The sequence below is a fragment of the Haliotis asinina genome, chromosome 3 (assembly GCF_037392515.1).
Source record: "Haliotis asinina isolate JCU_RB_2024 chromosome 3, JCU_Hal_asi_v2, whole genome shotgun sequence".
NCBI lineage: Eukaryota > Metazoa > Mollusca > Gastropoda > Lepetellida > Haliotidae > Haliotis > Haliotis asinina.
The window spans coordinates 41,237,186-41,791,347 of record NC_090282.1 but is presented as its reverse complement, the minus strand read 5'-3'; the positions used below and the strand labels follow the sequence as shown (position 1 = coordinate 41,791,347).

General features: G+C 39.6%; 20 protein-coding genes, 1 long non-coding RNA gene and 1 pseudogene across 27 annotated transcripts; 10 read left to right on the top strand and 12 right to left on the bottom strand.

The window, feature by feature from the left end:
* Positions 1-10,086: 10,086 nt before the first annotated feature.
* On the bottom strand, positions 10,087-21,173 carry LOC137278030 (nucleoporin NUP42-like). The gene is made up of 8 exons (XM_067810069.1): positions 20,980-21,173; positions 19,431-19,605; positions 16,792-16,886; positions 15,800-15,876; positions 14,244-14,330; positions 13,975-14,015; positions 11,529-11,551; positions 10,087-11,070 (listed from the first exon to the last, which is right to left on the bottom strand). The coding sequence occupies exons 1-8, from the start codon at positions 21,050-21,052 to the stop codon at positions 10,211-10,213; spliced, it is 1,431 nt and encodes a 476-aa protein (XP_067666170.1). The 5' UTR covers positions 21,053-21,173; the 3' UTR covers positions 10,087-10,210.
* A 4,481-nt stretch (positions 21,174-25,654) lies between these two features.
* LOC137278026 (60S ribosomal export protein NMD3-like) lies at positions 25,655-38,405 on the bottom strand. Its single transcript, XM_067810063.1, has 15 exons — positions 38,186-38,405; positions 36,698-36,832; positions 36,290-36,383; positions 35,587-35,667; positions 34,759-34,887; positions 34,149-34,239; positions 33,527-33,605; positions 33,224-33,320; positions 31,247-31,364; positions 30,457-30,599; positions 29,986-30,101; positions 29,591-29,663; positions 27,742-27,848; positions 26,933-27,003; positions 25,655-26,448 (listed from the first exon to the last, which is right to left on the bottom strand). The coding sequence occupies exons 1-15, from the start codon at positions 38,227-38,229 to the stop codon at positions 26,312-26,314; spliced, it is 1,515 nt and encodes a 504-aa protein (XP_067666164.1). The 5' UTR covers positions 38,230-38,405; the 3' UTR covers positions 25,655-26,311.
* Positions 38,406-39,999: 1,594 nt separating this feature from the next.
* Positions 40,000-68,474, top strand: LOC137278893 (zinc finger protein 91-like; annotated as a pseudogene).
* Positions 68,475-108,669: 40,195 nt separating this feature from the next.
* LOC137278891 (uncharacterized) lies at positions 108,670-109,800 on the bottom strand. Its single transcript, XM_067811391.1, has one exon. The coding sequence runs from the start codon at positions 109,798-109,800 to the stop codon at positions 108,670-108,672; it is 1,131 nt and encodes a 376-aa protein (XP_067667492.1).
* A 19,537-nt stretch (positions 109,801-129,337) lies between these two features.
* On the bottom strand, positions 129,338-133,294 carry LOC137278889 (uncharacterized). The gene has a single exon (XM_067811389.1). The coding sequence runs from the start codon at positions 133,292-133,294 to the stop codon at positions 129,338-129,340; it is 3,957 nt and encodes a 1,318-aa protein (XP_067667490.1).
* Positions 133,295-137,246: 3,952 nt separating this feature from the next.
* On the bottom strand, positions 137,247-150,026 carry LOC137278023 (zinc finger protein 99-like). Its single transcript, XM_067810060.1, has 7 exons — positions 149,946-150,026; positions 148,296-148,512; positions 145,791-147,742; positions 143,180-143,479; positions 142,318-142,445; positions 141,474-141,658; positions 137,247-139,900 (listed from the first exon to the last, which is right to left on the bottom strand). The coding sequence occupies exons 2-7, from the start codon at positions 148,510-148,512 to the stop codon at positions 139,383-139,385; spliced, it is 3,300 nt and encodes a 1,099-aa protein (XP_067666161.1). The 5' UTR covers positions 149,946-150,026; the 3' UTR covers positions 137,247-139,382.
* Positions 150,027-151,785: 1,759 nt separating this feature from the next.
* On the top strand, positions 151,786-161,242 carry LOC137278024 (uncharacterized). The gene is made up of 7 exons (XM_067810061.1): positions 151,786-151,862; positions 154,477-154,719; positions 155,219-156,972; positions 157,818-158,114; positions 158,814-158,944; positions 159,638-159,822; positions 160,556-161,242. The coding sequence occupies exons 2-7, from the start codon at positions 154,497-154,499 to the stop codon at positions 161,047-161,049; spliced, it is 3,084 nt and encodes a 1,027-aa protein (XP_067666162.1). The 5' UTR covers positions 151,786-151,862; positions 154,477-154,496; the 3' UTR covers positions 161,050-161,242.
* A 6,644-nt stretch (positions 161,243-167,886) lies between these two features.
* LOC137278025 (uncharacterized) lies at positions 167,887-175,789 on the bottom strand. The gene is made up of 8 exons (XM_067810062.1): positions 175,667-175,789; positions 174,106-174,340; positions 172,496-173,688; positions 172,140-172,172; positions 170,385-170,666; positions 169,207-169,346; positions 168,721-168,902; positions 167,887-168,478 (listed from the first exon to the last, which is right to left on the bottom strand). The coding sequence occupies exons 2-8, from the start codon at positions 174,317-174,319 to the stop codon at positions 167,988-167,990; spliced, it is 2,535 nt and encodes an 844-aa protein (XP_067666163.1). The 5' UTR covers positions 174,320-174,340; positions 175,667-175,789; the 3' UTR covers positions 167,887-167,987.
* An 11,735-nt stretch (positions 175,790-187,524) lies between these two features.
* Positions 187,525-203,269, bottom strand: LOC137278028 (uncharacterized). 3 transcript variants are annotated; one of them, XM_067810066.1, is made up of 4 exons: positions 203,138-203,266; positions 201,520-201,761; positions 197,708-199,674; positions 187,525-190,571 (listed from the first exon to the last, which is right to left on the bottom strand). In XM_067810066.1, exons 1-4 carry the CDS (start codon positions 203,164-203,166, stop codon positions 189,771-189,773), a joined length of 3,039 nt encoding a protein of 1,012 aa, XP_067666167.1. In that variant the 5' UTR covers positions 203,167-203,266; the 3' UTR covers positions 187,525-189,770. The 3 variants fall into 3 exon arrangements, with proteins under 3 accessions (XP_067666167.1, XP_067666168.1, XP_067666169.1); XM_067810067.1 differs by lacking the exon at positions 203,138-203,266 and adding an exon at positions 202,749-203,031; XM_067810068.1 differs by lacking the exon at positions 187,525-190,571 and adding an exon at positions 193,483-195,248 and having other exon boundaries at positions 203,138-203,269.
* LOC137278034 (uncharacterized) lies at positions 187,525-361,291 on the bottom strand. Its single transcript, XR_010956639.1, has 2 exons — positions 361,229-361,291; positions 187,525-189,597 (listed from the first exon to the last, which is right to left on the bottom strand). It is a non-coding gene; the product is annotated as an uncharacterized lncRNA (long non-coding RNA).
* On the top strand, positions 214,056-220,533 carry LOC137276837 (cytochrome b-c1 complex subunit 7-like). The gene is made up of 4 exons (XM_067808485.1): positions 214,056-214,141; positions 217,580-217,642; positions 218,818-218,984; positions 220,271-220,533. The coding sequence occupies exons 1-4, from the start codon at positions 214,114-214,116 to the stop codon at positions 220,346-220,348; spliced, it is 336 nt and encodes a 111-aa protein (XP_067664586.1). The 5' UTR covers positions 214,056-214,113; the 3' UTR covers positions 220,349-220,533.
* Positions 224,451-233,964, top strand: LOC137278031 (HCLS1-binding protein 3-like). Its single transcript, XM_067810070.1, has 7 exons — positions 224,451-224,602; positions 225,315-225,477; positions 226,237-226,444; positions 228,138-228,249; positions 228,529-228,617; positions 229,201-229,348; positions 230,684-233,964. The coding sequence occupies exons 1-7, from the start codon at positions 224,577-224,579 to the stop codon at positions 230,982-230,984; spliced, it is 1,047 nt and encodes a 348-aa protein (XP_067666171.1). The 5' UTR covers positions 224,451-224,576; the 3' UTR covers positions 230,985-233,964.
* LOC137278022 (ras-related protein Rab-32-like) lies at positions 243,731-274,784 on the top strand. 3 transcript variants are annotated; one of them, XM_067810056.1, is made up of 7 exons: positions 243,757-243,799; positions 250,603-250,772; positions 265,077-265,202; positions 267,663-267,741; positions 268,250-268,431; positions 269,463-269,606; positions 270,463-274,784. In XM_067810056.1, the coding sequence occupies exons 2-7, from the start codon at positions 250,617-250,619 to the stop codon at positions 270,577-270,579; spliced, it is 804 nt and encodes a 267-aa protein (XP_067666157.1). In that variant the 5' UTR covers positions 243,757-243,799; positions 250,603-250,616; the 3' UTR covers positions 270,580-274,784. The 3 variants fall into 3 exon arrangements, with proteins under 3 accessions (XP_067666159.1, XP_067666157.1, XP_067666158.1); XM_067810057.1 differs by lacking the exon at positions 243,757-243,799 and adding an exon at positions 250,203-250,217; XM_067810058.1 differs by lacking the exon at positions 250,603-250,772 and having other exon boundaries at positions 243,731-243,799.
* LOC137278020 (mesenchyme-specific cell surface glycoprotein-like) lies at positions 276,242-287,912 on the top strand. The gene is made up of 11 exons (XM_067810055.1): positions 276,242-276,344; positions 277,971-278,168; positions 279,280-279,513; positions 279,891-280,080; positions 280,365-280,494; positions 281,199-281,313; positions 281,896-282,075; positions 283,199-283,270; positions 284,424-284,668; positions 286,123-286,343; positions 286,998-287,912. Exons 2-11 carry the CDS (start codon positions 277,976-277,978, stop codon positions 287,119-287,121), a joined length of 1,704 nt encoding a protein of 567 aa, XP_067666156.1. The 5' UTR covers positions 276,242-276,344; positions 277,971-277,975; the 3' UTR covers positions 287,122-287,912.
* Positions 302,009-308,472, bottom strand: LOC137277224 (protein kinase C and casein kinase substrate in neurons protein 1-like). The gene is made up of 12 exons (XM_067808895.1): positions 308,378-308,472; positions 308,061-308,176; positions 307,665-307,794; positions 306,923-307,031; positions 306,491-306,688; positions 305,836-305,945; positions 305,374-305,494; positions 304,321-304,391; positions 303,972-303,997; positions 303,480-303,671; positions 302,716-302,880; positions 302,009-302,187 (listed from the first exon to the last, which is right to left on the bottom strand). Exons 1-12 carry the CDS (start codon positions 308,470-308,472, stop codon positions 302,009-302,011), a joined length of 1,512 nt encoding a protein of 503 aa, XP_067664996.1.
* Positions 322,442-348,276, top strand: LOC137278033 (calmodulin-beta-like). The gene is made up of 5 exons (XM_067810073.1): positions 322,442-322,877; positions 338,334-338,477; positions 341,479-341,576; positions 344,185-344,335; positions 345,933-348,276. The coding sequence occupies exons 1-5, from the start codon at positions 322,790-322,792 to the stop codon at positions 345,962-345,964; spliced, it is 513 nt and encodes a 170-aa protein (XP_067666174.1). The 5' UTR covers positions 322,442-322,789; the 3' UTR covers positions 345,965-348,276.
* An 18,177-nt stretch (positions 361,292-379,468) lies between the features above and the next one.
* LOC137278019 (zinc finger protein 585A-like) lies at positions 379,469-414,645 on the top strand. Its single transcript, XM_067810054.1, has 3 exons — positions 379,469-379,584; positions 379,756-379,891; positions 411,484-414,645. Exon 3 carries the CDS (start codon positions 411,583-411,585, stop codon positions 414,556-414,558), a length of 2,976 nt encoding a protein of 991 aa, XP_067666155.1. The 5' UTR covers positions 379,469-379,584; positions 379,756-379,891; positions 411,484-411,582; the 3' UTR covers positions 414,559-414,645.
* Positions 414,646-428,325: 13,680 nt separating this feature from the next.
* Positions 428,326-437,141, top strand: LOC137278018 (MICOS complex subunit MIC27-like). Its single transcript, XM_067810053.1, has 8 exons — positions 428,326-428,420; positions 429,221-429,337; positions 432,138-432,263; positions 432,807-432,861; positions 433,302-433,397; positions 435,794-435,937; positions 436,678-436,709; positions 436,941-437,141. Exons 1-8 carry the CDS (start codon positions 428,406-428,408, stop codon positions 437,073-437,075), a joined length of 720 nt encoding a protein of 239 aa, XP_067666154.1. The 5' UTR covers positions 428,326-428,405; the 3' UTR covers positions 437,076-437,141.
* Positions 437,142-437,667: 526 nt separating this feature from the next.
* Positions 437,668-472,720, bottom strand: LOC137278016 (solute carrier family 12 member 8-like). Its single transcript, XM_067810050.1, has 13 exons — positions 472,104-472,720; positions 456,587-456,727; positions 455,672-455,863; positions 452,169-452,286; positions 451,111-451,224; positions 450,158-450,359; positions 449,611-449,698; positions 448,436-448,582; positions 446,615-447,143; positions 445,040-445,128; positions 442,786-442,903; positions 442,259-442,316; positions 437,668-441,712 (listed from the first exon to the last, which is right to left on the bottom strand). Exons 1-13 carry the CDS (start codon positions 472,314-472,316, stop codon positions 441,544-441,546), a joined length of 2,178 nt encoding a protein of 725 aa, XP_067666151.1. The 5' UTR covers positions 472,317-472,720; the 3' UTR covers positions 437,668-441,543.
* Positions 472,721-474,927: 2,207 nt separating this feature from the next.
* LOC137278017 (dolichyl-diphosphooligosaccharide--protein glycosyltransferase subunit STT3A) lies at positions 474,928-486,882 on the top strand. Of its 2 annotated transcripts, none has more exons than XM_067810051.1 (16): positions 474,928-475,163; positions 477,024-477,143; positions 477,660-477,842; positions 478,436-478,581; positions 479,481-479,678; positions 480,065-480,175; positions 480,863-480,943; positions 481,262-481,418; positions 481,811-481,963; positions 482,530-482,612; positions 482,847-483,008; positions 483,684-483,872; positions 484,387-484,503; positions 484,713-484,815; positions 485,514-485,702; positions 486,381-486,882. In XM_067810051.1, exons 2-16 carry the CDS (start codon positions 477,035-477,037, stop codon positions 486,524-486,526), a joined length of 2,127 nt encoding a protein of 708 aa, XP_067666152.1. In that variant the 5' UTR covers positions 474,928-475,163; positions 477,024-477,034; the 3' UTR covers positions 486,527-486,882. The 2 variants fall into 2 exon arrangements, with proteins under 2 accessions (XP_067666152.1, XP_067666153.1); XM_067810052.1 differs by having other exon boundaries at positions 475,034-475,167.
* Positions 486,883-487,395: 513 nt separating this feature from the next.
* Positions 487,396-511,233, bottom strand: LOC137278015 (transmembrane 9 superfamily member 1-like). Of its 2 annotated transcripts, XM_067810049.1 has the most exons (16): positions 511,120-511,213; positions 506,933-507,022; positions 506,496-506,577; positions 505,737-505,841; positions 505,258-505,376; positions 504,304-504,413; positions 499,280-499,343; positions 499,052-499,123; positions 498,173-498,320; positions 497,788-497,913; positions 496,941-497,033; positions 495,557-495,667; positions 493,475-493,637; positions 492,859-493,050; positions 491,597-491,818; positions 487,396-491,270 (listed from the first exon to the last, which is right to left on the bottom strand). In XM_067810049.1, the coding sequence occupies exons 1-15, from the start codon at positions 511,198-511,200 to the stop codon at positions 491,617-491,619; spliced, it is 1,758 nt and encodes a 585-aa protein (XP_067666150.1). In that variant the 5' UTR covers positions 511,201-511,213; the 3' UTR covers positions 487,396-491,270; positions 491,597-491,616. The 2 variants fall into 2 exon arrangements, with proteins under 2 accessions (XP_067666150.1, XP_067666149.1); XM_067810048.1 differs by having other exon boundaries at positions 487,396-491,818; positions 511,120-511,233.
* Positions 511,234-533,062: 21,829 nt separating this feature from the next.
* LOC137278014 (very-long-chain (3R)-3-hydroxyacyl-CoA dehydratase 2-like) lies at positions 533,063-548,032 on the bottom strand. The gene is made up of 7 exons (XM_067810046.1): positions 547,870-548,032; positions 546,368-546,482; positions 544,815-544,922; positions 543,754-543,875; positions 542,435-542,474; positions 536,813-536,951; positions 533,063-536,237 (listed from the first exon to the last, which is right to left on the bottom strand). The coding sequence occupies exons 1-7, from the start codon at positions 547,962-547,964 to the stop codon at positions 536,164-536,166; spliced, it is 693 nt and encodes a 230-aa protein (XP_067666147.1). The 5' UTR covers positions 547,965-548,032; the 3' UTR covers positions 533,063-536,163.
* Between the last annotated feature and the right edge of the window lie 6,130 nt (positions 548,033-554,162).

Sequence of the window (554,162 nt, the reverse complement as noted above, 5' to 3'; positions counted from 1 at the left end):
CCTGGTCAGTCTAAGTATACTTAGCCTTAGTATTATTCGTTACTCTCCTGTCAGTAGAGACTGAGTTTACTTAGACTGTAACCTGGTTTTGACGCCAAGGGTTCGCTATAGGTGCCTCTCGCTGAGTGGACCATTATGCTGTTGGTGCAATGGTGTTGATGTGCAATGGTCTTAAGCTGTTGCAAGGGTGGTTTACTCTTGGTGGCTCTACACACCTGTACCCTATGTGATTTAAATATTGTTTGCTTAAGGGTTACTTCTTGGTGAAATTCACAACCGCTTTGCATTTTATGTCCAAAAACGATCAATAGTAGCATGTAGATGGTGGGAATGGACATTTAGAATGGCAATGTATTCCTATACTACATGAGGAGGCCCATGTGTGCAGTGATACATCATATATATGTATATTGTTGGGGTTTAAATACTCGTTCGCTCAATCAATCAGTCCGGATACATAGTACTTGATATTCAGCAATCCATCTGCGTTTTTTGTAATACCAGTTTATACACAGTGCAGTTCAAATGACACACTGTATCTCCATGTCAAAATAATATTCACCATGGTGTAACTTCATTCACAACAGACATAGTTTTTCCGTTCTTGTATTTCCTCTCAAAAGTTATCTTGGAGGCGGTTTCAAAAAGTCTAGAAGATTCACACATGCCATCGATCATAGATACATATTCCCCGCCACCCTGCAGACCTACAATTATTAATAAAAACCTTCTTTTATAACAAACCAAAACAAACACAGCACTGGCTACCTAACTAGACTAACATAGTCTGAGAGTATAATGAAGAAATAATGAAAGGTTTGGCATCGAAGTCAATACGCTATCTCCATTTGGCTATGTTCGACGTCAAAACGCTATCCTCAATACTGCTTTTGAGAAACCAATTCACAACGTAAAAATATTTAAAGGTACGATTTCTGGTTTGTAAGTTAAGCTATCGTACGATAAAGCGCAAAAGTTAGTAAAGAAGTTCCACATCCGAGTAACATAATTCTAATGGCAGTTTTCAAACCGCAGATGATGTTCGGGACATACTGCACTGATGTTTTCAAAATATTTCAGACAGTGCTTTCGGAGAAAACCTGCCTTAGTTAACGGTAGCGTGCACTTCTTTACAACTCTCGTCAAAATCATTGTTCGAGGAAACATGTCACTGACTGGGGTGAGCTTACGCCGCTTTCAGGAATATTCCGGCAATATACACCAGAAATGGAATGGGCACCACACATTGCACTCCAGTGGGGGAATCGAACCCGAGTCCCTTTGGCTACTAGTCTACACCAGCGCCCTATCAGAGTGGAGGTACAGTGTGTCATTTCCACAACATGAAATGAAGGCCAAATATTCCTAAGATATTGATGTAAAGGCTTTATAACCCGCTGAAGCCTGAAGAACAGAGGGGGACCAACGCATACCCTCGCCTTCGTGGCTGATAACCGTTGATGAACAGAATACTCGTCGCTTTACTTTTTATGATATTATCCAAATCACGGCACATTGCACATATGTTTCTCTTTTTATTAAAATGCTAAAGTTTGTTTTACATATGTATTTTCAATAAATAACATTGAAATAAGAACAACTGTGTGAACATGATAAATACATGAATTCACTCATTAAAACGTTGACTGAGCGGTAAGCGTTCGTTTCCTGACACACTTTCTTGATCCGGGTGAGAAAACCTGTAATATTTATGCCCTCACCGAGGACGTATAAACGCTGTGTTATAACTGTACACTGACTGCAATTGTCTGTCACGCACAACTCCTAACCCGACCAGCGAGTGTCACCCGCCGCTCCCTCACGCTGTGTTTGCTACGCGCCATGCCAACCTGTTGAGACTGGATAATGTAGCTAAAATTAGCGCACCGTCACACAACATTGCGCACTTCTTTCAGGCTTAGTGGTTTTGAGCTGTCGAAAATGTGCCAGTCACAACGCCAATTATCCAGCTGTTTTTTTCTTAATGATGATGATCATATATACCTTTTCATGTTTCGGTGTCTAAATCGCGACGTGCTGTCCATTCTTTCATAAGAAATTAGAGAGAACGGACATGACAGGGTGTACGGCTTCTACCTTGCATGATACACCCTATCACGACTGATTTGTAAATGAACATGTTTAGACACATCGTTATTTACCTTGAGCTTCATCGTGACAAGACTTTAGAGAACACTTATCTCCTGTACATACCCGTCCGAAAATTCGTTCAATTTGAGGCAGTCTCGTAGTAAGACACCTGTGACTTCTGTCAAAGGTTACATTTGAACAAATTTAATTACCAAGATATTCACCAATACCGACCATGTACACTAGCGTACCACGAACTGTCTCAAGATACGTCTTATAACAGCGCCAGCGCTTGTCTTTACCAGTCTACCACTGACACTATCTCCTTCACTACCTCTGACTCTGTCCCCTCCTCTACCACCAATGTCCCTACATTACCACTGTGCCTACACTACCACTGACATTATCCCCTACACTACCACTGGCAGACATCATGGCGTCAAAGCTCGTCATTTGACGTCAGCTTCTTATTGCATCATAAACAGTCACCAAACTGAATCCACTAGAGCTGACTACATCACACCAACACATTTCTGGTATAAGAAGCCTCTGTACACTGTGAACACGTCATGATGACGCCGATACGTCTGCCGCCAGCGGTGTGTGGTATTTTATGACCAGAACGTCCTTTTACACCCCTCCGACCTTGGGTTACGTGGCGTACGAGCCTATTCACCTCGTTAAATCCCACACGCCATGCTTATGACACATAGAACTCGTTGTTACTGCAATGCCTGGCGCTTGGCATTAAGGGGATAGAACTGGCTGACTCGGGGTCTCACTAACGTATCTGAGTACAGGCAGACTGAGTGTAACTATGAGTCTGAGCGGAGTACGCGTGTTAATCTGAGGCATGTACTGTACCGACTGTACAAGCTGAAACGTGAGTACGTGATTATAGTTTTACGCCGCTCTTAACGTTGTCCCCGCAACAGCACAGGACACCAGAAAGGGCTTCACACAGACACCCATTTAGGAAACTGAACCCGGGTCTGGCGTGATGACAGAACACTTATACTCCTACTATGACTCCCCATATAATAAATAGCAAAATTTACTACCCATATATGTCTGTGATTTGTGCTTCTGCATGTTTAATTGTACAGTTAGAGGTTTTACAGATCTATATGTCCCATCTCCGTACTTAACACTGAAATTAACACTGATACCCGAACCCGTGAAAAACATATCCCGCTGACAATATGCGTGGATGTATACACTTCATGTGATCAAATGAAGTTCTCACGAAACCAACACCCCACTTCAGACTCTACACTACATTATTGACACCTGTATGTATGAGTGACAAAGCGCTGTTTGTTGATTCACGGGCTCATTTCCCAACAGCACTGGCTCTCCGCCCCCTAGCCAGCTTATGCCAAAGTACTGCTTACGTGGTAAGCTGTGCAGAAATAATCGACCGGAGGACAAGTGTACGTGTCACTCGTTAATATCGATTCCAGTACAGTGGCGTAGTGGTTATTTGTGGCGGAGACCATATACCGACTGAAGTGATCTAGCTGACTGGTCCACGGCTCTTAGCAACTGAGTAACGGCATGGATAGTTTCATACGTGACTCTTCGTACAATACACTCAAAACCACAGTCAATGGAACTGTTTACAAACTAGTCCCCTCTTTCAAACACGCGGAAGACAGACATCGACCCTCGGGACATAGTATATATACGCATATGAACCTCGCGCGATATGGTTATTTAGTGTCGCGATGAACTTAAAGCCACCTCGTCACTCGTGACCAACTCGTGTTATTCCGGGACAAGACGGATACATTTACTCTTGGAGGTTACGAATGCCAACCAACTCGTGCTGGGGCAGTCGGAATGTGCCAAGTGTAGGTTGCAATGGCTATTATTTCGATGGACGAGTGATATGTACGTATCTTAACTATAAAACTTTCGTCTGTAGTGGATAGAGTCATCATTTGCTGAAAATCCCACCGTATCCACCAACTGCGCCAAACACCTGCTGTCTAGCTGTTGTGTTGAGTTGTTTGACATGTGCAGTATGTTTGCCACACACAGAATGACTGAACAATTAGCACTCCATTCCACTGAAAATAGGTGGTTTATCACGAACTCAGCATTTGTACACCTGATTGAATGTTGTTGCTTGAAAGTCACAGTTTGTGTGATGGACGTTACATTACAAAACAATACACAATACAAGTACATACCACACAAAGGTAATTAATCATCTACATTTTGTGCAGCTGCATTGTAATGAACTATCTGTGCTTTACATACCCACGTTTCTTCAAATAATTCAGTTCTTTTAATTATACATAAAAATGTACGTACACTCTAGTTCAGCCACATGTCATCGGCTCTCAGTTGCACAGGTCGATGCTCATACTATTCATCACTGGATTGTCTGGCCAGACAATTATTTACAGACCACCGCCACAGAGCTGAAATAGAACTGAGTGAAATAGAACTCATTCACTAGTTCAACCACAATGGAACCAGAAAGGAAGTGTCTGGATGTGTCAAAGTAGTGTACACGTGGAAGGAAACTTGTCCATGGTGCAGATATAATTGATCTAAACGTACTTAAATATATGAATAAACGTTGTGTATGACTAAGGACACCCCTTGCCCTTGACTGTGCGAAGAAACATATGGCGATACGCCCAAAGTGTATAACATCTACCCACCCTAATGGCTGCTGTTTTGCACTGGGTATATGCAATGACGGACATTGGTTAGCCTAAACATTCAGGAGTTCACTCGTTGAAGAATCGGGTTTGCTTCTTCTTATCAGTACACCCCGAGAAGCCCACGTGCGGTGTCCCTAGCCGTGATGTTGTCGGAATATTTTTTTTAAATTGGCTTAAAAGTATATACGCAGTAACCTTTGTGACATTAGTTTTCCATTCCCTTAATTATGTCAATTTGCTTCCACCTCTGTCTGTAATCGAGGAATCTCGCAAGGCAGCCGTTTGTTGGTCTCCCGGTGATTATGATGGAGTGTTGACGTGTTATGTAAGACGATAATGTCTGCAACGTCACGGTCTCATATTGATCTAACTAATGCATGCCGATCGACCTGATGGATATATTCAATAACTGCCAAGTTGAAACTCTGTGCCACTTCGTCAAAATATATACTGAACAACATAAGTTAGAGATCGTGAACGTGTGTTTGGACTACTTGCATGAAATTATGTGATAAAAAGATAAATATCCAATATTTGCATGTTCAGGCGACTTTCTTCAGACTTGGCAACTGAGGCAAAGTACATATAGCATTATGGTAATATCCAACATCCAAATGGATGTTAAATTTATCAAGAACTTTATAAACGGCACGTCTATAAAGCAGCCAGCATGTATTGAGCGTTTGATCACATTATTATTATAACCCTGACAACAATATAGCCGAGGCCTGTTCATAACCGAGTAATACTCTGATTAATGCTTTACCAAAAATGCCCTGAATACTACTTCACCAATAATGCCCTGACTACTACTTCACCAATAATGCCCTGACTACTACTTCACCAATAATGCTCATTACTTTGCTGGAAATACATTGATTACTACTTCACCAGTAATACCCTTATAGCTACTTCATAAATAATAGACTGTTTATTGCTTCACCAGTAATAAAATGATTACTACTTCACCAGTAATACCCTGACTATTACATCACCAGTTAGAGTAATACCCTGACTACTTGTTCATCCGTAATACCCCGAATACTACTTCACCAATAATACCCTGATTACTACTTCACAAGTAATAAACTGATCACTACTTTACCAGTAGTGATTACTAGATCGCCAATAATACCCTGACTACTACCTCAGCAATAATACAATGATTACTACTTCACCAATAATACCCTGATTACTACTTACCCAGTAATGCATTGATTACAGTGGATTCCATCTAATTATTAGCATCTATCAAGCAGATATTTTTATACTTAGACTTCTCTAGTGTAAGAAGCGTAGCTACAAAGACAAATCTGTAACTTTGGATCTAACGAAAGGAGTTTAGATATGAGGGTATGATTTTATGCAACTTTATATTGAGAATCTCACCCAAGTGTCTCCTGGTATTAAGGTACAAATATCCGAGGCTTGCCGAGCATTAATCAGATTATTAGGTTTCATTGATAAAAGTACATTTCTCAATACTGAACTACCATTAGACTTGCAGTGCAGCGATGTCGCATCATTGTGACGTCATCAGATTCGTGACGTCATAGCATTGTCAGGACATTGTACAAAATCTACTGTCAAAATGATATCAGAACTGACATTTCGTGAACACGTTACTTTATTTGACTGGACTGACTGTGGCCATTATCTGTATTTATGCTAATTGCCATTGTAAATACTTGAGTTTTTCTCTCAATAACACTCTTCGCTTTCTCTCTTCACGCCGTGTTTGTTTGTCGTCCTTTCTTAGATATTCGCGCGCCAGCACAGTGTTTTGACTGTGTTCAATAAACAAAGACAATAAACCAAGACACAGACATGTCACGATTGTTTTATTTTCGAATGCCGAACGATGTCTCATCTGTGTACCTGAGCAAGGAAGTGAACAGGTGGGGTAGCCCAGTGCTTAAAGCGTTCGCTCGCCGAAGAACTAAGTTCGATTCCAAGTTCGTACAATGTGTAAAGCCCATTTGATGCTGATTGCACTTTGTAATTAGCAGCGTAGATCCTAACACCCTCACTAACTCACTCCTCGCTGTCGTTCCCTAAGACATCAAAGACGACAGCAGAGTACACCTTTTGCATTACGTCATATTGAATTGACGTCATAATGCCTTTGTCGTCGACATGACACCTCGGATGACCGAGGTTATAGCTAAAATGGATAGAATTATCATTAAAACGAGCGCAGGTTATCAGAAATGAGCAGTCCACTATAACATGATAATGCCCGCAAAATGCTTACCGACGGGCCATTATGAAGCCCGTTGTTAGGCGACGTCATAAGTAGCTCAGCTGTTGAAGTTCATCACCTACGGCTCGTTTGAACTTGGGTTCATTATTTACCATATATCTGGCTCACATTCGTCACATGTGCTTGTGCCATTATGCACTTTCCTGCCTGTGCCAACCATAACAATTGTACCATAAATGACGACATACAGCAATGAAAATATCGACTTGAAGTCTAACGTTGTTGATCACTGAAAACAATGGCGGCTGGTAGTATGAGCAGAAGTCAAGGTCGAATGTCGTCACTTTCAATAGTGACGTCATCTGTGTTGTTCTATGACGTGTCTATGTTTGTGAAATGTGTGTCAGTGACCTCCGTCGTTTTGTTGTTGGCAGTAAATGCTTCTAAACCGATGCCGTTGTTTTTATTCTTATTTTATTAAAAATTCTATTCATTTTAGCTATAATAACGGTAACGCTATTTTTCAGGGCATTATCATTTGCAGAAGCCCGAGGTCTTTCATTAACTGCCCGACGAAGGAGGGCAGTTGAAAAGACCGAGACATTTGAAACAGTTGAAACATTTGGGACAGTTGAAAAGACAATCGACCTTCGTCGAGCAGTTAATGAAAGACCTCGGGCTTCTGCAAATGATAATGTCCTTATAATATTGAACGAGAACTTATATTTGACTGTACAACCAATAAACACAACGCCGCGAGGTGTGAAAGTAGTCTGATTGTGCATTTTTACTTGATCCGATTATGGGAACTAAAGGGATAATCAATAACCAATAAGCCACGATAAAAATTATCATTTTCTTCTCCCAACGTGATGAATAAGTGGAGTCCACTGACAGACGAAGTGGGGTTTAACGTCTCATTCAAAGGCATTGCACGTTTATATTGCTATATGGTACTTGCGCGCATGAAATACTCAGGTAGGCCGAACCATCCGAGCCGACCAATCCTTGTGTTATCCCTGTACCCGTAGGGTACATGTTATCATTTTTTAACTATTTGGTGCGCTTCCACCGGTCCTTGATCAGAGATTTAATGAATGTATAATTCACTCACAAGGAACAGGTGATTCGAAACGGCCACAGTAGTGAGGCGAAGTCGTCACCATACGAACTCATACAACTCGTTACAAGTGCATGTAAGTGTGATACAAGAAGTTTCAAGTTGAACATTCCAGTACGTCCCTACATCGTTTTACGAGCTCAGCGCTTAGGGTGTACCTGGCCATTTGAAATATGACACACCCCACTCACATATAACACTTGTTTCATATTTTTACTTCTTTCCAACTCGCGAGAAAACTGTCTTATTTTCTTCCACAAATGCAATAATCTGGCAAATTATATATTTCTCGCCGCTAGGAAACGCGATTTCTTTCTCAAAGGGATATCTGTGAAATACTTTCTTAGTAATATTAATGTATTTAATGTCCGTATATTTATATACATCGCCCGTGTCACAAATGCACTTCATCGTGCTCTGTACTTGTATAATGGGCCGGTGGCCTCATTACTCAAATATATAGCACTCATAGAAAGCTACTTGTATCAGTGCATTTCAAAAGACAGTTTGGAGACTGTATTAATCGATAAATCAAATCAGTGAACAAAAGGAAGAACCGCGTCGTCTGGTATGAAAGGTTTCATTGAAGTAATGTACTCGACGTCTCCTGGAAGAGCAGTTGTTGACAAATGTGTCCGGCCTATCAACAAAGCTGTGTTTTTTCAGCGCTATCAGCAGAATGTCCATAGCAAATACCGATAATCCCACTGTTACCCCACTGCCACTGCAAATAATGGACGAGGAAATCCGGCACTTGTGAAAGGCCGAATTATTAACCAACATTATTTATCGGTTGGTGATACAGTCCTTCATTCGGGACAGATACACATAACCTCTGGCCCTTACTATGAATAATGCAAGGTAAAGGATGTATTTCAGAGACACGCATTTGTTGCATGGCGTGTTTGTCACATCCTAATGTAAGATTTTGATGCCAATTAATACTCTTTAGGTTTGGTGGTCACAAATTCAATTTTTTGACACACAATCCCCAAAACATACTTTCTTTAAACGTCACGTTACTGTAAACTTCAAAACTTATATATTATTATTGACTTGATCACTCTTCACTCCGCATCTGTTTGCGGAACAACTTTGATATGTCTAACGTATCTGCAGATGTCTTACACTAGTCTGAGCGTTCAACTCCAATGACAGTCTTCATTGAATAATGACATCTGTCACAAATACTCATCATATTGATTTTACAAGATGTCTAGAGGGACCAACACCGAGAATACGTGAAATACAAATGTTTACATAACTAAGGCCAAAACAATTCGTAGGTTGGAGTAGATAACTGCCTGTCCCGTGACAGCAATGACTGTAAATGAAGTCCAGATCAGGTACGCTAGTGGATAACAGCAGGGTCACTGACGTTTACACCATCTTCCCGTGTCTCTCTGTAGCCAGTTATCATTATCTGCACATTATTGAAACACTGTTTATAGGCTTTGCACCAGTGAATATATTCACTATGCTGACGCAGTGGCAGAGACAACGGTCCTAACTTATTTTCCCTAAAACAAGGGTTGCGGTATTCAGTTTCGTGTCAGGTTCTTCACAGATGGAGATTCAAATGTTTGCTGATCACACAAAAACCCTAGGTTCGATTTGCCACATGGATACACTGTGTGAGCCTCATTTCTGCTGTTCCCCCAGGACATTACTAGAACAGGACATTACTAGAATATTGCTAAAACGCCACTCACTCGCTCACTCTGAAGCAGACTTTTCTAATACAATCACACATATTCAAAGTGACAGTCTGACCACCTTATCTACAGTCCTGTTGAGGATGTCCTGTTCTAGAAATGAATCCACCAGAAAGAGGCTATGCGAACTAATTAGTATAATCAGCTCGTAGGATGACTACCACCAGGAAAATATAGTTTCTTGTTGCCTTTGTTTGACAAACCTCTTGTACAGTTTTGCCCTGTAACTCTCAAGTTAAAGGCACAGCTATTTGCCTTGTATTATTAGAACCAACAATGTAATGTAAACAATTTATTAAAAGCATGATGTGTACAGTGAACAATTTGATTCCGAGTGAAATATATACAAATGTTTCCAACAAATCATTGATTGTTGATATTAAAACACCCATGTACACATTTCTTATCGTCCCACCGTTCCATTGACAAGTTCTTGTGGTGGTGGTCGGGTTGGGATTTTGCCCAGCACAAATGATGGTGCAGAAAACTGAGCCTTTTCCTCCTCAGTTAAGTCTGCCAATGGCGTATACATCTTCTTATTTGTTGGTGTTGGTGCAGATACTGGTGCAGGGGAAGTTGTCTGCCCAGAACTACTAAAGAATCCACTAGGTGGTGCATTAGACTGTGTCGTCTGAGCACCAAATGCCCCACTTCCTGGCTGTGTAGAACCAAAGGCAGATGCTCCTGCACTGGTTCCTCCAAAACTTGATGTCCCAGTTTGTTGAGCACTGAATCCACTTCCACCAAATATGCCACCACTTGCTGAAGCACCACCAAGACCACCTGAAGTTGCAGTAGAACCACTACCAAAACCTGCTGTGCTACTTGTAAATGGCACACCTGAACTCCCAAATGCACCAGTGGTTGCACTGCTCCCAAACCCCCCACCTGTTCTCCCTGCACCAAAAGCTCCAGTAGATCCAAACCCTGTACCACTGCTTCCACCAAACGCCCCTGTGGAAGTAGCTCCTGTACCTGTCCCTCCACCAAAAACAGATGTTGAGGAATTGGAACTAGAACCAAAGGGAGCTGACCCAAATACTGAGGTGGAGCCAGCACTACTCTGACCAAACATTCCACCTGCCGAGGATGCTGCTGTTGGTTTTCCGAAGACATTTCCTGATCCAGATGGAGATCCACCACCAAATATACTAGAGGAGCTGGCTGACTGCCCAAAAGAACTGCTGGACTTCCCTGATGAAGCACCGAAGACACTACCAGCTCCACCACCAAACCCTACTCCTCCACCAAAGGCACTCTTGCCTGCAAAAGGAGCATACATTTATTATTTTTTTTCATATTAATTGTTTTCTTTTAGGATATGACACTTCCTTGAGCATCTCAAACCTCTATAGCATCTAGCTTGTTGTCATTCTGAACAAATATTAGACTGGTGACACTGAATATTAGGACATATTATATCTGATTACTTAATTTAAAGACATTCTGACACTTAGGCAATGACCAAACAGACATTGACACTGCTGGATATAAAAACAGCTATTGTTGGCAAGTGCTACCTAACTAAGACGAGTTATGTCAGTCCTGTGTATGCCCAGACAAGGGAGGTAACTCTCATGCCTAACCTACATGGAAGTATAGGTTACCGAGACATTTTTATCTGACGTGCATATTTACTTCTTTTTTTGTAAACATGTTATTGTTTAAAGATAAGCATTGAAACATGACCCTTTCACTGTTACAGCTGTCATAATACTCACCCCCAAATGCTGATGGATGAGCCCTGAAAAATATATTTTTCTCTTACATCAATCTAATTTAAATAACTTCATTTGTTTCTTGTTCCATCTAAATAGCAGCAGTTTGTAAATAAATGAGTATGGACCAGACAATCAGGTGATCAACAGCACAAGCACTGATGGATGCAATTGAGACATGATGTCAGCAAGTTTGACCACAAAATCCAGTAGGTTGCCCCTTAAAGCAATCATATTTTGCTGATGACCAATTCTAAATCAGTCTAAATCACCTGATACCTGTCTGGATCACCAGTTTTGCAATTAAGACAAACATATTTAGCCATCATTATCAAGTGTGGACATGGGTAAGAGAGCTGGGTCCGTCACACAGAATGATGGTGCAGACATACCTCGAAACACAATCAAGTCAATCCTGTTGTCTACAGGGTCTTCGCTGTTGTGCCAGGAACCTATGACTGCAGGTTCAAATCCTGGTATAGACAGATTATATTTCTAGCAGCTTTTAAAATTCCTGCCTGTCAGAACATCTGGAACAGTCTATTTTCATCTCAGATGGTCATATTTCAAAAGACGCCTGTACGGTTGTCTGGTAGATATTTCAAAATATCAGTTCTCTTGTCAGTTTGAGGTGTGTAAGTTATTATGAAAATTATGTTAAACTACTTATGACTGGAAGTTCATGCCACAATAACCCACAACATGAGATACAGTTTACCTAAACTCGTGTATTGCCTCTTAGAGCTAGATGGTTCACTGAGATGCCTACAAACAGTGAATGGATGTTAAAAGAGTGGCATATGGCAGTCACTCTTGTAAGGCCACACAATGTTAAGGAAATTTGTCAGGCTTCCTGCAGCAAAGTATTCAGTAACTTGATTTATTGGGAAGGGGAGTTGATGAAAACCAGACAAGCAAGTTCATATCCGGACTGGTTATTTAACGTTTACACGCAACCCCTAAAAAAAACAAACATGATTAAAACATAATTACATGTATCACTTATTCATGACATATAACATACATTTCTGACTGTGAAACAAAAAATAAACAAAACCATACGTGTCCAATCACAAATCAAAAGTGCAATATTTTGTACTTGGGTTAACTTCCCTTGAAACAAAGCACCCGGGAGACCAAACCTTGTCATAGCAGATGGGTGTGCACTCAAGTGTAACAAAGACTTTTCATTGGCTGGGTCATTTGCCAATATGCCAAGGGTTCATTGTGTGTACATAGAGATGATCTGCTTGACTGCCATTTTAGAAGTATGGTGTGTAATAAGAAAGTAAGAATTTTTATGGATAACAGCTTCCTTTATTGTATATGATGCGACCTTTTGGTATGGATTCATATACGGTTGTCAAGCAAGAGTGATAACAGTATAAGAATCCATACTGAAAAGGTCGCATCATACATAACAGTAGTTGTTATCCATGAAGAATGTATGTCGAGATGTTGGGTTTTGTAAATACATGCTCTCTGCATCTGCGTTTAATCCAGTTACCAAATGCTGAAATGGTGAACCACTGCATGGTTGAAAACTGTCATTTAACAAAGTGCAAAGCGAACTTTAAACTGACAATCTGATTTTGCACCGGTTTCTGTCTGATCCAGTCGTCTGGGAAAAATGGATGCAGTTTGTTTGTAACCCATAGACAAAATAATATGTCATGTGTACAAGTGTCATGCCTGTCTGTGCAATTACATGATGTGACAGAGACAGAACTCAGGTGCACAAGCCATAAATCAATTTTGTTTATGGTGTATAGCATGACACGTGTGAAGGTGAAATTGCATGTGATGAATGATTGAAGTTGTGTATTGCATGTTGTCATTTGCAGACAGGTAGGCAGCCACACAGGTGTTAATAAACAGACATTGAGTTTTGTATGGGACAGAAACTGCAAGTCACAATCAACATATTTATCTATTGTGTATTAAAACAGTGGGGGAAAATTAGTGAATCCTTTGAACTCTGATTTTAGGGTGTTTTTTCATTAAGTTATTTTTCAACATCATAAGCTGAATTTGCATTTTTTTATAATTTGTTACTGTAAGTCCAATACCAAAAGGTATCAGAATCGGCAAACTTGTGTTTTGTTTTTCATGTGACCTTTGATTTAATAGTATGGCTGTCTGGCTTGGAATATGGGGAGTCTTAAACACTGTACTTGTACTTGTGGGTTTCCATTTGCATTCTGAATCAAAAAGTAACATGTTGATGTTAACATATCACTCAGGTTACACTCACACAAACGATATAACACCCCTGGGTTAACCTGTAAGGGTCTGATTGAAACTCCAAATTGCTGACAGCACAACCTTGGGCCACATGAAGCAAGGAGGGCGAGTATGAGAAAGACAAGAATCTAGTATCATAATACGTATATTGTCATGACTCAGTCCATCAGGATTACTGAGAAAAGACTTGCAGGCTGGGACTTACCCTGGAGATTTCTTGTTCCTGTTCTCTTCGATAAACTGTATCTGTAGTTACCAAGAAGACATTATCAGCCTCATTAAATATCAGAGTAAGTGCACTATACTGCAATGTGATAGCTATATCATAATGGTCTGAACATGGAAATGTGCATGTGCATGTTCCACAGTTTAATATTATAATATAAACAGTCACAGTGTAGAGTTAAACTAAAGTAAAGAAAAGATTTTGATGTTTATTCTATATGTGAATGTTGTAATATTGGGGGCTCTCACCAGCTTCTGCTTGAGGGATGGGTTGGCATTTTTTAGGTGATTCTTTTTGTTGTTGTAATCCACCAACAACAATCGAACCTTTTCCACCTGAAAATGGAAAACATGACGACTAAAACATCACAAACATTGACCAATATTCCCTGTCACCATGACTACACTTACCTGGGTTATAAGTATACTCAGAATACAGTTCATACCTGTCAGAATATTCCAGGTATTTTTTCAGTTAGAACAATCGTGTACATGCAGTGATCTTATCTGTATCCAAATTAATACTTCCTATCTACTCAGACACACTCAAACATTATTTATTCAGAATAAAAATAATATTCAAGTCTTTGGCTGGCCTTTAGAAATTGGAAGAACAGGAAATATGATGTCATGAACAAGTGTTTCATTGTTTCGAATGATGTTTCAGGTTCATTTCATCTCTAAATTTCAGCATCAAATAACTCCACTTCTGGTATCCTCCGTGCAAAATTTCTTGTGCATACTGCTTGTCAGATTCAATGCTGATAGAAGTGGAAATCCGTAACTATATTTTCTGACTTTTCAGTGTGTGTCAGGCTGACCACATTTCTGATTGTTTACAACATTTGGGGAGTAAATGTAAATATATAATAACTCACAAAAGAAAGTACATACATTTCTACATTTTTCCCAGTGAATGAGTTTAGTTTCACTTCACACTGAGCAATATTACAGCTATATTAAGGTGGTTTGTAAAAAAATGAGTCTGGACTATGATCAAGTGATTAACAGCATGAGCACCTATCTATGCTGTGGGGACACCATTAATGTGTAAACTAAGTCAGCAAGCCTGACCACCTGATCCTGCAAGTCACCTCTTACTTCTTCTTCATAAACGACTTGGATATTCATGATCAATAGTTCAATGTTATTTAAGACTATTCAAATGACTATTACATAACTCATAAAAACCAAAAAAAACCTCCATCACTATCAACATAATCCATGAAATTCCATCTTAACAACATAATTCAGGGGTTCAAAAGTCCCATCAGTCGATGCCCGGGACAAGTCAGTTTTCATTTCAGGCAATCAAATAAGATATCTTACTTATCCGTGGACTACTAGACAATTTCCACTTATGGTTTGAAACTGCAAATAATCTTGGATTTCACTTCGTATCTGCTCATAATGAAGTTATTAAAGTTAGCATTAATAATAAAGTACACCTAGTAGAGAGTGAAATTATCACTCTTTGATAAATAGTCAAGTAAACATTAACATCATGCATTGTGTCATAAAATCAGTTCAAGTGGAAAATTAGTCAGTACAAGTTACTTTCTTGAAGTCACTTGCCCTGTGGCAAGAGGCTTTTCAATATATTTCTGAACCCCTGTAATTCATGAAACTCCAGCACTATAACAAACTCACGAAACTCCAGCACTATAACATAACTCATGAAACTCCATCACTATAACATAACTCATGAAACTCTATCATCCTCCATATTGCATGTCATTTTCAGTTATTCAGTTGGTAGGAACTGGCATCAATAGCTTGACAATTGACACAAACCATCAACTCACATAGGGTTGGATGTTTCCTGCCTTGATGGCTGCATAGGCCTCGAATCTCAGCTCCTCTGGAGAGATGTCCTCAAAGTCTGGAGGCAAAAAAACAAGTACCACTAACATGACAGACCATAGGTTGCACTATAACAAAAGTAGTAACATCTTTAGTTCAACAGCAAGACACCAGCTGAGATATTACTGTTTCTATTTATTAGCAGGAAAGTGAACATTCTTAACAACAGTCTCATGTCCAATTTTGGGTTTGAAAGATTGGTTTCAGTAGGTTTGGGGTTCAAAGACTGGTGTTCGCATTAGGTTTTGTAAGAAATTACAGACAGCACAAATCTGTTGCACATGAAATTTTCATTACAATACGGAATCATTTCAAAATTTCTTGTTTTCTTAATATGTTGCTGTTTTAAGGTACCATATAAAATTAGGCACATCAAAATCTATGCATACAAAGAATGCACACAACATAATTCTTTAGTGTTGTTATTAATTTTTTGGCATGAAAAATGCAGATTTCTGTTAAATGTCACAATTCCAGCTACATGTATATGGCAATGATCTGTAACTAATCAATTTTGGACCTCACAAACCAGGGATCAAGAGCATGAGCACTCATCTATGCAATTGGGATATGATAACAAGTGTTACCTAGCTCGACCACCTGATCCCACCTTTTACATCAAGCATGAGTTGCTAAAGACCATACTAACACAGATCTTCACAGCCATGGGCTCAAAGAAGACCATTAATATTACCTTATGACAATCTAAGCAGTAAGAGAGATTCGAAAATCCATGTCCTGGTGCATAAATACTTATTGTAACAATTAGTGCATGCTACAATCTACACACTCTTTTCAGCATGTGACAGTCTATAATAAACTATGGAGATGTGATAATCATGGCTCTCTTAACACTCTAAAATGGGGCCTGGAAATGTACAGTCTATGACACAACATGTACTAGGCTCATAATTTACATGTTAACATTGGTTACCTGGTAGGCAAGGGAGATCTTTCTCAGGAGAGATGCAGGAGAAGGGCCACTGCTTGGACTGCAGCCATACTTCAATCTCAGCCTGGAGAGCATTACTGGTTGGACCAAAATACTGAATTGAATATTTTGCAAAGATAGAAAGAAATAACTGCAGCAACTTTCAAGTGGATAAAAGTGCATTTACCAGTGATTCGCCTTCACAAGACTGTCACACAGTTATCATCTGCAAAACACTTTTACTCTGAAAGGTTTACTCAGTAGTTTGAATCTGGTAATCTAGTCATCATGAGTATCTAAATGATAAAGTGAAACAAAACTTAAATCAAAAGAAAACTCCATTATCTCTATAATGTTTAGACAATGATGAAACCCCACTAGCATGAAACTTACAGCAAATTTAAGGTAGTAGTCTACTATAAGAGAAAAGACTTAAGCAAGCTGAACTTGTCTGTTCTCATCTTTGGTAGAGCCTCAATGATTCTGGTCTCAGTTAAAGTCTGATTATAGTTTTAGGAAAGACTTAAGCAGGCTGCACTTGTCTGTTCTCATCCCTGGTAAAAACTCAATGATTCTGGTTTCAGTTAAAGTCTGATTATAGTTTTAGGAAAGACTTAAGCAGGCTGCACTTGTCTGTTCTCATCCCCGGTAAAGACTCAATGATTCTGGTTTCAGTTAAAGTCTGATTATAGTTTTAGGAAAGACTTAAAGGGGCACTGATGCGGAGCGAATAATGTTTCTCGCCAACGGTTGAATTACGAAACCAAACCGCAAATTGGTCAGCGCCCGCTCCTTCGACCGTGACGGACAAAGGAACTGGGCTCCTGTCCATGTTAGCAGAATTTCTTTACCTTAACAGTCTGGAGGCCGGATGCCCATCATATGCCATTTGTTTAAAAATATCCATGGTATTCCTTGTCTGATCGTAACCAAATATCCCAGCAGTGTAGTTCTTTTCGGATGCTTGGATGGTATAGTTACTGATCCAATTCGATCCTATTTCTGTGTTTTTAACCTCGATATTTAATCATGTTACATGAAAATATGATGTCTACAGGCACGTAGCAAGCCATTTGTTTCAGTACGGAAGATTACAAAGCTTTATATATATAGGTAGTTTTGAGTGTTGGTTCAGCTGTGATAGCAAATATCATATGTAAATTTTGGTAGCTATGGTAGCTACAATGGTTTATTATTTATGATAATAAAAACACACAGTTGATTTATTTGAATTCGTACACAAAAAACGATGACTTTGCCTTTGGTAGAGAAATCTGAAAATTTTCTTACGTAAAAAAACTTACTCAATAAAGGTTCCCATTTGGCATTTCTCCTGTCTGGAGTAAATACTCAACATTGTAAATTAAGGTCTGTAATGGCAAATGTATAGTATGTTATGTAATATGTGCATGTAAGTGATGCAACAGGGTTTATCAGCTGAGTTACAAAAACAAACATCGATCAAAGGATTTACTGATAACACACTGATTGATTAATTACTTTTATCTTCTAGCGGATTTGTCAAAAGGCAGTGTGTGTAATTGACTACACCCTGTCGTAAAGAGTGAGTGCAAAAACAACATCCTCCCTTCAAAGAATTAACCACCCTTGCGTTGATTGATTGCTCATTATTGGTTAACTAAATTACTTAGAATAGTGGACATCATACAATTAGTTGCCAGGTGTGCTATCTTGGGAGACCAATGAGAGGTTTATCTGGTTTTCACCAACGAAAGACGTGAAACGATGTGTTACTTTTTCGCAAATGAGACAGTTGTAAGACTCGCGACATAGAGCAGGATTATTTACCAGCTGCAGATGAATGGAATACGATTTCTTTTACGTGGATATTGATGGATACATTCCTGAACAAGGTAGTAGCATGACATTGTTGCTATAAAATTAGTCTGTTTTACATTCATTATTTGCATTTTGTTTTAATTTATTTGTTGTAGCATTCAGCAGAATCTGTATGACAGAAAACATACACTAGATCGTGTATGTGTGTGAAATAGGATCCACATTGGCAATCTATACAATGTATAAATGTTGCTGTTATTTTATAAATTTACTATGAGTATAAGCAGATTGTGTGTTCTTTTATTAATTTTCAGAATCATACAAATATGACAATAAACCAATTAGGGTTATGAGACAAAATATAGAGACGTACATTGGCTTCGTTATTTTTCCGTCCTAATAGTCTTTTACCATGTCTACCACTGGCAGATGATTAACCTTCAAAGTGTTTCATTTGTTTTCATAATACATTTGTTATGAAGTAAAAATGACTTCACCTAAGTTGATCTGTCTATAATTAAACTATCAATTGCGCTTACGGAATGCGCAGCAGAGGTCACGAACCAGTCACGAATTCTGGGATATCATCCGGGTACGCACGGGAGAAAAACAATAACAAAAGTTTACACCAGTCCACGGAAATTGCTCCGCATCAGTGCCCCTTTAAGCAGGCTGCACTTGTCTGTTCTCATCCCTGGTAGAGGCTCAATGATTCTGGTCTCAGTTAAAGTCTGACTAAAGTTTAAGCTGTCTTTCAATGTTTGAAATACTTTCCATCTTTGGATTTAAAATCTTCAGACATCAGATAAATTTTAGAGATGATTTCATTAAAGGTTCCATACATAACATCAGCACTAGCTGTGCTTCCGGTTTGTTGTTTAATGTCTTGTGCTGTCCACTTGTACTGGCTTGTGTTCTGACTCGACCCAAAGCTGTCTCTGAAGGTCACACGATTCCCTCCTCCACCTCCACCTCCCCCACCAAACAGCTGTCGTTGTACTCCTTGATTCTGTCCCCCTGAGAAATGAAATGAGTTTCAAGTTCATCCTGACCAATTCATATGAGAATTGGGGTGGACTTATGGTCAAAATGGTCGCTCATCATGCTAAAGACCTTGGTTGGCTTACGGTTACAGTGAATTCATAGAACAGCCAGGTTTGTGGACGTGGAAATCCAGTGGATTCATAGGCAGACTGTGCGGTGGATTCGTAGACGTTAGTAAAATGGGGAAAATGCAACATTATATTAGGTGAGTATGATCAGTGTAGAAAAAAACATGCCAGGACAAATTCTTCCACCCATGGTGTGGAATATATTGAGTTTAGTGAAATAAAAAAACTATAATAGGTAAGTATGATCACCGCTCAATTACGAAGAAAAGCCCAGAAGTGGCAGTAGGGAAGAAGGAAAAGTAGGGTGGATCACCAACAATGCAATTAACAAAACACTTCAACACTTCCTAACTAACATTCACAACAACTCAGTGCAACCTCATGGCTTTGATGAGTTAACAGTGAAAACTGTTTAAGAATTTCATTATTTTCTTCTTTGCAAAAGTTTGTCTGATCGTTTGTCAAAACAATTTTAATAAATATCCAAATACATTTATACAAAAAATAAGATACAATCCTAGTATCACAATCAAAATTACTATGCTTACAAAATTAATAGTATTCATTTATCTATACACATCAACAAAATCACCGTCTACAAACCAGTCTGACATGTCTAAAAACTGGTTCAGCCTTTGAAAACACCGTCTCCTACTAGGTTCTATTTCCATCATGGGTACAATATGTGAAACTCATGTGTGGTGTCCCCAAACATGAGATCAATGGAATTTTGTAAAAAACAGCATAAAATCTATCTCACTCACACAGACAAAACACACACAAAATTTCCACAGAAGTTATCTTACAAATCATCTGGCCTTTTCCAGTACTGGCAGAATCAAGCTTGGTTTGATGCCGATTTCAACAGTATTTCAGGTTTCACACTATTCGTATCATATAGATATACAGAAACATACTTTGATGGAAAAGTATGTTCTGCCTTTCAGTTATTAATGCCATTATAAATTCTGCGAATATAAAGGTGAATGTAAAATACATTGAGATATCACATTACAAGTATTTCCAAACATTGTCATGATAGTGGTGTAACTTTAAAAATGGAAATGAATCAGTTTCTAAGTTTGAATCCTTTTAAATATATTTAACATAACACAACACCAACCCATTACCAAATATCAGTATAAAAATAAAACCGAACAAACATGGAATGTGGTAGTGTTCATTAATGCCGATACATATATTACGTGTATATGACACCACAAATGATACAAGAACTTGAAACTGATCGGAAACCGAACTAAGTAAAGTTTAATCTCACCCCTTGGATGTTCGTATCTGCATTTGTCGCCGAATTTACACCTTCCATTCAAAAAGAAAGTGCAAACAGTCATTATCGCTTTGGTTATGGAAACTAAGGATTCTGTGACATCAAATGAAACCAAATGGCCATGTGAGGGTTTACAAATCACTTTCAGTTTCACGCCAGGTAGTACTTTAGAGTTATCTGCCCTTGAATCCTGGGGCCCTGCATAGGTTAAACGAAGGAAATTTCGCCTTAGATAAAAATCTTTTCGATTTGTCTTTTAATGACTTGGAAAATTTTAAATTGTGTGAAGGTCTTTTTGTAATCAAAAGCATAACTTCAGGAATTCACATAGTTCCAATGATGAAGTTTGTATGACCCGAATAAGCTGATACATGTGGTACTTGACTCAACAGAACTAAAAACGGGTGTGAAACAAGTATCTCGTTCAGTCAGTTGAAATAGAACAACTACATGTATTGGTATCTCTTTGAGTGAGTGAGTGACTGAGTTTAGTTTTACGCATCTTTTAGCACTATTCCAGCAATATCACGACGGGGTACACCAGAAAATTTCTTCACACATATGGTACTCACACAGGGAATCGAAAACCCGGGTCTTTGGCTTGACAAGCGAAAGTTTTAACCCCTAGCTACCCCACCGCTCTTTAAGTAGTTTGCCTGGTTAATTCTTCTGCACTATGTTCGAGTTGTACACGTAGAGAATGCTATTTGTCCAAATATTTTAGGATGTGTTAAATCACATTCCAGCCAATCCCATATGAATACAAACTGAATTATTTTCTCGACAGAATAACACAATTCTAATACCAAGATGCCACACAGAACATTGTTTCTTTTATGATATACGCTAATTATCGTCATTAACAATGCCAATATGACTTGCATTTTTACATCATTTGTTTTTAATTTCAGTGTTTTATTACCCGAAAGTTCCTGTTACAGGATTGATGATCACCCCCATGGGTAGGCGTGACTCTGATTTGTAAGGTATGAATTCTTACTTGGACACAGTCTGAAATTTTCTATGAAAAAAGACACCCATTCAAATTCACATTTACTCATACTCATATTGTTGCGATTTGTATCAATAACAGCTAGCATGTACCACGTCTGCTTTTCACATATACTTAGACTAAACTAGCTGAGAGTACTCTGGAAAATATGTTTTATTGCCTTTGTCTTACTGTGCGCAAAAAGATATGCTGAAGCAAATATACAGAAAAATAACGGCCCAAGAGAATGTATAGGTCTGGCTAATTTGGTTCGCCATGACCTTGTGCACACAGACTGGTTTAAATCTGAGAATGATATATCATGATAACCTTATTCTCCATTGCAGCAGTGGACGTAATGACTCCTCACCAATGAAATACATGGAAGAAAGTGAATGAGTTAAGATTTAACGGCGTATCGTTTTTGTTTCAGCTGTGTAGCTAATAGAAGCAGTCTCTCGAAACGTTCGTAGTCTACGAACATCTGAAGCCCATGTTTAACACACTGGTTACGATCAACGTTTCGAGAATACGGGCCCAGTTTTGTAAAAACAAATGAATCACGAATTCATGGTTAGACTTTCAAGAGAATTGGCACATACATTTTAATACTACTCGTGCGGATCCGGATTAGAATCATTATTCAGCAACCGATGTAACGTTATCAGGGGGTTATGCTCGCTGACTTTGTTGACATGATCGATGCTCATGCTGTTGATCATTAGATTGTCTGGCCCAGACTCAACTATTCGCAGACCGCCATCACATAGCTGGAATATTGTTGTGTGCTGAACAACAAAAGAACTAACGTTTTAACAATAGAAATAGTGTTTGCTATCAAATATTTTTTCTCCTGCATTTAATGCAGGGGAATATAGTCGACGCCTTGTCCGTCCGTCCGTAATCATCTTGTTTCCGGAGCATAACTCAAAACCCTTTCAATAGTTTTAGACACAAATTGGTAGATATAATAAACTGAACCTATGGTTGTGCTTTTTGTTATTTACAGACTTTTGGCATTTTTATTTTTTTCCATGGAACGTTTTGGTCTTAGTCTATTGGCGGGGTGCGCTTTGTTTCCGGAGCACAACAGTAAAACTTCTAAATAGATTTCAGCAAAACGGAGCAGATATGTGAGCTAGACCCCAAAGTGGTGCCTTTTGCTATTTACAGAGAGTGAGTTTAGTTTTACGCCGCACTCCAGCAATATTCCAGCTTGTTATTTACAAATGTTTGGCACTTTCATTTTTCCCGGTTTCCATGGACACAATGCGGACTTAGTCTAAAAAGGGAGGAATGGGCCTCGTTTCCAGAGCACAACTCGAAAACCATTTGATACCAACAGATCTTGAAGTGGTGCCTTTTGCTGTTTACAGATATATTGCATTTACATTTTTCATGATTTCAAGGAAACAATTCAAACGTAGTCTAAGAATGTCAGATGATTTCTCGTTTCAAATATGTGGGTTATATCTCAACAATGACTCTTGTTTAAAATACTCAGTAACCAGATGGCTTTAAACAATGGCTGATGCGTCAGTTTATTTCAATTATGAAAGGGTTTACAAGTCATATGGGAGGACATTTTTATTTGAGTACTTCAAGATCATAGACAGCGGAGAGTGCCTCTGCAAACCACACATCAGTACTATAAATAGGTACACATACACATACATATTCATAATTTATGACAGGGAAGTTTCTCTCAAGTGGTTTATATGATTTCATACCCACTCACACGGTATGACACATCTTTCCGATTTACTTATTCGTGATGAGAATCCATTGCCTCCGCAAACTTCACGCAATCAAGCAAAGCGTGCAAGATGTGAACATCTCACGCCAAGGATACACGCAGGAGGATAGTTCTGAGTTGTTTCCTGATGTTCTTGAATGCGTAAACCGACTGTGGTCAATACGTCTTCACTGATAACCCAAGTATGACCAGTTGTTGGTCATAACTCATGAGGTGTAAGTCATACCTGGTTGTCCTTTTTTGTCCATAGGAACTCGTGTACAAATCTTGAGAGTAGGCTTACAGTGACTTTCAAAATGCCTGGAGATAATGGTTTGTGTTAGGTTGCTTTAATTTAGTTTTTATGTTCCTTGTTAGGCCCTTGCCATGCCCACAAAAGCCGCTTTTGTTCTGGCCATAGCAAAAAGAAAGTGCATTGAAACCTTTTCCGAACATGTTAAGATACACAACCCCCAGCAATTCAGTATTAAAGAACTGTGTCTACCAGTTCGTCATTTGTTTATCACAAGGGGGAACGCTTTATTAGATGGGCAGATTTGTAATCCTATTTAGACACACCCTTCAACCAATCATTTACAATCATGTACTTCAGTGGAATGTCAGAATCGTGTGTTCAGGGAGTTAACTGAGTCTTGTGCTGTTTTAGTTACTCAAGTGAAATGGTGGAATCAGCTGTCCATGGAGTGTTGGGTCTCATACTGTTTTTGTGACAACATCAGTTACAAAATATATCATGTTGTGTTAAATAAAAGGGGGATGAACACACAAAAAAACCGTGATACACTCTGTTGCTAGTTCTACAAGGAACAGGGTTTCTGGAGGTCCCTTTAAGCAGTTGAGCGGTCCTGAGAAACAGAAACTTCTTTGGCATTTATCCTTTCAACTGGCATCACTCGGGGAACTATACTGACTAATCTGGACCTAACCGCAGAGACAGAAACTGCCATGTCCAAGTTCATAACACACATCACTCCAGTACCATACCTCAGTGAAGATTTGAGGATATTCTCTATTTAATCAGCCAATCGACAAAAGGCTTTTAAATTCTTGGCAACCATACAATAAATGAAGCAACACAGATGAAGTATTGGTAGCACGTCAAAATCTTCAAATGAAGCTAATAAATCATTTTATCTAGCCTCATGTAAAAATGTCAAGTTTTGATTGGTCCACGTGACTCTGATAAAATGCCATGTACATCCATCACGATCCGCCAGCGGGAGTATACGACTTTTATACTCCCGCTGCGAAAGTCATATCATCCCGCTACGCCTCGGTGACGACGCGAGAAGTGAGAAAAGCGTGCATGGACAAGCGTTAAGTGACGTGCGGTGCATTGAGGTCAAACGATCAGCTGGTGTCAACATGGCAGCAAGTCGATTCATGCGTGTTGTTTCGTTTTGATTTAGTGAAAACATTCAGTTAGATAAATGCGTTATCACATCGTGTCTCGGGAATATAACCTTACGAGGGACTGATAAAACCCCCTATTTCCCTCGACACGATGTGATAACTTATATTAGTAATCAGACATCTGATTGGATCAAGAGCCAAAGCTCCTTCCATCAGATGGGCTGTCTACGCTTGCTGAAGGTTCACCTGTGACCTGCTATCAAAGTATCTCTCATCTTCATGCAGAAAGGTACTGATTAGAGTGAAAGGTCTGACTTCATGAGATTCACACCTGTCCACTCCAGGTCTAACCACTTTTTGTCCTTACTGTTCAAAATTACATGTCATTTAACGGTGTCCTTGTATGCTGCTTTTCAAGTCAGAACAAACTTCTCTACACTGCTGTGACAAAATCAAACATTATGGAATCATACTTTGAATAACTGTAAGGTTCTTATCTGGAAAAATAAGGTTCTTATCTGATGTGTACACCAAACGCCATGATGGCTGACAACAGAACAAGCATCTAGTTGGAACAGTGTTTTATTGTTACAAAGACATACCAGCTAAGCTGTAAATAGTAATAAGTTCACATATGTACAAATGCACAAAACAGTGAAAACACAACTGTCAGCAGTTTGTGTGGTTGGATAAGGTCTTTTTAATAAGGAGTCCAAATGTCATACATATGTCAAGTAATTAAAGATTAACTAGCCAGGAATAGTGGGTCATAGATCTTCAGTTCAGTTTCACATCACTTTTAGCAATAATCCAGCAATATCATGGCAGGGGACACCAGAAATGGGCTTCACACACTGCAACCATGCAGGGAATCGAATGCAGGTCTTCAGTGTGATGAGCAAACACTTTAATCACTAGGCTACCCCACCGCCCAATATATACATCTCCCTGAGTGAATGAAAAGTGTAAGCCCCAACAGACTTTCAGCATGCCAAGGCAATAATCAGACATCCCAACAAATATAACAAATATCAATACATGCATAAAATGGAGGACACATGTAATTGTTGTTCTTGCCAATATTTGACATTTCTTCCCTTAATGACAACAAACATTTCAATCAAATAAATCCTATGAGTCCTGGTAGGTTTTGGTATGTCCCACGAGCAGCATACAAAACAACTAACAATTTCTCTTCTTGTCACACAGTATGACATATAGACTTATTCCATCATGTCTGCTCCATCTTCACCAGTTGCATCCTCAGCAATGTGGAGATCCTCCAGCATCTCCTGCAGAGAGATCTGGGGCACACCCTCATCATCTGTGTCATCCGTGTCAACAGCCAGCTTGTTCCGGTCTGAAGAAACATAAAAGAGTAAAGTATACATCAAGGCAGTGTCCTTTTTGGGTATTGTTATTACACAGAGGTCATCTGATGGGCATAACTGACTGACTGGTATAACTTGTACTTGAGATCATCAGCGGAGCTTTGGTAACTAATGCCTACATGATGCTGATTTGGTAAGGTCTGTAATCATCTTAGAATCAACTTCTTCTGTCAGTATAATCTTGATGTATTCACACATCACCTCTCAATACATTAGTGAATACTTGAGAATAACTGTATCTGCTGATATGGTATTGCATTCCCAGCTCAACACAAATTGCAGTGAAGAATGAATGTTTTACATCCCATTCTAAATCAATCTACAAGCCAATATAAAGCGGTGCAACAAAGACTCCCAGTTAAATGGTCTAAATCCAGCAGGTTTCCTGGTACAGATAACAATTAAGGATGGCCAGATACAAACTGCAGATTTAATGCAAGCTGCATGACTCACCAAGGTAAATGTTGACATTTTGTCTGACAGAGGGGTCCTCCTCCAGATCTTCCAGGAACTCATTGTAGTCCCTGCAGAGAGAATGATGTATTGACACACTGTAACCACCACACACTGCAGGCTTCAGTATGTACACTAGTCTTTTACAACACTTTCATATATAGTCAATTAACTCAGGAAAAAGTAAATCATAAAACAATAACAGTCTAAGCAAACTTAGGCTCTCTATTATTTGTTACAGCAATTGATTATATCTGTTCAGCAGTCTTGTGTTTCACTTGAAAGTCATAGGTCGCTGAAAGGTTAGCTTACTTGACATTCTACAAGAGTTTGTTAGACTCAGTATATCAGTATAACCAATAATACTGAGCCTAGGGTTATGTAGGATTGTTCCTTACTTCCAAATTTATCCATGGGCAACAGTACTACTCTGTCACAGAGTTTTCATGTCAGACAATCAAATAATGGCATCTTATTTGTCCATGGACTACAAGATAATTTCCGCATACGGTTACATTTCAAATGTGCTAGAAATGTAGCTATGAAATTTCACAATGAAAATAAGTAGGGTTATCTTTCTTGACTATTTATCTTGACTATTTAACATTAACATCAAATACCACATTGATTTATTCTTTCATTTCCTCACCATGACTGTGTCATAAAAATCAGGGCAAGTGGAAAATTAGTCAGGACAAGTTACTTTCTTAACGTCACTTGCCCTATGACAAGTGGCTTTTAAAATAAATTTGAACCCCTGACTCTAAGAAGGGGCAGGTTTACATCCACAATGCCCAGATCTCCACTACCTTTCCATGCTTGCCGTTTCCATGGCAGCATCATCACTCAGGTGCTTTAGTTTCCACTTCCTCTTCCTGATTCTCCTCGAAGTGTCAAACACTTTCTTCACCACGATCTGAAAACAAAACACAACATAACTTCTACACAGGACATTGGGTGGACATTGACTTCCTAATCCTCACAGACTTCAAAATCTCCTTCTTGATTATGGGTAAATTGTGGGTGCTATCCCTTGTCTCAACAGATATACAGTGTTCCCAGAAATTAATGAGAAAATCTTTGTTTTTTTTCTAATGATGCTAAGATTGGAAAAAAGGGCTTTCACTATGCACTAAGCATACTAAATAAGGGAGGCAACTCTTGAAGGCTTAGAAGGCAGCTCATTACGTCAAGAGTTATCTCCCTTGTCTGAGCAGACGGCTTCCTGTGTTGACATGGCAGAATTTACAGCAAGAGAGAAAAGAAAGCTCATTCTAGATGATTTTGAAAGGGGTGAGGCTGATGCTAAAGTGTTAGCTTGTAGACATGGTATTCCTCTGTCTACAGTATACAGAACTTTGAAGAATAATCAAACAGGAACCGGGATAGAGCACAAAGCAGGGGCACGTCGGCCTAGGAAATTCAGTGTTGTGGATCGCCGAAGACTTGGGCAGATTGTGAGTAGGGGCAAATTGAAAAGTGTAGAGAACATCAGAAATGAAATGATTAGCAGAGGTAGTCCTCAGGTATGCAATGAAACAGTTAGGCAGGAATTACAGAGACTTAATTGGGTGAAAAAAACGTGGAATTCCCTCGCCGTTGATGAAAGATGCACAAAAGGAAAAACGTTTAAACTGGTGTCGGGCTCATGAAAATCAAGATTGGGATAATGTTTTCTTTTCGGATGAAAGTTCTGTTTGGCTTTTCCCTAATTGTGTGAAAATTTGGACCAAAGATACTGTCAAACCTATCTACCAGCGACCAAAACATAGCCCGAAGTTTCACATGTGAGGTGGCATATCGGCTCGCGGAGTGACGCCATTGTGTGTTTTCACGGGAAACTTGACAAAAGAAAGATACGCTGACATTCTAAATGGTCACCTTCTTCCGAGAGCACAAACATTGTATGAAGATGATTGGATTTTCCAGCATGATAATGACCCAAAACACACTGCGCGCTACACAAAACAGTGGTTGTCGGGCGAAAATGTTCAAGTTTTAGACTGGCCCAGTTACAGCCCAGACCTAAACCCAACTGAGAATGTGTGGGGGGTCATGAAGGACAGAATAAACCAAAAGGGACTGAGAAATATTGATGATATGAAGGCCGAGGTGGTCCAATATTGGGATACCCTGTCACACGATTACCTACAAACTTTGATGGGTAGTGTGCCTAGGCGTATTCAGGCATGCATTGCTGAGCGAGGAGGTCTAACAAAGTACTAAAACAAGACTGAGACTGTAAAAGGATGATGTTTTAACATGTTTATGTAAGTAAAACGCCAATAGTTAATAAACGTAATGAGTTACATGACACAACATGATTCTCAATAATTTCTGGGAATACTATAACATGCTTTCGTCTCATTACTGCCACACCTCCAGTCTTTCACCCACAGTGCTCCAGGCTTATGTCATGAGATCACACCCCTGCTCACAGTTTGCCAGACTAATGTCATGAGATCACAAACTTGCCCCCAGTTTACTAGTCTTATGTCATGAGATCACTCCCCTGTCCCGTTTGCCAGGCTAATGTCAGATCACTCCCCTGTCCAGTTTGCCAGGCTAATGTTAGATCACTCCCCTGTCCAGTTTGCCAGTCTTATGTCATGGGATCATTCCCCTGCCAACGGTCTTATGTCTTGAGAAACAACCTACCACATCAGGGGTTTTCTCTGAACTGATCTGCTCAAATTCCTTGTGGTTCAAGTTGGCATTTGTGAAGTCGAACCTGGAAATAAAACCTTCTGTCATTGTAGTTTTTCAAAGATTACATAACTATAAAAGTAATCATTTTTCGATAAATATTCCAGTAACCATTGACATCAAATACCAAACTGATTTATTCTCTCGTAATTTTATCATTATACAATCAGTACAAGTGGAAAATTAGTCAGGACAAGATTCTTTCTTAAAGTCACTTGCCCTGTGGCAACATATTATGACATTCATACATTTTAGTATGATATGGTTTTCTGTCCTTTAGACCACAGATAAAGTTTGACAATAACAACACATATACCATAACACGAGAAGCTTACGATGGAACATACCCCATGACAGAGTCCCCAACTTTCAGAAGGTGACCAAGATGGGTGCGGCAGTGGAACTGCTGGTCGTTGACACCTAGGTCACTCATCCTGGCTACCCAGAGATCAGCCAACACATGCTACAAACACAAAACAAACTGTGATAATTCCTGTGGCACCATACTAACCAATCAAAGGGTAGGTGTCTGCAAATTTTCCTCTGAAAAAGGAGTCTAACAAATCTTCTCCAGGCAGCCAATGTATAAAGCAAACAAACCATACTTCTGATATGTATTTTTTTAAAATAAATCATCACAGAGAATATCAAACAGATGATCCCATAATGTAAACATAGATTCAATATCCTTACGGTAAACAAAATAACCAACTGCACTGAATCCAAACACAAATGCATCAGTCTTTGGTAAGTTTAGCTCGCAATATATAAATTGAGAAACCATGTAAATTGATGAATAGAGATGCATGGAGTCCTACCTTGTTAGATACTGGGACTCTGTGAGGTCTGTCCTTGTCTGGGATGTAGTCTACTTGCATCACCATGTACTCAATGAGCTGTTTGGGACCACACAGAATACGGAAAGGTGTTCTCCAGAACACTGTGCCACTCAGTTCAGCCACTGATGACAGAACAAAGCTAAGTCTAAGCACTAAAGACATTTCATGAGTTACATCATAACACATATAAATATTTGAAACTGAAACCAGAATGCAACAACCATCTAAGTGAGTGAGTGAGTGAGTGAGTGAGTGAGTGAGTGAGTGAGTGAGTGAGTGGGTGATTGATTGATTGAGTGAGTGAGTGGTTTTACACCGTACTGAGCAATATTCCAGCAATGTCATGGCAGGGGGGCACCAGAAATGGGCTTCACAGACTGTACTCATGTGGGGAATCAAACCTGTGTCTTAGTGTGATGAGGGGGCACTTTAACCATTAGGCTTCCAATTCACCCCTGCTGCTTCAAGAAATATACCAGCAATTTCATAGCACTGGACAAAGAAAGGGTTTCACATAATGCTTCCGTGTCAGAATAGACACTTCCACCAATGAGGGATGGCAACAGGTGGTGATTTCAGAAAAAAATCAGCTGGGGTTCTGGGAGCCCCAGGCCCCTAACAGGGTCAAGGATCGATTGATTTGCATTCATATCCACAGGTGACCAACAGCCACCTCAGTTTTAATATGCCCATTATAAATGTCTCTGAGTGTTATCAATCATGACAACTATCCACCAAATGTCTCTATGAAATAGCAAACTCCTCTCACCTTGCAGAGTGTTGGGGTCTATGAGGTGAATGGTCTGTGTCACTTTGTAGCAGATACACAGGCGGTTGATGTTGCCCAGAGACTGGGCCACCTTCTTGGGGAGACACACTATGTTGTCCTGTGCAAAGCAGAGAGAAACACCTCATTATACAGTTATTGAAACTGAGTATTTTACATTGCTGTCTGTCTAGTATATAATGCATGTTTTCTGCAATCATATTTAACATAACAATGAACACAGGCCGTTACCTGTCTGGATACATTTTACGTAGGAGACAGTTTGACAAGTCACCGCTGACTTCCCGCACTACTTGCAACTTTGATTGTAAAAAAAAAAAAATGTTGGCCATTTAATGGTTGAAAATGACTTCAATGAGTCAATAATGCGGGTCTTGGAGTCGATAGATTACGAGACTGCAATCAGTTTGTGATTGCTAAGATTAATGTGAAGTTGGTGCTATCACAGTAGGCGTGAAAACCGGACCCTCACAAATATGGTAAGTGGAAGTTGTACGCGCATGGAAAGAGGCAATGCCATTCTCTCACGATGTCTCTGTCAACAATTATAATAAATAAAATTGAGATTGAATTTAATCAAGTAAAATGTGGTCCTGACACCATACGTTATGGGATGACAGTGTTTTACCACGCCAGAGTGCAGTGTGTTGCATCACAGCAAACATTGTAAGTACTTGTAGTAACTCAACTGATAGCATGTCTTGTCTTTCACGAGTTACTACTACGATGTTGCTATGATTATTATTGAGAAAACCCTGTCTTAACCATCTGAAACACAATGGATATGTACGATAAACACTATCAGTTGCCAGTGAAGGGGTGTGATCCACCCCGTGGTTTAACCAAATCCGCTGTATCTCAAAGCGCATTATTGCAAGGGAGTGAGTGAGTGAGTATAGTTTTACGCCACACTCAGCAATATTCCAGCTAAACAGCGGTGGTCTGTAACTAATCGAGTCTGGACCACACAATCCAGTGATCAACAACAGAAGCATCGATCTGCCCAATTGGGAACTGATGACATGCATCAACCAAGTCAGCAAACCTGACCACCTGATCCCGTTAGTTGTCTCTTATGACAAACATAGTCGCCTTTTATGGCAAGCATGGGTTGCTGAAGGCCTGTTCTACCCGGGGACCTTCATGGGTCTATTGTGAAGGATGACTGTATCACATATACTACTCTCTGCACAACACCTCAACTCTCTACACGACACCATGTGGAGGTGACCTTATTCAACGGCAGTTCACTACTAAGGCTTCATATTTATCAAGAAAAGCTAGCGAGGTAGTCACAGCAGCACATCAAACTTGTACATCAACAAACACCTTAAATGGAGAGAATAGAAAATAATATGTGCCACATAGGCAGATGTAAAGGGGGTGTGGGAGAGTACACAAATACATTTTGTCCTGAAAGTTTATTATATGACCACTGAAACCGGTGAAAATGAAGTGTGCACCCCCACCTCAAGTGTGCAACCCACTTTCTCACGAGTGTGCACCCCAACCTTCTCAAGAATGCGCACCCCTACCTTCTCCGTAAGCTGTATCTGACTCTATGCCACACTGTCATAATCTTGTTTATATCTTATGCATTCATCATTTCTAAGCTAAAACTGTAGGGATGCAATTTAGAAACACCAAACTTTCAGTCATCAGGTAAACATTATCGACACCTGGAGAAAGTATTATACTCTATAAAGCTCTATAATGCTGATGCAACATCTGCACACAAAGATCTAGAAATGATAAACAAGTAATGCGGGAACAAATATTTCATGCAGCTGCCCTTATTGGACCCTATCACACAGAGGGAAGATTACCAACTGCTGCACTGTCTGTCAGCACCACATACAACATACTATCTACCTGGCCACTGTCCTCATTTCCTACAATATGCAACATGAATAAGACAGTCAAAGGTAAGAAGCAGACAAATATGACATCAGTGCCTACCTTACAGAGAGGAACAATCTCGACAGAGAAGGTATATTTGTAGTTGTATGTGTTGTTGTGTGGGTCATGTGACACAAGCTCCTTAGCCAGCTGACACCTGAAACAACATTAATATCGTTCTGACACCTGAAACAACATAACACTTGAGTTACACCTGTAGACAAAAATCACTTCCCAACAACACACTAAATAACATTATCTTGGAACTGAAATTCTTCAGGGAACTGAAACCTTACTGAAATAAATTCATCTTCACAACAGTTTTTAAGTTTGTCAAAAAGCTGTAAGAAATTGTATTCTCACTTGCAAGGCACGTATGTTGAAAGAAAGTCTGTCATCTTCCTGGCATCTTGTTGACTGGCATAAAAGAAATCCAAGCCACCTGTCACATAGGAAAAAGTCATGTATACAGCATAGTATAGTTTCCCATCACTTTTAAGTTTTAGCAACATTCTAGCAATATCATGGCAGGGAACACCAGAAATAGGCTTCATACATTGTAACCATGTGTGGAATCGAACCTGGGTCTTCAAAGTGACCGACAAGCACTTTAGCCACTAGGTTACTCCATCGCCCGCATTTCTTCAAACATTTACTACTGTGATGAGACCTGAAGTATAGTGCTGACAAACCTACGAACATAATATGGGTTAAAATACAACATTCACTGGTTACTAGCCAATCTAAAATTTAAGAATTAAGACACACCCCTCCCCACATGTCATGTACAAAATAGATTACCCTCAAAACCTTTTAAGCATAATTCTTTAAAACATTTAAGTACAATATTGCTGACCACTACCATCCCCAACAAAGTGCATATGTACAAACTTGTGAACATCACCCTACCACCCACATCCCTCCCCTGAATTAAATAGGGGAACTCCCACTTAAAATCATCATCACCCTCATTTCAGGTCCTCACCATATATTGGCTTGATGTTGACAGTGTTGGAGTGTGCCTTGTGCTTCAGGATTAACTGCTCCAGGTAAAAGAAGGTCTTCTTGTGATCAGTCTACAGTCAAAGTAAAAGAAATAAATTAAACAAAAATCACATGTTCTAGCATGACACTTTTCATGCTTTATCAAAACTACTAATACTCTCTGTATAAAGAGTTTGGGGACTTATCTACATGTTAATTGTGTGACCTATGTTTTTTTTTCAGTTCACTGCACATATTAATGATCACAAGTCTTGGCTTCATAGGGAAATGACTGGTTACAGTTCTCAACAGCAACTTTCCAACTTTACTAGGAATGTCCCTAAAATAAATCTTGTATTCCACCATAATAATGTACACTTATAAGACCTGACAAATCCTCAGTAGCTTGCATAAGGTTAATCTTGAGTGATTAAGATGAGGATTCTTGACTCAGAAAGCAAGTTTTAAAAAAAACAACACTATTTCTTTACAATCTTGGCAGAAAACAGCACTGGTTAAGATTATGCTATTTACAGTGACTCCCTTTTATGCAACAAGCTGTGAAAGCTATCCACAACAATATACTATCACAACACTGGAACAGGAAGTACCTTCTGTCTAACTTGCACCACTGCCTTCCAGTAATCTTTGGCCTCCACACGCTGACAATCTTCGCAGATCTGACTGTTTACAACAAACTCAACCACAAACACCTGTTGCAACACTGCACCATTCATCACCTGTACAAAATACACATCTCTGTTAGAATTACAGCACCTTGAGCATGCACTAGTGCATGGATATGTTTGCTATATAAATATCCTATGTGTACACAGAGATGCGTTGCAGGTAAAGAGGTCTTGCTGCAGCCTGATGCATGTAATCAGGGCTTTACGGGACGCAAATTTTTGAGTCCTGTACTCATAAAAATTGACAAGCACATCAGACGCTATGAAATTTTACTAGCATGGCCACCGGGACACACAAAACATCCAATTAGTTTTTGCAAAAATATTGATCAAGTAACAATAAATTATCAATGAGACTGCTACTAGCCATCTGGGCCCCATGTTTTGTAATCCAGGACCTCTGAAAATTAAGACTAACAAGAGTATGAGTCCCAGGGACCTCAAATACAGGACTCAAGGTGAATCCCTGAATTAACTCATAAAGCAATTAGATTTCCCCATCTAAAGACTAATGCAAGTTACTTTCCTTGATTTCACTTGATGAAATGTCTTAAGTGGATATATTTGTATTGTTCAATCAATATATATAAGACGTTTGTCAGACTCGAGTTCTTATATATCATAGTCAAACAGACGGAACACTGAGGAGTGTATTTAACCATCTAATTTTATTTCATGTTTGGACCCTATTCCCTTTGAATATAACAGTTTTCATGACAAAAATAACATATTGTGAATGTTAATGTGTACCTCTTTCTGTACAGAGAGTTTGACTTTGACTCTCTGTGAATGGGGTTCTGTCCAGATAAAGCCTGCATCAACCAGGTTGACCTGAAGAAATATGTCAAACTGAAATACTGGCGAATTCACATCTGTGTTAATAAATTAAGCATCATAGCATAAACGAAACATTAAGTGTTACTTAAGATGGCTTATTTTTTATGCTTAATTATTTTCGGTTATTGCCTATTTTTCCTTTATCAAAAGAACTGTATCGGAGCACTCAGTGAAAAGCTCATTGTCAAGGGGGACTACTCATTAGGTTCCAGTAAAAGACACTGTACATCATTAACACTCTATTTTTCATTCATAACAACTTAAACAAATTGGCATACATTTTTATATAGTATGATAACATTAGGAACATAACTGTTCCAATCTACACATGAGCAAAACTGTTGTAAGAGCATAAACAATGAACAGTGTCTCATGGTCTGTTGGCAGATTGCTAGTATTAACTGTCAAAATTCAAATTTTCCTGCACGCAATAAGACTCATCTTTTGGATGGATAAACGTCTGAAATGTTTGATTGAGAAATCTAGAAAGTGTATCACAAACAATACTCTCACACATCATAGGTTTTGAACAACTTGAATGATATTTGCAAGGGCTGACAACTTGCCTGAGGACATTCTTCCTTTCAGTCAAAATTCTTTATTCAACATGTCCTACCTTTGCGAGTCCCTTAAGCCTCTTGAGACACACTGACAGGAGCTCCCTGGACTCAAGCTGTGCAGATATCCATGTGGCCGGAGGCTGCAGATACCTATCAGAACATGTACTGTATAGTTCTTGTGTTCATTTCTTGGTCCAAAAAGTCCTTACCCAGATAGAGGCAAATCTTTCAAATACATGCATATTTGTCTAGAATAGGAACAAATCTTTCTTTCATAACAAAGGGAGGTTATTACACTTGCATAAAACTACTTTTCATAATGAATGGCATATTTTGGCATAGATACTAGCACTACTCCACTTTTCAGGAAGAAGCAAGTGGTTAGTATCTACAATAACTATAGAAACTAATACCTACTGATTTAAGATGCATTAGCTGCTTTGTCAAAAATATATAAAACTTACCTTTCACATTTACGGCAAAAGTAGAGCACTGCCTGTTTAGGGATTCCCTCTGTGATGTCAATCTGTCCTCGGAGACATGCTACACATGTATTTGTTGGGTTTGGTTCTATTGGGGTTCCACATTGACAGCAAAGGCTGAAGAACAAAACATGTATGTCTAGTTTTAGGTTCTTGAAAAATCAGCATGTTTCACAAAGGAATGGTCACTCCGGCCACAGATAATACCTCTGATACTTCAAGCTACAAAGTGAAGGGCCAACAGAGACTAGGGGGATTGAGTGAGTGAGTTTAATTATATGCCACAGTCAGCAATATTCCAGTTATATGGCACCATCTGTAAATAATCGAGTCTGGTCCAGACAATGGCATGAGCATCGCTTTGCGCTTGTGGGAACCAATGTTTGTGACAAGCATGGATTACTATAGGCCTACATTCAGGTCCCACTAAGTAATGGAAGGAATTACGACAAATTTGAAGGAATTGCATCTCAAATGTAAACAAACTCAGATCACTCACGACACAATTGCAGCAATATCGGTAGTTTAACGGTAATAACATAAACAGAATGCCCATATCGGAAACAATGCCGGTAATACTTGAAACAAGATTGGCCATCTTCGGAGATTTCTCAGCTCAGTTCCGTGATTTGTCAGTCGCATCCTGAAACTCACACATCAGAACACTGCGTCACTGGAAGGAGCACCCGTCTTGGTGAGTTTTGTTTTTAGTTTCTACTGTTTTCATTTTCAAAATTATCTATCTTTGACCGCCCGTGTTGAATGCGTTCAGATATGAGGTGTCGGAGCTATAAATGTTTTTTTTCGAAAAAGATCGTCACCGTAAAAGAGCGTCATAAGTCATGCCCACGGAAGTTGTTTACGTCTGAACATCGGATTGCAATTGTTTCATGAGTGGGCTGCGTTTGTTTACATTTGAGATGCAATTTCTTCAAATTTGCCATAATTACTTCCATTACTTAGGGGGACCTGACATTGTAACCCCGACCTTCAGGGTTCGAGCCCAGACATATGTAACTAGGTTTCTGATTGTACAAAGCTTTGAACATGATGTCTGTTAATGTCACGGTTCACAGTTTGTTGTTGGAAGAAAGTAAATAAGTGACAGAGGTCATATAGACTCCACAATGCAACCAATGACTGCTGGCAAATGAAGGATTACAACATGTATTTATCGTTTATCTTCCAGATTTCTTATATATCGTTAGTTCAGCAAGCTAAACGTCGTGTTCCTTCCTTGGCAGGAACACGACGTTTAGCTTGCTGAACTAATATATCGTAAATGTATCTTAATTTAAAATAACTCCGAAAAATTTGCTGAGGATAGAGTAGGACAATACCTACTGAAGTGGTTACAAGTGATAACAGCATAACTAATACTTTAACCAATCCCAAATATAAGATCCTGAACATGATGATGGTTAGGAATGTTCACCTGATGTGATGAGAGCCACAGGTCAGTTAACTTACATAGTGTTTGAGGACTGCGCTTGATTGTCTGTCATGTATTCCATGATTGTTCAAACCAGTGCCCTTGATTCGTAGTTCAGATTCTGAGTGAGTTGCTTAACTGACAACTATATCAACAAGCAGTCTTGCACATTCACCGTGCCATGTGTTGAGCAAGGTTGCGACATCACTGGAACCGCCTGCATTACCTCCCTTGAATACCATTAGCGTCACAACAAATAACACATTTTGTCTCAAGCGCATTATCTGAATGACGAGTATTATGTAATACAGAATCCACTGCCAATTTTGTCATGGAAATCAAAACAAGAAATATTAGGTAACTATGAAGTTTTATTTAGTACACATTCAAATCATTTTAAGTACCGTTTGTTTACTTTAGACATATTCCCACGTTCATAGTTTTGGTATTTGACGGGAGCTATTTGTCTCTTGACTCATAATTTTTCATCACACCCATGCGGTGGGTCATTGTTCTGTATCAGTCAAGTAGTGCCGTCACATAGCAGGGATAGTGCGTCCGTGCGTTTGCGCTTGTGTGAGAGAGATACAGGAAGAGAGTTTTTATTATATCCAAGTGATAAGGTAGTGTAGGTTATTTAACCGTATTATTATGTACGCATCTAAAAAGTCCTTTGCACAATCCAACAGTTCAAACCAGGGATAATCTACAACAAACAGATGGGCATGTACGTCCTTCATCTCGAAAAAGCACAACAGGTAAAGTTCTATGGATATACAACTATCTTATTCAAATGTATTTGACTCTTCGGTGTAACGTGTCACTTGTGTGATATCTAACGGTGTTAGTAGATACACCGAAACGTCATCTACAATTTAACAAGACGTTGTATATCCATAGAACCTTTCCCGTCCTTCATCACACCAGGGAGGCTCTAACAATTTTAGATCATCCCTGATCACACCAACTACTAAACACCACTCAAAGACATTACTTGAAACAGTACTCAGAGAGGGAATCAATTGTGACCCGACGAACAATTGACATTACATCAATGAAATGACGTCACAGTGTTCGTTTAGGTCAACATGACATCGTATCCCATTGTGCTCATCGTATCAAAAATTGATCGATGCTCATTCACTGAAATGTTGAATCTAGACTTGGGCCTAGGTTTTCGAAGCCCTCTTAGCGCTAAGAGGGCTTCGAAAATCTAGGCCCAGATTACTTATAGACCGCAGGGGCATTGATAACCAGCAATCTTTTTATGTTTCTGTTTTCACGACGGAGCTCGCTACACACGATGTAACCATAAAAGTTTGGAAAGTCAGTTTCTCAAGGTCCGAGCTAATTTCCTCTTTAACACCTGCAGAGCTTTAAACAAAGTATAAAAAATTAAGTACATTTGGCCACTATCCTGCTTTTTCTAATCTCACTTGTAGTTTTATCCACCTGGCTGCCTCACTGTGGTGAGTGTAAGCGAAAACATTTTCCTGCTTAGTTTATCTTCCTCACAATGTACTACCTTAAACAAGTCAAACGATATTGCTAATACATTCTACACTACGAAAACACTAAAATATGTTGTACAGAGAGTAGTACACTGGAGTCTGGAGGACGGGAGTCTCATCTGTTTATGAAATCGGAAGCGCATTACAGCAACAACACCAGTGTAACTTGAGAGGCGTGCCGTTGTGCTGTGTTTATGAAATCCTAACATCAGTGTGCCTGTCATATAACTCAAATATTTTAACAACAAATAAAGTTACTTTGTGTGGCAGTATTATATTTCATTAAATAAATCAAAATGGTTTATATTACGAAAACACCATTACGTCACATGCGACGACGATCTCTGTAACATCGAACGTGGACTGTACCTCTTCACTTCATTAATCTTTATACATAATTCATGCGACATGTAAGCACATACGGGTATTCTCCGCGTAAGGTGTGTGCGCTTACATCTGTTGATGTTTCATGGACATTTTGAGACTTCCCAGCGGAATCACATCATTCTAAATAGACGTTCAACGAAGTGCACCGAAGTAGGTCACCATTTGCAGTTCCACGAAGTGAAGATATATGTGCATGGTACTGTAGCACGCATGCAGCACCATTGGGATAGCATCAATGCCTTGTGAACCGGACAAGTAAAATGTCAAAAAATTGAAACATGTTTTCGAATGTTATTTTACCATGAAAGTAATTTGTGAGTAGAAAATATTTTCTTTTGAATTAAGTCATAAATAACATTTAGTTCAATATTTATTACAAAATGAATAACTTCATAATTTCAGTAAATTTACGAAATTAACTGACATTCACATTTGTTTCCTTTCTGGTGTTGTATATTTAGCTATCATCACAGATCATGAAATAAATATTTTGTTTTCATGATGTTGATCACTGGATTGTCTGGTCTAGACTCTATGATTTGCAGACTGCATCCATATAGCTAGATTGTTGCAGAGTGCAGTGTTAAACAATGAACAAAGGAATTGTTCAGAAATTGAACTAGAACAAGATATCTTGTAAAAATATCTGGATATGTAAATTTTAATATAAATGGAGCACATGTCACATATAATGAATTAAATTCTAGTTTTTGAATACACGATTCCTATTCTTTTTCGTTTTCAGGTATACCTTGTTGAATGTACCAAGGGGAGATAACCATCCTGCCACAATGCAGATGCTGAGAGATGTTCGGCACCCAATCACACAAAAAAACAGACTTCTGAACTTGTTCCAGAAAAAATCGTTTTGTGACCTCCACCTTTGCAGTTCAGATGGGACACTATTCCGCACACACAGGCTTGTGCTGGCATTGTATTCTGACTATTTCAGACAGTTTGCATCCCTCAAAAAAGGACCAATTGGCTCTCGTTCATCCACAGAAGTTGTCAACCTAGGTATTATCTTTTAAACACATAATGCTGTAGTTCTGATCTCATGACATTTGGAATCCATCAAAATAGAAAGGTAAAATGGAAATTGTTACTATCAAGGTAGGTCAGGATTTTGCTCACATCAAAGAAAGTAGTGAGTGAGTTTAGTTTTATGCCGTTTCAGGGATAGTCCAGCAACATCATGGTAGGGGAAAACAGAAATGGGCTTCATGCATTGTACCCTTATGGGGACTCGAACCTCAGTCTTTGATGTGACAAGCAAATGCTTTAATCACCAGACTATCCACCTCCACCATACATTGTAATTTTAGGTACCTCATCTGCAAAGACAAAGCCTATAAAGATGACAGGTTTGAGGTTTTTTGCTTACTTCTGAGCCTGAGTCCACAGTGTATTAGACAGAATGTCTACCTGTAGAGCATGAGGTTGGTGGTTTATTCAGCTATTGTACCAAAGTATATATATCAAAATCAAAATAAGGTACTTGGTGCCCAGCATTAAGGAGACTGCATCTTTCAGTCAGTGTAAAATGTCAGAGTATAGTGTCGATGTGAAGCTGTGACTTGTAGTTTCTGTTGCCAAGCACTAGTTCAAACTGGAGCACACACACGCTCAGACACACACTCATGCATACGCGCATAAACATGAACCAGAACATCTAAACACAGTCAGAAAACCAACAAATATGAAAGACCAGGTGTAACATGGCCAAATGCCTTTCTGTATCTTTTTCAGATGTTGAAGCTTGTATCCTTTCCATATTGCTGGATTACATTTACAAGGGAGAATTTGCAATAGGCCCAGAGAATCAAGTGAAGATCTGGAAAGCAGCCAAACTTCTTAAGCTGCAGGACATTGTACAACTTATTGATGACAACAGGGAACTCCTTGGCGTAAGCAAGGAGACACTTGATCAACCAGAACCTGTTGTGAAGCAGGAGGTGATCTCCCCACAAAGTACTGCAAGACGCAAGTCACGACCAACCGGCCAATCACTGGGTAAATCTGGACTTAGAGGCTGTTCAGAAGCTGACCAGAAGGATCTGCAGCAGATAACAGGGTACAGCATTACATCCCGAGATTATGACCAGGTGGATGAGTTACTGAAGGTGTCTATGTCTGCCTTTGTCAAACACAAGCAGGCACAAACTCGTCAAACAGAGGGATCTAAAAACTGGCCCAGTCACAATCATGATGCTCTGCAGCATGGTACTGAGAAACTGGAAACCAAATTCAAACCATCAGAAAGCACACTAGGGGAAAGTGAATGTGTGATCACAGAATCACAGCGTTTGCATCGTTGCTCTGTTAGTGACCCCTCATCTAGGACAGTAGTGGACTCTGATGAAGAATTTTCTGGATTTTCCATAAATTTTGGAAAAGAGGATGAGGACTTTGTTGATGATGATGGCAATGACAGTGATTACACTTTCAAGCCATCTAAATCCAGAGGGAAAAGCAAACCCAAGTCACATTCCCTTAAAACAAAGACAATTGACAAACGCACAAAAACATTGTCACACATTTTAAACATTCCCAAGATGAAAAGATCAAGTTTCCTGTCCTGTAGGATGGTAGCAACATGTATTCACAAGAAATATTATCCATTTATTTGTAGTTCCAACTTCATATCTTCACACCCAGTGAGAACAGATAATCAGCAAAGTGGCAATGACTCTCTGACTACTTCAACCTCAAGCCCTAAGTTGCACCTCTGTAATGTTTGTGGCAAGGAGTTCAGTTTAATAAGTATCTGTAGGAACCATGTGCTCAAAAAACATATCAGAAATAAGTCCATATGCCAAATGGCAAATAGGGCCAAGACGATGCTGACTATGAATCAAGAATCCTCCTTATTGAGGATTCAGATGAAGCAAACTATGAACAAATTAGCTGGAACGAAATTACCACAAACAAGTTCACGACCAAGGAGTCGAGCTAGGAAGGCAATGCCAAGTCCTTTTAGTGGTCCAAAGTGTGCAGATTGTGGATCTGTTTTGTCATCCAGGTATTCTTTAAAAGTCCATCTGGAGAATGTTCATCATCTGACACCAGAACAGGTACGTATTAATGAGACTAGTTCTCAAGATGGTGGTTGCAACAAGTGCTTGTTTAGTTGCATGAAGACGGTTATGACAGACCCTTGTCAAGCTGAAATTAGGTCAAACAAAAAAGTATGGCTTTCGAAGCCCTGTCCAGTATCATTTTCAACTCACTGTATTTTCATGTTTTCCCAGATTTCTACTAAGGGCAGGTAACTCTAACCTGCTTCCTCTCAATCAAACACACAGTGTGCATTATGCCCCATGCGTCCTTTATGTGTGTGCGAGATGTTAACGTCTTTGCAATTCTCGTTGCATCAATCCTCTCAACATTTATGAATCACTGTGCAAAGGGCTTTTCAAATACAATACTGGAAAGGACCACATTTCTCTCATGTAAACGAACTTGTAAAACAAATTATGCTTAGTATTTACCCTTGATGTTTGAAGCTGTGATTTGATTTTTTATCATATCTGTAAGCTATGCAATCCTTATGACATTCCCTCCTGTCAGATAAGCATGCACAAGTCTTTCCTGGTTTGCTGTGATGTTGAGGGCTGTGACTTCTCCCACAAGATGACAAAGACTGTGGAGCGCCATGTGAAGGAGGCCCACCCAGCTGTGGAACACAAGTGTCCTCACTGTAACTTCACCTTCTACTTGAAGTGTGTGCTGGACAATCACATTGCACGCAAACACCTGTTCCCTGAGAGGATGAGGTTTGTTTGCTCAGTTTGTGGCAAGAGATTTCCGAAAGGTTTCCATCAGAAGGTGCATGAGCAGTGGAAACACGGAATTAACCATGACATCAAGGTAAAACACTGAGGATTAGGGACATATATACAGGATGCTAAACAACTTCCGTCTAATTTTTATAAAACAAGTTAATGATGACATTGCAAACTTGATAGAAACAGCCTACAGATTTTCAGTTTTCTGTCAGTCAAACAAAGGCTAATATCGCTATGACAGAGGTATTAACATTTAGACATCATAAACCATTATAATGTCATAGGTCTAGCATTATTACACTTGTATAATATTGCCATAAATAAGTTACACTTTTGTATCTTCCACTGGCAAGAAATAACATTTTATATTCAGTGGGTATGGACTTTAATTACCATGGTTAACATGCATATTTTTATTGGGACACTGCTTCATCTTTGCTTATGTAAGGTTGCTATTTTCCTACCTAACTTGAAACAAGGTATTTTTCCAGAGACTTCAAATATCTTCAAAAGCAGTCCTGAACAGCTGACTTATTCATACACTCGAGTATAGGCTTTGTAGGCATTAGAGAGGATACTGGAGTCCTTGAGGTTTCTCTCATTGTTACTGAGCTGTATCTGAAGTCTGAACTTTTTGTATTTTAAAGATCCTTCACTAAATACATGTAATAAACCTGCCAACATATCGAAGCGTTACTAAGAATTTGAAAATGAAATACATTAAACAAGTTATGCATGCATGCAAATAACATCACAGTTGTTTTGTTAACTTGCAGTGCATCATGAATATACAATGCTTTTTATGAGTGTGTCACTTCCAATTGCAGATTGTAACTGCATTGTAAGTCATGTTGCTTTTCAAAACAGCTTGAAGCCTATATCTTGATCAAAATGCAGTATTTCATGTTGCAGAGGTATAAGTGTCCTGTTGCGGACTGTAGCTTCGAGACATGTTCCAAGTCAAATCTTGATGCCCACCGCAATGTCCACACAGACAAACGATATGACTGTCAGTACTGCAGCATCAAGCTCAAGACAACAGCGTAAGTTTCCAGGCTTTTGAAAGGTTATCACTCATGTGCACATGCAGTGTATGACTATGAACTCGATTTTGCACAAGCCTTGCTCACAAGACTCTCTGGTGGTCAGTGGCAAGTGCCTGTGGGCAGCTCTAATACATCCTAATAGAGGTCAGGTCAGGTCAGTGCTCAGCTTATCTTTGTTTATCAGTAGTATAACAAGAAACCATTATACCCTGAAGTTTTCTGATTTGTCTGATTTCAAGGACCTTATTACATACAATAATTCCAATTGTTGCACTACCTGGTGATGACTACAAGGTGTGCTGTAGTTGCAACATGCATATTTTTCATGCATTGTACAACTCATTGTTGAGTTGGAATGGAATATACTGATCTAACTGTGGATGTTTTCATTTGTTTGGGGGGAAGTTCTTTGTTTCATTTGGATTCTGTTTATTCATTCGTATGTGATATATTTGAGTTCTTTTTTCATTTCTTTCGTGTTTTGAGTTCCATTATTCAAAAGCAAATTATATCTTGATTAGAAACTTTCAAACTTTATTCATAAAGACTTATGTACCACTGTACACCAGACTCGGTATATTAATGATGTATTTGTTGACAGAATGATCTACAAAGCCATGACATCATTTATTACTGTAGGAAGATTAAAAACGACTTTTTAATTCCAGTTTTGGACATTTTACTGACTTTGTCAGCAGATTAGGGGCTAAAATATCTGATTGAGTAGGTACATATTTATCCATGAGCATGTAATGTTTAGTCCTGATGGTTTGGTTACAGAACCCTTCAGCGCCACATCAACAAAGTCCACCTGGGTATCCGGCCCTACCTGTGCCAGATGTGTGGCCACTCATTCGGTGACTACCACAACCTTCAGTCACACATAGTTAACAAGCATGTGACAGAGAAAGAGTTCAAGTGTACACACTGTCCCTATGGCACCAATGTCAAGGCCCAGTTTGCCAGTATGTTCATAATTCATGCAGTGATTATGTCATAGTTTGTCTACTTATTTTTCATCAAGTTATCAGATGTCCATTCATTTGATTTGTCTTTGGTCAGATTTCAAATGTTTGCATTGAAGTATGCATACAAAGAAGATATCCAAGCAGTCAAACACTCAAGTCAGTCAGTTTAGTTTTATGCCGCTTTATGCAATATTTCAGCAATATCATGACAAGGGACACCAGAAATGGGCTTCACACATTCTTCCCACATGGCGAATCAAACTGGGGTCTTCAGTGTCACCAGCGAACAGTTTCACTTATAGTCTATCCCACCACTCCCATACATATCTGTGATAACCATTGTATCTTTCTCATCTAATGTACCAGTTAAACTTATCAGATCTCTATTTTCTTATCATGTGCAGTTATCAAACATGTGAAAACTCTACTGCGGTGAATAATAAGTCTCGCTTATTGTTAACTGGACATAGATTTCACTTGTTAGTGATACGTCATAATGTGTTTCTCCTCGATTACTTATTAATGTTAGTGGTTTCAGATGTCGGTAATTACATCTAGACGTAGATATTGTGTGGATGTCTGACCATGTCTGTTTCCATGTATCATCACAATCCAGTTTGTGTATAAATATTGACTGGGTAGAAACAGAAAATGCTTAACTTGAAATCATAACCAACCCTGCTGACATATATTTGTTATTTAATACTTCAAGTCACTGAGTCTGACTTCCCCATCCATCTGACTGCTGCTTAATGTCAGGGGTTGTGGGAAAGTCTAGTGGTTAAAGTGTTCACTCATCACGCCAATGACCAGGGTTTGATTCCCTACAAGGGTACAGTGTGTGAAGCCCATTTCTGGTGTATCCCCTGTGATACTGCTGTTTTGTTGCTAGAAGTTTCATAATACCACGGTAACCCACTTACACTCTCTTAACATCAAACAAAGGCTGGGTTAGGTGACACATTAAGACACTATCTAGTAAACTTGAAATTCTACTAGCTCTCATGTTTGGTAGCTGTATCAGTAATGTTAGTGAAAGTGGCTCCAAGTTAATGTGCCATGTCAAGGCCCCTGTTTCACAAAGTGATCTTGGCACTATGATTGTCTTAAGTGTGTAATACAGTGCTAGAGTTATGATTGTGTTAGCAGAATGGGTGTTATTGTACAAAGCAATCTTTGTTTATGACTGTCTATGTTAAAACTTGAGTTACAATTATCTTAGTAATATGGAGGCCAGGATGCTACTGTGTAAGCAGTCTTAGTATTATAACTGTTTAATGCTATACATGCTAAGACATAAGTGTTATGGTTGTGTAAGTGGCGTGGTCAGTGTAATAAGAATGTCTGCTGGTACAAAGGATGGTTTTGTATTCCAGTTCACCTGTTCAGAATTCACGGCGTCAGGGCTGACTTCGACAAGAGGAAGGAGTTCGCCTGTCACTACTGTGACTACAAGACACTGATGAAGAGTAGACTCAAGGCCCATGTCAACAAACATACGAATACTCGAAACTATGCATGTGACGAATGTGGAAAGACCTTTGTCAACTGTGACACTCTGCGCAGCCACAAAGAGTGGCTGCACTCAGAAGCAAAGTACTCCTGCAACCAGTGTCCATATATCACCAAGACTTCGAAGCGGCTTCAAGAGCATATATCCATTCAGCACATGTTTAAGGGGCTGAAGCCATTTCAGTGTCCCTACTGTCCATTCACCTGTGCGACAGGTGGCAATACCCGCAAACACGTGAAGAAGAAGCATCCCACGCAGGAAGTGAGGTATGTGAAGAACTTGGAGGTTCTGGGATACATGAAAGACATGAGAAAGAAAGAAGCGGCAGCTGATCCCCTAAAAAACATAGGTTTTACTCAGTGAGGGGGTGAGTGAGTTTGACAATGGGAGAATTTCACCTGTTGAGTTAGCTTTAATGCCATTAACGGGTGGTATAATGTTGGTTCACACAAAGCGAGGAGGTGTGTACCACATCTTTTTGTCAAACTGGAAGTTACGTATTTGATGTACTAAATGTAAACTAACCTCAACACTATCTATCACTCTAAAGAAAGTAGCAAGACTTTCAAACTGATTTTATTTTGTCAGGTCTCAAAATACACCTCCATCTCCTAAAGAATGCATCCTCACTTGAGTTGGAGGAAGGCAAGAAGTGTAATGGCTTCGCTATTGCAGTGTAGCCAAGTGCTAATGAGTGAGTGCTCTGAGTTACAGATTTCTTTGTAGTGAATTTTGGCTTTATGACTTTTTGTCCACCCATGCAGCTTTAATGTAATTAAATATGCAGAATATAATGGAAGACTTCTAAGGTACACATTGTTCATATTAATCAGATTGTTTTTTTGGAACAATACTTGGTTGAATGGATTTTTTAGGTGATTGTAACCCTGTTATGTTTGTGTTTTCTAGTATCTCTTTTATCAGCAACAGAATATTCTCCAACTACCGGTGTTATTGTGCTCAATGTTTAATTTTGTCTGTTTTGCAAGCAGGGTAAGAAAATAACTTTTGTTGGATTGTCTGAGGTTATAAGTTATGTTCGCATTTATGCATAGCCTGTTATTTTCAGTGAATGCAATGACATAAATTCATAAATGATATGAAATACGTATTTGAATGCTGATTTCAATGCAAGGATAGCAAGGTCAATCATACCTATGCATAGAATGTTGTGTTTTAACACACAGTTAATATATTGTTGTTAATTATATGTTTTAAACATTGTGAAGGTGATGGCCAAAGCATGAAGAAACCATACATTGTTCATTTTTCCACATATGGGATAATGTATAATGTACATAATTAATGACTTGGGTAGTGATGATGATTTTGAAGGGGGGGGGGGCACCCATTTTGTTCTTGGGTGGTAGGAGGGGGTCAGCAATTTTGTACACATGAAGTAGGAGGGGCAGCAGTCTTGTACATACAATTGTTACAAATCAATGTGTATAAATTATGGGAAGGGGTTGAGGGTCATTGATTTTATACATGACATGGAGGGGGTAGGGGTAGTGGGGTGGAGTCATTTTGTTCATAATTGCTTGTTAAAGATTTAGTATCAAACTCGCTTTCGCTCGTTTGATACCAAATCATTAACTCATTTAATAAAAATGGTATTACACAGAAGGTCGTTTAGTATCCTCTATATATTTACTGTGTAAGTGTTACGACACACATGACTTGTTTATGCAGTATACTGCTTCCTGCCATCTCCAATATGTGTTCGTGTCAACCAGTCCCTGGTGTCCAGTATGTTCAAGTCATTTAGTTTGTCAGCAGTGAGAATGGTATCCCCAGAACCAGATTGCCTGAAGAGAAGGCGTGATTTAGTAGATGTATCAGTACAAAACTTTGATTCATTCCAAACAAATTTGTCTATGTCTGTGAAGAGAACTACTTTCATTGTACATGTTGTATTATGTAACCTTATACACAGTTTGAGTGTGTGTATGTTCCTTTCTGGCAGATAACCTTGAATTTGCTTGTTCCAAGTTCACTTCATTATTTACTTAATCTTCAATGATACCCTTTTGTGTGTTAGTTTCATATCATTTCATTTATCAGAAAACAAAAGGGAAAAACATGTTTTTATGTAACTACATCAGGTGCAGTGCTAAGATTTCTTGGAACTGAATGCAAATTTTTGGCACTTATCAGATCAATTAATCAGATCACAGTATCAGATAATTAGTTGTGGTATTAGCTTATGTATAATGTGAGGCTATCTTCCGTTGGTCAGGTGTTTGTATTAACAGCTGAATAGTAGATATAACCAGATTTTACACAGCATTATTTAAACAGGATTTAATTGTTTGTGTTTTCTTTTAAAAATTAAATTATCCTTATTTACCTCTATTGACTGTGATAAGGGCCAGATGGTGTCCTGCATGACGAGTGCATCTCCTGCAAACACTAATTACAAATGTATAATATATGTGAAGGATCATTGTTTGTATTGGATCTTGACTGGCAATGAAGCTTTTGGTAAGTGATGCTTTGATCCAACCTTTATGACTCCACAATCCAAGTAACAGACAGTTCAGTGAGAGACATATTCACGTTGATTTCATCAGCTGGATCACTCAAATACTGAATTTGTGTAAGAGCCAATCTGTTTGTTTGTTTGTTGTTGTTTAGCTTATCGGAAGGGGTGACTAATGGGATGGGGTGGTCAGACTTGCTGACATGTCATTGTATCCCATTTGCTTAGATTGATGATGTTGATCACTGGATTGTCTGGTACAGATTTGATTATTTACAGACCGCCACCATATAGCTGGAATATTGCTGAGTGTGGCGTTAAACAGCAATCAATCAAACGATTTAACTTTTTTGATTCTGACAAGTTTAACCAATGATGTGTTAGTAACTAAGTATTGGTCAGTCATTACATACTTCAGGCATTCAACAAACAAGGATGGTGGCAGGGGCACAGCTTCCATTATAAAGAATGCCCTGAGTTACACATGATTGTTGATAGAAACGTTGGGCAAGCCCTCAATACTATCTAAATATAAAGCCTTGCAACCTATCAGGCTTACACAAAGAAACTGGCTTGGTACAAGAATGGGTGGGGAAGCCCTATAATTTAAGCAGTTGCTGGGTTTTGATTCCCCACATGGTTATAATGAGTGAAGCCCATTTCTGGTGTCACCTGCTGTGATATAGCTTGAATATTGCCAAAGGCAGTGTAAAACCATATTCACTTGTTCAATCACCTGCCAACATGTTGTTGTTTCCTGTGGATGTTATGGGTGAGGGTTGTGTATGTACCTTGTCAGATTGTTGGAAAGCTTGCTGTCAAGACAGGTCAAGTGCTGTCAGGAAATGAATTTGTGATTTTTCCCTTCTTGAATATGTTCTTCACCTTACACCTGTATGGAGCTTTTCATCGGTGTTTTGCATGAAAGCAAGTAATAAACTGTACAAAAATGATGCTATTTTTTCCTTGTTCATTTTAGTTTCACACTGAGTAAATTGTCCATGGAAATGAGGGTGACCTATGAGTCCATATACGTCATATGTTTGGACTGTCTTTACTAAACACATGCTGAATAAAACAAAAACATTTAGGTTTAGGGGATATTGCTTCCAGTGAAAACTTGGCACCAGAAACTTTACTTACACGTTTATTTGCCATGACTTGTAGAAAACTTGCACTTAGTGAGTATGCTGAAGGCGGGAATGGCGCTAAATGAAGTTACCAGACATTTCAATGTTCAGTTGAACATATCATCTTTTCGGAAGCGCCATATATGTCAGGGCAACACTCATACATTGCTACATGACCCTCGACCATGTCACAAATACAACACAGCCATGTACAGTTAGTTCATGCTCAGAATCGATACCAAACTGCCATATTAAGAGCTGTTCTGGTCTGAGACCGCCACAGACGTTTGTAGGAACTAAACAATGCCCACCCAAACCCACAACCCCTGTGGTGGGCTGCACTGCATGACTGTTCACAAATTAGACCAGGTTACGACTGGACAACCCTGGTGGTCCTTCAAAGATCCACGGTGTCCAGCTGCCCATCTCAACTATCCATCTCAGTTTTGTTGTTTAGGCCTATTTGCATAGCTTTTGGGGCATTTCAGTTCCAGGTCATATACTAGTATTTAGGCAAATGCAGAGATGTAAATTCAAGTTGCAGCAGGATTATGACCTCCTTTAGGTTGTACATGTTGATACATAATGTAGTGCTGGGGAAAACATAAAACATACAACTTTATGGAATACAAGTTCATATTTATTGTGTAAACCGACCTCAGGTAGATACTTCTACTGTTATCAAACTATCACTGTTAGCTTGATATATGAAAACGTCCCTTTGTGCAATGAATAAGAAGTTGTCATCTACAAAGTTGTATGTTTCATTTTTGACTCACAAATTGCTAGAATGCCAATCAAACAGTAAAAGGGCTACTCTGCCATGGTCTGCACCTCCGACCTGTTCAGAGTTCGGGATGAAACTGAGAGACGACTACAACAGGACCAGAATCGGAAACTTGAGCTAAGTTCAGACAGGGATAATCTACAACATATAGCATATATATATATATATATACGTTTGTATATATGATAAACCGCGGTCAGGGACCCACGAGTACCATTTAATTACAACAGTATATATTACATAACACCTCAAACAAGATGATAGTGTAAAATCTGAATTGATTGTTAAACTATTTCGATTAGGCATGTTGATAAGTCCTTAGTGATTCAGATGTTTTCCCGTGATGTTTCAAACAACTTGTTTGGTCGTGTACAATAGTCACCAAGTAATAATAAATATCATCTTTCCTTTAGAACCTACAAGCCAAAGAAATTTAGTACCAACACTAGTTGTCTAAATATTTTTTGATATTCAAGTGAAATTCGAGAAAAGAAAATTGTATAACCTCTATTCTGGTGGGATGTTCTGCCATCTTCCCGTTTCTATCGGGATATGGCTAACATTATGATCTGTTCCGATTCAGCAATTTATACATAATGCAGTTCCATTTAACGAACAGGCCTAGATTTTTCTAGATTTTTCTGTTGGTGCTAGGATAGTCGCAAGTGCCATACATTAACATCAACTTACGACTATCTTAGCGCTAAGAGAACTTCGAAAATCTAGGCCCAGGTCAATAACATGGGATATTCGCACGAAATCGAAATTTTAATGCCTGCTGTTCGCGGTAAGGCGAAAAGCGGTATTCTCTGATGATTGGTGATCAGTTTTCACATTGTTTGCACAAGGAATCAGGGAAGGAGTGTATTGCCTTACCCACCTGAACATGTTGGTAAACAGTCCTAATCTTGTCATGTTGGTGAACCTTTTTGACAACAATAATAATACAATACTAATACTAATGCAATAAAAGTTTCTTATAAATAATTTGGTCTACACTTTCACCTTCACTGTCACAATCATCATGGCTAATGCTGAGTAAAAGTATCTTCCCACTTCCAGAGGTGGTAGATATCTCTGTGTAGGAAATTACATGTATTGGATAGGAAAGAGGGGCAAATTTTGTTGAGTATTGGAGATGTGTACACTTCATTCCCCCACCCCCACCCACTCTCCCCCGAGTTTCAATGGTCATTTTACAAAACTTCAAGATCAACCTATGTCATATTTCAGAAATATCACTTAAAATGACGTTGACGGGTCGTTTACCAATAAGACTATGATATTTATAAGTTCAAGTGTCAGGGCCTAGATTTTCGAAGCTCTCTCAACGCTAAGATGTTGATACGTTAATGTTAATGTACGGTACTTAAGACTACTTTAGCGCTAATAGAGCTTCGAAAATCTAGACCGAGGTATTTTAAATAACGTTTTGCCTACGACCTTAAATATCATTCCACGGCGACCATGGAGACGTATAGACGTGGTATGTTTTGAAAGTGCCCTCCATCTGTTGGTCCAGGAGAGAATGGGTATGGTTTTACACCAGCAATATCACAGTGGGGAACACCAGAAATGTGCTTACACTGTACCCATGTGGGGACTCGAACCTAGGTCTCTGACGTGACTAGCAAACGATTTAACCGCACTCACCGACGTTTGGGCCAGGATGATTTATGGTAACTGTATGGGACATTCATGTAAATGTATTTTACATAAGTGAGTGAGTATGGTTTTACGCCCCTTCTAGGAATGCCCCAGCAATATCACTGCCGGGGACACCAGAAATTGTACCCTTGTTGGGGTATCGAACCCTTCTCTTTGGCCTGACGACAGGGCGATTTGACCACTAATCTACCTCACCGCCCGTTGGGCCAGGATGGTTTTATGGTAATTGTACAGGACATTTACGTAAATGTGTTTTACACGTTACCACGTTGTCATTTGTCATTTTACACGTTGTCATTTGTTTAGCAACGAAAAAAATAATTTATAAACTGTGTGATGAGATGGTGACCATCTCAAAAAACAACAAACGAACTCTGAAAATGAGCCAGCCATATGTGGGTAGTCAGTATTACAGTCTCATTTACAGTCTTTTCTGGTACAATGATGAAACCTGAAATGAAGCAAGTCTATATTTTCAGTGGTTCCGTCTCCTTTATCCGCGCTCCTTTATAATTTTAACGACTTGATTGTTTCTACCAAAGTTATATTTATTCAGAGACGAAGCATTAATCTTGCATGTAGGGGCGGTGGGGTAGCTTAATGGTTAAAGCGTCTGCTCGTCACGCCGACGACCCAGCTTCGATTTCCCACGTGGGTATCACGCATAGTGTAATGTGCATTCCGTAACAATGATTATTTGCATGGGAAAACGTTATTTTAAGGAATGGAGAGTTACGAGGATATTACCCTAATTAAATTACATGTTTATCATCCCAAAATGTGTTCCACGGGAGATTTTGAACAATGCCCTCACAATGCTATGACGTCATGAAGCTGACAACGTCACAATGCTATGACATAGGTGCACTGCAAATCTAATGGCAGTACTGTGTTCAGACATGCACATTTTTCATTGAAAACTAATGAAGAATGGTTTTTGATGATACATAGAATCTCACCCTCGTGTCTACTGATATCAATTATATCCACACTCTTTGATAAAGGTAAAAATATCCTGGGCAAGCCTCGGATATTTGTTACTTTATCAACTCGTGTTGATATATTTGATATCAGCAGACACTTGGGTGAGATTCTCTATCTATTTCTGTTATCTAAAGTTAATGTCAAAATGACAAAATGAATATGAAACTGATACACATCGTTTCATTCCTGAAAAATAATGGTTCGAACAGACAATGGAATGACGTTACAAACGTAACTTAATCTGTTATTTTTGCGATACCGTGTCTATTAAAACCATCGTGAAACGGGTGTAATTGCATGACACAGTTTAGGTGTTTAAACTGAGATTTAATGGAAACGAGTGTTGTTGTTTAAACATACATGAGTTTTGAGTTAAACAAACCATCTGGCCTTATTATAAATGATATTTTATAGTCTTTTATTGATGGGAAATTTATTGATGTGTATGGGAAAATTATTTTATTTTTTTTATATTCAATTTCTTGTTTGCAGTTGTAATGGAGACATGGTAAGTGTTGCCGCAGTCCTGTATCCGAGTTTTCTGTTTTCTAATTTCCCGCTTTTATAAACTTGGGCTACCATCGATTACCTCCCGTGCGAAAGACAAGCGCGCACGGGGAGGGGGCGCTTCAAATACAGACCCTGTCGCTTAAACGATAGAAATGTGCCGCCATCGTCTGGAATTAAACATTCAGCCAAATCGTAGTTTGAGATATTGCAAACATCAGAAAAAGTAAGTATGTTTGTTTTCAGTTGGTAGACAGTTGAATATTATTGTCATTTGGAAATACTCTGTGCTATCAAAACACAGACTGCATGCAGCGATTCAAAATACAGGTCTCTCATCAACTTTGCAAAGATCTTTTCGACAATAGCTTCAATATTAACGGCCCTTTATATGTACCTATAGACGACAGCCATGCATTCGATTCTTTGATGACGAGTTGTTTACATCGCAGATTGCATGTATTCGTACGAATGATGGTGGATCTATATACACGTACGATTATCTCCCCTTGAATATTGACTGAACCGGCCATAAAATATTATGGCGTAAATGTCTTTTGATAAAGTTTGTTAAAGTCAGACAGTCTGTCATTTACGGCGTGCAGGCTTCGTGTGTGACAAAACCCGTATTGATAAAAGTCTTTGACAGTTTCCACTTGTGAGCACAGGTGTGGTGCTGATAAACTTTTGAACAATAATCATGGTGGACCAGGGATTCAAACTCAGTACAGCTATTTGCAGGGCCTTAGCAGAGTGGGCAACTTGCCCACCAGTAATTGTCTGATGCAGTCACAGTTTTGACCTGCCATGGGATATGTTTGCCTCCCAGGAAGAAAGAGAAAGAGAGGCTAACCCCCCAAAATTGGAACCCAAAACTAAACCTAACCTTGAATCTTAAACCCACACCCAAACCCTAACCTAACCCTGAGTATTAGAGGAATGGATTATTGGTAAACATGGTAAAACAGCCACAACATAAGGTGGCGAACACATTCTATAGTCACATCCACAGTTTAAATGAAAAAATGGATGGAAAAAATGTGAAAGTGACATCCAGTGTCGTGACAATTCATATGAATGACTTACTCTTGGAGTTTACCTGTACCTTCCTCACAAGGATATAACTGTTTCTATTGTGGGATTTATTTCGATTCCTCAGGGACCAATATTTGACACAAATTCTGAACTATTGATGACAGAAATTCCCTAAATTGGTACATGTATATAATGTGTCCAGTCCAGTGAAGAAAGTGACAGAGGCAATAACACTAACAAACAATATTGTGAACATGGTTATCCCCTTATTGTATACATGTTGAGACACAATTTTGTGTGATGCATTTAATTTTTGTGTAGGCAAAGAAATTTCTACTTACATCAGTTATAATAACTCATGACTGTGATATTTTTATCAAGTTTATATTGGTGGAGTACATCAAGAATAGGAACAGATGAATAAAAATGTTTAAAAGGTATGAGTGTGTTTGCTGTTTGTTTAATGATATTTAGGAATCATCTTTGTATGAATTTCAGAGTTGTAGACAGTGTGCTTCCCCTGGATTCATGGTCCATGTTACTTGGGCACGTGCTGTTCATCTAATTTTGTGCTTAAATACAATAACTCTTAATCCATTACATGTGTCTGAATTTTTATGCCAAAAATGAAATAGGGGTATCCAATTACTCTATGTATCAAATTTCATTTAAATACACCCCAAAACAGCAAAGTTATGGAAAAATTAAGATATTTTTGATGAAAAAGTGGCCAGCAATTTTGAAGTAATTATGAACAAACTTGATCCAAACCTGGACCCAGAATTTCGACACTTTAATTGCCTCTAGAATATTTATTTATGGTCCAATGTTCAAAAGGAAAAGTGATCTGAAATCAGTTATTTGTATTCAGTTATCTGTAATATGAAACAATCATGTGGTATAGCTATTTAAATCCCCGTTTCATGTTAAATTAGTCATATATAGTTCTTTTTGTGATAGATGGAACAATATCTTGAGAAAAGGATGTGAGTGCATTATTGTTTTAGTTTCGCATTTGGTTGTCGACAGATGAAACTATCATATGTTTGCCCATTATTGCTTTAGCCTTGTGTTAACTTTCTTCAGAGATGGAAACATTGCGAGAGGCTGAACACGGAAATACTTTACAACAGCGGTTTGAAGATCTGTGGAAACACAAGAAGCTATGTGATGTGACGCTAGTCAGCAATGATGGACACCAGTTTCAGGCCCATTATCTCTACTTGGCAGTTAACTCTGTATATTTCCATCAAGAATTATCCCTCTTTAGAAAGGATTCCTTGCTGCCTTCAACAGTTTTCATAAATATTGGTATGTTCACCGTGTGTATGGATGTTGTACTGCTGTGGAATATACAAATGAACGTGTTGAAGGTTCCTTTCTCAGTCATGGGTGCAGTGTGTGAAGCCCATTTTCTGGTGTCCCCCGCCGTGATATTGCTGGAATATTGCTAAAAGCGGCGTAAAAACTAAACCCATCTATCCATCCATCCTTTCTCTGTCCAATAAGCAGGAAATGTAGAAATCAAACCCTAATCATGGAACCACCCAGGCAGTGACACTAAAGCAAGGTTACTCACAGCTGGTATCCCTCAGGATAAGATACTTCTGATGATCTAGATTGTATAACTCAACATTAGGCAAGACTTCCAAAAACCTTAACTGAAACATCATTAAACAAATATCTCACGTGAGTCAGTTCACACATTGGACAACATTTCTCTGGCAAAAACAAGAATAAAAGTTCCTCATAAGACATTTTTCCTGTTGGCAATGTAATTGTGGAAACATTTATCCTCAGTAGTAAGAAATTGTACTTTGTTATTGAAATCAAAATGGAGCATATGAACATCCAGTACCTCAGCTCCACTGTACTTTTCTTACAAACAGAAAAACGATTAGCATAGGATTAAGTACAGATGCCCATATGTAAATGTTCCTTTTCAGTGGTATTACAGATCTGGTCAGTCATAGAAAATATTTGTTTTTAAAAATGTGTATCTTTCTATAAGCAGATAAAAAAATGCAGTAGGTTTCCAACACTTTGCCTTTTGTACCAACATATTGCCTGTGGAACAAGTATATATGGTTGATAACTTCTTCAGTTCTAGAGCATGACATTTTTATACAGGTTCTTGTATCAAACTTGAAAACGATACAAGAACCTGTATGCAGTGTATGAAGTAAGTCAAAAACCCACCCATGCAATTGGCCTGGTAACTTCAAAATGTTACCATTCAGTGTGATAGGTATTGAATGTAGCTAAATTCATTTCTGATTTCAAACTGATGCGAAAGAACACAATAATTCTGTAGAATTCAGACTTTGAGTCATATACCTAAAAAACAAGAAATTATTATTTAGATATCGATTATCTTTGTAAATTGTTTGATTAACGAATTTGTCCCCTCCCCATCCAAAAGAAATCAAAATTGAGAGTCAACCTGATCCTCAAATATGACAAATAATAAAGTGTTGGGGGAGCTTTGAAGAACTTGTCCATGTTCGTTCTCTTTTATTAGATTCTCACTCACTATAATTTAAATGCAAATCCTTATGAGATTAGTATTCTTTTTCAGATGCACCTGCCAGTATTTTGAGCGTTCTATTAGATTTTGTATACACTGGTGAGCTTGCAGTCAGAAAGGAAAATATACATGAAATAGAAAACATTGCCGTAAAACTAAAATTTACGGATGCTCAAAACTTACTATCCAAATCCAAGTACCATTCAGCTATAACACAAAGGTGTTCAGAAGATGTTGGAGTTTCAAAAGGATATGTCTCAACAGGTGGGTGGGATTCAGAAGATCATGATGAACAGTATGGTCGAGAATCATATACAACCGATGAAGAATTGTTACAAGATACCCATCAGGATTGGGATGCATTAAAAAGCTCTGATCAGAAAAGGAAATCCTTGCCTATCAAATCTAGTCCAAAGAAGAATAGTAATAAGCCTGAATATGTTGATTCCATGGAGGATGCTTTGCCTGAGACAGTAAAGGGACAGAAGAAGAGAACAACACGCAGGACTGCACAAGCTGCTCCTGCAGAAGTCCCAAAATGTAAATCTGTTCGAGGTTCCATTGCTGGCATTCCTTCTGTTTCAAACTCAGATGTAAACAAAGGGTCAGCTGCAAGACGATCTGTCAGAAATTTGTCAAAGGTTGTGCAGAAGACTAGCACATCTGGACTACCTGTCACTTCCAAGAGGACGCATCCAGTCAGACAAAAGGTAGCTACAGAACAAGGCAAGAGACAGTCTTCAAGGTTACAGCTGTCTTCAGAGAGTACACTGAGCTATGCCAGTATCTCTCCAGCAGTATCAGATGGTGAATTAGGCAGTGATGACAGAACTCATGATGAGATTGATCATGATGAGCAAACCATTTACTCTTTTATTGAGCAGAGGGATACTGACAGGCAGGATTCCACTGGAAAACTAAATCCTCCTTCTACTGGTCAAAAAGCCTCTGATGAGCAAGTCTTTTCTGGTACAGATTATAAGACTGTGAAATTGCCATCAAAGAAATCAAGATCTAAGTCCAAATCCAAAAATGTTATTTTAAAAAGTAAGCGACCAAGTCGAACAAAGCGACCCCCTAAGAGATTTGATCCATCTGATTCCAGCCCAAAGAGACAAAAAAGTAAGGTTTCTTCAAGGCAGATGGAAGTGTCTTTTCAGCCATTGTCTAAAAAGATCTCACTGCGGTACCTGACCAGCCGATGTACCAGATGGGCATTTGAGGCCTCCTCCTCCATGTGTCACCATGACTATGACAAGAAGACCTGGCAGTGCTGCCGTTGTCAGGAGAGCTTCTCCATGTACAGTCGTTGGAGACTGCATTACAGGTATGAGCTTACATGCTAGTCAACAAACGAAAGCTGTATTGTACTGGTTTGTATAGCATTATGGAACACCAATTGTTTTCAATAAGTAGTTAACATACTGGGACATGGATGTTTTCTGGCCAACTCAGTGTCGTTGAAATAGCTAACAGAACAGTGTTGAAGAATTGCAACTCACACTTGCTTGCTTGCTTGCTTGCTTACATTTAAAGAATTGGTTTATGCAAGTGGTTTATGTGCTCACCTGTCATGCTGAAAACCGAGGTTTGATGTATTGGATACACCTTGTGAAGTCCATTTCTGGTCTCACTTGCTGTGATATTGTTGGAATATTGCTGAAAGCAGCATAAAAACTAAGCTTGCTCACTCACATCTTGAACTTACTTGGTCTTTCTGCAAACTTGACAGTGACATACATATTTTCTGTTATGGGGTGTTTGGGTAGCGTAGTGGTTAAAGCATTCACTTGTCACACCGAGGGCCCAGATATGATTACTCACATGGGCACAATATGTGAAATCCATTTGTGGTGTACCCAGCTGTAATGTTGCTAAAAGTGGCATAAAACCCAACTTATTCACTCACTTACTTTCTGTTGCAGATCTGTTCATTTGGCATTCATGCTACTGAAGCTGAAGAAGATTAAACAAAGGAGCATGCTGAAATTGAAAAGGCCACCAAAGAAGAGAAATAGGTTGTCTAGAGGGAGTATTGTAATGATGAACTCTGGGAAGGTGCGGAAGATGCCAGGGCCGAAGTGTACGTTGTCAAAGGCTGCCATGGTCAAGTGTATAGAGTGTGGTGTAATGCTGGCCTCACGTGCCTCTCTTAAGAACCACCTGCTGCAGTATCACAACATGACCCGACAACAGGTATCAGACAAAGAATTATAGCACAGTTGACATGTACTTGTTTGCTGACATTCTTTCGGTGTCTGGGCTTTATTCAGTCTGTTAGAATATACGCATGCATTTTTTCAAAAGCCCAGGGTGTCTCTAAGGTTAGATTATTACTGGTCCTGATGGTGCATGGTATTACTCCTTTAGAGGACCAGTGCCACATGGGTTTAACATACACAATTTTCCCTATTAGCCTCTAACCTGATGTGAAAATGCTGGAATGGTTAATCCTGACTGGTTCTGAAAGTTACATGCAATCATATTATCAGTCTTTTCTGACAGGTGTATGCAATCAGTTTAAGCAGTTTGTTTAGTACTAGACCTGAAAAAGTCCAGGTTTCCCCCAAACCTTGTAAACATTACTCTTTATAAATCTAAACGGAATGAAAACATGGATCAATAATGGGTGGTCAAAACTTGTGCCAGGTGTAAACTGGTGGTGTAACCAGGTGATACATTGATGCATTAGTGAATAGCAGCTCCCTTCTATATTGATGGATCTGGATGTTATGGCTTGGACTTTTGCAGAAATCATTCTTCCTGAGTGTATGACCTGTCTGTTGTCTGTCATGTCTCAGGTAGAACGTCACAAGTCGCTACTGGTGTGCTGTGAGGTAGCAAGCTGTGCATTTGCCAACATCGACATTCAAAAGGTGGAGCGGCATGTTCGAGAGAGCCACCCTGAGGTGCGCCATCCGTGCCCCGAGTGTCAGCGTTCCTTTGTCCGCCGAGACCTCCTGGATCAGCATATACTACGGATCCATCAGAACCAGACCAAGTTCATGTGTTCCAGGTGTGGTGAACGCTTCAAGAAATCCTGTGATCAGAAGATCCACGAACAGCAGGTCCATGGGGTCAGTCATAACTTTGTGGTGAGTGAACTGTCTGGAACTATTGTGTTTGTGAAATATTCATACCTTATAAAGAGCTGTCTGGTTTTAGAAAGTTGAATCGGGCATTTCTCTAGGTTTTTGCTGAAGTTTTCAAGGAACATATTTTGAAATAGAGTCAAATCTGTTTTGTGTTGGGTTTAGAGGGACCAACTTCAAGCTGCCTGAAGTTTGTTACGATTGAGAAAGGGCTGTGGGTTAGCCTAGTGGTTAAGGTGTTTGCTCATCACACTGAAGACCCACATGGCCACAATATGTGAAAACCATTTCTGGCATCCCCATTGCTGGAACAAGAGGAGAGTAAAAGTATCCTCACTCATTTACTCACAATATAGCTAATAAATTGATCAAGTTAATGTTTGGACACACCAAGGTTCAACTGAACACTGCTGCACTGTAGAACTGTTGCACTGCTAAAATCACCATTCTCAACAACTCAATAAAACACTGCTGAAGTCTTCCTGGTCCAGATAACCAAGCTTACAGTGAGTGAGTGAGTTTAGTTTTACGCAGCTTTTAGCAATATTCCAGCAATATCATGGCGGGGACACCAGAAATGGACTTCACACATTGTACCAATGTGGGGAATCGAACCCGGGTCTCTGGCGTGACGAACGAACACTTTAACGACTAGGCTACACCACCGCCCCACCAAGCTTACACATAATAGAGACAGACATGCATGTTGTCATGTCATGTGGTCCTGGTTTTAGGTATACAGCTGTAACGTGGAGGGTTGTGATTACCAGACAATTACTGCCCGATATCTGGACGCTCACAAGAAGGCCAAACACTTCGACAACAGAATACAGTGCTCCTACTGTCCCACAAAAGTCAAGACCAAGTTGTAAGTACTCTTCTATTTAAGCGACTTAGCTTAACAGGATATTTACTGGGGGGAGTTTTTGCATTGACTTTTATCAGACCTTTTGGCAGATGCCTTTTATTACTGGTCAGTATTAAGACTATTTCATGAAAATCTGATAAAATGTGGGAATCAACTGTGGGAGAATCAGGATTTAAGACTCTCTTGTAGTGTACTGTTTGCATTGTAGAAGTAAGCAATAGTAATGACAAGTGTTTGTGGATGATCAGCTTCTTTATCATACAGTTGCAGTGTTTCAGGATAGACACTTTTACCATTCTCCAAAATGTCGCAGTTGTAAATGTAGAAGTTGGTCATCCATAAACACTTGTTGTTCCTATTGCTTCCATATTCTAGAAGGCCCCTCAAACAATTCAAATGTGTCTACCACACTGTAGATGTGTGAACGTGATTGGACATGGTACAAATGTTATATGTGTGTGTCTTGCTTGGTTCAGATAGCCTGCTTCTATTCCAGAGCATTACAAATGCACATCAATGCATTACACCTGAACAAACGTCCATACCTGTGTGAGATCTGTGGCTCTGGATTCTGTGACCCGTGGACTCTACAGCGACACATTGCATTCCGCCACAGTACCACGCGGGAATTCTCATGTGACCACTGCCAGTACGCTTGCAACAACAGGATCCAGTTTATGAGTAGGTTCCTTTGGACCATCTTTTCTTTCCCTATCGTTTGCAGCTGACATCAAGTTTTACAGTGAGCTGGTTCAGCTGTGGTTAAACTATTTTGTTGAGTACCCCTACTTACAAGCACTGTCCTTAATATGAGGATTGAAGTGTCAAGAACACTATAAACTGGAAATTCTAAAGCATTTTCGTTGGTATACTGGCATTTCCTATTCTCGTGGTACTTACGGATATCAACTGAAAATGTAATACAAACATATCAAATGAATGTTTGTTGTTTTTAAATGAAGAGATTCCCCCTCTAACATCTGCATCTAATAGTTGCTTGATCCATCAGCTGTATTGCCATGTTTGATTAAAACAAGGACTTATCGAGGAATCGCCCATTCTCACGGCATAACCAGGAAGTAACATTATGAGGCATAAGGAAGAGGAATCCTATCAGAAAGGCCAGGAAAAAGTTATGATTCGCCCAAGTTAGTAAAAACTCACCAATAGTTGTTACACTGCAAAATTTGTAATCATTTGCAGACTTGGGCCACTTCCTAGTTACTGGTCAGTGATGTAAACAACTGCTAAGTATGGTACAGGTGCATTAATAATCCCTGCAGAAAACAAGTTTACCATGAGAATAGGAAACCCGCGAGAATAGGAGACTTCCCTATACCACATTTATTACACACGATATGAAAATTATCAACAAATGCATCCAGATAAAAAAACAAAAACAACTGCATTCTTCCCAATGGTTCCATGTAATGTAAAGGGTGGTTAAGTGGATCTTTGGTCGTATCCTGGTTGATTTTGAGTCATCATACCACGATGACCTTGATTGTGCTCACAGCATCATACTGGATTAGCTACTGATTGCCATGATATACATGAAGTGTTGCTGAACACAGAAATAATAAAACAGTAAATGCAGTACTAATTCAGTGATAAACAGTTTTGGCAAGACAGAACTGTTTTCATGAGCCATTGACTCATGGCTCTGGTACGTCTTTCAGATCACACCTTCCAGCAGCATGGCGTGAAAGCCGAGTTTGATAAACGTCAGGAGCAGACATGTCCAGTCTGCAACTACCGAGCCCTGTCAGTCAGCAGGATGAAGGCCCATATTCGCCATATCCACGCTGACCCTCACAAATACACCTGTGAAATATGTGGCAAGGGCTTCAAGAACCGCCACTATCTGCGGGACCACCAGGTGATCCATTCAGACTCCACCTACCAGTGTCCGCACTGTGACTACAGCCCCTGGACTAGCGGTAAGCTGAAGAAGCATATCCGCACACAGCATATATTCAAGGACGTCAAGCCATATAGCTGCCCGTATTGTACCTATGCTTGTGCTTTGAGTGGGAACTGTCGAAAGCATGTTGTGCACAAGCATCCTGGGTTTGAAGTCAGGTACAACACTGATAAAGACATGTTAGCGTACATGAGGAAGGTGGAGTCTGAGCTGAACACAGGGAAAATCAAAGCAACAACAACCAAGAAGCCCTGACAAATCTGTTGTCTTCAGAGCAGCGAGGTAAGGTTGGCTGAAGAACGGTGTTCCAATTCCTCACGTGGATGAAATGTGTGAAGACCACATATGATGTTGGTTGTCACGATGGAATCTAGCTAAAACAGTGTAAATCAGTACTCAGTAAGTCATGAACTGCGGTGGCAGTTGTCAGAGTTAGGATGTTCAGTTGACCGCTATTGCCGTGTCATTCAAGATACAAAGTTCAGTTTGTTAGTTTGCATCAGTTACTGTGACAGCTTCCAAGATCATTGTGCTCCTGCTGCAGTAAGGTACGGACATCCTGACTGGACGAGGAGGAAGACAAGTATAGAGTTCTCAGTAAAGGCAAGAGGTATTTTCTATACTGACCACACCAGTTACAATCATTTATTGTCATTTTCATTAAGAGTAGTTCACGTTCGGCACAGGTAAACCAAACATTTAGCAAAGCTGATTCTATGTGCATGATTGACACCATAACCTTAATATTGTATATTATGGTATATTTGGGTTCTGTTTGATAAGTGCATCGATATGTTATATACATAGTTTGTACACAGTTACGGATTCAGTCGAGAAAAACATTTGGTACTTTTCTTCTGAAGTTATAGCAACAACAGGGGGACTCCATACATGGAATACATGTACATGAATTGATAATTTTGAAAATATTTAATATTTATTTATATTAAAATCTGATATTTATCTACATTTAACTTTTATTAGTTTAACTAAGTAGAGTATTCCTACAGGTGTTCATGGCCTTAAATAAGTATCTCTAACAAAAGTTTTATTGACTGTCAGTGTTGGTCCAGGCACCCTTTCCATGGGGATAGGCAGTGAAATATCTTTCAGTATAAGAGTCCAGAAACGAAGGACTGTTTCAAGGGGGTACATGTCCTTCAGGGACTCTAGGACATCTTGTGCTGGCTTCTTTCCCACTGTTCTCACCATGCCATTTCTTGTTACTGTAGTGATTTCCAAATAGTACACCAAAGTATCTCACTCTCAGCTACCTAGTCAGTCTCTAACCATGATTTCACGTCTCTAACCATAAGGGACTGAATCCTGTTGTGATGTCTGCCACATCAACTAGTTCTTATTCAAGACAAACACACTGACTGTGCTTCTGAGCTTGTTTACTTTCAATGCCATTTGCTGGTTACATGTGAAATAGGAATCAGGTTTTTTATGGAATCGGATCTTTCGGAATGGAATTAAAATGAACAAGGATTATGAATTTAAAATTGATATTACAACAAATCCTAACACTTTTTGAATGTTTTATGTATTGGATTGATGAGCCGATCACCATACATTGTGTCTCCTTGATGGATGGAACCTTTATCAGGTGAATCAACACTTTGAGGTTGAGTATTGGATGGTAGCTGCCATCCTTGGTCATGATTTGATCATGAAGAACTGGAGTGCACTGGAAGATGATGGCACTGGAGTGTGCCTAATCCCTGAGAATATCATCGCTGTACTTCTCCATGGGGTATCCCTGGTGAAGACACATTTATCCACCACCAGGACCAGAAACAACTTGTCTTCACCCAGTTGGTACTGCATAGGCGTGTCAAAGTGGCCCCTGCTGCCTGAAAGCAGGGGGTCAACAATGTCCTGTGCCAGGTACAGAAAAAGGCAGAGTTGAGTCTGTGACGTCTGCCTAGGGGCAAATGCCTACCCAGATGGAGCTCTGTTGGGTCCTTCTCAGTCAGTAGTTCTGTAGCTTGAGTAACACAACAGCAATCTTATGACAAAAAGCCCCCAATGCATATCAGACATGTGAGCCATTGCTTCAGTTTGACTAGTTGCTTGGTTTGTTTACTTTCAATAGAGTTGCATTCGGAAGTACTCCTTTGTAGAGTTTTGACCCTGCACAATACATTCAAGAAATTTCATCAGTATATTCTGTGTCATCTTGACCTTCCCACACGCATTAGGGTCAGTACTAGGTCAACACCGGTAGATCTGCTGTTGTGCTGTGAGTGTAATTCACAAAGTTCATTTCCACTGATGGTGTTTTTAACCTCTGTGTTGCCAGTCTTGTCTTTACACAAGTATCAGACAAGGTCATCTTGAACCTGTGTATGTGTGTGCATGTGTGTTTTTTTCTCAAATTTACACCCTTTGTGTTGCCCTATAGTCTCTGGCTGGAAATCTGACACAGGACCATTCAGTGTCCGAAACACTGTCCACTCAGAACATCTAGTAAAGGAATCTTGATGCAGAAGTCATTGAAAACAAAAATCCAAGAATTTGATGTCTTGCACAAAAGTTAATTGTTGACTGATGAACTACACTTACAATGCTCATGTTCTCCACATAGGCATCTCACATAGCCTCTAGGGACAGAGAAAAGAGGTGGAAATAAATGCAATGCACAATAAACATGAATGAAACAAATGTACAGAAGATCAGTTGTTTCGGTCATTCTTGCTTCAACGTTCTCACACAGTTTATCCAGATATTTCTGCATCACAGATTTCAGTTCAGATTCCTTCTTCCACTCGTTTGTTTCAGCTCAGCTCCCTTCAGAGAACTGTTTTCCCCCAGTGACACTTTAATTTCAGAGTAACAATCACCACCTTTCTCAAGTTCCTTAACAGCAGCAACAAACCCTTCTATCAGAGGTGTTACCTCACTGAACACCAGATCTTCTCTCTGTAGCTGACAACTCAACACTGCAAGCTGATCAAGCACATCATATACGTACACATGCACAAGCTGTTTGAGCATCACTGACGTAGGTATGCAGGGACTTTGCAATAGCTTTTTATTCTCCTTACTGAGACAGAGCCACAACAACTGATGTAAAGGAATAGTACACAGCTTTCACAGCTGCTCTCATACTCAGCCATCTCACTGTGTGTGGTTCTTTGATTTTTAGGTCTAGGTAATCTAAACAGCTTGAATATTTCCTAGGGTTGCAGTTCTAACACCTGAGTTACTGTGACACCAATAAAGGGTATTCAATCTGGATTTCATAGGTTCTAGGAGTGTCAGTTCCTTAATTGAATCCACACAAGCAAAACTATATCGATAGGCTTGACAGTGATTGTGTACTAAGAATGGAGAAAATTTTGTTTTGATCTTAACACCTACGCCTGTTTTCTTACCCATCATGACTGCTGCCCTATCAGTTCCAAGACTAACTAGTTTGGCTCTGTCAAGATTCAGTTCTCACAGTGATCTTTCAGCTCCTTTGACTTCTTCACTTCTGTCAAAAGCTCTCCTTTGAGAATAGTTGCAGTAGTCCATTCTTCTGGGGATTATGCTGTCAACTTTGCCCTTTCATGTACGACAGCGCTCAAGCACCAACTGAAATTCTCTGATATCTTGCAGAGTCGTGCTCCAAACCTTTAGCTGTCTGCTTCTGTCTGTACTCTTGGTCATACAAAAGCACACTGGCCCATATATACTTTGACGATAGGCGCCTGATGTCCTGAATATATATGAGATTGTCCTATACACCTTGACAATCGACCTCACCATGGTCTGTCATCTCTCTAAGGATGGCGGGGCGGTGGGGTAGCGTAGTGGGTAAGACGTTCACTCGTCACGCCGAAGACCCGGGTTCAATTACCCACATGGGTACAATATGTGAAGCCCATTTTCTGGTGTCCCCCGCCATGATATTGCTGGAATATTGCTAAAAGCGGCGTAAAACTTAACTCACTCATTCACTCATTCACTCTAAGGATGGCAACACTCGTGTAGGTCCACAATTCTAACGACACATGACTAAGATTGTTTTTCAATCTCCCAATGTCTAAGTTAACACCATCACCTTTGTCAATTTCCTTCTGTCGTCCATCATCTCCATCATGACTATCGACCCAGACATAATCGGTTATCTTCAGGGCTTTCTTATCGGGGACCATACCCAGTCCGTTCCTGCTTGACCTCGCGGGGCTAGAAAGCCCGCCATCTTGAGATGACATCCTGCTTGATGGGAGAGATTCAGATTGTTCAAGATAAAGCATATCTCGTCTGAGAAGATCACGTTTCCTCATCAGCTCCATCTGTTTCAGCTTTTCTTCTAGCACTGCACACTCGGCTTCTATGTCAGTAGTTTGCTCAACCAACGTCTCCTGGATGTTGGATTTCAAGGGCGTGTTGACATTGTAACTCGGCGCTGACCTAATTTTCGACATCTTCTGGGTTGTTGGTTTTAATGCATCCAGCATTTTGCCCATTCGGGCACCAGCAGCCATATGTTTGGGCCTAACGTCACCCTTCTGCTCCATAGTGGCATCTATCTCTTCGTTAAATATGTTTACTTACAGCTTTTGTGGCCTCAGGTTTGAAAACCGGCCGCCATGCTTGCGAACATGTGAAAAAAAGCAAGGGAGCTAACTCTATCTGAAGTATGGTGGAAGGGAGTTAACTCTAACTAATACAAAATACTGAAAGATGTGGACGTAAACTACCTTTCGTCAAAACATATTTTACATGTAAAATAACACGACAAATTTTAATAACCTGTATCAAGAATTGTTACCTTTTGGAATTTAAGCAGTTGGTTGTTTATTTTTTTCCAATGCCATTTCTTCTTTTGCTGCAAAGTACACAGTACGGAAAATTATTTCGTCACTTACAGTAACTTTGTAATACTCTTTACTGTCAGTTTCTTTTAATTCACTAGATGAAGTCCATGTACATTTCACGGTTGACAAAACTGGAGATTTCTGTTTGTAGCGTTCATTATGCTTGTTAATGGCCAAATTTGTACATCACACGATCCAGTAACATTATGTTTTTTCACTTTTTTCACACTGTCAACAAAATAGTTTGTGATCACCTGTGTCATGGTGCTGGCAAGAGTAATGACCCCTGCGTTAAGGGTCATTGGTTCAACCACATGTGGTCATCTAAGAGTGCCATATTGACCACACCAGTGAACTTGATTAAATTCGTATATATGAAAGAGAGCACAACCCAACTGCAACAATAATACCTATGAGGACTACACATGAAGATACGAATCACCAAAATCAGATAGGTAATATGGAAAAACAATGAACTAGTATTTGAGGACTTTACCACATTAATCCTCAACCAGAATGAAGATAATGAAACTCTGACATAACCATTGTTCTAGTAGGTGGGAAACATTTCATGTACCCAAAGAAATATCAACACCAACCTATCCCTGTCAAGACAAATAGTCTAAAAGTTACAAGTGGAACGCCAGACTGAAGGTAAGAATGCAAGAAACTTACCAGCATATCCCTGTGTCCAGCGTCCCAAGGGATTCTAGTTGGTGTGAGTCCACCATGGGAACTGCCACCAACTAGAATGGTTCCTGAATTCATAGGTGGCTGGCGGACGTCGGAGGGGACAGCCTCTGACTTGACCAAGAAATATGAAAACTGATACTTGGAACTCAGTAATTGTGTTACTCAAGCATCAGGTTTTAATCCGTAGCAAAACTATTAATTGATCTTATGATTTGATAACTGAACAGGTGAAAACAGATGCTACTGGCTACCTTCACCTATAATTTTAATTGTCCTGGAGTAAATAATATTGAAGATGTAGTTTAAATAAAGATGGTAACAATAGTCTTCCACTGAGTTTATAGGAGGAAATACTATATTCCTTACAAAATAATCTAGTGAACATAAGTTAGACCATAAGGCCTGAAAACTAGTTACTATGGGCTCAATTACATGTCAAAACATTAAGTTAAATTAAAATGTTGACAGTAAATCATGACATGAATTGTCTGTGACAAACACAGACACCTTAATACAGGGCTTCATCACATGCTCCTCCACAAAATTAGGAAATTTGCAATACATTTTCTAACAAATAAACAACTACTATCATTACATGAAAATAATGGACATGGTAAATATGCATACATATATACATGTAGTGAAAATACCTGACAACCATCAAACTAATCAACAGTTGTATGCCATATTGTAGGTGTCCGTCACATACGTACTGATAACATCAATCACGTCACATTGTGCACATCTGGATAAGGTGTATGCAATAATGTTATTGCTTCCTTTAATGTGTTCAATGGTAATAGGGTACTCCTGGAGCGTAAGACTCCATCGTAACAATCGCTTGTTTCTGTCCTTCATTCGGTGGATAAATGTTAATGGATAATGATCTGTGTAGACCATAACCTGCTTTAATGCCAAAACCAGTCCTAGGGCTTCTTTCTCCACAGTGGAATAATTAAGCTGATGCTTGTTGAACTTCCATGAGAAGTAGCTCACTGGATGGTCCATTCCGCTATCATCTTCTTGGAACAACGCTGCTCCACATCCTAAGGCACTTGCGTCCACTGCAAGTTTGAAAGGCTTTGTGAGCACGGGTGCAGCTAACACTAGTGTAGAACAGAGCATGGTCTTCAGGAGCTGGAAGCCATGTTCGCAGTCTTCCGTCCAGATGAACTTCACTCCTTTCTCCAAGAAAGCTGTTATAGGAGCTGCTACTGTAGCAACATTTGGACAGAATCTTTGATAATAGCCAGCCATCCCCAGGAACCGATGCACCTCCTTACATGTTTTAGGTTGAGGAAAGTTGATAATACTTCGGCTGTGATTGGAGCTAAGGAATGTAGCTTGTGCTTGGCCAAAAGCATTTGCAAAGTTGACTGTTAAGTTTGCTTCCTTGAGACGAGTAAACACTTTCCTCAGAGTAGCCAGGTGATCCTCCCAGGTGTCAGATCCAACAATGACATCATCAATGTATACCTCCACACCTGGTATATTCTCTAGTACCAGATTCATCAACCTTTGAAAAGCTGCAGGTGCCGTCTTCAGTCCAAAACGCATGACCCGATACTGATACAGGCCATGTGGGGTCACAATTGACAAGATTCTCTTGGCTCTTTCTGTTAATGGGATTTGGTAATAGCCCTTAAGTAGGTCGAGCTTCGTTATAAAGACAGCATGGCCCACATTATCAATGCAGTCATCAATGCGTGGCAGAGGATGAGAGTCAGCCTTAACCAATCGGTTAATCTGTCTCAGATCAGCACAAGTCCGGAATTTATTGCCAGCCTTGGGCACCAGGATACATGGAGAACTCCAATCACTGTTTGACGGCTCTATTATGTTGTTGTCCAGCATGTATTGGATTTCTTCCTTGAGATAGGCCTTCTTCTGTGGATGCATTCTGTAAGGATGTTGTCTCACAGGAGGGGCACCTTCCACGTCCACATCATGCATCATGACATTGGTTACACTTGGAGTATCAGGAACAAGTCCTTAAATTCTTCAATGAGAGCCGTTAAGTCATCCCGCTGGGTATCAGTTGTGTGCTGCAACTTGGAATCTAAGTCATTCAAGATATCACTGTTGCATAACTTGATATCTACTACGTCCCGTTCTTCCAGAGACTCCTCACTGTCATTCCCACTCACTGTCATTACTGGTTGTACAGTCTGATGCTCGTGGTATGCCTTCAACAGGTTTAGATGGCAGAACCTAGTCTTCCTACCTCGGTCTGGCGTGTTAATTACATAACCTGTCTCACTAGCCCTGCTCCTGACTGTGTATGGTCCAAAATACTTGGATTTTAATGAAGAACTTGTTATAGGTAGATATAGATATACTTGTCACCTGGTTTAAACTCCCTGACCTTGGCCTTTCTATCAAACTGTCCTTTGATCCTAACCTGGGCCTGTTGTAAATGTTTCCGAGCTAACTCAGTAGCCTGCCACAATCTATCTTTGATTTGTGACATATAATCCAACAACTCCTCAGACCTAGTTTCCTGAAGCCAACTATCTTTGACCAATTTTAACGGTCCCCTAGGAGTATGACCATGGACAAGTTTAAATGGTGAAAACCCTAATGACTCCTGCGTAGCATCTCTAGCTGCAAATAGTACAAAGGGAACTCCAGCGTCCCAATCCTTCTCATGGTCTTCACAAAAACATCTCAACATGCTTTTCAAACTTTGATGGAAACATTCTAATGCACCTTGAGATTCTGGATGATAGGCACTAGATCGAATTTGATGAATACCTAGCAAAACCATAACTTGCCGAAACAGTTTTGACATGAAATTTGAACCCTGATCAGACTGAATGTCACTAGGTACCCTGTCAAAGCGAAGTATTTAATCAAAGCTTTTGTTACTACTGCTGCAGTAACTTTCCGTAAGGGAATTGCTTCCAGAAATCGTGTATTAACACACATTATTGTCAGGAGGTATTGGCTTCCCTGACTAGTCTTAGGAAGAGGATCTACAACGTCGAGTAATACCTTGGAGAATGCTTCCCCATCAGCTGGAACCAACTTGAGAGGGGCTTGAGGTATGACTTGATTTGGTTTGCCAACCACCTGACATATATGACAAGTTTTGCAACATAAGTCGGTATCATGGTACATTCCTGGCCAAAAGAAATCATTGGAAACCTTATCATAGTTTTTTGTTCTTCCCATGTGACCAGCAAACAAACTTTCATGTGACATACTGAGCATATCCTGCCTATAAGGCTTTGGTACAACCACATGATATCGAGTACCAACGTCAGTTTCCTCCCCATTTTCATCCTTAGCACTTTTCCTCATTAACAGACCTTTGTGAACATAAAAACATGTGTTTTCCATATCTACCTGTTTTTCATCTACTACACATGTCCAAGCATCCCTAAGAGTACTATCCTCTCTCTGTGCCTGACACAAACTAGCCTTGTCCCAGCCTATCAGACTCCTGCCTGGCACATTACTGTCATGTGCCTTATCATCACACTCAGACTCAAGTGTTGTGGATTCAGAACGTCTCTTAGCTTGAGAACTACCATCGGTAGACACCTCAAATGCTTTAGACAAACAGGTATCAGATAATCCCAGGAAATCGCCCTTTGGCTTTTCTGTCCTAGTCATAGATCTTGTGGTCATGCAAGCAGGGACAATGTCAACATTATCCTCACTGCCCACTGTCACCGGAGAACTAGATACCTCTAAGACCTCTACACATCCTCTGTGACAACAACTATCTGTTAGATCAACAACTATCTGTTAGATATCCACACCTTTAATAGGTAACTCATCCACAACTCCCATTAGCACTTCTCCTGACACAAATTCAGATTTAATGTTGAATCTGTGCAATGGAACTGACAGATAGACTTTACCTACCATCTCAACTACCACACTTGTCCCAGTAGCAGACTTGTTAGGATTAGCAACTGCACTTGAAACAATGAGCGACTGCCAGGCTCCTGTATCCCTGTGCATGGTCACTAGTCTTTGAGAACCACCCTGACCTACTTCACTAACACCACCATCAGATATGTACTTTTCATACTTCTTCTCAGGCTGCTGTGAATGTAGGGTTGTACCAAGAGGTGTTTGAGTTTTACTGCCAACAAAACCCACCACTTTTTGGTTGTCATTTTTCCTCTTATAGCAATTTGTAATCAAATGGTTGTTCATGTTGTATCAAGATGTAGGGCCGTAATTAGCCGTAATTACCACAAACGAGCCGTTGTGAGCAGAGCCATGTTTTATTGCCATACTCAGTCAAGACAACCACAGTTGTCGCCCCTTGGTGACATTGCAGACCGCTAATAATAGATACCACTACATCTCCCTTTGGGATGGAAATGATGCTCACTCATTAACTTAAACGAAAAACCAAACTTGGAAATGAGAAGGTAAATTATATAATTACCATTACCATTAGAGTCCAAAGCAGAGATGATAAAATTTACTATTAACTTTAAACTATAACGTTCATTAACACTTTAAATTCAACACTGGATCAATAGTGTCCATCACTGGTACTGGTCATCAAATCTGACAGGTGGTTTGGATGGCCTGCCAGATCGTGTGTGGTACACACCAGTAGGCGCTGGAGCTGGTGCGCTGGTCTCTGGAGTGCTGGACATCTCAGACTTCACCACCTCCTGTTTAGGAAGGAAGTTCAAGTCTTTCCTGTTGCGACGGTACATTCCTGAGTCTGTCTGCACCGTGTAGGAACGAGGTGACAGTTTGTCGACTACAGTCCCTTTCTCACCTCTGTCCCTCATCCATGTCTCATCTCCCCTACACAGTGGTCAGAGGGGTAGTGCTGCATGGCGTCTGTTGAAGTGTAGTCTGCTATCTTCACGGCGGGATGATTCGTGGTCCATGACCTTCTTTTCATCAGGCGGGCTACACATGAGTTTCTGTGGTAGGATGGGCAGCTTTGTCCGGAGACGTCTGGACATGAGTAACTCAGCAGGACTGTATCCACAACTTAAGGGTGTTGATCGATAGCTCAGGAGTGTAGCATACGGATCGTCTGCTGATTTCAAGAGAGTTTTGATCGTTCTCACTGCACGCTCTGCTTCCCCGTTTCCAGATGCATGACCTGGGCTGCTTGTGACGTGACAAAATCCATATTCGTTACTGAACTCTGCAAACTCCAATGAAGAATACTGAGGACCATTGTCCGATACAAGTATTTCAGGAACCCCATGTCGGGCAAACATACTTTTCAAATGATTGATCACCACTTTCGATGATGTGCTGTTGAGTTTCGCAATTTCGATGAAACGAGAGTAGTAGTCCACAACTAGCACATAAGGTTGTTTGTTGAGTTCAAACAAGTCTGATGTCATAACATAAGATATCTTCTTGATACTTATTTATTGCAGGAAAACTGGCAAACAATTCTGACTGGCAGACGACACGTCTGCATTCCAAAACGAAACCGGAACATGTGCTCGGGGAGCATTCATTTGCATAAAACAATATGTACTGAGGGAGTGGCTAATTATTTCAAACTGTAGTCATACAGTATATAGCATTACAAAACTTAAGTTATACTGACATCTCCCCTCCTTTGAGATGGAATCTATGCATATTTATGTCTAACTCTTAACACATTATTTGAACTGTTAAACATGAACACTTTTAGGCTAAACTGAAACTATTACTCAATGGTAACCAACTGTTACTAACATAAATCTGCTTAGCACTTCTAGTACTAAATCACTCAATAGTATACTTCACATCAACTAATGATAATTACTGCTAAAGTTCCTACTCCAGAAGAAGAAACTAAATAAATCTTTGAACACTGAAACACAGCATTTCTAATGCTAACACTTTACTTGATTCAACATGATATTAACATGTTTAAAGTCATAAAAAAGGGTTATTTCACCCAATCGCCAAATCGATTCGGTGGGTTGACAGTGCGGCCGGATCTGGTGACTGTCACTTGTTGTTGATTGTCACTACTACTTATGTCTGAACCATTACTGTGGCTGGCAGGTTCTGCTGGACAGACTGGAGATTCTACAGTGTTGGGTGTGAAGTCAGACACTGGTGAATCTCTCGACTTGTCGACTAAGAGATGTCGTCGATTTCTCCTAAATGTTCCATTGGAAGTTTGGACGGCTTCACCAGTTACAACTGCCGGTGTGGTCCATTTCTTTTCAGTGTCAATTTTCACACGCACTGGTGTTCCAGGATTTAGAACACTCAAGTTCCTGGATGAGTAACGTCGGTTATAGAATGTCTCATAAGACTTCTTGGTTCTCGCATCAGTCTCTCTCACTTTGTCCATGTTGGGCCAATTTGGTTTCAAATTTCCTGGCAAGATAGGCAAATTGGTTCTAATTTGTCTACCCATCACTAATTGTGCTGGCGATTCACTTGTGGCTCTGATTGGAGTAGATCTGTACACCATAAGAGCAATATATGGATCATCCTGCTGTAGTATGCGCTTGGCAATGCGCACACCGCTCTCCGCTTCCCCATTGGCTTGTGGGAAATGTGGACTACTAGTTGTCAACTTGAATCCATATTCTCTTGCGAAATCCTTGAACTCCGAAGACGTGAATTGTGTTCCATTGTCAGAACAGAACTCAACTGGCACACCAAAGCGCACAAACATAGCTTTCAGCTTTCCTATCACATTTCTGCTACTGATAACACTGAGGTGAGCAATCTCGATGAATCGAGAATAATAATCGATCACAACGAGGAAATTTTCCCCTTTCACATAACACAAATCTGCACCAATTTTCTCCCATGGCCGTTCTGGCAACACTGAACTCTGCAGATTTTCCTTCCTCTGAGAAGGCCTATTGATGGTGCAATATTCACACTGGCTCACTTTAGCACTGATATCTTTACTGATACCTGGCCAAACATAAGTGGCTGCCCTATCCACACACTTATTAACACCTTGGTGCCCTTGATGAATTTTATCCAGAATCTCCAATCGCATTGCTACTGGCACTACAATGCGATTCCTGAATATCAGCAGGTGGTTGTCAACAGACAACTCTCCACGAATCTGGTGGTATGCATGAACAACAGGTGAAACACTACGGATGTGATCTGGCCATCCAGATCGGGTGTACTGAATTGCCATCTGTAATTCTTCATCATTCATTGTAGCAATTCTCAAGGCTTCAACTTTTTCATCCGAGATTGGCTGTGATGAGGAAACAGACTCTACAAAGGCTTCCATATCATCCTTGAAGCAAACTTCATCAGTATCACTCTTTTGCAGTGGACTTCTTGACAAGGTATCTGGGACAATGAGTGATTTCCCTGGCACATATTCAGCTGTGACGTTAAAACGTCTTAGTCTCAACAATAGTCTCTGACATCGAAGTGGTGCAAAATTCAAATCATGAGAATTGATGAGGGGAACCAATGGCTTGTGGTCAGTCTGAAGCTTGAAAGAGTCCAGACCGACAAGATAGCGACTAAACTTCTCACATGCCCATACCCCTGCGAGGCATTCCTTTTCGATCTGGGCGTACTTTACCTCAGATGGAGTTAGTGTACGGGAACAGAAGGCTACTGGTCGCATCACATCACCTTTCACTTGGAACAAGGCTGCACCCAGCCCATAACTGCTGGCATCTGCACTAACAATTGTTGGCAGAGCTGGATCATAGAAATCTAGTACTTGTGCACCAGTCACCATCTTTTTCACTTGTGAGAATGATTTTTCCTGTAAATGACCCCAACACCATACAGCATCACTTTTCAACAAGTCAGTCATTGGTTTGGACACTGTTGACAAGTCTGGGAGGAATTTCCCTAGGTAATTAATCATGCCAAGGATGCGTCTGAGCTCAGTGACATCCTTAGGAGCTGGCAGGTCAAGTATCGCTTGAACCTTGCTTGGGTCAGCACTGATTCCTTCTTTGCTGATTTTATGTCCAAAATAGGTGATTTCTGTCTGGTGAAACTTGCATTTGTCCTTATTTAGCTTTAGGCCTGCCTTCTGAATTGTGTCAAGAACACTGTTGAGCCTATGATCATGCTCCTCTTTATCAACTCCATGCACCAAAATGTCATCCATTATGGCCTCTGCACCTGAATGACCATGTAGCAGCTCAGTCATCTTCCTTTGAAATATTTCCGGTGCACTTGTTATCCCAAATGGTACCCTTTTAAAACAATAGCGTCCGAATGGGGTCATGAAAGTTGTCAGCTTTTGACTGTCCTTATGGAGAGGTATCTGGTAAAATCCATTTGATGCATCCAGAGTGGAGAACACGGTTGATCCCGACAGTTTGGGGGCTATGTCCTCAAGATTTGGCATCATATACCTTTCACGCTCCACTGCCTCATTCAAACGCTTCAGGTCAACACAAATTCTGACGTGACCTGACTTTTTCATCACTGGAACCATTGGGGCGCACCACTCGGTAGGCTCGGTGACCTCTTCAATAATATCTGCATCTTTCATCCGAAGCAATTCTTGTTTGACTTTATCCATTAAAGGAAATGGTACTCTCCTTGCAGTTGATATACTGAATGGTTGGGCATCTTGCTTTAATTTGATCTGAACTGGCTCACACTTCAATAGTCCAAATGGTCCAAAAACTTCAGACCTGATTTCATCAATGTGTGGCTCCACAAAACCCATCATGAGTGCCACATTTCTACTTAACAGATTATTGCGACCATTTGTCACACACACTTTGAATCTGTAATCTGTACCATGATATTTCACAGTGGTGGTAAACTGTCCTATGCAGTTAATGGAGTGAGCATGCCCTGAAAGTTCTTTATCAGGAGGTTCTAGTTTAGGGACTATGTTCAGCCGATCAAATGTAGCCTGTGAAATGACTGTCACATCTGCACCAGTATCCACTTTGAATTGAACTGGGGTATTTTGCACATACAATGTCACCATCCATGCATTATTATCATCTTCACAATCTAATGATCCAATAAAGAAACCTGAGGATGCACTGTTGGCAGTGTCTACATTGTTTACTTCTTGTCTTCCTGACTGTTTACTGCGACACATAATTGCAAAGTGTCCGGTTTTACTACACTTATGGCAAGTTTTACCGCTTGCTGGGCATCTACCTTCATGAAAATGACCACATCTTGTACAATTATTTTGACCTCTGTTTGCATTTCTGCCTGTCTGGTTCCTATGGTAACCACCTTGGCTTTGGTTACTACTTCTGGGGTTTGATGTGTGGTTGCCATGGTTACCACTATAACCGCCTCTACCATGTGACGCCTTCTTTCCTTTAAAGTTCTTTTTGCCTTTGACTTCTTCAATGTCTTTAGAATCCTGAGATTTAACTTGTGATTTAATTAATTCTGTCTCTCTAGCTAACTGAACTGCCTGTTCAAGTGACAAACCTGCTTGCAGTTGCATTTTCTCAGAAACCTGTTTATCAGAAATTCCAATTACTATACGGTCTCTAATTGACTCATCTTTTGCTGTACCAAATTCACATGTTTCTGCAAGTTCATACAGATGTCTGATAAACGTCTCGACACTCTCGCCCGGTCTCTGAGAACGCTGATGAAATTTGGCGCGTTCATGGATAATGTTGCGTTTTGGCACAAAGTGGTCTTCATACTTTTTCAAAACAACATCAAATTTGTCCTGCTCGTCTTCACCAAACACAAATGAATTGAAAACATGTTCTGCTTCTTTACCCATCGCATAAATTAGCGAGTGTACTTGTACTGACTCTGATTCCTTGTCTAATTTCACGGCAGTGCGATACCGCATGAAGCGCTGTTTCCATATCGGCCAGTCGCCGGGTTTAGCGAAGTCGAAGTTTTCTGGAGGGTTAAACTTGGCCATTGTCTTCATAGTTTACTTCTGACACCATGTCATAACATAAGATATCTTCTTGATACTTATTTATTGCAGGAAAACTGGCAAACAATTCTGACTGGCAGACGACACGTCTGCATTCCAAAACGAAACCGGAACATGTGCTCGGGGAGCATTCATTTGCATAAAACAATATGTACTGAGGGAGTGGCTAATTATTTCAAACTGTAGTCATACAGTATATAGCATTACAAAACTTAAGTTATACTGACATCTGAAGCAACCTTCATCCATGGGCGTTCTGGCATTTCTGATGGCAGCAGAGGTTCAGGGTGATTGTCAAACTTCTTAACGCATACATGACACTTAGAGACAAATTCACCGATTTGCTTGCTCAGGTTCGGCCACCATACACATTGCTTGGCTCTTTCTCGTGTCTTCGTGATGCCCTGATGTCCTTCATGGAGTGCTTCCAGAATTCCGGGGCGCATCGTTTCCGGTATGAGAATTCTCCCACCACAGAGAATTAGATCATTGCAGACAGTGATATCTGCCTTGTAAGGCCAATAGTGTGACACAATGCCCTTAAGTTGATGTCGTTCCGGCCAGCCCTCCATGCAGTATTGAAGAATCTGTCTACAGATGTCGTCTTCATGTTGGTGACGTCGTATGTCATCCAATTTCTTGTCTGAGGCGGGAAAACTGATTGCGTTCACGAAGGCCTCTACCTCCTCCTCCAGGTCAGAACGTGATGAACCTTTCTCTGGAGCACGAGACAGTGTATCTGCAGTGTAGAGTTCACGACCTGGCACGTGGTTGATTGTGTATGCAAACCTCATCAACCTCATCCTAAAGCGTTGAACTCTTGGAGGCAAAGTATCAAGATCCTTCAGACCTAGAAGTGGAACTAGGGGTTTGTGGTCAGTCTCCAGTGTGAACTGAAGACCAATGAGGTAGTCCTGGAATCTCTCGCAAGCCCATGTGAGAGCCAGTGCTTCCTTTTCAATCTGCGCGTATCTAGTTTCTGTGTCAGAGAGAGAACGAGACGCATAGGCAACAGGTTTCCAGTCTCTAGAGTGGCATTGACACAAGACTGCTCCTAGCCCGTATGATGAGGCATCAGCTGTTACTTTCGTTGGTAGGTTGGGGTTGAATATAGCGAGAACTGCCCTGCTGCTGACAGCTGATTTGATCTTTGAGAATGCCTCTTTTTGCTGCTCACCCCAGTACCAGGAGTTCTTCTTACTGAGGAGGTCCCTGAGTGGCTTGGTCAACTCTGCAAGGTTTGTGATAAACTTGCCCAACTGGTTAACCATTCCGAGGAACTGGCGTAAGTCTGGAACATTTTGAGGTTCTGGGAGGTTCTTTACAGCAGAAACTTTGTCCTCACTTGCTCTGATACCTTTCTCTCCCACTGTCTGTCCTAAGAATTGGACCTCTGACTGTCCGAAGTCACACTTGTCCTTATTCAAAGTAATCCCTGCCTTCTGTAGAGAGGAGAGTGTCTGTCTAACACGCTCATCATGCTCTGTGTCATTAATCCCGTAGATCAAAAAGTCATCCATGATGCCTGTAATTCCTTCATGACCTTCCAATGTCCGTGACACTTGTCTTTGGAAATACTCAGGCGCTGAAGTTATTCCAAATGGCAACCGTTTGTAACAGTATCGTCCAAATGGAGTCATAAAAGTTGTGAGATAAGAGGACTGTTCTGTCAATTTCACCTGGTGAAACCCTGAATTGGCATCAATCTTTGAGAATACTCTGGCATCCTTCAATTGTCCGAGAGTATGATCCACCGTAGGGAGGGTGTGTCTCTCTCTGAGTACTGACTCATTCAATCTTCTCAGATCAACACAGATCCTGACATCTCCATTGGCTTTAGGTACAACCACCATAGGTGCACACCATTCTGTTGGAGCATCAACCTTCGAAATAACTCCCAGTGACTCCAGTTTCTCAAGCTGTTCTTTAACCTTAGGCAGCAGAGGTATGGGTACCCGTCTCGGTGTAGTGACAGCATACGGTTGAGCTTCAGTCTTCAACTTGATGTCATATTCACCATCCATTTCACCTAGACCCACAAACAGACCTGGGAACTCTGAAACCATATCCTCCTTTGTGACTGCTGAACAGAACTGGAGTAATCCGAGGTCCTCACTGGCATCACAGCTCAGCAGTGAGTGACTACTTTCTGTCAAAACATAATTGTTTCTTTCACAGTTCTCTCTTTCCACTTCACAGTAGCATGAAAGCACCCGACTACTTTCAGCTGGTTCTGAATTCCTCTCAGAATTCGTTTGGGACTCTGAAGTTGTCTACCTGGGAACACTTTGTCGAAAATGTCCTGAGATATTAAGCTAACATCTGCCCCTGTATCAGCTTTGAGAGTGATAGTTTTGCCATCAACTTGCAAGTTGAAGTAACGACGACTTCTCTGTTTTGGAGTATCACTGCTGATAGAGCCAAGAAATACTGTTTCTTGTGAATCGTCTTGCCCACAGTCATAGTCATCCTCATATCCATCCTCATCTATAGCTCGCACATATCCTTTCTGAGACTGGCATACACTTGCGTAGTGTCCTCGTTTCTTGCAACTGTTGCACGAAACATGTCTAGCTGGACAAAACTTCCTGTCATGTTTTTCCTTACCACAATATGGACAATTTTCCCTTTGAAGTTTTTGATTTTGTGCTTGAGGTTTACTTCTACTCGGCAATTTTGGTTTGGTATGACTTTGTTTTCTAGCAGATGGTGTTTTTCTCTTGACATATCCAACACTTGCAGCTTTATCATCCTGGAGGCTTTTTACTTGACTTTCTGTAGCTTCAGCTGTTCTACATATGTTTAATGCCATTTCAAGAGTGAGATTTTGCTCTCTCAACAGTCTTGATCTAGTTTCTTCACTCTGAATTCCAATTACAATTCTATCCCTAACTAGTGAGTCTCTCAGATCTCCAAATTCACAGCTGGCACTTTTAGTTCGTATGTCAGTATAGAAAGAGTCAAACTTTTCTCCACTTTGTTGATTTCTGGTTCCAAATACATACCTTTCAAATGTCACATTCTTTCTAGGATTACAATATTGTTCAAATTTTTCCATCAATACCTCACATTTTCCCCTATCATCTTCATTTGCAAACTCAAACGTGTTATAAACCTGTCTAGCGTCCTTGCCGATCACATGCAGAAATGTAGAAGCAATAACGTTTGCATCTTTGTTTTCGAGTCCGCTTGCAATTTTGTAAAGTTCAAATTCCTGTTTCCATATCTTGAAATTCTCTGAAATATTGCCAATTAATTCCAGTGGAGGCGGTGGCTTCAAGTTATTCATGATGAACACTGAACATTCGCCGATATGAGTTTATCACTATAGGACCGTGCGTCAGGACGATTTTTCTTCAACGGCGAGAACGTGTGTGCAGAGAGCGCGGCAACTTATAATCTGTGCAAGAGGACGATAGTCAGCACAATTTCACGCTACACACAGTTACAGCTTTGTCAGTGAGTGACGACCGATCAAAAAGTTCAAAATTTGAGTTTGATTGAGAGTCCATAAGTTGTCTCACCAGATCCCAGTTCTGACACCATGTTGTATCAAGATGTAGGGCCGTAATTAGCTGTAATTACCACTAACGAGCCGTTGTGAGCGGAGCCATGTTTTATTGCCGTACTCAGTCAAGACAACCACAGTTGTCGCCCCTTGGTGACATTGCAGACCGCTAATAATAGATACCACTACAGTTCATACCACAATAAGCACATTTAGGCTTTGATGGTTTATCACTATTAGATGGGTTTTGATTGGTTCCCCCAATCTTAATAGTCTCACCCTCAGATTTATTGCCATTGCTTAGAACGCCAACCTTCTGAGTAGACCCTGGTTTCCCAAATTGCTTATTGTCATACTTAGACACATTAGGCTGTTGTCCTACTGTTGATCTATGTATTAGTACATAGTTGTCAGCAGTTATTGCTGCTTCTTGCTATGTAGTAACCTTTTGGTCTGCTAAATGAATTCTTAAACCTGTTGGCATACAGTTTTTTATTTCCTCTAATATGAGAATTTTTTCCTCCATTGCTCAGAACGCCAACCTTCTGAGTAGACCCTGGTTTCCCACATTGCTTATTGTCATACTTAGACACATTAGGCTGTTGTCCTACTGTTGATCTATGTATTAGTACATAGTTGTCAGCAGTTATTGCTGCTTCTTGCAATGTAGTAACCTTTTGGTCTGCTAAATGACTTCTTAAACCCGTTGGCATACAGTTTTTTATTTCCTCTTATATGAACAATTCTCTCAGTTTATCCAGATTCCCTTCTATTTCCTCTGCCCGATACCACTTATCAAATAAGTTTTCTTTCTTGAAAACAAAACTCACAATAAGTTTCATTTTCAGATTTTCGAAACTGTTGTCGGTAAGCCTCACTGGTTAATTGGAAGGTCCTTAGAACAGCAGCCTCAGTTTTGGATATGATCTAGCCTGAGTATCATCTAGGGAATTGTAAGCCTGGGTAGCCTTTCCTTTAAATTTACTCTGTATCAGAATGTGCCAGTATTCTTTCGGCCACTTACGCTCCACAGCGACCATCTCAAATTGATGAACGAATCTTTCAACTTCATTCTCATCAAAATTAGGGACGGAACGATAGCATTCATTCACCTTAAAGCTATCAGTACCCTGTTCATGAACTCCCTTCCTCAACTCAAGTTCTTTTAGCGTCAACTCATGCGCCATCCGAACCTTTTCTCGTTCACACTCTCTCTCCCTCTCTTGCAATTCCAATTTCTTAAATTCTAGTTTCTGTTCAAAAGACAGATTATCACCAAAAGTAGACTGATCATCAGTACTATTTCCATTCCCCTTAGTTGCAGATTCAGGTGGTGAAGTTGTTAAAGCCTCTATCAAAGTATCCCTTATCTTTCTTAAATTCATTGACAGGTCAACACTAACATCATTAGCACTGGCCATTTTCAAAAGGTCCTCCTTGTTAGCCCTTCTTATCATGGTAGCAGATGGTTGGTCTAAATCAGACATTGTTGAAAGAATATATCACAATCTCTCTCTGACCTCTCAAGCAAGTACCAAAGTATCCTGACAGTAGATATGGTAACAACTACCCGAGCCCTGGCACTAGAACAATAGAACATAGATCCCGGATGAGCCCCCAATTTTAATCTTGTCACGGTGCTGGCAAGAGTAATGACCCCTGCGTTAAAGGTGATTGGTTCAACCACATGTGGTCGTCTAAGAGTGCCATATTGACCGCACCAGTGCACTTTGTAACCGTGTGTTTGATGGTTCGGCTCTGGGCTGCTGCTCAAGACGACACAAGGCAATGGTGGTGAAGATGAAGATTTATTAAATGGAGAATGAAGCTGTTGCTGAGTCAAGTTCTGGAAAAGGAAATGGTGCTTCCACCTCAGCAACAGCAAGTGAAGTCATAAAACTTCAGAACCAAGTAAATAATTTAAATATTAAATAGTTCAAATTATCACAGTACTGTCATCTAGTGTATATATCACAGTGAATTATTCAATATCCTGTTAAAGTACCTGCATAAAAGTTGTTCAAACATTCAAAAGCACATGGTCAAAACCATGTTTATAATTTACCTTAATTAAAATGTATATTCCTAAACTTGTAGAATTATTGAATAAATATTACTTTTAATTATATTTTACTATTGTTTAAAAGACATTTTGCACCTTTTTATAGAGAATTATGAAGTAAAGAGGCAGATGGAAATAGATTAGAAAATTGGCCATACCTGGAAAACGAAATGGTGCTTCCACCTCAGCAACAGCAAGTGAAGTGAGGTGGGAAACAGGTGGCCAAAGGAAGTCAGGACAGAGGGCACAATAGCCAATAAGAACATAGGTAGCACATGAAAGGAAGTCTTTGATGTGTCCGATTAATAGAAAGGGAAACTCCTAAAGAATGGGTTACCTGGCTAAAAATAGAAAGGAAGTGAAGGGAAATCCTTGTTGACAAGGCTCCAGAAACAGAAGAAAAAGGTGAAGATGGTGGCATTCAACAGAGGTGGCATTCAACGGCAAGACACAGACAACATGGAACAAATGAACATTGAACAGATAATGTCTATGAAATATGTGATTAATGATTTTTATGAATTATGCTGTGAAATACAGCATTAATAGCATACTGCGACAACTTGATTAAATTAGTATATATGACAGAGAGCACAACCCAACTGCATCAATAATACCTTTTATTAGGACTATACACATAAAGATACAAATCACCAAAATCAGATAGGTAATATGGAAAAACAATGAACTAGTATTTGAGGACTTTACCACATTAATCCTCAACCAGAATGAAGATAATGAAACTGTGACATAACCATGGTTCTAGTAGGTGGGAAACATTTCACCTACCCAAAGAAATATCAACACCAACCTATCCCTGTCAAGACAAATAGTCTAAAAGTTACAAGTGGAATGCCAGACTGAAGGTAAGAATGCAAGGAACTTGCCAGCATATCCCTGTGTCCAGCGTCCCAAGGGATTCTAGTTGGTGTGAGTCCACCGTGGGAACTGCCACCAACTAGAATGGTTCCTGAATTTATAGGTGGCTGGCGGACGTCGGAGGGGACAGCCTCTGACTTGACCAAGAAATATGAAAACTGATACTTGGAACTCAGTAATTGTGTTACTCAAGCATCAGGTTTTAATCCGTAGCAAAACTATTAATTGATCTTATGATTTGATAACTGAACAGGTGATAGCAGACGCTACTGGCTACCTTCACCTATAATTTGGATTGTCCTGGAGTAAATAATATTGACGATATAGTTTAAATAAAGATGGTAACAATAGTCTTCCACTGAGTTTTATGGAAGGAAATACTGTATCCATTCCAAAATAATCTAGTGAACATAAGTTAGACCATAAGGCCTGAAAACTAGTTACTATGAGCTCAATTACATGTCAAAACATTTAAGTTAAATTAAAATGTTGACAGTAAATCTTGACATGAATTGTCTGTGACAAACACAGACACCTTAATACAGGGCTTCGTCACAACCTGTTTAGGTTACAGTGATTTCGATCATTCTAGCAAACAACAGTGTTGTGTACTTGTCCGTAGACTCTGAGTTTCTGCTACTCAGCAATAACATAATACAACATCGCTTAGGACGTTTTTACTGGCCGCCATCTTACAACAGACAACCCATGGCTGTGCAGCTTCCGCCGCCAGGCTTCCTGGATTAACATCCGGACAGTACTAACTTAAGGCCCAGGAAATACCATGGCACATTACACGCTAATATCCTACATCACAACCTCCAGTGACTGAGAAAGTTATAGAACTCATAAGTTAAGAAGTGTCAAGTAATTAAATGTCTATGTCCAAAAAGAAATGTGCATCTTGCACTTAAGAAATTTAAGAAAAGAAAGTTCCCTCTGTAGCATTTAACTGTTCAGTGACACACACAATGTCTTGTATTCTTCATATTCTTCATGGCTTGTTTGAAAGATGCTACTGCTCTTTCTGCCTGTCCGTTGGTAGCCGGATATGCTTGTGCTGGAGTAGTATGTTCTACCTCTTCGTACCTTGGTTTCATATCTTTTGAAATAGCCTCCTTCATGTGTGTCACAATGGTGGAATCCTCTGCAGAGAGCACCATGGCATTCATAATAGTATTCTTCAGTGGTAGGATCAATAAGATTGTAGGACACAGGATAGTTGTGACTGTCTTCAATGTCTTTAATGTAAGAACTACCTTTCAGGACAGCATCTGTGAACAAAATCTGATGAAGCAATTTCCTCATCCAGGAAGAATTACTTATGATTCCAGTTGGTCAGGAATGATCACCACACTTTGAAATCAATGCAACAGCCCTGATTTAAAGTCACTCTGTGATGTAGTTTCTTCACAGAGTGGGCAAGAGATAGGAGATAACTGAAGAAAGATCTGCCTGCATGGATAATTTGCATTGCAAAACTGAGGTGGCTGAGTTCACTAAGCATGGTACGTTTTGAAATTTTCCTCTTATCTTGAATGTCTGTAATCAAAACAATTATTCATTTTTTTCCTTGTGGGAGTTGTGCTTCCATTTTCTCTGTCCAGTACGACACCCAAGTATTCGAGACACGATGAGGGGCCAATTGTCTTTTGGGATGCTTGTGGAATGTTCAGTTGCTGAAAATGTTAAGTAATTTCTGCATGGTTGCTTGTCCATTCTGGTGGGTGATGTCTGTTGTGAGAAAATCATCCAGCAAATGCAGGATGTGAGGAGTGCAGCAATCCAACATATAGCTCTGGAGAGAGAGTCAGATATTTTGGGGCTTGATGTGCACCCAAATACAAGCCTGGTGTAGTAGTAAAGGTCCTTGTTCCACTGTATTCCATGGATTTACCATATTGATGGATGGGTGGGGAGGAGCTTAAATGCATCTCTTATGTCGGCCTTACATAACTGGGCATTTGGGTCTATTGACTTGATGATGTTTATAGCATGGTCTGCTTTCACATATGTAGGTGAATAGCCCTTGTTGATCAAAGAATTGAGACATTGGTGATTGTCATCATTATGTGAAGTCGACAAGTCAGCAATAAGCCTTTTCTTTTAGATTATTTCCCTTTTACTATGGCCCGTCTCACTATGGCCGTATGTTTTCACACCTTTTTAATTGATTCTGCTCTGAGCTCCCACTATGGACCACTTCCTTATAAGGCTTCCTACTATAGACCATGACTCTATTACAGCATAGAGAACTACTGAACAAAGAGAATGAACAATAGCATGAACAGTTTGAAATTCATGTTACATGTGAACATAGGTCATCAATCACATTAGTCACGTAAGTGAACATGACATGATCATTGAAATTGTCAACATCAGGAAGTAACGTGGCCAACAATGGCACCACAAGCTGAAACATATGAGACAATGCTCCTCTCGCACATCATGATCTCTAGTCCCAATTGGTACAACATGGCATCAGTTGATTCTAGTCCTCTGCATTTTGAAGGCTGATGTCCACCTGACAACTGCAAAAGATAAACTTCCTTATTAGACTGTTCATTCCTAAAAAGCAAGAACAACTCAAAAATGTTCAAATATGACTATGCTTCTCTCCTTCCAAGACGACTATTGTAACCTTCACTGCTGTTGTGTGTCCTGGGCTGCTCACTTTGGAAATGGTTCTAAATTACAATAGGAAACTGTCCATCAATCCATGTACTTCGGAAATACTCCAAGCAAAGATAGTTGCTGAACAACCAGGTGTTCTGCACTGCCAATTTGCAATGCCATCCTTATTAGTTCTTGTAAGATAACCAACTATGGCGGGCGGGAGCACATGTCTGTTTATTTCCGGTTAGCCGCTTACAACATAATAAATGGAATGTCGCTTGGGACATAAATAAAAGAATGCCGCTTAAGGCAATTACGTTACATCTCCCTCCTTAAGATTAAGAGTCCATGAATGAGGGATAAGATTATAGCACTGGTAGCGTAAATGTGAAATGTCACTGAAAGTTACGTATACGGCAAAAGTCTTTCAGAAGAAACCTAACTACTGTTAACGTTGAACTTAATGTATGACCCTAGCACTTTAAGAGTCATTCACAGATCAAGCCTGCTGGGTGGTGCTACACGTCTGCCTGATCTGGTGGTGACAGTCGGATTGACTGCCAGGGTGGTGGTGACTGGGCTGCTGACATCTCTGCGAGGTGAAGGTAGTGCGCCATGTTGCACAGAGTATGGTTCGGCGAACGGCGGTGGTGGTGTGACGTTTGGGGTGAACTGCATTTCTCCAAGTTGTCGGGTGGACTGACTGCTCGTGTTTGCTGGAATTGTGACTTTCCTGAGAAACTTGCGGTTCCGCCTGTAAGTCCCGACATCAGTGGTGACGTGATACGATCTGGGTTTGGAGTGGTGACTCTGGATTACTCCGGGCTTCCATGACTTTCCAGTGTCAACTGGAGCGAGTCTAACTTGGTCTCCTGGCTGAAGCTCTGGGAGGGGTTCTTAGCATCGTGGTAGAACTTTTGCTTTTGCTTCTCAAGAGTCAAGTGGCGTTTGGTCTCTTGCCTGTTGTAAGGTTGAGGAATGAGTATCTCACGTGCTGCAGGAAGTGTGTTTCGAGGACGCCTGCTCATTAGTAGCTGGGCCGGAGACAGGTTGATTCCTTCCAGAGGGGTTGTCCTGTAGTCGAGGAGTGCCAGGTACTTGTCTTCGCTCTTCCTCCACATATTTTTGACTGTTTGGACTGCCCTTTCAGCTTCCCCGTTGGAACTTTGGAAGTGTGGACTTGACGTTTCGTGTAGAATACCATAGGACTTACAGAAGTTGCTGAACTCTGCACAATCAAACTGTGGACCGTTGTCTGTTCTCAGTTTGCTCGGTATTCCGTGGATGGTGAACACCGATTTCATAGCTTCAATGGTGGATGATGCAGTAAGAGACTTGACCTCTATGGCATCGATGTACTTGGAATAATAGTCGACGAGGACCAGGTATTTTCGGCCCTGGAAGTCGAATAGATCACTCCCAACCATCTGGTAAGGTAAGTCTGGTGGTGGAGTAGGTTGGAGGGGCTCACTTTGTTGTCTCCTTGAGTGTTCAGCACACTTGTCACAGTCTCTGATGGCATGTTCTATCTCGTCGTTCATACATGGCCAATACATCACTTCACGAGCTCTCTGTTTGCTCTTCACCATTCCCAGATGGGACTCATGGATGATGTTGATCATGTGTCTGCGAAGAGTAGGTGGTATGACAATGCGCAAGCCCTTGTAAATGATGCCATCTGCTACTGAGAGTTGGTCACGTGAATCCCAGTATGGACGGGCTTCAATTGGGACGTTTCTTCTGTCGTCTGGCCATCCATTTAGGACAACTTCTGTCACATACTTGAGCTCTTTAAGTGTGAGGTCTCTGATTTCTTCATATCTGTCTGGAGTGATATCCAACATGTGGACTCTGTCCGAATCTAAGACTTCAGAGCTAGTGTGAGCTGTGTTCAAATATGCTCTAGACAAAGCATCAGCTGCCTGCATGTCAGAGCCTTTCCTGTAATTCACTACAAGATCATAGGATTGCAGCTTTAACAACATCCTCTGCAGTCTCATGGGTGCAGAGAGGATTGGTTTCTTGCAAATGATCTCTAGGGGCTTGTGGTCATTATACACAACAGTCTCTTTCCCAAAGATGTAGCAATGAAACTTGCTGGCTGCGTACACAATTGACAACATCTCTTTTTCAATTTCCGCGTAGCGCTTTTCTGTCTCTGTAAGTGACCTTGAGGTGAATGCAACTGGTCTGGAATTCTGAATCAGGACTGCTCCCAAGCCTGACTGTGATGCGTCACACTGGATTTCAACAGGTTGGTTGACATCGAAGAGAGCGAGTACTGGTGGTGAGCTGCACATCTTCTTCAGCTTGTCAAAGCTGTCTTGCTGTTCATGGTCCCAGTGAAACATGATTTCAGTAGGATTCGTAGAGGCGCATCAACTTTGCTGAGATCTGGAAGGAACTTTGCTAGGTACTGGACAAGTCCTAGTAGTCTTCGGACTCCTTCTTAGTCCTCGGGTGCAGGCATTTCAGTAATCGCCTGTACTTTTGCTGGGTCTCGTCTCAAGCCCTCAGCAGACACAATGTGTCCGACGTAGTGGACTTCCGATTTCCGGATAGAGCACTTGTCAAAGTTTAGCTTGAGATTGTATCTGGTTGCTCGCTCTACAACTTGTTTCAGAATTTCATCGTGCTGAGCTGTGTCGACTCCTGCGATGAGGATATCATCCATAATAGCAGCTGCACCATTGATGCCTTCAAGCATCTGATCCATAATCTGTTGATAAATCTCGGGAGCGGACTTGATACCAAACGGTAGTCTGAGCCAACGATACCTTCCGATGGGAATATTGAATGTTGTTAGGTATGATGACTTCTTGTCGAGCTTGATCTGTAGAAACCCTGATTTGGCGTCAAGAGTTGAGAATACCTTGGTCCCAGGAATATTAGCTACGACCTCTTCTATGGTCTTAAGGGGATGATGCTCTCTCAAGATGGCTTTATTCAAGTCCTTTGGGTCGATGCATATTCTGATTTTGTCCTTTTGGATGGAGACCACCATGGAACTGACCCACTCTGTGGGTTCTTCAACCTTGACGGTGTAGCCATTTTCTTCCATCTCATGGAGTTTTTCCACGATCTTTGGTTTCAGGGCTGCTGGTTGTCTACGAGGAGGGTGAACAACTCCCCTTGCGTCTGGATCAAGCTTTATACAGTACTCTCCTGGGAGGGTCCCTGTTGTTTTCACGAGTTCCGGGAAATCCGCAAATTGTTTAACGGATTCTGAGCTGTCACTTGTCAGATTCACTTGAGCTATGAGTCCTAGCTTTTCAGACGTGTCTCCACTGATCACGTTTTCTTGGTCAATATCAATGATGAGGAAAGTGACGGGTATAGTTTTACCTTCGTACTTCACAGGTAGCTGAACAGCTCCTTCTGGATATATCTTGTGGTTAGAATAGGACCGGAGGACTCTTGATGACTTGGCTAATTCACACTGGATATTGAGTTTGTCAAAACATGTTTTCACAATGATATTACACTTGGCACCCGTGTCAATACGAACTGTTGCTGGTTTGTCGCTGATTTGTACTGTTTCAATCCACTTGTCATCACTGTCTTTTTCTTGCTTATGCTGAAGAGAATGAATTTGCAGAAGGTCGTCCTCAGATTCGCTGTCAAACTCGTTGTCGTCATCTGATTGAGCTTCTTGTAAAGTGTGAACTTGTTTGCGTTTTCTCTTTGTGCACACCTGGATCCAATGGTTTGGCTTTTTACAGTAGTTGCATATAGTGTTTTTGGCTGGACACTTCCCATCAGTGTGTGCTTTGCTTATTTCTAGACCACACTTGCCACAGGTCCCTTGATCACTGTTTGTTTTAGAGTTCTTGTTTGGATCTTGATGCTGTTTCCTCTCGGATTTTCTACTGTTACGTTTGTGTGGCTTGTGTCTTGTGTCTTTAAGAGACGAAACTTTCTGATCTTCTCCTCTAATCATAGTGAGGTGCATTTGAGATACTTCAAATTGCCTACCAATGTCTAGGGCTTTTGCAAGTGTCAAATCTTGACCCTGGTCTAACAGACGTTCTTGAATTTTGGAATGAGAAACTCCTGCAATAATACTGTCAATTAAGATGTCATCTGGATTTCCATAATCACAGTCCATGAGAATTAACTTAAGGTCCTTCACAAAATTGTCAAAATTCTCACCGACTTTTTGTTTCCTTTCTCTCAGCTTGAATCTTGCAATTCTCTTGTTTTTCCTTGGTCTGACATACGTTTCTAACTTGTTCATGATTACGTTTGGGTTGTCTTCCTCCCCTTCTTCCCATCTTAAAGTTTTATACACTTCATGGCCCTGTCGGCCGATCCACATACCTAGCCAGCCCGAACGATCTTTATCGTTTGCTTTTGACAGTGGGCCTTTAAAAATAAAAGTCACATGTTGTTTGAATCTCTGAAATTCCTCGAAAAGATCTGGAGCATTCCAATCGAGTGTAGGGTGATCAAAATGCATACTAGACGCCATGTTTGACGTTTTACCGACTCGTACTTGAAAATGTTCAAAACAAGTATTTCTGAAGTGTTGTGGATTGCAAAGTCAATTACCGATACACAATGAATTCCTGTAATCTTTGTTTGTAACGATGTCAAATGTCTGACAGCTTTTCATTGGGTATTTTTCCGATTAACCGCTTCTGACACCATGTAAGATAACCAACTATGGCGGGCGGGAGCACATGTCTGTTTATTTCCAGTTAGCCGCTTACAACATAATAAATGGAATGTCGCTTGGGACATAAATAAAAGAATGCCGCTTAAGGCAATTACGTTACAGTTCTTTTCTTGTTATACATAAATCCATCACCTATGATGTCTTGTCCTTGTTTGCTACCTGGAACGATCTCTCCTCTAACCTCCTTTTTGCATACTGACTGAACACCATCGTCGGTTCTATTTATTACACTACAGTTTCAATTTCTTAAAACAACCTTACAATGTACCACATCTCATCCACTGGCAGGAGTACATGTTTGTTAAAGCACAGAAAATAGTTAATCTCATCATTACTGCTCCAGAAGCAATAGCACCAGTCAATGTTTATATAAGCATGGAAAGTACTTAATATCCTTGTTGCTTCTTCAGAAGCGGGAGTAAATGATTTTACAAGCATGGATAGTGTGAAAGTAGTTAATTTTGTTATTGCTTCTCCAGCTTAACTGGCTCTCCTTAATTAGTTAGTGTCATAACTCCCAGATTGGGCCACCTCATTATGCCAACTCCCAGACTGGACCATGTATTCAGTCAGCTGTAACAGGTCGAGGGACATAGTGGCACTAAACCTGTGAATAGGATTGAATCTATGCACTGGAAATGGTGACTGTTACAGGGGTTATGTTGTACCTATAGTATGGCATGAAATGCATGTGGACCCGTGTTTTTGTAAATAACTCTTCATCCAATGATCCAATCGATCTCAAACTTTGCAAGTGGATCTTTTGTCAGACAACCTAATCACATTGTAAATCACCGATTTTATGCATGTAACTGTCCATAAATTAAACAGCAGAACACACACTGCTTGCTGAGGGAGGGAACCAATGACCTGTTGGAGTGGTTCATTCGCATGACATCGACCCCTCAAGTCGTATAAAAACAAACCACGATAACGGCAGGTCTCCTTCCTGCGAATGCAACTGGTAGCCAATTATGCCAAACAATAGACGGTCAGTGTGTGTTTAGCGATTTAATCCCCTGTGTTTGGTTGATCGTATAAAAAAGAAACCAACTAAGATATCTGTTGATGGACATTTCATTATTAGCAATAAAACAGACAATGTACAAATGTGGAATTCAAAAGGACATTACTGAAGTTTAACAATGTGCCAGGCAGCATCAGCGTAGTGTAGGACATCAATGTCTCCCCTCTGTCTTTCAAGTCGCTGAGTCATCTCTGGACGTCCTGGTACTTCTTCTTGGGAGGGAGGCGTTGACCAGCAGCATATTGGACCAGCTGGATCTGATTCTTTTTTTTGTTCTGCTATCAGGAACCGGATCAATTCAAATATGTTTGGGTGTGCCTTGGCAATAATCTTTTTAAGGCGACCATGCCACCCCTCGAGATGGTTATTGGTGTGGGGCCCCTAGGTGTCGTGGTGGTTCCAGACTGCTGGTGTCTGGTCTCCTTCAATCCACTGGGTGGTAACGTAGGCAGCTAATTGGTCACACCTTCGGTCTTGGGGCATATCTGCCAGTTTCTGCAGCCATACATTGTCGATCTAACAAATAAAATACGTATTAATTATTTACATATTAATTGGAATGATGTCGCATTAGGCACGAGTTTACATCAGAGAATTTTTGTAAAAGTTTTCACATAACCTAAACGTTGAAAATAAATGAATATTGAAATGTATGCTTACATTGGCTAATGGAACCAAAGACAGCACTGCACAATGTCGAACAAACTGGGTGATTTCAGGATTGTGGCTGTAATCTACCTGGAGACCGAACTGTTGGGCTTTCCTCCACACACACTTCAAAAGTTTCAGTCTCCTGTTGTGTAGCACTATTGAATTTGAATCTTTCATAGGTTTCATTCACATCTCCCACAATATATTGCTGGAATTTCTCAAAGATTTCATTGACTGTTCTGTTTTGCTCATTTGTGTCAAAATGAAAGCCGTTATATATCTGAAGTGCGTCATCCCCCATAGCATTCTGCAATGTGGCTACTTGGTACTGTCTGCCAAAAGTGTCTAGTCGTACAAGAATCTTGTAGTTTCCCCATTTTTGTTTGAACAGTTTCCAGTTCTCTTCTTGTTATCACCAAAGATTAATGGGCCTGGTGTTCTTATACCCGGGACAGGTTTAAATACATCTGGGTTTTGACCTACTGGCCCCCCAGCATTCTGTTGTGCCTCGCCGTCCGCCATATTATTAGATTCAGAATAACACGTGGTTTCACTTCACAATGGGTTCTTAGCACAGATATTAAGGTTTCACAAGTTCTGTTGATAATACACAGTTCTCATATACATCTGACGTCTTTTGACCCCACTGCCACCATGTTTCGTGTTACATACTTGATCAAATCAGTCGATGAACTCAAAGGCATTCAATGACATACTTTACTGCAGTCTAACCAGCTATATACTAAGGGAGGTAACTCCCCACATCAGGTCATACTTGCATCCCGCTACTAACAAATAGCTATCACATAACATTAATTGTCCCTTTTGGTCTAACAGGTTCCTGTGTGTATGTCAATCACTTCCATGTCATCTTTAATAAAGAACAGAGGTAACTCACTTTCATCACTCACAGTTTCATTTCTTTGTCTCTTTTACTTCTTTCATGTGATGAACTTGACCCTTGTTTTTGTTTCCGCGGTAACCACTCTTCTGTGATTTCTGTTCATTTTTACAAACAACTTAAATTGGCCTATCTTCCCACATTTGTAACACTCCACACTTTTCAACCACGTCCTTGGAATCATGGTTAGTCTTCCCACACGACTTGCATTTAGGGAATTGCTTCCTTCTGCCTTCTCTCCCATGATTTCCCCCTTTAGACAATCTGTTTACTTGGGCTGGCACTTTCACACTCAATTCCTGGATGTCTTTGGTGGCACTTTCCATAGAAACAGCAATTTTCACAGCTTTTTCCAAGTCGAGGCCTTCTTCTGATAACAGATGTTTTTGAATAGAGTTGTTTGACAAACCACCCACAAACTGATCTCTAAGCTGAGGTCATTGAGACCTTGTTTGAAATCACAATGTTCTGTAAGTTCTCTAAGCACTCCTAGATAGTCTGAAATAATTCGTTTTGCCCTTGAACTCTGTTACGAAATCTGTGACGCTGTAAAATCACGACTGGTTTGGGTGAGAAATGTCTAGTTAACACAGTGGTTAACTCCGGTAATGTCTTAGATGAAGGCCTTGCTGGAGACAGTAAACTTCTAAGCAATCCATAAGTTTTCCCTCCAACAATTGCTAGGAAAGCACTCACTTGCTTACCTTCTTCAACTGCGTTCGCCTCGAGATGCGCAGTCAATCGTTCAGAGTGCACATCCCACGTACCGTTTGCTTCATCAAAAGGCCCTATATTTGATCAGATAAATTCTACACATTTTCCGAACCACCCCCAAAAATACTTCAATGCTTCTTTAGAGACAGACAGAGAAACAATAGCACTTCCTTCTACAGTTGATGTCATGACAGACACAGCCACAGTAATTAATGGAAGTGACAAAGAGGAACGGGGTAGCCGACAAGACAATGTATGTTGTGGTAGTGATAAAAATTAAGAATGTAGATTAAATAATAACAAAGAAGTCTCATATGGCTTGGTTACATAGTTCGGGGATTTGAGAAATATTTTGAGAAATATTTTAGAAATATTCTAGATGGCTGTCCTGAATTAGACACTATACCGGGTGGATAAACGATACCCTTAAACAGGGTTTATACATACAGTAATATTCGTTTATAACAAACTCAAAGGGACTGTTGTTTTCAGTTCGTTGTAAGCGAAGTTCGTTCTAAGCAATTCGGGAATGTTTGTGAATATTCGGAAATTACCAAGAATCGTCACCACGCCACTGGTTTCATACAAGATCATGTCCACACAGAAAATAAAATAAGACAAAACCAACGAACATATAGTTGTCATGGATCATTCATTTCATCGTCGATCATGTATTTTATTATGCATCTTTAACAAAATCGGTAATTTTGTGCTTCTGTGACGGCCTTAAAATCTGTATGTCCAAGTCTGACACTAAACTCGTCAGCTTTCGCAAGAAGTATTGGGCCGCTTAGTGGAATATTCTCACTCCGCACAGACTTAAACCATTCAAACAGAGCTTTCTCAACATCTTCAAAATTGGAAACTTGAATTCTCTTCCGACTGCTTCCATATTTCGTCTGACTGCAACTTTGTGATGATCGCCTCCTTGTCTTTAAGTATGGTGCTTAATGTGGACTTGGGAATTTTAAATTCTGCTGCAATGTCAGTCTTGGATTTACCGCCTGCATCTACAGCTTGGATGGTTTGGTATTTTGTGTCGAGATCTTGAGCTTTATGTTTCCGTGACAAGCCTTCCTTGCTGACTTGAAAGAAAGACTTCCCAGATCGCTATTTATGCCTTGACAATGTCAACAAGATTAACAAGATTAAATAAATGATAAACGTTCACAGGTAAGTTTATTTTATCATCCCCTTGATCCCATGTGAGGAAGCCTGTTTGTTTTCACAAGCTAATTGGTGACATTTGAGATGACACGCGAGTGGATTTGGATCAGCTGTTCGTTGTAAACAACGCGTGAAATAGCACAGAGGGACCTATCAATTTGTTAGTTGTAACAGATAATTCGTACTATCAGTGTTCGGTGTATACGGTAGTTAATTCATAACAATATATAGGAAAGCAGTCAGGACTTTTGAATTTGTTCGTTGTAACCGGCAATTTGTTGTAAGCGTGTACGTTATAAGTGAACTTTACTGTATGTATGTTCTGGGTGATTAAATATTCCTGCCATATACAATGGGCATAAAAAGGACTTTTTCAATTATGCTGAATATTGCTCTAGATTCATAACAAATCTGATATATGCTGAACTCTTACAAAAGTCTGTGCTGTCCTTTAAAGCAAAAGACTGCAAAAGTCCAAAAAGCTGAAAGTGTTTGGGGTAACTAAGATCCCATACATAGTAGGACATCACAAGTGAAAGGACCGCCTGTTTGATATCTCTGCTGACTCTTAGCTGAAATCCATCAGTTACATCAAAGCAGCTGCCAATCTTCCCGAGTAGTGACAAGAATTTACCTTGTGGCTTCTTTGCTCTTAGTTAAGAGGTAGGCATTCTTCACCTGCAAAGACAAGGTTAGAAGCACCTTATCAATGCAGCCAATCTTTTTCTAAACATTATTATTTATTCAAACAAAATGTTCAAACGCTAATGTAGACTATAAAACATAAGGCTTTCTTTGCTTTACAAGTATGCATTAACAATAGAATGTTTACCAAGCATTCTTGATGCTACTATTTGTTTATTTCTGAAATCCATAATGTACATTAATTGAAGTTTGAAAAGAAAAAACAAACCTCAAAGCTTTAAATATTTTCATCTTCAACTCACATCAACCTTGGAAATTGTGCTGGGCCAAGGCTTCTTGCTTTTTTTACAGCTTCATCTGTGTCCAGTGGATCATGAGGATCCCCTTCAATCTACAGAAGATTACAGTACTTTTTAACAATAAAAAGTGTCGATTTTGGAACATACATATCGTCACTTACATATCATCACCTCAGACATGTCTGAGTTTGTCCATACTATTCAGGAATTTTGTGAACTGGTCTATTGGTGCTCCTTTTGAAGTCCAGGTTGACGTGAGAAGAAGAATGTCTCTGATAACCTATAAATAAACAAAAGTGTGGTCATCAAAGCAAACAACTCGAGTAACAGAATTCATGATCGTTTTGGACTTGAAAGACCCCCTTGAGGATGATGAATAACAGTGTTTCCCATGATGGAAAAAAAACGGTGTACTTGACTCCTAAAAACATGTCCACAGTGTCATCATCATCATCAGATGACTCCTATTGAAGTACTTTGCATGAGTAGTATGGGATCAGGGGAAGCCTTGAACATCATTGATTACGCCGATGTATGGAACATGCAAAACAAACTGAAAGTTTTGTCGCCCTCTTTTTATTCCACACACCCAGCTACCATTGTTACATTATTTCTGTTTCCGGATTGGTTCTATTTTTAGATGTAGTATGTAAATACATGTATCCGCTTGTGGATGGATAAAATGAATCAATGTTAATACAGGCATTCATTACACTCCTTTTTATGCCATGGCAAACACTGATTAAAGTTGACTACCACTCAGGACACTAGGGATTCATAAATTCTTATGCCTCAGGCAAACACTGAAACAAGAATGTTGAGAATTTGCTAAATCAAATAATATCATTACCACAGTCAGTCCCTACCTTATAATATATACCTTAAAACAAAGCTATTTCAATAAAAGATTGATCAACTTGCATATCGTTAGAAAAATCTGTAACCTTACAGTCTTCAATTTTAAGCAAAGGATGAGCCTTCACCATAACTTGGATATTTCCATCCTCTTCTACATTGTCTGTGAAGTGGTGCATTTCTTTAAATGTTGCTTTCAAGCTTTCATAATGAGAGCTTTGTCTGGACTGCTCCTTAGTATCTTTAATTCTCATTTCAGGGTCTTTTTTGCCTTCTCAACATCCATTTCTATGACATCTGTCAACAACAAATACCTGTGTCATGAAAGAATTTGGTACTCTATATAAGAGGAAGTTAGGCTCATTGTTAGTATCGCACCAACCTATGAAGACCATTATGTAAATTTGTTCATGATTAGCACTCAGATTACACTCAAAGCTAAGAATACCTCAGGTATGGCACATGTGGGTTTTAACAAAATTTCTTTTCCCTTGTCTTCAGTAGACAATAAACATTACATTTGGTGCATAAGACCATGAATGTTTAGGGCTTCCTTAGCTTCTTAACTGATGCAAAACATTCTTCATAAGCACAACTAGCATTTTCTGAAAGCAAGTTGCACATGTTACCATCAATATTGGCCCCTTTTTCCTTTTTCCACCAGTTTCATTACTTATCCTTTCACTCCTCGTGTGTGTGTGTGTGCGTGTGCATGCGTGTGTGCGTGCGTATGGGTAAAAGAGAGAGAAATAAATCTGTATCATATACTTATATCTCTGTTACAAGTGCTGGGCTTATAATTGTGTTCCAGTATATCCAATAAATAAATATTGCAGACAGAGTAGATGTACATGCCCATGGCATTTTGTCAGTTGTAAATGATGAACAGAGATATTTTGTACATATATATCATCCCAAGTCGATGTATAATCCTTGTTGATCAAACCTCTCAGAGAAAGGACGTGAAATTCAGTTCCCTCAATAAACTTGTATCACTCCTCCATAATTCTGCTATTGTCTCGCAAAGACTGAATTGTCCTTGAGTAAGTAGGATGAAGATGTTCAACTGAAGTCTTAGAGTTTGACACTGAGCTAGTCTAAGAAACGAAAAGTACTGAGGATAAGTTTACTTAGACTGGACACGGAGCATGTTGAGGAGGATCATACAGTCAAGCTGTTTTGGGCCGGTTGGACAGTTTGTGTTTCTTTTGACAAGTCCATTACTAATCCCCTGAAAAGCAATACTGATACCTGACAATTTTTTTTTCCCAACGCATGATAAATTTAAGCAGGTTTCAGTTGATAACACATTGTAAGTATATAAATACAGTGCAGAGTAAAACCAAGAACTGTAAGAAGTTTCATGTGTGTGTGTGCGTGCGTGCGTGCGTGCGTGCGTGCGTGCGTGCGTGCGTGCGTGCGTGCGTGCGTGCGTGTGCGTGTGCGTGAGAGATAATGCCTAATAATTTTATTCAAGAAAAAAGAACATTTATCATTTTCATTTTTAACATGTCTTTAACTCTTATTGTTTAGTCTGTTTTCACAACCACATATTAAATGTATCTTTTAGTTATAAAAAACTGTCCGATTTGAATTACCTCTGTTTCACTTGCACTTACAGGAGGTTCACTTTTGTTATGTTCAGTCAGAGTAGATTCATTCTCGGCCAAAGATTTTTGTACTGTTTCACCTTGCCCACAATTGCTTGCTTTAGCATGTTTTGGCTCCTGCTCTTTTACCTTACCATCAGGTCTGGATAGTAAAGCAGTCAGTTTTCTGGCAGGTCCAATCTACTTGCTTTAGCATGTTTTGGATCCTGCTCTTTTAGCTTACCATCAGGTCTGGATAGTAAAGCAGTCAGTTTTCTGGCAGGTCCAATCTGCTTGCTTTAGCATGTTTTGGATCCTGCTCTTATAGCTTATCATCAGGTCTGGATAGTAAAGCAGTCAGTTTTCTGGCAGGTCCAATCTGCTTGCTTTAGCATGTTTTGGATCCTGCTCTTATAGCTTACCATCAGGTCTGGATAGTAAGGCAGTCAGTTTTCTGGCAGGTCCAATCTTCCCTGGCAACATTAGAAATACATGAGACTCATTCAGTTCTAACAAGCTGAATCCGTCTACCTCTATTCTGAGGAAAACTTTCATAACTAGTCATTTTGTCACTTGACAATTCAAACAAATTAAACATTACACAAGCAGAAGTGTTGCTCATAGTGAACAGACCTTGAAAGTGTATAAACACCATGCAAAATCTACATTGTGGAGAGCAACCATTAGTTTTCCTTCCATGCTGTACATTGACTGCAGCCATGTGTACTTTGAGTCCACCATATCCAAAGATGCATTCAAACTACAGGTGTGACTTGAATTCATTTATTTCCAATACTGCATGCTCCAGAAATTTTGCTTGATGCACAACATATATCCTCTTGATTTGTGCAAACCGAGGTTCTTCAAACTCAGCATACTTCAACAAGAGAACACTTCCATGTTTATAAGTTACATCTCTGATGGTAACACTGGTGTACACAGTAGTTTCACTTGGAAGATTTTCAACAGTGTCCATTATTTTGTCCTTTATGTCAGTTAAACTATCAAATGTTGCTTGTCATGCCAAAGACCAGGGTTTGATTCCTCGCACTGGTACAATGTGTGAAGCACATTTTTGGTGTCCCCTAATGTGACATTGCTGAAATTTTGCTAAATACAATGTAAAAGCAGACCCACTCACTCCATACAAAAAAACACTCTAAACTGCCGCTGAAACCCTCCTTTGTGTGCTGCCTTGCTACCATGTAACCTTCAGCTTAATTCTTTTGATTCACTTTTGTCTTTAATGTCTTTTGAAAGCTCATCCTCAAAGAGCTTTGTTGTGGGAGGTATTCCACTGGCACAAAACATCTTGTATGGGCCTTTGAAGTGTGGTTTGTAGTTTTCTGGACCGTTTTCCTTTCATATCTGTGTGAACTCCCATAAGCAAGCAAAGGGAATCTGTGGTTTTGTCCAAAAGCTCTTTTGAATCAAGACCTTGTTTTGACGTAACTGCATTCATCAAAGTGTTCATAACCTCCACAAGGGGAATATCAGTCTACAGAAGCACACCTTGTGTCTTCTCTTTTCAGATCTTGCCTTGTTCCAAATTTCCTCACAAGGAACTGCAAAGAGTTTAGTATTTCTTGACCTCTTATATTGGGCCATCAATGGTTTAAAGGTTTTTTTTAATGTTTGGGGCCTTTGCTAAGCTATCATTGATGGCTTACTTCCATTTGTTCAGTGTCTTTTCTGTTTCCTCTCTTGGTAGAGCCTATACACTTTCCCTTGAAGGTGGTGTCTGTATCATTGGGAATCTCCATGAGATTGTCCACACAGTCAAACTTCTTTGTCAACTTAAGGTTCATTGACATGTTCTTTGGTCACAGTTGGTGCCAATGCCATTTGGGCTGACCGCGACCTTTGGTTGGTCAAAACAAAAACTGGGATAACATGCTCAGTTGCCTCAGAATCCAGAGTCAAAAGTCTCTCCAGTAGCAACATTTATCAAAACTGTTACTGGAAAGGACTCTGAAAACTTGTCAGAACACAAATTTTTGCTTTAGAATGAGAATGGGTCTGAACCCTCCATCCTTTTTGGTAACCAGAAAATAAATGGAGTAAAACCACATTGGGTAATAGGCAAGGAATGTTTAATGGGAAGCCAGGGTCAGCTTCCTTTTTCATGGAAAAGGCTGTTAGAGGAAGCAGCTTTATCTTTTCCCTTACCCTTGTCTTCGTGTGATTGGAGTGGAGCTGTCCACTTAGGTTAGAGGAAGCAGCTTTACCTTTTCCCTTACCCTTGTCTTTGTGTGATTGAAGTGGAGCAGTCCACTTAGGTTAGAGGAAGCAGCTTTACCTTTTCCCTTACCCTTGTCTTTGTGTGATTGAAGTGGAGCAGTCCACTTAGGTTAGAGGAAGCAACTTTACCTTTTCCCTTACCCTTGTCTTTGTGTGATTGAAGTGGAGCAGTCCACTTAGGTTAGAGGAAGCAGCTTTACCTTTTCCCTTACCCTTGTCTTTGTGTGATTGAAGTGGAGCAGTCCACTTAGTAGGCCTTCTTCCCCGAAGCCGACTGAGGCCCGTAACTTTAGGCTCACTGTTAGCATCGCACCAACTTATAAAGAACATTAAGCAAATTTGTTCATGATTAGCACTCAGATTACAGTCAAAAGCTAAGAATACCTCAAGTATGGCACATGTGGGTTTTAACAAAATTTCTTTTCCCCTGTCTCCACTAGACAATAAACATTACATTTGGTGCATAAGACCATGAATGTTTAGGGGTTCCTTAACTTCTTAACTAATGCAAAACATTCTTCATAGACATGAGACCGTGGTCCAGGGTGTTCAATCGGGTCACTGGATGACACCGTGAAAAAATGTACAAGTCTCGCTAATAATTCAAAATATTTATTCAATGGTGATGAATACGTGTGTGGACCTGGACCTGTATAAAGAGGTCTCTCAGTAAAGAGCAGGTACCCACTCATGCTAAAGAATATCACATTTAACAACATGAAAGACAATATGGACAGTATGGCCAGTATATACATATCTAATATCTAATCTCTTGACTACATATCTCATGATATCACAGACATTTTTATTCATAAACAGTCTGTCACTGTACCATGTAAATGTGAAATGGAATAACTGTCATGGCCGAAAAACCAAATGAGCACATGGCCATGGCCGGGTTCATAATTTAAATAGCCTGTATTAGAATAAATAATCAGATAGTTTTATTAAATTAATGTTTGTATATATTATAATTAATAGTTCATGAATTTAAATGTTTAATGTTTAATATATGTTGTTGTTTAATGAATTTAACTTATGCCTAACCTATTTAAGATGAATTATTGAAGAAGATTGACACACCTGTATAAAGAGAAGGTCTCTCAGTAAGGAGCAGGTACCCACTGAGAAACAATAAACATGTGCGCAACTATGAAGGACCACCAGGGAAGATCTTTCCTTATTTGTGAGCCCTGCTTACAAACCTGAAACACTGGTAAACTTGAATTGGGCGGAGCCTCTACAACATAGAAATCTTCTTCCCAATGATTGGCAAACTTGTTCATACCACGCACACCAACACTGTGAACAAGAACTATATCACCAACTTTAACAGTAGCTCCACATGCTTTGAGATCATAAGCAGTTCATTGTTTTTCCTGAGCTTTCTCAATATTTCTCCTAGCAAGATCAAAGGCAATTGAAAGTTTTCTCTGCAAATTTGAAGCAAACTGAGTATGAGTTTCTGATATATTGTTGGATGCAGTACCATACGCAGTGTCAACAGCCAACCACGGTGCTTCGTCTGGTATACTTTAAATAAAAACTAGCAGGTGAGTTTCAACGTTTAATATTGTCGCCATCTTGATATAGAACAAGGCATGCTGGGATGCCGGGAGCATTCGTTGAATCCTTGTATCGAGGGAGCATTCATTATTCAGATCTAACATCGTAACATCCCTCTTTCTTTAAGGAAAAGCGATAAGCTGATTAAATTCAAAGTTCATGAAAATTCAGCTCTTATGAAAATCTTATTTCTTTTAACAGTTACGCTTTTAACTATACTCTGAAATAAGATGACAGTCTCTCGTTGTTTGAGCATCAGTCCGTTGAAACTGTTTATCTTTATAATATAATTCAAAAGAATTACTTTAAAACTTTAACTTCAAATTAATACTGAAGATTGTGCTTCCTGCACTAATACTGAAATCAGGTGTGTCCATCACAAACTATTTGTTCATTGCTCACACTATCCTAACTCTACACAGTCTCTTTATGATATGTAGTCACTGAGGTAGGTAGGTCTTCTCACTGCTCTGCCTCGTAGTGTCCTCTGTGGACTAACAGGAACGTCAGTCTTAGGTGGAGACATCGGCGGCGGCGGCGGCGGCGGCGGCTGCTGAGTGGGTTGTCGACCTCGTTGTGGTGTAGTCGGCATCGGTTGTGGCTGCTTCGCTGGGGAGCGCTGAGGAGGATTGACATCCATCAACCTGTCTGCTGCTGGTGGCTTAACAGGCTGTCTTCTGCTGACTGCTGCTGGCGCTGGTCTGGGGTTCAAACCTGCTGGTCTCAGGTTCAAACGTGGTGGCTGCATACGTTGACTAGGCGTTGAATCTGGTACCGGATATCTCTTCCACATACCCGTTTCTGCAAAGTGTTCTTTTGATGTTCGAAGGTGTCTTCGATTTCGACGATACTGTCGACCATCTTCTGTGCGAACACTGTAGGATCGAACATCTACCTGGTTTTCAACTCTGGCTTTTATCCATCTACTGTGACCTGGAGGCTGGAATCTGACTATATCACCCTTGTGGAGTGACGGTAGTTCTCTGGTGCTCTTGTTGTAGTAAGACATCTGTACAGCTTACTTCTCAATGAGTCTCTGTTTAACATTAGGCTGTATCTCTGGTTTCAAGAGCTGTTTGGACACTGGTAACTGACTTCTGGTTCGTCTACCGAATAGACGCTGTACTGGTGATGAACCCATCTTCTCATTTGGGATATTTCGTACCTCGAGGAGAGCTAGAAATGGATCCGACTTGGCTTCATGTGATTTCTGTAGCATTGTCTTTGCAATCTTCACGGCACTTTCAGCTTTGCCATTGGATTGAGCATATCCTGGTGAGCTGGTATTGTGTTCAAATCCATATACTGAAGCAAAGTCTGAGAAACTATGCGAGTTGAATGGCGGTCCGTTTTCAGTAATAACTACCTGTGGGGCTCCATGACGTGCGAAATGGGCCTTGAGTTTGGTGATAACTTCGTTTCCAGCTTTACCTTCCAGTCTATCGATTTCGAAGAAGTCGGAGTAGAAATCGACGGTAATGAGGTAGTCCCTTTTGTCGCATTCGAACAAGTCACAGGCAATATATTGCCATGGCAGCTCCGGGATCTGGTGACTTATCATTGGTTCCTTGCCCTGGTTAGACTGTATGGTGTTGCACACACTACACTTGGATACATAGTCTTCAATGTCACTGTACATTTTGGGCCAATACACTGTCTCACGTGCTCGTCTCACACATCCCTGTATACCAGTGTGACTCATGTGCAGTCTCTCCATAATGATGTGTCGTGCAGCTGAGGGCACCACAATTCTGTCAACTTTGAAGACAAGTCCATTTTGTACAGACAATTCTTCTCGGAAATTTGCATATGGTTTCAAATTCCTTGGAACTCTCTCTAGGTCTTCAGGCCATCCTTGCTGAATTATTTTCATGAGCTGGCATAGGTCTTCGTCCAACTTTGTAGCTGTTTGTAGCTCTTGGAGTCTTTCGCTTGAAACCGCAATGTTCTCTGTCATGTCTATGCTCTGCAATTCTTCTTCAAGCGATGTTAAGAAGATCTCTTCCTTTTCAACATCCTTCTCCGGTCTTGAGACGAAGGCTCTACTGAGTGTGTCGGCTAAGTACATCTCCTTGCCTTTCTTGTACACAACTTCGTACTCATATTTCTGTGTTCGGAGAAGCATCCTCTGTAGACGTTTTGGCGCTGATAATAGGCTCTTCTTGTGTATTGTCACTAGTGGTTGGTGATCAGTTTCTACAAGAACTTTTCTTCCGTAGACATATCTCTCGAACTTTTCTAGTCCGAACACCATCGCTAACATCTCTTTCTCAATTTGGGCGTAACCCTTCTCTGTACTGGTTAATGCTCGTGAGGCATACTGTACTGGCTGGCCATCCTGAAGCAAGCACGCTCCGAGTCCACTTTCAGACGCGTCACATTGAAGTGTCATGGTCTGGCACTCTGTGTCGAAGTACCTAAGGACTGGCGGACTTGACAGGATCTTCTTGATATCACTAAAGGCTTGTCCATGTACCTGTTCATCCCATCGAAAGTTGATATCTTTCTTCACCAACTCCCGCACTGGCGCATGTACCTCGGAGAGATTGGGAGCAAACTTCTGTAGGTAACCAACCATACCCATCAGACGCTGTACTCCACTCTTGTCTTCTGGCGATGGCATCTTCTCAATGGCGTCGAGTTTACTTGGGTCAGCTCTCAAGCCTTCCTTGGATATCACGTGACCTAAGTAGTTGACCTGGGTCTGTTTCAACTCAACCTTCTCTCTGTTTAGCTTCAATCCTGTTTCTCTACAACGTTGAAGTAGTTGTTCGAGGTTCTTGTCATGGTCTATGGAAGCATCTTCGGGTGTCTTGCCTTTGCCCCATACAAGCAGATCGTCATGCGCTGCAAATACACTGTTCAGTCCTTTCAGTGCATTGTCCATTCTTCTTTGAAATTCTTCTGGCGCCGGAGATATTCCAAGCGGCATCCTTAGCCATCTGTACTTCCCGAACGGCGTCTCAAACGTAGTAAGGTAACTACTGTCTTGACCTAGGCAGACATGCCAAAATCCGTTCTTGGCGTCAAGGTGTGTGAAGTAGTAGGCTCCCTGTAGCTCAAGTAGGATATCATCAATGGTTGGTATCGGGTACTCATTTCTTTTGAGTGCTTTGTTCAATGGTTTCGGGTCGATACACAGTCGTACAGCTCCTGAGGGCTTCATCGCTACAGCTAAACTGCTTATCCAGTCTGTTGGAGTGTCAACTGGTGTGATGATACCTAGTTTCATTAGCCTATCCAGTTCATCTTTCACCTTGGTCTTCACTGTGAGAGGCCATTTCCTGCATGGTAACTTGACAGGATTCACCGAGTTATCTGTCACTAAGTGCAGTTCACCTTCAAGCTGACCTTCACCTTTGAAGACATCTCCATATTTCTTCATTAGCTCTTCTCCTTGATCAATCTTTTCATCCACTTTGGCTATGTTCTCTCTGTTCACTGTCATCAAACGCATGTGTTGTACTGCTCTGGATCCTAGAATTGACTTACAGTCCTCATCAACAATTATAAATCTCACCTTGTAACTCTCATCATTCATTGGGTTTGTCACAGTGAAAATCTTCTGTCCCAGGGTCTACATTTCTGTTTTGTTGTACATTACAAGACTTCTCTGTGTCTTCTCTGTTTCCTTGAATTCTGTGTCTCTTGTAATGGCAACATAATCTCTACTTGACATTACATTAGTTGTCGCACCACTGTCCAGCTGTAAATTTGTCATGTGTCCTTCAATGTACATGTTTGCACATATGACTTTCTCATAATCTCTGTCAGTGTTCATTGCTAGGACATAGTCATTCCCATCTTCATTTTCTTCATCGCTAGCATATTCATCTTCTACTGAATGAACTTGAGATTTTCTGAACTTGCACATCGAACTGAAGTGATTTCTGTATTTGCATACACTGCAAGTTTTCCCATACGCTGGACAATTTCTTGGTGGGCAATCTGTTCCACAGTATTTGCAGACTCTCTGATTTACTCTGTTTTTCTTTCCTTTCTTGTCATATCTCTCATGTCTGTGGCTTTCATTCTTCATGGGTTTCTTGAACTTTCTTTCTTTCTTTCTTGAGAACGCATGAATATCATCTTGAACATTTCCTGTCATGGCTTTTGTCTGATATTGGCTGGATTCATAGGCTCTACAGATATCTATGCAATTTGGTAGCGTTAGATTTCTAACTTCCAGAAGCTTGCTTCTAAGAGACTCATCTTTGACACCAACAACAATTTGGTCCTTCAATAACCTTGCCTCCATGTTCCCATAGTTGCAGGATCTGATCAATTTTCTCAAATGTGCGAGGTATACATCAATGTTTTCATTTGCTTGCTGATATCTCTTATGAAAGACATATGATTCATAGGTTTCATTTACCTCTCCTAGACAAAATTCCTCAAACCTCTGTAGTACTGCCTCAATATCATTTCTTTCATCTTCATCTTCAAATGCTAGGCCATCATAAATGTCAAGGGCGTCACTTCCTATGCAAGTCAACAGGGTAGCGGTTTGGAACTGATTATCTTCATTGTTTAAACGTGTTACAATTACGTAGTTGTTCCACAACCTACGAAACTTTCTCCAGTTTGTAGCCGGGTTACCTTTTAGCTCCAGTTTTGCAGGTAGGGGCACGGTCATGCGTCTCCCCACATGGCCATGTGCTTCGCCATGTGCTCCCTGCTCCTCTTCACCGTGATCTTCATCTGCCATCGTTATCACGGTAATATGGCGCTCGCTGACTTGTCAATAGTTCATTTGTATTCTATTACTCACTGCCGACCACATTTGGTCACTTCTGACACCATGCTTCGTCTGGTATACTTTAAATAAAAACTAGCAGGTGAGTTTCAACTTTTAATATTGTCGCCATCTTGATATAGAACAAGGCATGCTGGGATGCCGGGAGCATTCATTGAATCCTTGTATCGAGGGAGCATTCATTATTCAGATCTAACATCGTAACAGTCATCATTATGTGAAGTCGACAAGTCAGCAATAAGCCTTTTCTTTTAGATTATTTCCCTTTTACTATGGCCCGTCTCACTATGGCCGTATGTTTTCACACCTTTTTAATTGATTCTGCTCTGAGCTCCCACTATGGACCACTTCCTTATAAGGCTTCCTACTATAGACCATGACTCTATTACAGCATAGAGAACTACTGAACAAAGAGAACGAACAATAGCATGAACAGTTTGAAATTCATGTTACATGTGAACATAGGTCATCAATCACATTAGTCACGTAAGTGAACATGACATGATCATTGAAATTGTCAACATCAAGAAGTAACGTGGCCAACAATGGCACCACAAGCTGAAACATATGAGACAATGCTCCTCTCGCACATCATGATCTCTAGTCCCAATTGGTACAACATGGCATCAGTTGATTCTAGTCTTCTGCGTTTTGAAGGCTGATGTCCACCTGACAACTGCAAAAGATAAACTTCCTTATTAGACTGTTCATTCCTAAAAAGCAAGAACAACTCAAAAATGTTCAAATATGACTATGCTTCTCTCCTTCCAAAACGACTATTGTAACCTTCACTGCTGTTGTGTGTCCTGGGCTGCTCACTTTGGAAATGGTTCTAAATTACAATAGGAAACTGTCCATCAATCCATGTACTTCGGAAATACTCCAAGCAAAGATAGTTGCTGAACAACCAGGTGTTCTGCACCGCCAATTTGCAATGCCATCCTTATTAGTTCTTGTAAGATAACCAACTATGGCGGGCGGGAGCACGCCTGTTTATTTCCGGTTAGCCGCTTACAACATAATAAATGGAATGTCGCATGGGACATAAATAAAAGAATGCCGCTTAAGGCAATTACGTTACATCTCCCTCCTTAAGATTAAGAGTCCATGAATGAGGGATAAGATTATAGCACTGGTAGCGTAAATGTGAAATGTCACTGAAAGTTACGTATACGGCAAAAGTCTTTTTTTTTTTTCTTTTTTTTTTTTCAGAGCACAGAGTTCCCGATGATGATAGCTATATAAAACGCATAGACAAACTAAATTTGGCACATGCATTACTTTGGCACTGCGAAACAAATTAAAGTCTTTCAGAAGAAACCTAACTACTGTTAACGTTGAACTTAATGTATGACCCTAGCACTTTAAGAGTCATTCACAGATCGAGCCTGCTGGGTGGTGCTACACGTCTGCCTGATCTGGTGGTGACAGTCGGATTGACTGCCAGGGTGGTGGTGACTGGGCTGCTGACATCTCTGCGAGGTGAAGGTAGTGCGCCATGTTGCACAGAGTATGGTTCGGCGAACGGCGGTGGTGGTGTGATGTTTGGGGTGAACTGCATTTCTCCAAGTTGTCGGCTGGGCTGACTGCTCGTGTTTGCTGGAATTGTGACTTTCCTGAGAAACTTGCGGTTCCGCCTGTAAGTCCCGACATCAGTGGTGACGTGATACGATCTGGGTTTGGAGTGGTGACTCTGGATTACTCCGGGCTTCCATGACTTTCCAGTGTCAACTGGAGCGAGTCTAACTTGGTCTCCTGGCTGAAGCTCTGGGAGGGGTTTAGCACTCTTCTTAGCATCGTGGTAGAACTTTTGCTTTTGCTTCTTAAGAGTCAAGTGGCGTTTGGTCTCTTGCCTGTTGTAAGGTTGAGGAATGAGTATCTCACGTGCTGCAGGAAGTGTGTTTGGAGGACGCCTGCTCATTAGTAGCTGGGCCGGAGACAGGTTGATTCCTTCCAGAGGGGTTGTCCTGTAGTCGAGGAGTGCCAGGTACTTGTCTTCGCTCTTCCTCCACATATTTTTGACTGTTTGGACTGCCCTTTCAGCTTCCCCGTTGGAACTTTGGAAGTGTGGACTTGACGTTTCATGTAGAATACCATAGGACTTACAGAAGTTGCTGAACTCTGCACAATCAAACTGTGGACCGTTGTTTGTTCTCAGTTTGCTCGGTATTCCGTGGATGGTGAACACCGATTTCATAGCTTCAATGGTGGATGATGCAGTAAGAGACTTAACCTCTATGGCATCGATGTACTTGGAATAATAGTTGACGAGGACCAGGTATTTTTGGCCCTGGAAGTCGAATAGATCACTCCCAACCATCTGTTAAGGTAAGTCTGGTGGTGGAGTAGGTTGGAGGGGCTCACTTTGTTGTCTCCTTGAGTATTCAGCACACTTGTCACAGTCTCTGATGGCTTGTTCTATCTCGTCGTTCATACATGGCCAATACATCACTTCACAAGCTCTCTGTTTGCTCTTCACCATTCCCAGATGGGACTCATGGATGATGTTGATCATGTGTCTGCGAAGAGTAGGTGGTATGACAATGCGCAAGCCCTTGTAAATGATGCCATCTGCTACTGAGAGTTGGTCACGTGAATCCCAGTATGGACGGGCTTCAATTGGGACGTTTCTTCTGTCGTCTGGCCATCCATTTAGGACAACTTCTGTCACATACTTGAGCTCTTTAAGTGTGAGGTCTCTGATTTCTTCATATCTGTCTGGAGTGATATCCAACATGTGGACTCTGTCCGAATCCAAGACTTCAGAGCTAGTGTGAGCTGTGTTCAAATATGCTCTAGACAAAGCATCAGCTGCCTGCATGTCAGAGCCTTTCCTGTAATTCACTCCAAGATCATAGGATTGTAGCTTTAACAACATCCGCTGCAGTCTCATGGGTGCAGAGAGGATTGGTTTCTTGCAAATGATCTCTAGGGGCTTGTGGTCATTATACACAACAGTCTCTTTCCCAAAGATGTAGCAATGAAACTTGCTGGCTGCGTACACAATTGACAACATCTCTTTTTCAATTTGCGCGTAGCGCTTTTCTGTCTCTGTAAGTGACCTTGAGGTGAATGCAACTGGTCTGGAATTCTGAATCAGGACTGCTCCCAAGCCTGACTGTGATGCGTCACACTGGATTTCAACAGGTTGGTTGACATCGAAGAGAGCGAGTACTGGTGGTGAGCTGCACATCTTCTTCAGCTTGTCAAAGCTGTCTTGCTGTTCATGGTCCCAGTGAAACATGACATCTGATTTCAGTAGGATTCGTAGAGGCGCATCAACTTTGCTGAGATCTGGAAGGAACTTTGCTAGGTACTGGACAAGTCCTAGTAGTCTTCGGACTCCTTCTTTGTCCTCGGGTGCAGGCATTTCAGTAATCGACTGTACTTTTGCTGGGTCTCGTCTCAAGCCCTCAGCAGACACAATGTGTCCGACGTAGTGGACTTCCGATTTCCGGATAGAGCACTTGTCAAAGTTTAGCTTGAGATTGTATCTGGTTGCTCGCTCTACAACTTGTTTCAGAATTTCATCATGCTGAGCTGTGTCGACTCCTGCGATGAGGATATCATCCATAATAGCAGCTGCACCATTGATGCCTTCAAGCATCTGATCCATAATCTGTTGATAAATCTCGGGAGCGGACTTGATACCAAACGGTAGTCTGAGCCAACGATACCTTCCGATGGGAATATTGAATGTTGTTAGGTATGATGACTTCTTGTCGAGCTTGATCTGTAGAAACCCTGATTTGGCGTCAAGAGTTGAGAATACCTTGGTCCCAGGAATATTAGCTACGACCTCTTCTATGGTCTTAAGGGGATGATGCTCTCTCAAGATGGCTTTATTCAAGTCCTTTGGGTCGATGCATATTCTGATTTTGTCCTTTCTGATGGAGACTACCATGGAACTGACCCACTCTGTGGGTTCTTCAACCTTGACGATGTAGCCATTTTCTTCCATCTCATGGAGTTTTTCCACGATCTTTGGTTTCAGGGCTGCTGGTTGTCTACGAGGAGGGTGAACAACTCCCCTTGCGTCTGGATCAAGCTATATACAGTACTCTCCTGGGAGGGTCCCTGTTGTTTTCACGAGTTCCGGGAAATCCGCAAATTGTTTAACGGATTCTGAGCTGTCACTTGTCAGATTCACTCGAGCTATGAGTCCTAGCTTTTCAGACGTGTCTCCACTGATCACGTTTTCTTGGTCAATATCAATGATGAGGAAAGTGACGGGTATAGTTTTACCTTCGTACTTCACAGGTAGCTGAACAGCTCCTTCTGGATATATCTTGTGGTTAGAATAGGACCGGAGGACTCTTGATGACTTGGCTAATTCACACTGGATATTGAGTTTGTCAAAACATGTTTTCACAATGATATTACACTTGGCACCCATGTCAATACGAACTGTTGCTGGTTTGTCGCTGATTTGTACTGTTTCAATCCACTTGTCATCACTGTCTTTTTCTTGCTTATGCTGAAGAGAATGAATTTGCAGAAGGTCGTCCTCAGATTCGCTGTCGAACTCGTTGTCATCATCTGATTGAGCTTCTTGTAAAGTGTGAACTTGTTTGCGTTTTCTCTTTGTGCACACCTGGATCCAATGGTTTGGCTTTTTACAGTAGTTGCATATAGTGTTTTTGGCTGGACACTTCCCATCAGTGTGTGCTTTGCTTATTTCTAGACCACACTTGCCACAGGTCCCTTGATCACTGTTTGTTTTAGAGTTCTTGTTTGGATCTTGATGCTGTTTCCTCTCGGATTTTCTACTGTTACGTTTGTGTGGCTTGTGTCTTGTGTCTTTAAGAGACGAAACTTTCTGATCTTCTCCTCTAATCATAGTGAGGTGCATTTGAGATACTTCAAATTGCCTACCAATGTCTAGGGCTTTTGCAAGTGTCAAATCTTGACCCTGGTCTAACAGACGTTCTTGAATTTTGGAATGAGAAACTCCTGCAATAATACTGTCAATTAAGATGTCATCTGGATTTCCATAATCACAGTCCATGAGAATTAACTTAAGGTCCTTCACAAAATTGTCAAAATTCTCACCGACTTTTTGTTTCCTTTCTCTCAGCTTGAATCTTGCAATTCTCTTGTTTTTCCTTGGTCTGACATACGTTTCTAACTTGTTCATGATTACGTTTGGGTTGTCTTCCTCCCCTTCTTCCCATCTTAAAGTTTTATACACTTCACGGCCCTGTCGGCCGATCCACATACCTAGCCAGCCCGAACGATCTTTATCGTTTGCTTTTGACAGTGGGCCTGTAAAAATAAAAGTCACATATTGTTTGAATCTCTGAAATTCCTCGAAAAGATCTGGAGCATTCCAATCGAGTGTATTGTGATCAAAATGCATACTAGACGCCATGTTTGACGTTTTACCGACTCGTACTTGAAAATGTTCAAAACAAGTATTTCTGAAGTGTTGTGGATTGCAAAGTCAATTACCGATACACAATGAATTCCTGTAATCTTTGTTTGTAACGATGTCAAATGTCTGACAGCTTTTCATTGGGTATTTTTCCGATTAACCGCTTCTGACACCATGTAAGATAACCAACTATGGCGGGCGGGAGCACATGTCTGTTTATTTCCGGTTAGCCGCTTACAACATAATAAATGGAATGTCGCTTGGGACATAAATAAAAGAATGCCGCTTAAGGCAATTACGTTACACATTTATACCCTGGAAAGTGCATCAGCACAAACATTGTCTTTGCCTTTAATGTGTTTGATCACAAGATTGAACCCTTGCAAGGTCAAACTCTACCTCATAAGTCTCTGATTCTTGTTCTTCATTTTGTGAAGAAAAGTCAAGGGATTGTGATCAGTAAAAACTTCAGTTGGCAAAGTGGTGGTACCAAGGTACACTTCAAAATGCTGTAAAGCCAACAAAAGACCTAATGTCTCTTTCTCAATGGTATAATAATTTCTTTGGTGCTTGTCAAATTTCTTTGAAAAATAACAAACTGGATGTTCAATCCCTGAATCATCCTCTTGAATCAGGACAGCACCTGCACTAACATTGCTGCCTTATGTAAGTCATCAACCTTTTGTTCATCCAAATAAGTCTTAAGGTCAGCATGAACACTCTGCTTGAAATCGTACATCAACACTAACTGTCTCAAACCATCAAAATCTGTGACCTCCTTAGACCCACACCACCTATCAAACAATGTTTCTTTTTCTCTAGCAAACTCTACAAAAGTCTCATTGTCCCTTTTGTGAACATTTCTGAATTTCTGACGATAGGCCTCAGGCACTAACTCATGCTTTCAAAAGTGTACTCTTCACAAGATCATAATCTGAGTTTTGCTGCACTGACAAAGCTGGATAAGCATCCTGAGTTTTACCCTTCAAAACAGTTTGCATAGTCCATGACTTTCTAGGCCACTTGAGATTTTCAGCAACTTTCTCAAAATGTAGAAAATATTTGTCAACTTCTTTCTCATTAAAAGGGGGTACAAGCCAGCATGCCTTGCAATATCAAATGAGGAAGAATCTGAGGTCTGAGAAGGGTTTTCAATTTTTTTCAAAGCAATTTCTTTGTCAATTTGCATTTTTTTTTAAATTCTATTTCCTTTCTGTCTCTTTCCCTTTCCTTCTCCATCTCAAACTGTATTTCCATCCTTTTCAATTCTTCCTGTTTTCTATTTTCTGCTTTTTCAATTTGTAATTGAATCTCAAGTTTCTTTATTTTCAATTGATCTGAACTTTCCTCAGGCACCATTTCCAAAACATCATCTTCAAAAATTCCTTCATCAGTATGATGATTCAACACAATTTTCAAAATTTGAAATTTCCTCATAGCAGGTTTGGCATCAAGTTTGAGATGTGGAGAAATTTGCAATAAATCTGACTTCCTCAACTGACTAATTGTCTCAGAGGCATAAGGCCAATACAAACTTCTCTAGTTCAAACACCATTTTGCTGGTTCAACAATTAACTTGTTGCAAATTTGCAGAAATTTAATTTGCACAATTTAAGAAATCCCCTTGTAAACCAGCAAAACAGAACAAAGACAGTTCAAATTCTGTATTATGCTACAAGAGCAAGGTATACAAAGTCACAAGTCAATATAAGAATGCAGATTTCAGGTACAATTCAAGAGAGACAAAATCTAAGTCAATGAGTCACAAAATACAATATAGCAAACTCACCAAAGTCTTGGTGTGAGAGAGAATCAACTGTGGCAGAATGTCAACACAGCGATCGATGCGACAGCAGATAATGTAGATTCAGGCGTTGACGGGATTTCAAGGGTTGGCGGTAACTCCAGCAAATATGAATGAATGTCAGTGTGAGTGTCGCCCTCCATACGGCAACCAGCCTATTTATATATAAACTAAGTCATTTCCCAAAAGTTCGGGCACAAATGAACATCGTCAACACTGTAGAATGGTCTCGAAACAGTATCCCGGAAGTGAACACACAGAAAACTAGGAGCAGATAAATTTCGGAAAACCAGAATGCTAAAAGTGTTGACCAGCTATTAAAACGAAATGTGACGCATCATAATCAATATTCAAAACACTAAATGTTGTGACCCAATAATAATTATTACTGAATTAATAATAAAAATATACAGAAAATACACTCGTAACACAACTAAGATCCATTTGTTTCACCTACCAATCCAGGTGATACATGAATGGAGCTTGTCTCTGAATCCGACATCTGCTCCTCTACGTGGATTCTTACTTGTTTAAAGAACACCTAGGATGACCCCGTTTATGTACCACAATCAAAATACTTGACTGGGCCTCCATAGTTTGCACACGAAGACTTCCAAGGAGACTGCACTGAAGTATTCTGAGTAAGGAGTAGGAGTCTGACTGGCTGGTTGGGAAACAGTATCGGCAGGTCCTGAGGTAGGGCATGATTATCATGGTATGCCCTCATAGTCTCTTGTGCTTCTTGCAGGTGCTTGCGCTGATCAGAAGCTTTTGCATTTATCTCCTGTCTGGATGGAAGTGTGGTTGTAAGCTGTCTTCCAAACAACATTTCTCCCAGCGATGGAAGTTTTGATGAAATGGGAGTTGCTCGTAGATGGAGTAGAGCAAGGTCAATGTCTTGATTTTCTTTGAGACATTTCTTGATTATTGTCTTAACAGTTCCAACTGTTCTCTCAGCAAGACCCCTGGAACGTGGATAGTGGGGTGATGATGTTGTGTGCTGTATATTCCAGTCAACACAAAACTTTTGGAATGGATGTCCACTATACTGGGTACCATTGCTGCTGACAATGGTGTTTGGTTTTCCCAACAGGGAACAGATGAATTTGATTTCATTAGTCACTGCCTGACTAGTCACAGGAGATGGAATCTTCTTCACAACTGGGTATTTCGAGAAGTAGTCTATGATGACTAGGAAGTGTTTGTCCTGAATTTGAAACAGGTCAGTTCCGAATAGCCGCCATGGGGACGAAGGTATGTCATGAGGTTCCAGTGGCTCATTTTGTTGTTTATGTTGCATTTCCTGGCACGAGGTGCAGGACTTGACATGTTTCTCATATCTTTATTAATACAGGGCCAATACACTGACTCACGGGCTAACTTTCTAGTCTTTTCAATGCCTTGGTGAGAAGAATGCAAATGTGTTAGAATGTCCTGAAGAAGGCTCTCAGGAATCAACACTTGTCTACCTTTGAAAATAATTCCTCCTTCCACTGCTAGTTCATCTCTAAAGGACCAGTATTGCCTCAGAGATGGTGTAAGTGCTTTGATTTTGTCTGGCCAACCTGTTACAATGACTTCTTTTAGCATGTTGAATGTGGGTTCTGCATTGGTTGCCCCTTGCAACTGTTCACAGTTTGTCTTACCAAAGTTGATAAGGTCAATTGAGCAGTCTTCCATGTCATGTAGACTGATGTCATCAACCCTGGTGTCGAGCTGAATTTCTCCACAATTTTCCGGGTTGGTAAGGCTTGAGAGAGTATCTGCCAGTGTCATTTGACTACCTGGTCTGTAGATCAGCTCAAAGTTATACCCACTTAACTTGAGAAACATGCGTTGTAGCCTTGGAGGAGCTCTGTGTATAGGTTTTCAGTACAACATCACAAGTGGCTTGTGGTCAGTGATGACACGAAAATTGGCGTCCATATAGGTAGGTGTGAAATCATTGAACACCATGGACTAGGGCAAGAGCTTCTATCTCTTAATGTTTGAGTATGCCGATTGTGTTGGGGTGAGTGCTTTTGATGCGAAGGCAATAGGCTTCTCTTGTATCAGAGCTGCTCCTAGATCCTTCATTGAGGTGTCTACCTCCAGTGTAAGTGGCTGGTTCTTGTCATAGTAGGCGAGACAAGATTCTTCTTTTACTAGAGTCTTGAGGTTGTCAAAGCATTGCTGGTGATTTGATTCCCACACGAAGAGGGCATCTTTCTTCAGTAGGTCTCTCAGTAGCTTTGACAGAGCACTAAAGTTAGGTATGTAAGCACTCAGGTATGTGAGCATACCCAGGAATCTGTGTAAGTCATCCTTGGATGTTGGAGTTGGCATTTTCCTGATATCCTTGAGCTTTGATGGATCACGGTAAACACCAGTATTGGTGTACAGGTTGCCAAAGAAGGGAATGGACTTTTTTTTAATCAGGCACTTTTCTGAGTTAAAGACAAGCCCTTTTTCCTTTGCTCAGATGAGAAGGTTCAAGAGGTTATTATCATGATCCCTTTTGGTTTCACGTGTGACACACACATCATCAGTGATCCTGATAACGCCGGGAAGCCCTTCCAAGATCTCATTCATATGTTGTTGGAAAATGTCCTGACTCATTGACAGGCCAAATGGCAAATGCTTCCAACAGTATCTGCCGAAAGGCGTTCTGAAGATGGTTAATAGTTGACTGTCCTCATCAAGGTGGACAGACCAATAGCCGGCCTTAGCATCAAGTTTTGAAAAGAATTTGGCCTTTGTGAATTCTGGATTTAATTCCTCCAGGGCTTGAATTTTAGTTGGACATTGTTTCAGTGCAAGATTGAGATGGAAAGGATCAAGGCAGATGCGCAGATCACTGTTTCTCTTGGTGACATGTGTCAGCGATGAGCACCAATCTGTGTGTTGTGTGATACGTTTGATCACACCATTTTTCTCCATTTTGTCAAGCTCAGTTTTTATTTTGTCTTTTAAATGAATACTACACTTCCATGGAGGGTCACAGAATGGTTTGGCATCCTGTCTCAGTGTCAGCTTGGCTTTACCTTTGAAACTTCCAATGTTATCAAACTGCTCAGGAAATTTCTGTTTCAAATCTTCAACGTTGTTGAAGGAGATGGACTCTGTGACAGATGACGATACTTCGTCACAGTTGCTTGTGACAAGGTACAGAGACTCGCAAGTGGGTAGCCCAACAATAGCAGGTCCAGGGACATCCACTACATAGAAGAGAGTCTCTTGAAATTCAGAATCCTTGTACTGACATTTCATTTGAATAGTGCCTACTAGGGCTGGGTATTGCTCCTCATTTCCATATTGCGATATATTGCGATACAGAAAGGCGTATTGCGATACGTATTGCAATATACTGTCAATTTCAAACATGGCTATTTTGCAAGCAAAGCCTGGCAAAAATCAGCTATTAATAAATGATAATGAAACAGAGTTTCAACTTAATGGTTTATTAACAAGAAATAACAAATGTGAAAAGAACAGCACCTGGCATAAAAAAATAAATGTGTTTTTTGGAGATGACATGGTTCATCTTCATCACCATGAGCATGGACGTTGGACAGTCAGGTAAGTATCATCACCATCTTATTCAAAATTCTTGTGCATACTATTTAATACTAAAACTATTACCATAACTCTAAACTCTGTATTTTTGTTATAAGATATTGGTTGTCAACTTGTTATGTAAAGTTAATGTCAAATAAATACATTTTGGTTGTTCAAAGTTAGTTGTTATGAAAGATTTGTGAAAGCTAAATAAAAGTCAAAATGTTTTACTAATAGCAAAGTTTTACTAAAAAAAACTTATTCAATATTCAACCAACTAACTGTTGGGGAAAGTGAAGTCCATAAGTAATCATTGTCTCATTTAAATCAAAAGATACCATAACTTTTGAAACAGATACATTTTTCAAAATGCAGTCACTGATAGTCTGACACTGAATGACATCAATATCACTTAAAAATTCACTTTGTCACTTTACTTTAAGAAAACGGAAATCAGACATTTGTCTATGATGTAAGAAGCACAGTTCAACGCACTATCACAGCTTTGGTTGCAACATAGAAAACTGTTTCAACTTTCAACAAATAAATGAGATGTCTGTTATGTAACTTTAACTGTCACTCTCAAAACACTTAAACAACTTGCCGGTTGCTGTAACTGTGGATAAGTTGATGTCAACTGTCAAGCATGAAGCATCTCTAATGCAAGGGAACCAAGAAAGGCATTTTCCTTGAAAAGAAATAAATAACAGTTTCAACTAACTCTGAACTTTGGGACATATTTATGAAAAAGGGCTTCTGCTTTATAAAAGTTTCAAACAGTCATTTTCAGATTTTTCTTCAAAAACACCAACATGTCAACATGTTCTGGCTTAAGACTTGCTCTTTGCTGTGTAACAATATCACCAGCAGTTAAAAAAAAACCTTTCAGAGGGCACACAAAAAACACACTTTGCAAATCTAGCCAAGAGAGGATATTTTTTATCTCGTATCTTCCACCAGTTAAGGGGATTTTCCCTCAGAGGGACAGGCAACTCTCTTGTATTGCTGTGTTTCATCCTGTGCAAGTTCAAGGGATGATTTTGCAGGCTCTGACCCAATGTAAAAGACATCTCCCAAGAAATCCTCCAATAAAGAATCTTTGGTTTCATTCTTTGCAGGAGGGCTGGACTCTTTTCACTGTGACTGTGTGATCTTTCTCTGGTATGTCACTTGTATCAGTCTCAGTTGGAAGCTGAGGAAGAGCTGGTTCAGCATCTGGTTCAGTCTTCACCTTCACACCTTGTGGAACACTATCCCACACGGCTGCAACCTGCGTTGTGAGCTTGCTGTACACATCAAACCTCTCTTCTGCACTGAAGTAGGGTGAGATCTTGAATCTTGGATCAATAGCTGAGGCAAGGGACAGCATCTCCTTCTGCACAGTATATCTGTTGCTCAAGTCATCCATCATGATCTTTTCCATATCCCTGATAGGAGGTGAGTCATCTTCCTTTTGGATGAGTACAGACTGCAGCAGCCGATGCTGGATGGGTTGAATGATTGAAATGGTAGGGCAACTCTCATAGCACATCAAGACCGTTATTTCCTTGATTGGCTGAAGGAAATTCACAAGCTCCTCCATCAACGTCAGATCCTCATCACTGATTGTGTTCAGATCCTTTGGGGGACCCAGCTCCTTGGACCTCAACGTTGTTATCACAGCCAGCTGCATTTCCAGGCATCTTTGCAGCATATCATAGGAGGAGTTCCATCGCGTCACAACATCAATCACCAACTTGTGCGAAGGCAATCCAAACATATGAGCTTTGCTTTGTAGAAGTGAGGAAGCTTTTGCACTTCTGTGAAAAAACGCTGCAAGTTTTCAAACTTTTGCCAGGACATGGGAAGTCCCCTTCACCTTAAGTGCCTTTTGTACGCTGATGTTAAGGGTATGCAAGGCATGTGTGGCACCTCAACAAGTTGTACAGCTTCTACAATGTCGACGGCGTTGTCAGTGACAATTGTGAGAGGGGGGGCGTGTATTTGTATCTCCAACTTTCCATTCACTCATAACTTCCTTCAGTACGTCAGCCAAGTTGTCAGCTGTAAAGAAGTAGAAAGAATAAAAATTGTGAATCTAACATTTTCTATCAAGTAAAGGAAATATTTCAGTCAGTGAGTGAGTTATTTTTTAACGCTGCTTGGGCAATATTGCAGCCATTAACGGCAAAATATTTCAAATGAAGGTGGAATTTAAAATTCAAGGGCTTTCGCTTGAAACTAACTGAAAATAAATGTAAAGGTTAAAATTAAAAACTCGTTTGATTTGTTTAAATAAAGAATACACTGTCAGTGACTGGAATTATTTGAAAAAGTTGTGAAGTTTTCAAATAACAAAGCAATTAATATTTAAGTAGTAACTAAGTTACAGGAAATTAAATTAATTCAAATAATACACACAAAAATTATTTAGAAATTAAATCACCTGTGTGGCTCTCTCCCAGTGGCCTTGTTTGGAGTACAAACTTTCCATTTTCCAATCATCGTTGACCAAGGACGCTGTTAGTGTAACATAGTCATCAGTTGTGCGGGAGGTTCAGCCATCAGTAGTCAATGAGACCTACAAATAAAAGAAAAACAAGTTGGTTTAAGCCTTACGATGAGAGAATATTTCAATGGAAAAATGGAAACTCTACAGAATTTAAAAAATTAAATTTAAACAAAGTATGTATTCTCAATTTCTCATCATCATATAAACTTTATGCTTGAATCTGTAACGTAATTTTCATTTCAAATAAAATAGCTTTAATTTGGAACAGAGCTCTTCGATATTTTTTAATTGTATTGTTTTTAACAAAAACATAATTTCTTTGGAAGATTTGCTGATAAAATTCTGAACCTAACTCAAATAATTTTTTTGTGATTATTGACCATATTTCATTAATTATTATTTTACTAATTTGAGTGTTAATGTTTATCATTTGAAAATTGAATATATTTGAAAACGTCAAAAGCTAAAAAGCTGAAAATTTGAAATTATTAGTTGGCTTATCTAATATTTATTAATTCATTGCTCATTAATCTAGTTACAAAAATAAGTGATATTAGCCTTACCTTTACTGCTTTCTGCATTTTACTTGCTATTTCACTTCTAACTTCATGGTAGAGGTTTGGGACAATCACTTCAGCAAACTGTTTTCTCGATGGGACAGAATAGCGTGGTTGGAGTAAAGACAAAAGGGAGCAAAATTTGCTACTGTCAATCAAGGAAAAGGGGTGCAGTCCTTTGACAAGAAACAATGCCATTTGATGTGTTTTTTGTTGTGCTTCGGTCGAATTTGATTTAAACTGTTTATTCAGTAAACCAATCCAGAAATCATGATTTGGGCCAATGTCACCTTGATGTGCATATATTGTTGCTATAAAGGATGGCTTGATGACAAGTGAAAGCTGGACACTGAGCCTAAGTCACTGTCATAAAATTGCACAATTGTAATGTTGTCACGTTTGTTTCTTGCAATTGTGAAATTGCCAAGCTCCTCTATATGCTGAAGCAGCTCCTTTTTCAATTTCAAATATTGCTGGTACCTGTGGTATCACAGGATGCCATCAACAAATTCATCCACATTGTTGTCTGGATGATACTGGTGAACTTTGTCAAAAAAACAAAGAATTCATCTGCTGAACAACCATCTGAATCTGTTGCTTCTTGACATGGGTCATCTGTAGGTTCATCACTGAGGTCAATGAAGAAGGACTTCCACGCTCTGTCCCACAGTGTATCTCTTGATCTGAAAATGGAGATACACAATATTAATGATGAAAAAAGCATCATTTGTATTGTTCTAAATACTTGTTAAAATTAAGCAATAGTTGGTTGCAAATGCTCTTTCAAACATGGTCTGCTTCCTTCCTCATGATTGGAATACTGTACTTAATAGTTTACATTGTACCTTTTTTCACATAACAAAAGAAACAATATTAAAATTTGATTATGCAAATACCTTGATAGTTAAAGTTATTTCTGCAGGAACCAGGTACAGCAATACCAATAAAATATATAAATACCAATAACTACAAAATACCAACTCTCACTTTTTTCAAAGAAACCACTAGCCAAAATGGACACCATTTGTGAATTTCCTACTTTCATTATTACTTACCTGCAATCATCAAGAACAGTTGACTGAACTGAAGAATAGGAATGGTCAGGGAAAGCAGAAGAACAGAGACCTTGTTGTTCCAGACCTCTCTTTAAATAGCCCTTCCGACGACTGCCAATGAAAACTTTCTTTTTCCTGGGTATCTACAACACAAACGATAATTTATGATATAAATAGTGTAATGATATATATAAAATGTTGAAGAATGACTTCATTGTTCACTTTCATTGTTGCATAAAGACAGACTGCTGGTATTGTATATTAATAAAAAAAATATATAGTAATGCAAATCATAATTAAATTTCAGTAGTAAGAATAGAGATAACAGATAACAATATCGTTAATAATTTTTACATGATAAATAAAGACCCTTTCCACAAAGATAATCGTTACAGTGAACAATAATGGAAATGTGTGCATTTTTTTCAAACGATTAGGTGAATGACACTTTTGTGGAGTGATTTAAATATACATTTGGCTCATATTAGCAAACAAGATGAATGTTATGTCGCCTGCTACATGATGATTGAAAAATGTTCAGTCCATCCTGCAAATGTAGGTTTATGTCAAAAATCATAAAAAATTAAATACCGATCGTAACTAGATACTTAGGGTTAGGGGCCCCCCTTCTAGATCCTTAGGGTTAGTGAGTAAAGATTATCCATCCATTGTGAATTTGAAACATATTTGTCCCACCAGGACTCATCAGTGCAGCTTGGTTTCCATAAGGAAACTGCAGACGTGTTTCAGGTGTTGTCTGACTGGCCGAAACACGTCGTGAAGAATTACAGTTGGGCATGTTCCTCCTCCCGTTGCAGATTAGGTTTGTAGACACTTTTTACAGCATCCAAGAAGGCGAGGTATTTGTCGTGGGCACCAGACAAGTATTTTCACCGGAATATATACTCTTCAAAGTATGAATCATACAGAGCCTTCTGTGTTCCGGGGCTGGGTAGACCTGTGTTTTTCACCGCACGCCAAGTAGACTTGATAGTGTTTGTATGAACACCAGTTTTTGGGTCCTTAAAGTGTTCGCTATGGTTCACCGTCATGTACTTATAGCCAAGTTGGCCAAACTTCGAGTATGCCTTCCAACAATCTGTGATTATGGTTGTTCCTTTAGCGACGTGTTTCTCGATAGCCAGGATGAGTGTGTCGGAGCTCTGGTCTGTCAGCATAGTAAGAAAAGCTTGTCGGCTTTCGTGTTCGATGCCGCCAAGCACCCACACACCCTCGACCCTTTTCCCACAGTTGTATTTTCGCTTGCCAAACTTGGACTCGTCAATTTCCACCGTGGTTCCAGGGCCACCGATCTGGGAACTGTCTGCCTCTATGACTGTCATGCAGATCTCTCTACAAAACATATTCCAGTCCACAAGTGTGTGCATGGAACAGATCCTGAGTTCCTGGATGACATGTGATGGAGTCTTGTACACCCAGTAGTACAAATGCTTCATAACTTGAGCAAGAGTGAGGTGGGAACTGCTGAACCAGCTCCCCTCCCGGATAGAAACTTTCTGGCCGCATGTCTTGACTTGGCACCTCCACACTAACCCGTCTTGACTGTAGCTGCTATCTTTTTTCTTTGTTAGCTCGCCGCTACCACAACGGGGACAGGCTCCTGCAAAGTCACCTATGACCCTGCATGTAGTCAGCCAGTCGACAAGAGCCAACGAATCGAAAGTCAAGCGATAAATGTCATCATATATCATCGCTTTGCTGGATTGGCTGCACGAAATCTTGAAAACAATGGCTAGGTGTGGCTTCTCGCTTTGATGAATGGGTAGGAGGGGCCTAGCTCTGTGCATGTGCAGTAAATGAAAACAAACCATCATAGTTTGTTTTCATTCACTGTGCATGTGCAGAGCTAGTGTGGTAATGACCCGTTAAACGAGCACTAACTGTGATCGCACCGGTGGTCCCGAGGTAGCGTGTCCGCTAATTAGCCTAATATGCACCAGTTGAAATCCCACGACCCCTGCTGAGAGCGTTCGAGCCCCGCCAGCACAGCCAAAAAAATTGGAAAAAGCGCGTCCGGTAAAGTGTACTACTCCCAGATAAGGAATGACGCAATCGCCACAGACTTATAAATGCCACTAAACCAATCTTCATCTTATTTTCTTTCATTACACCCCGGTAACGAAGTATTTATGTCAAGAATTAGTATCCATTATTGAAAATAAAAATCGGAACTCACAGAACAACGGGCCAACATGGCAGTATTCATCACATACAAAGGCAAATCATTTCGGGGGAAGTAAGCCCAAGGACAAAATATTGCACTTTTGAATCGCGATTATACGCTTATAATTTTGTTTATTTGTTTTTTAAAAGAACCAATGTATATTATACGTCATGAATAAGTGATAAATGTGTTTTAATTATGTTGCATGTGACCTTTAACTAATTTCTTTTGCGGACAATGAAAGATGTGTACTAATAGTTAGCACAAGCAGAACTGATAGCTACGCACATGCGCACATCTCACGGAATCCCGTTTCATGGAATAGTGAGTGGAATTACACAAGATAACTTTATTACTGCGTATAACTGGTGTTGATTATGATGTGATAGAAGTCAAAACAACTTGAAACGTTAAATGAACACATGTGTGATAGACTAGAATCATGGTCATATTTTGTTTTCTACAGTTCTTTCTCAGTTTTTGGATGCAGACAGCTGAGAATACTTCGTATCAGAGTATTTGTATTTGTCACGGTGCCACCCGCCGTGAAGGGCGTCTGGACGGAAAATGATCCAATAAATGTATTACAACAAACAAATCGACTACTGTAACAACATTTATTTATGCAAGAACCACACCAGCCAACAACCAGCCGCTTTAAAAACCATAAGACAAACTATTGGCTAAAGTACCCCCACATTAACAGGCAAGACCAGGGGTCAGCACACACATAGCTGGGTGCCACCAACTGAGTAGGGGGAGGAACGATTACGGTGGAGGTGCAACCTCTTACAGGGCGAGCACTGAGCCGAATAATGTTAAAACAATTAACACTAGTATATGGAGTGATCAATACACCAGACAAGCAAACAAAGGCAGAATTACCATCACAGGCTCCCGTATTGGGGTCCCGAGGGCAGCCTTCCGATCGTCCCACGATGCAGCTTCGGACAGCAAGGTAGCAGGTCGTCATGCATGTGACAGACTAGTCTTCCCCAAGTGCCAGGAATGACTTTCCAAGACCGTCTATATCTCAACCATGCGGACGTGGGAGAGGACAATACCCAAGGCGATGGGAAAATGGTCATCGCACCGCTGACCTGCTCTAAAGTGTGCTAGTCAGGGGGTATATAACCAGCTATACCTATCGGATAAGTATAGGTATAGAGGAGAGGTATACCTCAATAGGTAGGACAGGAGTCCTACTACAAATAGGGGTAGGTAGGTAGTTGGTCAACGGTTAAGTTAAGTGGTAAGCTAGCAAGAACCCTGGTAGGGATGATGAGGAATGTCAGAGTTAGAGTTGCATTTATGGATCTCATTCGATCATAAAAACAAATATAGAGATAAAATGTACATGTTCTAAACAACAGAGGTCTCCTCTACAAGAGGATAAGTACATCGAGGTATAAGATGGTACGTACACATCATAAATAGCAAAAGGACGGCTACTGGACGCGCACGGCCCCTTGGGGTGTGCGGGGTAATTTGATGCACAGGCACCATAGGCCATGCTGCATGATACATGCACGATCCGCGTGATAACTATATCCTTAAAACGAATCTGGTATAACCTATATATGCTTTAACAACCACAAAAAAAATAGGGGAACTTAACTTGAATTTACGATGGATAACCATTTGTGAGTCAACCAACGTTGACATAATTCAAAATGATGAAGGTTGACATAATACAAAAGGATGAAAGTTGCCATAATACAAAATGAGGAATATTTGTTGTTATAATTAGGTATATACACACGCACGAGTCGCGTGACACTCCCCCCCTTGAGTTTAGGAAATTTGCTACATCCATAATGTAGAAATTTCCTGCGTAGAGTGGTACAGTTTGTACAAATACAAAGTGTCACAAAATAATAAAAACAATTACTGTCTCGACAGTGAGTCCGCCACCACGTTATCTGTCCCTTTCAGGTGTTGTACGGATAAATTATACTCTTGGAGGAATAAACTCCAGCGGAGTACTCTCTGGTTATTGTCTTTTATCCGGTGAATAAAAGTCAGTGGACTGTGGTCCGTGTACACGGTCACAGGTTCTCGAGAACCTTTGAGATATACCTCGAAGTGTTTTAGGGCGAGGACTAGCCCTAGAGCCTCCTTTTCAACGGTGGAATAGTTCGTTTGATGCCTGTTAAACTTCCTAGAGAAGTAGCTGACCGGGTGGTCTAAGCCTGTCTCGTCCTCCTGGAATAACACCGCACCACATCCTGTTGCACTGGCATCCACGGCCAACTTGAAGGGCTGGTCGAATCGCGGCCCAGCCAACACAGGTTTAGAGCACAACATGGTCTTAAGGAGGTCGACTGCTGTGCTGCATGCTTCTGTCCAGGTGAACTTGGCCTTCTTTTGTAGCAGGGCTGTCAGGGGAGCTGCGACGTTAGCGAAGTTGGGACAGAACCTCCTGTAGTAGCCTGCCATGCCGAGGAAACGCCGGATCTCTTTCTTGGAAGTGGGCAGGGGGAAATTCATGATATCCGCCACCTTGGCGTCGTTGGAACCACAACCCCTTCTCCCACAGTGTGACCCAGGAAAGTCACCTTAGCATGTCCGAATTCACACTTGTCCAGGTTGACAGTGAGGTTGGCCATCTGTAACCGGCTGAACACTTGTCTAAGATTGGCTAGGTGCTCTTCCCAGGTGCTGGAGTAAATGACGACATCGTCCAGGTAAACACTAACACCAGAGAGGTCTGCTAGCACTACGTTCATCAGGCGCTGGAATGCAGCTGGGGCCGTCTTCAGTCCGAAAGGCATCACTCTGTATTGGTACAGCCCGTCTGGAGTGGCGATGGTAAGAATTCGTTTGGCTGCCTCGGTAAGGGGAATCTGGTAATATCCCTTGAGTAGATCCAGCTTCGATATGAACAATGCCTGACCAATGCTGTCAATACAGTCGTCAATCCTCGGTAGTGGATGGGAGTCTCCTTTGACTAAGAGGTTGACTCGCCTCAGGTCTGAACAGACGCGGAACTGATTGCCTGGCTTGGGTATCATCAGACAGGGGGAGCTCCAGTCGCTGTCACTCGGCTCAATGACTCCCTGCTGTAGCATGGAGTCTATCTCTCTCTTTAGCAGGGCCCTCTTAGCAGGGTTGAGGCGATAGGGATGCTGTTTGACCGGAGAGGCACCACCCACATCCACGTCCAGCTGCATGGCGTTGGTCACTCCCGGGGCGTCGGGGAATACCGGCAGGTGATCCTCGATGAGGGACTGCATGTCACTTCTCTGTGATGGGGATAGATGGGCCAGTTTCGAGTTCAGGTCAGCCAGGATCTCGCTATTATGTAGCTTGGCCTCAGCACAGACCTCCTGCTGCTCGCTGCTTATCACCACACCGACAGGACTCACAGCGGGCCTCTCCCGGTAGGCCTTCAATAGGTTGATGTGACAATATCTCTCCCTTCTGTGCCTGTCCGGAGTATTGATCACGTAGCCTAGGTCGTTAACCCTACGTTTAACCGTATATAGGCCAAAGTATTTGGCCTTGAGTAGGGACTTAGGAATGGGGAGGTATAACAGCACTTTATCACCAGCTTCGAACTGTCTGTCCTGCGCCCTCCTATCAAAGCGAGCCTTAGCCTGGTTCTGGGCGGACAATAGGTGCTGTTTAGCTAGTGTGGTAGCCTGCCAAAGCCTATCCTTGATCCTTGCCACATAACCCAACAAGTTCTCAGACTGATTATCATCCAGCCATTTATCCTTGACTAGTTTCAAAGGGCCTCTAGGAGTGTGACCATACACTAACTCAAACGGAGAGAACCCAAGGGATTCCTGACGTGAATCTCTAGCCGCAAACAAGACATAAGGTAGCCCTACATCCCAGTCTCTCTCATGCTCAAGACAAAAACAACGTAACATGCTCTTCAAGGTCTGATGAAAACGTTCAAGGGCCCCTTGGGACTCAGGATGATAAGCACTAGACCTGACTTGGTGAATCTCTAACAATAACATCACCTGTCGAAACAAATTTGACATGAAGTTGGACCCTTGGTCTGACTGAATCTCATTAGGCAAACCTGTCATGGTGAAATACTTGATGAGAGCCTTAGAAACCACAGCTGCCGTAACCTTACGCAATGGAATAGCTTCCGGAAACCTGGTGTTTAGACACATAATGGTCAACAAGTATTGATTACCCTGAGATGTCTTAGGCAACGGTCCTACAATGTCAATCAAAACCTTGGAGAACGCCTCTCCAACAGCAGGAACAACCTTCAGTGGCGCTGGGGGAATCAACTGATTGGGCTTCCCCGCCACCTGGCACACATGACAAGAACTACAGTAATCCTCCACAATTTTGTACATCCCTGGCCAAAAGAAATCTGAACTCAAACGGTCATAGGTTTTAGTTCTACCAAGATGTCCTGCAAATAAACTTTCATGAGCTAAACTGAGAATCTCGGTTCGGAACGCCTTAGGGACTACAATCTGTTCCCGTGAACCAACATCCAGCTCCTTCTGAGGACAACGTCTCATGAGAATACCCTTGTGCACATAAAACTCCTCAGTATCCCTAGTATCCGACAGAACTTTGGACCAAATCTGCTGCAGGGTCTCATCTGACTTCTGAGCGATACACAGTGCCTCCTGACTCCAATTAACATCTAGACCGTCTAGGGTGTTCTTATCAACCTCTGTAATCTTTTTAGGAGCCGTAACCATCTCAGTCTCTGTAGCTGAAACAACCTCACTTGTGCTTTTCGCTGGACCACTACTGGGAAGTTCCTCAAGAGCATTAGACACACATGTGTCTGCGAGGTCTACATCTTCATCTAATGGCTTCACCTTAGACATTGACCTGGTAGTAACACAAGCTGGATACCTAGCCATACTCGAATCTACCTCGGACAAACTATGGCCTACTGGCGAACTGTGAACGTGTAATTCGGGAAAACACCTGGGTTGACAACAACGATCAGTCAAATCATTACCAAGAAGGACATCAACTCCCTCAAATGGCAGCTCCTTGACTACACCTACAACAGCTTCACCCGACACAAAGTCACTGTTGAGCCATACCCTATGCAAAGGAACTGACATAGCCTTCTGACCAATCCAACTGACTATGACATAATCACCTGTAGCCGAATGCACTGTCTTAGGCAGAGCAGATGACAACATGAGGGTTTGCCACGCCCCTGTGTCCCTATACACTGATACATCACTAGGCTGATCCCTAACCTTGACATCAGACACTGAACCCTTATGGATGTACTTGCTGACTCTTGACAATGGCATAGCTGACTTGACAAAACCAATAGCTGACGCATTATCCCGCTTCCTCTTGAAACACCTGTCAACAGTGTGATTTGTCATATGACAGTAACTACACTTTGGCCAAGCCCATGCAGAGTTAACACGCTGAGTACTATTCTGCCCCGAACTGCCGTTACGCTGACCTCCTACATTACCTTGGCTACCGCTCTGGTCAGGGTTAGCTTGACCTGGACCTCTCCTTCCATTACCATCCTTGCCGTTCAGACCACCAGTGACACCAGGAATGCCTTTACTCCGAATACCAAAACTGCCCTGATGCGGAACTTTTGGAGCAGCTGGGACTTTGTGAACCAAGGAGTAATTATCGGCCACCTCAGCGACATGTGCTAATTTATGGACCTTCTGATCAGATAAGAGGAGCCTTAAACCTGGTGACATGTTATTTCTAACCTCCTCTAACACCATTAAATCCCTAAGTTCTGTCAACTCCTTCACAGACTCTGACCTCATCCATTTATCAAACAAATTGCCCTTTTTAGCAATAAACTCAGCATAAGTCTCTGAGCCCAGCTTAGTCAAACTCCGGAACTGTTGGCGATACGCCTCACTAGTCACCTCATAGGCCCTGAGAATAGCGGACTTGATTTGCTGATAATCCCGGGACTGCTCGTCACTCAAGGAATTGTAAGCCATGGTTGCCTTACCCTTGAACTTGGATTGAACTAAGATATGCCAGTACTCATTCGGCCATTTTAACTCAGAAGCAATCCGCTCAAACTGCTTGAAGAACCCTTCTACCTCTACCTCATCGAAGTTTGGCAAAGACCTATAACAGTCATTAATCTTGACCTTATCTGACAAAACCGGACCATGAGTCTGTCTAAGCTCTAATTCCTTCAGCCTGTACTCATGTTCCCGTGCTTCTCTTCTTTCCTGGAACTCCAACTCTAACCTCCGCAGTTGTAACCTTTCAGAGAGAGATGCGCCTGAACCATCCCCACTGCTACCTCCTGTGTCAACTACAGGCTCCTCATCTACCGACTCCTGACCATCATCAGACCACAAAGCATTGATTAGGACTTCCTTAATCTGTCTAACACAAATTCCTGCCTCTAAGCAAATGTCATTTTCTCCTGCTAACTCAAGCAACTCCTCCTTCGAACTTCTTTTAATCTGAACAACTGACGGCTTATCTGAACCCGCCATGATGCAAAAACGATAGTCTCAACAGTTGTACTACAACTTCTAAATGCAGACGTCTGTATGACCTCCATAAACCCAGGCCGGTCAAAGAACAATAAGACCTGACCCTAGCAACTTGAATACTAGGAGAAACGATCCCGGACGAACCCCCAAAATTTTCCTTCAGCGGCAATCTCTTATCCTCTGTCACGGTGCCACCCGCCGTGTAGGGCGTCTGGACGGAAAATGATCCAGTAAATGTATTACAACAAACAAACCGACTACTGTAACAACATTTATTTATGCTAGAACCACACCAGCCAACAACCAGCCACTTTAAAAACCATAAGACGAACTATTGGCTAAAGTACCCCAACATTAACAGGCAAGACCAGGGGTCAGCACACACATAGCTGGGTGCCACCAACTGAATAGGGGGAGGAACGATTACGGTGGAGGTGCAACCTCTTACAGGGCGAGCACTGAGCCGAATAATGTTAAAACAATTAACACTAGTATATGGAGTGATCAATACACCAGACAAGCAAACATAGGCAGAATTACCATCACAGGCTCCCGTATTGGGGTCCCGAGGGCAGCCTTCCGATCGTCCCACGATGCAGCTTCGGACAGCAAGGTAGCAGGTCGTCATGCATGTGGCAGACTAGTCTTCCCCAAGTGCCAGGAATGACTTTCCAAGACCGGCTATATTTCAACCACGCGGATGTCGGAGAGGACAATACCCAAGGCGATGGGAAAATGGTCATCGCACCGCTGACCGGCACTAAAGTGTGCTAGTCAGGGGGTATATAACCAGCTAACCTATCGGATAAGTATAGGTATAGAGGAGAGGTATACCTCAATAGGTAGGACAGGAGTCCTACTACAAATAGGGGTAGGTAGGTAGTTGGTCAACGGTTAAGTTAAGTGGTAAGCTAGCGAGAACCCTGGTAGGGATGATGAGGTATGTCAGAGTTAGAGTTGCATTTATGGATCTCATTCGATCATAAAAACAAATATAGGGATAAAATGTACATGTTCTAAACAACAGAGGTCTCCTCTACAAGAGGATAAGTACATCGAGGTATAAGATGGTACGTACACATCATAAATAGCAAAAGGACGGCTACTGGACGCGCACGGCCCCTTAGGGTGTGCAGGGTAATTTGATGCACAGGCACCATAGGCCATGCTGCATGATACATGCACGATCCGCGTGATAACTATATCCTTAAAACAAATCTGGTATGACCTATATATGCTTTAACAACCACAAAAAAAATAGGGGAACTTAACTTGAATTTACGATGGATAACCATTTGTGAGTCAACCAACGTTGACATAATTCAAAATGATGAAGGTTGACATAATACAAAAGGATGAAAGTTGCCATAATACAAAATGAGGAATATTTGTTGTTATAATTAGGTATATACACACGCACGAGTCGCGTGACAGTATTTGTAGACTGTTATGTTCTCAACTTGGCAGAACAACATGAAGCATGACAAAACAATGGCATCTGCTAAACATGTGCTTGGCTGAGTATTTTAATCTCCAAAAACGCAAGAGTACACAAAGGGAGGTAAATCCTAGCATGACAAGACAACTCCCTTTGCAGCGTGCTTGATTCGCTACTACAATGTCAATACACTACATAGACCTTCAGTAGGAGTGTTCCTGATGCTAAAGAGACATAAGTATGGGTTTTCTTTGGATGCATGACATGTTCCTATCATTCGCATGGCCACATAAGCCACAGCTGCAGCAGCACCGTCCACCTTGCTATGCCCTGGGTCTCGTGACAAACCCTATGCTTTTCATGAAGGATCAAAACCAAGAAGTAGATGAATTGTGTGTGAACATCCCTTAGTGCTTTCCCTTTTTCTTTCGTGCCACTCTTGCTTGGCAAGTCCATGTCATGACTAAATTGGGTAACCACAAGCGTTTTAAGTTTTAACAATCTGATGCCCAGGTGACAACAATGTCCTTGAGCTTTTTAGCGCTTCCATTACCTCCTACATCTTGTTTGCAGCACATCTGTATCGATTTTTAATGGATCCATAGCAGCTTGACCAAAACAGTCTTGTGAGCCCGCTGCATGCATGAGCAGTACTGCACTATCTGACAAGGGAGATAACTCTTGTCTCCATCAATCAATATTTTCATAGGGATGTGAAATCAAATATTAACAAATAAAACAGTGTACCAAATTACAATGAACTCTTTAGTAAGCATGGCCTATCCTGTTTTCTATTAATATAACACCAAGTTTTGGGTGAGGCACATGGAGCATTCTCCCTTTCACACTTTGCTGTCTTTTTCTGTTACTCTTTCTTCTTTTATTAGTGCATCACTAATTCTCAAACACAGCTGCCATAGTCAGTCTTTTGTCAGTAGATCGGTACATCTGGACCAATGCTGTGGATGTCTTGTTCTGAGTATCATATGCTAACTTCAGTATTTCTTACTTTATCCACAAACACTAGCCCATGTATTTGAAGGAAATCTCCCTATTACCCAAAGTACTTTGGAAGAGATAGACCTTAAACACACCAATTACATAGCATTATAATGTTGTATAATACTGTCATATTAGGATATCTGTTCAATGCCATAGAATCACTTGTGTGTATTTACTGTTATAGCAACAATTATGTTTGAAAACTATGAACAATCACAATTTCATAAAGTTAGTTGTCAGAATGTTGTGTCAACATGCAATATATTATCAATACATTGTGTTGTGCATCATCAGCTCTTGAATGTGATGGTTTATCAGATATTTACTGATGTAATTTGTTTCATGTGATTTTGTTACTGCCTGTGCATTGATCTATATGTATGCGATATTTAATGTTTTTCACGTTCACACTGATTGAACTGAAGCCAAATTAAAAATAAAGTAATATCTCTGTTGTATGTTGTCTTGATAATATGTGCTTTGAAAAAAAAACAGTACCAGATGATGACAATGGCTGCTTATGGTTTATCGCATGTGGGAGATGTGCCATTGTTTACCGGACTGATGTGTATCCACATACTCATGACGATTCTGGGTAAGGACAGCTCCATGGCAACCTATGTTAGCTTATCATACCCAGGAAATGTGGATTGTTGCTCAAAATATTACTCATTTATTTTTGAGTGAGTGAGTGTGAAAGAGTTTAGTTTTATGCCACACTCAGCAATATTCCAGCTGTATGGCAATGGTCTGTAAATAATCAAGCCTGGTACAGACAATCCAGTGATTATCAAGAGAATTGCTCTACACAACTGGAAATGATGACATGTGTCAATCAACAAATGTTTTGTTTCATGTTAAACTTTCTTAGTAAAGTACAAATTATAGTACTTTTCAGGTTGAGTCCCATCCGGGATTCGAACCCATGCAGTCAAGCACCTAACTGCCAGCACATGAAATCTGTCATTCATAAATATGAAAAAATTGTTCCCATTTCATCCGAATAAGTTATTCATCCATAACGTTTGTGTTTATTTGATTAACCAACATCTAAATATGCCACTCAAAGAAGTTTTCCGCAATCAAGTCAACAGGGCTGACCTCCTGATTCCGTTAATTGCCTCTTATGACTGTAACACATTGTTGGACTATCACTGAGTGAAACATAGTGTCTGCTGCTATTTTCAATCAATGGTTTGTCTGGTCAAAAATCAGTTATTGAGTAATTGCTGTACTAGACTTTGATGCTTGGCATGCTGCAGTTTAAACCACAATAACTCCCAATAGAAAGTAACATTTTTGCAGGGTGACAAAAATAATCAGTGTTGTGTCGTCTCAGATTAATTCCCTTGCTATTGATGTCTCTCATCCAATGCTGAAATATGAACATCCACATTCAATCCTTCAGCTGAGAAAGATCACTGCAAAGAAAGCATAAAGAATAGTTCTTCCTCCAACACTGTATAATACCCTCACAAGCAATCCATGGAAAAAGAAAATACACAAGCAGAATTATGTGTGAGATAAATTTATAACAATATGGTAAAATACAATGTATAAACAGACTATATACTCACAGACATGATAATACAATTAGTTTCAGCAGACTTTGGCAAAAGTTCACGAAAATATAGAGTAAAAAATCACAATTATATCAACCAGAGAATGGAAAGCAATCTTTTCCTGTTCTCTGCTCAGTCTATCACCATTTAGAAAATTAAAAGTGGCAGAAGTCTTGAAATGCAATTTAAAACTTCCATGCAGTGTGTTGTGGCAATGTTGCATGGTGAAAGAATATTGTGGCACTGATGTAAGACGGAAGACTAAGACGACATACTGAATATAGTGAGTGAGTGAGTTGGTTTCACCTCTTTAACTATATTCCAGTATGGTAGGACGTGTCTGCTTACTGTGATACATGGCTCCAATGTTATTTAACTGCAGGAATATGAGTATGGTGTTCACAAATCTAAAAACAATCAGCTGGTATTGAGACCAACAAAACGCAACGCTGCCAAGCAAATTATGGTGCCCCATATTACAAAGCATCTTGACCTCCAAATATAGGGATAGTTTTGAAGAGTATGCACATGTTTCCTAATACCAGGTACTGGGTAGGTATTTTAATCTGGTTCATTTCTGGAACATCATGGCATACATACGCAAGTTTATCTTACCTGGAAAGACTTCATATTTACAAACAGCCGTCATACAGCTGTAGCATTGCTGAGTGCAGCGTTTAACAACTGGTAAATATGTATGTTTGAATCATGACAACTCAAATCCAGTAACAATGATGACACAAATTATACATACGCAGAGGATATGGAATCTTCTACACAAATGATACTGAGAACAAGGGATCTTTTCATAGTAGGGGGCAATGGAGTAGCTTAGTGGTTGAAGCATTTGCTTGTCATGCCAAATACCAGGGTTTGATTCCCCACATGTCATGTCCATTTCTGATGTCCCCTGACATGATACTGCTGGAACACTGCTAAAAGCGTAGTAAAACCATACTCACACACACTTCTCACAGTGTGAAACTGACAAAGCCAGTTTGACTTGTCTGGTGTTTTATGCTGAAGAAAGATTTGGTAATGTAGAACTACAGTGCCTCAGAATTTTCCCTTTCTTGTATGTCTGAATAACTTCCATCAGACTGCTCTGAAAGTAGGTCTATTTCATGATTCTGCGTTATAACCCATGCTTGTGGTACAAGGCTACAAAATACTGGGGTTGTAAGGCTGAGTGAGTTGGTAGAGTTCATTATAACATCACCTCCTTACCAGGCTAGCTATTCTCGAAACTTGTGTAACCCACTGGCTACAATCAAAGATAAGAATTCTTTGGGTTAAGAACATTCAAGAAAAATAGCCCAAGATCCTAAATAACTCAAATATGCAACTATTCGGACATTTGAGTCAGGGCATGCTTAAATAACACTGTACAAAAGGCAGCTTTATAGACATTAGAAGAATAAAACATTAAATGATAAATATGGTCATTGTTTAACATCTACCAACCAGAGTATATCATTAGAAAACATAAACCAACAAATAACATAAGTCTAGTGTAAACTGATAATTCAATTCATATATTTGACCCCAATCACCATACACACTTATAATTGGAAACACTGGATTTTAAACTCAGTTCACAAATTTGAGCAGTTATAATGTGATAATCAGTAAGGGAAACGATCTCTTTGGGATGATAAACAGTTGAAACAGTTCAAGAGGCAAATAACCTGTTCCTAATGTCTACAATTATTTTAAATCATATTAATCTATAATTACTCTGGAGTAACATGTCTCAGAATATAGATACACCATATAGATATTTCAAATTCTGCTCTGAGCAAAATGTGTCTAAAACATCAAACAATAAAGAATAAAGCTATGAGTAAACATTTGCACAAACAATACTGAACTGATACAGCGAAGTATGGAGATGCTATCCATTCCAAACAATGTCTGGAACACATGGCTAAATACTCAAGCACGTGCATGCACACACACCATTACACTTCACCAGACCTGATTGAGGATAAAATTCAAAATGACTCCAAGTCAATACAACTGAGTCATAATTCACGTAAAATTCAAGGATGCATATGTCCAGTCATAAAGGTAACTTCTGGAGGTCTTAAGTACTGTAATACATCGCCTTCTCCTCACTGCCCTCCTTTTCCCGACTCGACCGTTCCATCTGTGCCTCTGTCAGCTGCATGTACAGTATCTGCTCCTTATTCGTGTTGTAACGCACCTCCTCCCCGGGGTGTTTGTGCATCACATGTTTACGGACATTCCCTCCCATGGCACTGCTGTATGCACAGTATGGGCACTGGTAGGGCTTCATGCCCTTAAAGACATGTTGTGTTCGGATGTGGAGCTTCATGTGCTCCCCGGTCTTGGAGCTGTATTCACAGTAGGGACACTTCTGTTCCCCATCCAGGTGGATCTTCCTGTGGGTGCTCATGGCAGAGAAGGACTTGTAGCTCTTCCCGCAGATGTCACACGTGCACTTGAATGTTCGGTCATGAACATTGCGGATGTGTTTTTGTAGGTAGCTGTTTGTCAGGTATTTCACATTACAGTGTGGGCAGGAGAGCTCTTTGCGATTATCAAAATCAGCCCGGACACCATGACGATGAAATACATGATCTGGAAAGAGGCACAAGACAACATACTCAGAGGAGAAGGTACTGATTGAAGTTGTGCATGCATAATTTACTAGAGATGGCCAGGGCACAAGGACTTGAGTAGGCCTCCAGATACATATTGTTTGTAATTAAAGACAGTAAAATTACTAAATTACAGTACTAAGTATGGGCAAGGTAGCATGTGGATAACACTACTTACTGGCTAGGTACCAGAGGATGTTGGTCAATATGGATAACACTACCTCCTGGCTAGGTACCAGTGGGTGTTGGTGTCATATGGATAACACTACTTACTGGCTAGGCACCAGTGGGTGTTGGTGCCATATGGATAACACTATGTACTGGTTAGGTACCAGTGGGTGTTGGTACCATGTGGATAACACTACATACTGGCTAGGTACCAGTTGGTGTTGTACCATGTGGATAACACTACTTACTGGCTAGGTACCAGCGGGTGTTGGTGGCATATGGATAACACTACTTAGTGGGTGTTGGTACTATATGGATAACACTACTTACTGGCTAGGTACCAGTGGATGATGGTACCATGTGGATAACACTACTTATTGGCTAGGTACCCGTGGGTGTTGGTACCATATGGATAACACTACTTACTGGCTAGGTACCAGTGGATGTTGGTACCATATGGATAACACTACTTACTGGCTAGGTACCAGTGGATGTTGGTACCATATGGATAACACTACTTATTGGCTAGGTACCCGTGGGTGTTGGTACCATATGGATAACACTACTTACTGGCTAGGTACCAGTAGATGTTGGTACCATATGGATAACACTACTTACTGGCTAGGTACCAGTGGATGTTGGTACCATGTGGATAACACTACTTATTGGCTAGGTACCCGTGGGTGTTGGTACCATATGGATAACACTACTTACTGGCTAGGTACCAGTGGATGTTGGTACCATATGGATAACACTACTTACTGGCTAGGTACCAGTGGATGTTGGTACCATATGGATAACACTACTTACTGGCTAGGTACCAGTGGGTGTTGGTACCATATGGATAACACTACTTACTGGCTAGGTACCAGTGGATGTGGTACCATGTGGATAACACTACTTACTGGCTAGGTACCAGTGGATGATGGTACCATGTGGATAACACTACTTATTGGCTAGGTACCCGTGGGTGTTGGTACCATATGGATAACACTACTTACTGGCTAGGTACCAGTGGATGTTGGTACCATATGGATAACACTACTCACTGGCTAGGTACCAGTGGATGTTGGTACCATGTGGATAACACTACTTATTGGCTAGGTACCCGTGGGTGTTGGTACCATATGGATAACACTACTTACTGGCTAGGTACCAGTGGGTGTTGGTACCATATGGATAACACTACTTACTGGCTAGGTACCAGTGGATGTTGGTACCATATGGATAACACTACTTACTGGCTAGGTACCAGTGGATGTTGGTACCATGTGGATAACACTACTTATTGGCTAGGTACCCGTGGGTGTTGGTACCATATGGATAACACTACTTACTGGCTAGGTACCAGTGGGTGTTGGTACCATATGGATAACACTACTTACTGGCTAGGTACCAGTGGATGTTGGTACCATATGGACAGTGTTGACACTTGTATTCCTTGTCCTGGTTGTGTTTGCTCTTGACATGGAGTCGCAGAACAGGCTCCTTGGCAAATCCCATTCCACATATGTCGCACAGGAAGGGACGGATGTTAAGGTGCATTGTTCGAATGTGGTTCTGAAGCGTACTGGAACATAGTCACAAGGATGACAGCCTTGATGTCTTTTTTAATTCAGTTATTTTAAAGTATTTCACTTCAGCTTCCACTTGTATTAAAGCCCAAATTTAAACCCACAACCACAGGTATAGTGTTGACAAACCAAAGATCATGATCTAGGTGAATAGGGGGTGTTATACCATGATGATTAGATCCAGTCTTGACTAAGGGCTATAACTCTACAATATCAAGCTAATGTTAAAGCAGTCACTGAATAGTTGATGAAGGAGTGAATGAATGTAGTTTTACACTTGCCAGCAATATTCCACCTACATATGGTTGTCCCTTAAACATTGATTAGGAGTCGAACAAACGGGTGGATAAGAGAGCCCCAGTTAGTAGCAAGACACCATACTGAAAACTTTGGTGAGTAATGATTTAGTGATAAAGTATGGTTTTACACTGCTTTTAGCAATATCACTGATGAGGGATGAGGGACAATGGAAAGGCTTGACACCTTGCACCCATGTGAAGAATTGAACCCTGGTCTTCATCATAACACTTAAACCTCTAAGCTATCCCACCGACACAAGTAATGATTTAGCAAGAGGACTTTTTCTCAGGTTTGGAATTCCAAACCTAAGGATCCTACGGACTTTTCCCAGCATTATTTTCAGAGGGCAACTCACTCTCCTGTTTTGACGACTAAGTTGCAGTGAGGACACTTGTGCTCGGTGTGGCCAATACGCTTGTGTTTCTCCAAGAAGAACTTTCGGACAGTCTCATACTCACACCCTTCAACATCACATCTAAACAGCTGCAACACAGCAAGTACTAAGGTCAGAACACAGTGAAAGAGAACAATCAGTTGTGTTGAGGCAAAGTCCTTTCAAGTGAACATCTGCAATATCCAAAGGACAAATGGGCTTCAAGCATTGTATCCATGTCAGGGATCAAACAATTAACTTTAATGAGACAAGGCTAACCTCTAGGCTAGCCCACAATCCTAATCACCAAAGAACTGACTACAAGTCTACTTACATTGTGGTGATTATTTATAGATAGGAAAACACATTGGTTGTTAACATGCTATATTTGGGGCTACACTTTCTTAATAAAGTACAGATTCTAGTCCTTTGGGGGTAGAGTCAAATCCGAGATTTGAACCCACATCAAGAGTCAGGCCCCTAATCACCAGCGCAGAAAGTCAGCTGCCCAACCCCCTCAGCCACCCTGACTCGAATCCTGGGTGGGACTCAACCCCCAAAGTACTAGAATCTGTATTTTTATTAAGACAGTGTAATAAAAAATCTAACATATGTTACATTTTAACACTTTCTAAATGACATTGTGTAAATAACATTGTGGTAATAATTTCTGAAATGTTCAAACACTATCAATCCAGAAATATGAAGGTCATAAAAACCGTGTGCTAAAAATTGCTAAGTAGCTTCAGGTTAGTTTCATTCTACGAAGCTATTTTTAGATTTTATTTGTTTGGTTTAGCTAACCACCTTGTTTGAGTTACTGCAGCAGCAGCTTGTACATCACCTTCACTGAATGCTGTATGCCATGCTGGTCTCGCTCGTGCTCCTGCTGATGGACGTACTTGACAAACTCCTGGCCACACTGTGTACATGAGAAGATGGGCTTGTTGCCGTGAACCTTTGCCACATGTTTGTCCAGCATCGCCTTCAGGTGGAACATCCGCGGCCTCTGACAGTGTGTACACTTGTACTTCACATTGGGATGTTCAAGCTTGGCATGACGTTCCAGTTCACCATAATCAATAGAGGCAAAATGGCAGCCATCAATTTCACAGCTGACTAGAAGGGCCGAGTTCATCTCCACCTGAAGGTGAAAGTGTGGTCATTGTGAAACATTTTCCATTGAAACTTTTTCTGGTATACATGTTTCAACACGAAAGTGTCATATATCTAAATCCAAGAAGACACATCCTATGTGTCTTGTACACAGCTGCATCTACTCAAGATTTACAAAGACAGATGGGATGCTGTTTTGTCCATTTTGGATGGAAAGTGAAAAGTACTGTCTGTGCTACCCTTAGTGTCACTGGGGTAACTGTCAACAGTAGTCACCTACTGTCACAACCTAATGTTTAACTTTCTGTTAAATGTATAACAACTGTGACAGCATCTTGCCAGTTATACAAACCAACTATTTCTGTACTCCTGCAGTCTTTCACACTGTAGAGCATAACAAAAAATAATTTGAAGTGGCCTCATCATATACATTTATGATGCTAATATTGAAACGTCCTTGAGCAAAAGCATGGTCATACATTAGAGCTTACCTGTTACTCTGACATTTGATGTACTTGATGTACCTGTGACAACAATAGGTGATGCACCTGATGGGCGTACATGTGACATGCGATACACCTGACAAACATACCTGACAAGTGATGCACCTGATGAACATACCTGACAAGTGATGCACCTGATGAACATACCTGTGACAACAATAGGTGATGCACCTGATGGGCGTACATGTGACATGCGATGCACCTGACAAACATACCTGACAAGTGATGCACCTGATGAACATACCTGTGACGATAGGTGATGCGCCTGATGGGCGTACATGTGACATGCGATGCACCTGACAAACATACCTGACAAGTGATGCACCTGATGAACATACCTGACAAGTGATGCACCTGATGAACATACCTGTGACAACAATAGGTGATGCACCTGATGGGCGTACATGTGACATGCGATACACCTGACAAACATACCTGACAAGTGATGCACCTGATGAACATACCTGACAAGTGATGAACATACCTGTGACAACGATAGGTGATGCACCTGATGGGCGTACATGTGACATGCGATACACCTGACAAACATACCTGACAAGTGATGCACCTGATGAACATACCTGTGACAACAATAGGTGATGCACCTGATGGGCGTACATGTGACATGCGATACACCTGACAAACATACCTGACAAGTGATGCACCTGATGAACATACCTGACAAGTGATGAACATACCTGTGACAACGATAGGTGATGCACCTGATGGGCGTACATGTGACATGCGATGCACCTGACAAACATACCTGACAAGTGATGCACCTGATGAACATACCTGTGACAACGGTAGGTGATGCACCTCATGGACATACATGTGACATGCGATGCACCTGACAAACATACCTGACAAGTGATGCACCTGATGAACATACCTGACAAGTGATGAACATACCTGTGACAACGATAGGTGATGCACCTGATGGGCGTACATGTGACATGCGATGCACCTGACAAACATACCTGACAAGTGATGCACCTGATGAACATACCTGTGACAACGGTAGGTGATGCACCTGATGGACATACATGTGACATGCGATGCACCTGACAAACATACCTGACAAGTGATGCACCTGATGGACATACATGTGACATGCGATGCACCTGACAAACATACCTGACAAGTGATGCACCTCATGGACATACATGTGACATGCGATGCACCTGACAAACATACCTGACAAGTGATGCACCTGATGGGCGTACATGTGACATGCGATACACCTGACAAACATACCTGACAAGTGATGCACCTGATGAACATACCTGACAAGTGATGCACCTGATGGGCGTACATGTGACATGCGATACACCTGACAAACATACCTGACAAGTGATGCACCTGATGAACATACCTGTGACAACAATAGGTGATGCACCTGATGGGCGTACATGTGACATGCGATACACCTGACAAACATACCTGACAAGTGATGCACCTGATGAACATACCTGACAAGTGATGAACATACCTGTGACAACGATAGGTGATGCACCTGATGGGCGTACATGTGACATGCGATGCACCTGACAAACATACCTGACAAGTGATGCACCTGATGAACATACCTGTGACAACAATAGGTGATGCACCTGATGGACATACATGTGACATGCGATGCACCTGACAAACATACCTGACAAGTGATGCACCTGATGGGCGTACATGTGACATGCGATGCACCTGACAAACATACCTGACAAGTGATGCACCTGATGAACATACCTGTGACAACGGTAGGTGATGCACCTCATGGACATACATGTGACGCACGTGATGAATGTGCCTGTGATATGATGCACTTAACAAACATACCTGTGATAATGACATGTGATGCACCTGCATCAGGTGGAACTTGAGTGTTTTCCTTAAGGAGTAGGCAGACCCACACTCAGTACACAGCAGACATTCTCCTGACGGTTTCTTCTTCTTATTTTGGCCTTTCACCTCTTTCAGTAAAACTTTGACCTTTGACTTCTGACCTTGCAACTTCCTCTTCTGAGAAAGATGGACAGAGATTGTGTGAATTCTCCAAGTGCTGAATCTTTTAAAGTCCTTTTCGCAGAGTGTACATGTGTAGCTGTATGAGGAGGTGTGGTGAAGGTATTGAGAAAAATACAAGTTCTTCAAAAACAAAAGCATATGATATCTTCTACATAGAGTTTTTGTCATCCTCTCCAGGTTAGATGTTCTTTTCAGTTTCTTCCACTTTACACTGAATTTGCTGTGTTTCAGGTTCTTTTGTCTTTTCAGCTTACCTTCAGTAAAATGTCTTAAATTATCAGTGTGCTTTTTAATGAAATTATGTTTTGATTCTTTGGAGAATTTTCCTCCTTTAACATCCATTGCATTAGACTTAAGGTGCCTTGTGTTGCGTCTCTGTTTGACCTTCACCTTCACTTCATCATTATCTACGGGGTCACGTTTTGTGTGCCTTCCTCGAGTTCTTTGTATACAGGTTTGAACTGATGAGGAAGTAACCATTTTTGACTTGGTTTTGGATCTTGTTTGTCGTTTATTTGTTTCAGTGGCCACTGATACACTGCAACCTGAGTTCACTTGCTTTTGATTTCTAACTCGGGCACTCTTCCTGGGTGTAGCTTGACACTCAGATGGTTTCAGAGGATCTTCAACAGTATCAGGGACATTTCTACTAAAAAGAGTGTTTTGTGTTACAACTATGTGTGAATTGTCAACCAAACCGTTATCTTCCTTAATACTTTGAAGAGAACTACGACCATCCTCACCAATGGCTGGGTTTTGTTTTGGCACTGAGGAACATGTAACTTGTGGAACAATAAATTCATTGTAAATATTTGTCTCATCAACATTTAATGAATCGACAGTTGTAGGATTGCTACCACCTGATAGCTGAACATGACCAGATGACTCCTCACACTTGATGTGACTCCCAGTCTGGTCCTGACCGGGATTAGGAACAAGTTGTCCCTGCATCTGTTCATAGTTAGGGCCACCTGGTGGCCCAGCAGTGATAGGCTGAGAAGGAGCTGGAGAACCTGTTCCAGCATGTCCAGTAGAACCCAGGACTGCTCCAGAAGAGACAGCTGAACCAGTATGTATAGATGCCTGTGCATTGTTAATTAGTGGTTCACTTTGTGAAGTCCTTTCAGACTCAAGAAGAACAGTTTGTTGTGGACCTTGTGGGTTATTCGTGATTTGTGTGTTGTGGGCAGAGGCTGACTTTGGAGAAACTGCGTACACATTTAGTGTTTGTAGCAGATGGATGTCACTGGAGGCTCTGTTTACTACAGTATTTGTGATGAGTAGATCGTGGGTAGAAGTCTGTATAGTACCAACAGACTGAAGTTGTATACTGGGTGTAGACTGGCTGGTCTGCAAGTCATGTTGGGAAGGCTGTACAGTGGAGCTTCTGGTGATGTTTGGATTTGCTGCATCAGCAGTAATCCTTACATCACCATGTAGGACATCACTATCTGTTACAGTGAAGCCACTCCTCATCTGTGCAGTGTGTACATTCATCACGCCTTGCTGCCCAGCTATTTGTACTTCCTGCAGGGCACCTGTCATAGTGGTGGTCTCCTGATGCTCTCTACTCTGGACTAGGAGTCCCTCGCTGCTGCCAGGAATGAGCCTGTCTGCACTCTGTAAAGCCTCCACTATGGTGGTGAACTGCAGCGTAGTGGCAGCTTCCAGGACCTTCTGCTTCCATGGCCACAAAGATGGGACTTTCACTTCACCTTGGTATATCAGGTTTAGAAGAGCACTAAGCACATGGGCCTCGATGCCTGCAAGCAAAGGCATGAAGTAACCTTCCATTTTAATCAGTAGTGTCTTAACACATATTTGGATGAAATATGGCTTAGCTTAGTTTTCAAATAGATACTAGTATTCGATCTTTATAATAATTCATCTCCAGGAAGATTCACAAGCAGAACTGGTATGGGCAACCCTGCATAGTAAGTCATGACCTAAATGAGGACAGTTACAATGTATGACCTGTCTAATTGTGAGTTGTTCTTCTGATATCAATGCTGATATTGCTTACTAGTCTGTCTTGCCCAGATTATTTACAGGTAGCCATGACATAACTAATATATTGACATAGCAAGTATCACCCATGTGCTCTCTGGTCTGCCTGGCCCAGATTTGATTATTTTCAGGTAGATGTGATATAATTGAAATACTGACATGGCAAGTATCACCCATTCATCTAACTATATATGATGCCTGTCCATTATTTTCAGGTAGCTATGATATAACTGAAATATTGACATAGAAAGTATCACCCATTCATCTAACTGGATAATATTGACTTCAATCTTGTAAAGAAACTCATACTTGTCTTGAATTCTGTGATTCTTTCATTGGTTTCCCTCCAACCATGAAATACCCAGTGGAAGAAGGAGGAATTGATTGCCAGCATAAGTTGATGTGCCTTGAAAGTAGTTCCGTCTAGTGCGATGAGACTGACATCACACAGTGCCTGGTTACAGTAAAACTCCTGGAGGCCTTTGATTGCCACCGAGCTGTGTTGGGGCCATGCCAGGGTCTCCATCTGTCAAAACATCAACAGAGCGGTTCATATCAAATATCATTTTGAACAACGTCATTGTTCTATGATGCAACATTAAAAAATGATCTCTGTATCATTATCAAGCAAGAGTGACACCAATAAATCAAACATAATAAAAAACATCGTAGCATAAAAAAATATATATATAAAAAATAAATAAAAAGAAAAACCTTACCTTCACTTCTTTTACATCTAAATGACAACAGCAATACAAGCATCACTACCAAAATGTTACATCATAATAGAATTTAGTACATGTCATCCATAAAAATATCTTGCATATATATTTGTTACTTCTAACATGAAAATGAAACAGTTAGCACTTGAGGTTATATACTTAATGTCTTCCATTTATTAGCTTAAGAACAGATCCTTCTTCAGCTTTCATTGGACCACTGAGATAAATAAAGAAATCAGTATAAATCAAGTATCAATTAATGAACAATGTGTCTCATTGCATATCTGAATATTTAACATGTTTCTATTCAAATCAATATATAATAATGGATTATGTATTTCTTCAATGAAAAGATGTAAAAAGATCTTCACAATGTAACAACATTGCACATCTGTTGGGAATAATGTGAATTAAGTTGATCGAACTCTCCACAGTAAAACAACTTAAACATTGTATCTCTGATAAGTATAGTAATATGAATATTGCTTACATACAGGTGTTCTACATGGGATATTCACATGTTCAAATAATTAAAAGAGTTGAATAATATGAAATTATGATGGTTTCTTATGCATGAATTTCTTGGTTGATATCACATAGAAACATACACTTTAAAACATGTCTATTCTTAATGAACAGTGTCACAAAATATGAAATCAGTTTATGGGATATTATGAAAGTCAGTTCAAGACATGTAATAACCAGCCTATGTTAAACTGATGTAACATCAGTATAACTCCACTCAATAAAGCATTATATTCAATAAATAACATAAATATCTATTTGGTGAAATTCAAATAAAAGCACTTTTATATGTACTAAGGAGTGCTGATATGAGTTACGTAACATACAAGGACCTGATAACCTATAAAAATGTAACAACAAAATGTAGTAAACAAAAACAATTGGTCAAATTATTCTTTCCGTACTTTATTAGAAATATTTGCATCAATTGTAAATGTATGCTGTGTGTCTTTCATTATCCATCTGTGATGGGCAGTAAAATTAGAATGACAGATAAACAAGTCGACGTGAAAATTGACGCTTTCGTACACAAGGCACTGTGACGTAACACATTAACTGATTCCGAAAACAGTTCAAGTGCATTGTGCTCTATGTCTAACCCTCCATACTATGGAGCATCATAGCACATATGTCTGTCTGTTTGGTCAGTAGTCCTGAAACACCATCTTAAGGTCAGGTTAAATATTCATGAAGACGCAATGGCATAGTTTACGTTTTACAGCAGAATCAAAATCACTCGAGACATTCTTCGTGTCGGACGACTTCCGTGCTTACAAACAGAGTTACGTCCCTTGAAAATTATCATAAACTTTGACGCTGCTATGCATTTGTTTCAGCAGGGATATTCTACAACTATATAAAGCTTCCCTGGTTTCAGCAGAGACCATATGTCAAAATTATTACTCGTTTATGTATGTCGGGCCACAACAAATAAACACTGGTTCTTCCAGTAATTAGCAATAAGCATGGGGGTCAAAGGAAAACAGTTAAAAACGCATACATGTACTTTATTTTAAGAAGGAAAACTTTATTAAAACGTTATTCTGATGAGGAACAATGACATTTGTTGGTTTTTCTTCTTCTTTTTTTTTCTTTTGGTTGTTTATTTTTGTTTTGTTTTGTTTTGTTTTGTTTTGGTGGGGAGGGGGGAGGTGTGAGTGGGCGTGTTGTGAACGAGGTGATGGGATGCATTCATATCCCATATTTCTTGTATTTCTCAAACCATGCAAATTACTTTTTTTCAATTACCTTTAGCACTGAATTTACCAAAAGATATACATTCTAACAAAATCTTGTCTATGCCGGATGGTACTGGGTGATAGCGTCAAGCTGAAGACCAGAGTATGATTCCTCACCAAGCCAAACCGCGACTTGGGGAACGGCATGCATTACAGTTAAATCGGATGATGGGGCAGGATAAATATGGTTTCATTGTATGTTGTCTAACTGTTTTAATCGATGCCGTCTTTCATGTATTGTGAACCAAGTGCCAGTTGAAGAATCCTCTCAACAATTCGTATACATTCTACATGGGAAATGTCTGTCAGTGAGGTAGTGATTGAAAAAGAAGGAATCTTCCTGCAATCCAAAGTACATATTAATGCACTCAAAACACATTCTATTGGAAACGTTTATTTTTAATTTGGGGTTAGTAGGTCCGTCGACTCTAATACATTGAAACTAAAACACGTGAATACCGCTTTGTTTAAGACAAAGAGTGCAAACTTATGCGATCTCCTCGTAAGAATTGTGTTTACGTCTCTCTACCATTAGACGGAGGAATGAATGACTAACATAGCACACACAGCGATATATTAGGGACCGTCCATAATACTAGTATATGTCTATGACCCCCACCCCTACACACACACACACACACACACACACACACACACACGCACGCACGCACGCACGCACGCACGCACGCACACACACACACACACACACACACACGTACACACACACCGCCATAAATTATGAACGGTCCCCAAAAGAAGTATTTTAGCAACACTTACAAAATAGGATATTCCCTCTTTTGAAATTATTTTATATGTTTACCTCAGGGAAAGACTTAGGTAGCCTTTGCATGTGTTTGTGATAGACTTTTCTGGAGGGCCAGGATACGCCCAATATTTCTATTTGATGCCCTGTAGGGTTGGGCATGTTTGATAGTGAATCGTACACACATGCTCGTGGTACAGTTGTAATTATACCGTAGACACTTATCGTTGCGTAGCATTCTTCTGATTATTAAACGTGTTTGGTAGCTATTATTTACAATGTACTTATATTATGTATCAGTGTTGTATATCATCAGTCGGGATTTTGTTTGTTTATTATAAATATTTGATCTATTTCGGAAACTATATGCCTTACTGCAAGTCACATATGGTGAATTATCTAAGTCACTGATATGTGAAGACAGTTTATACTATTACTGTTTACCAGAGATCGTATTAACCGTCCAACTGTTATTGCTCATATCGACCAGTTGGGACGACTGTATAAGGGAGGTAATTGAGTATTCGCTCTTCTGAAAGCGGAGGCGTGGTAGCTGTAGAAATGGAATGGCAGAACTTATTGTATAATTTGATTCCACGCAACCCATGCCCGTAAATACCTCTCAGAGGTTTGTTTTCTTTCTGCATTATATCATTGCATTTACAGTTTATATTACATAACACTATGTGTCTGAATGTGATAGATTACGACGCAGAGCCCGGGAAGCAGAAACCGGAAGTAGGGTAGTTGCTGTTCTACAGTTCTGCCCAGATAATAAAGCCTGTAAAGTGTGGGGTGTTTGAGAAGTATGGTACAGTGCGAACTAAGCTGGTACTACAATTACTGTCACTGAACGAGACTGAGATGAACGCTATGGCTTGGGATCTCGTATTCACAAGCGTTATGCATGTGTCTGCCATCATAAATTTTTATTATTTTGCGGATGTGTACCATGAGAATAGATTGATGTCATTAATTAGTTAATTATATTTTTGCGCATTAATACATCTGCCCCAAATGAAACATAGGAAAATGTAGAGGACAAGGGCAGTCTATATTGTTATCAGACATATTTGATTAACAAGAGTTATAGAAAGGAATTTATCACAACTCATTACACTGTGATGTTATCTTCATCTCAATCCATATATAGATTTAGACTATAAGTACATTTTAGCATTGCATTAGTTCTAGGTGGGAATGTGTTGTACTGTCTCCAAACAAGCCGTCACAACAACATTCAAAATCATAAAAGTATTAAAAAACATTTGTCTATACTTTTTCCTTTGGCAATTAATACTGAATTTACTACTAAAAATGAACTTGAAATTACAAGTTTTATCCTATGAAATCAATTTTTAAGAAAAGATAAAGTAGTATGAAAACACTGGCCCCCTAATTTATCTCTGGTGCTATTGATATTGGATTTACTAATTTAAAAATATACTAGAATTTACAAGACTTATCTCTTGAAACCCAAAAAAACAGATTGTAAAAAAACTTCAAACCGTTTGAGATTTCCAGTACACTTGTTACAGACATTTAATGTTTAAAACTCAATAAAGTGTTTCTTAAATTACAAAAGTATGTTAACGTCTGAAACTCTCATGGATATCCATTATAGCATGATCAACCATCCAAACAAGTGAAAAAAGGGTTTAGCAGTCTGAGGAGGTAACCCCAAATCTACTCCAGCATTGTAGTTTAACATATAAATGGAACGGCATACCAGCACCTCTATATTTTAAAGATTTCCCATTGTTGTATGCTGGCAATAACCATTTGCACCACCCATAGGTTGCCTCGTTTAGGTCTGATTCACCCTGTTTCACAGGAGGATGCCACTGAATTTGTCAACTTAAAATGGTGCAAGGCTCAGCTCAAAGTCAAATTGAATCAAGTTAAACAAAGCCCAGTTTAGTGCTTTGTATTAATCAAGCATATCATATTACCCTGTTTCAGTGATAGAAATTAACCTTGTTTTCAGACAGGCCCTTCATGCTAGTAGACATGAAAACTTATTGGCCCAAGATGTTTTCTGCTGGTCCAGTAAAACTAATGATGCAGTAAAAGCTTATTGGATATTATCCAACAGTAGTGAGGCAAGCATATTTAAGTGATTATGTTGATTTGTATCAAAGAAGGCATCGATTAAAACATTTAGACCTATACATGAAAAGGGCATCAGATCAGTGGACCAATCACCAGGTTATGTTCTTGTCTTATCAGTGTTCTTACTGTTGTGGCCAAGCTGGTTTCTGATTGTTTGTGTGAGGTATCTCTTTAACTGTCTACCTGTGAAGGTCCCTGGGTAGAATAGGCCTTCAGCAACCCATGCTTGCCATAAGAGGCGACTAACGGGATCGGGTGGTCAGGCTTGCTGACTTGGCTGACATATGTCATTGGTTTCCAACTGCGCAGATTGTTGCTCATGTTGTTGATCACTGGATTGTGTGGTCCAGACTCGATTATTTACAGACCACCGCCATATAGCTGGAATATTGCTGAGTGCTGCGTAAAACTAAACTCACTCACTCACTCATTCTCTTTAATTGACTATGTCATGAAGCTGGAGGAAAACACGAAGAATATACCCATTGTCAAGGTTGATTTCTTGAACATGTTGTGGGGAAACATGATTTTAAGAAAACTGTTGTAATCAATCCATTTTGTTATGTTTATGGTTAGACTTACATCAGCTACCATATGTCGTGGTTAACTGATGTCATCCACCAGATGTTATTTTGGTGTTCATTCTGTGCATGGTAAATGATTACTACATGGTAACAGATTACCTATCTTGCTATTTTGGTCATCTTGACATTTATATTGAAGTGGCATTGTTTCAAATATTACTCAATTTTTGAATATTTTATTTTGTTCACATATATGGACTTGTATGGACAAGTGTGCAATTACACATCATTTAGAATGTGATGAAGAGGCTGTGTAGACATACATTGTGTTGAAACTGTTTCTTGTTTACTCTTTTGCCCTGGGTAATAATATACTGATCAGCAAAAGAAGTGCGACAGTTTTTTTGTCGATATTTTAGATAATTGACCTAAACATGAACACTTACTCATATGAGTCTTTTTTCAGTATATGTTTGAAAACAGTCCCGATGTTCGACATAGAACTGAGAATTCAGAACGTAAATCCTGTTGATATGGGTATATGTATCACTGTGTATAAACAAGATACAATCGTAGTCAGATTGTAGTGCAGTTTGCTGGTTTCAGATGCAGCAGACATAGAAAGCATGCAGAGACTGAAGGACAAGGGCCATCAGGCCAAGCTGGCCTGCAGGTTCGAGGACCTGTACCGTAATCGGGTGCTCACCGATGTGATCCTGTTTACAAGTGATGGCATGGAGCTCAAAGCTCACTGGCTCATCCTGGCAGCCTACTCTGAAATATTCAAACAACTTGCAATCAGTCGAAAAACCATGAAGAACGACTGTGTCGGTACTGTTGTGAGACTAGGTATGACCTGACAATTAAGTGATCTGGCAATGGAGAGTATGTTTTCAGATATGGTCATGTCAAGGAAACATCAAGGCCTTAAGATATACTGATTTCAGAATTTTCAAAGTAAAGTCTAGGTGAAGTCAAATGGTGCTAAATGAAGCCACTTCACTTGCAGAATGAGTGCACTCTAGTGGCTGGGTCACATGTAACATTTTGCACCTATTGTCCTCTGAAAGGATGTAAATATTAACAATAGATGTTTGTTTTTTCTTAATTCATAAATTTTGAAAATAGAATATCTTTTCACTTTTGACGTAATGTTTAAGTAATGTATCCAATTTGGAAAGCTTATGAATAGATAAGGGTCTTTTCCTTAACAGTATCACACTCTGCTTTCATGGGTTGGAGTCCTAGACTGGGGTTCTTTGTCTTTGTGCTTGATACCATATGTTGACATGCCATACTGTTTTATTACTTACATACATGAATTATGAGCTGATTATTTTGTTTTCAGAGTTCACATCAGACATTGTGGCCATACTGTTGAATTACTGCTACAAAGGTGAGCTGATCATCACCGTGGCAACCAAACAACAGGTCCAGAAGGCAGCACAGCTCCTCTTGATGAATGACATCCTCAAACTGCTAGAGTCCAATGAGCTGGATGAACAGGCAACAGATTACCTGAGGAAAGATAAGACAGAAGTCACCTTTGCCGTTTCAGAAGCAAGGCCAACAGGGGAGATAACTCCAGGTTGCCATCAGGAACTCTCCATTCATGAAGGAAATATGGTTCCAAGAGATGATTTTGAAGGAAGGAGGGGAATTAAGCCAACTGGAATATGGCCAGATTCTCTAAAATCAACAACATCTTTATTGAAACAATTTTCTGAGATAGTTACTCTTCAGTCTGAGGCTGGAAAGTTAAAACCTCAGTCTGTTGCCCCAGCATCCCCAAGTGTACCTACAAACGATAATTCCAAATATATATCACTTGATTTGTCCAATTTGGAAAAGTCAAAGTTGAGAAAAGAAATTATGAGAAGTGAGAATCCATTGCTGAAGAAACAACCAACCATCCCTGTCCGACGAGTGACATACAATAAGGTGATTTGCCCACGAGAACGAATGTCCAAAGACACTTGGAATCCATCATTGTCCATAAGAATAGCAAAGAAGGTTGCAGAGAAAGTGTTTAATACCAGAATCCTGATGCACTGTTGCGTGACTTTAGACTCCTTGGACACTAATGACAAGCTGTTCCTGTGTCGCAAATGTAACAAGAAGTTCTCTCGATTCAGTTTATGGAGACTTCATTATACCAGCACCCATCTACCTGAACTCTTCAAGGGAACCACCTTGGAGGAACTACGAACAAACATCAGGCATCGGAAACTCAAAATGTTTGGCAAGAGAAAGCGGGAAAGGTACTTTGATTGGGAGGTTTTGAATCCTTTAAGAGAGGAAAATGAAGACTCTGTGTCTACTGAAGGTTTTCCTGCCAGAGAGTATGATGTTGACAATAACATCCAGGTCACCTTTCAGCCTTCTGGAGTTGTTTCCACTGTATCAGTTGGGCAGATTCAGCCTGCAGCACAGTCTCTTCCAGGAGTAACCATGGCAACAGTTGCACAAGCAGCTTCTGGTGTGACTGCGGCTTCTGAAGTCACAGCAGCTGTTCTTCCAGGACAGCCAACAGCACTACCTGACCACACAATAACCTCCTACATGGGCCCTCCTCAGTATAGTACAATACCACTCCCTCAGACCCAGTACACCACCACACCCCTTATCCCAGTGGCAGGACAACCACCTTATCCTGAACAAATGCAGCAGACGACATTACAGCAGACGCCATTACAACAGACACCATTACAGACAACACTGCAGCAGAGTTCTCTTGGCCAGACCACAATACTGGGTGGAAACAATTTACAGATTGAAGTTCCTGTTCAAACTCCAGTTCTTTCACAGGCATCAGCCCTGGCGGGCACATCAGCCTTGCCTCAAGTTCAGGCCATCCCTGATCCAAGTCTTGCTCCTGCTCCTATTCCTGGTCCTTCTGATGGAAACAATGCCTCAATTCCTTCTGGTCCTTCTGTTGCTTTATCTCCTTCAATTGGCCAGAACCAGACTTTGTCCTCACAACCTGCTGCTAAACCAACTGATCAGGCATCATCCCAGTGGCTGCCATCACATGAGAGTTGGATGAGCTTTTTGCAGAGTGACTCTTTCACAGCCAGTGTGCTTGGACCCCCGCCTCCACAGGTAAGATTGATTGAATTTTAATTTCCTGTATTGAAATTTTGAAACTGTTAATCAAAGGGTCAAGTGGAAGTGGTTATTCATGATGTGAGAAATTTGGCAAACAATCTTCACTTGTATTGATTATTTGACATGTCACATCGTGCCCGAACTTACCTTTCATATTTTGACCTATGCAAACACAAACTCAGACATACAGTAGGAAAAACAGTGTTGTACATTGGGATCAAAAAGGATCTTGTTTCAGAATGATTCCCATGTACACACTGCATGTAGATTGATGAAGATTCATTTTCATGAAAAAAGTTTCATGACCTGTTCTGTCAACTACTACAGAAGACTGTTGTGTATCTAGTGACCCCACGTATAAGGTAACCCCCTTGCACAAGCCTTCAAAGTCATTGTGAATTTGTATGCCCTGTCTTTAACGCAACCCTTGCGACCCAGAATGAAGCACATAATCAAAGCTCACTCTGTCCCTAAATTTGTAGTTGGAATGTGTGTGGGTAAGTGACAAAGGGATACCTCAGGAAAATGTAATTTCATTGTTTGTTACAGTTTTTGCTTCATATTTCAATGCAACAATGTAGTCAGATACATATTTTTGGAAATGCAGTGATGATTTAAATGAAATATATATGTAAAGTCACTAGTCAATTTTAGAATGTGAAGTCTTCCGCCCATGCAACCACCCTTCAAACCCCTCTAACTCAAGGTATGAAAGCTCGCCTTATACATGGCAGTTGTTTTCTAGTGCAAGACATCAGTCTTTACATGAATTCCTGGTGAGGCATGAAGTTAGTAAACTGGAAACCATTCCCTGACACATCTCACTTGTCCTTTTCCAGCCACAGAACACACAATACATCACCATGGTGAAATGTAGCGTAAAAGGCTGCAGTTTCGCCGGATACAGTACGAGGGCGGTCAACAAGCACATGCATGACACCCATCTCAACATGGAGTGCTCCTACTGTATGTTTGCCTGCAGCAACAAGGAGGAGCTGGAGAGACACATCGCGGAGCGACATGAACGGAAGAAGGCTCGGCAGTATTCCTGTTCATCGTGTGGGAAGAAGTTCTCCAAGGCTATTCACCACAGAACACATGAGCAATCTCACCATGGAATCGATCATAATATGAAGGTAAACAGCTGCAGTGCTATGGTTATCTTTCCTTGACTGTTTATTTTGTGAGTCTGGATGAGCAATACTGTTTAATATCCCGCTTTGGCTTAGAAAATATACCTCATTGAGATTTCAGTTTCATGTATATCATATTGTAAATATGACCACTTCCTAATAGGCTCTGTGTATTCATAATAAGTTTCATTTCTTCCTGTATCTTTTATTTTCAAATCGACTGAGTAATTCATGCACAAACGATGAATCCCATCATGGAATGGAACAAACATATCTACCCAACTACACTCTGTCCTTGCAGCGGACCTACTGACTTAAGACCTGATGTTTTACTGACTAAGATACCGGAATGTTATGAGGGTCTTGCTAAAGTCATACTTCTTACTGTCTTGTGACTAGTTGGTCTACATCTTACAGCCCTGCATCTTTATGTTAACTAAGGGCCCTAAACCTTTTGACAGTTACTGCCAACTGACAGAAGGTCAAACATCTTACTGTGTACTGACTAATGGCCTTACATACTGCCTACTGAGTAAAGGCCCTACTGATTAAGGGCCATTTATCTTGCTACCCCATGCTGGAGGCAATACATCCTACTGCTTAATGACCTTAAGTCTACTGCCTAAAGGCCCTACATCTTACTGCATACTGACAGACAACCTCACTGACCAGGGCCCTTATGTTTGACTCCATCTGTCCCAGGAATACAAGTGTGAGGTTGAGGGGTGTGAGTTCCGCACGCTGGCCAAACACAACTACTTCAAGCATAAGATGACCCATCAGGAAAAGATGTACTCCTGCCAGTACTGTGGCATCAAGATCAGGACCATGGAGTGAGTAGTACAGGCTTACTGTAGTCACCTTGTCAGTGACTGTCATGACCAGTCAACAAAGGGGTAGCCTAGTGGTTATAGCGTTCGCTCGTCACGCCAAAGACCCAGGTTCAATTCCCCACATGGGTACAATGAGTGAAGCCCATTTTCTGGTGTCCCCCGCCGTGATATTGCTGGAATATTGCTAAAAGCGGCGTAAAACTAAACTCGCTCACTCACTCACTCACTCATCACCAGTCAACGATCTTGTCATAAACATCCTAAGCTGCCTGTGAAGATTAAGGTCACAAGTGTTGTTCAGTAACCCATGCTTGTTGCAAGAAGCAGCTAATGGAATTGGGTGGTCAGGCTAGCCTACTTCGCTAACACATCTCTCTCTCTCCCTCTCTTTCTCTCTCTCCCTCTCTCTGTGTATGTGTGTGTGTCTGTGCACATACACATATACTCATACACTAATAGTGAGGTACTTTCTGACATTATGCACCTCAAATGGACACATCCTTTCTCTGTAAAAACAGCTCCCAAAGTTTTCAAAATACTTTTTAACTAATTTCTGTGCTAATTTGATAATCATAAGCTCCCTGCCTGCTTTTAGGATTATCTTTGGAAATATTGCGAACATTACACACCATCACATATTTGCTATAGTGACAATAATATAAACTGAGTCACAAGAAGCTTGTTTGTCCACAGTTACTTGCAGCGTCACATCAACAAGCAGCATCTCAACATCCGCCCCTTCCAGTGTGAACATTGTGGGTCAGCCTTCGGGGACATGCACGCCCTCAAGTCACACATCTCAGCAGTTCACGTCAAGAAGAAGGAATTCAAGTGTGAACACTGCTCCTATGCAGCCAATATCAGATACAAAGTAGCAAGTGAGTACCATTAAATCTTTGTTGACTGGTATAGTGGTGGTGGTGAGTGAGTGAGTTTAGTTTTACACTGCACTCAGCAATATTCCAGCTATATGGTGGCTGTCTGTAAATACCCGAGTCTGGACCACACAATCCAGTGATCAACAACATGAGCATCGATCTGTGCAATTGGGAACCGATGACATGTGTCAACCAAGTCAGTGATCCTGACCACCTCATCCCGTTGGTCGCCACTTACGACAAGCATAGTCGCCTTTTATGGCATGCATGGACTCATGACTCAAGAAAAGAGTGCTGACAAATCACAGCCACATTTTCAAATCACAATAATGTTATCATATATATCACTCAGTGATACGAAGTCTCTGATTAGCTGTCAAATGTACAAGAGTCAAAGGGATCAGACAGAGAACTAACTACTGATACTGATAATGTAATCTTTGTTCACACCTTTTCCACCACACTGAGTTATCTAAATAGGGTTCCATCTTTGCCTCAACACTGGTTTTAACCCTGGTAATATATTCTACAGATTTTAATGTTCTTACAGATACTACTGTCGAATGAGTTAAAATGATTAAAATAGCAATAGGAATACACTCAGAACATTGCAGAAGGAGTGCATTCAGAACACCCCAGAAAGTGATCATCAAGACTTTATCACACAAATTGTTGACTGTTTAATTTTATCATAAAAATTACTTTTCTTGATTAAATATAACATTTCTTTCAGCCCACATGTATCAAGTTCATGGCATCCGAGCCTCATTTGACAAACGCAAAGAGATCAAATGTCCACACTGCAACTACACTGCCCTGGTAAAATCTTGGATGACCAAACACATGGACCGACATGCCACTACCAAAAACTACACATGTGAGTTGTGCGGGAAGACTTTTGGGTCGCCTCGAAACCTCAACTCCCACACGCGGTGGGCACACAAGACTGCCAAACATCAGTGCCCCCACTGTGAATACATTACCAAGACACCAACAAGGCTGAAGAACCATATCAAGACTCAACACATGTTCCGGGGCTACAAACCATATACATGCCCATACTGTCCATTTAAGTGTGCAACAGGTGGGAACTGTCGGAAACATGTGATGCAAAAGCACCCGGGACAGACCGTGACGTATAACCGCAATGAGGAACTTATCGCATACATGAAAGCTGCTGGTCGAGCAACAGAGGAGGATGAATCTTTCACCCAGGTTGTTTCATAGGACACTGCTGCTTCCATACACAGTGTAGAGCTAATGTTCGGCCATGAGTTTTGTGTCATTGGTTGACTAAAGTAGACAGGTCTCATGACCACACCATTCAGCATACCGACGACTGGTCATGGAGGAAGATAGTTCATGCAACCGTGAAGTATGTGGAGGACCATGGTTAGTTTGAAACATTTTCCTGTTTGAAGGCAAGAATGAGAAATACATAAATTAAGGAATAGTCCCTTTTCCTGTTAAGTGATGTTATTAGGTTCTCAGCTGTGTCACTTTTAAGATGACTGTTTTCTTTGGAGAATTATTACTTATTATTTTCAATGACTGTTTTGTCAGAAATCAGAATTGATGCTTGATGGTGATGGGGCATGCAAAATGTTTATGGCAGAGTAATTTTTAACAAGGGAGACAGTCCATTTCCAGAGTGAGCGAGTGAGTTTAGTTTTATACCTATTTTAGCAATATCCCAGCAATATCACAGCGGGGGACACCAGATGTGGGCTTTACACAGTGTACTTACGTGGGGAAGTAAACCCACAGCGTGATGATCAAACACTTTAACCACTTGGCTACCCCAGGGCCCCATCATTTCCAGAGAATGAGTATCGTCAGTCAGATACTATGGTCCTTTCACTTGGGTATGCTGTAAAATATGGTGTCTGCACTTGATAAGAAATGTTACAGCTACATGTAATTTATGTGAGCGAACATAACTCCTACACAGTGTTAAATTATATGTGGTCTTGTGTATAGACAGTCTGCCTGGACTTACCAAACAATGTTATCAGATGGCACTTGTTGTTGCCCAGCCTGGTGATTGGCACTATGGACATATGGACTGTCTGCAGTGTATCAGTATTATACTGCTGCCTGGTATCTCAGTAGGCTAGCACTGTAAAACTGGCTTCAGTCACTACTGGTACAAACACCTGACATGCACATGCATGCACATTGCTGTACAAGCGCAATAAGTTTGAATGCAACATTTAACACCAGTTTACCCATTATGATTGTATAATGGGTTAGGTGAAAGAACACTACACATGCTATTATGTAGGCACTACATATACCGTTATGGTGACACTACACATGCTATTATGGAGACACTACGAATACAGTTATGTATACACTACAAATTCTCTTACGTAAACACTACAAGGACAGTTATGGAGACACTACAAATGCTCTTATGAGGACACTACAAATTCTGTTATAGAGACACTACAAATGCTCTTATGTAGACACTACATCTACAGTTATGGAGACACTACACATGCTCGTATGTAGACACTACAAGTTCAGTTATGGAGACACTACAAATACTCTTATGAAGACACTACAAATGCTGTTATGGAGACACTACAAATGCTCTTATGAAGACACTACAAATTCTGATTACGGAGACAGTACAAATGCTGTTATGGAGACACTACAAATGCTCTTTTGAAGACACTGCAAATTCTGATTATGGAGACACTACACATGCTTCTATGGAGACGATATTCTTATGTAGACCTTACATGTGCTTTTATGCAGATGCTACACATTCTCTAGTGGTGACAAAACATATACTGTTACGGATACTCTCACAGAGAAAAGTATGACATCTGTATTGAGCTGATTGCTGTGTTAGTCATATTGAAGTAATTTGATAGTTTTAGTATATATAAGCAATAAATAGAGCTATTTGTTGTGACATAGAAGGTCCCGACTTGATTTAACATTGCCATATCTCATACCTATTTTTCATAGTCATAATTGCTATCCACGTAGTTGTGTGATCCATGTCTTTGCATTATGTTTTCAATTAGTGTGAAGCTTCGATGTTTTTATTGATTTCATTATATTGTTTTGGTTTCATTTTGAACATAATTTGACCTGCCTTGGTAAAACAAGATTTCATGGTCCTCTGAAGATGATTATTGAAGTAAACATGTATTTAGAACATGACTATAATAAGCCCATACGTTTTGTACTAACTGTTATAACAAACATAGATGTTTGGTACTACAGTTATGACAAACACAGACTGATGGATAAACAGTCATAAACATGGATTAAGGTATGTACAGATAAAACATACACAGGTTTGTTTATAATGAGTTGTTGTCACCATGTATTAGTAAATAAACAATTAGGATTACAAACACTCACTGCATGTCTGTTTCTCATCATATAAAGTCATCAAAGTAATAGTTTGTAACAAGTATCCATATACATTTTTGAACAGTTTTCTTCTACTCAAAACTTTAGTACAAGCCACAATATTCTGACAATAAGTCTGAATATTTTGAACAATTATTATAGCTATTTAAACTTTGTAGCAACACAGTATCAGGTCAGAGAGAATCTGCATGACATTGGTCTGTTTAGCTTGTTCTAGATTGAGATAACAGTGAATTCATTGATCAGTTTCTTTGAAACCTTGACACATTTGAGTTCTATGTTGTTTTATGTTCAAGGCAAAAATGCATGCTGTTTGGTTAAATTTTATGAATCCCAGTTTTCAATATTGTTTTGTGCTGGTATTTTAGATGTGGTTCATAATGGCTTGCTTCTGTTTATGAGTGTATATAGTGATGAATTGAGTGGGTGTGGCATCAGCTTCTCAACATTCAAAGCCATGAGTCATGGAGGTTGGTTAAAGGCCCTTAACCTAAACCCAGACCCAGACTTTTTATGCGTTACCTTTCTGTTTGCGATCTTGTTAACCAGGCACATAACATCTGATTCAGTGCCAATTTGGAGAGATTTTAGCCTAATTTGTTAAAACAGCATATGGAAAGTTTCTTGTTTTCTTGAAATTGGAAAGATTATTTTTACATGTACCAATAGTGCTAATATAGTTTTGATATGAAATGGTCCTTTGAAAATTTACATTTATATAGAATTGTGAATCTTGATTAGGAATGTTGTCAGGCATTTATTACCAAGAAAGGTAATGTATATAGTAGAAGCTGGTATATATATGGTATTGTCTGTATCTGAGTAACGGCATATTGTTGTATTGTGTATTGTTTTTGTTATCGACAGACAAATACCTGTTTACTATTGGTTTTGTTTGCTTATTTTTTAGAGATATTTACAGTATATCAGCTTATGAATGTTTCAGATATGTGAAGTATCTTCCCCAACATGTAAACAAACAACCTGTATATATTTATGATGAAATGTACCATGCATAAGTCACTGATGATAAAGCTGAAGATGAGGCTGTCAGTATTTATACAACAAAACTATAAAACTGTAAAAAGTAAAGCATTGTCTGTGTCAGGAGGCCTTTGTATCAACTTAACCTGCATGTGTAATCTACAGACATAGAACTACCATTCTCTCACAAGTAACTTTCAGGGTGTACAGCTTCAGCTATATCTGTTTTCAGACAGTGAGCACAACTGTTGGCTTGAGGCCTTGGTGTTCACAGGTTTATAAGTTAGGCCAGACCAACTTTTATTTCTTGCTTTACAAATCAGACAGTCCTAAGTTTTTCAAGAAAAGACAAAAAATAAAAAAAATATTTTTCCCTGCAAACAAAATAAATCCAAATGTTAATGTGATATATGTTAAATACTCTTGACATCAGTATGAACCTAAACTCACTCAAGTTATTTTTAGTTGATGTAAACAAACCAAAAATGTTCATGTTGAACATGTTGAAACGCTTGTTGGTTGTTGCTTTCATTGGTGATTTTCTTTTTTTTTTTCCCCCCTCACCTGCCGTTAGGTTTTCTGAAGACAGGGTACCATAAAACAAGAAATATTGTTGGTCTGGCCTTACACCAGAATACGTCAAAATACATTTTTGATTCTTCATCTGCAGATTATTGGAAAATTGCCATTTAATGTTGGATAGTCAAAGCAGATAGCTTTGTGATTTCTCTGCTCGTGTTAAGGTAATACTTAACATTGTGCGAGATGGAATTGATAGCATGTTGCTTTAGATCACATTTTAGCAAAACTAACTATATAGTTAAGGTTGACCTGTAAATAATCCAGGCCTGGAAAACCAATGGTTGATAGCATGATCAACATCTTATGCTGTCTGGATGACAGACTCATAATGAGTCTCCACTGACTTTGAGTTCCCCAGAGTTGAGAAGTAGCTGGTCCGGAAGAGAGTGTTAGCCTCATCTTTACTTGAGCATCCTCAACGTGTTACTGTGATGGAGTAGACAGTCATACCTGGTTTTGTTACCTTAGTCATATTCTGTGATTATTATATGCTTAATATATACTGTAAGCATTTTGTTAGATAAAATATGGAATAAATATGAAATAGACAGTTGTGTTTCTTCATCACATCCAGTGAATACTGTTTGTGCATATGGAACTTTTGTGGTCAGTTGATTCTCATACAGATGATGACTATTGTAGAACAGGTATAACCTGTTACTGTTTCCAGAAAAGGAATGTGTCACTGTCTTTGCTCACAGTAATGTTTCTTATTTGCTTTCACACCCTCTGTTTACAACTGGATGTAGCAAGCAGGTCCATGTCTCTGTTTACAGCAGTTCCTTGGGGTGGGGGGCTTAGTTTTGAAGGCATTTAGTATAGGGGGTGAGCAAAAAGATGATCCCCTATTTAATTTTGTGCGATGATATCTGGGTCTGCATGGGCAACAGTGTCTGATAGTGAGATTACAAACATTTAACCACCACATCCTCATTTGTCCATGTTCGTGTGATTTTGAACTCTGCCCTCAAAATATTCCCTCTCTATGAAGGCGGTGTTTAAATAATTACGTCTTCACCAGAACTTGATTGACTGGGTCCATGCACATTGATGTATGGCATTTGGGATATGATAATATGCATTAACCAGCTCAGTGAGCCTTACCACCATTTTCTTCCTACAGAGGTTACTCCTGTCATATCTTCCTACATACTAATCACAGGAGTAACCTCTGTGGGAAGAGAATGCCTTACCACTTGATCCCATTAATGTAGTCTTCTTGGTTTCTGAAGACCTTGGGTCTTCATATGCCGATTTGTCTCTGCTCATGGCAAGCATACGAGCAATATTGGTAGCAGTGGTTGATATGATTGATAACACATAATAAGCCACTCGTGCCTCCACAGAAACAAAAGCAAACACATCTCTTTGAAAATTGTAGTACAATCTTTCAGGTGTGTACTTGTGATCGCATGACTTTGATTTTTTATAACATATCCTGAGATAGTTCTGCATGACCATTTGAAAGAAACTCGTTGAATATTTCAGGTTTTTTTAGACATCATTTTGACAGTAACTTCCCTCTGTTCCACCTTATCTCCGTCACATATCATTGATTTCATGGGCCAGAGGCGAAATTGAGTAGAGGCAATGTGCCATAGATGTACAGGTAACCAGTTTCAATTACAGACTTTAGACAAGCAATTTGGAGAACATTACAAGAGTTAGTATTATCCAGAGAGTACCGGTCCTCAAGTGATCCTTTAAGTAGTACCGGTCTTCAAGTGGTCAAGTACAGCAGTGGTTCCGTATGTTCATTGGACTTGCTTTTCTAACTGTGTCTGATGGGATTTGAACTACTTGCATCAAAGTGTGAACAATACATGTATATGGTTCTAACCACATATGTGTATAAACCTTTACTTTTGTTTCTCTTGGAGCCTATGGATTTCTAAAGTATCTTCATAACAGCCTCTCTCATACAATGCTATCAATCTGCCAGTCAAGGTCATTCAAGTACTTTGTTAATGAGCTAACACTTTATCAGTCATGGCTTACTGCACACTAATGCCACTTTGGGACACGCAAAATAACCACAGGCAAAGGCAAGAAATTTCCCCAGGATCAATGAAAATCTCATAGGCAGAAGAAACCCATTTTGACACTACCACTGCAAATTCCTGAGAAATGTTTGTTGAAGTAATGAAATTTGAAACTCCATCACTCTCACAAAAATTCTCTGGCTTGTCCTTATCACTAGTGATTAATCTATCCATGTGTCTGCAACATCCAACATCCATCATCATCATCATCATCATCATCATCATGTTTTAGAGGAACCAACACACCTTATTCAGTTATGTATGCCATGCAGTGCTAAATTCTACAGACATAAGGAATAAAGCAGATAGTAAATGCTTTCTAAGAAACAAACCACTATTTTTTTTCTTTTGAAATAAAGCAAACGGTATGAGGAAAACACTGATAGCAAATGAATACTAAGGTTTGACAATATTCATTCTGAAAATTGCATTTTTTATTTCCATCTGGAAAATTGGGACAAGATATTGTCTGACTTCTGTATCTGAGTGAGTTTAGTTTTATGCTGCGCTTTGCAATATGGCATCAGTCTGTAAATAATCAAGATTTGACCAGATAATCCAGCATTGATCTACACAACTGGACTACAATGACATGGGAGTCAGCGTGCCTGACCAAACAATGCCATTAGTCACCTCTTACCAGAAGCATGGGCTACTGAAGGTCAAATAGGTGGATCTTCAGGGGTGACCTTTGCATGTGAAAAACCCTTGTAAATCCTGGTTTGACAAGGTCTTCGAGTCAAATTGTCATCAGGGCTTAGGAGATTCACATGCTCACTGCTTTTAGTAACATCATGGCAGGGGACACCAGAAATGGGCTTCACACCTTGTGCCCATGTTAGGAATTGAACCTGGGTCTTTGGCAAGAGGAGTGAATACTCTATCCACCAACCCTACTATGTGTGAATATGTTGATACACTGCACACAAGTGGCAGAGATTGTTGTTGATGTTAGCTCTGGTCGTTGTGTTCTAGGGTCAGATATGTGAAATGTTCAGCAGTAACTAAGTTGCCAAGTCGGACCACCTGATTTGTAACATTGTCTCTTATAACAAACATGGACTACTAAGGATTGACTTTAATTTGTAGTCACAAAACGTTATTTGCAGCCTGTTTTAATACTGCTTGAATATTGCTGATTGAATCACATATCTATTTATTTCATCACTTATTTTTCAAAACGTCTGTCCATTGAGATTTATCCAGGGACAGCCATTTAGCTTTCATTTCAGCAAGGAGCTCCCGATCAGGCACATACTTCACATCTTCTGCTGGGTGCTGTACCATCACGTGTTTACGAACATTGCCGCCTGTCATACTCTTGTACGAGCAATACACACACGAATAGGGTTTCACGCCCTTATAGTAGTGAGCGATCATCAGATGTTTTCTCATATGGTCCAGCGTCTTTGTTGTATGTTGGCAAAAGTTACAATGCAGATCTGACTCTTTGTGTGTTGAGTTTCGATGGCTGCTCAAATTATTTGGTGTTCGGAATATTTTACCACATATTTCACAAGCAAAATTTTTTTCTGTGACATGTATTTTTTTGTGTGCAGTGAGTGTTCCTTGCCAAAGGGTGATGAAGTCACATTCGTCACATTGCAAACATTTCCTTTTGTCATCTTTCAGCCCATGGACCTTCCATAGGTGATCTGGGGAGAGAAAATACTTCATAAAATTCTGAAAGACGAAAAGAATTCAAAATTTTGTGACAGAAAGAATTACCTCTTATGATCAAAACTGCTTTCTTAATACATCTTTTCTTGTTACAACTCATATTTCAGCATTTATTAGTAACTACCTTCAATCCCAAATGGTACATGTTTTTTTTCTAAATTTTGGCACCATCCTCAACATTTTGACATAAGTTTATTTCAGGCGCTCTCTCTCTCACCATCCATGGAGTACTGAGATCTGTAGTTATTCCCACACACGTGGCACTTGTATAGCGGGCCGTCGGAGTGGTTGGTAGTTGTGTGCAATTTCAGGTCCGAGGGGGTGGCTGTGAAGTAGCCACATATCTCACACTGGTAGCGCTTTCTATTGATATGGTGGTACATGTGATTCTTGAGTGCTCTGGAAACAAAGAAAAACTGATGACAGACCAGAAACCTTATTTTCATAAAAAAAAACCCTAAACAAACACAAAAAAAACCTTTCCATTTATGATTTATAATTCACAAGCAAACATTTTGAAAAATTAAACACTTTTCTAAATTCTGAAATTGTCCACTCAACCTATTCCATGAATGCTGTGTCCCTCCTCCAGCTTCTGATATTTAGATCTGCACATTTCTATCAACGCAAGTTGCAAGTATTTTGTTACTGTAACAAACATCAGGGTTAGTGTATTTACAAAACAAAACCCTGACAAACATACTTCCTGGTCTTGTATTTTTTGTCACAGTGGTCGCATGCATAGCTGAAAGTGTTGCCATGGCCCTTCCTGTGCTCCCCCATAGTGGCAGGGGACTGGGCAGCGCAGTAGAAGTGACAACCCTCTGCTTCACACACCAACACCTGCAACAACAACATCAGCAGTTCTGTCAGGCCCCCTATGTCTTACCACAATGGCCTGTATTTGACACACTTCATGACTACAGTGACTCGTGGCATATCTGTTCATGAAGATCACATGGATTTGAAATTCTAACCACTCATATTTGGCTAATGATGAGGGTGAATTATTAAACTTAAAATTACAGAAAATTTGTAACCCTACAACAATTATTAGTCTTGTTATCATAATACTGCAAGAAACAGACAAAACAGTAGGTCAAATGTGATTATAAAATCATCATTATCAAAAACCTATGAAAGATTTTTTTAGGGAAAAACAATAATCGTATCAACAGTCATATAACAAATTATGTCTTTCTTGTGCACTTAAGCCTTTTATTATTATTATTATCATCACCACTTTTAAGATATTTTATTAAATGTGCTCCTCTATCATCAATAAATACACACAGTATCCTTGTGAAAACTATTCATCAACAAATCTGGACTAACAACTATGACAATTTACAGACATCTTAGCCAGTTTAAGAAATTCTGGTCATCTTATCACCTTTTGTTTAAATGGACAGTAATATACATGTGCAACTATGTATAAATGCACTAAAAATAAAGAAATTATAAACAAAAATAAAAACCTACAATGTGGCCTATGCAATTCTGGTTGTAATAAGTAAATCAAGTCTTGTCAACCTGATTGACAAATAGATAATGTTCTTGTAGTTGGGCTAGGCCAATTCTCTTTGTAATTTCCTAATCATTATATCATTTTTGTTGTCACTGTACACTGTAGTGCTAGAAGAAGTAATGGAGTTCTTCAACCTAGAAATTATCATTAGTATGACACCAGGAGTTCTTTGGCATGTGCCATTTTGATCTGAGGTTAAAAACGGAGCTAAACAATTTATCGCTATTGTTCCACTTATTTATATCTTTATTATTTACAGTTTTCAGATGATAATTTCACAGTGTACAGTGACAAAAATAATTAGGAAATTACGAAGAGAACTGACCTATCCCAAGAACATTATCTTTCTTCACCTCTCTATGGTGTACTCCATGTACAATCTGGTCATGGCTGAGAAGGCCCACACGATTATGGCAGTCTCGGCCACACTTCTCGCAACTGTACTTCCCTGACTCCCGCCATAGATGCTGCCGCTTTAGGTGTTGGATCATAGCCCTGTGGTCCACTGACTTGTTGAAGCACAGCGGACACACATGGGCCTCCTCAGGGTGCTCCAACTTCCTGTGGGTCACCACATCACTTATCTGACCTTCAAACCCGCACAGGCTGCAAATACTGCTCTTATTCCAATGAATCTGAGGAAAACAAACATTTTCCACAATTTAAGGAGAATGCTAAACAATTGCTATGACTGACTTGGTTAAAGATAAAGTTATCAGAAACATGTATCCCAATTTTTAAAGCAAAAGTCTTAGTATTGATACATCTATCGCAAAAACAGTTTGTACTATCTCAGTTTCATCCATTATGTGGCCGCTAGCAGTCACGTTATATCATATGTGATTCCGGTTTGCCCTAGGGACTGTTCATATATTATAGGGATGGGTGTGCATGTTGCAACTGTATCACATTTAAAGGATAAATAAAATTGCTGATAAGTCATATCATCTAGTTTAAAAGTGATTTTGACATCAAGTGGTGTCTCTGTTTAGCTTGATTCTTCTGATTCTTCTTCTCTATCTCCACTTCAAGTTTCTCTTTCTCAAGATGTAAAATTGGCTTATACTGACATGGTCTAACATCCATCCATCCTGACATCACGAACACCTTTTACTGCTTCAAAACCTATTGTCCAGCCTCATGTAAGAATGTTAAATTTTGATTGTTCACATGGCTCTGATAAAATGCCAGGTACACCCATCACAATCCGCGAGCACTGAGTATAAAAGTCGTATCATCCCACTATGCCTAGGTGACCATGCAAAGTCATAAAGGTGTTCACCACCAAGCCTTTATCATAACGTGCACTGCATTGAGGTCAATCAATTGGCTGATGTCAACATGGCAGCATGGAAATGTTTTGCCACAACAATTCGACTCGATGCATATTTTAGTAAAAACATTCGGCCAGATAAATGTGTTATCATGTCTCAGGAAATACAGGATTTTATCAGTCCCGTGTAAGGTTGTGTTCTCCGAGCCAGAGGGACTGATAAAACCCTTCACACAGTGTCAAGTTGACAAGTAAAATCACAGAGGAAGTCATCAGCAATACCCACATATGACGTCATGCTACATGATACCCACCTCTGCTCACTAACCCTTAGGTGTTTCCATAATAGGTGGAAATATGAGTGCTTTTTTATGTGTTTAATGTGATTTTACAAACTTTTTGTTCAATCATATTCACGGACGGTAACTTAAAGCTCTTTACAATTGATCAGGTTTGTGTTCAAACACTTGATTATACTTTTCATGTCGGCCATTAGGGGACCATCCATAATTTATGAGTGAGTGAGTTGGCTATCACGCCTTTTTGGGGGCAATATTCAAGCAATATCTTGGCAGGGGGCATCAGAGATGGGCTTCACACATGTGGAAAGTTGAACTGGGGTCTTTGGCATGACGGGTAAACACTTAAAATACTAGGCTATCCCACTGCCCTATTAAAATATGAATACTTCTGGATGACGTTCCTGTAGAATAAGGTGCCTGATTCTGAGAGTGTGGGGGTTCAAAACCTGAATGGGACTCAATTCAAAAACAGGAGTAAAATCTGTAATCCTAAATATATCACGTGTTACATTCCTGTAGAAGTATCGACTCACCAAGAAGTTGCCAGCTCTTCCTTTTTTCAGAGTCTGAAAACAAAAATGTTATTGTTAATTCTGTTGTTACTAAGACTCTGCTATCTCATCAGGAATAGAACTGCACTTCCAGTATCACTGCCTATGCCTGACAAGGTACTTTCTCGTTACAGTTTCATAACACATATAATTATCTTGGAGTTATATAGCTGAAAACTTGCTGAAATGGCATAAAATCTCCACTCACCCACTTTTGCACAGCTGTAGTATTAGTGAATCTAAGTATTACTAAAAAAACAGATTCATGATAATATTTGTCACAGGCTTGAAAGAGTGCAAAGCTAACAAATTACATATTCAAAAGAACTTTGACAAACCTTGACAGCTGTCTTCCCCGATTTCCTCTTCTTTCTGGGACTAGGGGATAGGAACGTGCTTGATGGGTCACTATAGTCTGTATGAGAGGGAAAAGGTGGGGCTTCATTTGTTTTCTTACCAAAGTCATCATCCACACTGACTTTTGATGTCACATCACACCCAACAGAATCAACACTCAAGATGGTGACCCCATTCCTCTTAGACATAGAATCAGCTCCTGCAGACTTCGATCTAGTTCTCAGCATCACTTCACCTTTTTTTAACGACTTATTTGTCTTAACTCTTGATGTTGATTTAGTTGATTTTTTATTGCTGTCTTTGATATCACAAATGAGAGAAGCTGCCGAATTACTAGTCTGGTCCCGAGCAGCGCTCTGACACCCACCTCTCTGTTTCGCTGGCCTGTTCTTACTATAATCTAATTCAGGTTCTGTTTTCCTTCTTCTTATCTTGTTTACTTCCTGTTTGTTACTGACCATCAAACATTTAGAAAAGGACTCCTCAACAGGATTATATCTGGATGGACTCCCATCAGTTACATAAGCTGAGACTGCTGAGTCCAGAGTGTCCTGTGAGACGTTGCTTCCTGAAATATTTGGCACAATATGGCCAATACGGACAGCTTGACCATCAGCCAAATCTGTGACTCTCTGCTGACTTTTGTTTGACATAAATTGATCATTTGATGCCGGACCTGAAGCTTCATCAAATCCTTCTGTGTTAAATGTAACGTGTAGATTTGAGCTCAGGGCATCTTCTTCCTCCACCTCGTCTTTGACCCGACTGATGTCAAACTCTACCCTGGCTGTGTGGGGAAGACACTCAGGGAGGAACACAGACTCAGTCTCATCTGTTGGCAGACCCTGTTTCAGTGACTCTGATCTAGATGAACCCCCCGACCAGTCATAACCTGTCAGGTCTCCACTGGACTGGTCTTGATCCGACTGGTCTCCACTGGATTTGTAACGGACACCAGGAACATTCAAAGAACTCAGCTCTGTGCCTTCAGAAATAGATTTACCCGTGTAAGTTTCAGTCATCCCAGATGTTTGATTAAAAATAAATTGAACAAGGTATTCAAATTTCAGTTTTGTTCCCATATCCAACAGTTGAGCCCTGTTTGAGTCATTGACCAGAACCTTTCCAGTGTATAAGTAGTCAAGGATATTCTTCAGCACGTCAAAGTCAACATCTGTAAAGACGAGTGGCTGAGTGAGTGAGTTGTGTTTATCTCAACATTGATTATTATTACAGTTATATCACAGCTAGTCGGCCAAGAGTGATGCACGTTGGTAAAAACAATAAGCATAGTCTGTGATCATAAACTTAAACATGCAACATACAGAATGGGGTAATTGGATCATTGATTTTTGGTGCTCTTTAAGGATACACTTCTTCACTGCAAATTCTGAGCATTTAACAACTGTACTATCTGACCCATGTAAATATGAGAGACACTTCCAGCTGGATAATATGCTGAAACTAACCAATGAACATTGCATGTCAACGCTGACCACTGTACCCCATCAACATGACATCCAGAATCTAGTACAAGATACATTCATAGTTCATTGATGTTACATGCAGATAGCCACACATTTGCACACACCTAATTCCACAGTGTCCACTGAACCATCTGAATTCCTTGACATTTGCATGTTGTGGAAATACTCTGATTGGGCAGCAAGGATTAACCTATGAGCTTTCAGCTCATATCCATCAGTAGTCTTCAGAGTAATGTCACACAGGCACTTTGTCTCATACAGACGATGCAGGCTTGTCACCAGATTTTGTTGATAATGGGGATCAGCTATACTCCCCATGCTTACTGTTTCTGTTTAGTCCTACAAAAAAAATCAAGTTTGAGTTCAAATATCTGTACACATTTCCTCATGTTAGTCATTAATAAAGTTTGAAAAAGGCATATCTTGTGGTTCAATAACATCGATCTAACTGGGTATTGCTGGAATACTGATGACTGGAAACAGAAAATAATCAAAAGAGATAAATAGCCAGGAAAGGTAATCCTACTTTATTATTACTGCGATAGCTACATTTTCAGCAAATATGAAATGTAACCATAAGCATAAATTATGTAGTTGCCGAGGGACAAGTAAGAGACCATTATTTGACTGTCTGAAATAAAAAATTGATTTGTCCCAGGCGTCAGACGATAGTATTTTTGAACCCTTGGAATATTCTAGGAAATATATATGTTCTTATCAGACCAGCCAGATAATTGTGTTTGTATGCATTTATGATATCCAACATTGAATGTTTGAGATGTTGCTGTTGTATTATGCAATATTAAAAAATAAATGAGAAATATTCATCAAATACGTTACACATGCATCTTCTGTCTCAGTGTCATTTGTCTAAGGGATATCAAATATGGATCTTGTTCCAAGTAGTTGTGTTATCTCAATGAAACATGCTTAAAGGCATTTTGAATAATACAGTCATACAATGACAATAAAAAATACAGTAGATATGTTAACTTTTGAATCAATTATATATTTTCATATTCCTGAAATCCACACCTGAGAAGCAGTGATTTTACTGAGTCCACCATAAACAGAATTGACTATTTTTGCATCAGTATTGCACCTCACATCCGGGGACAGTCAAGCTGGGATTTAAAATGATAAATACCTATAAAAAATCTTAATGGTCTGTAATTTTTACGTCTTCTTCATAAATACCATACATCATGAATTCTTTCAATAACTGACATGCTGTGTGATGAAATATGATTAAGAACATATTCCCAAACTCAACACCAATGATTAAAAGAACATGCTCTTTACCTCAATGCAGTATTCTTTCATATTCTATGTACCATGTTAAGGGATCTGACTTTCTGATATTTGATATACATTTTTAAGACATTGCTTAAATAATCTTAGTCATATTTGGGTCATCAAGTTATTGTTCCGGATATCTTATGTTTTCTTCTTGACAAAAAGTTATAAGTCGAATATTCTGAATTTTCTTTCGAAATGTTACAAATCCAAAATCGTCCCACTTATTGTTGAATGGGTGGTCAGTGTCATACATGTTACTTTAAAGTTCACTAACTGACGAAGACCCTCAGGATCAGCTCGACATGCTTCTTTTCAAATGACATTACAAGGTGTGGTGATTATGTTTCTTTATCAATATGCACTTACCTAATGTATTACACGAGGACTGTTTGCGTTATGCATGATTACAACCATAACAAGATCTCAGCAATATTTTGTTTTCAACGGGTACCTGCTGAACTGTAAATAGAGTTATCTCCCTTGTCCTATGGTCTGTTTTTACAAATTATACGCAACGCGTTAAGTTCTATATAGCTCTAAAGCATGGTACCACCTTTCTGAGTGGTATTTCCCTGCTCTAGACCCGATAACAAACGTATTTCAGGTTTTGCTGCTACTCTTGTTGCCACTGTCGATACCTGTCTCACGAAGCTTGTATTGCGAGCGTGTGTTTTTGTGGGCAGGTGAAACCAAAGAAACTCTAATTGTTGTAGATTATCCCTGATCAGCACTATTGAAGTACATTTGGACAGATTCTGCAGGTCAATTTCATCGCGTTAAATCATGCATACTCGTTAATTAGTGAAAGATATTATCTTTACAACTTTTTTTGCTGACATTTACCGACGCCTTTGTCATACAATGACCGTGTAACCTTTTTGGGACCACTTACATGGTTAGAAGCAGATATATGGCTACACTGACAGGAAATCAAAATATTTTACTATGGTTGAGTGACGTACAGTATTCTACTTATATTTCGTGATAGACGGTAAAAAGCCGATGCTGTGCAGGCCTCAGACGTTTACCGTTTTGGAAAAACGTGGGCATAGTGCACACCTATGGACAAATTCAGACTAAATCCAGATTCGAATCCCTGACCATAACTTTTGGCACGCTTTAGGGACACAACTCCGGTTTGTTTGTTTATTCATGTACTGATATGTCCGATGTAGAAATAGCCAAATGTCGTTTTTCAGCATTAGATCTAATTGATCCTGGTTGTACGTTGGAAAAAAACCCCAAACAACTGAACTCATAAGCATGCACAAAATCAAAACCCAACAAAAACGTTCTGATCTCGTTTCCAGCTCGGATAAGTATAGTTTTGGTTTAATAGTGTTTTGACCTATGTTATATAGTAATTAGTAACTGACAAGTTCGGTGGCATAATTATAGCAGGAAGATTGTAGGGTTTCCCTATTATAGCAATTCAGTGCATGTTACGTTTAGTCAATATCCCTTTGAAATTAAAGTGCTTATTCAAGCAAAGCAAACACCACGGCCTTCGGCATACTTGTATTTTTTAACAATGTTTATTAATATTAGCATAAAGTGGCGTTGTCGACAGATTAGGGGTCGTGTATATTATTACATAATCATTTGTCAGATCGGAGTTCAGCTAGGACAGCTGCAGTGTTGCCGTCAAAGGGAAGTAACTCTATTTTCCATCGCGCGACAGGAAGGTCCCTTGAGCTTCAAAATGGCTGTCATTCACAGAGCTCTGTTCACCTGGTTTACAGTTTTAGTGTTTCTTATTCTTTTAGTACTACGTTTGGACCACAAGGTTGAGTGGAACTGGTTCTTGATTTTCATCCCGCTGTGGCTTTTCGATGCTGTTGTTGTCATCTATATTACAGTAAATATGATCGTCCATTGTAAAAATGGTTATGACAGAAACGAACTGACAATGAGAAGAAAAGCCTGGTTTATGGCATCGGTTGTGCTCAAAATGTCGTTCCAAGTGTTACTCTGCCTTAAAGTACAGTACTTTTATGACATTATTTCCACTTACATTGTGATGATCCCATTCTGGCTTGTTCTGTCAGGTGCATCTATTGATGTGTTCCGAAGTTTGATGAGGTTACATTGATATACTGTGTGTTCAGTGTTCGCACAGGTATGTTCATTCTGACGTCTGTTTCATTTGTTTACTGTAAATTAAAAGTTCTAAAAAGTCATTCCATTGTGATGTTGACACCCAAGCCAACCTGCTTGAAACATGCTACAATGCACAACACCTATCTCATTATTCACCATCCACGATGTATGTTTCTTTGATGTTCAGGATACATTCATGCACATCAAGATTATGATTTGGAAACGTGTGTTCATCGTGGGATGCTCAATGGATGTAGCAAACACTGATAATGTGTATCCACAGACCTTAGAAGACTCAGACAGATGAAATGTGTAACAAGGTGAAAGAAGCTGCCATGCTGGACAGATGCAGATGTTTTCAGATTGTATGGAAATGCATACAGAAAGAGCAGATGGAATAAGTCATGACAACAACACTGGTTGTAACAATGATATATGTCTTACCATAAATGTCCAAAGCAAGAGATGCAAGGACGACATTCCGACTTCTAGGATGAGAAACATGTAATCTATATTTGTTGGCATGTGTCCTTGAGCACTGTAGAAAGCTAGAAACATTTACAGTTTGAATGCCAGATCCATTTCTGTCAGTTATTGATGAAGATGAGTATTTATCATTTTTATGTGAAGACAGTATTTACAATATTTAAAATGTGATGTATTGTGATTTCTGAAATGTTTGACATACACACAAGAACGATGGTACCTCAAACAATCAGCCGTGAAAAACTTTTATGAGGAATGTCACTGCTTCACACTGAATGATTGATTAAACTTTCGTCTCACTCAGCATGTCTCATCTCTGCGATCAGAGTCAGATCATTATTTCATACAGCAAGCAGGATAAAACCACTGCTTCAAACGATAATGCCTTGTTGACACTGACAGTGTTTGTCATGATGACAACTCAAGTTTGTGTCAATTTGTTAAACATAACTTTTGTTAGTAACTCAGGATGAATCTACTGAAAGGGTAAATACTTGTTCAGACATTACTTTGTTGACACTTTTAAGGTCTAAGAGATTTCAATAGATTTCAATATCATCATAATTACCCAGAGATATCTTGGTGGCAGCGACAACATCCAGAAACGTGCCTAAAAAATGGCATTTGAGCACATGGAGAGGGTATCATTGTGTCACATCACAATTTTAAGAAATCACATGTTGCTAATGCTATTTCATGAACAGCACAGTGACATATGACTGATGAAAACACTTAGAAGAGACAAGGCTACAACAGTTTGATTTTCCACGTAGGGGGAATTTCTGAAGTCCCTCCAAAAATAGAAGGTTGAAATAAAGCTGACCAACTGTAACCCATCTCATGTTAAATGTTAAGAGTTCACCCAGTGCATGTATAGGTATGGTGCTATGTTCTCATGGTTATTGCTTTGATATTCATATCACTGGTCTGAAATCACTCCGGATCTTTACAGGGGTCCCACTGAAAACTTGCCAAAACAAAAAAATGTCTTTATTGGAAAATATTGTAACACTTGACAAATGCTGGATTGAAGTTTAATTAATGTAATTTAAGCATCGTCATGAAATTGTAGCCTTATGCTATATATGTTATCACAATGTTTTTATAAGTGCTAGAATTGTCAAGTCATTTCAATATGATGATGATTATTAAGTTCATGTACATATCATCATTCATTGTAATTACAATATTGTTGTGTTTCTTTGTATGTATGTATGTATGTGTGTGTGTGTGTGTGTGTGTGTGTGTCTGTATGTATGTATGTATGTATGTATGTATGTATGTATGTATGTATGTATGTATGTATGTATGTATGTATGTATGATGTGAAAGTGATACTGATGTATGGAGGATGTTCTCATACAGTTTGTGTACACTCTGTAAATACACCATGTCTTGTGTAAATAAAATATGACATTGACTTTTACGATGGGTGCAGTGCCATTCATTTTTATCCCTTCTTTCCTCTCTCCCTACTCCCGTTACCCCCACCATATCCTCTTATGGCTGTCCCTCAGCAATCATTTTGTTTCTGAAGCACAACTTGAAAACCATTCAATATCTTTCAACAAAACTTGGTAGATATATCAAACAGAACCTTTAGGTATGGACTTACAGTAACAAATATAAAATTCAAATTCAACTTATAATGTTGAAAAATAATGTGATGAAAAAACCCCACAAAATCGTAGTTCGAACAATTCACTTACTCCAGCGCTGGGGAACTGCGCTGCTCCCATAGTGCATGCACAGTGAATTGGTTCGCATGATGTGACCAGGGAAAGCGACAAATAAAAACACAGGATTATTGCTGCGGTCTAAGTTTGAGAACAGATGTTTCTTGTGATTACAAGCACCTGGCATCTGCAGTAATAAAAATACACTGGAAATTGCACATTTCATTAAAATGTAGCATTAGAAATACTAATTTCATTGCTAAAAATGTCTGAGTTTGAAAACTTAAATTTTTAAACACATTTCTTCAGAAACACAGAAAAATATGTTGATTGTGATAAGCAGTCTCTGTCACAGACAAAACTCAAGTCTGTTTATTTGTTCATTGACACCTGCCATATAGCTGGAATATTGTTGAGGGGGCCATAAAACTCAACCACTCACATCATAACAACTCATTTTCCCATGCACTGATGTGATGTTCAGATTTATCATACAAAAAGTCTTGTGGTATTAGTGTTGTGCAGGTAGAAGTTTAATCATCATTATTGACCACTTCTCATTTTGTGGAAACTCTGAAGATCCAGGTTAGAATTGATATGACTGACGAGATCGCGTGGGTAGACTCGCCGACTTGGTTGGCATGTCATATCCCGGTTGTGTAGATCGATGTTAATACTGTTGATCACTGGATTGTCTGTTCTAGACTTGATTATTTACAGACTGCCACCACATATTTGACCTTTTCTTCAAGGCCATCCTGACTCTTTGACCACCCTTCAAACTCATGCCTACATTGGGGGATTATGCAGACACCAGTGGATTTGGATGACCTTGACCTTATTTTCAAGGTCACCACAACTCTTTGAACACTTTTCAAACTCTTGTTAATGCGATATCTGATGATAAACCCAATGTCTTCAAATTTGGTGACAGCCTACATTACAGATCACACAGACATCAGTTGAATTGGGTGACCTTGATCGTATTTTCAATGTGACCACGACACTTTGTTCACATTTTAAAACTTATGTTAATGCGGTGTCTCATAAAACATGCAACCGATGGCTTCAATTTTATTGACAGCCTACATTTGGTGATTATACAGATACCAGTCATTTCATGCATCTTGTTTGCGACCAAAAAGTAAAAAGTAGTGAATATGTTTTAATAATGTCTTCTTAAGCGGCCGGGGAATTACCACATTAGTGGCAAACACTTGTCTTAGTTGGCTCCACTGTTTCTGAACTTAATAAAATCAAATTTATCTTGATGATAGATAACTCTTCACTTATGTGTCCTGCTTGACTAGGTTCTACAACACTAAATCAGAATCACTTACTTGCTGAGCCAGTGTTGTGTGGAAACCTCTGACCAGATAGAGACATATGACAGCTGTGACCTAATGAATATATGTAAGACTTTTACGTTTTTAAAAGCACAGCATCCAGTGATTAATACTGACCACAATTTGAAGTATTTAACTGAAATCAGTTTGTATCACCATGACTTATGCTTAATATTTGAACAGGCATTTTCAAGTAGGAGACATTTGGTGGGAAACTGGGGTTGATATCTTCATCTTCCGGTGATTGTAAACAAGACAGATTTGCATTTTTGTTGTTGTTTATTATTCATATTTGTGTACTAATATTTGTTCAGCACCAGCCTCCAGTTCAGCTGCTCAAAGGCACTTTGGTTGCTCACTGGATGTCAATCTCCAACTGCAAGGAGCATCGAGTTAGTGTGGCTTTTCGCATCCGTACGAGGTACCCATTCACAGCTGGGTGAACTCAGAGACACTCAGTCACAGTTCTTTTTCTAAGATTATTGCATGTTGTTGTACCTGCAACAATGTATTTGCACCATCTTGTCATTTACCAACGGATTCGTTTAAGTGCGTGAGGTAGTGCATTGTACAGTAGGGGTTTGCGAAATAGTCTGCACATAAAGGTGACTTGAAGGTTTTTTACACCCAGTCACAGGGTCCGCTCAATCCCATCATCTCAAGCTTGCTGGATCACTTGCCTGGGGCCTGAGGCAGCTTGCCTACCACGTCTCCACTCTAAAGGCCAGAGTGTGCTCATGTAGTGGCTGTCGCCAGCCTGGATCATTTAAAACAATATAACGTGACTATAAAAGTCTATAGGAAAACGTTTGGTCTTGTGTAACCTGTACAGTTTCCAATCATGTTTTTTCTGAAACTTAGTCAACAGGGAGAGCAGCAGTACATATTATGTTTTCCTAACAACTAACAAGAGCAGTCATCGCCTCTTCTGAATTTTTCATGTTAGTCACCAAATATGACATATCATAATAAATCTTGTCTTTCCTACTTTAATATACTGAACAAATCTCAGAACTGAAATTGGTTTCAAAAATGGAATTAACAGCTACTATTTACGGGAACTGTGAAGGTCCCAGGGTAGAATAGGCCTTCAGCAACCCATGGTTGCCATGAAAGGTGACTGCTTGTCGTAAGAGGCAACTAACAGGATTGGGTGGTCAGCCTCACTGACTTGGTTGTCACATGTCATCAGTATCCAGAATCACTTGAGTACAAACGATTTCCTGGTACAAGTTCAAACGGAATGTGCAAAAGTAACTTTCTTGATTTGGTAAGCTGTGTTCTGACTGGTCAGTTAGCTGATGCAACCTTTTACTATGGTATTCGTCCCGTCAATCTACGATTTCACCTCAAACAAATTGCCAAAGAATGTTTTTTATGAAAAATATCTTCATTTGCATTGTCTACATGACATATTAACAGACAAACAAAATCTAAAGCGGGGAAACAATAAAAATAGTTAAAATAATTTAATCCATTTACCAAACCCGAATTTGAGCTGTCTGATTCAAGGCAAGCAAGCTAAATTGAGATGTGAAAAGAAGTTCATAAACATGCATGTTCACTGTTTTCAGGACAACTATCCAATCAGTTAAGTTATTTTATATATCATTTGTGCATTTTCTTTGCTTATTATCTAAAGATATGGCACAATTTTACAAATGTAAGACCTAATCTACTTGACGGCACACGCAACATTTTGCCTTGCATCATTAGACTTTTTAACTCCCATTTCTTCAATCACGTATATGAGAAACTTTACTACCATTAAGCTATATTTTAAGACATGTTATTTACGTTTTGTACGAAATTTAAGCTCATTTAATTCATTAAAAGTGAACTGTTGTTTGCAGTTTCCTTTATATCATCATAATTCATAGCATATTGTTGTGTATAAAGCTGTGTTTTATTTTGTACATATTGAGAAATTAGCTAACTAAAAATCTGCCATTACCAAATGCTAAATTGTTCTTACTGTTCATGAACAATATTGTATTTAAGTGATTGATGCATAGAAACCTCCATGTAGACAGTTAATTTGTTGTAGTAATAACCTGTGATCTGCCATGATTCTGAAATTTGGTATGCAATAGACAAATAGTTACAGTCCACAGTACCATGTGCAGCCGTTGCAAACAAACATTACTTGCACTACTGTAAGACTAGTACATATTCTGGTTGCACTTGGAAATACTGACATTCATGTGTTTCAAAGTCAGTCACATGGGGCTGAGGAAATCATTTACAGGTAGCTAAAGTTGTCTCACGTTGATGATCCAACCTGGCACCTCGATCTGTCATGCAAAATGTCATGGAAGATTACCAAGCCAGTCCGAGGATGGTCTGGTGTGATGCAGACGGTGCAGAAAGGGTCATACCCAGGAAAGTCCTCTTTCATGTTCCTGCCAATGATGGACATGAATCCCTCTGACCCCGCAGGTGTCTATTCAACAATGGTCTTTGTGTGCAAAGAAGCAAAGAAATATGGAATTGATCCAGTACTGACTTTTGATCAACCTTTGTTTTGGAAGGTACAGTTCATCCTTGCCAAGGAACGATGACTAGTAACTTGAGATCAGTTGTGTTGAGACTTGGAGGTTTTCATCTGCAGATGAGTTTCCTTGGTCCCACTGGTAATCTCATGGGATCATCAGGAAGTACTGGAAACTATTAACTCAACCAATCCCGTTGGACACATGATTACAGGAAAGGCTGTGCCACATGCAGTTAGAGGACACTTCTTGGTAGGTAAGGCCCTTAATGCATGGTTGCTTTCCAACACTTTCGACACTGATGCTGATGAAGCTGAACAAGACAGTGTTTTGAGTGAAAGCATACATCTATTTTACCAACTGCTGAATGGACACATCAGTACTGAGGATGTTTGTGAACAGATCACTTCAACATACACTTAATCAAGCTAAGTCTGCAAGTTCCTTGTTGCGAAAATTTCAATGGGCGCATGGAGCTTCATTTTCTTCTCTTAGCAATTTGTATGTGAAGCATATGAAGAAATATTCGAATCCCACAGCTGTCTTAGATGGACTTACAGAATTCTCATGCACAAAAGATCACACACACTTAGCTGTACTTGTGGTGTTTCCAGGCCTGAAGTCAAATTCCTGGAAGACAAGAATCTAACATACAAAAATCTGTATCCTCGGCATTGAAGAATGTGACTGTCTTACTAGACACTGACCTGCTTGTGCTCTTGCTCTTTCGTGCAGACCTCAACTCAAAAGAGAATCTACTCCAAGCCAGAGGTTAAACTCGCAACAGTCAAACAGAGGCGTCTATGGGACATCAAAGTTGTAAAGGGTTGGAACTGTGTCGCTTCCTTCCATTCATTCATGCCCTTACAGGTTGTGACACATCATGCTTGTATGGAAGTGGCAAAGGCGCTGCACTGAAGGAACTGGAAACAGACCCTCACTTTAACCACCAGGCTGAAGTGTTTACCAGCAGTTCATCAAAGAAGGAGGTTGTTCAAGCTGGGGATGAGGCAATTACAAGTCTATACAGTGGTTACCTGGGAGAAAGTTTGAACAAATTGCGATTTAGGAGGTTCTGTGCCAAGGTAATAAAGAGCACCTGTGTTCAAGTGCTGCCCCCTATATCAGCTGCTGCTCAATACCACAGTCAGCAAGTCTGCCTCCAGGTTCAAAAGTGGATCAGGACAAACAGGCCTGGGGTTGGACATCTGTTGAAAGACAACCATCCAAAACAGACATGCTTGCCAGCGGCCAGGGATTCTCCTTTAGGTTATAAGGTGTAACTGCATGATTGACTGTGACTGTGAACATTGTAGCTGTCAAAAACACGGTTGGGGTGTATGAACTTTGTGGGTATGAGCTGCTACAACTCACCAGCAGCTCCTAAAGATGACCTTGATGAGGGCTTCTAGATGAGAATTTTTCAAAGTATGTACAATGTATATAAGTATGAAGCAAGAGAACTTTTAATTCCTCAAGTTAAAAGTTTTCATTCAATGGAAATATTTGAATATGGTATCTTTGTGTTTTTGAGTCATATGTGCCTTAGCCGTGTAATGTCATGAAAATTTTAGGATGGAATATTGAGCGCAGGGTGTGTTACAAAAAGCTAGACCCCTGAAGGTCCCGGGTCTAGAATAGGCCTTCAGCAACACTTGCTTGCCATAAAAGGCGATTGTGCTTGTCGTAAGAGGCCACTGACGGGATCGGGTAGTGAGGCTCGCTGACTTGGTTGTCACATGTCATCGGTGCTCAATTGCGCAGATCGATGCTCATGTTGTTGATCATTGCTTTTCATCTTCACTACTGGTGCGGTCGATGGTAGTGGATGGCATACCGTTGTCCAAAACTACATTCTGTCTATCCTCACCTTCTTGCAACTGTGACTGCAAACAGAAAAACAGATGTGTTTCTTCAACAGCTACTTCAGGTGGTTGTCATAACTTTCACTTACTACTAGCTGGCAAACAGTTATCACCATTTATAGTAGCTTTTTGTAAATTGTTCCATTGTTTAACTTACTGAAACCAAATTTATCTTGGTGATAGATAACTCTTCACTTATGTGTCCTGCTTGACTACGTTCTACAACACTAAATCAGAATCACTTACTTGCTGAGCCAGTGTTGAGTGGGAACCTCTGACCAGATAGAGACATCTGACAGCTGTGACTGGATGAATATATGTAAGACTTTTACGTTTTTAAAAGCACAAGCCTCCATGGATTAATACTGACCACAATTTGAAGTATTTATTTTTAAAGTCAGTTTGTATCACCATGACTTATGCTTAATGTTTGTACAGATATTTTCAAGTAGGAAACATTTGGTGCAGAACTGGGTTTGATGTGTTCAACTTCCTGTAATCAGTAACATGATGGGATAAGTTAGCTCGAATTTGAGTTTTTATTGTAGTGTATTGTCCATACTTGTGTACTCATCTTTGTACAGCGCCAATATCAAGCTCAACTGCTCAAAGGCACTTTCTCTTGATCATTCAATGTCAGTCTCAACTCAACTCATCATATTATCAATCTCAACAAGCTTAAAGCCACAAGGCGCTTATCGCCATTTATAGTAGCCATTCACAGCTGGGTGGACTCACGGACACATGGACAAAGTACCTTTTCCAAGTTTAATGTGTCACCAGACTGAGCCTAGGGAATGGTTGTTGCCAGCCTGAATGGTTTAACAAAATATATAAAGTGACTGTAAAAATCAATAGGAAAACATTTGGTTTTGTGTTACCTGTATAGTTGTCAACTTGGTCAACAGGAAAAGCAGCAGAACATGTTTCGTTTTCCTGACAACTGACAAGGAGTCATGCCTTTTCTGAATTTTTCATGTTGATAGATATAATAATCTGAACCTATGGTTGTGCCTTTTGCTATTTACAGATTTTTGGTATTTTTATTTTTTATTTTGTTTTTCCATGGAACATTTGGGTGTTAGTCTAATGGTGGGCTTCATTTCCGGAGCAAAACTCACAATCCATTCAATATTTTTCTGCAAAACTTGGTAGATATATCAATCAGAACCTAAAGTGGTGCCTTTGTTATGTACAGGTTTTTGTGATTTATCATTTTCTCTGTTTCCATGTCAAAAACTTTGTAATATCTGTCAGCAAAACTTGGGAAGTATGTGTGGCTGACCCCAAAGTGGTGCCTTTTGCTCTTTACAGGCTTTTGTGATTTATTATTTTCTCGGGTTCCATGGAAACAATTTGGACTTTGTTTGAAGATGGAGAGATGAGCTTCGTTTCTGGAGCATAACTCAAAAACTTCTGAATATCTTTCAGCAGACCCCAAAGTGGGGCTTCATTTCTGGAGCAGAACTCAAAAACTGTTCCATATTTTTCTGCAAAACTTGGTAGATATATGTGGCAGACCCCAAAGTGGTCCCTTTTGCTATGTACAGGTTTTTGTGAGTGATTTTTTCCTCGGTTTCCATGGAAATGTTTTGGACTTAATCTCAAAATGGAGGGATGGGCTTCGTTTCCGGAGCATAACTCAAAATACGTTCAATATTTTTCTGCAAAACTTGGTAGATATGTGTGGCAGACCCCAAAGTGGTCCCTTTTGCTATGTACAGGTTTTTGTGAGTTATTATTTTCTTGGTTTCTGTGGAAACATTTCGGACTTAGTATCAAAATGGAAGGATGGGCTTTGTTTCTGGAGCAGAACTCAAAAGACTCAATATTTTTCTGCAAAACTTGTAAGATACATCAGTCAGAACTTAAAGTCGTGCCTTTTGCTATGTACAGGCTTTTGTGATTTATTTTCACAGTTTCCATGGAAACATTTCGGACTTGGTCTCAAAATGGAGGGATGGGTTCGTTTCCAGAGCAAAACTCGAAAACCATATGATATCTTTCAACAGATCTTGGCAGATATATGAGGCAGATCTTGAAGTGGTGCCTTTTGCTGTTTACATATATATGGCATTTATATTTTTCATGATTTCCATGGAAAACGATTCAAACTTAGTCTAAAAATACATCAAGTAACCTTCAGATGATTTGTCCTTTCAAATACGCGTGGGCTGGGGGGATATGTCATCTACTGACGACTCTTGTAAATTACCCTTTAGGCAAAACGTGCAAGTGAACAGAAATCAGAGAAAAAAGTGCATTTATAAATCAGTTTTATTCACATTTATGCACACTGATCTTTCAGTGTGTGACCAGATCAGGCAGTGTTTCAAACCATCTTGGATTGTATGTAAACGAATATGATTGAGGAATGTATTCCTTTATTCAGAATTCTGTCATAACAAGACAAGCATACATGGCACTTTTTCATTGCTGAATGAAATTCTGTTAATATACAACAGTGACTCTCATAAAAAGTTTACAAATTACAAAATGGTACATCTAATGCTAAATATGATGTAAACATGGTGAATAACTGATGTCTATTTATGTAATTAGTGACAGCATCAATGGAGATAAGGAACAGTAAACATGGAAGAATAAACAATAACACTACAATCTAATGATTTGAATCCAGCATGATGTCATCATAAACAAAAACAAACCTGCCCAAGTTCAGCTCTTGAATTATGCAGAGCTAGTTCACAGAGCCAATATGCACTGGAATACTGCAAGGACAGATCTGGGTAGACTTTCATATACTTCCAAGATAGGTGATGTCACCTCACTTTAGACACTTTAACCATGTTTTGTCACAAAGATTGAAAGAAAAGGAAAACTGATAAACAACATCCTAGAAAAAGAGAAAAGAGACATTCTTGCACCTTTTCGAAACGAGGCCACATGCCTTGTGATGTCTAGTGCCAACTTGATTTGCTTGAAACTGCTATAATGCATTTACATCAAGTTTAAGTCCTTGGCACTGTGGTTCTTAAAAACATCTTTCAAAATTCATAAAATTTGATTCCTTAAAAATTGCTGTGTAATATCAATGAACATTCACATATTATGTCCAGCATCAATGAACATTAACAAAATGACACACATACATTTGCAATGAATTTCCATGACTGATAAAAATATTGCATATTCCACAGCAGTTTGATATTTAATACACAATAAAAATGTAGAACCTGCTCTTATTACTGAGACTCACCTTAACCACTTAACCCAAACAGATACTACACAAACTGGCAAATGAACACACTTACAGAGGTTCTTACACTAAGGTACAGTACAACACCATTGTTGTTGACAGCATCTCATATTGCTATATAGTTGGAATATTGCTGAGTACTGAGTAAAACTAAACTCACTTCCTCACCTACCTTAGTGTTCCAAATTTAACACACAATTTTCATCTGGTTCATGATTTTCTGTGCATGGCTGCATATACATAACGAAAATATAAAACAATATATTCACTCAAAGATCTAAAAGACAATGTGTGACTGTTCAACGCACCCACGATTTTAAAAGTCTAAACATTTTAAAACAGTGAATACATGTTGTGAATACAATACATTGAACATTGAGCACTAGGATGTGTTGGGTTTTAAGCCTCTTTTTAATGATAATCCAACAATGTCAAGGTGGGGAAGATCAGAAATGGATGGGCTTCACACACTGTATCCATGTGGGAAGTGGCGCCCACACCTAAGACAACAAGTTGTTAACCCCAACGATACAAAATCGAAGGATACTAACCCACCCTGCCCTTAATGCAGGAATAAGGTTTTATGTTATTGTCATCAATAGTACTTTTAGTCCAAGTAAACTTAGGCTCATTATTATTTGTTAAACAGCTTTACTGAGTCTAAAAAACCTCAGTAGAACAGCTAACCTTTGAGTAACCTTTGACTGTCCAGTCAAACAGAAGATGGACAGATTTGCTTAACCAATCAGACAATGGTAACTCTTTAATGTTTAGTGGGACTTACAAAATGTTTTTGATTTTCTCTTTCCCAGTCGTTGACACTGATCTCTTAACAAACAAAATCTGCATAGAAAAACAGATATTTGTCATGCTGTAAATATACCCTTAGGGGTTTCTGTTAGCTTATATTTCTGCGAGACCAACGCTATTTTCAGGGACTGTTTACTCACCTTAGTGAATAATAATGTATCACTCGAAGGTGATCATGCGAAAAATCGCATTCAGGATCGCTTGAGTTCAAGTGTTTTCAAGGTAAAATTTCAAATGGTATGTGCAAATGTTAACTCGTGATTTGGTAAGCTGTGTTCTGATTGGTCAATTCAAAAGGTTAGCTGAAGCATTCTTCCTATCAGGTTTGTTAGGCTTAGAAAAATGAATGATACTGAAGCTAAGTTTACTTTGACTACCATTTTATTCCAACCAATTGCATTAAAAATCATACCTAGGACTTGTTACTTCTTAATTTGTATGCATAAGAACAGATAAGAGTGTGACTTGAAGCCCTTCAAAAAGAGGAAATATTGGCTTTTTGCCGAGCTATCAACTGGCATGTTTTTTTGTGAGTTGACAGAGCCGTACTCCAAAAGAACTCCTCTTTGCATACACAGGTGTATGTTTTCTGCTGAAAGTGGACTGCACGAATATGCATTCTTGTTGTATCAGCACGAGAAAATGTTTTGTTACACAATGTGCAAGTTGTCCCATTGGTATATTTCTTTACCAACTGAAAGTTGGTTGCCCTTTCTTTTGGTGATTTCTTCACTTCTACCACCGAGCTGGAGGCCATCTTTTTAGGCTTCACAATCACCTTTCCATGTGGTATCTCATTGTCCTTGACCTTTAGCTTACTGCATGCTGTAAAATGGCGAAGCATGTTACTTCTAAAATGGAATGGTTTACCACAGTTATTGCAGGGATACCTCGAAGAAGTGTAAGACTCCTTTATCCTTGAATTTTCTTGTTTGAAATGTTGCTTTTTACCTTCACTACTGGTGCTGTCTGCAGAAGTGAATGGCATACTGTTTTCTGAAACTACATTCTGTCTTTCCTCACCTTCTTGCAACTGTGACTGCTCATCAGGGTCCTTATTGCATGTCTTAAAATGGCGAAGCATGGTACTTTCAAGATGGAATGGTTTACCACAGTTACTGCAGGGATACCTCGGAGAAACGTAAAGCTCCTTTGTCTCAGAAGTTTCTGGCTTGAAGTCTTGCTTTTCATCTTCACTATTGTTGCGGTCTGTGGTAGTGGATGGCATACCGTTGTCCAAAACTACATTGTGTCTATCCTCACCTTGCAACTGTGACTGCAAACAGAAAAACAGATGTGTTTCTTCAACAGCTACTTCAGGTGGTTATCATAACTTTCACTTACTACTAGCTGGCAAACAGTAATCACCATGCTTAGTGGTTTTTCAAAATTGGCCCCATTGTTTCTTAGCTTTTTGAAACCAAATTTATGTTGATGTCAGCTCTTAACCAATGTGTTGTGCTTGTTTACATTCTACAACACTAAATCAGAACCACTTACTTGCTGAGCCAGTGTTGTGTGGGAACTTCAAGCCAGACAGCTGTGATTGGATGAACATACAGTGAGACCTGCCAACACAGGCACCTGCCTAATCCAGCACACTGTCAAAACTGGCATAATATTTTGGTCCTGCCATCATTATGCAATGATATTATGATCATTAAAACATTGTCTAGTCTGGCACTCGTCTATTTCATATTCTGGCATTACTTTCCAGCCCCAGCAAGAAAGTTTAACTCTAATCGTCACTGTGTAAACCAGCATTGGTATGAACAGTCCAATCCAGTACCCTCCTCTTGGCATGCTAGATAATCAGGTAGTATTGATTGCATGATGACCAGTTAAGCAGGCACAACTGGAGTTAAAAAAAATCAGCTTATCAATGACTTTGATACTCTTCCTCAGCCCTCTCAAACAACAGCTTGAAGGGAAATATCAAATTGGCAGGTTAACTGTCACAGTGTGATGTTTATCAATCCAGATTTGGAGAAAACCACAATATAAAACGTCTTTATGACATTGGTAAATTTGATCAGACTATCTCTATCAGCCATGATGGAAAATGATTGTGTTTGTCTAATCCAACACCCTTTCCAAACTGGCATTATATTTCAGGGTACTGGTTTAGACAGGTTTGGCTGTATTTAAGATTTTTATGTTTTTCATAAGCATATCCATTCAGTGATTAAAACTGACCATAATTTTAAGTATTTAATGGGTCATTTTATGACCATGACTCTTTTTTCAACTCATATGACTTTCAAAATTATATTTTGTTTTCTCAAGAACTGTCTCAAGGTTGTTGTGGTCTTCAACAAACCACTGGGTGGTCAGGCTTGTTGAATTGGTTGACACGACATCGATTCCCCATTGCGCAGATGAATACTCTTGGTGTTGATCATCAAAATGCATGGTCCACACTCGATCATTTGCAGAAAGCCGTCTTAAAGCTGGAATATTGCTGAGTGTGGTGTAAAATTCAACTCACTCACACACTATCAAAATCCATCACTTTGTCAGCCTCATCCATTAGAAGTGCTCCCTTAATGACTTAACGAGCAATTAACCAGATTTTGTTTTCAATTGTAAAGCAAGACAGTACTCATGTGTAGATTAATCTCTATTGACATCCAGGATGACTTAAAAATATATAATGTCACTATAGACGTTTTCATGAAAAAAACGTTTAGTTTGATGTAACCTGTACAGTTGGTGATCATGTTTTTCTGAAAAGATGCCAACAAAAAGTGTGAAAGTACATGCTGTCCTTTCCCAACAACTAATAAGAAAGTCATCGCCTCTAATGAATTTGTCATATTATGGTATGTGAAATATGGTTATAAAGCTACTGTCTTTGAGACTTTGAGATGGTGAACAAATCTCATAAGAGGATTTGTTTTAAAAATGAAACTTAAAATAACAAAACTTAAGTTTATGGATGTTTACCTCATTTCATTTGTTTATATTTGTCTAAATCTAACTGAATGGATGATATGAATTGAAATATGTGCATAAGTCTGTGTGAAAGGAAAGCACATTGTAGGACGTAAGATTTTGACAATATATTTAATAGCAGACAAACGTTTTCTTTCATTATCATTTTCGATTATCACTTCTGAGAAACGTGCATGCAATCAGAAAACAGAAAAACTGCATTTTTTAGATCAACTTTATTCCCAAACAGAGCTGGAAACATTTTGCATGACAGATCTTTAATATCTATGGAAATGTGTTTTTCAAATAGGTGCTCAGTTTCAAATATGATTTCTTACATGTAGGAACATATATATATATTCTCTTTCCACAGAGGTTACTCCTGTCATATCTTCCTACATAACTTCTTTTCTAATAAGGCCAAATTTCCCGCTTCTTGTAAAATCTTCTACCAGCCAAACATCTCAACATGAATCATCTGCCTTTGTCCTATCCAATCTGATCACGTGTTAAATCCAATGTGGCAGCTGCCATGGAGTTAGTTGAAATATTTCATGTTCAACTGAAAAGCAGAAACTAACGCAATAGAGAGTGCAGGAATCAATAAAAAAAAGTGTTTTTGTTATGCGGCACTTGAGACATTTAATGACTATGTCGGTTGTGTGTTGTCTACAAGGTGGCACCACGATGCCATTGATCTGCCATTACATGACTAGGTTCCGTCTCAACGAAACGTTCGCGCATTGTGTCTGGGAAGAGGTTCTAGTTTCCCGAAGCATGCAGAAATTATAAAGGCTTTGCAAATGATCACTTTTGAAACAACATCATTGATTGCACAACTAAATATTACTGCAACCAATCAAGAATCCAGAACACTCAGACCATGAAAGGGCTGTATCAGAACACAGCTTACAAAGGAAGATATGACAGGAGTAAATTTTGTGGGAAGAGAATGATAGATACACTTCTTTTGAAACAAAAATATATCTCTCACATTGGATAACAGCAGTCCATTCCATTTAAAAAGGAAATGCTTATAGGTATTATCAATATATGAACACCTCGACATGCACTTCAAGGGCATGGTTGAACAGTTACCATACATATCACCATAGTTAAGCCAAATTTTGAGGACCCCCCAAAAAATGCAGTCTGTAGAACATATCTATGGGTTACTCTTTCATCAAGCCTTTTGTTGGTGGGTAAGCAAACAACATTGTATCATTTCATGTGCACAAACAACAGAACACAACTTTGTCAGTAAAAATGTCAAATTTGCAAAACAGTTACTACACAAAAGCAACTGACATGGAACCATTATTTACATCTAGATCTCTTAGTCTTACACACTGTCTCATTATCACTCGTCACTTTCATTGATATACTCTTTTGTCTACAGTCATTGTTCTGTTTTTCTCTCCTTTTTAAGCTATCTGCTCTGCAACAATCCTCTTTCTCTTGTCTTTTCCTAATCCGTTCCATTTTGTCAGATCACATTCATCCATTCTCACTCAAAATTTCCTTCTTTCATTCTGCTCGTTCTTTTCTTTGTTCTTCTCAAACTCTCTTTCTCTGCTTTTCTTCAGCACCCTTTCAACATTCATTCTTAACATATCTTCCTTTTTCTTTCTCTTTCATTTTTTCTATCATCACCCTCCCAGTTACCACTTTTGCAATGTTGACCATTTTACTTTAACGGCTGCTTGGAACTGGGGCCTGTGGTGGGACCAGTATGGCACAAAAATAAGGGGTTACCAAATATGGGGAAACCAGACGATTGCTTTAAAACTTGGCCAATATGTTTTGCAGGACAGAACAGGCAGACATGCCTGTTTCTGAGATGTTGAAGGCTGAGGTTGAGATGAGCATATGGGGCATGACGCAACGACAAACTGAGATTTGTCAATGGCACCAGAAGAGAACAGACCAATTCACGTTTTTCAGAACTACTCTTTAACCCTAGAAGTTTAACAAACCTGGTCAACTGAGTGGATCAGAACAAATGGGAATCAAGCTTACCCTATTCCAATTTGGCTGTTAAAAAATCCCAGCTTTGTAGCAAGGTTTGTGAATTTTGAAAAGGGATACACCTAGGCACTGCAGTATATGGGTAGTATGAATGGGAATGCATAGGAATTCAATTTGGTTTTCAACTGCACACACTAGGAGTTCAGATTTGATCTGACAGTCATGGTTATCGAGAAAGAGGAGAACTGGTCTCTCCTGTCCACAGTTAAGAACGTACGACTTCGGGAACCTAACAGCTAACAAACAGCCCGTCAGCAGGGACAGCATCAGAGTATTCTCTACGTGGCAGTGAAAATAACATTAGTTAAAGGCCAAGTTTACATGTCTTCCAGCTTTTCTCAATGAAATCTAGCAAAATATATCAGGTGTCGTGCTGTGAAAAGACCACACGTGTGAAATGTAAACAAAGCTCATCTCAGATTTTACACTATGTATCAAACAGAGCTCTCATAATGGCATAACATTTCATCACGTACATATTTGGCAGGTCACTTTCTCCCTGACCATCTCATTCTCTCCAAACCTTAACTTATCAACATTAAATATCAGTCTCATTTGACATACTAGTTCTGGAGCAATCTTTTCTTCTTGGTCGTTGCTCCTGAAGCTCAGGGTGACGAGACAAGAATGATCTGAACCATCTGTCAGAGGGTCCTTGCTCAGAAAACAGTGTGGGCCTTTTGGAATTCCTTATTAGAGTTGAAATGAGTGATCGACTGAAGGAACGAGTCAACGGGAAACCTTGGTTGGACATACACGTCAAATAATTCACAAAACTTGCTTCCTCCTCGGCAGTAAGCATGGGTGATGGACCGGGTCTACCTCCCACAGGCTTGCCAAGTCGCCCCTTTACATGGTCGTCAATTGTCTTGCGTGGAACGCCAAAGTTTCTTGATGCCGCTGACACTGTTAATTCATTATTCTTTACAGCCTGAACCGCCAAAATAAGGTTGTTCGGTGAATACAGTTTCCTCTTTTTTGCGGTCAGCATCTAAAATTTGAACAAAATGTACTTTGTCTAATATTGCGTAAGATCTACTTTAAAAAACTGCTTTCCTTTGAAATCTGATTATCCTTTGTAAATTTCATGTATTAATATTTGTTTTAATTTATTTTAAGGATTATTTAAGAATAACATCATTTTTTAGCATAACATCACTGCCATGGGCTAATTGGCATGTCATGCAACCAGACATTCCTAGTAATGAAATTAAGGGGTCACTACGCAAATTGAACTAGGGTTAAACGTTTGGGATATTGTCTCAGTGACGGTAAACTATTCTACTGATGAAGTTTAATTATATCTATAGTCTCGTCAAAAATAGAAGTGTTAAGAAAAATACATAAAACATTGAATGAACTGTGCAATCATCACATCTCCCTGGCCTGTGGTAGAGGTACCCTGCTGTCTGCATTGACCTCTGCGTATGACTGTTACAGTGAACATGCACTGTACATGACAGCTGTGAATGACTCATTTGTCAATACTTTTGTCTGTTTTGACAAAAACGAGCAAACGATGGGAATAAGGATGCTGTGCATATGTTTGAATTTATTATTAATACTAGCAATTTGGCAAGATTTGTTTTCTCAGGGGAAAAAAATACAGAAAAAGTTGAAAATTGACATGTCATACATTTCTAATATTTGTCAGTATCGTCTGCATGGTACCTGTCAAGTCCATGACACTGGATGGAAATTGGGCCAGTTCAAGATTTAGGGATGGAGTGTAGTCATTATGGGTATCTTTAGACATACACTTTTCACATACTTCACCATGTTAACTGTAATATGTCATAGATTCACAACACAGAATAGATGATTTTCATTAAATTCTCATCAATTACAAAAATTTCATGTCAACACACTAATGGAACTGTGACATCCCCACAATGTGTTTGTGTCTACTTGTTTGAGGAGATTCATTTTTGAAATGTCCACAATGTAAAACATAAAATGATTTCAACTTTCACAGCCTGAAGGCGTTTAGTGATGTTTCAGTGTGTGCAATATTACGGAAGTACATGTCAAGCTGTCTGTGCAAGTGCCCCAGCCAGGTATTGGCGATAGATGTAACACAGTGATAACAGTTCATCAGCCAGTAAGGACATTTGTCACATATTTATCATTATCAGCATTCCAGCAACAGATGCCTCTAGTTTTGGGAATTACTTGAAATACTTGGGTGCAGACTAGGACTTGGGGTTAGAAACATCCAGTTGTTAGGGTACACTTGCTTGATTTGTTCACTCACCTCTTTCAACAAGCATGCTTTACTGGGAACTAGATAATCCATTTGGCTCAAAAGCCAACCAGAGAATTACAGTCTAACTCAAAGACTAATATAGTTATAAACATATAATACTCAATGAAAGCTGATCATTATCAAAACATCAGACCAACTCTGAGAGTCTTTTGCTGAATTTATGCCTTAAAATAAGAAAACTTGTTCAACAAAGTTGTTCAGTGAAAATATTTACAGTTTACTATTTGTTACGAAGGACAAGTGTAGAGAGAGGAACAGCCAGGTATGCAAGAAGCGATGGAGACAACACAGCACAGGTAAAGGAAACAAGCACTTTGTCAAAACTTGTGCACATGCCTCACCTACACCTGGCTGTCCACAATACTGACACTGTCTTCCTTCTTCTTGCTATTCTGTGTGAACTTCTGATTTAACCCAGTCTCTGTTAACCCCCATTGCCGTGGTCATTAAATGCAGTGCAACTTCATAACACATTTCATTCTCTTCTTAAATGGTTATCACATTGTTCTCTAAAATGTTCTTGGATGCCAAAACGCACCTAAGAAATATGCTATAGTCTACCAGCGATGCATTTCTAATTACTTTCAGTATATGTATGCTTTTCCTTCACTACATACTGTGTTTCAGCTGTAGATGTGGTAAGCTATGAGTCTATATGACACATTCTTAAACCTAAACCTAAAACTGCTACCATGGTTACTTTAACTTAAGACAGCATCATGGCACAGTGAAGAAAGTAATAAATGTACCATTTAGTATGATTTACAGAGGATGCTGAGCAACCTTGCATATAATACCTATTTTATTAAATGTGTTTATGATTTGGTATCAAATGAGCAAAAGCAAGTTTAATACTAAATCTTTCTTGAGTTTGATAAAAATGGTATTTCACTGATACGAGTTTAGTGTGCCGTTTATTACTCTCCAGCATAAATTGATAGAAACTGCCTACAGTGTGATGACTCTCATATCAATTATCACGCAAGGTCTAATAGTAATAGCATTGAGAGAGAGGCATTAGCATTGTGACATCATAAATGTAACCATTATGATATCTTATGTCCAGCGGTATCACACGAGTAGAATATTGCCGTAACATATTACACTGCAGTATCTTCCATTGGTGAGTAACAAAGAACCCATAACAGACAGTAATACTATTTCCAATTAAATAATCAACTTACAGTGTTAGCTGCCTGATCCTGTTCTGTTGAGATCCATCTGGACATAATCCATTCTCCTTCTTGGCTCGAACCTTCAGTAATTGTCGGTAGAACAAACTTCAAAGGTTTGCACTTTCTTGTCCTTTGGTCCTTGTCATCACTTCCTGGAGTCTGTGAACCTCTTTTGGTCAATGATTTTCCTTTTGCCCTCTTTGTCAGTGAATGTCCTTTTGACCTTGAAATTCCTGTACGGTGTTGGGATGAAACAGAGTTGCATTCCATCATAGATGCGTGACTAGAGGGTGTAGGGGGGTTTACAGCCTCTGCTGGAAGATTTCTTTTCAGTCTTCTGAGTTTTGATAAGTGTATTGACAAACAGTGATGTTTCAATGAACCGAGGTGCTTGAACCTTCTGTTGCACACCCTGCACCAAAATGGTGACATTTCTGTCTTCCAAATACACATGTCTTGGACATATTGAGAAAGTAAAAGTAAATACTTACTCCTCAATACACTTCTGAGTCTGTAATGCGAAGTAGATCCATGTGATGAATGTTTCTGAAGTCTTGAGGTGAAGATTTTTTTTCTGGCCTTACAGTTTCTAGCTTTGTCTTGAGCACAGTGAGACAAAGACTGTACACAGGAATCAGTATCAGATGTGTCAGTATTCTCATATATGACATAATCCAGGTCATTAGACTCTCCATCAACCTTTTCTGTCTTTACAAGCCCAAGGTCTACTTCAACACTGTCTCGTGTAGTAATATACGATCCACTTGAAAGCAGAGTTTTATTTTGTGCTGCAATTTCTGTACTCAAATGTGAACATTCCCTTTCTTTCTGTTCATTCATTGGTCTTTCTTGGGATAGATAAGTTGACACAGCTTCAACCCCAAAAGAAGCAGATGATTCATTTTGATTTATCTGGTTTTTTCTTACATGCATTCTTTCTCCTGTACTAAGATTCACATACTTTGCAGAGGAACATTGAAATTTGGGAACGTTCAAATTGAATCCTTTAAATGTTGTTGCTGGTCTTCCTCTCCTTGTTTGAATGACAGTTTGTTTTTTTCCTACAGGCCTGTTTAAGTTCACTGAATTCATAGGTCCACCTGTTCTCTTCCCACCCACTGTCTGCTGAGTGGGCTCACTTCCGCTTCCTCGCTCGGCAGATTCATGTTCAGGAGGAACAAATGAAGGTTCACAGAAAGCAGTCTGTGCTTTATGTGAAGTTGCATTATCTGAGGAATGGACCGTTTGACTGCTGCTGCCTTTGAGACCATCATCCAGATTGTTTGTTATGGACACTTCCATGCAAGGAGATATTTCCACGGAAACATTTTGCTGAGGACCTTCATTCTGGGTGCATACTACTCCATCCTTCCCATGGCTGACATGGGAATGTTCATGAGAACTATTCTTGGTGTCAGGTCTTTGGTTTCGATACGCATTACTGAATGATGCGGAGCTAAAGGCTGTTTGACTGCCACAAACAGATTCCACAGACAAAATGGTAGGTTGTAATGGTGATGCTTGCACCTGCAACACTGTTGCAGGTTGCTGTATTCTATGGGAATCATTGTCATAGTGTGTGCTTTGAAGATAACCCTGGGAATATAACACATGTGAGGCAGTTGACTGCACTTGTACATATGGTGAAGCCGGCTGCATTGACTGAACCTGATATGATGCAGGCGACTGTGTTAATGTTCCCATAACAGCAAACTCCTGGTCTTCTTGTCTCTGGAGTTGCTGTTGTTCAAGGACAGGCGTCTGAAGTGATGCAGTTGGCTGCAGTATTTTGGACTCAGCTTCACAGCTTTGATCACCCAAGCCTGACAAGTGAGAACGCTCCAGTAAGGCAAGAGCTTTGGGCAGCTGTAATACCTTGGCAGCAAGCTTTATCTTGTGCAGACTATCCTTGGTGACCACCAGCTCCCCAGTGTAGAGATAGCCCAGGATCATCTTCAGAACCTCTGACTCTATATCTGAAAACCATTATTACTGTACTAATAGATTAAAAATACCCATGTATGTTTAACATGTCAATTCTTTCATTCACCCACTGAAAACTGCATTTGTGCTATAACCAATGTTGTACCAGGGCCAAGTATTATTTGAATTTAAGGGACTTCTTCAGTCCTTAAAGTCTAATTGTATTGTTTGGGAGATTACAATTTTATTACCTTGTGGGTCACTAACAAAGGCCTAGAATAGTATCATTATTAAATTTAAAGCATATAAGACTGTTTGACAATATGTTGATATATAGTGACAGCTGCTTTACATCTGCAGCATCAACACTTCAGAAGACAGTGCACATTCATATACTAAAATTCAACAACAGTATTACTATACCTCATATGAATCACTATAGTTTAAACTAATATTATGACAATACTCTTGAAAAACAGGTAAAATATATCTGAATGCAGAAGCATACTTCAGGGAATAACTGCCCAATTTGGCATTGTAATATGTCTGAGTATCTGAACATGGTTTAAACTTGCTACCTGTCTTGCACTGCAGAATAATGTTGTTTTACCAAGAAACTGCCATTATAAATGGTGTTTTATGCCACACTCAGCAATATTCCTTCACGGGTCAAATGGTGTTTGAACTGGAATCCATCGTGTGGCTATTACCAAAGGCCATATTCAAGCAGAGGCTCTAATAAAGCATAATGCATACTTCAGCCTCACAGAAGATCATGTAGGACGTATGGTGATCAACCTTTAGTTGTTCAACTTGTTGGCAATCTACAGAAAGTTTTTATATTGTACTGTCTATATAGTGCTACTAGATTTACTTTCGATAATAGTCTTGGTTGTAATTGTGATGTTCCAGTTGTTTTACTATTCACTGACAACAGGTTTTTATATTATATTTCATTTATATTATGTTATGTTATGTTATGTTATGTTATGTTATGTTATGTTATGTTATGTTATACACATCTTCCATTTCAATGTTAAATACACAGGCACCCACAGTAGGTCCAAAAAATCGATAAACTAACTCCCGATATACTATCCAACCCCCATACTATATAACCTATAAAAGTGCATCACCAATTCACGACAATGTGACCCAAAACAGGACAATTACGCAATCGTCATTGAATATATCATATTTTAAAGGTCTCACGAATATCAGAAGCTTCTGTCCATATTTCCGATGTGTGTGTGAGGCACGTACACAGTCCTTTCGAGGGGATGCACTCGTTGGTTTTCATTAAATCGCCAAAGAACGAGTTGCTGTGCCGGAGGTATGCAAAATTAGATCGTCAGCGACAGGCTTTATGACCTCCATGAATCTGATTGGTTAATTATGCAAACTACAACTTCCCGTGGGTGAAAAAACTGGAGTGTGTTTTGTACATAAACATAAAAGTGTTAGCCAGTCAGATTCCCAGACCTAGTTTGACGACTTAGCTTTCGGCACAGCAACTTGGTCTTTGGAGATTTATTAAAAAACAAGTGCATCCCCTTGAATGGACTGTATACATGCCTCCCACACACATAAGAAATGTGGACAGAAGCTTCTGATACTCGTGAGACTTTTAAAATATGATAGATTCAATGACGAGTGCGTAACTGTCCTGTTTGCGATCACGTCTCCTTGATTTGGTGATGCACCTTTATAGGTTATATACTAAGGGGGTTGGATAGTAAACCTGGACTTAGTTTATCGATTTTGGGACCTGCAGTGGGCGCCTGTGGTTAAATACGCTCTTATCATGATATGGCTGAAATATTGCCGATGTGATGTTAAATATCAACTCACTGACTCACTCATGTAGGAAATAATTTGCAAGAACAGTGAAACCTTACTTAGTTTCAGGCTGCCTGAGTCTGACACCACGGACTGCATCACATTCCTGCTGACTGCCAGATGCCGAAGAAAATCTGAATGTGCTGCTAGAACCAGCCAATGAGCTTGAATGTCCACACCATCACTGGAGGTCAATATCACATCACACAGAGTCTTGTCCTTGTACAGCCTGTTCAGACCTTGTTTCAGACTGAGACCGTGCTTGCCATCAATGTGAATTTCCATAGCAGTTTCATCCATCCTGAAGCCACAATGTTTGGTCAGATTTTAATGTTGCAAATATTCAAGGAGGCCAGACAAATTTCTTTGCAATTTAGTGAACAGAAATGCACCAAAAAGACGTTAAAAACAGCACAGTTTGTGGACCTATATATTCGTTGGTTTCACATTAATTTCAGACTCGCTGTGCGCATGCGCAGAGTGTGTAAAAATATCTACTGGTCCATTCCGCTTTGGACGTACGTTTACCGATAGTGTAAACACATGCTAAAGAAAACGAAAAATCAAACCAAATACATAGTTTTATGTCTATTACAACTTATTTTTATACCTGTATGTACAAAAGACCGAGAGTAGAGAAATAAATAGCTTGATTTTTGTCAATAAGTTCTTGTATAAACACATCTCGCCACCACCGTTCTTCCTGCACATCCCCTTCTCACGATTATCAAAACACACATTTCTGATGCAGCTGCAACCAAAATAGCACATCAATACCTGAAAAGCATATGTAAATTGATATATTTAGTCAACTATGAACAGTTGTCACTCTTAAATAATTATTATTTAATCACTTTGTTTAGAGTGTATTTACACTATTGGTATGTGTACGTCCAAAGCGGAATTGACCTGTAGATATTTTTACACGCTCTGCGCATGGACACAGCGAGTCTGAAATTAATGTGAAACCAACAAATGAACTGAATAATAAACATGATGAAGAAATAATGGTGTCCATGTTGAGTTGAAACTAAAAGAATTATGTGGGCAAATAGAAGAGACACCATAGCAGTAAAAATTTGCAATGAGTTTCAGATTCAAAGGCCACATTATAAAATAACATTACACAAACCTACTTAACATATCTTTGAAACAACCTTAACTTGAATGTGATGCAAACTCAGCAACTGTTGATCGAATTAGTGAAATACTGCCAAGAATAGTGCATCTTTAGTTTAAAACAGGAGATAAAAAGTCTGTTATATATCGTATGATACACAATGATTACCTTTCATATAATCTTTTTTCTTTAAATAAATGCAACAACACTTAATCTCTGGTGATTTATTCTTCTATACCTACGACTGGTCTACACTACACGACAAAACTAGATTGCAGATTGGAATATTTCCGGTGATAGCCATGTGAAAAACATCCTTGTTACGATTCTGTGGACAGTTAGGTGTATCAATTTAAATAACATCTTGCTCCGAAATGGAAAGGGTCTGGGAGGCGTTTCAAGACAAACACTCAATTTTGACCGACCCGGTAACACAATGACTCGAATGTGACTCAACTGTGAACCGATTGGCAATTTAATGACCTGTAAATTGAGTTTGATTTGAACCTGTGATTGTTACTGTTAGCAAAGAGGCTATGGATTGTTTCAGAATGTACCTGTTATATTGCGTAAAGGTCTGTATCATTAATGCACAAACGATGACACACTCTCGGCATCTAGTCCTAATTCAACTTAAGCACCTGACCCGAACGTTCAACCATCTTTGATGATGCATTATGGAACAGAGTAGCCTCCCTTCATTTCATTCGTCACCACTCGTCCCTTTCCGTAACCCGGAATAACACGAGTTGGTCACGAATGCGAAAAACGTAGCTGGCAGACGTTGTGTTCTGTTTTTTTCATAAGAATCCTGCCACTGAGAGATTCAGATACTCGGGCAATAATATCATATCTGTCTGTAACAATTCAGTTTTCAGCACTGGGCATACATTTCATATCTCTGCCATAATTAGAGTCTGACTTTTCTTTGACTGTGCATATATATTTTTCAGCAGTCTAAGTAAACCTAGTCTCTGAGTATTTCGTTACACTCCACCAGTAGTGGAAAATTCCACTTGGGTATGGTAGCAAGATTAGTTTGTTCAGTTTGAGACATATTTTAAAATCATTTTTCAGTTTCTGCTTCGGGTGTATTTTATAAATTTGATTTGCATATGCACTAAAACAAAAGCCATTTGTGATTGTTATTAAACCCCTTTCAGTAACATTTGGAAATATAATGTGAACATCTGGTAATAATTACGTTAAATATGTATTTAATACATAGTTTTTTCTCATTCTTTTAGTTTAACTCGATCTGTGGAATAAAACAGTAAAATATGAAATACAGCGATTCGGTTATATTGCGAAACAGTTGAATCAAACATGGATAGAGTTGTTGTTTTTGTTTAAAGTAGTTCTCATGTTAATGCGCCAAAATGAAATCCATCCAGAGGGGCACGATGGATACATTATTGCATTGTTGTTGGAGGTTGTTTCCGACCAACAACGGTCCATATGCTATGAATACACAATCCCAGGTAGAAAGTGGTCAAATGGAACACATGCTATATTTGCTATTACGCATTCTCAATAACATGCCGACTTTTGTATTTTTGTTGGATATCCACCTCTGAGAGGATGGGTTCGAATCCAGTTTGGGATTCAAACCAACAAAAGCACTACAATCTGTCCTACACTGGGAAAGTGTAGTCCCAAATATATAATGTGTGTCTAATGACCATATACGTTGCTGTGTATGCAGAAAATGTTTTCATGTGATATACTTTTAAACTACAGTGTCAGAGTATTGATATTACAACTCATTGCATAAACTTTCCTTCCAATAATTAAACTAGGATCACGATCTTTCTCATCTGTACTTGGTACAGTATGTGTTTGTTGAATAATACCATTTATACCATTATAGCGTAAACGGTTGGTTTGGATATTTGGCTCACTCGCACGGATATGTAGAATCTCGGAAGCTACTATGGAACTGTAGTAGATATAGAGTGTAGTGTCGTTAACATTATATATCCATGGAACTATAGCAGACAACCGTAATTGTAAACGCACGCCTAATTGTAACCAACCATGTCATCTGGATCAAAGGGACACACATGCGCTTTAACTGGTCAGTGTGAAGTTGAGTCGTTTGGCAAACCAAAAATGAGTCTCATTAACCTGTCAGCCCATTCGAGTTTTCTCGTGTGAATGTGAAAATAGACGGCACAAACAACTGTGGTTACACTAATTCCAATCCCTCATTTCATAAGAAAATGTGGATTTTAATTTTAAACTTTAGTAAGATCGTATTTCTATATTTTATGGCGAGGCGTAGGAACCATGACCGCAACTGAGACGTCACAGGCTGGTCATGTTTGAGGTGGTCGTAAAATGATTCACAATGCATCTGACTCACTGGCTACATCTGTTATGTGTTTTTGCGCTTATTCTATGTAGTTCTGTAACACGCAATGTGATTGATATAATATCAATTCCGTACCAGACCGCCAAACTTTTCTACTGGCAGAGCCTCGTTTCAAGATTTACACGATTTCCAGGTTTCCCCTTGTCAGAGCTAGCTATACGACAGAGCACACTGTACGACGTGTTTGCGAGGATTAGAAGGAGCGTAGTGTTGCAATATACAAGTGCTTGTGTGTGTAAAATAATACTGACAAATATTCATTTAGACTAAATGAATTAGTCGGGAAGGGATATTACAGTAAGTTGCGCAACACCACGGAACCCGGTCAACAGGAAACGAGACAGTTGTGTAAACAATGTTTTGACTTGCTCAGTTTATGTAACTGTTTTTTATAGTGAATGCAACTCAAGAAACACCGTAGCTAGTGAGTGAATTTACTTTTATGCCACTTTTAGCAATATTCAAGCAATGTTATGTGGGGGACTCCAGAAATGGGCTTCACACATTATATGGAACACACAATGGAAAACCAAATCTTTAGGTCTTTCGCTGTGGACCTGGTGTGCTATAAGTCAGTTTCCCATTTGACGCATTTTGAAAGCCTAAGCCAGGGTATTTGTTCAACATATACAAAAAAACCCGACAAATACAATGTGATAACTTCAACGTTTTATTGTCTTATACATATATATTTATTGTATGATAACACCCCAGGAACATGATTATATCTGTAAGTGACTACCAGATTGAGTTAAACGCGTCCTGTGTATTGTAAGTCAGAGTGTTATGTTTATGTCAAAACTACACATGGAGATATTTCCTATTGGAAGATGGAATAAGTAGGGTTTTACGCCTTCTTTAGCGCATGATTTACCTCTTGTCCTATACAGGATGAATAAGTGAAAGGTAATGTGAAATGTTACAATTTAGAAACATGTCTTCTTCAATCACGCACTGGAAAAGGCTGAGAATCCCAGATTTCATTAAAATCATATCTTACTTCTCGCTATCACAAAAACAAAGATCAGACCAATCAGAGCGTCGCTTTCCACAGAGACAGTCGGTGTTTTCTAATCGTGCAACATCGAAAAGGTTACCATGGTTCCGAAAGACAGGTCTCCAGTATAAATTGATTCTGCCAGATATTGTCGTCTAAATCGCATTCAGGACCAACTCGTGTTATTTCGGGACAACCCAATCTTGGAGGTTACGGAAAGGGGCGAGTGGTGACGAATGGGAAACGCAGAGTGGTTACTGAACGTCCACAAATTTCAGACTTTAGCGAAATTTCCCGAGATAAGGTAAGATTTTAATGAGATTGCTTAGCTACACCGTGTGGGTCTATCTATATTCGGCTGCAGACCCCGAAGAGGAACTTCTGCCCTTTCCTTCTGTTTCACCTGGTTCCCTGGACTTCTGGCTTGCTGAAATCCAAGCAGCAGCAGCAGCAGAACCACCAGGATAGGAGCCGAAACTGCCGAACTGTGACCCACCATACTGAGGCACACTACCAAACTGAGATGCAGCGCTGAACTTTGACCCTCCAAACTGAGGTACACTTCCAAACTGTGACGTAGCGCCGAATTGTGACGTATCTCCAAAAGAGGACTGGCCACCGAACTGTGATCCAAACTGATTTGTGGACCCGAACTGTGATCTTGATCCAAATGACGATACGGATGATGTATCCCCTGAAGTTTCTGGGTAGAAACCTTGGAAATTGTTACTCCACCAATTCTTCCACCATGGATGAAATTCATTATTTCCTGGCCATCGTAAGCTTTTATCGGCTGATCCATGGTAGTAATCCACACGTCGTTGCTGAGCAATGGCCGGTTTCCTAGCAGCTGGAACTACAGCAGGTTTGAATTGCATAGGGTAAGAGGGCATATAATGCTGGATGGGTTGTCTCACAGGAGTCGGCCTTGAAGGTCTTGGGACAGGGCGTGGCGCGGGTTTGGGGACAGGGCGTGGTGCGGGTTTGGGAGCCGGACGCTGTATAGGTTTGGGGTTTGGTCGCGGGAGTGATGGTGGTGGTGGTGGAGGCGTGGGCTTGGGTGTAGTTGGCTGATTTAGCACAGGTAGAGAAGGAACGGGTGGCGGGATGGATGGAATAGATGGCTGTGTATTTGTATTGTTCACCAGATTTTCAAGGCTGCCACGAACTTCTGCCATTTGGTTGGTGAGATCGGTCAGTTGTTTGGTTATGGACCCGATAGTCAGTTCCAAGAACGAGTTCAGTTTCACCATGAATGTCGTAATCTTCGTTAAGGAGTGAAGATAACGGTCTTCCTTGGCAGCAGAAGCCTTTGCCTTGGCCGATGTAGCTGACGCTGTTGCCGATGCCGCTGGAGTTTGGGCTTTCGCAGTGGCGGGTGTAGATGTAGGTCCAACTTTTCTGGGTAGTGTTTTCACTGAAGGTATACCACTATTTGCTGGGACCCCAGCGGCTGGGCCACGGGGTCGATGGTATTTGACCGTAGACGGAGCAGCGCCTATATGGAAAAGAAAATGTGCATTTTTAAGTTCAGATGTATGTTTTTTGTCTAAAGCCCCACTTAGCAATATTTCAGCTATGATTATGACGTCGGTCTGTATTAAGCAATATCAGGAGCATCGCCCAACGCAGTCGGCATACGTGCATGGCTTTCTGTGGCCCCGCTTTACAGTGATTGATATCAGGAGCATCGCCCAACGCAGTCGGCATACATGCATGGCTTTCGGTGGCCCCGTTTTGTATCCGGAATCCCAATGAGCTGAATGTATGGTGTAGTACGTAATTTGAAGTGAGTGGGTGAGTGAGTGAATCAGATGGATTTTACTTCGCTTTCAGCAATATTCCAGCAACATCACGAATGGATATATACGTGGGTGACATGGTTCAGTATTGTTTTGTCACTTCATATATATGTTTGTGGATTTTTCCGTAATATTTTGCTTGAGTAGTTTGTTTGGGGCACTAGTTATATCCCCAAACATACTGTATTTAATACTAGTATATTGGCGTGGATGTGTATTTCATTTCGGTATTTTAATTACAACCTGTCAGTAGCTGCACCTTGGTATTCCTTTTGACGTTACAAGCATTTGTGGTTTTTAACCAAAAACCAAATAAAACACAATGTGCTCTTTCATGCTATGGCGGCGTCGTAAACGAAACATATGGGTTAACATTAGAGAAACAAACATCACAATGACAATTTCATAACAAAATGACCAAACTTGTATTTTCATGCGGAATCAGTTTCTTGTTTTGTTTGAAAAGGTAGACTAGAATATATGTTCAGCCTCTTAAGTAATCAAAGTAGCTCACCACAGTTTATACCTATGAACTTACCATCACTGAATCCCAGCCAGGCCCCCTGTATGGCGAGCAGACCGATAAGTATTGGTAACAGACCCATCGGAACCCTCCCCACAGGATTGTGTGCGTGTAACGGTAGTGGCAGCTGCTCACTTTAACATCACGGGGTCAGGGGAACGTCATCGTCTGCCAGAGCGGGAGTCATGACAACCTCGTAAACCCGTCAACGAAGTCGTAGGTCGATGTTTTTCCTTCTCCTGACACAGGTCCAGTTAAGGTGGTGGTATTTGTTTTTGTATCCTAACTCGTTTCAAGGAATGCTTTTTAATAGATTTCGAATGTCACTTTAACATTCTGTGTGGTTATTTCAACAATGCCTATGGGGTCAAAAGACACATGATTGTATCTCTGCTATGTATTGTGTATTATTACGGTAGAGGGCCTCCAACCTTATATGACACGTGATTTTGAATCTTGGAGATCTTGTAAATGTCATTCGATGTTTTCCATGTCCAGTTATTTTGAAGCGGATGTGACTTGATTCGAAGACGCGTCACAGGGAATCAAGTAAGCAGTGTATTAATCACAATCAGAAATGCTTTCATTAACATAATATATCATAAATGGAGGGTTACATCGTCTACGTCATTACTGCCATGTCCTGCTCAGTACGCTCAAGGAAATTGTAATGGCGGAATTTTGTGTCAAATAAAGACTTCGACGACTTCATTGCACTCATTGAAAGTAATACCTCTTTTAATGCTTTAGTTATATGATAGTGGAGAAATGTGCAATTATTTGGTAAACCTCCAGTTTTATTATGTGAGGTTTCGAACGTTGATTAGATCCAGCAAACGCCATTCGACCCTGACGCGATAGATGTAGTGACACGGAGATATCCAATCGAGGTTCTAAACCACCATTTTAACAGGGAGACTCGAACAGAAGTTGTAGATTATCTCTGATTTTGAAACCACATTTGGTTTACCGCCCTTCAGTCGTGGCCCAAGGACAAACCAGACAGGAACTGTTTGGTTGTAGTGGTAATGATTAGTTATGTAGCAGTAGTTGCATGATGTTACATTACAAGTTGTATGCTTCTCTCGAGGGTAATACGAACTGATATGCGTCACTTCGTAAGCAGTATCACCAGAGCCAACAGGCGAGGGATAACACTCCCACAAAGAGGAGTATAAATGACAGTATTATCCCCGGGAGAAGTATACAACGTGTTTACCACACGCTCAAGTTAAATGTGCAAAATATTTTATTTTTTTTGATTGGGAAGATCCCTACCGACTATATCACAGTCATGTAAACAAAATGGCGTCTGCCTCGTGACTGGATTTTTTATATCAACGAAACATACCACTGACAAGCTGACATCACTTTAATGGATAGATTACTCTAGTTTTACGTTAACATGTAAGGAAATAAAAGATCGTAAATGCATATTAGATGTAAGAAATTTTAGCTTAAAGGTTTTTTTATATAACTGAAAAACTTATAACGTATTTGAACAGACACCAATAATTGAGTCCAGCATAGAAGAAATCCAAACATATATATGTTTATATGTATACATTAAAGCAGGGGATATTCCCTTCCTGGGCGATACTTATTTTGAAACTAAGATGAATAATTGTGTAAGGATTTGAAAAAAAAATGTAACTTTATACACAGACTGTTATGACTTTCGTACAAACACTCAAGTTTCTTCCAAACATCTTTCAGGATGTGAAAATGAACATAGTGGAAATTTTCAGTGAAACGGATTAGTGTGTTGCTCTGCGTTTTAGTGATATAAACCAGACTGAAAGTTGTTCTTATAGTGCTTTTATCTCAACTGGACGGGGATTTTTTCACATGCGGCCATGTACAATTGAATGGCTATGTGCAATTGACATGTTCCACGTTTGAATAAGAGCTTCAGATCAGAACCGCTATGTCGATTAATAACGTTTTAAGACAAACATATATCTAGTCAACCGATATCTTTTATAAGGTCGACACAAGGCGCACAAAACCGTTTGATCAGAACGACCGTGTTATGTGCAGGTGAGCTTCACAGAGCTACAGGTGTTAGTGTGGGTTGACAGGCGATTCGTAATCAGCTACGCAAATGGAACCAAACTGCCCGATGTCACTTTACTACAAAGCGTGTGCCAATCGTCGTTAGGCAACGCTGTGCACTCTGATGAATCGGTTTTGACTGGGCTTCCTGGACAGGTGCAACAGAAAATGTGGCGTGAGAATGTTCGTTTTCATGCCACTTTAGTGGTGGTTCAGTTATGTTGTAGGGTAAGATCGATATCACTGTAACTTCCAGGACACTTTTACATATTAATCGCTCAGTACAACTGTGATAACATCCTGGACACAACGAAGTGAGCACCGAGATGAACGTCGTTTTATTCACAGGATGACAACGTAAGAGCACACAGTAGACCTACCTCCATCAGGAGAATATAACGACCTTGCTACATCCTGCACTCAGTCCATACCAAACATGTCTTGGCTATCCCAGGGCGGTGTCACCGTCAAACACCCCGACCACCCACAAATATGTATTTAAATAAACCAGACATTGAGCTTTCTCTGTGACAGAGGCTGCTTACCACAATGAACAAGTTTATGTGTAACGAGTAGATTATTTACTTGTTTGTGTACACAATCAAGATTAGACAACTGCTCACGACCTTATACCCCGAGCATGCATACTTTTACAAGCTCCGCGAACCTATTCACTGAGCATGCGTTATGGGCGCAGTGCAGCACAGCTTTTGAAACCACTTTTTCCCCAACGCTGGGGGGAAATTTAGAGGTCACATGGAACCAAAAACTCAAACATGATTAAAACACATTTATCACTTATTCATGACATACAATATACATTGCTGCTTTAAAAAAACCCAAATAAACACAAATATAAGCGTACAATCGCGATTCAAAAGTGCAATATTTTGTACTTGGGCATACTTCCCCCAAAACGAAGCCCTCGGGAGACCGAACCCAGTCATAGCGGGTGGATATGCACTCAAGTGTAACGACGGCTTCCGATTGGCTGTTTCATTTGCTGATATGCTGAGGGTTCATTGTGTGTACAGAAAGATGATCTGTTTGATGGGCATTTTAGAAGTATAGCCATTCACAAGAAAGTAAGATTCTTTATGGATAACAACTTCTTTTTGTGTACTTGATGCGTCGTTTCAGTATAGATTCATATACTGTTGTCAAACAAAATCATATGCACGAAAAGAAGTCGTTATCCATGAAGAATGTGTATAGAGATGTTGGGTTTGGAAAATACATGTTCTCTGAATCTGAGTTCGATCCAATAAAAAATATTGTCAGTATAGATGGTAAACTACTGCGAGGCTGGAATCTGTCATTCGTCCAAGTACAAAGCAGGACTTGAAACTGACAAGAGTTTGCACCAGTTTCCGTCAGATCCAGTCATCCGAAAAAAATGAATGTAGTTTGTTTACAACCCGCAGACATAAAAACATGTCATGTGTATCACACGTGCCTAATTACATAATGTGGCAGACACGGGACTCGGGTGCACGAGTCATAAATCAACTTATTTTCTTTATGTCGTATAGTCTGATAGGTGTTAAGTTAAATTGCATGTGGTCAATGATTGAAGCTGTGTATTGCATATTGTCTTTAGCAGACAGGCAGACATATAGGTGTGAATAAACCAGACACTGAGTTTCTCTCTGACAGAGACTGCTGACCACAATCAACAACTTGTTTTACGTAACGAGTAGATTATGTACTTGTTTGTGTACACAACCAAGATTAGACTACTGTTCACGACCTCAGACGCTGGGCATGCATACTGTTTCAAGCTCCGCGAGCCTATTCACTGCGCATGCGTTATGGACGCAGCGCAGCACAGCTGTTGAAACCAGTTTTCCCCCCTGCGCTGGGGGGAATTTAGCGAAACGTTTGAACTCCGATTTCGCGGGCCTTTTTTTCATCGCGTTTTTTTCAACTTTATAGACTGAATTGGCATGTTTTATGATTTGTTTCGGTAAGTGCATACCGAAAGGTACCAGAATCTGCAAAGTTGTGTTTTACGTTGCTTGTGACCTTTAATGAATCGTTTGAACTCCGATTTCGCGGGCTTTTTTCATCGCTTTTTTTCAACTTTTTAGGCATTTTTGAAGATTTGTTTCGGTAAGTGCATACCGAAAGGTATCAGAATCTGCAAAGTTTTACGTTACATGTGACCTTTAACACCTACCAGGCTGTACGCCATAAACAAACTAAATTGATTTATGACTCGTGCACCCGAGTCCTGTCTCTGCCACATTATGCAATTAGGCAGCTGTGATACTTGTACACATGACATTATTTTTATGTTTGTGGGTTTGTGGGACAAACTGCATCCATTTTTCTCGGATGACTGAATCTGACGGAAACTGGTGCAAACTCTTGTCAGTTTCAAGTCCAGCTTTGCACTTGGACGAACGACAGTTTCCAGCCTCGCAGTAGTTCACCATCTCTAATGAGATGAGGTTTGATTGGATAAAACGCAAATTCAGAGAACATGCATTCACAAAACCCAACGTCTCTATGTGCATTCTTTGTGGATAACAACGTCTCCTACTGTATATGATTAGATGGTCACATAACCAATTTTCTTTACATCTGATCATTCAGTCTGAACATTTTAGTATGGGTTTGAAGAAATCAGATCTTTTGGTTGTTTGTCCTTTGAAGAATATACTCACTTTAACTGATGGTACCTAAGCTGCCCCACTAGAATACATTTACAGATTAATTTTTGTGCATCAAAGCAGGGAGACTGTATAGAAACTACATTGTATATATTGCAGATGATCCCTGATTAAAGTATTGATACACCTCATTATTAACGTGGACTACCCGGAACCCGATAAACTGAAGATACAACATATGTCGTATTTGGGATTTCACTTTCTCAGTAAAGTACAAATTCTAGTACTTTTTCGGCTGAGTCCCATCCGGGATTCGAACCCACATCCTCAGAGTCAGGCCTAATCGCCAGCACACAAAGTCAGCCGCCTAACCCGCTCATCCACCGCGACTTCCACAAAAATGAAAGTCTTCACACTTATCAGAGGGGTACACAAAGTATGCAGTCTAGACTACCAGTTGTCCGACTTCCATTTTTGTGGAAGTCGCCGTGGCTGAGCGGGCTAGGCGGATGCCCTTGTGTGCTGGCGATTATTTGCCTGACTCTGAGGGTGCGGGTTCGAATCCCGGGTGGGACTCAACCAAAAAAGTACAAGAATTTGTTCTTTACTGAGAAAATGAAATCCCAAATATGACATATGTTGCATTTGACCACTTTCTAAATGACGATCTGAAGATACTTTGTTAAATACTTGACTCTAAAGCTAAAGATAGCTTGTATATGATGTCAATTTCACGTGCAATTTCTGGACTGTCAACTGATGAATATATTAATAAAACTATTGTGTATCAATGCTTAAACTGAATAAAACAGTTGTTCTGTTTCCATACAAATATGTCTAACGTTTACATATAAAGTTTATTTATAAAGTTTAGTTCAAACATCAAGAAAGCTACAGATACTAAAATTTAGAGACCCGTGAAGATTCCACCATATAGCCGGAATATTGCTGAGTGTGGCGTAAAACTAAACTTACTCACTCAAATTTTGAACACAGTCTTTTCCCGGGGTCTGTTTCGCAGGCGCCACACACCCAGGGAACCAGGCTGTAGTGACAACACTCTGAGGAGCGATATCCGAAGTTAAACGAAGGGAGGCGGAAAGAAACGATGTTACTCCGAAGGTGTAAGCAAGGTCAGCTCTGAAGGTCGGTCGGTAACAACTAACTATGGCTGCCAGGCGTGTTGTCACAGAAGGTGAGACTGTAATTTTGACTTGGTGTCTTAGGTTTCATGATTAATTGCTTATCCCATCGTAGACTTTAGTAAACGGAGATAGATGTAGTGACACATGCAGAGATTTTGAGATCAATGGGAGTTTGAGTTATTCAACATGCTAATGTGTTAGATAACGAATCATCAAATAAGATTTCTCAATTTTCTGTGACTACTGTGAGTCTTGTGTCGTGAGCGAATAAGTGGAGCATAAGTTGCTCGAGATATGATACTTCAGGAAAAGATGGTGTAGTACTTCACTCCTTCACTCTTGCTTGACAACGGTTTTAGGATTATAGCAAAACTCCGCATAATAGCGCAATAGAGAAGTTGTCATCCATAACTACATATTAACTTATCTTGCCTTTTCTGTTACACATGAACTTTTAAAATGACTATTTACAGAACATGGATAGTGTAAGTCGTCTGTTTGTTGATATAAGATATGTAATTTCATGGTCCTGTGGTGTTCTTGTGTTGAAATGTTATGGAAACATAGCACTAGAAACACCATACACTTTTCAGAAGGAATCAGTCTGAATCAGGCTTTAGTTGTATCCCTAATATCAAGATGCCCATGCTATTACATAGTCTACCATCTAATCCCAAACCCGAGACTGGTAAAAATCTGTTCAGTGTCACAAAGTAGGTGATAACTCGAAGTGCTACTGTAAATGTTTCTTAGAGCTATATTGCAGTCAGTGGACATGTTACAGGCATCTGGTAATTATTCCTACAGAAAATCATGTTTGGGCATTTAATGATACAAATGTCCCATGTTTATGAATGAGTTTTTTATCAGTTACCTTTAGGGGCATTGGCAGATGGTCATCCAATATACCCTGAAGATATATTTTAGCAGTTTCCATATTATGCAAGAATGTCCTGTCAGTGTCAGACATGAGTAAAATTATGAAAATGTCCCCTTCCAATTTCTCCAGCAAACTTCATGTGAATGTTGTATAGTTTGTAAACCTACATGGGTGCATGTGATCCTGGGTTTCAAATTAAGTACATTAAAGGGGCACTGATGCGGAGCAATTTCCGTGGACTGGTGTAAACGTTTGTTATTGTTTTTCTCCCGTGAGTACCCGGATGATATCCCAGAATTCGTGACTGGTTCGTGACCTCTGCTGCGCAGTCCGTAAGCGCAATTGATAGTTAAATTATAGACAGATCAACTGAGGTGAAGTCATTTGTACTTCATTACAAATGTATTATGAAAACAAATGAAACACTTTGAAGGTTAATCATCTGCCAGTGGTAGAAATAGTAAAAAACTATTAGGACGGGAAAATAACGAAGCCAATGTACGTCTCTATATTTTGTCTCATAACCCTAATTAGTTTATTGTCATATTTGTATGATTCTGAAAATTAATAAAAGAACACACGATTTGCTTATACTCATAGTAAATTTCTAACATAACAGCAACATTTATACATTGTATAGATTGCCAATGTGGATCCTATTTCACACACATACGCGATCTAGTGTGTGTTTTCTGTCATACAGATTCTGCTGAATGCTACAACAAATAAAACAAAATGCAAATAATGAATGTAAAACAGACTAATTTTATAGCAACAATGTCAGGCTACTACCTTGTTCAGGAATGTATCCATCAATATCCACGTAAAAGAAATCGTATTCCATTCATCTGCAGCTGGTAAATAATCCTGCTCTGTGTCGCGTGTCTTACAACTGTCTCATTTGCGAAAAAGTAACACATCGTTTCACGTCTTTCGTTGGTGAAAACTAGATAAACCTCTCATTGGTCTGCCAAGATAGCACACCTGGCAACTAATTGTATGATGTCCACTATTCTAAGTAATTTAGTTAACCAATATTGAGCAATCAATCAATCAACGCAAGGGTGGTTAATTCTTTGAAGGGAAGATGTTGTTTTTGCACTCACACTTTACGACAGGGTGTAGTCATCTACACACACTGCCTTTTGACAAATCCGCTAGAAGATAAAAGTAATTAATCAATCAGTGTGTTATCGGTTAATCCTTTGATCGATGTTTGTTTTTGTAACTCAGCTGATAAACCCTCTTGCATCACTTACATGCACATATTACATAACATACAATACATTTGTCATTACAGACCTTAATTTATAATGTTGAGTATTTACTCCAGACAGGAGAAATGCCAAATGGGAACCTTTGTTGAGTAACCGATGTGGTGTTGCTACTAATTATACCTGTTATAAATTCATGAATTGACCATCAAGAGAATGATGACAAATAACACGTGTAGGTTTACACCATCAAACGCGAGTTACAGCAAGGAAAATGTAATCTCTGTGTCGCATGCAGCCTGAAAACACTTATGGGCCGAAACTGTTTTGAGGATACCAACGGAATTTCATTACATAAGGAATACACACAGGCATTTGCTGTGTACTTTGGTAAATAGGTGAAATATGGGTTTTTTTACGTAAGACAATTTTCAGATTTCTCTACCAAAGGCAAAGTCATCGGTTTTTTTTTGTTTACGAATTCAAATAAATCAACTGTGTGTTTTATTATCATAAATAATAAACCATTGTAGCTACCATAGCTACCAAAATTTACGTATGCTATTTGCTATCACAACTCAACCAACACTCAAAACTACCTAAATATAAAGCTTTGCAATCTTCCGTACTGAAACAAATGGCTTGCTACGTGCCTGTAGACATCATATTTTCATGTAACATGATTAAATATCGAGGTTAAAAACACAGAAATAGGATCAAATTGTATCAGTAAGTATACCATCCAAGCATCCGAAAAGAACTACACTGCTGGGATATATGGTTACGATCAGACAAGGAATACCATGGATATTTTTAAACAAATGGCATGTGATGGGCATCCGGCCTCCTGACAGTTTAGGTGAAGAAATTCTGCTAATATGGACAGGAGCCCAGTTCCTTTGTCCGTCACGGTCGAAGGAGTGGGCGCTGACCAATTTGCGGTCTGCTTTCGTAATTAGACCGTTGGCGAGAAGCATTATTCGCTCCGCATCAGTGCCCCTTTAATGATTGCTTGTGCTCCTGTCTGCACAAAAATCAAAGTGTACAAAGAACTGTGCTTTGTTTTTCATGTTTCAGAAAGACAAACATTTTAACTGGACAATGGCCTCATGTTCATCCAATTTGTTTGAATGAGGACATTGAGAAACAGCTGTATGTCATTTTAACAGGCCAATATTTTTGGTCCCAGGTGTGTCTCAATCCGACCCAAAGATGTCTTCTGACTTGCCACTCATATTACACATCCTTGGGAATATGATTTATTTTATAAATCATATTTTCAGCCATAGGTAGATTATGGCAATGGTCATCTAGTGGATGGAAGACAGCTAGTAAGTGTTTAGTCTGTCATGACAATGATTAACATTATTAATATACTTTTATTGTATTTTCAGTTCCTGCATGGAGGAAATCACTGGCCAAGTGGGCCTACAATTTGTCATACTTCCCTCAGCTAGGTAATAATTATCATGTTACAGTATTTATTGTATTATTTATTCCATTTGGCAATGTTCAATACAGCGTCCTTGGATGTTTGGAACAATATTTAACTTTTGTCATGGCCTCAATGAAAAAATCCTTATTCATGTTTAAAAAATCTGGAGAATAATTGAACGCAAATTGAGCAATTGTTCCTGCTCTTGTTTCATTTGATTTTGACATCATCAAAATTAATGATAGCTTTACAGAATGAACCGGATGAAGAAACATCAATGACACAGTAGGATCGGGCCCCGCCTAAGTAACTGAAGGAATTACGGCAAATTTGAAGGAATTGCATCTCAAATGTAAACAAATGCAGCCCACTCGCGAAACAATTGCAGCGATATTTTTCAAGGAAAATACCATGACTGTAAAAGAGTGTCATAAGTCATGCCCCCAGATGCTTCCGATGTTCAGACGTAAACAACCACCAGGGGCATAACTTATGACGCTCTTTTGGAGCGATGATCTTTTCCTAAAAAAATAATCTTTAGCTCCACCAACACCTCATACCTAATCGTATTCAACACGGATGGTCAAAGATGGATAATTATAAAAATGTAAACAGTCGAAACTAAAAACAAAACTCACCGAGATTGGTGCTCCTTCTAGTGGCGCCATGTTTTTGATGTCTGAGTTTCAGGACGCTACCGACAAATCATGGAACGGAGTCGAGAAATCTCCGAAGGTGGCCAAGTGTGTTTCAAGTATTTGCTGACATTGTTTCCGATAGGGGCGTTGTGTTTATGTTATTAAAATTAAACTACTGATATCGCTGCAATTGTTTTGCGAGAGGAGTGCGTTTGTTTACATTTGAGATACAATTCCTTCAAATTTGCGTTAATACCTTCAGTTACTTAGTGGGGCCTGAGGATGCTAAATATTCTCCATCACAAAATGGGATGGTACACATAGGCTTATGCTCTGTAGATCTTTGGATATGGACATCGTTATATATGGATAATGAAATTTTGCATATTTCTGTTATAGATTTATGTTGTATGAGTTCTGAAACCTGGATAGCAAAGTTATATTCCATGTTCATGCAAAATGTTGTTACAGTGGCATACTTAGCAGGCAAGTGCTGAGGACTGCTGAGGTTTGAAAGTTAAGTTATTGGAAGTGTTATTTTTTCATTCTGTACATGCAGGTTTGATGCGTGATGACATACTTAATGAAACACCAGACGTGAAAGAAGCCCTTCGTCGCCTCCCCAGGGAAGAGTATGATGCCAGGCAGTTCCGCATCTCTCGTGCTCTCAACCTTTCAAACAAGAAAGATATTTTGCCCAAAGAGGAATGGCAAAAATATGAGGAGGTGAGGTGATGGTAGCATGACAACAAGGTTGGGGTAACAATTTGATCTCTGGTCTTTGTTAGGTCTTTTGTCATCATTTTTAGTAGATTTATAAGCTGTTGTATGGACAATTAATATCTGAGTGTACAAGACAGAACCAAATGTGAACAACTTTGGCTTGGGTAATGTGGCTCAAATGACAGACTTTGTCTTCGTATTGCACAAAGATACTGTTGAAGAAAACCAGTAAACAGAGTTTTTTTTATGTATATTACCCATCAAAAGTTCAGACTCACTAGTGTAACAGTGTTTGCACTGACACAGAAAACTTGCATATTTTTCTCTGACAAATTATCTGAAATATGCTGTGAATTTTGAAGCTTGCATCATCTTTGACGCAATGCTACTGGGCACTAAGTCCAGATAATCTAAGCTAGTAATCTGCTGTTGTTTACAACTATTTAGTTTATTGTTTGCCAGTTAACTTATTAGTGCTGATAAAATACCTGACCAGCCTTACCTTGTTTGTTGTCGTTATTAAACTATCACAGTTGATGTCTTGATGAAAGTTTCAAACTGAAGTTGATCCCCAAGAACATGTCCATGACTCCATGTCACAACACCAAGGAGTCTTAATGACTCCCAAATTTTCATGCTTAGGGCAAACACTGGTGTACATTTAGCCACTTACGTAAGGAAACTATCCTAAACAGGATTTTGCAAAATATTCCATTCTGTTCAAAGGTACTGTTAAATTTTAAACCCAAACACAGCTGTTCACATGTACTATGTTTGCACACAGCGAGTGAGTGCTTTAAGTGAGGCTAAACCTTTGATGGACAGTATATGTAAACTAGCTAGATAACGCTAGAAAACAATCTTTTGGACTATGCTAGCTTGTGATAACTTTGCTACCTGCATGTATCCTAGCAGATTTCTACACATGTAGTCATGACGTTTATATCTCCACGGGTCGTGCCTAACACCTTGGTTTGATACCCCACTCTTAGTACAATATGTATTAAGTGTGAGGCTATGTCTCGGCGTTTTTAGAACAGTGTGGTAGCCTCGTTGTTAAAACATTCACTAGCCAACCTGAATACCTGGTTTCAATTTCCCATATGGGTACAATGTGTGAAGCCCATTTCTGGTGTCCACTGCTGTGATATTGCCGAAATATTGCATAAAGCAGAGTAAAACTATAGTTGCTCACTCCCTTGGTATTTTTAGTAAATTGTAATGTTGATTAAAGCCAATATTCTCCCAAAGAAATGTGTGTTTGTAAATAGATATGTTTCCCACTTCAGGACCGTCGTTATTTGAAGCCGTATTTGGATGAAGTTATAGCTGAAAAGAGAGAAAAGGCAGAATGGGCCAAAAAGTGATTTTTGTGACCCTTAGACAATTTTGCACATGAATACAAACAGTGGATGAACACAATGTGCTCATTATGACGTGCGGAAGAAGATAGTGTATATGTGTGTTAATAGTTACATCTGTGAATGGTCTGATATTTTCACTGAGGATTGGGCTTGTATCAGATCATGAATTCAATAAAACATGACCAGAGTATGAGTTTGTTTTTCTCCTTCGTCTAAAACAGTATGAATTGACATAATTTCATCAATCAGCAGTCAAGGACACCTCTGTAGTGGCATCCAGACATGTTTGTATTTACATAATACAAGCTGCATGTGTATATATAGAGAGAGACATGCCTATGTACATCATCAGAGTAAATCTGCCCCCCAAGCATGTGACACATAAGTTATTGAGAACTCTCTGTTTCCCAATACTAATAGTATAATTTTAAGATTTGTAGGTGTAACGTTATGTTGTAATGAACTCAATATGGGACTGAATATTCAACTCTTGTAGGCTAAGGGATTAACTTGACTGCACCACGAGTTGTCTCCCCTGTCGTAGCAGATTTGACAACAGACGAAAAGGATAGCTGGTTTTAGATGATTTCAAAACGATATGTTCCATCCTTCCAACGACCCGAGCACTTTATGAAGAGAATTTGACTTTCCAGATTGATAACGACCCAAAATACATTAGGGGTTACACAAAACAGTGGTTGCCAGAGGAAAATGTTTAGGCCAGCAATAGAGAATGTGTGGGGACAAATGAGGAGTAAGTTTAGTTTTACGCCGCACTGAACAATGTTCCAACTATGGCAGCGGTTCGTAAATAATCGAGTCTGGACCAGGAAACCCAGTGATCAACAACATGGGCATCGATCTGCGCAATTGGGAACCAATTACATGTGTCAACCAAGTCAGAGAGCCTGGCCACCCGAACCCGTAAGTCGCCTCTTAGTACAAGCATAGTCGCCTTTTATGGCAAGCATGGGTTATTGAAGGCCTGTTCTACTCCGGAACCTTCTCGGGTTGACAAATGACGAACAGAATAAACCAAATAGGACTTAGGGGCGGAGCTACCATTATGATAAAAAAACAGGGGCTTACACGTGATTGTCGCTAAAAGGTTGGGCAGATCCTCGCTACTATCAAATTATAAAGTTTTGGCGAAAAATATTCTCTTTCTATGCACCTGTTAGAAACATTGAGCATATGAAGAAAGAAGTGGTCGAATATTGTTATATGCTGTCATACGATTTTCTTTGATAGTGTGCTTTGGAGCATTCAGCTGTGTATTGCAGGGCAAGGACGTCTCGCAAAGTGCTGGAAAGACACTTAGACTGTAAGAGAATCAGATCTCAACTTATTCATGTAAGTAACACTTCTATAGGTTATATACACGTATCAGGTATTTGCCGAGACAACGTTCTCAATAATTACTGGGAATACGGAATAGGAAAAAAACGGTCCTAAAAGTATATTCATAAATATAGCAGAAGGCATCCAGATAGTTCCTTCATTTTTATCTTTTTATTTTAACCTAGACTTTCCACATATTCAATACAAGACTTCTCTTGCATGGGCATATAGGGTATGTTTCATTCAAGGTCGCCTGGTCAGTCTAGTGACTGAGTGAGTGAGCGAGCGAGTTTTAGCTTTACCTTGTTTTAAGAAAGTTTCAAGCAATATCTCGACGGGGACACCAGAACTGGGCTTCACACTTTGTACTCATGTGGGGAATGAGACCCGGGTTTTCGGTGTGACGAGCGAACGCTTTAACCACTGGCCTACCCCCACACCTTCTTTCCCCTCCTCCAATCTCTCTCTCTCTTCCTCCTCTCCCCCTCCAATCTCTCTCCCTTCCTCTCCTCCAATCTCTCTCTCTCTTCCTCCTCTCCTCCAATCTCTCTCCCTCCTCTCCTCCAGTCTCTCTCCCTTCCTCCTCTCCTCCTCCATTCTCTCTCCCCTTGTCTTCTCTCCTCCTCCAATCTCTCTCCCTTGTTTTGGTAATGAACAGTTTATACTCCAAAATGTATCTTTTCACATGACAGTGTCAGAATATGTTTAACAGAACTTGGAGAACCCAAGTATGTTTACTTTCAGGCTCCTAAATATGCCAATTCTGCATAAATGTGCATTTCGCAAACCAATCGACAAGAGACAAGTGAATATATATATGTATGATATGCCGAAATCCGAAAAGCCTATCGCGAAAGCAAGAAGAAATCCGATGTTAGCCAGCGTAACTGAGCCGGACTTTTTACAGCTTCTTCAAAACTACTGCAAACCACATTATCAGTATCAGCCAATCAGCACCATCTTAAAACATACTGAAAGAGGAGCTGCACGATACAAAACGCTCCATAATCTAAAACTGGACTAATTCTAAACGTATAGCAGCACAGGCAACACGGTAAAGCTACAGTTCAGGGTGGCCGTGATTATACAAATGGGCGTCTGAGATTGAGAAAACAAGCCGGTATATTTTATACTCCCAAGATGACTATGACCTCGCTGTGAAATCTAAGAAACTCCCTGCAGCTATGACGATTCGTGCTGTTAGTCTCCTCAATTTACGAGCAGAGACCATATAGGAGACATCTTGTTGCTTTGATATCTGTCTCAATCGGGATCAACCATGTGACGACTGGATTGCCAATGGCCTGACGTCAGTAGTAACCGATGTAACTGAACCTGACATTGCAGCTACTACAAGACTACAGCAATTCACATTATCAGCTACACCTGCGGTTCTGCTAAGAGAAACGTAGTCTACATCGATACATGTTATCGCACACCCAAATGTAGGGGATACGCTAGCTGTGAAGGTTAATGACGATTGGTTTCCAGGGAAAGTACTTGGGTCTGATGTGCAGGATGCAGATGCCTTGGTATCCTTCATGACAAATAAATAACTGTTCGACTTAAATTGCGACTGCAATGGCCAGACTTTCGTGTTGCAATCTGTTGGTCATTTAAAGTAAAATCCCTCTGGGCAATCTTGAAGGGATTACACATTGGCAGATCTTGTTTTATCAGTCACAAATGCCATGGCCGTTATATGAGCACGTTACTGATTTCATCTGTTGTTGTATCGTAAGGGCCAATACTGGTTTGGGTTTTGCGTTATCCTGCGTTGATCTGCTACATGCCAGTCAAAAGGTTTTACCAGTTGTTGGTTACATCACACAGACTATATACAGATTATAGATTATCCCTGATTATATCTGTTTGTTTCATAGTGAACCAGATGCATCGCATGTGAGTGACAGATACGTGACAATTTGACTCTTGGTGAAAATACATTCTTGCGGAGGTTAGGTTAATAAATTTCCATCTTTCTGGGTTTTTTCACCATATATTGTGCACGTTTATTGTCCCGTTGTTTTAGAAGAAAATGATTTGTTTGTAATCGCTGATTAACTTGTTGAAGTTGTTTTTCTGTTCACCCAACCACAATTTGGCATGCTTCACAGTGCGACCTGTACCCGCTGCTGATGCTGATTACCTGGCTCGCATGTCTCACCTCACCGTAGTGCAATGTTGTTTTAATAAAACCCTTTTAGTTAGACCAGGTGTAATCTGCAACATATGTAGTCTCCCTGGTGGAGATCGACTCTGGCTTAGTCAGAGAGAACCGTTTTGTACTACAAACGGTATCAACATTTCCATAAAATACATTCATACCTGTTGTTGTTTTGTATCTATTTCTCACGACTTACAAGTGATGAAGTAACGTATCTGTCCATACAAAAACTGGGGTACATGAATGTTTGCCCGCCATATATAATAGGATTTAAACCAGCACACGCATCGCACAGTCCAGCCACTTCAGAAGAAATGTTCCCCAAACTTTACTCTGCAGCTTACCGAAACAAGCGATAACCTATGAGACACTTTATTTCTAAGCACCCACACGTACCAAGATACTTGCACGTTAGGTGAATAATGAGCCACACATTTACATATGTGTAGAGTACTCTTGCATATGGCTCGGGATCCTTTTATCAACTTAACAAACATCGTTTAAACTTTTTCTAATTCTATGAAAATAACCTAACCCGACTTAAACTTCTAGCATAGAAATATAAATACACCACTGTGTGGAGCATATGAGTCACATGACGTTCAAAATGGCGGTAGCCCTGAAATGTGGGCGTGTTAGCATGAGCATATAATAAACGTACAAAATAAAGCCTAGAAGCGGGTGTAGCCATTTGGAGGTTCCAAGACAAGATAGGATCCAATCATGCCGACTGCAACAGTCACTGTCAGGTAGCAAATTTGCGGTGCTGACTTCTGCTGACCGTTATGATCAATTCGGAACTAGGTGGCCTCACAATTAATGTCAGACACGCTGTAGTTAGCAAGTGTATTTATTAAAACTTAATGATTTGAAGACTCAAGTAAGGCTTGGAGGGTTTTTGTGTTGATATTACCAAAAGCACATGTTACGATAACATGATAATGACAAATGTCTTCTCGTAGATACATATTCCTTGTTCAGATGTATCTTAAATCTTGTGCTTTTTTGTTTGTTCCGTTTGTTTTTGTTGTTGCAGTAAAAATCCAATCCAAATGAAAATTAATAGCAAAGACACCATAAGTTGTATAATGAAAGTTGTGACTTGTGATGGATCTCAAAAAGTATTTATGTTTAGCCTGAGGGAGAGAATGTTACAATACGCCATTATCATCTTCATCTTTTCCTCATAATCAAGATGTCAACGTGCATTTTTTCTGTCAAAGTGTCATTGTGTGTGTAATATCTTTCTGCCATTCTCAGTATAACTGATCTGTCATTATGTCTGTTGTGATGAAGGTATCAGCATAATGACTTGTCAGGTGTGTGATTAACCCATCATCATAATCATCATTAATAGCGTAAACTTTCACTGACTTTCTGTCTATTTTCCTCATCAAGACTTGCTTTGTTTCTACCATAAAAGTATGTTTGATTATGCTATGAATCAATTTTATGTTGTAGGGAGGTGAAGAACAAAGACACGGGGATTGATCTAACTGTGCCTACATTCAAGCATGTCTCTGGTTTATTGTCATCAACATATATTTATCAAGTTGTTGCAGTTTCCAATCTTCCTTTCTTCAAATCCCCCAAGCACAAGGAATCAGACACTGTGCAGTTTATGGTAGGTAACTGTGTGGACACAGATGAATTGGAGAGGGAAGAAACTTCTTATTTTTAAAACAGGATTGACAAAATATGAATGTAATCACCCATGTGAAGTTTAAATTTGGAAAAGGGTGTAATGTAATATGGGTTATGTGTCATGTTATATATCCGACCAGATTATGTATGGGACATACTGACTCTAAGGATGCTTGAATTTTCTTTAAGAATAATTCACATGAATTTATGTAGAATTTCAGACTAAGTGCAAATTAATTGTGAAAAGTCAATAATTTATTTTAGACGTGGGAATCATTGTTAAAGGTTTAATTTCTCAAATTAGGAGATATTTCCACTTCGCAGTATTGAAAAAATAAGTGCTGAAGTATTTTTTGGAAACAATCATTTGGTCCTGTCTGTTGAAAACAAGTCACCTCTATGAAGCTGTATCATTGGTTATTGTTAGCTGTAACCATCACAACATGAATTGGAAATTTGTGATTAATATTTATGCATTTACACCCAAGATTTAGTCACCTGAAAATGGACACATTACAGTTTTCAGTGGAATGACCAATAAACTGCTACCCAATGGCTAGTTTGAAAACGAGATAGAAAGACTGTTGGAATGTTTTGTAAGTGTGTACCTGGTAGATATTGTCATGTTTTACCATTTCAAAGTTAGTGTAAAATATGTACTTATAATTAATTTGTAATATATTAAATCCCCAAGATTTAATTTTGAAAAAACGTGTATGCAGATTATTTATACTTTTAGGTTGAAAGAAAGTTTACTGACTTTGAGGACTTGTTCAACAAACTGAATGAGAAGTTTTCTGGCACCGTGTTCCCTCCTCTGCCCAAGAAGGTTCTCCTCATGAACGATGTCACTGCTCGAAGTCGCCGTGCGGATCTGGAGCATTTCCTCAAATTCCTTGCAACAGTTCCAAAAGTTGCCACGTCCTCAGTTGTACTGGAGTTCCTAGGTAACTATTTAACCACAAATACAGGCTTTCATGTAAAATTAAATTGTTATTTAGTTCACAATATCTTCTGAATTTTGTTGTAAACATATTTTTGATTTTGCATAAATAACATAAACATACTTTGCAGAATTTAAACAACAAAGAAAAACCTATGTTATAATTAACATGATAACTAGATAACAGAGTTGTCACTGAAATATTAGAAGGAATTGCAATTATGAATAATTTTTAAAAGATATTGGCAACAGAAATGAAACCTATCTTTTATATTTTTGGTAAACTCTGTCACTTTTTAATCAATACATCAAACATGACATACCATTGCAAGAAATTATGATGAAAACCTATTTATGTATGTATAAAATATATGTTATGTCAGGTATATACTTAGGTCTCATCTGATAACCATGAATGTCATCTGGCAAACATGGAAGACAAGTGTGACCAAATAAAATCATAGCTTCACAATGACTTTTACAGTGTCCCCAAAACATGACCTGAACTGAAACTGTTCAAATTGGAACTGTTTCATACCTTCGCTTGAGGATACAATTTGTAATGAACTGTTTGAGAGGCATTCTAGAAGTAGCTTTATGCCGCACTCTGCAGTTTTCCAGCTATGTGGCAGCAATCTGTAAATGATTGAGTCTGGACCAGACAATGCAGTGATCAACAGCATCATCTGTGCAACTGGGAAGCGATGGCATGTGTCAACCAAGTCAGCGAGCTTGACCACCCGATTCCCATTAGTTGCCTCTAACGACAAGGATAGTTGCCTTTTTATGGCAAGCAGCGGTTGCTGAATGCCTATTCTACCATGGCTATGTGAAATGCATAAATTTGATAGGTCAATCAATAAAAATAGACACTATCAATTTCGATCCTACGTGTTCAGTTTCAAATGAAATTTAGAGACTATCAATTCTGCATAACTTTCATCTAATTTCCCAACACAGTATGTTTATCTCCTAGTTCTATCCCAGACCTTCACAGGTCTTTAGAAGTTGTGAGCAACTGTAGTTTGATGGACCACTTTTTTATTGTACAATAGCGATATTTTGGTATAGATACATACATGCATAAGGTAGTGAATGCGTGAAAGTGGTATAAGTATCCAACTATTGTCCAATAAAGAAGTTGATCATCCATAATGACTTCACATTCCTACAATTTTTAATGTTGTCATGATAATTACAACCTGTAATAGTAATATGTGTGTGTTAGTTACCTGTGATTTGGATAAGTTTATATCTTACCTGTGATTCAGATAAGTTTATTTGTTACAAGGGGGTGTTGGGGTAGCCTTATGGTTAAAGTGTTTGCTCGTCATGCAGAAATGTCTGGGTTTGATTCCTCTCATTTCTGGTGTCCCAAACCTTGATACTGCTGGAACATTGCTAAAAGCAATGTAATATACAACTCGCTCATTCACTCACTCTCTGTTACCTTAGATTTGGATGGGTTTATGTGTTACCTGTGATTTGAATAGGTTTATGTTTTACCTGTGATTTGAATAGGTTTATGTGTTACCTGTGATTTGAATAGGTTTATGCATTTGAATAGGTTTATGTTTTACCTGTGATTTGAATAGGTTTATGCATTGCCTGTGATTTGGATAGGTTTATGTGTTACCTGTGACTTGGATAGGTTTAGATTTCAAGTAGGTTCAGGTGGTGTGTATGACTGATTTCAGGTGTGGGTGCGATGAAAGCAGGGACTTTTAGGAAAGGAGGTATCAGCGATGGTGGTGCTGAAGACAGCAGTGAGAAGACAGAAACTAAGGATGACAACGTAGGGGATGAAGGGTATCGTTCTCTCTCTCTCTCTCTTTCTTTCTCTTTCTCTCTTTTCATTTGCTTCTCACTGCAAGGATTCCGGTTCTCTTCACCAAATGGCTCCCACATATGAGGCATATTTCAGGCTCATTTTCGGATTGATGGAATATTTCCAAGAGCAGCATAAAACCAAAATTACTCACAACCTCCATACTTCAGATATGATGTACAACCTCATAATGAGTCATACTTGTAATTGTTTTGAAGTTTGATGCCATATGTTCACAATTTTGTTTATTTGGTTTTAAGGGCAGAAGCAAGTCTGTTTGACAATGAAGATAAGCAAGAGGGAGCTGAGCTATTTGCCGATCTGGAAACAGCTGATGGAGGAGAAGAAGGTGGGTCATACACTTACTCAGTAGTCGGATCAAGCCAGCATGGTCTGGCTGCAGTGACCAAGCTTGAGGTACAAGTAAATTCTTTGAGTTTGCCGTAACAACATCCACTGGATTGTCTGGTCCAGATGCTGTTGTGTACAAGCTGCCATCATATGGCTGGAATATTGATTACTGGGTGTAAGTCAACACACCAAAATTATTTACAAAGACACAGTTATGACACAGTTATGAGTTGTTATTGTGCACTTAATTGAATGTATTTGTATCAGGGGGGTCACTGGACTCTCATTTTATCATTTTACGATTTGAGTCAGTTTGTCCATTATATTAGTCCATTTCGATTGGTTTGGATTTTAATTGACAGAGTTGTCTCCCATGGACATTTCAAAATCTGGTCAATCATTACTGTTCTTCCCTTTATCATGACAAACGTCTATATGCAGTACCATGTAGGGTGTTATTGCCATTTTAATTTTTCATTGCTGATGTGGTAACTATTTTTGTAGTGAGACCCCCAAAACTGAGACATGTAGTTACGTGTAACAAGTAACTCAGCATCCATTCTGGGATTGTGGTGTTGTAGCCTCCACTCTGCTGTTTGAAGCACAAGACTTTGGTGGAGGGATATCAGAAGAAGATGCCTCACTGTTCCTCCCTGACGCTGTTGTTGATAAACCGGTCTCTGTCACTGCACCCACCAGCACAGATGAAACAGATCCCTCACTATTTCAGTAAGCAGCTCAATAGCAGTAAAGTCTTACCGCACATTACCTTAGATAAGCCAACCCCATAACTTGACCCTGAAAAACAGTGTCAATAGCATATGTTTCATACATAGGATGCCTCCCACTACAAGACTGTGCGTGCGTGCGTCCGTGCCTGCAAGGTTTGTTGTTACCATCTCTCCAGCAGTTATTTGACACTGAAATAGTGTATCATTGACACAATTCTCTTCCCACAGAAGTTACTCCTGTCATGTCTTCCAACATAACCTCTTTTCTAATCTGGTCACATGTCCCCATTCTCGTAAAATCCCCTAGCAGCCAAAAATCGCAACTTGAATCTCCCTTCTTTCTATCCAATCTGATCATGTGTTACATCGACTTAGATCCAATATGGCAGCTGCCATGGAGTTAGTTAACCAATATGCGAAGGATAGATTTGGTATTTTATGTTAAATTGAAAATCAGAAACCCATAATAGAAAGTGGGGCCACAAATAAATCCACCACAACAGATGACTTATGCTAATGTATATTTTGTACGTAGTTGGCAAATCTCGTGTCATACATATTTTGACCTGTGAAGGTATCGGGGTAGAATAGGCCTTCAGCAAGCCATACTTGCCATAAAAAGCGACTATGCTTGTTGTAAGGGGCGACTAACAGGATCGGGTGTTATTTATTCTGTTACAAGTAGCTCAAATATATTTGACCATGGCCATGTGCTTGGTGTCGGCTCTGACGGTTGCTCCATAACAAGTGATATACTTGGCACATTTATTTATTTGTCATAGCATACTGTTAAATAGTTAATACAGTATCTATGTTGTCAATAGATGTTTATGATGTCCATATTGTGAAATTTTATTTTTTTCAAATGTTAAATGTGATTTTCATTGAGTGTGTACATGTCCCTAACTGGGAGTCATTCTCATTCTCTGTAAAGGCACACACCCTTCATCATTCTCCAATCAATAAATTTAAATTGTTGGTTGTTGTTGACCATCTTTTGAGTAGTGTCCATCAACTGAATCCTCTCATATCTGGATCATGGTTTCACACATTACGCATGGGTAGAGGTTCTAGTTTTCCGAAGCATATGGAATTTACCGAGATATTGTGGTTGATCTCTTTTGAAATAGCGTCGCTGATTGCAGAGGTTATATAGGAAGATGTGACTTGTGTAAAGTCTGTAGGAAGAGAGTGGGTTGACACTGAATGAACTGAATGCTGAGACATGCATTGTTTCTTCATGCAGATTATAACGATGTGTTTACTTTCAGAGTGTTCATCTTTTTAAGTGGTAAATGTTAATCAACATTATTCAACACTGTATCCTTTTCAGAATTGATGAGGATCTTGAACAGTTAATGAAAACAGAGATCACCAAGAAGTCAAAGAAGAAACAAGATGAGACAACAGGAGAAGCTGACAATGTTAAACCCAAACCTGGTCTCAAACCTAAGCCTGGTCTTAAACCGAAACCTGGTCTCAAACCCAAACCAGGTGACAAGCCAAAGACAGACAGCAGGCTTGAATCTGATGAGAAGACTCAAGAGAAATCAGTTTTAAGTAGTGATGATATTTTGTCCTATATTCAACAAAATACAGTGGATGAGGATAAAGACGTGGACCTCTTTTCCTGAGTAATGAAGAATGTATGTGGTGAAAATTCTCCTTAGTCTAAATTTGTTGGCTTAAGACTGTTTAAAATCATAATGAAAATATACCGGGAAAACCTTTTCCAGATTAGATTTATCCAAAGAATCCATAAGGAATAAGGGACCATTCATAATTTATCACCAGGGAGAGCGATGAGGATTTTCAGGGGGGGTCATTCATTTTCTTGAAAAATATAAAAATCCTCATCGCCTCACCAAGTGATAAATTATGAACGGTCCCTAAGATTTTCAGCACTTTTGGGAATGATACCAATTTAAACACTGCAATGCAACTTGTTCTTTCGGGGTTCACAAAAGAAATAAGTTATGTTTTAAGTGAGCTGGAAGATGCAGCAAAATATTAAAAAAAACAGTTAACTAAGCAAACGAACACTCTGTGAATGTCAGTATTTTGAAACACTTTTTGTCAAATAAAGTTTGAACAAATGAAAGCAATAAATAGACTTTAATATGTATATATCTCATTGATCAAGGTTGTATTGGAGCACTCATCTGTTTGTTAATTATTATGCCCTACACACGGCCATATACAAATGGATTGAAGAATATGTAAAGTGCACATTGAGATAATGCATGTTACAAATGTTTGTTACGAATGTTAAAAACATAAATCCAAAAACTGCTGAAGCTGCTGAAACTCTTGTCCTACAAGATCAAACACTTGACTGTTGACCTCTCTGATGAATTGTTTTTATTGTCTCATTGGAAATTTTGGAAAATTTATAGATTTGTTAGGCTGTATAAAAAAAAAATTAAATGTTTCCTGGGCACATTTTTTTCAAAAGTGATGAGGGTTGTGTTTCTAGTTTTGGATGGAAAAAAAAGTGATGCGAGAGGAATACATTTTTTTTTTTTTTTCTCATAAATACAGCTTGGGAAGTTTAGCATGTGTTAATGAGTTGTAGGTTCAGTCACATTCATTCTTACAGACACTCATTTTTATAGTGGACAAATGGATGATTGGGAACAGCCAAGTAAAAATTATTTTTTTAAATGACATTAAAAATTTGTCACGCGCAAAAATAAAAGTGATGTGCCGGTGCCTGAGAAACATTTCATTTTTTATTTAGCCTTCTAAGATGCTTCAGTGTCAGATCAAAGACATTGACTGTACTTTATCAGATGATGATGTGCACTTTTGTCACAATACGTTGGCATCACTGTGCCATTCTAGCCTGTCCCCTCGTAATGGAATGCTTTTGTATTACGTCACAATGTACCTGATGTTACAATGCATGACAGTTGCCATCGCCTTATAGGGTTTCCTATAGTAAACTACTCTGTTACATCCTGTTTCTTGGTGTGCATTGCTTTACTCAGCTATCATCACTGGAGGAAACATTACATTCCTGTTTTCTGACTGATAAAATGTCTCATTTCGACTCGCAATTTAACGGTGACATGGTAACATTCTGAACGTTTACATTCCCACAGTGCAATCTTGGAATTCGCATGACTAGTCAAATTCATCTGGTTCTACTGATCTAAACTTACGTTGGTAGTGGAAATGCGACGTTCATATTACTCCATATGGTTTATGTTAATCACAGATGCCATTAAAATAATTTAGAGAAGATATTAAACCCTAATGTAAACAGTCATCAAATTGTTTATCATTTATTTTTCTGGTAACATTTATCTTGACGTCGGTGTCAATAGAACAGCACGTCAGTAGGTCCTGTTTGAGGATTCTTAATCTAGGTCACTGATACCATTTGTTTTCTGTCTTAAATCATTATTATCATTAAAAAGTATTATATATGGCATCTTAGAAAAGAAATACAGTTTGCTCTACCTCAGTGTGTTTTGTAATAAAGTATATTTTGCTGTACCCTCCTCATGCTTTAATTACTTAGTTCAGGTCAAAACTATACTTTATTACAAAGCACACTGGGGTAGACCGAACTTTATTTTCTAATTAAATTCTGTGTTTCTGTAGTTTGAAAATGTTTTCGTTTTGTTGCAGTCAAGGCGATCTTTCAGATGATTTGTTTCTTTTCCTATCAGCAATGAACAAGAAAAACAAGTATATTGGTCTTTCCTATTTTATTACGTTAATGAAAATATACTTTTCCATTTTCACTCCTTTCATTTGAATTTGGTATATGATGTTGAGAGTTTCTGCCAAGACATATCTTGTCACAACAGAATATTTTCTGAATAGATCACAATCATGGATGTGTATAATTTAGCAAACAAATTAACCAGGTGTTTCATTGTCTATAAAGCACGATGTATAAAACTGCTAATCATCATCGATAATCCAGGGAATGATATCATCATTCTATTGTGATACATGGGACCCATCTGAAATCATAGCTTCCTCTAAGTATGGTTCATATGTCACATCAGTCATATTACCCTGATTTATGCATATAGTATAGTATAGCTTCAAATTCATTTGGGAATGGTTATATGCAGTTGAATGAATTGCTGTTTATAGTTTGGAGTTGTCTAGATCCTTGACGAATGTTTACCAAAAAAAAAAAAAAAGAAATTCCTAATTTATCATTTCATTATAACAAAGAGGAGCACAGAAACTTTCTATATTTTCAACCAGAAACTGTAGTAATTTTAGACTTACCACATGTTCTACACTAGCATGGACTGCATTGAGTATTTGCTTCTGGATCTAGATAACAGACTGTCCAGATTTTGAAGCATCAGCTTTTGTTATCCACCACAAAGCATTTTGCAGGGTTTATTATTTTAGACTGTGTTAGTGCTTCCATCCATGCAATGTTTTTCCAGAGCAGAACTTCAAAAATGTGAAATATTTCTTCACCAAACTTGGCACATACATATACTGCTAGTCTTCAGAGTTCAGAGATCACAGGCAGACAGTCTGGCACCTCTTCCATATACTGTCAGTCTTCTGAGTTAAGAGATCACAGGCAGACAGTTTGGTACCCCTTCCATATACTGCTAGTCTTCAGAGTTCAGAGATCACAGGCAGACAGTTTGGTACCTCTTCCATATACTGCTAGTCTTCAGAGTTCAGAGATCACAGGCAGACAGTTTGGTACCTCTTCCATATACTGTCAGTCTTCTGAGTTCAGAGATCACAGGCAGACAGTTTGGTACCTCTTCCATACACTGTCAGTCTTCTGAGGTCATGGGCAGACAGTCTGGTACCTCTTCCATATACTGCTAGTCTTCAGAGTTCAGAGATCACAGGCAGACAGTTTGGTACCTCTTCCATATACTGTCAGTCTTCTGAGTTCAGAGATCACAGGCAGACAGTTTGGTACCTCTTCCATATACTGTCAGTCTTCAGAGGTCATGGGCAGACAGTCTGGTACCTCTTCCATATACTGTCAGTCTCCTAGGTCATGGGCAGACAGTTTGGTACCTCTTCCATAAACTGTCAGTCTTCTGAGTTCAGATATCACAGGCAGACAGTTTAGTACCCCTTCCATATACTGCTAGTGTTCAGAGTTCAGAGACCACAGGCAGACAGTCTGGTACCTCTTCCATATACTGTCAGTCTTCAGAGGTCATGGGCAGACAGTCTGGTACCCCTTCCATATACTGTCAGTCTTCAGAGTTCAGATATCACAGGCAGACAGTCTGGCACCTGTTCCAGATACTGTCCTGCATCAAAGATCACTAGTAAGTTGCGTCAAGTGTCTTCAAGTGTGTCATTTCCATTAGTGTTGTGCCACCAGGTGTTCTGGTGTACCCCACCATGGTATTGTAGGCATGTTGCCCACAACCTGTGCTGGTTGTTACCTTAGAGATATTTTATTTCTGTTTATATCATAACATGCTTATCAGTGTTGTTGCACATCATACCCAGACAGGAAGTTTACTGAGTGCCATGTCATTATATCTGTGCCAAAACCATTGACATTTTTGCTTTACATGCTTTTGAGAGACAAATGTTAGTGAATAGTAGTTTTGAGTCTTTACATATAAATATGTCTTTGAATAATGTGAGCTTGTTAAATAGAAATAAAGTTAGAAGAGATAAATGCTTTCATCTCTTTTGGCCTACCTGGCTGTAAATTCATGAAGTTGTGGTGTATTTTGTTTGTCATCCATCATTGTCTGTAAACGTCTACCACCAGATTTGGCCAATATTAGACAAGGGGGAAATGTGGCATGTTTATAGCGACCAAAATGTTTCTGAGTACATGCTGGGATTTAAACTCGACCCTGCTGATGCACGCCTGGTCCACATGACCAATGATTTTAACCATGTCAGCTGATGAAGTAAAGGCATCATCTGTGGGTTGTCTCCACGCCCTGCTACACATGCATGTTTTGGCCAACAAAATCTGGAGATTTTCAGTTTAGTCACCATCTTTTGCAAACCTCCAATACACTTTCAGTGTATCAGGGATCACCACAGTGTGCTGCTCTTAGTATCCATGTCACAGAAGGAGAAGATGGATAGTGAGTGAGTGAGAGAGTGAATATGGTTTTAAGCCACTTTTAGCAATATTCCAGCAATATCATGGCATGAGACACTAGAAATGGGCATCAAACATTGTACCCATATGGGGAATCAAACCTGTGCCTTCAGCATGATGAGCAATGCTTTAACCACTTGGCTACCCCACCACCCCAGAAGATGGAGAAGAGGCATTGTGAAAAATTTACATATCAGTATTCAGGTCAAGTTCAGTACATACATGTATAACAAAATTAATAGGAATTCAAAATGTTATTTATGAAAATATATTTGTAGCGTCAAGCCAACTGCCCTAATTTGAATTAGAATGACTTGAGCCATAATATATTCTAAATAGCTTTGGGCAATATTCCAAGCACTCTAATCATTTAATAGCCACGGTAAGTACATGTGGTGACAGCATGTTCTACTGTGTGTTATTGTGTTAACAAAGTGGACAAGCACTTGTCATGGTTGAAAACACATACATCTGTAATTTGTTTCATTTACATAAAGGGTGTGCAGCAGCAGCTGGCCATCATTAAATCACATTCAGTTTTCATTGTTTGTCAATAACATATATATGCTGACATTGCATTTAACAAAGGATTTGTACTTGTGGGAATTTGGCACTTCATGTTCTTTACTCTTGTAGTTTTCTGAAACTGTATGAAACTACATGAGTTTCTCATAGTCATGCATTTAATTTGTTTCTTGAGTAATAATTGTTCAAATCTGCCAGGTGCTTTCTGTAAGTCATCTGTAACAGATTTACCGGTGAAGGTCTGGGTTAGAATGTTGGCCTTCAGTAACCCATGCTTGTCGTAAGAAGCATCTAAAAGGATTGGGTGGTCAGGCTTGATGACTTGGTTGACACATGTCATAGGTTCCAAGTTGCGCAGAGAGATGCTAATGCTGTTGATCACTGGACTGTCTGATCCAGTCTTGATTATTTACAGATCGCGGCCATGTAACTAGAAAATTGCTGGGGGCAGTACATCAGTAAACAGACCACTGTACTAGACATATCCCTCTGTTCCCTCAGTAAACAGACCTGTGCACCAGACATAACCCTCTGTCCCCTCAATAAACAGACCACTGTACTAGACATATCCCGCTGTTCCCTCAGTAAACGGACCACTGTACCAGACATATCCCACTGTTCCCTCAGTAAACAGACCACTGTACCAGATATATCCCTCTGTCCCCACAGTAAACAGACCACTATACCAGACATATCCCCCTGTCCCCTCAGTAAACAGACCTCTGCACAAGACATATCCCACTGTCCCCTCAATAAACAAACTACTGTACCAGACATATCCCGCTGTCCCCTCAGTAAACAGATGACTGTACTCCACATATTCCACTGCCCCGTAGGTCTACAGGCTACACTATGTCATTCATAAAAGACGTATATATAAACAGACTACCCCCATTTGATGTAGTTCAGAAGGATCCAAGGTATGCCATTTTAGTTAATCCATAAAATATACTAGCCACATAAAGAAACTGTTCACACCTAAAATATGAATATAGGCACACAGTGTCTTTATACAATAATACAGGTGTGAACATAGCAAGTATTGGTGACAATCAAACGCTCATGCACGTGCCAGGCGACGTGACGTCATTGATGGTGGCCAATGGACTTACAGTATGTTACTGCAAGTGCAGACCGTGCAGCTGCACACATGGGAAACTCAGAAACTGCTGCCACTGTCGAAAACTTGATCTTTGGTCATTCAAACGTTCACAAATTCACACTAGAAGTCACCTGCACATCCTGCTAAGATCAACATCTGCTCAACGTCATGAATACATCGGAATCCTTCGAGCAGGACTGAGCCAAACACGGGTGGCAGCACATTTTCAATGTCGTTGCAACACGATGTTTGCATTGGTCAATCCAATTCAATTCCTTTATTGAGTAATAAGGCCGTTGGCCCACGTACAGAATAATATACACAAAATGATGCTTAGAGTGATACTTATGTCACAAATCTATTTCGTATGTTTAAGGCTTTCATAAAATTTGAAATGGACATCAAAACAGACTGATTTTTACTTTGGAGATTATAGATCATGATGTCTTCATTTGTGTACAAAGGGATATTGTCAAAGTGTTTAACTCTTACATCATTATACAAAGGACATTTATAAAGGAAGTGAAATTCATCTTCTATATAATCTGAATGACATACATGACAAAAGCGAAATTGACGCGAAACACCATAATATCAACCAAATTCTTTTAGATAGGTAATTCACCTAGTCTAAGCAACATAATCCTGAGCCTTGCTTCTTTTGCTTTTATGTTTACAAGCTAGCTTTCTAAGCAGAAAACAGTTTTAAGTTTAGCGTATAAATGTAATGTTGAATATACAACATCAAGACAACCGCACACAGTGGTCATACCCTTTCTTGATATTGTGACGTCGTCATGTAACCCCTTTTTCCGACTGTGAGCTTCCGACGTCATCGTTGCGGATATTGACATTTTGTTGTGGTCCGATACTTCAGCTTATAATGTGTCTACTTTATGTCGTCTTTGTAGTGTTGTATTCCAATTCCGAATGCATTTTTTTCTGTGTGCACTGTTTCTTCATGTACCCAGTATATATGCATAAATATTAGCGTTTTGTTCGATGATTGTGTGGTGTTTGTGATGGAATATGACAAAGAACAGTTGTGGCAAGCTTTTCCTTTATTGCGTGTTCCTGCATACCCTAAACCGTTGTGACGACACGGATTCTGTCGTGATGTCTCCTGATAATATTTCCCGCCGTGATATTTCTGCAATATTGCCAAAGTGGCGTAAATTAATCCAAACCATACAACCTCCGCCTCCGAATGTCAGGACTTGATGAACGAAATACTGTGCCAAACGTTCATCAATCCTTCGGTACACCCGCTGCCAACACCATAGTTCCTGACGATGCAAAATTTGCTGTCGTCGGAAAACATGACCCATGCCAGTTCTCGCCGTTGCCAGCGTCCAAGTCACGTGACCCACACCAGTCAGTTGGCTCGCTTTTACTGAGTCATGAACGGTATTACGGTAGTGCGACGTGCTCGGATACCATGTGCCGGCATGATGATGTACCTGTAATCTCCAGCAAAGGGACCCGTGAAGGTCCCGGGGTAGAATAGGCCTTCAGCAACCCATGCTTGCCATAAAAGGTGACTGTGCTTGTCGTAAGAGGCGACTAACAGGATCGGGTGGTCAGGCTCGCTGACTTGGTTGACACATGTCATCGGTTCCCAATTGCGCAGATCGATGCTCATGTTTTAGATCACTGGATTGTATGGTCCAGACTCGATTATTTACAGACCGCCGCCATACAGCTGGAATATTGCTGAGTGTGGCGTAAAACTAAACCCGTTCATTTATTCCAGCAAAGGGTTTGTCGACTTATCACGTGTCTCAGTTCCGTCTTTGCCGTTAACGTCGCCGTGATGAAACAGTTCCGAAGATGAAGTACCCGGATATGACGGTCTTTAATAGGCGTGATCTCCCGCTTCTCGGCCTGTCTCTTGTCCAAACTGTTTGACCCAAACGCTGCATTAACCTTCATGGTTACGGTTGTGTGCGCGCATCCTAACTTTCTGGCGACGTCGACGAGCGTTTTCTTCTTATTGGATCAATTCAACGACTCTCTCCACCTCAGTCGCTGTTAAATGTGTGCTTTTTCTTGCTGTGATCGCACAGAAATCGTGATCGTGTAGAGTCACCAGTTATATACAGTTGGGCTGTACATGCAGTATGTACTAGTGGACATAACAACATTTTGGAAAAGTGGGTGTTTTGATCCCAGTTGATCAAATATTCCCGCCTTTTTTGATCGAATACGTTTCGTTTCGAACATGGGATACGCTCAAGTCTCTTTTCATACCAAAAGGAATATTGAATGAAAATATACATGGAAAATGTGCTTGGTGTAGTTTCATTTGGACATTAGTTTATTATTCCGAGACAATGTATTCAAATGTCGCTTTCAGTGACTGTAATGCTTCCGTAACCCATTTCCTGCCGGAAGAGTGAGTGGTGGATCAACACTATGTCTGAGTACTACCTTGTTTCCCCAGCCTGTTGTGTCTGTTCAAACATTTGTGCCTCGAGGTTTGGCCTCTAAAACGTTTTCGGACTATCTGTATACAACACTTTGTCTTCATTATATCTTCTCTTCAATGAGGGTGCATGATTGTGTGCGCTTGTGTCTGAGGGAACGGGGCTCTAAAAATTGTTGAGTTCTAACCATAGGTGGTCCGATTACTGACTTAGAGCAAATATACTTTTTGTGTTCTTTAAATGCATTTCCCCTTAGGTACTGCATATACAAAATATGACATTAACATCACAGATTACAATTCATCTTTAAAGATTTTAAGGATAATTCTCACTAACAGGTTTTGTGGTTCATGTTGAATAACTCAGAGAAACAAACTCCGTATGATGGTTAACAGTTGGCACCCACCTTACCATATTCACGACCTGTGACACCTCTGCATACCCGTCACATGCAGAGCTGACCTTCACTGACAAACGTTGACCTTTCTGACACAACACTCCCGCTGTTACAGGTCACTGGCTACCTCCCTCTGCAAGCAGTCTGCGTTCTGCTGTTTATTTTGTTAATCAGTTACAGATTCTTTCATACAAGTGCATAAAATCGGTGATTTACAACGTCGTTAGGTTGTCTGACAAAACATCCACTTGCAAAGTTTGAGATCGATTGGGTCATTAGATGAAGAGTTATTTACAAAACCCCCGAGTCCACATGCATTTCATGCCAAACAATAGGAACCTGTGCCCATACATGCGTTATGACTCAACCAGTTGTTCTCAACACACTGAAAACACAGTATAGAAAGGTGAAAGGTGTTGTGTAATCGAATTCCATCAGTGGGCGGAAATAAATAGTCTGTGGGGCCTTCTTGTACTTTGTGTGAGTGATTAATGGTCTTTAGAGAATAACGGCGGTTTTAGAATAAAAACTCAGCACGCGGGAGTTATTACGTAAGGCAGAAACCGGTTTCCCTCTAAGATTACAGCAGATGAATACTTGCAGAACACGCATACCCCTAGTTTTGTTACATCAATTTCTGCTGAGTGGAGAAAGAAAACTTACAAAATCTGAGAAAATATTACGCCTAGGCAATCATTTACTTTTATTAACATCCCTTTAAAAACTGAAATCTTTTGAAAACTGGAACGGACTATACTACATTCCGAACGTTATCAAAACGTAATTATACACTGACCTGTTTGTGGAGAGGCGCATTGGTGTGTTGTTTAAAGAGTATCCTCGAGTAAAGGTTTCTTCTTTAAATGTAGCTGCCATTAAAATGAGTGCATACTTTTATTTACCAATTTAGTTTATCTGTTATTTACCAATTTAGTTTATCTGTATCGTTTACTAATCATCTGTTTTGTCCAATAACGTAATATTCCTCCATATTCCCGACACACCAATTCTATACTTAAACGTAACTGGTAAAAACCTTTAAGCTAGATACACTGTCTCTGTTTCCAAAGACAGGTTTTCCTTGAAACCTGACTACAATTGTATTACACATAATCAGTGAGTTTGTGATTACATAGATCAGCAGTCAGTTACGACTTACCTGATGTAGTTAACAGGAAACTTCATTCGTGCGGTAATCCCTACAGGACACTAACAGACTAAAAATGACCCAGGTCTGTTCAAGGGTATAACAGGAAGTTTCAAATATTCAGTACACTGTTCCCTTCACATTTCCTTCTTTGAGAATAATAGTAACATAACTTAATATAGCTCATCACCACAAATGTTCCCCTCGGATTTCACGATTTCAAATCCCAATTTGAGTATATGTGTAAATGAAATAAAAACAACACGACTATACATGCAACCTTGGCGTACTGCACTAATTGGCGCCAGTTTATACATCTCTTTGTCGCACATATAGAGGATAGTAAACGACCTTCCGTGCAATACCATTTTTATTAAACGAGTGAAAGATTTGGCATCAAACGGAAGCGAGTCTAGTATTCTGTTTATTACTCCCAACACAAATTGATAGAAACTTCGGCTACAGCGTGAGGACTCCCAGTTTTCCTCGAGTCAAACAAGGTCCCCTGTCACTGCAACAGCAGCATTAGCATTGTGACGTCACAACTCTGAATCCCCTTATGATGTCATACGTCTAGGGTTATCACACTAGTCATAGAACTGGAGAAACATTAGTGCAATATCAATATTAGTGAATATTGCCGTAAAATATCACACCGCAGTATCTTCCACGGGCGAGTAATAAAACATCAGACTCCATGCCTTGAATGTGACTGATGAGTGAGTGTAAATCCTCACCTATCTGTAACGAGGTGTCAGAATATTATTGAATAACTGTCAAGAGGGCCCGAACGTACCGGTACACTTTAAGTCTGTTTTAGGCTTGACTAGCACATTTCGACAGTAGCGAACAATTATCATAATTACAATCGATCTTGCAATGAAGCTGTGTTACAGGAAAACACTGATTCCATTTAAATTAAAATGGATACTTGACAACATTTGGCCATGTACGGTCATATATGCTGACAAATTGAGAAAATACTATCTCACTCACTACTTTATGCTCTGAATAACTTGAATTAACACTACCGCATTGTAGTAGAATCATGGTGTGTGACAAAAGTGTTTGACGAAAGCCCAGAGTGATGCCGATCTCTGGCGCTAATACCACTTTGGTGATACCAATGGCCACGGATATGCTTGAAACATAATTCAAACCTATCATAACAGCTTCCTTGCGTGCCCAAAGGGCGCAACTCTGCACTGTGAATCGCGTCACATTCCCTGAAATATATTTCAAAACCAGGTCAGAATTTGGTCCTGCACCGGGACTGTGGGGCTAAATCGCCTATCTTTGTTACTGTGCAGATATAAGTTTTCCCCCGTAAATACCACCGAACGGAACGGACTAGACTAACAGCTAGTCTCTGAAATGAACATATGTTGCTGACAAAAACAACGTTCAAAGTGAAAAAAATAATAATATAATGAAATGGAGCCCTGAGACTTTCTTCATTTTCAGAAGATAAGGAAATCTAGACTTGACACATTTTTATAGATTTGCGTGGGCTTTCTCGGATATATGTACTTCAGGGTCTGTACGACCAGGGATACTCAAACAAAGGCGCCCAGCATTTTAATGGCGGGTCAGAACAGATCCGCGATATTTCATATTTTTCACACACCTCAAATACTAACATTCTTTCTTAGATTATGAAACTATCACTATTACTTGCAAATACGTTTCACCTGATAGTATATTCCCCTCATATGAATTATGTATGTGAAAGATATTCATGAAGAAATAACTAGAAACACTCAAACAATGGCGTGTAGCATTTCAATGGCAGATCGGCGAAATGTCATATTTTTCACACACCTCAATTACACTCTAACAATTTTTTAAGTCATAAAACTGTCACTACTACTTGCAAATACCTTTCAACTAAAGGTATGTTTTCCTTCTAAAAATTAAACGAATGTGTGAAAGGAGTTTTTATCAGCACAGTTTAGTCTATCTTCGGGGTGAATCGAGAATAGAAGCCAGTGAGCTATAACGTACCGACTTGAAACTTTATTACAAACCTACTGTCCTAATACTGACACTAATATCAATTATTTGACTTAAACTGAAGTGACAAAATAGTTAACCTATATCTTCTACATGTAGGGTTTCAGATGTTAGAACACTCAGCGAACTTAATCAGCTATTGAAAATAAACCGGGCTCAATCGTAAATACTACTCTGCCACCATATTGTCTACACTGGTTACGTAACGACCAGAGACATGCGTTCAGCGGCTTTTCGAGGAGTTTCTTCTCCCCCTCTATATAGGCTCCCTGGTACGACAGACTATAGGGACGCACGGAAGGCATTATATATTTTCCATCAGGGTATACAGCATAGCTAGTTGAATTGAGAATATATACGGAAGTGTAACTAACTGAATATTGCCCATCTTCCAACAAAGGATCAAATCAGAATAGAGTTTGGATAATTTACAGTTCCCTGGAAATAAACGCACCGACAGAATTGTTCTTCACCAACACGTGATCACAACACGCAAGGTACTCGTGCGCAAATGTAGACAGAACCCAGTTTAGAATTTTACGACATTCTCATTGTTAGTAAACTTAAATATACAACAAATACAGCTACGATATAGATAAAAAGCAATCATATGTTAATATCTTTGTAAAATCTAACATTCATTTACATAAATATATCGTCGTTTTGTTTACGACAAACCATTTGTCTACGGCAATATTTACAGATTACCCCTGTGTCATGTGATAGTCAAAAGGTGTTCGAAAATATCGCAATGGTGAGTGAAATTTCTTGTGCGCGGTGATGTATCTATCAATGTAGGGCTCGGTTCTTATCTATTTCAGTGACTGAATCATTTATTACTCATATAGTACCTCCTTAGTGGGTTGATAAGTTTTAATGGTTAAGTTTACCGTCATGTGACCCAGGCCCTCATCTCGATACGGCAATATCATGTGCATGGCCCCCTGACGCTAACACCCCATGTCAGTAATTCATCGGGTTCACCAAACATTTCTCCAGTATTTTGATTCGATTTAGAATCTTAGTTGTGCTCTTTGTTTGTGACATATAACGCCGAAATAGGTTACTTCACCAGTGTACCGCTTGTGACAAGTTGTGTAAGCTTGGCCCGGATAATTTACGTGAAAGAGCGGTGAGTGCCGTTAGACTCACTTGCCATGTAACTGCTTGTGTGCTACTCGTGTGTATGCAAATGTGTAGCAGTTCACCTGTTTAATTGGTTTGTGCTTCCTTAGTGCCAGGCCATTTAATCTGTTAGTTAGAATCGATTTGAAGTTGTGTTGTAGATAAGTGGTCAGCAGTGCACCGGAACTTCCTTTATGCATAGATTACAACTGACAGTGACAATGCAGATCTCTCACACTGAAGGGTAAAGATGGTTATCTTTGTGTATGTTATCTGTATGTATTTTTGTAAGTGAATATCATACCACTCACAGTACTGGCCTAAAGGTTCCACATTTTTCAAAGCAGGAGTCTTTTGGCCAATAAATATACATAGTTATTCTACTGCTACATTTCTAAGAGCTATATTTCTATATCTCTGTTTGTGTCACTCATAGATCTATATTACCAGGAAAATGTCTTAAAATGCAAAAGGAGTTGAATATGATTTATGCTACATTTAGCAATGTGGAAAGGAACACCAAGCATGTATGTGTTTCACTGATTGTACTCATGTAGGAATCAAACTCTAACTATCAGTTTGATGGGTAAACACTTTTACCACTAGACTACCTACTGCCACAGTATTGAACAGGTTGCTCTCTACCATTTCAACAAGGTGCAGCTCTTCCTAACTGCAAACTTTGTCGAAACTGTTGTGAACTATGCTACTCTCAGCCTTTCAACTTTGTGTTAGTAGATATGGCAACACAGTTCAATCTCAACTATTATTGGTTTTCTCTCTACTGCTAACGGTTGTAACAGTCCAATATATATATTGCGTTGCTACCAACAGCTGAAGCTAGCAATTGAAACAGTCCATGATAATGTTTAACACCTACCCATGCCAACATCTGCAGGTTGTAGAATTCCCAGTGTCTGTGGTCTATAGGTGCCATAACAATGGGTACATGTTTAAACCTGCATCAACCTGCCCTTTCATCGTGTTCATCCCTCATTTGCTGAAACACATGATGTAACAATTGTTGCTGAAATACATTCTAAAATGGACTTCATATGGCATATCAACACTGACACTGTTTCAAACTGTGTATAGTCAATAGACTATTCTGTATGATTAAATTGATTGAGAAACTTGCCATGACATCATCAGAAAATTTTCAGTAAATGCATGAATTTCAGGGTTTACACCTGTTTATGGTTGAAGCCTTTTGTCATTGTTTGCTTGTTACTGTGTGAAAAAACTGTCGAGTTATTCATTTAGAAAAGAACACTGAATAAAACTGGAAAACCTTTTCAATATTTGACACGATAGAGGTTAAAGGTAGATGGTAATCCTTAATCACAAACACAGTTATTTTAGCACAGTATACCAGAGGAACTCACTGGATAATTGGTTTCACATTAACGATAATCGATGTGCTCGGGATATATGTTCAACCATCATTGAGAAATGAAACATCGAATTAAACTTTACAAGGTATGTTTCTTACTGCATGCATGTCTCCGCTTGAGGCATCCTTGGTTTTGCACACGAGCCACATAATACTGAGTCCTTGTCTTGAAATCATACTGTTGATCACTGGATTGTCTGGTCCAGACTTGATTATTTTACATATTGCTGCCATATAACTGGAATATTGCTGAGTGTGGCATAAAACTACAACCAAATCCACATATTATGGTGTCCCTGCCAAGATATTACTGGAATAATGCTAAAAGTGGCTCAAAACCGTATTCACTTACTGGATTTACTGTAATTTAGTGGTCTGTTTGTATATGGCATGTAAGAAAGTTATGCTGTTCTGTTGATTGTCTTGGGTTATGATGATTGGGTTACTGTGATATGATCCTGCTGGAAAGTGTCATGTGAGGACATTTGCTATGAAAACACTAACTTGGTTGGTTTCACGGATTGGACAAAAACCTTATGTAATGAGTCAGCTGCAGTGTCTAACAAGTAATGACATGGTAGGCAGTCTAGTGATTAAAGTGTTTGTTCATCACACCGAAGATCTGGGTTCGAGTCCTCACATGGGTACAATGTGAGAAGCCCATTTTGGGTGTCCCCTACCATGATATTGCTGGAATATTGCTATAAGCGACATAAACTAAACTTACTCACATTCTGGACACAGTACCATGTTGGCATGTGCCCCACTGGACATTCTGTTCCCAGGTTGTGTTGATACAGTATCATGTTGGCATGTGCCCCCTGGACATTCTGTTCCCAGGTTGTGTTGATACAGTACCGTGATGGCACATGCCCCCTGGACATTCTGTTCCCAGGTTGTGTTAGCACAGTACCATGTTGGCACATGCCCCGTGGACACTGTATTCCCAGGTTGAGTTGACACAGTACCATGATGGCACATGCCCATTGGACATTCTGTTCCCAGGTTGTGTTGACATAGTATCATGTTGGCACGTGCCCCATGGACATTATATTCTAAGGTTGTGCTGACACAGTACCACGTGGGCTCGTGCCGCGTGGACATTCTGTTCCCAGGTTGTGTTGACACAGTACCATGTTGGCACATGCCCAGTGGACATTCTGTTCCCAGGTTGTGATGACACAGAACCATGTTGGCACGTGCCCCGTGGACATTATACTCTAAGGTTGTGTTGACACAGTACCATGTTGGCACGAGCCCCCTGGACATTCTGTTCTCAGGTTGTGTTGACACAGTACCATGTTGGCACTTGCCCCGTGGACATTCTGTTCCCAGGTTGTGTTGACAGAGTACCATGTTGGCATGTGCCCCGTGGACATTCTGCTGCCAGGTTGTGTTGGTACAGTACCATGTTGGCACTTGCCCCGTAGACAGTATGTTTCAGGTTGTGTTGACAGAGTACCATGTTGGCTCGTGCTGCGTGGACATTCTGTTCCCAGGTTGTGTTGACACAGTACCATGTTGGCACGTACCCCATGGACATTATATTCCCAGGTTGTGTTGACACAGTGCCGGTGATAGCATATGCCCCTGGACATTCTGCTCCCAAGTAATGTTGACACAGTACTGTATAGCATGTGCCCCTCACTCATTCTGTATCCAGAATGTCTGGATTAGGTACTGTGATGGAAAGGTTCCCCACAGACATTCTGCAAATTGGGTGTGCAAGTCATCCTTTTAGCCTGTTTAGATACAATCCCAGCAGAGGGTAAAGTAATTCTCTAGTAATGATGTAAGTAAAACAAAGATACAATATAACCAGGAGAATCAGTTAACCAGTTGTGTCACATATGACTCACAAGTAGTATGTATCAGGTGGGTGTAGTGATACAGGGCATCTGTGATTTGATATGTCGAAGTCTGTCTGTCTTGTGTCTGTCTCACAGTCCCTGAACCACTCCATTTTTGCACTTTCTGCAAAAGCCCTAAATGGGTTTCCTTAGACTCCAAATGTCCTATCTCATTGAAGATCCATTTCCATTTAGAAGGGGCCCAGTTAGGGTCGGGGTTATAATATTGGTCTTCAGCAACACATGCTTGACTAACAGGATCTTCTGGTTTAAAGCATGCTGACTTGACTGACACATGTCCTCAGTTCCCATATGTGCAAATTGATGCTCATGTTGTAGACCACTAGATTGTCCGGTCCAGAGTCTGTGATTTACAGACCACTGGAATATTGCTGTGTGAGGCATAAACCTAAACTCACACAATTTAAAAGGGTGTGTTTGTTTCTGTCAAAATTATGTTCTATGCAGAGATCTAGTGTCAGTCTATAAATGTACAAGGGACATGACAGACCTCAGATAACATAATGACTACCTATCAAGAAGCTTATATCAAAGGTAAACTGACTTAACCCTGATGATGCTGATGGTCTGTAATTCAGTCAGTCACATGTGGGTCAGGTGGGTCAAGTCTGAGCTCCTACATAAGTATGATACGTGCCAGTGAGAGACACACAGTCACATGGTATCTACTGTTGTGATGAATCAAGATGTCAGTGAACATTCACATTACTCTTCTTCTGGGAGTGTACACTAATGCTTAATCCCTGAAAATATATAGATCATAAGTAACAAATAAACCCATCTAAATGAGAAAGAAGCCTGTGTGAGTGAGGAGATTAGGGAGATTGGAGACCTGTCGAAATAAAAAATTGTTTCTTTTAGGGTTTTGGCATTGCAGGAAGGGCCAGGTGGAAGGAAAAGTAATGTGGTTCAGGGACTGAGGCAGACTTCAAGCATGAACTGTGACGCAATGCCTGAAGACAAATTCTCATGTTAGTTTTGAGTGAATGATTCATGATTTTCTAGGTCTGTGTTATGCACAGAATTTTTAAGCGTGACTTAGATGTCACTGTTAGCTAGTCCTTCAAAGATGCAATTCAGCATGGCTAATGGTTAGTTTACACAATTATGTTGAACATTTTAAGTGTAATGTTAAAATACCTCCTTATTTATGATGGTTAAAGAAAATTGAGAATTTAAAAATTCCCAAATTTGAAAAATATATACTTCTTGCATGATGCCAGCAAAGGATACTTAGGTTTGTGATGGTAGTAAACTCCCTGCTATGTATATGCCCAGCATTTGAGTCACAGGACGTTTCATTTCTAAGCATTCTTGATGACCACTTTCGTTTTATTTGGACATTGATATGAATGTTTGCCGTCATCAGTATATTGACTTTATTGACAGGACTTTAGCTCAAATATTACATGAATGAAACATACATGCTACCTGGAAATACAATATTTGGAGTATATTCTTACTCCTTCAGCCCCTGATGATGTTGGACTTGTCAGCAGTGACTGTTTAGTGCCATCTGAGATGGATGCCAAGTCATATGCTAAATTATACAGAAAGTGATACCCATAAATTCCCTCTCTTTATGTGTTTCAGTTCTGAATAGCGTATAAAATTTTAAACAAAGATGGTCAGCTCATCACTTTGAATAGATAACACTATTTTCACAATCCCTACCACTGCCACTTTTGTCTAGTGCAATGTTATCTTTTCCACATCTCATTCATGACTGTAGAGAGCTCACTAGTCTGTCAGTCTCTGAGCTGCATTATTTTGCCTTCCACACTGCCCTTTCTGCAATGCTAAAGCCCTTAATGATCACATATACTCTAAGGGGGTACAAATAAATAAATCGTTAATTGGCATCATTATAAATGTAACACTGTCATTAAAACTACTCATTTCAACATTTAACTACCTTATTCAGCATGTAAGAGGTGAGTAACAGGATTGGGTTCGCTGACCTGGTTGATGCATGTCATCATTTTCCAATTGCACAGATCGATGCTCATTTTGTTGGTCACTGGATTGTCTGGTTCAGACTTGATTACTTACAGACCATTGCCATATAGCTGGAATATTGCTGAGTGTGGCGTAAAACCCAACTCACTCACTCACTCACTCACTCATAAACAACTTACTGAAAATCCTTTCCAACATTATGTCGCTTCAGGCTCGCTGCTGTGCTCTGGCGACATAGTTACATAACCAGTCTCACTGGTTTCAGTGATGGGCGAGACTGAAGCAGGCGACTTTTGGCAACTCTTAATTGCTTAGTATATATTAACCACAAGTTATCCACAACCACAACCAAGGAATGAATTTGGTGTTCCGCTTAATACAAGCCTCAAGTCCTTCATATGTAATGGATGAAAGAGTAGGAAAAAACCCAAAAGTTTATTGGGTCTTTAATGAAGCAAGTCTGGATTTCCTCAGGTTCAGGGAAAATCAAGACCAGTCATGTAACAATTGGTATTTATCAGTCATTAGTCAGAGCACTCGACTGTGTCCCTTACCAGTTGACCTCAGTGATCATGATATTGTGGAGTTGTATATATCAGGGTTATATTAATGTGTAAAAAGATAAAAATAGCACAACACTAAGTGCCCAAAGATAGCTACATGTGTGGCTGCATTATCACTGAGTGGTCACATTCCAGTGCACAACCATGTGACTACATCGTTCAGTATTGTTCACTCTTACATAATATCAAACCAGTCACACTTGATAGTTTGTCAAGGCGTTGCTGTAGGGGAATGCCAGTGGCCATATAAGATTATACAAGGTAATTGTTACTACTGTTATTGCAATATAATTTTTATGGCTGCAGAATGAGGCGTTTTAATGATGTGGCAATTTTTACATTCACTTGTGTAGTACAGACGAATGTCCAATTAGCCAAGTGTCCTCTGAGCCTTTGTATTTGATTTGCTGGTGTGACTGTTCATTCCCAGCATGTGTTTTTGGTTGAGTGGTTCTAACCAATCTCCTGTGGATCATGGTTGGTGTAGGTGACAGCTGTACAGAGATACCCTTCATTTGGACTACTGCAGCTCAGAGGTTGGGACTATGGGCTGGTGAGGCAAGCTTCAACTTTCGGGGTCATAGCAATGTTTTTATGTGTAGCATATGCTTGAGGTGGATGTCCATTTTGTGTGCTCTATGATTAGTGTAGAGCAGGAGGATGAATGTGAGCTCAACTCTGACGACGGAGAGTGTGGAGTATCGGCCTGATGAATTGGACACAGGAGTTCGGTATAAGATGGACAAGGCGAGTTCCTCTTCCATAGATCATCTGGGTGTTCAAACCATAAAACAACTTATTTCTGGAAAGAGCAGGGTGAGGGTGAGGGCGAGGCCTGCACATTTTATTCTGTTGCTATGCAAGTACAGACACTGGCTTGTAGTAGCATGGCAATTATGTATAGGTTATGCTGTGCTTTTAGAACACATTTATTGCTAGCATGGCATGTAAAGGGTCTACTGTGCTGGTTGAAATAGCTCTCCATCATCTTTATATTCTCTCCTATACAAATCTTTTTGTTTGCAGGCTTTCTATTTGCTATAATCCTGCTTAATTTTCTGTGAATTCTTTCTATTAACAAATCCTCTGTTTCTATAGCTTCCTCTGGATTGTGTATGATAAGTTCTCTATTAGTGTTTAGTCTTGTTTAGTAGTTAGTTAGTTACGTACTTTTGAAAATTATAACCATTTGAACTTGTGAATAAGATCTCCATCTCATAGTATTGTTACATTTGTGGGTTCAGTGCATAGACATCGAGCAAGCTTTTGTATGTGTAATGATTACTCATTGAAACAGATGACTAAGGTGCCACAGTTGACTCTGCATGGGTTCCAATTCCGGTTGGGCCAGCAGGGTAGCCTGTCAGATGGTCAAAGCGTCCGCTCGTCAAACTGAAGACTCAGATTCAGAAAGGACTATTGTCAGTCATCAGCTGTGCCTCTGTATTACTGGTAGTTCCTTATGAGGTCGGGCAGTTAGGTAGCCAAGTGGTTAGAGCATTTGCTTGTCTCGTCAAAGACCTGGGTTCGATTCCCCACATGGGTGGCAGGTGCCAAGTGGCATTAATTAAACCCAACTCTCTCATCTTCACATTAAATGCTATCACTGAATCACGGCATCATGCTTGTGTTGACCAATCATTCATGTGCATCTCTTGTAATGAACAATACAAATGTTTCACTATGTAAAGTCATGTTGACTGTGTGGATGACACTCAGTACAACCATTGGCCATGTAACTATCAACTTTGTTAAAATGGTTAAATGTTTGAACATGTGTATTGCATTTTTATATTCGTGGCAGTTTTTGAAACATTCTTGTGTAACCAGGGTAACTTTTTATGATCCAGTGAGACATGAATATGGTGTTCACCTGTCTGATTCCAGGGATACGAACTTCACTGATTGGCATCCTTGTGTTGAGAGAGTGGAGAGTTAGTATAGTTTGGTCTTGTTAGTATGTATAACACAAGCTGTCTTTGACAGATATTCTGTGATGAGTTGAACTAGGATCTTAGTTGTCTTTCACTTCAGTGTCACAGGAGCAACATGTGTTTATGAAGGAAAGCAAGTATTTGTGTTTAAGAATCATTGCGGAAAGTAAATGTACCTGAATTTCAGCCTTAACTTTCAAATAGTTCTTTAGGCCATGGCAAGTAGACTGAACCAATACACCAGCAGAGTTTGTCATCAACTATGTATGTAAGTCATGTAGATCTTCTACTCTAAGGCACTGTTCTGGTGTCCTGGGCCTTAATATTGCTGTATAAAACTAAACTCACTCACTCACTCACCCCAGGGCACCAGATGGTCAACTTTTACACATGATCAGGACTAATCGGTTGTAATCATGCATTTTGAAGATGGGAATAGTGATGACTTACTCGTGTTGGACAGATTCAGAATAGGAATGAGTGGAATAATGATTAAAAGAGCTTGAAATATAAGGGAAATATTTTGCTCAGGGGAGACAATTTTCTGAAACGTGTGATGGTGTTGTCGGTTCATGAGATTGTGTAGCTGATGTGGGATTTCAGAAAGTCGCTCAGGTGTAAACCTGTCAGTCGTGGTTCCTGTCAGTCAGGGCAGATTGCCAGGGCAGATTGCGGTCATGGGTACTGCAGCTCTTACATCTTTACTGAAGGTCATTTACATTGTGGTGGGCGGAGTCAGTGCAAGATGGAAAGCAACACGGTTACTTTAATGTTTCCTTTATCTGGCAACTAGTCCATATATTACTATTACACTTACAATGTTGTGACTATGAATGAGAGACTTGCCAGCAAGCTGCATGTAACGTGTGGTTGTCAGCATGGAACAATGAAGCCTGGAAATCTATTGAATGTGGTTGGATGTAAATTTCTTCTTAGGCCACACCAATGCTTGTTTTGCAGAATTTTGTCCTCGGAAAATCTAAAGGCAGGTAGGAAACAAAATAGTCACAATGTATTATTCATATTCAAATAAATGCTAAATGTTTTTAGTTTTGGCAATTTATGAAGCATATATGGGGCAGAAAACAATCTGAAAAAAATCCTCTTGTAAGTCTACATTTTGTCCATTAAAAACATTAGGATTTTAGGTTTTATTAGCAGGGTAAATTACTGCATTTTTTCATATTCTTGAAAAAATCAACCTGCAGACCTGTAAAACAAGAATTAAAATTGGTTTTGCCTTATGTGTAATTAAACAATGGATGGAAAACTGTTCTGATTGTTTTTGACAATTTTCAGTATTTTAGTTTAGTTTTAGCAATATAGTAGTAAGGATGTTTTCCCATGCTTGTCTTATTTCTGTGCCAGTTGATTGGCCCATTGTCATGATGTTGGCAATATTTGTTTGGCCATCAGTTCTGTGAATATTGCTAGAACTGTAGAAATCAGTTGTTGGAGTTGAATAGACCAGCTGTGACAAACATCATTATTGCCAACTGCATTCAGAACCACTGCATAGTGTCTGTGTCCGTGGATGCTATATTTCCATGTAAAGTCTTTGAAAGTTCATCACAGAAGTGTGAGGTAGTCAGAATACTATTGTTGTTGATCATAATGTATATGCTAGTGCTGGTATATTGAAGATTTTGTCTCCATTCATTGATTATGGTGGGGTGATGAAAATTTCTAAAATTCAAATGAAAGGGAAGGCAAACTTTTGGGTGAATTCTACTGAATCACCCAACGCACATTTCCACATGAACTGTCTGATCAACAGAAAATGACTTTGTCAGTGAAGAGGTCTTATATTATATGCAAGGGTTAAGATTACAGTATGTATTTGTCTAGTATGTAGAGTTAGAAACTCATGCATAAACAGACATTGGGAGTAACTACCCAATTGCTTGAAAAATTATCGTGAGCTTTACATACGCATATAGAGGGCTCCAGATAATTTTTCAACATCAAGAGTATCTGCTCCTTATTTTTCACGATAGGAGTACTGGGAAAAAAAGAGAGTACATTTAGAGTACTGAATGGAATTAGTAATCTTGTGTTTTGTTTCATAGTACACCACAGCATGGCTTGTGTAGACAGGTCAAGTCAATAAACAATAAAACAATATTTTTGCAGATAAATATGTCTGTAAATGAATCTGTAAAAGTCATACAGTAGTGCTGCGGCGTGTATTTTTTTCCATCCTTTTCCTATTGTATCGTGGTTGTTTTCATCCGTACATACATTGATATGGCCCTTATCTGGAGCCGTACATGTACATAATTAGAATTACACAATGCTAGGATATATGTTTCTTGGTAAAATAATAGTTTTAGATACAATATTTTACTGATCAATGCATCAGAATTCATCCCATTATATCATAGGTTATGACAAGTAGATCGCTTGGAAAAGTGTGCATTCATTGAACATTTTCTATTGTTCATTCACGTGAAATGATAGAATGTATTTTTCTTCCCGTTGCCAGAAAAGAATTTTGATGAAAGTGTTACCCGTAGATAGATCAACTCCATCCTGTAGGCTGCTTTTTCTGGTCTCCAAAATTTGGCTTAACTACAGTAACATGTACAGTGTATCATAAGACTGTGTTTTTAAATTTGTTCACTCTCAACTCTTTATGATATGTATTTGTGTCAATATGCCCAGCCAGCTACGAGCTCATTACAAACATGTGAAAACATATCGCAGACATATGCCAGGCACCCAGGTAACACTGGCTACTTTGTCTGTAGGAGGAGAGGGAGAGGAGCTGGCTGAGGGGTGTAGACTTATTGCGATCATTGTACTTATGGTCCCTAGAGAAGGAAACAGAGACATGGTACCAGGGCACTGAAATGAAAACCTGGCGCCAGGTAGGCTGAGGTCATATCATGCTTAACTCCCTTGCCAACCTTCAGTGAGAACATCACTGACCTTGTCAATGAAAATTGGGTTGGGATCAACCTGCTTCTGTATGCCTTTTCACCAGACAGAGCTTTTTTCCAAGTTACCCTCCATGAATGCCCTTTTTGAATGAACTGAGTCAGGTTTTAATCTTCTGTATGTGACCTCTCCTGACCTTACCGTTGCTTTCTTTGGTAACTAGTTTCAAATTTCACATGTTTTACCTATCCTCCTTCCAGGTCCAAAAGACTCTAGTTATATTCAGATTAACAAACTGAAATCGGGGTGTAAAATATAATTGTGTACTAATTCCAAATAATGTGTCATTTGATTTTCCTTCTGTGACCTCCTCTCCTCTATTATCACTATCAGTGTGCCTGACCTCTGGTCTGTCACAACATGATGTTGACCACACACTAACAAACATGGGCCTTATCATCTACGCTGGTCAGCAAGTCACAGCAATCAGCAGCTGTGGTGAATGCCGCCTGCCCTCTTAGATGTACATGTCCTTTCCTGCTTTATGTATTTCATGCTTCATGAATGAACCTGTGCTTAATTTCACTAAAGGAGGGGCAGAAATGCAACTTTTTAGAAGTTTTATTTGTTGTTTAATTCAGCACTGAGCAGTATTCAAGCTATATGGTGGCAGTCTGTAAATAATTGTGTCTGGACCAGACAATCAAGTGATCCAACAGCATGATCATCTGTTTAAGCATTTGGCTTGTTCTGATGCGGAAAACATCACATCTTACCAGTATGTCATTTCAGTTTGTTGTATAAGAACCATGTAAAGCTTTAAACTTGAGAGCTGAATATTCTGAACAAATAAGTCCACAAACTATGTTATCATCCAAAATGGGGTTTCCTGTTATGTGCACCGGCACTCAAACTGGCCACACCTATGTTACACTGTCAGATTGAGAGTACCACTGACAAACAGTTTGATGGGGTATATAAATAGGTTTTCAGTAATTTGAATTGGGAAATTTATCATGTTTTCCATTTACAATCATGAGTATCATTTTTATGCTTTTAGTCATGTTGCCAATTTTGATCATCTTTACTGTGCCATAGCATACAAATTCAGCAGTTTTGATAAATGATCAGTCACTTTATGATGTGGTCCAAACATGATTATTCACATTATCTAAGCTGGAATACTGCTGATTGTGGCATTAAACAACACTGAAAAATGACAGCGGTGTTGTGTGGTCAACCTTACAAAATATGATGACAGCTGTGATTGATTTGTGTGCTCCATCATGGGTTATACTTAGATTGAGCCAGACATGAAACCCATGGGGGCTGTACAGGTTAATCCTAAATCAAAACTACTGTGTGCGTTCTCAAGTCGAGCCCCCTAGCAACAGATGATGGTCATAAAGTTGACTAAATGTATCGTGTGGGCAGACTCTGTAATTGATTGTGTGTCATAATTGTGAATCCTTACTTATAATGTCTGTCACTGGATGGTCAGGTCTAGACTCAAATATTTACAGCCACAATTGTAAGCAAAATATTGCAGAGTGCAGCACACATGCACACACACACGCACACACACACACGCACACACATACGCGCGCACGCACACACACACACACACAGAGCTCAGAGCTCAGAGAAACATACACACAAACACACACAAGAGCACACACACACAAAAACACAAAAATACAAACACAAACTCACACACACACTCTCTCTCTCTCTCTCTGAAATGTATTATTATTCATCAATATAAAATACGTGCCTGGAAATGACACAACTCTTGATCCAACTACCTGCTGAATCTCAAAAAGGAATAACTGTATATGGTGGTGGCTGCTATGTGGACAGTGTTTCCAGAGTACAACGTCTGTAATAAATCTGAAGCCAACATACAAGGTCAAAATATGGAGCTGCAGTTATATTGTATGGTTGAGGGAGCGTTTTATTACTGTGAAGCTGAACTGTTCAGTATCTTACTGGAAAAGACATTATAAAATATCCCACTAGATATCCCTTTCACAGGATTGTAAGTGCTGGGGAGGATGCCTGTTTTAATCGATTGAAGATCAGAATCTCTATTGTAATTATTTATGCAATTGTGTTTGTAGAGGTTTTGGAGTAACAATGTTTGGTTGTGATCAGGGTGGTAGCTGGAATCAGTCAGAAAATTAATTATGAAGCCTGTGTAAGGTTAACAATACAGTTCTTTGTATGTAGTTTATGCAAGTGTTTTCTTGAATAAATCACCTGCTTTGTTGGCTGTAACATGGCCAAGGACACATTACAGTTATTATGGTGTCAAACCAACACTGGCATTGTACTTCAACAGAGCTTCGGTAATACAGACCAGCCTTTACATTCCTTTGATATCATGTTTATGAAGAAGTGAAAGCTGTCAAAACATTTGTAAGGTATAGCAGGTTAGAAAAATATCTTATTGGTAAGTGTTTGTGATTGGTTATTTTTTATGTTATTCAGTCTCAGCAGATGAGCATCTTTTGGCTGTTATATTCCATGATATATATCTAGATATGTCCTTTTATGCTTAAAACATTCAGCGGGGGATATAGTATTATGCCCCATCCGCCCGTACGTATGTACGAATTGGAATATCTTAAGAACCATTCACTAGATTCTTTTCATATTTGGTCCCTAGGTTCATCATACTACAAGACAGGTCTCAGTCAGTTTGGTGACCTTTGCCTTCATTTCAAGGTCACAAGGGGACTTTAACCTTTTACCGTTGTCAGTGAGATATCTCAAGAACCATTCCCAGAATTTTCTTCATATTCAATACTGAGCTGATTCTAGGGAAGGTGCAGGGCCTGGTCCATTCTGGTGACCTCACTTAATTTTCAAGGTTATGCCAACACTTCGATGATTTCGGCATGTTCACCTGCATGTAAAGCTTGTCAACACGAGATCTCAAGAACTGGTCGTTGGGTTTTATTTTTCATCACAAACCTCATCTGGGGAAGGCGTACTAGTACAATGAGGGATTATGTCACCTAAGTGACAATGCTTGTTGCTTTATTTTGTTGAAAAAAGTGTGAAATATTCTTTTTTTTTAATATTTTCAAAAGAATTTGACCAACTGAGCACTTCTGGCAAGAGCAAAATGATGAAAGACAGTAACATGTTTGCCACTTTAACAGGACCTGTTGATATGAGGCATGATTACCCCAAGTCACCATAGGACTGTTTCACATATTTAACAATCTGAAGGATGGTTACACCACAAGCCCACCAGGCCAGATAGTATATATCATAGAGAGAAGGGTGATTTGACAACCTGAAGGATGGTTACAAGCCCAGCAGGCCATTTAATGTTTGATTGAAAGAAGGGTGATTTCACAACCTGAAAGATGGTTACAACACTAGCCCAGCAGGCCATTTAATGTTTGATCGAAGGAAATGTGACAACTTGAAGGATAGTTACAGTTGCTTGACAAAATTTGTGTGAATTTTTAATTTGGAAACAGAGACCATGAAGTTCCATATATTTATAACAGGATCAAGTGATCGTGACTCTTCCATGACAGGTTCACACTGATTCAATAAACAGGGTTGTGCACACAGATGTTCCAGAACCTCTGTGTATCTCTATACAGTGTTATTTAATGTAAATATTTATTGTTTTCATCATATATGTACAAATATGACAGTCAGCTGTGTTCAGTATAATGTATATACCTCATATTATGGTGCCCAGATGAATAGAATCTTTGTCTGTGTGGTACATGGTATTACATTTGAATAGCTTGATATTGAAATACTGTGATTAATATCAAACATAATGGTGTACGAGAAAGAGAATGGAGAACATGTTGCACTATATATGGTAAGGTATAATACAGTGACTTTGGGTGTGTTTCACTGACACTGACAAGTTTATATATCAGGATATATTATCTGAGTGTATCATCTTCATCCAAAACAAATCATGATACCAAAACAATAGATTGTGATGTAAAGATTGAACCTGTAATGATCAGATGTTGGAATACCACAGGCCACTAATGCATTACACTTGTTATCATAGCTTATGGCAGTTGAATTAATGAGGATTGGGTTTGTCCAGTGAGAATGGTGGGTACAAAGAGAGATCTTTTAAGATGTGTAGTATTCAATTATAGTTGTTGGCATGGCCAATGTAATTTTTAGTTATCTAAATTCTAATGGAGGAGAAATGGAAATATCAGACTAGAAGCCAAATTAACTAATTATACCTAGAGACATTTAAAGCTATTTTGATTTTTAGAGAAGAAATATTAGCAGTGAAAACTCATTTCGAATGAATAAGATTTCTGAAAAATTTTGAGATTTTATTTAAATCATACCAATTTTATTTCTTTTATGTATCTGTTGGTTGTATTTTTCCAAGAATAAGAAAAAAAACTTCCACTCAAAACATAAATTTTCTAATGTTTTTATTGGGCAAACATGTAAACTTACATGAAAATTTTGTTTTAGATTGTTTTTGTTTTTTTGCTTCGTATACATGTAATACATTGCCAAAAGTAAAATGTGGTTAGGATTTAAAAGAAGTATCACTTTTTCTGACTGGTGATTTTTTAAACAAAATTCATTCACGGCTGCGTTTAGATTTTTCAAGGACAGAAATCTGTAAAACAAGAAATAAAATTGAGGTCTGGTCTTGTTGCTGCAAATATATGCTGCACACGCTGAAGTTCACAAAAGATTAACAAATACATTGCAAAGTAGTAGGAGGGGTCCTCTTGCAAATAGTGCAATGATACAATATTTCCATTCTCCCACAATCAATAAGTTTGCTGCCTTTAACATATTTAAGGCTATAGTAGTAAAACAATGTTCAGAGTTACACATAGTGATCATTGCTATGTTCCAGTTGTAAAAATAAAGGGTAAAGAGTGTCCCTAGATTCTAATGCTATAAGACAAAACACCAATGTCCCCCCAGTTACTGGTATTTGTTGTAAATCATTGGTACTGTGTGAAGCAGAATATCTGACTTGATGATAGTGCAGTAATCAAAAGACTTCAGGGAATTAACATCATATGATAACATCACTCTAGTCGGGTCAAATTACAATGCTTAACATGAGAAGGAAATGCATGTATGACAACCTCGTGATGCATACATTATTTTTTTTTTTTTTGGCTTGGCAACATGCCTAGAGTTCATGGTTTCTGATGAAATATATCAAACATGAAGTGAAAAATAGAATGCTGAATATGATGGATGTGTATCAGCTGCAGAGACCCAATACAGATGTCATACTAACCATGTAAGATATTGTTTTGTACTTGTACGTCAGTCCCATCATATGACTTCAGGGTCAAATATCTCCATGCTGTTATTATGCTTGTCCTTGATCTTCTTTCTCCCCAAGCTTTGTTTTGAAACACATTCAAAACATTTTGGTTTGAAGGCCACCCGTTGAAAAATAAAAATCCTTTGCAAAAATAGTGTAAAGAGGGACGAAATTTGTGTCAAGTATGCAATGAAGCCGTGATGGCAAACAGGACCAGAGTGAATATCGTGACGGAATAGAGATGTGATACGACAGTTTAGATGGTGATATGATGACTGTATCTTACCTGGATGAATCATCACTAGATATTAGCCTGATGGTTGTTATTGAAGTTTTGAACTGAAGTATTAGGCTAATAACAATGAGTATTGTACTGACAATGGGGACAGATTAAAGTCACTGTGATATTGAGGATATTTAGGGGAGCTTATCACCTGGGATTATCTATGGAACAGATTAACATTTGACATGTGTACACATGTACAAAAACTGTACTGTTAGACAGATTTTAGTCAGGATCTCATTGAAGTCATGGTAAGTTTAGTCTCGTGGTGTTGGGACAGGCATGTAAAAGTTGGTATTAAGTATAAGACTAAATATTATTGATGTCAGTTTCTTCACTTTTGTATACACAAAGTTTCTGGGCTGTTCCTTGCAAGGAATGTATACAGTAAAGGAGAAATTGACATCCATAAAGTTTATCTTATATGTTCTTAGCGTCATGTTTCAGTCTGTGTTAAATATATGATTTTAATTTTAGTATTTTAGGTTTGATTAGAGTGAATCTTTAGTATGTTTCATGTTGTGGTCCAAAATACCCCAGCTATGTCATGGTCACCCATGTACTTAATGAAGCAGGATGACTACTAGTTGATATTACGCCACTGAGGACATGTGTCCAGTCAGGTCATGTGATGTGATGTAATATCAGTGATAGTCATTTCTTCACTGACGCACACAGCAGGGTATTATTAATATCTACAGTTATCAAAATAGTGTTTGATTTATGTGCAGAAGCACAGTCACTATTGAAATGACATGGATTAAATATGTTTACAGTGTTTACATAGTATGCTAAAATTGTACAAACAATTTTCACCATAATTCTTTTAATGAAAAATACTTATATTTGACCAATTTAACACATCATCAACCTATTTATTGTTGGTTCTCTCAATCTCACGTCTTAAGGTGGGCCAGTCCACTGTGAAGGACAGTAACGTGGCCATTTTGATGCCTGTGTGCACATTAACAGGAAGTCCTGTTTTGGATGATAACATAGTTTGTGACTTACGATTACACGATGCCATTTAGAAAGTGGTCAAATGCAACATATGTCATATTTGGGATTGTTTGTGACTTAGTTCATAAGTCCAGGACAAATAGAACTGATTTATTCTTGCAGTCACGATTATGAGTATAATAATGTTCTCAGGTTTACAAGTTTATATAATTGATCATTTTTTTGATTTTCAAGTTTAGTTGAATCCATAAAGGTATGGGTGCACTTTTTTTACACAAAGGCACACCTAAATTACCTGTCTGGTGCCCTACAGCACTGATCTACTGCATTGATGGTAGTGGTGATGATTGTAGTGTTGATGGTTATGCCTAATGAATACGAGGGGATGTCAGTAAGTTTTGAGCCTTGCATAGAAAAACACAAAATATTGGTATGAACCACATTTATTTTTCAACATAGTCCCCTTGTGAGTCAAGATACTTGTTCCCTCCTTTCTGCCAGGCACTGATGCCATCTCTGTAGAAGGCACCATTTTGGTCCTCAAACCAAGCCTCGGTAGCAGCAATAAGCTCATTATCATCCTGAAATCTACGACCACGCAAGTGTTTCTTGAGATTTGGGAACAGATGGTAATCACTTGGTGCCAGGTCTGGAGAGTAGAGGGGATGCGGCAAGATTTCGTACTCGCATTCTTGGACAGCAGCGGCTGCAACGCGAGAGGTGTGTACTGGAGCATTGTCTTGATGTAGAAGAATACCACGTCTGATTTTGCCCCGGCGCTTCTCCTTGATTGATTGTCGCACTTGCCTCAACAAGTTAGCATAATATTCCCCATTCATTGTTCTTCCTTTTGGTAAGTAATCTATGTGGATGACGCCTGTGCTATCCCAGAAGATTGTCGCCATTACCTTCTGCACTGATCTGGAGGCTTTGAACTTTTTGGTCCTGGGAGAAGTGACATGTTTCCATTCCATGGATTCTTGTTTGCTCTCAGGATCATAGTGGTGGATCCAGGTTTCATCACAGGTTACCAGCCTGAAGTGAAACTCTTCTGGATTCTTGTTGTATCTGCGACCTGGATGGGGGTCATCTTCAAGACTCTCTCTACCATGCTTAAATTCATTGACCCATTGTTTGATGGCAGTAGATGAAGGGAGACTTCCCATAAACTGCTGAAAGCCTTTCTTCAATGTTCTTTGCCGGGTTTCCTTCAAGAACTGAAAACTTAATTACTGCTCTATACTCAATTTTATTCATTTTCACTGCCGTGAGGGGTGTCTCTTTCTGTCAATGTGAGCGGTTCAATAACTTTTGAGAGTAGGATACCAAAACTTGTATATCACATCAGCTACACCCCAAGGTTCAATGTTGTACCATAGGCTGTGACACCTGGGTATGAAAAATGCTCTAGGCTCAAAACTTATTGACGTCCCCTCGTATGATGGTGCTTTTGATATTGGTGGCAATGATCATCAGGTATTAGTGATCGTGTCACTGTAGATGACACTCTTGATAATATTTTGCTGCTTCTGCCAGGTACTGATGATGATGATGATGATGATGGTGGTAATGGTGAAAATGGTAACCATGGTGATGACGGTAACCATGGTCACTTTGATAACTGTATTGAGTGTTTGCCAAGATGGCCTAGGTCAGTATAGTGACTTGATGGGTTATGATTAGGGATGTATTTTGAAGCTATCTTTATATATTTCTGTGTTTCCCACCTAATCACCTGAATTTCATTCTGATAGTTAAATAGCTAAATGTTCATCTACATCCCGCCTGCCACTGTGTGTTAATGCCCTTAGGTGATGCAAAAATTATTACCTGTGTTTTGGGTTTTTTTTAGTTTCTTTTTGTTTATTTTGTTTTGCTTGTCTACAGTATTTTGGTGGATCAGGATGGACATAAATGAATAAAAATAAATAAATATGCAAGGTCTAATAGTCTTAATCAGCATGCATAATTCCCTAGGATGTAAAAGCCTATAATAATTCAGTTGTCTTTTTGTGTTTCCTGTATGAAAATTCAGTTTTAAGACTCATCTAATCAGAACTGTAGACATGAAAACAGAAAGGCTGTTGAATATAAAGAAAATAGCTTTAGGAACTCGTACTGTTTGATATTTAGTTTCTTTCTTCCTGCTCAAGAGATTGGTCCTCGAAACAAAGTAGTCAGAGTGCTTCTGGTGGCAATTTAACCACCTATAGAAGAAAACATGTGAGGAATCATTTCACTGATTGCCTGATTATATGTAATTTTGATGGTAACAAATAAACCCATTTAAAATGAAAAGGAGCCCCAGTGAGTTTGGGGGTTTGGATGTTATTATAGACTGTGAACCTGGGGAAATCTAGGCTTATTTCTGTTTGGGTTTTGGAGAGCGAGGCATTAGGGAAAATAAAGTGGTTTCACTTTCAGGAAATGTGAAACAGACTACCAGGTCTCTTCCAGTATGTATTTTGTTGTACAAGGCTATATGCAAGTCTATTAGGGACTAAGGAAGTTCACCTCAACGCATCAAATGTATCATTATTATGGTCAATACCGTATTCAACATACATGTAATAAGCACCGCTATTAGGATTGCATAATATGCAGAGCCATAGCATCATTTTCTGGATGTTTCATCCAGTCGGAAACCATCTGTTACATCACATTTGATGCGGATGTTCATCAAGATATGACAGTGTGTATTAGAGATACATACTCCAGATTCTTCATCATGTGAAATCCAGCACTCACAACCACTCACATAAAATGTGTCCTGACCTCTTTAAAAAGTACCAAAGGGAGTACTTTTTAAAGTCATGAACACACAGATATCTATCATACAGTAGTGAACAAAACCATATCTGATAATATAAGAAGAAATTTATGTCAGTGTCTTTATTATGAAAAATACAACATTCTGAGTATATTCTTCCTGTGTCATCAGATAAAACATATGAAGTAGAAGCTGACATCCATAACTTTCCCCCATTATTACATTATCAACACACCTGTAGATGACATTGAAGGATTTGTTTATGGATGGTAATAGTTACTTAAAGATGTATAATCAGTGCATGAAATAGCGTCTGCCCGGTGGCCCAGTGCTTGTTAGTTACACTGCGAGCTTACAACTTTATTTTACAGCCAGCCCTGTGGGGCAGTACATTTTCCATGGGCATATATTTTACCATGTCATTGACTACGGGTCATATTTCGAATATAGTTTACAATTGTTTTAGCTAGATGACATATGTATAGTTCATGATCTGTCAAACCTTAACTTCCACAGATCAGTCTACCATTTTGTCTAACACTAAACGTAGTTGGTCTAAAGAATGCTTTCATTGACCAAGTTGTATTTGTTAAATTTGCAGTTGCACATGTTTACTTTTCACAAGGAGAGTTACATATCCCCTGTGCTCAGTGCATGAAGAACATGTAGAGATTATTCTTGAGAAGATACTGACCATTCTGACTTTGCCTGTTTTTCTGATTCGGATGGCAGTGACACTAAATGAATTAATAGTGACCACCAAGTTGTGCTTTTTAAATTTTGCTTTCGCATATTTTTAAGTTTACCTCACTACAAGTAATTCATTAATTACATTATTTTAACATCTTATCTCAGTTTCCTGTTTTTAGTACAGGGCTGGTCACATGTTCAAAAGACCAGCAACATTTTTCAGTTATCAGCCCTGTGAGCTTCCTGTTCAGCATTGTGTGATCAGTAATCAGCTAATGACCTATGTTTGTTGCAGGCTGGTGGAGGAGAAAAGAAGGAACACCTGTACAAGATCCTGGTGATTGGAGAGCTGGGCACAGGCAAGACCAGCATCATCAAACGATATGTCCATCAGTTCTTCTCACAACACTACAGAGCGACTGTATCCTTCAGTAGATAACCAACATTGAAATCTGTATATTAGAGTATGAGGATGTATCTAGATGTGCTTCCCTTTCGGCCAATATCTACATGAAATATCAGTAACAATTCCAGAGTTGGATACAGAATTAATATTTTGAGATGATGATATTGGTTTGTGCATCATAAAAAAGTTCCAAGGTATACGTTCCAATAAATCCACTATACCCTGGATGCATCTACGGCTGGTTTTTTATCCAATCAGGTGTCTGGGCTGGGAGTTTGAGCATACCAGTCAGTTTTGCCTCACTTGTTATCCATCCGATGTCAACTTGACAACGCAAATGATGCAGAGGTACTCTGAAACAGGTAGAACTAGTTTTTGCATATATTTTTTTAAAGATTCAATCCTGACACTTTGTGTATATGATTTCCCATAAAATGTGAATCGTAATGTGAACATAAACCTCTCCTGCTACAGTTACTACCTTTGTTAACACTGGCAACGCACTGTAACAGCGGCTTAGCTGATTGGCTACTTTGAGAATGCGGAACCAGCAAAGGGAGGTAATAAAATTATTGAGCCGAGTCATACGTGCATCCAGTACGTGAAGTGTTAAATACACAGAAATGCATGGATTTGAGGAGAATCCCACTTTTGGACAGAAGAAGAATTTCATTTAATGTCAGCTAAGGTGGACAGGGTTCTTGGTTTTACCTAAGATATGTCCCGAGCAGAGTCCAAAATTCTTTAGAACTTTTGAAAACCAATTGAACTAGTTATGCCTGAGTTACTAGCCCACAAAAAAATTTTCAAGCCTGAAATTTGAATGATAAAACTAAGCAAAATATTACGAAAGGTAAAAGACCATCAGAAACAAATAAGAAAACATGTTTGTATTTGTGAAAAATGTTGGTTATGTTAACAAAACCTAAGTAAGTCATCATAAAGTTGCAGATATGATGAACATTTTTATCAGGCCATAATTTTGCATCAGTTAAGAGTGTACTATAACTTAACAAGTCAGAGAAAGGGATATTCTTAAAAAAATGACCCCATGAAAATTCATTAGCCATTCAGGCAGAGATTTACTGGCCCAATTGGATTTTTGCAGGTCAATGGCTGTTTTCGCACACTCATCCTAGGAGCAGACCCCTGACCCCCAATGGTGCTTTTCCATCCAGCAATCAGTAACCACATGCATTGGTTTGGCATCCTGATAAAATTTGCCATATCTAGTTAAAAAAAGGTTGATCTGATGTAGCTAGAATATTGCTGATGTCCGTACAAAAAGAACCTATGCACTGTAATAATAATAATATGTGTATTTATAATGCGCTGAATTCCACACATAAAGCATGCTCAGAGCGCTACATTGTATTTTTTCCCTCCATCACCGGATGTCAATCTCAACAGCACATCGTATTTCAATCTCAGCTCCCTGGGGAGTATACAACTCTTGCTGCCACTAGGCGCACTGAGTTTATTGTGGCTCTCTCATCCTAACAAGGTACCCAATTGACAGCTGGGTGGACTGGGACACATAGTCACAGCACTTGTCAAGTTTTTGCAACCATGCATGACCATTATGTTCAGTTGCGACATACAATAATGTTTTTTGTGTAAACCTCTCCTGTATAAATGTAGAACAGTGTCGTACTGTTTGTAGCCCATCTACCATGTTCTACAGGTCAGCAAACATACTCCTCATGTACCGAACAGGCCTGACCTAGTTATTTCCCATGTGAACATACTGTCACGTTTTTCTATGATTATTGAGACTACTTCAGATTTTGTTTGATTTTTAACATACTGGAAATATTTACAAGATCTAAAAAATATATAAAATACAAGATAATATAGTATAGTATACTGTCCTTGTTGTGTGACGCTGGTGAATGATTTGTCATTACATTAAGAGACAGGAACTTCACACGGAACTGCACATGAAAGAACACTTGACTCTTGTGCTTTTTGAGTTGTTGATGATAATGTGGTTGTAATTAGCACATGATTAGATTGGATGTTGGTTTGACAAGGAACTGGAAACCATGGAGGTGGATTCAGTTGGAAATGACTATTCTGAATAGATGAAACCCAACAGTTAATAGCATAGGGGTTACTTCCATGGTTATATACGACTTCTTTGTTACATGAGGGTGTTTAGGTAGCCTTGTTGGTAAAGCGTTCGCTCATTGTAACCCCGGGTTCGATTTCCCTCATGGATACAATGTTTGAAGCCCATTTCTGTATATTGCTGGAATATTGCAATAAGTGTCTCAAAAACACACTCACTCGTCGTCAAAAAAACATCATCTGTTTGATAATGGCGTTATATATGGCATCTAAAAATCTAACTGTTGCATAGCAATGCTTCCCTTGTGCATCATGTCAACTTCTGTATACCACTCAAAGAAGTTACCATGGTTACTGCTGTTATTATTTCAGTGTTTCAGTGATGTTGCCTTAACGTTCATTCAGATTGGTGTAGACTTTGCTTTAAAAGTGTTGAACTGGGATGCAGATACGCTGATCCGACTGCAGTTATGGGATATTGCAGGTATGTGAGGTTAAGTAAGGTTGTAATGAGATCAAACATCTTTCCCTAGTCTGTATCTCAGCGAACCACATTACTTTCCTTTCCACCCTGCCATGTCTGCAATGCAGACGTTTTGATAAAGCTTTCCCTAGGTTTTCTTCTTTTCATTATAAATGGAATCATTAGTTTCTATCAAACTAGTGTATATTCTGAGCTTTGGTCTAATGTGTCCCAAGTGCTAGGGCTTTCACTGAGGGGTCTCTCTTACTCCACTTATTTATCATTGTTAGGACTTGTTAACCAAGAAACCTCTTCCCTAACAGCTATTTAACAGCTAACTTTGGTACCTCCAGACATGGCTAGAACAACTAACCTGAATACCCCTTCTGACTTTACTAGAACAGCTAAGCTACGCACCCTTTTGATTTGAGTAGAACAGCTAGTGATAGTTTCACCTCCCTAGGCTGGACTAGAACAGCTTGATATATTTTGACTGTTATATCTCCATGGCGTGTTGTGTGTGTGACAGGCCAGGAGCGGTTCGGGAACATGACCAGGGTGTATTACAAGGAAGCTGTAGGTGCCTTTGTAGTGTTTGATGTCACGCGGACGTCCACGTTTGAGGCAGTCACCAAGTGGAAGAATGACCTTGACAGTAAAGTCCAGCTGCCAGATGGATCTCCTGTACCTTGTGTATTGCTAGCTAACAAAGTAAGTCTTGTTCAGATTCATGTGCTGTAACATAATCTTGTTTGACTGAAAGGTGAAGGAAGACGATTGATAATTGATGGTGATGTTTGTGATGCTTTATTGTGATCAGGTAAAGCAGCTGCTAGACGATAATAATGATGATAATGATGATGACAATAGTGTTTTTTATGTAATGTCAAGATGATGATGATGATGATGATGATTATTGTGATGTGTGAAGGAGGGGCTAGATGATGATGATGTTTGTAATGATGATGATTATGATTGTGATGTGTGAAGGAGGGGCTAGATGATGATTATGATGTTTGTAATGATGATGATGATGTTTGTAATGATGATGATGATGATGATGATGATGATGATGATGATGATGTTTGTAATGATGATGATGTTTGTGATGATGATGATGATGTTTGTAATGATGATGTTTGTAATGATGATAATGATGATGATGTTTGTAATGATGATGATGTTTGTAATGATGATGTTGATGATGATGATGATGATGTTTGTGATGATGATGATGATGTTTGTAATGATGATGATGATGATGTTTGTAATGATGATGATGTTTGTAATGATGATGATGATTGTGATGATTGTGATGTGTGAAGGAGGAGCTAGATGATGTTGATGATGTTTGTAATGATGATGATGATTGTGATGTGTGAAGGAGGGGCTAGATGATGTTGATGATGATGATGATGATGATGATGATTGTGATGTGTGAAGGAGGGGCTAGATGATGTTGATGATGTTTGTAATGATGATGATTGTGATGTGTGAATGAGGGGCTAGATTATGTTGATGATGATGATGATGATGATGATGATGATTGTGATGATGATTGTGATGTGTGAAGGAGGGGTTAGATGATGATGATGTTTGTGATGATTGTGATGTGTGAAGGAGGGGCTAGATGATGATGATGATGTTTGTGATGATGATGATGATGATGATGTGATGTGTGAAGGAGGGGCTAGATGATGATGATGATGTTTCTAATGATGATGATGTTTGTGATGTTGTAGTGTGACCAGGCAAAGGAGGGGCTAGTCAACAATGCGTCTCAGATGGATGACTTCTGCACAGAGAAGGGTTTTATCGGCTGGTATGAAACGTCAGCCAAAGAAAATATCAACATTGACGAGGCAGCTAGGTTTTTAGTAACTAAAGTAAGTAGTCCAGTACTTGATGTTTGTATTAGTCGGATAAACTAAGTTTGGCATTGTTAAGTTTTAGACAGTATTTTACGATATGCTAGTGTCATGTTTGGAAAATACAATGTATTAGACTTGAACACAATCTGGGTAACCCAGGGGGAACCAAGTAACCACAGGCCACTATCTACAGATCATATATCAGCTCTAAATGCTTGCAGAGGTTTGTGTTTAGGGACTGTTCGTAATTTATCACTAGGGAGGGGTGATGATGATTTTAAAGTGCTGTCACCCATTTTTGGTCCAGCGGAGGTACAGGGGGGTCATCAATATTGTCTACATGTTCTGGGGGCTGGGTCACTGATTTTGTACATGACACAAGCCGTGGGGTCACTTACTTGTACATTAATTTTAGAGGTGGGGGAGTTGTAATTCACATTGTACATGCAACTCCATAAAAATCATCATCACCCATGTCACTCTGACACTGAAACAAATGTATGCAGTACAACCCTTGCAAGCTGATAATTGTTAGCAGACAAGGTTGTTACAGTTGGAGAAACTGAATAGAGTGGGCTCTTTCTATTATATTTAATGCGAATAATTTAAGAAGTTGTTCCCATGTACATGTAATTTCCTTTTCCAGATCCTAGATTTTTCTCTATAAGCACCAATACCAAATGTTTCTGCCTTCTCAGTTTTAATGGAATAACCTTTTATAGCATACTCCCCTAGCAAAGTGTCTCCAATCAAGGAAACTCATGTAGTCACATTATCTCAGAAAAGTAGATGCCGACTTGGTAAACCTAATTGTAACTGCATGTATTATTGCATTTGTCCTGTACTTAATGATTTCATGTGCCAACTTCAGATTTTGAAGAAAGATCAGGAAATGAGGTTAGGAGACGATGACAAAGATCGGGAGAAGATCTCTCTTGATGGACCTAATTCACAAGGCAAGTCGGAGAAGAAAGCAACATGCTGCTGACAGAGATGGGAAGTCACGTGACGCGGACCACAAGCCACGCACCGTGAGCTGTTGTCATCTTGGTGCTCTGTGAAATGCCATTCATCGTATACCTTGTCATGGAGCTTCATTCTGTCATCCCACCAGATGAATTCATATCTTGATAAGGTTTTATCCCATCCCTCATGAGTATGGGTTCCTTTGTTACATCTGACTGTGTTTGTGGTGCTCATCTCAGTCCATGGTTCATTCTGTCAGCTTGTGTCTTCATTACAAATATGCTCTGTGATGAGGTAGAGTTATCTACCTTAGATATAATCGAAAATTTCAATCACTGTCATGTTATTATCACTTAAACGAGGATACTTGATGTTAAAGTGTTAAAAAAACAAATGTGCAACACAACTCTTGATAGTGATCATAACTTAAGTCATTGTATTTAAATATACATTTGAAAGAATCAGATTTGGGAATTGCAGAATGATAGCTATCAACAGGCCTATCAAGCATGAAGTGCATAGAATGTTATAAGATAATATGGTATGTACCATACCTGTTGTACTAGACTAGTTACAAACTGAGGAGAGTGACAAATCATAGTTTATTCTAGGTCCCGTTTTCTGTTGGACTGAATGTGTTCCTGGCATTAAGAACATTGCATGATGACAGAGGACTGGGTCGACACGGATGTCATCTCCATTTTCCCCTCAGTCTTTAGTGTAGCGTTTATGTACAGGTGCTAATATATGTCCAGCAAGTCAGATGTTGGTATCTGTATGAAGTGCTGCATTCAAAGTCTAAGGAAGTTGGTATTCATTTGCCACCTCATCTTCATTAACCCCCTGCTTCTAAATGTGGCTCACAGATGCTGGTTTAGTTTGTGTTCTGTGTGATTGTTCTGTGCCACCTCCAGAAACCTAGCTTTCACAAGTGCAAGCCAAGTTGTGAGCGTCTTTGCGTGAGTAATCATCAGCTGTTGATATTCAAGAATCACTGAGAATGTTTAGTGTGAGATAGGTTTGAGCCAATAGTATTTTCCAGGTCAAAGCGTAATGATGGTGATAATTAACATTGTGTTCTTAGGAATAGAACCATGACTGCCTGCTTGAAAAGCCAACACCATGTGTTATGCTTCCTGTCAGTCCAGTGCCGTTTCAGTGTCTGCAATAAGACAACCAGAGAGAATTTTAGAGTTGCTTCAGTTTTAGATATTTTCAATCTAATATTAATAAGATCTTTGTTCTCACTACTACTACACGAAGATCTTAGGTCATTCCTCTACTTCTACATCTTCTACTTTACGACACAAATTGTTTCACATTGTACAAGTTGATGAGTCAGTAATGAAGCACTTAAAGGATAACAGCTTCTTGTTTATTGCATAGAGCAACATTTCAGTTTAGATTCTTAACCTGACCTCAAGCTATATAACAGGGTAAGACTCTCCATCAAGACATCACTTTGTGCCGTAAACAAGACGTTATTCATGAAATCATATCTTGATCAAAACATGGATGAGATCACAAGTTCCATGACAGAAATAGTTGTATAGCCCACATCTATTGCTCAGAATACCCTGTGTTAATAGTTGGAGGCTGTATAATATCACATTCCCAGTCAGTACCCATCGGAGCTCTGTTTGGTCACTCTGACTTGCCCGGTATTGCGATGGTTCTCAGGTTTTTCACTAGTGGCAGTGAGAACTAATGGTCCTACTATATATTAAATCTTTGGTTGATAATGCTTTTTCAAATATTCGTGCTTAGCAAAGAAATGAGACATGAATAGAACACAACTGTTTGGGCTGTTCATTTAATATTCATGATATGTATCATGGTTTAACAATTATTAAGTTGTGTGTTGACTTTTAAATCAATATACACTCCTCAAACATGTGTTTATGCAATTACTGAGGAAAGGAGTTGTTTCTTTAGAATGATGTCACAGTAACATTCTTTTAGCATTTTCATATCAGACTTTTTAATTTATCAATTTATTAGCCTAGTTTGACGAGCTGTCAAACAAACAGTTTGATTATTGATCAGTGTTTATTTGTTACTTTTTAGCTATTTGTCAGATAAATACTGTTTGAGTCCAACAGACGGTGTGTCTCAACCACATGACAAGGTTCTGTGCCATGCATGCTGTGTAAATACTTTGTTCTTTTGTCAAACAGGCCAATGGATACTAAGGATAGTTTTTATAAAACCTCAGTCATACCCTGCTACCCTCAACCTTTTGCCACTTAGTGTATCCTTTAAAGAGTCTTTATTAAAATATTTTAAGGAATTCTCATGTTTTATGCTTAGAATAACTGTTTGTAATGTAGACTCATTCTAAGAGGGACTGCTAGACTCAGTGCCAACTATGCAGTGCCACCATGATTCCTGAATTAAGGTATCCAAGTTAAGGGGTAACAACAGGTTTTGTTCACCTCAAGACCAAATATTTCTTCCAAATCTAAGCCCTCGCTAAGATAGGACAAAATGCTAACACAAAAGTAGATTGTTGCAGAAATACAGTTTAACATTTACAGCTACCACCAACCAAACATTCTGAAATACATTTGAGGGGACCTATGTGTCTTCTAACTTCACATTTCTAAACAAAGCTAGCACTCACATTCCTGGTGTCTTGAAACATCCACAATTAGTTTATTTCTAAATTTAAACAAATGATGGAACAGAATCTTGGCTTCTTATAAATCACTAGGGGATGGAGGAGCTTAGATATTGAATTTCTCATACTGCTTGCAGTCATTCATTGCTAATACTATGATGAAAATGCCAACATAAAATCCTTTGAGCTTCACTGATACTGTTGTTGGTGTCCTTGCAATTGTATGGGTGCATTTTGCAAGTGGTAAGTCAAACAATACTCACTTCACAACAGGGTTGGGAATTTCATTTTTATGTATGAAGGTTCAAATCCACATGTGAACCTTAACTGGAAGTCATGATGACGCTATCACATATGGATGAAGACATTAAAATGTCTTGTCCCCAAACTGTTCATCCTTTACACCCTGATTTTACCTTGTGTGTTTAGTTGACCGTATGAAGACAATAGGTAAGGTTCATGGAAGCAAGGATCAGGCATTCAGTATTTTGACAGGCTAGAGTTCCTAAGGGTTAAAAACTTCTGAGGGTACTTTATGTAAGTGTAACTTTTTCTGACTGCAGCTAAAGACAATTTCTCTACAAAGTCAGTATGATAGAATCTACGAACAGCAAGAAATTTCTCTTTTCATTGGAGCAGGATGGTAAATGTTTGAGGTTCTGCATGCTACGCCGAGTTTCCGGAGTGTCTAACACACAGTACTTTGTAGAGGATTTAGTGAAATTCATTGTTTTTTAATGCTGATGTTGAAAAACTATACAACTAGTACTTCTAGCCTATAAAAAGGAAAATGTGAGCATGAAGCTTTGAAAATTTAATCTGCAGAATGTCATAATGTTATTATTTTGTCTTGGAACAGTTGAACTGTGTCTTCCTGATGTGAATGGCCAGAGGGGAACCAAGAATATCTTTTTAGTCTAATTGTACATGTACATATTTGCTATTCCATTGTAAATACACTATTTTCAATCTGATATTCAGTGAAAATGATTCTTGATATGTAGGCAGAGCATAGTGAATAAGGAGTTTGTTTTGAAGGTCTTTACCTGGAAGAATGTACTGGGAATGGTATTGTCCTTTGAAAATGCCTTTTCTCTGTACACATGTTCATGTTGATCTCTAATTCTCAAAATGCCCCCTTTTCAATTATGTATTGTTTATAAGGATTTCATGCCTGTGTGTCTAAAAATATTCTGTTCATTCTAACAAGACAGCCATTCACCACTCACCTAGAATGAATTTTGTTTTTGACATGACAAAAGGGATGAACATCTAATGATGGTTATAATGTGGTTATTTATGAATATGATTGATTTGAAAAATGTATGTATAATAGAGATAATATTATCTATATGCTGATTATTCTTTGTTCATGATTATCCTGTTTATGCTTTACAATAAATGAGTTCTTTTAATGCTAATGAAGCAAGAAGGTCAAGGACAAGCAGCCAATCAGAAAGCTTGTTACAAAAGTACTATGGTGTAAAGAAATTGTATTATATTAAATACTAGATAGAGAGTATATGTATTGTTTGATAGTTTTTTCTAAGTATATATTATCTAATCATACTTAATATAGTTACTGAATAAATGAGCATAGTTTTCAATGCTTTGTTTGTTATTACTTCTCAAGGCAGTGGTATATATTTGCACCAATTTAATTTCTTTCTTAACTGTAGTGCTCCCATTCTTTCTGTGTTGATCCTGGTGAATGACGTAAAACAACGCTCCCTTATAACAGTGTCATTAATGATAACCAGTGGTTTGTCACTGTTGGCACCTAGAAGAGCAAAACATTTTTGTTGGGTTGTTGTGTTACACAGCACTCATCAAAATTCTAGTCTGTAAATAATAGAGTCTTGCCAAGCAAATCCAGTGATCAACATCATGAGCATAGACAGCTGGCATATGATAGGTGCCAACCAAGTCAGCAAGCCTGACCACCAGATCCTGAGCAAACCCATGGAATCTGTGGACTATATTTTGTGCTATGGAATAAACCAGCTCAGGAATTGCTTCTTCTCATGTCAGTGACTTAATGAAACTGTAACTTTAATCTGACCTTGGTCTCATGAAGGACCACACATACAAAGAGACATCTATGTAATTGGAACCATTATCAGATATTCTAAATGTAACTGACAAAGACATAGTACATTCAATAGGCCAATCAGCATTGTGACTTTTAATAATTTTTAATGTAACAAGTGGAAAAGCAAATCTGATTTATGTCTCTGGACACAGCACTAAAGGAAGGAAAGCTTGAATTTTAAAATGCTATCCTTACCAGCTACAACATCAACAGCCCAAAGGCTGTGTTACCTTTCTATGAGTTTCAATTTCAGAATATCTGTTATAAAGGCATTGGACGGGTCTAAAATGAAACGCTTGATGATTGTTAACTTGCACGACCTTTTGTGATGGTTTTGTGTCCTATCAGAATCAAAGATTGTGTCACCTAACTAACCATGTCTGAGATAACACTTTGTAGGGGAAAGGTTGCCTCGCCGTCGGAGGCGCCGCAATTAGCAGTGCAGGGTTGCGTCCCTTGGGCAGTAACGTGTTTTGCATTGATTATGTTACAGAGTTTGTCAATACCTTATCCCTGCTCATGGATGTAACCGATGAGGTAGACATCAAGTAGACCCCCATGATACAACTGGAACACTGCTCAAAGCATGTATACCCAGCTCACTCGAGTATGAAGGGGTGCATCGATGGTTGAATGTTGTCCAGATGTGAAGTCATGTGTTACATGAGGCTTACGGATGTTTTCAACTGTCCAATCGGTCTTACACCCTTATATGTCAATCCAGATAATTCAGCCTGTTTCATAAGTGAATTTATCAAGATTGACCTTAGTTTGAAGACGGTTCAAGAACAGGTCACTGTGGAATCGAAATAGTCACCTCTTAATAACACATTCCAGAAATGTCGGAATAATACAAGTTCTTGCCGCACAAGTAACACCTCATATGGGTTGAACCTGTGTCATTGGTATGTGTTTGGAAGATTTTTATATTTGTTAGAAGTACATTTTATGATAATACTACAGGGGCTCCTCAAGTCTAGAATTGCGATTGCATTATCAGATTAACGGTGCCATGCAAATCACTGCTCACCTCTGCCTGTACTTCACGACCACTTTGCTTTAGGCCACCGCACAGGTAAGACCACTGGACGAGCACCTCAGTGCGAATATTTAATATATGTGTACCTTTCCTCAGATTTAAGTGGTTCTTTTACAGCGTTAAACGCTAAAGAAAAGATAGACGTATTCATTGAAATTAATTATTAACTTGACAGACACTTAATTTATCGACTTACTAGTTTGGGCTTTTTTGGTAGTTCTCTGTATGTTTAAAATCTTGTCAGACTCTCCTTGACCCATGTGGGTTTAAAAATGAAAAGTCACATCTGGAAATGTCCCTACATTGTATGCTGATGAACAAATATCGGTTTTTCTTAACAATGAGCGAAGATTGTACAGGCTTAAAGAACTTCATTGTCATGTGTAGAAGTGAATTTGAGAAAACGTAATTCGTTAAAATATAAATACATGGTAGTATATTTGAAAATTGGAGCTTCTCAAAACAGCTTTGGTATGACTGCTGAATGTAGATAACGCCATGACGTCGATCGGGTACTCTTCGAACGTCTTCTGAACTTTGAACTTTTATCAGCAAGCTTTGCGTGCAGGCTGTTATTTTCAGTTTCCAAACTGAAAAACGGTTAACCCAGAAATCCCAATTAACAACAAAGAAATGTTGTAAATTAACAGCTGTGTTCTAATATTAACCAATCTATACAATGTACTGCGAAGTAATTACAACGGTAGTATGCATCAGAATACCAGCACAATGACTGTATAAATTATAATAGCATAGTAATAGCATATTGTGATAGTAACTGTTCTAAAGTAATATATGCACCCGAAAATATGCAGTCGGTGTTACTACAATCAAGTGAATTAAAATTTCTGTGACTTCGGTTGTCAGCGTGAGAATATGTAGCTGATACTACGGAGAATATTTATCTTTTTTTGTCATATGCCATGTTTATCTTATCTCGTGACCCGAAAGAGATCATATATACAGTCACGTTCCGATAGAAACACGAATTTTGCTTGCTTAGTTTAAAGCGGTAGAAATAGAGGGCTATACAGATGAAAGTGTTCCACAGAAATACTTCCAAACTGGCTGGGTAACAGCGATATATTACATTTCACAATAGACAACATTTCGGGAACTTCGTTGGTTGACACATGTCATCGTATCCCAATCGTATAGATCGGTGCTCATACTGGTGATCACTGAACTGTCTGTTCCAGACTCGAGTGTAGTTGAGGTGGTGGTGAGTGTGGCGTCAAAGAACAAACCAAAGTACCACTCTATATGAACTACAGAACTAGTGGTTGGGAACTGTTTTAAAAAAACCCGATGTCAATACATTAGTGTTTTGATTGTGACTGATAAAACACAAACACTGTGTCCGTGTCCTTGTACCCCGAAATAGATTCACTGAAAGTCATAAATAAAAGACGGAGACAAACATGGCTTACATCTTTTAATGCGTACACGCATAATATGTCTCGGGAATACCATGTTCCAATACAATATAAGATTGCTGGCAAGAGTTGGGACATCACGAAGGACAACGCTATATACACGGTGGTGTATATTCAAATGAACCTATCGCATTCAATTCCTGTCTGTTTATCTCACCGAGATCAGATTGCTGTTGGGTGGATCTTTGAATCTGTGTTACCGACCTGTTTCTTGGTTACCTTGCAGAACCAATGTTACCAAGACTCCACCTTGCTGTTGCCCTGCTGACCCTCATTGGGGTATGCGGTGGCAGGTACGTCATCCGCCCCATGGGTTACCTGAAGCTTCCTTACACCGTCACCCCCACAGAGACATACAAGATCCTGTCGGGGTCAGCAGAGGAGGCGGCATACGACCCTGATGACCAGTTCATCTACGTCGTAGGTACGTTCATCCATAAGACAATAAATTTCTCCTTTCATCATAGGAACTAATGCAATTTGACTTTTCTTCCATCGTTTCCTAATTACATTTATATATGGTTCAACGACGCACCGTGACATATTCCTGCCATTACGTTCGCATGCCTTGAATGTGCTCAATCCACCGGCGACACCTTGAATTGACATAGGCTTGCCTGGAAGTGTTCGCAAACCCACTAAATTCCATTCTGCCCCCACCATCAACAACATCCACCATCACCCCTTTATTTGGATAGGTTTGTCAACATCCTATACCTTGGCGCTATCAATTGTAATAGCTGTTTATAAAACGCCTGTTTCCACGTTGTGCACTACATCACAATTTAAACTGTTAACATTCTTACCTCCCATATAAAGCTAACGCGTCATGATATACCGTATTTCCTGGATTAAACGCATAGTTTTACATTTTCCAACTACTATTTACTTCTGGTGCTTAATCGCAAGCATAGTCATTGTGAAGAATCCTCGCAGAAATCGGGGTCCAAGGTTTAATTATGCTCGATATCTCCAGGCTATACGTTCCGATTAGTCTCCACTATACCCTGGACGCATCTGCGGCTCTGCCAGATAAATTTATTACCTCCCTTGACTGTCTTTTGATCCAATCACGTGTCTACGCTGGGAAGTTGAGCGAACCAATCACAACTCACTTTCGTTTTTTGAATTATCTAACCGATTAAGCTTGGCAACAGAAACAATGCAGAGGTTATTTGGAAGAGGTAGAAGGAGTTCTTGCATGTGTCGTATTAAAGTTTCGGACCTGTCAATTTGCTTGTATGATTTCCCTAAAATCTGAGTCGCACTGCGAGCAAACCTTCGCAGTTGCGACCGCTACCTTTGCTGACACTGGCAAGCTCGTTTATAACGGCGGCCTAGCTGACTGGTTACTGTGAGAAGGCGGAGCCAGCAAAGGGAGGTAATAAATTTATCTGGCAGAGCCGTAGATGAGTCCAGGGTATAGTGGAGACTTATCGGAACGTATACCCTGGAGATATCGAGGATGAGGTTTAATCAGCCTTCGGTCGTTTTACCAAGGAAATGCGGAAGTGAAAGATATATGTTTGTTTCAGGCGATGGATCTCGACTTCTCCACGTGGTGGATGTCTCAAATCCACTGATGCCAACGCGTCTGTTTACCCACGAATTTAGTACTGCTGATGGCATACCTAGAGACGTGGAGGTCTGCGACGGCGAGGTGGTTGTTGCCGTGTCCAACGAAGTACCCGTATTTCCGGGTCACGTGTTCTTTTTCAAGACCTACAAACGAGGCTCTAATAAGATGGACTTGGACGGCAAAGTTACCGGTACATTGCTTCAAAACCATAGTGAAAATCTTGAGAATTGTCAGATTCACTATTACAGTTGTTGTGAATGGATTACACCATTGTTTATGTCAATCGCTACGTTTCATGGGCGGTTAGACTCGGGTATCTTGACAGTCCAGGCAATTCTTATCTAATTGAAAAGACAATGTTTGAGTTTGTCAAAAGACACTAATAAGTGTCTGCCCCCATTTTAAATACATCTACATTGTAGATACTATGGAATATATACATTGATGGGCGACTATCAGTGAAGCAGTGACAAGACAACGTATAGTAAAACATGTCTTGATTGTCGAAGTCCTATCTAATGACTAGAAATGTCATGTGAAACTCACCATGCACACTCTTCCGGACAGTGGGTGAGTTCCCGGATGTTCTGAAGTTCGCACCTGACTGCAAGAGCCTAGTTGTTGGGAATGAGGGGAAGTCGGGGGTTGACTACGCAAAGAGGTACCTGGACCCCGAGGGCTCGCTCACCATCATCACCAAGTCGTTAACAGGCAACCCCTCGGAGAGATTCGTCGACTTCAACAAGTTCAACGACAGGTAGAACGTCCTCACCAGAATATCCACAGACTCACTTCCGTCTGAACACAATGTCTGGGACATAATATACCATGCATAGATGCAATACTGTACACTATTCCACGCTTTCTAACGATGCATCACGGCCATCTTGTTGACTGATCGTGAAAATCAGATCTGTATGCTCTCCAGATGACTTGCGTTAACAAGCAATAACATCTGATGTTAATGAGTTAGATTGAAGTTCAAAAGGTTTCATGTGTTTCAACAAAGCAAATTGTCACAATGTTGCTGATTGCTTCCAGACATGAGATTCGGAGTGTGGCGAAGTCCATTCCGTCGTCGATTCTGTCCTCGCACAGCACAGTCGCACAAGCGCTAGAACCAGAGTACGTGACAGTCCCTACTACCTCAACTGCCTATGTCACGTTCCAGGTGGGTATCTCTGGAACACAAGGTTCAATCAGCACAATTACTTCCCTTGCGCTGACTTGGTGTTTGAATCCCAGAATCGCCCAGTTTATGTTCCTTGGTTTCTCTGTGCCATGCGCGGACATTTGTGTATACCGGCGTCACCTCGGTTTGTTGTCTCAATAAGTTGACACCGTCACGAAGCTGATCAAGCACCACCGAGAATCATAGTTGGTCATCAGTGTTCTGTTATTAGATGGGGTCGGGTGTTCGGTGTGAGAGCTTGGATGCAGCTGATCCATGAAGGTCCGGGTTAGAATACTGGCCTTCTGTAATCCATGTCTGTCGTAAAGAGGCGACAAACGGGATCGGGCTGTCAGACTCGCCTACTTGGTTGACACATGTCATCGGTTCCCAGTTGTGCAGATCGATGCTCATACCGTTGATCACTGGATTGTCTGGTCCAAGCTCCATTATTTACAAAGCGCTGCCATAAAGCTTATATATTGCTGGGTGCGGCGTAAAACTACATTCAATCCACCTGACGTCGTACCCGGAGAGCGTGGGTCAGATTCCAGTATAGCATTTGCATTATTTCAATACATATTGCTCCACAGGTTTAGCTGCCGTTCAGCCTGAAGAATGTTAAGACTTGGTGATCTGCAATGCCATACGGAATGTCCTCTTCTGAGATGCTTTATAACTGACAGCGTTGTTGTTATTCCCAGGAGAACAGCCTTATCGCCCAGATCAATCTGAGGGATGCGACGGTACCTGTTCTGTTTTCCATGCCATACAAAGATTACGGCGACGTCGGAGTGGATGCAAGTGACAAGGATGGAGGTACGACCGTATCGAACAAAGACGCACTCATTTTCGTTGGCAGGGGTTCAAGAGAGTTGCTCCCTACTCGGTGTGAGGATCCCAGAGTTGTAGTTTACATGCTAGATTACCCCGAATATGATCCCTGGTCTGTCAATACAAAGGGGTAAACGTTTGACACTTGCATATCTTTTCATCTGAACTAAACATATTTCTAAGATTGGTTAAAGTTTATACATTTTCGAATTTATTCATTTTATAAGGCAAGCCTATCCGTCTATGCCGGTGTACTGCGATACCTAGGACACATATTTGATGCTGATATTTCGCTTAAGTGAAATTACATTTGGAATGCGTTGACAATAATGGTCACATCGTCAGTCTGCCACACTTGGTTGGTTTACCTCCATTGTAACCTGCTGATCCAGGGTTCCAGTTACGAATTCACACTCACATTTTATCCTAAATTTGTCGCCACAATGTGTTTCTACAGTATGGAATGTTTACTTCTTCCGGTTCATGGTCATTCATCCTTAGACATCAATGTTGTAAATCACCATGTTGAAAACACGTTAAACTATCATATACCAACCCCTGTGTCAGGAATCCATATGCAAAAGTACCCTCTGCGAGGCCTCCGTCAGCCCGACGTCATCAAGAGCCTCGTGTACAACCGCAGGACCTACCTGTTTGTGGTAGACGAGGGTGCAATGTCTTCCTATACCACGACTTCCCACAGCTTTACGTGGAAAGAAGGAGAGAGGGCAAGGATCGTCAGTGCTCGTAAGTGATCTTGACTAGTGTAACACGTTTGAGTTACGCAACTCGGATACGGGTGGTCAATTATAGTATGTCATCTGGACTAGTGTCACACGTTTGAATTATACGCAAATTGGGACACGGGTGGTCCGTTATCGTAAGTCATCTGGACAAGTATCCCATGTTTGAGCTACGCAACTGAGATACGGGTGATCAGTTATCGTAAGTCATCTGGACTAGTGTCCCACGTTTGAGTTCCGCATTTGGGATACGGGTGATCAGTTATCGTAAGTCATCTGGACTAGTGTCCCACGTTTGAGTCACGCAACTGGGATAGGGTGTCATGCAACCATTCAAGTGTATATGCATACTTTAGAAGTCATGGGTTGTCTTACTTTAGAAGTCATTGTTATGACAATCATGGGTTGTCTTCGTTCTTAGCGGGAGTTGGAAAGGGCACTCAGGCCATCTTATTGGGGATCATGGAGATTTACAGCACATCATATTCCTACTCAATACCCTTGCGGGAGTTAGAGCCACAGCAGGGTGGAACTTTTATGTTGACCTTTATTAAACAATCGCTGAGTTAAATGTATCTCTAGCATAACGAGTAATACAGAGGGCAGTACGTTACATTGCTTTGTGGCCGTCCGCATGAAATAACACCAAATATGAAAAGAAAAATAGTTTTAAATATTTATTTTCTGTGCCCGTTTGGGATATTTTGCGGATTTTCTGCTGTAAAATGAGAAAAGCGATCGTTTTGCCCAACTTGCCGAACAAATTTAGTCCAGAAATCTGTGTTTGTCATGGAACGCTTAATTCGACAACGATTGTTTAAGAGAACCACCCTCATTAGCATTTTGTTTGTATAATTCCCCGAATGTTTGGTTTAAAATACTCGTGTGTGCTACATGGAGTTGCCAAGTGCTGTTTTATCTTTAGCTATTCCTGAGCTATTATCTTGATTGCCCGAAGAAACCGTTTGGACAAACTGGTTCATGGTAGTGAGTAATCTATGAAATTGTGATACATGCATTAACAGTTGTGAGAGCTGTGCCGATGGATGTTCATGTCAAGGTGTAACAAGAGGTCAGTCTTAGCTGACGTCATGACGTAGATATTATCCTCCGATTTGTGTTTACAGAGAAAGGATATGACACGAGCTCCATCACCAACGCTTCTTTCCTCGCCGACCTCAACAACGACAGCAAACTAGGTAAGGCTGAACATGTAAGGCACAATGTATTATGCAGCAGATACGTAACAGCTACTGTCCACACTGGTTCTTTAAACATACATCCTCTCGCCTTGGAGAGACGCATATTTTCGAAACAAAGTACCAAAAACTAACATGGAGATGTTTCCCGGAGAGCGGATTCCGCGTTAAATAACAAAAGATGCTGAAGGGTGATACATGTTACTGTCTTGCTTGGCACATGTCATTAAGGGGAACCATTGGGTCAAAATCTGTATACTGTGTTGGTGTTGACTGCCTTTGGTGAGCTGTAGCATGGTATGTTAGTGGGCTTTCACGATGAAACCGACATTAACCTTGGCTAGTACAAGCAGCCACACACTCACGGTCATATATGTGTAAAAGGTAATGATCTAGAACAGAAAGTAGATTTCCTCACCCCCAAAAAGGATACATACATGGACCAAATATCAACTACGTTGAAGGATACATGTATATATCAAGGGGGCGAGCCTTCCCTTTGTCCAGGTGTAATGCCATTTCGTTTATGCTTATTCAATATATATATGACGAATTACATCCAACAATTAATCTTTAATAGATGGTAAAAGTTCTTCTCGCTGACAATCAATACATACACTGGCAATATCTTGAATGGGCTTCAAAACATCTAGACACATATACACAGGTTCACGATTTTTTTCGAGCACCTAATTATATTTCACTATGTAAAACGCCATGATCAGCCTCCCTCAAGACATCTTTGGTGTTGAGATAGGTAGGTCATAAAAGCGTGAACATCTGCACATGTGTGCGAGATGGGTGACTGAAAGAAACTTTTGAAGACAAATAGGAACGTCCAAATTTTCACCACTATTCGGGGCAACATTTATAGATAGTATAGATAAGTTCGAAACAAAGTAGACGGTAAACAACGCCATATGTCTACTTTCCGAGGTGAAGACTCGGTTAGACGTCATCAAGCCATCCTTGTCGTAAGGCACGACAAACGGGTCAGGGTGGCCGCACTCGCTGATTTCGTGCTTGTCATGGCACCCCTTTTGCATATTCTACGAAATCAATCACTGGATTGTTTGGTCCAGACTCAAGTATTTATATACCGCCGTGTGAACACTGATAGACACATTGTTAAAACACAATAAAACGTTTGCAGGGCGTCTGTACGTGAGTCGGATCGACGGGTTGAACCCGTTTACCAGTAAGATAGAGGATATTTATACGTACGGAGGGCGTGGCTTTTCAATATGGGACGCTTCCACCATGGCGATGCTGTACGACAGCGGGGAGGAGCTAGAACGTCGTGCTAGGGACTCCTACTACAACGTTTTCAACACCGATGCTGTCCAGCCCACGGTATACTCTCCTGAAACCCTAAAGGACAGCGTCTCAGACGACATGGTGAGTCATCGACGTTGACATACCAATCTCAGTTGTAAATGTACGGAAACCTAGGTGTTAGTATGTGGTTGTCGTAAAGTTTGACTACACTGGGTATTGGGTGGTCTCAATGACATATCTGTCTGATCATTATAGCCGATAACTATTAGTATGGACTAACGTTCTAATGATATTTAAAGCACAAAAGATATCCCTCGCCTTCTCGGAAAATCTATTAAAATGTAAGAAATGTTGTTGTTTCTATGAAAAGTTCTTGTTGCATAGTATGGGGCTCACCCTATGATGCTAGAATATGTACTTTATGAAGACATATATCCTAAATATAACATGTATCACAACTGACAACACTTTGATAGGCTGTTAGTATTCAGTTCTTTCTAATGGGTGTCGTGCCCTATTACAATCGTAAGCTAGGTACACAGAATGTTTAATCTTGCCTACCTTTTGTCAGACTTCCCTTTTTGGGGAAGTCTCGGTGTCTGAGTGGGTTAGAGCCCTGGCGATTAGATGCCTGTCTCAGAGAGTGTCTCAGATTGTGTATTTTTCTAAATCGTGACACCTTATTTGGAGTGTAGGTTCTGCCAGTCTAAGTTAACGTATCCTCAGTACTTTTCGTTACACTCCACTACTGAGTCTAACAAAACCATATGGGAGGTCGCGTCAGGTAACCTTTGAGATCGACCAGTCAGAACACAGCTTACCAAATCAGGAAAGTAGACATTCGCACATACCTTTTGAACTTTTTTTTATCTCGAAAAGGATCGTACCCGAAAGATTCCGAATGCTATTTAGTGTACGATCCCTTCCGGGTGATGCACACGGCGAACGTTACAACCATGACAACGGTGAGTAAACAGTCCCTGAAAATAGTGTTTGGGGGAATATTCAAGGATGTCATCTTGCGGAAATATTGGCTAATGGTAACCATGTCAACAGAACCACCAAAGCGTATATACAGCTGGTCAAATAACTATGTTATATACAGATTTTTGTGTGTGGAGAGATCTGTGTCGGTAACCTGAATATTTTGAAAGTCCCACCGATCCCTAAATAGTAGCCGTTGTTTGATTGGTTCAATCTATTTAACCGTCTCGCGTTTGATTGGACCGACCTTCTACTAGGTTTTGTTAGACTCAGTGGTGGAGTGTAACAAAATACACTGAGACTAAGTTTACTTAGAGTGAGGTTCTGCTCACATTATCGACCACTGGTTTGTGTAGTCCTTTGAGAATTCATTCAGAGAATATTTATGTCATTGTTTTCCCGTTGTGTACAGAAATTAATATTCCAAATGATATGATATTTCGGCGATATCGTAAACGGAGCACGACTTGGAAAGTTTGTTTTATTGGGAAAATATCAGTTGTCTTCAATATATTTATGATTATGGATGGGTCTTGGCGTTTGTATTTATATATATGTCATCTCTACTGTAATGTTACCCGACACTTCAGGGCCCCAAACCAAATGCAATGGACGTGATCAGAGACAACAACGAGAACTTCATCGTTGTCGGCAGTGAAACAACTGGCATCATCTACCTCTACAACGCCACTCTCAACACCAAGGCCACTGTCGACTTCCAGGACGTGTACAGACGCGGCAAAACAGACTCGCTGTGGTCTCAACTGTATGATGACGATAGCGCCGGAGATATGTCCATCTCTGACATCGGGTAGGTGCCGTGACGTCAGTGACGTGGGATGATACAGAGACGTCATCTGTGATGTAAGCGACGTCATGATTGATTGATACATTTGATATAGAGAGATCACATCAGAAAAAATGGATAGGTACAGCATCATCAGTGACCTCGCGTTGTGGTGAGATGTCATCAGTTACAGCGTTTTAATACATTGATCTGTTTGGGTCGTCCCTCACAGTAACCACGTTGGAACTACTTCAAGAGGCTGGCGAACATACTTTTAGTCTGAATACTTTAAAGATCAAAACTTGCTAATACAAAGTGACTTTGTAGGTGACAAAGTATATATAACATCAGGGATAATCTACAGCTGAGTCAGAGCCTTCTGATGTGTATCATGGTTTGTTGAAGGCCTTTTAATTGTTTAATGATAAATATCACCATTTCCTGCAATTACAGCCGATTCTTCTTTGAGTTGAAAGTGTCGAGTTTGCCCAGTTGAAAGGGGTGGTTGAGTAACGTTATCAGTGAGTGTTGGAGAAAGGAGGCCCGTTTGCGCATGAATGCGTCAAGCTTGACTTATTTACAAACGCTTCAGTTACATCTCAAACCCAACGACTGTTTCATATGACCTGTTCCTGTGAATGTTTAAAGTAGCAAATGCATGTCGCTGGTACGTTTCAGGTTTATCTCAGCCAGCAACAGTCCCACCAACAAGACAATGTTCTATGTGCTGGGGTCAGGCAGCGGCTCCGTGTCTCTATATGAAGTGGAGGATCTTGGGCCCGATCTGCCTGCCTTGCCTTAGTCACAACACGTGGATGCTTGTAACCATAAACTTGTATACAGATTGCTTCATAGAAATATATCATAATGGACAATACTTTATATTTAAACATACAATTAATTTTGTTATAATAACAACGATCATAATTATTCTTTGAACATATTTCTGGAATTGTATGTTGGGTTCAATGTTGTTTTAAACAGTTTTTTGGCATATCGTGGTGTGTCTGCCTAACACATGAGGAAAGACAGATGTGATACAGGACCGTTACCATTTTTGACAGTATAACGACCATGGGTGTGGTGCTGACAAGCCTAGAACACCATCAAATCAATTCAGGTGCACCAGGCCTTGGCAGTTCCACACAGAAAGTAACATGGAGAAGAAGAGTCGGAAGTGACTTCATGTGACAGGCATTTGTCACTCATTTAATTTGTAAATTACCGTAGGCCAATATTTAGTCAAAAAGAAAGAAAAAAGACATATAACCCCCCCAACAAACAAAATAAACAAAAACAAGAAGACACAGTCATCAATATCCACCGTATTACCTCCAATTTCAGTCTGAGTCACATTTGCTGCCACGGAAACGCGAAAAATACTTTATTAAGAATACCCAAACTACCAAAAGGCACTAACACACCACCAGATCTGCCTATGTGCCAACTTTGGTGAAGACATATATTGAATGGTTTTAAAGTTCTGTTCTGGAAATGCTGAATGTGCACGGACAGGTTGCAGGATATAAACCAACCAAACAAAAACACCCAAACATTCATATTCAGAATTTGAATAAAATCATTACTACTTCAGTTAAAACTTTTGTATTACAAAAAGGTTGGGTCAAAGTGAAAACAGTTGTGTGTTCAGGTGCAGACTAACATTTAGAGCTATACCACAACTCCATATCAGTGACATTGTGCTGACAATGCAGAGATTGTAAACAAGGTGACATGTAGATTCAAACCCACAGTATTCCTTGGTGACACTTCACTCCCCAATATCTCTTAGGCTATGAATGGTGTCTAAAACACAATTAACATACAGTGGAAGCTGTCTAAACCATCACTCATCGGGACTGAAGGAATAATCTAGTTTAGACAGTGTGACAGACAAAGCTTATGATAAGTGTGCAAGCCACAGATGGGACTGAGATTTTATGCAGGGGTTGACAACTTGCCGGATTGGACAGATGCCGGTTTTCACAGCTTCCACTGTACATGCAACACCTCATTGACTCAATGTTGTGAAAATGCCCAGTAAAGCGATCACCTGCAGTCTATACAAGGTATGCCATGTTGAATCTAATTATTACCTGGTGGATCCACAAAATAAGAATTAAAATTGGTCTGGGTTGATCACTACTTGAATGTAAAGCATACCCAGAGACAACAAACACATTTAGTTATATATGACCAGCATTTTATTACTGGGATGCCACAGTTACCAATAGGTGCAGCAGCACCCATAACACATGTATCATCCACTTATCACATACACTGGCCAACAGGTTCAGTGTTATCTGGATGATACTTTAGTAACATAGGTATACATCATATAGCATAGTACACAGTACATTGCACTGATTATGTTGAGATTGGCCAGCCCCCCGTGGTGACTACAACCTAGCTACAAGGTAAACATAGATTGTGATACACTTTGGTATCAAAGGAAACAGACTGTGATATACTGTGGTATGGGAAACAGATTGTGGTACACTATGGTATGGGAACAGATTGTGAAAGACTATTGTATGGGAAACAGATTGTGATACATTGTGGTATGGGAAACACAATACCCTAGAGTTTGGCTATAATTACAGAAGCACATGAATGTAAGCAAAGTGATTCCCACAGCTAAATAGGCACTGACTGACTTGGATCATTCCATTTACTGGTTTTAAAAATATTAGAGTAATCCATTACCCAATAATTCATTAAAACATAAGTAATGAATATTACATTACCCATGACTGGCCATTTTTTCAAGGCTACAGAGACATTCAGTATGGCTTTCACTTTTGACAATATTAATGACCAATTTATTTTAAACATTTAGAATAGCAAACTGGGTCAGTTAACTGAATGAATTGACTAGATGACCTGGCTTTGAATCGGACTGTTCACTGGCCATTTTTTCAGGCTACAGAAACCTTCAGTATGGCTTTCACTTTTGACAATAATGACCAATGTATTTTAAACATTTAGAATAGCAAACTGGATCAGTTAATTGAATGAATTGACAAGATGACCTGGCTTTGAATCAGACTGTTCACTGGCCATTTTTTCAGGCTACAGAAAACTTCAGTATGGCTTTCACTTTTGACAATAATGACCAATTTATTGTAAACATTTAGAATAGCAAACTGGGTCAGTTAACTGAATGAATTGACTAGATGACCTGGCTTTGAATCAGACTGTTCACTGGCCCCTTTTTCAGGCTACAGAAACCTTCAGTATGGCTTTCACTTTTGACAATAATGACCAATGTATTTTAAACATTTAGAATAGCAAACTGGGTCAGTTAACTGAATGAATTGACTAGATGACCTGGCTTTTAATCAGACTGTTCACTGGCCCCTTTTTCAGGCTACAGAAACCTTCAGTATGGCTTTCACTTTTGACAATAATGACCAATGTATTTTAGACATTTAGAATAGCAAACTGGGTCAGTTAACTGAATGAATTGACTAGATGACCTGGCTTTGAATCGGACTGTTCACTGGCCATTTATTCAGACTACAGAAACCTTCAGTATGGCTTTCACTTTTGACAATAATGACCAATGTATTTTAAACATTTAGAATAGCAAACACGATCAGTTAACTGAATGAATTGACTAGATGACCTGGCTTTGAATCAGACTGTTCACTGGCCCCTTTTTCAGGCTACAGAAACCTTCAGTATGGCTTTCACTTTTGACAATAATGACCAATGTATTTTAAACATTTAGAATAGCAAACTGGGTCAGTTAACTGAATGAATTGACTAGATGACCTGGCTTTTAATCAGACTGTTCACTGGCCATTTTTTCAGGCTACAGAAAACTTCAGTATGGCTTTCACTTTTGACAATAATGACCAATGTATTTTAAACATTTAGAATAGCAAACTGGGTCAGTTAACTGAATGAATTGACTAGATGACCTGGCTTTGAATCAGACTGTTCACTGGCCATTTTTTCAGGCTACAGAAACCTTCAGTATGGCTTTCACTTTTGACAATAATGACCAATGTATTTTAAACATTTAGAATAGCAAACTGGGTCAGTTAATTGAATGAATTGACAAGATGACCTGGCTTTGAATCAGACTGTTCACTGGCCATTTTTTCAGGCTACAGAAAACTTCAGTATGGCTTTCACTTTTGACAATAATGACCAATTTATTGTAAACATTTAGAATAGCAAACTGGGTCAGTTAACTGAATGAATTGACTAGATGACCTGGCTTTGAATCAGACTGTTCACTGGCCCCTTTTTCAGGCTACAGAAACCTTCAGTATGGCTTTCACTTTTGACAATAATGACCAATGTATTTTAAACATTTAGAATAGCAAACTGGGTCAGTTAACTGAATGAATTGACTAGATGACCTGGCTTTTAATCAGACTGTTCACTGGCCCCTTTTTCAGGCTACAGAAACCTTCAGTATGGCTTTCACTTTTGACAATAATGACCAATGTATTTTAGACATTTAGAATAGCAAACTGGGTCAGTTAACTGAATGAATTGACTAGCTGACCTGGCTTTGAATCGGACTGTTCACTGGCCATTTTTTCAGACTACAGAAACCTTCAGTATGGCTTTCACTTTTGACAATAATGACCAATGTATTTTAAACATTTAGAATAGCAAACACGATCAGTTAACTGAATGAATTGACTAGATGACCTGGCTTTGAATCAGACTGTTCACTGGCCATTTTTTCAGGCTACAGAAAACTTCAGTATGTCTTTCACTTTTGACAACACGCTATCTGAAAACTTCAGAATAGCAAAGCGAGTCAGTTAACTGAATAAATTGACAAGATGACCTGATCTTTGGACGTGGATATTTTCTTGCCTTATTTCGAACATGACAACTGTATACCCAAGTGTAGAATTGATGGATGAGCTTACTCAAAGGACTGCTCAGGCTTTGGGTGATAATATTCACTGGCCACTTTCACAGAAACCTTTAGAATGTCCTTCATTTGTGTCAATAATGACAGAAACAATTACCCAACATATAGAACTTAAAGCACAGGTAAGTTTACACACAGAATACACAAAATGACCTGACTATGAATGACACTGTTCACTGGCCATTGAACTGCAAGATGGGTTCTCACTCAATTAACTGACCTGACCTGATTCAGTGATACTGCTCTCTGGCAACAGATTTGCAAGATGGGTTAACTTACTCGATGAACTGATGTGACCTGACCTGAATTGGATGGTTCTGTTCTCTGGCCACAGATTTGCAAGATGGGTTAACTTACCCAACTAACTGACCTGACCTGAATTGGATGGTACTGTTCTCAGGCCACAGACTTGCAAGATGGGTTAACTTACCCAACTAACTGACCTGACCTGATTCGATGATACTGTTCTCTGGCCACAGAATTGCACGATAGGTCAACTTACTCAATGAACTGATGTGACCTGACCTGAATTGGACGATACTGTACACTGGCCACATAATTGCATGATGGGATAACTTCAGTAATAGACCTAACTTGAATTGCACCATAGATTTGCAAGATGGGTTACTCAAATAACTGACCTGACCTGAATTGGATGATACTGCTGTCTGGCCACCGATTTACATGATTGATTAACTTACTCAACAAACTGACCTGATGTGAATTGGATGATACTCTTCACTGGCCACAGACGTGCAAGATTGGCTAACTTACTCAATGAACTGATGTGACCTGATCTGAATTGCATGATACTGTACACTGGCCACAGATTTGCAAGATGGGTTGACTCATTCAACTAAATGACCTGACCTGAATTGGATGATACTCTTCCTTGGCTACAGACGTGCAAGGTCGGTTAACAAACTCAACTACGATCTGACCTGAATTGGATGATACTGTACACTGGCCACAGAATTGCTAGATGGGTTGACTCACTCAACTAAATGACCTGACCTGAGTTGGATGTTACTGTTCCCTGGCCACAGAATTGCAAGATGGATGGACTCACACAACTAACTGACCTGGTCTGAATTGGATGATACTCTTCACCGGCTACAGAAGTGCAAAATCGGATAACAAACTCAATTAAGACCTGACCTGAATTGGATGATACTGTACACAGAATTGCAAGATGGGTTGACTCACTCAACTAAATGACCTGACCTGAATTGGATGATACTGTACACTGGCCACAGATTTACAAGATGAGTTAACTCACTAAATGGACAGATGTGATGTGATCTGACCTGAATTGAATGATACTGTAGATTGGCCACAGAATTGCAAGATGGATCAACTCACTCAAATAACTGACCTGATCTGAATTCGATGATACTCTTCACTGGCTACAGAAGTGCAAGGTCGGTTAACAAACTCAACTACAATCTGACCAGAATTGGATGATACTGTACAATGGCCACAGATTTGCAAGATGGGTGGACTCATTCAACTAAATGACCTGACCTGAGTTGGATGATACTGTTTCCTGGCCACAGAATTGCAAGATGGGTGGACTCACTCAGCTAACTGACCTGGTCTGAATTGGATGATACTCTTCACTGGCTACAGAAGTGCAAGGTCGGTTAACAAACTCAATTAAGACCTGACCTGAATTGGATGATACTGTACACTGAATTGCAAGATGGGTTGACTCACTCAACTAAATGACCTGACCTGAATTGGATGATACTGTACACTGGCCATAGATTTGCAAGATGAGTTAACTCACTAAGTGAACAGATGTGATGTGATCTGACCTGAATTGGATGATACTGTAGATTGGCCACAGAATTGAAAGATGGATCAACTTACTCAAGTAAATGACCTGATCTGAATTGGATGATACTCTTCACTGGCTACAGAAGTGCAAGGTCGGTTAACAAATTCAACTACAATCTGACCAGAATTGGAAGATACTCTTCTCTGGCTACAAAAGTGCAAGGTCGGTTAACAAACTCAACTACAATCTGACCAGAATTGGATGATACTGTACACAGAATTGCAAGATGGATCAGCTCACTCAACTAAATGACCTGACCTGAGTTGGATGATACTGTTCTCTGGCCACAGAATTGCAAAATGGGTGGACTCACTCAACTAACTGACCTGACCTGAATTGGATGATACTCTTCACTGGCTACAGAAGTGCAAGGTCAGTTAAGTAACTCAACTAAATGACCTGACCAGAACTGGATGACACTTGAACCTGAACCTGTGACTTAACCTCAACGGTATGATACTGTAGACTGGCCACAGAATTACAAGATGGATCGACTCACTCAACTAAATGACCTGGTCTGAAATGGATGATACTCTTCCCTGGTCACAGAATTGAAAGATGGGTCAACTTACTCAATGAACTGATGTGACCTGACCTGAACTAGACAATACTGTACACTGGCCACAAATTTACAAGATGGGCTAACTTACTCAACTAAATGATCTGAGGTGAATTGGATAATACTGTACACTGGCCACAGATTTGCAAGATGGGTTAACTCACTCAATGAACAGATGTGAAATGACCTCACCTGAACTGGATGATACTGTAGACTGGCCACAGAATTGCAAGATGGATCAACTCACTCAACTAACTGAGCTGATATGAATTGGATGATACTTTTCTCTGGCCACAGAATTGCAAGATGGGTGGACTCACTCAACTAACTGACCTGACCTGAATTGGATGATACTCTTCACTGGCTGCAGAAGTGCAAGGTCAGTTAACAAACTCAACTACGATCTGACCTGAATTGGATGATACTGTACACTGGCCACAGAATTGCTAGATGGGTTGACTCACTCAACTAAATGACCTGACCTGAGTTGGATGTTACTGTTCCCTGGCCACAGAATTGCAAGATGGGTGGACTCACTCGACTAACTGACCTGACCTGAATTGGATGATACTCTTCACTGGCTGCAGAAGTGCAAGGTCAGTTAACTAACTCAACTAAATGACCTGACCAGAATTGGATGACACTTGAACCTGAACCTGTGACTTAACCTCAACGGTATGATACTGTAGACTGGCCACAGAATTGCAAGATGGATCAACTCACTCAACTAACTGATCTGATCTGAATTGGATGATACTGTTCTCTGGCCACAGAATTGCAAGATGGGTGGACTCACTCAACTAAATGACCTGACCTGAATTGGATGATACTCTTCCTTGGCTACAGACGTGCAAGGTCGGTTAACAAACTCAACTACGATCTGACCTGAATTGGATGATACTGTACACAGAATTGCAAGATGGGTTGACTCACTCAACTAAATGACCTGACCTGAATGGGATGATACTGTACACTGGCCACAGATTTGCAAGATGAGTTAACTCACTAAATGGACAGATGTGATGTGATCTGACCTGAATTGAATGATACTGTAGATTGGCCACAGAATTGCAAGATGGATCAACTGACTCAACTAACTGACCTGATCTGAATTTGATGATACTCTTCACTGGCTACAGAAGTGCAAGGTCGGTTAACAAACTCAACTACAATCTGACCAGAATTGGATGATACTGTACAATGGCCACAGATTTGCAAGATGGGTGGACTCACTCAACTAACTGACCTGGTCTGAATTGGATGATACTCTTCACTGGCTACAGAAGTGCAAGGTCAGTTAACAAACTCAATTAAGACCTGACCTGAATTGGATGATACTGTACACTGAATTGCAAGATGGGTTGACTCACTCAACTAAATGACCTGACCTGAATTGGATGACACTGTACACTGGCCACAGATTTGCAAGATGGGTTAACTCACTAAATGAACAGATGTGACATGACCTGACCTGAACTGGATGATACTGTAGACTGGCCACAGAATTGCAAGATGGATCAACTCACTCAACTAACTGAGCTGATCTGAATTGGATGATACTGTTCTCTGGCCACAGAATTGCAAGATGGGTGGTCTCACTCAACTAACTGACCTGACCTGAATTGGATGATACTCTTCACTGGCTACAGAAGTGCAAGGTCAGTTAACAAACTCAACTACGATCTGACCACAATTGGAAGATACTCTTCTCTGGCTACAAAAGTGCATGGTCGGTTAACAAACTCAACTACGATCTGACCAGAATTGGATGATACTGTACACAGAATTGCAAGATGGATCAACTCACTCAACTAAATGACCTGACCTGAGTTGGATGATACTTTTCACTGGCTACAGAAGTGCAAGGTCAGTTAAGTAACTCAACTAAATGACCTGACCAGAATTGGATGACACTTGAACCTGAACCTGTGACTTAACCTCAACGGTATGATACTGTAGACTGGCCAAAGAATTGAAAGATGGATCAACTCACTCAACTAACTGATTTGATCTGAACTGGATGATACTGTTCTCTGGCTACAGAATTGCAAGGTCAGTTAACTAACTCAACTATGATCTGACCCAATTCGGATGATACTCTTCTCTGGCTACACAAGTGCAAGTTCAGTTAACTAACTCAACTACGATCTGACCCAATTTGGATGATACTCTTCACTGGCTACAGAAGTGCAAGGTCAGTTAACAAACTCAACTACGATCTGACCAGAATTGGATGATACTCTTCTCTGGATACTTAGCTATATGACCTGACCTGTATTGAATGAAACCATTCACTTTTCAAGTTACAGAAACCTTCAGAATGTAGCAGTTGTGATTCTGATCACCACAAATTACAGGCTGAAAGTTAATCATGTGGTGAGAACTTGTACCACAGAATACACCATGAGGCACTACCAGGATATCATTTCCTTAACCAGTATCATTAAGATCCAACAAGTCTCTCATGTACACATGGAACTTCTACATAACTTATAAGCACCTCCTATTGTATTTCATTGTAATGAATCAACCAACAACCATGGTAACTTGGAAGGATCACTGCAGCAGAAAATCACAATGTAGCTAATTAGGTTAGGCACAATTCCTCAATCTGAGCAACTCCAGTAGCCCAAATGATGTTTATGAACCATCTCAAATTTCACAGTTTGAGGTCCTGAAACGTCATAAGGCATCCAAATCTGACCCATGAACATGCATGTCTTAATGGCAATGTCTGCAGTAGTGTTTAGCTCGGTGGTGCTGGAATTTTTGGACCTGGAGACAGATCTGTTGCTCAGATAAAAGCTGATGTTTCTACTTCATGCTACAGTTGTCTGAGTGTTTGGAGGCACACTAACACTGCCCATGTGCCAAGGAACATTCATGATGCTATCTGTGGAGGATCAGTTATGGTGAGGGGATGTGTCAACCATGACTGGATTACTAAGTTGACATCTAAATGGGCAGCACAGACATTCTTGAACAGACAAGCTACATATGTCAAACACCTGACAGATTTCAAGGGGCCTAAGCAGACAGCAAGATTCAGTACCATATTATCATGTGTTGTGCCAGGACAATAATTATTCAAATGAACTACTTTTCCACAAAATCAACAGTGTTGACATATCTCACATACAGAGCATAACTAACACATTGCCTACATTTTGGTGTTTTTGTGTAGTGAATAATATTAAATCTTCCATCAGACAATCCGGGATTAATGTCCTTGAGGTATGAAAGTTCTGACACCATTCTGTTCATATTACTGCTCTAACCATCTTGATTAATTTCCATGTGTATATTTAGAGCATACCTCCAAACTTATGTATGCCAAATGTAATTTGTGATTTAACTGAATACATCTTTACTCACCCCTCATAAGTTTAACATGATATATCTATGTTCTGTAATCCTAAATGCTAGACACCTCATACAACCAACAACATGGGAACAGGAAGAGCAGATATGCTGTCACACTACTTTTGGCTATTCATACATTACATTACAACATGATGAAAATTGCGAAATCTATGCAGATTAGTCAGTAAGAAGTATGTAGCAAAAGACAATGTCTTCGACAACACGCTTAACAACATTTCACTTGCTCAGGGGCAGCTAAAGCAAAGACAAGAGAAAAATAAGATCCAACAGCAATGCTGGCTTGCTCTAAGCAATAAGAAAAATTGTGAAACTTTGAAAACTTCACAACTAAGAAGAGTAAAGAAAAGAAAAGCTAAGTTATGTTATTACTATATTAATATATTATTCATATTGTAATATAAGTATATTATTCTTGGTATTAATATTCCTTTAATCTTATTGTACAATTCATCATATTAATGCATTATTCATATTATTACACAATATTATTCTTGTTATTAATATTCCCTTAATATTACTGTATAATTCATATTAAATATTAATGTTACAATATTTTACTATTTACATACTTGTTTTGTTTCTATGACTCAAAAAAAGCACCAATCACAGTAACTTTCAGTCCCACTCATGTTACGTAATTACTGCTATTTTTAGCCATAACTAAAACACATAATATGGTCAAATAAAGAGTACACTGTCCCTTTAACACCAAGCCTGAAGTCCCTTTGTTTAAAACCTGTGTATTACTGGTCAGTAGATCATCACAACACTCAGAGACATTCACACAATTCTCCAAGCAGATAGGCAGAAGAGAACATTGGTATGAAAGGCAAATGTAACCATTTTCTTACTTGTCAGCTCTAGTCTGTATAAGAAAATGAAATCAACAAACTATGCATGCAAGTTGGGATGCACGCAGTCCACAAAAATAAAACAAAAAAAAAACCCACAAAAACAAAACACTACTCTTGGAGTAGTGAGAGTTAAATAAATAATAAATTGGGTATCTTGAAACATGCAAAGACCTATTGAGAAATATCAAGTTCTGTAGCAGAACAAAAATAAAAACTTATGCCTTGTAGGCGTTCGCAGAGACCATATAATAGATTATATTATATGGTCTCTGGTGTTCGTAACTGAGTGGTTGAAAAACATATAACCACATAACATGCAAATGTTGGAAAGAGAGTAGCATACAAATATTACAAAAAGAATCACTTTCAAAAAATCAAAACTGCTGTGTAATAAAAAATTCCATATTCAAAGGAGGATGTTATCCAAAAGAATTGACTTGTACTCATTAGAGTACAAATAATAATTGCAACATGAGAGGCAGGTAATATTGTTCCTCATGTATATTGCATCACTTAAGTAATAGCATTAGTCAGGTATACTGGTGGTACCTTTGAAATGTCATTACAAGGCCACCTCTGTGACCTTAGTGATCATGTTAATAGCCTAGTCATTCCAAGTTACACTATTACAAGAATAAGTGGCTATCCACATTACTCAAGTTAATAGCCAGATCACCTTTGAAACCTCAACACTCAAGTTAATAGCCAGATCACCTTTGAAACCTCAACACTCAAGTTAATAGCCAGATCACCTTTGAAACCTCAACACTCAAGTTAATAGCCAGGTCATCCATGACACCTCATCAGTCAAGTTAACAGCCACCTATTAAAACTTATCACTCGAGTTAATAGCCAGGTCACCCTACGAACACTTATTGCTCAAGTTAATTGCCAGGTCATGCATGACAAGTCACAATTCAAGTTACTAGCCAGGTCACTTTTGAAACCCTGTGACTCCAGTTGATAGCCTGCAGGTCACCTTTGAAATCTCATCACTCAAGTTAAAAGCCTGGTCACCTTTGAAATATGTTTAATCAAGTCAATAGCCAGGTCACCTCTAAAATATGTTTACTCAAGTTATATTATGTTTACTCATAGCCATGTCACCTTTGAAACCCTGTCAGTCAAGTTAATAGCCATGTCACCTTTCAAACCTCATCACTCAAGTCAATTGCCAGGTCACCTTTGAAACCACGTCACTCAAGTTAATAGCCTGCAGGTCACCTTTGAAACCGCATCACTAAAGTTCCTAGCCAGGTCACCTCTGAATCCTCATCACTCAAGTGAATTGTCAGGTCACCTTTGAAGTATGTTTACTCAAGTCAATAGCCAGGTCACCTCTGAAATACGTTTACTCAAGCTAAAATAGCCAGGTCACTTTTGAAACCCTGTCACTCAAGTTAATAGCCTGCAGTTCACCTTTGAAACCTCAACACTACAGATAATAGCCAGGTCACCTCTGAATCCTCATCATGCAAGTGAATAGTCAGGTCACCTTTGAAACCTCATCATTCAAGTCAATAGCAAGGTCACCTTTGAAACCTCATCACTCAAGTTAATAGACAGGTCACCTATGAATCCATATGAGTCAAGGTAATAGCCAGGTCACCTACTGACAGCATCACTCAACTTGATTTGGTTGCTTTGATGTTTAAAGCCGCACTTGGCAATATTCCAGCTATACAGTGATGGCCTGTAAATAAATGACTAGATAATCCAGTGATAACCATCAAGAGCATTATTCTACTAAACCCATGGGATACAATGATGTGTTAACCAAGACAGTAAGCCTGACCAGCCAATCCTGTTAGTTGCCCCTTTACTGAAGACCAATTCTCACCAGGATCTTCATGGGTCCTCAGGTCCTCACTTATGAAATCACATCATTCAAGTTAATAGCCAGGTCACTTATGAAACTCCCATCACTCAAATTAATAGCCATGTTATCTATGAAACCCCAGCCCTCAAGTTAATAGCCACGTTACCTTTGTACATCATTACTCACGTTAATAGATAGGGCCACCCTGAAACCTTGTTAATCAACTCAATGGCCAGGTCACCTATTATACCTCATCACTCAAGTTAATAGCCAGGTCAATGTAACCTTGTTACTGAGGTAATAGCCACCTCTGAAACCTTGTTAGTCAGGTAATTGCCAGATCATCTTTGAAACCTCATCACTCAAGTTAATAGCCAGGTTATCTCTTCACTCATAAGAAAACCCCATTACTGAAGTTAGTAGCCTGGTGATCCATGAAATGTAGTTGCTCATGGAAAAGGGTATTGTACCTGTGTAACCTCACAATCAACATAAAGGTACTAATGTAATCTCATTTCATATGTAAATACCCGTGTTAATAGACAGGTCCTCATTGTAAAATACCTGTTAATAGACAGGTCCTCATTGTAATCTCATTACTCACGTTTGTACCTAAGGTACTAATGTAATCTCATTTCATATATAAATAGACATGGATAGCAATGTAATCATGCTTCTCATATTACAAGCCAGGTCAGCATTGCATTCTTGGAAATACCCAGAAATATCTCATTATTAGACAATGCAATCTTGTGAATCTTCATGTGAACAGCCAGGGTACCAATCAAATCTCAGTACTTACACAAAAAAGTCATGGTAACAATATGTCCACGTAAATAGACAGGTCACCATTGCAATATCAATGCTCATTTAAATGCCCAGGCAATTTGAATGTAATGTGATTACTCATATGAATACTCAGAGTAACCTTGTTACCCATGGAAAGAGCCAGGGTACCAATGTAATCTCAATACTTACCGGTATATGAATAGCCAGGGTACCAATGTAATCATGTTAAAAACCAGGTCACCATTGTAATCTTGTTAATTGCATGGATACAAAGAGCACTAACGTAATCTCAATACTTGTACAAACAGCCAGAGTAGCAACGTAATCATGTTACATTAAAAGCCAGGGTATCTATGTGAACTCATTACTCATGTGAATAGCTTGGGTAATGGTGTAATCTTGTTACTCATATAAAAGCCAGGGTACCTATAATAACTTGTTACTCATGTAAAATAGCCAGGGTGCCTATAATAACTTGTTACTCATGTAAATAGCCAGGGTGCCTATAATAACTTGTTACTCATGTAAATAGCCAGGGTGTCTATAACTTGTTACTCATGTAAATAGCCAGGTTACCTATAATAACTTGTTACTCATGTAAATAGCCAGGGTGCCTATAATAACTTGTTACTCATGTAAATAGCCAGGGTGCCTATAATAACTTGTTACTCATGTAAAATAGCCTGGGTGCCTATAATAACTTGTTACTCATGTAAATAGCCAGGGTGTCTATAACTTGTTACTCATGTAAATAGCCAGGTTACCTATAATAACTTGTTACTCATGTAAATAGCCAGGTTACCTATAATAACTTGTTACTCATGTAAAAGCCAGGGTACCTATAATAACTTGTTACTCATGTAAAAGCCAGGTTACCTATAACAACTTGTTACTCATGTAAATAGCCAGGGTGTCTATAATAACTTGTTACTCATGTAAATAGCCAGGGTGCCTATAATAACTTGTTACTCATGTAAATAGCCAGGGTGCCTATAATAACTTGTTACTCATGTAAAAGCCAGGGTACCTATAATAACTTGTTACTCATGTAAATAGCCAGGGTGCCTATGTAATCACATTGTTGAATAAGGTATGACACACAACTCCACACTCTCAGTATGATTCAAATGATAATAGAAAGGCATGCTCATATACGTATATTAAACACAGATATAACTTAATGGTAGGGGACTGGCCAGGTTATCTCAAACAGGTAGAATAAATACATTAAATAGTGTTACATCAATACCAAACAATAAACAGAGACATAAATTATTAAAAAAATCAAAGTATACAATATTGCTCAATAAGCCTAGACATTGCTGTATGTAAATATAATTTCTGAAATATAATTTCACAAAATATAAATGAAATCCTCTCTTCTTATCAAGAATAATAGCATAAAAAAATACTTCAGGTTACTGTCTAAGAGTTATAAAAATAATTTAAGCATCAATTTAAATTTGCAATATAAAATTTAACATGGCTATGCCTTAATCTGAATCTATATATGAAAAAAAAATCCCACAGTTAAGACCTATTCACTTTCTGAAAGCAATGTTAAAGAGGCGGTCGGAGAGTTTTGACTTTGTCTTTGGCTTCAGCTCAGTGCACTCCACAGGGAACATGCCATACTTCTTACGTCCAGTGCGTGACGATCGTCTCCAGCCATAGGCCATGCCATGTTCATTGGCTGTTGTCTTCTGCTTGATTGTCTGACCTGCATAAAAATGCAGAAGTTCAGCAACCTCTTGATGATGATTTGACATGACTAAAGTTTGCAGCAATTATGAGACAACAGAGATGATATGGCCCTTAGAAGCTGCATCTTCAAGTATGGTCAAACTGCAATCGTCAAAGTTGTAAAGGTAAAAGTAAAGGTGTTCCAGCAATATCGGTTTTGGATACAAAACATCATCCTGACATTTTGAACTGATTATGGGATATTTCTCTACCAGTTGAAGCTGTGTCCCATTCCACAAAGTGATTTTACCACTGCAGCTGGTGCAAGCCTACGTTAAAGTACATCAGTTACAATCACCTTAGCTTTAGCACTGCTTTGTGGGATAGGGACAAGAACAAAGAAACATACTATCCCTTTTGTCAATGTTGGATTATCAGATAAAATGTACATTAAAAACAAGGAAGGGTAGACTGTGATTACAAGAAATTTAGGAATTTATACTGTGCAGATGTACGTAATAATTAAACCCGAGAATACTGAAGCAATAAATGAAAATATTTGTACCAATTCTGAGATCTTTCAAATCGTTTGGACCCTTTCCATTGTAGTCACGAATGACCTTGACTTTTACATTTGTCATCTTGGATGTTCCACCAGGGGCATAGAATGGAACATGTTCATCCTCACTGGAGGATGGTTCAGGTGACTTTCTGCGATGTTTCAGTTTCTCTGCAATATCAATAAACGCTATGGATATAGCATGAAAATGTTACCATATATAGACAGTTGAAGGCTGCAATGAAATGTTTCAAAGACTGAGTTACAACTAAGCATCTAACCAAGAGAAAACTGTCCTATTTGCTGATCAACCCAGACAAAATGTTATCTCTGTGCTACTTTTGTTCAGGCATAATTATAACCTTAGTGCAGCAATCACAAAACTACTGTGGCATCCTTAGATTCGAACCATGGACATGCTGATCTGAAGTGAGATACCTTGTCCACATGACCAAAGAGGTCACAATAACCAGTCACCAAACTGACAAAGTAAAGATGTCATCTGAAGAATGACGACTCACCCTGCTACATTCCCCTAATGATCATTTTGGACAAGTTGGTCCAGATCACACACTGTCATGACCAAGGCCCTTATTCTCAAAATGTTAGTAACCCTCAGAAATCTTAACCTTGATCGTAGGTAATGTTTTAAGAATGGGCTTAAGAAATTTGTGGGACTTGGATGTTTTGAGAATAGCTATCCTGATCCTTATGTTGTAATTTACTGGAGACCAGTTTGATGAACTAGCCATGAGGTTATGTCCACTCACTCTCCACAAAGGCAGTGGCAACATCCCTGAGCGTAGTGGGTGGAGGAGATGTGAGTGGATCTATTGTCCTCTTTGTGGGCCTGATGTGTGCCCACCACAGCTGGTCATCCTGAAGGTCCTGCACTACTGGGGCAGTCTGGTGCTGCAGTGGGGGCAGTGTGGGACGGTTTGGAAGCAGCTCTGTGGGAGTCACTGCAACGTAAGGGAAGAGTCTACAACTCTAAAAGCTGGTTTGTGCTGAATATTCATGCCATCAAAATGGCTTCTGAAAAATGGAACTTAGAAGTCTGCTTTTCAAAACTACCTTTGCTCTGTTGTTAACCCTAAATTAGTATGAAGGACAAGTTCTTTATCTGAGCAGCTAAGTACAGTTCAAAACAACCTGATCAAACCGACTTTAAAGCCAATAGAATAAAGTTTAATCAGGTTAACATGATCACAAACAATCAGTTATCCTCTACTAAACAGAGACTTATGAATTTCAATACTTACAACTCTCCACTGTAGCTTCTACAATGCTGTAATTGAGAAAGTTTCCACTTGATAACAAAAGATGTGTCGTCATGAAGTAATACACCATGAGAAAATTAGAGGTAAAATTACTTCATGTAATTTAATCATGGCAATACCCACATGGTGAAATGTCAAATATGTAAGGAGTCCTACATTCATATGCTATTGAAGGAAATGTGATCACCTTCAGGGCCGATATAAATTTTACAATCCTTTCAATTCAGAGTAATAGAACATTTGCTTGTGACAAGAGACATAATCTATTAGAGTAACTAGCATTATTTGCAATCTGCATAACATATTGTAGCATGCGAATACACCAGCTTACATTTGAGATTCCTGCTCTTCCTCAGACTTCTCTTGATCGTCTTCATTGTCAAATTGGTGAGGGATATACTCCTGAAATTGATTGAAACAAATTAATCACACACCCTGAAAGTGATGAACCAGTCTTCTTTTCTGTTTTCAATGAGTAGTCAGTTGTCATTAGTCAGGTGAATGACAGACTGAAAGAAATGTTTGATATCAACTTTTCATACACGTCTTGTCTTGTATGTAGAACTAATGACTGATGTATGTCGCCAGTCTGTAATGACAAATACCACTGATCAATCCTGAATTCAGTAAGAAGTGTCAAGTATACATACAAGCACCAATGTTCCCCCTTAACTTCATCTGCACCAACAAGATATAGACTTTAGTTCAGAACAGGACACAAGAGCCAACTCTTAAGTCAGTAAAAAACATAGACAAGTATAAACACTTTCACAAGTGTCCACCAGGTCAGTCACATGCAGTAGCAAGCATACAAAGACACCAGTGTCATGAGTCACAAGCAGTAGCAAGCATACACAGACACAAGTGTCAAGAGTCACAAGCAGTAGCAAGCAGAGAGGCATAAGTGTCAGTCACAAACAGTAGTAAGCATACAGGCACAAGTGTCAAGAGTCACAAGCAGTAGCAAGCATACAGGCACAAGTGTCAAGAGTCACAAGCAGTAGCAAGCATACAGACACAAGTGTCAGTGCCACAAGCAGTAGCAAGCATACACAGGCACAAGTGTCAGAGTCATGAGCAGTAGCAAGCATACAGGCACAAGTGTCAGAGTCATGAGCAGTAGCAAGCATACAGGCACAAGTGTCAGAGTCATGAGCAGTGGCAAGCATACAGGCACAAGTGTCAGAGTCATGAGCAGTAGCAAGCGGGAGTGTCAACCCAGATGCACATTAAGTCAGTAATACAAGCAGTACTAAGAATACACAAAGGCACAAGTATACATCCATATGCATGTTAAGTCATTTGAAAGCAGTACAGAGTACAGACATCAAGTACGAGACTTTTACCAATTCCCAACACTAGCCCCATATAGATAGGCCTGTACCTGGAAGGCTGGGATGTCATAGTCTTTGAGGAACACCTTATCATACTTCAGTATCTCCTGGTCAAGTTTCAGGTTGTTCAGGCTCTGGCGCAGCTCATTTGTGTATTCCTCTCTGCTACTCCTTTAACAAAAAGTGAAATTCTTGTTAAATATTTACTTTTCTAAGCAGTGAAAAGAAAAAAGATTTGAAAGATCAAGCCATGTAAGATTCAAAACATTCTAAATTGTTGCAAGTATTTAAGGGAGGAAATAACAACAGAACTCTTGAAGCAGATATTTTAGTTTCAATTGGAAAACATGTAACTGAAACCTGCACATTGTTTCTTGCACAAGTTTTGGTATCTTTGGCATTTGCATATACGCTGGCACTAATATCACTGTATCATTTGGTATTTACATATATGCTGACACTAATATCACTGTATCATTTGGCCCTTTGTGAGTACACTGCAGTCAGCTTACCTGTCATCTTGAAGCTCAGAAATCCTAACAGTTTCTTGGAATATGTTCCTCACATGTGTGAGTCTGTCCTTCTCAAGTCTGTCAAATTCATGCTTTACTTTCTTCATGCTCTGTGTAACAGAACCATACTTTGGTAGTAGCAAAGGTGCATCATTTAGTGTGTAAGTTTGTTACACTCATGAATGATCTCCACCATTGTTCAATTTGTTTCAGGGCAACACTTTTGGTAATGCAGAGTTATCAGAATTTGCCATGACTCGAAGAAGTAGTTTTGCAGTAAATAGCACAGGGAATTTACCTATGATACCAAACTAACTGCTTTGGAAGCTGAGGTGGATGAGTGGCTTGAATGGCTGACTTTGTCGTACTCGGAGAGAGTGTATTAAAATTCCAATGTAGGCTCAACCCCCAAATATTCTAGAATCTGTACTTTACTGAGAATATGTAATACCAAATATATCACATTTCACATATGACCACAGACTGATGACTGACGCAAATGGAGATTAACTGTTAATATTAGCAGGTACTCATCTTTCTGGAGCCAAGACCCAAATGTACACCACTTAAAGATGACTCCTGCATTACTGAATATGTTGCTTCAGAAAAAGTTTTAAAAATATGAATCCCATAAGGTTGTAAGCTCTTAACTCACTTTGAGATAGAGAGGTCTTTCCTCTTTCTCCTGTTGCAGACGCTCCAGGTACTGGAAGCGTGCTCTGTCTGCATCGTCTCGAAGACGAAGTATCCTAGAGTCCAGTTCCCGATACTTTTTGGAACTCTTACTGCGGTATTTCTTTCGCTCCATCTCTTCCTGGGCATCTTCAAGTCTCTTCATCCTCTCATGATAAATCTGAAGAAATATAATCACTCTGATTACACTTGATGTTAGCTACGTCTGAAAAAAAGTCATTCATGTATGTACTGAAAGAACATGATGATGAAAACCCTGAAACAGGTTTGACAGTTGTACATGCTTAATGAGAGCAAAAGAGTCCTGATCTCTGAAATTTAATGTTTATATTATCCTTTAATTCTTGTTCATGTGGAAACATTTGAACAGTTTATATAATGGCAACTTGTTTACCCTTTTGGCTGTGCTGATGCTCTCAAGGATGATCTTATGTCTATCCTGAGTTTCTTTGTAGAACTGAAGTACCCTCTCAGCTTTCTGATGGATTGGTGACTTCATGTAGCTATAACCATGACAGTACACTGAATCATGTAATCAAAGTTATGACAATTAAGAATTTTATCCCACATACTGTCAACATTGCAACTGTTCTTTTTACAAACAATTTTGTTTTAAAAGATTATTGAATTTAGCTACACTGAAACAGGCTTTGCAATTGTAAATGTGACAATCGTTGGACAATCTGTTGTATTTGTGTAAATATATCCACAGAATCCTTTAAGGGTGTTTTCCTAGGGTCTTAAAAACTTTACTTTTAGCACAACAATTCGTATTCCTGCCCATGTTTGGTTTGGAATCAGACTAAACTATTCAAATGATTTGCATCATAAACATACCAACCCTAATGGCGTTTGGGTGAATGACTTGTCATGAATGTCTGTTGTTCTTTGTAATCCTTTCATGAATATGTCCATCGGTATTAGAAAACACCGTAGCAATAAGTAAACACTGAAACACTTTATAATAATTGCAGACTGTCTGGTTTAATCGTTTCTTCATATTTCCTTCCCATACTAGTTGAACGGGCCAACACTGTATGAAGAATTTCACTGCTATGGCCGACGGTAATACAAACACCACTTATTCCTAATTCGGTAACAATAGATATATCTACTACATCAAAGTTGCTACTTACGCGCGCAATTTTTCAAGTGGACCGTCATAGGATCCCAGTTCATTCTTTACACGATTGTGAATATTTGCACTCTTCTGGCTGTCCTGAATGACCCGCTGCCATAGGTGTCGCATTGTTCCATACTCAAGATCTGTATAACAATGGTCGAATTGTTCAGGACAGAATACTTCCGAGCTGATGGAGTAGTCTACTCTTTTATCATAGAGTTATTTCCCCTTAAGTTAGATATTCTCAAGAACTAATCTAGACGTCGTAAAATTATACATGTTGCGATCCTATTCTACACGCATATCAAGAGAGACAAATAGTAATAGTAAAGGTAAAAAGGCGAATGGAACACTTATTTTTTTAAAAAAATGATCAAGTTTAAGCATTGTCCACCTTACGGTGGCTTACCGACAGTCTTGTTTAGCCTCTTCGACCAATCATCGGCAAACTCAGACATGATAGTGGAAACTTGCGCTTCCATTTGTCTGCGAGCTTCCAGGAACTGGCCCATTGTATTCATTGACCTAGGAGACAGTAGAGGCAGCCATAAAACAGTGAGTACGATAGTGTTGTTTAGCTGCACCACGGTAATACGCTCGGTTCAACGATGCTGCAATAACACTATGCCATTGTGTTCTAGATAGCAGTATCGTTGAACTGGTCAATGGCAAAACATATCCCGGATACATGGCTAATAACATTTTATAAGAACAGCTGTCACTTACTTTGAGCCAATGGTGAACCTTTGGAATGCAGTTTCATGTAGTACCCTTGGCTTATCCTCTGGCTCCGGCTTTTCATCCATGTCGTGATTACTCATTTTGAAAACCCCGCCACGTAAAGGCGGCCGACCTGCTGGTGAGTCGCAGTGGAAATGAGCTGGGCTTGTGACAATGACGTGACGTCATAGGAACCCAGTGCTGATTGGTTGACACCGCATGACTGTCACGATGTCACTGATTACATATTTTTTCATTGGTTGACTTAAGCACAGTCCAGAGTTACTATGATGACTAGTGGTAGGCACACAACTTATTTCGTATATTTGGTGAGACGCGTTTGCTTCTCTCTGCTGTTGTTTAAGAGTAAAGATCGAATTCTCCAGAGTGACTGTAGTATGCCTCTTCTCCCTCGAGGCAAATATTAATTAGAAATTCTACCTATTCAAATTGTAAACCCCCCTTCCTCGAAATACTTTGGTAATTTAAATGATAAAAACTGTAATTTACTAAGTATGTGAACTGCAAAGTAACATCGATATATATGTCAAAGATCATTTTGAAAAATAAAAGAAACAATAAAACAAACAAACGAAAACGGAACTTAATAGTTTAACTTTACATATCAGACTGGCTTATTTATTATAACAATCTGTTTCACAATCACACGTATAAATACAATCTTAATGAGCCACCAATTAAAACAAAGTTTTAAAAAAACTGTTTGAACGTCAAATGGTAGTCTTTTGTCTAATTAGTCAGATAATGTACGAAAAGATTCAAGAATTACAATGGAACGGAGGTACGGGCATCTTAAAGGAATCTCTTCCCCGGAAGCGGTTCACCCTGTGTCGACAGATGCTCGTTGTTGCTCTCGGCGTTCTTTTCCTTTGAACGATGTCATCTGCTTTTCTGGGATTTCTTCGAACGTTCGCTGAAACACCAGTGTCGTTACAGAATCGTCTGTTTAATTATGTGGAGGTATATCAAATCACTGATGTCATTTGTTCGGAAACAGACATCGTATGTGAGCTTCAAATAATATTATTAATACACGCTAGAGATATTCATTTAACCGTAAATCTTGGTATTCATATTAAGGTTTCCAACTAGCTGTGGCATAAAAAGCAGAAATATTGCCCTGCTTTAGAACTGATAACTCTAACATTATCTCATAACTAAAATCATTCAATAGGAATGTTTACGAGGTCAAATGTAAGAGGAATGTTTACGAGGTCAAATGTAAGAGTTATGTCCTACAAGTGTCAGTGCTTACTGCACACAGCATTTTACGTCCATTTGATTTGCGTCCCTGGTTTGTCAGTTATTAACGAATTATTATAAAACACAATACCTTGTAACAACGGATTGCTGATGACATGTGGCTAGTCCGTTCAGTGATGAGCTGTTCATTAATATTAGAGTCATATTAGAATGTCGCAGTTGTCGCCCTCAGGGAGTGCTTTGAGAAAACCCTTAGAATCCTGCTGTCTTGAGGAGCAGACTGTATCAGTGGGTGTTCACTGTTCACTTCAACAAATCATGCATTAGCTAACTCGTAGCGGAGAATTTCTCAAGTACAGACTGGCACACGAACTCTTGTGTGGCCTAGAATAAATCGTGTACATAATAAAAAAAAGAATTCAAAACAAACAGTATTCTCAGTAATGTCCGCAGAATACTGTAATAATTACTTTCTATATGTAACTTTAAACAAATCAAATGTACCGAGTACCATAGATACATACATGTATATCCCTAAAAGCCTTGAAAATAATAGTACTATTTCATTACACTGATGTGAAATATAACATTATCATTTACTGAGCCCAAATTCATCTGCAACATATTACTGTTATTATTATTATTATTATTAGTTGCATGATGATTCCTATTCCATCTAAAATAAACTCTTACACGTAAGGGATATATACATATTGTACAGTCGCACTGGACATCGTTTTGGGTGGAGTTTGTTTTTTGTCCGTCCTTTCCTAGCTTACACCCCGCTCTGATGCCCTCCTGTCGTCGAAGTTACCTATCAATAGGTGGATGTGCGCACTCTCTCCGACTCTGAGCACTCTGTCACGTAGTCTGTGCTCATACCCCGCACTAAGGGCAAAACCGTTTTGCGTTACAAACAAACTTCCATCGGGATCCATCTTCCTTTGCAAACAGCCAACAAGTACAACTGAATTCTAAGTAAGCCATGTACAAAACACTTCTTCATTTTTCAAATGAAAAACCCGTAGATTAGTTGAACTCGTACAGAGCGCCACTACGTATGCATTACGCTTTAATGTTGGGTTCGAGGGAGACTTTTCAAGCCAAACTACACTACAAAAAAACCCCACTAATATACAGTAACGTTTAGCTGACTTTGTCTTAAGTCCTCAGTCAGTCAATTAGTTTCGCTCGTGAAGCCCGTCCCCAGCCTAACGGCTTCGAAAGAGCCTCACGAACGAAACTAATCGGCGGATTTCACGCCGGCGACCTGGGTTGGATTCCTCACACGGACACAATGTTTGAAGCCCATATTTGGTGTCTCCGGCCTGATATTACTGAGATATGGCTAAAAGCTTCGAGAAACTAAACTCATTCAAAATCACAACAATCAATACCCTGATTGACAACTACGAGTGTTTCTTTTTGGCATTCTTGTTTTACATTTCACTCTCCAGTATTCCACTGTTACGCCTGTCTGTAAATTATCTGGGCCAAACAATCCATGGACTGAACGAAACACCGTCGGGGTTCAGCGACAAGGAATCAAACAGATTACCAAGCCAGATGTATACAAAAAAGACAGCAACAAAAAAACCAAAAAAAACAACCAACCGAAAAAACCACAAACACACACACACACACACACACACACACACACACACACACACACACACACACACACACACACACACACACACACACACACACACACACACACACACACACACACACACACACACACAAAGAGCACGTGTTGATGTTGCTCAAATATGTTTTTGTGAATCTTTAAACTTCTCGTAAATTCATAAAATAATCCGCCAATACACAGAAGCTATACCTATATTCCTGAAGACGGCGAATTGTGGCTAAGAAGATATGAGTTGTTTCCCTTTGACTACATTCAGATAATTTGTACACAGTAGGGTAATACTATCAATACCTTGTATTTTAGTCTGTAAACAAATGTGGGAAGTCTTCCATCCTCGATGTGCTAGCTGTGTTTAATTTGATGCTGCTTCACGACTATAAATTACTAATACACATTGTCGTAAACACGCCACCTTCTTTACAACAACGTTCTGTAAAATCTATTCTAGTACTGTATCTAACGTTAACCTCACAACAAACAAACAAACAAACAAACAAACAAATAAATAAAAACAAAAACACAACTAAAACACAAACAAACCAAAACAAACAAACAAACAGATGTATCAGAAAAAAAACCCAAAACCGCAAAAATAAGAAAAATACATGTTTGTCGTCGGATTTTAACCCAAGAATTATTCTGTCGACATGACAGTCTGGAAATGCATCACCAGTCACTGCCATACGCAAGTCTTATGAATACATCAGTGTTATGCTCGTGGATTACCATGTACCTGTAAACAATATGTTGAATATGTTGATATAAGGACCATTCTGCAAAACGCCACAGTCGCCTTGTATAATTGTTAATCCTTCATTCATATATGTTGGGGCTAGCCCAGTGGTTGAAGAGTTCGCTCGTCAGTTCGAAGACCCGGGTTCGATTCCCATTTGTGTGAAACTTATTTCTGCATGGTGAAGCAATCACACGACAGTGTCATGTCTGCGCTTTCGGTGCTACTATGTCGAGTCTGAAAATGACACTATCTCCAAAAATTAACCAGCGTTTTAATCATGGTGCCACAATATTTTACGTCACACTCAGACGTGACAAAAACTACAAGGCCTAGCATGCGCACCGATAGTGCGGAGCACAGTCGCCCTTTAAACATTCTCATTGTGCCAATTGCTTAGATCGATGTTCAAGATGTCAATCACTAGATTATCTTGTCAAGACTCAATTCATTACCAGCCGTATAAATGGAAGACTGATGGTAGCGAAAATCAAAACTAACCCTGTACCCTATCAAATACTGGTATAAGAGCAGTTTACTATTTCATGTATTCATATAACAAAGATTTTTGTAATAATAAGCGAGTGCCAGCTCTCATTATATATAGCCAGGACGTAGCTTCGTGGCTACGAGGACGAGGATCGACTTAAACTGACCATGACAACTGGACGTTTGTGCCAGTTTTATGGAATTGTATTAGTTCAGATAAAACCGTATTTTCAAATTTTGTCCAATGTAAAGGCTATTGCTGAACCTTTGAACAGAATATCCGCCATTTGGAAATTGTGCTCACTCACATACATCCTGTCAGGATGTACGGATCACAGATTATATGCTCCACAGGCAGTGTGACTTGGTTCAGAGCGTCGCGCCCTCCGTTGACGTGGAACGTCGCTCACATAGTGAATCACCTTGTCGTCTACCCGGGACCTCGACCTGTGTAAATGTAGTTGTCAGAAAGGTGGATTGTTGTTATCTGCGACAAACTAATAAATAATATTTATTTTCCATTTGTCTCCTTTTGCCCAGACTTGATCTTCGCTAACCCATGCTTGCCAAAAAAGGCGACCCTGCTTGTCGTAAAACGCGACGAACGGGATCGGGTGATCACGCTCCCTGATTTGGATGACGCATATTTCATCATACTCCATTTGCGTGGATCGATAATTTGCAGACCGCCGCCATACAGATGAAATATTGCTAACCGAGTGCGGCGTAAAACTTAACTCACTCCATCCTCATTTTGCCTCCATTTTATGTAAAGGACAGGGCAGCTTCTAACTGATACATGGAATAACTCCGCCCACAACACAAGTGTTTTCTGTTTCGGCTTAAAGCTGATCCGTGTGCGTGGATGCAGATAACAACATACCAACGCAAGCACTGATGTATATTGATCATACATTCAGAGCGATGAACATATATGAAATATGACAACCTGGTCGTGCTGTTTACGCTGATGCGACATCGGTAGTCATGCAAGTTAAAATCAATATTTCAGTATTTATGTTACTTTTTAATTTTTTTTCCTTTAAAAAGAGGCTCTGAACGGTCGATAATCCTATGATCAAAGTAGCAACGCTCCCTGCAATTACTTCACGGTTCGTTCCTAGGCTGCGTTACACCAAACGGTAAGAAACGGTACTTGTTGCCTGCCTGACGAATGGCACAATGGGATAAAGCAGGGCCTGGTGCCATTCGTCACCACTCGCCTCTTTCCGTAACGCTATTCGGCTTGTCCGGGAATGACACGAGTTGGTCACGAATGGGCCTGGTAGGCCGGCAGTCAAAATGCTGCTTACTATAACGGTATACTCATGTCAAGCAATGCTGCTTCCTAGTGACATACTCATGTCAAGCAATGCTGCTTTCTAGTGACATACTCATGTCAAAGTATGGCATAGTATATCAGGTATCACAGAGAGTAGGCGGTATAAGACCGCCATGTGCGCATGCAGTCCCACACATAAATAAACGTGTTGTTTCGTTTGTTAGTTATTTAACGCAGCACTCAGCAATATTCCAGCAATATGGTAACGGTTTGTAAAAAATCAAGTCTGGACCAGACAGTCCAGTGATCGACAGCATGAGCATCGATCCACGTAGTTGGGATACTGTGACATGTATCAACCAAGCCAGCGAGCCTGACCAACCAAGCCCTTTAGTCGCCTCTGATAGACAAGCATTGGCTACTGACGACCAATTCTAACTCATATCTTCACGTTTCTAAATATGTTGTACAAGTGCAGTAATTTTGAACGCGGCACTGAGCCACATTTTACCTGACATCTGAAGCCAAGTCACTCATAATTGAAAGTTATCTGTAATTCTATATTTCTCCCACATATGCACATCGTGAAATACAACACATTCAAAGAGACCACACGTCAACAATAAACTGGATCGAATCAGAAGCAAGAACTTCTTTCATTTCAATTTCCAGATAATGAAGAATTATATAAAACCTAAAAGGTAAACATTTTCTTTTCAGACGCAAACGATTAGCTATCTACAATACGACGTGTCAGCTCAGAACATGAGAATAAGTGAGTGTTTTGGCATTTGGTAATCGATTATGGTGACGTCGACCACTGTTTTAGCAAATTACATTTCTTCTTGTACAGTCTGAGTTCGATCTGTCGCGTGTGTTTTCTTTGAACTTATTGATTTAAACTTAATGTTTGCACTGGGTTATTCATTCTACCACCATTGTGCTGACTGTACCCAGAGAACGCACTGAAAAATCCCAGTCTCACACATGGAACTCAAATCCACCTCCGTTTCTGTGGTAGTGTTTTACAATTACCCGATTAAATCTTAGTCCAATGTGATAAACTACTTGATAAATGTCACGACAACTCGCGACCACTTAACGACTGAAAAAATATAAATACTCTGACAGTTGCATGAAGCATTTATTAAAAGAAAATCTCCAATATTAATAACTGGAGTAACAGTAAATACCGTTGCTTGGCCAGATTTCTGATAATACATGCTTACAGAAAGCCCGAGCGTTGAGATTAGCGGTAACGTGTTTCGATGAGCGTACCACCTCGGCCTGAGCACGCCAATATGGAACTCGATCGATACGGCATCGATAGACGTCAGCTTATCAGCTGGGGGCCATATAAACATCCATGTTCTTCGAAACTTCAGAGGAGAGTCGATCTGGTGAGGATGTAGGTTTTATCAATACATATTAACAACGAGAAAATCGTTGCAAGCATAAAGAAGCGGAAGGCTGATAAGACAAGCCGTGGAGAAAAAAGTCTGTATGGGCAACGTTGTTTCTTTAGAATTTATTAAAGACAAACCGATACCTGATGCACAATTTTGCCATGCCGATTGATTTTTAAAAGAGCCCATCAAATTCAGAGCAGTCAACTTCCTGTGAAGTTTAGAATCAATAATGTCGCCGTTGCTGAGAATTTGTCGATTGCATAGGACTGAACTGTTTCAAATTACCAATATGCTTCCTTACAGATACTGTCGAAAAATGTTAACCTTGAGCTCAGTATGATTTCCTTGATATGTCCATGAGATGGTACAACGCTGTGTGAATAAACGTGGACACCTTTGGATCATTCTAATTAACCACCTACCGTCATATTTCTAATAGGCGTCACCTTTGACCCTGTTGATTAGCTGGATATTCTGCAACAACACAAGGTTAATGTTCTGCCGTGGCCTGCCTGTTCTCCGGATATGAATCCCATTGAGCATTTATGGGATCACTTGAACAGGCAAATCAGGCGTCGCATACCAATTCCACGTGCCCGTTAAGAACTGGGATGTGCCCTCAGAGAGGAATGGAACCGCATACCTCCTGACGTTATTCGACGTTTGACAACGTCGATGAGGAGACGTATCCGGGCCTCTATTGACGTGGCAGGAGTCCACACGCGCTACTGACAATGGGAGGGCATCATGGTTGTGTCCAACAGTGACTATAGACTGAAAATGAATTCATCAAGTTCTAGCCCCGGTTCGTTTCATTCAAACAATCCAACAGCGTTTCTTAATGTTGATTATTGTCTTTTGACGACTGGATAAAATCACATTCAATTCACCAAGATATCGTCTTTCGTTTGTCTTTTAGTGATGCTGAAAGAGGACCTCTACTTTCTTTTGCCCGCTAGTTTATATAGTTTCATGGTATTTACCCCCGAGACCTAACTACTTTCGAGTGTGGGTTTGTTTCCTGATTGGTATTCTATTGATGAGATCAGTTATTTTCGAGACATAGTAAATTAAATGAAGCGAACTCGTTTTAGAAATCTGAGATCCGATTTCCCCGAGAAACCGCCAGTGTTCACCTAAGGAAAGTGCTACCCAGATTTCCTTACAGAATTATACTCATAATCTAACAAGAAAGCTATACAAGGGTAAGCATACTAGTGATATCTCAAGAGTTTTGTTTGGGAGTGATACCCATGCAGGATTTTTGGATCAGGGGTTTGAATCCTAGACTTTCTCCTATTAGGATCCTGGTTTGTAAGCACCATATACCCGTTTTGTGGGTTTTATCCACGGACGCGTCAACAACATTTGGCTCTGTGGGTTATCTGTCCAAGACAACCGGCCCAGTGGCACACCCTGAACTACAAAGTCTCATTGTGGCGACATCCTTGTCTGCGTAAGGGACGTAACCCAACGTAGTCTCAGAGTATGTAGTCGCCTGTTTCTGTTTACTATAGTGCTAAACCGATGTCCCGGGTTGGATTCTCAACAGGGCACAATGTGTCAGAATTGCTGGTATTGCTAGTGTAAAGGTCAAAGCTCATAACAGTTGATATTGTTTGTTTTATGGAAATAATTTCGATCGACTCGTTTTTAAAGAAATACATTCCTCAAATAACTGAAAAACAAGCTACTCTTTTGTAGCACTTTTATGGAACAGGTCTTCAGTGGTTGAATTGTCTTATATTCAACACTGCAGGATTACAATGGTGCTTCATGATTTTTAAGAACAAGTTGACACTACGGCGACTCGTCTTTTGGTTATGTAACGGATGTATTCTTTCATACCCGAAGAAATCATTTATTTGCAGTCTTACATTTCCTCGTTTTGATCTTCGATTATCATTCTTTCAACCGTTTCGCGTCCCAGTGCTCTTAAATTAGATATAAGTGACCTGGAATAGTCAAAGACTTGAAATGCAATGTATTTTTTTAGACGTGTCAATTCTTGCTTCGCTTTTTAGGAGTTAATGTCGGCCGGTTTGATACCCAAAACAATTCGTATTGGTTTGTATTGTGTGTTCGTATTGGTGTGTATTGTGTGGCGCTATAATGTAGTGATTTCGTAATCAGAAAACTGCCATTCCAGTTGTGGTGCATATTCCGAAAGCCTTTTTTGAAACACCCCCAACGCATAGTCCCAATTTTTCACAAGCCCCAACACAAGAACAACTGTTTCCTCATTGATCCTAGCTCCAATGTTCTTCGCGTTTGATGCCGCTTATAGAATCACGTCGAATAGCAGGGCATAATAACAAAATCATTTATTTATCACAACTGTGCACAAATTTCTCTTTGTTACATTTTTTCTGAATAAGCACTCCTTGGATAGACAAGCATTTGTGACGTGTCGATAATCGTTAGCCTTTGTTTACGAGACGTGTTTAAGGGTAGCCCTCAGTAACAGGTCGCGGGACAAGGATTCAATGCCGCTTCCACTCCAAGTATGTCATGCCCAGGAATGTATCATAATAGGAGTTGTGTGGAACATATTTTTTCGTGTCGGATGTCTTACAACAATAAGTCCCATCGATCTGGCTCGATCAATTATTGGTGATGCTATATCGAATCACCGGATATCGGAGGAAACAGAAACGACAGCTCTTCGGGTCTTGTTCAGGCATGCAGGTAACAAACGTCATGTTTTGTTGCTCCACAAATGTTTCGAAAGAATTCCTAACGACGCATTATGAATGCTAACACATTTGAAAAGCTTACTGTCTCAATATCCAGAATACTTGTGTTTACAGTTTCCATTTTATAATGATATATACCACAAAGTCAACAGCCACCTGCAACAGACGCCTCTTTCTTCCAACACCGTTGCTTGAAAATAAATGACCACTTTGTCCACGTGTACAACAGTGTTACTATTAAGGAAAGAAAAAAAATAAAACCATTTCTAAAATCTACTTTAATTGGGACTTCATACATACATACATACATACATACATACATACATACATACATACATACATACATACATACATACATACATACACACGTACGTACGTGTATAGCCCTTTATATGAAATTAGTCCACACTGTTTCCTCTAAACATGGACAAGAAAAATTCATTTCAAAGTGGCAAATGTCTGATGTCCACTTCCTGTTCTGTACTACACTTACTGCACTCCAAACTGAAAAGCTGCCTTTAGGTCATAATGGGAACCATACACTGGTATGATAATATGCATAATAAAATTTGAATTAGCAAAAATAGAATGTAGTGTTTGAACGACCTGAATACAGATGACTGGGACTGCCAATTTCCTTACGCCGAGTGCCCCTTTAACGATTGATTCACAAATCCAAATATACAGATATTGATGTTATGTTACGAGTTCTTTATGAAATAACGGGCGGTCGTTTGTCGCATGACCTGCATATGCCTCGTTCCTTGCACGGTGATGTATAATTGTAGGCGGGCATGATAATTTGTGCGAAACTTTTTCTGAAATATCATGAGAACGTGCTCATAATCTGGTTTTGAGCAAATATCGACATAGTCATTTCGAACAAATGAGACATCACCTTCGCTGTAAATACGAGGGCTGGGAAAAAAGTTCTAGGCCTACATAGCTTCTAGACTGGTGACACGAACTAATCTTAGGAGTGTTGTTGGACAGTGTTCTTCATCAGCATTTCCAGTTATTTTACTCAAATAAATCAACTAGTTCGAAAGCAGCGGGTCCTTGAGGCACACGGGTGCTTTGGGATTGTTTTCCCATTTTCCCATAAACAACCACACGCGGTCCTACATGTTTTGAGAAGTGTTGTTACTGTGCCTTACAGGTGAGTGAGTGAGTGGGTTAGTTAGTGAGTGGTTTTAGTTTTACGGTCTGTAAATAATCGAGTCTGGACCAGACAATCCAGTGACCAACAACAAGAGCATCGATCTGCGCAATTGGGAACCGATTACACGTTTCAACCAAGTCAGCGGGCCTGACCACCCGATCCCGTTAGTCGCCTCTTAAGACAAGCTCAGTCGCCTTTAATGGCAAGCTAGGTTGCTGAAGGCCTATTCTGCCCCGGGACCTTCACGGGTCTGACTTACAGGTAGAGCATTGTGTACGTGCTGCCGAAACACCACAGATACGGTAATGCAACCTTAATACAATTCCACAAACCAAAGACTCGTTCTCGTTGCTGATGTGTTGGCACTTTTGATGGGATGGCTTCAGGTATACCGCTCACAATTTCAGTCGATTGTTTTATTCTTTCAGGACAGACTATTGTAACTCACGTCTATATGGCCTTTCAGAATAACTTATAAATAACCTCCAAAAGTACAAAATACAGCTGCAAGAATCATCACAAGAACAGCGAAATGGGATCACATCAAACCTGTGCTTCTAGACGTTCACTGGTTCCCTGTCTACCTCAGGTCTACTGTTGACTATTCACATGCAAGTCAACAAAATGTAGGTGTTTTGATGTCATACACGTGACTTGGAAACCACAATAAAAAGACGTTTTCCAAATATTCACTTTTAACTGTTTGGAAAACAATTCCCAGACACCAGGTGGGGACTTTCTTTTGTACATCAGTTTACATTTTTCTGCGCCCATTCTCAAAGTTTACCCTATCGCACGCACATTCTTCCGCAGAATAAAACCCAGAAAAATATGTTCCTGCCTCAGGCCCTGCGTGGAGTGGACAATGTCCACACTGTCTTTTGACCTACACTCGTGTGGGCCCCAGCATCGATCCTTGGGAAAAATACGTCCGATAAACTTCGCCAGCGTTTAACGATCAGGAACCGTTCTAACCCTGCCACCTATGCGACGGATTTGTCACTATAGACCCGTACTTTCATGCGTATGTTTTATCGATAATTACCATTAATGATATATGTTTAACTATCAATTTGATCCCACCACAAAGAGCTCCAAATCCACCCCTGTCAGCTGAAACCAACACCTGACTACATCAAAGATAAGACGTCATGCATCATGAAAAAAGTGTTCCACTTCATACACTCACAGTAATATTGTCAACAAACAATGTCCTCGTGATGACAGATTGACCATGATCATGATAAATATTTCATGTTTCCTTTCCATCACACTCTGTTTGTACTAAAACACGTGTATAACATCAGTGCGTGTTCATCCACGGCGAGTTACCGAGCGTCGCCGTTAATCAGAAGACATACATTTAAAAACAAATTAACGCATTGTTGTTGAATAACAAAAGATGGTGATATGTCAATACCTATTAGACTTAAGGGCAGCTGCTTGCTTAGTGCTTGCTTGCTTGGCGTAAACTGGGTTTGATTCCCACGGGAGCAGTATCCGTGAACATCATGTTTTATTGTTATCTTCAGTACAGCGTGAACAAGAGGTGTGAAATTCAATTTCAGAATAATAAAGGTGAATGTATAAAATCTTTGTTGAACATCATTGTGCGTATTTATGTTATGTAATCAATGCAACTAGCTATAATGTCATGGACTCCTGAATTATCAGAATATACTTCAAGGCCTGACATGGATGGCTGAGTTGACTTAGTTGTTCCAGGAGTGGTTATGTCCCTTGTATTTGCCAGAATGCTGTTGTCGTCAAGTTTTTGTCACGAAGCACCTTTCGGGTGTTACAGAATCTTTCTGATATATATACTAGGAGCGGTGGGGGAGTCTTGTGGCTAAGCCGTTCGCTCGCCGAAGATCCGGGTTCGTTTCTCCACATGGGCACAATATGTGAAGCCCATTTCTGGTGTCCCCCGCAGTGATATTGTTGGAATATATAAAACTTACCTCACTCACACACTCACTCACTCACTCACTCACAACACTCACAACACTCACTCACAACACTCACTTACTCACTGTGATACACCGGCCGGAACAGCACGTTTGAAAGCCTGCTCCTAATTCTGTATTTTCCGTAGTATAATAGGCATACTCCAAAACAGCATGACAAAATAACACTTTTACGAGAACTGATTCTTGTTTAGGAATTTTCAGTCTATAACACACATTTAAAATTCAAAAGACAGCCAGACTACGGAAAAAACGAGAAAACAACATCAGAACAGCTACGTGCAGCTGATTAGTAGATTAGTAATGTAAGATGACCAATGTGTTCATGTTCACTTCTCAATTATTAAACATTAAAAGTGCAAGAATTTCAAGAGCAACTTTGAGGTTAATTGAAAGGTTTATGTTTAGAATTTCTACTTACACTACCCTGAAGAAGAAAGTATTTGCATACTTTGCTCTACTGCACGGGAAAATATGACCTAGAGCCTGCTATCATCTACTATGCGGACATGACGTGTCTTTATTGTACGTTCTAACAGTTACAATTACTAGAGGTGAGGGTGGGGTCAAATATTTGTAACAGTGTTTGAGGTGCTACTAAATCGGTTGGAGAGCTCATGGACAGTTTCATTTAAAAGTAATCCCATGGATTTAACTACATTCATTTCTTTGGTTTTTGAACCTACTCACTCAGTAACGAAGACTGGTTATTCTCAGACAATCATCTCGTTCGAACCTCTCGTAGTGTTACTTAGTCCTAGAATATGTCTCGACACACGATTGATTTCACGTTGAATTTAGCATGTTAATTTGAAGGTATGAGGTTTTGATACAGCCATCTTCTTGGGGCACAGCACGGACGAAACTCCAAACGCTTGTCGTCATTGAAACGATTTTAGGAAATAGTTTCGGTCAATTAGTGACATAATCTACAACGCGGCATAAAACCGCTCCTCACCTCACCCGACGTCTAGAAATAACCCTTCTTTGATTACCGAGGAGGCGTATTTATTCCCATGACCCAGACCCACGATTCTTGTTTTACATCAGGAAAAATAGGAATCACAATCATTAAAGCAATTTTTAATTTTCAAGATTCTTATTTATAATGACTTATACCATTTTTGTCATATGTTTGTTCTGTTTTGTATCATCTATCTGAGTATTTCGTGTATTATTTCCATTACATGATAATATCCCTAGTCACCTCAGCATAGATTGTCCCGGAACTGCTTATAGTCCGAATCGATATACCCCCTTCACGACCAACTGAAGAACCCTATTTACTCTCAAAGGCAGGCTAGCTGGTGACATCGCCGCCTGCTCTCTATGACATGTTTACGACTTGGGAAACTTGTTACTTCTGTGACGATCGATTCTAAGGCTCTTTGACAACAATCAGAAAGCTAGTTTCTTTTTCGCTACTACACCAGTGTGTTAACCAGGATCACACGATCACTTCGAAAAACCAATCAATATCCTGTGACTGTTCTTCCCGTGCTGAAGGCGCCGTGGAGCACCTCGATCGAGTATAGTCACCGCCAGCATATCTATAGGGTACTTAGCTCGACATCTCAGTAGGTTAGGTTCAGGAAGTATTTAGACTCGAGAATAACAACAGAAACACGAAAACTTTCTCGGCATCTATCGATCTCTTTCACGTGGGACGTTCCCGAACACGGTCGCTATAGTAACGGCGTCCTAGGGAATCGGCCATAGTCACGTGATTGTAGCTTTTACACGGCAATGAGCTTTATAACTCTGTGACAGTCAACTGCGGAGGGTGTACTCTCTTAGAAACAAATATGAGTATTTTCGGGAAAAAGTTCAAGGACAAAAAAGGAGTGCGCGAACTCAGGGAAAGACTGGGTATCGACCAAAAGGTTCTTGAAGGTAAGTGCTCCTAACTGACCAATTGCTTTTACACCGGTCTCCTGTCTTTTGTCAATATTTCTCACGCTGTTATAGTTCTTAAAGAGTCTTATGATGGCATGGCATAGTGTGGGTACTGGCATATAGTTAAAGTCATAAAGTTCATCAACTTTGACTTCTTCATAGACATTAATTTTGACCAAACGCTTTCAGTTGCAAATATTCTTTTGTGTGGTTATGCCTATTTCATATCATGTTTGACACTTTCTTGCCTGACTTTGTTCACTATATTGAGTGAACATACGTGAGTTTTTGTAAAACTGTGCAAAATGGCCTCCAAAATGAGATAAAATTTTTCGGTTTATTAAACAACAACGTAATCAAATGCTACAATAAGGTTCGAATCATATTTGATTTGTTTGGTGCTTGTAAGGTGCTGGCACATTTGTTTTACATGATTTCCAGGAAGCTGGGCCTAGAATACAAGATAACACTCGGTGTTTTCTTGTTCATGAAGTCATGTATTTTAGTTACGGACACTGTGGTTGAACTGTCTTGTGGGGTGTTAGTTGCTAATTATGAAACTAGATAGGTCTTGTCAACATAAACTGACACGTTTGAATGGATAACAACTTTTTGTTATTCTTTACACGACGTTTGAGAGCTAATTCTTGCTCCTTCATCAGGTGATTGACGTCATGAGTGCATGTTCGTCCAACTTCTAGATGTCTTTCAAGGACTTCTTGTCGCTAGTCAAGTACAACATGGTGCGTGGTCATTGAGAACATTCGTGTTGTACCCTGGCCCACCTCCAACAGGGCATGTCTATACACTTAAGAAATATACATCGCGAAACGTATACTCCACAATCAATTCTTGCTGACAACTAGAAGCCTTTCATCGGTGATCGAATTATTACCAATTGTGTTTCGATTGTAACGTTACAATATCAGGAAATGGGGTGATTTTAAATGGATATCCAACACAAAGAACATAGATTGATTCTTCTCGAGAAACAAGTCATGCGTCAAGACAAAAGGTTTTACACCCAACTATTTCTCGGTGTGAGTAACGTCACGGTATGCACATGCATGCCGAACGTACTGTATATCTCACTGGACACGAGCTACAAACAATATATTTGTTTCATCTGAAGTTAAACCCACGAGTGCATATTGTTATCAAAAGCACAAGCAACACAACAACAAGCATGTAGAACCAATGCAATGCACTTATAAAACATGTATCACTGGTCCGGAAGGTAAACTGTAATACTCTGGGCAAAAAAGTATAATCTTAAAAATTAATGGATTTGATTGTCACATTACAAAAGCTATACAAAAGTTACTAGGTTGAAAACAGTCACTGAAATCCTGTACATTTTATGTTTCATCAAACGGATCAGCATTCTTTCTTTCGTTTTGAACCAACGTCAAACATAGGTGTGTGCATATTTATATATTGACTTAGCCTAATCTTCTGACAAATTCTTGTTAGCAAGCCATTTGGTGCTTCTGGGCATCAATATAAATGACCAAACATTTTGTCGTATTTACAAAAAAAAATAAATTAAAATACAGTGGTAAAAGTGAGCTTTCTTAATATGAATTATAGGTTTTCAGTTGTATTGCAAACCGTTTGAAAATGGATTTCCACTTACAAATCATGTGACCTTTTTCATAAAGTGCATGGGTTTCATGTTCTCCGTGGCAAACATTGGAACAGCAGTGTCGGAAATGTGATTTCACACGTGGTTCGATAGTAAATACCTGGAATAACTCCACATGAACACCATCTTATCGGTTTCACACATGCGTCAGTCTCACGGAGGCTAGCGCTCTGTGAGACCGACGGATGGTTGCTGCGACGCAGTGCCGTCAATGTAGTCACGCAGGACGAACATATTTACCGTAGACATTCACATATGGTCTGGCCATATGACCATATTCACCGTTGGCTTTTAAGGTCACCGACGTATTCACCACAGATAAACGACAATCAACTTTATTCACCATAAACAAGCGTCCACCATGGGAGCTGTAAAGTAAACGTGTGAAAACTCACTCGCTCACTTTTGTTGTTCAGGTTTTGTTTAAAACATAATCCTGTGTGACTTGAACCAACCATATCACGGATTAAAGTTTACAGGTTACGGACTCGTACTGCGTACTTTCAAGAGTGCAATGTATTTAGATGTCCAGCCAAACAGCTCTTACTAATTTACAGTTCCTGTCCCAGCCAACACCAGCTTTGAGTCAGTTCCTGTCCCAGCCAACACCAGCTTTGGGTTAGTTCCTGTCCCAGCCAACACCTGCTCACCTGGGTCAGTTAGTTATAACTAAGCTTCATATTGTGAAACCCCGAGGCAAGCCTTCGTCCAGTCTGTCAGTGAGTGTTGACATGCAGACCTTCTCCAGCATCGATGGAACAGTTTCAGCTTCTACTTATTTGTTTGCAATCAATACTTTACATATTTCAGAAGAAAGAAGCCCCTCGTTTAAACATGTCAGGGCAAAATGTAAATATTGTGTCCTGAAAAAGCCGTGTAAAACTGCAGAGCGGGCGAGAGTTATCCTTCGCCACAACATACGTGTGAAACTGTGGTTTAGTGAACGGGGCATCTAGACTTGGTATGCATTGAATGGTGTGGACATATGCTACGTGTAGTGTAGACATATGTTGCGTGTAGTGTAGACATATACTGCGTTTTTTGTGCGGACGTAATTTGCGCGTGTGGTGTAGACATATGCTGCGTGTGGCGTGGGCATATGCTGCGTGTTTTGAGCGGACGTATGTTGCGTGTGGTGTAGACATATGCTGCGTGTGGCGTGGGCATATGCTGCGTGTTTTGAGCGGACGTATGTTGCGTGTGGTGTAGACATATGCTGCGTGTGGCGTGGACATATGCTGCGTGTGTTGTGCGGACGTATGTTGCGTGTGGTGCAGACATATGTTGCGTGTGGTGTAGACATGCTTCGTGTGATGTGGAGATATGCTGCGAGTTATGTGGACATGTGCTGCATGCGGTGTTGACATATGCTGCGTGTGGTGTGGGCATATGCATGGATGTATTCTGCCTTTATTGTGTGGACGTATGCTGCGTGTTTTGTGGGCATGCGCTGTGTGTATGGCGCGGCGTTATGCTCTGTGTTGTGTAGACATGTGCTGCATGCGGTGTTGACATATGCTACAAGTTGTTTTGTGATGGACTTCCTGTGAAGCAGTGATGTGCTATTTTTGCAGAGAATGGACGTCATATTGACGTCTATAATCTCACTTTAGTCTCATGTTGTGTTAATGTGTTGGTTTAGATTTGAGTACAGACACGCGGTCTAAAACCCAGGACACTTCATGTCGTGACAAGTGCGTCAGTTTGTGTTAGTTCTGGAATCCAATTGTTCTCTGTAAACACTGCATGGCAGAAATAATTGATTTCGTCGTTGTTGCATAACACACTCAAATGATCGGACATGTAGACGACGCGAATTTTAGCGATCGGAAAGAGACATGCTTGATCTGTATTATTCAACAGGAACTTGCATCGTGTGAAAACTGATAACCGAAAACTTAAGTCAAGCAATGTTCTTACTGTGCACCGATATCCACGTTAAAGATACATCTGAGTTCATTGCAGGTGCTGCTATCAATTTACATGACATTGTATATGCATATGATTGTAGGGCAATGCCGATATTGTGTGACGTTTTCGTTCCAGTGGTGTCGATTTCAAACGGTTTTCATCCGTGGTATGTGTTTCAAACGCTGCTGTGTGAGGGCGTTATCCGTGTTTCTGTTCTGGAGGTAGACTATTATATAGAGATCAATGTTAATTATTAATTGCGTTTGAAGGGGTAAACAAGCCACGTGTCATTTTTCAAAGCAACAGAGGAAACCAACTTGTCCAGGCGCGGCAAATAAAGAGTTGCGTCCTTGAGACAAATACATATTCATGAAACATAGTCGCATCCAGACGTAGTTGCAGGGGCGCGCACCCCACTCTCTGCCCTGAAAGTTTACAGGATGACCGTTGAAACTCTCGTGAAAGAGAAGTGCACACACATGCATGCACGCACGCACGCACATTTTCTCAACGTCCTTTCCTCATAAAGCTGCATTCGACCCTTGGTTTGAATACCGTGTCGCTGTCTGTACACTCCATCAAATTGTTAAGGGACCGTTGTTTGTGTTGTTTTCTGTTGTTTGCATTTACATTCGGCTGTCGCGTCGCTGATGCTGAAATGCCGTACAAGCAACGTTACAAATTTACAATGGCCCCGATTCATTGTAACCTTACCTTGGTAATATTTGGTGACGTCAATAGAACTGACAAATCGTGAAGGAACTGACAAATCGTGAAGAAATTATCAGTCTGGGATTTGGGTGGTGACGTCAAGTCAAGTCACGTTATTTATTTGTGTGGAGGTCATTGGCCCATGTACACAAGGTACAATACGTACAAATCGAACGTGAATGCATAATATACAATAAGCATGAATGTCTTATATTTCCTACAGATTTCAAGCATATTGTTCTCTTAAGATTAAGCTTTGACTAACATATCTACATAAATTATTGAATGTATCACTTAAAAATTGAGTGTCAGTTTGTGTTTGCACTGAGAAATGAATCATGTCAAAACGTTTTTCAAACTCGTGTGAACAAGCGAGTTTACGAGCCACAGCGTGTTTGGTGTATATAGTGAAATGTTCCGGGTACGCGCATGCAAGGTTAACAAGAATAAGAACTTTATTTTGGCATTTTGAAAGCGATCTGCTTCAAAACCTGTAATTAATTACAACTCGAAACAAAACACTCGTATCCAGTCACAGTAACATTGATTTTGTGTAAAATCATGGACGTTCTAAACTACTGTCCAAAAGATACGATGCCATTTTTGAAAATATGTTTTTGACTAAGGGTTTTTTTTTTACTATGAAAACATGGCAGTGCGTATCCTACATCCCAAATACAGCGTATTCGATCGAAAATACCGGGAACACTTGATCACTTCCGGGAAAAAAACGTAAATTTCATGAAAGTGAAATCACGTTTTGCTCGTGCATATGAACTGCATAAAACAGCTGATCATGCACACTGAGATCACAGCTACAAAAAGAACAGAAAGAAATGCCACTTTTGACAGCCATCGAGAGAGAGAGCCGTCGGAATGGTCCAACAGTGTCACACACTGACGTCACCAGAAGGCTGGGTTGCGTATCACTGTCACCGGGTTAATGCAGCGGTTACGTCAGAAAGGTGAGACTTCAGACAGACCCATAAGCGGAAGACAACGAGTGACAACGCCCCATGAAGACCGTTACATCCGGTTATTACACCGTAGGATTCGCTCCATCACAGCGACGTCCACGGCGTATACAGCACTGGGTCACAGGATCAGTGGACAGACCATGTACAGAGGACTCCGACAACACAGTATCCGGCCACGTCATCTCTACCGCGAACCCCTCCTGACACTTCGACACCGGACCAACAGATTGATGTGGTCCAGGCGAGTTCGACGTTGGCAACAGCTGGACTGGGCACACGTTCTTTTCTCTGACGAGAGGAGATTCTGCATCTTCAGGAACGACGATGTGTGTACCGAAGATTTGGACGACGTTTCGCTCCCAACTGTGTCCACCAAGTCCGTCCGTTTGGAGGCGTAATGCTAATGGTTTGGGGTGTGATATGTGGTGACGTCAAAACAAGGCTTGTCGTAATTCGAGGAAACTTGAATGCACAACGTGATGACTTTTTACAGCCAGTTGTGGTGCCAGTTCTTCACCAACAGCCTCGTAGAATCATTTTCAGCATGATAATGCAAGGCCACACACAACATGATTGACTTCCTAGCCAAAACCAACATTCAGGTTTTGCCATGGCCTGCATGTTCACCCCCATCGAGCACTTGGACCATCTTGATCGGCGAATCAGACGTCGCCCTGTGCCTCCGATCAACCTCCAGGAATTGGAACGATGCCACCTCGAGGAGTGGCAATCCCGAAAGTCAGACATTTGACGTCGTCACTCCGTAGGCGTGTTCTGGCATGTATTGATGCTCACGGTGGACATACCCGTTACTGACTTTGTGGTGTGACATTTCCCCTTATCTTTCTTATCAGTGTTTTAATGAAATGTTCATTTTTGGACCCCACCCATCTTTACAGGCTTGTCCTAATGATTTTACAGGTTTAATGGAGATGAATTTTTGTACACATATTGTGGAAAGGTCTCTCAAAGGAGTTACACCAATTTTTTACTATATGTCACTGCAAACGTGTGGTATCGTTTCTTTTGGACACTAGTTTACATAAATGATGACATTCCCAACGTTTATGGACCTTTAAATAGCGTGCCTATGGCGTCTTAGATGCAGTAGTTAGTTGTCTAGGGGTGATTTTCTCAGGCCTGCCACAAATTTTGTGATGATTTTGTTGTCCTGATTTGTCCATATTGTGTTTCCCCTTGGGTTTTATTTAACGCGATACCAAGAATACCTGATTCCTCCCACTTGTACATCGTCGTGTAAATGGAATGTTGTTCAACATTCACTCGGACAGAGCTCCAGATAAAGTATTTGCGTATTTTACTCAATAAAAATCACATTTACTCAATTAATTACAAATTTGGGAGTGCGCACAACGCATAAGAATCACTTAAAACCCAATAGGTCTATAATACCTCTCGTACTTTACTCAGTTAACTAAATTGGCTTGCGTATGATTCGTCATGGCGACCAAACTCATGTTGAGCATTTGAAAATGACTGAAAACTATTTTGCAATATAACAATTAATAACAACTAGTGGGAGTCTACGAAATGCTAGTTCGCCTCTTTGACATACAACATATACCCACGAGTCCCCAGATCCCCATTACTTGAGGTGAATGGCGACGACTTGGGTTGGTGAGTTCATTTTGTAAAGCCACTCTCAGCTATGTTCCAGCTAAATGGAAGCGATCTGTAAATAACCAAGTCTGGACCAGACAATCAAGTGATCAGTATGAGCGTGGACCAACGCAATTGGAATACCATGAAATGTGTCAGCCAAGTCTGACCACCCGATCCCGTTAGTTGCCACTTACCACAAACATGGTTTGCTGAAGACCTGTTCTGACCCGGGTCTTCACGGGTGCAACGACATGGGAACAGACGCTATGGCGTGTCTGTCACCACACCCCGAAGGCGTGGTACTTGATCATTGTCCTCTTGTCATGTTTGTCTGGTCGTGAGCCTGAGTTTCACCAAAGTGGCACACGTTTAAGGCCTGCTTCCTTCTAGGCCTTCCTCCAACTTCAAGTCGACACACCGCGGTATAACTGGAATATTGTTCGATGTCATTTCAGCTCCCTTATACTGATGGTTGACGAAGATCCTGGTTTGTGGATCATTGACCGTGATGTTAACCATAGTTTACTCTGGTCAAGGATCATCAATTTCCAGATATACGTAGCCAAATATAGGGTGACTGTGGCATTAGCACAATATTCAATCACACAAGGAATGTGTGAAGGATAGAAGTATTGAGGTCATGGTCCAATTTGCAATTAATTATGAACACATTGGAGCGAAATCTCAAGTATTTCCGACCCGTGAAGGTCCCGGGGTAGAATAGGCTTTCAGCAACCCATGTTTCCCGGTTCCCAAATGCGCAGATCGATGCTCATGTTGTTGATCACTGGATTGTCTGGTTCAGACTGGATTATTTACAGACCGCCGCCATATAGCTGGAATATTGCTGAGTGCGGCGTAAAACTAAACTCACTCACTCAGGTATTTCCTTCGTCAACAGGCTGCCAGGGGACGTCAGCCAAACGTCACAAATGACTGAATATCAATAAGCTTGAAATGTTGATGAACACGATGACACAACACTGCTTGACCTAGACTTTACATCATTTACTTCTTTCTTTCCCCATGAAGCTATTTCTACATCCTGGAATTCATGCATATATGTACTGAAGCAGTTAATTATTATTACCCAGTTGTTATTTGGTTCTACACTGTCCTCTGTAACAATGGATGCATTTTATTATTTGGTAGATTATTGTTTTAAGTGGCAGTGATTCATATTTCTGTAACAGTTGAATGGTGGGATGGGATATTTACGATATTTGCATGTTTGTAGTTCTCAAAGCTGATTGGTTAAGAAATGGACGTCACGCCATTGTCGAAGTTGTGAAGACGAACCATTTGTTGTCATTGGGTGATAGTGGTGGTGGTAGAGAGCCAGACGTTATCAAGCTACATTGAGAAAACTTCCATTATTTTTCCTAAACGAGTCTACATTCTATTTAACCAAAGATCTGACGCAAGAGGATGAACTGTCACACATAAAAGACAGTGGTGATCCCGCGTTATCTACTCGTGTGTTATACATGTATTCGTAATCGTTAATAATTCCTTATCTAAAAATCTTTACAGTTTCCTAGTTGAAATGATCCATGTAATCGTGCAAATAACAAATATTCAGAGGTGCCACAGCGGACATCCTAAGATATGGCTTATGAAGAAGGAGGGTTTGAAAGGAAGTTGTATTTCAAAAAAGACCCTCCTCATCCCATCGGAAATTTCATGAGATCCATGTATGAATAACTAATCTACTTTCATATGGATAAAACAGCGATATTTCATATGGCGTATTTGAATCTACATATGATCACCCACAAAAGCGTGCTGTACGTAGCAATGAAATACTATGTTTATCTCCATACTTCACACTTGATCAGACACGAAACTACTTACAGCTTACCTTACACAGTACGGGTGGTGGAACAGCCTAGTGGTTAAATAGTTCGCTCGTCACCCTGAAGATGCTAGTTATATTCTCCGCATGGGCAAAATGTTTGAAGGCCATTTCTGGTGGCCCCCACTATGATGTTGCTAAAAGCGGCGTAAAACACACTCACTTACTACTTTATGCAATAACACAGAGTAAGACATGGAAACTTAATCAAGACAATACGTGGTACAGAGAACATTTGTAGAGTACGTGGTACAAAGAACATTTGTAGAATACGTGGTACAGAGATCATTAGTAGAAAACGTGGCACAAAGAACATTTATAGAGTACGTGGTACAGAGAACATTTGTAGAAAAGGTGGTACAAAGAACATTTGTAGAAAACGTGGTACAGGGAACATTTGTAGAGTATGTGGTACAAAGAACATTTGTAGAATACGTGGAAAATACGTGGTACAGAGAACATTTCTAGAGTACGTGGTACAGAGAACATTTATAGATTACATGGTACAAAGAACACTTGTAGAATACGTGGTACAGAGATCATTAGTAGAAAACGTGATACAAAGAACATTCATAGAGTACGTGGTACAGAGAACATTTATAGAATAGGTGGTACAAAGAACATTTGCAGAAAACGTGGTACAGGGAACATTTGTAGAGTATGTGGTACAAAGAACATTTGTAGAAAACGTGGTACAGGGAACATTTGTAGAATACGTGGTAAATACGTGGTACAGAGAACATTTGTAGAATACGTGGTATAGAGATCATTTTTAGAAAACGTGGCACAGAGAACAGTTGTAGAATACATGGTTCAGAGAACATTTGTACAATACGTGATACAGAGAACATTTGTAGAATGCGTGATACAGAGAACATTTCTAGAATAGGTAGTACAAAGAACATTTGTAGAAAACGTGGTACAGGGAACATTTGTAGAATACGTGGTAAATACGTGGTACAAAGAACATTTATAGAGTACGTGGTACAGAGAACATTTGTAGAATACGTGGTACAAAGAACATTTGTAGAATACGTGGTACAGAGATCATTAGTAGAATACGTGATACAAAGAACATTTATAGAGTACGTGGTACAGAGAACATTTGCAGAAAACGTGGTACAGGGAACATTTGTAGAGTATGTGGTACAAAGAACATTTGAAGAAAACGTGGTACAGGGAACATTTGTAGAGTATGTGGTACAAAGAACATTTGTAGAAAACGTGGTACAAAGAACGTTTGTAGAATAGGTGGTACAAAGAACATTTGTAGAAAACGTGGTACAGGGAACATTTGTAGAATACGTGGTAAATACGTGGTACAGAAAACATTTGTAGAAAACGTGGTACAAAGAACATTTGTAGAAAACGTGGTACAGGGTACATTTGTAGAATACGTGGTAAATACGTGGTACAGAGAACATTTATAGAGTACGTGGTACAGAGAACATTTGTAGAATACGTGGTATAGAGATCATTTGTAGAAAACGTGGCACAGGGAACATTTGTAGAATACGTGTTAGAAAAAGACATTTGTAGAATACGTGGTACAAAGAACATTTGTAGAATACGTGGAAAATACGTGGTACAGAGAACATTTATAGAGTACGTGGTACAGAGAACATTTGTAGAATACGTGGTACAAAGAACATTTGTAGAATACATGGTACAAAGAACACTTGTAGAATACGTGATACAAAGAACATTTATAGAGTACGTGGTACAGAGAACATTTGTAGAATAGGTGGTACAAAGAACATTTGTAGAATACATGGTACTGAGAACATTTGTAGAATACGTGGTACTGAGAACAGTTGTAGAATACGTGGTATAAAAACACTTGTAGAATACATGATACAGAGAACATTTGTCTTGCATGAAACGAGAATACATTATGGATTATATTCTTCATGTCATGTCTCCCCCACACATCCAAACTTGTCGGGTACCCATTTCCGTTACGCATCTCATTGCTAAAAATCCCCGAAATGTTTGATTGGATAGGTTTCATTGTCCCCACCAATAATCTTTTTTCTCGATATAGAAATAAATAAATTATCAGAATAGCGAGATATTTAAATAATAAGAAAAGACATCCTTTACGTGACAGCGCATCGCTGAGCCCATATTTATCTCAGAACATCCATATTGTTCCTCTGTGTTTGAGTTTTCAGTCTGCTATGGCAACAAATCAGTTCCTCGCGCCACAAAAACGTAATGTGTCTCCATGAACGTTTGATGAGCAAACATCAACTTGTCTTCTATCGATTAAACCTCGAAGTACAGAACGCAATGTAACAGACAGCCATTATCGACTAATGGTTAACTGTGAATGTTTGCACAGAATGACAATGTTCATGCCAATGAAAACTCGGCTGTGGCATGCTAGACTATCTTGCATTAATACTGCACAGTAGGAGCACACGTGTATGTGTATGTTTACTTTCTGGTACTGCAGTGGGAAAACCTAGCTGAGATCCTGCCTCAACTACTACTTGTCAACGACAGATTCTTTGAAAAACACTGTAAAAAGAAAACGTCCCTTAAAGTATATGTATTGGACTTTTAAAGTACGTCAATAATTAAAGATCCGGGGTTTTTTTTCAAGCGGCACTGAAAGGGAATTTGAAGTGCAACGGCTATGTTATTTGTTCTGTTGATCTATAAATTCGAGACTGGAAAGATGTTGACGGACCAAGGATCATAATCGGAGAAAAAATGTAATTCAAAGCAAGTGACATGAAGTGTATTGCGTTGTTTTATGACAGTACTGAGTGAGTTGGGTTTTACATCCCTTTAAGCAATGTTCAAGCACTATCATGACGGGGAACACGAGAAAACGGACTTCACACAATGTACTCATGTGGGGAGTCGACCCTGGCTTTTGGCGTGACGAACGAACGCTTTAACCGCTGGGATATCCGACCGCCCCTTTACGACAGTAGGTCGAAGATCGCCATGCCTTGGCTGTGAGCGTTCATGCAATGCCATCGATGTCAAACCGGAACAGCCAAGCATGGTGTTCGTCCAAGACAGCTAGGTACGATCACAATCCAACTCAGCCAAATATGATGTAAGTGTAATACAGTCAGTTTTCAATTTAACAAAATGTCCAACCAAATTCACACTTTGTTGACCTTTGTTGGACATGAACGATTCGTCCTTCAAGTTCAATCACACTTAGTGTGGCAACCCATTGTCACCTTGTTGACCTTTCACGGATTGTTGATTGAGGATCCACAAGGAGAATGTCATTCAAAGAGAATAACCTTGAAACATTTGCTTCTTTGCCGTCAATACTCGTGGTGTTTGCCACGAACACCAGGGGTGCGTTGCGAACAACAACTGGGATGTAAGCTGTTTTGTTGTGTTTTTAATTCGTTACTTTTCTTTCTTTTTTTATTTTTTATTATTATTAATTTCTTTTGCAATTTGGCAGCCGAATAATTATTTTTGTTCAGGCTTCAAATTCAAATGTAATTGTTATGAAACTGAGGCTCACAATCAGAATCTTGACTGAGTTGAGGCTACGGTTACTGTTTATCTGAGTTCATGTTTATGTTCATGTCAGAGTTGATTATACATTTACTGCTTGATTGAGTTCATGTTACTGTTACAGTTTGAGTTGAGTTTACTGGTTGACTCACTTGATGTTGCTGTTACTCTTTGTCTGATTTGGTGTAACTGTTTGACTGAGTTGATGTAACTGTTTGACTGAGTTGATGTAACTGTTTGACTGAGTTGATGTAACTGTTTGACTGAGTTGATGTAACTGTTTGACTGAAGTGATGTAACTGTTTGACTGAGTTGATGAAACTGTTTGACTGAGTTGATGAAACTGTTTGACTGAGTTGATGTAACTGTTTGACTGAAGTGATGTAACTGTTTGACTGAGTTGATGAAACTGTTTGACTGAGTTGATGTAACTGTTTGACTGAGTTGATGAAACTGTTTGACTGAGGTGATAAATAATAATAATGATAATAATATACAAGATTTCTATAGCGCCGTATTTGCTTATTATAAAACACTCTAAGGCGTTAACATATTGCATACTATATGGTGACATATAGGTGGTATACAATTGATGCTGAAACATGAAAATTTCAGCATGATAAAACACATAAGAGAGGAGTAAACTAAAATCAGTGCTACGTTATGTGGAATAAGCAGCTTTAGAAAGATGAGTTTTAAGAGATATCTTAAAAATGTCCAGTGAGGATGAATTTCGTAGACTAATTGGTAGACTGTTCCAAAGATTAGGTGAAGTGCTGTCAAAGTCCATATGTTACTGTACGAGTCTTCGGTTGCTAGAGACGAGATTCAGATTCTGATCTGACCTTGCTGGATGATATGGCACCACAGGTTCCTGAAGATAGTGTGGGGCCAAACCGTGGAGACATTTATAAGCATGCATCAGGATCTTATACTGGCATCTCTGTTTGACTGGGAGCCAGTGTAGCTTCTCTCTCACAGGTGTAATCTCATCATGTCGGCCAGTTTTGGTAATGAGTCTGTACTGCACAGTTCTGCACCTTCTGTAGACGACTAGTGAGAGTTTCAGGTAGTCCACAGAGGAGACCATTTCCATAATCCAGTCTAGATGTCACGAAGGCATTTACTAGAGTCTTACAAGAGTCCTCTGTGATGTACTTTCGTATAGCTGATATACTTCTGATCTGGAAGTAGCATGACTTGGCGACGGCATTGACTTGTGTCTCAATTGTCAGTTTGTTGTCGAAGTGAACACCAAGACTCTTCACAGATTCAGCTGATTTAACATAGGTGTCTCCAACTTGTACTTGCATGTCGTTGGTGTCAACTTTAGAATTCTTGGAACTGAAAATAATAAATTCAGTTTTTTCCTGAGTGACTTTAAGTATATTATTCCTTGTCCAGTCCATGACATCTGACACACAGGCTTCCAATGCTCTCGAAGTGGGCGTCCAAGAAGTCCCTGGTTGAACCACTCTGTGCATCTGTTGATCATCCGCATAAACCATGTGGGAGAGATCATGTTGTTGACAAATATTGCTCATCGGCTTTGAATATAGACAGTATAAAATAGGCCCCAAAAACAGAGCTCTGTGGTACACCGAAATGAATGTCCGCACACTCAGACACTGTAGATCTTATTGCCACACTCTGTGTTCTGTTTAACATGTAGGACTGAACCCATGATAATGCTTCTCCGGTCACACCATAGCTGTACTGTAGTCTTTGTAATAGTACGCCGTGATCTATGAGATCGAATGCCGCTGACTGATCAATCAACACCATTGCAACTTCAGTTTTGTTGTCTAGAGCTTTGATGATGTCATGATGCTCACGCTAGGGCAGTTTCCGTCGAATGACCTGATCTGTAGGCAGACTGAAATGTGTCCTGGAGGTCATTGACTTGTAGATGTTGACTTCTCTAAGATTTTGGAGATAAAGCACAAACTGGAGACAGGTCTGTAGTGCTTCAACACCTCCTTGTCCAGGCCAGCTTTCTTTAGTAGTGGTCTCACCAAGGCTTGCTTGAAATGCTGTGGGACACGTGACTCCTTGAGGGACATATTGCCAATGGTCGTGATCAATGGCAGCACCTTGTCCAAGCATAACTTCAGTGGGTGAGTTGGAACTGGGTCCCATTCACATGACTTGGAGGGAGCGTTCATGACGATCCTTCGAATTTCTGATTAGTAGTAGGTGAGAAATTACACAAACATTCTCCTTGGAATTCTGTATTGGCACTCAAAGTAGAACGATTCGAAAAATCAGACTGAATACCGTTCCTGGCAGTTTCCACTTTGTCAGTGAAAATATCCTTGAACGTATCAGCGAGTATCTTGTCAGATGAGCAACTAGGCAGGATAACTTCGCCTGTGTGTCCCATCAACGTTTTGCTGACTTTGAAAAGTTGTTTATGGTCAGAGCCACATTCGAGGATCTCAATCTTGATCTTTACAAGTAGCTTATAATATGACTGACACATACCCCTAAACAACTGGTGGTGTACAACAAGCTTAGACCTCTGCCAGAGTCTCTCTGCTTTACGTCGCTGGTGCTTTAGTTCACGGAGCTCGTCACTATACCATCGAGAGTTGGGCCTCAGTGTTATGACCTTGGTCAGTGCGGGAGCATGCTTATCAATCAGAGTTTGAAAACTGTTGTTGTGGGCACTCAGAAATTCATCCACAGAACCGTTTGTGAGCTGTAGGGATTCACTGGATTCCACATCTTTGAGAAACTCCTGGGTGGATATAGCTCTGTATCTACGAAAAGTACATGACTGTCTCAATAACCCAGGTTTAACACAGCGGAGATCACAGGTTATTGCAAAATGGTCTCCAGCTGAATTACTACTGTTTATGTTTGACTGAGGTGATGTTTATGCATGACTGTGGTGATGTTCATGTTTGACTGAGGTGATGTTACTGTTGGACTGCGTTCAGGTTCCTGTAACTGATTGAGTTGGGGTTACTGTAACTGATTGAGTTGGGGTTACTGTAACTGATTGAGTTGGGGTTACTGTAACTGATTGAGTTGGGGTTACTGTAACTGAGTTGCTATTGCTGTTTTTGTTTATCTGAGTTGAGGTTAATCGGTCTGTCTACCTCAGTTATGGTTACTGTGTGTGAACTGAGGTTACTGAATCGGCAGGTTTTTTATGCTGTGATTAAGACCCCAACATTGAGTGACTGTCAACCAATGATGTTTTGTCTTACTAAACACTTTTGTATTTCTAGAATTCCATACTACGTTCCGTTTGATTGACCGTGACAACAATGGCAGCATCTCTCACGACGAATTCAAAGAAGTGGTGGCCAGGAGCAAGACCCGCTCCACCGACCAGGAAATCAAGGACATGATAGCCAAGGCAGACCTTGACAGTACGTACACATTTACGTATGCACTCTTTGTCTTTTCGTAACTGAAGGTGTGATATTCATCACAGCCCATCTCAACAGTAATTCGTACATGCTGTATTTTACCCACCATCAACCCTAGGCCTATCAGTTCTGTTGAGCTTCTTCCTACCATCAATCCTGTAGGCCTTCAGCCTACCATCAGTCCTGTAGACCTCCCACCTTCCACTAATCCTATTGATCTTCCAAGTACCAATCATGTAGACTTTCGAGTTTCTGTTCATCTAGTCTTCGGGCTACTATAAGGCTTGCACTGCACTTTGACTGAATATTGACCACTACGAGTCGGGGCAGCATGTACACAGAACTCGCCAGCCGAGCATGTCTGTGTGTAACCATGACCTTCCGCCCACGAGATGCCATCTGCTACATATACAGGTAGTCCTCAAGCGAATAGAGAAACGTTATAAGTTACCCGATGGTGCATTCAACAGATCAGTCAAGACACTGTTAACCTTAAGGTGCGTTGTTTGCAGCTGACTAACTGCAGTGTATGCATGTGTCCTCGGTGAATTAACACAAACAGGCTATTCAATACAGGCCATCGGTTTTGGTCGAGGGCTTTACTTCCCATAGGACTCACTGTGCAAACATAATGAGCTGATAACAGATATCCTCCCAGAACATACATATTCTTCACGAAGGTGCCCTCTGCCACCCTTACTTGATAGATTATGCATCTTACCATTAGACATAGGCGCTTCGAGTGTCTTCTACGTTCTTTTATTCACTGAGCGCATTATTCCATACAAGGTATTCATTATTTACTGGTCTCGTGTTTCATACAGTAAATATTTATTGCGGTTCGTTACAGATAGACGCGACGTGGACGCGGTCGCGGTCGCGGTGCGAAGTCGTAGTAGGATCTGACCCGTAAACGTAAGGAAACGAATCGAACCCTGCGTCAAATTGTGCCGTGTAGACAATATCAATAACACCGCGGCAAGTTTCATTAATTATAATAGAGCTGACTGAATGACTGACTGAATGACTGACAAGCAGAATACATTTGATGTAAAAGTATGTCGTCATGCCCGTGAAAAGTGACGGTTATCCGTTCTGTGGTATGTAAGTTTCCTCACCTAGCTTTTCACCTCTACCTTACAGTTTTGGATGGTGGATTGGTTGGTAAAAAAACAAGAGCGGGTAGGTTTGACCTAATGCTAATCGGCTCGTCCCATAGTAACACTAATTGGCCAGGAATGTCCTGCTCTGCAATATAGCTGACAAAATATCATTCGCATTTCGGGGACGTTTTTGTAAACGTGTGACACCTCTCTTTCTCACTTACAAGTGGCGATCAGTTGAGTAAAAATATCACCACTATTACCAGCCGCCCATCCAGAATCTATGTGGATTTCGACTAAGGGCAGAAATGACGAATGTACCTCCTTCACGTATCTCCTTCAAATGTCTTTGGTTCCACCAGATCTCTATGAATCGCATGAGATATGAAGACCACCTTGATATTGCTAAAACCAGCCTAAAACCAAACTTTCTGTCTCGTGTGGGAAAGGTGAAACTGAACTGGTCATATATGGAACATATACTGATTTTAATATGCAGAATAATGTATTCGTACAAAATACAAATTCTTTGCACATATACAGCAAAAAAAGCAAGCAAAAAAACCCAAAAACATGTCAATTCTTGCTCGCCAGGCTGAAAGAGTGAAACGTCGAACTCATTGGCGTAGTATCCTTAATCTATATAAATAATACCCCGGCCTTGACTGCCTCAAGTGTGTGTGCACTCAAGTACGTCTGGACCAAGTGTATTTCTCAATGTCAATATTATTCACGTTCAAACGATATTGGATTCATTGATACTTCCTACTAAAGACTATGGTATGTACTACCCACCCTGTATCCCAACAGGCATTTAGGCCTAAAATCGAGGCATACGTGTATCGAAATCCGGTGTTTCTTGGAAGAATTACAGTTCTTGGGAAATGCCTTGGGCAGCGGTCTTTTCATAGTTGTTTTTTTAGGGGGTCAATATTCCAAAGGATGTGCCATGAATGGTTGTCCCACGATAGAAGCAATTACTTAATCATTAATCCAAAATATTTGCACTCGAACCTGTTTCATTATCCACGTTGTCAGAGTCAACTGTTGCCATTTTGCCCTCCCTTTGCACAAAAGAGTACTATTAATTCGAGTTTTTATTTAGTTTTTATTGTTGGGTGTCTGTCATCACACATTTCTAGATAGCTATTGTTATCATTTTAAAGATAGCACTTATTTGTGAAAAATGGCATTGTTGTTTTTCTACATCAAATATGCTGATGTATTTCTTAAAAGTAGGGTATATTTCATGTGTTAGTATTTTGGCGGACTTGAGGTGTTGCATTAAATGAGTGTATCAGTTTTAGAGGTTTGTCAGTACCACACCCTCCTCTTATAGTTTAGTTTTACGCCGCACTCAGCAATATCCCAGCTACATGTCAGCGGTCTGTCAATAATCCAGTCTGGACCAGACAATCCAGTGATAAACAGCATGAGCATCGATCTGCACAACTGGGAACCGATGACATGTGTCAACCAAGTCAGCGAGTCTGACCACCCGATCCCGTTATGGCAGGCATGGGTTGCTGAAGGCCTATTCTACCCCGGACCTTCACGGGGCCAAAATGTATTTTAATGACTGTATATTTGTCTCGACCATAACCAGGTTCGCGTGATTTATCAAGGCGTAGAACGTCTGTATCAGTTCAGTTGTTCCCATGTGTTTCTTACGTATGGGATTCTCTTCTGGTTCTTCCCCGGCGTCACATGACCTGAATATTGCTAAACCACACTCACTCACTCACTCACTCACTCACTCACTCACTCGATCTTTCCTTGCATGACTACAGGCTGATTTAACTAAAACACTTTTCAAGAACCTTTTTACCCATTACCCAACGTGTTTTATGTCTAACATTCTCTTCAGACTAACCGACTGATTGTAAATTGTATTGCAGATAGCGGGTCGATTGAATTCGATGAGTTTGCAGAAATGATGGCGATGAAGTACAAAGAGAACAAAGCATTTGAGAGAGAGATCAGAGAGACCTTCAAAGTAAGTAGACAAATCCCAGCGTGTGAGCGTTACAGCGAACGGATAACGTCGTCAAAGAACCATTTTAAGGTAGTTCAGTTGCGTGTCTATGAGGCCTGGTTTTAATGAAGCCATTCAAAACATGCAGGGTCGATGTGAGAGTCAGTGTGATCAATTCTGGTTTTGAGTTACGTCCTTGTAAATCACCAAAATAAAACGTATTTAGAACGCCGAGAGCTGAAACCATTGCAAACAGCGTCACAGCGGTGGGGCAGATCTATTCACAGATACAAAGATATATGGGGAGTTGGTGCGTCACAACCGCGGCATTAGGTGACTGACGCACAGGAAACATGCTTACCGTCAGACCCTCCCCAGGGAGTTGAAAGTACATTCAAATGCACAGCTGCATAATTAATGTGATTGGTCACATTCTCAAGGCAGAGGAAGCTCTGTACTCGTGTGTGTGTGTGTGAGAGAGAGAGAGAGAGAGAGAGGGAGAAAGAGAGAGAGAGAGAGAGAGAGACAGACAGACAGAAATAAGAGAGACTGCGTATTACTTTTTTTAAACATTACAGTCTGTTGGCCGACGTGCACAAACCTTTTCACAGAAACTATCTTAAGTGTAGTTGTAAGTAAGGTTGCTAAATACAGATTGACCTAGGGTACGTAATAGTCAGGCTAAGTACGCCGGTTTAGTACTTACGTTTAACACCAGGGTCAGAATTTGGTCATTATACCCTCAGTACGTATCATCGTTTCGATGACCCTGTGCTGTGTGTGTTATTGTCTTGTTGAACGACAGGACCTGGAATAATAATGCGTTTTAGTGTGTAGCCATAACGTCTAAATGCAGGAAACTGCCTTATCGATACCGTATAGAGAATGGTAGCTGATTGTGTTAATGATCCCCATGCCAATGTACGCGTTCGATTTTAAAACCTGGAAAGCGTGAAACCCCGCCGGCAAAGTATAACCCCAGCTAACCAGCTTCACAGTCCTGTGAAGTGGCCCTACTATCGTCTCAACGACGTTATGAAAGGGCGACTTTCCTTGTGAAGTGGCCCTACACTCACCTCAACGACGTTTTGTCGGGCGCCTTCACCTGTGAAGAGGCCCTTCACTCGTCTCTACGACGTCTTGTCACTGGGACTTCAACCGTGAAGTGTCTGTACTATCGTCTCAATGACGTCTTGTCGCGGCGAATTCCTATGTGAAGCGGCCCTGCACTCGCCTTGAAGAAGTTTTGTTAGGGCGCCTGCCGTAGAGAAACATTGCCATTCGCTGAGTTTTATTTATGGTATTCTGACAACGTATCTATGACAACCGACTCAAAAGGATTAAACAATACTCGACACAGAAAACAGGGGCTCCTTTCACAAAGCAGTCTTTACTAAAGTTAACCTCCTCAAGTCCCATTCTTTAACATTGCACTCAGACTTAGGTAACCTTAGTGCAACATTAAAGATGGGGTTTAGGGTTAACCTTAGTAAAGGTTGCTTTGTGAAAGGAGCCCCTGGTTTTGAAGTAGTGCTACTGACTTAGGTACCCTTAGTGCAATGTTAAAGAATGGCGGTTAAGGTTAATCTTAGTTAAGGCTGCTTTGTGAAAGAAGCCCAGTACATTAAACTGCGGCTAGGGATCAAAGGGGAGACAGATTTCAGTTCGTTGTACGTTATAAGCATTGTGACTGAAATATAGAACCAGTGACCGTGCACATTACCACGCAGTCGAGCGTTACCCGATAAATGCGGACCCTGAATGCACGGAGTCTCCGATTAAGACCTGTACACGCTTCTTTAGGCCTGATACAAAATGCGAAATGCCCACGAGGTTTTCCAAAACACTGACGATGTACTATGATCAATGAACATCTCTCAATGCTAGAACGGTGGAATTCGTGGAGATCCGGGCTAGAAATGATCTTCACTAATCCATACTTGTCGTAAGAGGCGACTGACGGGGTCGTCAGGCTCGCTGACTTGGTTGACACATGTCATCGGTTCCCAGTTGCGTATATCGATGCTCATGTTGGTGGAATGTCTCGATTATTAACAAACCGCCGCTATATAGCGGGGAAATTGCTGCGTGCGGCGTGAAACTAGACTCACTCTTTTACTAGAAATAGAATTGTGCATGTAGTTTGAACGTCGAAAGAATGCAAACAAAAGTATCAATAAGTTTATTTAATGTCTGGAACGCCGAACCCTGAAGATGAATCCTTTGCAAAATATTGCTAAAACCATCCAATTTACCATAATTACAGACCTGTAATAGGGACATTGTTCACTAGCTAGTCGGTGTTTCGAGACGACTCTGAATGTTCGATTGAACCGGAGATGGCTTACAGTTTTGTTTCGGTGTTTCGATACGACGTTGAATGTTCGATTGAGCCGAAAATGCCTGACAGTTTTGTTTCGGTGTTTCGAGACGACGTTGAATTTAAAGGCTATTAGTTTTAGATACATCCGGAGCTGGCTGAATGTTTTGTCTTGGTGTTTGGAGACGACTGTATAAAGGCTATTCATGCTCGATACATCCGGAACTCTTTTGTCTGTCTGTGTACCTGCTCGACGGCCCATGATATTCGCCAAACCTGGCTGACTCTTTTTATTTGTGTGTACTGCAGAGTTTCGACACAAACAAGGACGGCTTCATCTGTCGACGTGAGCTGCGAGAGGGAATGAAGTGTCTTTTTGAGAGGCCGCTTAACGATGCTGAATTAGACGACATCATCAGAACCGCAGACAAAGATGGGGACGGATTCCTCTCCCTGAAAGGTACATATCCCGACTGAGTTCTCACCACAGGCAACCCGTGAAGATCCGAGTTAGATCTTCACTAACCCATGTTTGACATAAGAAGTGACTACGGGATCGGGTGGTCAGGCGCGCTGACTTGGTTAACACATTCCATCGTATCCCAAAGGCGTAGATCAATGCTCATGATTACGTTGATCACTGGATTGTCTGATTCAGACTCGATTGTTCACACACCGCCGCCATATTGCTGGAATATTGCTGGTTGCGGCGTAAAACAACAAATCAAGCCAAACCATGGTGGCTCGGTAAAATAAGAGTTTAACTGTATCACCAAGGATCGGGCATACTCAACCAGATAACAGATTTTAGTATCTCATCCTGTCACAAGTCGGGGACAAGTAGCTGGTAACTGGAACGTTTCTAGGCCACTGAATAACTGAATATTGAATATTTTTGTTCCGCATTGGTCAGACAATTGTTAGTCCCTCTAATTACTGAAGGTTATTGTACGTAGTCGGAAATTTTACAATTCACGGTCCACACAACGCTCGTAACGTTACGACGTGTTGTAACTCTATAGTTTATGACTGGTTTGCGAATGTCATTGCGCTTCGAACGTTTTGTGGTCCCAATTCGAAGCTTTAAATGTTTATCAGATCACGCTTATATTCCACGTCACGAATCTGTGTTCAGAACCTTTACAGTGTAACATAGAAGATGCTGCTGCGATTGTAAGATATTTTAAAGCTATGCAAACAATTACAATTCATGGTTTATGACGTCATTGTAGGTTTGGGTTTCCCTGTGGTGTAAACCGCGTTTCGCGAACAGGAACCAATTTTCGAAAATTGATTAGTTATAAATATTCAATATCCATGCCGATATAGGGTACAACCGTGAAAGAGAATTTATTCACAATTAAACGATTTCCTAATGTGGGGCAACGAAATAATACTCACCGTCTCGTTTATGCATACCACGACGGAAATCCCTTTAATTGCTAGTCTTGCCAGGGTATTTCAAACAATTTATGAGACCCATATTTCAGCTTAACGGCTATTATTAAACTGTTTGTCAACTAATTCCAGTCGGTGTATCATTCGAGCCACTATACCACTGCGCAGTAATGCGCTCAGCTCTTAATAGTGTATTCATCCACATGTGTGCCCCACTGCACCCGTTAACAAGATCAATGCGTATCAATATTGGCAAATATTGGTTTGGCCTCACTACGTTAGGACTGCCCGGATTCAGCGTCTCCATGCAATCGGACAAGTGTAAGTGGTGACATCGATGTGGGACACCGTAATATTACGGAAAGGTGTATATAGAACAGGTGAAAACATTTCTGAACTCCCATGAATCATAAGAGAAAGTGTGCATCGTGTACTTGAGGTTGTTCATGAGCTGGTCCTTTCATAAGTTGTGCATCTCAGCATTATCCCCGCTATGCCCCTGCCGCTTCGAAATGCGTTCACGAAGACTGCACCTTCCAACCGGCAATTGGTAATCTTTCACACCCTGAAAACCTGGAATTCGGCAAAAGTCAAATAATGTATGGTTCTTTAAATTTATGTTTTCATGTTTATTCAGTATGTTCATTTATATTTTTCAGAGTTCACCGAGTATATCATCGAGAACCAATAACCTCGCTCTCCATGTGTCACGTGCCTTTTATATATACATAATATATATATATATGTGTGTGCTGTCATGCGCAGTCACCGCTAACACCGACTTCCTGTCCGGGTCCTTACTAATCGGACTTCACAGATATTCTTGATCCTGTATCCCATACTGTCAACACAGTATGTATGTCAACACCGCCCAGTATATAGTTGACTTTTTATATATGACGCACACAACGTAAAACCAAGCAGAGAAGTGATATTATGCCATTGCCGGTGACAACGTTGTGAACGAACCAAGACCGCAGGGCATCAACGTGTACCTAAACCAAAGTCTAATAAATGGAGCATAGAGATTGCATTCACCATGAAAGGCTCCAATAGTTTTCTAAACTTCGCTGTCCAGTAGTGTTCAACTGAAGATCACCGTCCAGTAGTATTCAACTGAAGGTCATCATCCAGTAGTGTTCAACTGAAGTTCACCCTCCATTTCGTTACAAGACACGTGAATCTTTGGCCGTATAAATACAAGTTTTAGTTAGATGATGTTTATTTAGATTGCTTAACCGTGTGTCCTAATCTAGTGAAGTAGTACCAAATTGAAAATGTAATTTATTTTGGAACAGATGGTTGGAGTCGCACCCATCAACTCACCAACTTTGGTGAATCTTATGAAAGTATGGAAATAGTCGGTGAAGCACAAGTCTATGTAAACCACGTCATGCTCCCCTCCAACTAGCCATTTCGGCAATACGAAAGCCCTTTATGGGGCAAGTCTAGATTTCTTTCTTTTCAGTGGGGTTAATTTTCAGTTTAAACTGAGTTAGCTAACTCTATCATAAGTGCATATGCACTTTCAGAGGCCACGCGTTAATCTAGGGAAAATAAACGCAGGGTGTAGTTCGGAGCACGATCTTTGCAGATACACTGTCATAACTCCATGTAAAGGTATGGGGTAGCGGTCGTGTTCTTGCAAAGATCTTTCTGTGTAATGGGCCCTCTTGGTGACACCCGTACCCGTAACTCTGGAAACATTTGGTATCCTAGCAACTATGAAACTGTTCCATTGTCAGTGTTATTTCTGCTGCTAAAGAGGCAGTTATATTCCTATCAGCCTTTTGACAATACCATCTTGTATGTACGTCTAGGCGTTGTGTACCACACAGCTTTACCTTAGTAACGTTAACAACCAACTACCCTGACAAACTGGATCAAGTACCATAGAACAAGTCTTTGAACATAGCAATATAAAGACAAATGAAAATCGACACTACCAGTTTCATTCCGATACCAGTCAAACCTCGCTGTGTCGAAGTTGAGAGGCCTACGTAAATACTTCGAGTTATCAGAGTTTTGTCACAACTACAAAATGGTAATCAAGGTAGGCAATTTGAAACACCCACATCAGCCTTCGAGGTAACGGTGTTTAACTGTATCTACAAATGCAAGACAGCGTGCCAATAGCGTCAATCTTAACTGAACAATTTCTTAGACAGTCAGAAACCTTTTACTGTATTTTATTATGTACTCATAGCCTGCGACAAGGTGTCAGTGACGTTAATGGTAGATATAGTTTAAAAGCTGGTGGTGAATTTGGTATTTTTAGGATAATGGATTACATTCAACACGTTGCCTCTCGGTGAGTTTTGCTTAGTGTTGCTATGTTTTGAAACAGTGGGTCCCGTTCCACAAAGCTCTCATAAGCTCAAGATCTCTTAACCTTTCTAGTAGCATTCTTACTTCCTGTGTTTAAAGCATACGAGGTAGAATGCTAGGAGAAAATTTACGAGCTCTTATGCTTACGATAGCTATGGGGCCCAGAGTAGTTATTTGTGAAAGGCTTAATAACCGTATATTCTTAATAGGTTTTGAAATTACTGGTCTATGTATATCTGCCCTGATATTATATATGCAGTCATATGCACATTATATATATGTATATGTGTGTGTCTGTATTTATATAAGGTTAAGTCATCCTACATTAATCTCCATAAAGTTGGACGATTTCGTTGATTCAAACCTGTGTTGTTCGTTTTGTTTAATACGGTGTTGAATCAGATACCGGATTAACACCAAACCTCGAGCAAATGTGTAACCCGAACACCTGTCGACTAGAAGAAACTGCGAAAGGAATACGTCTCAAGTCCAATGGGGTTCCACCCCACTCCAACTCACCGACCCTCCTCCTCCACCCCACCCCCCACTACCCACCCCCACAACTCACCAATTTTAACGCAAGTGTTATACTTACGACTTGTTTCTGAGATGAATATATTTCAGAGGAACGCTGATAGACCATCGTTTTTAAAATAATAAAGGACGTCAACAACCTCTCTTTGTTCCTAGCTACTGTGCTTACAACTCTTCCAAGTCAATGTCGGAGAAGATAGCAGCCGCCGTTTCGTCGATATTTGTGCCAAGACGTGTGTTGTTGTTTGTTGTTTGATGCCGCACTCAGCAACATTCCAGCTGTTTGATGGCAGTAGATAATCGGGTCTGGACCAAACAATCCACTGAATGACGTCATGATCATCGATCTGTGCAGCGGGGATACGATGACATAGGTCAACCAAGATTGCGAGCCTGACCACCCGATACTCTTAGTCGCTTCATACGGCACGCATGGGTTGCTGAGGACCTATCATAAGCCGGATCTGCATGCCAATCTGCGGACCGATCACTATGGGCGAAGTTTCTTTTCACTTTTCTTCTTACGAGTTAGCGAGGGGTTCAAACAAGCATACCTGTGTTCCTTTTTTCCTTCCTATTTATTGTTACGGGATACGGGAATCTATATCTGACTTCCATTATTTTCTGTTACGGGTTACGGAAATCTCTATGTGACTTCCATTATGTTCTGTTACGGGATATGGCAATTTCTATCTGACTTTCATTGTGTTCTGTTACCGGATATGGGAATCTATATCTGACTTCCATTATGTTCTGTTACGGGATATGGGAATCTACATCTCACTTCCATTATGTTCTGTTACGGGATATGGGAATCTATATCTGACTTCCATTATGTTCTGTTACGGGATATGGGAATCTACATCTCACTTCCATTATGTTCTGTTACGGGATATGGGAATCTATATCTGACTTCCATTATGTTCTGTTACGGGATATGGGAATCTACATCTGACTTCCATTATTTTCTGTTACGGGTTCTGGAAATCTCTATGTGACTTGCATTAAGTTCTGTTACGGGATATGAGAATCTATATCTGACTTCCAGTATGTTCTGTTACGGGATATGGCAATCTACATCTGACTTCCATTATGTTCTGTTATGGGTTACAGAAATCTCTATCTGACTTCCATTATGTTCTGTTACAGAACATGGGAATCTATATCTCACTTCCATTATGTTCTGTTACCGGATATGGGAATCTATATCTGACTTCCATTGTGTTCTGTTACGAGATATAGCAATTTCTATCTGACTTTCATTGTGTTCTGTTACGGGATATGGGAATCTATATCTGACTTCCATTATGTTCTGTTACGGGATATGGGAATCTATATCTGACTTCCATTATGTTCTGTTACGGGATATGGCAATTTCTATCTGACTTTCATTGTGTTCTGTTACGGGATATGGGAACCTATATCTGACTTCCATTATGTTCTGTTACGGGATATGGGAATCTATATCTGACTTCCATTATGTTCTGTTACGGGATATGGGAACCTATATCTGACTTCCATTATGTTCTGTTACGGGATATGGGAATCTATATCTGACTTCCATTATGTTCTGTTACGGGATATGGGAATCTATATCTGACTTTCATTGTGTTCTGTTACGGGATATGGGAACCTATATCTGACTTCCATTATGTTCTGTTACGGGATATGGCAATTTCTATCTGACTTTCATTGTGTTCTGTTACGGGATATGGGAATCTATATCTGACTTCCATTATGTTCTGTTACGGGATATGGGAACCTATATCTGACTTCCATTATGTTCTGTTACGGGATATGGCAATTTCTATCTGACTTTCATTGTGTTCTGTTACGGGATATGGGAACCTATATCTGACTTCCATTATGTTCTGTTACGGGATATGGGAATCTATATCTGACTTCCACTATGTTCTGTTACGGGATATGGCAATTTCTATCTGACTTTCATTGTGTTCTGTTACGGGATATGGGAATCTATATCTGACTTCCATTATGTTCTGTTGCGGGATATGGGAACCTATATCTGACTTCCATTATGTTCTGTTACGGGATATGGCAATTTCTATCTGACTTTCATTATGTTCTGTTACGGGATATGGGAACCTATATCTGTCTTCCATTATGTTCTGTTACGGGATATGGGAATGTATATCTGACTTCCATTATGTTCTGTTACGGGATATGGGAACCTATATCTGTCTTCCATTATGTTCTGTTACGGGATATGGCAATTTCTATCTGACTTTCATTGTGTTCTGTTACCGGATATGGGAATCTATATCTGACTTCCATTATGTTCTGTTACGGGATATGGGAATCTATATCTGACTTCCATTATGTTCTGTTACGGGATATGGGAATCTTTATCTGACTTTCATTGTGTTCTGTTACCGGATATGGGAATCTATATCTGACTTCCATTATGTCCTGTTACGGGATATGGGAATCTATATCTGACTTCCATTATGTTCTGTTACGGGATATGGCAGTTTCTATCTGACTTCCATTATGTTCTGTTACGGGATATGGGAATGTATATCTGACTTCCATTATGTCCTGTTATGGGAAATGGGAACCTATATCTGACTTCCATTATGTTCTGTCACGGGATATGGCAATTTCTATCTGACTTTCATTGTGTTCTGTTACCGGATATGGGAATCTATATCTGACTTCCATTATGTTCTGTTACGGGATGTGGGAATCTTTATCTGACTTTCATTGTGTTCTGTTACGGGATATGGGAATCTATATCTGACTTCCATTATGTTCTGTTACGGGATATGGCAATTTCTATCTGACTTTCATTGTGTTCTGTTACGGGATATGGGAATGTATATCTGACTTCCATTATGTCCTGTTATGGGATATGGGAATCTATATCTGACTTCTATTATGTTCTGTTACGGGATATGGCAATTTCTATCTGACTTTCATTGTGTTCTGTTACCGGATATGGGAATCTATATCTGACTTCCATTATGTTCTGTTACGGGATATGGGAACGTATATCTGACTTTCATTGTGCTCTGTTACGGGATATGGGAATCTATATCTGACTTCCATTATGTTCTGTTACGGGATATGGCAGTTTCTATCTGACTTTCATTGTGTTCTGCTACGGGATATGGGAATCTATATCTGACTTCCATTATGTTCTGTTACGGGATATGGGAACCTATATCTGACTTCCATTATGTTTTGTTACGGGATATGGCAATTTCTATCTGACTTTCATTGTGTTCTGTTACGGGATATGGGAATCTATATCTCACTTCCATTATGTCCTGTTATGGGATATGGGAACCTATATCTGACTTCCATTATGTTCTGTTACGGGATATGGCAATTTCTATCTGACTTTCATTGTGTTCTGCTACGGGATATGGGAATCTATATCTGACTTCCATTATGTTCTGTTACGGGATATGGGAATCTATATGTGACTTTCATTGTGTTCTGTTACGGGATATGGGAATCTATATCTGACTTCCATTATGTTCTGTTACGGGATATGGCAATTTCTATCTGACTTTCATTGTGTTCTGTTACGGGATATGGGAATCTATATCTGACTTCCATTATGTTCTGTTACGGGATATGGGAATCTATATCTGACTTTCATTGTGTTCTGTTACGGGATATGGGAACCTATATCTGACTTCCATTATGTTCTGTTACCGGATATGGCAATTTCTATCTGACTTTCATTGTGTTCTGTTACGGGATATGGGAACCTATATCTGACTTCCATTATGTTCTGTTACGGGATATGGGAATCTATATCTGACTTTCATTGTGTTCTGTTACGGGATTTGGGAACCTATATCTGACTTCCTCTGTTACGGGATATGGGAATCTATATCTGACTTTCATTGTGTTCTGTTACGGGATATGGGAATCTATATCTGACTTCCATTATGTTCTGTTACGGGATATGGGAACCTATATCTGACTTCCATTATGTTCTGTTACGGGATATGGCAATTTCTATCTGACTTTCATTGTGTTCTGTTACGGGATATGGGAATCTATATCTGACTTCCATTATGTTCTGTTACGGGATATGGGAACCTATATCTGACTTCCATTATGTTCTGTTACCGGATATGGCAATTTCTATCTGACTTTCATTGTGTTCTGCTACGGGATATGGGAACCTATATCTGACTTCCATTATGTTCTGTTACGGGATATGGGAATCTATATCTGACTTTCATTGTGTTCTGTTACGGGATATGGGAACCTATATCTGACTTCCATTATGTTCTGTTACGTGATATGGCAATTTCTATCTGACTTTCATTGTGTTCTGTTACGGGATATGGGAATCTATATCTGACTTCCATTATGTTCTGTTACGGGATATGGGAACCTATATCTGACTTCCATTATGTTCTGTTACGGGATATGGCAATTTCTATCTGACTTTCATTGTGTTCTGTTACGGGATATGGGAATCTATATCTGACTTCCATTATGTTCTGTTACGGGATATGGGAATCTATATCTGACTTCCATCATGTATACTGCGTATCGACACATCCGTGGGTAGACAAGAATAACACTGAAGACGAGCTGAGATCAGTTTGTGAAGTAATAAAAGCGGTACGTCTCTGATGTGCCGTCCGTCGCCCATACAGGGGGATCGTTTGGATGTCAACTACTGTATTGTGATGGGTGGAGCACATACCTCAAAACCTGACATGCATGGATATTCCCCGTGTAATGTATTTATCCACAGTATGACAAGAGTGAGTACATTTACTTTTACGGTTTAAGCAATATTCCAGTAGCACGACCACTACGGGGGATACCAGAAATGGGCTTCACACAGTGTACCCATATGGGGAATTGAACGCGGGTCTTCGTCGCGACTAGCGAGCGTTTCAACCACTAGGCTACCCTAAATCAGGGACAGTGATTGAGTTAGTATGTTTTTTCGCCGCTTTAAGCAATATTCCAGCAATACCAAGGCGGGGGACATCAGGAATGGGCCTTAGATACCCATGTGTGGAATCGAACCCGGAACTTCGGTGTAAACTACTGGGCTACACCATCGCCCTAAATCACGGCCACTGTGTCACAGTCGTAACTCGCTGTCAGTTAACAGTCTTGTGTTGTCACTCTGTAGACGACTGGCATGGGAACTCGAATCAATTTGAAAGCTGATTTTCATGAGCTATTCTTTTAAAGAGGTATCGATGTGTTACCTAAAAAAATGACGCAAAGTAAATGACGTTCTTGAAATGTAATAATCGTTTATCGACGTTTTGTGACAACCAACTGCGTGGTTGCAAGAATCAATTAGTTATTTCCATGTGTCGCTTGTTGTACATCGCATGCCTCTGTGCATCACTGCATCACATTAAGTGGCGTGGCAGCATCCATCAATAGGGACCATCCTATTGAAAGCTCCAGTGTCCTGGAACTATCATACTACACGGAAACATGAAGCGTCGACGACGTCAACTGGAGTCTCTTTAAAGTGGTCGACTTTCATTTACTCTAAATTGAATCACCTGGACATGATTGCCATCTTCCTATTGCTTACATTGTGGGCGTAACAAGAGTTGTAACACAAAGATAAGTGTAATCCTTGCTCTGAGCAGGTTTTAACGTACACTGAACAGCAAAAGCAAGTTTCGAAGATGAAATGAAATCTCATTGAAGAAAGCGTTCATGTTCTATTACAAAAACATATACATATGATATGTATAAAAAAAAACAAAAGCAAAAGAAAATCAGTTGTGTTCCTTTTGCTGTTCAGTATATTATCAGATGAGCGGACCAGATTGGCAAAAAACCAACAAAAAACCCCAAAAAACCCAAAACCAAACAACCCAAAACAGTTGTGTTTCTTTTGCTGTTCAGTATATTATCGGATGGGCTGACCAGATTGGCAAAAAAACAAAACAAAAAAACCCCCAAAAACCAAACAACCCAAAACAGTTGTTTCTTTTGCTGTTAAGCATATTATCGGATGAGCTGACCAGATTGGCCAAAAAAAACCGAAAAAAAACCAATCCAAAACAGTTGTGTTTCTTTTGCTGTTCAATATATTATCAGATGGGCTGACCAGATTGGCAAAAGAACCCCCAAAAAAACCAAACAACCCAAAACAGTTGTGTTTCTTTTGGTGTTCAGTATATTACCGGATGAGCTGACCAGATTGGCAAAAAAAACCCCCAAAAACAAACAATCCAAAACAGTTGTGTGTTTTGTTTTGTTTTGGTTTTTGTGCTGTTCAGTATATTATCAGATGGACTGCCCAGATTGGCAAAAAAAACCCCCAAAAAACAAACAATCCAAAACAGTTGTGTTTCTTTTGCTGTTCAGTATATTATCAGATAAACTGACCAGTGGTGGAACATCTTGATCTAGCGGCCTCTGCATTTGGCATGGAAATCAGTGCTGAAAAAAGCAAGCTGATGACTAACAATACCCAAGGTATCACCCCAGAAATCAAAGTCAGCGGAACATATCAAATACCTTGCCTCCATGATACCGAACGAAGGTTAAGAACCTGAAATTGTGACAAGGATCGCACAAACAACAGCGGCAATAGCAAAAGTGCAAACTCTCTGGAGAGACAAGAACATGCGCCCAAAGATGAAAATTATGCACTCCCTTGCTCTGTCGGTCTTTCTATCCTCCTGTGAAACCTGGACAATCACCGTAGAGCTAGAAAGGAGGATCCTGGGAAATAAGGTGATGCTACGGAAAGATCCCAGGTATCCACGACACAGAACATGTGGGCACGTTTCCCGTTCAAGAGGCCTTGTTTTTGCCTGCCAGGTACAGTTTAAGTAGGCTGGAAACGTGGAAACCAGAGAAAGAGGTGGGAAGATATCGCACAGGAATGGACAGGACTGAGTGTGACAGAATCCCAGAGGGTGGTGGAAGACAAAGAGAGAGGTGAGAAGATAACGTGCAGGAATGGACAGGACTGAGTATGACAGAATCCCAGAGGGTGTTGGAAGACAGAGATACACGCAGGCAAGTGCTGGACGTCGTCCCAACGACATCCACAAAGTCAAGGGATGAGTGAAGTGATATTGTCAGCAATATAGGAGTAATCCGTGCTCCTGACAATGTTTAACATATTACCAGAGAGCAGTCAAGAAAACACTAGGCCTTCTAGGTGTTCTAGGCGATACGAATAACAAGCAGCATAGAAGATTAACTTTGTCAAAGAGTGAGTGTGTGAGTGATCTGTGTTTTAATAATGTTATTGTCTGTGTCAGGTTAGAAGCATCTCGATCAGCTTTAATACGTAAGTGTGATTCTAGGTAACTACTATGAATCTCACAACCTAAGACATATTTTTTGCATATTTTGTTTCCTGCAGTTTGTGAATAAATCTGCATTTATTGCAGATTTTGCTTAGTTTTTTTTAGCATACCGAGGTAGGCCAAACGAAAGGGGATCATGAGACTGGAACATAGCAAAATCCAATTGCTTGAGCGTGACAAATAATATTTCGAAAAATGAGACAAAAAATAACTGCATTTGAATCGATTTCTTGCTGATTCTACATGGGTCTTGGTCGTCCCTCGTATACCGGCACATTGCTACCAAAGTTGTGTTTTGCGTTATAAGCACCGATCGCCAGATGACGTATGTGGTGCCCCTAAGAGCACAATGGCACAACAGACGTATTGTGGCCACTTACTCTTCCCGCAATTCTTCGTTCCGCCAGATGTTGAAGGTTCAGGGGCAGCTCTTGTTGATTTGGTCGCAGACGTCGATATGGAGCGTCCAATAAATGTCCGTCGGGGTATCATAGGCGGGTCATGGGTGCGTGCGTGCATGCGTGCGTGCGTGCGTGCGTGCGTGCGTGCTATTTTGTACATGTTTACTGCACTTTGCTGTACCGCAACTAGGTGTATGCACGTATACGTGTGGCCACCATCTGGTTATATACCAACGGATTCGTGGGTTCTTTTAAGTGCACAGGGTTGTGTACTGCACACTAAGGTTTGTGGCAACACTGAAAGAGTCTGCACTAAAGTTGAGTCCAAGGTTTTTTACAGGCAGATTGTGAAATCATGAAAGACTGAAGTATACTGATTTGTGTTACACACAGTGACGCGAAATGGCGGACCCTCATAGTCATTTCACGAAATGACTGATTTCACAATCTGACTGCCACATGTATTGGAAATGGACTTAAATATACAAACGAACAAAGAAGATTATATTTTACGTTCGCTTCACAATCAGCATCATCGGTAAATTTTCTATAATTTTATTACTTTTAAACAAATGGTATTTTCGAAAACAAGACCATGATACAATATTCTTTAAGCACTGTCCACGACCCTAAATTAGAGCTGTAGGTGTTCAGTTTAACAATATCTTGAGTTATCAAATGCATCATTTCGAGGATAATGTGGCTATCTTGTTCGAACTAGAACAGTTCTTGAAACAAGTAATGTTGACTGTTCATTGATAAAATCCCTTCAAGATTAAAAATATTTCAAGCAAATTTCTTAGTTTCAAAAACTGACAATTACATAGGGATTATGCAATCAATGAGGATGTGAGAGAGCAATGGCATGAGAGACGCTGCTGTATCAGACAACTGCTTGGGATTTTGGAAATGACGGATTGTCTTTAAGGGGGCATAACTCTTACAACCCTTGCAATTCATTGCCTTTTCTTCCCACATATGCTCAGGTCTTTTTACACGATACACTATCCTCGTTAATCCACTGAAAAAGAAATATTATGGAACCATGTGTAATTCTGAAAATCCCTCCAAAGAAAAACAAAAATATTCCCAATAAACACAGCAAGGTTTGTACAGGTCAGTCGGTGTACGACGAAGTTACAATGGCGGATGAGGAAAGAGAATGTGCGTTGCTTCGTGACTGTGGATGGGACTGTCACTCTAACCATTTCCTTATTTCATCACACACCCGTCTGACTGCCCTGGGCGATGTGGCAATGTTGTCTATACATTATACATCAAGCCCCTACCCAGACTTCCTGGATGAAAAAAAGAATGTTTAAAATCATTTTCTTTCTATCTCTACAGTCAGGGCGGTAGGACCCTAATGGTTAGAGCCATACGGTCATCACACCGGGTTCGAACGTCGATGTATCGATCTAACGGTTGTCTTGATGTAAACACTGGTCCAAGCGTATTCCATTCTTAGTGAACATTTTATGCTTGTCGTCCCTTCAGCTTCCATAGCAGATATGTTTCTCTCTCTATACAGAATGTTATTGGTGATAAGAGCGTGAAGTCTCTCGAATTAGAGGAGGAGAATTCGGGATAAGGGTGCCTTTTATTGGTAGCGAGGAAATATCACTCGACCTAGTGATGTAGTATTCGGGATAAGAAGGCGCATTTGTCTAAGTTTGCCTGAAACACGAGTCGAATGTAAATACGCAATGCGTACGCGTTAAATACTTAACGAAACGCACGTACAATCATCCGTTCTCCTGAATTCGTATTCCGAGGCATTACTTACAAGTGTGCCGTGATGGAGATGTTTGAGTTTAGTCTACGTAGTGTTCAGCCATGAGTCCTAACTGACGTATGGTGAATCTATTAATCTTTAGATTCATCATTACCATCTGAAGACATTACACCCACTTAAATGATAAAATCCCTTCCATTCATACAAAACACCTGCTTCGTGCTTTTTGAAATAAAAAGAAATTAATTGTTCCGGGGTATGTTTTCCGAACATCGACAAGGTCATCGAACATCGACACAGTGGTAATTAATTATAAATGCGTGTCATTTAAGTTCGATGTGGTATCGTCCTGGCACATATATAACAATTATAGATAGAAGTGTTCTGAAGCCACAGGTTAGCACTGTCAGAAATATACGAATTTCAATGTGCTTTCATAATGAACGGTATTAATGTCTTCGGAGTAACTACCCGCTAGTGCAGCCATCAGTTAATCTTATCATTAGTTTATCTTGACTGTGACACACGTGGTCTACATGCAGGCTTGAGGTGACCTTTCGCCAATCTGGTGTCACAGCACCAGTTTTTAGAAAGAAACGTTAGGTCAATCGTAACCACGAGAGTTCTAAATCATGGATGCAGATCGTAGTCTTTAGACACGTGATCGAATGCTAAACTAACGTTGTATTTAGGGCAGTGATTCGTTATCTGTCATATTGATTAACACACAGACACAGCATGTGGAAAACATGGGTGTGTTCGCCCGCTGCTTCGTGCGTAGGTCAAATATACACGTTGCTTTGTAAAATGCAGTTAGCCATCTGTGACCTAGAATACTCGTTTTAAGATAGCTTTCGTGTTTACTACGTTATTAACTGAATCTAATTAGAGCATGATGTTGGACATAAACAATGAACGGTGATGAGTGCATAACATGTATTACTATATCTCATCACGCTAAACAGAAATATTCTTTGTAAATGTATATTTTGGCTATGGTCCAGTTAACAGAAAAAAATAGACTGAGGTTCGAACATTGGAATAAAAGAGAGAAGGAGATATAGGTTGAAGTTATAGGACATGAAGAATGGTAACTTTGTGAAGAAACCGCGGGGATAGTTTGTTCAACTTAGTTTTCAATCACTGGCGAGATTTATTGAAAACAATTCATTTCATTTTTCTGACCTCTTCGTGACTCAGATTTGTTGATAACATTACAAATTAAATGCTCACTCTAAAGAATATCGTTATTTTCTGTATCTTAACATTCCCCAGCAAATACACTGCACCGATGTGTGTATAACAATAAGACGATATAGGTCAACCAACCTTCCACCCCTTTCGTTTACAATGGCCTAACCAAACCTCATTTCAGGCGGGTCAGTTTCAGTTAAATATGCGAATACCGAAAAGCGTTCGTCCGTACAAATTTAGTTCTGGATGTGAAAGTATCTTATGACAGGTCAGCTACATCCCAGTGAATAAAACCCACATTTAAAAAAATCCCTCCTCACGCCCCTCCCTACAACCCCTTCCTTCTGACCAGCGTGCACCTGACTCACGCTCGCGCTATGCACAACACCGTCTTTGTGTTCTGGCGCAGATAGCCCACAAACGCTGAATGGCCCGCGGCGCTTGCCCATGCGATATGTAGGTCAACCGAAAATAGTTTCGCCCCCTCGCTCTCCCTCCCTCCGTAACCTGGCATAACCTTCGTGATATAGCGAATGGCCGACCGGAGGGTAGGGACCTGCAGCTTGCGCTCTACACCATTGTTGCTAGGTAACAGCTGCACTGGACAGGCTAAGACTTGATAGCATATACTCCATGCAGTGTTGTTTACGAAAGAAACTAGAACCAGCGAAGGACGAACGATTGTGTGCCGGTCAAGATGTTGGCACGCATGTTGGATGTAGGGTACTGACATCGTTGATAGACGTGTGAACTGTTCAGCAGTTACATGAATTTTTAAATAAATGATGGAAGAGAGGACAAAAATACGTCCTATAAATATAAAAATATACTTGATCTCTGATGGTGTTTTTTCCTATTTAATCAAAGAGGTATCTGAGATGTATTGATGTCATCTGGACGACAGCAGCAAGTCTTTAAAGACGGCGCTTTTCTGCGTGCAAACGTGATTATTAATTCATACCGGACTTCTCTTGAGTCAAATTCAGCTTTAATGGGTTTTATTTAGATTTGCACAATGTATAAACTTGGTGTGATGTTTTTATCCTTACTTATTTAACGAAATAAATAGTGAGTTGATGGAACAGACTGTATAGATTGTCGGACAAATACAATGTGGGCAGTTGGGTATAAGAACGTTGCATTGATTCATACAGATTCCACAGAAGGGATAATGAAGACATTCTCTATGTAGTATGAGTTGTTGTTCCGCGTATTCTCTCATAGTGGTTAGGCTTTACGTCACATCGGCGTTATTCCAGCCATATAGTGACGGCATTTGTAAGTATTATAAGTACCAAGTCCAAACGAGTTATTGAAAACAAATACCAACAACGAACATGTGTATTTATTACTGTATTATTCACAAAGAGGAAATGTCATAGACACCCCCAACCCCCCAAAAACCCTAAAAAAACAACCCCAAAACAAACAAAAAAAACAAAACAAGTAGCTAATCATTCACGTAACATAGCAGTACAATTCATGATACAGGTCAACTTCTGTCAGGTAGTTAAACAAACAGTTACCCACACGTCGTCATCTTGTGTCAAGTACTACTAATCCAGTATTAAGACTCTAGTCCATGTCCATGACGCATTTATGTGGCGGTGGCCGGGGTAGTCTAGTGGTTAAAGCGTTCGCTCATCACGCTAAAGACCCAGGTTCCATTATATATAGGTACAATATGTGAGATCCATTTTTGGTGTCCCTCGCCATGATATTGCTGGAATATTGCTAAACGCGACGTAAAACCAAACTCACCCATTCTGACTTAGAGATGGTTCGTAAATTGATTTTAGATAGTGGTGACATTTGAATTTTGCGATAAGTTCAGCGCATCCGGCCCAACCGGTGGGGCCCGACACAAACACACGCACCGACAAATATTGTAATAAACCGCGTTAATTAAAACCAGACGAAGTAAACTTATCCTCAGTACTTTTCGTACTTTACACTCCACTACCGTGTCTAACAAAACCTTGTGAGAGGTCACGTTAGGTAGCCTTTGAGACTGACTAATCAGAACACAGCTTACCAATTGCAAATCGCGAAAGTGCACATTCGCACATACCTTTTGAACTTTTTTCTCGAAAAGGTTCGTACCCGAACGATTCCGAATGTTATTTAGCGTACGCTCGCTTCCGGGTGATGCACACGGCGTACGTACAACCATGACAACGGTGAGTAAACAGTCGCTTAAAATAGTGTTTTTGGCAATATTCAAGGAAATCATCTTGCGGAAATATTAGGTAATGGTAACCATGTCAACAGAAACCCCAAAGTGTATATACTGCAGGTCAATTAACTGTGTTATATGCGGATTTTTGTTTTGGGGAGATCTGTGCCAGTGACCGGAATATTTTGAAAAACCCTCCGATCCCTAACTAGTAGCCGTTGTCTGATTGGTTAAATCTATTTAACGGTCTTGCGTTTGATTGGACGGCCATTGGTCGCTCAAAGGTTACCTGACGCGACCTTCTGCTTGGGTTTGTTAGACTCAGTGGTGGAGTGTAACGAAATACACTGAGACTGAGTTTACTTAGACTGTAAGTAAGGCAAATCATTAAGGAATGGGATCCGATATCATTCTAATGCATCAAGTATTGAAACATCGTTTACACCTTACCTCACTGAGATGAGAGCTGCACGACGGGTCTGTTGAAGTATTACTCGACACTCGGGAACAGTTGAATGTTAAAAGAATGCCTTGAAAGTCAAAGACATTCGTCTTGTCAAACTGACATGAAGACACATCTGTCACTGGTATTTCTTTGTGAAACAGAGGAGCCAAGTTCACTGGTTTCTTTTACAGACTGTGTTTCTACTCCAGGGCCTAGATTTTCGAAACTCTTTCAGCGCTAAGACAGGCGTGGGTTAATGTTAATGTATGGTACTTACGACTATCTTAGCACTAAGAGAGCCTCGAGTCCTGGAAGCTAGATCAGTGGCTTTTTATCTCTTTTGAAATCCGATCAACAAAATACCCTCAAGTTAAGGTTACACGTCTTGGCCAAATTATATTCTTCAATTTTAACCAATCTGATATGAAATCTCGGTTCATGTGCATGAAGACACTACAGGTATGGAACAAATACGCCATTGTTCAAGAAATGGGATGTTTCCTCTCGAGGTTGATAGAGGGGTAAACAAAGATGAAAAATCAAGTGTTTGGAAATCACGAGAAGTGATTATTTAAAATTATGAATTCATAAACATTCAAGCAAATCCCTGGAGTTGGCGGGATGGGGGGGTGGGGTGGTGGGGGGTGGGTGGGGAGGGAATCTACAAAATAATTATTCCTATTGTCTCAAATAGTTTACGTTAATATGAAGAAAGAAGCGTTCCGAGATGACATTAGGGTCATCTCTAAGATATGAATTTGATGGACAAGTACAGGTTGTTGTGGAGGTGTAGAAGACAGTAATAATGGAAAGGGGCATGTCTTCATGTTTTAGAGTCAAGCCCTAGTTCTTTAGTACTGATGCATGCATGGGTTTATCACGTCTCTTCCTCGGGCCTTATTCAAAGACGTGACTGCATTTCAAATGCCACTTACACTAAGTTATTTCATGTGTCCAAATGGACATTATTCTTTTAGAACTATGAACGTCAAGGCAATTAATCAATCACGTGTGCCAGCTAACACCAGTACCTAAGCTATAAGCAGCTATATCAAAAGTGAACGTGATTTCATGTATTGTGTCTGAGGACGTACATATCTAAATATAACTTAATACTACACCTGAAAGGCTAAAACTATAACCTCAAAGCCGCCACAAAGTAAGCTAGTATGAATTATTAATTATGAATTATATATTAATTTTGTTTCACACTGTAAGACGAACGATATCTATTCGTCGCCCTGATGCCATCAGAGGTAAAGTAAAGATAATAGACTATTGGAATTTATACTGAAGTGTATAAATACTACAACGGTATTCGTCCGGGTAGTCTGCTCTACATGATACATATTCGATTTAGCTTAAAATATTAATAGAAAGCGCTCAAGGAAACCAGCAAAAATCAAACTTTTCATATTTTTCTGTTCAACGTGTAAACGTAAGTTGCTGTTTACCAGCTTCCGATTTGACACGGACAGCATACCCCGTGATAGCACAGCAACAGGACAGACCTTTAAAATATACCATTTTATGTTTAATCGGTCGGAATGATTTTTGTTTTGGTTTGTGTATGTGTGCTTGTGTGCGTGTGTGCGTTGTAATACAATAGAAATGTTGTCGAGAACGGCGTTAAACAATATGCCAACATTGACACCTTTCCCTGTGGCAGTCTATCCGGAAGTGTGGTCAAACATGCATAGAATGTTGCCTTAGAACCATGTATAGCTCGGGAGGGAGTCTTGAATATAATCAGTTTGCAAAAATGTCACATCGTGTAGAGGATCATTCGCTAGCAGACATATCGACGTTGGAGCGAGACTGCTTGAGATAATCTCTCTTTGATGTAAACAGGCGATAAAATACGACATCCGCAGGTATCCCGAAAGGGCAAAGATAGTTAGACACAATTACGATGATGGACTCGAGTAATGATCTAGACCGTTTTCCCAAGGAACCGAGAGTGATTTTGACCAAACTCGTTCACTGGACGCTTGACCCTCCAGGACACAGATCTATAGTAGACTTCATATGAGATGCCTTTTAGAGGCCTAACTGGGATTCGAGGTGGGGTATTCGATGCCTCATTCACTTACTGGCTGCACCAGTACACATTCCGTAGACTTTCTTAATTAGAACGGCATGCATGCAGATGTGCCAGTTCGTTAGGTGATGTTCCTGAAGGGGAAGAAATGAAACATAAGTATTTTCGTCTGAATCAGTAATTTCTGGACAGCTTTCATTGGAGACTCAACAAAACCAAAATGTCTTCACGCAGCTATGAACATCTTCATCGTCGTCGTCATTTCTTCTTCCTATTATTATCATCAATGAGGATGGGCAATGATAGACCGAATTTAGAGTCCCCCAGTCCTTTTGCTGCTCGTTATAGGTGCTCCCTGATCTGCTCTATTTTTCCTACCGCTCAGCCATTACTGTAATGCTTCATCTAGGTTTTCACAGGTTCTCAAACATAGATACATTGGGGATCCTTTACATTTAAAAATGCATAGTTGCTTGTTTCAGTTAAAACGATTATTTACAGAAATTAAGCGTTTGTTTGTGATGGACGTTCTGACAAAACTCTGCATCCCCACAGTCTTTTCTATTCCTGTAATAATGAGAAATTTGTGTATGTCTTTGTTTTCAGTCTTAACTGAAAACATGTTCTGTTTCAAACACAACTCAAACACAAGTCACGGCTATATATATGCATATGTGTTTTATTCGGGCCGTCTTCTTTTGATCAATAAACACGCGGCGGGATGAATATGTATAGATCTTCTGTCGTCTGCTCGAGTGGACACCTGCATAGTTAAAATTGAGGACGGTCTTCCTTCTGAACACCATCTGTAGCAGAGATGCATGGCAGCTGCACAAAGGAATAGACACAGATTGTCATTGGTTTAAGACGCCACCTCGTGAGGACTTGGGTCAGTCAGCAGTGTAAGGATCCGCTGTTCGCGAGTGTGTGAATAATGGAGACGTCTTCACGTAGAGAGGTATTGTATCAGAGTAAATGATTGGAGTTTAACGAGACTGAGGTGTTGACACGGATGACCCTGTACGGTCCCCTGCATGTTAAATGAGCGAGCGAGTGTGGTTTTATGCCACTTTTAACATTATCCAGCAATATCATGGCGGGGAAACCAGAAACGGGCTTCATACATTGTACTTATGTGGGGAATTGAACCCGGGTCTTCGGTGTGACGAGCGAACGCTTTAACCACTAGGCTACCCCACCACCCTTCACGTTTACTGAGTAGCGCATTATGCATTACGTGTTGAAAAACCGATTAGAAAGTGTGACGTTATTCCTTTAGAAATAAAAATGAAAAGACAAACTGCCAATGTTCGTTTTTACGAGGCCGAAAGAGGCTTGAACATATTTGCAAATACTACTATTTAAACATACGTACGTACACACATGCGCTCACACGCACATGCACACGAACACGAACACACACACATATGCGCATTAAACCTACGTGTTCTTGGGAACTGGGATCCGTATAAAACTTTTATTTTTTTGTAAAATCGAGACAGTTGGCTAGCCTAGTGGGCAAAGCGTCGTCTCGCAGCGACAAAGGCCCGGTTCGATTGCTCACAAAGGCACAAATCCATTCTTGGTGTCCTACTCTGGTGTCGCTGGCATAGTACACTAAGCGGCATAAAACCCAGCTTACTCACTATTGTCATCATGTCATATCAATACTTCTATAGTTTGATATAAAGACAAGGCAGAACACGTGATGCTCTGTTCAATCTAGACTGCAGGTTCCATCTTCGTGGTCAGTCAGTTAAGTGCCTCTGCATACATCAAGCCTGGTTTCAGGGGTCTACTGCGTTAACACTTAGAGGTGTTAGCGCAGCAGACCTCGGAACCAGGCTAGCATACACCAAGCCCGGAGTTTTCAATCTATACCGCGGTGTGTCGGTGTTCAATCCCATCTCGATCTGCTTATAACCCACTTAACACAACAGTGTCGTGTCACCTGCGTGTCTTATCACGATCTCAACGGTTATATCCGGAGATAAAACAAGTTCTTTGTCCAGCAAATGTTGTTCTTAAAGGGAGTGGCATGGTGTAAGGACTAGAGAAGAACAACTGTCTTGTTTCAGTGTTGTGTTCTACTGTTACAAAACTCTGATGTCGGACAGGGCAAATTCTGTAAATTTGTTCATGATGCACAGACGCCTGTTGGGCGATAAAGAGGGTTGCGTTCGGGTGATTTTCAGCTGCATTTTCAAACTCATTCGAGCACTGTTGGACCAAAGGGGGCTTCGCGTTTCATTTCGCAGTCACCGCAGTAAACCCAAGTGTAGACAGTAGTAGTGTTAGTCTGGGGTTAAGTATAGGTCACTGATATTTATATAATGTGTGTCTTAACTCTACAAAGTCGTATATGTGTATAACAAAGTTCGTTATATCTATTAATTCGTTACAAGGGTTATGTATATCACGCTTATAACGAACCAATGAATAAAACGAATTTTTTGTTGTTTTTGGTCTCGTAATTGCTATATTTTAATGCGTAACGTAGAAAGAGATGCGGCTATAGCGAACAACGGCTATTACGATCTACGACGATAGCGAACAACGGCTATTACGATATACGACTATAGCGAACGACGGCTATTACGATCTACGACTATAGCGAACAACGACTATTGCGATCTACGACTATAGCGAACAACGACTATGACGATCTACGGTTATAGCGAACAACGGCTATTACGATCTACGACTATAGCGAACAACGACTATGACGATCTACGGCTATAACGAACTACGACTGCAACGAACAACGGCTATGACGATCTACCAGTATGACGATCTACGGCAGTTGCATCTCTTTATATGAAAGACCAGGGTCCTTGTTCAGGGCGAATATTTTTAAATTTACACAAGTTACTTCACTTGTCTGGGCACCATGTTTTCTTGTCCAGGTGTAATGACCCGTCCTCCTCACACAGACAGGTCAGGATGAGGGGGCGAAATCGATGTCTGTGGGATGTTACCCTTGCGCCAAACACCCCCTCTCTGATCAACAGATGCAGGGAGTACAGCGAGTATGTAGTCATACAGCCATGTCACGATAGACGTGTGATGGACGAGGCCCGAAACTTTGTAATGACTATCCTAAACGTCTTTACTTCGACACAAAGAATACTGACACGCATAACAATGAATAATTAATCCGGATATGTTCCCTGGGATTAGTATTGATTAAAGGGCTTTCAATACTCGTAGGTTTTGGGGTTATTGTGTACTGGTTACGGGAGATAAGAATATATATCTGACTTCCGTTGTGTACTGGTTACGGGAGATAACAATGTATACCTGACTTCTATTGTGTACTGGTTACGGGATGTAAGAATATATATCTGACTTCCATTGTGTACTGGTTACGGGATGTAAGAATATATATCTGACTTCCATTGTGTACTAGTTACGGGATGTAAGAATATATATATCTGACTTCTATTGTGTACTGGTTACGGGATGTAAGAATATATATCTGACTTCTATTGTGTACTGGTTACGGGAGATAAGAATATATATCTGACTTCCATTGTGTACTGGTTACGGGATGTAAGAATATATATCTGACTTCCATTGTGTACTAGTTACGGGATGTAAGAATATGTATTTGACTTCCATTGTGTACTGGTTACGGGATGTAAGAATATATACCTGACTTCTATTGTGTACTGGTTACGGGATGTAAGAATATGTATTTGACTTCCATTGTGTACTGGTTACGGGATGTAAAAATATATACCTGACTTCTATTGTGTACTGGTTACGGGATGTAAGAATATATACCTGACTTCTATTGTGTACTGGTTACGGGATGTAAGAATATATATCTGACTTCCATTGTGTACTGGTTACGGGATGTAAGAATATATATCTGACTTCCATTGTGTACTGGTTACGGGATGTAAGAATATATACCTGACTTCTATTGTGTACTGGTTACGGGATGTAAGAATATATATTTGACTTCCATTGTGTACTGGTTACGGGATGTAAGAATATATACCTGACTTCTATTGTGTGCTGGTTACGGGATGTAAGAATATATATCTGACTTCCATTGTGTACTGGTTACGGGATGTAAGAATATATATCTGACTTCCATTGTGTACTAGTTACGGGAGATAAGAATGTATACCTGACAGTCTAAGTAAACTTAGTCTCAGTGTATTTCGTTACGCGCCACCACTGAGTCTAACAAAACCTAGAAGAAGGTCGCGTCAGGGAACCTTTGAGCGACCAGTGACCGTCCAATCAAACGAGAGACCGTTAAATAGATTTAACCAATCAGACAACGGCTACTATTTAAGGATCGGTGGGACTTTCAAAATATTCAGGTCACTGACACAGATCTCCCCACACAAAAAAAACAACCGCATGTAACACAATTATTTGACCTGCAGTATATACGCTTTGGGGTTTCTGTTGACATGGTTACCATTACCTAATATTTCCGCAAGATGACATCCTTGAATATTGCCAAAAGCACCATTTTCAACTGAATGTGTGTTTTCTATATCTGTCTTCATGTATATACACTTGTCACAACTATCCTTTCCGTAACCAGAAATGAGCTTTTCGGTTTATACAGAAATTTCCAGATCGACAGGGTTAAACTGAACCCGAATTGGTTCAGAAAGTTTCCCTCTGGTTAGCACACAAACTCAAAGAGGGTCCTTTTTGACCAGGTGGTCGAAGCTGGCCAATGCAGGTTCGCTTGTCGCGAACGTGTCCTCAAATCTAACTCCTCTATAGGCAAAAGCGATATTGCAGACATGAGGCTGCGGTTTGTAAATAATCGAGACTGGACCAGACAATCCAGTGATCAACAGCATAAGCATCAATCTAAGGAACTGAGATACGATGGCTTGTGTCAACCATGTCCGTGAGGATGGCAACCCGATTCTGTCAGTCGCCTCTTACGGCAGACATGGGTTGTTGAGGACCAGGGCTAACCCAGATCTTCTTGTGTTTTCATCTTCATCTTCATATTGCTCATAAGTACTGTATAACCCCCGTCTGTGCTGCAAAGGCATAAAGGATATTATATGAGTGCCTATGTCGTATTATATTGACGACACGAGTGTCTAAATGTTACTATTTCCCGGGGGAGAGCGAGGGATATACCGATACTTAGGCACGAGTGTCGTAAACATTGTATGTTATGGGCACGAATATAATTTTCTGTTTATTACCGATGTCGTCAAATTGTGGTAAATAAACCCAAATCTACTTTCAAACACAGGCTGGCCACCCGCCGTTGCCGCATGTAAAACACGTCACAGAAGAAACGAGACGCCATAGCGTTGTTATGACGTCACGTAACCAACACAAAGTGATATTTTGCCCTAGGGCATCGTTTGAAAAAAATGAACCCCGATATGTTCGCCCTCGTAGGTAATAATGTACTATATCGTCCTACTCTTCACAGAAAGTAGGGGAACTGTACTTTCAATGTACGATTGTCGAAAATGGGGGATATGTGGAATTGAATCAATGTTGGTACAATAATAATGGATGTTTGAGAATGCATCACCACATGGATTTCATTCAAAGCAACGCTGTTTTTGTTCAGTTATCCCTCTTGTGACTGGAGTATGACATGAAAATTTCAGGTCTATCATTTTCAGTCAGTAGTGAGTGATTTCACCCTGAAAACCCTGATCATGCACAGATGCAAGAATATTGTGGAAAAAATGGTCTACAGTGATTTATTGACCTGCCTGTAAAACGTCAAGATTCATAATGACACCATATGCACGTGCAGGAGGCTCCCACGTTGTGTACGTGCTTCCCATGCATTGTGTTTGCGTGTGGGGATAACGTGAAATAATGGTGCATAAACAAGACGAATGTCATTGTAACGTTCCTCAATGGGTTTTCTTTCTACCAGACTTCAAAGTTAAGATTCCCCTACTTTTTTTTAAGAGTATAGATAGTACAGCTTAAAACATTCGCAAGTTCACTAGATACAGAACGTTCATTCTGCCATGTTATTGCGTTTAACGTAATAGTGTTTATCTCGCTTGTCAAACACAAATCTACACTAATCACCTGGGACAATGACTAATGATTCTGTTCACTCTAAAACAAGGGTATTAGTAATTTCGACAAATTTCCCAGCAGGTTTAAAATTGAAGTGGGCGTTATTTTGACATGTGCATGCTTCTAGCGACGGGCAACTATGTTAAAATAGAATATCTCGCCTACAGCTGAATAGTTTTTATACAAGTGATAACAACAGTCATCGACTATAGCATCAACATAGCTCATGCATGTAGCTAAGAGGTTTGAAATTTCTTTTTCCAGCACAAAATACTCTGGTACAGATTAATCTTCTTTCAGAGTTTTTTGTAAACAAATCAAACAGGCATGTTATAATTCATGTGTAAATACCATAGATATACCGTATAGCTTCTGTGGGTTCGATACCCACAATATATACATATTTCTAGTTTACATTTGTATCAGGAGGCGGGTTAGTCGACATGCACACTGTAATTTTAATACATCCTTACGGAATTTCTCGAATGTGCACTAATATTAATATTTCAAAAACACGTGTTTTGCAATTCTAAGGAATGTGAGGTTACTAATTGTGAACGAGGAACTAACGCTTGTGGTAGATCAATACGAAGATCGAAGTGAGATAATCACGTGACCTGTCATGCAGAGTCGTGTATTACATTTGGATTACTAGTATCTGAATATTAGCTGACATTGCTGCACATCCATCTTTCATTTTCTATGGTCGGAAAAGACATTTCTTTTGAATCTTAGATCAGACATGTAACATACAGGGAGTGTTGGGCTGCATATATGGGCAATATTCCTTTGTGTAACTCTTCAGTAAAATGGTGACTTGGTGACTTGTGGATACATTTGCGCCGTTTCTCAGGCTAATAAACAAACAACGATAAAAAATAAACAAATATATATACTTAACGAACAGGCCACGGTACTATTGACACTGTCCAAATATGTTACTGAAAGACGCGCCTGGAAAGATTTAAACACAAAGGATATAATTAGTTCACAAAATAACCATTTTAGAAATCAATTAGAGGGCAAATATCATGGATGACAATTTCTTTATTGTATGTCACAACGTTTCTGGGCTACTCTTTGCCTCTTCGTAAGGTGAATTGTTTTGTCATCGATAATATTTGTCTTACATTGAATACCAGACTAGCTATTCTCGAAACGTTCGTAGCTCTACGAACTTCTTAAGCCCATTATTAACACATTGGCTACGACCAAAGTTAAGAATTCTTAGGGCTACGAACGTTTCGAGAATAAAGGCCTAGCTTCTTAATGCCTCTGCAAAACATCGTGTTAAAAATCGTATTCTGAAATTAATTCTCAAATGGAACATGTAAAGCTATATTTGCAAGGCGGCACATGCATACTGACGTACAGAGAGAAGAAATGCAGTATCGTTATCGAGTGACACGTCTGTAACTGTTCCCTGACGACAGCTAGATATTGCTACTGCTTCCGCGGGCTCTTTGCCTTCGTTCTAGCTATACCTTCCTGAGCAACGTGTTACGTTTGTCGTCTATCGCAGCACCGTTGTCGTTGGTAGACATTTGCAGAAATACGAGGAAGACGGATGTGAACATTTAGAAGTGCTAGTCGTTTGTAGGTCATATCTGCACCGTGCTTATGCTCACTGAGCATACATAAATAATAAATCGTACAAAAATACTGCATTTGAAGAAACATTACATAGTTATTGTTGTTTGCACCTTTATTTCTTATCTCAATACAAGCTTCGCATTCTGTTAAAAGAAATACTAATTTTACTTGTCTAATAATGATTATATTTTTATGAGAGTATCAGAGTGTATATACGCGGAAAGCTGAATACGAGAACGGTTGAGAGTTCCACCAAATGGGATGGTGGGGTAGCCCAGTGGTTAAAGTGTCCGCTAGTCACACTGAAGACCTGGTTGATTCCCCAAATGGATACAGTGTGTGAAGCCCATTTCTGGTGTCCCCCGCCGTGATATTGCTGGAATTTTGCATAAAGACCACATTCACTCACTCACTCACTGACCAAACTACATACATCTCATGTTAATTATCTATGTATCGTTTGTCTGAATCTCTAATATTCGAGTATTAAAGAGGCCATGGGCCTATAGCAGATACCAATAATGGCATACATTTTTTTCTTCTTTTTGTTTGTTTTGCTAAGGATATTGCGAGGGTTTGAATATTCTTTTAACACCCCAGCGCCGAAATTTACACAGCGGAAAAAACCAGATATGTTGTTTTCATTCACGTTGGAATGAAAATTCAGACAAGACGGGTGATGAGAAACACAGCGACACGCGGTCAGCCTAGTAAGTATAGAGAACAGAAACTGTATTGCCTTATCCTGCAGGCTACAATATTGATCTTCCGTGTAACTCATGCTTTTCGTAAGAGGCGACTAACGGAGTCGGGTGGTCATGCTCGCAGACTTGGTTGACACATCATCGGTTCCCAGTTGTGCAGGTTGATGCTCATGCTATTGATCACCGGATTGTCTGTTCCAGACTCGATTATTTACAGACCGCCGCCATATAGCTCAAATATTGCTGAGAGTGGAGTAAAACTATATTCACTCACTCCCGCAGACATTTCGTCAAGAACAGTCCCGGGTAAAATTACAGCCTAAATATTTCATAAGCTTAAACCCTACTTTCACAAAAGTTGATGTAGTCTTCCCAGAGGATCTGCACATTTCACGATGTCATCAACATACAAATATAATATATATATACATAAACATTCCACGGCAGTGAGAAGCGTTCGCGTCAGCTATTATATAAATTATGTAAACTTAAAATGAGAAAGGTGGTGGGCTTATCATACAGTCTCTGACGGGTATTACCGAACCACGAGGACAAACCCGGCCTGCGACACCCAGTCTGCGGTATACATCACATTAGGCTGGAAGACACAACTCTGAAACTGTTTCCATGAATGTTATAGTGAATGAGTCTGTCCCACAGAACTATCATTTCTCTATAGGAACATATATGTAGCAGAATTAGTGCACATCTTTGATGAAGGAAACAAGACGGCTACGGGTGTGATTCGGTTTATTTGCTGACCTAGTAAATAGTTGTATCATTCCTTTTAACACCCTGAAATACAAAATAACATTGAATAAGATAATAATTAAAAACAGAACATTATTCGTTTAACATGCAAATCAGATTTTGGTGACTGCCAGAAATACACATTGTCTGAAATGAGAATCTCATAAACATGAACTGTGGACGAGTATGGCTAACTACCGGGTGCCTTCGGCTTGGATTATCAGAATAGTCTAGTAACTCCATTAAAACCAATTAAAATGCAGGTACCCGATTGCTACCTTAGCCTCGTTTCGAAAGTGAAATCAAGTACTTCCAGTGTACCTATCTCCAAATTTCACTCACTCATGAGAGTGATTTTGTTGGAGTGATTGCGTTTAGTTTTATGCCACTTCTAGCAATATTTCAGCAGTATCACGGCGGGGCACACCATCAAATGAGCTTCATATGGGTAGAACCAGGGAGACTATATACAGATTATCCCTGGTACATCCCCTGAAGAATCGAAACCCGAATCATCGGCGTGGCGACCAAACGCTGTAACCTCTTGTCTACCAATCGAACAAATGTACGTAGACGCAGATGCTCTTCACAGTCACAGTGCACGGTGCACCTGTACAAATACAGTGCATGTCGTCTTACGTCGGCGTAATAACAGGATGGCCACCTGCGGTAAGATAAAATCAATGTTGAAGGGTCTAAATCGTTAGTCATTTCTAATACAGGCTGTCTGGTGTTGTGTGAAGTCCATGTCTGCGAAAGAGTGATTATAAACCATGAGTGCAACAGAATACCCAGCCTTTGCTATCCCCAGAAGTAGATTTCATGTAAAAACTTTAAAATATATGACACGCACGCACGCACGCACGCACGCACACACACACGCGCGTGCATGTACAGATCAGAGACAAGCCAATGCGACTGTAACGCAGCGCTGAATACAGAAACATGGAGAATTTGTGTTTTCGTTTAAATTCACAAAGATTATTTGCACTTCATCCCTTGTCGATGCTTTTGGTCCGATGAGCTGATTCCTAACCTTTATGAGCAATTTACTGACGTACTGATAAAAGAGTCCTTGTATTAACGCGCCAGCTATTATCCATTTGTATCACTAGATGATGACTAGGCAATCCGGTGACAGATCTTATGAGCACAGACGAGGAATGATGACGAGCAGCCAGTCGTCGAGTCTGACCATCAGATCCATCTGGGGTCGCAGGATAGCCTAGTGGTTAAAGTGTTGCTCGTCACGCCGAATACCCTGGTTCGCTTACCCAAAAGCGGCGTAAAACCATACTTACTCACCATATTCATCTTTCTCGGAACCAGATCTTCATCAGAATCCCGAGATGGTGTTCGAGCAGAGTCATATGCATGACGTGCGCATAGTCATTAAATATGGGTTACATGCGATATCCACAGACATGTTCAGACGTTACCGACGGAAATTTAATTATATGTTATATATAATGCAGTGGTGTCTGTATAGTACATAGACACTATAGAGTGTATAGACACTTGACCCAAATACCAGTGCAGATGTTAATTATATATTTCATGTACACAAGGGTAATAACATATTAGGTCGGTGGAATAAGGTAACTCTTATGCCATTTTTAACGCAAAAATACATACTCCTCACCAGAACATTAGCAACAAGTATGTTCAGTATAATATTTTCATTAAACTCAATAGCGATTTTCGCCTACATGTTACCAAAAGGTAGCTCTTCAATTCACAAATTCAAAGCGATTGGAGAACGATTGGGAAACTTTGTTCCATATCTGAACCAGCGGTTACCCGAATTCAGCTACCGTCACTGGCTGATTCTGGACTTGACGTAAACGTCACTCCAATCCATCCAAAGTGTGCTTGATAGCGGGGACATATACCTTGCTGAAACGTGATCTTTCGTCTCTGTCCTTGAATGAACAGCTGCACATGATGCCTAATGATCTCATCAATACATCGCAGACCTGTCAGACTGCCATTGACAAAGACAAATTATGTCCGACCAAGACATGTGACGGCTCCCCATACCACAACGCTGGCCACAACTAGTCGACGTTAAACAAACAACGCGTCAGCATACCGTTCACCTCGCCGTCTGTTCATCCTTGCTCTGCCATCTGAACTGTCCAGATGAAATCTCGAGAACAAAGCACCATCCCAATCTTGTCTCCTGTACCGTGGGTGGCATCTGCACATGGCAAGACGTACCTGTCGTTGACGTTGGGGCAAAATAAAAATAAGACCGTATTGCAGGCCATTCGGGTCGGATGTTGTGATCCCACAGTCGGTTCCGCACTGTCCTGGAACTCACTGGACGTAGGTCATGAATGGTCCATGCGGTGAAACTGGCAGTCTGGAATCGATTCCTTAGATGGGTCAGTCGAAAGTGGTTGTTTTGATGATGTGAAGTCACGCTTTTCCCATTATGCTGAAAACGTCCCTAGAGAGATGAGATCGGCTTTCAATGGACATCAAAATGTTTGGATACTTTAATTCTTGGCAAGTTCCAGTATCCAGCATACCCAAGGCACGGAGATGCTGATTTTCTGTAAACCATGACGTACCTGTAGTTAAGGTTGAAATCTACGTTTTTCCACAACATTCTGAAGCTAAACAATAATCAACTGTTCTTCAATTTCCAGTATCAGGCGTTAAACTTCAGATGTGAAAAAGCATGCAAAAAGTGAGTAAGTTCATTATGCACAAAAAACTTGTGCCATGTGCGATATGTGGACTCTTTGATGCAAAGTGCTTTCCTACATGTTTATTTATGGTTATTTCTCTAACTTCAAATACCTTTTATTTCATGCAATGTTATGCACTGTTACTTTTTCGGTTAGTATCTATGAATATTAATAACTGTTGTACACTGCTCACGTTCACAGAGGACATTCTCGCTTCATTTCAGGACAGACTGTCGGGCATAATTGAGAGTTCAACTATGTTTGATAGTGAGTGAGTGAGTCTAGTTTTACGTCGCTTTCAGCAATGATAAAACAGACAGAGGCCATTTATAGAGATTATCACCCAAGACCGTGTGTCATACGACTTGTACACAACGAGTGTGAAATTTTGTATTGCCCGGTTACCAAATATGACGGCCCTCTTCATTGACGTTACAGGCTGAGATATACATGAGCAATGGTTGCTGAACAAAAGTGATTTTATTACATACGAGGATGAACATGTCTAGGTTCATATTTTTCATACGATGCCCTAAGGCAAAATATCAATTTTTCATGGTGAAGTGACGTCATGAACAATCACGATTCTTCTATGACGCTGCGTTCCAACTGCGGCGACGACGAGTGACCAGCCTAGGTTTGAAAGCAGATTTGGGATTTCCTGCTTTTTCCTCATTTTGACGACTTCGGTAAAAAAACAGAATATTATATTCCTTCCCATATCAGGTTGCACTTTTGTCATTTTTATCTTCAGTGTGTGTGTGTGTGTGTGTGTGTGTGTGTGTGTGTGTGTGTGTGTGTGCGTGCGTGTGTGTGTGTGTGTGTGCGTGCGTGCGTGTGGTCATGGGCAGATCCACCACACACACACACACACACACACACACACACACACACACACACACACAGAATCTTACTTTGGACAGCAGTTGATGGGTCACATTTAGGTACTTACATATATAGACTAACATACTAATAAGGGAAGTGTTTTGAGAAGGCAAGGGAAAACAATGGACTGTGGTGAGTGAGTATGGTTCTACGCCGTTTTTATCAAAATTTAAGCAATATTACGGAAGTGCATTTTGCACATTGTTGCCCAGTGACGGCATTACGAACGAACGTGTTACCCACTCAGTTACCCTACCATCCACAACGGACAAGGGTGGTAGGGTAGCGTAGTGGTTAAAGCGTTCGCTGGTCACGCCAGAGATCTGAGTTCGATTCCACACATATGTGTCTATTTCTGCTGCCCCCTGCGGTGATGCTACTTGAATTTTGCTAAAAGCGGTGTATAACCAAACTCGCTCACGTTGGACAATAAAGAATATAACCTTACAGGAACTTCTTCTCCAAGACTGGAAAGATCATAATCATAAATCGAACGCAGTAAAATGTAAAAGCCCTGTCATTTAATTAAGCTGAACGTTCATACTGGGTCAGCATGTAGCCCACAGAAGTCTACCAAGCTATACATTCGCCTCCTATTTCTCAAATGCAGGAGAGTAATCCTCTATCACATAAATAATCTGTTATTACATCTGAGTTACCGTATAAACGTAGCATCAATGGAGGCACTAACTGGTGAGATTGAGCGATATCTTTAACACCTCACAGGAGATATCGCTTCATTGAAAGTTACGCAGTAATTATTAGATGCTCATTGTGGCGCAATCGGTTACCCTGACATCACCAGTCTATGTCGCTGGTGCTCATTAGCTGTTCGTTTAACTATACAAACTGAAACAGTAGGGAAATGATTTGGGTGAGGAAACAGAACACGCACACGCACACGCACACGCACACGCACACGCACACGCACACGCACACGCGCACACACTCTAGTCTTTTGATATCAATTAAATCAACAACCCTCGTGAAAGTTGAAACTTCCCACCAAGAGTGGTACTTTTAAACTGTACTTCAAAATATGCATATTCAGTAGGTCTGACACAAATACATACAAAGTGTGTACATACATGCGTGTGCCAATATTCATAAGCTAGAAGCCAGTTTGAAATCCGTAGCGCATTCACGAACCAACGGATATACAAATGAAATGTGTGTCCAAAGGTATATAGTGTATATATAGTGTCTCTATTATTTCTACAGTTTCTCGCTTACATTTTTTCTATTTTAAAATGGAGTCACAGAAAATGTTGATAAATGCGAAACGAGCCATGCCATACTTCTGTCTCGAAAATTCAATCTTTAAAGGAAATAATGAAAACAGCGTATAATATTACGGCAGTTCTCGAGCAACACCCTGCAGGGGCCGGATAACGAGGGTGGTTCTCACGACGCACAGGGGTATGCCATGTCAGAACTACAATAGGCAGCTTTAAGCCAAGTCGGGGTATATACGGTAAAGAGTCTCCACATTTAATTAGGTACCTCTCTAGCTGCATTCTTAAGCTCCTCAAAGACCTACATCCTTTATTTAAAACTCTACCCCTTCTCTGTCCCCACCCTCACGTCCAATGACATACCCCTTCAACTACTCGCACAAACCCCTGCGGTCAAATCTCATCCACCTGTTTCTGACCGCTATATATATAGTGTATACAATTTCCTGCGGTTTTCCAAGCTCACTCCTCCCTTGTCATTCGTGGTTGCAGTATGTGTCTGTGGTAAGTGCCATCGCTGGTAAAAAAATAACCCCGTTTCTTTTGAAATCCGGATGTGGTTTGCGATTCGTATGTTTGTTAAGCTTCTCTATCACTAGACTCAATAACAAAATGCAAAGCGATCGAGCACGTGACTGTAAAAACATAATATATTTGTTAACATGGGATTGATTTGAAAAATTCTGCCTATATTCTATTCCCATAATTTCAAAATTAAGAGTAGGCCATTTTAATTCAAATCTGAATTTCCATGTATTATTCACGGATATGAAAATGTGATTTAGCTTAGTTTATAAACTGATTGGAGTGTGTGGATAATTTATGCAGTATTTTAACCTGCGTCAGCCTTCCTGTTTCATACCCGTTGAAGTTTCATCCTGTTTCAAGTTGAATAAATGATGATATTACCACGAATCAAGTAATAAACGTACCCAATGAATACATTAAGTGTTATCTGACGGAATGACTTGCATACATGCTTATCGATCTTTTCGTACAAAGATATCGACCCCGACCTTTACTATCACTTGCAATTCGCAATGACACAGAATCCATTGGAAGCTGTCTACATTAGATTAAATATTTCAAACATAAAAATAGTGTTTGCGTTCAAAGGTGGAGATAACCAGTCTCATTGTATAGTAATTTCACTCATATTACACTGGTAAATCATTAATCGAATAATTGCAGTTAATCAAAACAATATAGTCCCTATCTCAAACGCATTCAATTCTGTCATGTTATGCGATGTTAATGTATATCACCCAATTTAATGCACATTGGCATGTATTGTTGAGGAATATTGGTGTATTCTACATACATGTAATCGCTCCGAAAGTCATACGGTTTTGTGTGTTTTCGTTGAGACAGGTTAAGTATCAGAAAATAACCTTCTACCTGACTGTTTCACTTGCATGTGTTTATCGACCTTTTCAGTACCCGAGAGTCAATTGTGTACGGGCTCCAACGCATGTTCGCTAACTAAATCAGTATCGCCAACAAAGATACACTGGCTTTTACAAACCTATAATGATAAAAAATAATGTGGTCGACAGCATTGTACGCTGGCTGGGCGCTAGCTGCTCCTTAAAATATATCTACAAATCGAAATACAGTGTATTTCCAATGTCCGTATCAGCGCTAAAAGCAAACACGTAAATCCACTTGACATTGTGTATACAGCAATGCGTCTCTGCACAGAATGCACAGCGGACCATTCATAAGACGTCATACAAAAAACGTAAAGTAACAAGCAATCTGTTCGATTCGTGCATAGCACTGAGATCAAAGGGCCTAGCTGTGATTCTCACTGCCATACACACGGAGGGCTGGTTAGCAGATAGGCCAAAGGCTGGTACGAGTTAGCTTTACTGCAGTACTGCGTACTACAAGTCGATCTAGATAGCCACTCACTCCATTTGACCCATTAACACACATTCCTAGAAGCCAGCAGTGTATAACATTTGGTCGGCATACCTCTACCCTGCATTGTTTTCTGCCACAGTGTTTGTTCTGTCCCTGCAGGGGTGTAATAGACTGTCACCTGCCTCATCATTCACGCCCAATTGCCCCTATCTCATTAACGCTGCATTGTTGTGCACCTGACCTGACGCCCCTGTTCGGCGAAATGGACTGGTCCCATGTGTACATTTGACTTGCACTGCTAACTTGCATGTGGCCTAAGCTCTCATCTGGTGTGTGAACACAGAGCTACAGAATGACTGCCTACAAGTGGTATCAGGCCACAGGGGTAAGTGAAAGGGGAATGTGGGTATATTCACGTATATATGTGGAAATGTAGACGACGGAAAGGTAGGACTCGCTGACAACCAGGTCGATATGGCTGCCCTCCATACAGCTTGCGATTCGTCTTGCTAGCAAGCTAGCCAGCCCTCAACACCGTCTTCATCTTGTTTTACAGAGCATACAATGGAGAAGTGGGCATCTGAGATCCTAGCGGACACGCTGGTACAAGTCGACGAGGATATTAGGGCGACCGTGGGGTCGTGTCGGTCCCCCCACCCCTGCCCCCCACTCAAGCCAATGCACCATATCAGGTAAGACGTTATCTGTAGTGTCTGTGTCGCGTTAGTGTCGCAGCCTCTAGTACACCTTCGTCCATATTGCCCTGCTCAAGGACATAACGACCAGGCTTGGCTGTCACACGCATATTGATTATCATCTGTGCACCACAAGCTGCAGGCAACGAATAAACATTGGTACCTGAACATTTTATGTCACAAGTTTTATCTCAAACAATCAAGCAGATTCTTCCTAGTGGTTACCTGGCCCAGTTTAATGCGAAAAATCCACTCTCAGTGTTTATGATTCTTGAGTGTGGTTTGTTTAGGGTATTTGTAATGTGGTCGCTGTTATATTATTCCTTTAATAATATAATAAATAGTTCAAATTTGTTCTTTTCTGAAAATGTGACATCACATAATCCCTGTTTACACATTCTTATTCATGTATAGGGCTCCACAGGTCTAATCTACATTTCCTCTGCATTAGTACTATTATATGGTCACACAGTATGGTATAAGTACTCTAACAACCCTCTGTCATTGTATAATGTTAATATCAACAGTAATTATACGCTTTGTTGTAAATAGATGACATCAGCCAAAGACGTGGGTTTGATTCCCCTATGGGTGCAATGTGTGAATCCCATTTTCTGGTGTCCCCCTCCATTGTGATTTTGCTAAAAGCAAGGTAAAACCATATTCACACGTCACTCAACTGTATGAAGTTGGGGAGGGTTTGTGAATAACATAGTAAATATCCCATCATTTCTGTTATGACATTAACCAAGTATATTTCAAGAACCGACAAAACTGAGTGTCACTCAACACCCTATTCATCTATTCCTTCAATTAACAGTCAACTGAAACAGAACATGTAATACATATATAAGTTGTTGCACTTGTATACACCTTCATAAAGAGGCACAACGAGTAAGAGGATACACTCCCACCACGCCGATATCAACACTGTTCGAACCTAATGCATTAGCTTGAGGATGTTATTGTCTTTAAGCAGAGGGATTGTTTGAAACAGGATGTTCTGTCTCAAGACATTATGATGAACATATATATTTTCTGCAATATTTGTGAAGTGTTGACCAGCCCTGAAACAGTTACTTATTGAGAAATGAAAGGGTAATCCCAAAACAACTGCTGGCTGAAAATATATAGTAACAAAAATGGATATGTCATCCATCATGTACATTTGGTAATCCACACACAAAACGGCAACATGTCTGTAGTGCAGGCCCAAATGTTAGTAAAGTCACAATCTGTAAAATATCTCAGCAAATTTCATTGCTAAACATGACAGCATGCAGTTTTTGTAGAAAACTACCTTGGTGTTTTCAGTGGTTAGGCAGATATTATTCAGCATTAACAAGATTTATGGGCACCACATGAGCATGCTGACTGGCATAATTTGACAGTTGTGCATTACTTGCAGTGTATGTATTTATGTCGTAAATTATTCACAGTAATGATACAAAATTCTCTATTTACAAAACTAGTTCATGCAGTGACATGTAATAGTGAATTGAAATTCAACTTATAGGCAACATAGTGACTTGATAAAACATAAAGAGTTATATGACTTTAGTATGTTAGGGTGTGGCTGTCAAGCACACTAACATGCAGTGTATCGTTGCTTACATTTGATCGTGGCCTCAATCTGAACTGCATTCAATGCAGCAATGTTAAGAAGTTTGTATGTCAAGTTACCTGAACAGGTTTATGGAAGAGTAAACATGCACACTGAGTTAGGATATGCCCACTACTGCTCAGCGACATAAGGGCACCTGTTATCTGGTGAATGCCCTTCTGCCAATCTTTATATACTTGTGAGTGAAGTACTTACTTTTCAATAGTTGCATATTTGTTGGGGAGAAATGCTTTTATATATTTGACTATCAGAATATAAGCATGGTTCTGATGTACCGGGTATGATATTCTGGGCCAATATGGGATTCAAACCCATTATAAGCAGATCCTGTCAAGCTAGGAAACAGGTAAATCAGTACCTTTCATTCTGGCAAATGTGATTCTTCTCTTATGAATGTTATTGTGATTAGTGGCAGTAGGGTAGCCTAGTGGTTAAGGCGTTGGCTTGTCATTCCATCAACCGGGTTTGAATTCCCACATGGGTACAATGTGTGAAGCCCATTTGTGTTGTTCCCCACTGTGACGTTGAGGGAATATTGGTAAAACAGCCAAAACCAAACTCAGTCAATATTATTGTTATTATTAGGTATGTTCCAATGTATTGCCCACATGTTAGCTCCACATATGATTACCAAGTATGACATATTGTATAGCCCACAGGTAGAGGTCTAGATATGATTCCCATTTATGACAGTGTGTAGCCATAAGATAAGAACTTGACACATGATATTAGGTATGACATATTGTGTGGCCTACAGGTAAAGCTGTACATCTGATTATCAAGTATGACAGTATATGTGGCTTACAGGTAGAGTTATGCATATGATTATCAAGTATGACAGTATATGTGGCTTACAGGTAGAGTTCTGCATATGATTATCAAGTATAACAGTATGTGTGGCCATAGGATAAGAACCTGGCATATGATTATCAAGTATGACTGTATGTGTGGCGCACAGGTAGAGTTCTACTTATGATTATCAAGTTTGACAGTATGTGTGGCCGTCAGATAAGAATTTGACACATGATTATCAAGTATGAGTGTATGTGTGACTCACAGGTAAAGCTCTACATATGATTATCAGCTGTGACAGTGGGTGTAACCATCAGATAAGAACTTGATGTGATCATCAGGTGTGACATAGTCTAGGTAAAAATCTGACTATTGACCATTTTTGTAGCTTTTAACATGCATAGCATGATGTTATGAATGTTTTGTATTCAACACACTCCACCTCCTAATTGAACAGCTGTCATGCATGGATTTGATTTTGTGTCATTTGAAAGATCTATTGTCAATCCATTGTGATTCAAACATATACAAACTGAAAGCCTCATTGTCATTCCAGCACAATGTAGACTTACTTTCTGTATAGTCCACTATATCATAGAGGCATACGAGACAGTGGACAAGCACAAGTAGGCAGTTTTGTCATATTTATTGAATAATGTTTTAAGAACACTCTCATAACCATGTGAATAATCTCAATCTGTGATGGCCATGTCATTATAGCATTGGGAAGTAGTTCTCAAATATTTCAGGGTTTAAACTGGAAGGAAAAATCGTAGTTTTGAAACTAGATTTAAGGAGATTACATTATTATTATTGTTTCATTGTCGTAGAGTAGAGCATGGCTTGATGACCACCTGAAAAGTCATTAGTACAGTTGTTATGAATACCTTGACATCATACTGTCCTTGTAATTGTTATGAATACCTTGACATCATACTGTCCTTGTAATTGTTATGAATACCTTGACATCATACTGTCCTTGTAATTGTTATGAATACCTTGACATCATACTGTCCTTGTAATTGTTATGAATACCTTGACATCATACTGTCCTTGTAATTGTTATGAATACCTTGACATCATACTGTCCTTGTAATTGTTATGAATACCTTGACATCATACTGTCCTTGTAATTGTTATGAATACCTTGACATCATACTGTCCTTGCATGCCTGTTTTGGAATAAAGGTACCACTTTCAAATGCAGTTGTACGGCCCTCATTGGATCCTGGAGGAAACACATAAGTTGTTGCATCTGTCTGGCTGTGTGTCATAGTCATACCCTGTTGCTGACCTTATCAGTAAGTGTTTTTTTTTTGGCGAAGGCTCAATCTCTTTATTGAGTGTAAAAATATTGAGAACCTTTGTATTTCATTGGTTCATCTTGAGAGGAAGCCAAAAAAATTCAGTGCTGACTTTACAACCCATAAATGTTTCGGCAACCGATGTGACTGAGATTGACCATGAATTCTAACTTGCCATGTGGTAACTATACCTATACTGACATGGCATCTCCACAGAGAGTCAATGTATGGTTCCATGGTCATTCTGAAGACGATCTGGACTGTATTGTACTGATCAAGGAGATTGCAAGTGGTGAAATTAAGATTTTTATTATATATAATTTTGGAATAAAACCATTTAATTCATTGCTGACAAGGTCATTATAGGTGTTTTCTTGCAACATATTATAGTTCTCACATCAGATAGCAGCCGGCTGATGGAATATGTGCAGTCCTGTGCATTGTTTTCACAGTTATGTAAGGGGGATTTTGTTGTTGCTGTCTTGGAAGTGAGTTTGCTGCAATGTTATCTCGTAGGAAGTTTAATATTTCTAAAACTTTGCTTTAGTCTACTGCTAACACTAAACTTACTAAATCAAGGCAGGTCTAGATCAAATAGAAACATTAGATTCCAAACAGAATATCTAAAAAATTAGGAAAGGGAAGATTCTCGTAAAATTATTTAGTATAAATATTCTGAAGAAATGTATTCTTTGGACGAATGTTAGGACTCATATTGTATACACCAGCTTGATATGCCAAAACGTCACATGGTAAATGTTCCATATATGGTGTGATTAGCCCTGCTTGGTGTAACTTGTGGACATGATTGTGCTGGTTCTGATAATTCCTTGATGGAGTCAGCAGCAGTCTGTTTATCAGGATACGAACCCATGTTAATCAGTATCATCATAATCATGATTGAGAGATGCTAAAATCGTCCATTGATAAAAGGAACACTCCAGCACCTTGAGCATGTACTAGTTGCATGACTATGTGCACTATGTAAATACCCGTAATGATAGTAATATAATAATACAGGACTTTCGTTCATTTTTATCATAGGAGTTGTAAAAAAAATGAAGGAAGAAAACATCAGATGGATCAGTTTCACACCGTAGTTTATCCACAAGCTCTGTTTGAAATACATCCACATGACAGTAACTGGTAATGATGTAGGCCCAAACTCAAAACATAATTCTAGTTAATCTGTCCAAGTTCTGTATCTGCCAATTAATATCCAAGAATAGAACTGACATTTCCTTGAAACTTTCAAATGCAGATTTTGCTCCATTCCTGAAGAAAACAGGATGGCCTTTGTGGGCAGCTGCTCTCTGAGAAACTAGGGCAGCTTGGCCTCATTAGATCCCAAGACTATGTTCCATTCACCTGAAGGGCTTGAGGGATAATGTATGCTCTGCCTGCTTCCTCAGGTAATGAGGGATTGTAGGTAGCTTTTGAAAAAAACTTTTTTTTGTCTGTGACTAGAATTTCAGTCCCAGAGGAAACTAGGGGGTGTTTTAGATGAGTGTCTTTACAGCGCTGCTGATGACAGAAGTAGGTCGTGGTTGTAGGCATTTGTTCAATCTTGACACATGGTCCTTAGGTGTCACTGGAAGACCACCATCAATAACTGTAGTCTTTAGGAAAATAGTACCACCACTCTTCCCCCGTGTAAATGGAAAAAATAGACTGATTAATTATATTTTATTGTGTAGAAATATCATCTATGAGAGATTTGTTTTCAAGGGATAGTGATATCAATCAGGTTGTGGCTATATTGTGATGATCATGTGCCTTGTCAGGTAATAGCTGACAGGTTTCATTTGACAGGTTCCTGGGTCAAGACATCACTGAAAGGTATTTTACATTTGTCTTAAATCTGCTGTATATCATATTGTTATTTCTAGCAGTAAATTATAGCATATTTGTAAATAACAATAATAAATGATTTGAAGCCTCAGGGTTCCATGGACAGGTGCTCACTAGTGCCATGAGTTAAAAACAAATACATGCACATGTATACATAAATAATATACAATCCTGATGTTATGTCATTGTGATTCATTTGGTATGGGGTGGTGGGGTAGCCAAGTGGTTAAAACTTTCACTCGTTAGGCTGAAGACCTGGCTCTGAGTCCCCACATGGTCACAGTATGTGAAGAGGCCCATTTCTGTTGTCCCTAACCAATAAATTGCTGGAATATTGCTATCAGAAGTATAAAACGAAACTCACTTGCTCACTCACTCCAAGCGGATGTTTCAATAAAATGTTTGTATTCAGTATTACGGCAGAATGATAATTTAAAGCCATGAAAGGTTGACAGTGCACTTTGTTTCATAAAACAACAGTATATCTGTCACAACTATTATTAATCCAATTGCACATCAGAAGGTTACATGCCGACATTATATAAAATATACACCATGATGCATATCATTCAAACAGTTACTAACAATTAAATGAAATGGATCTACACCATAGTGAACATCTAACATAAGGTATATGAATTATAACAATGCATTGTTGAATCTTTTAGTTGTTTTATTGCCTCTATAATATGTGAGATATAATCCATTTGGACTTTGAAGTAGGTAAGGATAGGTATCATAAATTAGTTTCACCTTCTCAAGATTAAATCTTTCTCTGCTGATGTAAATGAGGACATCTGTGTACATATGAATTCATCGAGTACATATCCATTTAGATATATCTATTGTCCTGTTGAACAGTGGAATTATAATTTGCGTGAATATCCTTTATAACCTTTAGTTTCATATTTGACTTCCAGTGAATGATACATATTCATTAGTTAAGGGCAAGCAGTATTGATTCCTGTATGAAGAAAATATTATTCTCCCACAAATTGTGTATCATCTTTACTGAGGTATACAATACATCAGTACTGCATAAGCTTGTGGTATTTATAGTGAGCATGTTAATATTTATGTGATGAATAATGAATGTGATACAGATGTTTTTTGGAACCTCATTTTTTTGGGTGTGAGACAAGTTCAGTCCATTTATTAGACTTGTGAAAGCAATATGTGACAGGGCTTTTTTCATATACATTTAGGAGGTTATGTTTTCGGAAGCATCTCAGCATGCTAAACAGATTTGAAAATATGGAAACTGAACGTCACTGACTTTGAAATCTGGGACTTGGTACTTACTCTCATGTATTAGATGCAGATGTCAGGTCTGTAAGGGACATTTAGCAAAATATAGGTTGTTTCCATAGATGCTAAGAAAACTTTGTACCTTTGTGTTAATTTTATGCTTCATTTCCTCTCCACCGTTTCTGTAGAATTCCTGCAAAGGCTGAAAGATGTTTTAACCCCTACTTTGTTATGAATATAGATAGCAAGATATCCTTCTGAACCAGAAAGTTGTCAACACCCCTATACTAGAAATATCTTCCGTAAATAAGTGAACAAGGTTTGTTTCTTTAGTTGAGAATTAGTCTGCCTTACCTGATCGAATCCTTAGAACTTAATTTCCTTATGATTTCAAGTCCTCATCCTGAGGATATTTATTTTCACTTCATGTGTGGGGCGGTGGGGTAGTGGAGTGGTGAATTTAAAATAAAGCATTTGCTCATCACGCCGAAGACCGGGGTTCAATTCCCACCCATTTGTACAATATTTCAAGCCCAATTCAGGTGTTCCTGTCATGATATTGCTGGAATATTGCTAAAAGTGGGGTAAAACAATACACACTCACTTCATGTGTTCTGACTCGAATCCTAAGGAATACTGTGGAATACTTATTTTGAAAACCCATCTGTCATAGATGTTGATGCTGCACTAGCAAGGCTCTGACCTTAGTTTACCATGTTTACTGGATTAATGATGCCTTGTTTTGAAAACCCATCTGTCATAGATGTTGATGCTGCACTAGCAAGGCTCTGACCTTAGTTTACCATGTTTACTGGATTAATGATGCCTTGTTTTGAAAACCCATCTGTCATAGATGTTGATGCTGCACTAGCAAGGCTCTGACCTTAGTTTACCATGTTTACTGGATTAATGATGCCTTGTTTTGAAAACCCATCTGTCATAGATGTTGATGCTGCACTAGCAAGGCTCTGACCTTAGTTTACCATGTTTACTGGATTAATGATGCCTTGTTTTGAAAACCCATCTGTCATAGATGTTGATGCTGCACTAGCAAGGCTCTGACCTTAGTTTACCATGTTTACTGGATTAATGATGCCTTGTTTTGAAAACCCATCTGTCATAGATGTTGATGCTGCACTAGCAAGGCTCTGACCTTAGTTTACCATGTTTACTGGATTAATGATGCCTTGTTTTGAAAACCCATCTGTCATAGATGTTGATGCTGCACTAGCAAGGCTCTGACCTTAGTTTACCATGTTTACTGGATTAATGATGCCTTGTTTTGAAAACCCATCTGTCATAGATGTTGATGCTGCACTAGCAAGGCTCTGACCTTAGTTTACCATGTTTACTGGATTAATGATGCCTTGTTTTGCTGACTATCCCAATTGAAAACATTAATGAAACATTTGATTAGTTGACATAAAGTATCACCACTGCAGTAATAATTAACTGGGCTGTTTGGATTTGGAGCTGTTCATTGCATTGGGACTACACATGCCATTGTCATTCACAGGATACAAGAGATTAGATGGTGCTAAAGTTTCGAATTTGATATCTTTTGTAAGCTTCAGTTAGTGGTGTTTGTTAATTCACCTAGTTTCAGAAGACCAAGCGTTATTGTACAAACCATTTGTTGTTGATACTAATCTTCATATTTGTACCATGCATAATCATGCAATGTCTAACTGGTTGTATTCTTCCCAGACTGACTTTTGGTTCATTCTTCACCAAGTTCCCACACCTTTATTCATATGTCAGTACTTTTAGCACAGTTGTGAACAGTAAGTAATCATTAATACGGTAATTGGGTCCAGTTTTATGCTTACCATCTACAGTATCTTTTGTTTATAATTTTATGTTTGTTTATGTGGCATACCTTTATGCTATTTGGATATATTTTTTGGCCTTAACATGCTCCATACATTTGTAAAGGAAAAGACAATGTAATTACACACATCATATATCACTGAAATTTATTTCAGTGTAAATCCAACAAGTAGCATACAAGATAATCGAATGAAATGTTTTTAACTTGTGTGTATGTTTCCTGTGTTTACCGAGTCTGTTTTTTTGTAATGTGATTGCTGAGTCAATAGTATCAACTTCCAGGGTAAATACGGCATGTTTACGTGTTTAGTTGTGGGCTTCTGTCTTTCCAAGGGTCTTGTTTCCCCATTTAAATAGCAGCATGTTCAATTTTGTAAGAGCCATTTGAAAATACCCTCTCTGTCAATAAGCTACATTTGAAAGGACCATAATCAAGATTGTTTACATCGAGTGTTTATCAAATGATTGTTGTTTTGTTTCAAGTGTTGTGAAAAATTCAAACATGATGGCCTGATTTAATACTGGTCAGGTTTTGTACCCTGACTCTGAGCGTGGCATCCCATGTATGAGACGAGCACATCTACTAGCTAGCAACCAGTTATCGCCAACACCTGACTGTAGTTCTTGTGATGACAGTTTCTTTTTAACTATTGTTGCCTATAGCTTTAGTGATGTGTCAGTGTGTAAAATACTAATAAAGTACAAATCAAGCTGTCTTCTTAAACGCTACGGCCAGGTGTTGGCGATATCTGGTATGCGGCGATGACTGGTTGCGAGCCTGTAGTGTTTAAATGAGTGAGTGACTGAGCGAGTTTAGTTTTATGCTACACTGAGCAGTATTCCAGCAATATTGCAGCAGTCTGAAAATGATCGTGTCTGGACCAGACAATTCAGTGATCAACAGCATGAGCATTGATCTACGCAATTGGGAACCGATGATATGCGTCAGCCAAGTCAGCAAGCGTGACCACCTGATCCCATTAGTTGCCTCTTACGACAAGCGTAGTCACCTTTCTTGGCTCTAGTGTAAAAAAGTAAAATATCATTGAGAGGTGGGTTTGTGACAGTTGTCTGACCTTGCTTATCAGCTTCATCAATTTTGATTGTACATGATGCTTTTAATCACCTAATGATGGACGTCTGAATATGATTGCTGGATAGGTTACATCAATTTTCATGTTTTCTTTCACTCACTCGCTAGCTCCACATGCTCAACCACCTGCTCAACGACCTCAATCACTAACCATCATTCACTTAACTACTCACTCACTCAACCACTCAGTTGACCACTCACTCACTGGAAGGACATAGTCATCCACCCAGTCCCAGAGTCAGAGCCATAGAATGACAAATAAACGTTATGTCAAAGATCGTCTCTCTCTCTTTCTCTATATTTAACAAAAACTCCAAAGTCCGGCTGCCCGAAATATCCAAAGCAGGCTTAAGAAAGCGCATTTTATGAATATGAAACTTTATCATATTAATAACTGTTTTCCATTTTCTGCAGCAGTGTTGGTGATAACTATATAGAAAATACTTCTGTAAATGATGTAGGTTTTAACGATGATGCAAGTTAGGTCGCGGCTGTTAATGTTTGCATGAGTAATGCTTATTGATAGCATCCCACTGTTAAACGACAGTCACTTGATAACATATGTCAAAGGTAAGGATACCTGTGGCTAGAAAATGTGAATGCTATATACTTTCTTAGTAGTTTAAGCATCTCATATTTGAAAAGGACAGATTAAATAAACTAGACTGAAAGGCCAAGCTAAATCTTAATCTCTGTTTATGGGCAATGATGTGTTTTTTCATTAATAGTGTTCATGGTCATGGCAGTACAGCGTAAACAGGTTGTACAGTAGGTGGACTGTGAAGGTTAAGCATGGAACTGCATCCCCAGTCCGCAGTTGTGGTAAACAATTGTCAGTTGTAGGCATTTTGATTTGCTGGAAAATAATTGAAGTTTTCTGAAACAACATTATGTACTCTACATGTTCTGAGGTATGTGGTAAGGCAGATCAGTCCATCCCCATCTGACATCCTTCCTTCCATTTGTGAAATCTGTGTTGGAATGTCAGGTGCCTCATGTTGAAGAGTCGGTATCTTTATATGCCTTGAAATAACTGGCCACAACAAACAACACCTGATGGGGGGAAATTTCTGGGGTTTTTTCATGACTAAACTTTGGGATGTTGCATGGCATGAGCTTCCAATTTTATGGATGGGCGATGGGGAGGCCTAGTGCTGGCTTATCTTGACGAAGATCCGGGTTCGATTCCCCAACTGGGTACAAAGTGTGAAGCCCATTTCAAGTGTTTCGTGAGTTCCCCGCTGTGATATTGCTTTAATGATACCAGAAACAGTGTAAAACCTCACTCACTCACTCACTGCAATTTGAGACTGTGATAAAATCACAGCTTGTGATACTGATAGCACTTTGTTTCATGTGGTGTACATGCACTGTTTGACCAGAATAACTGGGGAAGTGATGACGGAAGGATGTTAGACCTAGTATATTGTATTCGTAATTACAGTCATCATGATTTGTTTACAATGATTCCAATGTCTTCAAATACATATTAGGACTGAGTAGGTTTTATCCTGTTCCTTCATGAAGCATTGTCAATAATGTCAGTTACATCTTGTTCCTTCATGAAGCATTGTCAATAATGTCAGTTACATCTTGTTCCTTCATGAAGCATTGTCTATAATGTCAGTTACATCTTGTTCCTTTATGAAGCATTGTCAATAATGTCAGTTACATCTTGTCCCTTCATGAAGCATTGTCAATAATGTCAGTTACATCTTGTTCCTTCTTGGAGCTTTGTCACTACTGTCAGGTACACCACGTTTCTTCTTGAGGCATTGTCAATGTCAGTTACATCTTGTTCCTCCTTGAAGCACTGTCAGTAATGTCAGTTACATCATGTTCCCCCTTGAAGCATTATCAGTTAAAGGTTGTCCTTTCTTGAATAGCTTTTTGTTATAGGTTTCACGATGCATCTGGATGAGAATTGTTATAGGTCCTCCTTGAAGCATTATCAGTTGAAGGTTGTCCTTTCTTGAATAGCTTTTTGTTATAGGTTTCACGATGCATCTGGATGAGAATTGTTATAGGTCCTCCTTGAAGCATTATCAGTTGAAGGTTGTCCTTTCTTGAATAGCTTTTTGTTATAGGTTTCACGATGCATCTGGATGAGAATTGTTATAGGTCACTCTAGCAATGATTCCATGGTGCATGACATTCTTACGTTCTGTTCTTTTTTAAGAGGCTTCTCTGACACTGTTTTCAACAGGAATGGGGTGGCTTTTCTTGACTATATACAGGGATAACAATCACTGTGTAGAAGGTTTTTGACAATTTTTTATTAGCAGAGCATTAGTTTTCTTTACAACTTGATATTGATCATGTTCAAATAACATGCATCTGAAGGGGGTGGCCCTGTGGTCAAAGCATGCGATTATTGTGCAGAAGACCCCGGTTCGATTTCCCAAATGGACACTATGTATGAAGTCCATTTCTGGTGTCCTCAACTTGACATTGCAGAAATATTGCTTTAACTGCATGAAACTAAGCCCGCTTACTCACTTGTATGTTTATGGACAAATTAGAGGGCAGTTACACGATCTTTCCATAAAGGTAGGGAGTTTAGCCTTCCAGTCAAAGATTGTAGCTAGCCTAAAGTTACCCTTTTCCAAATTTGTTGCAAGACTATTGTTTCAATCACTATATCTGGCTAATAGTCACATTTGTAACAAAACTTGTAAGATTTGACTAACTGTAACAGAAACTGACTGGCAAATGTGCAGCAAAGATGGTGGTAATTGGTAGACACAGATGCGTGTTTGCAGCAAGCTGTGGACAGGCCATTACACTGTGGCTGCCATGTTGGACTGCACTGTGTTGGTAAGAAGGTGCAGTGAGCCTCTTCCAAGATATTGACGTACATCGTGGAGTCAAGTCAATAATTTGCCCCGTATGATGTGCCCTGCTTATCATGCTAGCTCAGGAATGTGATGCTTGTGCTGGAGGCAACTCTCCAAGCCAGGGTTCTGACCTCAGTACACTACCTGCTTGGCAGGCTTAAAGCTGTGCACCAAAGTGTGTCACAGTAGACCTAGATCGGACAGGTATCAGCTCTTGACTGCCCACTGAGCTGGTCATACCTCCCCCTATCTCTCTTCACATACTGAGTTTTCCTGATCTCTCCTGCCTGACTGCCACTCTAATGGCTGGCTATTTTGGTCGGCCAGGCCAGGTCGCTGGGCTGGCATGTATCTAGTAATCGCCACCTGCTCTCTCACAGCACTGAGTGCTTGGATAGCCACTCCTTGCTGGTAGGTAAAAGCAGAACTTATCAATACCCACCCTGTGGACACTGGTCACACACCAGTTGTTCTCTATAGCCTTCTTGTCAATGAAACAAATAGTTCAGGTTGGTTGGCTCTTTTACTTAGTGGTGGGAATAGAGGAGAGATAGAGAGATGATGCTTGATTGTTTTAAAAATGTATGTTTATAGATGAAGGTCATTGCAGTTACAGATCCGTCCCTTTATTTGATAAAATGTTAAAGGTTCATAATTTTCAGAGGTATGTTCAGTGATGTGGGAAAGGAATTGAGAAAAAGTGCTGTCAGAATTTGGATGTTGATGTGATATGTTCTAGAAAGTGTAATTTGAGCATTAGTGATATTGGAAAGTCATTGCAGGATTGTTATGGATACCTGTTCCTGAGGACATGAATAATTGCCCTAGTTAGCAATGATCAAGTGGATGACATTATATGGAAAAGAGGTGATGTCAGATATGTCAATTGTAAATGTGGAAAAACACATCTGAAGTGAAGGCAATTGCTTTTTGTGATTATACAGTTGAAGGAATGTGAAGGATACTTGCTATATAACCATATCCAAGGAATGTCAGACTACTTCTGAACTTCCCCTTTGGGCAGTGCACTTTCAGGTGATTACTATCAGACATTTGCATTGCAATGTTACAATAGATAAATGATAACAATGGAGTATTGGCCCGAGGGCCTGTATCAGAGCTTGTAGCAATTTTTCTTCAATATTTCAGTGTCACGGCTTTCCTTCCTAGCAAGAGTATTGCTGTACAGATGTCCAAGTTTTATCAAGGGATCTTTCTTAGATGTTGTTTTGAAATATTTGTTTTGTATCATGGCCATGCTGGCATTCTTCCTGAAAAATCTTTTTTTACCTATATTTTGGAAGGTACATTTTTATCACATGGTATCCATATTTAACAGAATCTGAGAAATGGCAGTCAACTATAAAAATCCCCTTCTTTTTGCATGAAAACAGGAGTTGAGGTTTTATCCAAGTTTAGGTTCTTGATATAACAGATTTATAACTTTTATATGATAACCTGTTGATTATGAGATAGTTACCTGTTGTATGTATAATTAAACATTGTTCAATGCACTTCCAAGGTACAATATAATATGTTCATCAAGTTTGAGATGAGCAAATAGCAATATTTGATGAGAAGAGCAAATGTGAAAGCTGCATCCTCTTGAATGATGAAGTGACTAAATATACTGAGCCTGTATGGAGCTTGACATTGTGAGAACAGTAGGCAAGTGATATACAGTGTTATCTACCAGTGTCCAGTTTTGGATTAGGGAGTTTTGCCTCTATTGGCATTTCATTGAAGTAATCAGCTTGGTGTGAGGGAGATGAGGCATCAAACTGAGAAGAGCAGGAACGAAGTATCTTCAGAAACATGGAAGGTAGGAATGCTAATTTCATGAAGATCGATTGCTTTTGCAGCCTCATCACACTGGATTATGAAACAATTAGGGTCATGCCGGACAGTCTGTCAAGTGGGTCACCCACATCATGATACAAAAATATCCAGTGTTGAGCTGCATGAAAGTGATAGTTTATCAAGTCCAGGTACAATCTACGTGACTTGAACAATGCTGCATGAGCAATAGTTACACGCTGAGACTTTTTTCTTCATACTTTATGCAGACGAAACAAAGTTTACTTTATCAACTTTTTTAGCTTTGGCATACATCAAGTAAGTCTTCAATTCACTATTCCATTTAATGTATGCATTTATTTATTATTTAACCTCAACTAGTTCCCAAGAAGTGTTCAATGGCCTGGTTCAGCTCTCCTAGGAGTGCATCAACTGTAATTAAATAATTCATTATACATTTGGTTCGAAAAGCTACTCTATTCCAGTAAGCCGCCTCGTTCTGTATGTACTGCTATTAGGATGTAGCTTTCGCTGCAGTTAGCGTGGAGATTATCTGCTGTTGTTAATGATTTGTAACTCTGTACATAGGGAAGATGACATTAAGATTACCACCTTCTCATAATGAATAAGATATTATTGGTTTTGCTGTGGTTTCTATCACCTTTGAAGTGTTAGATGAAAAGAACTGAATAGGAAAACATAATGACTGTGAGAAACTTATTTTTTTCACACATTAGGTAAAATTTGACTCTTTATTTGCTCTTAGGAGTAACACTTTCAATATTTTTTGCTCAATATAGTTTTAGTGTTGTAAGTAATGTTTTACGTGACAATAGATAAGTTGTTAGGTGAATGTTTTCTCATTCAATTGTAATGATCAGTTACCATAACAATTGACTTGTGTGAGAAGTTGAAATGTTAATCTCCCATATAAAGACAATTTATTATTCCAAATTGGTTTATTCACAAATTTACCAGTGCTACTATTTGTTTTTGGGGAAAATATGTCCATATTATAGTTGTGATAATTGTAATTCATGCTTTTTAGGAAAAGTAAGTTCAGGAAAAGCAAGGGGAATCAAAGATTTTGTGCACCTTTGTTTGGTTGCCAAAATATTACCGGTAGGACTCAGGTAAGATTATGAAAGGAGCCAAATACGAAGTGAGCAGCCCTATAGTATAAAGTAAATTTTGATTGTAAGGCAATTTTATCCAGTACAACTATTGATGTAGCATACTGATAAAGTGTTGGAGATTGATGTTCTAAATATATTAAATTACTCTGTGACAGTTGGAATTCAAATCAGATATTATTTAGATTTTGGATTTAGAAACATGAAATCTCACAGTGTGAACAATACTTATTTGATGTATTACAGATGGGTGTTTTTGTGAGTATATCACTGATTGAAATGTGTAAGTATGCACTGTTAAAGTATGTTTGGAAAACAAATTACAGTGCACTTAAATCATAAAAGTAATATGATTTCATTTTGTTGGTAATGATGTGGGACTTGCTTCCCAACATAAGCAGAATGTGTTTAGGACATTAATATAGAGTTTCTGGGTTCTGTTTTGATGATATTCCTGGAATATTGCTACAAGTGATGTAGATCTAAACTCATGCACATATTTAGTTGGTCCAAATAAGTGCTCATGGGTCTACTCTGATTTTTTTTTTTTTGCATGGAAATGATGTAAATATCAGTGTGAATTCACCTCACAGTATTTTCAGGTGATCAAGTACAAGACAAACAGAATCGCTGTTCTGTTTTTATTGGCTGTCATGTATCCCTGCTTTGCATGTGAATGTTTCATGTACTGTACATGCTGAAAAAGTGGTCTCTGTGCAGCATTGACAATAGCTTTTTGAAAAGAGCAGTCATCAGCATTTTTAGGAGTGTTTTTTACTTTGCTTTTTCTTGCTTCTGCTGGTAGTTATTTCCTTTCAAATTGTAATAGAAATATGTGTGACTCAAGTGGAGGCAGCCCTTGGGTCAGTTCATGTGTGAGAGGATTTTCCTTGAAAGAAAATATTGAATAAAGTTGTAAAATATTTGATACTGATTGTTGTAAACATATGAAAATGTATCATCATTGGTGAGTTTTTTAGTTTGTTGTTTTAATGTTTAAGAGTTTCAAGAATGACATAGATGCTGTTTATGGATAGCAACTTCTTCAGTATGGTGTTATAATGGTTGTTTCTGTGTTGTGGACCATTGTTTGATCTCATAAGGGTCCTAACATCGCTATAATAACAATTCCATTGTGTCTTCTTTGTTTTGTTTTGTTAGATAGCAACTAGTTATGTCCTCAATATGTCATGTAACATATATTCACATGTCATATATGTCAGGTGTTTAGCACAGAAGTTGTCATTATGTTGACCTCATAATGCAGTGTAATGTGCTAACATGTGCTTCCTGTTTGTGCTGTCAGCGTCATTTATATTATGTACGCTTAACAGCAAAAGAAAGTGTTTTTCAAAACAAAAAAATTAAATTCATAGAAGTAAGTGTTCATGTTTGTCTTCTAATTAAAAACTTAGTTTTGCTGGTCAGTGTGTATATTTTATCTATCACATACAAGTTTAACACCAACTTGTTTCAGGTACATCTGGATTTTTCATCAGTATTTTCTAACCACGGCACTTGAATAGTAGTTGTAGCTGACCAACCCTAATTTGAAATCAATGTGGTGTGAAGCACAAGCCTTTTTTAAGCCTAGCCATTACTGTGGCCAGCACTAGCCATTAAGTATGTTTGACAAGAGAGCCTGGTGAGATTGTGAAACATTGTGCACATGTACACCCTACTGTGCAGGGGCTATTGTTCACAGTATTGTCCGTCATCGGACCCTATTGTCATGGCACAATGCAAGAGCAATGTTTATCGAACTCTCAAGTAGAGAGTGCCAAGGCATGGCCTCCCTTGCTGCATCAGTGACTCAGATGAAAAGGTTGGCCACCCAACATTGTGTTTGGACATAACATGGCAAGATTGGGTGTGGGGGATAAAGGGGGGACCAGGCAGAGGGGGGGCACGGAGGGGATCACCACAACACTACCCTGACATGGGTGATCCCATTTATGCTCTGTGAGGCATGGCAACACATTGTCTATTGTGCAGCAGTGGTCAATGTGAAATACCTAGGGCAGCCTCATTAGTGCTATTCAAGCAGGGGTGTTGTTTATGCTGCAGGGCCCTTGGTGACAGGCACTGGTGGCTCTAGTGGCGGGACTGCATTCCTCTTTCAGTCCACACCTCTCTCCCCACCTTCCTCACTATAACATCACCACACTGCTGCAAGATGTGCATAGTCACTTGTCATGGCACTCCCTCACTTTAGAGCGAATCATGGAAAGGTTCACATCAAACTGGGTAACACTATCCATGGAGTTCCTGATTTGAGGACCATAAGCCCTTTCATGCAGAACATGTGTAGTTGACCTTGTCAGCTATTAAACATCACATCATTTAACCTTGTATATCAGAGGACACCTGCTTTATAGTACTTGAACGCTCGAAGTAAGTTCATAAAAATTCAGCATTACTTACTTTTTTTTTAACCATCTTTCCTAACATACTGAGAAAAGATACATAAACTGTATACTTACCATTACCCCAATATACCACTGTCCTTAAAACTTTCCAAAATGCCCCATTATAAGGTTTGTGGGGATTTTTTTAGGTTGCATTGAAGTGCATGTGGAATTCTTTATACAGCATACTGTAAAACAGCTGTTTCCGTGCTTCAGTGCAGTGACAGTTGCAATCTGAAGTATGTCGTTAGTGGAGTTCATTACACTCTGCTGCGTGAGTGTGCATTTGGGACAGGAAGCATATCAGTTTGCATTGTGTGCGGTAGATCGGAGTTTGGTGGACAGTGGTCACAAGGCTGTTGCCCTGCATGAGCTTGCTGGAATGTCCTGCGCTATGGGGTTAGTCCTAACTACACAGCATGCACAGGATGTGTTTGTCACAGCGCATACCACAACTAAACCTACTCCGTCCACTGTCACTAATCAGAACAGTTTGTAGTTAACTGATTTCAGGAGGACCTTTTTCATTAATATATACACACGTTATAATTGATCATTTTTGGAATCTGTTGATACATCAAATATTATCAGTGATGTACTGTTACAAAATAATCATTGTTAGTTTCAGTTTCTGAGTGAACACATATTTCTGATTTGAAAAAAAAGTTCAGTTCAAGTCACAAATAAAAAAGAAACTAAACACTTTGTTACATCAAAGGAAACAGTGCGATCTCCTTGAGACTGATTGTGGCCACTCTGTGCTGCATACCTAATGGGCTGACAGTGTGATAGTGTAAGGAAGGTATTACACGATGACACACCAACTACATGGAGTGACCACTGGGAGCAGCATGTGGTGTGGAGGTATGTGGTAGCTTGAGTGACCGGTCCATGCTCCGGTCCATGCTCCGTGTGGCTGTCGTGAGTCTGTCCCGCTGGCGGGGATCTTCCAAACACTCACTTTCCTTTCATGGGGATGAGCAGCAGCTCTGTGGTCACGCTGCAGCCTTGGTCAGTGAGGAATGTCTCTGCTAACATTCTGGCTGCTGTCCACTGCTAGTCCAAATACACAGTGGAATGTAGGTGGTCACCACCATCCGCACACTGCTCCCCGGCAAGTACAACCATACACTGTTTCTCAGTAGTCTTGCAGCTTTTTCTCACTGGCATGTCAGATAGCTGAAGAAATGATACTTTTTGTTTTTTACCAGACTATTTTATTTACTATTACTGTACAGTATTATGTGATTTTGTGAAATTTGAATAACTTTATTGATGTTCACATTGACATAATTTGGCATTGTGTAATCATAGACATAATTTAGATTGTTCTCGTCCCGATATTGCTGAAATGTTGCTGATGTGACGAAAATTAATAACTCACTCACTCACTGAAATTTGAATATAACTTTGGCTAATTATATGTGTCTATTATATATTATAAATGTTAAAAGTAAGATGACAACATTAACAAACTTTATTTGGAAATATTTTCTCTCGCTGTTTAAGGTATGGTTGCAGTGATCGGAGTTTAAAATGCTTGTATGACATTGTTATAGTGTTGACATTGCTATTGCCAAGCATTTCAGTGAACTGGCAAATAATGTGTGTGACACAAGTGTATGGAATGTTAATATGCTACAAGGACAGAGGAGCGATATACAGTATTATGTACCCCTTTGCCCTAATGTGGGATTTCTCATTTCAACTTCTAATCACTTTGTCAAATAGAGTTGTCTTTCCTTAGTTGCATATATTCATGGTGATTGATTGTCATAGGTGTTTGTTCATCATGGTCATGTTTTCATCGTTTGATTAAGAATGACGGTTTTTATGAATAGGCAACATATTTATTGCAATAGATGCAAAGTGTCAAGCCAGATGCTGACATTGTTATCAAGCATAGGTTATTCCTCTTCTTCACACCAGCTTCTAAATGTCAGTATTTGAAGCCATGTGGTAGCCTAGTGGTTAAAGCATTTGCTTGTCAAGCTGAAGACCTGGGTTTGATTCTCACATAGGTACAATTTGTGACGTGCTTTTCTGGTATATTGCTGGAAAATTGCTGAAAGGAATCTAACATTAAATTCACTCTCTTATTGCTTGATTGTCTATTTCATACAAAAGTGGACCAAAATATATACCTCCAGGTCTGTTTAATTATTTCAACATTCAGAATTTCAGACACGATGATCATTTTTTAATAGTGTTTAAATGTTCATGGTTAATTTAGTGAATGAAGCTTTATTTGTAATGGACTGCCACAGTAATACTTAATAAATATAGGTAGTGAATGTACCTTTGTTGAGAGCACAGAGATAGATTACAACTTGTAAAGCATTAAAAGATCAACTGTGATTCAAGTCAGATGTTGCTTTGAGAGTAGTGGTGGGGAAAACAGTGGAATATATCATTGACAGTTGGTTTACAGTCGTTGATTTGACTTGGTCACATTTTCTGGTTGTCAATGTTTGACAAGACAGATAGCATGTTAGCCCCACTATGCAGGAGCGGGTCCTGTTGCATTCTACTGTCACCAGTTTGAAGGAGAGCGGAGAGGCCATTATGTGGGAGGGGACGCTGGTGGACAGAGGCACTGCTATTGATTTGTAGAAACCAAACCCCTGGTAGGATTTGGGGACACAACTTGTGCGCTTGCATATTATGAAGGTGAAAGATAAAATCTGGTCTCAAGATGTTCTGGGGCATTGTACTTGAGTTTGTAATCAGTAGGAGGACAAACACTCAAGGGTTTGATTGGGAAAATATCTCAACTTTTCTTGTGATTTGAATATGTTCTTGAACTTAAATTCTTACTTTGTTTAGCATAAGGTCAAAAAAGAATTTGGGTGTAGGGAATAGAAGGAATGTCCTGTCGTTTGAAGCATTCATGCTTCAGTTGCTAGTGTGTGAAGTCCATTTGTGTTGCTGGTTACAGGTTAGATTTCCGCAATCTTCGCTGATTGTACGGGATGACCACATAGATTGCAGAGTCATGCTAGGTGCCTTTGTTGACAGCGTGTACAAATAACCCAAAATTGTAGATCAGTGCTCACAATATCAATCACTGGGTTAGTTTGTCACTCATTCTGTTTCTGGCTCTTACAATTATGTGCCTTACCTTCGATCAACAACACATATATTAAGCTATAAATTCAACTCATTTGTCTCAAAACTACTGTTCAACCCTTGATGATCCCAGTTAGATTTGGTCTTCAGTAACCCGTGCTTGTTGTAAGAGGTGACTATTGTGATCGGGTTGTCAGTCTCTCAGACTTTGTTGACACATAGCATGTATCCCAATGATGTTCATATTGTTGATCACTGTATTGTGTGGTCCAGACTTGACTATTTACAGACCACCTTAATAGCTGGGATATGCTGAACGCTGCTTTCAGTTAATCAGCCCAACTACAGTTCATAAATCTGGGTCACATTAATGCCACAATGAGTATGCATCGTGCCATGTGATTAATTGAAATAATATTAATGCAGTCTTTGTTCTAAACACCAAAACTTGTGTTAAAAACACAAATCTTTAATAGAAAATGTTAAACGTTCCTTAGTATTTTAATCATTATTACAACTTTTGTATTGTGATCTGTTTGTAATGAATACCTGATATTAGTAAGAATCCATGCTGTTGTGACTGACACCATTTTGTTTCCCCAATCCTCATTTAAGAGTTTCTTCAAGCATCAACCTCTAAGGACCTACAGAAAACCCTCAGGGTAATTTCAGGGTGATCTGCCAGAGTCATGTAACCTCCTTTGACAAACATATGAGATATGACATGTGGTTATCAATGGTTACCTATTTTGTAACAACACCAGCAAATCAGCACCTAGGTTTCACTGGTCACTGACCTTTCATAAGGAAAGTTACTGTATGCACATGGTATACCAGTATTGAAAAGGCATGCAAAAGAGTTTATTCACAACTATAGAATACCCATCAAAAGTGTACACTCACTTGAAGCATTCACTATATGCTATGTTTATATGTGTATGGTTACACTGAAGATGAATTTCTCCTCTAACATAAGGGAACCAACTGCAAACCTTATGCAGATGAATAACATGAGGAATATGGATCAAATTGCTGTAGGAGCTGTGTTTTCATTTAAGGTTTTGTTAAAAATTCACCAATTTTTGAGGAGTTTCATTTTTTATTGAATTCATGATAGTGAGCTTTACATTGAGTTCATGTGTAAACCATACCTGAACAGTATTGATTATTTTGCAAAATCTAGTCAAGAACAGTTGATTGAAGTAAGTGGCTACATTTACACTTGTAGGTGTAAACGTTTTAGGCTAGTATATTACCTTTAATAAATGTTTATGCCCCTGCCACATAGGGTTACCCTCTGTATCAAACTGTCCGTGCATCCATAGGAAACAGCGAATGTACTTCATTCACTTCTCCAATAAAAAATTTCTCTGTGAAATTCAATGAACTTACACATGCGATGTCTTGTGACTCTAATGGTGTGTATCTCATATTTTGTGTTGTATTTTATTGTTTGTTTCTTTGTGTAAGTTTAGAGACTTTTGAACTTAGGTATATTTTGCTGAATTTCTCTATGATGCTTGTGTAATAGGAGACGAAGGGGGATGTACATTATCCACTTGTCCTCAAAAGCTACTGTATGGTATTCATTTAGAATACACATGTGCTTCATGAGGATTCTTAAGATGTGCATCTCAAAATTTGATTTTTTTTTTTTTTTTTTTCTTCTAATTTTAATGCCGTTTGAACTAATGTAAATGTTGTCGAATTTATCTCTGAATATAGTGTTACAGGGGCGGTGTACTTTATCCACTTCTCCTCAGAAACCACTGCATAAAGCTCATTTAGCATACAAGTGCCTTTTATTTAGTTGTGCATCTCATATTTTGTCTTGTATTTTGTAGTTTTGTGTATGTTTAGAAACATTTGAACTATATTTTGTTGAATTTCTCTCTGATGATAGTGAAATAGGGGTTTACATCTATCCACTTCTCCACAAAATCTGCTAAACAGAAGCGATTGAGCTTATACATGTGTTTCATCTCATAGTTGCATAGATGCTTAATGATCTTGTTTAGTAGAAATTAATTACAAGAGCACACTCAGTGAAGGGAACACTTCCTACAGCAGTGGGTCTTGTTTAAAGTCTATTTTTAAGAAAAATATACTCAACTTTTTTGTTATCCCAATCATCAATATTTTAGTATTTAATAGTTCATATTATGTTCCATGTAATACTTAAATATTGAATATTGTGGTGATCCTAATAACCGTTTTATTGAGTTGTACATAATTAAGAGTTATATGTCATATTTTGGATTTCACTTTCTCAGTAAAGTACAAATTCTAGTAGTTTTTAGGTTGAGGTCCCATCCGGGATTCGAACCCGCACCCTCAGAGTCAGGCACCTAATCGCCAGCACACAAAGTCAGCCGCCTAACCTGCTCAGCCACCACGACTTTGTGAAATTTGTGCATTTGACCACTTTCTAAATGGCATCGTGTAATCAGTTATTTTTAGTTTAATAGTTCTGTTATATATGTGTTTAGAGTAATTACGGAAGCATTGAACATGTTTGAACAAGTGTATTCAGGTCAGATTTGTTTTCGGAATGTATTTTCACCATTTCATGTCGTTCAAGTTTTAAGATGATATAGTTTAATGACATATAAACCACTTTCTCACGTTGTTAATGTTAAACTGTTAGACAGTTCAAAACACATGACATTGTACCAAGCTTGCTGTGGTATAAACACTGTTTACACACTATGATGAATATGGTAATGCTGAAATAATGACTAAATTATGGCAAGGTCTGGGTAAATGATTATGATGTGTCAGTGCTCTGTCTACATTAATACGTGGTTATTCCACATCAATTCTGAGCATTATGGTCAGGGTAACAAGCCATGGAACACTTAGAATACATGGTGTGACCACCTTTTTCTCATAAACAAGATGTGCTCTGGGCCACACACACAATATCCATGATTTTTCAAAGCTCAATTCATATGCCCTTTGTCCCATTCAGTAACTTGATAGCATGCAGAATAAAGATGTTTAAAAGTGGGCGTGTTCGGCAAGAGATCCTCCCTATAGGGCAGATTGGAGACAGGCTTGTGTGATAAAGATGTTCAATTCATGATATTCTGAACTTTGCACCAGTTATTTTGGGGGTGGGCATGGATTATAGGACTCTGGTGCATAAGATAACTGGCCAAAATTTTGAGGGGTTATTATGACAACCTGGGCTCTGTTTTACAAAGCTCTCGCAGAGCTATGACTGTTCCAGTCAGTGTTACAGCATGGAAGGTATGAATGGTACCAGAAAAGTTAAAAGATCATAGGCTTATGAGAGCTTTGTGAAATGTGTCCCTGGATCTTCTTCCAGTCCAGATTTTCAAAACTCTTAGCTCTAAGATAGTTGTAAGTTAGTACTAATGTATGGCAATTATGACTATCTTAGTGCCAAGAGAGCTACAAAAATCTAGGGCCTGCTTGGAGTGAGCGAGTGAGTAAATGCACGTATAAAGATGCATCATCAATTTTGCAGTTATTTGTGGCTAGAAAGTACTTTCTTATGAGAAACAAGGTGCAATAAATTGTGATTCTACTTTGGGCATTCCTTTGCCAGTACTGTGTGGAAATTAACAAGTGTCCTTGTGTAATCATTAACTGCAGACTGACTTGTATAATGAGTTTTATGCCTCCTAGACTATGATAATTGCAAGATATGCAGGGATGCTGGCACATAGAAGAGATGGAAAGCGTTGTGTTGCTGCATTGTTGTTATATGTATGCAAACCTCACAAAATAACTGACATTGAAGTAACAGTTTGTTAACAGGGTTGATTTGGTTTGGATGTTTTGAAACACTACGCAGTGTTATTGAAAAATATGCAGAGAAGATACATAACATATTGTAGAATTACCATATTCACGGTAATGCGTAAACATTGTTAATAGTAGAGTATTGTCATGTGTTTTGAACTATTCCGTTGTGACATGCATCAAGATTAGTGCTAGTATTATACCGTATAAAACCATTAAAATCACTTAGACCATTACAATGCCAAAAGTTTCAACAAGGACGTTTGAAGTTACATCATCAGGAAGTGAATAGCTGGTTTTGAATGAACGTTTTGCTGTTTGTGACATTTACCAAGCCTGAAACTATTTCTCTAGTACTTAGTAAATACTAAGTGTACATCTATGACAGAAATAGCCTACATGGTTAAGGTTTCCAAAACAGCGCCGAAGAATGAAATAGGACTTGAATTGGCTAGTGACATACCTTAATAGTGAGTGAGTCTGTTTATGTTTAACAATAATCCAGGTATATCATGGTGTGAACACCTAAACCAGACTTCACATGACTTCCATGTGGGGATTTGAACCCAGGCCTTTTTTGCTACTAGGCCACCCATTAATTGTTTGTGACACTGGAGATATGTTTGACCAACATATGTATTAGACATATACAGCTGTCATATGTGACATCCAGTTTTGTTCATTTAAAGTTAAACGTTACCTATTATGTGACATATGCACTGTTGAGTGACACTTAATGGTATAAATATGGCCATACTATAGCCTTATGAATATGCAACCACCAAAGTAGCCTTGTACATCAGGATAAACATGCAGTCAAAATGAGGACTTTTTGAATTTTTAGTTTTCAGATTCAGATGACTGGAGCCAAATAACACTGTCAGAATAAAATAGTTGCGAATTGTTTTTGTTTACACAGCTGTTCCATCTTTTAGAGATATGAAAACTATACAGACACTGATTCAATTTTTTAAAACCATAACACCTGACATGCATTGTGTATATATTCTAAGGCCACCACAAGAACACACTGCAAAGAACAAAGCCTTCTTACAATAAATGGAGAATGGAGTAGGCTTAGTGGTTAAAGCGTTCACTAGTGTAACCTGCTCTTGGGATTTTCGTGTTAAATATCTGACAGTTGTTGGCAGTTACTTTTATTTTTTGTTTTAATATTTGATTTCATGTCCTGGGATTGGTGGTGGGGGTAGTACAATGGTTAAAGTATTCGCTTGTAATGCTGAAGACCCAGATTCGATTCCCCACATGCGTACAATATATGAAGCCTGTGTAAGGTGTTCCCCGTCCTGGTATCGATGGAATATTGCTAAAAGCCACGTAAAACTGAAACGCACTCACTCTTGTCCTGGGATGACATTGTGACATATGATTTAACCAAACTGAAGGTAATATCTGTCTGCATAAACTGTACATGTTCATTGCAGTGTGAAGTTCATGTCGCACATGTCCGCAAATTCTTTTATTTGGGTATCAAAATCTGAATTGTTACCTGGGATGACATTGTGACATATGATTTCTTAACCAACCTGAAGGTAATATCTGTCTGCATAAACTGTACATGTTCACTGCAGTGTGAAGTTCACATTGCCCATGTTGAGAGTATTACAACAGGAACACCCATGGAGATGCAACATTCCACATACTGGCCAACCAAATCAGAATTTACATAGTGATATGACTTTGTTTGAAAAAAACATGTCGTAAATCAGATTGTGATAAAATCTACAGCATGGGTTGACCCAGATGTGCATTGGAGGGTGTTCAGCAGAGCGTGGCATAAACATGAAGAAATACTAGTACATGTTTTCCTCCTTTCACAGATTAACTATGGACCTGCCTCTTGTTTGCTGAGGCATGGTTGAAGAGTTTGAATTTGTGGAATCTGTTTTGTGCTGGTGATGATTGCTGAATGATTTGTTAGACGTTAATGTTTTTTCACCAGAACCATTCATTTTTAACTCAGCTCCGGGGAATATCGTTACTTGACCTGGAACATTCTTCATGAATGTGAAGATGCGGTTCTGCTGTAGGGCCAGTGAGCTGATCAGTCTGACCTTGACCTTTAGTTCGTCACACAATCTGTACTGAAACTAGCCTTTTAAGTCTTAATCCCTCTGAAGCTATTCATCATCCTAAGCAGTAAATCTAGACCTGTCCTTATTAACTTCAAGATGAAAATAATATTACAAGGTCATTCTGTGAGATTTGCATGGAAAAATATGTTAACTTTTGCATTAGGTTTTAGAATAGGTTTTAAAAATATTTGTTCGATAAACAAAGGCACTGGCTTTAAATAGATGCTTTACAGTTCTGCCAACTTAACAGCTGAAAAGTTGGAATCAGACTAAGCTGGAAAAGCACTTTTGTTTCACCAACACATTGTTTGCATTAGAACACTATTTGCATTGCAGAATATTGATAAACTGTGAGACCAATAAAACTGACGTACTATACATATCATCATGCATGCATAAAGGATGAGCACAAAGTTCAGTCTCACTTGTGTTTTTTGAGACATACACTCCTGGCAAAGAGAGTTATGTTCACTTTTAAAAGATGTATGCCAGATTGTTCTTGACTCTAGTCCAAAATCAGCATTGGACTACTTCAGATGAACTCATTGCCTACAACTGCAGAGCATCTCACAGTAATAATCAATGCATTGCCTTCAATAATGCATGACCCCATTCCACTCAAGGTATATGCATGTACATCTATCTTAAAGATTGCAATGTATTATTCATAAAAGATGACAATCCAGCGTTCTGGTTTCAGTTTGACCTGTTTTATTGGAGTAGTGGGTGGATGAAAGTTAAATGGCATTAAAAACAGGCAGTTAGCTAATATGTCAATCCCTTCCAGTTGTTGTAAAACATAGATCTATGTACATGTAGATGTAATGCAGTGAAAAGTACACATAGTTACAATAGGACCTATTGGTTTTTATTACCCACATGGACAAACGCATCAGGGTTAATATTTTTCATACTAAAATATCTCTTTGTCATGGTGATGTGACGTCGTGAACAATGCTGTGACATCATGTTTCTTCTGTGAGGATGCGTTCTAAATGTGATGATAGCAGTTGCAAAGCTGTGCTCGAAAGTAGATTTGGGTTTATTTTCCTCAAACTGACAGCTTAGGTAATAAACAGAATATTATGTTCGTGTCCATGTCGTACTATGTTTACGACACTTAGTGACTTGTGCCTAAAAATCAGTATATCCCTTGCTCTCATTCAGGAAATACCAATATTTAGGCACTTGTGCCATAATCATAGTACAACACGGGCACTCATATAATATCCTTTATGATTCTTCAGCAATGTGGAGCCTGGCCTGAACTGACCATTCCATTTTAAAGTTGGGAGGGAGTTGGGGTGAGGTGCAAGGCAGGAGGTCAGTGGTATAGAGGCACAGGATTGAGGGCACCTGCCATATAACCACAACATCCATCAGTCAGTGCGTTGACCACCACCACCACCTACCATGATCCATCTCGTGACCTGACGAGGGAGATAACACTTGATGTTTTACTTAACATTCTGCAGATGAATCAGTATTTTTCTATTTTGGCTTGTTATCATGAGTTTTGTATGAGCAGTCGGATAGTGTGGATTTTTGTTGTCTCAAGAAGACATATAGAATTGATAATAACAGAAGTTAAGTGTTAATGGCTAAATAATTCGTTTTCCAGGCTATGCTATGTTGAGACTGTTCAAAGAATAAACTTATAAACTGATGATATGTTCTTTAATACTAATTATATGTACATAATAGAGCTGTAAATAACATGCCTTTACCAGAGGATTAAAAGGCCTATTTGACCTTCAAGTGAAATATAGCCTTACAAGTATTTGACACAGAGGCTGATCAAAAATAGAAGATCTGATTATAACCTTTAGTGAATAATAGATTAATGCCTTTCAGATAGATCTATTTGCTCATTCATTATAGATGGGAATGCAGCCATATGTCAGCATGAAACATTTACAGGACGCTTGTGCTGCAGTCATGCCATGCCATATTCCTCAAAGTGGTCTTGATACTTCAACTTTCATGTCTCAATGATGTCAGGCAAGTTCAATTTATGGAACTCAACCCTGAAGTAAAAGAGAATTGAATACTTCTTCAGCCTTCCTTAGTACCATTGGAGACCTGACCTGGTGTGGCAGTGTTGATCTGTGTAAGCCAAAAACTGGAACCTGCACGTTTCCATCCTGTGACACATCTGACTATGAGCATCATGGCTGTAGATAACTTTAAAGGGACCTAAAACTCTACAAATGATGCTGGCTGCCCAAGCAGGGTACATTTTTTATGATCTGTCAAAATGATTTTTGCTGGGTCTTCATTCAATGAAGCTACAATACTGAAATAAATCCAGTTACGGCCTTTTTAGAAAGTTGGAAATATAAAATCTGATAATTTGATACACTTATAGAAACATAAAGAAACACATGAAAGTACAAATTTTCCCTTATTTGCAGAATTTAACCCACAGTGCAATACATACCTTGTGAAGAAACCTGGAAAAGAATAAAGGAACACTTGTACTTTCAAGTGTTCCCTTGTTAAGTTGTTTGTTTGCATGAGTATATATATATATTCCTATGAATGCCAGATAATGTGATCACCACCAAATCATGCATAAAATATGTTAAACTGCAAGGCATAAATTAAACAAGAAGGCTGATTCACACAACACTGCACAAGAACCCAACAAAGATGTAGATTGCCTGGCTTCACATGCAATGATGCTTCAGTGCTTTCTTTGTCACTATTTTAGTAGAGAAGTGTGATAGCTACCCATTTCACAAACACTTAACGTTACGACTGATTTGTCTTTTACACCCAATGAATCTGTTTTTTGGCAGATAAACAGGATTGATTATCCTTAAGTGTTGAAGTTTTTAAATTTATCACCTCAGTTCAACATTTGGTTTCAATGAAAGCCAACATGATGCAATTTTTTCTGTGATGTTACTCCTTTTTGGTGTATATTCCATGATGCTGGGTTAAGACAAAATGAAATACTGACAACAATAAAATGGCACGGCATTTATCATTTAAGAAGTTTAACTTCAAGATACTAAAATCAGATACACAGGTCTGAATGTTTCACTTGTTTGATAGTGGCAGTTCATTTGAGGAGTTTTATTCAGGAGGTGTTACCAGAGTGTACTCAGATGTATAGATATGCATAGAATAGTTCTGTAGTGACGTGAACTATATCATATATGAGATGTTGAAAATATTGGTGTGGTAGCACAAGGCTGGTCGAGTAAACTGCATGAAAATTTTGTTGTGATGGCACAAAGCTGATTTGAGTGACTTGAGTGAAAATATTGGTGTTGTGGCACAAATCTGGTTGAGTAAACTGTGCGAGTGTTTTCTATCCTGCACATGTGGGCTGGTGACATGTGTTACTATTCATGCAGTGTTTGCCCCAGGCCAGTGTCAGCTTGTGTCATTCTCCCTGACTTTTGCATTGTCATCTGTCATCCTTGTCATCAATTATGATGTGAACATCACATTCATATTTCAAGCTGCTCTGTAATCCTTCACAGACCTGTTGGGAAGAACAATTCTCACTCAAACCACCTGCTCGAAAGAAACTCCTTCGAAACGATAAGGATGTGTGTATGGCAGTTTTGTATAATAAAAAAACAATAAAAGCCGATGAATCAAAGGACAAAATGTCCATGAAAGAAGGCACGTGATTATATTAACACAATTAGGAAGATAACAAGAGTAGCAAGCTAAACTCTTTCTAGTATCAGTATTGTAATACCTGTTAGTTGTTAGTCTTAAATATTGCGTTAATATTGTAGATCCTGAATTAAAAACAGCAAAGTCTGAGGAGAGTGTTTGATACATGTTTACGTTTCATAGTATTGTAACATAGTGTATATGATGATCAGATATTCGTCCATATGGATGCCTGCAGTAGACTGTGTAGGTACACCATGATTATAAGACATGTTAGCACATGTGCTTGAAAGTCAAGTCAACGTTATGTCATGCCCTCTGTTGTTTTATGCTGTTGTGAAATATGGTATGTGTGCAGAATATATTGTGTGTAATGATTATTACTGACATTTTTCAGTTTCGTCCCAGTATTACGTTACCTTTTGACCAGTTCCTTCAGAGTACCTCTCCTCTCACTTTCAACATTTCACATGCTTGTTTCCGTATTTATGGCATCATATTTTTTTTCACAGAGTTTTGATTCTGGTTATGAATATATTTACTCCCTCATCCGTGTAGAAGAAAAGATCTGCTTATGATCATCAGTCAGCCATTTTTTGTTTAGAATGTACCAGCAATGAAATGTCATGATATTTTTCACATTTTTTGACTGCTTTTGACTCTGCTCTCCATTGGCTCAACAGACATATATTGCTGAATTAGCTGAACTTTGGCATGTAGCTTTCCTATTGATGATGACAACACTCTTTGTTCATATGATTAAATAGGAGTGTTTGTTTATATTCCTCATATTTATGAGTGCTGACAGCAACTTTTTTGTATCAACCTACAAGACACAGTAACAATACTAGCCAGTAGAAAATATATTTTCTTTACAGTTGTGTTGATATTGAGTTTCTTTGTAACATTTGAATTCTGTGTTTGATCGAAAAGAAAATTGTGTGAAATGTATATATTTGTGGGTTTTTTTTGTAATCTGTAATGTAGGCTAAATCTGTGAAACAATGATGACAGTCTGCTGGGCTGGATAGAGAATTCATTTGCTTTATAAATCTGTAATAGCATTTATACTAATAGTGTTTTGTCTGTGTCTTTTGCAGGTAGAGGTGTGAGGAGGCAAATGCAGCATCTACCTCCAGTACGTGTAATGGTCTCTCCTACCTGTCGTCAACTACCTCACCCCACATTACCCAGCTACCATGAGTGGCACTAACAAGAGCTACCTCCCATCGCAGAGGATGATGCCCGTTTATACCACTGTCAGCCCTCCTCAGACAGAACAGAACAGTGTACCAGAGTTCCCCTACGACCCTGTGCCCAGCAAGGCATTGTCCTCACTTTCCAAGTCTGCTTCATATGGCCTGTCTTTGGAAGAGAAATCTTCCCAGTCCAAGTCGTCTGTTTTCGCTATGGCCCCAGGAGAGTCTCCTAAACAGTCTGCTTCATATTCGCGTGTCCAGGAGTTTCCCTATGATCCGCCTGACAAGAGCAAGCCGCCAGACTATACCTATGATTCATTACCCAATGGTGGTAAGTCTGGGCAGACTCCTGCAGCTGCCTACAGTCGTGAAGACAAGACCTCCCCACCCTCGCTAGCTTTAGCATATCCTCGAATGCAGGACTTTCCATACGGGTTAAGTGGTGTAGCTATGCCTAGCTACAATTACAGCAGTGAACTTTATAGTTATGTGTCAAACGGGTTTCCTCGAAAATCAAGAATGTGCAGCTATTGTGGAAAAGTATTCACTCGATCCACAACTCGTCGATATCATGAAAAGCGGTGTCCTTTGTTGCGAGCTGCTGGTAGCTTGTTAAAGAACGAAACTCAAGTAGCAGTAGCGGCAGCGGCAGTAAAGACTGAAACCTCTCCTTCTTACTCTTCAGCAAATACCTCTACCGTCTCCTCAAGTCAACATACCTCATTTGCACTGGCTTCTTTATCCTCCCAGCCATATGCATCTACCTCAACTGCTGCTGTGGACCAAAATCGTAATGCAGTTAGTGGGATTAAGGGTGAACCTCAAGAGATGCTAGATCCATCACCCTCTAATTCTGAAAGTTTTAACCAGGGAGATCTTAGTACCCCACGTTACACTCCGGATTTTGATTCAGCCAATCAGCAGGCTTTAATGTTTTCTCCTCCAATGAAGGACCGCTCCTCTGAATCGCCATTATCATTACAGACTGATAACCAGACTGCCTCAGATCATCTTGATACGGGTGAACCATTAGTGTTCAAAGATAACATGGACCACAGCACAGCATCTGAACTTAGGGCCGGCAGCAGTGATGCCCTTTACAGCAACTCCAGTGCCGGTTACCAGCAGTACAAGGACATTCAAGTGTCGCGACAATCGTCTCATCACTCAGGGATTGCCACTAGTTCATATAATGAATCCATTTCTCAGGGTACCTCTGGAGATGGCAGCAGTTTCAATCAGGACATGGCTCAGGAAAATGATACTATGTGTGACTCCAAATCTGAGGAGCGTGCACCAAAATCTGTTCTTGCCAACAAATGCAGTATTTGTGGAAAAACATTTGATTCACCTCGTCAGCTTCACATACATGAACAGCTGCATACAAAGTACAAGCCATATGCATGTCGTTTCTGTGGCCAACGTTTCCTAAAAGTATCAATGCGTATAGCACACGAACGTCTTCATATCGGAGAAAAGCCTTACGTCTGTGCTATTTGTGGGCTGACGTTCACACGCAAGTACAGTGTACGGCTTCATATGCGAAGGAGACATACAGATGGACCATGTCTTTGTCGCTATTGTGGGAAGACACTGTACACGTTGCAGACTCTGAAGAGTCACCTGCTGTCGCACAACCTGCCTAAGTCTGAGAAAGAGTCCCTACACTACCTCGGGACGTCAGGAGGTGAGCGTATTGCTGATGCTAGTGGTTCCCAAGAAGATGAAAATACATTAATACCAATGGCTCCTGAAGACCAGCTTGCTAATCCCAACAAAGATATTGCTCTTGCTATGGAGCTTGAACTTGCAGGCAATTCAAAAGAGAAGGAATGGTGTAAGCTGTGTGAGAAAGAATTTCCTAAATCGTTCATGAGATACCATGAAAAGCTCCATGCTGATCAGAAGCCCTATGAATGCCCTACGTGTAACAAGAGGTTTGGTTACAAGAATAACATGAAATCTCATATGAAGCTCCATGCGGGAATAAAACCATATCAGTGTCATGTGTGCGGGGCAAAGTTCACACGTGGTTCAACATTACGGCGACATGCCCGCCGCCATGGGATATTCACTGAAAGTGTGTGGGACTTTTTTGTTCAGAAGGGTGCTTCCTCAGGAAATCAGAACAATGTCTCAAAGCAGAAGGTACCAGTGGGTCCTCTTAATGTGCAGATTCAAGGCCACGGACAGTCTTCGCCAGAAATATCAAGTTCAAGGTCAACACAAGGTGAAACTGCAAGAGCGTCAGTAACACCAGATAAGTCACTGAACTATGAACGTGGAGCGTACTCTGGACCGCCTGCTTTGACAACTAGTAACATGTACCCTGGCTATGCAGCAGTAGCCACCTTACCCGAGAGTATTTATCACACATATCCATCTACCTCACACTTCAATGTTAACTATTCCAATTACACTGCTAGTCAAGAACCTCAGGCTGATGCTCTCAACCTGAGCGTGACCAAGGACTCCATGGATCCTGCTGCTGTTGCTGTTGCTGCCACTACTGCTGTTACTGAAGTAGCAGAGACATCCGAGGATGAAGCAGATGGAAGTGAGAGCAAGAGCAACATATCCTCCCACACTTGCACATCGGGTGGTGCTAGTGTCGGGGTGCAGGTCAACCTCTGTGGGTGTACTGATAAGACCTCGCTTCTCTCCACTTTGCCATTTGACCACCGACTTCTCAGTCCACTTAATATTGACGGGTCCGGGACAACGGCAACAAGTCCTTCACTGAGTTCAGGGGGAGATAACTTTAATCAGGAATCTGTATCTACGCTGATGAGTTCAGGGCGCCTGTTTCGGTGCAGTCACTGCGATTGTTACTTTTCTGAGTATGCTATGTACCGTATTCACCAGAAGCTGCATGCACGAGATGCCAACCGACCGTTCCTGTGTCCTGTGTGTTTCGAGGACTGTCATGACAAGATGTACTACGCCTTGCATCTTTACGAACATCTACGCATGTGACCCACCTCAACAGACAAGCACCACCTCAAACTTACCTCATTTTAGCATTATCATCATTATTATTATTGTTGTTGCTTTTAAGGTATTTGCCTGTCTCAGGATAGACAGCTTTCATTCAACTTGTTGAATTTATGGTCATAATGCATTATTCAATCAGGAAATTGATTTATGGATCTAAGTTGTTGATGTCTGCTTGTGTCAGCTCTCTTAAAAGGCACCTATATTTCAATTGGTAATGACTTTTTTCATAATAAGATTGAAATCTACATGTAGAATGTTTCCAAACAAAGTTACATATGTCGCTAACATGATTCTGTCTCATGAGACCAACACCACTATTTCAGATAATACCAACATGAAAGAAATTGTTGAAAGTTCATGTTGTCTCCAGAAAAGATCTGTTTTACTAAATGTACATTAGTGCTTGCATTTGGGGTAGATATACTACATATATGAAAGTTAAAACTTATTCCTGTGATAGATTGATCTTTGATAGCTCAAAGTGGCCTTTGTTGAGAGATATGTGTAAAACACGCATTGTTTAAAGACAGTGATGTACTGCTGTAAATACATGAACAAGTGTAGAATGTATGTGTTTGTTACGGGTCAATGCTGGTAACCAGGAAAACTCCAGATTTCATGGTTCCTTACATGTCTTAAATAGATTAGTGCATTACAAGCTCTGTTTTAGGGTGATATTGTCAGAATGAAATGTGTCAGGGACTTTGTTTAGTGTCTGAAGTCTAGTGATGTGTACAGTCGTCCTCTTCCTCCCCTGTGCCTTAGAGAGGGAAATAGTTGTCCTTGTATACCACTGTGGTAGTGAACGTCTCGTAGTGGAGAAAACATGGCCATTATATGCTGAACCCCTACCATGGTAGTGTATGTCCCATAGTGGGGAAAGCATGGCCATCATATACTGGGCCCCTACCATGGTAGTGTATGTCCCATAGTGGGGAAAACGTCATCATGTACTGGGCCCCTATCATGGTAGTGTATGTCCCATAGTGGGGAAAACAATGTCATCATTTACTGGGCGCCTACCATGGTATTGAAGATCCCATAGTGGGGAAAACATGGCCATCACATGCTGGGCCCCTACCATGGTATTGAAGATCCCATAGTGGAGAAAGCATGGCCATCATATACTGGGCCCCTACCATGGTAGTTAATGTTCTTATGAAGATATGGAGCTGTCATAACCCTACTCTAAGCCTCTACCGTTCTAACTGATACTTTGGAATGCTAACAGACTCTCATCCATACGTTAAACTCTTATTATAACAGTCCATAATTTTCGACATGAAGGGATATATAAAACATATTTTAGTTATTAACCATAAACCATTTTTAACCTAGTGCAAATTCATATCTTTTGCAACCAGTTTTATGAAAACATCATTTAAATTTATTAAAGAAACAAGAGATAAAGTTAGAAGTTAATAGTTAATATATTTTGCAAAAAGATCTAAAAATGGCAATTCTAATATGTCTGGTTAGGGGAAAGACTACAACTTGACAACAGATCTAGTATCATGACATGGTTGCTAACAATGATGCCCCCTCAGTTTCGAATGCTGCCAGGATGATGCCCACGCTAATATGGAAAAGGATGTTTGTACAGTGGAACTGCATTTCTCTGGAAGCTCTCCATGAACTCGTGCACCCTGATTCAAGTTGTTGTGCTGCCTGAACAAAAAGTCATCTTATGGATCTAACCTTAAAAATCTCAGCAGTCTTAATCTTGTCAATGAAATTCCATGTTTACATTTTTCACCTTTACCCGTTTCGGTGTTAACAAGGAAGAAATTATGGATTAAATGAGAAGTTGTAACTAGTACATTTCTTAGTGTCAAGATAAGTTGGTTCTCACTGTATACTGTTCTGAACATCTGAATATGGTGGCAAATGGTTTCTCTCCTCCTCTCTTCCCCTGTAACCATGTCTTACTCTTACACCTGACACTTTGTATTTACTGAGTTTAACACTGTTGTCTTTTATTGTTTTTTTCTGGTTGAGCAAGTGTACACGGTCCAGTGCCCTCTACCTGTATGTTGAAGGCCGAATGAAAGTTTAGGGTTTACGTTTAGGGAACGAGATGGCTTGTTGAAGGGTTGGTTTGGGTTGAAGGATGCCAGTTTAAGGGTTAGATTGAGGTTGATCTGTTCATGGATTTGTAGGGGAGAAAGCTAGCCTCGAGAGGCAATGTTGATGGGTTAAGGGCATCTTTTGATGGGTAAAGGGTATCTGTTTAAGGGTTTAGGGTTGAAAGTTTATCTTGGGGAAAGCCCATTGAAGAGGTTAGGGTTGTGAGACAATGTTGAGGTTATGTAAAAAGAACATTCAAGGGGTTATCATGAGGTTCAGTGTTCAAAATAAGCACAAGTCTACAGGCCTGTGACAAGTACATTTTGTATCAAGCCATGGAGTTTCAAATTTATATGGTCCCTTACGGGCTGCAGTAAATGAAAGTGCTGATTTATTTGTCTCAATAAGGACTTTGTTTTTAGATGATAGCATAAGTAATTTAGTCATGTTGTACATCTTTGACAGTCTGTGGGGTCTGTTGGTGGCATGGCAGTGGTTTTGTTATCAAACACTGGTTAGGAGGGCTCATTGAAGGGTTAGGTTTGGGAGGGCTCATTGAAGGGTTAGGATTGGGAAGGCTCATTGAAGGGTTAGGATTTGGAGGGCAGATTGTGGACTTCTTTGAGATACAGGCACCTGCCACATCAACTACCTCATGTATTGGCAGACTGAGGGGCACTGGACAGCACTGGCTCTGATTATTTCAGTATACCTCAATGTATCATCGAATGTACTTGTCCTCATGTACCACAGATGGTGAGCCTCCTTTATTTGTCCCATATTGTATGTATTTCATGTATTACTTGCATTTTATGTTAATCTCAGTTATTGTGTTGTTGTTGCCTAGACTTCTGTATGTAGGCTAGTACGAGACCTACACTATTTGTAGTAGTTTTAGAGTAATGGATTAACTCCTCAGGAAAACTGTCCTTTCTCTACACTTTATAGTTTCACCCAAACTGGAATATTATCTCCTGCTTTGAATCCTTGATTGCTTGTACATTTGGTATATCGAAGGAGAATCAAAGACTATATGAAATTCTGATATTTAGTTTCACAGTAACAGTTCCACCTGAGAATGATGACTGTTTGGGCATTAGGAGCTGTGACTAGATTTGTTTACAAGGTTTGTTGCTTAATCTGTCATACTTAACTTTCAGGGTATAGATTCTCAGGCAGCTATTGTAGGGCATTCACAGCCACTGTCAGACACCCCTGTATAGGCACTGATTGTCGGCTGCATAGTAATCACACACTCAGGTGCATCCAGGGGTCACTCATACATGATTTCACTCAGGTACAGGTGTCACACACACTAGTTCACCCAGCCACGGTTGTCACACACACTAGTTCACCCAGCCACGGTTGTCACACACACTAGTTCATCCAGCCACGGTTGTCACACACACTTGTTCACCCAGCCATGGTTGTCACACACACTAGTTCACCCAGCAACAGGTGTCACACACACTAGTTTACCCAGCCACGGTTGTCACAGACACTAGTTCACCCAGCCACGGTTGTCACACACACTAGTTCACCCAGCAACAGGTGTCACACATACTAGTGTCAATACCCATGACATCATATGTCCATGCATGTGACACCACACCACCATGTGTCCATGCCTACGCCTCACATGCCCATGCAGATGACACATGTCCATGCTTGTAACACCACACCCACATGTCCATGCATGTGACACCAGACCATCATGTGTCCATGCCCACGCCCCACATGTCCATGCTTGTGACACCAAATGTCCATGCATGTGACACCACACCACCATGTGTCCATGCCCACGCCCCACATGCCCATGCAGATGACACCACATGTCCATGCATGTGACACCACACCACCATGTGTCCATGCCCACGCCCCACATGCCCATGCAGATGACACCACATGTCCATGCATGTGACACCACACCACCATGTGTCCATGCCCACGCCCCACATGCCCATGCAGATGACACCACATGTCCACACCCACATAACACCACACCCACATGTCCATGCATGTGACACCACACCACCATGTGTCCATGCCCATGCCCCACATGCCCATGCAGATGACACCACATGTCCACACCCACATAACACCACACCCACATGTCCATGCATGTGACACCACACCACCATGTGTCCATGCCCACGCCCCACATGCCCATGCAGATGACACCACATGTCCACACCCACATAACACCACACCCACATGTCCATGCATGTGACACCACACCACCATGTGTCCATGCCCACGCCCCACATGCCCATGCAGATGACACCACATGTCCATGCATGTGACACCACACCACCATGTGTCCATGCCCACGCCCCACATGCCCATGCAGATGACACCACATGTCCACACCCACATAACACCACATCCACATGTCCATGCATGTGACACCACACCACCATGTGTCCATGCCCACGCCCCACATGCCCATGCAGATGACACCACATGTCCACACCCACATAACACCACACCCACATGTCCATGCATGTGACACCACACCACCATGTGTCCATGCCCACGCCCCACATGCCCATGCAGATGACACCACATGTCCATGCATGTGACACCACACCACCATGTGTCCATGCCCACGCCCCACATGCCCATGCAGATGACACCACATGTCCACACCCACATAACACCACATCCACATGTCCATGCATGTGACACCACACCACCATGTGTCCATGCCCACGCCCCACATGCCCATTCAGATGACACCACATGTCCACACCCACATAACACCACACCAAATGTCCATGCATGTGACACCACACCACCATGTGTCCATGCCCACGCCCCACATGCCCATGCAGATGACACCACATGTCCACACCCACATAACACCACACCCACATGTCCATGCATGTGACACCACACCACCATGTGTCCATGCCCACGCCCCACATGCCCATGCAGATGGCTCCACCCTACATGCACATGAAGATGACACCAAACATCCATGCCTGTGACACCACACCACATGTTTACACCCACCCCACCATATGTCCATGTACATGACACCACACCACATGTTTACACCCACCCCACCATATGTCCATGTACATGACACCTTACCACATGTTTACACCCACCCCACCATATGTCCATGTACATGACACCACACCACATGTTTACACCCACCCCACCATATGTCCATGTACATGACACCACACCACATGTTTACACCCACCCCACCATATGTCCATGTACATGACACCACACCACATGTTTACACCCACCCCACCATATGTCCATGTACATGACACCACACCACATGTTTACACCCACCCCACCATATGTCCATGTACATGACACCACACCACATGTTTACACCCACCCCACCATATGTCCATGTACATGACACCACACCACATGTTTACACCCACCCCACCATATGTCCATGTACATGACACCACACCACATGTTTACACCCACCCCACCATATGTCCATGTACATGACACCACACCACATGTTTACACCCACCCCACCATATGTCCATGTACATGACACCACACCACATGTTTACACCCACCCCACCATATGTCCATGTACATGACACCACACCACATGTTTACACCCACCCCACCATATGTCCATGTACATGACACCACGCCATCCACGTCCATGCACACAACACCAAAAAACATAGCAGATTCGCCAAGCCATACCCACCGGCATTACTGTATACTCTGCAGGTTTCATCAGGTCCGAGCACTGATCAAATAACTTAAGGCTTCACAAGCTGATCCCTACGAGCATTCTAGTCTAATTGTTGTAACTAGACCAGATGAACATGCACACGGCATGGAGTAATGTTTGGGTGAGACTGCTGTTTGACTTGATGTAGAGATCTGACAGAAGGAACTTTTGACATCCTCAGGAGGGGCCAGTATATCCTATATTTGATGTATGTATGTGTATTATATAGCTATATTATTACACCTAGTGTAAGAGAGTTTATATATCATAGTTTATTACTGCCGACACAAACTCTGTACATACTATGGTGGTGTTACTTGTTAGTGTTTTGACAGGACCAGATGCTGAATGACGAACGCGAATGAACTACACAAAACTCAGGTCTGCATTTTATTCTGTAATTATTGTTGCTGTAGTTACATAGCTCATTGTTGTTTGCTAGCCAGATGTAGCTCCTGGGCAGCATTGCCATCACTGTTGTCATCGTCACTGAGGTCTTCCTGGTTGATGATGTGAGAGTAAGGCAAGACAAAGCTATCCCACAGTGCAAACTTGTTGGAAGGAGGAAATAGAGCATTGTGCTGGAGGTTTGTCAAAATGATTGAGTACTGGTTGAAGGGATATCAAATCAGTTGAACTTTTGACATCAGTTGTGCACCAGTTGCAAGTTAGTGCTGCATTGTTAAGTGGTGTGACTCCACAAGCTAATATCAAACTTGGACAAATTGTTGATATTGTTAAATCATTGAATGACATTTCATTGTACACAGTTTTGAAAGGGTACTTGCCTGCCAACTCAGTCTGTCCATTTGCTTCTAGACACAATTACACTGAAGCAGACGTGAGGTCTTAACTTGACTGACTTGTTGGTCAAAGAGTTGAATCTGAATGTGAGAGACAAGTTACCTCTCGGTACTGTTATGCGATAGGTTACGCATACACAAAATCACCGTTGTCTAGCTCCATGGGTATGCTATGAATTTCAGGTCCAAAATGTTGTCATATTTTTTTTGTTTGTTTTTTTTTCATACATGATTAAACTTTAGACCTCAGATTTTTTACACTAAATTTTTTGTTGATCATATTTTATTGTTGTATTAATTTTGCTAAGTTTGTTATGCTGAGTGGATGAAGTAAGCAAGATTGCTGTGATCCCCAGCATTACTGTAAACACGATGATATGATATTTCATGAAAGGTTTATACAAGTGATTATTCATCATTGTTAGTAAGAAATATGATCATATGATTGTGTATGGTGAAGTATCTGGTGCACACGCCTATGTAAGGGGAGCTAAGTCTGTCCTAGCACTCTTTGCAATTCTGTGAAGAGTTGTCTAACTTGACAAAATACCCTGTTAAAAATCATAACTTTGATGTTCCCATGCAGTTGTAGTTTTAACTGGTGATGGAAGTTACTGGGGAATTTTTCATTTCAAAAATCAAATGAAGGGGTATTTTGTGAAGCAAAACATAAAACATGTTGTTCTGGGAGCAGTTGCTTGTTGCGTACTCATACTAGAATCATCTCCTTTCTACCAAAGAAAGATTCATTGTTCATATGGTCATCTCACTACTGTGTATTGCCTACTGGTTCTTGTATGAATAATGAACAGACTTTAACCTACCTCATTTCACTGGATTTTATATTTAATTTTTGTGTACAAAGTTGTTTTATCCTGGCTGTATATTAAAAGAGGCATATAGCTCTCTCATATATATCCTAGACTTAGAACCAGCTATCCTGTTTGTCTATGTATTGGAAAATTGAGACAAAATCTAGCATATTTATCAGTCCTCATGTGCAACGCTGTACATCAACTCTTACTTTGTGTCACTTGATTATTGGTAGAAATAAGGTATTTTTTTTATATTACCTCCAAACGACAGCATTGAAGAAGACAAATAGTTGTCAGCAAGTTTCTGTACTTGAAAAACTCTTACAGTGGAGATGTTTGCAGTCACTGGAGGCCATCTTGTAACAGCATTCTTTACAGTTGAGCATGTCCTGTAATTCTGTAAGTTGACTGGTTGATTCATGAAAATAGGCAATGTGAATTCCAATGACATCATGTAAATTGTTTCCTAATTTGTTATGTTTTCAGGGAAAAGAAGATAATGTATTTGAAATCTATTTTTCTTTATTTGTTTGATCTATTGTTGATCATCTAAACCTATTGTTTATCGGTATCTACTCAATCTATTGTTTGATCTGTTGATTCCACTGATATATGTTGATATATTATTAGAACTAGTGATAGTAATCCTGGACAGTTTAATACAGAAAATGTGGGAGAGAGGAGTATCTGATTAAATCTCTAAAGTGTCTACCTTATCTGTAGGTAAATGAGGTGTTATTTGAAAGTATTGTAACCAGTGATTGTTAGCTCTGTGTTTTTAACAAGACCTTTTGAGTACAAGTTACGCAAATACCTCATTTTTCAAGAGGCATTAACAAAACGTATTAATGAAGTGTATTTACTCTATGTGTGTTTTTATTATGTTTAATTACCATCTGTCAGAAACTTTAATTGGCATTTCACTTTGTTTTGCGAAAACTATTACCTCAGTCTCTCTGCTACAAGTATTCAGCTGAGCGACTACAAGATTTGTTGATCAGTAAATTACATTTAGAAATGACTTCCTCTTACTCTACTTCAGTATCAGGTCAGATTGAAAACCGGTAAGGTTATTGTCAGGAAACAGGAGGAGTTAATATTTCTGTTGTTCGAGTCTGCAGTCCATGATTATTTTTTTATTTATTTCAGGCATGTATGACTTTGTTCACTTGAATTACTAAGCTCAAATGCAGAACAATCTGTTGGAATACTTGCTGTAATAGTTTGTCCAAACTCCACCACTTTGTAAGGCATCCCTGTCTACGTTGCAGGAGTTATTGTGCATAAAACCAACAGGGAAAACTGTTCACCTCATGACTTTTATTGTAACACATTGTTGGATTTGTCATAAGTACACCTATTAGTATTGTTTTTCTGTTCTGGACGAGATGAAGTGTTGCAGATTTGTGTGATCTGTCTCTAAGAATGCTGCCAGAATTTGGTCCCAAGTGAAACTGCTAGTAGTACTCTCCCTGGCATTCCTGTTGTCTGCATTAGGGAGGCTGTCTGTCTGACCATCCATCTGCTACACATATGCACCAAGTCACAGCAGTTGTGAGCGACACAATGTTGATGATTCCAAAAATGTATCCTAAACTACTAAAGAATACCTTTAGTCTTATGTAAAACACTCTTCATTTCTGCTCATGTGATTCCCATTGTAGAATCTGAATGAAAAGGGCAGGTAATATGTTGTATTTGGGATTACACTTTTATTTGGCATTGTGTATTCAAGGGCTGGTAACTCTAAATGCATTTCATCCGCATGGCCCTACACTGTTATGGCTGGTGATCTTATGTATTGTTTCATGGCATGGATACAGAAAATGACTTTTTTTGAAATGTTTATCATTTGTCATGTTATCAGTTTTGAGAAGTAGATTTCACAAGAAATTGAATGCTTATGGTTCTGCCATGCAATGTCAACAGTGTTCAAAATATCTGTCTATCTGACGATCCGGGATGGGTTATTTTCAACACAGACTGACAGATTCTCAAATTCACCTGCCCAAAGATCAGTTTAAAATTTAGACCTGTATAATGAAGATATTTTGTGGACAGGTAAGTTTTGGTCTGAGCTGGCAAGTTTTATATCCAACCAGCCCTGTGGTCTAGCTGAGGGTTTGATACACTGGTGTAGAAAAGTGTCATTATGCCACACCATAATCCATAGTGTGAAAATAAGCCTGCCCTAGTGTGAAACTGGCCTTTGGTCATGCTTTTGGACAGAGAATCCTGTAGTGTTTTGATGATTGGTGGTGTTCTGTAGACAGATGTGATCAGACAGATGACACTCTCTTGTTATTGGTTCATGTTGTTATACCGCCCAGCAGGACGGTGGGGACTGAGCAAGCAGAACTAGCAGTGCTGGCAGAGGGGGTAGTGGAGGTCAAGGTCAACTCCCTGTGTCAAGGTGTGATCACAATGTACACCCTTGCATCCAGTAGGAAGTGCTGGTGAGCATTTGATGCTAAACCATGCAAATGGACTTACAGGAATATCTTTTCTTAATTCCATCATATTAATGGGATTGCATATTGTGATAAAAAATCAAACCATTCAGTTCTCACAGTTTGATCCTTGAAAGCATTTGTTATTAGCAGTTTTGTTTTTTGGTGGTAATACACATAGAATTCAAATGGATAATGTCCTTTGTAGTAAGCTCTCCCATCCTTAGATGAAAGAAAAATAATTCTTCATTATCTTGATAGCATTATTAGTAACATTCCTGATTCTTATGCATTGTTTAGAAATTATGCATTACAAAAATATTTTCCATCCCCAGTATTGCAGCTGTTTTAGTTTCTCTGTCACAAGATACGTGCTCAATGGTTGTCTTAGCAACAGCAGTGCCCAAATGGTCACATCCCAGCCGTTACTTAAGGTCAGTGATCTGCCAACACTGCCAGACTGCTCACATTCAAACATATATTCTGAGTTTATTTTTGTAGCACAAAATGATGTTATGTCTGATACCTAAGGCAATATATAGATGTTTAATGTTAGACAGATTGCATAGCCAGGAAGGGTATTTTCCAGAACAGTATTTTGTCAAATTTTATAAAATAAAAACTATATATTGTCAAATATGAAAGCGATGTTGTGTTTTCCTTGTTCCTACACTATGGAGGTGGTTGTCGCCAAGTTGTTGAAGTGTTTGCTCATCACAGGGGTTCCATTTCCCACATGGGCACAATGTGTGAAGCCAATTTCTGGCGTCTCCTGCCGTGATGTTGCTGGAATATTGCTAAAAGCTTTGTAAAACTGAACTCACTCATGATATTGCTGGAGTATGTCTAAAAGCGACATAAAACTAAATTCACTCACTCTTAAAATATAGGTTAGTTTGAGACAGCATTTCAATGTCTAGCTGGGCAAAGTATTGAAAACCATAGCTCCTTGCTGACTGACCATAAAGGGCAGAATGTGAAGCTGGTGCACCAGGTCCAGGTACAGATGTGTCTCTGTACACCAAGGATCAGTAGCCATCATAATGTTCAGGTTAAAACCCCACTGTGTTGTTTACGGAGCAACAGATTAATCTGGTGCATCACAACCGTAGGAACTGATCATCTTGGAAGAAAAATGAATGAATTTGTTTCGTCTGTACATTCCGGGTCAAGAGTCTCCCAACCTTAAATGGATAGTCCATTCTGGACGTGACTCAGTTATTACACTTCGCGTATTTGATGGGCGTGTTCATGCGGCAGGGTAGCCCAGTAGTAACTGTTCACGACGGTCACATCACGTTCGAACCTCATTTTCGAAGAAGGACACTGCATCTTCAACCCTTGTTCACCTATGGTCTAGGACGAATGACCCATCTCAGCAGAGACACTGCAGATAGGCATACTGCCTGAAATGAAATATTGACTCGAATTTGAATAAATGCTGAATGACTTGGAAGTAGATTACAAAACTGGGGGGGGGGGGGGGGGGGAAGAGACGAGAACAGTCGCATTTCAATTACCCGATCTATGCACATGACATCAATTTCCTGCCTGCGCATCTCTTTGATGGAGTGGTTACGGACAGAATATGTTTTAAAGCTTACTCGTGAAACAGTATCATTCTTAGCACAGGAATTGTCGAGATGTATTCCATGCAGGTGCATCTATTGGTCATCCGTGCCTTGTGAACCTGGTACGCTTCACCGTGTTACCTAAATTAAGACAACTCTACTGAACATCAAAACACACGAAACCCTGGTCTTTTGTCAAGATTTCGTAAATGCATTCAATTTAATAAATAAATGAATTTCAATTTTTCGAAAATTGCGTTTCTTTTGCTGCTCAGTATATGTCACAAAGCGGGAACTACGATAAACGTCATCGGGTACAATGTCACGCTGTCAGACAGGTGAATATAACGCAGCCCTGGCCACCTCCTAGTTCGGCCGAATCTTTTGCGACAATCAATTTGTACTGGACGGCCTGCACCTGACCAAGAGGGTCCTCGTGAGCTATAATATACATGTTCAATTTAAGGTCTAAATGAAGGACTGTAGTTTGAGAAAACGCATTGGAATAGGCTTGTCGTTGTTTTCCAGAATCCAGTGATTTAAATTGATGTTTAGACGCATTTTGATTGTAATGCAGACTTCACCGAGACAAAGAAGACATATTGGGTACCTCCTTACAACTTTTGATGAGGGCTGCTCTTCTTGTCGGTCTGCTGACCTTTCTAAAAGAAGTCGTAACGATTTAAAGAGATCCTCATGTGAAGGCGTTGTCGCGACGATGACGGTGCTTTGTAATTCAACTGTGTACTGGGTCTACCATATATCCTAGAGTCTATTATGAGAAAACGTCAGCCCAGTCGGGATTGACAGACTGCATATCATCCGCACATGCCAAGCAGTCGCGTAGTAGATGTATCACTGTCGATACTCTGACGGATTTCACCATTCACAGTTTCAGAGTAAATGTACAATACCGTAAAGATCAATAAGGAAACTCCAAATATCCTGTTTCCAGAATTCAAACCCATCACCCTGTTGGTAGTGCAAGCACCGTTTTCTCATCTCCCTTTGAGCTTAGGCTAAAGCAAGGTACATCGGGCTACCCTTAAGGAACGTGTTTACTCATCGTTTTTTCTTAAGTTTAAGGGGTTGTATATACAGTATGGTTCAAAATTATTGAGAATAGCTAAAGCATTTCATATTATTAAACGAGAACAAATCAGATAAAATTGAATGTATTGTAAAAGTGAACTGACCTTTTCATGTTGTGTAGGTAACAATTTAATATTTTATCAAGTCTCCTTGAGCTTCACGGCACAGTCTAAGACGGGTAGGCATACTTCCTGTCAGAGAGGTTAGTGTCTCGTGAGTTATGCTGTCCCAGTATCGGACCACTTCTCTCTTCATGTCTTCAATTTTTGTCAACCCCTTTTGATTCACACATTCCTTCATCATCCCCCAAATGTTCTGGACTATATGCAGGAAATGGTAATGCAGTCACATTTTTCTCCTGAAACCACTGCTTGGCATGTTTTGCGGTGTGTTTAGGATCGTTATCTTGCTGCAAAATCCAGTCATTTCCATAAAACACGTGCACTTGGAAGCAGAAAATTATCTAATATGTCAGTGTAGCGTTGACTTGTCAGATTTCCCTCAAAGTAAGAAGAAAAATTCTCAATAATTATGAACCAGACTATATATGTGTGTGTGTCTCATCATCATCTACGATTTACACCCAGGTTGTCTGAAATGACGTTTTCGCCAAACGTATGTGAGCTATATCACTTCGAACTTTCCTCTCACCCTAAGCAGACAGTCACGACAGAATATGATTAATGATCAAACGGGAATTAAACTAGTCTAGAAAAACAGTTTGTTCCTGTTTCCTACACGCATATAAATGCTCTTTTATAGGGAATAAGATGTGACTGTTTTCAAAGTGTTGGTTAGTTTTAGGTATGAACTATTATACGGTTAAACCACTCGGACGCATGCGTCATCGTACTTTAAGTACAATAGTTCAGGGCAAAAGTGTACTTTATTACACCATAACATAGTGGTAGAGCGAACTGTATTTCTTAAATAAGGTTACTTCATTTACGAGATGAGCCATACTAAATCATGGGGTTTGATAATGGTTTTTTTGTTGCTGTTTTTGTTTTTTTAATACAGTTTATTTAATTCGTCTTAAAAATATTTTTACATATAACTAGGACATTTCAAACATTTCAGTGCCATTTCCTAAATGAATTTGATATCAGATTTAAACTGTTCATTTGTAAACTATCAACTGCGTTTGTTTTTCTTCGAAATTAAAGAACCCAATCCGTTCAATTTTGCTTTTCATTACATTGACAACCATGTTCGTCTAAGGACATTGTGACATATTGTATGAGCGCTTCGTTTGGTCGACATACCGGAAGTTGAAGAGAGATTCAAGGGAGATAATTCATTTCAAGATGACTTTCTTTCGGGTGAGTAAAAGTATCTGACCTCTGCAGACCAAATGTCTTTTAATTCAACTTTCTATGATATAGGAGTAACTACTTCTAGGTATAGTTGATTGAAACAGATTAAAACCACATTTTCCAAGTGATGTTATGTCTGTGTTTTAGCTAGAACAGCGAAAATACTGAATCAGCAAAGCACTTGTCATGTCGCTGGATGATTGACATTGAACAGAAAAAGTAATTTAGGTTTTGAAATTGTGGCTTTTCAGCATTACAAACACGTACACATTTTATTGATTTCAAATTCATAGCACGTGTTGTACACACCAATACACGTATATGACTATATCAAATGGTACAGTGGCAGTATTCACATTCAGTAAGTACAATTACTACAAATATGTCTCAGTCTCTCACGATCGTCTATGGGTACAACGTAGGTCGTTATTGTTTTTATCAGCTGTTTAGGTCCCTTATTAACTGCATATGTTAGGTACTTTTGTAAGTGTACTGCATATGTTTGGTCTGATTGGTTTGGTACGTATGTTTTAAGATATCACTTCCCTAACCATGGTAATCCTCACCTCATGTGAATGTAACAGCAGATTTTCGGACATTACATGTTTTTGAACAGTAGTGTTCACTTGGGCTGTAATGAGGGGTGTTACTTCACACAGACATTGTAAGGACTTGAAAGATGTTAGTGATATATTTTACAGTTGTGTCTGTGAGTGCATAATTGAGACAACAACAGGTCTTAACTCATAACACTAACACAGTAACAGAAGGATAATATTTTTTAAAGTTCTATGTTTTTTCTTTAGCGCATTCGAGGGCGCCATGTAGGAGTGCTTTGTGTGGCAGCAGGTTTACCTGCTGTAGCAATGCCTACTGTCCATGCAAGCAGTGCTTCAGAGGGTAACAAAGTCAAGATCTCTCAGGTAAGGCAATGTACAGATGGCAATACAGTTATTATACACTATTAACAGCAAGGGACATCCATCCTAACCTCAGGTTATCATTGTATTATATGTAACCATGGTGGTACTGAAAACTGTCGGAAGAAATTTTACATTCTGATGTTTGAAAAATATTCCATCATATAATCAGTCAAAAATGGTTGGCATTTTCAGATAGTTAACTTACTCAGGTGCTGTACATAATTTCTTTGGTCATGATTATGTTATGTAAAATAAATTTTGCTGACTCACATCAAACAGAGCCTGTCTTCCAAATCATAGAAAATGTATTACAGACTGAATCCAACTCAGTAGTTCAAAGGTTTAGTATGTCTTCACTGCGTCAAATCTAGGAGTCTGGATTCATTCTTGGCTCAAAATGGATTTTGTTTTGCAGGTATATTTCTGAAATGGATAGTTTTTCATCAGTTTTCTTATTGATATTGGGTGTAGACAAACCTGTACCAGTTACCTATCATCTCCACATGTATGTCATTGACTAAGCCCTTTGATGCTTAGACTTTTTAGTATTTTCTTTACTAAAGATAGCCGCCTGCATCAGTGTGTTTTTAGTAAGAGGTGTGCATTGGTTGTCTCATGCATTTAAAGGTTGTCGGTGAATGCAAATAACTGTCCTTGTCAAAATATTATTCTTTTTTCAATATCTTATAGCAGCTCTTCAAGCTTTTATTTGAATATGTTGGTTAGAGGAAACTGTCATGAAACGCCCATCTTAAATTCATAGTCACATGGTACTTTTGCTTAGAACAGAGTCAAACACTTGGGAAGATCAGCAATGCCTCAACCATCCACAGTGTTACCTATGACCTACTTAAAACCACTTATGTTGTCATCAAACATTGGCTTATTGGCCGTCAAACATGGGATAAACATTTAAAATTAGATTCAGGTTCCAAGTGAACTTCTTTACAATATTTACAGATCTGATGCTTGTCAAAATAGCTGGCTAACACAATAAAGAGGGTTAGACTAATTGAACTGACTCATGCAGTTACATAGATTGATGGCCATGCTCATCTCATTCACTTATCTGATCCAAATTTGGGACCTGTGAAGATCCAGGGTAGAATTAGGAGATAAACATCATGTGTTGGCCAATTCCCGGGTGTTATTGAGTGTTTGAAACACGGGAATACATTTGGAACTGATGGCATCAGGTGCCATTGCTGCATCTGGAGTTGCTCATTTGTGAAGTCATTTTAACTTCATTCATTCATTCACTTTTCTGATCCAAACAATGCATGTGTCTTGTAAGAGCCAACTAACGGGATTTGGTGGTCAAGCTCACTGACTTGGTTGACCCATGTCATTGGTTCCCAATTGCATTGGTCAGTGCTCATGCTGTTGATCACTGGATTGTCTGGTCCAGATTTGATTATTTACTGACTGCTACTGTATACTAGTAGCTCGAATATTGCTAAGTGTGCGTAAACTAAACTCTCTCACTCATTGTCAATTTCATTTACAGACAAGTGAACTGGGGTATTGTTGAGTGTGAGGTTAAACACAATATTATTAATGTAGGTAGGGGCATACAATGCTATTCTATCAGGATCTTTAAATTTTGGTAAGGTTTGTTGTATCATATATCATCTACAACTTACATATGTTCTGTATATTCACCCCAAATAGATTAGAACAGATCTCACCAAAAATATGAAACGTCACATGTAGCTTATTGGTCAGAAGGTTTACCAGTTAGGTTGAATCTCACTCATACCAGTTGCCTGTATCACATGATCTTAATGTATGCTATTGTTAACCATGTTTTATCCCATATTCATCCTCATCATAATCCTTGGGTTGTCACCACCACTATTGTTCAGTGGGTGGGATATCTGTATGATAATATAAGTTATCACATCGTGTCGAGGGAAATACAAGGTTTTATCAGTCCCAAGTAAGGTTGTATTCCCCGAGCCGGAGGCGACACGATGTGATAACGCATTTATCTAGCTGAATGTTTTCACTAAGTCTAAACAAAACAACACGCATCGAATTGACTTGCTGCCATGTTGACACCAGCTGACCGTTGACCTCAATGCACTGCACTTTTCTAAAGGCTTGTCGATGCACGCTTTTCTCACTTCTCGTTGTCACCAAGGCATAGCAGGGTGATGTAACTTTCGTAGTGGGAGTACACGACTTTTATACTCCCGCTCGCGGATCGTGATGGATGTACGTGATATTTTATCAGAGTCACGTGGACCAATCAAAACTCGACATTCTTACATGAGGCTAGATAATAGTCCTTACCATGCAGCATCTTTTAACTGTAGTAGTGCTCAGTAACATTATGGCCGCTCATAGAAGTCCTTGATACTCTGCAAAATCTCATGTGACATGGCTGTTAGGTTCTTTTGGAAATGTCTGTCTCCTCCTGGAGTAGCTTTTTAAGCATTCCCAGGTAATCTTGAATCCAATCTAAGTGTGTGAATATCTGTCAGTTGGCTTGTCAGGCTAACAGTCAATTTGAGTCCAACCCATTTTCACAAAGTTAGTCTTAATGTGATCTGCAACAGAGCTTGTCCTCGCAACAGGTTTTGATCCAGGTGCTCCAGCATATGCTCTGACTCGTGGCAAACGGGATGATTCAGTGTCAAAGCGTTTGCTCTTCACACCAAAGACCTGGGTTCAATCCCCCACTTTGGTACAGTGTGTGAAGTCCATTTCTGTTGTTCATTACCATAGTGTTGCTGGAATATTGCCTTTTAAAAGTGGTGTAAAACCAAAACTCACTCCCCCAAGATATGTGTTTCAGCTCCCTATGTATGATGTGCCAGAGAAGAAGTGTGAATACACCTATGTAGAAGCTCCACCATCTAGTCTTCAGGAGTCCATCTCCATTGTGAGACAGGCAGTGTGGGACTATCTAGACTCTATAAAGGTATGTACACTATGGAGATTCTGGCTACAGTATGTCCCAAGCATAAGTATGCTTGTCTGGGAGGTAGTTAATTTTTGGAGTGGAGGGATGGTGGTGTATGGCTTTGTGATTTGGTTGATGCGTCAGTCTACCGTGACAATGCTTGTGATAATGGTAACAGGTTTGTATCATCCTGACTTGATTCATCACAGCGTGTTGTTCTATAGCTGAAATATACCAAGGGGTGATGCTGCCTCGTAGTTATGGACATAGTACTACCCTACACTGTCCAGTTCAAGGTCATAATATAATGCATTCATAAGCATGATAACTACTGTGCAGTGCTACTGTATAGTGAGACGCAAATGACGCGTCACTTTCCAAACTTTCTGAACGAAGATGTTGTAGTAAAAACATCCAGAGTGTTTATCATGAGGAAAATATTATTTTGTTCATGCATTGCAATATTGGCAATATTAGGGTACATTTTCTAAAATGTTGATGTTATATGCTTTTTGTTCCCAATGTACTAAACATGGTGAATGATTACCTGTTGTGTTCCAGGGCACAACAAATTCCTTGAAAGACAAGATTCAGATTGGCAAGGCACACACAATGGGTAGGCCACAACTGTAGGGTTTTCCAATTGTTTAACTTCCTTAGTCCTCACTGAAGTGTACAGCATGCTCCACTATCTGCCAACATGACTACCTCTAAATGATCATTCTCCTTCTTGTCACATGACAGTGTTGACGTGTATTTGGGGACAGGTTTCAACTCTAAATAACATGAAAGATATAACAAGGTTTTAACAAACACAGTGTCATTCCAAAAGAGGATTCAAATGATCTTTTTAAATAGTTTTCAAAGATTTCGGCTGTTAATGAACACTGATGAAGTCACAGGAACTTGTAACCTACAAGACACTGGTGGGGACCATATACAGTATAGCTGCTGCTGTTTGAAGTGTTGTCTGTCAAACATGAAAACAGAACTGTATAGCCCTGCGTGTGTGTATTTTGAATTATCCGTGTAAATGTGAGCTGTCCGGTGCTTCAGAATTTGTCACCTACGTACAGGACGACCCCAGTATTCTGCCCAAGGCTAGTGTTATCACAGTGGCTGGACTTGGAGGGGTTGTAGCAGGCTACAGAGGTATGTACTTGAAAAATACTGTAAATAACTGTGTCTTGTCATAGATTGGTTTTTACACCATAGTTAATGATTAGTGTCAATTTTAAAATGTAATTTGACTAAAACTCAAAATGTGCAGTGTAATTTGACTAAAACTCAAAATGTGCTGTGTGAGACATCAAGAAGCATCTGGAATATGTGTTTCTGATTAGGAACCCTGTTGTATTTCTCAGCTGTGGTTGACTTACATCTCTACTAGAACAAATGTAGTCTACTTGCTCTTCTTGAATCCTGTAAGGGACAAATCATGGCAACATGTATTTGTGTCAGTACGATGCTGGTGTTGAAACAGCAGCTTTTCACCTGATCTCAAAGTACATTATTTGATTAAAATATGTGTTACTTATAACACTGAAAATATGAAGAGTTAATTCCTACTGTACACAATCTGCAACTGAGATTGAGATTATTCAGTTTATGAAATTAGCAATGTATTAACCACTGTTACTTGAAATGCAGATAATGACAGCTGGAAGTGATCAGACACAATCATCTAAAACAGGATTGACAAGTTGGTAGTACAAATCCTGGGCTGCGAATTAGGTCTGAAATCACAATATTTTGAATTTCTGAATAATGTATGTCCAAACCTTTCAATTTTGTTCATGCACGTGTCATTATGTAGCTATATATACATATGGAAATTAATTAAGCAACACCAAATTCAAAGACACATAAAAACTTAACAAAGTTTAACGAAGTAATTTTGATGATTGATTATTCAATTTTGATGTATTGACATACAGCATGAGCTTTTCATGGGTTGATATGACGCGCGTGAAGCTTGCACAGCGCACGTGCATTGCTTTAACCTCAACTTTCGAAAAATGCACTTTTTCCCTGGGGTGTTTACAAGCGCAGGTTGTCGATTGCATTCGGTTTTTCATTCATTTCAATGTCATGGCACGTAGGAAATTATCAGAGGCCACTCGTTGGCAAATAATCGGCATGAGGAATGCTGGTATGTCTCTAAGACAAATCGGGACTCAAATCGGACGACATCATTCCATAATTTCAAAACTTTTGAAAAAATACCGGGCCACTAATGAAGTTAAAGACCTGCCTAGACCAGGAAGACCCAGGAAGACCACAGTCCGGGAGGACAGAGCTTTACTGAGACTTGTACGGCGCAGGTCCTTCGACTCGAGCTCTCGGTTGAGACAGGAGTGGCTTCCAGGGAGACCCATCTCGAACAGGACTGTTCGGAATCGTCTGAAAGCTGCAGGATACCGGGCAAGGAGGCCAATCAAGCGACCCAGACTGTCTCCAGCCCATAAGGCAGCCCGACTGGCCTGGTGTAATGACCGTTTGCACTGGAACATTGCCTCTTGGAGGAAGGTCCATTTCTCAGATGAGAGCCGGTTCTTGCTGCACATGGTGGACGGTCGTACTCGGGTCTGGAGGCAGAGGAACACAGCAATGGCTCCACGGAACATCCAGGAGACTGTGGCCTTTGGGGGAGGTTCCGTTATGGTATGGGGGTGCATTTCCATGAACTGCAAGTTGGATATCATTACCATCCGTGGCAACCTTAACGGTGTTCGTTACCAACAGGAGGTTCTTGACAGGGCTGTGGTACCTCATTTTGAGAACCATCCTCTGGCAACGAGACCCATATTTATGGACGACAATGCTAGACCTCACAGGGCGCATGCTGTAAATGATTTTTTGCGGCAAAATGCAATTGACAGAATTCCATGGCCTGCCATGAGCCCTGACCTCAACCCCATTGAACATTTGTGGGACTTTATTGGCCGTCGTGTGAGGCAGAGAGACCCACCAGTCCATAATCTCAACGAATTGACGGCTGCCCTGCATGAGGAGTGGAACAGGATCCCCCAGAATCAGATCCGGAGACTCATCCAAGGAATGAGGAGGCGTCTGGAATCGGTGGTGCGTGCGCAGGGAGGACACACTAGATATTGATGAAAGTCGGTGTGCAGACTCTCAGATGACTGTTCTTTCTTTCCATGTGACATTTGTGTTAATACACCTGACAACAACGTCTGTGGATGAATAGTAAATTGTGTCCATTTTTTCATGAATTTAAGACAGTTTTAAGAATTTGGATTTCGTTGCAATAAAGCAAAGTCTTGATACTTTTTCCCTTTAAGTTGTTTGTCAGAGATCGTCTGTTGAATAAAAAAGTGTCAAACTATATCAACCCGGCATATTTTGATTGTCAGAACACTTCAAAGTTGCTCCAATAGAAAAAATTGGGGTGTTGCTTGATTAATTTCCAGGTGTATATGTCGTAAAGCTACTTGGATGACTAGTCCCTCTAAAAATGACAAGTTGGTATGTTCAGAAATAGAAGATACCCATCCTTTTGCTGTTCATTTCTTGGCCTGTTTCAGGTGGATTCCTACGGAAGATCATACTCAGTGGAAGTGCAATGACTGCAGCTGCTGCACTGTGTTATCCTAACGAGGCTGTAGCCATGACAACACAAGCCTATGATGAGGTGTACGGCTATGCTCGGTCATTGTGGGAGGGTGACTGTGAGTACTTGAGTCTTTCCACCAGGTATTGAATGAACTAATATAGCTCACCTGTCTTTGAGTCAAGAGAGTCGAGGGACTTCAATCTGTGTCTGATATTGGTCACTTCCGACTCCTGTGTTCCATGCAAACCACTACCCAAAATTCAGTTTGTTCTTTGCCCCTTCCCCTTAAGTATAACATATTTGAACAGTAATGCTGCTTGCAACTGTATTTTAAGTGTTTGTCATTTTAAGGTGTGGATTACCATTCAGAAGAGTTTCAGAGCCCTTAGCACTATTGTTAGCTTTAACTAACCCAGTGCTTTGAGTGTGCGCTAGTGCATGGATGTGTGGTATATAAATATTCTATAATAATAAACAATAATAATAATGCATATTGAGGATACTAAATGACCTTGCATGTTATACCATTTTTGTTAAATGAGTTAATGATTTCATATGAAACTAGCAAAAGCAATCTTTCATGAGTTTAATAACAATGGTATTTCATGTAAGTGAGTTTAGTATTCTGTTTTTTACTCTCCAAAATAAACTGATGGAAATTACAGTGAAATTGCCTATTGTCTGAGGAATCAGCTTTCCGTGAGTCTAGCAAGGTCTAGTACCATTGCGACAACAAAACTGTGAACCATCATGTCGTCGTACATCTAGTGGTATTACACTGTGTAATATTGGCGTAAAAATGTTACATTGCAGTTTCTATGGGCAGGTAATATTGATGTGTGTTATTTGTTTCAGCATCAGATTCTGATTCTGGCTCCGCCCAACAGGTAAGTTAGGATCAGAACACATAATTATTTGAGGAAGCAAATATCTTACAAATCCTATTGAGATCCAGGGTAGAAATTGTTTTTAGAATTTGTTGACTGCTAGTTTTAAGAGGCATCTAACACATAAGCCAATTTTTTGTGTCACTTATCATGATTCAGTCCCCTGAAGCTAGGGTTGACTGTGTGTTTGTCAGTTACTGTGCTCAGTTTGTGACCATGTGTTGATTTCAGGTGAAGCCAGCCAGTGAAGCCAGCCAGGTGAAGCCAACAACTGGCAGCCAAGTAAAAGTGGACCCAAGCCTGCAAGATCATGGGCAGTCAAAGGCCGAGGACAAGGACCTCTATACCACCAGGGGAAGCAAGTGATGACATAAACAATTAATACTCTGTAGTGATGATTTGAATGTGTATAAAATATGTACTGTGTATGAAGTTCAGCCTTCTGTTTGCTATTGAACTGTGCCTTTATTTTCTGCAAGATGCGATGATCATTGTTTCAAATAGCTTTTACTGGTTTGCATTACAAGGGGGTAAGTACATTAAATGAAACACAGAGAACAAGTTGGTTTGATTTTAATTAATGCTCATCATATACCGCCTCACTGTTCCAACTATTGCGCTTACCCCCTTGTAATACAAACCAGTAATAGGGATTTGAATCTGTGATCGTTAGTTAAAAGGCTGAGATTTAAATGTGCACTTGGCAGGGTAAAACTATGAGGATTTGCAGTCTTAATTTCAATTTATTTGATTTACTTTTGTCTTTAAAGTGAAATTCATTGATACTCTTTACTTGGCAAACAGACTATAACAATCAAAATTTATATTCAATCTCACAATCTGGGTTTCTGCATGTTAAAGGAGTGAAACACTGTCAAAAATTGAAATGCTCTTGAAACTGTTGATAACATCTGTGTCGCTCATGTCCCTTTTCATAAAGAACATCATAAGACATTACATTAATTCATTGCATTGTTTTATTTTTCAATAAATATAGCTCTCTCAATGAATATGTTAAATAACTTAACACAACACAACATTTGAAATACAGACATGAACAAGACGCTTCAAAGTGTAACATACATATCACAACATAACTCAGTATTGTAAATGCCCTGGACATAACATCAGGGACCTCTTCACGAAAGCAGTGTGGGTCTTGCTGACAATGAGACACTTAACATACAGTAGAATGCATGTTCATGTTAAAGCATGGCCCTGGACATGGATAAATCATTAGCTGCTTGTCCGATTCAAATGAGACATGTGAGAATAACTCTGCAATCGATATTTGTTAGGGTTGTACTTGTCTGTGAGCTTAGCTCTCATCATGGTTGGGTAATTTTAAACTGGTTAGCATACCAGTATGGAATGCTTGAGAACAATACTAGAATATTATTTACAGTAAATACTTTATGTATGACCCATATGTGTCCAAAGCAGGCATGTTTTAGAATCATTGGTATAAAGTAATGTCCCTTTGGTTAATGTGACATTGTCAGAACTGTTTTGAAGGCTGAATTTGTTATTTCAGGATGGTTTGATTGGGTAACACTGCCATAGTTACACCTTCAGTTTCTTCTTGGTAACATGCATTTCAGTAAACCAAGTCTGAGAACTTGTAAATGCCCACACATGCTCAGTCATCCAGTACATACATACACTTTATATTGTGTTACAAGCACACCTGTGGAAACTCAGGGACGTAGATGGAAGATAGACTGATTTTGTTACCCTCAAATTTCGTGTGAACAAGTATACTTCAGCTAGACAAATACTGCATATTTTTTAAAGGGGTTTTACCTAAAATTAGAGGATATAGCAGCAAATAGGAACATTTTATGCTACTTAAAAGTGCACATTCAAGCAAGGTTGACTGAGCAATATTGATTTGAATTATGATATTATGTAAAATAGTAGAGAATCTGGCAATTTACTTGACTGACAAAGACAAAGAGTAGAATCTAAGAATCGAATAATATACTATAGCCAATCAGTGGTAGATATACTTACACAGACGATATAGTATAGTGAACTAGAAATACTACTTGGAACAATTCATACAAGACACAAGAATATAGAACATCTGATTAGGTTAGCTAGAATTGAAGAATGGGAAGTACAAGTACATGAGAGATGTTGTCAGTTAAACAGTTCATTCTGTATGTGACTAGAGAAAAAACACTGATAATCCCTCAGCTACTCAAATTGCGCTCTTTGATGGACTTACTACCAGCGGAATGGTGAATGGACTGACTACTTGTACACCCATCAAACAAAGCTTAATCTGTGTAGCATAGGGATTTCATCAATTATTAATCTTGAAAATAGTCTCAAGTAAAGAAAACCATCCAGATCATAATACATTATACATGATGTATTTCAATAGTAAAAACCATAACTAGTTTTGATGAAAATAATATTTGAAGGACGAATTCTGTCTTTCTCAATGAAATGGAAACCCCACTTAAATATTCCAAATATTCTCATATATTGCAAAGACGTTCTTCACTCAATCAAAGAGTTTGTCACATCTGTACACTGCAGGACAATATCAGATCCTGTGTGGATATGGAGAATGTGTTTTGTCTTGTAATGATTCTACAACAAACAGACCTCTATGTCTAGCCTCTAACAATGAAACTGGCCAACAACAGTAACAAACAGGATCTTTCACATATTTTCCATCACTCTCTACACAATATCATCCTAACACAACACTCAACCTCAAGTATTTACATTCTTTTCATGAGGAATGCTTATGGAGTCTTTAAAACCCCAAATGACCTGGTGTATATTAATGTTTGGAATTCTAATACAACACTCAACCTCAAGTATTTACATTCTTTTCATGAGGAATGCTTATGGAGTCTTTAAAGCCCCAAATGACCTGGTGTATATTAATGTTTGGAATTCTAATACAACACTCAACCTCAAACATTTATTTTCATGAGGAATGCTAATGAAGCCTTTAGATCCCTCCTAACCCAGTGTATAATGATGCTATCTCAGTTTATGAGAGATCAAGTAAACCCTTTGAACAATGGACACCTTGATACGGTTTTCATGTTAAGAGAAGCAAAAAGGAAAATTTTCTTTAACAATATTTTATACTTCCTGTGCAATAGTTCACATAATCTGGCATAACAACACCTTTAGCACATCCATATGAATGGATATAAGCACACTCTATTTCTACCATTCTTAATCCAGAAATGAAGATAACAAGTGTGTTTGTGTAAAGCATCTGCCGGGTAACATCTAGTTTGTCACAAATCATAGATAGAATGAAACAAGAAGCCATGGTTTTCTATCACTTTTCATTTCATTTCACAGATATATTTAGATGGGGTTATGCACACAGACACAGACACAACTGAATTTTAGCTGACAGGAACACAAAAACTCTGTCAATTTTATACTTGGATGATGAGACAAGTACAGACCTACATGTTACTTCTGACTGCACTGCCACAATCATGTATGGATATAGACATGTTTGGAGTTATGGTGAAAGTGATGTCAGTTAGACATACCATGTACATTGAATAAGATGGAAGGTGCAGCAAAACCTAAATGTCTTTATCAGGCATTGTTTGTTGTTAGTTGAATGTTACATAAATATAGGTCTGGTGTTAGGTATCAGATCCACGGTCTGAGCTAGTTTGTGGGACTACCAGTAGTAATGAAGGTTTATAAATCAGTTGGAATGGCTGAACAAGTTACAACTAAATCACAGCAGAGGGTACCAAGAACACTTAACTGATTGCTGTATGTGGGGAATCAAACCCAGGTGTTTGGTGTGATGGGCCCACTCTTCATCAACAGTCTACATTATCATCTAGTTCTGTAGAGGAAATTTTCGAAATTTTGTTTCATAGTCAAGAGTGGTTAAGTCGGACAGTGATGAAAGGGTGCTCAAACACTGTATCCCCAACAGTCTAAAATCCAGGAAGGTATAGTGTGTCTTACTCAACAGCTGATAACGTCATTGATGTGTTCAGATAACACAAACCTTTTAGACATGATACAAACAGCTTTGGTCTCAATTGAACCACTCTAAAGTAGAGTATGGTATTCCAAATTAAATAACTACTCTTGGCACAGGACTCCACTTCAGTAGTTAACACCATCGATAACATCCATCGATAACATCCATCTATTTCATTCCCTCATTTATCAATGACTAATTTTCCGTCCCAAACCTCTCTAAACTTTCACGATCATCTACTAGCAGATTAGAGGCTGCAGCTACTATTGTTATTAATTTAGCAAGAGACACTCTTAGAAAGGAAAGTTGCAATAGTTCACTGAGACATGGTAAAAGATTATTAGATGAATGTTTTGGAATACTGAAATTGAAGCTTTTAACTTTCTTTTTTTACCCATTTCTAAAAGAGGTATATTCTTGGATGAATTGTAAACATGGTGCCATCAGGTGTTTGACCCAGACAATACCAGTAGGAAGATTTGTGTTGGAAATATATGTTGTTGTTAGGTATCTACATATACTATATAACAACAAAACAACTGGAATCGCATCCCTTATTAAGTAGTATATGTGTTTGTTGGCAACAAAATGTATCCCAATATTCAAACCTTGCCAACCCATGAGCCTTTGATAAGATAATGTTTGTGTATATTGATTCATTTCTCTGTTATAAATGACCTTCTGAAAGGCCATTTCACAACTTAAAATTGCACCAAAGAATATTGCACTCGTTTTGATGAGACTACGTGACCCATGGGTAAAGATGGTGGTCCCTGGACGTGAAGGACCAACAGAGATATTTGGCTATGGGTTTACAAGATATGGAAGCAGTATCTGTCACTCTCAGTCACTGTCGTAGTCATCGAAGTTTTCACCCTGGACAATCTCAGACTGGTGGTAGCGTCCTCTGTTGGCAAAGTCTTCGTTGTCTGCCGTCAACTGAGCTGCAAGAGTTTGAACGGCAGGTGTCTTCGGAGCCACGATGATGTGTTCTTGGGGGTCTGGTCCACGTCTGAAATATGGTATTGGTATAGGTTGAGAGTGAGTGAGTATGGTTTTATGCCACATTTAGGAATATTCCAGCAACATCATGGCAGGGGACACTGGAAATGGACTCTGCACATGGTACCCATGTGGGGCATCATACCGGGCGTCATACCCATGTGGGGCGTCATACCCACGTGGGGCGTCATACCCACGTGGGGCGTCATACCCACGTGGGGCATCATACCCATGTCTGTGGCATGACAGCAGATGCGTTAACCACAAGGCTACCCCACTGCCCCTTATAGCTTAACATAATTGGTTCTATGCCAAATGATTTCATTGTAATTTCTGTAACTTGTATTTCTGAGAGTGTATTCCGAAGCAAAGCTGTGGGGAAACAATCTAGTATTTTACCTTATGAATGCATGTCACCTGAATGCATATGAATGTTTGGGAAGTGAGTTTGGGGCATTGTGTTATAAATTCAAAACTGCATTACATAGTGGTGCTAAATTTGTTGCTAAATAGGAGTAGGAAACAGCTCAGATGGTACAGAATATGATATTCTCACCTGCAACATCTATGGATGCCACTTTTAATCCATTCATACAAGTTGAATTCTGCAATACCTGTATAAGAAAGAGTGAGTTAAAGTTTAAAGTCACATTGGCCGCTTATAGGGAAGAGAAAATGGCATTGAATTTTGTCCATGATTTACATGGATCAATTTCATTAAACCCTGACCTTTTATCCAAATATGATACCTTTAGGTGGGAAGGTTGGAAAATAAAACCATGACAAGATCTAACTGAAAAGAAGAGCTGGTCAGTTCTTGACCCACGCCCCCCTTTCTTCTGCATCTAAGAGGACTCACCTGAGAAGTACCTGGTTTGAAATTTCTTTGGCAGATGAGAAATGTGCATTGTTGTCCAAAAGATCGAGTTAAGGTAATTAAATGTCAAAATGAGTAGTTTTAATGACACGGTTTCATTTATAATGATGCAAGTAAATGATTTATGTATTAATACCCCTTAGAGGATATGTGATCTTTCACCTGAGAAGTACCCTTACTTCTTTTGTTATCAACCCCTAACTCACCTGGGAAGTACCCGGGGCTGGAGTGTCCGATGTAGAAGTATACAGCGAGGAAGGCTGTGATTTCCCCGAGAGCATACACCCACTGGATGGAGAACATGATGATCATGCAGACCATGGTCTGAAACAACACAAGAGAGTTACACAACAAGTACGTCTTCTTGACATATCACTGTTATTTTGTAAAACCTTGTAATATGAAACAACTCCCAGAACCAAAACTTCTTGAAACTGTACATATGAGTCTGATGATGCACAGCACATGATATTTTTGAATTACAGAGTCAGTAAGCTTCATTTCAGTTGTATTCTTCATTAGTATGAATGTGACGATTGGTCTAAAGAATTTGTTGACTGTGCAAAACAATGACAAATGCCAAAGTAACAAATCCATACATCACAAATGGCCTTGACCTTGGCACCATTTTCAGAAATGCAAACGTGTCCATATGACACTAATGAGCAAGTAGAGACTGTCAGTGACAGCAGTCATCCAGTAAATTCTTTTGCCATTCTGCTGATGATAAGATAGTGACAAACCCTTCATGACTGCTTCACTCCCATCAAGAAAGTACACTTTATTTTAGTGTTTCTGGTAAGTTATATCAATGTTCATTCTATCATGTTTTCATTTATTGCTTTTCCATATCAGGGGATATCAGTCAGGAAGATCTGTAATCATAAAGGACACAGTTGGTCTGGCCCACTAGAAAGCTGCCACAATCAAAGGATTGTTCATGAATACACATTAAACGAGTAAAGGTAGTGCTTTTCAGCAGGTATGATTTCTGGCAAAACCTCACTAAGAGAGATGCAACGATGTTTAACATTGTGTTTGGGACATATACCAGCGATATCCACAATCTTCCTCTGAAGCACATTACTTGCCCACACTGCCAAGAATCACTCAATTTAACTTCAGATTCTCTCCATAGACATTAAACATCACAGTCCTCTACATAGAGATGTCAACCTCACTGAACATATGAGTGAGTGAGTGAGTTTAGTTTTACGCTCCACTCAGCAATATTCCAGCTACATGGCAGCGGTCTGTAAATAATAGAATCTGGACCAGACAATCCAGTGAACAACATGAGCTTCAACATGTGTCAACCAAGTCAGCGAGCCTGACCACCCGATCCCGTTAGTCGCCTCTTACGACAAGCATAGCTCTGAAGATATGAAGTGATCAGATGCGTGAAGAAGTAAAATATCAAACAAAAGATGTTAACAGTGCCACCATGTCCCTATCTGCACCTGCAAACATCAAGTAACTTTTAAAAACCAATAAATCAGAATCCACTGAATGCAGTACTGTAAGTGTACTATTTTGCTGTATAATGCTTCAACAGTGCACTGACATGACAAATTATGCTTGTAAATTATTTTTATAAACTTCACATCTCTGTCTACTTAGCAGTAGGGTTGGGTAAAAGATTCCATAATCAGGAATACTGTTGATGGGAAGAATTATTAATGATAATCGATATGGAAATTGTTTATGTTATTATAAACTATTGTGATAAAATGTATTGACTGCTTCTAAATTAGTTCAAAATGATGTTTGCTTGCTAATCCCTGAATAAATATGTCACCACTCACTACTGATGTGAAATATGCAGATTTCTTCTTGGACTTTGCTCCATGTTTCCAAAGAGTTACTTTTATGATATGTATTGATAATATATTTATATTCATCAATGAATATAGATCTCTATGACCTATATTGACAGCCAGTCTATATGGCAGATGGTGTTGAGCAAATCAAATCATGTACATCACACAAAATGTAAACTTGTGTCCTGCTGGTGTGCGGACAAAAAACCCTGTGGACAAAACCCCCCTGGGACACTAGCACAATCTGGGTCCATAACAATTAGAGCACTAATCTGCCTCATATCTAAATACTAAGTTGACTAATTAAGCTTTAAATACTCTTGAAGTCAGTTAATCCTAATCAGTAATGAAGTTTCATCCTCAGTAATGTTTAAAAACAAAATACTAACTTAATCAATAAAGCCTATTAATCCCTATCCCTTATAACCTCTATTACTGGTTCAATAAAAAACATGTCACTTAAGCCAATCACTGTAGTTAAAACATGTTTTGGGGTTTTGTCCACAGGTCTTCATTTGGGTTTTATGTCCTTATTGGGTTTTGTCCCAAGGGGCTCTTGTCCAAGGGGTTTTTGTCCCAGGGGGGTTTTGTCCACAGGGGGTTTTGCCCTACAGTCGTCCTGCCATCCCCCTGTACTTACCCCCAGGAGAGACAGCCATCTGTTACACAGCACAGAGTACCATGACCTCGGCTGTTTAGTGATCTCCGTGTTAGGCAGTTTCTTTACACCTGGTGAAACAACAGTTGGTGTTAATGAGCACATTTTGAACAACTAGTATGGAGATAACACCAACATAATTAAACCTAACGAGTCCACAGACATGAGGGAATGGTCACATTGTAGACTGCAAAGTGTTGGCAATACCTTGGCAGGTGTAATTACTACAATATATAGGTATCACTTGATATCAAGTGAAGCTTGGCTACTAGGAATGGGTTTCAGTGTCCTCTTGCTGGCTGCTATTCTGATCACTATCCTCTCTTATATCAATTTGTTATCTTCATTTATATCACGTTTCTCATATTTTCAAATTCTAGCTCTCGGATATCTGGGTTTATCTGATTAATTTAGGATGGAAGTCTGAAGTGAGACAGGTTGTAGGATGTACAGTGGAAGACAGAGTAAGTAGGACACCCATTAAAGGTCAAACACAATCAAAGCCGCTCTGGTAATCAAACATACAACTCAACTTACTCAAACTTGAACTCAACCCTACATGTCTTACTTTGATGGAGACTGAAGAATGATAAGTTTTTAATATACAACTTCTTTATTCTCGAGAGGCAACGTTTTGACATACACTCTCATGTTATTGCCATAACCGGCTTGACAATGACATTAGAATCTATGTCGAAATAATGCCTTTCACAGAATAGAGTTGCACATCCATAAAATTATCATCATTCTTCATCACTTCAACTTCTAACAATGTCTATTAAAGAAACTGATGGAGGTTGTCAATTTGATTAGTCTATACAATAGGCAGTACAGATATGCATTTGTTCATTTGTCTTCTTAATAAAATCTGTTTTTCTGACAGACAAAATGAATTACAGATAGTACCATAATACTATCATTGAATAATACTCTGCAATTTCAAAACCGTCAAACTTGTTTAGGGTGCTTGTAGCCTAAGTGCAATAGATGGGTCTCTTACTCATTAAATTCCTCAATGGTGCAAAATAATTAATGTCATTCACTCAAGTTAACGTTATAATTCCCTGATACAAAACATTTGATCCTACTTTTGGCTACTGACTTTTATTCAACACTAAGTTTAATTATTTTAGCAAATGGAATACATTAATCATTTCTTATAGCCTAAAATGCACTTTGCAAGCTTTAGGACAGGTTTGATGATAAACTGACACAGTTTGATTTTCAACTAGGTATAACTGGCTTTAAGATTTCTTTAACAGTGTGTATCCCTTTTACATGTCATGGTATGTGAGAACTACACAAAACTGGTGGGTAGAATGTGCCTGCAGGAAAAAAATACTGAAGAAAGGCTCTTTTACTGTCAGGCAGAACTACTTTTGAAAAGTGAATAAACACAATGTGAATAAAATGACACTGACAAGTTGAATGCTTCCTTTAAAAAATACTTGTGTGTTCAGTTTCATTAAATGTTACTAAGTGTTAGAAAGGTAGGTGTGACTGAGCTCCACTTTTCTTGTTTTCAAATGAACACGCTGGCAGAGACTTGGGACTTACCTAGCAACTGAGACGTGTCTCCATCATCACCCTTTTCTGATGTAGCATCAACCGAAATCTTCCTCTTCGTGGCATCAAAGTCTGCTTCTGGTGTTGTGACATTACTTCCGCTGTTAGTACTGGTTTGTCTCAACAGATGGTGCTGGCCCCTCTGTGCAAGACGCTCAGGAAACAGTTTGTCAAGGTCATTAGCCAGTTTTTCAAATGAGTCTTTATGAGTGGTTACATCAACCGATTTCCCAGTAGCCCCGTACCCGATACTTCCGTTAAGCAGTTCACTGTCAGCACTGTACTTGCGTACCTTATCCCCATATCCGGCACCACTGTGAGTGAACCGGGCATCCCTGTCTTTGCGACGGTCGTAGCTCATGGCCAGAGCGAAGTAGGAGTAATCTATAGAAGCGTATGTCAACATGAAAGCTGTTGTGACCACCGGTGCCAACGTGTTCACTTGCCCCACACAGATAAACAGCAGCACTACCAGGGTAATCACGATCAGTGCATACACAGGAACCTTGTTGGGTCCTCGCTGGAAATAAAACAGGTGCTTCAAAATCACTGATTATTCTTTGACACAAGGGCATTTGGTAAAATATTTGCAACATGCTTAAAAAATAACCTTGTAAGTAGGGATATGATTAAAATGCTTGAATTTCTTATGAGTGAGTGAGTATCGTTTTACGCCACTTTTAGCAATATTCCACCATTATCACAGTGGGGGGACACCAGAAATGAGCTTCACACACTGTACGCATGTGGGAAATCAAACCAGGGTCTTCGGCATGACAGGCACAAGCTTTATCCACAAAGCTACCCTACCGCCCCTGAGTTTCTTATGGCTTATGATGGTAACATGCATGCAGCTGAACTGATGAAGGGCATAACTATCAATCAGAGTCTGTAGATTAATGAGAACACAAGGCATGATGACGTGAAAGCTAGTTCAGAAAAATAATTACATCTATTTTCTAAGAAAATGGTGCATAAAGGTTACACTAGTGGATCCTAGTTTGCGAAACAGATCAACTCAGCATAGCACAATGCTATATTGTGGTGCACCTAAACCTCATTATCACTAATGCCTAAACCTCATTATCACTGTTGCCTAAACCTTATTATCACTGTTGCCTAAACCTTATTATCACTGTTGCCTAAACCTCATTATCACTGTTGCCTAAACTCATTATCACTGTTGCCTAAACCTTATTATCACTGTTGCCTAAACCTCATTATCACTGTTGCCTAAACCTTGTTATCACTGTTGCCTAAACCTCATTATCACTGTTGCCTAAACCTTATTATTACTGTTGCCTAAACCTCATTATCACTGTTGCCTAAACCTTATTATCACTGTTGCCTAAACCTCATTATCACTGTTGCCTAAACCTTATTATCACTGTTGCCTAAACCTCATTATCACTGTTGCCTAAACCTCATTATCACTGTTGCCTAAACCTCATTATCACTGTTGTCTAAACCTTATTATCACTGTTGCCACGTGTGCACTGAAACAAAACATTGGTTTTTCAACCAATACGCCCACAATAAAATGAAAACATATTGTTTGTTTGTTATTGCTATTTTATTAATTAAGACTAAACAAGTGATTGATATTTAGAGCAACAACCCAAGTCATGAGGATACGACAATTCAAATACATGGGCCTGATCATGTGATCCATTTGGCAAGGGACCGTTTCTAATATGCAATCACCATAAGTGTGATCTGGAACTTCCTCTGTGTATGGAATAACTGCTGCAAGTCAAGCAGAAGACCATGATGTGGTATAATGGGAACACAACCCTCAAGGGACATACTTACCCCATGACCAAGGATTTTGATAATTGGAATAACATTTTCATTGGCTATAGACTGGAGAATCCTTGGAGGCCCGTAGAGACTTCCCATACAAGACGAGACAGAGGAGAGATAGAGTCCTGCCAACCACAGCACTCCCACAACAGACACCTGTAACCAAGCCACACAAACATGCACTACCATATACATTTTCAGCATATATGCATCAGACATGTGTAATAAACACACACTGATGTATAAGACTCAAAGACCATCGAGGAAATCACATACATCAGATGGTCAAAGATAGACACTAAAATGGACACCTGCAGCTGATACTCATTTGGCCGTTGTTTACTGTTGCACTCAGCAACAATTCAGCTGTATGGCCGCGGTCTGTAGACAATGGAGTCTGGACCAGACAATCTAGTGATAAATGGCATGAGCATCGATCAATTAGGATACGAAGACATGTGTCAGCCAAGTCAGCAATCATGACCACCCGATCCTGTTAGTCGCCTGTTACGACAAGCATGGGTTACTGACAACCAATTCTAACCCAGATCTTTGTGTGTTCAGCATTGATACTAGGATATATTAGACTTTCAAAGATGGAAACTATAACAGACACCTGCAACACATGCTAAGATTATAAGATTGTCATAGCTAGACAACAGATACCTGCAGTGGAAAATAAGATATATACAAGACACCCATATTAGTTACTAAGACATATACGACTCCCAAAACAGATAACAGACACTTGCACTAAATACTAAATTAATCACATAGTCAAAGACACACAATAAACAGATGACCCCCCAACACAAAGATATCAGTTGATCTCAGATCACCCACAAAGATACCAGACATATGCAACACACAGGAGACTAGACTGGCAGATAGTGTACGATATAGCCACTAGTCTGGTAGCCTGTGGGTATTAAAAGTCCAATTGGCTCAGTAAATATCCACAGTCACAGGCCCAACTGAAATTTCACAGGGAGCATTTTGTAAATATATCACTCTCTCTGACTTATTATGTAAATACACTTTTAATCATGCAAGATTATAGTCTAATACAAATGTCTATCTCTACGTTTAAATGTCAGGCTAGTGAATAATGTGGGCTAGTAACAGAGCTAGTCTGACTGGCTAGCAAAATTTGGAAACTATTTCGCACACTGGGGTTGACCTACCTTCTCAGCAATCATATAGTCCTCCAGCAAGTACACACGTAAACATGTGGCCCCCAGCACGAGGATAAACGATATGTACAAGAACGTCCTGAAATGATAGTGAAATAGTATACCAAACAACAACATACTCGTAAATTCTTGGGCATGTTTATAGGAATGACAATATATAATCATTCACTGAAAATATGGCCATGTTCCTCATACAAATCTTAGAGGTTACTTTGAATGCAGGTAGGAGTGGGGATTGCAGGTAAGACTAAGGTTCCAAGGCAATCAATTCTTGTATTAAGAGGTGAATTAGGATGCAGGGTGGTAAGGGTGCACAGTGACCTGACTGCACATCATCATGACCAAGCAGAGTTGATCAGTGTTCATGGTGTTAATAGATTATTTAGTCTACACTTGATTATTTACCACTCGCTGTCATATTAACAGTATAAACTAAATTGATTTCAAACAAAAAAGCAAAACCTAACCAGGAATACAAGGACACGGACCAGTGCAGTGTATTATGATATTGGAGTATTATGGTCCCCTGTGAACGTACCCAACTCCCAGAGCAGCCAGGGTGCCGCGTGGGATGTTGTAGAAGGGGTCCCTCAGGTCCCCACTCATGTTGATTCCAGCCAGGATACCCGTAACCGTGGCAAAGAAAAGGCCAAATATACTGAAGAAGTTCTCCCCTGGGGCATAATCTGGACCTGAGTTGTTGACAAAGTTCATCTCAGTGTAACCTATGACTCCATTTTCTGGAAACAACAAAATAAATGGATTATGGATTTGTACACCTTATGCAGACAACAGATAATGAGAACATGACAGTATGGATGATTTAAGGCTCTTGACAGCATACTCCTTCATTTAGGAGTGTATTCAAACAATACTGTCTTGTGTCAGAAAAACTAATGGAAAATTGCAATCATAAGTATATTAAAAACCAAGGACTGATGATAAGTATTAAAGGACCTAAATAATTAAATGGATATATATCTTTCTGTTCAAAATAAGTCACAAGCTGCTGATCTACATCTGTATGTGCAAAGGAGCAGACAGACTTCTGACACACATATGTATGAAGAGGTCAACAAGCTAAAGTCTTATGAAAGACTATGAAAGAGCAGACATGCTCCTGACACACATATGTATGAAGAGGTCAACAAGCTACAGTCTTATGAAAAACTATGAAAGAGCAGACATGCTACTGACACACATGTGTATGAAGAGGTCAACAAGCTAAAGTCTTATGAAAGACTATGAAAGAGCAGACAGACTTCTGACACACATGTGTATGAAGAGGTCAACAAGCTAAAGTCTTATGAAAGACTATGAAAGAGCAGAAAGACTTCTGACACACATATGTATGAAGAGGTCAACAAGCTACAGTCTTATGAAAGACTATGAAAGAGTAGACATACTCCTGACCTAAGTCAGCATATAGGAAGAATCTAACAAGCTACAGTTGTGCATCTTTATGTACCAAGAAGCTAACATGCTACTGACCTGCATCTGTATGTACAAATGATCCAACCATGAGATCCATGGCAGACAAGAAGAGAACAAGCAGGAGAAGCAGCTGGAGGCGGATGACCCACTTTACACCCGCCACATTGATGCCTGTATGGGACAATAAGAAAGCACACAATCAGTAAACCTGAACACTTTCAAAATACCAATGTTTCAGTTACATCACCTCCTTAGTTTACTATGTTTGGAAGAGCCAAAAACAGGCTTCTTAGCACATATTTTAATCCGTAAGCATAGCACTGCAAGACCTAGGTTGTTTACCTGACAATGAGTGAGTAAGTATAGTTTCACGCTGCAATCAGCAATATTCCAGCTATATGGTGGCGGTCTGTGAATAATCGAATTTGGACCAGACAATCCAGTGATCAATAGCATGAGCACCGATCTGCACAAATGGGCACCAATGACATGTGTCAACCAAGTCAGCGAGCCTGACCAATCCCGTTAGTCGCCTCCTACGACAAGCATAGTCACCTTATATGGGAAGCATGGGTTGCTGAATACCTATTTCACCCCTTACCTTCTCAGGTCTCACCTGACCATGATAAGGAGAGCGAAATTCAGTGAATTTCATATTACGTATCATCATTATTATTTGTATGACAGGTAAGATCATTTTAATATATGTATAGTCCTCATCTGATAAATCACTCCAAATCAGTCATGAGGAAAATAAGGGAACACAATCATAACACTGAGCAAAGGAAACAGCTAACTAACTAATACTACGATCAAGACCATCAAGGATACTTCCTGTTAAGACACACATGCAAGTATTTTGTTTACATTATGTTTACAAGTCTGAAAACTGCATCAGTTGTTTGTGTCATGATTTAACAAACATAACCATAACAAACACACTTTCTAAAGTATAATTTGATGTTTCATTTTTTTATGAATTACAATTAGTCTTCTAACGCAAGCGGAATCAAACAACTGATTGATTATTCGATGAATCACTTGACAACAATTAAACAATGATTCAAATGTCTGCAACTACTCCACCAACTATAAGACAGCTAGTGTGTACTCACACAGCAGAAGTAAAACAACCCCAAAAGCAATGCCTCTGGCTATCCAGGGATTGGATTGACCAATCAGCTCCATGATAGACTCGCCAAAACCCATCACACTGAGGGAACAGCTGACAGACTGCAAGGGAGACAATCTTGTTAAACACTGGAATCAACCAGGGAACTCACAAATCTGTCATTATACAACAGCATAATTCATACATATTATCCTACCTAGACTTAACATGAATATAATATTTCTCTTGGCATTTTCAAGTTCTATCAATCGTTAAAATATATTTTCAAGACACCTGTTTCTTCCATTTATTATAAAAGCACTGTAAATCCGCATACAGCAAGTGTACTGAAATTACTGTAGAAAGAGCTGTCATATCCTCTAAACACATCAATGCCACACAAACACACGTCTTTGTCGACAAGGCGGGCAGTGAATCAAAAAAGTTATACAATTTGCTTGTCACATTGAAGACCATGGTTCACTTCCCCACATTCAGAAGCCTACTTTCGTTGTCTCTTCTGCTGTGCCACTGCTGGAACAGTACTTCATAACAGCATTAAACCTTACTTACTCACTCTCCTTCACATGACATTGGATATGGCACCATCCAAAGCAGTTCCTTGTTTTCACTCTATATCATGCAACATGGAGTGAAATTCCAACAGAGGCAGTAGTATTATATATATGGCATGCAGGTTGTCATCAAAAGATTTGAAATTGCATGTATCGTGTATACCACAAAGACCACTGGTTGTTTTCTTGGCTTAAAATCAATACATGTTGCACATCCCAACATGGAGACCCACACGTTGTACAATCCTCCCTGGTATAGTTAGGGGTTAAACAGCTTTTAACATTGCTTTCACCATGATTAATGTCAGTAACAGAGACTGATTCTCTGGCAAATCATGAGAAATGAAGTTGTCTGCCATGCTGCTAGGAAAGTAGAAGGTGTTATTCTAAAGGAGTGAGCAGTTTTAGTATCTTAGCCTCAGTACTTGTCGTTACACGCCATGTGTGTGTGTGTGCGTGCGCGCATGTGCATGCTCATTTTATAACTGTGTGCATGTCTGCTAAAACTAGACAGAGCAACTGAATTACTGTGCAACAGTTTAAACTGATATAGACAGGCCAACAACAAGTAGCATGTTTTAAGAAGACGCAGTTGGGTATCAAACCATACCCTTCTTTTCAGTTTCATAACATATCAGACTTGACAAGGAAACAAATCACTAGGTGATGCATGTCTTAGACATGACTCTTTCATGTATGGATACAGTACGGATACACAATCAGGTGCTCATACTTAATACCAAGCTGGACAAATGTGTCTTTCATTGGCACAGAGGCAGAAGTTATTATTCACGGCATATTCACTATCGCAAGTGATAGTTAAACAGACTGTTGTAATAATACTGCAGTACAGGATGGCATGTGCCTGGGCTGAAGTAGAGCATCTACATTCTGGAATGTTCACCATGAAGACAGAGCCTAACTTACCCTAAGACATCTCATATTGTCCAGTGTATAATATACTAAATGAATACCGACATATCTTTTCCGATTGAAACATGAATACAAATGTAAGTAAGCCTTTGCACCCAGTGGCCACTACAATGAGATGTCTCCCAGCAACCTCTCTGCAGATTTACCCATAATTCCTAGTGATCACCCCCTTACAGTAACAGGCAGACATCTCACAATGATGATAAGGAGACGACAGCGAAATAGATTATCTCCTTTTATTAACAGGTACTAGCATTTATGAGTAAAAATGACAAATGGGTCTATTGAAAACTTCATAGCTTACAAAAGCTCCACTTACTCTCCCTGGAATCAATAGCTAACAGCTCTGAGGGACTTGCGTGTATATTTAAACATTATATAGTCAGGATAATACTAGCCAGGCCATGTTTCAGTGACACAATGTGGATTTCTTGTCTGTTAAGAGTCTGAACTGATTATGGCATTGTATAATATTTACTAGTCCATTTATTCTTCACTAAATCCACACTGACAGCCTGCTAATAACGCAGACAAATATTATCCGAGATAGCACAACCTGCCAGACATACTAGAATGGTTATATATAGTTATATAGTCACATGACTTATCCCACTGGGTACCCGTTCACTCTGGGTGAACAAAGGCAATTTTGAACTAACTCACTGGCCTATGGTGAGACCACATGTATCACATGTGCTTTGCTGTGGGCAGGACTGAAGTATTGTAAACTCTCAGGGGTCACACTGCTAAACATGTTCACCCATCCCAAACATGTTGTAACTTCAACTGATTTGTGACCTCAGCTCTATACACAGGACCAAACACCACCATGTATACCACACTGATCACTGTGTCTCGTGAGATCACCATACAGAACAAGTGTTTACCACTAATGTGGCCATGTCCCATTCAAGAATGAAATATTTATAACATATTTACTACTTTCTATTTTTTAGTCACATACAATATGCCTGAAATGACGAATCAGCATAATCACCCAATTCAGACTGTGGACATAATCCAAGCAACTGGGTGCAACATTTTATGAGACATGTTTACATAAGGTTGAAAAGTGTTCAAAATGTTGCGGTGACCTTGAAGATAAGATCAAGGTCACTAAAATCAAGTGGGGTCGGTGGCAGAAAAAAACCTCTTCCAATTTAAAATTTGAGCAAATAAATGTTTGTGCTTGAAATAAGTGACTTGTGTTTTATACTGGATTTCGCAATATCCTGGCAAAGGAGATCAATCTTTGGTTTTCTTTATATTCAATTTTGACACAATACTCACAGAATCATGAGAGATCAATCGAGATCACAATATTTACCTCATCAAATAAAAAATTGAGATTGTATCAAATCAGGACTTCAGAGTTCTAACAACATACTTGAATGGTGGTACAAACTTTTCATTTCAAAAGTTCTTTACTTTTCCCAGACTCCAAATGCAGGGACATCCTTTACTTTGAGTGAGTGAGTGAGTGAGTGAGTGAGTGAGTGAGTGAGTGAGTGAGTGAGTGAGTGAGTGAGTGAGTGAGTGAGTGAGTGAGTGAGTGAGTGAGTGAGTGAGTGAGTGAGTGAGTGAGTGAGTGAGTGAGTGAGTGAGTGAGTGAGTGAGTGAGTGAGTGAGTGAGTGAGTGAGTGAGTGAGTGAGTGAGTGAGTGAGTGAGTGAGTGAGTGAGTGAGTGAGTGAGTGAGTGAGTGAGTGAGTGAGTGAGTGAGTGAGTGAGTGAGTGAGTGAGTGAGTATGGTTTTACTGTTCTTGAACAGTTCTTGGACTTTTCAAACAGACTTCAAAATTCAAGGTAGGTCAAGGTGAGAACTTTGTACTACCATCATATTTTATCGGTTTGCCCAATGAAGATTAATTTATCTAAATGAAAATCAAACAAGTCATTGTATGAGATCCCCTTCAGCCTCACAACTAAGGAAAACTGTATATGACATGATGGCTCTAGGACTTTGTCTCTTGTAACCTCAGACAACAGTGTACATTTTACCTGAGCAAAGCAGTAGATAATGCCAATGCTGCCGCCAATGCGTCCACCCAGGACGTGGGAGATGAGGAAGTACACACCGCCGCTCTCCATACGACATCGCTCACACACCCCTATAGCACTGAGAGCCACAATCATCACAATAGACACTGACAGCAGCACTGTCACAATTGATAGTCCGATTCCAGCATTACCCTGCAATAAATAATCATTCAGATCCAAAAACAAGTGAAATCAGTCAATGTTTAGCTTCAAATTAGCTCATAGTCACAGGCACATGATAGCCTTTCCCATTTGATAAGTAGCATTTCACTTTTTCCTTGATCAATAATTTTACAAATATGAAGTATTACGCATATTAAACCCCCCCCCCAAAAAAAACCCAATGTTTTTTCTCCCTGTTGATCATGTAAACAAATTAACTAGTAGGTTAAAAAAACCAAGTATTTCAAAAGGGTAAACTAAGAAGCCCTTCCATGAGTAATTCTCAAAATATAATGACACATTTATTTTTGCCACACATGTCGCTTCAGAAATTACTTGGAAAATCTGGTTACGAAGATTAACTTTATATTTCATATCAGCAACCCAAATAAATTTTTCACCTAGTTTTCATGGGAAGAAAACACATATTCTGTTGGGTCAACAATTAGTTTTAAAAACAGGTCTCCTACAGGAAAAGTTACCACAAAATCCACATCCCCATGAATGTCGTACATGAATGGTAACTACAATAACACTATACAGATAACCAAATCCATGCCTTCATCTAACAATGATGTCAAACAAATACGTTGGATTACGAACAGACACGCTGCTTATTAAAAACCCAAACAACATCATAACAATCTTTTCAAAAATATTCTGATTCTGTGAAATGCAAAAAGTTAGAAACTGATGTTTAAATGGCGGACATACCACAATCCATCCCATACGCAGGAAGATGACCACGCTGAGGATGTTGATGAGGCAGGACGTAAATACACCGTCCCATGTCCCAAACAGCACTGGTTCCGAGATGAAGAAGTTTGACTTCCACCATGGTTGCTGAGACAGGTTCTGAAAGGTCAAACGTAACAAATAACTACAAGATTTATGGATGCTAGTTTTGTATTGTCAGGATCTGTTTCATGCTTGCACCTTCATCATAGTCTTGCTGTCCATACTCTGAAATGTTGTGTTTCTCATATTACAAAAGTTCATATCATAATTCCATCTCTTATCTCTTGTATATACACATGAAATACATAAAAACTAAATGCTTTTATTATTGCAGAAATTCTGCATCAACATTCAGGAATGTTTATGTCCTCAGTAAAACATGACAAATTGTAAATTAGATGCAATGATGGGATGTACATCTCAAAATAATTACTAAGATTTTTAATTATTAAAATCATTAAGATGAATGAAAAAACATTATACTGATTTATAGATGGTTTCAAAATAAACTCAAGTTTCATGAGGCATTAACTTCATACTGAATGTATCTTTGTGTTATACATCTTCTACTGATAGCATCTACATGCCACTTTAACATAAAGTTATTGACAGACACATCAATATCCTAAAACTACTAAAACTACTACTAAAAATATAATCTGCCCTTACAGTGGCATATCCATACAAAATTCTAATCTATATGACCCAACTCTGCTTTTCTTTGGTTACTTCTATAGCTTAATTGCGGTGAGTGACTGAAACAACAGCATAAGAATCTATTCATGGAGCCTGTCAACCTGAAAGTCAACAGGTGATTGTTCATTAATGCCATAAATGTATTTTTCAGCATTACTGCAAGCTCACAGAATACCTTGGCCATATATAACTGAAAATTATCAATTATGGTAAGTGGGTGTATGAATTATCACACCTGTAGTGTTCGCACCTGCCTCGTTTGTCAATCACACAGGTGTCTAATGACCACGATAATAGTAAGAGCTGCATTATGCTCTTTGTATGTACATCTGGCCACACAATGCATCGTCTTGACTCACACAGCTAACTAAATACTGTAAAACATGGAAGTATCTCTATCATGCTGTCATGCTGAGTCTACTAAATACTGTAAAGTAAGGCAATATCTTTATCGTGTTGTCATTCCAAGTCTACTAAATACTGTAAAGTAAGGCAATATCTTTATCGTGTTGTCATTCCAAGTCTACTAAATACTGTAAAGTAAGGCAATATCTTTATCGTGTTGTCATTCCAAGTCTACTAAATACTGTAAAGTAATATAAGGCAATATCTTTATCGTGTTGTCATTCCAAGTCTACTAAATACTGTAAAGTAAGGCAATATCTTTATCGTGTTGTCATTCCAAGTCTACTAAATACTGTAAAGTAAGGCAATATCTTTATCGTGTTGTCATGCTGAGTCTACTAAATACTGTAAAGTAAGGCAATATCTTTATCGTGTTGTCATTCCAAGTCTACCAAATACTGTAAAGTAAGGCAATATCTTTATCGTGTTGTCATTCCAAGTCTACTAAATACTGTAAAGTAAGGCAATATCTTTATCGTGTTGTCATTCCAAGTCTACTAAATACTGTAAAGTAAGGCAATATCTTTATCGTGTTGTCATTCCAAGTCTACTAAATACTGTAAAGCAAGGCAATATCTTTATCGTGTTGTCATTCCAAGTCTACTAAATACTGTAAAGTAAGGCAATATCTTTATCGTGTTGTCATTCCAAGTCTACTAAATACTGTAAAGTAAGGCAATATCTTTATCGTGTTGTCATTCCAAGTCTACTAAATACTGTAAAGTAAGGCAATATCTTTATCGTGTTGTCATTCCAAGTCTACTAAATACTGTAAAGTAAGGCAATATCTTTATCGTGTTGTCATTCCAAGTCTACTAAATACTGTAAAGTAAGGCAATATCTTTATCGTGTTGTCATTCCAAGTCTACTAAATACTGTAAAGTAAGGTAATATCTTTATCGTGTTGTCATTCATACACTCACTCACTCACTCACTCACACAAAGTAAAGGATGTCCCTGCATTTGGAGTCTGGGAAAGGTAAAGAACTTTTGAAATGAAAAGTTTGTACCATCATTCAAGTATGTTGTTAGAACTCTGAAGTCCTGATTTGATACAATCTCAATGTTTTATTTGATGAGGTAAATATTGTGATCTCGATTGATCAGTATCAGAATCTGCAAAGTTGTGTTCTATGTTGTTCTATGTTGTAGCATTTGTCCAATACCAAACCATACTGTCTCTGTTATAGTACCAAATAGACTTCCCTTGTACTACTGTCATGTCATCAAACACACTTCTGCACTATCCTTTTCTATTTTGTTACACATCAGACACCATATCAGTCATATTGTATAGTACCATTCAGTGTAACCCCTCTTTTGCATAATTAACACATATTCTCTTAAGCTGTAATGAAAGTATGACACTCAGAGATGAGAAACAAATCACTTTGAACAGCCTCATTATCCACGACAAACAAGTCCACAGCAAACAAACATAATTAATACATTTGCTTAAAGCATTTGACACACAAACTTGAAATGAACCTGTAGAGTTGAGTATCACCAAAATTTTCAAATTGCGATAAACTGCGATATGCTTTGGTGCATTGCAATATACACTGCAATGTATTATGAAAATGTAACACATAGTTAAGGTAATGAAACTCTTGTTTCCAATGCCACCTGACAATGCAAGGACCTCGATGCTATTGTACAAGAGATCACTTGAAAATGTTTCCATGTGAAGACTGCACTGTAAAATTTGCAACTTGAGAAAAAAGAGTCGCCAGACATCCACCATTTTGGTTTGTTTATCAATGAGTGCCAGCACCAGTCTAACGTTTTTATTTGCATGCTTTGAAAGTCATGCAAATGCAATTATATGACCAATAAACATTCTCAAAACTATTAATGTACAACAATATAAAGGAAATGCATCATCATTAAAATTACAGATCATGGTCACAGAAATTGCCGATAGTACATGGGGAACCAGCTCGCGAAAATTCAAAAGTGTACCACAGTATATTGTATTGAGAAGTTTGTAATGTACCGGTCATTATTGCCAACCCTTATGAACCTGCCGAGGTCCTTCAAAACAAGTTAGATATCAGGTAATACTAGTTCTAGGGTTAGGCTGTTAACATGTTTTATTCTTGTTTCCCATTTCTGTCTGTGCTTAATTTCCTCCCCAAAGTGAAAAGATTGAAAGTTTTCTAATTTCAGTTTACTCAGTGCCATACATACACATCCTCATGTAATAAAGCATACTCTTACCCTTGCAAACTTTATCTTCATCTTTCTTCAGTCTAAATTTTCAATTTCATACGAAAATGTCACACAATAACAAAAAAAAAAAAAAAAATTGTATCACTGATTGCTTATGTGGATGGACATTAAAAATACATGAAAACATGTATGACTAGCAACATGATTAATAGACAGCTAGGAGATGACATTGTCAAGATTTCCACAGATTAATTATTCTTCTCCTAATGCTCTCCGACATAGTAGGTAACTCTTTACTGCAGCAGCCTCGTCAGTTTTAGCATAATCGGTGATGGCAATAATAAATTCAATATCATGGAAACAAATTTTAATCATCTCCTGCAAACCAGTGAGGCGACAAGCAGACATAGGAATTTACAAACACTAACAGCTGTTAAATCTATCCTGAATGCTATTGCTATTAATTATACATCTACCATGGCTCATCGTAACAGCATGTTTTATTCCTACTCAATCATCAATTATTCATAATCGCATCAGCCCATGGTTCATGGACAAAATACCTAGCAGGATCGTGGGCCTTAAACATATCATTATGCCACTATATAAATCTGCTATTAGGTCCTTCGAAACACAAAGTAAACTCATTTTTTGTTAGTAGTAATAGTCTTATTACCTGTTTATGAAAAAATAACACTATTCCCTTCTTAGGGCTTTTCCTCAATGTAAGACAAAAACATATTTTTATCTTTAATATCATTTTAAGTTTTGATTTTGCTAACCTTGAGTGATAAAGATACATTCATCTATTTCACTATATCATGTATAATATCAAAAATAGCATTGATGACATCGTATTGGCGAAACTGTAGCCGCTTGCCACATCCGGGTATTTTGTATGTATTTTCGACATTGAGCCATACTTTTCCCTCCGCACTGCGAGAGAGTGTTTTGATCACATGGCTTCCTGTTTTATACATAACCTGTCACTAGCAGAAGACTGATTTTGCTGAATTTCGCTCCCTATTTTTTGTTATACAGATTTTGCATCTGAAGTGGTATTAACGATCTAGGGTAAATAATATTGATGTTTACTTGCTCTTTACATAACTTAACTTCCGGATTTCTATTGTCAATAAAACAGGAACTGGGCATCCGCCCTACCAATGAAACTGTTTGTGCACTCCGATCACGCACATACTTCCCAGATATAGCACTAGCAATGCAATCGTCAAAATCACCAGAACGTCGAATTCAGTTCATGTGGGATATAAGAAGCTAAACATGCTTTTAATATCCATATCTTGTTCGCAAAGTGAAACATCTAAAAGTAATCTTTTCCCATATTTGTTTCAATTTGATTTGTGTAAACATAACATAAGAAATATCTATGGATCATCATGATCTCTTAGTGTTGAAGTGCTTTAACAATTAACAAAAATGAAATTTATTACTGGCAAAATCTGACAAACAAAAACCATCTGGGACACAAATGACATGATGGGTAGTGCTTTTACAACTGTATCTGCTGTTTGCCATACTTCAGTATGACTGACAAGTCAATAACATCTGTTCACCTGTACTTTTCTATTGACTTGTGTATCATATCCCGGAAAGTGGGAGGAATACACTTGGATGACAAAGTGACCTATCCTTTCAGTAGAAGGTGGGGGAAATAGGAAAGCTGGATGAAATATCCTGGTCTAACTACAAGTGATGTGTACTACTACTAACTACAACACTTTCTATGCTTAGAGTTTGCATCTGAACCGACTACAACCATAAAACCAAATTAACTCAGTGCACCTCGTGGTTGCAAGAGTTATATGCTCCGCAGGGAGTTGAGATTGATAATATAATGTGCCCTTTGAGATTGACATCCATGAACAGGGGCAAAACAACTTGTGAAGTGCCTTACAGTAATTTAGAAGTAGTTCAAAAATAGTGCTATAGAAATGTAGCACATAATATGATAGCAATACAGCATATTTTTCGCAGGCATCATTGTGACAAGATCTGGACAAACCTTGTCAAGCTACTGTCATGTAATTCCAACTGACTGAGCTGTCTCCGTCAGTCAGCCATTGTGTCATGCTGTCAGCTTTAGTTTGCTAGTTTGTTTAATGCTGCGTTCAACAATTCTCCAGCTACATGGCAGCGGACTATACGTAATTGTTGGCTGGTTTGCTGTTTAACGCAACATGCAACAAACCATGGCGGTTGAACCAAACAGCAAGTCACCAACAGCATGAGCATTGATCTACACAACTGGGATACAATGACATGTGTCAACTCAGTCAGCAAGCCTGACCACCTGATTCTGTTAGTCACCTCTTCCAGTGATCCAGTGACTAGATGATCCAGTGATCAAGAGCAATTGCTAAACATGACTGGAAAACAATGATAGCCGTCAGCTTTAATGGAAGACACTCTTGCCATTGTGAAGGGGAGAGGACGATTCAGCCCAGTTCAAGTAGGGTTCAATCAAAGATTTGGAAGAGCTGCAACCTCATAACAGATGATTTCAAGATTCCTATTACATGCCAAACTTATTTCAGTATTGTCATTTCAGCGTCAAGTATTCAATACTTCACAACAAAACATATCTGACAAGAATAAAAAAGTCAGCATAATAGCAAAAGGTCACAATACCACAAATATGGTAATATTCTTGATGAATATCAAGCATATATTCCATATCTTAATAAAGTTCACTTAAGTTCATTTCAAAACATATGAATGATCCACACTGAACATATTGCAACACTAATATGTAACTGGTCACTGAATAGCCACAACAAACCAGCTCTCACCAGAGCTCACAGTGGCACATAGAGCTAACTCTGTTGGCAAACTACAGTTATACCTGAGAAGCTGTAAAAGCATTTGAGTCAAGGATTAATGCTGCAACAGAACCTCAGGCCTTGTGATTATTTACAACAATATCAATTTCCTTAATGATTCTGTCACTGTGGTTGCTTTATTACTGTGAATACAGCAGTTCCCATTACCATACCTTGTTAAAAAAGAAATATTAACAAATCAATATTTATCCATATATGTATTCTGCCACCAATTGTGAACGTACTGTGGTAGCCATGCAATTACCATTTCACACCTGCTGTCATTGGTAGAAGTTTAAGTGTGTAGTACTGCCAATAAACGTACAACGCTCTACATTTGCTAAGAACTATATCTTTGACTGCAGATAACTTTTTGGGTCTTTCGAGGATACTAAGTTGTATGTGTTTCTATAAAGAGGAGTCTGGTTTTGCGCCACTGTATTCTAGTGACATCACGGCAGATGACAACAGAAATGGGATTTATGTATTGTATTCATGACTGGGTCTTCAGTGCAATGAGTGAACACTTTAACCATTAAGCCACCCCACAGCTGTTGGTACCATAAGGAAACATTGATTTACAGCGGTGGACTATATATGCTTGCAACATTTATCATTGAGGGAGGTGACACTGATATCAGTTCCAACACTCTAAACTAGATGTTCCAAACATATATATCAGCAGAGATTCCATTGAGTGTTCCATACCATAATAATAGAAGAGATGTCAGCATTGACAGCACTGACAATGTAATTAGCACAATCACTTCACAAGTCCTCGGAAACAATTACAAGCTGTGATGGACAACAGTTGTGCATGCTGTATATTTGTGACAAGGAGTAACTTCTAACACAGGTTTGCAGTCTTGACTCCCAGGCTGTGAATAAGACCACACCCTTTTTTGGCATAAATCCTAGCAAGCAGTTAAACACAAAATTGATAAAATTAAGGGTTTTTAACAGTTATGTGATGTTAATTAAACTTGTCTGTTTATATAACCTATTGCAATCTAATTAGTGGAGCAGATAACTGAAAATTTTAACAGAATCGTTCACATCTGGAAACAAGCACCAAAACTGACACACATACTCCTAAAAGATAACTCTTTTGATAAAACCCAATAGCCACATAAAAAATCAACATGGTGGCCATTTTTCAACACCAAATAATAAAAGAAATATAACATTTCGCAATAAACTCGCACAGACCTCTCCTCTATGAATGATCTTGGCGTCAAATCATAGGAATCCAAAGGAAGTGTACTTTTCATTACCGTTTACATTATCTGGTACATAAATGTTATTTTTCAGATGTGATATTTTCACTTTTCATGTCTTTAGAGTTCTTAATTAAAAAGTATCATATCATATTATGCTATATTACATGGAATACCACAGACACATTTTTGACATAGCGTTGTTTATATGTTTCTCTTAACAACAAGTTTGCACAAAATGTCACTTGCTTGTGGGCATAGTTTGATTGGAGGTAATATTTTAGAGTCGGTTATTTTGATAATGCACACAAAACAAGGCAATAGTCACAACTGTGTTGCGACAGTCTCTTCAAAGAATGAATACAAGATACACTGAGTAATCTGGTACATTCCTGCAAATTTGGGAACCATAGTTCTAGTTGTTTTTCACATAATTGTGAATTTATCAGTCTAAAATTATTAGTTTTTCTGTAACTAGCAATCTAAGCTGAATAGAACATAATTGTTATCTTCTTCTGTTCTATGTACATGTAATTCTAACTTTACTAAAGACATTATCAGCTGGTTGTACCAGATAGATGCAAGAAACTTGGACCATTTCTCAATATAGTTTGTTCATCAGTTGGTTGTACCAGAAATTTGGGATGGATGTCATTTTGTGTTCCTCATACAGCTCCAGGTAACCTGTACACAATGTATCAAAGAGCCAGTAACAAATCTATTAATACAAAATTAATCAGTCCTGTTTTCACTGTAAACAGTTGATTCATCAAGTCAAACATGTGTCACTATGGTTACTCACAGGAACATTGTGGTTGATTACCATGGACTGATATTAACATTTAATTAGTTACACATAAGCCACAAAAAAGATACACATAAGGGCCTAGATTTTCTAAGGTCTCTTAGTGCTAAGATAGTCGTGAGTTTATGTTAACGAATGGCACTTACGACTATCTTAACGCTAAGTGAGCTTCTATAATCTAGGCCAGGAATGTTATGAGTTGCTGATAACAGGACGCTTTTCTATTGCAATGCTGTAATGCAGACCTTGTAAAAATATGCTGACAGCACAACTGCAATGTGCCACATGTTCTTAGTGATAGAGCACAGCTAGCCAGCAGGCATGATGCAGACCGTTAGGCCTGAGATACCTGGGTGACTTTTAACTATAATCACCTGTATGTATCATACAACTTGGATCAACTCACTGCAGGCATCCTTATTCTCTTTGTTTCACTGGCATTCTACCAGTTATTGAACAATACTCAGGCATACATATTCTCACAGCGTTTTCATGCGAAATGTTTGAAAACGGTGAAGGAACCTCCCCTGAAAACATTGCTCTGTGCAGCAGACAAAAAGGTATTCTCCATGAAGACATATGCTTCATTATCCCTGCTTTGTTTCTGCAACAACACTGATGTTGTGTTATACTTTATGTCATGAATATTTCTCATTTATCCCTCTCATCAGAATGTGGGTTCCATTCCCCACATGGGCACAATATGTGATGCCCATTTCTGGTGTCCCCGGCAAAGGTGGGCAAAGGTGAAACTAAACTGCTTCTCATTAGACATGTAAAGCGAAACGATTCAGGTTCACTGCTGTACATTTTGAACACTATATGGCATCAGTAATTACAAACTATTTGATTATCCATTTTCAAAATTATTCTTGACAAGCACTGGTCTGGGTTTAGCCTTACCTAAGCAGATGCAAACTCTGGGAATGCAACAGTATGTCACAAGTCAAATATTGAGCGTGATTCCTGGTAACATCAGCCAAAAGCAGATATGGCTGTAACTTAAGTTACATATCATCAATAATGTTCAGGTGATTATACTTGGATGCACAGCTCATGTCGACACTATGTATCTAAAAAGATTCAAGTGGAAGTTTAACTAGCAATACCTATTCATTTTCCATGATTCTGAGACGTCCATCACAACATCATAAGCAACAGTATATAACCAACAGTATAACTAACACAACCAACAACATAATCAACATTTGCCAACACTACAACCAACACTGTGCCAACATTACACAACCATTCTGCCACCATTATAACCAATATCACCAACAATATAGCCAACATTATAACCAACATTACAACCAACAATACAACCAACAATATAATCAACATTTACCAACACTACAACCACCATTATGCCAACATCACACAACCATTATGCCACCATTTTAACCAATATCACCAACAATATAGCCAACATTATAACCAACATTACAACCAACAATGCAAATAACAAAATAATCCATATTTTGCCAAATGTATAACCAATGTTATAACTAACATTATAACAATATAACCAGCCTTAATTGTAACCAACACAAAACTTTGGAATGTAGTCCTGTTTTAACATAAAAACATAATCCATTCTAATATAAACTCATTTTGGATTTTGTTATTTCACTACCACTTAATTCATTTTGTGATCATTTTATTTATTATTTTATTATCACTATACCCAATATTCTAAGATCATGTCACTCATCCTCTTGCTACAGTTTCACTCACTATTGTTCCACACACTATGACACTTAATTCTTTGAGAGACATTAATAGTATGTTTACCTGTGCAGCTTACACACCACGTATGCCTAATTAAGACAGCATTTGAGTGAGTGAGTATGGTTTTATGCTGCTTTTAGCAATATCCCAGCAACCTACCGACAGGGGACACCAGAAATAGGCTTCACACATTGTTCCCATGTGGGAAATCGAACCTGGGTCTTCCACGAGATGAGCAAATGCTATAACCACGTGGCTACTCTACCACCCCAGACAGTCATCCTGGTTAATAACGTAACACCTTCATAGTTTCATGTCTGTTGTTAATGACTCTTATGACTCATCCTACAGAGCCTCCTGACATCTGTGGAGTGCATGAAGCCTCCTGTACAGCCAACATCCAACAGGAGGCCATGGCTGCATGATACAGACAGGAGCTTAATGGAACATTCTGAGGATCTTATTCCTAATACTATTATCCCTGTATCAGATGTGTGTGCTGTTCCTGAAAACTAATTAGAATGCAAGTGTACCACAAATCATTACGTGGACACCTACTTCAGAAAATAAAGTGGAATACATCAGTACCTTTATCATGGCATATATCATGGTATATATCAAGGCTTACATCATTGCATGTTATTGAATAGTATACACCAACGCTTACATCATGGCATATCATGGCATACAGCATGGTACATATCAAGGCATACATCATGGGCATATCATGGCATATAGCATGGTATATATCAAGGCTTACATCTTGGCATATAGCATTGTATATATTAAGGCTTACATCACGGCAAATGTTATGAGTATGTAGTGAGAATAGCTTATATGTTACACCATGAAGCTAAGAAGTCCTGCTTACCACTGACCACTTTCTATTGTATGTAATTAAGCTGGAGTAAAGAAAATACAATAAGATTTTATAACGGCAGCTTGGGTTTGACTTGGTTAAGCAGGGTAACACAAACAAAGGTGACCAGTACCCAGGTCGGGAGTGAAGAGGTTGGCCATGTCGGCTATCTTCATTTTGTCTACTTGAGACTGCCATGTCGGCATAGTTTATAACAATTATTTGGATATATGTGATCACATTCAGAGCAAGGAGATGGAACAGGAGCAGTTGGAACTGTTATGTGATTAACAAAGTAAGACTTTTAACCAAACACCGTGATACTTGTTTTGCCAGCATTAAAACTATTATTAAAATTTTGTGTGACCTCTCCACTTGTAACACGTACCATGGCATATCATGACATACAGCATGGTATATATCAAGGCCTATATCATGGCTTATAGCATGGTATATATCAATGCTTAAATCAAGGCATATAGCATGATATACATCAAGACATTTACTTAACTCCTGGCCAGTGACTTTTCAAATTTAATTCACACACGTTACATGACTAACAGCACAATGACATGGAACAGAATCTGAAAGTGTGGTGAGTGCTCACAATGGAAAGCTACACCTAATCACAAACATGTACAGTCCCTCTATTTCATATTTACCATGCATAAGCATAATGGGAAGCAATCAGTATAAATACATTCATAAATGTTGTAGGCATGGTGTTCAAGTTGACATGGTCAGCGCTTACAATGGAAATTTGCGTCTCATCAAAAACGTGTATAGTCCCACAAACTCACATTTACTGAGCACACTTTACACTGTAAGTAATCTGCATGAATAATTTTATCAGCATTATCACCTAGGTAGTTCTACTGAAGTTGGTCTGATTCTGTGAAGATATAAATGAGACAATTACTGATTTGAAACCATAGTTTCATTTTCATTGCATTCAAGTTTCTGGGAAGATGTGCAAAACACAAAAATGGACCTGATGCCAGATGGAAAACCCACCACGACACTGGAAACATATTTCTTACATGCCACGTGTTAATGCTTATCAAATGACATGTTCATACATGAACAAATAGGCTGCAAGCATTATAACAATATCTGGACAACTTGCTACCATTTTTCTGAATTGATCACTGCTTTACCTAGAAAGCTGACCTATGCCCATCAAGCAAATCTTAAAGAGGACATGTCTGCCCATCTGCCTGTCCATATGACCAATACCCTGGAGGAACACTGTACAGTCCAACACCCTGCATAATCTACTTCTGTAACTGGCCAACATAATTACCTCCCTTTCGGACAATTAAAATGATTTTAACAAAGAGTTGATGAAAAAAAGTCAGAAATTGGGATTCAAACACTTTGCAATATTTCAGTTGATGTTTGATCACTACCAACTCAGCAGAATGATTTTATAATATTAATAACAATGGCTGTTTGCAAAGCACCTGTTTCCACACACTTGTGAATGCTCGAAGCACAAACAGTAATATTACCCAGGATAACCCATAGTGACTGTTAAGCATTAGAAGGTAGTATACATAGTCTATGCATACAACTCTAGAAGGTTATAGTCACATGACTTATCCCACTGAGTTGGCGGATAACTATTCTCTGTTGGGTGAACAGAGGCACTTGCCTAAAGTGAGACCACATGTATCACGTGTGCTTCATTTTGGGATAGGACTGAAGTACCCTAAACACTCAGGAGTCACACTGCCAAACATGGTCATCCATCCAAGAAATCTCTACACCCAAGGTTTCTTAACTTATAAATTTGTGACCTGACTTCCATGTACAGGACCACACAATAACATACATATTCTGACAGTTTTAACTCAATTTTTCAATCTGTGAGCCTCTATCTTGGCATACAAGTGGCAGTATTTATACATTCAAATCTTGCTTCGGTGGACACTTCAGTTGTTTCAAATATTGTACATGTAAACAAATTTCTGGATGTGTCTTTACCTTCACTTCTAGTACTGGATTGTTGAAGATCCAAGTTAACAAGTCATTCTTGTTTCAGAGATGACTGGGTTTGTGACTTGGCAGATATGTCATTTTATCTAAATTGCACAGATCAATTGCTCATGACTTCAGTCACTAGACTGTCTTGTCCAGACTCAGTTATTTAAAAAGGGCCCAGATGTAGTTGCTTTATTGCCAAGCGCAGTATTATACAAAAAACAAGCTGACAAAATATGAAAAAACACTACAAAATTGTAACTTGTATGCATGAGCAAAAAAACCCAGAAAATGTGTATTATATAATGCATAAAGAGCATTCATATCTGTTATTATTCTCATATTCTACTGGTGAATATATTCTGTTGGCATTATTATTCTCATATCCTACGGTTTGGTATGTGCAGAATAAATTGCACCTGAAATTAATTATATATCTAAAATAGTACATTCCAGTGTTGAGTCATGTTGGTTTGTGCAACTGATTTCAACAGCAGGACGCATTTTGATGTTCAGCACAGCTTGATGAGACAATGTAGCGAGTTCCCTTAACCATACTATTTTAATTGAAATGCAGTATATTGGAATGTAAAGGTCATGCTTCAACAAATATGACATTGAGCGACAAAACATGACATTGTAGATATATTTAAGTCACTTTGGGCATAAAATACTTTGGATAATGGCACAATTGAGACTAATTACATTGAAGCAGGTACACTGATTTTATTGATTTTATTGACAGTTCAAAGACTGTTTCAGCTTTTCTTCATTCAAACATTATTTCAATCCCAACAAGGAAATTCAAATCTACAACAAGCATGATGTATCACATATAGTTTGTATTCTGCATGCTGATGGTACAGTGTTCACTCCATGATCCCCTTTTTATCTCTGAAACCAATGAAATATATCATTGAAAGTCCCCAGGGGTTAATACTCCATATCTCCAGGATATACCTTCTGATAAATCTCCACTATACCCTGGATGCATCTACGGCCTGATGAATTTGTCACTTCCCTTTCCTGGCGATACCTAACAAGCAAGTTCAATTCACTTAGGAGATAAATGTACTGTGTTTTCAATATAGCAAGGTGACCTGTAGATTTAAATTAATTACTCTGAATTGAACTTAGAACTAAAAATGCACAGTGGGAAGTTCTGATGTTGGTTTAGTATCTACATGCATCTAGATGAAATGTGACCTTTTTGCTGTTATGTCGTATGTAACTTGTAAGAAAAGAGGCATTGCTTGAGTGCTTTGTCTTGAACAGGTCATCAATGTGTCATCTTTGATGACAGCCAATTGCTAAAGACAGCACGACATATAAGCTGAAACGGTTTGCTTAAATGGCAATGTCACTTGAATAGTAATACTTCACTTCAATAGTAATACATGTACTTCACTTGAACAGTAATACTTCACTTCAATAGTAATAGATGTACTTCACTTGAACAGAAATACTTCACTTAAACAGCCATACTTCATTTAAACAGTAATACTTCACTTAAACAGTAATGCATGTACTTACTTGAACAGTAATACATCACTTAAACAGTAATACATCACTTAAACAGTAATACTTGATTTAAACAGTAATACTTCACTTAATCAGCAATACATCACTTGAACAGCAATAAATCACTTAAACAGTAATATATCTCTTCACAGTAATTTGTCACTAGTAATACATGACTTGAACAGTAATACGTCACTAAAATAGCAATCTGACACGTTAACAGTAACATGTCACTTAAACATTAATACTTAACTTGATCATATTACAGATGTTGAAAGTAAGTCACTCAGCAACTTCTTAACAAGGGAAGAATTACAATACGCAAAGATGACAGCAAAAAACATACACACATTACTTTAATGACAAATTATTAAGGTGTTCCTATTGCAGATTTCCATCACAGTTTCCGTGCAAAATGTACAGCCACACATACTGCTGAATACTCTACCAACCACAAAATTTGACTATTTCACCTTTAACTTATTAACCATTATGGAAAAAAATGGCCATAATTGACTGGAAAAGAGGTACTTTTCCACAAATACTAACTCTGATGTGAAGTGGAAGATCGACTGGTTCAACAAGTAGGAGTTCATTGTGATTTGATAACCTCTAAACTGACTTAATTCATGGTAACATATTGGTAACTAATATTATGTCAACTGCAATATCCCAAATACTGAAAAAATTTTTGTTTCAGTATAATTAAAAAAATGGTCAATAGTAAACCCAAAATAGTATCCTATTACACAACCAAACAAATTCTGTTATTTTTCTGTGATGTTTTTGTTCTTTTATCGATAACCTTGTCTGACTACAATGAAGTAGATACAAACAATGGTTTATTATCACAGATAGTAATCATATCAAATATTTCAAACCTAAATATATACTGTCAAAATAGGTCGATACTCCAGATCTCAGCATGACAGTAATGAGAGCAAGACTATAATTAGACAATTATATGTTAATTACTACATGACGGAACGTGACATTTAGCAGACGAAACAAAGTATTTTCGAGGCTGTCTTTACTTGAGATGAGTATTATATTAAACACACTGATACAGGTTTGCTAGTGACCCCCAAACAATGGGGGATAAACAAGACTAGTGTGACCATATGTTTAATGTGCAGAGACAATAGCAGGATTACTGGGCCTAATTTCGGATGCTGTTTGGTCTCAGGTTGTGTGGGCTGTTTACCGGTAGCATACCAGATGGACATGTTGCCATGCTAAAATGTCATGTTGAAGAACATACCTGATCTTCTCGGAACAGTTCATTTTGTCTTCCTTCCTCAAATCCCCCTGCATCATCGTGGGGGTTGGAGGTGGGAGGGATCGGTGCTGACTTTGAGGCCTGCTGTTGTTCTGTGCTTAACCCATACCGACTCCAATCTGGTGATTTCTTGTCTTTACCTCGGGATCCTGAAGACATCAGATTGGTATGCTCACTGTCACTCATATCGGACATCTTGTGTTGGCTTCACTCAACTGTCACATACCCTGACATCAGCTAGAACTTAGGTTGCCATAGTGACAGCAGACTGGTCAGTTAGTGCCTGGGAATGAGGAAAAATGGTAGCTGCCTAACAGTGAGGAAGGTGTTCGAGGTCAAATGTCCGTGGTAAGCAACATTCACCACACAACGAAACTCACACCAGCCGTGTGTCGTGCACTTCAGACGGCAAAATCACGCCTCATCCTACGGTTATAAGCTTCAAGATGGAGAATCCATGGACCACGACAATCTATGGCCGGCTGCCTTCGTGCAGATTTGTCCCTTAACACAAAAACTTGCTCATGAATAATCATCCGCTAATTCTCATAACTAACCAGCATGACAATTACAGGCACGGCGAGAGGGCAGTGCACTAAACGAACAACATATCTACGATACCGAGGCGTGTTGAGAATGCACGCTAGAATCGATATAGTACATAATACACATTACAATGCAGGCACTGCTGGCGTCTGATTGGGCGGGCTCGCTAGGGCCACATTGATTTTTCTTCATCAATATCTGTAGAACGTCACCAAACAGCTGTGTTGGCAAACCTTGTAGACACACTAAGACTACTTTCTATACTTATGTCCTCAGCGTGGGTGGTTGGTCGGGGTTACGCTTCACGGTGATGTGAGTCCAAAACCGGAAATAACGCATATAGATTAAAAGCTTAACTGCCGGCGTGACATACAGTACACTGTCAACTGTTACATTATATTACTAGCAGAAGTACCAGAATTGTTCAAAAAGCATAGTTGATTTTAATTAATTTGTCGCATTCTGTAATGTTTTGTTACATTACGTCTGACGTCAGTAGACAAATATAACGCTTCACGGGCACATTTCGAAATAATGTATGTAAATGTATTCGAAGCATTTGTCTAATAGAATGCACCGACACTCCGAGATCCTCTTTTAATCATTTGGACTCTACACATAACTTTCACTATAATAAATACTGATGATCATTCAATCATCGAGACTGACTTTGTAAATTTGAATGTATATATCGATGGAGAGATTGTCTGAGTTAAGTGTATATTGCAATAGGCCGCATAATGCGCTCATGCAGCGATCATAACCTACCTACCTACCTACCTACCTACCTACCTACCTACCTATAAAAAAGCGATAGAGTGGGCGTGAGATAGACGCTGAATGTACACAGTGAATTTCACATTCCAGTGTATCACCCATTCCGGTTATCTGTTTGTGTGTGTGTGTTTTTCTTGTAAGAATCCAAGATTAAGGAGCATGAAACGAACTTATGTATAAATCCAGCTTACTCGGAAATTTGCAAATTTGCACGTTTGACCTAAGTTTTAAACAGACTTTAGTGGAGGATTTAACGAGCGCTTCTGAAATAAAATTTCTTTGCTGCCGGGTCCCGTTAAAGATGACCCGTTAAAAAGTGACACAATGCTATTTTTTCAAATATTAAATCTTTGTAAAATGTGATAAAATATCGTGAGGGGGGAGAGGCACCAATCGTCACGTTTAGCCATATTTCTCTGACATGGACTGTACTTTCCGAGAATGTACCCATTGTACCCATGTGGGGAATTGAACCCGAGTCTCCAGTATGACAAGTGAATGCTTTAAAAACTAAACCACACCACCGTTCCCACTCAGTTCAGAAATGACTGTTTAGCTGTAGAATTCACTTGTATTGCAACTGTAAAATTGTTTAAGTTAAAGTGTGCACGTGTCATCGTCACCCACTTCGGAGACCAACTAAATATTAGTAACAAGTCATCAGTTATATCTGCTTTACGCTAGAACGGAGTCATACCCCCCCCCCCCACTCCCTCCACCTCAACCCCCACCCCACCCCCACCCCACCCCCGACCACACACACACACCACACACCCCAAAAACCCCAAATAACAAAAAGAAAACAACAACAACAAAACAAAACAAAAACAACAACAAAAACTCATGATAAACAAAACGTATGTAATACAATATTTGTTTTCAAACTTAGTGTTCATTTTTTTCCACAACAGTGCCTTGTAACTTGTGCTTATTCACTGATCTAGATGGGGCGAGACAAACCAGTGGTTGGTGCAAATAGCATTTTCCCTCGCTTACACGCAAGCAGCTAAATCAGATCTGGGCACTCCTTAGTATTTAGTTGCTTCTTTGAACCAAATCAATACCCAAGTTACTCTTTACATTTCAGAGAACCAAAACAAGACCCATGGAAATTCCACGAATTAAGTTGTAAATATATGAAAAGAACAATTAATAAACTTAAGAAAAAAAGAAATTCGTACGAAACATTTCTTGCTTCTAAAGTCAAAATGTTTCCTCGACAATTTCACTTGATTGAAATGATTATTTTTGATAACAGCAACATGAAAATCTACGACTTTTCAGATCCAGTGTAAACTATAAACTCTTTCGTGTATGTAGCCTAACATCAACATTTGCAGGATGATGTGGACGAAACGCATATGTCAAATGAGTGTCACGCCCACCTTCGATACTCAGAGTCCTCTACGGAACTGTACGAGAATATCCGATGGCATTACGTTCTGACTGTTATTTCCGCAAAGCAAACGACGTGATCCTTTGCGCACTTGGTCAAAATCCCCTGTGTAGACAGTACCAAGTGTAGTGAATGGGCGCTGACTGGGATTACTTATTAAATGCGACGCAAATCTCACAATGTAGCCCATGCCCAGTTTATCTCATGCACCTATCGTAGTGCGTGTCACTTCTGCCGGTCGCCATTACCAAGCCGCCGGTGCATGTTGTGTTAGAGTTCATAGATTATCATTGTAGCGCATTCGAAAAACAAGTGTCTACAAGGTTGGTGAGCATTGCTAATGGAGCATTCGTCATAAATTACAGCTTATTGTGCTTGTAGCGTAATGCTTAGGTAGTAAACACGTGTCCTTCCGGAATGCCGATGGTGCGACCGCTCTGATGATGTGGCAAGCACTCATGTAGCAGATAAGAAATGTTTGTTGTGCAGTACTAACGATCAGCATCACTAGAATGTAGTCGTGTGTATCAGCATTCGTCGTATCTTCCCAGTTAGCTGCCTCAATAGGTTTGCACATTCAGAAATTAACAAGTTCAACTGCAACATTGTTTGGGTGTGTACTTAACTGACGCTACATTTATTGTAGACCATCAAACAAGTCTTAATCTTTTCTGAGTAAGTAAAACATCGGCGCAGAATAGGTCTTGAGGTGTTCAGCAACCCATGCTTGTCACAAAAGATGACTAAGCTTGTCGGAAGAGGCAACTAACGGGATCAGATGGTCAGACTCAATGAGTTAGTTGACACATGTCATCGGTTCCCAGTTGTGCAGCTCCGTGCTCATGCTGTTGATCACTGGATTGTCTGGTCCAGGCCCGACTATTTACAGACCATCGCCACATAGCTGGAATATTGCTGAGTGCAGCATAAAACTTAACTCACTCACTCATTCCAAGTAAATAGATCACCTGCAAGTGAATTTAAAAGTATTACTGCTTGACAGATATTAGATGAGCTACAAGCTGACAAAAGACCCAAATTTGCATGTATAGGAACACCCTCGAAGATATTCCATTTGAAACAAGAGGGAAAGAAATTGTTGACTAAACATTGAAAAGTCCAATTTCCTTGTGCAAATCATGTTTTCATTGTTATATCATGCTACTGGACATGTGTTAAACAGAAGCGGCGTTGAGTTTAAGCGTGTATTGCACAAGCTTAATCCCTTATGTACTGCATGTATCTGTAGCAACCAAGTGTATTCGTCTACATTCCCTTGTCACAAACGTGTACTGTGCAGGCTCATCTAGTATGTGTCAAGCCGTAGAACAACTTTAGCATTGTGATTAATGAAAAAATAAATGCACCTTGGATATGTTGGAACAAAATTACATAAATTAATGCTGAAGTGATGTTTTATATTGTTTACTTTCAAAAAGAGGCAAATCAACAGTGAGTTTTGTATTTCTGAGTAAGACCTTGTCTATCCATCCTCGATATCTCCAGGGTCTACGTTCCGAAAAGTCTCCACTATACCCTGGATGCATCTACGGGTCGGCCCGATAAATTCATTACCTCCCTTGGCTAGCTTTTTATCCAATCAGATGTCTACGCTGGGAATTTGAGCGAACCAATCACAACTCACTTTCGCTTTTTAAATTCTCTAACCAATTAAACTTGGCAAACAAACCATGCATAGGTTCTCTGAAAGTATTAGATGGATTTCTTGCATATGTTTTAAAAAAGGTTTCGGACCTATAAAGTTGCATGTATGGTTTCCCCAAATTGAGAGTCGCACGGCGAGCAAACCTTCGCAGTTGCAACTGCTACCTTTGTTGACACTGGCAAATTCGGTTATAACGGCGACCACTCTGATTGGCTACTGTGAGAAAGTGGAGTCAGCAAAGGGAGGTAATAAAATTAACCCGTAGATGTGTCCAGGGTATAGTGGAGACTTCTCGAAACGTAGACCCCTGGAGATATCGAGGATGTTGTCTATCTAGCCCCTGAGAAACCTGTGACTCGATGGAAATCAGTACTGTTGCTTTGTGATGTGGTTGATTCTATTCCAATGGCACCAATGAAATGAACCATAGCTCATGTCCATCTCTGTTTCGTATCTGGAGTATTGCTGAGTTAGCATTAATTAAACAAGACAAATTCAGGATTGTATGATGTTACAGATCCTCTGACCATGAAAACAGCTACCCCAACATGGGGCCCACAGTGGCTGCTGAGAATGTCGCCAGACAAACAAGACACCCTGCTGAAGATGATGGTCTTGGCCATTGCATCTGTTCTGTGTAAGTAGATTTTAATTGTCAACAAGGAAATGTTTCTAATGTAAACATTCATGTTACATAGAAAGACATGTATATAACCAAATATCACACAGTGTTCCAAATTAAGCGTGAAAAGAAAGGAGCCTATTTATGGCCCGGGTGTTCAAACTCGAAAATGTAGAATGTCACTAATTTTAAATACAAGAAGATTGACATGAAGCTACAGCGACTGTAGGAACCGTTTGATTGCAAACATCGCTGAGTAATAATACTAATATACTGAATGTTTGGCAGTATCATTAACTTGATTACCATAGATACATTTTACTATTTACTAATTAGCCGTTTTTATAAAATCACATCATAATACAGCTTTATTGAAAAAAAGGTGTTTATCTGTTTATTTGGGAAAAATTCCTTATTTAGATGTATTATGAATAATGATTGTGTAAATGTATGAATAAACATCATTTAACCTGTGATGCTATTTCTCACTGAAATGAAATCATTTGATAAGCATTTTTTGCTTGATTTCAGCCTTTTCTACAAGACTGTTTTCTGTGTTGCGGTTTGAAAGTGTTATCCACGAGTTCGATCCTTATTTCAACTACCGCACAACTCGTTTTTTGGCTGAAGAAGGGTTTTACTCTTTCCACAACTGGTTTGATGATCGGGCATGGTACCCTCTTGGTCGTATCATTGGAGGGACTATCTACCCAGGTAAGTCTTTATTTTAAATTTTGCTGTTTTGTGTTTGAAGATAGATTACTCATAGCAATAAAGGTTAATGGTGAAATTTATAATATTGTGTTAAAGACATATAATTATGAGCAAGTACTTACGTTACTTAGCTTGGTGTGAGGTAAAACCATCTGATCTGATAAGCTACCTGTTACGACCAAGATAAGTTGCTAGTTAGTGATACTACTAGTAATATACTAGTATGATACACATGATAAAAGCAATATTTGGTAATCAGTTTCTTTGAAAACTTCAATTGTTTTGTTGTCATTAATTGTTGAACCCATGAAGATCTGGGTTAGAATTGAATTTCAGTAACTCATGCTTGTCGTTAGAGGCGACTAACAAAATTGGGTGGTCAGGTTAGCTGACTTAGTTTACACGTGTGTCAGTTGTGATGTCCCGATTGCTCATGCTATTGACCACTGGATTATTTTGTCCAGACTCAGTTATTTACAGACAGCCATCATATACAGTGTAGCTGGTATATTGCTGAGTGCGGCATCAAAATAAACTCACTAACTCACTTATTGTGGAATGCAGCAACATATAAATTTTCAATGTAATTTCAGGGTTGATGTTGACATCTGCGATCCTGTACCATATCCTCAACTTTCTTCACATCACTATTGATGTGAGGAATGTGTGTGTGTTCTTGGCCCCACTCTTCTCCAGCTTCACCACTATTGTCACCTATCTTCTCACCAAGGAGCTCAAGGTAGCAGGGCACATTTCCATTTTGGGAGTTACAAAGTTTGGGAAGGTTAAGAGAAACAATATGATTGTTATATTGTCATGACCGTATCCTGTCTATCATGCTTGTGTATTGATTGGATAACCATTGTCACAAAAGTACATGAATATGATAAGTGGTAGTGTTTTATTACTGTCGTATTTTAACATACAGTAACCATGGTAACATTTTTTCTTTCCACCCAAGACTACAAAACAACTTTTTCCTTGGCAAGTTTGATTTCACATGTTTGTGCATTGTTCTTTATTTTTCTTTATCCTAACTCTTCTTTATCCTAACTCATGGTTATTCGCTTATGTACTTCCTCTATGCAAAGATAGTGGGACACTTGAAATTTTGACTTGTTATTGTTTGTCTGAGAGAGTTGATGTGTCTCTTCGAATGAGTTGGCATGTCTGTTCGAGTGAATCGGCATGTCTGTTTGAGCGAGCCAGTGTGTTGTTCTAGTGAGTTGGTATGTCTCTGCAAGTGAGCTGGTGTGTTGAGTGAGTCAGTGTGTTTGAGGGAGTCAGCATCTATTAGTAAGTTTAAGTGTCTGTGCGAGTGAGTTTGTGTGATTGTTTGAAAGACTCAGTATGTCTGTCCGAGTAAGTCATATCTGTTTGTGTGAGTTGATGTGTCTGTCAGAAGGAGTCTTTTCAAGTGAGGCCCGGTTGTTACATACGTTTTACATATATATTTTGAAATAACATGGCACAGAAATAAATTATTCTATTATGTTTTTATGTTAAGAGGTTAATGCTTCCCTTATGGTGAGAGTGGTGTTGTTTTTTGTCAATCTTTAGATGTATTCCAGTGTTGTGTTACCATGGTAACACATAGTATTTGTCCTGTAGAGAATCACTATTACTGCTTTGTTTCAGGATGCTGGGGCAGGGCTGGTTGCAGCAGCCATGTTGTCCATTGTCCCTGGTTACATCTCCAGGTCTGTGGCAGGTTCCTATGATAATGAGGGTATTGCCATCTTCTGTATGCTGTTTACCTACTATCTTTGGATCAAGAGTGTGAAAACTGGCTCTATCTACTGGTCTGTTTTCTGTGCTCTGGCCTACTTTTACATGGTAAGAAACTAGTGTACATCTGATTTGTTGCTTTAGGAAAATGCAATAAAGATACAGCACTTTGCATCACATATTCTCTCTGTATGTAATTTTACTGTTGCATAAATGATACACCCGTGATATACCCATGAAGGTCCCGTTTAGGGTCCAGGTATTGATCTTCAGTAACCCATGCTTGCCATAAGAGGTGACTAACAGGATCGGATGGTCAGGCTGGGTGACTTGGTTGACATGTCATTGGTTCCCTATTTGCAGATATATACTCATGCTGTTGATCACTGGATTGTCTGCTCCAGACTCGATCATCTATAGACAGCCGCCATCTAGTTGGTGTAAAAGTAAACTTACTCATAAATGATACGTATGAATGAATTGATTTCCTGCAGGTGTCATCATGGGGAGGTTATGTTTTCCTCATCAACCTGATCCCCCTCCACGTCCTGGCCCTCATGCTGACTGGCCGCTACTCTCACAGGATCTACGTCTCGTACACTACGGTAAGACATCCACGTTGATTGTGGTTACTGCCACTGTTTTCAGACTGTACAATGTTGCATGGTGAGATCATATACTGCATTGATTCTACACTCAAGTGTACATTTTGCTGCTTGAGCTAGTCCCATCGTATGCTGGTTTTATAGTGCTTGCCAACTCAGGTACCATGCCACAGTTTTGCGTGGGTACTCCACTCCAAGTCTACCCGTCCTAAATGCCTTCTAGTAGGCAGGGCAACAATTTTTTATCTTGTCCAGGGAATCAAACCATGACCTATCACTCTCCGTGTTGATACTCTATCCACTGCACCAAGTCATTTGAAATGTTATTTTGAAATCAAACCATGACCTATCACTCTCCGTGTTGATACTCTATCCACTGCACCAAGTCATTTGAAATGTTATTTTGAAATATTGAGCAAACCACAGTTTATTTTTAGTTAAGACTCGCTGACCAGTTGTCTAGGATGCTACAGTCTGTGTCTGCCATGTATGCAGCAGAATCTGCTGATGATGGATTCAGTGTGTATTCAGTCCAGATTATGATCCTTGATCCTACCTATTCAAGTGGTTACAATCTGATGTCACCAGCCCAGGTTTTGTTTGGTAATGGCAACGCTTACTATTACATACACAATATGCACTTACCGTCATTAGTTTTGGTAAAACTTTTTGGCCATTGTATTTCAGGTGTACTGTCTGGGGACCATTTTGTCCATGCAGATTCCCTTTGTCGGCTTCCAACCAGTCCAGTCCAGTGAACACATGGCTGTAAGTACATGCATACTTATCATCTTAATTAGAATCAATCCCCAGCAACGTATGCAGATGTGCAATCCCTCAGTCGCGATGGATTGATGGAATTGATATCAATCACTGGATACTGTGGCCCATTGTTGATTAATTACCGTCTAGGGTATAATATTGGTTACTTCATTATTAAACAGAAAATTAAAATACACTGAAAAATGTGTATGGGAATTAATGCTAATGAAATTAAGATACACTGAAAAATGTACATAGGATTTCTGATATTGTATGTGTTACATATTTGCAGCGTATGTACAAACTTCACTGTCTGTGTTGCAGGCTCTAGGTGTGTTTGGACTGTGTCAGGTCCATGCCTTCGTGGACTACCTGCGCTCTAAGCTGTCATATGAACAGTTCACCCTCCTGTTCCGCAGCCTGGTTCTTTTTGTGGGCTCTGCTGTGTTTGCTGCTGCTGCCATCGCCACAGCTCTTGGCAGTATCCTTCAACCACACTGCATAGTGGACATCAGTGTCACTGGCAAAATACACTCTCAAGCTTCGTTTAACCCATTTTTGGAAAATGACTTTTTATGCGAGACCAGTTAAGTGCAGCTATTCAGACACCTGTTTTTTTTAACAACTCCTTAGCACATATAGCCAATTTGTTTAGAAATGTTGTTTGTTAGAATTTTTCAGAGGACTTGCACTAATTGATTTTAAGATGTATGTGAATCTCAAAAAGGATTGGAGATGATTTCTCTTTGTACTGAAATTGTTCTTGTTGATTTGATTGCACATTATGAGGGCGTTATTCATGATTAGGAAGACAATAGAATGGAATGTTAGTAATTAAAATATTAATTATATTACGTTCCTTAACCATGTGAGAAATATCCCCCTGGACTGGGCGTTTCTACTCCCTGCTGGACCCCTCCTATGCCAAGAACAACATCCCCATCATTGCCTCTGTCTCTGAGCATCAGCCTACCACATGGAGTTCCTTCTACTTCGATCTGCAGTTCCTGGTTTTCATGTTCCCAGGTGAGTCTTAATCTTTGCTTCTTTGTTTAACACCACCATAGATAATGTTTCATCTATATGGCCTGTAACTAATCCAAGTAGGACCAGATAATCCAGTGATCAACAGTTTGAACATCAATCTACGCAAGTGGTAAATGATTTTATGTGTCAACCAAGTCAGCACATCTGACCATTCAATCCTGTAAGTCACCTCTTATGACGAGCATAGGTTGCTGAAGACCAGTTTTCATGTGGATCTTCATGTGGGATGAATAGTTGGAGGCCGGTAACTGGTCGGAGAGTGGGGTGGGGATTAGTGACAGGGTGGGGGATTTTGTACGTTGTACATCATCCTTCTTTCTTATGGTTAACCTTCTCTTTGGGAGCTGTCTTTGTGGTTTTTGTCTGGGTTTTTTTCACAGCAGAGATTTGTGAAAGATAAGGAGTCCATAGATTACAGAACCACCTCAATATCCAGCATTCATGCATGTAACAGCCTTAGTGAAATCACAAGGATGGAGTTTCTTCAAATATGAATCAGCCTTGTTTGTGTCATCAGTGTTGAGTTACTACTCCCTCTATTGCAGTTGGTCTGTACTTCTGTTTCTCGAAGCTGACGGATGCCAACATTTTCATCATCATGTACGGAGTCACCAGTATCTACTTTGCGGTAAGTTCATAGGATTCATAAAATGATTGACGCATGAAGAAAACAGCCTTGATAAATGTGATTTCAATGAAATGTCACTTCAGGCAATATTTCAGCAGCATCCTACCTGGGGTCAGCAGATATGGGACCGGTGTGTTGATTCAAACCTGAGTCTTCAATGTGATAATGATGAAAGAAAATATGTGCACATGGGTTTTAAGGTAGTCGTTTGAGGAAAGTATTTGATTGTTCCAGGGAGTGATGGTTCGTCTGATGTTGGTTCTGGCTCCGGTCATGTGCGTGCTGTCTGGCATCGGCGTCTCTTCCATCCTTAGCACCTACATGAAGAACCTTGACGTGGCCCGCAAGGACAAGAAGCCCAAACGTGCAGATGGCTCGTATCCTCTGAAAAATGAAGTAAGGACTTTTTTTAACGTGTGTTCAGTTCTCTATATCTTCTCATCCCTGTGGATGTTGCCCAGCAGAATGAGTCCCAGTGCTTCCATGCTGATTTCAGAGTTGGTTACGAATTAAGGACATGTAACCATAAAGTATGCCTCGGTTGTGTGTCAGCGCTGTATTGACAAGAATGATGTTACGATGCTGTACCTGATTTGTTTTAAATTCTCACTTGCTACAGTTTGATTTTTGTGACTGTTAAAATATCTTCGCTTGCCTGCAAATGTTGTAACAGAACTTGATTATTGTGAGACCCGTGAAGGTTCCGGGGTAGACTAGGCCTTCAGCAACCCATGCTTGTCACAAAAGGCGACTATGGGGATTGGGTGGTCAGGCTCACTGACTTGGTTGACACATGTCATCGGTTCCCAATATGCGCAGATCGATACTCATGTTGTTGATCACTGGATTGTCTGGTCCAGACTCGATTATTTACAGACCGCCGCCATATAGCTTGAATATTGCTGAGTGCGGCGTAAAACTAATTCGCTCACTCACTCACTCATTATTGTGATGTCATTATCCATTGTAAAACTCAAGGACTTTCGAAGAATGTGAATTTATTCGGATGGATGAACTGTAGATTTGTATGCAAGCTGCAAAATCCCATCATGTTATTGTACACAATTCCAGATCGCCTCTGGTGTTGTGATGATAATGACGGCTTTCCTCATTATGTACACCTTCCACTGCACATGGGTGACATCTGAAGCCTACTCAAGCCCCTCCATTGTCCTCTCAGCTCGCGGTGGTGATGGAAGCCGGATCATTTTTGACGATTTCAGGGAGGCGTACTACTGGCTTAGGCACAACACTCCAGAGGTTAGTGTCCTGGCCTTAATGTAAAAAAGCTGTTACCTCTGAGACTTGGAATACTGATTCAGTCTCTCCTTTGATGTCATGATGTCTATTCAGTACGCTGTTGTAATAACTACCTCAAAGGAACCACAAGTTTGAGGTCATAACTATGGTCGTAACATGCATTTTAAGTAGAGAGTATACAGCAAGTAGCTTTGACTATTATATCTATCTGTTATAAACATGTTCATGACATTCTTAACTGTATGTTGATGCAACATGATAACTGTTACTGTGTTAATACGTTAAATGAGAAGTCACATTTAAATCGTAGGCCAACATGTAAGTTTTACAGGAAGACTTTTTAAGGGCACAGTACTAATGATGAACATTAATCATATGCAACAAATCAAATAGTGAAATAACTCGCAATCAAATTCTGTATGTTACCCTCTGTATCAATAAACCATCATATGATACTGTTGTCCAAATCCAAGAATCTGTCAACACTGAACCAACTGATCATGCTGATTTTCAGGATGCCAAGGTGATGTCCTGGTGGGATTATGGGTATCAGATAACAGCTATGGCCAATCGGACTATATTAGTGGATAACAACACATGGAATAACACGCATATCTCACGGGTTGGCCAGGTAAAACATGTTCAACTCAACTTTTTCTCCTCTCATGGCTTTTGGAATTTCTGTATTTTCATGTCTTATCTAAGAACTCATAACTTTGCATACTTTCAGAATAAAGAAGTTGTTACCATAAAAATGTCATGCCTATCAAATGATACTTTTTTATCGTTTACAAGAGGGAAATGCAATAGATCACTAAGTGTTTCTTTCATCGGTTACAGGCCATGTCCAGTACAGAAGAAAAAGCATACGAGATAATGCAAGAGTTAGACGTGAATTATGTGCTGGTAATATTTGGAGGCCTTACAGGTTACTCCTCTGATGGTGAGTGTAGTCATAGGAGTTAAGTGTTTGCCAAAATTCTGCAGTGTATCTGAGTCTGTGGGCAGTGTAGTTGGGGTGCATCCAGACATGCAGGTTTTATGCAGATTTCTGATTGGGCACAATCACAGAAATTATGTTTGAAGACCAACTGACAACACAGTGACATTTACAAACTGGACTGCGATGTATGAAGTCATATGCTGAAAACAAGTAATAAATCATTCTTCCATTCTCTACATACACTGTTTGTCCAAAGATGGTTTTCATCAAGGACTGATGGTATTACAAGTTGCAGTGTGTTACTTGGATAACATTATGTGGGAATGTTGGGGAGGTTGATTAGCCTGTTGGTTAAAGCATTTGCTTGTCACACTGACGACCAGAATTGGATTTCCACCCTACCATGGGTGCAATAAGCCATTTCTATTGTCCCAAGCCATGATATTAATGGACTATTGCTTAAAGTGGCGTAAAACCATCCTTGCTCACTCACTCAATCTAAGAATATTAGTCGCAAGTGTCAATGAGTCAACAAGTTCACAGGCTGCTGTGATACAGCTAGTGTTACAGAATGGTGTGTATACCAACTTTAATCATTCTCACACGCCTTTTTGATCAAAGTTGATCCATTAAATATTTCCTCACAGAATCATTTGATTCATGTTGCAAGCTATATTTCACTGTTTCATGAACTTCAGATATCAACAAGTTTTTGTGGATGGTGAGGATTGGTGGCAGCACTGATCGAGGTCAACACATCAAGGAGAGTGACTACTACACGTCTCGCGGTGAGTTCCGCGTGGACAAAGAGGGCTCCCCTATCCTGCTGAACTGTCTCATGTACAAGATGTGCTACTATAGGTTCGGCTCAGTCTACACAGAGGCTGGTAAGTAGGACAGGAAACGTTTAAGGAGCAGCTGACTGGCGTAATGGGATAGTTTTAGTACTCGATCAATTTTTATGTTCTGCTTTTTTACAAGCAGATTTAGATACCTAAAACATTGCTAGTGCCATATTCAGGATACTCATTTTGTTTATGTTGTATGAAGTAATGTGTGGGGAATGGAGAGAAAAACTAAGGGTGGCTATTGCCGAGCTCTTTTGACATGGAGAATCTTGACAACTGTTTTGTTTTGTGAAAAGTACTAGAAAAAGTCACTTTTAAAGTTATAAACTTTAATAAAAGAGCATGAAACAAGGGTGTAATAGTATTTATCATGTAAAACTTTTCAGTTTGAAACATTACCAGAGTTTTGTAACTACAACAAACCAATGTTAGTAGAAAGGATTGTGTGACGTGACCTTATGGTGACTTCATGGCATTGCAGGACATTACAATGGTCTGCAGAGCATTCATTAATAGCTTGAAGAAAGTGTTCTCCATGATATCTCTGATTTGAGACAGTTTGGGATAAATTACATAAAAAATAGGTCATGTTGACATTTAAAATGCTCATGGTATTGGCCATCGGTTCCCTGGTCCAACAGCTGAATGACTGGCATATTACCCCAATAATGCCTTTGCTGATGCAGGTTTATCAAGTGCACATGTACTGTGTTTCAGGAAAGCCAACTGGTTACGACAGAGTGAGGAATACAGAGATCGGTAACAAAGACTTTGAGTTGGATGTCTTGGAGGAAGCTTATACCACAGAACACTGGCTGGTTAGAATATACAAGGTGAAGAGTCTGGAAAACCGTGGAGTGTAGTACATCCGTCTTTCTGTCACTGGCTGTAGGGAGACTGGCTAGTCTAGACTTACATTTCAATATTATGCTTCCTGCTTGTTGATGAACACTAATATATTCTCTCACTGATTTGTTTATGGCGGTGTTGATTGACATGTAAAACCAGAGATAATATTTTCTGACAAATAATTGAAAAAAAATTCCTGATAGAGGATTGTTTGGAAAGCATAATAGCATGACGACTTGGTATGTAGTCTAAGCTATACTGAACTAAGTTGACCTGACAGCTCCCATCATTCAGCTCATTGCAGCATCTCTACAGCCCACTCATTTCCTTGTACATGTGTCACTCAATAAATATTTTATTACAAAGACAATTGTTTGCTTCTCAATGATCATTACTACCATTTTAGATGGTGCAGTGTCACCAGGCACTACACAAGTCTTTGCAGTGCATTTTCATACTATGTGCTTGATGGTAGAAGAGTTTTCTTGCACCTTGTTATCATGTAAGCTTAAGTGGCAGTAAATCCAATCAGTAAGTTGGTGGTTGGGACTGTTGTGGTAAAAAAATATACTTGTCATGCCATGGACTAACACACCTGAAACATTTAAAAATGTTGGATCGGGCACCCTGAATGATCAACGTATTCACTCGTCATCCTAATCCCCAAAACATAATGTGTGGTCTGATCCCTTGGCAAATGGCTGTGTTCACCTAACACTGAATAAACTGTACAAATCTCACTAGTGCCTATTGGCAGCCTGAACTGTATACTCCCTTGTAAGCTGAAACACTATACATACAGATTCTGGAACTAATATACCAGATTTTAGCATGTATATGTATAATATAAAAACAACCCTAAGTGATAAAACACACGTCAATCTATTTGGAATAGCCTTTATTGATTATATACAATAATAAGTTACCATGATGTAAACAGTTATCTTCTAGTGATACTAGACAAGGTTCGGCAAAGAACACTTGAGTAACCTCTCCAATATTTACAACCTTAGTGATATACAGGCATTTGTGATGGCAATGGGATTATGATGTGATTGAAAAAAACATCTTAAACAAATGAAAAAAATGTACACCCAAATGTGCCTATTTACAAGGATACTAGCTAGTGTTAAGCAGAGAATGTTTCAAGCAGAACACACCCTCTTCGTCCTTGACAAAGAACCCCATATTTGGATGCTACAAGTCTTTCATAAAATAATACCCCAATACCTTTTCTGCAAAAGCAAGTTCAAATTAGTCAGGAATTGCTGAGCTGCTAGAGCATCCTTATCTACACTTGAATTAGATATGAAGCTATACCAACAAGTTTTCCACCGGAGTTTAGTTTTTTTGTTTAATTTGCTGGAAGCCACAGCTGTGATATCACTAAAAGCCTACTATACTACTGTGAAACTGAAGGATATCTACAGCAAAGACCTAAAGACAAATACTGAGGATATCATTATCTCTTTGGTGTAAATTTGTCAGAAAAATCTCGGCAGCTAAGGGGCGTAACTTTGAAAGGCAAATATTTGTCACTGCCTCAGTAGGAATTCAAGCTGCCACTACTGGATAGCCCAACCCTGGATTTAAAACTTGTAAACATGTCAGTGACCAATATACATAAGCTATCCCAATAGATACAGACACTGATCTGCCCATTTAAAATAACTAAGTAATAGGCATATATTTATACCACTCTCCCATCGCCCCCAAAAAACAATTCCATGAGACAACCTTGTATTACCATGCTTCTGTCTCATCAATAATGCTTGCTATAGGAGGCACAATGAGTACACATATTGATTAGCATTTCTCCTGAAGGAAAACATGAAAAGATGAAAAGAAGCCACAAAGTAACCTGAAATATTACATATGAAAATTAACCCAGGGATTATGTATAAATGCATGGATTAAAGGAAATCATTAACAGTTCTGAGTTCACTGGAGCCACACCAGTGTGAACAACTCCATACTGAATGATGGATAATGTACTGCACAAAACGTGTGTCAGGTAAATGATGTACTCCAACAAATCAACATGTCCTAGGTCTCCTGATTATAGTGACAGTATGATGTAGAATATTCACGGCAATGTTGGAGGCAAAATAATTCTCCTAGTTCATTTTCTGTACACAGATTTTCAGCTTCACAAACAGGCGTTCACAAGCAAAGCAAACGTCAAACTAAAAGTTAGTTTGGTGCCATGAATATTACTGTCTCAAAGTACAATGCACAACATGCCGTCAACAGTCTTTGTATTAAACATCTTTTTTAACTTGCACGAAATGTCTCTGAATCACAGATAAATGATGGCATGCAAACATCAACTACTAAATCATGGAACAGACAGGTACACTGATATTTTAACTTGGTTTGTTCTTGTCTGATTGCTCAACAAACTGGAAGTGTTAACAGCTCACTGCCTAAATTCAAACACTCCTAAATTTGAATGTTTCCAAATGTGCCGACAAGGGAATAAACATTGTAAATCAGCATTTACAAATTTTTGAAGATGAATCCACTTATATTGTTCGTGGGGAAATAAGTACATTCCAGAAAATGGACTTGACCATTGACCTGAGTGCTAACTGAAATCCACAGTTCCGTCAGTGTAGATGAGTTTTACACAGCTTTAAGCAATATTCCAGCCATTTCAAGCTCAGGGACACCAGAAATGGATTTCACACATATCCATGTGTGGAACTGAACCCAGGTTTCTAACACTTTAACCACTAAGCTATCCCTTAGTTCCTTTGGTTGGAAGTGAGCCATTTTTTCTGGTCCTTTGCTATTAGCTATTTCCCTTGTTCCAACATCCACACCTACTCATCTCACATTAACACAAAGGCCACAACAGAATCAGCTCATTGCCTGTCCCTCACTAACTTCCACAAAACAATCTCTACTTAGGCTCATGTTTATTCAAATCTCCTGGCATGATATTTGCATATTTGCGTAGTAATGACCTGTTGCTCATGACTAAAACACTGTGCTGAAAACAAACGTTCATAAATTTGTAGCCATAATATAATTTGTTCATATAATCAAACACCAGTCTCTCATCTTGGCTCAAACATGTAATAAACAAATAATGACACTGTTTTAAGCGTAATGGTTAGGATTAATTCACAACGTGCGAATAAGAAAAATATGGGACGTCTCTCTCAAGCCAAATAAATCTGGGCTCACATTAAACACAAAAATATGCAATTGACTCATTCTGTCAATACATGTAACTGAGATTGATTCGTCATGGGTATATTCATAATTCAAACACATTTATGATGAAACACTGGTGATAACAATGGATGATGATCAATGTAAGAACACAGACAGCAAGTTGCAAGCTTCAACCACACGTCCCAAACCATAAACTAATAATGAAGTTCTGACCCATGAAGATCTGAGAAGAATAGGTCTTCAGCAACCCATGCTTGCCACAAAAGGCAACTATTCTTTTCGTGAGAGACAACTTACAGGATCATGCAGACGGGCTAGCTGACTTTCTCATCGCTTCCCAACTGTGCAGATCAATGCTCATGCTATTGATCACTGGATTATCTGGTCCATACTCAATTATTTACAGACTGCCGCCATATAGCTGGAATATTGCTGAGTGCGGTGTTTAACTCATTCACTCGGTAATGAAGCTCCAGCTTCCAGACGTGGAATTATTGGCCTGGAATGCTGAGACGGTGTCAGTATACAGCATAACACAATTTGGGACAGTTTGTCAGTGTTATCCTGGCCTGGCAGCTTAATGTGTGAGGGTCCTACAAAGAAGCCAAGTTGTGACTGGCATACAAATATCCAAGAAACACAAGGTGAAATTAGGATAGAACTTTCTAACCAAATTTGATAGTTTGGCGAACTTGGGATTCCAACCCATTACAAATAAATCCCAGCATCTATGGGGAGCATCTTTTCACAAAAGAATTGGGCATGTTGAATAAATAAAACACCAAACTGGAAGTAAGTAAAAGGGGTGCTGACTGTATTCTACAATATAACAACATCATAAGAGTTCACTGATACAAACATGGACCTATTGTGCAAAATCCCACATGGGTCCAGTCTGATAATATAGTCATACAAATGGGCAGTGTGCGAAAAAAAACCAAACTCCACTGACCCGCTGGACCGTGGCTAGTAAAAATTCAGTCAGGCCACTAAATCTCACCAGTCACTGGCCTGAGTGTCTAGTGAATTTCATGGGGTCACTCTCTCTGACTTGTTAAGATTTGATCACTTTTAGATCATGCGAGATTATGACCTGATAAAAATGTTCATATATTATCACCTTAATGGTAACTTATTGAAGTTACATGTACTTGAGCAAAAGTAAAATATTTCAGAAACTTAGAGATATGTTGTCTCATTTGTTTCTGATGGTATTTTGCCTTCTAGTAATCTTTTGCTTAGTTATACACTTCAGGCTAGTGAATTATTTTGTGGGATAGTAACTTGCAGGCATAGGTAACCCAACGGGCTAGTAAAATCTGGAAACTATTTCGCACACTGCAAGTAAGAGTAGGGAACTACAACAGTTCTATTAACTTTCAATCACAACAGATATTACCAAGACATCCTGAAATACTGCATGATAAGCACACATCCAACACTGGAAACCGGAGACACTTGTGCCACTGCTAGGTTCAAACGTACTTCAAGCTGTTAAGATCTAGGAAGATTTGGGTGCACAATAACATCAGGTATCCATTCCTTGCATTCATGGCTGCATTTGGAGTCCACTTTCTGACAGATAAATATATTTTTGTTAAGCCTTTCAATGATTTTCAAAAAGTTAACTTCCCCATAATTTCATAAAATAAATGTGCCAACAGAAGTTATGCTCCCACTTTCACATAAACACAATTTTCATATCACAATACCACATTTCATAAAATATTCTTCAACTGCAAAGAATAACATCATGGAAGAAAACTTAATAGATTTAACAATAAACTGAAGAAGTCGAGTCCCACACAATTACACCCTCATAATAATTCATATCTCCACCACAATCCTTTCACTCATCAGAACTAACATCTGCACCCTGAGCACCCAACAAGTGCACTCACGTTAAAATGACAACCAAATATTAATCCATCTTGAGATTCACGTATATGTAGCGGACAAACTTGAGTGACGCAAAGAAGGAGACTGTTCCGAGCATGAGGAAAAATACAAAGCAGGCCAGCAATGTGTAACCAAAGAACTCCACAGTCTGTAGCATGCCCGACATGTTCGATCGCTTGAAGTAGTAGAAGAGGGCATATAGAAACACGAACACTCCAGTCGATCTGAAACAAAACATATCAGCACATGTACAAATAGTGAAGTAATCTGGTTACACAACAGAAATGCTGCTTATCTTGGAATTCTTTTATTTAGAAATAACTTTGCTTTAAATATGTTCAAGTTTGAACAGTCAGGGTATAATAAACACATCAAGCATAAGTAGGACATTTTTAACCAGCCCAGACTAGGTGCCTGCTATTATTTCACTAACAATGTTTTCATTTCACCAGCTAAAAGTGAAAACAAATGCAAATATATTCATAATGAAATTATGCATATCATATACATCATATTACATGCTACAATCACAGTTCTAAGTCTCAGAATAGTAATAAAACACAGGAAAATCATTTCTTTGTATTGGTCTGGCATGGTCCGGGGGCGCGGTGGGTGAACTTGTTAAACTTAAAGCGCCAGGCTTGTGATCCAGTGGGATTCAGGTGACAGGATCAAGCCCACCTATGTGTAAACACCTTGGGGTCAACAATGTGTGCAGACTCTTTCAGTGTTGTCACAGGCCCTAGTGTACAGTACACAACCCCATCCACTTAAAAGAATCTGTGAATCCATTGGTATATGACCAGATGGTGGCCATGTGAATATGTGCCTACACCTAGTTACGGGTACAGCAACGTGCAGTAAACGTGGACAAAGTACTGTGACTATGTGTCCCAGTCCACCCAGGTGTGAATTGGGTACCTCGTTAGGAGTACCTCGTTAGGATGAGAGTGCCACAACAAAACTCAGAGTGCCTAGTGGCAGCAAGAGTTGTATACTTCCCAGGAAGTTGAGATTGATAATACGATGTGACGTTGAGACTGACATCCAATGATCGAGGGAACCATATACCAGTGCCTTGAGCAAGCACTAGGTGCATGGATATGTGTGCTAGATATTTGCTTGTTATATACATATATATATATATCCTGTAACAATAAATAATGATATTCCTGGAATATTGATAAAAATGGCATAAAAATAAACTCACTATTTGCATTTGCATTGGGGTACAACTAATACCAATGTAAGGGAGACAACTTACCCAGCACTGAAGATTGACCGCCACCACCACCGATAATCCTCTGCTGAGAGTTGGAAGTAGGTCAAGGCCACAGATATACAAGCAGTAACACTCAGCAGTATCCCGTACACAATGAACAGGATGCCGAACAAGGTGTACTGCTCCCTGCCCCATAGTGTAGCAAATATGTAGTACAGTTCCACAGATATAGCACTGCAATTAGACACACAGAAACTCACTGAATCACTTGTTTAACTAACTCGAATTTCTGCATGAAAGTACATGCCCGAATTCTGTAACACATTCCAATGAATTATGAAACAAATAAGAGGAAGTCCCCAACATGAAGAAAGCCCTTCTCATCACAACACTAACATACCACACACCCACACCCACTATTGCCTTTTTCCCCCACATAACAATTATGTACAAAAATATTGCTGCTTTAATCCTGTTCAATTTTAAATCTGACATTTTCTAAGATCCATCTCCAGTTCCTTATATTAAATCAATCTAATTCCCCATGTTAAGACTCAGGAAATTTCCAATAATACAGCAATGTTTCAGGCAGAGATGTTTATATTAGTTGCTACAAAGATTCCCCCAATGGTCAGCCCTAGACAATACAATGCCTCACCTGAAGGGTAGGAATCCTCCTACAACACAGTGGGCAAAGGCAGACCTATACCATGGCACAGATGGGATCTCACGAGAAATATTCTTGGTCCTCACAGGTGCATCAAACCCATTAGCCCAGTTTTTTCCAAATATTCCACCAATGACGGTCAGTGGATAGCCAACTGAAGGGACAATATAAGACAGTAAAATCATTGTATGGAAAAGTGTAATCAGTATGGAGATCATTTTCCTGTGTTAAAAGTTTGAACAGCCTGGGGATAGTGAACAGATCAACTATACTCTTAAAACAAAAGTAGGGGATCTTTATCGGATTTATCGGAGTCAATCAACACTGATATGATATTATTGAATGTTTTGAGAGTGCATCACCATTTGCACTTCCTTACAACCACAATTATTTGGAATGCAGTCTCTTTTGAAAGATGATTGGTGTATGGCATATAATTTGCATGCATATGATTTTCATTTTAGAGCAAAGAACTAGAAACAAACACTAACAAATGTGTGATGCAAGATAACTGTCAAAATTAATGTTCTAAGTGATTTCTCAAGAATGGGACCCCATGCACGTGTATGGGGCTGTTGCCTTGTGCACGTGCATATCATGTGTTATGTTTAGGGGTGGTAATAGAGGGAAATGGTGGTGCGTTCATCAGATGTCTGTCCTTGAAACGTTTGTTAACATTTACACTTCCTATTCAAATTGAAAGTTCATGATCCCCTACTTTTTTGAAGAGCATATAATTAGGACATTTTGCTAGTCAACCAGCCTAGACTATCTGTACTGTTGGAAATAGAACAGAAAACTCTTCTCAAGCCATTACTCTGTATCCCTCAAATTTACACAACTGCAAATGGGATACATTGAAATAACTCACTTCAGCCTAACTGAGCATTCAGTGTGATGCATAAGAGGGTATCCAGAAAACCATATTTACTCATAAAATCAGGCAAAACTTAGACAAAAAGTACAAATAGCTGCTGTAAACAATAGATCAGACTATAGATGGCGATTAGGTTGCTCAACCAGGTTTGACGACAGAAAGTCGGCTCACCTAGCATGAAATGCATGCGCTGCCTACTGGCACAAGGGACCATCTAAATGATATTTTGTGCATTTTCATGTGTGTTGAATATGTCTTGTCTGTTGGTTAAAATCTTACATGGCTTTCATTCACGAAATTTATGTTAAGATATGTAAAATAATATGATACCTGATACCCATAGAAAAGCATCGTATTAAATTTCTCAAAACATAGAAATGGCATGACCACCCAGAGATAGACAGGACTGGATATTATTATATATGTTATGACATGTCGTGTACTTCCCCACTTTAATACCTCTATTGGATTATCATATCTCAGCTGATATCTATGTCTCCTAGCTCAACCCCAATTTTCATCTGCGACACTCGTCCTGGTTTTGCTTTTGAGATGACCCCCACCTACCTGTTTCTTTTTATAGTGATAGAGGTACCCCATGGTAGCTACATCCTTAATACTTTCAGCATGAAAATTTTCTTTTTACGTCAGCTCCTGTTTATAATGAAGCTAAGTGTAATTTCAAAATAATTATTTAAAAAGTGCCCTTTGTAATACAATGTCATTTGCCTAAAGCCATGGTCTGTTCCAAATCTGCATTGTTCATTTCTGCACTAATCTCTCCTCAGTTAAGTTCCTTTTTCCCATTTCCTATCTCCCTATCACTAGAACTGTAGTTAGGCCACACTTATTTTAACAGATATTTCCCACTTTTTGCATATCAAGTACATAAATTGTAGAGATAAACGTGAAAAAAACAGAGTTTTTTCTATTTCCGACAGTACTATAATATCTTCATCATTTCACAATCCAAAAACAATTAATAGCTAAAGCCTGAAACAAATCTAAATACAATCATAATTATTGGCAGCGATATAAATACCAACATCACATAAATCCTACCGTTCCAGTGATAAGTGTCAAATTGACACAGGAAACCATAACGTGTTCAGTCAGCCTATTGAAAAGGCATAATATGTTTGGATATTATATTTCCATGACTCTCACCTACTGATGAATGGTGACGAAGTACTTACTGAAGAGCCAGAGTGCCATGAGCATGACAACGGTGGTCCAGGGGAGGGCTTGTGTTGTTCCATATGCCCATGCTACAGAGTTGATGAATGACCACACAATGAAGAAAGGGACTGAAAATAACAGTCAAGGGTTTAATTCTCTGAAACAGTTAGAGTAGCTGGCCGGATGAATAATCCAGGTGTGTGATCTTGAGAATGTCAAAGTCAGACTATTACACCAATGGTGTCGCATCTTCTTCAATCTGCATAGCAGCTTTAGCTTTTATTTCCTGATTGTAGGAGGGAATCATATTATTCTAAAATGTACCACTGCAAAAGACAATGCATAAAACTTTTGCTGTTTTATTTTCTGTTTATAAGATATTCATATCAGAATGGTGAGTTTGCAAACTCAGGTAATTAAAAGCATGCATACCTACTACAAGGCATTTATAGCAGAACTACTTCTAAAACATAATGAAGATCCAAACAAAATCTAGTCAGTATTAGTTTTTATGATCATACTAATAGTTTCATAGCATGATTTTCCCCTTCGATCATTAGATGTTAATCTCATCTCCCTGGGACCATACAAATCTTACAGCTACACCAAGTTAATATGACTTTCCCATCCTTACAAGGTACCTAATCACAGCTGGGTGGACTGGGACACATAGTCACAATGCTTAGTCCAAGATCTACTGCAGTTTGCTGTGCCCACAATTAGTGACATGTTATCGCTAAATAAAACATCAACACCACAATCATACTTAGCATGACAATCAAGTTTTCATGATATCAATGTGCTTATCCAGACACAACACACTGCAGTTTTAGCCCATGTGCTATATGTTTAGGAGAAAACATGCCACTGAAGTTTTGGTAGGCAATGTAAAATTGGATTTTACATTGTCTACCAAAACCGAGTAGAAGTGTTTTCTGTAACAGACATACCGTCAGTGATAGATAGCTACAATGTAGATGATCATTTAATGAAGCTATTTAACAATAACTGAAGTGCACATAAAATCAAGTTAATAACAGTAACTATAAATAGATAATTCTATCCCACTTCCTTCGCCAGCATAGTGACCCTATGTGGTAGAGCGTTTATCTACAAATTTGAGAGATGCAGTTCCAATTGTGCTAGGGAAACCATTGCACTTTGAGCCTGATCTTGTACGATATTTTTCTGTTGATTTCAAACACTCATATATCATTTGAATGTTGATGTTAGGAAAAATGATTGCAAAAAGTAAAACCTGGGAAGAGGTCATTCTAGCAAAAAGTAAAACCTGTCCCTCCAAAACAAAAACCTCAAATGCAGTTATTCTGGGAAAACAAGAGGTGACCTAATATTTGGTAAGAAGCACACTTCAGGTTTATATTAATCCAGTGAACTCACATGCAAACAGGGCTGATGTAAGGTTGATGATCCACACCCAGTTGTCGCCTCCCATTCTCTTGTAGAAGTTGGTGGACACATATCCACTGATGCCTGTGCAACATAAACATTCATACACAAGTGGGTTCTCTGCAACCAACCACTATTAGAGTACAATCTACAATCTCTTCCTCTACTGCAACAACATGTAGCCATGGTAACCAAGGTGCTATAGTATGACCAGAAATTATTGAGAATTTAAAGATTGTCAGTTTTTAATTTTTTTCACTCTTTACTCATGTATAAAATGCTAATATTAGCAGGACATAACTCCAGACTCAAAGAGAGGTGAACAGATAGTATTTTGTCAAGTCACCATGCGCACCAATGCAGGCTTCCATGCAGCAGGGCATACTACTGATCAAAGAAGTTGGTCCTTTTTGTCCCAGTATCGGACAGCCTCTTCTTTCATTTCAGCAATATTTGTCAGAGATTTCCTATTGACACTTTCCTTCATACTTCTCAAACATTTTCTATTGGATGTAGGTCTGACTATAGCTTGGTCAATCTAATAAAGTCATATCTTGGGCCCGAAACTAGACCTGTGAATGCTTCAAACAATGTTTTGGGTCGTTGTCCTCCTGGAAGATCAAAATATTTCAAAAGAACACATGAGCAGATGGAAGTAACTGATTTAAATCAATGATGACACACCATCCACGGTAACCACTGATTCCTCATGTGGCTAGCACAGTTGAGGTGACAACAACTCACGGTATTCAGTACATACTCTTCTCTGAAATCCAAGGTAGTCTACAGGCTCAAATGTACTAAATCCAAGGTAGTCTACAGGCTCAAATGTACTTACATGAAGTAAAGGCATAGAGGACAATGGCAGCAGAGTTGATGGCGCCATGGCGATGTACGTTGAACATCCCCATCAGTGCCATCATAAGGATACCAGCAGCCAGACACAGGAATTGACTCCCTACACCTGCAAACACAAACAATACTGTCAAAACCTGGTGTACAATACTGTCAAGACTTTATCTACAGGTACCATCAACATACGGCACAGTGAATTGATACACCTACAAACACAAACAACACTGTCAGGCCTTGGTCTCCAGGTGCCATCAACATGCGGCACAGTGGGTAAGCTGGTGGTTAAAGCGTTAGCTGGTCACATGGAAGACCTGTGTTCGTTTCCCCATATGGGTACACTGCCACATAAAAGTGTTCCATCAACTGACCTAGGATAGCACAGAAGAGATTCTTGGCTGCAGGGAAGCGGAACACGTCAGTCTGTATGATCTTCCAGCCATTGTCGTCCTGGTCCAGATCCTCACTGTCATCCTCATCCAAGTTGTAGCGAGCGAAGTCACTCTTCAGAACACGTGTCTACAACACAACAGAAAACACAACCTGTTGTGATATAGATACATGGTGCTGAATCACCTGTGCATTGGTATTTCACAGATGTGAGTTTAGTATTCTGTTTATTACTCTCCAAAATCAAAGGATCGAAACAGACCTTAAGTGTGATCACTCTCAGCTTTTTATTCAAGTCAAGCAAAGTCAAATAAAATTATGACAGAGATAGCCGCATTGTTGCATAACAACTTTCCACGGGATAAAAAAATCCCATTGATGATGCCCCTGACAAGTTTTCATTTTGGGCAATCAAATAATGGTATCTCACTTGTTGGTGGCGCTACTACATAATTTTAACTTATGGTTTCAAACTGCACATGAACGCGCATCTGCTCAAAATGTAACTATTAAATAAGGGAGAGCAGTTGTAGGCTAGTGCATGTGCAGTGCATGATGATGATATTGACTCTGCGTAGCTGCACACACCTTGTTCATTAAACTCTCTAGTGGCCAGATAACCTTAGGCCCATCTGCTTACAATGGCAAGCGCCAGTGGATGGCACTCAGACATGCTGAGTCAATTGCCAGTTTGGTGCTCAACTTATCCTTGTTTTCCAGGCTGCAGCAAAGACAAAATACTATCCATGTTATACAACATACATGACGTATCACTGTACGACGTACGAGACAAGTCCCTATGTTCTTCATTATATGAGGCCTACTTCAGCCCTCGGTGACAACTAAATGATCTGACATACCAGGATGATCACCACAAAACCAATGAGAAGGAACACCAGCACTATGGAGTTAATGACGGACAGCCAGTGGATCTGGAATCACAACACAACAACATCAATGATACAAAACATTTCTCTCTCTCCATGGCAGATGATGGTTCCAGATAAAGTTGACAAATTTCAGATCAAGACAAAACATTAATGTATATAAAAAGTGAATGAAATTGTTTCTCAATTCTTCAGTGTTACCTCCAGCGTCTTGGGGAAGAAGCTGTTGTCACGAAGTCGTTTTCCTCTCTCTTCATATTTCAAACTGGAAAAACAACAAACAACAATTAATCATAATAACTAACATGTATGAACAAAAATATAACCATATACACAAGATATGCTTCCATCTATAAGCTGATACACAATTATTGCAATTGTATTAAACGAATTATATCCATCCCTAACAGTTTTTTAAAGTAAGCAATATAAAATCAAGTACTATTTGCCATAACCCTAAAAGTAAAAGAAAGGATTTAATAGGCAGGTTCACAGATGATTTAAGTACTCTATTTCCAAAATGTCTTTGAGTGAGTGAGTTACTTCTGTTTTACACAGCACTTAGCAATATTCCACCTATAAGGCAGTGGTCTGTAAATGCTTAGTTTGGACCTGACAATCAAGTGATCAACAGCATAAGCATCGATCTGTGCAATGAACCAATGACATGTGTGAACCAGGTCAGCAAGCCTTACCACCCAATCCTGTTAATCGCCTATTACAAGAAGATTAGATGCCTTTTATGGCAAGCATGAGTGGCACGTGCACACATGCACATACAGCCCTTGGCATGAATTACAAAGGGCTCCTAACAGTCACTGTGCAAGTCAAACATTAAAGTAACTCAAAACTTCACATTTTTGTATTAATCTTTAATCACTGACAATGTGCACGTCTGAAGAAGAAACCTTTTTTAAATTACTGACATACAAAAAACACATTTTTTAAAGAAAGGGTGGGCATCGGAAATTTGAGCACCCACTGAAGATCAGTAGTACGCATTTATAATAGACACCATGGGTAAAATATCCAGATTGCCAATATCTTATGTATAGCTCTGTATTCCAGCAATAGCACGGCATGGGACACCAGAAATTGGATTCACATTGTACCCAGGCAGGGGAGTAAATGCTTTAACCACCAGGCTGGCCTATTGCCCCAGCTCACACTGCAGTACCTTGTTGTGTGGGTTAACAGAGTTGTCTCCCTTGAGACTGAGGACTCCATTATCAATTGTGCTTTAAATATCAATACTTGAGAACAGCTGACATCTGATAAATTGCGAGTGATACATAGCAGAGATGTATGAAAGAATTGACAAGCTGTCACATCTGTGACTCTCTTTATGAGCTTATGCCTATTATCAATATTTGTAGCAACTTTTTAACATAACAAAGATTCAATGAAATAATACTGTTGTATACGAGTATGCCAAAATGGAACATACTGTTGAGACTTGATTATCATGATTGTAATCAGATTATTGTGTTCACATGGATGGAAAGAAAGATTGAACGGTTTGCTAGAATAAGATATCAGAAACTGTCCCAGATATTGCTTGAAGATTAAGAACTGTGTGATAAAACACATTCCTTTATAACCGGGGTCTTTGTCTACTTTTGGCTTAGTACACATCACTATACAAAAGCGCTGCAACGAATACACTGTGTGGCGAATATGATATGTATCATGAATATTGGGTAACGATTATTCACGAATACAATATTGTAGTTAAGTGACTAGTCCACAGTACCATGTGCAGTTATTGCAAACTAACATGACTTACACTACTGCAATGCTAGTACACAGTCCAGTCTTGCATATCTCACTTTACTCAAGTAAAACATGCTCTGATAGAAAAATTTTAAACATTCATTCAGATTCAGTTCTGGTGTACACGAATAACAAATTGTATTCATGAAGGGTTACCGTTCCATTCACCGAATATGTGAGTGCATCGTAACAGTCTTACTATACAACCGTTCTACTGTAACCATAACAACAATGGACCAGCACTAGTGCATCAATGTATAATGTGCCATGGTTAGAAGTTTACAACATAATAAATATGCACAATCTGTATGCATACAACACATTATATTTGGGATTAATGTTTCCCAATAAAGTACAGATTCTAGAACTTTTGGTGGGTTGACTCCCATCCAGGATCCCAACTCACAACTCACATCCTGAGAGTCACGCACCTAATCACTAGCACACAGTCAGCCATCTAACCCACTCAGCCATCTAACCCACTCAGCCACAGCAGCTTCCACAAAAAGGAAGTCAGACAACTGGTTGTTAAGATCACAGACTTTGTGTACCCGTGATATGTGTTTACAGAATTAAAGCATATTTGGAATGATAAGTAAACCAAGAATGTATATCATTATTGAAAATCATTAAGGGACTGTCACCAAGGCAGTGGCACTATCAAGACATCAATGATCACAAACGTATCGCATCTGTAGTACAAACATGTCACATGTTCCTGATGTAAAGATACAGTGAGGTTGTGATACGATACATATCCTGAAACTGTGGATGTGATATGATTCTCTTCCAAGTGCAGTGCTGATATTTCATTGGGTAATTCCTTTTTGCAAGTTAATCACAACCCTGAACGACATATTTTGAAACTTCACAGATCAAGCTCATTGTTGATCAGTTTCAGCCAAAGCAGGGTTCACATGACAAACTAAAGTTTGACAACACAAGTTGTCAAACGCGAGTTTGAGAGTGCGAACATTCCAACCACATATTGTCAAACTTCAGTCTGCCGTGTGAAGACTGCTTGACATGACTTGCAATGCAATATAGCCATGTACTGCGATAATGGAGTTGTATACTGATGAATGAAATTGTCAGCCTTGTGTCAAGACACAGCAGGGTTGGAAATACCTGCCTGCACAACCATACTGGATGAGCTAATTTTCAACATGGACTGGTAACTTCTCAAATTCACCTGCCCAATGGTTGGGATACAATACATGTTTTCATTGAATTATACCAAGAAAATTAGTATTTTTGTGGGCAAGTAAGGTTTAGTCAGAGCTGGCAAGTTTCTCACCAGCCCTGTGGTCTGGCAGAAATCTTTTGTAGTTTCATATCTTGGATTCAGTATTGTAAACCTGTAACATTAACCCACTCTCTGACATAAGCGACTGAGTATGATTTTACACCACTTTTAGCAATACTCCAGCAATATTGTGGCAGGGGACACCAGAAATGGGCTTCACACTGTATACACATATTAGGAATAGAACCCAGGTCTTGGACATGACCAGTGAATGCTTGAACATCTAGGCTTGCCCATCACCCCAACTGACATAAGAACACGGTGATAACACGGTGACTTTAACAGTCAAGTATGTTCCATCAGATGTTAAGGCTTAATCATGTCATATCAGGAAAACAAAGGAAGAAAAAAACTGGGTTGGCTTGACAACAAAATGAATCGTTTGAATCATTTCCATGGAAATCATGAAAAGTATAAAAGCCATATATCTGTAAACAGCAAAAGGCACCACTTCAAGATCTGTCTCATATATCTGCCAAGATCTGTGGAAAGATATCAAATGGTTTTTGAGATGTGCTCCGGAAAAAAAGCCAATCCCTTCGTTTTGAGACAATCTGAATTATTTCCATGAAAACTGGGAAAAATAGAAACGCCAACACCTTGTAAATAGCAAAAGGCACCACTTTGTGGTCTGCCTCAAACATCTGCCAAATTTTGCTGAAAGATATTAAATAGTTTTCAAGTTGTGCTCCAGAAACAAAGCCCATATCTCCATTTTGAGATTAAGTCAGAATCGTTTCTATGGAAAATAGGAAAATAATAAATCACAAAAATCTGTAAATACCAAAAGGCAACACTTTAGGGTCTGCCTCACATATTTGCCAAGTTTTGCAGACAAGCATTAAGAAGTTTTTGAGTTGTGCTACGGAAACGAAACACACCTCTCACATTTGAGACTAAGTCCGAAACGTTTCCATGGAAACTGAGAAAATAATAAGTCACAAAAACCTGTAAATAGCAAAAGGCACCACTTCAGGTTCTGATTGCTATATATACCAAGTTTTGCAGAAAAAAAAGAAAGGATTTTGAGTTCTGCTCTTGAAACGAAGCCCATCCCTTCATTTTGAGACGAAGTCCAAAACGTTTCCATGGAAAACGAGAAAATAATACATCACAAAAACCTGTAAATAGCAAAAGGCACCACTTTGGGGTCTGCCACACATATCTACCAAGTTTTGCAAAAAAGTACTGTAAATCACGAAATTTTTGTGTCATGATTTTTTGCGAGTGGCGACCAACAGACGTTTTTGCGTCCCGATATTTTTGCGACTTGCCTAATTCTCAAAGCATAGTTTAGTTCAACAGCTTCAAAGCTTACCTGCATCTGAAAGTTTTATCTGAAGTAAATCCAATCACATATTAAAGTTTGCCGCTAATCTTGAACACCATTTAGTGGAGTACTTCCGCATGATTGCAGTCAGTGATGTTTTCCTAAAAACAACACTTGCTGCATAGGCCATATAAGCTTAAAACAGTTCAAAGGGATTAAATCAAATGGACTGACTCTAATAAACTGGCACTGATTAAGGACCAGTTTACTCAGTGTCTGCGAGGCTCTTGATCTCCAGATAAGTGTCATGAAAGCTATCCACGCCCACTGGATGGTTTCAGCCTTTCAAACAGTCTCCAAGAAATGTGTGTTGTGTGAATGGCGCCCGTCTGGAGTATCGGACGTACTGATTGAATGACTTTTGTTCAGGTATCCATTGTTTGGCATGTGACACGTGAGTACGAGTAATGCTAGTAATAAGTTATTTTCCCCGTTGTTGTCATTGCTTAATATATGCATTGTCTAGATCTATTGTTAATTTATACGAAGTGGTGAATAATAATGCGAAGACAGGACAGGTTGGTTACTGATCATTCATTGCATTCTACCAGCAAATTGCGTCATGATATTTTGTGCGAGCTTAAGTCATTCTCAATTTTCGCAAAAATATCATGCTCGCAAAAATTAAATGATTTACAGTATTTAACGGTTTTTGAGTTCTGCTCCGAAAAAGACTTGGAGCAAACTGTGGATGCTCGGATGTTAGCTGCCTTTACCAATTTTCCTATATGGCAGAGGTCTCAACACACTGGCCAGCACACTCAAGGGAGACTGATGACAAAACCATTACATGTTTAAACAGGGTAAATGACTTACTTAGTCAAATGCCACTTGACACTGTAGGTAAAGGCCACTTCAAAGGGTGTGGTGACAGAATCAAGAGACACTGGTGGCTGTTCCTTTGTGGAGACATTGGCATAGATAACCTGCAGCAAGGTACAGAGACGATGTCACACCAGAGTCAATGTAGAAACATACAAGTAAAATCACAAGCTGTACAAAATCAAATCTGGTCAAATCAAACCTATGACTGAAAACATGAACACTAATCCATACTATAAATGCACAATGACATGCATTCAACCAAAGACACACATTTTGCCAAAGACACAAATTTAACCAATGCCACACACTCAACCAAAGACAAATATTTAACCAAAGAAACACTCAACCAAAGACACACATTTTAACCAATGACACACACCCAACCAAAGACAAAAACTCAACCAGTAACACATTCAAGACAGACACTCAACCAATGACACACACTCAACCAATGACATACATTTAACCAATGACACACAATTAAACAAATGACGTACATTCAAAACACACCTTTAACCAATGACACATGTTCAACCAAAGACATACATTTAGCCAAGTGCCAAATCTGAACGACCAATCCAGTTTTGTCACTGCAATAACCATGCGCACAATGAGTGAGTGACCTGATAAAGGTCCTGATCATGTCTGGATATTGCACCTCTTGGAAAAGTGATGTCGGAATGGCGCAATGTGTAAGTGATTGAGTTTAGTTTTACCTCACTTTTCACAATATCCCAGCAATATCACTGGGGGTCTCAAGAAATGAGCTTCACACATTGTATCCAAGCAGGAAATCAAACCCAGATCTTGGGCATGATAAGCTAACACTTTAACCACTAGGCTACTGAACAAAGCAAACAAAGGAAAATACACAAAATTTTATAACAAAAACACAGCAACACTACTGGTTACTTGTAGACATTTGTTTGAGGCATAATGTCTTACATTTTCTCCATTGTACTCCACATTGAAGTGGAGATGTGCCCATAGGTAGATCTTGTGGTTGTGGGGCAGAAAGCCACCCTCCTCCAGGTGCCCAATAAACCCTCGGATAGGAATGTCATCTGGAAACAGGGAAACTGGCATGAAAGGCTACTGTTGACAACAGTTAAAAAATGATTCTAAATGGAATCTAATATCATATACAGACCACAAAGAACATACATATGCTATGACCCAATGACTTCAGTTCCAAGAAAATGACACAGACACTGAGATATTTTTTATAACAGCTCACTAATTGTTAGAATGACTTTCAGTTTTTCGCTTCATATGATCTGGACTTTTCATAAAAAAAAAGAGTAAAAATCATAAGTGAAGAACTGACTGTAACATATGGCAACTCCTTAAGGATGACAAAGACAGGAACATATCTTATATCACATGAGGTGCAACACACATTCCATTTCAATAGAATCACAAACCTATAACAAACTCAAAGTAGTAGAGATCCTCGATGGCATTCCTCAGTAAGTTCAGGTCAGTTTCTGAATACATCACCTTACACAACTCCTTCTTGTCAGCATCACCTGTAACCATGGCAACAAGCAATCAATACTACAATAACACGACCTCTCGTGCAAGTGTAATTATCAAAGTACACAAGTACTGTCAATGATATTTCATACAAAAATACACAGAAAGGATTTCAAATTAAACCTTAGCCATGTAAGGATTTATTTTCATTCATAAAGAGGAATCTTTCTTTGCTTGCTGTTAAAATTTAAAGCATTTCAACTCTAATCGATGACAAATAAAATCAACCACTACTATTGTGCATTGCAGTATTTCAGTTGCTAAATGATTTCATTTGTTCCTTGGGAATGGGAGTGAACCCTTTTAATACATTTAACAATTTCAGTGATCATGATAATGCTCAATAATGACCAAGTAAGCATCCTTAGATCTTAAATGACACAAATCTTTATGAAACTATGTGCATATGTTAAACTGAGTTGAGCTCATACTGCAATTCATGCCAACAAGTACTCACAATTATATTTATAATTTGAAGCAACTAAACATCTCTGACTCCTCATCTTTTATCAATCATGAATACTCCCTATTTTCAAGGAAAACGTGATGAATGATTTCGTGGATGAGATTACATAATGCATATTTATGCTCATAGTATTTGCAAACAAAGCAACATAAAATATTGCAACATTCATCTTAAAACTTACGTCTAAAATTCAATCCATACAATGATAATGCCATGCGGTCACCATCCAAAACTTCACCCAAGGTAAGACTTTTATGTTCAATCTGAAAAACATTACAGGTATACAGAATCTTTAGTCAAATCTACTTATCCCTCTTTTATAAAATGATGTTACAATGCATCAAGCCCATCTAATTTCTAAAGTGTGTTTCATTGGGATTTTACTTGAATATTGCAAGAAGCTGTTCAAAACCACACAATGAATGTACAAAGGTGGGGTGGGGTTGGGGGTGTCTTGTACCTATATTCCAGCAATATCAATTATCATGGCAGACGCACCAGAAATGGGCTTCACACATATCGTACCCATGTAGGGATCTAACGAAGACAGTCAGAACAACCTAGATTGTGTTATCTTGGTAGGCTGTACTTTAAAATACCTGTTGTTTTCATATTTACCTTATCTGGTCGACAAACAGGTAGTTGGTAGTAGTGATATGTTTCATGGGGGTTGAAGTATGGGCCCACTTTGTTCACATAAAGCTGGACCTGCAAAATAAGCACAAATTAGGCAAATGGTCATTTCAAAAATGGATGCAGAATTGTAAAATTAACATCAATATGACCACAAAAGATATATTCCATTTGCACTATAGGCTTACTATGGAACCCATATGGTACTCACTATTGGAAGTACTAAAATAAGGAATATTACTCGCCCATGGAAAAAACTACAGTGTGAGAGTTTCACTGCATTATTACACCAGTGTAATACCGCTAGATGTATGACATCTTTATGGTTCACAGTTATGATTTCGCAATGCTAATGCTGCTGTTGCAAATTGCACTAGGCCTTGCTTGACTCATCGAAGGCTGAGAATTATCACACTGCAGGGAATTTTGCAGCAGTTTCAATCAAACATAATGATACCAAACCATTCACTCGTTTCACAAAAATGGTATTAGACTGAAGGTCATTTAGTATCCTCTAAATCCTCTAAATTGTAGAATACTGGTGATGTTTAACAGGCAGAACTTTTCAGCTTATAATACAAGTGTGAGATTCAAAATATTCAGTTGGCTGTCTTACCCAGTCTACTTCCCTGACATTCCATATAGCTTAGTTTAAAACATAACACTCTGTAGGTATTAAAAACTTCCTCAGTTCGATCACATCTGAATTCAGTTTACAAACATCTATCATTCTCTTTTAAAGGTCACATGCAACCAAAAAGCAAACATAATTAAAACACAGTTATCACTGGTTCATGATATATAAAATGCATTGTGGATTGTGAAAAAAACAGATAAACAGACTTATAAGCATATAATCGCAAATCAAAAGTGCAATATTTTGTACTTGAGTTTACTTCCCTCAAAATGAAGCATCGGGCTTTCTCACTGGCTACTGGTTCATTTGCCGATAAGCTTAGACGGCTCTTAGCTTATGGCTTGTAATTGCACATTGTCATTAGCAGAGAGGCAGGCACACAAAAGGTGTCAATAAACCAGACTTTGAGTTTTCTCTGTGACAGAGTCTGCTTATTACAATCAACATGTGGTCTTTTTTATGTAACAAGTAGATTATTTACTTGTTTATGTACACAACCAAGATTAGGCTACTGTACAAGACCCCATACTTCGTGCAGGCATCCTGTTTCAAGCTCCGCAAACCTACTCCCTGTGGACATGTTATGAGCGCAGCTGTTGAAACCAGTTTTCCCCCAGCACTGGGGTAAAAGTAGTGAATCGTTTGAACTCTGATTTCACTGACTTTATTTCATCGCAGTTTTTTTCAACTTTATAGGGGAGTAAGTGAGTTTAGTTTTATGCCGCACTCTGCAATAGTCCAGCTATATGGTGGCGGTCTGTAAATAATCGAATCTGGACCAGAGAATCCAGTGAACAACAACATGAGCATCGATCTGAGCAATTGGGAACCGATGACATGTGTCAACCAAGTCAGCAAGTCTGACCACCCGATCCTGTTAGTCGCCTCTTATGACAAGCAGAGTTGCCTTTTATGGCAAGCATGGGTTGCTGAAGGCCTATTGTGCCCTGGGACCTTCACGGGTCCAACTTTACAGGGTGAATTCACATTTTAGATGATTTCTTTCAGTAGGTGCATATCAAAAGGTATACGAATCTGCAAAGTTGCATTTTACGTTGCATGTGACATTTCAATATCATGCACTGGGGATACAGTAAATTTTGCCATTGCTGAATCTCCAAACACCTGGTCAGTATTTGGTTATTTTCAAACTGAAAGCACACTGCTGGCACCTACACACGGAAGTAATTCACAGATGCAGCAAATTACTGGTGTTTGTTAAAGGTCACATGCAACGTAAAACACAACTTTGTAGAGATTCTGGTACCTTTCGGTATGCACTTACTGTAACAAGTCATAAAAAATGTTCAATTCAACCTATAAAGTTGAAAAAAAAATGCCATGAAAAAAGCCTGCGAAATCGGAGTTCAAACGTTTCACTAAATTCCCCCCAGCGCTGGGGGGAAAACTGGTTTCAACAGCTGTGCTGCGCTGCGTCCACAACGCATGCGCAGTGAATAGGTTTGCGGAGCTTGAAACAGTATGCATGCCCAGCGTCTGAGGTCGTGAGCAGTAGTCTAATCTTGGTTGTGTACACAAATAAGTAAATAATCTACTCGTTACATAAAAAAACTTGTTGATTGTGGTAAGCAGTCTGTCTCGGAGAAAGCTCTATTCACACCTATGTCTGCCTGCCTGTCTGCTAAAGACAACATGCAGTACACAGCTTCAATCACTGACCACATACAATTAGTACTTAACACCTATCAGACTATACGACATAAAGAAAATAAATTGATTTATGACTCGTGCACCCGAGTCCTGTCTCTGACACAATATGTAATTAGGCAGGTGTGATACACATAGCATGTTTTAATGTCTGTGGGTTGCAAACATTCATTTTTTTTGGATGAGTGGATCTGACGGAGACTGGTGCAAACTGTTGTCAGTTTCAGGTCTTGCTTTGTACTTGGACGAATGACAGATTCCAGCCAAGCAGTAGTTTACCACTTCTACTGAGATGATTTTTGATTGGATCGAGTGCAAATTCAGAGAACATGTATTTTCAAAACCTAACATCTCTATATACATTCTTCCTGGATAACAACTTCTTTTGGTGAATATGATTCTTTGTTTGACAACAGTATATGAATCCATACTGAAACGACGCATCAAGTACACAAAAAGAAGTTGTTATCCATAAAGAATCTTACTTTCTTGTGACTCGTTATATTTCTAAAATGCCCATCAAACAGATCATCTTTCTGTACACACAATGAACCCTCAGTATATCAGCAAATGAAACAGCCAATCGGAGGCCGTCGTTACACTTGAGCACAGATCCACCCGCTACGACTGGGTTCGGTCTCCCGAGGGCTTCGTTTCGGGGAAGTAAGCCGAAGTACAAAATATTGCACTTTTGAATTGCGATTGTATACTTTTATTTTTTGTTTATTTGTTTTTTTAAAAGCAGCAATGTGTATTATATGTCATGAATAAGTGATAAAAGTGTTTTAATCATGTTTGATTTTTTGGTACAATGTGATCTTTAAGTGTTGAGTGCTATTACATTATAAGTGACAGTGATCTACCATCCTGAAACAGAGATTTGACCAGACTTGTGTCAAAGCACAGTTGAGAAACATAGTTTTAAACATGATAAACTGTGAATTCCCATGAGCTTTCAACACCAACAAGTCTGTTTCAATACTCTCAGCAGTCCACAAATTCTGAACATAGTTAATGATGCAAGTAAAAAGATCAAACCAGATGACCCCGTATGAATATATGTTTCATCAATGTTCATGAAGGCAAGGCTGAAATCAGTATTTTGTGATTCTCTTGAATATCAGTATGAAACAAATTATTATGGATTAAAACAGACATATGAAGCAAGGTGTTCTTTTGAAATTAAGTAAAATTCATTTGGACAGAAAAGACATTCCAACCAACAATGACAGCATGAGGAGTCATGATTTCATCAAGATTCATGGACTGATATATTTATATGGTTGCATGTATAACATAAACTGAGTTAGCACACAAATGGCATTGTGGTTTATCAGGCATGCAACATTCCATTGAATATTTAGAAGGGGGGTCATTAACACAATCAACTTAAACTGCCCATTTCCCAAACAGGTGTTTCTTGGAAACCTGAATCTACTAATCATACATGACGAATTCAGGCTTGCATACTGAGGATATATTTCAGGCAAATCTGGAGAGGATGATTCTACAACAAATGGTACTTTTGTAGTTTCTTGTTTCTTGAGGCCAATCTAGATTGGCAATTTATTGTTACATATCAGCAAGGCATCTTGACAATGTGCAATCCACATTTATTCATACTCTCACGTCCAAAAAAAGCACAATGCATATTATTAAAGGTTAAAATTACAATTATATCTCACAAATTTATAATCCCATCATCATAAATACTCTTGCATTTCCTATCACACAGCTGAATAGGGGCTCGGAATTCGACCACGTTTCTGGTCATGTCATGACCTAACATTGTGACATTGCCGCGAGCTACAAATGCATCATTTTCAAAACAAAAAGTAACATTGAGAATCTCAATTAATGAATATACCTCTTCGCCTTCCTTGTAGTTTCTGCAGTTGACAGTTGTCAACAGAAGTGCCCACGTAACACACACCCAAAACATCGCCATTTTGAAGTGTCTAATTTCCGTGAGTATCAACGTGACAATGCGAGATATGATTATTTTATGGAAAAATGAATACAAAAGAAATATAATTTATATCATAGTATGACAAATAATATAGTTAAAAATGATTTTGTTTCAATAAAATAGCAGTTTTGTAATTTAAGAAAGGTTCACTAGCTGGGCTCTCTCTCGGATAAGCTCCAAGTCAACGCGTGCGATCTTTGACGCCTTTATGGTCACCAGTATACAGGCAGTAGGAAACGACGTATCGCTGTGTTGAGCTTTGAACGCCACGCACTTGTTGCGGTCGGCACATCTTCGTCGAATGTTTGGTATCGCACATATGGGGATCAAGACATTTCGATCGGAAATGCACGAGATCTCGCAAACGAAGTATCCAAACTGGTTGCCTTCACCGCAACCAATCATTCAAACGTATGGCGCATCATTCAAAACAAGTTGGCACGTGAAGTTTATAGTATTCCCAGAAATTATTGAGAATCATGTTGCGTCGTGTAACTCATTACGTTTATTAACTTCTGGCGTTTTACTTACATAAACATGTTAAAACATCATCCTTTGTCTCAGTCTTGTTTTAGTACTTTGTTAGACCTCCTCGCTCAGCAATGCATGCCTGAATACGCCTAGGCACACTACCCATCAAAGTTTGTAGGTAATCGTGTGACAGGGTATCCCAATATTTGGACCACCTCGGCCTTCATATCTTCAATATTTCTCAGTCCCTTTTGGCTTATTCTGTCCTTCATGACTCCCCACACATTCTCAATTGGGTTTAGGTCTGGGTTGTAACTGGGCCACTCTAAAACTTGAACATTTTCGCCCGACAACCACTGTTTTGTGTAGCGCGCAGTGTGTTTTGGGTCATTATCATGCTGGAAAATCCAATCATCTTCATACAATGTTTGTGCTGTCGGAAGAAGGTGACCATTTAGAATGTCAACGTATCTTTCTTTTGTCAAGTTTCCCGTGAAAACACACAATGGTGTCACTCCGGGAGCCGATATGCCACCCCACATGTGAAACTTCGAGCTATATTTTGGTCGCTGGTAGATAGGTTTGACAGTATCTTTGGTCCAAATCTTCACACAATTAGGGAAAAGCCAAACAGAACTTTCATCCAAAAAGAAAACATTATCCCAATCTTGATTTTCATGAGCCCGACACCAGTTTAAACGTTTTTCCTTTTGTGCATCTTTCATCAACGGCGAGGGAATTCCACCCAATTAAGTCTCTGTAATTCCTGCCTAACTGTTTCATTGCATACCTGAGGACTTCCTCTGCTGATCATTCCATTTCTGATGTTCTCAACACTTTTCAATTTGCCCCTACTCACAATCTGCCCAAGTCTTCGGCGATCCACAAGACTGAATTTCCTAGGCCGACCTGCCCCTGCTTTGTGCTCTATCCCGGTTCCTGTTTGAATATTCTTCAAAGTTCTGTATACTGTAGACAGAGGAATACCATGTCTACAAGCTAACACTTTAGCATCAGCCTCACCCCTTTCAAAATCATCTAGAATGAGCTTTCTTTTCTCTCTTGCTGTAAATTCTGCCATGTCAACACAGGAAGCCGTCTGCTCAGACAAGGGAGATAACTCTTGACGTAATGAGCTGCCTTCTAAGCCTTCAAGAGTTGTCTCCCTTATTTAGTATGCTTAGTGCATAGTGAAAGCCCTTTTTCCAATCTTAGCATCATTAGAAAAAAAACAAAGATTTTCTCAATAATTTCTGGGAACACTGTGAGACACATCATATATAATCATCCATAATTTTGTGTTTTTGTAGCAGGGCTGTGTCAGTCACGCACAGACAACAGAAACTGCTTGTGTTGTTTCTCAATGGCCAACGGTTTATTTGAGATGAATACAGGTGAAAACAATAACCCTGAAACAATCAGGTGTACAATAAAAGATGCAGCAACATACACTTGCTATTTAGACAGATATGCACATATTATTCATGTACATGCTGTAACGTTATAAACTAGTTGCTTCAGTAACCAATTACTTTGTACAAAATGTCTTCCATTTGAGTTATATCATGCCGGTACATAGACAATACATAAACCTACCAGGTGTGTGGGCCTAGGTTTATTTCACACCTGTTGTCTCTATCAAATGATTGTCTGTAGAGGAAATAATAATACTAATATGTACAGACATGCTAATACGAATATATACAAAGAATACTCAGCAATGATACAGTATTCAAACATACAAATTTGGCTGTAGCTGAGCAAGATATAAAACAATACAAGAATAAGATCTCATTCATTCATTCATTCATTCATTCATTCATTCATTCATGGTTATAATGCTATACTCATGTTCATCTGTTTATAACGCACATTGCCTTATATCAATCATGTTAACGTTATTAATATTACTTTATAATGGATTCTGAGTATTTATTGGGCCATTTACACTAATAAGAACATCAAATACACAATACTATGCGTTTAAGAATAGCAAACACTTATACAACTACTAGATATGTCCAAATATGATATCGAATGAACAATAAGTAAATAAAATAGCCAAATTACCTCAGAATGCGATCCAAAGACTGTGTCCAAATGTATGTCCCGTCAAATCAACATGTCATATCAACAACTGACGGTTGAATGTGGAGTGACCACAAACCTTGTAATGTGTAAAAGGTGTAAAGCTTAGCTGATTGCCCAAGCTGGCTATGCAGACAAAAGGACCTAAGTGGGAAAAGGCTTATGTTATTGTGTTGTGTGGTGAACATGCGGTAAGCATGCTCAGTGAACTGGCTGTGAGTGATAGATAAGGCAGGGCTGAGTAAAAGGATAAATAATACAACTAAAACTATGTAATGAATTTTGAAGAATTTATTTACATGAATTCTAATCAATATACAACATGTTAAAATATACAAAAATCTGTCACTGTCACATTTTCACAATTTTTTCTCATTGTGTAATCACACTTAAGATGATTCTTAATATATTCTTAAATTCTGGACCAAGAAAAGAAAAAAAAATGACAGGATGAGAGTTCTTCAAACATTCCAAGTTTTGAGATGGCTCAGTTAGCTAGATTATCAGAAACACAAGAATATAAAAAAGATATAAAATGCCAAAAGAAATGAAATAATATGAGTAAGATATTATTAGAAAACATGTGCACCTTCACAACGATTTATGAATTCAAGTAAACTTATTTTCTACTATAATTTGTTATTTCATTATCAGAATTTGAATTAGTGGGTTACCTTTTAAAAGTTGAGTAGTATAGGGAATGACAGTCCGAAAACACTTTTCAAAAACCCCTCTAAAAAGCCTCATTTACTAAATGAGGCTTTGGTGGGACCATTAGCTCTTGCTATTATTGCCCCTACTACAAAGCCACGCCATCACGTTTACCGTGACTTGGCAGGCGGTAACACTGTGCCGTACGGTACGATCAATAATTCTTCTCTTACAAAACCCCTACCCGGCCCATCCCTCAAGTAGTATAAGTTAGGTTCGTCGGCTTTCATATCCACTTTATCTATGTTGTAAGTTTTGACCGACCATATAGGATCGGTGGCTCGCTTACGGCTATCGCCCTCGTGTTCCCCCGGCTGGTATAGATACCTAACTAAGGCCCTATCCGGTATCTGTTTCTCCTTCCCACGCAATGGAGCAGACGACTCTGCAACTATTGATTTTAGTTTGATAGCGTCTGCCGGTTTCTTACCGGTGAGACGGGTGACTTCATGGTTGATTGCCGACACCACCTTGGGTAACCTCGTGACCCATTCAGTCGATCGTTTTCCAGGGGTGGTCATCTCCCTAGCATACTGATAGCCGAACAAGCGCTCAGCCAAAGTCCTATTAAATCTCTCAACTATGGCTTGGCTGCGATGGGCTCCGGCCGTGCCACGTCTGACCTTTGTATCGTGTTTGGCTAGCAGTTGTGAAACGGCACCCATGAACTCCCGTCCGGGATCAACTTGCAGCTCTGTTGGCCAAGTCAGCGGGCTGCGTTTGTATATGCGTTCTAATCCTTTGGCTACTTTGGCCGAATCTTTCGTGGTCAAGGGTTCGGCTTCCTTGTAACGACTGGCTACGTCCACTACGGTTAAGGCATACTTGTACCTCTTATCATGAGGTAGGAACAGTAGGTCTGCCTGGTGAATGCTATTAGGTATGTTAATTCCGAAACTCCTTCTAGGTACGTAGCGTGGCGCCGGCAAATAGATCTGCCACAGGGCTTGTTTTTCAAGCCACGCTTTGGCTTTCTCTGGTGATACTCGTGCCATTTTAGATAGCTTATCTACTGCGCTAGCTCCTTTCCAATATCCACGCGGGCTGTAATAAATAGCCTCAAATTTTTTCATGTCCATACGCGTATGTGTTTATACCATCAATAGCTATCCAACGTTTCGTGTCCATAGGCGATAGGGACGTCTTGTTTATAGTCAGTCCGTATATCTTATGTCCATCACTTCTAAGCGTGTTCATCTTATGCCTAAAGGTACGGGTCTTGAACAGAGCCTCCTTGAATCTGGCGTGTTTGATGTGTTGTTTCACCACATACTTCTTAACCCCCTTAGCCTTCCGGATCTCACTATTGTCGGCTTTCAATATGGAGTACATCTTAGGTCTCAAACCTATGTACTCAGCTATTGGCGTGCCAGCACACTCGTCCTTCATCTTACCTAGGACCTTTTTATTTACCGTGCTGTGCATGGTATGGGTCTTAGGATAGTCGCTGGTGTCGTATAAATCGATGTGTTTTTTCATATCCTCGTATACATCCTCGGTTCGAATCTCCATCAGCAGGGAATCCGTGTCAGTGTACAGCACTTCGCACCTGTCGCCGTACTGTTTCTTAAGCTCGTTGTAGTAAAAGTCGTACATCAGGTGTTTGGATAAATCGAGGATACTCATCCCAACGTAAACAGGTCGGTTGAATTTTATGTGGCTTTTCTTCATGTGTATGGCAACTAGGTCGTCTGTGAATATTTTATTACGGTTGAATGCCGGACTGGCTATCAATTTCCTGAGCTTGTCTTCCTCACTAGATCTAACCAGTTTCACGGTTACGCGTTTCCTCAGGTTTTCCATAGTCTTACCAAACACCGAGTTGTTCATGAGCTTGTAGAGATTTTTCTCAAAATCACTGGTGGCTTTTTTTCGTAGGTCTGTGTTCATTCTGATGTAGGGCTCCATCCATGGGCTCTGGTCGAACATGAGCACCCTGTGTATTTTGGTCAGCCTCATACCCAATGACAGGTACAGCTGTAGGTTGCGATAGTGAACTATGTACTTGGTCTTATTCATTAAGTTAGGCACGAGTTTTTCAACGTCCGCCACACGACCACCTGACAAGTTATGTTGGTACTCAGACATCCAGTCTGTGTTAACCTTCATACGTTCGGGTGCAAGGGGATAGCTGTTGTGCGATGTGTGTAATTCCTTGGGATACTCTAAGTCAACTTCGAGGATATACCCTTTGTTCGAATCTGGTGCAATGCTCATAATATCAATGTTTGGTACCCATTCGAATCCTCCTGTAGGTAGATACTGGCTCATGGCCCAGCCGTACAGGTTATTTGCGTCGAGGTAGAGAATGTGATTGGTTGGTTTGTTAGGATCGTAACCTTTCACGTATTGATTATTTGCTTTCGCGTATCGTTTGGATGCCATGGAAATCCCACCTCGCAAGCCTTTCTCAATGAATAGGTGCATGTCGTAATCTGTAAGCAATTCTAAATTAACTCCTGTCTTTTTAAGCAAGGCGTCCCACGACAGACCTGGGCTGGTGTAATACCATGCTGGGTCGAGTTTATACTGCTTGAAACATGTTTGACGAAACGTCTCGAACACGTCGGCTAACAGCAGTACATCTGTCCTCAAGTACAGATCGTGATAATCGCCAAGGTTCTTACAACCCAGTTTATTCCATACGTTAATCGCGTGCGAGTAATCGTCTCGTGAGACGGACGCCTCATTCAGCTTGCTATAAAAGCAGTCGATAGGAGGTAGTCTGGTCTCTGTGAACTTAGCCCAGCTATCCATGTACTCATATGGGTATACGCCCTTCCTCATGAGCAGGTGTCTAGTCTCGGCGTCTGTGTATCGATCTGTGATAGGGAAGGTATTGTTGGCCTTGACCAGACTGTCGAGTGACGACAGGAGGAATTGAAACGAGTCAATGAACCTAAGTCCGTTTAAGCTGAAGGAGATGTATCTCTCCATGTTGTTGGGGATGCACGTTATATTACCATCGATTTTCGCGATGGCCTGCATGATCAAGTGAGAGTCGTATCCTCTCAAGTTGTGAAAGACAACGGGAATGTTTATTGTCTTAGGATTGATTTTAAGCTTTAGGTTGCACGCGTTGTGAGCGGCGCCTCTATACTTACCAGTTATATGGCAGTGATCTCTCACCGAATCACCGTTAAGTGGCGAGTCGCACACGTGGCAGTTAGTGCTACTGGCGTGAGCTAGCTTGTCGGCTCTGGTCATACGCATTGGAGCGATTTTATACAATGCATTCCTAATAATTTTTTCTTCCTCCTGCAAGCACTTTAGAAACCTTTCAGCCGCGTCAGGACCCCTATACACTACCGGAGCTTTCGTTTCCCCGTCACAACGGACGATAATGTATCCAAACGAACAGGCTTTATGCTCTTGTGTTTTGTGTGTGAAACTCCCACTAGTGGATGATTCCCCAACCACTAAAGCTTCGAAGTCGGCGTATATTATATAAGGCACAGACATTTGGTTCTTGTGATTGTCGAATTTTAGGATATTTTCACCTTCCTTAGGCATGTCGACTCGTATGGCCGTCTGCCCAACACCTTGGCAATCCTCCAGGTGGGATTCTAATAAATCGGCCCGACTGAAACAGTGTAGGCATCGTACACAAAAGTGTTTTTCCCCATCGTGTTTCGACTGGTCGTGTAACAACCGGCTGAGATGTTTTATCCACGTGTAGTGATACTTTTCACCTTTTTGAATCATGAATAAATTAATAACTTGACAATCCTTCACCGGGCTGACCCTGTGTATTATTGTTGTATTACCTTCGTGACCAAAAACATTTATAGCCAGATTATTCTGTTTTTCTACTTTAGTAATCTGGGATATTGGGGTGGGTTCATCTATACCATCCCAGTTGAGCCCATCGTCCTGTGGATAATTAGAAGGCCTGTTCGGATTAGTGGCAGCTGGAAATATGGCTGACCTGAGAGATAACCTCATGCAATCGTTTCCTCTATTCTTAACGTTTACTATGGCTTGTTTGTTCTTATAGTAGGGAGGCAAGGCTAGGTATGACCCACCTCTGAACGGCACGTATTTAGCTATATCTAAATAGACATTATCGATTTTATCTACAGCCCACCCGGACCCCATGTGCGTGTAGCGTTCTAGGTATTCTCGTATCTGCTGAAAACTTGTATCGATTGATGCGTCAATGGTCTCTGCATGTGTGACGACCTCTTGTTTACCTCGGAAGTAAGGTTGAAAATACTCAGTGGTACTCCCAACCTGCTTATCGAGCGACATTTTCACTGTGATCTGAAACTTGATACTTCCTAGATTATTTAGTTCCTGGTTGACCTTATCAGCTATCAGAGGCTTGATATCTGTAATGTCTATGTTTCTATCAATGTGCATGCGCCAACCTCTCAAATAATTGCCTACGGCGTGCTCAGTGCGCACAAACTGTAGGTCAATAGCTCTATTCTGTCGTAATAATTCTACAAGCTGTGGTTTTCTCATACGAGAATACCCACCTAAACCCAAATCGTGTGCCTCGGCTTTCAGTTGTTTTACAGTTGGACGTGCTACTGGGGTATGTGATAACAATGCAGTTAACCCGGCTTTCCCCAATTTTGAATAACCCGTGTATCCAAGCTGTTTCGCTTGAGCTTTTAACTGTTTTACCGTAGGAGGGACTTCTAAACCTAGTAATCTCAACAATGCTGGCTTCCGCATTCTAGAATACCCGATAACACCTCTCTGTTTTGCGACCCTCTTGAGCTCGCGCACAGTAGTCATTGTGTTTACACCTAAGAGAACTAATGTCTAATTGGTTCACAGTAAGGGGAGGTAACTCCTCCACTCTTGATAAAAAATATTTTATTTCTTGTAATCACTTATTAACCAAACTCGGTTTGTTGGCCACAATTCTCGTAAGTCTTCCAACAGCTTGTGTGAATCAGTGTTTGGTTATTTGATAACAATTCGATTAACCCGGCTCTCCCCAGGTTTGAATAACGCCGGCATCCAAGCTGTTTTGCTATAGCTTTTAATTGTTTTACCGTAAGATAGGCTTCCATATTCAAGAATGTACAGTAGACATGTTTACACCTAAGAGAACCAATCTCTAATTGGATTTTATCTTGAGCAGTCGCCTACGTTCTTTTATGTAGTCTTTTTTATTCTCGTATATGAGTTGATGTCTGACTACGTTCGCTCCGTGAGCTTTACATAAACAGTAGTGCCCTTTAACCCCGATACCACACACAGAACACGTGTAGTTAGGACTTCCCATATGGAAACAACAGAACCCCTGATTCCTGCATTTCCTACCACAGGCCTCGGTCTTCCCCATAAGTATATATTCGCATCGGTATGGAGCGGGTCTCATGTTTACTTATATAGGTATTTTAGTTTAATTGCTTAGCAACCAACGCAGTAGCTGCTATACCCAACACTATGAAGCCCAGTTCACGATTCATTTGTCCCTTGGATGGTGTGTAGTACTGAGCGAGTGTGGGTTCATTGAGCGCTTCCAATCGTTTACCAGTTAGTAGGTAGTATTCTTTCATTGCTTCATCAACATCGTTGAATGTTTGAACGGCATGGTTTTCACGCGTGAGTTGTTCGTTAATAAAATCGATCCTCTGGAGGCGTTTTTTAGCGTACTCGGCCTGTGCTCTTTGTAATTTCTCAGTAGCGAGATCGTGTCGCTTCCTTTCTTCCTGTATTTCAGCCGCGTGATCATCTCGTAGTTTCGAGAAGAGGAAATTACTCCCGGAAAATGCCAGGGCATTCACTAACGCCCCACCAACCATCATAGCTATCGTGGCCATCCTATATTTATTTCATTATATTATCAGGTATTATTCCTTGTTTTACTAGGATGTCTTTTGTGGCCATCGCCATACCAAGGTTCATTATGAGCATACCCATATCCTGCAGGTTGAAATCTAGCTTGATAGTTGGTTGTTTAATCACCATTTTAGTCAACCGAGCGTACCCTACGGCTAGACTGGCTACCACTGTGGCGTGGTATGCGTCATTGACGAACGTTTTCCCCTCAGACATTATATATATGATATAAAATATTTTAAATTATAACATGATATGCGGGTCTACCATGGGGGATACCCCCATACCCCCACTGTTGGAGGATACCCCCATACCCCCACTGTTGGGGGTTACCTCACTGTTGGGTTGTGGCTCACTGTGGGAGGTGTATAACCATGTTATAACCACGGCAGCAGTTACGCCTACAGCCAACAACAGTCGGGTTGGGTTGGTCACTTTATGTTGGTTACACCACCGTTTTTTACCGGCAGCTACTCTCTTAGGATTCTTCTGTCTGGTTACTGTTGGAGGTACCTCCACTGAAGGGGTCACTGTTGGGGGTGGGGTCTCCTCCATCACTGTTGGGGGTACCTCCACTGGGGTTTCCTGTGCAGCATCCATCTATACTATTATTATTATTCTTTCTCTCAAATTGACAATGTTTTGCCGTGATAATCGCCGCCGTCACTGGAGCCAACAACATACCATATTTGTGGTACAGCCCGCAGCTGATAGAGCTCACGGCGTGTTCGATAAAAGGGTCTTTATCTAGGTCCTCCCACAGGTAAAGTCGGCGCTCTGGTGGAATGGGAAGGAAGTGTGATACAATACCGGTGTATATCTGGGTCATAGCCGATCCTATTGTCTTTGTCATTTCTGCTCCGAGCCGGGACTCGTATCTAGCGTACAGCTTATCGATTTCTTCAGCTGACATTTTGTTAATTTTATCCGGAGTGTAGTCTCCAAAGTAATGTTTGGCTTTGCCTCCAACAGCCAACGCCACCAGTTTCTCTCGCTTGGGGGAATCCCCCACACCCCCACTGGGGCCTGCGGGCGACAATTGTTCGAGCAATTCCTCACACTCCATCTTATAATATAACAAGTAAGATTTAGTTTTAACTATATAATACCCGATACAAACAAAACACAGAGAAATGAAGGTTAAGTTGCACACGACAAATACTTCAAATATCATAGCTATGCTTAGCATTTGCTTAGCTTTGCTTAGCTTTTACTTAGCTTTGCTTAGCAAACTATATATGCTACTGGTTGGTCGGTCTTTAGCACGAGCTTAGCGTGTTTAGTTTCAGCGAGCTGTTTCTTCACCCGTTCCCGTTCTAATTTACTCATCACATCGTTCTCTCTCAAACACTCCTCGAACGAATCCCTATCCTTGCAGTGAAATAAGGCCACCCATCGCGTCTGCTCCCTGAGGTCTTTCAACACCGAGTTGAACTTCTGCGTTAGCACCCAGACGCTGTGATTTGCATGCCGGCCGGAGAAGGCCAGGTACGATAGCATGTCTCTCTTTTTTGTTATCTCACGATTAGCGCTGCAGTCGTCCAGTATAAACAGCGTCGGTTCCCCTTTAAATTTCTCGTGAAGAGCTTTCAACCAGTCCTGCAGGCGTGTTCCAGGGTCGATTTTGTGTACGTCCGGGTCCGTCATCACCCAAGGTCGCGCGTACGTTTTATTCATGCTCAGAGTAGGGCACATGATAACGATGTTATCGAACACATCCTTGTAGTAACCCTCCAACATATCCAACACGAAAACGGTCTTCCCACAGCCAGTCTGCCCGCATATGATAGCGCAGTGTGGGTCAGTGGGTAGGTGGGGGAGACCCCCACTAGTAGATGGCTTGCACGAATCTCCCATTGTCTATATTAAGTTGCGCGTCCATAATTACGTACAGATATAATTTCAACTTACCAGCGGTTTGGGCCTTCTTATTAATCTGGATGGTTATCCCTTCGCTACCGTTATCTATACGACGCCCGCTACCGTGCAGTTTATCATCATCCGTGGATCGCATGTCCAACCATAGGGCGTACTTGGTGGTCAGGTATTCACCGATCTGCACGGAGCCGAGGTCCAGGTCCTTTGTTATATAATCCCCCACTGGTAGCTTTTTTATCTCATCCCACTGCTGGTGTGGTCTCATACCATGACTGAACAGCTGGTTGGGCACGCCCTCGATAGTCACTTCCACCTTTTCAATCTCGGGGTTGAAAAACTTTTCGCTGTCCCTCCGGAATGGATCATAATCCTCCACGGGGACGACCAGGATACCTTTCATCGATCGCGCCGGCACGTTCAGGTTGATATTCCACACAGTGTCGCTCTTATCTCGCACGACTGATCTATGCCTCAGTACGCGATCGTACAGGATGGCCATCTTCCCAGAGTACTGGCTTCGAACCTGCCTGGCCAGCTCCGGGCTAGTGACCATGTCGAACTCCAGAGAGATGTTGTCTATGGCATAACTGGCCTCATCACCGTTCGGCGTACGCACTACTTTGCTATAGTCGTTAAACGTGAGCTCGTATTCGAGCCTATCACCCAGTGCGGCCTGGTAAAACGGCGCGTGTCCCGTGAGCAACTCGAAGTCGAGCGGCACGCAGAATCGATTTCCGTATGCTAGAGCGATGGCCTTTTCACCGTCCGATAGCTTGTCTTGCTGGTCTGTCGTGAAGACGTACCCTATACGCGCTCGGGTTGATTTACTGATACCCTGGTACACATCATTGACTCGTTCTCTCTCGCTTTTCCAGAGATCCTTGTAGCAGTGAAACACGTCGCTGTCGTCGATGCTCAGTACCTCGTTACCGCTTATCTTGACGGTCGTTTTCTTGATGATAGCTCGACCCACGTTCCGCACTAGCTCGCGTTTGTCGTTGTCGGAGGTCAACGTGATATTGAACGCCAGTCGAACAGTGCCTGGTACAATGAGGTCATTCTCACCAAGGTTTGGAAATCTAACCAGCAGAGTTTGGTTCTGGTCTATCTTGCTGGGATTGTTGGTGATGGTCACCGACTGTCGCACGGCTCTGGCACCTAATGGCTCTCTCAATTTTCTGAAAGGATCTAATTTTCTACCGTACATTGTTATATATAAATAAAATATATTTAAATACTAATGGATGAAGACATACCTATGGATGAGATGCCGGGCGCTAGTGCCCAGGCATCCGATGTGCAGGAGACCTCATTTACTAGTTCACCATTGAGCCAACAACTTTTAGAAACAACGGTAAATGATTATTACGAAGGATTAAAAAGTGATAAAAACTACGTTGAACCACAGGGTATATACCATAAGAATTTTTTTATTGATAAAAAGGGTGTTCTACGTCTTAAGTCTGCCCCAAAGGTTGACCTCTTTAACAAGATCAATAAAAAACCACTGGCCTTGTCAACTCTAGCCAGCCGCAATGGTGGTGTTGAATTTATCATTGAACATCTAAACATGCCTGATTACGGTGGTGCAATACCTAAGACCGTTAAAGAAGATCTGCAAGCTACCAGATCCCACCTCACCACTATAGATGAAATGACGCCAGAGCGTGCTACAGAAGCCTCGGACAGCATAGAAAAACTGTTGAGCACCTACTGGGACAAACCGTTACCGGGGTTTGACTTTCCGGTAAGGGAACTGTACGGCTTAGACGAAGCCGTGAAACGCGTGCGTGGAGAACTCGTGAACAACATGGGGAAACTGAACGAAATCGACGAGCACATCGCTAGGGAAAAAACCAAACTCACCGAAACTGACGACGATGATATGAAGCGTCGCATCAATGAACGAATACGCGATTTAGAAGACGAGAGACGTACACGATTGGAAGCCGCTTCCTCGAATCGTGAACATCTTCGATCCCAGATCAGTCGCATTCGGGAAACAATCGATAGAATACTGAATGAAGATACAACTTTAGCCAACAGGATTCGGATATTGTTCCGGGAGCAAGGGATCACCATCGCCAGCATTCTGACTGCATTGGGTTTCATCATATCAACCTTGGTGGTGTCACTGGTGGGGGGTGCCCCCACACCCCCAAGTGCCGGCGGTGGAACTCCCAGCGGTGGTGGTGGTGTTAAAGACTGGATTAAAAAACTCGGGGAAGGCCTAGCTAAACTGGCTGGTAAAGCCGCCGAAGCCCTTCCCGGCATCCTGGGTAGCATCGTCTCGTGGTTGTTGAGCGCTCTGTCTAAAACTGCCATGTGGCTCAGTCAAAACCTGTGGGCAGCCATCGTCGCCGTGGCGGGTCTGGTGTACGTAGCGGCTAAGAAATCTTTAACCAAATAAGTCCCAAAGTTACCCCACCAATCACTAAGGCTGTTTTATTATCAATATGCTGCTGATAGGTGGTGGAAACCCCCACACCCCCAGGGGGTACCTCCACATGAATTTTAGGCTCCGGTGGTGGCGCAACTATACCCGTTTCACGTGGTTGGGTGTGTGGGATATAGGGGGTGTTAATATCGGGGTTGATACCCAACTTTTGATCCTTCGTGGCTATGACTATTTCGTTGTTATAACCCACCACTTTTTTTATTCTCAGTTGCATATCACTCGGAGCCATGTACAACCCCACGCCGAACACGTAATTGACTTTCGATCTGGCGTATTCTAACACGTTTTGGTAGCGTTCGATGGCCCTCGGGAGATCAACTGGTGAATTGATAGCATCCTCAACGTTGGAAACGAATTGTGTCTGAGCGTCGTAAGCAGTTCCCTTACCGAGGATGTTAGAACGCGTCATCGACTGCGCACCCAACAGCGCCCACACGTACGTTCGAATCGAGTCGTTCAAGCGTATTGTACCAGCACGAGTGAATCCTTTCGATGTTTTTGAGATCATTTTAGTCCAGGCTGTGGCTGCATCAGGACTGGTTTGCTTTATACAGCTGACATGGATCTTTTCATTCGTTGTGGGGCCTGTAAATGTATGACGGTTTGGGTTGTATGAACCATCTTTAGAACCAGCATAATATGTTCCGGACCTGTAGAAGTACACGAGAACTATACCGAGACCATGGTTCACACCAGGAAGGCGAAAGTCTTTATTCGTTGGAATCTCAAACTCCCCACAAATACGTTCATAAGCGCGTCTATCATAGGGGTTATTCGTCATACTCCACGCTTTATCTTGGGGAAGAGGAGCACTTATTTCCTTCAATATTCGTCTCGTTTGATAATAAATATGAAACAAAACAACCGCCTTACTCAGTTCGTCTATACCATAGTCTGGTGTCACACCCGACCCTGTCGTCGCACACCACACAGCAAAGTTGAGTTGGTTCTGCCAAAACTGCATTGGGTTTTGATTCCAGTTTACCACCGCCTGCGCGTTATTAACGGACACGATATATTTTTCAAAGATATTAATAAAAGTTGTTTTAAACCCCGTACCATCTGCATTCACCACGATTTTCAAGTGTGCTAAATCCATATTATAATATATAAATTATATAATATAATATGTACATAACACTTCCTGGAATAACGAGCGGTGAGGCCGTTCAGCTGACGCACGCGATCGATAACACGTCAGGTCAACTCGAAGTCGCACTCTGCGATATCACCTACCTACCGCAATGGACTAACATTAATATCAGCAACAATAAACTGTTCGTCAGTGGAACTCGCAGCCAAATAACTGACGGCTACTACAGCGTGTGCTCTCTAAACGACGAGGTCTTCAAACCCCTGGGAGCTGAACTCAAAATGAACGACTCAAACGGTACAGTGGTGTTAATCAACAACGGAAGAACCTCATTGAGGCTAGGCCGACCATTAGCGAGGATACTCGGTATGTCTCCTGACGAGATAAAACCAACAACAACCGTCACAGGCACGAAGTTACCCGAACTAGTACCGTACCGAGAGCTATACATTCATCTCGGTCAGGTGAGCACAACGTATAACATTCAAGGAGGCCACCCTTCCACTATACTGAGAGCAGTGCCGGTGAAAACTGAGAAATTCAACGACGGTAGAACCGAGTCGTTTTCACCACGGCAGTATAAGAGATTAACCCAGGGCAACATACCTGAGCTGACAATATCGGTGTTAGATATAAATCATAATCCTGTAAATATAGGATACCTCAGCTTAACGCTTCACGTAACATGACCAGCGCACAAGGACCCGGAGTGAAAAAATGCGTCAATATCGGGATCTCCGACCTCGGAGACACACGCGGTTTCGACGCTCCCGGAGTAGATGGTAAATCGTACGCCTTGCAACTAAAAAACAACATTTACAAACGCGTTGAAGTCTCCTCCGGTGGAGCCCTAAGTGATATGATAGATACCACAGGGGCAACAGCCAACACTAAGTACGCCCTCGTCAACACCGGTGATGACAACTGGAGAATATACCCATCATTCGGAGGTAAACTGTTCGACTTAGACGATGTTGAGAGCACTACCGTCGTCAAAAACAAACCATATATGCTCGTCTTCACCGAAGATGACAAGTGGGTGTTGTTACCCGATAACAAATGGTTTCTCAATATTAGACTCGTCTCCCCTTACGTGTTCACGGATAACAAAGACAACCACCTAAACAAAGTCGTGAACAATGGAACCCTGCTCGTGGCTTACGTCCCAACTCAGAGACGTAGCATAGTCGTCAGCCCAGTCAACACTATAGCAGCCCACATGCTATCGAGTAAACCGGCCATGCAAAACGTGAAATTGCAGTTGGTGTCTGAATTCGAAGGCGTGGTTAAGATACTAGAGAGTCTACCGGCAAACTCAACACTGTTCATCAAAGTCTACCTAGGGGAACCATCGGGGAATGATGTCGAGATCGTGAAGGGGATCAAACTCGGGTGGGTGAAACGACACCAGTTTCAAGTTTGCAACGTTTACGTGCGGGTGGGTGTCGACTCCAAGACCAGTCTGCAGGGGGTCAACGTGATCGTAGAAAACAAGATATCACTAATCAATATCTTCCTGCCTGACAACATACACTTCATGGGTATAAAGTTAACCCCTGAATTATTATCAGAAAACCAGTTGGAAATTATATCATAATAGTATAATAATGACCAGTCATCATCCCAATACTACACTTAACGACCTGGGAGATACAGAGGGGTTCGATCAGCCTGGTGAGGAAGGTGAATTATACATCCTACAATTCGAAGACAACGTGTACAAACGGGTGCTGTTATCAGATTTTAAAGAACCCAAATGGCTGGTCAACTTAACACCAGCCTCACCTTATATCACATTAACTGAATTGGGGCGTATCTCTAAGATTAGGAATAACGGTATCTGGGTCGGGGATTTCATTCCGGAGAGGACATTAATAAGAAGTAGCATAAATGGGTTATCAGCTCCATTCGAAAATAAATTAACATTTAGTAATCCTGAAATAATATACCCCCCTTTCACACTCATCATAGAAGTCTTCTTTGAGTATTCAGACAATGGAGACCCCCCAATAGTACACCCAATTTTACCCGAGGTGTTAATAGGCTGGTTTATCATACACAAAGGTGAATATTGCCGTATTGTTATACAACAGGATACCACGGGTCCTATAAACCACTTTACAAGCCTCCTGGGGGTTTCTATTATAACAGGAAATTCTATTAGCCTCTCACCTATTACCCTGACTAATAGTCTAAAACTTATAGGCTTTAAATTCATTAATAGATTTTTAACTGAACCCCAATTAAAATATCTTTCAAAATATACATTATAGGATGGGTCTGTACCCAGTCGTAGAGGAAGTAGCGAAGACACTGGAAACCGTAGATGGGTTCCGCTTGAGGCAGTTATGTGATGTGAAACGTCAACTAGAACAAGACCGTGACACGCGGAAAGCATTATGTAAAAAATATAATAGAGCTTTCAATATCGTGGACGGGGCTGACACTACCCTTATGGCAACCAGCATGGGACTAGGGGCGGCAGGCGTTGGGTTGTTAACCACCATCGTGGCTGCACCTATAGTGCTAGGTATTGAAATAACGGCTGGGGTGGCAGGGTTGGTAGGGTTGGCGCTTAAGTTAGTATCACGCAGGCTTAATCGTAAGGCATTGAAACACGACGAGATCAGGGTTCTGGCCGAAGCAAAACTCAACACAGTGAGTGAGCGAATTTCCACGGCACTCTCTGACAGTAAGATCTCAGAAGAGGAGTTTAGTTCAATCCTATCTGAACTCAAAAAATATAACGGAATGAAACAAGATATTCGATCCAAGTCTCGTAAGTCTGCTATCAGCGAGGACGAGAAAAAAAAGTACATAGCACAGGGAATACAAAAAGCCCAGCAAGCCTTTATTATGAACACCAAAGAGATCGTAGGCGGTTCACATTAAACTGTTTCATTGATATAAACATAACATAACCGTAAGCGAGCCACCGATCCTATATGGTCAGTCAAAACTTACAACTGTACTACTTGAGGGATGGGCCGGGTAGGGGATTTGTAAGAGAAGAATTATTGATCGTACCGTACGGCACAGTATTACCGCCTGCCAAGTCACGGTAAACGTGATGGCGTGGCTTTGTAGTAGGGGTAATAATAGCAAGAGCTAATGGTCCCACCAAAGCCTCATTTAGTAAATGAGGCTTTTTAGAGGGGTTTTTGAAAAGTGTTTTCGGACTGTCATTCCCTATACTACTAGTTGACACTCCAGTTTTGTGTATAGGAATAAATTGTGTGTCCATTCGATGAGATAATTATATCCTCTGTTGTCCAATTCAGTGAAATGATGGCAATGCCAGCAAGTAGCAGGTTGAGAGGCTATATCCAGCTAATGACGAGGTGGTTATAGACCTGTGGACTAATGATGTGTAACAGGTCATCATGGTGCTGTCAGTACCACTGTTGTGCAGTATATGTCCACGAAACAACCATACCATCCAATGCTATATGACCATTTATTTCCATTTTGAACAGGCGTTTGAAAGAGGTTGTTGATGTCTGAGATCTGTACCCTGAATGCCAAGGTGGCTTTTGTAAAGGCTATTCTACGGGTTGATAACATTTTTACACTCCAAAGTGTAATACAGAAAAATTTGTGAAAAACAGGAGGTAGATTTTATTGTTTATTTGTTGACTTCCGTAAGGCGTTCAATTCAGTAAATAGAGATCTTTCGTGGTTTGTTCTGTTGTCTAATAGTGCCCATAGGGCTATGTTCAATATCATTAGAGACATGTATTCAAAGACAAAGGCTAGTGTTAAGTTGAATAATATAAATGTTTCGAAATGTTCTGATTTCTTGACTGGGGTTCGACAAGGCTGTATTTTAAGTCCTCTTTTATTTGCGTTGTTTGTTAATCAGTTGTATACGGAAATAATTACTAGTTGTGACGGGTGTATTTATTGATCCAGAGTTTATGGAATTGTATTTACTTCTGTATGCAGATGATTTATGTTTGTTTGCAGATTCCTTCGTCAGTCTTCAGAGGAAGATCAATGTTTTATTAGAGTTTTGTAAAAAATGGGGTTTATCCATAAATATTGTGAAAACAGAGGTGTTAGTCTTTAGAAATGGTGGTAAATTAAGGAGATATGAATCATGGCATTTTGGTGATCACAAGTTAAATGTTTCTACATACTAGTATCATAATTATTTGGGTTTACTGTTTTAAAATAGACTTTCATGGTCTAAATCAGTTCAAAATCTGGTAAATAAAGCGAATAATGCCTTGTCCTCAGTTAAGGTTTTTGGTGGAAGACTTAAAAATATTTCTCCAACTATTCTGTTCAAAATCTTTGATGTTCAGATAAAGCCGATAATTTTGTATGCATCAGAAATATGGGTTTTTCAGAAATGCTATTTTATTGAACAGTTTCATATTAGGTTTTTAAGTATGTGTTGGGTCTAAACTATAAATGCCCTAAATCGGCTGTCTTTGTGGAATGTGGTAGAAATTATATTTCTGTTGATAGTTTATTACGTGTTATGAACTACTGGTTCAAACTTTTAAACTTATCAAAGGGTAGAAATCCAAAGCAGTGTTATATTATGTTGCGCAATTTAGATAAAGTTGGTTGCAAAATGTGGGTATATTTTGTCCCGAATACCTTGTTTAATTATGGTTTTGATTTTGTGTGGGAAGCTCAAGGAGTAGGCAAAGAGGAACAGTTTTTGAAAGATTTTTATCTAAGAGTTAGTACTTGTCAAAAGCAATTCATATTTTCAGGAATGCACAAATGCTCATTGCTTGATGTTTATTCCTGTATTAAAAGTGTATTTTGCATTGAGCCATATGTACATTTTTGAAATCTAAAGATGCGCATCGTAGAATAATAATGTTATGAATCGGTGCACTTCCAATATATATATGCCCCGGCCCCCACGTTTGAAAGGACAAATCATCTCACAGTCACTCATTGTTTTTTAAGACTAAGTTTGAATTGTTTCCATGGAATTCATGAAAATTATACATATCATATATCTGTAATCAGCAAAGTGACAATTTCAAGATCTGTCTCCTATATCTGCCAAGATCTGTTGAAAGATATGACATGGTTTTTGAGTTGTGCTCTGGGAACGAAGCCCATCCCTCCATTTTGAGACTGTCTGAAATGTTTCTATGGAAACCAAGAAAATAATACATCACAAAAACCTTTGAAAACCAAAAGGCACCACTTTGGGGTCTGCCACACATATCTGCCAAGTTTTACTGACAAGTTTTTGAGTTCTGCTCTGCAAATGAAACACACCTCTCACTTTTCAGAATAGGCCCAAAACGTTTCCATGGAAACTGAGAAAATCATAAATCACAAGATCCTGTACATAGCAAAAGGCACCATTATAGGTTTTGACTGACATATCTACCAAGTTTTGCAGAAAAATAATGAATGGGTTTTGAGTTGTCCTCCAGAAATGAAGCCCATCCCTCGATTTTGAGACTAAGTCTGAAACGTTTCATGGAAATTGCAAAAATAATAAATCACAAAAACCTGTACATAGCAAAAGGCACCACTTCAACTTCTGACTGATATATCTACCAAGTTTTGCAGAAAAATATTGAACAGGTTTTGAGTTCTGCCCCGGAAATGAAGCCAACCCCACCATAAGACTAACACCAAAGACCTGTGAAGGTCCCGGGGTAGAATAGGCCTTCAGCAACCCATGCTTGCCATAAAAGGCGACTCAGCTTGTCGTAAGAGGCGACTAACGGGATCGGGTGGTCAGGCTCGCTGACTTGGTTGACACATGTCATCGGTTCCCAATTGCGCAGATCGATGCTCATGTTGTTGATCACTGGATTGTCTGGTCCAGACTGGATTATTTACAGACCGCCGCCATATAGCTGTAATATTGCTGAGTGCGGCGTAAAACTAAACTCACTCACTCACTCACTAACACCAAAATGTTCCATGGAAAAACAAGAAAAATATAAATGCCAAAAATCTGTAAATAGCAAAGGGCACAAGCATAGGCTGAGATTACTATATGTATCAAGTTTGGTCTAAAAATATTGAACGGTTTCTGAGTTATGCTCCAGAAACAAAATGATTACGGACAGACAGTGGACGGACGGACGAGGTGTTGATGGAGTTCCGAGGCACCAAAGACTTTGTTATATTTGTAATGAAAATGTTGTTGAAAATGAATTTCACTTCTTATTTGCATGTAAAATGTATCACGACTTGCACTGTAACTATTTTAAAGCACTACCACACTACATAGATCTGCAATACTTTCTTAAGGCATTGTCATGCACCAGTCTAAGTAAACTTCAGTCTAAGTAAACTTAGTCTCAGTGTAATTTCGTTTCACTCCACCACTGACTTAGACTGTGTCATGCACTAACTTCTCAACAGCAACTAATTGTTCTTCTTACATTAAGGTAGCATTGTCACTGCGTTCTTTATATATATGAATCTGTCAGTTGCCACTATCTTATAATTACACTTATTTATTTTGTTTTGTACGTTTTCCTAAGGCCATGCTACGAAATAAACTTGATTGAATGGTATATGACCAGATTTATGAAACACAAACATCTTATGACTGAATCAAAAGTCACTAGTCACCCTTGATTAGTAACTTAGCTCAAAACTGCCACTGTTGACTGCGCTGGGAATGGACCTATGATATGTGAGGTATATGTAAACATTGTTCAACCTCTCATGCCATTGACAGCATTGGTTGTATGCTTCGCAGAGAACAGAGAAAGGTAGGCATCAGATTTTGACATAGAAATCAAGACAGGTCACAGCAGTTGTGTGCTCTGCCCTGACTGTCAGTATGTACATCGAACTATTTTTCAAGCTTCAGCAGGGGTGGTGGGGCAGCTTAGTGGTCAAAGCGTCCACTCCTCACTCTGAAGACACAGGTTCAATTCCCCACATGGGTACAATGTGTAAGCCCATTTCTGGTGTCCCCCACTGTGATATTGCTGGAATATAGCAAAAAGTGGCATAAAACCATACTCCCTCAAGCTTAGGCTGAGTTGTCTCCCCTGGTAGTTACTTGCCTGACACTGTGAAGGTGCACTACATTTCAGGATGTGATTGACATGCTAATACAGCCAAGCAACTACAGAGTTGTCTTGCCTTGCAGTTACGAAACCGACAGTGTGAACATAACTATATCTCAGAATATGATCAACATACTGATAATAGGCAAGCTTCAACAGAGGTGTCTTGTCTGGTAGTTACCAGATGGAAAGTGTGAACACCATCTACACACTTCATGTTATAAGCAGATCAATGAATATCCTGGCAACACAGTTGCAAAAGGCATGACATTTGCCATCTGAGTCTTCTTCCTAACTATCAGAGTCATATAAAAAAAACGGACATTAAGAACAAAATGTTTTTATTGCAAAAATATAACAAAGTAGTTACAATAGAATATTGTACAACATTGTTATCTCATACTATACGATGTTCAACTCCACAGGTCCTGCACTGTTATACCAAAACAAATCAATTATACCAAAACAAATCAAAGTAACATGTAGATATTAAGCACACATTCTTTCAAAGCAAATCCAACTAACACACATGGTTCTGGCCAATTCTATATTGTTTGTTCACTAAATAATAAGTCTTTCAATATCAGTTATACCATTTATAAACAAAAAATTGACCTATCTGTATCTGCTAGACAATGATCAGATACAAAGCTCTGTACCATATGTGTGACAAGCAGTGTTTGCCCTAGCCATCAAAATTTAGGAGTCATCATGACTCTCTTTTGTCATAAGAGGGAGTCATAGACGTTTTGGGGAGTCAACAGCACTATGAAACTTTCATCAATACATCAACTGTGATTGTTTAATAACGATAAACAAAAAAAAAGGTAAAGCAAGTCAGGTATTTATTCAGCACTGAGCAGTTAACTAGTAAACAATAAAATAAGTAGTCTTAAAAACAGCAAATTACAAGCTTAGATTATTAGGGGCCCTGTAGCTTTGGTCAGCAATGACAAAAGCTTTTATATTTACTGCATATTTAAGATAATTTGTGTGTCAAATACGTAGGTTTTCTGTGTCAGGACAAACACTTGACAAGGTAAATTTGCGTAGAATAGCATCATCATCAATGTCATAACCTTTGACTTTATAACTAGGTGTAACAACCTTCTTAATTTAACACAAAAAAATGTTAAGGTACCTGGAGGCATTTGAGTCCAAAATGGATTTAGTGATGGCAAGTTATGAAAGGGGGCAACCCATGAGAAGACAAGGGGGATAATTCAGTAGTAGCCTAGATATCTCTAAAACTAATTACATGTGTATGTGATACTATGAATCATATAATTCAGGTAATAAATACATGTCTTTGAAACTCTCGTAATCTTCCAAACCATTCCACATAAACCAAAGTGTAAAATCACCATTCTCCCAAATTAGATTGATCGAGTAAGGTTTTATCCAGCTTTTGACAATATTCCAGCAGCATCACAACAGGGCACATCAGAAACGTATCCATGTGGGGGATAAAACCTTGGTCTTTACTCTAACTACTTGACTCCTGACTCCACAAAGTTGAATAAGGTGACATGAAGCATTTGACCTACTAGGGTGTATGATATCTTTTTAACCTTTTCTCACCCACTGTATTTCAGAATGTGCAGTTTACATTTTAACACAGCTTTTCATCTTTGATTTCCAAGAAGCAATATCAGGTGAGATCTCTGATTGGTTGGAAGACATAATCACCGATTCCCATTTGATTAGAAACATGGACTCATCTATACCGCTTGTGTTAAGTTCATGGTTGCTGGGTGCTACTGCTGCAAAGAATTTACCTTGACACTGTCAAATATGTCTTCATCTTTATGAAAACTAAACATTTAAACAAGTTGAAAATGGGTAAAAAAACATGTTGAGATGCAGTTAAGTTAAGCTACGTCATGTGACTTTCATGTGACTTTCATGGATGCTTAGGAAGCTTTCAGCTTTTGACTTTGTAAGGGCAATTAGGAATTACTGTCCTGCTCTAGCGATGCAGGTTAGCAACGCGTTAGGTGGTGAAATAAAGGGGGATTGTTCTTGAGCTCAGACACCGCCATGCTGCCTGTTTCTTCATGGTCTTTACTGTTCTAAATGAGTACATGATTTTTAAGCAGGTCATTATGCATTGTTATGGAGAAATTGTTTAACCCAAAATTCATTTTTAAATAGCACAGGAGATTGTGATTTTGTGTCATGACATTTGCAGTGTCATTGTCAATCGAGACAATGTTACTTTCATGGGTTAGTAGCAACTGATTGAATGAAGTTTAAAATAAAATCATTCCTCCTTGATCAACTGGACCACAGTTTTGAGGAACAGGAATATGTTTAACTGACCAAAGGCAATACAGACATGCAAACTGTAAACACAAATAATCCACACAATACAAACACAGGCCTTTGTTCCTTGTTTTGAAATGGCAATTCCTTTTGTGTCATCAAAGTTATTCATAGCTGAGGGCAAGAGATGCATTCTTATCATGTACACAGTAAAGAAAACATAGAATACAATCTGCATGACCATTTTGATTAATGTGATGACAAAGAAATATTAATTGGAATGTCTGCAAATCCTCATTTCATTAAAAACAATTTTGAAATTGTTTGTGTAGAATCACATCTAAACTGACTGCACAAATGTATAAGAGTAATCAGGAATTACTCTAAGTGTTCTATACGGCTGGTTTCAGTCCTGATTCTACAAAAATGAGTGAATAGATTTGAATTAAAACTTTCCCTTAGCTGTATTTTTTGTGCTATTTGCACCCTTGTCAAATGTAAATGTCAGTACAATAATGTTTTACTTTGAAGCTTGAATATTTGTTTTCCACTGACTGCAACAACAAACCATCTCTCAAATTAATAGGTTGGGATTTCACCAAATTCCTTTATATACTGATTCCTAGATGAAATTCCTAATATTGGTAAACCTCTCCTAACGACTTTCTCTTGTCTATAATCACCCAATAGTATTATTAGATTCCCAATGCTATTCTGATAAGAAACCACTTTGCTTGAAGATATGAGGAGGTTGTCTCAGGTTATCTGTAAATGAACTTTGACCTTCATCAAACAAAGCCTGCAGATATAAATGCCCTTCAGATATGAACTTTCTACAATGCTTCGACTATTCAGTTTCATTTCTATACACCCTTGAATTGAGAATTTACCAAAAGAAAACCCACACAGGGCACAAATACTCTTGAACTTTTCGGGGTAATCAGTATCCACAACAACATGACAGCATGGCCTTAATTATTTACATTATGGAACTAGCCAATCAACTCAGAATTTTGATATACAGAGATCAGATATACTTGTTAGAGTATTTGTACCAGAAATACAGAATTCTTGTTTTGTTGTTGTCCTCAGATCCTCATGCAGTGGTATTGTATCAGAGTAAAAAATAATGTAGATGCAGATAGTGGTTACAGGTGGACCTAGTCAGTCTTTGGTCGACGCCCAAGAATCTTCTTCCTCTGTTTCAGCATGTAGATATACAGATGTGGGAACACTGCAAGGAGAACCGGAGATGGTGTGATAAATAGAGACTCTCACCTGTGTGTCTAATGATATCAAATATATCGACACAAGTTCAAAAAGTTAAAAATACTCAAGGCTTGCCAAGGATATTGTTAATTTTATCAACATGTTGATATAATTGATATCACTAAACACGAGGGTGAAATTCTATTTATCATCCAAAATCATTTTTCAGTAGTTTTCAATGACAAATGTGTACCTCTAAGCACTTACTACTATTAGACTTGAAGTGCAGCGATGTCTTCTCATTATTTTTTTGTTTTTTACAACCCTCCTCTAGATATACATATATTTTATTTTAACTGTGACCTACCCCTACCAACAAGAAAGTATAAGACAAAGATTGATAGCCAGCCATTTGATTACGTCAGGTAATGTTCAAAGCTAACACAATATTTATTGTTTGACATTTCCAACAGGCCACATATGGTCATAACCTACTTTGGAAGTTAACAAAACGTTCAAAGAAGTCAGAATTATCTTTTCTCTATCACTAGATGGTAAAGGAAATCACGCTCATTGCGTATACTGTGAAGGCCATATTACCTGGGATGTAGGCGAAGATGGTAAACCAGAGGAGGTAGTAGAAGTTGAAGGACATGTTGAATGCATTTGGCAACTCAATGGTGTTCACCTTCAGTTTCTGTGCATATGGTATTGCTGTCCAGACGCCCATCAGTTCACCCTACACAACACAGCAGGACAAACAATGAGCATATAAGTCTCTCTTCCATTCATACGTCTGTTTGGTGTTTTAATGCTGCACATGTAACAATGTACAAGCTATGTGACAGCAATATGTAAATAATCCAGATATTACACTGATTGACATCATCAGCATATATGAGAGGTAAGGTGATATGGTGTTTAATGTCCTGCTTAAAAATATTTCACTCATATGACAACATGCATGCATGTGTCAGAAATGCCAACCCCAAAGTGTTGCAAAATATAATTGCTTATCTCCTCTTCCTGGCGAAGGTAGTGGAACATCTGAAATCCTTTGAAGTTCCCTTCTAAAAGAACCGGACGTAAAAATACACTCACCCACGAACAGCCTCCCCTCCCGCGCACATGGTCAGCTGATTGGCCATGATTATCACTCTCTCCTTAATGATCGCCCGATACGAGACGACAGGAATTCAGCATGTCTGTAAGGGGTGGCTAGGAGGGATTTTGTCATGGAAAGTACAAAATATCAAATTTATTTAGAAAATTACACATTTTTCCTTTGACTGCTTATTTGCTTACAGAATCCGACAGAAATGGCGGTGGGGCAGGCCAGGCTGGATTCTGCTGGCTGTCTGCTAATATTATAGCTAATATTTCCCCCCTTGGGAACTTGTAACAGCAATAATTTGGTCCTGATCAAGATAAAGCAATTGAGACTAGTTGCGACCCTTCTTCATGTACTAGTATCTTCATTATGAATACAGGCTCATAATCACTCATGCTAGTCTGTTCCAAGACATGCGCATGGACTTTCCACCATCATACTCCGCAGAGCGCCTGGCTTCCACAAGTCATGTGATAAATCCAGTGATTAGACTCAGCGCCTTCCAGGATTTGTTAGTTGCTGAGCAACGATGAGAGGCCCAAACTGATGAATGCGAGTGACGTCCTCCGTGGCTATATCTCGTAGGTAATGGTTAGCAAACACTGTGTTTAACTACCAAAAGCAGCCCTCCATCATAGTTGATAGCAAGCAATTCCCATGTAGCACTAGTGTAGAGGCCAGGGCTTTGACTTCATGTGGGTCGGAGGTTCCAATCCTGCTGCTTTATATGGTCAGTATAACAGCTCAGATCCACACTGAGATCGTGTTGCGGGATACTTCTGTAGGTGTTTCAGTATATATGGGATAAACAGGGGTTTGAAACATTGTCTTCTAGACTTGGTAAGTGGAATGAATATCTTCAATGCTCTGACTGGACATAATGATAAGTCTTGCGTATCATGAGGTCCAAGGACTGAAGACAAGACCGGTCTGTGCATACATCTCTCTGGTTGACCTGGCAGTTGATTCTTTGCAATAAAATTTCATTGCAGACCCTGATGAGCTGTTTCTTGGTGACTTGCATCAAACTTTGTTCGATTAAAGTCTAGAGCATGAATTTCTAACATTTGTGCAGCTGTAGCCAAGGCAACAAAAAATAGCTTCTTTTGAGTCAGCAGTTCAATTGAGGTCCGATCAAGCAGCTCATACGCATCACTTGTGAGATGGTGGAGTACGACATTTAGATACCACATTGGATCTCTAAATCTGCGTTGTTGATCTTCCAAGTTGAAGGAGCATAGAAGGCAAGTAACTCTGGTACTTTAGTCAGCTTGGTCCCTGTTCCCATGGTGACGACTGAGCTGAGAGCTGCCAAGCATGTAGATAATGACTTTGATGGCATAGATCATCTGCTATCTGAAGATGTATCGCTTTTATTGCCGAGAATCCCTTCTTCCTGGCGTATCGTTTCCACTTGTCATCATATAGTGTGCAAGTGGATTTCCGTAAGGCTAAGGTGACTGTTTTCGCTGGTCTCACCGAATATACTCTGTGTTTTAAACAGGTCTTAATATGGTCCATATGTGAAGACGGAACACAGATGATTTGCCATGCGCCTGTTTTGTGTGGGGGTGGACAAGAAGATTCTTCCAATCTGGTAGTTGCAGTACTGGTTGTCTTAACTGTTCTATAAGTGCTGGAAATCAATGTCTCGTTGGCCAGTAAGACTCGACCAAAATCAGTTGTGGGGGCTTTATCTGTTTGATTTTCTTGATGACTTTTGGTGAGGGAAACGCCAACGCTTTTAGTCCTTCTCATGGAACGCTGAGAGTATCTGTTGCCCAGACTATAGGATCTGGTACTGGTGACACACAGGTTGTTTTCTGTTTGTTGAATCTCGTTGCAAATAGGTCTATTTGTGGTGATCCAAAAGTTTGACTGATTAGTTGAAACGCCTCCCGATGCAACATCCACTCTGTTGGTGATGGACGAAGATGACAAGATAGGGGGGTCTGCCATGATGTTGCAGACTCCTGGTATGTCACATGCTTTTATTTGGAGATTCAGACGGTCGACCATGACAAAGAGTTCAAACGTCAGGTGTAGTAGAGATGGCGATCTCGTTCACCCTGGTTTGTTTATGTGGAAAGCCACTGTTGAGTTGTCTGTATGGACCATCAGCAGCTTCTCTCTCAGTGTTGTCGACCAGTGATGGATGGCATGAATCATCCCATTCATCTTCAACTGGTTGATGTGAAGAGCTCAATCTTCCAGATTCCTGCTGCAACTGTTAAGATAAGCACCCCATCCTTAGAGAGACGTCTCTATGTAGAGATGGTTGTTGAGGGCCGGCTCTAACATATAAGTTCGTGCATAGACATTCAACTGGCGAGTCCACCATAGCGGGTATGGCCTCAAGATGTCCAGTGTCATAAACCGGTCAGGACGTGAAACTGTCACTCAGGAATCACTGTCATAGATGCTAACTGTAGGGATCTTCGTCTGGATATATCCTGAGGTGATGTGAGCGGACACTGTCACTGTCATAGTGGTAACGGAGAGAGTAGAACTTTTTCTCACATCAGCTTGAACTTTCACCCACCGAACCTCTGGGACAGCAATGTATTTCAATGCAGTGATGAATCAAATCTGAGTTATCTAGAGTGTAATTGACATCTTTCCATCGTGGAAAGTCTGTAATCGAAGTAGACGACTTCCCGACACTGGAACAATAACACCACATTCTGTGCACCACATTCTGTCAGGGACCAATCAGATTGTTGACGTGGCATCACCGGTGTAGCAGTCAGCTGATCATTGTGAAATCTTGTTCAAACAGTGATACCTTTGCTAGCATTCAGGCTTGTCTGTAACCATGCTGTTTGGCGAGCCTGTGTCTAAATTAGTAAAAGCATGCAAAAAACACTCCCGCCACTTAAAGCTGATGTAGACACACTGTCTTCCAGGTAGATGAGTCAGACTTTTTCCACCAAAGATAATACCGTCATCTCTTGTGATTGGAGGTGTATTTTGCAGTGGTATCTTGTAGACATCTCAAAGAATTTTCATGATGTAGTCATCACTGAGAATTCCCCAATTGAATTGAGTTGAAGACATCCACCCACTTGAGACAGTTGTACAGGAACGGCTGGGGGGAAGACTCTAGTCGTTCCAAACCTGATCTTCAATGATTACCTCCTCTTCCATCCTTAGACGAACGGCCTGACATTAGCGTATCGATGTTGTCATTCTTCATCATGTGAGTGTTGACTTCGATGTTGAGTCCTTGGATGGTGAGACTAAGCCTAATCCATTTGTGATCCATGTTATGACTCCGAGAAGAGGGCTTCCTCTGGCGACGACACTCGGCAGTGTCTATCTTCATTCCTCCGAGAGTGTGACGCATTCGCTGAATGCTGACGATCCCTCCTATGCGAGTCCAAGTCTGAAGGGGATGATGACTGTTGACGATGCCTTTGGTGTGCTGGGGAGACTGAAGAAGATCTTGTGCATTGACGAGTATACCCGTGAGTGCCCTTATGCGGGCGAGAATCCTCACTCGCGCAAGTGTAACCACTCGTGCGAGTGCACTCACTGGATGGATCTCTCTCTGGACTGAGTTGAGATGACAGAGACGCTGGTGACGATCTTCTCCAGCATGTACGTGCATACACCTCCTCTTCATCTTCAGGTGTGAGCGCAGATCTAGATGAGTGCTCCCACTGAGCTGCAGTTGATGTTGTTGAAAAGTGCAGTCTTTTTTCTTCTTCAAACCATCGCTCAATTAAGCTCGTCATGTGCATTGTAAACTGTTGCATGAATGCGCCTGCGTCAAATGTCTGCTTTGAATGTAGTGACAGCTGTTTTATCTGCTGTGATGACAGAGGTTTCTGACGAAGTCATAAGGGTTCTGAGGCGTTGATGCCACCAAGATTGATCTATATGACAATGCACGTTGACTACGTTGGTTGATAACTTGCTCACTGCATAGAACGGAGGCTCGTCAAAGATGTGGCATTCTTGTAGGGGGACGATCTCTTCCCCAAACGATTTCTTCATTTTCTGCCATGACTTGGAAGACGAGGACTTCGACTTTACCGATCTAGACTTCTTCTTAGACTGTGACGACCCTGCCTCTGAAGAGGTTCTCTTCTGTGGTTTAGGGGATGACTCGCTGGACCTCAGACATATATAAAGTAAATTCTGAATCAGATAAATTTCTGCAAAATTTACAACGAATATCAGACAAACATGTGGGCTTACATACTGGACAAGTGTGGGTCAACCGGTGACAGTCATAATCTACACTGTACACACGATTTCATCAACTGAGAGTAAGTCTAAATAAAGACAATAATCACAAAATTGATAATACATGATGCACATACTAAGCCAAATACCGCATACAACGTAAATTTAGTTAACGGACCAAAATAATTGAAGAACTTATCACCGTATCTGGGACTCCAACTTCCTCCAGCTGCCCTCGTTGGACGTTAGGGAGAGAGTGATAATCATGGCCTATCAGCTGACCATGTGCGCAGGAATGGAGGCTACTCGTGGGTGAGTGTATATTTACGTCCACTCAGACACATAATGCTGACTCCAAGCTGACCAGCCCTTATTGTACCCATTAATGCCAAGCACCAAGCAAGGACCAACAAGTAATATTGTTAACATCTGTTGCATGATGGGGCCCAGATTTAAACCTACAACCTTCCGTTCTCTTGGTGGGCGTTCTAACCACTACATCGCAGTGGTGGCTAGCAACAATATACGAAATTGAGATACAAGGATATGCATCATCAAATTCAGTGAGCCTGACCACATGATCCCGTGGCTACCACTTACAAGGGTTGCTAAAGGCCAAGTTTACCCCAGATCTTCATAGGGAGTCAGTTTGATTGACACAACTTGGCTACTTGTGTTATGCTGAAAGTTTGCTTAGGATTGACTTTGGACAATCAAAAGAAAAACTTTCCAAAATTAAGTGTGAAAAGTTTTGTGATGAACAGAGGCTTCATGCATCTATGAAAGAAGTCGTAATTTTCTTAGAGGAGTGAAGCAATCTTGGTGCCCAAATTCCTAGTCCCTTTATGATAAAGGGCAAAACAGACATTTTTCTCTTATTGTATCAGTACTTTAAAGCTTTGTGCACGACATAAACTTACAGTGACTCCAAGAGGATACAACAGGATGAAGAAGGTGTATCTGAAAGCACAACAAACAAGTGATATAAATCATACACAATCAGTAGTAATGGAACTCCTATTAATCATTCACTAAATGCCTGAATAATGATTCATGATTTTGTACTATGTTTACACAGATTCATGAATTTTGGTCGAGAGGGAGGTCATGTGATTTAAATTTCAAGGTTAATTTCTCCTGAACCCTTCAAATCATTCATAAGTTGGTAATCATCGTTCATATGTGTTTGAACATTTTCGAGCCGATCTAGGTCATGTGAACTTTTGCTGGAACAACCTTCCTGGTTTTCCACAGATACTCTGTCCAGTTTGACGTACACAAAATAAAAATCAATTGTATTCACACTTGACAAAAAACACCAACTGAGCAGTTTTGCGAAATCTGACAACCCATCCAACAAAAAGTGCCAGCCAGTGTGACCTAACTTTTCAAATTTTCGCTTCGGTTTCAAGGAACCTTAATGATCTGTTGCAAGTGGTGATGCCAATTTCACAATTGAATCTGTTACAAGTCACTCCAATTTTGGCAATGTTACTCTTCACTACCAACATTTTTTATTTCCAAAATTGCTGAACATTGTTCGTTTTCAAGTATTCAATCTCTTGCAGTTTGTGGGTCCATCTGGTGTTTTCCTGCCCAATGGTCTGTTTAACAACTGTTCAGGAAATGTTTACAATGAACAATCACAAATAAATAGAATACGAGATCTGCTTCCACGCCACACAACTTTGAAGTCTGTCAGTGGATTATTACGCATTCTCACGAATCCGTCACAATGAAATGGTACAATGACAGTTTGTTGAAATGATATTGTTATTGTTATTGATATTTGTTTCTGCTTAATAATTTTATTAGTGCTATACTTATTAAAACAGTTTCAAAACTAATGACGAATTTGTTGTTATATTTAAAGGAATACTTTGAGGAAATAAGAATTGAAAATTGTAGTTCTTGAAGATGACTGGACCTTAAAACTCCATATTTCTGTTAATAAAATGAACATACTTATGATGACTGTGTGAGTTGAGTTTTATGCCACTTTTAGCAATATTCCAGCAAAAGCAAGTTAAACCAGAAATGGGCTTCACATTCTGTAGCTATGTGGGGAACCGAACCAAGGCTTTCGGCATGACGAGCAAACATTTTAAACAGTATTCCACCCATCTGCCCCTGAATGATTGAATATGTTTTATAACTATTTGGTGAAAACACAGGAACTGGCCCTTCCCACCAGAGAACTGCAAGGCACTGTATGCAGCTGAATATATCCTTCACTTACCTGCACCATACCAGGAAATAGGGCACCTGCCCCAATAAGCTGAAGAAATAGTATCCATAGCGAATTGTCTCTGTGATGGACCAGGCATATATTACAGCTGCAGCACCATGGCCATTCTGAACCTGCAACACAACCACTCAATGGTGCAACTGAACTAGCAGCTAGTGGAAACTGTGACTTCATACAAGTACAGAAATTATAACTGCACTGAAACTATGATAGTGGTACTGAAACTGTAGCATATGTACTGAGATTCTAATATCTATATGGAAACTGTGACACTTGTACTAAAAATTGTACTGACACTGTGGCACGTGTACCGAGATTGTAACATCTGTACTGAAACTATGACACTTGTACTGTGATTGTAATATTTCAAATCAAACTTTGATACTTGTACTGTGATTGTAATACACATGTATTTGTAATCAAACTGTGACATTCTCTACTGAAATTGTAAAGCATGTTTTTGAAACAGTGACATGTGTACTGAAATTGTAGCGGTTTTCTGAAACTGACAGTTGTACAGTTACTGTAATGTTTGGTTTTGAGAAGGAAGCACTGATTCACAATAGCACAGCGTTCGAAATAACTGCTGGCCCGGAGGCCCAGTTATTGTATCAGACCAACAGTTTCAAATATGGGCAGACCCTTATGGCCTTCAGTAAATTATAAGTCAATTATTTATCGGTTCCCATTTTTTTATTAACGTTCAGGAATCATTCACGATCCATTATGTTACAATAACTTACAGTTTCACTTCCTGATAGTTCAGGCCTTTGGTGTAGGAATGTCAACAGGCCATCAAATACAAACTCCTCTGTGTGTCATAGGCTTTGCTTGATTTTGTAGAAACAGGGTGAAACTGTGTGCAAAGTGGTCTATTTTGCTTTTATTGGTTTGACTTGAACCAAATGGGTCTGCTGATTTCATTTATGGCCTGTAGATTATAAAGCCTGGAAGAAGCAGCAGGCCTTTTGGCCAGCTGGTAAATAATCAACTATGATTGGTACATTCAAACTGACTAACACAAATTGTAAGAGATAGAGTGGAGTACGTACTGCTGGGAAAGAATGGATGACCATCCACAGTATGAACACTCTGGAGTACACCTGGAAGCCTGTCACTATTATATTGGACTTAACAAAGCCAAAAACACAATGCAGGATCTGCAAAGGAAAGTGATAGAGGTATATAATACATAGGTTTATACAGACAGAGTCACAGTGTAAAATATGAGGCTAGAACTGGCCTGCCAAAACCCATGTTTGTCATACAAGGTGTAAGAGATGATCACCGAGAATGGTGATCCAAACTGAGTACATCAATACTCACGTTGATCAACAGATTGTCTGGCAGTGTTTGCCTGGTTTAGTCTCTAGGCGCCTACATCTCTATTCGCCTACGTCTCCAATCACCAACAAAAAAAACCCGGACTAATTAGGAAGAAAATATGCACCCCTACTCTTAGAATGAAACCGCCTGACCAGGGCTATAGTGATCTTGACTTACTGTTGTTATATGAATATTTAGTGCAGTAGACAGACAAGTATATCCAAGATGAATGCCATTGTTTATCTAGATGTAAAGCACTTGTGAATGAACATTCTTCTTTCAGTTGTAATTATTTTTATAAATGGCTTAACATGTCAAAATATAAGCAACTTTCGTTTCAGGTTTTCACTTCCTAGTGAACATGTTAGCTTGGTCACCATGTTCAAAGGCAATAAATTTACATGAGTTGTATCTTTTTTTTTTCACTTTGAAAGTTTTGTTTAACTTCTTTTCTGCTCATAGTGTAAATATTCCTCTTTACTAATAGACAGATAATGTTTAGAGGATTGTTATATCCCACCTAAAACCAAATAATATGTTTTCTAATGTTAATCCAATTTGTCCTTTGCCCAATATCCACAGCCATGAGGACAATTTTGTCCACACCCTCTTTACAAAACTACACTCGAACAGCAGATGCCATACAGAAGCTTGTGCCTGTTTACAAAATGTGCATAATCATGATTCTCTAATTCCAATCTTTATAAATAAGTATTACTTGTTAAAATATTATGAGTAAGCGTGTAATTTACACTTTGTGTACATCTGTTGGGTATTTAACGTATACATCCCAATCATTCGGGGGAAATTGTCTTCCTAATATTTCTTCCCATTAAAACATTAAATATTTAGTAATATCAATAAATAAAGCCATTCTATACCTCTGCATACCTCTTTTTCTTCTTTCAAATAGAAAACACTGATCTGGTCCAGACTTATGATCAATATTATTTACAGACTGAGGGCAAAATTAAACAACAAACACACACACACAAAAATTAACAAAAAAGTTTTAACTTTATCAGTGTCTGAACTAACTTCTCTATTGCTTAATCTGACAAACAATTTTAGCTTGCTCTTTAGTCAAATTTATCTCATTCTACTTTATCAATTACCAAGGGCATTTATCACCGAAATTATGGTAAACAACTTATCATTTCAAAATGCATATTTCATGCATATTCTAATTTCTAAATCATGACTATACTTGATCGACAAAAGTGTATTCAATAGCATTTAACACTTCCAACAAAAACAATCATTCTGACTTCAGTCTTACCTCTAAAACTGCAGCTGTCTGAAATATCTTCAGAACTTGTTCCACTGCCTTGTACACTCCATGCACATTCCCCGACACAGTATGAGATACAGCAATCACAAACACTATCAACCATCTGGAACATTAACACATAATGGCAGAATGTGCCAGCTACATTCATGCATAAGAATCAGGTTTGCCTAATGGCAATGAGTATTTTCAATGGTGTAGAAAAACATATTTGAAAGTGCTGACATTATCATGACTCTAACTGAGCATTCATTAGGTTTAGTAGTTTGTGTCACAGTCCCTGAACTGCACTATTTTACCATCAGTCCACCCCTTTCTGCAAAGCTAAAGCCCTTTATGAAGTAAGACTATGTCTGATGAGAACCAAAGCGTTCGATCTCCACTTTCTGTCCGAGCAAGTATAAATTAATTATTGTATTATAGATGTTTCATGATAAATACATTTAAAAGGATAGCAACATCTATGGATGAAACACATTTTTGGAGATAAAACAGTATGGTTCAAGTGCTGCTTGTTTTAGTAAATTGTTCCAAACAGGTGTTGTTAATTTTCTAGCATTAATTATATATTTTGCCCCTACAAATATATTTATTATTTAACATATACAAATATATAATGATAATAGGCTATTTATATAACGCCTTTCCATGTCACAAGGATACACATCTACATATGAGTCACTGAAGAAGTTATAAGCATTCAAATCTAAAATTTGTAAGGTTCGAACTTTCGACCTTCGACATAGCAAAAACATGTTTGGAGGAGATAGAACAGTCTGGTTCTCACAACAACTAGATAATCTTAAGGTCTGAATCTGACTGGGTTCCTTCTGAACTTAAATGGGATTATCTGTTTGTGTCAATAGGGCAGTTGGGTAGCCCAGTGCTTGATGTAATTGCTTATCACGCTGAATACCTGCGTTCGATTCTCCATATGGGTAAAATGCGAGATGATCTTTCTAGTCTCCCCTTGCCATGTTACCAAACATGGCCTAAAACTAAACTCACTCACTCAGAAACTAAGGGTCAGTCTATAGGGTTTGCTGTTCATATTAGCTTTATTTGTATAATATGATGGATTAAGGTTTGGGATTATTTTGCCCTAAGTCAGGCAATATTTGATGCACAGAAGGCAAAGATTGCTCATATGAATATCAAATATATCACAACAAGGAGATAAAGGTATCAAGGTTCTAAGAATTCCCACATATATTGTTTGATTTTTCAAAAAAATAAATGTGTTAACTAATCATACTTTATAAGTTCACATAATGAAAGTAAGTCCTAAACAATCTCAAGCAATACATCTCTAGTACTCAGATGTGACTTCATGAAAGATGACTGTCATCGTCATCAAAATATATGCTTCCTTTCATAAAAATAGAACGTAACAGGTGTAAAGGCGGTGTGATCGAAATCCGGACAACACACCTCCTGCAACGCTATCCGAAGTCTAGTTGCATGGGCGTACTAGATACAAATATCATATTTACCCGAGCATCTGAGAGACATTGTAAGCCACTAGATACGTTTTCACCAACGTGGACTCTCCCTTCTGTTCCTCGCGTTTACTCGATTCAGCTGCCATTTCTGTCACCACATCCACCCGCGGAGCTATCAAGTTCTGTGGCCTAGATTACCGCTGTGGGGAGTTATGGAGATCACGAGCCAATCAACATGTCCCGTCGGTGAGCCGCTGTAACTGACTGTTGCCCAGCTGGTACGCTGAGTGGAAAATATGCCTGAATTCACCTACACATTTATGCACTTATAGTCCAGCGGATAATGGCATGATTTGTATGCAATTTTGCATTTTCATGTTACAAGTGAAATTTTAGTTATAATACTTTGAAAATAATATCCTAGCATATTTCAGATAGGGAGGCACTAAAAAATGTGTTTTATTTTTGTTTGTATCAAGTTCCAAAAAATATTGTGAAATATTGAGTCAATGTTGTCTGTTGTGTGGAAAGTACTAGAAATACGGTCGAATGAGAGTGATTTCCCCTTTGTTATGACTTTGATTTTATGTCATCAGTCAAGGATAAGATTATGTAATCAGACAAATAGACATATTTAATTGAAAGATTTTGCATTGATTTTGTACAAGTGGCAGGAAGAATGTTCATTGTTGCTGAAGAAACATGAATGGTGAGTAAAACTCCTTTTACCATGTTTTTTTATGTGCATGCAAGGGGCACGTAGGGGCTTCATCAGTAACCATTTGCAGGGACATGAAATAATGGACAAGACAAATAATATATATATCTCCTTCATGGATGTATAGTTTCAGAATTGTCTAAAACCAAAAACTGCCCAATTTACATTGTTCAGGTTACTTGGTATTTTAAAAAATATTGGTCTCACCGGTTACGTAGAATTTGCATGTAATAATACTTCCCTTCCACTAATCTTATTTCTTTAGGTGGTGGGGACAGTTGAAGATGTTTGTTGAATTGCAGTTTTGATGGCATTTCACTGCCTATTAAGTAAAAGCCATATGTGGTTTATTTTGTGAAGACAAAATGGTTTGATAACAAAATAATGTCACTGTTAATTTATGGAAAAAAATAGCTTCAGATTTCAAAATGATCTGGGTGTACAAGTTCAAATCATGCCCATGATAATAACGAATAACTGTAATATTTCTCTTATCAACATAAGTAGAGCATGTTCACAAGTTATTCCAATTCTCAAGGTATCAATCATGAGTATTAGGTATTGACAAGGACATTTTCAAATAGAAAGATCATAGTATCATGCCATGAAATACTTTTATTTTGGTCACTTCTCCAGAAAAAAAAGAGCTTTATCATTGTCCAGATTCCACGGATGATGACTAGTTAAACACAGTCCACAGACGCTTCGAAGATGGAGTTTGTGTGTATTTTGCCAGAAATACACAAAGGATCCTGTTATCTGCCCTGCCAATGCTAAGAACAAATCAGGAAATGGTTACGCCACAATGGCTAGTAAATTAGAAGCCTTTTCTGAACTTGGACAGCTGCCAATGGACATAAATTTGAGTTGTTTTGGGGGTGTTCCGAATATTTTCACCACTTTTGAATCTCACAGAGCACGCTGGCACAAGTAATGTGGTCTCAAATTCAACAAAAACATGCTACAGAGGGCAAAGAAAAGACGATTATCAAAAGAACTTGAAACTTCAACTAGTGACTGTGGTGACTGCCTTTACCCATCACAACACTGTGAAAGTAAAGCCGGAAGAAGTTCATCTTATGACAGGAACAAAACCTCAGATACCAGCAACCTTTGCTTTGATTGTGAGCAGTCAGAACTGCAATCAGAGTTGAGATGTGTATCAACATTTCAACTTGACAAATGTCTATGTGAATGTGCTTTGAAGTTGCAAGACAGTCAGCTGTTAGCTAAGCTCAGTACATCAGATTTGATGGCGCGGGATGCAAAGTATCACCCTTAGTGTCTTTCCAATTTATACAGAAAAGCAGCCCAAAGAGAGGAAGTTACACAATCCGATGATATCTGTCATTCCCAAAGACTTAATGAAGGTCTAGCTTTCGCTCAGTTTAAACAGTATGTTGACGAATGTTGACAAGAAAATCTCCCTGTACAAACTATCAACACTGTCTAAAGAGTACTCAAGCTACTTGCAATATCATGGCCTGAAATATGACATTCACAGCACGAGACTGAAGGACAAATTACTGAGTTTCAAGATCTCCAAGCTCTCTCAAGTGGAAGGAAACACTTTTGGTCTTCACAGAACATGTAGAACATGAGAACTGCTCATTATCAGGACTTTGATGATAATAGTCAGATACTCTGTAAAGCAGCTCAACTCGTGAGAAAGGACATTCTGTCAGTGACACACAAGCCTTTTTCAGGAGCGTTTGATGTAAACTGTCAGAAAGAGTCTTTTCCACACTCTTTACTTTCTCTTGTTGAAATGATTCTGGAAGGGACAACTTCTAATTCACAGACAACTGCTATGAAACAAACTGCCTTATCACTTTCTCAGCTACTTGTTTACAACTGTAGTAAATGTGCAAAGGAAGGAACTACATTCCTTCAGCACTACAAGTATTGAGAGACACCACTTCCCTTGTACACTGGAATGACACTTCATGCCAAGACACGGAAAAGAGACTTGGTTGACTTCATGTATAACTTTGGAATGTGTGTATCATATGACATAGTTTTGGAGGTTTCCACAGAGGTAGCTAATGCAGCATGTCACAGATACACTGAGGAACAAGTTGTCTGTCCTTCAAACCTCAAATTTAACCTCTTTACAACATCAGCAATAAACAACATTGATCACAACCCAAGCTCAACAACTGCCTAAGGGTCCTTTCATGGTACAGGCATATCCATCTTTCCACATCAAAGTAAAGACATGGGGTTCACAGAACAGGACCTTTAAAAGATGAAAACTCCAAACCACAGTCAAAGTCTGTGAGAGTTGCCTGCTTTTTATGAAGAGGTTCCACCAGTTATCCTGAAGAAAGACGTTTCATCCTGTCCAAAGACACCAGGCTATCGTGCTTCTACAGTTGCCAAACTTGATGACTTCATGGATCAAGAAAATGAGTAAGTGAATTTAAGTTGTTCCAGACAAAAATCCTCAATTATGTTTCAAGTATCATAAGAGTCGTCAACTGTCTAATGATGTAAATATTATATAAATACTCACTTACACTGATCTACTGATAGTAGATACAAGTGGGAGAAAAAGTTGTTTCCGTTTTAACATGTCACTATAAAGTCTGTCACCTTGATCAAACTTTCACCTTTATATACTGTACATACATATCCACACAAAGCATGCATGATAATTGAACATTGAAAAATTATTCAAAGGTTATTTTGTTTGTTTTCAGGTGGTTAACACATGTGGACACATTAATTAAAGAAAGCTGATCACCCTGATGTTTCCTGGGCTGTTTACCATGCAAAAATGCAACATTCAGATCAGATCATCAAGTCGATTTCATGTCTCCTTCCACTGTTCACATAAAATAGGGACTCTGCTGCAATGTTGAAACATGGCATGGATGTGATTGCACAGGCAACATCTTTCCTCAATCCTGGACAAACTGCAGTCATAGCTGCAGACTAACCATTGTATGTCACAATGAAACAGATATAGTGTTGGCAGTATCCAGCAACACATGGTGAGGACAAGATGATAATAATGATGGGAGGGTTGCATATAGAGATTGCATTTCTCAAGTGTTGGGAAACTGGCTCTTGGACAGTGGGTGGACAGATATGATAGTTGAAGCCCAGATTGCGTCTTTTGGCAAAGCTGATTCATTCCTTCAATGATCACATGTCAGACGGACTAAAAGGACATGAAGTCACTGCCTGTGCACTTTATCATCTTCTCCTTGAGGCTCATGGGAAATCTTCAGCAACATTTGAAGACTGGATCAACACTACATCAAAGATATCTCCAACATTCCACTTCTGGTTGATGGTTATAACTGTTGGAACTGTTGCTCTTGTCCCTTGTTGGATGCTTAAGAAGCCTCTGTGAGTATAGCAGACTTCTAGAAGTCATGACACCGTGGATGTTTGCCTTTGACCATACAAACTATGCAAGATGGATGCCAGTGCATATTTGAGAACTAAAGAGTCAGTTATGTTCATTAAAACACAACAGAAGCGTTCAAGGAAGGGAATTTTGTTGTTCACAAGACAGAAACGGTTTATTCTGCAATTCCAATGGATCTTGCTCATGAACAGAATAATGCAAGCATAAAAGGTGACGGAGGTGCCATCAGTCTTACAGAAAATGCATCTGCCTTGAGAGGATGGACAGTTGGTGGTCCAGAAGTGAACAGAATTCTTGAAGAATGTGATGCCGCTTCAAAGTATTTCTTCCGTTTCACACCAAGAACAGAATAAGGGAATACAAGAATCATTTTACAAAGATGTTATTGCTCTTAGGGATGTAATCAGAGAGTTTGGAAGTCCTTTTCTTGAGCATGGACATGATCTTCTTGTAATATCAACAAGGGACATTGCTGCACAGTAGTTATAGAAACTTTGAATAAAATTGAACGCCTTGGGAAAGATCAATATGAAGACTTTGTCAAGGAAAGGTTCATCAAAGGTATTGCACTTTCAGAACCTATCGAGAAAAACAAACTGACACTTTTGTCATCACCTCAAACAAAATCACAGTCATCTTCAAAGATGCAGGTTGTCAGCCTAAAGAATGACAGTAGTCTATTCTCTCGCCTATACATATCCTGTCAAACTAGAGAAGGCAATTTAGACGAGTTTTCCAAGCATGAGAATCAAACTTGTCCACCATCTCTCACACATCTTGGCATGCTTCGACCATCCACTAAATCACAGCTTCTTCTGTGTCTGGAAGATGTTTCCTGTGCCATCCATGAACAGACCAGAAGTTGAGGTAACATTACTAGATGGACCAACATTTGTGATTATGATGAAACTTGGAGAACATAAAACATTTTCATCTTTCAGTGAGGGAGTGTTTAACAAGTATCAGGAAAACCAGCTTGAAAACACAACAAGACTTGATATTGTCTGTGACGTGTACAAGACAGACAGTCTAAAGGCAAGGGCAAGAAGCAGGAGAGGCCATGGACACAGAAGGCGAGTTAAACCACATTCCTTACATCTGGAAAGAGTTTCTTAGAAGTGACAACAACAAAACAGAATTGTTCCGGCTTCTAGGAAAAGAAGCTATGAAAACCAATACTGACAAACTGATCATCAGTACTATGAATGAAATAGCTCTCTCAGATAAGCCATAAGATGTTTTAGATCTCTAACCATGCAGCCATAAAGAAGCAGATACTAGGATGATCCTGCACTTGTAAGAAGCCAGCAAGAGAGGATTCCTGCGATTTATAAGAACAGTAAACATAGATGTTGTGGTGTTGGCCATTTTATCAGCAGCAGTTCTTGATATCTCAGAAGTATGGCTTGCCTTTGGTACAGGAAAACAGTTTCACTACATACCTGCACATGAAATAGCTGTTTCATTGGGTCCAAGGAAATCACTCTGTCTCCCTCTCTTCCACAGTTTCACAGGATGTGGTAAAAAGAAAGCTTGGCAAGTCTGGTTTCATCTGGAGGAGGCAACTGATGCATTTGAATTTCTGTCCAAGCATCCTGATCAAGTTACAGATTCTTTTATCAGCACACTAGAACATTCCACGATATTGATGTATGATAGAACAAGTGACCATGTGAATCTGAATGAAGCAAGAAAGTACGTTCTCTTCGAAAGGTAGAGCAATAGAAAATATACCTCCAACATCTGCAGCTTCCACAGAACATGTTAAGAGAGCTGTTTATCAGGGAGGATATATATGGGGACAGTCAGCCATCCGTTGTCCTGATCTACCTGATCCATCTATATGGGGTTGGCAACGCTATGCATCAAACGTGTGAGCCCTTATGGTCAACAATACTAGATGTGTCAAGAACTGTTGAAGTGTTGACGCACCAAAGGATGTTGTGGCAGATGCAAGTGTCTCAAGGCAGTCCCAAAGTGCACTGCACTGTGTCTTTGTGGTGGAGACTGCCCAATAATATGGCCATATTTTGCTCTGAGTAGATACAACATATGTCATATTTGGGATTTCACTTTCTTAGTAAAGTACAAATTCTAGTACTTTTTTCAGTTGAGTCCCATCCGGGATTCGAACCCGCACCCTCAGAGTCAGGCACCTAATCGCCAGCACACAAAGTCAGCCGCCTAGCCCGCTTTCTAAATGGCATCGTGTAATCTGAGTAGATAAGCGAAGAAATCCCAGACGAG

Excerpts from the sequence above, each read along its gene's own strand:
- LOC137278030 (XM_067810069.1), bottom strand. The coding sequence starts at position 21,052 with ATGACTGTTTGCACTTTCTTTTTGAATGGAAGGTGTAAATTCGGCGAC. Across the intron at positions 16,887-19,430 it reads ACAGCTAGTGCTGATGTTAT|TAATGCTCTCCAGGCTGAGA; the intron begins GTATGGAACCTT and ends TGGTCCAACCAG. Across the intron at positions 11,071-11,528 it reads TCATCCATCAGCATTTGGGG|GCAAGAGTGCCTTTGGTGGA; the intron begins GTGAGTATTATG and ends CTCCTTTTGCAG.
- LOC137278026 (XM_067810063.1), bottom strand. The coding sequence starts at position 38,229 with ATGGAATACATGACAGACAATCAAGCGCAGTCCTCAAACACTAT. Across the intron at positions 30,600-31,246 it reads AGACCCCAACACTCTGCAAG|TGGCTGAACTGAGTGGCACA; the intron begins GTGAGAGGAGTT and ends TTCTGTCATCAG. Across the intron at positions 27,849-29,590 it reads CAGAGAAAACCCCTGATGTG|ATCGTGGTGAAGAAAGTGTT; the intron begins GTAGGTTGTTTC and ends TTTTGTTTTCAG.
- LOC137278891 (XM_067811391.1), bottom strand. The coding sequence starts at position 109,800 with ATGGCAGATGAAGATCACGGTGAAGAGGAGCAGGGAGCACATGGCGAA.
- LOC137278889 (XM_067811389.1), bottom strand. The coding sequence starts at position 133,294 with ATGGCGGGTTCAGATAAGCCGTCAGTTGTTCAGATTAAAAGAAGTTCG.
- LOC137278023 (XM_067810060.1), bottom strand. The coding sequence starts at position 148,512 with ATGGAGACCCTGGCATGGCCCCAACACAGCTCGGTGGCAATCAAAGGC. Across the intron at positions 147,743-148,295 it reads AATCACAGAATTCAAGACAA|GCATCGAGGCCCATGTGCTT; the intron begins GTATGAGTTTCT and ends CTTTGCTTGCAG. Across the intron at positions 143,480-145,790 it reads ATCACATGTCATTATCACAG|GTGGAGATGAACTCGGCCCT; the intron begins GTATGTTTGTTA and ends TTTCACCTTCAG.
- LOC137278024 (XM_067810061.1), top strand. The coding sequence starts at position 154,497 with ATGCAGAGACTGAAGGACAAGGGCCATCAGGCCAAGCTGGCCTGCAGG. Across the intron at positions 154,720-155,218 it reads CGGTACTGTTGTGAGACTAG|AGTTCACATCAGACATTGTG; the intron begins GTATGACCTGAC and ends TTTTGTTTTCAG. Across the intron at positions 158,945-159,637 it reads ATCAAGATCAGGACCATGGA|TTACTTGCAGCGTCACATCA; the intron begins GTGAGTAGTACA and ends GTTTGTCCACAG.
- LOC137278025 (XM_067810062.1), bottom strand. The coding sequence starts at position 174,319 with ATGGGGAGTATAGCTGATCCCCATTATCAACAAAATCTGGTGACAAGC. Across the intron at positions 172,173-172,495 it reads CGGGGAAGACAGCTGTCAAG|ACTCTGAAAAAAGGAAGAGC; the intron begins GTTTGTCAAAGT and ends TTTTGTTTTCAG. Across the intron at positions 170,667-172,139 it reads GAAGAGCTGGCAACTTCTTG|ATTCATTGGAATAAGAGCAG; the intron begins GTGAGTCGATAC and ends TGTTTTCCTCAG.
- LOC137278028 (XM_067810066.1), bottom strand. The coding sequence starts at position 203,166 with ATGATACAGACCTTTACGCAATATAACAG. Across the intron at positions 199,675-201,519 it reads CTCAGGCAGCCTGAAACTAA|ATATAGAGTCAGAGGTTCTG; the intron begins GTAAGGTTTCAC and ends AATGGTTTTCAG. Across the intron at positions 190,572-197,707 it reads AGGATCAGGCAGCTAACACT|TCACAGTTGCAAGGTGAGGA; the intron begins GTAAGTTGATTA and ends TTCTGTTTGCAG.
- LOC137276837 (XM_067808485.1), top strand. The coding sequence starts at position 214,114 with ATGGCTGCCAGGCGTGTTGTCACAGAAG. Across the intron at positions 217,643-218,817 it reads GTCATACTTCCCTCAGCTAG|GTTTGATGCGTGATGACATA; the intron begins GTAATAATTATC and ends CTGTACATGCAG. Across the intron at positions 218,985-220,270 it reads AATGGCAAAAATATGAGGAG|GACCGTCGTTATTTGAAGCC; the intron begins GTGAGGTGATGG and ends TTCCCACTTCAG.
- LOC137278031 (XM_067810070.1), top strand. The coding sequence starts at position 224,577 with ATGCCGACTGCAACAGTCACTGTCAG. Across the intron at positions 226,445-228,137 it reads AGTTGTACTGGAGTTCCTAG|GTGTGGGTGCGATGAAAGCA; the intron begins GTAACTATTTAA and ends GACTGATTTCAG. Across the intron at positions 228,618-229,200 it reads AGCTGATGGAGGAGAAGAAG|CCTCCACTCTGCTGTTTGAA; the intron begins GTGGGTCATACA and ends GTGGTGTTGTAG.
- LOC137278022 (XM_067810056.1), top strand. The coding sequence starts at position 250,617 with ATGAATGTGAGCTCAACTCTGACGACGGAGAGTGTGGAGTATCGGCCT. Across the intron at positions 250,773-265,076 it reads TTATTTCTGGAAAGAGCAGG|GCTGGTGGAGGAGAAAAGAA; the intron begins GTGAGGGTGAGG and ends TGTTTGTTGCAG. Across the intron at positions 268,432-269,462 it reads GTGTATTGCTAGCTAACAAA|TGTGACCAGGCAAAGGAGGG; the intron begins GTAAGTCTTGTT and ends GTGATGTTGTAG.
- LOC137278020 (XM_067810055.1), top strand. The coding sequence starts at position 277,976 with ATGTTACCAAGACTCCACCTTGCTGTTGCCCTGCTGACCCTCATTGGG. Across the intron at positions 280,081-280,364 it reads TTCAACAAGTTCAACGACAG|ACATGAGATTCGGAGTGTGG; the intron begins GTAGAACGTCCT and ends GATTGCTTCCAG. Across the intron at positions 280,495-281,198 it reads CTGCCTATGTCACGTTCCAG|GAGAACAGCCTTATCGCCCA; the intron begins GTGGGTATCTCT and ends TGTTATTCCCAG.
- LOC137277224 (XM_067808895.1), bottom strand. The coding sequence starts at position 308,472 with ATGAGTAATCACGACATGGATGAAAAGCCGGAGCCAGAGGATAAGCCA. Across the intron at positions 304,392-305,373 it reads ATGACATCCCAGCCTTCCAG|GAGTATATCCCTCACCAATT; the intron begins GTACAGGCCTAT and ends AATCAATTTCAG. Across the intron at positions 303,998-304,320 it reads GAAGAGCAGGAATCTCAAAT|CATTGTAGAAGCTACAGTGG; the intron begins GTAAGCTGGTGT and ends TCTCAATTACAG.
- LOC137278033 (XM_067810073.1), top strand. The coding sequence starts at position 322,790 with ATGAGTATTTTCGGGAAAAAGTTCAAGGACAAAAAAGGAGTGCGCGAA. Across the intron at positions 341,577-344,184 it reads AGATCAGAGAGACCTTCAAA|AGTTTCGACACAAACAAGGA; the intron begins GTAAGTAGACAA and ends TGTGTACTGCAG. Across the intron at positions 344,336-345,932 it reads CGGATTCCTCTCCCTGAAAG|AGTTCACCGAGTATATCATC; the intron begins GTACATATCCCG and ends TATATTTTTCAG.
- LOC137278019 (XM_067810054.1), top strand. The coding sequence starts at position 411,583 with ATGAGTGGCACTAACAAGAGCTACCTCCCATCGCAGAGGATGATGCCC.
- LOC137278018 (XM_067810053.1), top strand. Across the intron at positions 432,264-432,806 it reads ACTATCTAGACTCTATAAAG|GGCACAACAAATTCCTTGAA; the intron begins GTATGTACACTA and ends GTTGTGTTCCAG. Across the intron at positions 436,710-436,940 it reads ATTCTGGCTCCGCCCAACAG|GTGAAGCCAGCCAGTGAAGC; the intron begins GTAAGTTAGGAT and ends TGTTGATTTCAG.
- LOC137278016 (XM_067810050.1), bottom strand. The coding sequence starts at position 472,316 with ATGTCCGATATGAGTGACAGTGAGCATACCAATCTGATGTCTTCAGGA. Across the intron at positions 449,699-450,157 it reads CTGGCTGCTCTGGGAGTTGG|GACGTTCTTGTACATATCGT; the intron begins GTACGTTCACAG and ends CTATCATTTCAG. Across the intron at positions 442,317-442,785 it reads CAGCCCCGGGTACTTCCCAG|GTATTGCAGAATTCAACTTG; the intron begins GTGAGTTAGGGG and ends TTTCTTATACAG.
- LOC137278017 (XM_067810051.1), top strand. The coding sequence starts at position 477,035 with ATGAAAACAGCTACCCCAACATGGGGCCCACAGTGGCTGCTGAGAATG. Across the intron at positions 480,176-480,862 it reads TCTACGTCTCGTACACTACG|GTGTACTGTCTGGGGACCAT; the intron begins GTAAGACATCCA and ends ATTGTATTTCAG. Across the intron at positions 482,613-482,846 it reads TCACCAGTATCTACTTTGCG|GGAGTGATGGTTCGTCTGAT; the intron begins GTAAGTTCATAG and ends TGATTGTTCCAG.
- LOC137278015 (XM_067810048.1), bottom strand. The coding sequence starts at position 511,200 with ATGGCGATGTTTTGGGTGTGTGTTACGTGGGCACTTCTGTTGACAACT. Across the intron at positions 505,842-506,495 it reads GTATGGATTGAATTTTAGAC|GTGATGCTGACAAGAAGGAG; the intron begins GTAAGTTTTAAG and ends CCATGGTTACAG. Across the intron at positions 497,034-497,787 it reads CCTCTATGCCTTTACTTCAT|GCATCAGTGGATATGTGTCC; the intron begins GTAAGTACATTT and ends TATGTTGCACAG.
- LOC137278014 (XM_067810046.1), bottom strand. The coding sequence starts at position 547,964 with ATGGCAGCTGAATCGAGTAAACGCGAGGAACAGAAGGGAGAGTCCACG. Across the intron at positions 546,483-547,869 it reads AATGTCTCTCAGATGCTCGG|ATGGTTGATAGTGTTTGTGA; the intron begins GTAAATATGATA and ends TTAATGTTCCAG. Across the intron at positions 536,238-536,812 it reads CATCTTCGCCTACATCCCAG|TGTTCCCACATCTGTATATC; the intron begins GTAATATGGCCT and ends TTCTCCTTGCAG.